At 42.8% G+C, this 567,840-nt stretch overlaps 11 protein-coding genes across 25 annotated transcripts; 4 read left to right on the top strand and 7 right to left on the bottom strand.

Annotated features, from left to right (window-relative positions):
* Positions 1-6,438: 6,438 nt before the first annotated feature.
* Positions 6,439-15,270, top strand: PHYH (phytanoyl-CoA 2-hydroxylase). Its single transcript, XM_032207766.1, has 9 exons — positions 6,439-6,582; positions 7,615-7,670; positions 8,058-8,168; positions 8,611-8,776; positions 8,869-8,950; positions 10,429-10,610; positions 11,412-11,561; positions 12,157-12,288; positions 14,280-15,270. The coding sequence occupies exons 1-9, from the start codon at positions 6,490-6,492 to the stop codon at positions 14,331-14,333; spliced, it is 1,026 nt and encodes a 341-aa protein (XP_032063657.1). The 5' UTR covers positions 6,439-6,489; the 3' UTR covers positions 14,334-15,270.
* Positions 15,271-20,327: 5,057 nt separating this feature from the next.
* Positions 20,328-36,115, bottom strand: MCM10 (minichromosome maintenance 10 replication initiation factor). Of its 3 annotated transcripts, none has more exons than XM_032208303.1 (20): positions 36,070-36,115; positions 35,663-35,737; positions 34,549-34,869; positions 33,651-33,755; positions 32,912-33,046; positions 32,256-32,430; positions 31,293-31,458; positions 30,393-30,560; positions 28,955-29,071; positions 27,792-27,991; positions 26,916-27,016; positions 25,811-25,912; positions 25,590-25,707; positions 24,673-24,901; positions 24,276-24,435; positions 23,854-23,972; positions 22,949-23,062; positions 22,286-22,431; positions 22,035-22,077; positions 20,328-21,670 (listed from the first exon to the last, which is right to left on the bottom strand). In XM_032208303.1, the coding sequence occupies exons 2-20, from the start codon at positions 35,667-35,669 to the stop codon at positions 21,587-21,589; spliced, it is 2,610 nt and encodes an 869-aa protein (XP_032064194.1). In that variant the 5' UTR covers positions 35,670-35,737; positions 36,070-36,115; the 3' UTR covers positions 20,328-21,586. The 3 variants fall into 3 exon arrangements, with proteins under 3 accessions (XP_032064194.1, XP_032064193.1, XP_032064195.1); XM_032208302.1 differs by lacking the exon at positions 36,070-36,115 and adding an exon at positions 35,975-36,035; XM_032208304.1 differs by lacking the exon at positions 36,070-36,115 and adding an exon at positions 35,975-36,024 and having other exon boundaries at positions 35,663-35,712.
* A 4,601-nt stretch (positions 36,116-40,716) lies between these two features.
* OPTN (optineurin) lies at positions 40,717-59,275 on the bottom strand. 3 transcript variants are annotated; one of them, XM_032198286.1, is made up of 14 exons: positions 59,161-59,275; positions 58,137-58,316; positions 56,168-56,370; positions 53,472-53,627; positions 52,641-52,717; positions 50,393-50,527; positions 49,175-49,256; positions 46,105-46,220; positions 45,278-45,427; positions 44,559-44,652; positions 43,760-43,918; positions 42,946-43,076; positions 41,910-41,989; positions 40,717-41,683 (listed from the first exon to the last, which is right to left on the bottom strand). In XM_032198286.1, the coding sequence occupies exons 2-14, from the start codon at positions 58,300-58,302 to the stop codon at positions 41,562-41,564; spliced, it is 1,671 nt and encodes a 556-aa protein (XP_032054177.1). In that variant the 5' UTR covers positions 58,303-58,316; positions 59,161-59,275; the 3' UTR covers positions 40,717-41,561. The 3 variants fall into 3 exon arrangements, with proteins under 3 accessions (XP_032054177.1, XP_032054169.1, XP_032054184.1); XM_032198278.1 differs by lacking the exon at positions 59,161-59,275 and adding an exon at positions 58,863-59,024; XM_032198293.1 differs by lacking the exon at positions 59,161-59,275 and adding an exon at positions 58,897-59,024.
* Positions 59,276-86,357: 27,082 nt separating this feature from the next.
* Positions 86,358-126,133, top strand: CCDC3 (coiled-coil domain containing 3). The gene is given in 6 exon segments (XM_032207439.1): positions 86,358-86,770; positions 87,660-87,834; positions 123,706-123,951; positions 123,953-123,993; positions 123,995-124,067; positions 124,070-126,133. Coding segments are annotated over 6 exon segments (972 nt in total). The 3' UTR covers positions 124,094-126,133.
* Positions 126,134-138,282: 12,149 nt separating this feature from the next.
* On the bottom strand, positions 138,283-357,710 carry CAMK1D (calcium/calmodulin dependent protein kinase ID). 2 transcript variants are annotated; one of them, XM_032183733.1, is made up of 11 exons: positions 357,505-357,710; positions 262,288-262,419; positions 225,915-225,989; positions 183,447-183,585; positions 178,921-179,047; positions 170,148-170,223; positions 160,610-160,722; positions 158,523-158,601; positions 148,479-148,566; positions 147,871-148,009; positions 138,283-139,291 (listed from the first exon to the last, which is right to left on the bottom strand). In XM_032183733.1, coding segments are annotated over exons 1-11 (1,062 nt in total). In that variant the 5' UTR covers positions 357,597-357,710; the 3' UTR covers positions 138,283-139,289. The 2 variants fall into 2 exon arrangements, with proteins under 2 accessions (XP_032039624.1, XP_032039615.1); XM_032183724.1 differs by lacking the exon at positions 138,283-139,291 and adding an exon at positions 141,312-144,710.
* Positions 357,711-381,281: 23,571 nt separating this feature from the next.
* On the bottom strand, positions 381,282-416,608 carry CDC123 (cell division cycle 123). The gene is made up of 13 exons (XM_032191158.1): positions 416,419-416,608; positions 415,241-415,312; positions 413,095-413,149; positions 412,263-412,295; positions 408,704-408,799; positions 407,912-408,018; positions 400,153-400,201; positions 398,027-398,102; positions 394,921-395,043; positions 391,187-391,215; positions 385,761-385,889; positions 383,785-383,922; positions 381,282-383,079 (listed from the first exon to the last, which is right to left on the bottom strand). Exons 1-13 carry the CDS (start codon positions 416,490-416,492, stop codon positions 383,053-383,055), a joined length of 1,008 nt encoding a protein of 335 aa, XP_032047049.1. The 5' UTR covers positions 416,493-416,608; the 3' UTR covers positions 381,282-383,052.
* A 9-nt stretch (positions 416,609-416,617) lies between these two features.
* On the top strand, positions 416,618-429,303 carry NUDT5 (nudix hydrolase 5). 8 transcript variants are annotated; one of them, XM_032191186.1, is made up of 12 exons: positions 416,726-416,821; positions 417,720-417,813; positions 418,513-418,585; positions 420,613-420,721; positions 424,039-424,106; positions 425,256-425,308; positions 425,981-426,088; positions 426,617-426,712; positions 427,124-427,225; positions 427,625-427,633; positions 428,349-428,402; positions 428,962-429,303. In XM_032191186.1, the coding sequence occupies exons 4-12, from the start codon at positions 420,659-420,661 to the stop codon at positions 429,069-429,071; spliced, it is 663 nt and encodes a 220-aa protein (XP_032047077.1). In that variant the 5' UTR covers positions 416,726-416,821; positions 417,720-417,813; positions 418,513-418,585; positions 420,613-420,658; the 3' UTR covers positions 429,072-429,303. The 8 variants fall into 8 exon arrangements, with proteins under 8 accessions (XP_032047102.1, XP_032047117.1, XP_032047061.1 ...); XM_032191211.1 differs by lacking the exons at positions 416,726-416,821; positions 417,720-417,813 and adding an exon at positions 416,618-416,713 and having other exon boundaries at positions 420,616-420,721; XM_032191170.1 differs by lacking the exons at positions 416,726-416,821; positions 417,720-417,813 and adding an exon at positions 416,619-416,713.
* A 1,008-nt stretch (positions 429,304-430,311) lies between these two features.
* SEC61A2 (SEC61 translocon subunit alpha 2) lies at positions 430,312-445,687 on the bottom strand. The gene is made up of 12 exons (XM_032204962.1): positions 445,592-445,687; positions 444,447-444,514; positions 440,510-440,575; positions 438,752-438,830; positions 436,095-436,226; positions 435,841-435,950; positions 435,087-435,240; positions 434,006-434,166; positions 432,758-432,955; positions 432,344-432,535; positions 432,113-432,189; positions 430,312-431,423 (listed from the first exon to the last, which is right to left on the bottom strand). Exons 1-12 carry the CDS (start codon positions 445,596-445,598, stop codon positions 431,237-431,239), a joined length of 1,431 nt encoding a protein of 476 aa, XP_032060853.1. The 5' UTR covers positions 445,599-445,687; the 3' UTR covers positions 430,312-431,236.
* Positions 445,688-449,950: 4,263 nt separating this feature from the next.
* On the bottom strand, positions 449,951-469,382 carry DHTKD1 (dehydrogenase E1 and transketolase domain containing 1). Its single transcript, XM_032198712.1, has 17 exons — positions 469,217-469,382; positions 467,186-467,341; positions 466,220-466,431; positions 464,214-464,408; positions 463,619-463,888; positions 462,791-462,962; positions 461,038-461,236; positions 459,870-460,182; positions 458,779-458,863; positions 458,011-458,150; positions 457,421-457,571; positions 456,108-456,214; positions 454,862-455,026; positions 454,435-454,517; positions 453,209-453,378; positions 452,608-452,693; positions 449,951-452,113 (listed from the first exon to the last, which is right to left on the bottom strand). The coding sequence occupies exons 1-17, from the start codon at positions 469,380-469,382 to the stop codon at positions 452,012-452,014; spliced, it is 2,772 nt and encodes a 923-aa protein (XP_032054603.1). The 3' UTR covers positions 449,951-452,011.
* Positions 469,383-474,469: 5,087 nt separating this feature from the next.
* UPF2 (UPF2 regulator of nonsense mediated mRNA decay) lies at positions 474,470-527,483 on the top strand. 3 transcript variants are annotated; one of them, XM_032192028.1, is made up of 22 exons: positions 474,470-474,524; positions 479,652-480,031; positions 481,055-481,834; positions 486,554-486,714; positions 487,690-487,887; positions 489,720-489,869; positions 491,812-491,874; positions 494,412-494,515; positions 495,059-495,144; positions 500,508-500,616; positions 501,871-501,984; positions 503,115-503,231; positions 508,215-508,400; positions 508,924-509,127; positions 509,678-509,953; positions 511,094-511,277; positions 515,029-515,168; positions 516,532-516,636; positions 517,945-518,043; positions 518,750-518,917; positions 523,578-523,719; positions 527,359-527,483. In XM_032192028.1, the coding sequence occupies exons 2-22, from the start codon at positions 479,670-479,672 to the stop codon at positions 527,481-527,483; spliced, it is 3,873 nt and encodes a 1,290-aa protein (XP_032047919.1). In that variant the 5' UTR covers positions 474,470-474,524; positions 479,652-479,669. The 3 variants fall into 3 exon arrangements, with proteins under 3 accessions (XP_032047919.1, XP_032047936.1, XP_032047927.1); XM_032192036.1 differs by lacking the exon at positions 474,470-474,524 and adding an exon at positions 475,749-475,788; XM_032192045.1 differs by lacking the exon at positions 491,812-491,874.
* Positions 527,484-541,635: 14,152 nt separating this feature from the next.
* Positions 541,636-567,182, bottom strand: PROSER2 (proline and serine rich 2). Its single transcript, XM_032202007.1, has 4 exons — positions 566,867-567,182; positions 556,981-557,197; positions 546,106-546,358; positions 541,636-545,248 (listed from the first exon to the last, which is right to left on the bottom strand). Exons 2-4 carry the CDS (start codon positions 557,113-557,115, stop codon positions 544,263-544,265), a joined length of 1,374 nt encoding a protein of 457 aa, XP_032057898.1. The 5' UTR covers positions 557,116-557,197; positions 566,867-567,182; the 3' UTR covers positions 541,636-544,262.
* Positions 567,183-567,840: the final 658 nt, after the last annotated feature.

Raw genomic sequence — 567,840 nt, 5'->3', positions numbered from 1 at the left:
AAAGGTGCCCGGAGGAAGGCTGCATCATCAGCAAGGTGAGTGAAAATTCGCAACCATCAGTCATCCTGTTCCTAAAAGCTTTCAGGGCAAACCCCTTTTTTTCTTGTCCTGCTGTTCAGAGAAAGCTTCCCTTTGGAGCTGCTGAATCCAGCCACCAGCACTGCCAGGGGAAATGCCCTCTTGGTTTCTGATGGCAGCGATTTGCATCCCAAAAGGCTTCCTGGCGCTGACAGCCCAGAGGTGGTGTGTGCCCTGCTCAGAGCTGATGTGGGTTGTTAATTCCAGCTGTGCCACTGGATTCAGAGGGTGATAACGTTGAGCTGTAATCTGCTCTTCTCCCCTAGCGGCTGCAGTGATTTGTGCAGAAGTTTTACTTGCTAAAAACCAGATTTTAGATCAAGCCTAACCTATAGGAGGCTATATGAAGAGGACTAGCAAGTCCAAAGCTGTATGGCTTTAAACAATCAGCAGGTAGCACTCAAAGGTAGCCTTTTAAATTATTTTTTTTTAATGCATAATGTTTTGCTGGCATCAAAAAGCCATGAGAAAACAACAACTAGTGTTTTTTATTAGCTTTTCCAGTCTCCTATGTAATTTTAATGTACTTTCATTTGCATCCACAGGTACCTGCAGGCACCAGCTTCCACAAGTCAGTCTCGGTGAGAAGGCTCCTTGGAAAACTCCAGCGAAGTTTTGGCAGGAGTGGAGAGTAAGAAGAAGGAATTTAATAACTGGAAAGCTCCCTAGCCTGAACTATACAATTGATAAGTAGCATGGATTGTTAGATAGCCAATATCTATTACAATCTCTCTTTAATGCGTTGGTTTCCTCTGTCTTTTTGCTTTTTGCCTGCAGCAGGGGGCAAAATAATGCTCTTGAAATTAGCTGTGATGGTGTATGGTGTCAGAATGTTTTTTTTTTGTTTTGGTTTGTTTTGTTTTCTTTTTTTTCTTTTTTCTTTTTTTTCTTTTTTTTTTTTTTTAAGGTGTTATTTTGAGTTTATGTTTTGCTAGTAATTGAGGACTGGCCAACTGTTTTCTACTTGGGAGAGACACGAGAGTTAGTGTGAGTGCTGCAGGAACAAGGCAGCAAACCTGAGCGACTGGAGGGTGAGCAGGTGGGCATGGTCACCAATATTTTCTGGTTTATTGACTTTTTTTTCCACTAAATGTTTGGCAAGCAGTTGGGAGGAGTCGTCATCTGGAGGTGTGTCTGTGTTCTGACCACGAGATAGGACTGCAACCTCTGGCCAGTGCTCAGAGTGGGGGAAGGTAACGCATATCCCCGTATAATTTGGGGGTATTTGTCCCAGGTTAGGTGGTCTGTGAGGAGAGGGAGGAGACCTCAGTTGGATCAACACCTCCGTGAAGGGCAGTTCAGCTCACAGTCTGCAGGGATCAGGAGCCTGCTACACAGGAAGAGGCTGTTTTTATTGTGTGGTTTTGGTTTTCCTTTTTTAAATTATTTTATTTCATTTTTAAATTCCCTTGTTGCCTCTTTTTAAGGTATGAAAAAGCTGTTACTTCATGTCTCCAACCATCAAAGAGGGAGATAAAACCACAGAAAAATGGTCCTGGTGTTTCTAAGGTAAATGCATATTTGTGTTTGCATACAACACACGTTCCTTATTGGAACTAATTAGGAATTAATAGGTCACTCAGAGGATGCACCTGCTACCGTAAATGAGCTCTTTAAATAATTTGGTCTGGAACAGATGTCTTGCAGGCTCCTGGTCCAAAGCAAGGACGGTCACACTCAGTTTCTGAGGACTGTATGAGTCCAGGTGGACATTGCTCAGTCCTTCCATACCCCTTATTCCAGTCTTTGGCCACCCCTGAAATAGAGATTTTGACTTAATTGAGAAATTTGGCCTAATTTTCTCCATATTATCCAACAGGAATTTTCCTTGCTATGGCTTGTACCTGTTGTCTCTTAATTTTGCCGTGAACACTCAGGAAAGGTCTGGCTGTCTTCTCTAGATCTCCCATTAGATACTTGCGGACAGCTGTAGGATTTCTCTGGAACCTTCTCTTCCAGCTATTTTCTCAGCCTTTCCTTGTTTCCTGCCCTCCACACTTTGGGGGCATCTTGCTAATGCAGCCCAGCATGCAGTTAGCCCTTCCCGCTGAACAACCTGAAATAAGTCTGTGCCCAAAGGACTAGATGACCTTTAGATGATCTCCCCACCCCAAACCATTCGGATTGCAGGTGTACAAGGTGTACTCTTGCTCATCTTCATCCCATCCATTCAGACATTTCCTGCAAAGCTGCTTTGCAGCCAGCTGCACTTTGTACTGCTGCTCATGGCCTTTTGAGCAGCAGTTCAGCCGATGTTCCACCCATTTTTATGGTCTGCATGTCCTAACAGGGCAAAAACCTTCCTAGTGTCAAAGTAAACACTGCCCATTGCCCTGCCATATTCCATAGAGCTGTTCCACTGCAGAAGGTGAGGAGATTGGCCAGCTCCAAGTTGCCTTTGGTAAATCTGTGCAGGTTGTTCCCAGTTGTCTTGCCCTTGGTGTAGCTGGACACAGCAAACCCAGGATTTACTCCATAATCTTTTTGGAGACTGGGGCATAGCTTGTAACTCCCCAGATCCTTTTCTTGCCCTTTGTGAGGACAGGTATGACATTTGCCTTCTTGTAGCCATCACGAACATCTGGGAACAGCAGAGGGAGCAGCTTTGCAGTTGTATCAGCTCACGCCTACACATCCCATGTAGTCAGTCCCACAGATCTGACAATGCCCACTTTGCTCAGGTGGTCTTTGACTCAGTCTTGTGCAACACAAGTGGTGTTTTGTGCCCTGGGATCTTGCTGCTTGACTCAGGAATCTGACCTCAGGAACCTCAGAGACCATGCCAGCAGTTCCCATTCAGTTCCCTTGACCTTTTCTGCGTCCTTCATCACAAGCCCCCTATATTTCTTCCCCACAGGGACCACATTTTCATCTCTTTTGCTGCTAATATATCTGTACAAGCCCTTCTTGAATCTTTTGAATGATGAAAACTGAACCTGTGTGTTGGTGGTAGATTTTATTGTTCTTGTTAGTGGCTCCATCCGTTTTCCTTGACATTTAAGTTAAAAAAAGCTAATTTTGCTGAGTTGCAGCAGCTGCCACTTCCCATTGCAGTAAATTAGGCTTTCAGAAGACCTCATCTTTGGAATTACAGTTCTGATCATAATGTGGATTTTAATAGTCGATTGAGATGCTTATTAAATTACAGTGCCGCGCATTAGAACCATCTCAGTGCTGCTTGTAGAAATCCTGATCGTTTAGTTTTTATTAGTTTTGTGATTTAATGAACAGAAAACATTAAAACGAAAAGCCAAATGCAAAGCAGCTGTATAAAAACGTTCTATAAAACTTGGTAAACTGACAGACATAGCTGTAAAAATAATTTGCAAAGACACGGCCACTGTCAAATGCCATTAATTTTAATAAAAAGATGAATGTCGCCATCAGTTATCTTAACAAAGGAAGTCTCTTCCTTCTTTCTTCTCCTAGGTTGGTGATATTCAGTCTGTGCTTTAGAGACGCTTATGAATATATTTGAAAATGATTCACTCTGTAGTGGTTTTTCTTTTATTGAATAAGATACAAAGGACATTTTTTTCATTTGAACAGACCATCATGTTATATATGAGAGGACACCACCTGTGTTATAGAACAGCAAACCCTTGCCCAGTTTTTAGAGAGTGAACACAGCAGCCGTGCTGTTTATGTCACGGTGTGGTTCTCACTTCTGCAGCACAGAGCGGTGGCAGCGATGCCTGAAATCAACCTTTTGTTGGATTAAAGTACACGTGTAAAATGCTTTGGGCATGGGCTGTATGCGATGGTACAAATAAAGGGCAGTCACACCTCGACCATCCCTTCCTGTGTCAAGGTGGGTGATGTATCCTGAATTATTTGGGGATATCACAGGGTGGGCCAAGAACATGGCAGTTGCTGTGCAAGCCAGTGGTACTGGAAATTATCCAGTATTATCAGTGCCAACATGGGTAGTGTTAGCAACATCACTAGAGAAGCAATAAGTAAAAAGGAATAACTGTAAACACTGCACAGGGAGATGAACTCTTTCAGGTTTGATCAATTCTTGTTTAAAAATGTATATATGTACATACACGCACATACCTATGTGTATTATGTATGTATAAAATCATGTTAGTTCTCAAGCTCCTAAATTAGTACAGCAGAATTAATCACTACACGTTCTTTTTATTTTTCTTCAGACACGAAGGACACCTTTGTATCAGGTGCTGTTAAACATACACAGGGGAAGAAATAGCTACACTGCAATGGGTCTGTGTCAGAGCTGGCATGTGTAGTATTGTTCATCTTCATCTTTTTGATGTCTCTTACCTGAATTTTGTCCCAGGTGAAGATTTATTGGGGTTCCTGTCTCAGTTTGGATTGTGAAGGTAATTACAGCATATATCTGAATTATAAATAGAGCATTCGGTGCAGTTGTAATTACAACTTCTGTAATAAAACTGTTACTCTTGCTGCTTTTTTTCCGTTCCCTTGAATTTGCTTTTAGAGAGACTCCTATTAACTTTTTGTTTACCTCTGACTAAGTTTTCCTTTAGATCGGGAGTCAAAGGTCTGCTGTTAGTGGCAATAAAGGGCTGTGTGCTGTCACTGCTGCCGCTTGTTTTCCCTTCGTCATGCCTGCGTTCTTCCCTCTGACTACACAAAACAGTTCTGTCACATGAGAAGTGTTTTTCTGGGTTCCTGATCCTGTTTTTTTCCCACTTCTGTGAACACCCTCCCTTCTGTCACCGTCCCTGAAGGGAGTGACTAACCACACCGAGCATGATGGGGCTGCTGGCCGCATGAGCAAGAAACAGGATCGCACTCCAGTCCGGGCAGCTGCCACAAATAACCACAAACCCTGCTGTGGTACATCTTTACTTAAGTCCTTGATAATCTGGGTTTGGTTTTAGGATGCAGCTTAAGTTCAGAGGGACAGGACTTCTTCCTATCCGTGCCTTCGTTGCTGTTTATCTGTAGAGCTAACATGCTGAAGCTCAGGATGTTGACAGCCGAGTTCTTGTTTCTTCAAGACGCCACCTTGGATTCAGCACAACCTGTTGCACAATGGACTTGAGCTTCCTGGAGAAGTTGTGGCTCACACCCTATCATCATGAGATGCCTTGGAGCAACAGGGGACGTGCTCTCCTGGAGAGCTGCACAGCAGTGGTGATGGTGCAGCAGCAGGAGCAGGGCCTGGCTGCCTTGCAGAAGAGGATTGAATGAGTTGAGCAGGTGCTGGCATTCAGTGGGTTGGCACAAAAATGTGAATTCTTAGCATAATTTTCTTCCAGTCCCAACGCTGCTGGTTTTTATATTGCTGCAAAGTGTTTGTTACTGTTCTTTTCCCTGCAGTGCTTTGGTCTGTCCTGGTCAGACAAACACCCCTAGCCCAGGGAATGGAGAAGGACGCAGGGTGGCTAATTCCATCGTCAGAAACCTCACCTTTCTGCTGCGCCTGCCTCACAGCGTAGCACTTGAAGGGAAAGTGAGGATGGACTGACTGCCACAGCGATGGCACAAGCTGGTCTAAGTGGTGACACGGGACCTGAAGCCCACTTTGGAGGAGCGGTAAAGTTCTAAAAGGAGCACCAGCAACAGCAGGTGTGCAAAAATAACAAAAATCACCTTCTGAGCTGTGCTGGAGGTGTTTTAAGTCCCTTAATATTCTCAGACTTCTCAGCTGACATGCTCACGGTGTTAGTTAAGGCAGAGGAGAGGATGCTAGGAGCAACCTGTACCCATACAGCACTTCTGAGCACATGGACGTTTTAATGCTTGGTGTTCTTATCCTCCTCCACCAGGATTTCCCTTCCAGGCTTTCCTCCTCACCCCAAACTCCCCAGGTGCTGCACTGCTTTGCTCCTTGGCCTCTTTGCTGACTTAAAAGCACCGGAGCTGCCCCAGGAGCCGGGCAGAAAGGCCACCCAGCTCAGTGTCCTGCATCCAGTACAGCTGTGATGGAGTATGCAAGCATTCCAGGTCTGTATCAATGCAAATAAGACCCTGACACGATGTTGAGGTGACTGTGGGGCCATAAAGATCCGATTCATGGAGAAAAAGGCAAGCTCTGAACGTCTCCTGAGCGACAAGAGCTAAATAAAGAGAATTTTCCTGCCAGCCCCATCCGTGCTCTGTGACCGAGCGTGCCAAGCGCCGCTCTCCGTCCAGGGCTGATTAAATCCTCGCGGCTCAGCGACTGCTGGCAGAGGAAGAGAAAAACACAGGAAGGGGAGAGCAAAGAAAAGCACGCTCCGAGCTTCCCCACGTCCTTCCCAGCCTCCAGCGGGCCCTCCCACTCGCAACCCCTGCCAGGCCTTGGCTCCCTTTCTGCAGCCTCTCTGAGCATGCACGGCTGCTGGCGCATGTGCAGCCAAGGCAGGGGCTGCAGAGGGTGACGGGGCCCAGCTCCTCCCCGGGTGTTTTGTAGGGTCAGGCTGCGGGACGAGCACGATGGAGCAGCTGGGGAAGAAGTCGGGGCCGGCGGCTCGGCTGGACACCATCCTCCGGCACCTCTCGCCCCGGCTGGGGACGGCCCCTGCCCTTGTATCCTTTGTGGCGGTGGGGAGGGGGTGGCCAGGCGTTGACCCTCTTAGGGTGGGGGCTTTTTGGATGCTCTTGCACACCTAGGAGGGCTTTGGTGGTGGTTTGTGCAACAAGGACGCGCAGGCACCCAGCTGTGGGGTGGTAGCGTGTGCCCTGGTGCTTTGTTTTTGGGGAAAAACAAAGCCCCAAAAAGCCTCTCGCTGCCTGGAGTTTCTCCCCTGAGCCCTACAGCCCGGGCACGGGGGTGTGCAGCTGATGGCATCGCTCCACGGCACCTGATGTTCTGATCAGCTTTGCTCACTCGTTTCTTGGGGTCTGATGATAAAACATGCCGAAAGCACAACGCGCGTGATCATCCTACAGCTGCCTGTGTTTTGGGAGCAGTGAGCAGGGGCATTTACCCTAGAGATTTTCATTTTGGGGTGAGATAAACCCTGCACGGCTCAGCAATCACACAGAAAGTCTCAGACCTGACCATTAGCCCAGCGCCAGGAAAAGCTCTGAGGTTTTGTCTGTGCTGTACTGGCGAGTGGGAAAGGATGTGGAGGTTTTGGAGGCTGCCTGTCAACACAGATCAAAGAAACAAGACGGGGGCAGAAAGTTTTCACCCTGGTCTGTTGCACATTTCCAAAAGTTAAGTGAAGACTGCCTGCTGATGCTATTTCTGAAGCTGCTGCCTTAAATTTTGCTTTAAAAAAAATAATAAAAAAAAAAATAAAAATTTATTTATTTATTTATTTATTTTAAAAATAAACGTTTAAAAAAAAATGCTGCTGATTCACAGAGCTGAATGCTGGCAAGTTTTCTGAATTATAATAAATTAGTGAAGGGGATGTGATCAGGCAGGACATAAAAGTCTCCAAATGTATAAAAAGTATAAAGATGTATGGGTAGCAGTTATCTCAGGCTGATAAGAGACACAGGTGCAAGCAGGAGCACAAAATCAGACATAAACCCATACAGTAGGATTCAGGACATGGGGATGTTCATTAACTCTGTGTCTGTGTGTACATTCCTTAATTTGCACCCCAGACAAGCGTTCCTACTTCAGCACACGTTACTGCTGCTCCTCAGCCAGGGAGGTTTCGGTAAGTTAGATCATCTTCCATACAGAGTGGGAAAACAAAACAAAAGCAAACAAACAAACCCACACCACCAACAAAAACCCTTCTGAGCTCAAGTTTTGTTTCCACTCCGCATAACCTCGCTCCTGCGCTGATCACCAGCCTTTCATAGCCTTCCATTTTGCAGGGCTGCATTCTCCTTTTATTTAACTGCAGTTTAATAAAAGAGCTTAACCCCAAATCTTGAAAATGTCCCAGTGGATAATCTGACCACAGACTATCCCTGTGCCCTGGTGCCTGCTGAGAGAGGGTTTCTCCATCATTTTCCCCCGGGGTTTGGTTGGGGCCATCTGCCCCTAGCACCGATGCCCTGCATGCCCTAATGCACCACGTGTTTTTCCTATGTCTCAGCTACACCCTGGACAACAACGTCCTCACCCCAGAGCAAAGGCAGTTCTATGAAGATAATGGTTATCTGCTCATTAAGAAGCTCGTCTCCGATGAAGACATCGAGCGCTTCAGGTATGGGACGCTTGGCCGAGGTGCTGATCGGTCATGGGCACGAGGGGAGTCTGGGGATGTTGGACTGCCCCAAAACTAAGTGACAGGATGAGAGGGGATGGTTGTAAACTAAAAGAGAGAGATTTAGATTAGAGGTTAGGAGGAAATTCTTCACTCAGAGGGTGGAGAGGAGCAAGGTGACCAGAGGAGCTGTGGCTGCCCCATCCCTGGCAGTGCCCAAGGCCAGGCTGGATGGGGCTTTGGGCAGCCTGGGCTGCTGGGAGGTGTCCCTGCCCATGGCAGGGGGTGGCACTGGGGGGGCTTTGAGGTCCTTTCTGACCCAAACCACTCTGGGATTCTATGAAAACAGACGTGGTGGTGCTGGATGCAGTGCTTTTGAGGAGAGTAGTTTGCCCAAATAAAGCTACAAAGCACTCTGTCTTCTCTGTCTCCCACTTTACAGGAAGGAGTTCATCAGGATCTGTAAGAAGGAGGTGAGCCTCCCGGGAGCTATGATTATGAAAAACACGGCCCTGAAATCCGAGAATGGCCAGTCTGAAAATGTAGTTAACAAAGTGCAGGACTTCCAGGAAGATGAAGAGCTCTTCAGATACTGCACCCTGCCCGAGGTAAATAAAAATAAGAAAATGCAGCCCCTCAGTGATCTTCTCTCTTGTCTTTCACGTTTCTGATATTTTTTCTGATGTTTTCTCCCTTGTAGATCCTCAAATACGTTGAGTGCTTCACAGGGCCAAACATAATGGCAATGCACACCATGCTGATTAACAAACTTCCAGACTCTGGTAAGGAGAACTTGGAAAAGAGAAATGCAGAAATCATTTGTGTACGCTGTCTATTGAATAATGTGAGACAAATTAAAACAAAATATATATTTTTTTTTAATTTATGAGACCACTTTGGTAACACTTCGGGTTTTTTTAACTGTAGCTTCCCTAGATAACACTTCTTGTATTTCAGTTTTCAGTGGATTTTGTTTTTTGTTTTCTTGGCTGCACCAAAGTGTTCGAAGTGGGCAAGAGAGCTCCCTGTGCAGCCAGCTGTGCTTGCGTAAGGGGTCACTGCTGGAAATGTGCCGTGCCTGTAAGCCTGGCTTTTCAAACGTGGTGATAACAAGTCCTTCTGTGGACCTCAGTAAAAGGCAATAAGTACAGAGATCATCTTTTGCTCAGAGTTCATGTGCTCCTGACCTTGCTGACAGTGTCTGTACGCTCAGCGGTTTGATGTGAAGGCGCTTGAGCAGGTGCCAAAGGAAAGAGTTTGAAGCCTGGCTCTGCTGGAAATTGAAATTATAATTTACACAAAGATGATGAGCAGGGAGAGAGAAGAGAACCTGACCAACCGTGTTACAGTTTTCCAAAGTAGCTCTGACCCCACGTAAGCTGGTTCAGTTTAGGGAAGTTGAGACCTGAGCAGTTTCTTATGCTGGGATGTGCAGACACACGGCAGGTGGAGTTATTAAAATACCGAGCTGGTGAAAGTCACCTCCACTTGCCATCTGAGAAACGTCGCAGGAGAGCGTGTTGGTTTTGTTTGGGAATTCAACGGGAGACCATGCATTTTTAGTGTAAAAGGAAAACAGTTGTGGTCAAGAAATGGGAAGCTGCTCTGTAACTATAAAACCTCCACTTAGTGTTTTTGAGAGTACGTGAGGAGAGCTGCAGGTCTCAGGAGAGTTTTCTAGGCTGCCCGAAGTCTAAGTAATATGACAAATGAAGCAAGTAGAAACCCCCTTACTATATCTGTCCTGGGAGCACACTCAGTGGTTAAATAAATCATCTAATATTGGTTTTGGTGTGAAAGAGGATGAGAGGTTTCCATTTCCATGGTAGGAAGAGAAATAACAAGCATACAGAAATATTTTTGTTTTGACTTTAGAGGGAAAAAGTCTCTAGGAGGAAGGTTAGTAGAGTGCTGGGTAGACTGTCTGGGGAGATTAAAAAGAAAAAAAAGAGAATAAACAGCTAAACGAACAGCTGTGGAGTGCAGCACGGGCAGGGTTGATTCTCCTTGCAGCACAGCGACAGATCAAGAGGCTTCTTGACAGCCTTCCCGGCGCTGCTGTCTGGAGCTATTTGAAAATCTTTGTGCTGGGAAAAGTTTATGCAACACCGCGCTGGTTAAAGTTCACAAACGAGGGCAGCCAAATGGAAGGCGAAAGCTTGGCAGGCGGGTGGTGGTGGTGGTGAAGGCCACCAGAGGAGCTTTCTGAGGAGGCCGTGCCCCGTTTGATGATGCTGAAGGTGTTTTCCCTGTGTTGCAGATCAGCAGACCTTTCTCCACCCCATGCATCAGGACCTGCACTATTTCCCGTTCCGGCCGGCCGACCGCATCGTGTGCTCCTGGACCGCCATGGAGAGGGCTGACGAGACCAACGGGTGCCTGATCGTGCAGCCGGGCACGCACAAGGAGTCCCTGAAGCCTCACGCCTACCCGCAGTGGGAGGTAGAGCTGCATGGGGGGCTCACCATGGCAGCGTGGGGCATGAGACAAAGCTGAGGCTCTCAGCAAGGCTTTTTCTGGGCAGATTCACTCCTGTTCCCAGCTTCACCCAAAGCCTTTCTCAGTGAAGTCAACCTGGTTCTTCGTTAGAGGAAAGTACCTGATAAATCATCCCAAAATGTTGGTGTACTTTTGAAAATACCCCCCTAGTTCCATACCTAGATGCTGGAGGGGATCCTTTTCTGGAGCTGAACTTGCACCATAGTCTGGGGCCAGGGGCTGGGGCCTCTGAATTGTCCGTCACGTTGTGGCATTGCTGCCTGAACACGTGAACGGTTTTCCAGTGCCCCTGCCAAGTCTGAGGATTCTCTCTCCTCCTGAGAATTTGTTCCTGCTTGCAGAGCTCAGGGACTTGCCTGTAGGAGCAAAACGGGATAGCAAACAACAGGCTGGGATGAAATACCTCATGTTAGCTTCCTGTTAAGAATGGAGCAGAAGGCTGGATCCCAGAGGTGGCATCCCTTGTGGGATTTCCTGCTGCTCTTCTCTGTTCTCTCCAGTGGAGAAATCCTCTTAATTGCTGTCATCTGGCTTCAGAAAATAGGAAAAGATAAGATTTTGCTATGCCTCAGGCTTGTAGTAGGCAGACTTTTAGGCATGCAAGTGACTCTCAGTTGGTCATACCAAATAACCTCCCAGAGGAACGCAGGTCAGGAGCTGTCTCCACTGTTCCCTGCACAGACAATCTCCCCTTGCTCTAATTTTAACCGAGTGATTTCAACCCAGCTATTTTTTTCCCCCTAGGGTAAAACAAACAAGCTTTTCCATGGGATTATTAATTACGACGAGAAGGGTCCCAAGGTTCACCTTGTCATGGAGAAGGGAGACACGGTGTTCTTCCATCCGCTGCTCATCCACGGCTCTGGGATAAACAGGACGTCGGGGTTCCGAAAGGTAGGAAACCATCTCTTGCTGTACCTGCTGGTATTTTTGTTTGTTTGCTTGCTTTAAACTGATCAAATTGCCTCACACCCCCAAACTCATGAGTATTTGTTGAGCTTTTAAAGGTGTTTTTTAACTTCCTGATACACTTTTGCTTTCTCTCTTATTTTCTTCCTTTTTAACATCTCTGTGTTTTGGGAGAAGAGCATGCTGCTTGAGAAAAAACAGAGCAGGAGCAGAAATTAGGTGTTGAATCTCTGTTTGAAGTGCTTAGAAACTTGTGAGGTGGTGAGCTCAGTGCTTCTCCCTCATTTCCAGGGTGGCTGGAAACATCCTGCCTAACGCTGGTGTGGGGAGGCAGAGGGATGGGAGTGGAGCTCTTGCTGGGGCTGGGGGAACACTTTGAGAGGAGGGGAGAAAGGCATGTGAGTGAGCAGGAATATTTCTCCAGGGAAACCCTTGCAGGAGTTCTCTGAATGGAGGAAGGAATTTGCTGGGTTGTTCTGTAAGGAAAGAGTGGGGTGCCTACGAGCAGGGACACGAGATTTTTCTTTCCCTTTGTTATTTGTAATCAGTGCAGCAGTGTGATGCCAATTTCCTCCCACAGAGCATAAGCTGCCACTTCGCCAGCTCCGAGGGCTACTACATCGATGTCAAGGACACGATCCAAGAAGACCTGGAGAAAGAACTGCAAGAAATGGTACAAAAGAAATACAGCTTGCCTGCTATGAAACTCAGGGTAAGGCTTCGGTGTGTCCCTTGTTACAATCCAGTTCAGTTCCCCTTCCTACGTACCTCTTGTATGGCAGCTCTGTGGTTTTGCTACTCCCAGCTTCACAGTAAAGCTATGCCAAGCTTGGCAAAATAAAAGGTCTGATGGTCTGATACCGTGAGGATGGCTGCAGGCTTTTTTTTTTTTTTTTTTTTTGGTCTTTGTGCTCTTGAGGCTGCTTCTTGCTGTCTGGCTACCTGTGCTGGAGAAATGGCCTTGCTCCCTAGGCAGCCCTTTGGTGTTGGTTGAGCTCTAGCGGTTCCTCCTCCAGCTCTGCTTATCCAAGTGGATTTTGTGAACGTGCCTTGGTCCCTTCTCAGCAAGCTGGGAAGGTGCAGACCACGTCAGCACTTCTTCAGGTGACTGAAAGTGGAGTTGTTGTGTAAGGCAGGAGCTCTGGGCTCTGCTGCAGTGATGGCTCGGCTCTTCTCACACCATCCGAGGGGGTCTGGGCTTTCTGACAAGTTGTCTGGCCTTTCCAGACAGTGGGGTAGCAGTGGGGAGGGCTAACGTGGCAAGGCAGGAGCAGGGGGCACTTCATGCCAGCTTTACCCTTTGCTGCATCTCCCGGTTCCAGGTTTGCTGAAGCAGAGCCCTTGGCAGCTGTGTTTGGACTGCAGGGCGTAAACAGGAAGATGTAGCGATGTCTTGTCCTGAATTCACAGCAATTAGGAGGTGCAATAATAAATTCTGTGCTTGTCCCTATCTGGCATGTCCCCAGTTCTTACGGTTTCAGCTCCTAGTGGCAGGTGGATTTTCTTTTTAAAACAAGCAGCCACATCTGACTGCAGAAGCTGACGGATTGGGTTTTGGTTAAGTGTAATCCCACATCAGTTGTTCAGACTGGAGGCAAAAGCAGGAATGTAGGCAGCACTATATATCTGCCACAAAAAGGAAAAAAAAAAAAGATGAATGTAACAGATTCTCGCTATAAATAATTGAAATCAATGTGTAAAATATAAAACACATCTAAGTTCTCCAGGGATTAAGCCCCTGACAGAAGAACAAACCTTATTACAAGGGTTGAATGTTTCCAAGTGTTCTGAATTTCTTTATCCACAGCAGTTCCCTAACAGATACACATCCAGTATCAAGGCAGTGAGTTCCTCTTCAAGTTACTCAGCGTGTAGGGCATTATGGAGCAGAGGGATTTCTTTTTCTCCTTTGGCTGTGTTGTTTTTTTCTCTGTGGAGTGCTGAGGTGTGGCTGGGTATCAGGCTTTATTTTGCAACCCTGGACTTGCAGATTGCCTGCACAGTTACAGCCGCTTGGCTTTTGATTCCTGGAGTTACTCAGGTAGTGAAATCCAAAGTTCCTTTCTGGGAATAGAAATAAGTGTGTGCCCGTACGTGCCTTAGATGAGGCTGTGTGTTTTCTTGTAGCTTTATGCTTTCTTTAACCAGAATAGGAGCTTTTTCCCAAGGAGGAGTGCTCGGGTCTTATATTTTACCTTCCCAAGACCAATGATGAGAACTAAGCAATCCTCAGACAGGGAAACTGAGACAGGAGCTTGCCCAAGGCTTACCTCCTTGAAGCAGTCTCTTCTTCTGCTTTAGAGTCCACATTGATGTCTGCTCACAACCTGATTTCTGGCAAAGGGATCGTATTCAGCTCATCTCTGTTATTATTTCCTGCTGGGCTCTGCTGCACAGAGCAAGTCGCTTGCTCACGTGCAGCAGCACACGGTACGCAGTCAGCTCCGGAGCTTCTCCAGTCACCCAGAGGAGCACAAGGTGCACATGGTGTGCACCGGCACGTTTGGATGATTTCTGCAAGGATAATATTCGTTGTGCTGCTTGTTTCCTTCCAGAACTGAGCCTGCCAATGAGCTGTCCCTCTGGGGGTGGAGGCTGTGCCTTTTTCCCAGTTCTGTCTCTGTTTTGCTCCTTGGTATTTAGGATTTGAAATATTTGATGTTCAGTAAGTTTGATGGTGTGTTTTTTTCCTTTGTTTTGAAGGATATCTGGAACTTCCGAGCACGGCTTGTGCGAGGGGAAAGGATTAATCTGTAGAACAACGTCTGAGGACCAGGATGGAAAACATCTGTCTGAGTCTGAGCGCCTCTGATGGGAGAGAACAGCAGAGCTGTGTGTGCCTTGGTGACCTGCGTACTGGTAACTCAGCCAAACGCTGCACCACAAAACCTTTTTATGCTAATGCAAAATAATCGCACTGAGGTTGAACAGCTGACATACGTCAAGGAAAATCTAACCTAGGAAAACAGAGATTTGCTGTGGTTATTTTAGCCAATCAAAGAATGACGGTCTTCAAAGAGCACCTTGATTTTTTGATGTTTTCACTCTTTGTGGTTTAAAAGTTCCGTACCTTGAAGCTGATGCTATGTTAATATAAGATTTTTATGCAAGGGTATGGTTTTTAAAGTGCCTAACTTCCTCTTTCTATGCAAAGTAAGCACAGGGACTCAGGTTCCTGCGGCCCCTCAGTATGTGGGAAGTCATTAGAAGAGCTGCTGAAGATGGAGACAGTGACACCAGCAGAAGGGAGCTGGGCAAGGAGCTGGGCAGAGGGAAGGCAGCAACCACGTGCACAGGGAAATGGAATTCATGGGCTGGAACGTGATCGCTGGTGGAGTTCTCCAGACGTAGCCTGGTGTGGTCTGATTGCAGGCTGAGCAGCCCTGGCACAAGATAAAGGTGTGGGTAATGGGGTTGGGAAGTGCTGGGCCGGCCAAACAGCCTCCTCTTGGCCTTCCCAAGGATACGGGGCTGTGCAAAACAAGGGGGGAGTCCTCCAAGTCTGGCAGGTCTGGAAAAAGCACCTGGTGCTGGTGGCTGGTCGGGAGGTGGTTGGGCACTCCTCGGGATGGGCTGACGTGCACTGCCACCATCCTCTCACCTTTCACTCTGTTTTTCCTTGACTTCTGGAAGGTTCTTTTGCTTTCAGAACCTAGATTTTTGGAAATGCTTATTAAATTAGAGCAAAACTCTATGCGGAGGCTACGTGGTATTACTTCCGCCGTTCAGAAATCCTGGTGTTACACATGTAGTTGTACATTCCAGTATACAATTGCTGTCTTTGTCTCTTTTCCATTCGGCCCTTCCACCTGCTGCCCCATGGTCAGGAGGCTGCTCGGGCAAAGCAGATCAGGTGCATCCCATCCTTGACCCACACCACTCACACCCTTCTCACCCTGGGGACTGCCTTTGCTTGCTACGTGGGCCTGAGTGAAAGATTTCCAGTGGGCTGGAGGCTCTGCTCAGCCCAGCTGCTGCTCTCTGGGGGATCCCTGTCCTGTTCCTGACACAGGACCAAGCAAGACCTCGCTGGCTGGTGCTGCTCATGCAGCTGAGCTGGCTGCAGAGGGAGCTGCGACCACAGGGAAGATCCACGGGTGTCCCACAGAGTCCCAGAGCTTGTGAGTTGCCAGACTCTTTGAGTTTCCCTTTCTATGACTGGAGGAGAGAAGGGAAAGAAGAGCTTTGGCTTTGTTTTTAAAAACGTGTGCATCTCTGCCTAGGGGTTGTGGCTTAAATCTCTTCTTTCAGAAGAACAAACCCATCAAAGACCTCGCAGATCGCCTGCACTCAGCAGCTGATGAGAGACTTGGGTGCTCACTCCTTCCTACAACAGATCCAGAGCCCGGGGAGGACAAACCTGAGGCGAGCTCACCTCTGTGCAAACCTCACCCTGCAAAGCAGTCAGATCCCTTCCCCCTGAAATGAATCAGTCTCTTTTTTTAAGCTTTTTTTTAGGGAAGACAAAACCAAAACCCAGAGACCTGTCCTTTTTAGGGTCTAGCTTCCTTGCAGTACAGCGCAGCACCTCTGGCAGGGGCTTGCTATGGCACTTTCAGACGTGATATAAAAGCTTTCTCTAAACAAAGAGCGAGCTCGGAAAGTGATTTTAATTAGGCCATTCTTAGTCAAGTCTCAATGATTTTCCTCGGTTTACTCTTAGAAAACTCTTTCTAACCTCCTTTCCAGCCAACCCTCCCTGAAAAGCTGGGGCCTATCTGGCAGCAGATCCCAGCCCCTGTGCTCAGGACAGAGCCACAGCCCCCTGCAATTCAGGTGGAGAGGGCAGGGAGCAGCACAAAGCATCACTGCCTGCACCTGCTGCAGTCCCTACAGAAAGCACTGGCTCCAGCACAATTTCACAGTAAAAAAAATCTGAATTTGGTGGCAGAGCTGAGCAGGGCATGCAAGGGAGGAGCTGTGGGTGTAGAGGAGTTGCATGGTCTTACTAGCCTTGGTCCCAAGCTAACACTTCTTTGAATTACCACGAAGGAGAGGAAAGGCAATAGTTACCCAAGCCCCCTGCTGCCCCACGCTGATTTTTTTTGAGGAAGGCTCAATGATTGTGAGGCCACCAGCACTTAAAGAAGCTCTCAAAAAGCATTTGGCTCACCTTGCACAGCCTTTGGAGTGCACCCTCTGGGCCCTGCTTTGAGGAGCTGCTGGTTTAGGGCTGATAGAAAGGAGGCCAAGTGCTGGGCACCAACACATTTTCACTTCTCCAGCTGTCTGCACATACCAGAAGCCCTGCTGTTTAAGACACTGTGTGCCCTAAACACTTGAAATGATATTTCAGGGGAACTTAATAAATGAAAATAAATAAAGAGAAGGTCCTCTGCTTAGACTTGGTGTGTGATTTTCCAGACAGAGAGGTCAGACACGTCAAATTTAGCCTCTAACTCCTGCCCTCGCTGACAGTTGTTGCATGCTCAGCGCTTTGATATGAAGACACTTGTCCAGGTGCCAAAGGAAGGATTTTGAAGCCTGGTTTTGGCTCCTACTGCTGCAGATCAAAGTCTGACTTTGGGGAAGAAAAGGAAGCTTAATTAACTATATTACAGGTTTTCAAAGCAGATTTTACTATTCAAAGGCTTTTGTAGTTTAGCAAAGTTGAGCCCCACGCTGTTTCCCATTCGGAGGTGCCCAGACTCTGCACAGGCACACTGAGTATTGAGTTATTACAACACAGGTTGATGTCATTCCCAGCAACTCCACGGAGCAGCTGTGACCAGCACAGAGCCAAGCCTGGGCTTTCACTGGGCAACAAAATGAGATTTAAACTAATTTGGCCTCAGCTGTGTCAGCAAAGAGAGGCAGGGCTTCCCCTACTGTGTTGGAGCAGCTTCTGAAACCGCAGTACCACGATGAGTGGTTTACCATTCCTGGGGAAACTCTTTCCCAGCTGAAGCACACGAAGCAGCTCCCCATGTTTCAGGGAGGCTGGAGCACTGCTCCAACGGAGAAAAGGCGTGAGGTGTTTGAATTCACCTCCAGAAAGCAGGCAAAGAGCTAGTTAGCTGTGAGATGAGAATTTCTCCTAGCCGTTTCAGGTCAAAAAGAAAAGGGGTTGGAAACCACCTCTGCCTGCAGCTTCACTGTTAGTTTAATCAATAAAATTAACACCATGAAACTGCTTACCCAAGACCTGGTTACAAGACCGGTGTCACTGTCACTTTGCCAGCTGGGAGGGCTGCAGTGCTGCTGCCAAGACCACGATCCAAGAGAACCTGGAGAGAGGAAGAGGTGGAATTTGGCCTTGCAAAATATGAAGTGACTTCTGCTTCAGATTGTGCAGTAACCTTAAATCGTGACCTTACACTGGAACTGGCAAACCTTTCCAGCCTTTGTCCTGAGACTGCTTCTTGCTGCCTGTGCCCGAGGGGTGCCCCTGCTGCCCCCACAGCCCCTTCTGGGCTCTGGATCAGAGCTGTGGAGCTCGGCAGGTTCCTCCTCCAGCTCCGCTCGCCAGTGGAGCTGCCCAGAAGGATTTTGTCAGCACCCCGTGGTGCCTTTCAGTGCGAATCAGACCCAGATGGGGCAAACTTACTCCAGCAGCCACTTCTGTGACTGTAACTGGAGTTGTGAGAGAATTAATCTTTTGCCTCAGCAGCTTCTGAGCAGGGAGAGCCACTGCTCTCCAGCCAGATTTCTGTGCTTTTTGCCCTCAACATAAGTAACTTACCCAAATACTGCGTTGCAAAAGCGTGTTATGCTGGCACAAAGTGACTGCCCCCAGGCTGAGCAGCTGATGCACTTCAAAAGAAACCTGAGCTGAAAATCAAAGAGGAATGACGACAGATGTGCTTCGTTTCATGATTTTTTTTTCCCCCTAATATCTCTTTTGATATACTTTTGGGTGGATATTAATATAAGGTTATTAATAACTGAACATATAATTAGATGGCATTAATATTATTACCATAAGGTTATATGCAAGATTATGTTTCAGGTCTCCAGCATCTTTCTCCACGTGAAGGAAGCACAGCAAATCCATTTCTTGCAAGCCCTTAGTGTGAGCTCAGGTGCCACCAGGACAGCAGCTGAAGGTGGGGATTTCACTTTTCTTTTTGAAATGAAGAGGAAATTAGAGGGAAACGCTGTCTGGGGCTGTTTTATTTCAAGACTTCAGAAATAGCTTCCCAGAGGGCCCCTTTTCTTGTCTAATAGCCACTTTTGAGGATTTTTTCAATTATTTATTTCCTAGCTTTAAATACCACTTCCAGAAAAGCTTTTCCACCCCAAAAAACAGGGAGCAAGGCTGCTTCACCCTAAGCTAACCCACAGCACCCTGACATTGCAGCAGCCCCAGTAAAGCTGCAGCAATTTCTGCAGCCCCAGGGCACGGAGCAGCGCCCACCTCGTGCCTTTTGCTCTGCCCTGCTCCCAGTTTCATCACTCCCTGACCCCTGAGGATGAGGAGGACGCCAAGGACAATGTTTTTTTTTACCTTTTTGATCCCTGCTGTGTCAGTGAGAGGTGGAAGACTCCAGCTGCCCCTCGTGTTTTTTTCCCATGTGGGCATCGCAGGGCAGAATGAAGCAGGATCCTCACCATGGCTTGTAAAGGAAATGATAGCCCAGGAGAAGAACGTTTTGCCCACTTTCATCCTGCAAACACTTAATTTTGGGAGAGGGAAGCCAGGCAGTGAGCTGGGAAAATAAAATGAGGTGCAAGGGCTGGGTGAGCCCAGCTCGCTGTGCCCTGCGTGGGCTCTGCCATGAGAAGCTGACAGGCACAGAGGAAAGTCCTCTATGAGGACTTATTTTTGAGTGCTTACTCAAACAGGCATTAACTTCTCATTAACGTGGTTTTATCTGAGTCTGTAGGCCTCAACTGATTAGTGCAGAGGGATAAAATGCTAAAGGTTTAATTTTTGCCAGTGTTCATAAAAGCCAGGGGAAGGTAATTTGTGGCAGCAGGGCCAGGTGTTCAAAATTAACATTGCAGCAGGAGCTGAGGGCTGAGGAGGTGTTGAACAGCTCCAAACCCCAGCCTGGTTCCGTGGGAGGCTTTGATGAGAACAGCTGGCTACCAGGGCCAGCTGGGCTTGTAGTGGCACCTCCAGCCTGCTCTTGCTCCCAAGGATCAGTGGGAATGCATGAGCTCGGTACCAAGCAGAGCCTGCAGGCTGCCCTGGCACCGTACAGGGTGTGCACTCACAAGGCAGCGTGCCCCAGCAGGCAGCTCCCATGCTGCCTCCTTCTGCTGGGCTGGAGCCACCTCTGGCACAAGGAAAATCTCCCCAGAAACAGAGTGAGGCACACAGACTCCATTACGAGTCCCAGCACTCCCTCATTTACTGCTGGGGTTTAAGCAAAGCAGCTTGGTTCAGTACCTTCACCCTTCTTTTGCACAGATTTGAGAATAGCGCTGCTGTTCCTCATCTCTCAAGGAGAAAAATACCTGGCCTACAGAGCACAGGCCTGCACACACTGAAGATAAACGATTGCCTTTGGCAGTTTGATTTCTGCAGGAATTTCCCCTTCCACTGGCCCAAGAGATAGGAACTGGAAAACACGTGAAGCTTTCAACTTGCCAGCTGAAGGCTGATACTGCTGTGGATGGAACTCCAAATGAGAAACTCCTGCTGGTCTAAGAAAAACCATCTGGGAACCAGCTACAGACCAATTCCATTTGGTAATTCAGCAATGAGCTAGCAAGGATGCTGAGCGAGCACCTCACACCTCCTCTTCCTCAGAGAAATACCACCCAGAGGCAGGGAGTGCTCCATTACACAGTGTTTATTCTGGATGAGGCAACAAGGGACACTTCCAAGCTCTGTCACAGCTCCATACGTGCAGTCACCAACCAGCGACACCTCCTGACCCAACAAACAGCACCAAAATGAGACTGAAATGAAGGCAATGTGCCAAGCAAAGCTGCCCAGCAGAAGCACCACCTGGAGAAGAGGGCTCGAGTACGCAGGTAAACCTGCCCAGATGCTTCAAGTGCAGGAACATTTTGCTTCCATCCCCTGTGCAAACAAGAGCCATTGATGAAACCACTGTGACCTAAGAATGTGGCAGTTTCACCAAAACACAGAGATGCGGGTGGTATAAGGTACTTAAAAATCCCCTGTGATCCTGCTGGGATCACTCCTGCTTGGTCTGAGATGTCTCCTGTCCCCGTAAGCAGCTGTGCCAGCATCCAAGGTCCACAAGGTAACAAATGGGAAGGTTTTCAGGAAGATTTAAAATGCCAGAAAAAAGGGAAAAGCTGTGCAACAGAATCACTCGGCTCTTTAAGACCACTCACAGGAGTGCCAGACTCGTTAAAATGCCTTTTCTGAGGTGGGAGCTGCAGGGTTGTAGCTGTAGGAGTGTTGTAGTGCAGGTGGTGCTGGGAATCCAGCTGGGAAAGGGAAAGGCTTTTGTAAGGGCTCTGGTTAGCCTGCACTGCAGACACCTGGGGGCACAGAAGTTTTCTGAAGTCATAAGCCAAGGAAACAACTCCAGAACCACTTGAAACCTGCTCTTAAGGGTTCCAAGCGAGTAATTTTGGAGCTAATGAAGATCACTGTGTGGTTACAACCCTCTCACATCCCTTTTCAGCCAACAGCTGAAAAGGCACGAGGCTGACATCAAGCAGCACAACATTAATTTCACAAGTGCATACAGAATCAGACTTCTCAGTCAGAGCTCTCCCAGTTCATGATGATTTGTCCCTTAAAATTCTGGTGGGGTCATTCTACACTAGTCATTTAACATAAATTGTGGGATTACTCCATAGTACCTGTCTCTTTTCTAGGCTAAATCTTGTAAACAAGCTGTTACTAAGACAGAACAGACACGAAGGGGTATTTCACATGCAGCCTTTTCCAGGTAGTTTTAAAAAGATCAACGCTGAATGCTCATGCAGTGATCCAGTCAAGAGGAGACTTCGTGGATGTCCCTCTCACGAGAAATTGACTTCCTTGTTGATTCATCAAGCCAGAATCCTCCTGGCATTCCAGTAATGCGTGGGTTAGACATAGAAATCCTTCCTTATGTTGTGAAAACATCAACTCCAGGTCACATCATACTATTGAGGAATTTTGGTTGCTCTTCCCCTCTTGGTAAAAGTGTTTCTCCACCAATCTTCGGACCTTTTTTCTCCTAGAAATACAAATCATGGAGAAAGGAAGTTAAAAATGTAGTAAGAGGTTTCCCAGTTTTGTGACAGAAGTTGTGGTGGGCCTAAATTATCTGATTAAACATTGACAGACCCTCTAGAAAACTTGACGCTCTGAATTTTCACAGATCTGGTAAAAAGCAATTTCCCCATCCCCATGGTTAATTAAAACAAAGCTTCAAGAGCAGAAAGCAAAAAGAGAAACTCCACTAAACACAGTCTGCAGGTTCCTGTAGGGGTCTGACGAGGTGCAGAGCTGCTGGGCTTTGCTGGTAGGCCCCAAGGGCACTGAAGCAAAGCCTGGGACAAAAGGCAGAGTGCTGAGGTGCTCAGAAATTGGTGTCTTACCTTTAGCATCCCATCTCGCTCCCACTTGAAGAGGCCACAGGTGCTGAAAGATGAAGATGGGAGGTGAGGACCACCGTGGTGCGTTTGCTGCACAGCATGAGGGCATCCAAAATAGGCCCCACGCTTTTCCCACATCACTCAGCATGAAGGACATTTCAGTTTTAGGGCATGATGCTGTGACTCCCAGCACTTTACTTGTGAACAGACAGTACGAAAACCCAAGTCACAAATTCACAAGGCTCATTTCTTACCTGCAGGGCTTTTTGGGGAGCCTGTCAAGGGAAATAGCTCGGTTGCCACAAGGACATTTGAAAAATCGCTTGATGCCATCATGCCAGTGGTAGTCGTGGTTATCCTGCACGCACGTCTCCAGAGGCTTGAAGTAGGTGTAGTTACACTGTCAGGGAGAAGAAAGAGCTGCGACTGCTTCCCCAGCACACAGCGCCTGTTCTGTGGGCTGAGTACAGCTGAATATCCAAACCAAAGCCCCTCTGCCTTCTCCCATCTAGAGGTGCCCAACAGTCTGAGATCTGAGAGAGATGTTTTTGAAGGCACGGGGCTTCACTGACCGTGTAATATGGGGAATCAAGGGTGTTGGTCCCAAGCACTTCAGGGATAGTGCTGGTAAATGGATGCCAGAGCACCAATATCTGGGGACCTCACTGCCATAAACACCAAATCGATGTTGAGCACAGGACTAAAGCCTGCCATGCCAGCATCCTCATGTCTCAAAGTCCCTCAGGGCATGTGCTGCTCTCCAAAAGAATTGCAAGGAATAAAACCATCCCCATTTGATCCCTGAACTGGACTACAGCCAACTGATTGACTGGTGGGAGGCTGCAGGATGATCCAGCACCATTTTGTACCATCTGCACCCCACTCCCCTGCTGTCACCCTGGCTCCACCTCACTTACTGTTTTGCACGTCACAACCCGACATTTCACTTCTTTAATGTTCCTCATCTTCTCTTCCATTTCTTCCTTTTTCACCAGGGGCTGAAAGTATTGTTCCTGCATCTCAGCCTCAGCCTGTGGGGGGAACAGGAAAAAGGGTTATGGGGAGAAAGATGGGAGAAGCCACTCCACATGTGACCCCTGGGCAAGTTACTGGGATTGTCTGGGGGAAGATTGCAGTCTAGGAGCCAGAGGAGGACCAAATATTTCTTGCTTTGAATAATCCGTGCTGTGCTCTACCACCACTGAGACGTGAGTGGAAGGGTTGAACAACAGCAGGCACTAGTGAAATGACCACACACCGTGCAGATAAAGGGGAGGCAGGCAGATGCAATGGATAAGATTGGTTCTTAGCCAAAATATTACTCCTCAGCAGACCTTAAAATAACTAGGAATTCATAACACAACATATCCAAGACAAGAGCCCTGTGCCTCTGGAGAGCCGGTATCCCCTGGGAACATGCTCAGCAGGGACCCTGATGGGAGAAACCCGAGCTCTTAGCTCTTCAGTGCAACCTTTACGTGGCCAAGATGACAAGAATTGAGGTAAGAAATAGGCACATGGCTATCTTGTTTTTAAAGGCAGGATTTCTTTGTTCATCCACTAACTGGGAAGCTTCACTGATTCTTGCAAACAGCAAAAAAAAAAAAAAAGAGAGGTTGGCACCTTGACCTTAGCACAGGTACCATAATAATGTTGACTTGGAGGCAAGGTGCTCCGTGTGCTCAGACCCCTGATGCTACTCGTCAGGGTGACGTGGTACCTGGGGCATGTTTGGGTACCTGCTTCTTGCTGAAATCATTATGAGGAGTCCTATCAGCTCCCTAGGTCTAAGCCCTCAGTCATGGCTGGATGGAGGCCATACCTCTTTCAGGATACCCGTGTGCTTGGACTTGGCATTCAGGATTTTCTGGAACTCTTCTGACTGCAGATAGGCCAGCTGCTCACGTCGCTTCTTCTGGGCAGGCTCCAGTTCATCCACTTCTAGAAAAACAAAAGAGTTCAGTCCTCTAGAGACCAAGGTCAAAACAAGGTTGTGATTTCTAAGCATGGTCACTGGAGGAGGTTTTGGAAGTCTCAGATGTCTCAAGCAAATGTTCAGGTCAAGCAACAGACTTTAGTAGGTCAGGAGAATGTGACGCCAAGGCCAAAGATGGCTTCAGAGAAGTAACAGCATTTTATAGGTAACATTGCACCTTCTCTCAAAGCTGTCTTTGACCCAGGAATAGTGCCCTGCTCAGCAGAACATAAGCACACTTTTCCATTCTAGAACATAACAGGACTTACCGTTGCTTGCATCTGTGTTCTGCGACTGGGCAACGTTTTTTTCAACTCTTTCAACAATTTCTAGGACATCATCGAGCTCAGCTCTTTTCCGCTTGACACTGTTTGGATCAGTTTTAGCAAGAACCTGGCCTTTTGCTCGCAGTCGCTGTATTGCAGCCAGCTAGAAAACAGGAAAGAGCAGTGAACGGGTTGGTGACCAGCCTAGCTCCAATGTTCCTACTTCCAGCAGTAGCAGAGGAAGTCTGTCAAATGGAGGAGGAAAGATCCACACAGAACAGAGCAAAGAGAAAACCAACAAAATCCCCAGCTCCTGATGACTCCTGTATTACCCCAGATCAAGCTTCCCTTATCCTCCCCTTCTTCACACTCAAAACCCACCCATTCGAAGAGCTGTTACCTTTTTGGCTTCTGCCAAGCTGCCCAGTTTTGGTGTTGGAGGTGGAGGCCCATCAAAGAAGAGGATGTCTTCTCCTTCTGAGAAGCCTGTGCCGAGCCTGGGCCTCTGAGGAGTTGACATTTTTGCAGCTTTGGGAAACTCTGCTCCAGGCGTTGGGGAAAGGTGTGAGGACTGCCCGGAGGAGGATGGGAGAGCAGGGCTGTCAGCTTTACTTGTGTTCTGGAGAAACCTTGTAAGGCAAAAGTAATCCACTCAGATAGTGACACAAGTCACAGAGACAGAAGGGTTCTTTCCAAAACAAACAAACAGAGAGAAACCTCAAATAAAGCTAGCAGGTAGGAGCTGAAAGATCACGAAGAAATGGACTTTTTTGTTGAATTGGTAGTTAAGCATATAAATACATAGGTTTACGTAAGTCGTGGCAGAGGTTGGACAGGTTCATGGGAAAAAAAAATCCTTTCAGGGGTACTGTAACAAAAAATCATCATGATTGGTACCTAGTTTTATTTTTCTCCTTCAGGTTCTGTTTTAGAACCTTTTGTTTTGGCTCTAGTTGAGCCTTTTGAGGCTACTAGGCTCTGCCAGTTTCAGTTTCATCCAGGATGGCCCTTATGGGGTTTTTCTTAGGTTTGTTAACAGAGATGCACTTGGCAAATTGTTAGGTTCAGAAGACCCTTTCAGGCCAGCAATGATCAGAACCAGGAGTCCTGATGCCAGCTTCCTACTCTAATCAACCTCTTCCCATCATGCCTCCCAGTTACTGGGCACCACTCCAGAGTATTTAGGTCTCTACTAAAACAAAAACCCCAGTGCAGCATTTCTATTTAAACGAAGTTTTTATGAAAAAAGCAAACTATCTCTGTACAATAACAGGCCACAGTAATGGACCCCTTCTTGTGAAAGTCAGCATGTGTTACCTCCTCTGAATCTCTTCAGATCGCTTTTTTCTGGCCTCCAGCAATTTCTGCTTCTGTTGCTTGAGCAGTGCTGATGCAGAGAGAGATTGGAAAGTGCCCCCTTGCTTATTTTCAGCATCTGGGAGAAATAAAAAAGAAAAAAAAAAAAAAAACACCAGTGTTTGCTTAGAAGGAGCCAAGAGCTCTCAGGAGTGGGTTTTCCTTCAGGCACAAGGACACACCTGCTTTGGTCCAGTGCTTGCAGAGGTTTCGTGCTCCAAAGGTTGGCTGTGCCAGCAGTTCTTTGAACTCCTCAGAACACGGCATGGGCCTCTTTGCTGCACCTGGAGCAGAAGAGGCATAAATATAAGAGACTTGGAGCCAGAAAGGGAAGCAGGCCTAGCTTCAGAGGGTTGGAAATAACCCCTGCAGGTCATCTGCTCAAGCACCCCCCAGAGCAGGACCAACTTCTACATGATATTTGGTTGCTCAAGCACAGCACGTCACACAAATATTTCTACCTCTTCAGCAGTTTCATCAGTCAGCCCCCCCCAGCCTTGTTGATCTGTAGTGTTCCCACCATCCCCCTTTTTAAACAGTTTTTGCTTGAAAGCCCCACAGCCATCAAATGTTATTCTTGGGGAATTAAGAGCAGCTAGAGAAATTACACAGGCTATGGTGCCTGAAATGGTGGCAACTGAAGGAACTAAAAGATGGATAAGACATCTAAGCAACGTTTGGAGCATGTGGTTTGAATAATCTGTCATCTGCTCTCCACTGAGTGTAAAGAAGGTGTAATATTAAGTGCTTTGCAGAAAAGAAACACAGGTAGAGAAGATCAGTGAATTTCCAAAGACTACGGGAGGAACATGCTTTGAAGATGACAAAAGAAAAGCACAAGAAACAGGCTAGGCACCCAGCAGGCCCCCTGCATTGCAGACCTGTCTCCGATTTATACTTAGTATTCCTCGGAAGCCTCCTAGACTAACAGAAGCCATCTATTTTAATCAATTAAAATAAATTCTCTGGTTCAAAGTTCTTAGAATTTCCAATTCCCATTAATCTGGCAAAGATCTTCTGTCATTGTCCAAAGACAGAACGGGAGACTTAATTCAGGGGCGCTGCTGAAAAAAGATGCACAAAGCCACACAGTTGCTTAGTTACATTTGCCTGGCAGCTGTGATCTCAAGAAGAAAGAGGAGTTTAGATCAATTGGAAAAGCAGCCTGCAAACGTCTATCTCTGTAGCAAACAAATTGCCAGATTCATTCAGGGTCCTGGGACACGGCTACACATCAAGTCAAAAAAATATCTGGAGGGTGAAGAGACTACACAGCTAGTTAGGTACCAATTTTCTGCTTGGTTTCCTGGACAATTGCATCAACTCCTCTCACGACCAGATTGGAGAGAGTGGTTTGAACCTTCCTTTTTGGCGCGGCAGCTGCTGCACTAGAAAGAAGAAACAAAACCAGAACATCAGGGTTTTTTTGGGGGTTGCTTCATTACTGTGGAGTCACACCAGTTATCAGATGGCAGTGGTATGGGAATTAAAGCAGTGTGTAAACACAGAGCTTGATCCAGCTGTGACTCAAGTCTTTCCACAGCTGTCTTCAGTGGGATTTGGTTAAAGGGCCTGACCCTTCCACTTCAGTCTGTGATACACAGGGATCTACCAGCTTTGGTAACTTAATAATACACAGGGTGTACCACTGCCTCTTCATCGACACGGTGATATTGTGTCATTTCAGTCAAGGAAGGGAAGAGGAGGAAGAAGAAATACAGAATGCACTGACACTGAAACTGGGATTAAAATTTAATGAATCATGACAAATTAGGGTAAGGGAATGGCACTGGAAAATACTCAACTTGAACACTTGGGACCTTATGGTAAAAGGTCATTTATCTACTGACACCCAATATCATCTGGCTTCACAACACAGTATTAATTCAGAGATAAAAACACACCTGCCCACATCTTAGCACTGACTGATGAAATTTTCCTATCAGACAGCAGCTCTGTTACCTTGTGAGGCCGAAAGTATTACACCATACGTGGGACATTTATTCCTGTTTGATGAATGCAGGTGAAAATGATGAAAAGGAACTTTAACTAAACAGCCACCCTTAAGAGAGAGCTTCATACTCATTTATATATGAGGGGGAAATTCTGTTCAAAATCTTAGACCTGTGCTTGAGCCCAAAGGAAACGTGTGGCTTGTCTTACACTGAGGCTGCGTATGCTGTTGAAGAGACTCCTCCATAGTAGAATCCATCCTGGCACAGCCTCTCCTTCAAGGTGGGATTTCTCCGAGCAATTTTTTTGGGAATGCGGCCCCCAGAGAAGGTAGACTGCAGATCTGCCCGCTTCGAGCTGAGCCTCTTGTACTGGGATTGTACGTGGTACTGACAATACTCACAGTCATTCTGAAAATAAATGGAAGAAGATTGTTGCAAAACATGATTAGATACAATTTACTTCATTCCCCTCACCCACACCTGTGGCTAAACTGAAGTCTCATCTCCATTGTAGCATTCCAGCAATCACCCAAATCAGCAAACATACACTCACGCTCAGCAATAAAAAGTGAAATTAAAATTGCCTGTGCTAATCACGGGAAAAAAAAGCTTGTGCAAAGACTTCTTCCATCCCAGGAATTTTAAGGCCACTCCTTGGCTCAGGTCAACTGACGTTCCAGGTCCTCTTGACCAAATTCTGTGCTCCTGACTGAGCTGTATGCCATTTTCTTACTGCTATGAACACAAAGATAAACTGGAGCACGTTTCATGCACTGATTCCAAATTAATTCATCAGGTTTCAGCATCAATGCAGGGCAGTTTGGAACTTAAGTTAGTAAACTTGCCTGCCAGAGAAAGCAGTGTCATAAATGCACTCTCTCAGGGGATTCTTCTCACCAACAAAAAGAAATTACTCTTCTATTATTGATATCCATCTGCCCCATGTTTGTATAGCTACAATTATCCCATAATTACACATCTTTTGTCACTAAGTAACCAAGCAGCCAATTCCTTCAGGAGGTCCTTCTGCCAGAGCTTCCATCTGGGTCTGTTCCAAGTGGCTGTGGAATATTTCACTGACACCAAGAGCCCTATGCACAGCCACTTCCTGGAGTGGGTCTGTAGTCACAGCCTTGAGTTGAGACCATTATCTTTCCACTGCAGCACTAGCTTTGCTTTTAGGGAGCTGCAGTGCTGCTGCTACAGGGCTATCAGAGAAACAGCTCTTTGGAGTTTCATTCCTCAGCTTTTCCACCCACTTTAATTACTTACAAGATCCAGAAAGAAGTAAAAGAGTTAGAGCATGAGTACAAAAGCAGCAGCTAAAATTCACCAACAGCTTCAGGATGTCCTAACTACTGAGGTACAAACCAGGTTCACTATCTGTGTGCAGGAACCACCGTTCTTCTTCTTGGCTTTGCATGTACCCAGGTCCAGAGCTTCACCCATGAGCAGGATCTTCTGGGGATGGTCAACAGACAGGCACACCTAGAAAGAAATCAGAACATGTCTTGAGGAGGGGCTTCTCTCAAGATGTCACTGGTTTGCTTCTGGCCTAGTTTGGCACCTCTGGTATGAGCAGTGCAGCTTTAAAAAAAATGCAGGCCTAGTTTAAGAAAGCCACAACATCCTGTTCAGGTTGAGAAAAAGGCTCAGTTAAAAACAATAAAAGCAGATTTGTTTCCCACAAGGAGATGAAGGATGTTGTGTTTCTATGCTCGGAGCCTCAGGAAAGCAAGCTGACAGCATCATGGCAACCGCATTTGGCAGCGGAGGAGAAGTGGAGATGGACTGGAACTCTCTGTCCCTCTCCATATGTCCAGGTCCAGACAAAACTGTCTCCTGTGGGACAACAAAAGCATCATCTTCACGCCACCCAGAGATACTGGGACTTGTAGACAAGAAATATTCAGCAAAATCCGTTTTTATGTAGCTCTAAAGGTGTCCATTTTTAGCTAAGAAGAAACATTCAGTACAGGCCTTGCATTAAATCCGGTGCGCCTTCCTACTCACCAGCAGGCCTTTCTACAGCTTATTAATGTTAATTTCAGCAATTATATAGTTTAATAGACAATTAATGAGATTCTTAATTTTTCCATTTGGAGAATTTAAAATGCAAAACACCACATCACCAGCAACTAGACTGAAATTACCCTTGACAGAAGTCAGTAAAAACGGTTTCCATTCCAGTGCAATTAAAAAGACATTAAGAAAACATTTAACTTATTAGCAAAATGAAGCTACCTTACATGTTTTGATACATAAAGAAAAAGTAATTCATCATGTTCTGCATTTATAAGTAATTGATTAAACAAATGAAGTGCTATGTATCAACTTACTATACATAATATATGATTTGTTTTATAAATCAAAGACCTTTTTCAGCCACAGTTTTGGAACCAGGAAGCATTTCCAATCACATCTCATGCTTAAATTAGGGGAGAGAAATGAGCTTCCCCCTTTTTTCAGCTTGTCGAGATGTTTCAGCTGGACCAGGCACTGCACTGAAGTAGCTGAACAAACTGACAAGAAGATACAATTCCTACAACTCCAGAGGAGCTGACTGCTACCGAGAGCAGGTTAAACACTACAATGAACTTTGGTTTTAGATGTCTGATTGGACTTCTTGGAGTTAGTTTACCAAAAAGTCAAGAGCACATACACATCATGCAAATAGCTAGATCAGACTACTGTAATTTCAACCTTAACGTGTTATAAAGCTAAATCTCAGGCAGATATGAAAAAGTTCAGCTATGTTTTTTTGTTTGTTTTTTTCCACAGCTGATGGGCAAGTGAAAAGTTCTCCCACCTCATCCGAGCCTTCTTTAGGTTTCATAGGATTAGCGTTGAGCAGCCCAATGACCGTGCCTTGGTCTGTCTTCCAGTGCTCCTTATGGACATCACCAAACAAGAAGAGTGAGACGGACTGATTGAGATCCCGCAGGTCATTCAGCCGCCAGATGCTGAAGGTTCTGCCCTGGAATGAACATTTGTTTTCCTTTCAGCTCTCAGCAAAGAGGACACTGATTGCATCCTCTCTTGCTGTCACACTGAACGAGTTATTCTAATTACTTTCCCTTGGGATTTCCTGGTTTAGACAAGCACAAACTGTAACCTCAGTAAAGGTTAGATACAATACATCCAGCCACACAGCCAGTTCTAGGATTCTTAGAGGCCAAACTAGTGCAACAATGCTGCTCTCACTAATTTTCCTGATATTAAAGCTGGACAGCACTCTGGCTTGTTGAATAACGAGGCTTTGACCCCACTGAACAATCAAAACCAAGGCATATTCAGTTCTGTTTCATCAGTGAAAGTCCACAGGTCATGCACAACACAGGGTAGAATGATCTCTAGGGAAATGCTGGAGGCACAACATGTTGCCACATTTAAACAAGAGAGCTGTCCAGAAAGACATTTTTTTGCACTGGTGTTTCCCATGTAACATGGCATAAATCTGTTGAAATTTTTTTCACCCGTGTATGCCACGGCTACACTTACACTAGTGCCCAGGACAGTTGCTCCAGATAAGCTAAGGACTTACCCTGAGGACTAAAAGCAGCATTACTGCATGAAGACAGATAAGCCAAGCTCTTTAATACAGGAGCTTTTCAGTAACTACACAAAGGAAGCTGATTAAGTTGAAGACCTAATTAGTTTCTCAGGATAGAAGACCAGCATTTCATTGGGATACAACGAAGTTACTTACGTTGTTTGCGCTCTGAGGAGTGACCTTCTTTATTATAACTCCAAATGTCACCCAGTCTGTTTCCTCCAAGTTTTCTGTAGCAAGTTTGTTTTTCAGCTGGGACAGTCGGATCAGCTTCCTGTTAGCCATTTTTCTGTCCATTTCAGCTGATGAAACCCGGGGTTTTCTACATCAAATGAAAGCACGTAAAAAAGAACACATTCTGTTACATAAATGGACAAGCATGAACAAAAATATTCAGCATTCTCCTGTGAAAGACTGTGTCTCAAAACAAAATGTTTTGGTGCATCATTTCATGCTGAGTTCACATGAAACAAAACCCCTTAGCTCCAAATGCCGCCCAAATCCTGGAAATCTACTAACCACACACTGCTCCTTGTCCAAATAGTCGCACTGTAACTTAGCCCTGAGCTTTCACTAACTCTTCTCGTTTCAGGAAGGACCAGGTATCACAGCTATCTGGAAATATGCTGCAAATCCAGCAGTTTCTGGTGAGGAAGACACGGTAAGTATTCAGAGACCTCTTGTGGCTACAGTGAGTATGGGAATGGCGAGTGGCTCCTGAGGCTTCTCGGTGTGAAATGAAATCTGCTCTGCTGGGGCACAAGCAGGCCTTGTATGTGTCCACTGCTGAGGACATCTCAGGGAAGTAAGGGCTAATAAAATTATAATTTTTGTTAGAAAGGAGCAAAGATAAAACTAGGAACGAGGTAATAAGCCATGTAAAAAGTTAATGTGAACTTTAACAACCAGACAATGCCGTGGCTTTGTGTTACAGCCTGTGCTGATGACTGACTCATCTGCCACAGTTAAGCAATGTATAAACAGCAAATCAGAAATCCAGTCCTCCGCTCTCCACCTTTGTGATTAGCATCGCTGGAGATTGGACTGATTGTGTTCTCTCTCCTATCACTTGAGGGTGATATCCCCAGAAAGAGGCAGGGATACTGCTGGGCTGCTGACCTTAATCTCAGCCCTGAGAAGGTTTCCACAGACACCGGCTGAGATGTTGTACTGGAGCACGTAGGCACCTGAGGAGTCTTCTCTCTGGTCACCTTATTGGGCGTGTTCCCTGGGGCAGACTTGAGAGGCTGGAATGCCAGACTGAGGACTTGTCGCGGAGGAGGAGTCTTGGTTTCTTTAGCAGGAAAAAAATGGGAAAAAAAACAAATACAACTCTTGATAACAAAAGAAAATATCTAAATAAAAATAACATCAACTTACATCTGACCAGAAACAGAAGTCTAATTTAACAGAGCAGAGGAAAGACATTAATCAGTGTTATTGGTACAGGACTGGTCTCACAGTCATTTAGGAACTGACAGCTCCGGATCAGTTGTGTGTACTCAAGCAGTGAGTTCTGCCTCAACATGAGCTTCCCAGGGCAGGTAAGCTTAAAAGTACACGCTGCCAGTGTCCAAATTAACCAGAGCAGCAGAGAGCATAGCACCCATTGCAAAGGACACAGTAATTAACTCTGTAATGAGCTCTGTTCTGCTGTGGCCAGACTGCTCCTGGTGCATTGGCTGTATAAAAACTACCCTGGATGTGTCTGCACTGCTGCTGTGACCTACACAGGTTTTTGACAAAAGCACAGTGTGTTTCAGTGAGAATGCTACCTGCTGAGGAGGCTTTTGATTTCTGGATTCCTCGCTTGGCTGTCAGTAAGGGATTGCCCAGCTGAGCCGAGAAACAGGGCGACTCTTGCAGCTTCTGAACTTTGATTTCCTTTAAGGGCAGACAGGGAGATTTACCTGGGCAAGAAAACCAAGAAGTATTTATGAGATCTCAGGATCTAGACTCAAATACTAAGGATTGTTCCAAACTCAGTAATTTTCTGAATAAAGAGGCCAAGTCAGGGTCCCACATGGAAATCCTTCAGCTAAACTTCCAGCATCTGAAATGCAACATCAAGAAAAACCCTGGTGATTCTTTCCCCTGATGACCCAAAACTCTGTACGCCACTGAAACCACAAAGCTGTGAAAAGCAGGCACATCCCCTTGCTTTTCAATTTCCCCCATGTAGTTTACTACTACACCCAGTGTGCTACAGCAATAAACATAGCTGTATTTTCTGGGCGTACCGAGGTCTGCCAGCAAGCAGGAACACTTCCAGCAGAAGACCCCGGAGCACCTCAGTCACAGATTGCCCCACGAAGGATTAACAGATGATGCAGATGCCAAAACTGCAGCTCACTGATTTAGTCCATAGCTGCAGGAAACAATCTGCGTGGGAATACACTAGACCACCATTCCTCCTTGCTGCTCAGTGCTCACTTTAGATTAGCTGGAGTCTTGCCTGTAATTTGCATGTTGGTAGGCCAACAAATCAGGAACTCATTTAATTAGTCTCATTACCAGGGGTTTTCTTCTCAGGGCCTGAACTGGATTGCTGCCCAATAGCTGTCTTCTGCAACTGCTCCTGTAACGTCTTCATCTGTTCTTGCAATTTTCTCAGCTCAGCTAGGAAAGAAATAAGGAGAAAAAAAAAAAAGAAAGATAATAATGAAGACAGCGGGAAGCCATTGCAAGCAGGGATTTATGAAGTCTGGCAGTTTTACTACATCACAGAAACCCAGAAAACAAAGCCTAGAGCCATGGTACAGATTTTGCTCTTATTCTACATAGCTCACAGTGAAGGAACACGTTTCTGTGCAGCCTGGAGCTGACTTATATAAATACTTGACTTGTTTGGTATATGTTCCTTGACATGTTGCATGTATCTTTCCTAACGAAGACAATTTAAATTGCTGACAATTGCACTCCATAGCTAAAGAAGTGCTTCCAGTGTAAGCAAATACGTGCAAGGCTCAGGGACCAGCTCTGCTGCTACAACATTGGCTGCTATGGCAGAACCTCCCACCAGTAAGCCCTGTGATAGCAGGGGGAGTTATGCTGGTAAAAGATGCCAGGATGACAGCCCTGAAGACTGAAGCAATGTTGCTCTTCATCAGACAAGGCACAAGTACATAGGAAACCTTCCCTATCCTGTTCAGAGCTAGTTGAGTCTCCCTGGTTTACTCAGTCCCGTGTCCTTCTTTTAGGAAAATAAGTCGGTGAGTTTGGTTAATGAGCACTGAAAGCTGGATTTAGCACTGAAAACTGGATTTTGAATGCCTTGGTTGTTCACAAGAACTTTCTGTATTCCCTGTCTGGTTACTGTCCTAAACTGAGAAGCAGCAGGCTTCTGCCCATTAGCTTTCTTGAAAAAAGAAACATAGATATGACAAATCACATAAAAGATGCTGTTACAAACCTTGCAATTCTTCATTAGTCTTCTCTTTTTCTTGACTGGGAGCTGAAGTGGAAACAGTTTCTTCTGCCTCCTCTTCTTCCAGCAGGTCATTCACGTCTCCAAACAGTGCAGCCAGGTTCTCCTTCTGCTCGTCAATTATGCTGTCCTCAGCACTGACCTCCTCAGTGTAGGATGCATCATCTTCTGCATCAAAGAGCTCATCGTATTCATCTGGTTCTCCCCCCTCATCCTTTGGGGCATCTTCCTCCTCAGGAGAATTCTCCTCCTCAGCTTCCTCACTTTCTTCCAGGAGGGAGGCCAGCAGGTCCAAGTCATCATCAGCTGAGGCAAAAATTAAACTCAATGTTACTTCTGTACATTTAGCGGAAAGCTGCCATGGAATAAAACATTCAAGATAGTCTAATCACAGGCTAGTGACAACCAAGACTAAATCAGAGCAACAAGTGGTATTTTTAAAGATTTGCTTCAACTTTGGCTGCAGGAAGATAAAGCAGCTTCTTGCCACCTGGTCAGATAGAAACGTGGTTGCAGACACTCTCCACTTGTGATTCAGGGTGGTCAGCAGAAAGCTTGCAGGCCGCTTAGCACTGGCTTTTCCTCCTGTGCAGCTGCTTGAAAAACAGCTTCTGTTACAAAGAAGTCTTAGGACTTGTTAAGGATAGCTGACAGCTCTACAAGGACACCCAAATGGCTTTTGGCAATAGGAGTTAAGGAGGAAGATGCCAGACAGGCAAAAAAGCATATCAGAGGATATGCTTTACTCAAGGAACAGCGTAGCAAAGGAATATGGAGCAAAAGGACAAATAACTGGAAAAATAAAGAACAAGGAGAGGAATAGGATAGAGAGCAGAAATTAAATAGAGAACAAAACAAGGAACATGTTTAGCATTTGCTGCTGAAGAAAAGAGAAATCCAGGGAAGAGGCAGAGCAGCCTCACACAAAGGCGACAGTGACAAAGGCAAGGGGCAACACCAGAGGTCTCTGGGAGAGGAGTCAGTGCAATGTAACTTCCTTCATTAAGAGGTTTACCAAGTTTTCTGGACAAAATTAACCAACTTATTGGTCAAAAGAGAGCTTCCCTACTGAAAGCAAAAGAGCACTTTTACCCCTTACCTTCCATGATTTCACCAAGATCTCTTCAGGAGCTTGAGGTAAAATGCCCTCTGTCACGGGAGAACAGCATCCATACTGTCAGAAGGGATATAACCAGCTATATTGAGCTGCTCTGGCTGTTTATTCGAGGTGCAAACCACGAATGTGGCTTTTCCTCACAGCTCCCGATGAGGGACCCACTGAATTCAACCCCCCCGCCCCCAAGCGCATTTTCTACAGCTGCAGCCCGAGCTCTGAGGCACTCAGGGCAGCAGAAAGGCATTATTTTTAGATAAAAAGCCTGGTCACGGGCAGGCTTAACGAAATGCTTACCGCCTTCTCCCACCTCATCGGTCAGACGGCGTAATTAGGTTTAATTAAACCCAAACTTTCCCTTCCCCCCCCATCCCCTCACAGCCTACTCTCACCGCTGGCCGCGCGCTCGCCGCCGCCCGCCAAAACTCCAAGCGGGCCCCGCCCCTGCTCAGCGCATGCGCGCCGGCACCACCGGGCGCTGCGCCCGCGCCATGTTTAGTCCTGGTAGCTATAGGGGGGCGCAGCCGGGCGCCATCTTGGTTGTGGGCAGATGGAGGGGTGGGGTGGGGTCTCATTTTTTTTGTTGTTTGTTTTTTTTGGGGTGAGCATCCAAGATTCTGTGAAAAATGAGATACCTGAATATGTATGAATTTAGTGTTTTCGTGTCACCATATACAGAAATCGCCCCCAAATTAGTGGTTTAGTCTTGTTTTTGTTACTGTACACGGAAATCACCCCAAAATTGCTCCAAAAATGGGAGGAGGTGGACTCAGACCACAAGGGTATTGTCAACCCTGCAGGATGATATATATATAAAAAAAAAAAGAGATGGTGTTGCTGGTATTTGAAGGCCAGTGGTACCAGTACCTGGTTAGAAAAGGTAAATTAAGGACAAGACAGAAATTCTTTGGAACTGAAGGAATCATGAAGAAGTTCCAGCAGATGACTAGAAAAAATATGAAGATGCACTCAAATATCCTAAGCAAATAGAGAAATGTTCAGTTGGGTGATTGAAGTGATCTGTTAGGTGGTTGGAAGGCTCCATTGGGTAGCTGAAAGGCTCAGTTGAGTGGTTGAGAGTCTCCGTTGTGTGGCTGAGAAGCTCAGTTAGGTGTCTGAAAGGCTTGGTTGGATGGATGCACCCACTTGGATGGATGCACGACAGACAACTTCAACCACTTGGGTGGTTGAAAGGCTCGGTTGGGTGGTTGTCCCAGTAAGGAGGACAGCCGTAGGACCTGGTTGCAGGCCGAGGTTTCCCTGACCCACTGGCCCCATCAGAGCTGCAGCAATTGCCCATAGCTCAGGCATATCCACCACCTTGTACCCATCTTGTTGGATAGGAAGATGGGTGCCCATCTTGGTGGGTGGGAATCATTGGGTAGGCAATGGTACGTTTGGAGATACCTGGCTCTCCTACCCAGGCATTTCTCAAACTGGCTTGCCTGCCCTGGGATTTGAGATCTGCAAATCCAGAGGTACTTTCCTGCTCACAAATCTCAAACCCAAACTACAGGACTGTTCCTGGCCTCTTCCCAGCCTGGATTTTAAACCTGGACTTCTGTCTCCTGTTCCACACTGAGATAGGGTGCTGACCATGGGACACATTGTGACAGCAGGAATGTCTTGTTAAAAACAGGGATATGTGACAGGTAGCAAGTCCTTCATTGGCACGTAGAGTCTAGTCACTTTAAGGGACAAAAACATTTTATCTTATTTGTCGTCTAAGGGAAAGCAAATTACTCTTAAACTTGTGCTAATGAGTATCTGCTGACCATGGTAACCTGTCATGATAGGTCATTTGTCCTCTGTGTTAAATGGACTGCAGTTAATGATGACATCTACAGAAAAAATAATCCTTCCTATTGCATTAGCAGCTTTCAGTGTATCGTGGCTTTATTTCTTGCAGTTCCTTGTCCCTCCTGATTTGTGATCTTAGAGCCAGTACCTGATCTCTCTATGAAGACCTGCTTCAGCCAGTGCACATGTTGTCCTGTTGGTATTCCTGTGCTAAGATCCCTTCTCTTACCGAAGCCTCTTAAAATGATTAATTTTGGCTTGACAGATGTATAAGTAATTCCTCCTTTGGCCTTTCACATTGATTTTCTGTGTTTTCATTAAGGTTAACGCTCCTCAGATGAAATGAGCTCTATTAACATTCTATTAGTTTGATTTTGGCCTAGTAGCACTTCCAACAGCTTTTGATCATTGCAGAATCCATAACTATTGCAAAGTTCCTGTAATAAAATTGGATTCAAGGAAAAAGCCCATAAATCCTACTGTCGCAAGGAACTAATTAAAAGTCAATAAGAGATTGCATCTGCTGGGGGTGCTTGTAATTGATGAAGAAGGTTGCAACCAAGCCGATGAATATCTCTTCACAACAGATTTCAGTCAGCTCTTGCATTACCTGAAATTATGGATGAAGCCACGTGTGAGAGCATGAGCTATAGCTAACAGAAAGCAAGAATCCAGACGCTACAATAGAGAAGTTGAACAAACGCGACAACCTCAAAAATAAAAACAAATCACACAGAGAATTGTAGGGGTTGGAAGGGACCTCAAGAGATCATCGGGTCCAACCCCTATCATTGTGTCCAACCCCCAAATCCTCTTAAAAAGGCAAATAAATAAACAAAAACTTTAATTACAAGGGCAAAAAAAGGACTATTTTTCCTGGTGTTGGTAGCTGAGAGTTCATTGACAGCATGATATGAGAAATGCTTGTCTCTGCAAACTAAAATACATTGAAGGAATATTTTTTTCCCCGAAGAAATACTACAGATATTTTTCTTGTGTATGCTTTAAGGATATTAATCTGTTTGAACTGAAATGTAAATCTTACAGTATCGGGGTCTTTGTTTTGAAGTAATCAACTCTAGAATATTTTCGATTTCAGGTTTGAAGCAAGATATTGAGTTACCAAACTTTTATTTCTAATTCTGCTATTGATCTGTTCAGTGTTTTCTCCTCTGTGATTGGATCTTCATCCATAGGACCATTTGGATAAGTGCTTATTTCTTGAAGTGGATTGACAGGAGAATTTGTCATGTACCAGTACAAAATATCTGCCATAACACTGCATATTCAGTTGTTGTATCCAGCATCCTTAAGGCTTTCTCCTATAGAGTTGCTCCATTCTCTTTAGCTAAACATTGTCGGATGATATAAACTATACAAATTTTACTGCACATTAATCTCTCTCACAGGTTGTACAATTCTTGTATGTGTTTCCTTTAGCCAATACCTCTTAAAATTGGAATTCAGTGTGTCTGAAAGTGAAACTCTTCCCCGAAATGTCAGCAGTAAAGGCCACATACATTCCACTGTTGATGACTGAGCAGTCTTATATTTCTTATAGACAGGTGACATAACTCATAAGCAATGTCACAGAGGGTGAGTGCATGACTCCTTCCTATATACAATGCTCAAGTTAGGGTGCCAGATGTATGAAAGTGTGTTTGAACACTGAGTCTTACTTTCCTGGCTTAATGCTTGCAGGGAAAGGACAGTCCTTCTGTAGCTCAATAGTTGCAGATACTTTCATCATTTCTGGTGTATGTGGAAACTGAGATACCTCAGCTTTCAAGGCTAAAACCATTGCTAATTGTAGTTATATAACTTGTCCTTACATTTAAGACATTTCAAGATATGCTCTATCTGAATTGTATTGCATGATTATCTACATAACAGATATGGAAGTAGCTGTTCTTCTCAAATGAAAGAAAAAAAGATGGCATTGATGGAGATCTGTGAAATCCTGAACTCATCTTATTCTGTCCCATCTTTTGTCCCTCACCTGATTTACTAAATCTAAAGCTATTCCCTGTAACTCCTGTGATGGGGCACAGTGATTATTCATATCACATCATCAGAGACAGCAGTTCCTGTCTAATTTTCCCCTTTGGACTACTTGAGGCTTTCTTGGTGAATAATTAATGCTACAATAGTCTTTTACCACGATTTGCTATGTTCTGTTATTAAATACACTTTCTACCATTTTATTAGGCTGATGCTGAAAAGTCAGCATTTTCATCAGACTCTGTAATATCAGCAATTTATAACAACTATGGCACTTTCCTACCTAAACCTACTCTGCTAAAAGTGCTGTAGTTATAAATGCAATCTTTCCTGCATTTCTTCTTCCAGAGGTCCAAGTGTCTGCAGTTCACACCATCTATAAAGGAGGAAAATTCAGGCTTCCTAACTCTGGCAATCCAACACGTCTGAGACCAGTGCACTGTAATGTCAAATCAGGAAGCATTCGGGCTTATTATAATGTGGACTTTGAAGTGGAAGGGTGAACCAAGAAGTAATAAATTGGTATTAAGAATACAATGTTGAACTTTCATTTTCAGTTTAGTGTAATCATCCTACTCTGCTCCTTCTGAATACCCAGCCCACAATTCTGAAAACTGGGAAGAAATGGACCAGGCACAAATCAAACCTGTTGGTGCCCTCTGCAAGACAAACAGACTGCCCCAAAACAAGATGGGAGAGATTTAATTACTTTGTTGTAATGCAGTTAAAGGGTGTTACCTCGGTATATTTGTTTCTAGAGATTCAGTTTTGAACAGTGGAGGAAATAAATAAAAATCTCATAAAAACCTTTCCTTATCCCAAGGCTGGCAGATCAGTCCAAAGCCATGTGGAAGCTTCCTTCCACCTGGGAAATGCCCAAGTGACCAACACTTTCCTTGAGCAAGAAGATGATGCTGTTAGAAGATGCCATTTTGGGTGCTCAAAGGCTTTCACACATTTGGCTTCCATTTGCTGCCAGTTTTCAGGACTGCAAATTTTAGCTATTTGCAAAAGAAACTAAATTATTCGTTGATATGGATCCCATAATGTTTCCTGCTGTTCATGCTCATTTATATTTCGTTAGTTGTCTATTACTCTCCCTTCTGTAAGAGCATGTTAGGAACTGTTTTTTGTTGAGATAAAACAGAAGTGAGGTCAAGAACAGAACTAACATACTGCAGTTCTTTCTACATGATTAGCAATCTTCTTTTAGCCTCCAAAGTATTCTCAGGCATAGATAATTTTATACTTGCAATAGATTTATTTTGAGATGTGAAAATCCATTATACTCCTCTCTTTAAATTAGGTTACATCCATTTCAGATTTTCTAGCACAATACTGTACAGATTCAAATAAACTTATTACAACAAAGAATAATCAAGACAACACCTTAAAAATAAAGTTCTATAAAATCCAGTGACTTGGGTACACCAGGAGCTACATATATCAGACCTTAATGATCTGTCTTAAACCTTACCCACATCCGGCTAAAGCAAGAAGTTACATAAGCCATCAAAAATATAACACCAGATTAGTATGGTCACGAGGGCAGCAATAAAACTGCCATCTGGAGAAATAGCAGGGTTCATTTTAAATGCTTGATGAATATGACAGTACTTAGTTTCACTGGAAGCTTCTCAAACAGCTTTTTAATATATTAGTTTCCTGATTGATAGTATATGACAGATGAAGTATTTACAGGCTTACAGTAGTTTAACTGATCAGCATATATCTCATCTCCCTTCTGATTTCAGTAATTCAGCCCAGTTCTGTGGACTAGCCATAAGAGCAGAGCACATCAGGGGAATGTTCCTTACAGATTTAATTACAGCAGACACTCTGTGAGTTTCTTAATGCATCCATGTTGTTAACCTATAAAAATTCTTTTCCTAAAGCAGATTACAACAAGATCAGTGAGTGCAGAGTAGGGCAGGAGTTTTCCTGTTTTCTCACAGGATGAGAAAAAACCTGAAAACTTCCTTCACTGTATGTAGAGATGAGCATTATTTCAGCAGAAAAAAAAAATAATAAAACTGTATTTGGCAAGTGAAATTCCAGTAGATGAAGAACTGGAGGGCATTATTCAATTAATGCAGTCCATAACGTGAATCTGCAGCGTGTCCAGATCAGGTAGAATTTCTTCACATTTTGGGCATGAATACATTGAGATATTCCGCTGCTCTGGCCATTCTTGACTACCAGTTCCTGCAAGCAGAGAAGATAAATGATTACCTGTTACATTACTTTATTTTTCCGCTCTTTTTGTGCAATAGTTGAAAGAGGACTCCCAATGGCCAGAGAATCACACTCTCTGCAGCTACCCAGTTGCCAAAATAAGGGAGCTGGGGAGCTGCTTGCAGGCAAGCAAAGCTGTTTTAAACTGAACACAGCAAGGCCTGACCCCGTGAGCAGGGGAGGGTGCTTATGGTACCTCTTTGGACAAGGCGAGGTGACCGTTCCTGTTCTGGTGCCCTGGCTCCGTGGCGATTCTGCATCTCCGCCAAAGAGTTTCTGAGGAGAAGAAATAAGTCAATTAAAAGGGCTCTGAAAAAGAAGGCAGAACGGAAGGTATCTTCCCTTTGCCTCCAGAAAAGCTAAGAGGATTCAAAATAAATCAGGAGATTTGCAAGTAACTCATGTTAACAAGTCATGCTTTTAGTTCACAACTGCTGCTTTGTGACACAGGACCTAGAAACACTGCTGCTTTGTGAGACAGTGCCTGTTGAAATCAGGGTCAAACTGACACCAGCAGGATTTAGGCAGCTATGCACTCAGGAATCCAGGGGATACTCCTCTGGAAAACTCTGAGCCACTCAAGGCAAACTGCAAATCCGATTAAAGGAGAAAAGCAAGTTTTACAAGAGAATGTGTTCAGAGGGTTGTTAACCTGATATGTAAATTGATTTTTCAAATTCTGGTCACTCTTCCTGTATCCAGGGCTTACACAAGATGAGTGGAGAACACATGGTTAATATTTCTTTCTTCTATTTTACAGTTAAGAGCGCAAAAAAAGTGCAACTACAAGGCATTACAGTACTTGAAACTGCATATGCTCACTTATTACTACTACTTGGAGAAGCAACACATATCCCTGGCACACATACAGCAAGCTTAGCTGCAGATTCACCACTAAAACTGAGGCCAGAACCCGAAGAAATTCAACTGAATCAGCAAGGAGAATGGACCAAGTATGAGTCATCCAAAGTGAAATCTTGCTGAGGTATCCAAGTCAGAGCTGACGTGCCTTATGCTACTGTGCTTCTGAGATTCTATCACAAAACTAAAATAGAGAAGTCAGCCAACTCTTTTTTTTTTTTTTTTCTTTTAAAATTCAAATTAACCAAGAAATACATGTCTATAAACTCGTTTGCCTTTCTACTGAGATGCTAACAACATAACACTGGTCATCCCCAGCATATGGGATAATGAGACAATCCAAAGACGGCTCAGCCAAAATCTGTTCTCACCGGCCAAGATCTTCAAGGTTTTGCTGGTCTTTTAGCAGGTATGCCAGCTGGACGGCCAACTGCTCCTTCTCCTCATGGATCTTCTCTCTTGCTGCCCTCTCAGCATGGAAATCAGAACAATAAACCTCCATCTGATCAGAGAAATTGAAGCGTGCTGAGAATTTGTAACTGAGACTGAACCAAGTCATATATTACATGCCAAAAAAGTAAACCTCTATCATAGCCTGCATCTACTTAAAACACTCCTGAAGTCCTATGTAATGCAAAATATTCAGCTGCACTGTATATGAGGTGAAGAAGACTGAGTAGCTTCTCCATTTAGACTTCAGGGGTCTTACTGGGACCATACAACTGGTGTAGATGCTGAAATGAGGTACAGAACAGCAGTGAGGAGGTGACTTGACCTATGACACTGACAAATTGGTGGCACAGATAAGGAGTGGAACCAGACCAAGATGCCTTTTTTTTTTTCCTTTGCCTTAAAGGTGAGGCAGCCCCTTTTTAGACACTGTTTTCACACAGTGTTAGGTTTGAATAAATAAGCCCTAAAACATATGCAGTGATTCTTAAGACAGTGGTTTTAAATATGAAAACATTTAGTCCCAGCCTTTATGTGTTGTGCTCTGGTGTACTCTACATAACTGTAGGACGTGGTGGTACAGGCTCTGCAGGGATCTGTAGGCTGAGTAAGGGATTTGTGCTTTGGAACTGAGGAAAGACAGACACAATATTCCAGGCTGAGCCATTAAATAGCTCCTTCTGGTTTCTGAATAGTGTATGGAGGAACTAGCCAACTTCAAAGGAGAACTCATACCTGAGCACGCAGCACAGCCATGGTTTCAAGGTCCTCCTCTTGCTTCGTAATTATCTGCTTCATTTCATCCATCTGGAGCTGCTTTGCAGCAAGGGCTTGTTCCGCCAGCAACACCTTTGCATTCAGTTCTTCCACCACGGCTTTATCCACTCTGTCCAGCTGCAAGGAGGAACGATGATTAGGAGATGAACTCAGAATATGACACTGCTTGAAGTGGAAGTTCGCTACCTGCTCCTACTGCCCTCGGAAAAGCTTTCAACTCCATGGCCATCAAAGCAACTTGCACTAAGACAGAAGTAGTGATTGATCTTTCAATTTATAAATTCTTTTTGAGCTTTCAAACTACATGGTATCAAGTCAAAACAGAACTCCCTAATGGACCCTCCAAAGGACACTTTCCAAAATCTGGCACTTATGTGGAGCCTCAGTTATGAAGAGGACATATTGTAGACATTCTATTTAAAAAAAACAAACATGTTTAGAGCTCTACCCTCCTACATTTACGAACTATGCTGTGGGAACACACATATGCCTTTGTGTATCACTGATCTCCAAGGACTGGACTTCATATTGCACTGCAGATTAAACCATATCTAGAAAACACCACGTAAGTACTGATGTGCAGTAAGTTTTCTGTAATTGACAGCACAGAATCTATTTTTCTCAGAGCAATGCTGCTATGTTGCATGCTATGTTATGTGAAGGGATCACAACTGCCTGAATTTATTCCCAGATACATTCTCACATCCCTTCCCACTCCCCCCTAATTCATTATGATTTCTTCTGGTGATGAGTTTACCTCTTTGATTTTCATTTCACTGATTGTTTTCATTGCTTCAGTGAGTTCAGAAAGGACTTTGCTGTATGCATCCTGCAAGTTACTGTTTCTTGTCCTGTTTTTGAAAAGGAAAGAGGCAAAAGTTTGAAACACTTAGGAGTTCTTTGAAAGATCTGGTGCTCTTTTTACCATCTTTCATTTTGCAAAACTATCCCACTTGTCCCAGTTGAAGACTTTTTTCTTCCTTGTAAAATTTCAATTTCCTAGGGTTTTAAGAGTTAGAAACGTATACACAAATCTAAATCTATCAGTCTTTAGAAAAATAGCTCAACTCTTTGCAAATTAATCTGTAGTTCTGATGAGAAAAAAGTTGTGCTCCATTCTCTCAACATCTCTCTTCCAAGGAGTTGTGTGTTGCTCATCCCTTGACTGAGTCCAAACAGATGTCCTTACTGATGGTCTGCATTTTAGATTGAAGATATCTTTATATCAAGCTCACCAATTCCATTCCAGATTAACACCTCTCTTAGGAAAACACTGATGCCTAGATTTAGAGACTTCAAGTGATGGAGAATTCATCAGGAGAAGAACCAGACAGACCAGGTAACGAGCAGCTTCTCCAGCAGCCAACAACAGTACCTGCAGACAGTTCAGCCTACACACATACAGCTTACACTCCATGTTGCACATGAAAGGGAGTGGCAACATCTCCCCAGGATACAAAACCAAGTCATACTCACTTTTCTTCCTGTGTCTTGGCTTGTTCTAGCTTGACCTCTGCCTGCACGCTTTCCACCTGCAGCTCCAGCTTCTTGATGGTGTATGCTAGCTGCTGCTTCTCCTCCAATTCTGATGCAGCAGCTGAGTTCATTATTTCCAGTACTTGGCACCTGACAGAACAACAGAGAAAAAGAAAAAGCTTGATCCACCCTGATCCCCTTTTCCTGATGAATTTGGCAGAAGTGGGTGTTGTAGAAAAAGAATTAATTTGAAAGGCTTATTTTGATGAAGAAAAAAGAAATACAAAATAAATCTGTACACAACCATCAGAAAATAAAACTACTAAACCTAATGTTTGTTTTTTTTTTCTTACTACTATGAATTTCAAAGAACTGGAATTTGACAGAAAACTAAGCAAATACAGCGAGGTTCTTGTAACCACTTTTTATGACCTAGAGGATCAATCTTGAAAAGCACAGACAGTTCATGTGAAAAGGCTTGTAACTAGGTCCCTCAGCTTCTTCCCCTAAGACTAGCACACGGATTGGTTATGTGAAGCAGAAAACAAGACTTGTCTTTATGACAGGAAGGATTAAAACCCAAATGATCAAATTCCAGGCAGCGGGGTTCTATTTGTAGAACTAGGTTGGCAGCTTGGATTTGCTGACAATTTCTGTATTTCTGTACTTTCATCTCTATTTACAAAGAAGGAGCAATCTTTTACAGCATTTCTATGAGACAGATACTTAAGTTGGTATTGTAGAGTTAGCGAGTTTCCCTAGGTGGGAGATGTCATACAAATATTTACTGGGTGTCACAGCAAAACTTTTGTTCTTCTGAACCTTACTTTTCTTGAAGCTTCTTCTGAATCAATTCTGCTTCTTTTAACTTCGCGTGGGCCTCCTGAAGCTCTTTAAACAGAGCGCAAACTTGAGTATTCAGGGCTTCTACTTCACTGCCAACCTTTTAGAGAATAAATATGGAAAAATATACATGGATAATTAAAGACCAAAAAAAATGCAGTTTAAGAGATCTAACCAGGATGTACTGGTTAGAAGTTTTCTTTTTCTAGAGAAAACAGCATGAATCAGTCTGCACCATTACACTTTATGTTCAATAGTAAGGCTACTTCTGCAAGACTTCACAGTTAGCAATTATTCCTAAACGTGGCAGAACCCCATTACACTTTAACATTAACATTGCCCTTAACACTTTCATAAAGCATTTGTGACTCTAAGACATGTCTATTGTTCTTGTCTAGAATACAGATGTGTAACACATCTACATTTCCTTCCTCAGAGTTCATGATTTAAAACCTGTGGGCAAAGCAGACAGTGATTACTGCCACTCATCTAAACAGCATTTAGTCTGTCAAAGAAACATAAACACATGGGTATCTTTAGGTAGGTTAGTTTCCTACCATTAGTAAGCTCTTTAGAGGTGTGACAGCATGTGTAGAATGGAAGAAGCAGTTTGGAAGCAGAGAATTAGAGGCAGATTAAACACACCAGCCTCTGCCACACTACACGAGTGTCACAGAACTGGAAGTCTACGGCTCTAGCTTTTTATAGCAGAAAAAAAATTAAAAAAAATGGTGACTCCATCACCATTTCTTCAGGAATCAACTTTGCAAATCAAGAAGAAAATGATTTCTAGTACAACTATTAATCAGACTTGGTGATCTCGAAGGTCTTTTCCAACCTAGATGGTTCTGAGTTTACCAGTTTTGTTGTGAGTCTCTTGTTTGGGCTTCAGACCAAAAGATCCAAAAGACAGGCAAAAAGTAGTAGGAGGAAAGAAACAGGAGCAGTGTTCTCCTCCTCCTGAAACATTTCAGGGTTTCAGTTGCTAAAATATATTCCCACACTCTAGAAGAGGTGAAACCTTTGCCTCCTTCTGCTTTGTGGTTTCTCGAGGCACATCCTTGAGCTTTTCTAAAGAAACATCAGGATCTAATGATCATGCTAGCATCAGTGTAATTGTCCCTCATACTCGAATTTTATTTGAAAATGTTTTTTCTCAAATGCATGGGAAGTCTCCAATCCAGCTTGGGAGTAAGCTAGGTGGCTGTGGCTGAAAAAGACACCAGGTGTAGCAAGAGTTTGCTGCTGTTTTACATCCTTGAAGAAAATTTTCACTTTTCTAACAGAGAAAGTCCACCACTGCACCAGGCAACTGAAGCAACAGAAGTCATTCATCCATGATGACTTGTGAACACTTCCAGCTTTTATCTCCCAGCAGAAGTGTGGAACAGAGCCAGTGAGACTGACAGGTAGGCAGAACACAATTTTCTACTGACGGGTGTTGAGGAGGTCACCCTCCATAAGCTGCCAAAGCCAACATCATTTGCCAGTCATGCCAATCAAAAGGGACTGAAGATGATGGTGTAAACACAAACCACATTGTGTTTTTATATCTATGCTTTTTATATCTTTGAAGCAAAAAGAGATCTTTCTTCTACCACCATAGCTTCAAAGCAAGCCACAAAAATATTTTATTGAGCAATCCAGCAAATCCAATCAGACTCACGGAGGAAAGCACTCATTTCTGCAAGGTGATGGCATTTCAATTTGCAGACAGCAGCAATTTCTTTAACAGAAAGCATGCCAGCAAATGAAACCATGTATCACTGGCAAAAGTCTGCCTTCTAATAAAGCTGCACTGTGAATTTTTGCTCCCTCACGAAAGCCATCAAAATTCAAGATATTTTACTTAATTGGGACACTATCGTCGCATACTTCTGGGAAGCAATCTTGCTGAAGGAAAAGACTAAGGTGACTCAAAAAATCCCATCACACAGTACAGACTGCCTCTCTCCAACAACCATTTCCTAGCTCAGGAAAGGGGAACACCAAAATCACAGCTTTCTAGATCTGTTTCTGGGAAGTTTGCAAGCAGCCTCCCAGGGATGGCAGAGCAGTAACTGCAGTGGTGCTTTAAGATGCCTCATCTCAGGAGACCTGGCTTGAGTTACCGTCCACATGAGTGTTTGGCAGATGTTCTCTAGCCTCTTCTAGCCCAGCCACTCCTCACTCTCCAAACAGAGTAAAGCAGCTTTGAGAAACACTTCCTTCTCTCCCCAGGATGTCTTCCAACTGTGGAGCCCTCAGAGTCACAACCGTACACTGTTTCATTAAATACCTACATTTTACAAGAGGGAGAAAACATGGAACTAAGCTGACAAGAACCCTCTGAAGGGGCACATACAACAGCACATACATGGAAAGAGTGAGTTCTGCCACAAGGATGCCACTACGCTGACCTTGATATTAGCCCTTAGGTAAGGAGCACACTTAGCTCACACGGAGAGGCCTACAACTGTAGGCACGTAAATTTAGATGTCTGAATCTGGAGCTGAATCCCAACCCCAAATCCATTCAAAGCCTTAACTGAAAACATCAGGACTAAGTTTGCACATATCTGTGTCACTACCCAAGATAGTTATGCTCCCCCATCGCACTGCATCTCACCAGAACCATGAAAAAAAAAATCATACCAGCTTCCACATGAGCTCCACGTTTAAAGTCTGTTTTACAGTCAGCTGTCAGTGATTCTCATCTAAAAGCTGACCTAGTCAGCAGTTAGAAAATTCATCCAGTTTAGAAGATTTTGCAGGGGCAGAAATGTTTGCATCCTTCTCTGTCTAATGGGCAAGGCCAGGACAATGAGGTGCACCTGAAGTCATGCCACACTTCCCTAATTCTTGGCCATCCATCTTACCCCTTCTGCGTGGCTGGTGTAATTTGGAACCACCTATAAGATATGGATCGGAGAGTTCAAAATTCACTTCCATGGCTCATGCAGGATATTTACCCCCTGCTCCCTGACAGAAAGTGCAAATGTAGACCCTGAAGTTGCTGGTCTCAACACGTAAGTTGTATGTTGTTAAAACTCAGCTCAGCAGGACAGATACTTACAGCCTCTGAACTCTCTTCTTCCTGGTCAGTTTGTGTCCCTTTCTCCAGGCAGGTGCTTGTTTCATTCTCCAGCTTTGAAATTCTGGAAAACAGAAGAATCCAGTTCAATACATATATTGTGACTGAGGTTTTCATGCAAGTGATGTACTGCCTTTCCAAGATTACAGCCATTAATTGGGGCAAAATTGAAAGTCATCATGCAGGAAAGCCATCGTGGGGCCTCCTGTTGAACACAGGACCCCCAGCATGTACATTTAAGTGGATGTACAAGTCTGCAGGTGTGGTGAAGGGCAATGACATTCAGTCACTGATCAGTTCTGTGACTGATCAATTTATTCACCGATCGGTTTTTGGTACAGCCCAAAACTGCTGGCTCTCTGAAAACCAGTCAGTCTGTTCACTGAATCCAGTGATTAATACTACCTCTATTTTCGTCTGATATTTTCAGAGGTTGAGATTTCTAAGAATCATTTGGCTCTGGCTCATTACCTCTTCTAGGAAGACCACGGAGAAACAATTACTGAGCCACTAACCTTTCGTAGTAAGTACTGTCCAGGAAGTGTTACTCTGCCTCTGCAAACTGGGGATTTGGAGCAGCTACTGCTTGGGCAATTGTCCACGCCTGAACAGTCATGCTGATACGTCTATAACTGAGCTGTGATGGACCCTCACGCAGGTCTCACTGCAAAAGTGCTCTCTTAGGTAAGTTAAGAATTAAAATCATTTCAGATGTTTCTGAGGAGCTTTGCCAAGCTCACACTGCTAAACGTAGCTTGCCAATAGCACAATGAGAACTGTAATCCCTGTTTTATACAAAGTGATTTGGTTAAGCCCCACATGTAGATACAAAAATTGCTTTCATATAAAAGCAAATAATGAGAGAGGAGTGAGCAGAAGGAACAGCCTCAGCTCGTTCTCATATTGTTCTGACATCACCTGCGCAAAGCTGAAACCCAAGAGGCACCAGGTAATTTGTCTTGATCTGTGGTGCTACAGGAGGTAATACGACAGAGAAACTCTTTTGCTCAGAGAACGGAACTTGTGGTTTATCCCTATCAGAGCTATGACAAAAAGACATTATTACTAGTGAGCGCTCAGGAAATTCCCCAGCCAGGTCATGCTGATATTTCAGCTTGTCTCCCATCAGCCACAGACTTGGTAACTGCAGCAGCCCTGAAAGAAAACAGCTTAAAACATTACAGTGCACCTATTCCATACCTGTCTTTGTGATCCTGCAGCTCCTTCTCAAGTTTTTCCCTTTTCTGAGTTTCATTTCTAAGGCAGCAGAGCAGCTGGCTTACAGTTAGCTCCTCCGATTCCAAATTCTTGGACTCATCTGCATATTTGCCCCTGCTACAAAACAAACCAGAGGTAAGTAACAACAGCTGTGATTTTATGACAGCACTTCCTCACCCCTGGTGGTTCTGGGACCTGATCTGAGAGCCCACAGTTTCACACAGTGCTGAAAAGCAATGTTCTGAGCAAAGAGCTCATTCCCAAGAACCACGACCTGCCCACAAACCTGTAGCCACAGTCCCTGAGCGTGCAAACACTGTCCTTGCTACGTGCAGTGCTCAGACAGTCCTTCATCAGGCTGGGGGAACAATTTGGTATTTAAGCAGAGAAAACAAAAACAGTCGAGACAATACAAAACCCGGTGCATTTATTCTGACCTACTTGGCATCCCCTTCTGGTAAGTGCTGCCGTATGTTCCCAAAATAACTTTTTTCCCAATGAAATATGCAACATTTCTTATCTCTGTCTCATTCCTTTCCAGGAGAAGAAGGCATGCTCCAACAACAATGGACATTGGGAGTTACTTTCATTTTCAGAATAAAAATCCTTCAGTATTTTGCCTCCATCATATTCTACAGCTCTTTGGAAAATTGCATATGCTACCACAGAAACGAATACAAAACAAATACAAAACACTCTGAAAAAATAAACTAAGTTAATTTTCTGTGATAAAACACTGCATTCTATTGTCTCCACTTCCATGTCCATCCAGACAGAAAGTCAAAATTCACAAACTATATGGTAACAGATATAGGTTATACATTTCAGAAACTCAGCTGGAAAACAGCACACGTTTACAACTTTGGTTCTGCAATTCAGAAAAGAAAGTAAAGCACAGTCCTGTATGTGCTCCTGAGAGCCTGGTATCTTTGGTGAGCAAAATTCAATTCCCCAAAGACAGCATTCAGCCAGGATATATTAAGTAAATAACTTTTATCAGGGGATTTTTAGTGCATCGGCCTACTCTTACAGAAATAAACCTGTCCTGAGTGGCTCACATTTCTCTGAAGCTGTTAAGAGCACCAGTCTAAGGTTTCAGTGCTGGACAAAGACACGTGGTGCCACAGGAAATTTTGTGAGAGGTTTATATACCCCTGTTCTTGTAGGCATGGCTGACGCTCATCAGAAGGGAAGCAGGTCCCACAAAGAATATTGTCTCATAATCAAAGTGTTCTCCCAAGCCACTGCTAACGACAACCTGAATGCTTGCAGCCTGGTCTGCAGTCAGCATCTTTGTTTTATAACTTGACCATAACTGTTTTATTGCCTTCAGCTTCTTACCCACATGCTGAGGGTCAAATTTTAATATGTTATTACATTAAAATGCTGATCTCCTTTGCAATGAAGTGGGCGGTGACAGAGTTCAAAGGAAAACATGCACACAGAGCACAGTTTTCCAGCCTGCTTTGCCCCGAATATTTTCTATATCCTTCCCTTCCAAAAGCAAGGCCACAAAGTAAATAAGACAGGTCAGCCACAAGCACCTAGCTGCCACATTGGGCAGGATCCCAAACGGAAAGTTTTATAGTATCAGCTGTCTGTGTCCATGAGGAGTAAAGGTTCAACTAGGGGCAAGAAAGTCCCTTGTGCCCTGGAGCTGACGTAAAGATCAAATTTTGAGAAGTAACTTCAACAGAACGCCGATATCTTAAGCCTAGTACCCTGAAAAAATGAGGACTAGGTCATTGCACTGTCTGCCTGCCCTACTGTGATCAAATTTATACAAACAACACGCAAGCAGAACAGGCAGGGATCGGGTCTGAAAGGCTACAAGACCTCCGATTCTTAGCAGTATCATTATAACCAGGTAGATGACTCTATTAGAGTTCAGAGTGACTAGATGAGAAGGAGTCCTTGAAGCCTGTATCTTCTCTTTTTGGCCTCCTTTAAAAATCTGAAAAGGAGCAGGCAGTTGGCAAGTCTGCACGTAGACTTGCCTGGCCAACTGGCCCCAATATGCACTCCCTCTTGTCAGCTAGAAAAACAGGAGGGAAAAATGCCAGAGAGCTGGGGGTCTTTCCAATGTGGTAGGAAGGGAGAGCTACTGCAGTGGAGGGATGCAAGGCCACTGAAAAACAGGATTTACTATACATTCCTCTAGAAAAAAAAATCCCTTACAGTGAAAGCAAAACACATTGCAGATGTTTGAATCACAGGAGAATCTACATACATGTAGACAGCGACGTTACTGGGCATTTCACCACTATTATCTTGATTTTCTTTTGCAGCTCTGTTTATTTCTCCTTCCTAAGAAAGAAAAAAAAAAACTTATTAGCTTGGTATTTGGACTAAGTGGGATATAGTTTTATTTACCTAAGGAAGGAAGAATACCAGGAAAAAATACTGTGGTGGCAATAAAAAATAAATAAAACACAGAACTCCTACACAGCAGTTTCATGTTAACTTAAATAGTTCACATGCCTTTCCCTGTATCTCTTCAGGACTGATCAGAAAAGAGAAACAACAATGAGATTTGGCCTTCTCCTTTCATCAACAATTTCCATGGCCACTCTCTCTTGCAGAGATGACACAGCAACAGCACTGCCAATAGATTTTGAATATAAGCCTAAAAACCACTCACTTTCCTGCCTGCCAAGAGAACCACCCTTCTTTCCCACTGCAAAACTCAGCCATGACCTTTGTAGTCCAAAGAAGACTTTTTGTAGCAAAAAGGGAGAAGGCATCCTTGAAGCTTTCCTGCAGTTTGAAGTTTTCTCTGACAACTGCAAAGAATTTTTAATTAAATTATCTCTTAATTTCTTGTTGCACTTTTTTTCCAGAGAGGGATGTGCTACTAGGGGGTAGCAGAGACCCGTATTTTCACATTTCACCTTTTGCCTGTAAAGATTTCTCAGATACAAGAACAGTAGAAAAAATGGATTTCTGTGCCTCTAGGGAACGCAGAAGAAAAAATCACTTTGCAAAAAAAACCACTAGGACCAAGCTTGAAACAAAGTATCTGGCTGCAGCTCACCGTGTCCTTTTTATTCCCCTCACTTACATTCATCCCAATCTCCACAAAAGAGTCCTCTGCTGAGATGTTCAGCTTGACCTGCAGTTCTGAAATGATGGCCAGCAGATCTGCCTTCTCAGCCTGGAGCCGCTGCACCTGGGACTTGAGCTGCTTCGCTTCCTTCTCAGGAGCCATGCTGCCCTCCTGGGATAAACAAAAACCTGCATTAGCCAACAAAGAGGAAACAGCAAACAGAGCCTGAACGTAACAGTGGTGTCCCTTTGCCCTACTTCTCTGATTCGGTTTGCCTGGAAAAATCCAGTATAGAGATCCCCAAGCTATGCTTTGGTTCACTAGACAGCAAGAAGAGTAAACTATGCAACCAAGTTCATCAAGTGATGAGTGTCACGATTCTGGAAAACACGGACCTAGTCTGCTGAATGCACAGATAATTAGGATGTAAATCTTTGCCCAACTCTATGCCTCTCACTACCATGTAGGGTCTCAGTTGTTCTATGCTTTTTTTTTTTTTCCCCATATCCTTATTTCTTTTCCCAAACCTACTGAAGATTTTAGGGAGGAATGACCAGTTGGCAAAAAGACTTTCTGCATATCCCACTTTCAATCTTCTACCACCATAAAACTACTTCTCTGTACTCCACATCCACGTATAAATTTCTGCCTATATCCCTAACCTTCACACCAACTTCTATGTCCTTTCTGCTCCAGCCTCTGTCCCTCAGAGCTTCCCAAACTTAATCTCTCCCTCACCTTTTGCCTCTTCCCTTTCCCCAGGATCCTCAAAAGCCTCTTTTAAGCCCCCACATAACCAGGAAGCCTCTTTTTCTTCTCCCTTTCCTTTAGATGCCTCTCCCCCTTACGAAACTCTCCCTGGAGTTTCTTTATTCCCTGTTTTGTAATCCAGTTCTTCTATCTCTTGGTAATGCCTTATTATATGACATTCCATCAGTATAAATTCTGAACAATTCTTGGAGTCAGAATTACTTTCTAGCCCATCATTCACACCAAATCTCCAAACTCTTGCCATGATGACAGTGTCTCATCTTGCAATACTTCCCCACACACATGACTCACTGTGATTTTGTGCTCAGGCTGTAAAAGGCTGCGACAGGAGTCAGCTCCAGTGAAGAAGAGAGTTTCATAGCCACCAGTGCTCCCAGAGCTATAGTTTTGCGAGAAACCCTCCTCTGAATGCTGCTTTATCACTAAGGAAAGCAACAGTATATATCTGTGATGTGCTTTGAGTGAAACAGGCACATCACTTAGCAGTAGCAAGGGACTACAATGCATCTCAGTAAAGAGTAAAAAAACAGAGGTGAGAGGAGAGAAATTAGACTAATTTTTAGTCAGTCTTTTGATTAGGAGAAAATTTTTTCATGCTCTCGTTTAGAAAAGAAGAAAAAAAAAGAATGTAATGAAAATCATGATCAGAAATGAAATGTTTCTAACTAAATTAAATTATCGCTGACTGATAAAACTGCAAAGAATCACTAAAGAATCAAGAATTGCCTTATGGAGCTCTTACAGATGAGATAATTAAGAGATTTATTTTTACTTAGTCGGATTGCCCAAGCAGGTTGGATCACTCTGTCAGTAACATACTTTAAGTATCTGAAGTACAAGAAGTTCTGAAACAGGTATGGGCAGAATAAGTCCCCTACTTCCCCTTAAAATCTATTCCAGATTTATTAAATTCTGAGCTTCCCTGACAATCCTGAAACACAACTTTTAGCCCGGTTTCCTAATACGGTCATACTTGCACAATCACATGTTTATACATGACTTCCCTTATTCCCTTCACAGCTTTTGAACTCATTGGCCAATTTCAATGTACATGTTGGGAGATTTCTTACAGAGTTCCATAAAACTGGCAGTCACGAGAGGAAGGGAAATCCTACGAATGGCTCTGTGGGGAGAAAGGCTGATACACTCATCCTTCAGCAGGCAACTGAGAATCTGCATTTATTTTGTACCACATGCCAGTATTGATTGATTTGGCTCTGCATGAAACTTCTCGTTAATCATCTCTTCACATAACAATGTGGGACACAAAGCAGGTTTTGCTCTAACAGGCTTTGTCCATAGATGTATTCAGTAGAACCTGCGAATTGATGTTACCTGACTGCTAAGCAATTGTCTGCAATGTTAGAAACTACTTGCTACAGAGCCAAACGTAACACAGAGGGACAAAGCTCAGTCAGACTGAAATAGAGCAGCTGAAGAACAAATCTAATCTGAACCTTAGTAAAAAGGCTTTCGTGAGTGGAGAAAGATATAAAAATAGATGGCAGGGTGTGTTTTTTTTTTCTTTTTGCTTAAAGGCCAGCTTCCCACCGGAAACACAAAAACGAAAGCAATCAAACTTTCCTGAGAAAGAATCTAAGGAGGAAAGGGAGGGATGAAGCCAACTGAACAGTAAACAAGATAAAGAATGATAAGTTGGCAAGAAATGCTCATTTCTTATTTTTTATGTTGATAATGTTAACTGTTATTATTAATTATTATTAAAATGATAGTTATCTCTGGTGTGGCACTATGTTCTGTTACTACACTCTGAGAAGACTCACTTCATAAAATAAGTCAGGCCAAGACTACCTGTTACAGCATAAAGATAAAAATGGAGAACGTTAACAGAACTCCAAACCTCACAGTATGATGAAGGGGCATAAAAGCTCCTTTCAGTCAATTTCAAAGTGTGTCAATCCAACAATTTCCTTATTTACCATTTCTGCTCCTTCTTCTCTTTCCTTTAAGCTCTGAAGCTGTTGCTGTAGCTGTTCATTTTCAACGCACTTGGCTAGCAAGCACTGCTTTGCTTCTTTAAACTTTGTCTCGTAGAATTCTCGTTCTTCTTTCTGCTTCTCTCGCCAGATGGAAAGTTCCTCATATCGCTCCTTCATAGCTTGGTTATGCAACTTCATGGCTTCTAAATGATAGCCAGAGACAAGTCATTGATTCACAGTAACACATGTCAATGAAACAGCAGATTTCCTCTACATGGGCTCAGCATTCTTCAGTATCAAAAGGGTAAGCAGTAATTAAGTTTGAAATGCAAACCTCCTTCTCATGTGTCTTAGTGAACTAAAACAAAACGTACTACAGCTCCTTAACACTTTAATAAATACTATTAAAACCATTGCTGAAATAACGTGCCCACACGCCCTCACTCCTTGATTTACTTCATAGCTAAGAAGTACAAGCATGAAGTATTGCTCACAAGAAGTTTCTCGTTATCTTGCTGCACGTGCTATGTGCATGATGAACCCAAATGAAACTACCGAACAGAGATTATGAAACTGAGTCAGTAGGGAAAGTGGATTTTCTAGACTGGTGAAATAGCGCATGAAAGCAGATGCTATCAAACTGAAAGTCTCAAATATGTTCAACCATACTCTGCTTGAACATTCAGTCAAGATTTGATTAAAAATGTTGAAAAAAAAAATGTAACAGATAACTCACAGCAAAGTCAGCTCACCCTGACTAGGAAGGCAAGTTTTATGTAACAAAGTCAGTGAGTCAGTATGTAACAGCACCGTTATAGCAAAATGCTTACAATATTTTTATAAAGTTAATGAAAGGATTTCAAACTTGCTTCTTAAAGCAACATTCTCAAAGCCAGTTGCTTGAAAATCTTTCATACATTGTATATTCCTGTGACTGCCATTATGTCGATGCCATTTTGCAAGGTATGAGTTACAGCAGCTGCAATTATGGTCCTAAAACATTATCTTATATGGCATAGGACCTCTTAGCAGAATACCAGAGGTGCTTCTTGAAGCGACTTTCCTGCCAGATACTCATGAGACTCCAAGGCAGAGAACTTGCACTAGGTCCAAAAATGATTCAGGTGGAAATTGAACACTGAGTTAAAATCACAGCACACAGGACACATGACTTCATGCTCTGTTACCATATAAGCAGTTAGGTACCTCTGCCTTTTATGCAGAAAATCCCCAAATCCTTTGGGTTTTGCTCTATTAAAAAAAAAAAAAAAAAAAAAAAAAAAAAGTATCTAACACCTAAACTTTTGGGATTGCGAAACAAAGCTTTCTCACCTAAAAAGCTTAAATCATTAGGCATTTACAGAGAAACCTAATGGTCTCTCCCAGACAGACCCAGCCATGACTGCTACTTCATTTTGAAGCACAGAAGGTGCTACCACATCTAAACTTTCAAAGTGGTTACTACACACGGTGTAGAACAGTCTGTTTCAATTTCCCTTGCTACCTGAGAGGATTCAGCACCTTTCAGAGAATATCCAAACCAGAACTATTCTGGGTGTTGTGGACTATACACTTTGCTGATGCAGCTATGACAAAATGTTAGTCTATCTGTAATGTAAATGCCCAACCATTCTAAAATACAAACCAAAAAAGCTCTTAAAGGCTGATGAGCAAAACCTCCTAAAATACACAATGCTATATTGACTGTGTGTGTAGTTCTGAAGCAACTAAGTTCTGAAGCCCATAAAGTGGGCTGTTCTCCCCCTAATCTTCCATACCGATTCAACTTGATGTGTCCTATCAATTGGCCTTGCCACTTACAGAGTTGCTGGTACAGTGAATGCTACCCAGATAGAATATGTTATCCTGCAAGGGCAAATGAGCACTGAATTCATATTCAAAGGCAAAGGAAAAAAAATGCAGAAGAGACTCCTTTTGCATTTCCAGACAGATCTGCATTGACATTCACCTTTTAACTCGTTGTTCTCATTGATCAGTTCTTTCATCTGCTGTACCATCTCTTCAGGTGTGTATGTGCTGAGGGTGGGGGCAGCCCCACCGTCTGTCCCCTTTTCCATTTTGCTCCTGGGATGCTCTCCATTTTCTGCAGGACGGCTCTGCACCTTGCTGGACATCTCTGAAGCGACCACTACAAGGTCGGTAAAGAGAAAACTCTCATTTCTTGCCACATAGCTACGTGGAAAGGAAATACAGTGACACTTTTATTGCCTCCAGACAGGCTGCGCATCCAGTCACAGCATTCAGGGACCACCCGATCCCTCTGACCCCACTACTCCAAAACATCCATGAGTCTTTATATCCCATTAACCCCCTCATAGAGAGGAGTGGATGAATAAAGCTGAGACATCCACGAGCCTCTATATCCCATTTACCCCCCCAGAAAGAGAGGGCTGGATGAATACAGCATTTAATTCCTGAGACATCTTGGATGAATAACACTGAGACGCTGAGACGTCTCTCAGCCTAAAACCCTTCTTTGGGAGCCCCTTCCTTTGGGAACAAAACGTAAAAAGAAGCTTTAATCCTCTCCCCTGCGTACTAGGAAGCCTTTAAGGGCAGCAAAGCCGCCTTCCACTCTCTCCCCCCGTCCCTAGGGTGCACCCAGCAGCCTCGCCGGGGCTGCGGGACCCTCCCTGGGGCTGGGGGCCCCCCTTGTCCACCCACACAGCCCTACCGGGAGGCCTCGGAAAGCTCTGGGTTCCCTTTACCGCCGGGATTACATTTCCGCCGCCTCCCTGCCAGCTTTCGTTTTCTCTTGCCGTCGCAGTTCGCTTCACCGGGGGAGGCGCTGAGGCGGCCGCCTCCGCGCCCAGTCACGGCTCTCCCCTCGCCTTTGCCTTCCCCCTAGGCCCGCCCCGGAGCCGCTGAGTCACCGGCTGTGGCCGCCTGAGGCCGGCGATGGGGACAAGCGACCTCCGCGGTCCCCTCCCGGCCCCATCGCCTCAGCTGTGCCCGCCGCCGTCCCCACTCACCCCCCTCACGCCGTGCCCATGGCGGCTCGGCTCAGCGCCGCCAGCCGCCGTCTCCGCCTTCCCCCTTCAGGGATTTCCCCAGCTCCGAGCGGCCTCTGGGCGGCACTGCCCGGCCAGGAGGGTCGGGAGAGCCTGGGTATGTTACTGGAGGTGTCCCCGGAGCCTTCTCTTCTCCAGGCTGAACACCCCCAGCTCCCTCAGCCTGGCTCCACAGCAGAGGGGCTCCAGCCTCTGAGCATCCTCGTGGCCTCCTCTGGACTCGCTCTGATCCATCCCTGTCCTTGTGCTGGGCCCAGAGCTGAACGCAGGCTCCAGGTGGGGGCTGAGGAGAGCAGAGCAGAGCAGAGGGGGATGAGCCTCTCAGATGCAGGACCTTGCACTTGGCCTTGTCGAGCCTCATAATGTTCACACAGACCCACATCTCAGGCTTGTCCAGGTTCCTTCCCTGCAGCGTGTCGACCACACCACACAGCTCAGTGTTGCCGGCAAACTTGCCGAGCATACACTCGATCCCACACTGTCCATGTCACCGCCAAAGATGTTAAACAGCTCCGGTCCCAGACACCCTGCAGAGAGGAGACTACCACGGGCAAAGCATCCTGCTGAGCCCAGCACTGGGGCTACTGAAGAAGACAGGCTCCTCTGAGGACCTGTCCCCATCTGCCTGGGCCTCCCTTGGGTGCTGCTTCACGGGGCTCTATGTTTTTCTTGTCAGGGTAAAGGTCTCGTAGGTGGTAGAGCAGCCAAATCCCATGCAACCAAATGCTGCAAGACAGATGCAGCACACCCCACCACATCAGCCCCCCACTATAGGGCTATGGACCCCATGGACCTGCTAGGAACCATGTGTAGGGTAGGTATGGAGAAGGGAACTCTATGTCTTTCACAGCTTCATGGCCTTGGCCCACATCTGGGCACACAGCACCTTCCTTCCCATACAAGTTTCCACACAGAGGAGGCAGCGGGTGGAACCCAGAGGGGACCCAAAGCAAAATCCAGCAGGAAAAATGAGGGCTGCAGTCAGTCCTTTAGCAGGTAGCTGCCTTTCCATGCAGGCTCTTTTATGTTGGATTACAGGGGCTTCCTTACACTCTTGGTCACCATCTTCCAGCTCAGATATCTGTGTACCCTGGGAACAACTGACCTCTCTAATAAAGACAAAAGCAAAAAAGCCATTAAATACCCCAGCCTTATCCTCATCTTTCATCACCATGTTTCCCCTCACATCCAGTAAAGTATGGAGATTCTTCTTAGTCCTCCTCCTTTTGTTGTTGATGTATTTATTAAAGCATTTTTTTATTCTCTATTACTGCCCTAGCCAAACTGAGTTCCAGCTGGGCTTACGATTTTCCCCCTAAACAACTTGACAACAGCTCTATAGTCCTGCATTGCCTGCCCCTTCCTCCAGAGTTCATAAACTTTTTTTTTTCCGAGTTTCTGTTTAGCAAGGCTGGTCTTCTCCCCTGCCAGCTTGAGTTTCAGAGCACTGTGATGACATGCTCCTGTGCTTTCAGGATTTAATTCTTGAAGAAAGTCCAGCCTTCTTGCACTCCTTTGTCTTCCAGAACTGCCTTCCAAGGGACTCTGTCAATCAGGTTTCTAAATTAGCCCAAATCTGCCTTCTGGAATGCCAAGGTAGCAGTTCTCCTAACTGCCTTCCTTGCTTCACCAAAAGATCAAAAACTCTAATATTTTGTGATTGCTGTGCCCAAGACAGCCTCCAACCATCACATCACCCACAAGTCCTTCCCTGTTTGCAAACAGCAGGTCAATTGGGGCACCCTCTCTAGCTTGCTTCTTCAACAGCTCTGTCAAGAAGTTATCCTCCACACACTCAGGAACCTCCTAGACCGTTTTCTCTCTGTCATACTGTATTTCCAACAGACATCTGGGAATTTGAAATCCCCCATGAGAACAAGGACCAGAGATTGTGAGACTTCTGCTAGTTGCTTGCAGAGTATTTCATCTACCTCTTCATCCAGGTTGGGTGGTCTATATCAGGCTACTACCATAATATCTGCCTCATTGGCTTTTCTTCTGGCTCTTAGCCAAAGAAACTCAACTTTTTCATCACCATAACCAAGCTAGTTAGGCATTCCCTAATGTAATCCTCTCCTTCTCCACCTCTCTCTCCTGCAGAGCCTGTAGCCATCTGTCCAAGCACTTCAGGCATGTAAGTTGTCCCACCATGTCTCACTAAGGCAGATAATATCATAGCCCTAAAATTTAACTAAAACTTCCAGTTCCCCTTGTTTACTGAAGGAACAATAGAAAACCAACATCAATAGGATTGGTTAGGAAAGATTTCTCATTACACTAGAACTAAAAAGTGCCCCAAGAAATGATCAGACAACTGCTGTAAATTGAACAAAATGAGGTGCTTTTCATACAAGACCATAATTACATTTTGGTAAATATTGCCACAGGGTACTGTAGAGATGACTAGATTAGGAAGGGATTCACCACACTCAAGGGACACGGCCTATTAATGTCTGTTAAACATTGTGGTTGGTGCAGTTTGTGACTTTCTATGGAGTAAGCCAGAAACTTACTATTACAAGGGAGAGAAGGGTGATGGACAGTGGACACTGGCAGGGACCCATCCTTTTACTAGGTCATCAGCTGAGAAATGTCAACATTCAAACACTGGCTGTAGGTTACCAGTCTCCCTAGAAATAAAACCAGAAAACATTTGGGACCATCTACATGGTGAAGAACAGGTTTCATAGTAGATTTATGTATGCTGAGTCCATAATGCACGTGCTTTCTGCTTAAACTGCTAAGAAAGGGAATCCATCTCCTTGGAGATACGCTGAGATCTCCTATGCTTGTGGGAGTGAGATCTTTGCATTACTGCTGCCTCCCATCATGGCATCCATGGCTGATATGTTAGATGAGCATTTAAGTCATAGAGAGGCAGTAAACATAGCCTCTGTGAAGACAAGGAGCAGTAATACTAGCACTAGCTCATTGTGACTTTTTTTATTTGAGCTCTGGACTAAGTTCTGGCAAACTGGAGGGCTTTACTGTGTGTGCAGCAAAGACAAAAGAAGAGCAATAAAGACCAACCGAGTTTTACTTGACAGCACAATTTAAGGAAACATTTTCTATTTGATTATGCTTCTGATAGCTGTTTGTTCCCCCAGCAATCCCAGATCTGATTTTATTACCAAAAGTTCATTTTTGGGAAGAGATCTTATTTAAACAGAAAAATATCCAAGTTTTGAGGGAACAATTTATTATTAAATATATGCTTTACTGCCAGTGAATATGTGTATCTTGCAATTCTTTGAAGAGTTAGGGGTTCTTGGGAATCAGAAGTGATATAATCTGATCTTAATTGCAATGAAACATTTTTTTAAAGGCAAAGAGAAACTGAAATCTTTGTAGATAGGGGTAATGGGAAGATAAATAACCAATGAGGCTTGCGGAAAAAAAGGAAAAAAATAAAGTTTGATTTTTTTAAATGATAAGGAAATATTGCTCTATATCTAAAGAAAGTTACAGTGTTTGCATGAAACACTGTTTTAACACATCAGCACAGTGGGAATAAAACTCAGAAAGCTATTGTTTGGGCCCACATAGTTTATTCAGATATTTTTTTTCACCACTGGCTTTGGTCACGATTTGGTTTGTCCATTCTGCAGGTCATGAGTAACATGCAGGAGTGTACTATGTATGACCTGTGAATACAGGAAACTTTATTCTAACTCTTTCCATGATGGCCTGAACTGCTGGAGTGAATTACAAGTAGCTCATCTATCTGTGCCTGTACTGCACTGAGGGTAAATATTTACAGACATAGCTTACAGATGTGTAGAAGTGTCTAGCTTTCCCCAAGTCACACTATAGCATTTGTTTGCAATAATAGGCATTGGTCAGCTCCAGGTCTGAGGGCTCAGAAATTCCCTTGTGGCAGCTGAGCCATGGAAACAGTCTTTGTATACATCCTTACTCCCTAGCAAATGTGAGATAACGCAGCTTAGCTCTGTCTGAGAAGGCGGAGGGTTGTGCTGAATTATCTTCACATCACCCCAGGCTAACAGCTTGGAGGCTGTTTTTGCATTTGTCCAGGAGCTGAACCCTGAGAATCTAACATAGCTGGAACAAAGGCTTCAACTTCAGAAAGCTTAGGTAGGAAGAACATCTCTCTATGTATATCTCTATGTATATACACATAGGGCTTAAGTTTTATCCGTCTGTCTGTCTGTCTTATATAATGTGGAACTCGTGCTGCCTTTGACTCTTTTATGTTAGCTCTGCTCTTCTTGTCTTTCTGGTCTGTGTTGCCTTCTTGCTCCTGACTGATGCCGTGTTAGCTGCTGGAAACTCCTGATTTTGGCCAGGGTCCCATAGATACTCTACAGACATAACCCAAAGACTGACTTCTTTCTCAGGACACCATGAATATCCACTACACCAGTCTGGATTGCTTCCTCCGAAGAGCTCAGGTTCCTAAAGAGCGCTGTTTTATTCTGTCTGCAGAAGGGTCCATGGGTCTGTGGAAGGACCACTACCCTTGATTAATACCTGGGCTTCTTGCCAAAGTAAATACTAGAGTATTTGCTGTGCCTTCAGATTTGCTGATTAAGGTTAATTTCCAATTGATAGGTAATGTGCAAGCACCACAAAGATATGTTCTTTGCAGGCTTTGAGCAGATTAAGCGGGGGAGAGGGGATGCTGTGAAGTGCATCCAACTTCTGCAGTCAGCAGTATTGTGTGATGAATGTCACCATAACCTAGAGAAAAGTAAGATAATGAAATGCATTCATTTCTTACAACAATTAAGTGTTACCGTGGCCTGGAAATGGCTCAGAGCCAGCTGGTAAAATTTACATTAAAAGTTGTCAGACCTTACATGATCATCTACAGTAAAACAACTACAAAAAGCATGAAATTCAGATGTATGAACCAAATGCTGTAAACAGATGATATATTGAGCTTCATGGATTTTTGATTACCAGTCCAGTATAGAAGTGATTTCTATTGATGCTGTTACTACCTCGAAAAAAAAAAAAAAAGAAAAAAGAATTAAGATCATGTTTTCAGTCTGATAAACCTATTGTGGGCAAGGATCCTGGTTGGGATATGTAAAGCAAATGGTAGTGACAAAGAATGTATCTAATTGATTGCTTTTGGCCTGTTCTGCACAGTTAAGTACTCAGTGTGTCATGTACCACTTTCCCTCCCGCGCACAGCCGAATGGATAACTTCTTTTACAACTGCAATTATATAACATCCCTGTGCAATGACACAGAAGAGTAAAAATAGTGCCTCTAGTGCAGCTTTTAGATGATCTGATTCAGAGCTTGCTGGTATGTAGAGAAATTGTAATTTAACAGTTTTTCTTTTCAGCTTTCCTTCCCTGAAATGAGTTGCAATTTGATTGTGCTGAGTTGCTGGACTTCCTCACCATCAGCTCTGATTTCCTTCTGGAAACAGATGCATTCTGCCACCAGTCACCAAAAAAAAAGAAAAAAAAAAAAAAAAGAAAAAGTTTTTTTTTTTTTTTTTTTTTTCCTAATAAATTTAGTGATTGAGGTCAAATTGGCAAAAAAGTCACCAATTATTTTCAGTCTAGCAAGAACAGCATCCATGAAAAGTACCCTGTGTGATGTCCTTTGAGTTCAAGGTTCTGCATTAAGAAGCATGACAACAAAGTAATTTTCTGCCTGTCAGTAGGATGCCTTAGACTTTTTTTTTGCTGAGAAGAAGAGCAAAATGATACCCACAAGTCATAACCACATAATAACCACAAGATAATCAGGGAACAGTGGGCAGCCAGGAGGGCCAGCCATACCCTGGAGCGTATCAGGCACAGCACTGCTAGCTGGTTGAGGGAAGGGATTGTCCTGCTCTGCTCTGGTGTGGCCTCACCTTGAGCACTGTGTGTGGTTTTGGGTGCCACAGTATATAAAGGACGTAAAACTATTAGAGAGTGTGCAAAGGAGACTGGTGAAGGGTATAGAAGGCAGAGGTCCCTTGGTGTGTTCAGCCCCGAGCAGAGCAGGCCGAGGGGAGGCCTCATGGCGGCCTGCAGCTCCCTCACAAGGGGAGCGCAGGGCAGGTGCTGAGCTCTGCTCTCTGGGGACAGCGACAGGACCCGAGGGGACGGCATGGAGCTGGGACAGGGGAGGGTCAGGCTGGGGGTTAGGGAAAGGTTCTGCATCCAGAGGTTGTCGGGCACTGGGACAGGCTCCCCATGACATGACATGACACAGGGTCTGATTTTTGGGTGGTACTGTGTGGACTTCATGAAGTTGAACATCATGATCCTTATGAGTCTGTTCCAACTCAGGTTATTCTATAATTTTGTGATTCTATAAGTCTGGTGGTTTTGTGATTCGTCTCTGGCAGTTCAGAGGAAGGGCACTGACTGGAATAATTGACACTGACAGTACTACACGATCCTTGTTTGAGCTATCTTCTCCTTTCGTGACCACTCAACAAGTACCGGTGTCCACTCGGAAAGCAGTATATTTCACTCAACACCCACCATGCCAGCAGGTGCTTCTGGTTTTGTCCTTATACTCTTGATGGTAAAGGGGAAAGAAGAAAAAAAATGGATAAAAGTGCAAAAAAAGTTAAGAGGAATTGACAGCTGTCCTTGTTTTCATTTTCCGATAGATGGCACTAATTCTCTTTCCAGATCATCATCAGCTGAACAAATCAGGAGCTCCGGAATACCAGAAGTGTTTAAAAACACAAGCATCTTTGCCCTTTTCTTTTGCTGTCTCTGCGTGTGAAATTTGGACCAAGAAGGCAGCAGACTGAGAAAATGTTTGAAGCCCTCGGAATGTGGTACTGCTGCCAAGTAGAGTCATGCCAGGAAAACACAGGCAGATCAACCAGCAATCGTGACCGAGGGCTAGAAGTGAGGGAGAGAGCTTTACTTTTGACTAAGGATGGTCAAAAGTAAAAGTGGGACTATTTTAGGGAGTTACTGAGCAGGAATTGGTAGACTGTGGAGAAAGGAAACTGAAGCACGGGGACTGCAGGCTAAATGAAGTCATGGACGGACAAGGAGCAATGGCAGTGCACCTTGTTAGGGTCTGTCCAGTGCAGCACCTCTCCATGTATGGGGGGATTTGTAGTGCTTCTTTAAAGCTGTAAGAGGAAATCAAGCCAGAATGGTGACGAGGAAGCCTCTATTCTGAAAGTACTGTGGCAAAGTGGAAAAAGAAGAAAATCTCTTGCAAACAATATAGTTTTCTTTGGCCTGAAGTGCACCCTTGTTCATCACTAAAAGAGAACAGTGTTTGCAGCTCCATACCACCATACAGGCCACAGGGAGAGATGATCCATGCTCCCATCACACTTTTTAACATTAAGGGAACGTTGCTTCCTGGCTTCAGAGAGATAGTCAAAAGAATAATATTTGAGTGGAAGCATGGCATTATTTTAAAAGGCATAACTTTCAACTAAAGCCTAGAGGCAAGTGGATTTTGACACCCAGATCTTCATTAATATTACCACTTAAATCCTTTTGAAAATTCCCTTCTAGTATTTGTAGTTGCAAATGCGCCTTATTTTGTTTTAACCTCAAATGTCTTGCAATGATATCAGTTGAAGCTCCCTGTGACTCCACAAGCTGTTTTCCTGCTAGGTATGAAAATACCACTTTTGGTGGTTTGTGTAAGTGCATTCATCACTAGTTCCCTTTTTTACAAAATCTGGAGGAAGGGAACATCGATATCATGGTGAACTGTTCTGCACTGACTTTTTTAATAGGGTGCAACAAAGGCTACTTACAAACCACTAAGAGAACAATGACAGTGATGTTATGAAGGTTGTGACAGTACAGAGTTTCCCCAAAGGACTCAGATGACACCTGTGATAGGAGCTGGCTCTCCTTTTTTATTTTATTTTTTTCCTCTGGAATATTTGTTGGTTGTAGATGCCATGAACATCAGTGGTTCAGAGAGCTGTGTACTGGAGTGGGACCATATCTATCCTTGTCTTCCTCTTGAGATACTCTGGCTGCTACTGAATGGAAGTGAAGCTTGCAAGCACATCTCACAAATTGTGGTATTTCTCTGATCACACAGGGAACCTTCTTGTGTTGAAGCCTTGACTTCACTCTGTGATGACCTAAGGAACACCCCAGTGAACCTGGGAGTGCACCTGCTGCAAAGAGGCCTGGAGTGCTGAACATGAAAGCCATCTTCACCTTTTCTTTCCTGTCAAGTCATTTGATTTTCAGTTATAAACTCACCCTTGCAAATCTCCATATATATATATATTTCCTCTCAGTATGCTTGATTTCTGGTATTGCCTAGATAATTGATGATGTAGTAATCTCTTTGGGCCTTGTCAAGGAAAAAGAGTACTTGAACTGTTGAACTATAAAACCCATGGGGCAAAACATGTCTTGAGGCTCCTGTCTTCAAATGGGGCTTGTAGTGTCAATAAACAGAATTAGTAATGCATGTAATACACATAATGCCTTAAGTGAGGCAAATCACTGAGAAATCTCTGACTATGACTGAAATATCAAAAGCATTTGAGGCCATAATTTTATGTAGTGTTTTAAGCCTGTACAAGAACTGCCATTGAAAAGAGTTCAGGTGGAGACATACAGACAACCAGAACAGAGTGAGCCAGATCAGAGATTTTAACCTGGATTGTTTTCCCCTGAGCTGGTTCACCACAACCACATGCTCACATAACTTTGGTGGAAGACTGTGAAGAAGTGGTTTTGGATAGAGGGGGAAAAGGGCTGATTCCTTCAACAGCCATGCTGGTGTATGCCAGCATAAACTCTGCATGAAACTACACTGTGAATCCCAGGGGTATTCCCAAGTGGGACCAGGAAAAGATGTTATCATCACTGGGACCTAGAGCAAGAGGACTTTGATGTGTATCTGCCCTGCAGACTGCAGTAGGGTACTCCAGCTTTCAGTGATGCCCTGGATCCCAGAGGGATGCCAGTCCTGGTGCTCAGCACTTCTGCTCCTGGGCACAGCAGGGCATCTGCCTTGCAAACAAGACAAGCACTCGCCCTCTGCAAAACAGGCTATAAATCACAGCCTGTCGTTATATGGCCACTGGAATAGTAGTGAACATCAGAAAGAATTTGGTTTGCTAGAAAAAGAAGAGAAGGAGAAATTTTCTGGGATTATTAAAGGCACAAACTCCATATTTGCTTTTCAGACAGCTGAGGGCGCTCAGCACATTTTTAGTAAAGTTGGTGCTTTGCAGGTTTGAGCCTTAAGACACAACTCCTAAATACAGTGATGCTTGAACCAGGTGCTGCTGGTGAACAAAGCCTGAGCAGGGGCTTAGGCTCTAACATTACTAACAGCTGAAAAATAAAAATAAAATATATAAAAAAGCTGAAAAAAATAAAAGCTGAAAAACGCCCAGACCTGGTTAAATATCCTTGCCTTTGTGATATGCTTCTTGGAATGAGGCACCTTGTCTGAAATCAACATCTATATCTGCCCAAACTTCCCAGCAAAAGGTTTTTTTTTTTGGTGGGTTGTTGTGGTGGGTTCTGTGCTGTGGCACATCTGTCCAGTTCTGGAAAGAGACACCAAATTAATTTCATCCAGACCATATTACATTAGAGTTTTTAGGGATTTTTAGTATATACCAGATTTATCTGGTTTCTCATTTATATTCAATTGATTGCTATAACACAGGCTTCCTAAAATCCCTCTGACTTTTGTTTATTCACCATTCATTATTATCCTTAATTCCTTAGCACTTGTAAAGCTCCTTAGAACATGAAACAGTGCTTCTGAGTTGTTAACCGTTATTATTACCAGCAGTGGTACAAATAAAAAGCTGTGTATTTTGCAGCTTTTGATACATGCACTTATTTTATTTAAATCAAATACTTACTGCTACTAAATTCTTCCTTAGTTGGCTACCTCACATCCTTGGGAAGAAAGATTGGCATAGTCATCATGGCAATAGTTTCTATACTTGTTTCAGCTCTAAAGGGACATCTTGTCTTTTCAGCATTTCAACAGATTAAAAAATGGCTTCAGTAACATGTAAGTTCCTCACGTCACAACCAGGCAGCATGGTGGCTATCTGCTTCTCCACAGAAGGATGGACCTGGGTAATAAAGGAAGAGCCGTTGCTGCATGCAGAAATCAGGTCCAGTTTCCTACAGAGACACCAAATCCAGATGCCAAACCCTTAGCTGAGTAGTTTATGCCTGTTGGGTCTGCTGGGGGTGATGCAGTCTGGATTTCTCAAGGTATAGCCTGTGGATGTCCCCAGGAGCAAGTGATCCCTCTCAGATACCTCCTGCTTAACAAATTGTCCATCTTTAGCCTCCAGGTGCTTTTGTCAGCATCATAACTATTTGATGCAGAGGGATATTTGAAGGGCATTCATTTCTGTGCAGTTCAGTACCTCACAAACGTGATCCCTGAGGACTGGGGGATGCCTGAATGCAAGACAGAGGCATTTCTCCCCCTCCTCCAGCCCTCCTGCCTCTCTGTGCAACTTTGGTGCTCTCTTTTCAACTAGGAGCAGGTCCAGGTGGGGTTAATGGCTGGAGGCTCTGTAACCAGACATCCTTAGCCACTCCACAGGAGCCAGGCTGGGCTTCCCGGACCAGGCAGCATTAATGGCAAGCCCTGGAGGGGATGGATGCTGCAGACAGCCTCCACGGTAAATCCTTGTTGCTCTCAAAAGCAAGAGCCAGTTAAGGAACAAAGCAGACAAGGAGCAGACTTTATAATCAGCTTTACAAGTTGATCAATTATTATCATAGTTGCAATAAACCAGTCACAGACATGAGAACAAGCTGATGTTGAAGAAATCCTCCTGTAAAAATGTGTTTCTAGACATGCTGAGTTCTGTGAGGACAAAGAAACAACCTATTAAAAATCTTGTAAACCCACAGGCTGTAACCTCAAAGCGGATGCTTGCTTTATACGTTTTATTCTTCACACTTCTTCACTTGCTTGTTCTGCTGCCTTCTTGTCTAAAGAAAAAAAATATATTTTTTTGGGGGGGTAGCTTTTTGTAGGTAAACACAAGTGGTCATTTCTATTTATTAAGCTCCCATGAGGTGGACAGAGTTGCACAGGACATGATAGAAATCTAAACAAGACCTTAGGCAGCTTCTTTGCAGTTATTTCTATTTCACTGTTTCACTTGCAGCCAGCTCTTTTAATCTCTTTTCTTCCTCTCTTGCTGCCTGATTCTTCTGCTGGCTGCCAGGTTAATGGGTACAAAGGAGAAGGGGTACCTGGACTCACCCCTGTTTGCTGCAAAGAAAGAAAAGTCTGGTTTGTTTCTGATTGCATTACACCATATCTTCTGTCTATTGAAAGGGAGCAGTTTATGCCAGAGACACTGAAAAGCGAAGGAAATTTAATGATTTTTAGGAACCTTTCTGAAGGCTTTGAGATACAATTATTATATATATATATATATTATCTTATGCATTTATTAGTATTAAGATGTTAGAGTAGGGCCCAAATGACCAAGCTCCTGTCCATATCTCATTGCTTAGCCTATTCCTCCCAAGAAAAAGAGCTGTGACAAAATCTGTATCAACCCTAGGATCAAATATCACTAAGATTTTGCACCATTCCCATAAGGGATTCAGCTTTAGGGATTGCTTTTACTTGCAGTTTTTCCTATAGTGCATCACTATAGGATCTGGACACCCCTGAGATCATAATAAAACCCTACTGATCTCTATACATGGCTGGTTCTGACTTCTGCAAAGATTTTTCTTGATCTGATAACTTCCCCTCTGAAACCACCTGCTCTGTTTGCAGGCTGTGCTTTGGGTGGGGATTTAGTACAAGATCTCTTTAAAAATCCCAGCAGTTTCTGCTCAAGGCTAAAGGTGGTTGGAGTCCCAGCTGGACACCGCAGGTTTGGGCAGCAGAGGTGTGTCCCAGAGCAGAGACACCCTGTTGAAGTCTGTTTTGGGCTTCTGGAGGATTTTTGTGTAGGATGTGTAAGCTATGGGGAAGCTCAGAGCTGAAGCACGGGGAGCTCATGAAAGTGAACTTCTTCAGAAGCATTTTCTCTGCTTTATTCTTTGAAAGCAAGGGGTCATCTGAGGTTTCGGACCGGCTGAGACTGCAGCCAGTAAAGTACGCTTTGGGACTGAGTGGGGAAGATTGCTTTTGCAAGTGAGAGCTGCCCTAATATATCACTTTAATTTTGTAACTCATTTTGCCTGTAAGCGCTTCAGTGGATATCTATGTACCAAACCTCAAAGAGCTTCCTAGATTACAGCCAGCTCTCATAAAAGGATCATTTGCCCGGAGCCATTACCCCAAAACACCTCATCCTTGAACCCAGGAAATGGAGAAGAATATATTGAGTGAAAGTAGCTGGAGGAATCCGAGAAGGAGAAAATAACTTCCCAGAGAAGGATTTTTCACAGATTAAAGTAAATCATGGGGCACTTGGATTACAGATAACCTAATTGCTTTCAAAGCAGAGGCTTTTTTCCCCTTGTTCTTTTGCCTGCCACTTCCATTCTTCAGCGCTTGTTTGCCACCAAGCTCAGGGAGGCAAAATCAATAGTGGTCCAACGTTAATAATTGAGCAGAGCAGGGAGCAAGCTGAATAACCCCTATCTCGCTTGAAATCAGAACAGTTACTTCCTAGCTTGAGCTCACCTAGCTGAGAATTAGATGCTGGCAGAGGTGGAAAAGGGAATAAAACCACCAAAACCTACAAAGCCAAACCGACAGCTCCTCCCCGTGCTGTCATGTTTCTCACAGTAGGAGCAACAGAGGTGCAAAGGATTGCTCTTCTGAATCATTTGGTATCGGGATGCAATCAGGCAGGATGGTCTGAAAGCATCTTCAGTCTGTAGGAATGAACCCACCAGGGGTCTAAGTGTTATTTCCAGATTTCATCCTAAAGCTTAAACGATGCACTCATGGAGAGCTGATAATATACATGAAGTACATGAGGAAGAATAGAGCCTGGCAAATAATAGCTTTTAACTCGGGGAGTGAAAAAAGAAGGCAATAAACATCTCCAGCAAATGATAGGTACACGGCGGGAGGTGTTTCTGAAAGGCTTTTGGATACTCTCCCAACGCAGGGTGAGAACCCAGCTAAAATACAGTGCTTCACAGCATCCCCTGACTGAAATGCTGACATCCCTGGAGAAGACTGCAATAAACTTCTACCACCCCTGCTAAAATGATGCCGTGGTTAAGGGAAAGGGTCTCTCAGTACCGGTAAACTGCAGGGAAGGTGTGCAGTAGGAGGATTTTGCAGTTTACAAACGGAAGGTAGGTGTGTGGTGCACTCCTTGAAATTAAGGGATCTGGGAATCCAAATGAAAGCCACTTATAAATACTAAAAACAGGGGCCTTCTCTAGGGTTTGTGTTCTTTTGCTGGGGCAGACTGTCTAGCAACAAACTTCTTGGTAAAGGCTTAAGTCATATCTGAGACATCAGGATATAGGAGGCAAAGAAAACCAATGCCAAGATGTCAGCAATCCATGAGATACCCGATAGCATCACTGCAGAGCCAATAGACAGAAAATAGAAGGTAAAGATTTCCTTTCTTTCATCAGATCCCCGGGGATCCTTTGGCAGAGCATCCAGGAGAAGTGCTTTGAATCCTAAGTAGAGTGAGAAGGCAGACAGCCTGATTTAAAGATGTTCAAATATTGCTGAGTGATGGGAGCATCCGTCAGGACAGTGCCCTGGGAAGACGCTGGACACTCATCGTGTCAGGGCTTTTGGGTACCATGGTAAGTGTGATGCAAAGAAGTTATTCCATGGAGAATTATATGTCATTTCTATAAGGAATAAGGATCACGTGCTATTTCTGTAAGGAATAAGAATCAAGAAAGCTTTCCATCCTAGGGTGCATGGGAATCCCACTGCTGTGTACCAAAGCTTCCTTTTTAACGGGACAGCACACGCTGCAGCTCTGGGCCCCGTGTGTATGTCAGATGAAGGCTGTAATGCGGGGTGGAGTTTGCAGTCGTCCTCCCAAACAGCAGAGTAAGGTCAAAGCCTTTCATTTGCATTGCTTGCAATGCCTGTTTTTATTATTATTATTTCTTTTCAATGGCCTGCAGCGCAACAGAAACTGCAGCACAAAGAGATCATGGTTTCCAGAAGCACACAAAACCAAAGCTTTATTAGACAGGGCCCATCCGTATTCTTCTCTTCCAGCTCTAGTTTTCCCCACTGGCGGTGTGGGTGAACCCAGGAAAAGCCTTGCAGAGCCAGGGGAAACCCAGGAGGCAATTAATTGAAACAGCACAGCCTTAAACAGCTGCTGGTGACCTGGAGGTCCTGCACAGCGAGTTTAGGTAATTGTGCTGCCAACTTGCCACCAAGGCAGTGTTTTTATGAATATTTTTTTGCAGTGAGTAGCAGTTTGTTGAACATGCCTTTAAATATGTCCACGAAGGGGCAATTGAGTAGCTCATGAGGATTGGAAGAAAGAAAGGAAGAGGCTTGTCTGTCCCTGACCAGCCACTCATCCACTGGTGTACGGCTGGACAGAGAAATGAAGCCATATAACATGGTCCAGCTGATCCCAAATGAAGGATGGGGAAAGAGGAATTCCTACCTGAGCAGAGTGAATCTTCTCAGGGAATTTCCCCTCACCTTCATTTCAAAGCTCTTGCTGCTCTGTCATGACCTGTGAGGCATTTATTTGGTTTGGCTTTTCTTTCTTTCTTTTTTTTCCCCCTTTTGGTTCCTGTCTGTTTTGTTTTTGAAGGAATGACATCCCGGCCCCTAACTTTTCTGGAGGCAATACACACATTCCTTGCAGCGCTGCGTTACCAAGACAAAAAATGTTCCTCGTAATTACACATGATTAGATCATTCCAGCATTTTCACCTCTTCCCAGAAGTTTTATGATCATAATTAATTTCTCAGGCACCTACTCACCGCTCTAGGCATTTTCCCAAACCTTTAAACACACCGTTAGCAATCTTGAACCTTTCACTGCTGCATTTCTTCTCCTCAATTTGTTATAAATTCTTTGCTAGTAGTCCTCCCTACAACAAACCAGATGAGCTTTATTCATGTCATCCCCCCCATTGTGATACTCTAGGATCTTGGCTTCACCACAACACTGTGATCAAAAAAATGGTGTTATCTCGAGTTTACAAATAGGAATCTGGGATACGAGTTTTTATAATCAAGGACTCATCATGGGGAGTTCTACCATTTCTGGATAATGAGGAGAAAAAGATCTTTTTTTTTGTAAGAGAGACAACTCTGATCTGACCTGTGCAGTATTAGTCATGCCACATATTCATCATACCCACGTGTGACAGCACATGTCAGTAGTAAGTTTCTGGAATAGCGGACGGAGAAAGTAAGAGAGGAGATGTCAAACACTGTTGGGTTTTAGCAGACAATCCAACTGACATCACAACCATCAGTTTCAGCCTCCCGTTGGGTTGGTAAGGTATTAAAATGAGAAATCCAAGCATAATCCAGCACAGCTCTTGGTAGGATTCAGTGGGATCCATCAGTCTCCACACAGTGGGCAGCAGCTTGAGCTTCTGCATGTCACAGAGTCCCAGGATGGCTGAGGTGGGCAGGGACCTCTGGGTCCATCTGGTCCCACCCTGCTCCAGCAGGGCCACCCAGAGCAGGGTGCCCAGCACCACGTCCAGGCGGCTTTTGGAGATCTCCAAGGAGACCCCACAGCCTCTGTGGGCAGCCTGTGCCACTGCTCCGTCACCCACACAGCCCAGAAGTGCTGCCTGGTGGTCAGATGGATCCTCTTGTGTTCCCAGCATTGACTCCAGCCTGTAGTTCCTCAGGTCCTCCCTCTCTCATCAGCTTTCCTCCAGGCAAAAGGAGGCTGAGGTTTCTCCCAGCCACACAGCCACGTACTCAGGCACCGCCGTGCTGCAGTGGCAGGATTTATGCTAGCTCTGTTGTTACAAATCAATTGCACAGGCTGCAAAAGCTTCACAAATTCCAGCTCTTCACCTCTTTAAACCCAGCCCCACGTCACCCTCCCATCACAGCTCACAGGACCCACCGGGATCCTCAAGCTGGAGAAAAGCCACCCACAGCTTGTTTGCTGGCACAGGAAGCAACGCTGCTGAAAAGGAACATCGAAAGCTCGCTCTTTGTCAGGCAGAAACCCAGCCAAAAAGTCAGGTTTCGACTTATGCAGAACTTGGCCAAACCTTCCTATTAATTTGGCTTTCAACACAGGCGGAGCAGCGCTGAAACGCAAAACTACCTAGGTGGGTAAACCATTTTCCGTACACTCTCAGGTTATGGCTGAGTAGGGTTATAGCTGTCCAGTAGGATTATCTGCTGAGTAGGGTTATCTGCTGGCCCAGCACAGCAAATTCTGGTGTGAGAAAGGGGTGATGAGCCTGGTGGGTTGTGTCCCACTGGGTTGTGTCCCCACAGGAGAGAAGCAGTCACCATCATGCCTTGAGGGTGGTTTGCCAGGCTTAGGCACGGTGACTAGAAATACCCAATACAGTCCCAAATATTTCACTTTATTTACTGCAAATATGGCTTTACCTAGGGACTAGGCAAGGACTTTAAAAAAAAAAAAAAAAAGGAAAACAAAAGGCTGAAAAGTGCTGCCCCTGTATTTTTTTGGGCTATAGGTCTGTGTCTGTTGGCATACACACATTCAGCAAACGTTATCGCTGCAGCATGAGGTCTGATAAAGGTCCCATTGCACGAGAAAAGCACAGCCCTTGGGACTGCGGCTGCAAAAGCAATTTCCTCCTTTACAAAGGAGTCTTAACACAGCAGCAAACACCCTCCTGCTTCTTGAGAACTTGAAAGATTTGGGGACAAAGGTAGGGCGTGGGGGGTGAGAGGAGCCCCGCCGGGAGCCTGGGATGAGCTCAGCCCACACGGCCGCCTCCGCCGGCCCCAGCCAGCTCCGGCCACTTGTTGCCAAAGATCTTGGGCATGAAAGTGCCTGGACGGAGGAGAGGGGAAGCCTGTGTAATAACAGTGTTTCTTTGTTTCAAGTAAAGGAGCCAAATTTACCGCAGGATGCAAAGCTGACCCTGGGGTGAAAGACATAACTGAGCCTCCTCGGAGGCTGCCCTCCCACTGCAAGCCAAACCCAGCAAATCTTGGATGCATTTACATTTAGAAGAGAGCAAAAACTCCCTCACAATTTTTTCAAGAGGGAGAAAAAAGCAGCAGAAGGACAGGGTGGTCAATGGGGATCCCACAGTGGATACCGGTACAGGACAATTTGATCCTTACAGCTTCATTTCTGGTTTACAAATAACACTTTTGTCAACACAGGGCTAGTCCTAGAAGAGCTGAAGAAGCTTAAAGCTGAGTGAAAGAAATCATGTTCTGGAGGCTGTTCGCAGCAACTTTTATTTTTTTAACCAAATAAATAAAGAGTTCACACCTGTGCCTGCTTCACAATGCTATTTTTCAAGTTTGCAGTTGCTCTCCAGGGAATCCAAGTGACAGATTTATGCAAAGCTGCAGTTCGGATTTTGCTTGCCCCGGAGCAAGGCTTTTATCCAAGGCTCTTCTTCCCTCCTACATGATGGGATGGTGAAGAGGAGGAATGCATCACACTTGAAAAAGGCAAAGGAAAAAAAAAATTCACAGCTGTTCCTAGCAGCTGGGATATATTTAAGCAGAGTTGGAGATTAACAGAGATGTCTATGAAAAAGAGATTTTTTTCCTTCCCCCTTTGGTTATGTTGTCACCTGTGCAGCAGACAAGGCTCAGGGCTGAACCTCAGCACCAACCTCATGGCGAGAGGATGGATGGGCTGCAGGTGGCTTTGTGGTGGCTCTCCAAGCAACGGGGACAATTTATTCAGGCTGTCTGTATTTATTCAGGACAATTTATTCAGGATGTCTACAACCTCCTAAGTGTTTCAGACTCCTTCAGGACCTCAGGCTATGGCTGTGTCCAGCTCCAGCCAGCTTCTGCCCAGCTGGGTTTTTAGCAGGGTGCCTGCAGAAAGCAGCTCTTCTCTAGATTAAAATGAGCTACTTTCTCCTGGACAAATGGGTTTTAAAGCTCTTGGTTCTTTGTGCTCTTCTACTTGGAGATGAGAACCAAGAATAAGGTTTTTCCTGGTGTCTCAACAAGTTCTGTGCATACATGGACACAAACTGACTCCTACTTATATCTTTTGGTTGTGGTGGTATTGCTAGCCCAGGTCCTGGGGAATCACAGAACTGTAGGGGTCGGAAGGGACCTCCAGATACCATCGGGTCCAACCCCCCTGCCAAAGCAGGTTCCCTACAGCAGGCTGCCCAGGTAGGCATCCAGACGGGCCTTGAATATCTCCAGAGGAGACCCCACAACCTCCCTGGGCAGCCTGTCCCAGTGCTCCGTCACCCTCCCCGTGAAGAAGTTCTTTCACGTGTTGGTGCAGAACTGCCTGGGCTCCATTTTGTGGCCATCGCCCCTTGTCCTGTCCCCACAGAGCACTGAAAAGAGGTTGGCCAAATCCCTCTGTCTCCCACACCTCAGGTATTTGTACACATTGATGAGATCCCCTCTCAGTCTTCTCTTCTCCAGGCTGAACAGCCCCAGGTCTCTCAGCCTTTCCTCATAGGGAAGATGCTCCAGGCCCCGTATCATCTTTGAGACCCTCTGCTGGACTCTTTCAAGGAGATCCCTGTCTTTTTTTTTGTACTGGGAAATGAAGGTGCTCTGAATCAAGAGGTGTTCTGGTGAGCAGTGAGCCAACTGATTGCCAGGAGAGGAGGGTGCAATCTGCATTGGGAGAGCTGGATCAGAGCCCCTTTCATCATAGCCACCCATTTGGGTCAACTCCTGGGGTTAAGCACAGCTTTTTTTATCCTTTGTTGAGAGCAATTTCTAAAATCCAAATAAACCTCCAGCACAACAGCAGGGGCGATGGGCTTCTGTGTCAACTGCTCTGCAAACACAGTGTCTGTGTCAAAGCCCTATTTAAAAGCATTCCAGAGAAGAACAAGACCAGAAAGCACAAAAAAATAAAGAGCCCACACTCCACCGCACTCAGCAGGGCCCTGAGCCATTTGGGGAGGTCTATCTAGATGGGTTGATGCCCTCTCAGTAGCAAGGAAAGGGATAAACTTGCTGGTTTCCATTTCTTTTCCATATTTCCATGGTTGGGGAATGAGTGGGTTGTAAGGATCTCAAGGGAGTGTTGATGGAAGTTGTTTTGCTCAGTTGATGTGGAAAGGCTACAAGCTCGCTGGGGACACAGGTTATAAAGGCTTCTTGTCACTATTTCTGTAGTTTCACTGTACAGTGTTGAATAAATTAAATTGTAAACTTCTTAATTCCCTCATTCACTCCTTCTTTGCCTTAAATTTTTCTTTGACCAGCTACTTTATTCACTGCCTCTTTTCTCCTACCCCAAGTATTTTTCTGCCTTTCCTCCAATGTCCTCTGCTTTTTTTTTTTTTTTTTTTTTTTTTTTTTTTTTTTTTTTTTTTCCCCACTACCTATATCTGGTTTACTTTTGGGCTCTGCATCATTGTGCTTGCCTTATCCCTCCTGGGACTTCCTATTCCCTTCACCTCCAGGACTTTATGGGGTTCAGGGGTGTTTCTTACCCATTAGTGATCAACAGCCATCTACGACTCAGTGATCTGTGCTGCCTTGCCCTTCTTCCCACAGGTCTGTACCCAAGATACACAACCACAGAGCTGGGAGGCTGGAGCCAACCCATTTTGGGAACTGCTAGCTTCAGTGGGATTCTATCCCCAAATCCAGAGCTCTTTGGGTGTTGGGTGAGGCGTGGATGGCAGGTAGTTATGTTCCTTATCACATCCCTGGATAGAAAGTCAGGTATTCCACTGATCTGTGCAGACTGAGAATAGAAACGTGATGAAAATTAAGCATATACTGTCTTCCAATGGAAAATATTTAAGTAAAAATGCTGTAAATTGCATAAAGGTGTTTTGTAAGAGGATTGTCATATACCATGAGACAACTTTACTGGAAAGAACAGCTGTAATAAGAAACAAATTGCACTGACCTTTGCTCCAGGGCTTGAAAGCAGGTTTCTTTGGGGCTGTGGAGACTCATTTGCCCTCCAGCAAAGGATGAATTAAGATGTTATGTTTAACATAAACAAGAGAGGTTTAATCCCAAATCCTCATGCGAGTGCACTTTGTGTTCTCTTAAAAGTTCAGTAATTCCATAAGCAAGATGGACAGTTGGGTTATTTTAGACTCAATGAAAGCAGGGGAGGAACATAAGAGATGTCAAAGGGAATTAACTCATCAGAATAAGAACCCAGTTGTGAAAACTGAGCACAGGGTGAGTTCAATTGCATTAACTACACATTGTGCCGAGATCACTCACTAGAGTTGCCTCTCTCCCCTTTTTGTTTTATCCAGGCAAAGTGCAAGAAGAAAGGTTGGTCTGCGTGGGCCCAGAACTGGACACGAGTGCCCATTCCTACTCAGTCAGTGATAGTTTGAGACTCATAATTCTCATTATGTACAGCATGGGCTCTACACAAAACCCTCTGTGGTCAGGTGTTGGTTTCTGGGTGATGAAGGAAGGGTAAGGCAATTCCTGCGGAGTGACAGACAGGTGAGAGACATCTCTGGAGACCTGCCTCTGCTGGATCTAGCTGCACATCAGGTAAATTCACTTTGGGAAATGATGGTATCAAACACGTTGCTTCCAGTTGTGATTCAAAACTGAAAAATGGCTCAGTTCTTCAAAAACAGAGGGACAGGATATAAATACAAAAAAAAAAAAAAAAAAAAAAAAAAAAAAAAAAAAAAGAACAAAACACTACACATCTCCATCTTTTTATTTCCAGACAAAAAGTCAAAATCCTGTACTATCACTGCTTCAGTGATACTGCAGGACTGGGACATGACCAGCACCACTTTCATCATGGTTCCCCTGGGATCCTGTAGCTGAAGAGACCCACTGTGATTGATCAGGTGTGGGAGGGACAATTGCTCTGGCCAAAAATTGGGCCAGAATTGCCTCCACTTGACTGAGGTATGTCTGTACTTTGCCCATACAGTTTTTCTGCAGGAGTGACCATGGCAAATTGCTCCACACTTGTAATAAGACTCACTGGCAGAATAAATACCATGCTTGGGTGAAGGAGCAGCAAACTATATCGGAGAGGTGGTGCTACCCACTCACTAGCTCTTTGGAGACCAGTCTCTACGATACAGCCTTCATCTCTGGTCTATGCAGGAGAAAAGGATGATGAAAATCAGGGGCAAGCAAGCTAAAATAATGACTGGTAGTACGGTCACTCTGTCACCAAGTGAAAGAAGCTATTTGTATTCAATTTACTCAAAGAAATAATTGACTTTTGAATTATACATGCTGAAACCATGTGAAGGTTTTTAATGTATGTGGATTTTTTATTTTTATTTTTCCATGTAGCAGACAACAGCACAACCTGATCATATGGCTGGAAGCCGAAGCCAGATAAATTCAGAATGGGAGAAAACAAAAGATTTTAGCATTGTAAGATCTCACTGAAGGATGAGCTTCTCCACCTTCTGAGTTTTTAAATTGAGGGTTGGGTGTCTTTATTTCAGCTTTCTTCTTTCAAATTCAGTTATGGTCCTGGGGACATTTTCTAGCTGGCATGGTCAGATTAGACTTTTCTAATGGTCCTCTGCCTTTAAAACCTCTAACTCTAAAAACTGCCTTTACCTGGATCAGGGTTCACCCTAGGGACAGGGGAGCTAGCCATCTTTATTCATTCCTCCACAGCTGTGGGAATGATATGTTTAGATATTTTTCCCACTGCCAGTTGTGTCAGTGGTATGTGTTATGCAGATGTGTGTCTACTGGGAGCCCCGCTCAGACAGCGCATTTCACGTTGATTTATGAACAGACTTCTGAGCACAGCAACTTCTGGCCTCCGCTGCCTTGGGCTGGAATCAGCTTGCACGATGTTGTTATTCTTATTCTTGGACCTGCAGGCATGGCTCGTGAACCAGATGCTGGAGAAACGCGGAGCTGAGGAGGTCCCTGCCTTGGAGCTCTTCTGGAAGAGCCTGGCACAAAGCAAGGGGTGGGTGTTGGATGAGAGGGATGAGGGGGAGAGATGGGTGGTGAACAGGATCAGTCGTGGTGGGAAATCAGTGTGTATAGCAGCAAGTTGGGTGGGCAGCCATGGGCCAAGACTGGGTCTGCTCAGGAAAAGTTCCTGCAGGAGTAAAGACATCAGAGGAAAGCCTGCAGAGCATCTTCGTTGTGTGAGTGGCTGGAAAGGTCATGTCTGGGAGATACCAGGGGAAAAGTGTCTATGTGACCCTGAGAATAGATGGACAAGAGTCAGCTAAGGATGACACCCAGGCTGTCAGCACAGGTGGTAATAAGGAAAAGTGACTGATAAAGGGAGAAAAGGCCCACTGGACTGAGAGGAACAGTTCCCCTTCAGCAGTGATTCAGAGAGTTCCCTATCTGAAGGGAGCTGCATTTAAACTGGTGAGATTCATCAGAGATTAAGGACAGAGGGAGAGGAGAGTGAGATCATGTGGATACATGACTGCAGGATGGGGACAGTGGGGAGCAGGGAAGAGAAAAGCCCAAAGGGTCCAAGAAAGGAAAGAAGGATAAGAAGGAGGAGTAGGAAAAAGGCTCCATCCATATCAATTATTTAATCCTTCTACTTATTTTTCCATTCAATAATTAAAAAAAAAACTCAATAATTAAAAAAAACCAACAACACTCTTTTCAATAATATGCATAAAGTACCTTTTTGCAAACTCCTTGAGTTAGCAGTGAATTCCTAGCTGATCCCCGAAGAGAGACCCTATTTCTTCGTGGTCATGATTGTTGTTCAAAAGAAAGAAAGAAGCAAAAAGAACTACTGGGAAATGTTGACCAGTTTTATTATTTTATTATTTCTTTTTTATCAGAATCACCTAACCCAGCCACTGGTATAAAAATAATTAAATATGATGGAACAAATGTCAAACTAGAAGAGAAAAACGACTCAACTTAGAGAAGCACAGACAGAAGAAGGTAGAAAAAACATCTTTTTCCTAACACTAATAGGGCAACTTGTAGGTTGCCCATTTTAAAGAGGGGTGGGCGCAGGGGAAGAAATCTGGGTTTGATATTTTGTACCCTGGACTGCGAAGGAAGCATTGTGGATATAGAAATAGAAGACATCTGGGCTGAGGTTTCAGATCACCTACACCCATCAGAAGGGCAGCCCGACTCCAAGTGCTGTGCTCTCATTTGATACCTGGAGTAACACAACTCCATCAATATTTTAAAGGCAAAGAGAGACAGAGCCGAGCCGTGTTTTATTAAAAGCCTTAAATCACCCGCTTTGCCATAGAAACAGCAAAGAAAATGACCCAGCCTGGAGGGAGAAACCTTTAGTTGAAATATCTGTAAAGATATGTGAAAGGGAAGGAAGAGCTCCTGCCTGGGAAAACCGCATGTCTGTCCCAAAGTCCAGGAGCCTATCTAAGCAGAGGAAGTAAATGAGTAACTGTGACACATGCATGAGTGGCTGAAAGCACAGTCTGAGTGCTAACTGGCTCTACTGACTCTCCTCTGATTAGCTCGATTTGGCTCCAGCACTTGTCAGACCCACGCTGAGTTCACAGCAGGAAAATATCCACGCTGCCCTGCAGAGCATCTCAGCTCAGCCGGTGGATCCCTGCAGAGCAACAGCAAACTCAGATCTGAAGGATGCTGTCTCCGAGGAGGGTTTCTAAATCCTTCCTTTGTGTCACTGATCCTGTGTTATCCAGAGCTTGAAGCAAAAGGACTCCTGGAAAGGATTCAGATGCTCGTGCTGCTCTTCGCTACCTCAGAAACTAAGGAAGAGAGGAGAAAATTGATGGTGCTTCTGTAGAGAAAAACTTAAGAGCAAAACTTCATTAATCATTGGGATCTGAGTGCAGATGGTTGCACTTATTTACTAAAATACTGATCCGAAAGTGGTCTATGAGCTTGAGGAAAACAGCAAATAGACCCAGGGACCAGCTTGCTTGCATGGAAGGCAAAGTTACACACTGATCCATCTCCGACGAGCTTCCGACAGGGAAAGGTCTCAGCTGGGGTGTCTCACAGAGGGCATAGCAGAAGAGGAGCTACCCCCAGCCCTTACACTGACACTGGGTGCGACAACAGCAAACATAAATGGGAGGGAATGAGGAAACCAGGCACTTCCAAGTGAGAGGTATTTTAATTTTTACTTCTATGTGCAGACCTGTATGCGTCCTGCGTTTGTTCAGGAGTCACAGCCAAGACCTCCGTGGAGCTCATTCAGCTCTCAAGTCAGCTCCATAGGCTCCCCCCATATCCTCCCAATGCTGGTGCTACCACCTCTGCAGGATCGTAGAGAAATTCCAAAGAGTGTTAATTAATTAATTAAAGGCTTCCAGGCTCCGGTAACCACCGCTGAAAAGAGAACTGGGGAGCATCAGTCAGAGTGTGCCAGCAAATGCTATTGTGCTTTCTGCGACGGTTCACCGATTCAAAACCTCTGGTCACATGTAGGCACTTTAATTCAGACAATTAGCAGTGGCAGTAATTAAAGACACTTCCACACTTTGGGTCTGAGCTGCCTGTGTCCCTCCCTCTCCCTCCCTGGGCTCCTTCCCAGCTGTTACGTGGTGGCTAACCCAACTGTGAGCAAGAGCAGAACAAATCTCAGCTGAGATTAGATATTTCCAGAGTGGTTTGAGGACAGTTGGCCATTACTCACTTGCAACACACAGTAAACAGTGTCGGAGCCTAAATCTGACTCTCTTCTGCCCAGAAAATATCAATCTCTTTATGTATACAGAGAAGAAAAAGCACTTGCCTTTCACATGGCCATAAGAATTTGGTTCCTGGGATGAAATAAGCTATGGTTATGAACATCTCATCAGCTTCTTCTGGCTCTGAAGAGGCTGGGAGTAATAACACGCCTGCATGTTGATGCGCACACCAAATGTGGGATCCACGTTGGAGCCATCATGCGTGGAGAGACCACCTCAGAGGGGCTGAACATCTTTTATCACCTCCCTCCTTCTGTACATGACCCCATGGCTTCCCCACATCTCAAAGCACCCTATCTCAAAAGAAACCTATCTACGAGGGTAGTACTGAGGCCTCCTTGTACACTGCTTTGCACAAAATGCCTTGGCGATGGCCACAGCCTTGCTTGGAGTCAACAGCCTCAGTTCTTTGTTCTCCTCCTTAGTTCTTATTTACATGTCTAAAACCTACTGAGCAAGGCTGTGAGACCTCCTTCTCCAGCACAGGTTAGTCCCTTCAGTTTCAAAGCAAAACCAGCTTTTCCTGGTGGTTAACACTAAAATATATTTTACCCAATAATTACCTGTTTGATCTAATGGAATTTCCTGAGGATATTTTCTCCAGAAGGAAAAAAAAAAAAAAAGTTTCAGATTTTCCTTTAAGCTTTTTTTGGAAAGCTATGCAACAATTTGTTGATTTCCAAGAAACAGATTATGGAAATGTTAGAGAAGCTCTATCTGTCACGATGGAGTTTTTCTTAGAAAGAAATCCGCTTCTGCTTTAGCAAGAACCAACTTTGCTGCTCTTGCTTAAAGCGATGATGAAACACGTTGCAGGACCACACCACCACGACACATGAATATTACCTTCATTAAACTCCTCGGGCTATTTTCTGCAAACAGCTGAATGTGATGAAACTATTCCCCAGGGAGACACTTGTCACAAGTCTTGTCTCCCTGTCCTGGGCTTGGCTCAGCACTCTTTAACTTACGGGTGATGATTTTGCACAACATTTCCAACACCCGTCCCGCACCAGGACCCCCTACGCCAGCACAGCATGGACACAGAACAAAAAGGCACCTTCTGCTACCGGGGCTTCTGGTCCTCATACGGGACAGGAGAGACAGATGGATGCAGGCAGACGGACAGATGGAGGAGGAAATTAAAGGAACCAGCCAGGACTCACTGTCAAACTTTTAATAACTGTTGCCATTAGGGACAGATGTAACCGGGACCATGTCGGCACGATCATCATATTCTAAAGTATGTTTTTGAAGCATCCCAAGCCCCTTCTTGGCCCTACTATTGCCAGTGAAATCTAATGTGGGAAAAGGACAAAACCGAGCTAGAAAGAAGCTATTTCAGGCTGCGAGTGGTGCGGGACCCTCGGGGATGCTCGGGAGCAGCTCCGCAGCAGTGCGTGTGCCAGGAGCGGGGTCAGCCTCCCAGCCGCCTGCCAAAAAGCTGGAGAAGCCCCAGGCTGCCTGAGCCAGCCCTAGGAAGAGACAGTGGGAAGCCCAAACCCACGGAGACCTGGCTTTTTATTTTTACCCTTCCCACCAGATGCGTTTTGAAAAACGATCCGCTGGCGAGTTTCTCCTCCAGCCTCAGCTGGAGGGGGAGAAGAGGGTTGGGCTCTTCTCCCCTCTCCCCTCCAGCTTCCCAGGCTCTTTTTCCGCCCAGCCAGGAGCTGTGCACAGCCCCCTGCCCCTCCAGCACCTCTCACCTCCCTCCCAGCCCTCTGAGACCCCCCTTCACCTCCCCAAACCTCGGCTACCGCCAGCGCGCACTTTGGGGCCAGGGGTTGCCCCGCAGCAGGTTCCCCTCTCCGGGGCTGGGTTTTAGGGTCGCCCTTTTGGCATCTCTGCCTCTGTCCTCGGCCACCTCGTCCCTCCGCATCCCTCTTTGCCTCTGCATCCCTCCCCTTCTCATCCCTCCCTCTCCAGCTCCCCCTCGGCACCTCTCTCATTTACATCCCTCCCCTTCGCATCCCTGCCCCTCCGCATCTCCGCCCGTTCCCATCCCTCCCCTCCGCATCTCCGCTCCTCTCCCCTCGGCCCCTCCGCACCCTAAACCCTCTTCCCCCCTCTCCCCTTCGCATCTTTACCCTTTCGCTCCCCCCCTTGCCTCTCCCCACCACTTTGGGTCTTTTTTTTTTTGGGTGCCACCTTCCCCACCTTCCTCTCCCCTCCCTGCCGCTTCCCCCCCTCCCCAGCCCTTCTCCACCTTCCCCTCCTTCCCTTAGGGTCTTTTCGGGTGCCACCTTCCCCACTCCTCTTCCCCCCCCCTCGCTTCCTTCTCCCCCCAGCCCTTCTCCACCTTTCCCCCCCCCAGGATCTTTTTGGGTGCCACCTTTCCCACTTCTCCCCCCCCTTTCCATTTCCTTCCCCCCTAACCCTTTCCCCCCCCAGATTAGGATCCTTTTGCCTTCCACCTTCCCCCCTCCCCCCAAATAACACCCCCTCTTTCCCCTCTTTCCCCACTTTCCCCCCCCACCTCCTCACCCCTCCTTTACCCCCCATACCTGCACTGTGTCCCCCCCCCCCCCCCCAGCGATGCCACCCCCGCTGCCTCCTCTGCTGCTGCTGGGGCTGGCGCTGGGGCTGGGGGGGCGAGCAGGGGCCGGGGGGGGCTGCCAGCTGCCGGCCGAGTGGCGACCCCTGAGCGAGGGCTGCCGAGCCGAGCTGGCGGCGATCATCGTCTACGCCCGGGTGCTGGCTCTCCATCCCGATCCCTACGGGGCTTACAATTACCTCCCCTGGCAAAGGGACCCCCCCGCCTCAGCCGGTGGCCAGCACGGCCCGGGGGGGCTTTTTTATTCGGCCGAAATCGAGCTGCTGTGCGACCAGGCTTGGGGCAGCATGCTGGAGGTGCCCGCTGGCTCCCGGCTCAACCTCACCGGCCTCGGGTACTTCTCCTGCCACTCGCACACCGTCCTGCAGGGCTACTCCTACTTCTTCTTCCTCCGGTGAGTGCCGAGGTTGGGGGGCCTGGGGGGGTCCCGCTGCTGTAGGGGATGCTCCAGGACCAGGACGGTGGAGGGGGGGGGGGTCGCAGCATCTCATCCTTCAGCCCCAAAACCGACCCCGACCAGAAGAGCCCAGCGATGCGCTCCTGATGCAGGCTGAGCCGCTGCCCTCGGGTTTTTATTTATTATTATTATTTTTTTTTAAGGGCAGGGCTGCTCTCTGGCGCTGGAGCCGGGCCAGCCGCCTGTCCCGCAAAGTTTGGCTCCGGGATTTGGGATCGATCCCCAAATAACGCACCCGGAGCCTTTCTCCCGGCTCTCCCCAACCCCGGCCAAATCCCAACTCCGGGCTGCTCGAAAGAAGAAGAAAAATAAACCGGGATGTGGGAACAAGGCTCCACCGTGACCTTTCAATCCAGCAGCATTTGCGAAATATTACTTAGTGGCTTGTTTCGAAATCCTGGGTATATTCTTACACTGGGTGTGTAGCAAAACACATTCTGATGCTGTCCAGTGCTCGCTCGGAGGCAGTGTCTCTAAGCACGTTTTGCACCAGTTATTTATTGACTGCTTGAAGGAGTCCTTAAACCCGGGGATCAAGGGCAAGGCAATGCATATTCAGGAGGAACCCAAGGCCAAAATACAGACGTGCCGTGTAGATTTGGGGGTTTGTTTTTATCACAAAGCAGCAGATATCAGTGCTAGGTCCTTGCTGCTGCTGTCTGGCCAAATGCCCCGGGGTGGAAGTTGGCAGCTGAGAGCCCCGCGTTGGCTAAAAGCCTGTCCGTGCAACTTCTGGTGGCACTTGTTCAGCCAGGAGGGTGACTTCGGCAGGAGAGAAAGCAAAATCCAGCCTCACGGCGGGCTGCCCGCCTGGTTTGTGTTGCAGCATGGATGAGAATTACATCCTCCTGCCGCACGGCGTGAACTTCCAGGAGGCGATTTTCCCGGACACGCAGGAGAACCGCAGGATGTTTGCCAGCCTTTTCCAGTTCTCCAACTGCTCGCAGGCGCAGCATGCCCTGAGCTTCTCCAGTGACTGGGAGATTCAAGAGGACAACCGGGTAAGGGATTTACTTCTTCAGTTTTTTAAGTGGGCACAGGCATTCTCATATCATTTGTAAACGTACGTGTGTATATGTACTTGCTTTGGGCAACCTGGTCTGGTGAGAAGTGTCCCTGCCCATGGCAGGGGGTTGGGACTGGGTGATCATTAAGGTCCCTTCCAACCCAAGCCATTCTGTGACCTGATAATTCTTATTCTAGCCCATTAGCAGCATCACTGGTAAAATTACACACTGCTGGGGAGATGTTCTGGTTTCTGTGTCAGCTCTTAAACTTCCCGTGGACCTGAGCAAAGCTTGGTATCAACCTGTCCATGAGCAACAGGTTGGGAACCAGCCCTGCCTGTTCTCCTGTCCTACCTTGACCAGGTTTTGCTGTTTGCAGCCCCCATACTTTAACTTCAAGTGGAAACGTTTGGGAATAGAGCTTGGGTTTTTTGCTCCTGTGCTCATCTCAGGTAGCAAGAGCTGTGCCCTTGTCTGGGCCGTGGCAGACTTTGGGAATTATTCTTGCCTGACTCCACACAGCAGCATAAAGATCTGCTTCTGGACTAAGTGCCCAAAGCTCCCTTCGTAGCTGCTGGAGTAACACAAAAGCCTCTTGAGGGCATGGTTTAACTGAGCCGTGCCAGCACCTGCCTCAGAGCAGGCTGAATGAAGTGCCTCTTTCTCCTCCCAAGGGAGAACACCACAAGTAATTCACCCTCTAGGCACTCCTCCCTTAAGTACATTTTTAGCATAGGAAGTCCACCGGTGCCCATTGCCAGTGGTTTCTGAGCTTTATGGGGCTGCAGTGTTTGTAATAAAGGCAGCCTTTTACTAAACACTTCCTTGGCAGCAGGGAGCAGCCTGCAGTTACGGGTGTGCATGTTCTGGATGTGCATCCACGCTTCCAAAAGTGGAACTTGGAGACCTCTATGTGTTAGTGCCAGACTTCGTTTTATGCAGCTGGGGGGTTTCCACTGGTAGCTGAGAACATTTTAAGCACCTCTTTAGGTCAGGATGGATGGGACATGCGTCATCACTCGTGTTTCCTGTGGATCCCTGCAAGGCACAATATTTACGTGCGGCAGCAGAAGCTCTGGTGGCTCGTTTGGGAGGGAGCTGAGCAGCAAACCCAGCCTTTTCCCCCACGAGCTGCCCGGCCACCCATGTGCAAAGTTTGAGCTGTTGTTTTTCCACCTGGCCAGCAGCACAATGGGCATGACCCCAGTCTGTGGGATGCCCTGCGAGCACCAGTTTTCCCATCATTGATATTTTTGGGAAAAAAGGGGGAATGGTGATGCTCAAGTATACATTTTAAGCTAAATGTAGGGGAACCTGTGGGTTGGTGCTTATTCATGCCAACAGTACATCTCACCTGTTACCTGGAAGGGAAACTACAAGGCAGAATCCCCCAGGGCAGGCTGGAGCAACCCAGAGAGCACGAACCAAAAGTGCCTTTCAGCTGCTGTGCTACATGACCCTGCACAGCTGTGAGCAGATTAAGGGGGAATTACAGCTGGGGCTGGGGGCTTTAAATACTTTGGCACACACCCGTCAAGGGAATAAATTCAGCCCTACTGCTGGCTGCTTTGTCTCCCCACTGCTTCCTTCAGCAATGAAAAGTAAATGCTTCCTCTGCACCAGTTAAAAATAGTTCAGGCTGACTGTGCTCCCATTCAGCCCGAGCATCTGTGCTCCCATTTTGGGAGATGGATAAGAATTGCATTAGGAATTTGCTTGCCCTTCTTGTGAGTGCTCCCCACATCTTCCCAATGCAGGAACCTGCATCCAGCGTGCAGCTCTGGTTAGGGTTTTGCTCCTCATTTTGCTATGTCACATCTAATGGTGACTTTCCTGCATCTGCTTGCTTCAGCTGTTTGCATCCCACCATGGTGCGAACAGTTTCCATCTCCAAATGTGCTCTGTGAACATGATTTGGAGAATTATTTATTGGAGCTTTTTGAAAAATGGGCTTTTAGGGGACTTTGGGACACCAAAGGGGCTCTGTGATGGTGTCAAGTGGTGCAGATCTTACACAGATGATGAAGCACATTCAGTAGTGAGCTGGCAGGGGTCTTGCTAGCTGTCTTTTGACATAGATGTCTGGTAAAAATCATTCACGAATGTTTTGTGAAGACAGAAGGAAGAGATGGAGATGCTGAGATCCTCAGACCAGAAGGTGAAGGTCTGGTTTAGGAGCTAGTAGCTAAGGTCCTGCCTTTGAGTCCTGGGACATCTTCAAAAGCAATCTGTCAAAAAGCAGCCTGGCCCTAGCAGGTTTGGAAGTGATGAAATCTGCTTCCAGCTGGATCCTGTACTCCAAAAGACTTTTATTTTTATTATTTTTTTTTTTCCTGTGCTCCTTGCATGCAGCCAGCCTCACTGCGGCTGTCCCATGGGGTGAAATGAGGGGAACACCGATGGCTCCTCTCCTCCTTCCGGCTGCTGTGCCTGAAGCTTGGGGAAGATGATGGAAAAGAGAGCAAATAGATGTGTGGGAAACCCTTGGTGCACTGACACAGTAAAGAGATGCAGAGCACGGGAAGACCTTTTAATTTTCAGAAAGCCCCTGGGCACGTGGGAAAAGCAGGCCAGAGCCCAGGCGCGTCTTGTTGGGGATAACACATTCCTCCTCCCGGGCTGCTACTGCTGCTGGAAGCTGATTCCAGCTGCGTTTTTAAGCCCCTTGCAATCTGGGCTGAGGGCCAGAAGCTGCTTTCCACGGCTTTCCAATAACCCCACAGTCTCGTAAATTCACTCAGGTGCCTGTTCTGGCCACTCTGGAGAGCAACAGTAGCTCAAGCTGTCCTTTCTTTAGGCACTTGCGTGTTGGCTTCCAGGTTTGTAATTAACAGGGCCCTGCTCTGACTTTTCTCACAGCCCCTTAGTGATGTTTGCAGACCTCCTGCTTCACTTAGGTTTGCTGCTAGGTTGCTGCCAAAGCCCCGAGTTCCCATCACAGCTCTGGGCTTGGGGCTGTAACAAGTCACTGCCACTTCTCTCCCTTCTGTTTAAAGCTGAAGAGCTGATGTTGGTGGAGATAACGGCATAGGAACTCCCCTTTTTCCCCTTGGAGTTATGGTTTCGGTCAGTTTTTCCCACCGTCCCTCCCCTTGGAGAGCTGCAATATTTGCCTATAAAAGGAATCCTGCAGTGGCAGCAGTTTCCTTTAATAAGGTGCTTTTATTAAAGAAAGGACCAATTAAGGAGTAATAAAAACCTGATTAAAATTCTTAAAAGCTCCCTGTTTGTACCCAAGCCTCACATCGGTGCCCTGAGGGAGGACCTGCAGATACATCAAAGAGTTTGCAAGGTTTGGCAGCCTCCTCAATGGCCATGCCAGGCTGCCCTGTGCTGGCCAAGGCACAACCTCCATCTCCCTTCAGGCTCTGAAAAGTGCCCAGGGGCCTTTTTCCTTTACTCCTGACTTGGCCTGTTGCAGGGTTGTGCAGTCTCTTGAATGAGACCTTGCTGCTTTGTCTGCACAGGAGGGATTACACCGCAGTGACTTGAGGTTTGGCTTATGGAGCTGTCAAACGCCCTTGTGTATGTGTCAAACTATTTGTTATTCAAAGGAATTTCATCTCCTGGTTTTGTCAACAAGCTGGTAGGGAGGCACAGTCTGTTGGTCTCCATTTAAGCTCGTATGGAGCTCGCTGGGCAAAGCTGCAGAGATGCTCACAGCCTGAGGCCATGCAGTGCTTTTTTGCAGGGCACCAAGAGCTGCAAGATGACCCCATGTCCATCACAAGGGAATTAACAGCAGGATGTCAAACTGACCATGAGCTACTGAGAGCACTGGCACTGGTGATAAAGCCCATGAAAGCTGAGGAGCCCCATAACTTCCATGAGGAGCCCAGTAACTTCCATTAAACTTGCTGAGGTTGCAGGGGAAGATTTTATCTTTTATTAAGTCTCTCCATGTGTTGCCTCTCCCCCTCTCAAGCATCAGATCCAAGGTCATGCTGCTACTTCAGTTGAATTACCCCATTCTCACATTCTGGGAGACCTTCAGAGATTTGTCTGGGTAATAATAAGGCTTTTAGGAGAATAGTCAGCGACCCTAATAAAAAGCAAGGTAATTAGCTCGTTAGCAGGCAGTCTACAAATATCTGCATAGCATCTTCGGGTCTTCCTCTCCGGTGGCATTTTGGCTGCTGTAACAAGCACCCGATGACCTGATTACAACACCTGCAAGGCTTTGGAGCAGCTAAAAAGAGAACCAGATAAGAAAAGCGATATAATTGGATAATTGGCCTTCCCATTATTATGCAAAGCGAAAACTAAATTAAATGGCATTCTTCCCCTGCGGAAGCAGAGGAAATAGTTTCAGAGCTATCTGTATTTTAGCAAAGACCATGTGCACACACTGGGAGCCACTGGGTCGGATCACTCCCTGACCCCATCCCTGGGCAGCAGTGAATTTGCAGCCTGTTTCTTGCCTTAATGATCTCAGCTGGGCGGATGGTCATGGCTCACATTCAGAGACACTTCATAAGACCATGAGGGCATGGAAAAACAGCAGCTTCCACAAAAGCTCTTTGGGCTACCGGAGGAGGATTTACATAATATTTGCCATCGGGACCTGTCTTGATCCCTTTCTGGCATGGGGCTGCTGCTACCCCCAGAGAGAGGAAAAGAAGAGGAAAAGCTGGGGAAGTCTCCATAATTTTTCTGACTTCTCTGATTTTGAGTCTGAGCTGTAATTAAATGATATCATGGCTAGAAATTGTGGACAGGTGCCTGCTGGAGAGCTACTCTCTGCCAGAGTTGGGTGCAGGGACCAGGGCTCTTCCTGCTGTGGCTGAGATGAACATAGGGAGTGCTAAAGGTGACCCCTTTACAGGAATCGTGCAAAGCATGGGCACTAGAAAAACTAGCTGATAACTAACAGTTTTCACTTGCAGTTACCCTGAAGCATCCAGGGAAAGGGCAGGTCATGGGCAGCCTCTTGTCGTGCCCTTGAGCATGGTGTGCAGCATACTGAACCTGGACAGCTACTGAAGCCTGGCTTGCTTGAGGCAGTTTTCTTTAACTCCCACTTACTGGTCTTCTGTGTTTGCTTGTGGCATGAGCTGCACAAGGGATCCTCCCTTCCCTGGCCCTAAGGACTGGGAAACAGAAAGCATTCTCACTTTAAAACACTCCAACGTGGCAAAGGCAGGGCAAAATGACCTCAAAGTTAATAAAAATAGGGTCCAATAAATAGAGGTTTGATTTTTTTTTTTTCTTTCTCCATCAGCCTAATAGCATGATAGAAAATGCACATCGCTTCTGGGTTATTTTATTAATGATTTACAGTGTCTTTGTTTTCCTCCCAGTAACCCACCCCGAGTGTACCCCATTCCTACAATCTGTGTTTGATTTGAATATTTGTGAGCAGTATTAGATGAGATGGAGAACTGCTGACAAGTGTATGGGATGAAGGGAGACCACGAGACAGTTGATATATTTGTGTAACATCCCCGAGAGCCTTTCAGCATGGAAATGGCATTGACTCATTTCCAAAACTTCCCACCCATCCTGTGGTAGAGGATTTTTAGGGGTGTGATTGGCAGCTCCCTATCAGTTTTCTGTCTTCTCACAACCACACAGGCTGAGAAAATAGAGGATAAAAGATCACGGAGGAGTACGAAATGGTCTTATCCATGGGATGTTTCCATTGCATATGGTCCATATGGTCTTTATATATATATATATATATATATGTATATGTATATGTATATATATATATACATGTATATATATTTATAGCAGCTAGAAAGTGTTCTGAATGCTTCCGAGGAGGGAAATGGGGAAATGTCTCTATTATTAGGTCGCCTTATAGAGGCACCTTATTTCTTTGTCAGGAGGCAGATTGGCTGCTTGCCGTCATACAGCACAGGAGGGTTGACCTTATGTAGCGTGTAAGAGCCTTGAATTTGATATTGGTTGTAACCAATCTGGGGCTGAAAAGGGAGATTTTCCCCACCCTTGAACTCTTTCTGTGACCGACTGGGAGCTGCTGAGGGGAGGCCCCCACTTTGCACCGACATAGGTTCAGGACAAGGTGAGGAGAGCTCCACATCGGTGTCCCAGCTCCTGGCGGAGGAGTCTGGACCAACTTGCTCCTATCAGCAGGTGCGGGTTACTCCAGAGCACAGCTCTCTCTGACCTACGTGTATGTACCTCAAAGTGTGTGATACCCAGACAAATATCTTGTTTCCAACCTGTGGGGCAAGGAGACACCTGGGCAGCCATGGATAAGTGCGTGCATGTGCCTCCAAAGGCAATTCTTCCAGGAGCTGGTGATGAGCAGACACCCACATGGCTCCAGGCTGCTTTTAATTATCTAGAGCCACGCTTTCAAGAAATTCTGTCTGCCAAATGCATGAAATCACTCTGGATTTCATGGCATGAGGCTATCTGCTGCTGTACATGAGCAGGCCTCGAGCCCTGAGCGCAGTGTGACATTTTGGGTCTCAGCCTGGTCCTTCTCCTTCAGGGTGGGAGACTGCTGGTGGCCGTGGAGGTGGCTGTAGGTGGTGGGGCTGAGCTCTGCACACCAAGGGACACAAACACGGGGCCAGAGGGACCCCAGTGTCCCTCCTGTCTTCTGCAGCCAAGGTTGTGGGGAGCCTTGTCCCCGCAGTGCTGTACCCCTGGGGCTCCCAGCCCAGAGGTGGTTGAAGGCCCTGTGGTGGTGGTGCTGACCACGAATCCTTCCACAGTGTTTGCTCCACTGGACAAAGATATATTTAAAATTTATTTTTATTTCAAGCCCTTGACTAAGTGGTCTCTTAGCCAAGGGTAGACACAATGTGTTTCCCGTGGTGTAAGAAAGATGCAGCAGCCTGGATGGGGCCAGCTCCATTGCATGTGGCACAGGCAGGATGTCACTGCTGCGGTCTCATAGCATCCAGGAGAGGCAGGACATTTGTTGAGCTGGTCACATTCCCTCTGCACTACCAAAAAGTTTGGGAGAGGCTGGGCTGAGAGATACCTCCTTCTGGGGAGGGCAGTGGGAAATTTGAAACTACCCCATAAGCACCCACATGTAATGGTGGGGAAGAAGCAGTTTGTTCAGGAGGCCTTCAGCACTGCTTGGCATTTGTAGGTGAGGCAGAAACTTTGTGCAAAGGTACTATTTGCTTTACTGTAGCCTTGCTGAATACGTTATTAAAATTTGCATAATGAAACACATCTGCTGCAAATGCTTTGCTCACCTGGAAGAAGAAAGAAGAGGAGAGGAGGGGAGGAAAGGGGAAGAGATATTAGAAGAAACACACTTTATTTTTCTACGAATCCCAGCTGTATTTGGAGCCACTTTTACAATGACACAAGAAGCAATCCCCACCCAAATTGCTGCCCTGTCTGGAGGGAACCCTTTTTACTTCCCACCTTGCATGCAACAGCAGCACTGTAGTGAGACATGGAAATCTCCCCCCATAATCTCTGGAGATGACACTGGCATGACATAAGCAGTGATAAGAAGATATGAGGAGACCAAGGCTGACTTTGGACCTTTCTCTCCTTCCCCATGTGTGAACATTTGAGTAATTCCTCTGCTTTTTGGTCCTCCTGCTCACAGCCCCTTCAGCAGGGGAAGGGGAACGTCTGTACCCCACTGCAGATGGACTGGGAAGGCTGAAAGCACTGGTGGGTGAGGGGAGGCAGCTGGTGGGGCCTTGGGCAGTTACTGGAGGTGGGACCTGAAGAGACGTGGGGTAACACGTGCTTGAAAGTGCTTCTGTCCATGTCCAAATCACCTTCCTCAACACAGGTTCCTGTAGGCAAGGTGATGCCCGGGATATCCCTGGCTGCCAAGGAGGAGGGTTGAAGCCTGTGTTCCTGTAGGGTGGGTGTATTATCCTGTGAACCCAAAGCAAAACAGAATCTATGACCCAAAGAAGCAGATCATTTTTTATTATTTTTTTCTTTCTTTCTTATTTGTTTTTGTCCTCTTTGAGCCAGTTGTACTTATAATTCATACTTGTCCCATGATTTTTCAACCACAGAGAGTGACAGCACCAAGTTAGCCTGAGAATAGTCAGCCCAATTATGGGAGCCACCAAGACCCTCTATAAATCTGTGAGTCTGTAGACACATTAAATGTTCTTGTGTATGCCATGCTTTGTGTAGTTCAGTAGTTGGGAAGGATGATTCATGGGGTCCAGGATCAGCAGTCCTGTGCCAGGGTCTGTCCATGGTGCACACAGTGGTCTGGCTGTGGGCAAGGCTGGACTTTAGTTAGCTGCTGGACACAGTCAAACGTGAACGCAGGCAGAAGTCTTTTCTTTCCTCTTCTGTCTCTCCTGATGCACCTGTGAGATGGAGAAAATGTTTACTAAAATCAACAACCGCGAAAATCCAGCTGGCAGCTGGCAGATGGGACACCTGTGATACTGCCTGTAACCGGATCAGCCATTGTGCCTTGAAGGGAGATGAAGTCTTTCAAATGGGGACATATTTTCTTCCAGCTCATGCATTTTGATGTTTATTTTCATGAAGGGCAAGCCAAGTTGGCTCTGAGGCAACGGTAGCTCGAGTCCCTAATGGAAGCTGCAGACAGAGCTTTCTAAAGCCTGTCCTGCCTCTACCAGCCAAGTGCCTTTCCAAATTCCCCAGAAGCATCCTTGCCCCGTGGCGCTCGGGCAGGAGCAGCCACGTGGTTGCAGGTTTGGCTTTGATGTCAGCCTGGAAACACATAGCTAATGCAAAGTGACAAAGCAGAACGGCTGTTTTGGGGGGGACTGGGAGGGTTTTGGTGTGGCCGATTGCAGCTAGTAACTGCCCAAATTGTTGCAGGTGCCTCTGGCAGCTGGCACAGGGGATGCCTCCTTTTGCTGCCCCAATTAAAGAGTTATTTTTTGGAAGGATACTATTACAACTTCAGTCCAGTTATCTGTAAAATGAATGCCAGTAGGAAAAAAACACATTCAAGGAGAAGCAAGTTTCCATGACATTGTGTAATGTGAAAGGGAAATAATACAGCTAGAAAGCCACGTCTGAATTTCTGCCCAAGAAACTTAAAAGCAAGAAAGCAAAAAAATATATTTCCTGAGATCTGAAAGCCTTTAATGGACTTGTTCTGCAGTATTTCTGTGTTTCCTGCAGAAATCAATGGGGTGTTTCAAGATGAGAAAAGATGTAAGACAAAGATGTAAGCTAGTATGTAAATAATTTCATCCTCAAATAGACTCATCTTCATTTCCTGTGGAAGTGTGGAGGGAGAACCATTCCCATTCTGTGGATTTGTAAAATCAAGGCAGGTATGATAGGCTGTGTATCCTAGTCCAGTGGAGTCAATTCTCTTTGACACAGGATTTATCCCCAGTAAGATTAGAAACAGCAGTCTGAATATTTTTCTATCTTTTAACTTATTCGTCTAATTCTTACTCAAACCAAAGCACGTGGCTGGAACGAAGCCTGACTTCTTCAGGTGGATGGTGACACATCCTTTTCATTGCCTCAAAACGCAATGAGTTTGTCACCTCCATTCATCTTCAATGTAAGTCTGTTTTGGAGCATGTTCACTTGTTTGGCTTGCTTTTGGTCTTTCCAGAGCCTTTGCACAGGGTCTGAACACAATTATGTTCTCCTGGATGTTTTTGATTATATTTTTTTTTTATTGTGGAAAAAATTCAGCTAGTTGCACAACTGGATGGTAGCTGGGGAGAGAAAGCAAGAAAAGTCAGAGTGGAGGAACAGCTTGTACTGATGCTGGCCAAGGATACGAATAGAAATTCAAATGCTGTAAGTCCCCATTTCCATTGCATGAGGAAAACATCCTGTTTCAGTTTCTGAAGCATGAACATAACAGCCACATCCACTGAAAATCTGTTTTGTTGTGCAGCAGGAAAGCTCTTTTCCACCTAAAAGCATCATTTTGGGGTGTGGAGGTGGAGACATGATGAGGAGGGGACTTAGTGATAGCACCTGTGGGAGAGCTCTGCTGGACACCAGTCCATGCTCTGAGGTCTCAGAAGGGTGGATGAGAGGTGCTGAGAGTTTATTCCTGGTCAACAAATGACACCTTAATGTGGGAATCTCCGTGTACATGGTTTATCTGTGGGAAGGAAGCAAGCAACTTATTTTTGGTGTGCATTTACCTTTGCTGGAGAGGTAGCTCTAAGCAGAGACAAAGAAAAAATAACAGGTGTAAATGAGAGAAAATATTGAAAAAAAATAAAGAAAGTGAGGACATAATCCACTGAAATGTATAACCAACTGATGTGGTGAGATCTCCATCATTTATGAGGTTTGGTTCAAGCTGGGAGTGGGGCAGTTGCTTGGAAGAAGAGTCTCTCCTTTTGCTGCTTGTGTCTGCAGGAAGATTTATTGCATGGGGCATGGCTCTGGGAGGGACTATATAAGGTTTCAGTGTGCTCTGTCCCTGTCCACTTCCCATTCCCACTGGGGTGACAGCAGAGTCTTGTCCCCTTGGAAGAACAGCCCCAGGAGGTAGCAGCACCCACAGCCCCCCTCCATCTACCAGATTCTCAAAGACAATCTGGAGGCAAAATTTTAGCAATCACTTGCAAATTCCCCGAGCCCTGCAGACAGCTAGAGCTGGACATGATAGCAGATGTTCAGAAAAGTCTGTGGATTGGAAACAGTTTTAAGAATACCCATGGAAGGGATGTTGCTGCCATCAGTGATTGTGGTTCTGCCTTTCATGTGGTTTAGGCTCAGGCACTGGCTGGCAGCACGTTTTGTCTGAGTTCAGGGAACACTTCATGATTTGTCCTTTAAAATCTTAATCGAGCCTGTGTTTCCTTAAGTCTCTGTTTCAAAGGACAGGGAACAAATGTGATTCTTGGGTCTTTTCCCCAAAGAACGCAGAACTTAGATTAAATGTATCCAGGAAATAGTAATTTATGCTCAAATCTTTCCTGCTGCCATAAAAACGGCTCAAAAGCACATCTAGTGACAAAACCCTCTTAAATCTGACCCATGTCTAGAAGCAGCTAAAATACTGCTGTGAAATGTCCCGGTGCTTCCAAGTTAGTGGAGCTCAGGAGCTGCTGGAGTGCATTCCGCTTCTTATGGATGGTCGTTGCTGCCTTACAGATGTTAAAGATGTGCTGTGGCTCCTTCCATCACAGCAGCAGCACCTGGGGCTAAACACACATCAGGGCTAAAAACAAAATCCCAAACAAGAGGCATCCCCGAGGGATTTGTCTCCCTGTTCCGTGTCTGGACTTCAGGATCAGCCTCGGGTTTGGTTTCTGCTCATTGTCAGAAACAACTGAAATGGGAGATGCCTCCCGTGGTCACTGCTAACGAAGTGGTGTTTATCATGCTCTGATAATTACATTTGCTGTGGTATTTACAGCATTTCCTATGTTTTCAAATGCAGAGATCTCAAGCTTGCCCAGGGCTAACTGTGTACTCTGACCTGCTCCTAAACCCACGTGTAGCTTTAAACATTAACAGACCATTGGTGGTGTCCAGGGTTGGTCCTAAACCCATGCTAGGGATGTGCATATTGCAGCACTGATCTCAGTATTCATCAGTAACAGTATCTTGTCCCTTCCCTACAGATACTGGATACTTTTCTTTTTCTTTTTTTTCTTTTTTTTTTCATTTTTTTCTTTTTTTTTTTTCTTTTTTATTTGTTTTCCTTTTTTCCTTTTCCTTTTCCTTTTCCTTTTCCTTTTCCTTTTCCTTTCCCTTCCCCTTCCCCTTCCCCTTCCCCTTTCCCTTCCCCTTCCCCTTTCCCTTCCCCTTCCCCTTCCCCTTCCTCTTCCCCTTCCCCTTCCCCTTCCCCTTCCCCTTCCCCTTCCCCTTTCCCTTTCCCTTTCCCTTTCCCTTTCCCTTTCCCTTTCCCTTTCCCTTTCCCTTTCCCTTTCCCTTTCCCTTTCCCTTTCCCTTTCCCTTTCCCTTTCCCTTTCCCTTTCCCTTTCCCTTTCCTTTCCCTTTCCCTTCTTTCCTTCTTCCTTTTTCCTTTCCCATTTCTTTTTATTTTTCTTTTCTTTTCTTTCCTTTTTTTTTTTTTCCATCCTGGAAAGAGGTAGGCAGTCCTTGAAGGCAGCAGCATAAGCAACCAAAGTGGGGAAGGGAAGGAGACAAGCTCCCTATCTAGCTAAAAGAGAATTCAGAGCAGTGTGGGACCCCAAGAGCAGAACAGAGGTCATTGCAGACTTGTCTTGTGCTTTCATGGAGAGTTTCATCTCTGCCTACTCTAGTAGGTCACCAGCACCAAGCAGATGTTCAGATGTGGTATTCTGCTATTTAACATCTTAGAAACGTGGTTCCAGTTAGTGTAACATGCCTTTTTCTTAAGTAAGGGAAACCACTAAAAGAACAAAAGCTTTTATTTTTTTTTTTCCCTTTTTCTTTTTTTCCACCCTCAAGCCCAGAAGGTTGAGATGAGGCCAGCTGGATGTCTCTGGCATTTCCACCCCTGAGTGGCAAGACTGAGACACCTACCTTTATGGGAGCAATTCTGTCACCTGAAGCAGGTGCCTGTGGTCATTTGAGGTGTCCTGGGAGATCTCAGGGAGCAAGCACTAGACCAGGAACAGCAGGAAATTTTATGCTCACCTGAACATCCCCTTCTGCACTGGCAGCTTGGAGACCACATGGATATTTCAGGTGGAACTGGGTGTCGCAAGGTGGGCAGCTAAATCCCATTCCTAGGCAGTACAGATCAAAGAGGACACAGAGCAATTTAGCTGCCCAAATAGAGGTGTCTGTTTTAGGACAAGCTGAGCAGACATTTGTGGTCCTCTGATGATGTGTTTGGCTCACGAAGTAGTCCAAGAAGGAGCTAGACACCTTGTTTGGGCTCTAGATCTCCACTACTGTGAAAACCCAAGATACTGCTCTTCTCTATAAACAGCTACCTTTATCTAAACTGGAGTGTCTTAGTGTCTGAGCTGAAATATCTCCCCTGATTTATTTAGCCTTTTAAATAAAAAACAATATTAAAGTGACAGGTTGACGAAGGTAGCATCTTGTGTCAAGAAAGACGTGGCAGGGACCTGTATGAGTCCGAAGTGAAAAGGCTCCACTGAAAACCATTATAGGAAAGGCTTGGTTGCTCTCTCTTAGAGATAAAAGCTATTTCTGATGCTGAGCTCCAGATCTGCGGTGCCAGAACCACCAGACCCCCCTCTATAGTTAGGGAAGTGGCCTCTGTCATATCTCAGTGTGGTGACAAAGTAGAGGTTTGAGTGCTTCCAAAGCCAAGGTCTTGAACATTTATCAAGGCCTAATGATTTCTGCAGGGCTAAGGGGATCGGTCCAAACATCAGGACTGGTCCTTCTCCAGGTTGTGCTTGCGGTGTCAGCATTTGGTGTTCCTGTCTTCTTGTCTAGAGCAGCTCAGTGACTTGGAAATCCATACCCAGCATAATATGTGAGTTGGCAGGGAGTGGTGTGGTCCTGCAGCGTTTATGCCACACAGCACCCTAACCACAACTATGGCTCTGTCTCACCATGTGCTTTTCCAGCATAAAATGGTCCTGGGCTTAGCTTCAGTGTGCCCTGGAAAAGACCAGATCTTGAAGGAAGCACCACAGCCTGCACAGAGTCCTCCTTTTGTGTGTGATGCTGTGTGGAGCAGGTGGCTTAAATTTGCCTAGAGCTTATGATGCATTTTGGAGCCTTTATCTTCTAGCTTATAAAGCCTTTTGGATAAGAATTACCGAATGCTTGTAAGACGTTGAGTTTTATTTTGTGGATTTGAATCCAATTTTCTAAATTGCTTTAAAGCAATTCCGTGTGTTTTGAAATTCCGAAACCCCCGTCCCTGCTTTTTTTAAATGCTTGCAGTCAATTACAGGCTGATTTAGGAAATGGAGCAAAAGGTGTAAAGGGCTTTATTTACAAAAAGAAAAAAAAAAATCAAAATGGTGTTAGGAGAAGAAAAAAAAAGGGTGCATATATTATCAATACTTTATCATAAGGGAACAATACCTTTGACCATAGAAAGTCTTAGACTCCAGAACCTGAAGAAACACTCAGAATAAGCTTTCTAATCCAGGCAACACTGTTGGAACCATCATGTAAGACGACCTTTCACATGGGGCTCTCTGAATTATTTCAACAGTGATTTTAGGGCTCTTTCTATTTGGTCTCCAAGCATATATTGTAGAAGGGGCTTTGATCATACATTTTGCATGTATTTTTTGTTTCCCTGGGCATCTTTCTTGAGTGCTTTGTCCACCAAAGGTCAGCTTTTATCAGTACCCCTCCCTGGCACACTGTCAGAAATTCCCAGGAGATCAGGTGAATATTTAACCACCCTTATCATGGGCAGATTGGCACGGCTAAGTGAAGTGTCTTCCCCCAGGGGATGTCAGGGAAACTCAATGAATAGCTTAAAGGCTGAGATAACCAGGGCTGGGAAATTGATGGAGATTCATCAACTGAAAAGCTGGCACCCCACCCCTAGTGCTGAAGTTTTTGCTTCTCTTTTGTTTGAAATGAAATCATCTATTTGTGTGGCTATGACAAGGAAATGGTGATATGCTTCACTAATTTCAAAAATAAAATATTGCCAGTTGCAGCCTTAAGAAAAAAAAGAAAAGTATTAATAAGAGCAGGGCAGTTTGGAGCTGTGGATGAACCAAGGGATTTTTGGTAACAATTTCATCATGTCCACTTCTCTTTCATATGACTCATTGCCAGGAGACCCAACTGGGACCTTTGGAGATGGAAGGCTGTGTCTGGGACCTTGTTTATCACTGTTTGGATTTGCTGGGATAACGTGTTCAGGCACAGTTGCAATCAGCAAACTGTAAACAGCAAATCGCAAAAATCAGTCACTCATATTCCCTAGCACCACACACACAAATGTTTACGGGTGAAAATACAACAGAAAATAAGAGTATGAAACTTTTTTTTTTTTTTTTTTCTTTGTAAAAATTGCTCTCAAAAGTTTGTGTGAAGGGGACAAGTGTTGAGATATCTCAGTTACCATCCATGAGCCAAGCAAAGCCAGCTCCAGGCAGTCCTTCAGATGAGTTTGTTGGGAAGCCAGAGGGAGGGGTTTCACTCCAGTGCTAACAAGGGGTGACTTTAGTGAGCTGCGAGGGATTTTCCCAAGTGCTGTTGGGTTGTGCAAGCAGTCACCCCCGCTGCATCTCCCAGCTGGTGGCAGCTTCTTTCTGGCACCTGCTGCAGGGAAACTTGCCAGAAGAAAGGTGTCATTCCTCTTTTTGGCCTCCAAGAGCTGATGGCTAGCTTGTTTTTGTTTCTGTACATACCCAAGAGGGTATCTTTTTGGTCTACTTCTATCAACTATAGGAAAAAGTGTAAAGAAAACCTTTGGGTTAGCACGCAGGGAACTAGCTGAAACAAGGGAGGGAGCTGCCCAGGCAGGAGAAGCTGAATGAGAGGCTCAAGACATGCTTTGTGGGTGTATATAGGGTGTGGGGTCTTGGTTTTGGGTCAGAAAGCACAGGCATTACTCCAGTGCTTGTGAAGAGCCGAATCCACTTGGTGCAACTTTGACCCCTTGGGACAAATCTCCGAATGCAGCCTGCCTCAGCCATGCTGTTCTTGTCATGGTGGAAGATGACACTCACGGGTTGTTTTTTTCAAAATGGGGAATAAAACTTCTTAGAATCTTCCTCAAATGCTCCTGCCAAGAGGAAATTTGTAGGAAGTTAAAAATTAACAGCCAACAGTTAGCATTCAGACCTCTCCAGGGACACCATCAAGATTTCACCTTCTGTCTTTTAACATTGTTTGCACCGGCAGATTCTTGTTCCCCTGCATGATTCCACCCATTTTAAAAGGGGTTGTAGTGCTTTTATAGTTATCCCATCTAACCAGTAAGAAATGGAGACTGGTTATATTGGATCACAACAATGGTCTCTGTGCCATTTGCCTGTCTCCACCATGGCCAAAGCATCCATGCCCAGAGACTGTTCACAGCTCAGCCTCCTAAAATTGGCAAAAAATGCTTATTCCCACTGATGTCAAAGAAGATGGAAATAAAAAGGAAGGACACAAATTCTGTGGATCAAGAGCAATCATGATGTGAAAACCAGGTTTGCCATGTCATTGGACACCTGGAGGGTGCAGAATCAGTACCTAAAGTCTTATTGTCAGGCAGAGGTGAGCTTCAGTGCTGAAATGTTCCTTGCTGACTGCTTGGCTGTGAAAGAGCTGAAACGAACCAGTTGTGACAGTTTATTTTTTTTCCGTATGCAATGAAAGACTGTCCACCTTCACCTGCCCCCCTGAAGAAACACAACAGACATCTAAAGCAGGTATTTAGAGAAGAGATCGTGAAGGAGATAATGAGATATTCCTCCTGATGATCTCCCAGCCTCCCATGTTATCAGTTCAAGGACTCTCTGGTGTGAACTAGTTTCTATATATTTAGTTCTTTCTGTATATTTAGTGACTTGGAGTGGATTTATCTTTCATGAAGCTGTCCAGTCTCCTCTTGAGAATCACCACGGCCTGCTTTGAACCTCCTGCCCACTATACCATCTGACACAGCCAGTTCTCCTGCTGGAAGGTGCTGTCAGTCCCTATTTACTCTCCATGTAAACCCCTATTCCCTAAACCCCTAGTCCCTATTTACTCTCCATGTAAACTCTCACGATTGTGTAGCTCTCTATCCTGTATCCTCTCGTAGCACAGAATCCAAGGTTGCAGACTGTTCTTGATGGTTGAGCCTCAAAGGATGTTGTTTCTGTCCTATCCTGGATGGGAATCAGCTACCACAAATGCTCGGAGATGCAAGGCCATGAAGAATGAGGGAGTGAAGCCCCTTTCCTGCCTGTCTGGGACCTCCCACTGCTATTGCCACAGGGAAATTTCAAAGTTTTGCCTAGACTGCTGAAAGTGCCAACAGGGAAAGCAAATATTTGTGTGTAAGACTTAACCCCAAAAAAGATTAAGTGCAGATGGATGTCAATGGTGCCAGCAACCTGCGAGAGAAAGTGAAAACTGAGAAGGATGTAAAAACAGAATATGGTGTGGAAAGAAGGAAAGGAAAAAAAAAAAAGAATAAAATGCAAAACAGATTAGAAGTAAATCAGGGAGAAGGAAAATTTGAACAGGGCTTTTTTGCTTTTGCAAAGAAGGGTAGCACCGAGACCAGCAAGAGAAGTAATGCAGCAGACACCCAAGCTGTGCTTGTCAACCTTATCAGTTTGAGTCTAAAAGGGTGAGCATGAAGTAAGGAGGGGGAAGGGATATCAACATGAGGGATGCAGCTTGGTGGGACACTGCATGAACATTAGATACCTCTGGTAACTGGGAAGAGTACTGGAGGTGACGAATGCCTTACACGGCCTTCAGTTCCCACCTCTTCAGCTCTGGAAGCCAACTGCTAGCCAGGGAAATGGTGAGCTGTGGGAAGAGGTTTGGTTTTGTGAAGCTTGGCTCACTTTCAGTGGGAGGAGAGATGTACAGTTTGGAAAGCATCCACCTTGGGAAAATCGTAAGTGGTAGGGCTGTCTAGACTAGTCGTGAAGGCGCGAACAAATAACCAGGCAAGGAGAAGAAAAAAAGCACAGTTCCTTGCCTGGATGTAAATTAAGATGTCAGGGGAAAAAAATAAATCAAAGCATCAAAGGAAGCAGAGAGAAGACAATCTTAACTGACTTAACTCTCGTGCTGTGAACTCTGCTAACAAGCAGGGGAAATCAGACATGCCTGTTGTTGGACTTGCATGCCACTGCTGGAAGTGGGTGGGAAGGTTTGTGATAGGAATGTTACAATTAATTATTATAAATCTCTTCTTAACGACTGTGCGGGCAGCGTGCAGGTGTGTGCGAGGACCTTGGCAGCCTGACAAGAATGTAATTACTGGTTACGGAGCCAGCAGTGATAGAGAAGCAAGTGTTCTTTGGTGCTTCGTGGATCAGCAAGGTGTTAATTAGCGATTGCTGGAGGCTACCACATTTCCCTGGAGAGGAAAGCAGCACCTCCTTAAACACCTGGATGGAGTGTGGGTGGGAGAGCGGGAATTACCTAGGAGACTGCAATTACAGAGAGGATTTCCTGACTTGGAAATCAAACCAGGACTTGTGTTCCTTTAGATCTTTTTTTTAATTAGTTTTTAATCTGTAAGTGGAAATTGGTAGCAATACATCCATATGTAACCCAACTTGAATGCATTTTTAGACCCAAGTAGATCATTAATCTTTCTTTTAGTTTGCCAGGGGTCGTGATGGATTCCCTGTCAGTGAGAAAAACATTGGATCTTTTTTCTAGGAAAGATATGCACTTGCTTAAGTCGTTCACTGAGCTCAAGAGATGTCTTTGGACAATTTTATACAGGAAATCAGATCAGAAGATCAGTTTTATAAACTCATCTGTTTTAAACAGGACTGGTTTTTGTTTCTTTCATTGGGTCATACAGGACCTGATCTTTCAGCATGTTATTTCTCAGGTATTTTCTAGTCTGGCCAACAAAAATGTGGTTTTCAGGGCCATGCATCACCTGATAGAGAATGCACTATTCTTGCCCTGAAGCCCATCCTTAGTGATTTGCCTCCCTTCTGGCCAAGGGGAACCTTGTACAGCCATGGAATGGAAATCCACAAGGAAATCAAACCACGGGGCTGAAGAAGAATTAGCCCTGAAAACAAGGTCAGAAGTTGTCCAAGCCACCATTTTACCAAGGTCGACTGTAGCTGAAGAGCCAGGGTGAGAAAAAGCATTGCTGCATGGAGGCTGTCTTCTGAAATCACTTCAGAACGGGAGCCTTTTAAAGTTCCTCATCGAATGCAGTCAAACACTCTGTAGAGCAGCTTTAAAAACAGGGCAGAACCAAAGGCCAATACATCTCCATCACAGCCGTGACAGCCAAATAGTGCTTGTCAAGCCTGTGTTCCTTTAAAAATGCACGCTGAGCCTTTCCGTGCTCTTAGTGCTGTTTGTTAAGTAGTAAGGAAGTGGGAAAGCATCCAGAAAACTGCTTCAACTCAGCTGATGCTGGGAAGTTAAAAAAAGGAGCAGGAAGAAGCCTGAGGTCTGACCCACCACGGGCTGGGGATGCGGTAGTGCATCGCGCTCCGAGGTGTCCAGCAGCTGTCGAAAGGGATGCTGGAAGAACATCTGCACACAGCTGTTACAGGGTTTTGTTTTTAGGCTTCCGATAGAAATTGGGAGAGGGATTTTTGAGGTAGTCTTTGGGAAGCGTTTGACTCTGCTGACTATGAAGAGCAAAAGTGCCCCTTGACACCACGTAGCCCTGAGAGACGTGGAAAAGCCACAACAGTGAGCTAATTGTAATTTGTCAGAGCAGAGAAGAGGTTTTCTTCCATCTGTGTCCTTTTCCCCTGGACTTGTGCAGGCCTCACAGATGCTGTGTGTGCGTTACTTGTGTTCTGCCATGCCTATCATGGGTTAATGCGTAACACACACGCAGGACGAAGACTGAGGAGTGCCCAGCTGCGGATTCTACAGACATGCTTTGTCGTGGCCATTACTGTAACTTCATTGTTCCTTATCTTGGATTTTTAAAGTCCAGGCAAACTGCATTTCCATTCATCCACAGTTTAAAACTCAGCTCAGAACTGCTGATTTGTTATTTAGTTACAACCGTGCATAACCCCTTCTTGCAATTTAACATCGAGGTGAGATGGTCCTGGAAGATGCTCACCTACATTTTCATTTATTAAGGAACCTTTCCCTTTTCCTCTTCCCCTATGTGTGGCTTTTTGTAGACCTTGTGAGCTGTGACTCATGCATATAAAAGTAAAATAATAAATGAGTTTGAAACATGAAGCCACTTTCAGATTTTTATTTTTATTTTTTTCACAGAAGTGGCTTTGTTAGCTTAGAGTATCGGTCTACTTTGATAAGACAAAGCAGTAATGGTGAAGCATTGCTGTACAGGCTCTTTCACCACTGTCTGGAGTAGCCGTGGGTTTGGGTTTGGCCAAACAAAGGGGCAAAGGGCTGTCTGCAAACCCAAGGGTGAACCAGAACATGAGTAATTGAATCAACTCGTGTTCATGTTGGATTGCCAGCTATAAATTTCTTGTTTCTTGATTATTGTTGCAGACACATCAGTTTTATTCTAACTGCCTGAAAAGGCCTTTGAATATCCAAGCTTTGAAATGCCTGGGAAACATTTCTTCAGTGATCAAAGGCTTACGCAGGGATGTGGCCTGCATTTTCGATGGTCTTCACTCAATTTCAGAATTAGTGAGCTAAGACATGAGCTTTCGCCTAGCCAGCAGTGATACAATTGACTTCAAAAGGCACACGGAAGCTGATGTGGCTGCTGGACTAACAGCAGTTTATTTAGATGCTATTGCATTACTTTTGGTCTCCTTTCTGTCACCTTGTCCAAATTTCTACCTGGTCAAGTTAGCAAGCCTTGGACTCGTTACCTTGAACCTGTAGCAGAGCATCACCTTTGGTCTGCTACTTCCCATGCCCTCACACAAAGCAGAAGTTTGGGGCAACCTCAATTTCTTGGTATTTTTTGAGCAGTTCAGAGCATCTGTGGCTTTTATTGAATGCAGCCCAGCTCTAGCATGGTGGCGTACCTAAAGATCATGGCTTAGCTGTGTGTAAGGGACTTGCTTCAGAAATGGAGCATCAAAACAAATTTAAGCAGGTTTTTAGGTGTGGACAGTCATTAGCAGCAATGGGAAGGAGTATGGGAATCCTTGTATCTACTCAATTCTTGCTCCTAGACTTCAGTCTTCCATCACATGTAACTCTGAAACCAATCCCCTTGTCTCTTTGCCTGTATTTCATGTGTGGTATTTGGGGGAGAGCTCGTTACAGCCAAGCTCAAACATAGCCAGAGCTTAGTTACAAGTGCAAATGTATTGTGAACGTCTGTGTTGCATTAGGATCTTTCCAGAAGGCATTAAAACACAGCCAAGGTGGCTTCACAGGCTTTGCTTTCTCCCAGCACTTGGTTCAACTGTTCTTGAAAAATGTGAGAGGTTGGGAGAGCGTGAATGTCAGCACCACAAGGATTTGCAGGGTGTGGAGTGGAGGGAAATTACGGTGGGCTATTTTGGAGCCCAGACAGCCATCCACTTCACTCAAGCTCTCAAGTGAAACTTCATGGAGAGAAACAGAGCAAGCTGCTGTAGTAGTTGGCTCGCTGGGGAGCTGCCAGCTGCTATTTCTGTGTTACAATCGGATTACACAATCCCAGAGCTGCGTGGCTCGGAGCGGTTGCACATTCATCACCACCTCCTGTCTGCAGCCCAGCTCAGAGGTTTTGAGAGGCTGGACCCAGCCCATTGGGAAGGACAAGAGGCAGGAGAGCAACTGGCTGCATTGCAAGCTGTGCAATGATTGCAAGGGCTACTGTTTTCTGAAGTTTTCCCAAGCCACACAGATACAAGAAACACCTGGGGGAACAGCAGCCATCACAGGTTTGTCAAGAAGTCACACCAAATCAAAGCAATCTCAGCTTCGGCATGCAGATACTTTCCTATTGCTTCAGCTTGCTAATGTGGACATACCCACCAGACCTAGCCTTTTCTCAGAGTCTCAGTCAAGATGTGGTTACTCATCTCTGCTGCTTCTTTGCTCTTCCTTCTGAGCCAGTCCATGGGTGACTGGTCACCCATGGTTCTGGTCACCTCAGTGTCCCAACATCATCTGGTCATGGCAAATGTGACAGAAGGGAAGAATACAATAGTGCCGAAGGCTCAATGTGGGATTTCTGTGTCCTTTTGCTGGAAGACATGATCAAAACACCTTCCAGCTGATCACAGTTGAGCTGTAGCATCTCAGCAGATCAGGAGCATCTTTAAGGTATTTGCTCTCAAGTTTCCAACAATCCTGATGCTTCAAAAAAAGCTCAGTTTCATTTTATCCACCAAGTGCAAGCTACTTGTGTTACCTACGCCTTGCTCCCAGTTTGCATCCAGATTATTGAAGATGTGCAGATTTGTCAATGTGTTCGCCAGCTTTTTAGTGACCTGGGGTTGAGCTGCTGCTTTCTGATGACCAGCTCTGCCTAGGCTGACACGTTTCTACCCATTCCTTTTGTGCAGGGATAGGTCTCTTCATTTCCATTGAAAGCCTCCATGGCACAAACTCTTCTTTTATTTCGGCACATATCAGGAATTACTTCATAAAAGTTACTGAGGAGGAGAGTTGGAATTATCTTCAGATTTTATAACTTGGCTAAAAAAGTCTGGCTGCAAGCTAAAACTTGACATATAAATCTCAGCCAGGAAATAATTTTCTTTCTCTCTTTCCTTCCATCAAAACAGCAAACAACTCCTCCCCCCTCCCAAATACTTCCAAATTTCTCAATGGAAAAAGGTTATTTTAGGAAGGGATTAAATAAAGAAATGTCAGTAAGTAGCAGGACCTCTGGGGTGGGGAGTGGATAGAAGGAAACACTCTTGAAATGATGCAATTTTTGTGTGTGTGTGCTTCTGCACTTGAAATGGCTCAGAGCTCTACTGCGGGAGCAGAGTAGATCACAGGTTTGATTGTCTTTCAGTAACACTGGCTGCGATGAGAAGTGTAGGTGCTGAATATCTGTACAGTAATGTACTTATTAACAGGATTAAACAGACCAAGGCAGAGCTGGGAGATCTATCTGGATTGGAATCAGATTAAACAAATTTGTCATCCAGGCTTTCCAGCTGAGCTTGTGCTGCAGTTTACTTGTATTAACCCTAAATCACATTTGGATGATGGAAAGAGACCTCAAATACCTTCAGGAAAGGGTCTGCACTTGTCCCTCCCAGGGAATATGCTCTGTTCTTGCTCTGCTCTTCCACTAGCTCAAATTTCCATTAATTTCTGTCCTAGCCAATGAATGAGAATAAATATTTCCCATCCTTCCTATAAAAAGCCCTCCTGTTTCTTCAGCTGGCTTTTCTGCTAGTCTGCTGGCCTTTAAGTACAGAAGAGGTGTGACCATTGGCACGTTGTTGCCCAGGTGCTCTCACCCATTCTGCCCCTGTTGATGAATGGTGACTAAAGGATGGTTGGCTCCTTCATCCGTGTCCTGATGAGCACAGTTGATGGAAGTTGTCCCTTTGGTTGTGCTTGAAAACTTTGGTCTTGGGGTTATAACACCTACCCATCTGCGTCCTCTGCTGGGTATACCTGGAGCCAAGGAGAAGCATGAACACGTCCATGCCCTCACAAATGCCAACATGTGAATGTGCTAGGTCACGCACCTAGCAGAGGGCACAGTTGTCCCATCTTGATGACAGATGTGATCTGAATGTGTTCAATTGACCAATTAATGGCCCAGGTTTGAGCTTTGAGCTCCCCAAAAAGTTTTTTTTTTTTGTTTTTTTTTCCAGTAATGACATGACAGTCCAGTGTGTCTTAGTTCTTTCTAATCTACAAGGCACTTGTACAACACAACTCCACTGTAATTTACTTGAACAGGTATGCCCTTGTCCTGCAGACAGGCAGGCTTTACAGTGAAGAAGAAAAAATATGGACAAAAAATAATTATTTAATACCACAGAGATCCCTCTTTTTCTGGTGAAAATCGCTTCTGCAATTGAAGCACTCTACAGTTTATTCCAGCATCTGAAGGAATAAGGTTTCAGGATTTCAGCACATTTAACCACCTTACCCTTGTCTTCAGAGAAGACTTAGAGGAAACTCTTGGTAAATCACATGGGGAGATTTCCAAAATTGCCCAATGATCAGGATCTGTCATCTTCCCATCTCTGAGAGTTCCTCCTGTCTGTCACGAATGTGACACAGCACACATCCAGATCCCATAGACATTGCTAACCTGTCTGACCCAAACATTCACACTAGAATTTTTCCTTTCTTGGATAATGTAGATTTACATGCCTTTATCTGTGACACTCAGAGATCCAGTTTTTGTATTCCTAACTTTTATCGACCAAACCTATAATTACTGAAAACTTAACTAGTTCTGTGCTCCAGTGCCAGGTGATTTCTCCAGGATTCAGGAAAATGGGTTTCCAGGTCGCTGGAGACGGAAATGCCATGGCACGCAATGTGAAGCAGTCCTGTTCATGGAAATCTGATTTCTGGGCTCAACCTCTGAATTTGGTCAGGGAAGCACCAAGACCATTCTGCATGAAAATAAAGTATCTGACCACAGATCCCGGCTCCCCAGTTGCTTCCATCCTTGTACCATCCAAACTCTGAATATAGACCTTTCTGCTTTTGGATATGTTAGTTCAGAAAGCTCTGAAAATGGCAGATTTCCTGTTATCCCCATTCTGGATAGGGAGAACTGAAGTTCAGAGAAACTAGCTCTCGTTGGGACTGCTTTTCTCCTAACTGATTATTGCTTTTTCTGTAATGGAGACATCCAGTTCCTTTCCTCTGAACAGAACACTCATTTTATCTGCCCACTTTGATTAGGTGTGAAGTGTGCGTGTAGCTTAATGAGAACAAGCTGTTCAGATAATGCAGCTCGCAAGAATTGCAATTCTGTTCTTCCAAAATTACCGTTGCCAAAAGACAACAAAAGCGTGCTAGTTAAGAGAATAGACTGGAGATCTGGGTAGTTCCGGGTTTCTCACAGTGTTTTGTTGTTGTTGTTGTTGTTTTTTATGGCCTTGAGGTTATAAAGATGGGGTTGTGTGGATGGTGCCTGGTGTTTCTGAGGTTGCTGCTGCTGGATGGCTGGGGGACAATTCCCACCATCTGCCCTCCAGGGCTGTCCAGGTCCTGGCTCTTGCTATTGCTAAAAGGATGCGATACAAAACTGATGAAGCATGGATAACTTCCACGTCAGAGAAATGTAAGAAAAGCAAAATAAATATCCACAGTATTTTCAAACTGTTACAGAAAATTAAGCTCATAATCAGGTCTAAAGCCCTCATATGCACACTCATACCCAAATGGTAACAGACTACAGGGACACATTTGGTACCTGACCCTAAGTACTGGGCAAGTATAAAGACATATTTTACAGGTAAGTGAGCATGGCAGCAGGATCTTACAAGATTTTTCAGATCACAGGGCAATTTTTCACAAAAGAGCCAAGGAAACCAGTGCGTGACTGTATCTCAGCGATGTCACCATGTGCTCCCTGTGCAGTGCTGCGGCACTTGTTATGTAATTATCTCACCCCAACACAATTATTAACTCAGGATTAAACAGTCGAGAGCCACCATCATTACATTAACCAGCAGTTGAGTGTGTGTTCAGTAATTTAGGTGCTAGCACAGCAAAGTTCACCGCAGGGCATCCACCAGCTTGGGGACACGTTGTCCGGTGCTGGCTTTCACTTGGGCAGGTGCCATCCTCCTCCTTGCCTCCTGAAATCAGGCTGAGAAGAGGGCTGCACGCTTGTGTGCGCTGGGAGACTGAACTCATCCTCACCTGGAGACCTTATTTTCCACATGCATTAAATCCAGCCCTGTGTGAAGAGCTTTTCCCTGTAGAAGGCAGTAGGTTGCCCAGGAGCTCATAGGGGTTTATCAAGTTTCCAGTTTCTCAAGAGAATTCACAGACTGGATGCAGGAGCATGATTCTATCCTAGGGATCGTCCTGGAACAAAGCAGCAGTCTTTGACTCCTATGGAAAATGGCAATTAATGCTCCAAATGCTTAGGGCCATTCAAAACCAGGCAAGCAAAAAGGTGACCCCCTAAACACCACATCTCTGCACCTTCCAGACTGGTCCTTTACCAAACTCTGCCATGCTCAGAGCAGCCTGTTGCTCATTTATCACATCCAGGGTGGTCTGGGGCTGCTCAGGATTTACAGCCCATGCAGCGGACAGAGCTGTGGACAGGCTGCTCCGAGCTGCCTGGTGGGACAGGAATATCTGTGAGCAGCAGCGAGATCCCAATAGCCAGATGTTAGTGCTCCGAGTTTGTTATTCGGAGCTGCTGATTACTGTCCAAGGCATTTTGCCTCCTCAGCTTCTCTCTCAGCAGGCTGACGTTAGCCAGAGAGTGCCTGCAGATCGCAGATATTTGTTTTTCCGTGCCTTTTTCTTTGCTTCCCCCAACCTCACCTCTCTGGGAGCCTGTAGCTTTTCTGCACTTGGGTTAGCACTGAGCCTGGTCTTCTGCTGTGTATATATGATTCCTCATCACCTGTTCCATCAACAACAGCTCCTTGCTGAGGTCTCCTGGTTGCTCTGGGCTGGTGGAGCAGCTCAGGAACCAGCACCCAGCTTTGTCCCCAGCCTGGAAGAAGAGCAAAAAAACCTTTCAGACAGCCCCATAGGGTCCTGGGGAAGGGACTTCACTGGTGAAGGGGCAGGACAGCTTGCTCCACTCTCTGCAGATGCAGATGTCTTTTGTCAAGCCCCTGGCCTTTGTTTGTCTAGACTGATTTCAGTCATTGCTGCTATTTCCCTCGAGGTTTCACAGATCTCTTATTGCTTACAGGAAAGGGCTTTGGTAGAGCCTCTGCTGCTCCTGCCTCCTCCAGCTGTGTGCAGCAGCAGGAATTGAGTTGTTTCCATGCTGTTTCCAGTGCCTGCTTCCCTGCTCTAAATTAGATTCTCTGACTCATCCTCCAGAGGATTTTCTCTCTCTCCAGTAACTGTCAAATGAGCCCATAACACCAACGTTTCCTGCTCGGGATCTAGGTTAGATTAAGCAGGGTGGTGCAAAGACTCTCCTAAGGGATGCACCAAGCACAGCTGAATGCAGGTGTCAGTATGCCCTCTTCAATCCCCCTGCTTTCCTGCACCCAAGTGGATCTGATAAATGAAATAAGAAGGCTCTGTCAATTCCTCTGGATGCTCAGGAGAGATGAGGACACCTCAGCTTTCCGGCAGCACCAGAGGACAGCAGGTTGCACCAGGGCACCTGCCTTTGCTCTTCAAAACCCAGAAGTTTTCCTGCAGCAGCAGGGTTCCCAGCCAAGCCTACAGCCAAGGAAATCCTATCTGTTTGTAAAGGCAGCTGAGCAGCAGCAGCTTATGTGAAGTATGAAGCCAAAATGTCCAGAGCAGAGGGATTTATAGGGGAACACGACTTTTATAGATGTTGCGTTAACTTCAAACATTTGCCTTTCTCAGCACGGGTTTTCCTCCTGTGCATAAAACTTCCCCAAGGTCTGATATATGCGATGGGGGGGAGACGTGGGATCCACTTCCAGCAAATGTCCCCGTCTCTGTGCTTTTGTGCGAGATGACATTTAACGCAATGAGCTCACTCTTTGACCCCTGCTGGGATTTGCTCTGCTTCTCTCCTTCTCCAGCTGGACCCAGAAGTGACAGGGGAACAAAGGTTTATATATATGCACTGCCTGGGAGCAGCCAGCCCCAGGGATGGGGGGAGAAGAGGAGTTGGGGCTGCGAGGTCTCTTAATGGTGCTTTAACTTCTTGGCACAGAGGGTGCAGGCACCCAGCTTCTGTGCTCTGAACCTGCTGCAGGGGACCTGTTGCTCTGGCATCACCTTACCCACAGGAGGTTTTGAAGTATTTGAACCCTCAGTTGATGTTTTTTCCCTGTTTCCTGCCCCCATCTCTTCCCACCTCTTGTGAAGTACCTTATTCTCTGGTTCTTTTGGGGGGCTGTGCTGTGGCTATATTCCTGTGCTTATCCTTCCTGTGCTGTGTGAGTGTAAAAAAATGATACAACAACCTTCCTGTGTGCAATAAATGACCATTTAAACACCATATTAGGACTGTGGATGGGGAATTGGGGATTTGAAAAGGTCAGGGCTCAGTGTGGCCACTGACTGCCTCTCCCCTGGGTGCATGTGGCATCGCTGGGCCCTCGTAAGCATTTGCCACAGCTACCAAGTGCTACCTGCAGTTCATGCACAGCTGTTACGTCTTGGTTCAGCCGCTCTAATCCTGCCACCACCCATGGCTTCAACCTATTTTGTACTCCTAAGAGCCATGGTTAATCTAAGCCCAAGCTTACAGCCATCCAGACAGCACCTACCACACCAGAGCATTGGTCACCTCTGCCAGGGCCTCCAGGGAAATTCTCCAGGCTGTAACACATTACAGTGACATACACCATGCTCAAATATCCCAAATCAGTTATAACCTTGGTCTAAACGAATATTATTCTTAATGAAATGACTATTGGTAAAGGTACATATGTTTCCTCACCAGCTGATGCTGGTTCTCATCTCCATCTACATCTGGGGAAGATTTATTTGAACATATTGCACTTCCTTCACTGTTACCCTGTCATATAAGGGTGCATATTTAACAGGACCATTAAATGAACTTTCTAGGAACTACTCTAACATGAAGCAGAGGCCAGCTCATTCAGAAATCAACACTGACATCTCAATAAATAGGAGCAATGCATAAGATGCTGTGCTGCACTGATCAGCCATGTCTCCTTTCCCTGGGTTCCCATCAGCGAGAGGGAAGGACACAACATATTTTGTGCCTGGGTCTTGTTTGTTGTATCCCTTCATTGATATTTAATTAATTCATTGTGTTTGGAGGGGGAATAGTGACCTAATCCTATTGAAATACAAGCCAAGGAAAACAAGGTTAGCTGGAGACACGGTCATGCAGCAACTTTCAATTTGAGAACAATACGCTTGGGGAAAGGTATGTTGGCAAAGTAGTTTTAGGCATATCAGATGTAATTAGCCTTATTGTGATACTAATAATACTGCATGGGGAAAAGCTGAGTTGGAAATTAAAGTGGGTTGTGAGTTTTGGAAAGTTTGGTAGCTGTGGAAATGGAAAGTTTCTGTATGAGTTATAGAAAAAAAAAGTCTCACCGAGATTTTTGAAGCCCAGCTGAAACTGCAGCCTGAGCTCTGAGACAAAAATGATTACAAAAAAAGCAAAAAAAAAATTTAGAATTTAGGCAGAGCAAAATGCAAAAATCCACGAAGCAGCAAGGCTTGTGAGACAGACTTGCAAACCCCTTCATTCTCAACACCTAAATTGCGTCCAGCAACAGAGAAAAGACATTGTTTTCCTTATTCAAAATATGCATTAGTCTTCGCTTTAAATAGTTTTCCTTAAGCTCAGCAAGGTTGAGCTGGGTAGTGCACTTAAAATTTTGGTGTCATTTACTTTTAAGCAACTGGCTTAATCAATAGCTGCACCGTGTTCCCCAGGAACTGTGCGGGTGTATTGGGAATATCTACCACCTGGGACAGCACTCAGAAGGAACCAGAACAGATGCTGATTGCAGGATATAAATTGCAAATGCAATTCCTTGTAAGTAAAGGAATTCACAGAGGGAGGATGCAGGTCTCAGCAAAGAGGCTGACAGGGTGGCACCACCTCTCCCTGGGGCTAAACTCCTGGGAGGGCTTCAAGACCCACAGCCCTGCCCTATCTCAGACACCCAACCATCACCCAGCCTTGAGCCAGGAGCGATATCAAAAGCTGTGAAGCTCCTGGAAATGCAGAAAGCACAAGGTATGGGGCTGGTGGGGCTGAACACCAAGCGCTGAGCCCAACGCTCGTGTGCTCAGCCTTTGCTTCTGCAGCTCCAGTGGAGTGAGGAGGAGGACGACGGCTGCTCCTGTTAAACCGCTTAGACACAAGACTTTGCTGCTCCCCTCCCTCACCGCTGCATTCCTGTGGCATCTCGGGCGAATCGCTGGGAGGAATGCTTTGAAAGGAAACAAGGCGAGCGCAGAGCCCCTGGAAAAAGCAGCCGGCTGGCTCCTGGTGTGCATCCCTCACCCACGCTGCACTGCCTGCGTGGTCAGTGAGGAGAGGGAAGGGGCTTGGAGATGCCCCAGGGTGAGGTCCTGCCCTCTTGATTTATTTTTCTCTTTCTGGAGACCTTCTGTCTCCTGGTTCCTGTGCAGGGAATTTAGGGATTTACTGTCAGGACTGACTTATCTGCTCACTTGGCACAAGCTAAATGCCTGTGGTAGGCAGCCTGGCTCATATGCACCTTTTTTTTTTTTTTTTTTTTTTCTTTTTTTCTCCTTTCCTGACTTCTTGGTTAGTGGGGTTTCTCTCCTCTTTAAAGATTGCCTTTTTTCCTTTGCAAAAATAGGGAATGGGCTGGTTGGTCCCTTCCTGGGTGCTGGCAACGATCAGAGCACATATCACAGAGTAGCATTTCCACCACCATCCCCAACCACAGCACATGGGATGGGGTCAGATTGTCACCTGCTATCCTTGCTATTCTTCCCCCTTAGCAGCATCTCAGGCTTCAGGGCTCAAAGTCTCCAGGGAAAGAAGAGCCTCAGGCCACGATCTGTCTGTGGTTTGGGGGCCAGAGACCTTTATCCATGTACCTTCAGCACTGAAGTCTTTTCACCAGCCCTCAAGTGCCTCCTAATCCCACCGTGTCCTCCAAAACCACCCTTAATCTGGGAGCATGGATGCGAGGGCTCCAAGCTTGAAGGCAAACGGCAGGGTTTTATGATGAATGCTTGCCGTACCCACTGCAGACAAGGAGCCACCAGAAATTCAGACACCTTGCCAGAGAGGAAGGTCTGTTTTTTCAAAATACTTCATCACGGGGAAGTATCTTCTTTAAACAAATCTGTTGTTCAGCTTAAAAAAAAAGAGATCAGAAGAAAAAGATTAAGTTGTGGGTGTTTTTTCCTTTTGAAAAGCACTCTTCCCTGGAAGTAAACCATCCTCTGTGCTGAGCTGGTGTCTTGGTGGAGCTGCTGGCACTCGGGCCCTTTTGTCACAGCTTGTAAACATCACTCCTATTTTCCAGGGAGATGGGCCACTGTCATCTGCTCAGGGGAACGTCAGGGCCAAGCAGCAGCCAAGAGACCTGCCAAGGCATAGGCCAAGAGCTGCCCTCGCAGGCCCTTGAACGATTCTTCAGGTGGCTTTCCACCAAACAGCAGTTTGATGCAGATCAGAACTAACAGGGTTGTTTTTAAAACCTCCCAGTTGACCATAGACATGGATTTGAGTCCATTTCCAGGGCAAAATTTTCCAAACTCCAAGAAAACTACACTTATGCTGCCACTGCAGCCTCCCTGGGGTAGCTAGTGGTGCCAGCTGCCATTCTGTGGGCCTCAGGGTGGGATCCACCTCAGCCCGAGCAAGTTATCTAGGCACTTAGAGTTTTAAAGTGAAAATCTGCCTTCACTGGGCAGTGGTATGAGGAAGAAAGGCACTGTTTGCAGTGCCAGGACACCTCATGGTGGATGTAGCCTGGCAGAGGCTCCTTGTGGGCAGTGTTTCCTACCCCAGTGAAGTCCTTACCTCTAACAGTTTGGATTATGCCACAAGCCTTACACCTCCCACAGCAAGAGCTGACCCTATTATCCTTGCAAGAACAACCACCACAATTTCCTTCTCTGTCCAGATCATATATATCTTGGTGGTTCATATGGAACCCATATGAACCCATATGGAAATCTCGACTCATCCCCGTTAATGCCAGTGATGCTGGATTTGGCCCCAGGACCCTAATTCAGTGTCTCTCAAAGGTGCAGTCTTGCAGCGAGCAGAGGTGGTTTAACCGAGTTCCATCCAGCACGATGGTTTAACAGTGCTGACAGGGGCTTTTCCACACTTCAGCGGGAGTGTTAGTCTTGGCTGAAAAGCCCCGGTAACTGGAGGTTAAGTGACTCCATCCCAAACCCCATACCCTCCACTGCCAGATCCCTCCTCCTATCCCTCACCGCACCATCTGTCTGTCCGTCCAGCATGCTCACTCCCACTTAGCCTGCCCAAAGGAGATGAACAAGAGGAGAAAGTGATGCTCAGAGTCTGAAATCTGTCAATGGCAAGGCAGGGCTCAAGGAGGACTGCTCCAGCTAGAAGAGGCAAGGTTTGACTGCCTGAGCTGTGTCGCATCCATATCAGCTTCCCCTGAAGCACAGAGCCCTTCTTGCTGAGCACACAGAAGGCTTTGGGGAAATAAATCCTGGTGGAGTTAAAGAAAAATAAAGAGCTGTGTTTGGCTTCCAAGATCTTCTTGAGAGAGTGCATGAATTATTGCTGTGCTGAGACAAAGAGAGATGGAGGAATATGCTTCGTGCTGCATGAGGTTCCAGTTTAAGATGTTTTATATAACTTTAACAGTGGTAAAACGCAGAGCAGTGAGACAACATGCAGCAACTTCAGTCAGCTTTTATCTTTTCTGTGGGGCAGATTTACAGCAGGGAAAGGGGAGAGGAGAGTGGTGTGGGGATGTGATGAGCAGGCTGGGGTGCAGCATGGAGGAGGCTCAGCAGCAGAGCAGGAGCTGTGCTTGCCAACCCACTGCACTTGGGCTGCATTTCCAGAGGGACTTGTCTCTTGTTTCTTCCACTGGACACTCCCAACAGGTTGTGTTGGGGCCATGCTGGGTGTGGGATGCTGAGGGAGCATCCCATGGTAGCACAAGCACAGCTGGACACTGCTCCGGTCAACAGTGTGGGTCTGGAAGAAGATTTGAGGACAAGAAACCAACGTGGCCTATGCCCAGTTCTTCTAAAAACATCATGTCCATGCAGAGGAGATTAGGTCTGACTGTCATGCTTTTAAAGACATTCCCACTACTATCTTAGCTGATGACACCCTATGTCCAAACATTCTGGTTGATGTGAAAGATATTTTAGGAGACCTGACCTGAAAGACATTTAGTTAATGGGGTGCCAGTGCTGTCTGTAGGGAGCATGCATTAGAAGCTATCAAGAAACTAACTTTTCTCCCTTTGGTAAATGAAAGGAAAGATTTGGTGGTCACTGCCTGATTTTGAAACTTACTTCAACCAGATGGACAAGGGTGGAAGAACACCCCCTCTACACCGCTGTCCATGGAGGGTTTTCTGTCCACTGTCCCGTTCTGATTAAGCTTATAGAAGGCAGATGTGTGTGTCTGACAGAAATTTATACATATGGCAATTCAGGGCGTTTGGTAAAGGGCTCACATGCCTGTAATGTGACACTCAGAAAAGCAGTTTGATGTAACACAGTGCTGATGTGTTTGGCAGATGGACAGAATGTGTAAATCATCTAGATGTGGTGAGACTTCAGTCTGGGTGTATTTGTGACAGGATGTTTCAGACAAATACTGAAATATATGTAATTTGTGGTGTCACAGCTGTAGGCTGTCTGGGCTAAATCCTAAGGACATGTATGGTTCTTTTTGTGCTACCTTTCTTGCTACATCTTCTACCACTGTTCTGGATTTGTTTAAACACTGTTGAACATGGCTTGGTAACACAACTGTGGAACAAGCAGACATGCAATCAGAAATGTTCAGGATGAATAAATCTTGCATAGGTCACTAGATAATGTAACTTGAGAAGGAAACCCCCAAAAATAATTCATAGATTTGTCTGAAGAGTCATGTCCTGGTCATTCACCCAGTTTCCCAGGTCTGTGGTCATGTATGCCATGCTAAGTGCAGCATTTCTGACCTGTTGCTTAACCGTCTGTCTGCTGCTGATACCTTTTGGGAACAAGAGTCATCAGCTGTCCATTAATTGCCAGATCCGTTCTTCCCTTCAGGGGCACCAGGTGGAACTGGCTCCTCTCAGCATCTTCTCACTGTGCCACCTGGCTGCCTGCACTCCTGCCCAGCTCAGGCAGGCCAGGGGATGCTTGGTGTCATCCCTCTTTGCCTGGAAGGAGGGAACTGTGTGCCAGCTTGGAGATCTATGTTGAAGCACATCTGCTAAAGGCAAGGGGAGTGACAGCTGCAGACTGGAAAAACAAAAACAAACAAAAAAAACCCACTCCTCTGTAGTTTTTTGCAATGCTTTTGGTTTAAAGCTTGATCTTGCTGGTAATCAGTGCAAACTATGCACATTTATGGTTTCAAGAGACCAGAGAAAATAGGGTGTGAAATTCCTGCCTGTAGATATGCTCCATAGGAAGGACTGCGCAACACGGGGATATCTCAGCTGGCTGCAAGCAACAAGTATCCGAGTAGCAGCATGGGCCAAGGGCTGGTTAACTCCTCACTTATTTATTCCTAGTGAGCTATACAGGCTGTACTGAGCTCCACGCTGCCACAGTTGCACAGCTCTCAGCACCAGATCTAATCACTTAAAAATAACTTGGGTGCATCCATCTGAGCCACAGCTCCAGCAGTAACAGCAGGGGTAGGACAGCACTCACATTTGTACATGATGCTTACTGCAGGGCTCTGTAAAAAAAGGTTATTTATAACCAGCTGGCGAGAATGCAAGGACCCCACTTTGTTATTTTTCCACATGTAGAAAGAGCAAAGGAGTTCATTTTTCTGCTAGTAGTCCTGCGATTGCAGGACTGGGCTCTTTCTATCATTTTCCCATTGGTAAGCAAAGGTGTGTGTCTCTGACAGAATCATATATTTGTGTTGTTCCAGTGATCTCTTTGGATATCTCCAGGTGATTTAAGCTCTAAACTATTGGCTTCAGGCTGGAAAGTCAAGATCTGGAAGAGGAATGGCATAAGGAAATGAGCTGGCTAGCTTTCTGATGATACCTGAGAAGTTTCTGAGTGGTTCAGTACACATGTACTACCTCTGCTGACAGAGGACCAACCTCAAAGGTTTGGGAGCACCTCTGGGTGAGGTTACTGCCATCCCTGATGTCAGCCATCACAAGTTGCCATGCCCCCCACAGCCAGCCCAGGTAGATGAGATATGGTTGGGTTCATCTCACAGCACACTTCAGGTGCATGAATTCTCTGTTACTCTGTGTTGGACTCTGTAATATGCCATGCCTATTGGTGCAGCAATAAAAAACACCAGAAATCCCTCAGGATGTGGAGTTTCTACCTTCTGCCTTCCCAACAAATATCTTTTCCTAACAGTGCTCTCCCGTGTAGGGACTTAAATTCAAGAATTGGTCTGCTTAAAGCTTTTCAAGGGTTTGGCAAACACAGAAGCCAAGGGGTGCTGGCTGCTTTCAAATAGCTCTTGGAATGAGCTGTGATCAAAATCAAATTCTCTCCTCTGTCATGCAATTTCTGGCCTTCATCTCTCAGTCTCAACTCCCTGTTTTCCTAGCAGGCACTTATAAAAGATCCCTGGTGAGAGGGCAACCAGGGTAAGCATTTCCCTCTTAGTAAAGCCTTGTGGTGCTATTGCACAAGATACAAGAGCTTATGGCTACTGGAAGCAGTTTCTGTGTTGACCAGCCATGGCTTTTGGCTGCTGGGGGTTTCCAAAGCAAACGAAGCATTACTCATCAAAGCGGGCTCCCTCCCCAACTTTTAGTTGAAAGTACTACAAAAGAAGATGGAAAGAAACATGTAATCCTTCATCATCACAGTGAGGATTTGCTTGTTTGTTTAGATTTCCTGACTGTTCCAAATGTTCTGCCAGAGAAAGCCCATCTAGGCTCCAGGAGTGCTTGAAAGACACACTAAAAATCTAGATGTATATAGGAGACAAATTCAGCAGAAGACACTGCCTTTCCCCATAGCACACCGGTGTGACAATCAGATGGAAATCCCACATGCACAATGAAATATCTCAGGATGCTTTTTTGTAGGAAAAAAAAAAACAGAAGAGGGCACGTCAGCCTGAGCAGAAATAGGTTTCATGATCACTGCTCTAGATCACAGAATTTTTGGTGGGGTTGTCCTTGATCTCAGGCACCTCCTCTTTGTTAAAGTTATGGGATCTTGAATGCTCCTGGGAAGTGCTAGGATTTTATGTTTTAAGGTTTCATCTGAAAGAAGCCCAAGTAATGAGCTATTCAAGGCAACTCCGTGCTTGAAAAGGTAAAAACAACTGTGTTTTGCAGGTTTTGACTTTATTTTGTATGTTGAGATAAAGAACACAGGGCAGGCTCATGTCAAAATCTGGAGTTTCTGAAGTGCTTCTGAGCTGGATCTAATCTTGAGTTTTACAATTGTGGCAACACCTTAGATTGAACTCCAGTTTCAGACCATGAATAGGGCAGCCTTCCTTCTTAAATTCAAGTTAGCCTCAATGAGCTCAACAGGTCTCTCAAAGTAGCTCACACAAGTCATTGTGAACTATTAGTGTCATCAAAAGCTACAATTTGGGGTATTATCTGAATACAGAAAAGAAAAAGAGGCTTTTACTAGAAAGATGCAAAAAAGTAGAATTTCAAAAAAGTTGTTCTATGTTTGAAGAGCTGTGAGGTCTTTCTATGAACACCTGAGTTAACTTTTACTTTAATAACCTTTTTGTTCCTATTTCATTTCTGATGTCCCCAGCTCATGTGCTCCTCGGTGCAGAAAGCCCTGTTTGAGGAGGAGGACAGAGTGAAGAAGCTGCAGCAGAAGGTGGCGACGCTGGAGAAGCGCAACAAACAGCTGCGAGATCGGGTGAAAAAAGTCAAGAGGTCTCTCCGGCAAGCTAGGAAAAACACCAGGCACATGGAGCAGATGAACCGAAAGCTCAGTGAGAAACTTTCCTCTGCAGGTGGTCAAATCCCCTATATTAACTCTTTAAAGCAGGAGAACTCCCATGCTACCTACCTTAAAGTATAATGCAAGGGTAAGTGCTCAGGCCAAAGATGATGACAAATTTTGCCTGCATTAGATCAGGATCTGGCCCTCACACCTTGTCTACACTGTGCTTCAAACCTTGCATGGAAAATGAATCTGAACTTGCTCTAGGCATGGTGCTAGGAATTAATCAGGAATGGAAATTGGATTTATCTGGGTGTTGGGGGAACAACCCCAACCCAAGTCCATGGTGTCCTGGGTGGATGTAGGGCCAGACTGTAGTCTAAAGCACATGCTGCTTCTTGGTCCTCATTCATCTGCCTCTGTCACCGGTTTTAGGTTGCCTGTGGTTGGATGAGTGTGAAGGAAGTGCCTGTTCTGCCCCATGGGCCATTGCAGGCACAGGAGCTCTTCTAGGAAGGATCTGATGCCCTCTTACCTGCTCCACATGGACTGGGCCAGCAAGGCTGAGTGAATATATGGAGATGGGTGCTGTAGGAAGGATGCAGGCATAAATGCTCTTTGCTCCATCATCACCCCAAGCTTCCCCCTTCCCTTAAGCTTGACTAAAGTCTATATTTCTGTGTCTGAGCAAAGGCTATGTCCAGGATGGGCCCCTATGGTCAGTTTGGGCCCCTATTCAAAATGAAATGCAAATGTGCTCAACTTTGTCTTAAGACTGTTTCTAAATATCCCTAAATACTCCAAACAAAATTTCTAATATTTTTCATTTAACCAGGAAGTGCCTTAAGAGTCACAATAAATCCCTCAGGTGCCTTCTGTGTTGCCCAGCCAAAGGGGTTGGAACCCACCTCATTTTGGGTCTGTGCCTAAGGCCTAATGCTGCTCCTAAAATCAGGAGTAGACTTAGCCTGACTATTACAGGCCCAGCAGACAATTTCAGATCCTGTTTTCAAGCAGGTTTCATTTACAGTGTGGACAAGTCTTCAAGTTTTGAAATCACTGTTTGAGGTATAATGGAGGTTGCTGGGCAGCCTTGTTTAGTTAGATTTAGATACTGTAGAGATCACAACAATATCAACAGGGCATTAAAAATTAAGGTAGTTTATATATGTATATATTTTAAAATCCTATAGAAAATATTTTTATTACACATTTGATATAGTCTAATTTCTTAAAATATGAAGTAAATCCCATTTCTTCATTATCGCATTAAAAAAAATTCATCACAGTCTTTATTAGACATTTACATTAGGCATTTACAAACTTCTGCTCAAGCAACATAGGTTAAGGCATCAGTATCCATGGCTGACACATTTTTCAGCTGTGTTAATGTACTAGAGCACGTCTTTGGTCTTGGTAGTCAAACAACCTTTGTTCATAACAGGGCACCATCAGGAGAGGAAGGTGGAAGAATAGTTTTTGTGTTCCTTCCCTTCACAAAATAGTTTTTCTTAACACAAGCATGAGCCTCAAGTGTAGATATGCCTCATGCTTTTCGACAGGGACAGACAACCCATGCTCAGCACCAGGGAACATCAACAATTTGCCAGGGCTAAACCTGGTTTATACAAGCTGGACTGATCCAGCTGACAGAGGTGAAGTCCTCAGAAATAGCACCGTGAAAACCACCGCTCTGCTCCTAACTCTCCGTGCTTTACCAGATTGCTGCATGGTCTCCATGCTGTGTCTCAGCATTTAAAAATAGAATATATCCAGGCTGCAGCCCTGCTGGACCATGCTTTAACTATCCCTGCGCTAGGAAAAGCCCGTATCAGCTTTCAACCATGAGCTTCAGTCCAAGCTGAGCTCAGAAGTTAAGCCTTGTGTTGGCTTCTAGGATGCTGCGGAGTTTAATTGCCTTCCAATTTTGCTCCTTTTGGAAATAGAGCTTTCCCCCTCCCCTTTGAAATAATATTTGTATTTCTTAAGATTCTGACTCCTCCAAAAGCTCCACTGGTTTCAAAGGCTTTGCCTACCAAATCAGCACAATTTGAGTTGTTTTGTGCTGCAGTCAGCAATGCTATTTCCTGAGAACTACTACAGACCTAAGGCTTCCCTAGAAGCCATCAAGAGATTTTAACTCTGAAATGTAAATCCACAAGAAAATAACTAATTTTTTGTTTGTTTGTTGTTTGTTTCTGGTTTCTACACTGCTGTTTGAATAAATTGACTGTTTTTCCTGGTATAGGTATTAAAAGCTTGTGTTATTATTATTATTTTTATTTTTTATTTTGCTAATAAAAGCATTCCTTCTGTTATTCATTTATGTTTTATAAATGATTTATAAAGATGAGAAAGTATAGTTAATATAGCTACACCTTTGTTATTCTTACAAATTTTCCAAACACAATGTTGGAAAATGCTCTTTTTTGGGGTGATATTTTTGTCTCTAGATGAAAAGACTGGAATTTTCATCCTATTTTTGCTCTTTCTCTAGCTTAAAAAAAAAAAAAGTAAACCTTTTTTTTTTTTCTTCATGTCGGTCTCATGAGAGTTTTGTCACTTTGTTAAGACAATGAAAACAAAATGCCGAAATACAAAATCCAAACACTACCCAAAACGTCTCCCCTGGTACAAAACCAAGTGAGGGTGCATCCCTGTGGGATTTTCTCTTTCATTCCTCCTTGATTTTGGACCATTTCCAGAGATAAGGACTAGCAGTCAGATCAGATCACATTGTAGCTCTTTCAACACATAATAGGGGATGCCAAAATAAAAATGCTATTAGAGTGTTATCATTGGCTGTCTTATGGGCAGGAAGCATGAATGTGAAGGGTAGTTTATGCATCTTAACCCAGTCTGGGACTCATCACATAGGGCCTGACACAGACATTGATTTTCAGACCCACTCTGCAGCTATTTCAATGACGAGCTAATCCAGAAATGAAAAAAAAAAAAAAAAAAAAAAAAAGCAAAAATTCTTACTATTTCCCAAATTAATGCAAAGAGCATGGCTGGGTATGTTTCTGTTTAAAAGTACCCATGACAGACTGGTGAAAGTACAGAAAGTGCAGAGTGAGTTGGCAAGGGGTGGTATAGAAACCCAGAGAGCATGCTGGAAAAAAAGGCAACAAGAAAAATCCAAAATCTGGATTAGCTTCATATTGCAGGCAACTATATTTTCCAGGACCCCATGCTGCAGAAGAGATGAACTGAGAGAGAAGAATGACTCAAGGCAACAGGAGAGAAAATCTTGAGATTTTCCTCTTTTTACCATCACCTCCAACAAGGGTCTCTGTTGTGCTATTTCACTTACTGGTTAAAATTTTCTAGGGGTTGTGCCTCATCAGAGCTGAAGGGGATACTTTTATTGCTGCTCTGGGCCCAAAAAGCACCTTATGTCCTTAGATATTACAATGGGAACAATAGGAAGAACTCTTCTGATTTTTTATTTATTTTTTTTTTTAATGGGGATGTTTATAGAACAGAGTGCACCGAAGAAGCTCTGTTATTTCCTCATAAAATCACAAACACTTTCCTGATTCAACAGCCGCACGTGGGTAGCTCAAGCAGAACAAAGTAGTAGTAGAGGAGGATTTATGGAGACCAGACAACACTAGCAGCTTTCTTTGCTTCTCAACACCAAAACCATTGAGAAGAGAATGAATTCCATATGCTATCCTGTTTGGGTTTTAGCAGAAAAGGCTTTTGGAGCAAAAAAGCATATCAGCGATTCAGAGTTGCATCAGTAAATCCCACTTCCTATACACAAAATTTCTCACCAAGCTAGGTAATCTCTCGTTAATGAGGCAAAGGAGCCTAAATTAATTTCTAAAAGGAGAGAAAATATATACAGGGAAAACTGGGGAGAACAGATAAAACTGACAAGATATGTCATTCGTTCTTACAATAAATCTAAGTAATTGCAAGGAAATTTCATTTTCCTCCCCATTGAACCCCAATTATTTTCATTTAATCACAGAAATATCGCTAGTTCCTTCCAAACCAGTCTGCTTTGCGTGTGAAATGTCATTCCCAACATGTGCTTGGGTTTAGGCATGTTCCTAATCCCCTAAAACAAACAGAGCAAGCGGGACAGCCTGTTCCAGAGTACGTGGTGGTGTGCTTGGAGGTTTTGTTGGCTCCGATCACCTTGGCTCTCGGGGGAACATGGCCAAGTCACCCCGGCAGGGATTTCCCTGGAGCTCACACTTCAGGAGGTAGGCAAAATATAGATGTAGTGGGGCAGGAGCAATGCCTCCTTTCCAAGGAACCACCTCTTAGTAGTCCAAGATTTGGTTGGTTTTCCATTCTATGGGCTTGGTGGCATCATGACACTGTTGGGGGTTTCTTCTTAGCAATTGCCTGCTGCAAAAGTCTTCTTTTTACTAAGATTTTCCACAAACAAGGAGCCATTTCTCAGAACAAGGTGGTGGTGGAAGTAATTGTTTTGCAATGTTAAAATACAACCAGTGAAGTGGCGTTTTCTTTAGCAGACTCCCATGCTTTGGAGTCACGATGAAATTTGGCATAAATCCTTATGACCCCCACCCCTCACCTCCATCCCCCAAACAAAAATCAGCAGGAGGCCTTTGAAATATTTCATTTTTGCAATGTTTGCATGCCCAGTCAAGCCTTTGCAGTGCTTCATGGCTAAAACTGCAATGAATGCCCTTACGGAGACTTCTTGAGCCTCTCTTGAGTTTTCATCCCAGACAGACAACTGAGATGCCAAAGTAGGCATCACAGGCAGAATCACAGAACCACTGAATATCCTGAGTTGGAAAGGACCCACAAGGATCATCAAGTCCAACTCCTGGCTCCACACAGGAGCACCCCAAATTCAAACCACATCTCTGAGAGTTTTGTCCAACCGCTTCTTGAACTCCATCAGGCTTGGTGCTGTGACCACGTTCCTGGGCAGCCTGTTCCAGCATATCAAAACAGATACAGCATTTCAAAACAGTGGGTCAAGAGAAGGAACTGGTTTGTATAAAACCCAAATCCACTGTTTGGTGTGGGTTTCTCAGCATGCCCCTGCAGGCTAGAAACACTCTTTGGAGAGAGGAGAGGATTTTTGACACTTCTTTTTTTTCCTATTTTGTTCTTGTTTACTCTAGCAGATAGGCCACAATCCAAACCCTAAATTTACAGAACTCCATCAAATCCTCTCTCCGATGTTTATAAGTATCAGCCCTGTCATTTGCTCTGCTCCCCTGCCCCATGCACACGTTGCTCAGGCTCCAAAGGAAATGTTTGCTTTTGCCAGGGCTTTGCTCAGCTGAGTCAGTGTGCTGGAGCCTGCGTGCTCAGGATTGTCCTCTCTGCCCACAGCCTCCCTGGCAGCAGCTACAAGCAGGTCTTTAAAGAGCTGGATGCTCAAATTGTTCAAATTGCTCATATTTAAGAGTAAATCTGCCTCATGGGTATGAGAAAGGCACAGAAAGGGCAGGAAAATTGCATTCGAGGTGTTTCATTAGCTTGCTGCAGAACAGCAAGAGATCTGGTGGGTTGTGTTGTGACTTAGCAGAGGAAGAGGGGAGCAGCAGCCCCATCAACAATTATTTGGGGTCATTGAACCTTCATGGCCCATTCCCTCATCTCTTTCTCCCCCAGGAGGAAATAAGCCTGATGGGCAGAGGTGCCTACCTGGGGCCTGGGGCTCTGGTGGTTTGGGAAGAGGACAGAGGGGAACATCATACAGAGCTTCACCAGGGGAGGCAGAAAGCACAGAGCAGCAGGTTAACAATACTATTTCACTTCCTCTGCCCAGAGAAAAACCTCTGGGGCAAAAGGGACTTCATCTGCCATGCCAGTAACACCCCAGCAGACTACAGAGGGGATGAGATGCCTGATCTCTGCATGCTCTCCGAGGACAAACACATGCCTGCATCGCAAAGGGGTGCTCGCTTGATCTGTTCCCATGCATTTCCATGGGAATGGGGCAGCTGTTTTGGTCTCTTCTTTTTCATATTACTTTTAAGATTATTTCTGAAATACCCTGCTAGCTGGAGACTTGGCCTCAAGAGATAAGGAGGAGGAAATGTAACAGACTGTTGTCAATAAATTATTTTTCCTATTTCTTGATGCCAGGAAAAGCAGCTCTTGCTGGAGAAAAACAGATCATAAGCTACACTATCTTAAAATTATTTGGTTTAGATATGTTAGAAATTGCAATAAGTACCAATAGCTACAGAGTGTTAGTTGGAAGCTGGCAGAAAGGAAAACATTTTCTGTAGTAAAAGAAAATATCTTCTAATTCAATCTCTCTTTTCTTGTGTCTATGATGGTGACTCAGGCTAGTTTTAGGTTTACAATCTATTTTTCTTCACATGCACAACATGAGGGCTCCATTTTGCTCCCCATGAGCAGATGATGAAGACCTAATTCCTGCCTCAAGAAATGGATCATATAATTGGAGCCGGAACCTGTACTGCTTGCTAAGAGGGTGAGACAGCTCTGATTTTATAACATTTTCAGTAGCTGTATTTACACTTTTCAAGTTGAAAGTTTCCATGCTGGTCCCTGTCTCTGCTTCACTGCATGAAAAAAAATGTTTCCAAACTGTCAACCATCTCTGAGGCTGTCTGCAGCTGAAAAACATTTTATTTTTTTTCTGAATATTTCTCCTGATTTTTTTACCATCACCATCTCCAAAGCTGGAGTCTGATGAAGATATTTTTATATCAGGTTTGTTATTTCAGTGGAAAGTCCACCTGAATTTTAATGAATAATTATGAGTCCTTCAGCTGCATAGACTCAGACAAGACTCCTTAACCAGCTTTGCTGGCCTGGTCTTAGGGATCCTGCTGGTGCTGGCCACTGGTGGCATTGCTGGCTTTGTACCACAGCTGGGTATTAGGGTGCAATATGACGGGTCAAGTGGTGCCACTTGATAAAAGTCTCTGCCAGGAAGCATTGCATGTGTTTGTATCCTCATGTCACCAGGGAAGTCCATCCTGTGGCCACACACGTGCTACCTCACCCTGTGGGGATGGAAACCCAATGTCCACCTGGAAATCATGAAGAGTAAATAGTCCTTAAAGCCCCCATGACAGATGTCTTCAGTTAGGTGTTTAGATCAGATCTGTCAGCAGAGCACGGAGAAAACAGGACTGTCTGATGGACAAGGTCCTGAGCATCTGCCAGTGTACCTCACGAGGCTACCTTATCCATCCAGACCCCAGATTTACATATATCCCTTCTTATTTCCACAAGGCAACAATGATACCCCCTCTCTGGGGCTGTTACTATAACATTTGCCCCACTGGTCTGGGATGGTTTCCCAGGCACCACGAAGTACTTCCATTCAGAGCAGGCACTGGGCACAACTGGTATGGGAATGTACGCAACTGATTCACTGTGTGTGTTGCCTGTAGACACGTATGGTAGCTATTTGCATGGGATTTTGCTCCAGGTGACATCCCAGAAAATCAGAAAATGGGAAATTAAATGGCAAATAAATAATAGATCAAATTAGAATAAATAACCAGAATAATAAAAAGTAAAAAAAAATAATTATACAAGAAAATTTAAGCAAATATTAATGTAATAATTAATTACAAAATTCATAGTCGTAGATCTCTTAAAAAATAGCCATAAAGGTGGAGCCAGCCAATACTGCCATCTTAGTGACAATGTCTGGTTTTAATGTATGGCTTAATATACTGCTTATCACATAATTATGCACGCATGGGCCTTGCGAAGTGAGAAAACGTTTAGCACACGACTACGTACACGTAGGCTGTGTGAAGTGAGAAAATACAGTTCAATATCCCCCTCAGCACCCATCCTGTCCCCAAGGTGTCAGCAGTGGCTGAAGCCCACCAAAGGCCTGCACCCAGGCCTGGACCAAGGCACAACCAGGATCAGCCAATTTGAAGCTTGGTGGCACCGACACCAAAGCGAAGGAGAAGCCTTCATGGCAAAGCATGATTCAGGGGCTTATTTTGTGTTTTTATCCAATTTAACAGAAAAGGAATGAGCAGGGCCCAGGCCCAGGCCTTGCAGCTTCCAGGAGAGTGCACATATTCAAATGGAAATCCTGAAGGTGCCAGACCTGGAGGTTAACATACCCGGATATGCCACAACATGCCTGAAGGCTTGGGCAAGCACAGACAGCAAATACCCAACTTGCTGAGGTACAGCCCGAGGCAGAAGACATCAGCACCACTAATGAGGTGTTTCACGTGTGCCAGGAGGATAAGGAAGGATAAAACATCCAACCTGAGCCACACGGACCTATTGAGCTTTACATGCTGTGTGCAAGGGCTGCTCTTCTTTCAGTCCTGTGGGTTATCCAGGGCCAGGGGATCTGGGAAGAGGGTTAGTTTCCACACATTCCCTTGTGTTGAATCTGCCCATTTCACTCCTGTGGGCCAGGTCATTGTCTCAGCTATTGCAGCCATGAAGCAAAAGCAAATCCACCCTCCCCACGCTTGCTCACACAGTTCCCAAACCAGACTCAGTAAGGCCCAAAATCCATCAAAAGCAACAAATCTGAAGCCATCCTGCAGCGAATGCAGACCTTGTCATCTTACTCTTCCAAGCCAAACTGAAACACAACATGTTGGTCTTGGCTTTGCAATCAATATCTCCGTCTTCATATTTGATAGGTTTGACCTGGCATCAAGCTTTTTTTATACCAGCTGTAGCTGTCCTAAAATGCATATGAGGAATTCAGATGCAGCTGGCTTAGAAGAACTGATGTCTACTGCAGCAAATGAGGCAGCCCCAGTGTGCTGGGATGGTGCTGCTCTTATAGAGAGCCTTGGGCAGTTCAAGGACGGGGTATGAGGGTGTTGGGTCTGGTTCCAGTGTAACAGAGCAAAATTAGTGCTGCACTCAGACCACCTGTACCTAATTATGCATACTGACTCAGGGTCTACATAGGAAGAAGAAAGGAAAATGTAATCACACTGTTTTAATTAAAGACAGTGGAAGTTTTCCAGCCATGTCTCTGTAGCCTATGTGAAGACAAAAATCTCTCTTCTGCTAAATGGATAAAATAAAATGCATCGTCACGCTGGGGATCAAGCTGATCCGAACTTTGTATTCACATTTGCTCTGTGCTTAATTCTCACCATTTTTAATTAACTGCAGATTTTCTTTGGTTTCACAACTTTATCTTGCTGCAGATTGGAGCAGATTCTTTTTAATCTTTATAGAAGCAGGCTTTGGGGTGTAAGAGCAGAGATGTTGAGGGGAAATAATGTAAAGCAGGGTTGCAGATGGAAAGTAATATTTTCTCTGCAGCAGGAACCACTGTCAAACAAGATGCAATGAATGGTCTTTACTGATGGAATGGGAGGAAGCAGCATATTTCCAGCTATAAAACAATGGGCTTGAAGCTGTAAGAAGTTACAGGCAGCATTGGCAGCACAGAGCTCATTAGCGGTGGGTAGAAAATGCACTGCAGATGCAGCAGTCTTGCTGGAAATCCAGCAGGGAAGAGGTTGTGAAGACCTGTGCAGCAATGGGCAGCACCTAGCAGTCATGTATGGCAGCCATGGTGGCCAAAACTTCTTCTCATGGATATCAGGACATACTGTAGGGAGATCCTTGGAGGTGGTGGTCCTTCTCACAGGTGCTGCCTGTGCCTCCACCTAAATGTTCATCTGGACACTGAGCTGCTAGAGTGGGGATGAGAAAAAAAATCTGGGACATGACGAAAGACCTCAAAATAATAATTAAAAAACACAAAACACAAAACACCACCACCAACAAAAACAACCAAGCAAGCAAGCAAACAAACAAAACAAAACAAAACAGAGATTTGATCTCCCAAGACAGGAAGGATTCTCAGGGTGTGTTCTAGCCATGGGCTGTAGTTCATTTTCGGGATCTTAAGTACATTTTTTAGGTTTTCTCCTAAATAACTTGCATGCAAAGTCAAAGGAAGTCCAGAAAGCAGGAACTGGAACCTAGGCTTTAAACTCACATTTTACCATTTTCTTCCACTCACCCTTTTGCTGTGGGGAAGTTTGCTTCTATTTTTTCTCACTCTGAGGACATGTATTTGGATGAAGAGACAAAGGCACTGTAGACTGATTTTCTGAGCTTCAGACTTCATGATACAAGTGGCAATTCAGTAGGATAAGCTTGTTCCTTTTTAACTTTTTATGGATTTTATTAAGAAGCATGAACAGACAAAAATCCCCCTAAGCAAGCATATTACCAGCCTAATTTACTAGACTTTCACTAAAGCAATTAAAGACAAAATGATGCAATAACCCAATTCAGGACCCAATTAAGAATGAATCAGTAAATCAAAAGGTTTAAATCACCACCATAAGACCACAGATAATCAAAACAATTTATGAGTATGATGCTGAACAGATTTACTGTATTAACATTGCCTTGGGAGAATTAAAAAAATTAAATACTTTCCAGTTCAGGTCCCCAGCTCATCTTGTTACAACCAACCTAGTGGTGATGGGCACAGCCTGGTACAGGTTGATCAGTCAGCTGAGGAGCATTGCCATACAGCTCTCCTTGGCCTTGTAGTGGCCATGTAGCCCTGGGCATGGTGACTTTCAGGCACAGGTGCCTGGACCCTGTGCATCTGTCTGCAACCTGCCCATCTGTTTAGAAACATTTGGAGCTGAATCATCTCATCGGTCAGTCACCACCTCCTTTGCTAAGCTAAGTCCCATGGTGTCCTGCTAACAAATCCTTATTTAGTACAACTGTTGGCTCTTTCTTGAAGGTCTTTGCCTTTCTTCCAGCTGAAAAGTCATTTCGGCCCAGATTTAACATGACCTATTGGTACAGTTAAGGACATGGCACTTGCTGTATAATGTGATTTTTCAACCGGGAATGACCCTCTGACAAGCACCATGGCAAGTTGTCTTTCAGAAAAGCATTTTGAGTACCTATGTATTAACACGTATTTGTACAGAGACTCATTTTCTCTGAGAAAAAAAAAAAAAAAAAAAAGGAAAACACAGTGTAAAGGTTGAAAATCTATTTCTTTGTTCCTTGGGATCTTTAACTAACTTCTACATTATCTGGACCTGATAGTGAAGATTCAGTCAACTCTGCAGTCTGTTGCTCTGGACTGGTGAAGCCCTTGACCAGAGGGGTGGTGGATTCTCCTTGGAGATGAATAAATGTCACCTGGATGCTGGATGTGTCCTGGGCAGCCTGCTGTAGGTGACCCTGCTTGAACAGGGGGATTGGACCAGATGACTTCTAGAGGTCCCTTCCAACCTCTCAACAATTTTCTTATTTGTAATAACTCAAAATCCCTGAAAAGTGCTTTAGGAATCATGTAAGTACTTAGGAAGCGAGAAAAATTAGAATTTCCCCAACACAGGCTTCCACCGTGATCATCATCTGACTCAACAGCGGACTCTGATGTTGGCACATTTGGTGGCTGTGAATTTAAACATTGTCCTCAGAATTCAGGCAGTGAGTGCAGGAAAATAATGCTGGGATCTTGGCTCTGAGAGAGATAAGATAAAGCTGGCAAGATCTGACACAAGATCTTCCAGCAGTGGAGAGGATATACTGAGGTGCCAAAGGACTGTTCAGGTTGGTGAAAAGGTTCTGCTGATGATCATCAGGTTCCAACCCCCCTGCCATGGGCAGGGACACCTCCCAGCAGCCCAGGCTGCCCAAAGCCCCATCCAGCCTGGCTTTGGTCCAGGGATGGGGCAGCCACAGCTCCTCTGGGCAGCCTGGGCCAGGGCCTTACTGCCCTCTGAGTGAAGAATTTCTTCCTAATGTCTAATCTAAATCTACCTTCTTTTAGTTTAGAGTCATTGCACCTTCTCCTTTCATTAATCTCCCTGACAAAGAGTCCCTCCCCACCTTTTATGTAGGCCCTCTTTATGTATTGGAAGGCTTCAATAAGGTCTCACTGGAGCCTTCTCTTCTCTAGGCCAAAGAACCCCAATGATATGATACGATATATATTATTATAGTGGTATAACATATATACACACTTCAGTGTGTGTTCATCACATACCTGTGCTTTTCTGTCTATAGAGATGTGAGTTTATTCATCAACTCCCTTTAGGGTCAGGTTGGGCTCAGGGTAAATATAACTTTGGTGGCACATTTTTTCCCTGCAGTTGTTTGGGGATCTGATCTACTCTGGTGTTTCTTTGAGCTGCAGTGGATCAGGGATCAGGAAAGTTACTATCCAGGTGCTACTTTGAGCAAATACAAACCTGAAGCAGCTCAGGTATAAACCTGATGTGCGCCTTTTCAGAATTGAGGCTACCTGCCCAGCTGGCCTCCAGCAAAAGGAAGCATTTGTTTGAGATTTTTGAAACATTTCTGATCACTGCTAGACTGTAAACTGAGGTAAGGAAGTGAACACAGCTCTTGCTTCTGCCCCAGATAATGAAATGAAAAACATACAAGAGCCTATATGGCGCCAAGGAAAGCATAAAGCTCATGAGTTAGATGTGAACAACAAATTACCTCTCGGCTCTATTATTATTATTATTAATTTCCATAAACAAAACACTTTGTGAAGAAGGTAAACAGCTCATTAATTGACTGTAACTGTATCACAATGTTGCAGTTATAAAGAAAAATAAAAAAAGAAAGAAAGAAAATGTGGTATTCAGGCTAAATAAACAGAACTTGGAAGTCAGGAATTTATCCCAGTGCAATCCAGAAAGCCCAAATGGCAAACAATCTGGAAATACTCAGCTGAATGCTTGCAGTGCTGATCCAGATGGTTCTTTCCACTCCCATATTTATCAACACTGGTTATTAACACAGTAATTTGGCTTTGTTGAAGGGCTCCGCCATACTAAGGACATGGATGTGCTGGGCAGGGCACATACCCACAGCAATGGATATGTCTGGAGCTGGGAGAAAGCATAATGTGATGGGAACAACATGTCCCTATGGCATCTTATGTGAGAATACCAACGCACAGAAAGCCTTCAAAACAAGGATGGTCCCCTTCCCTCTGGCAAGAACATGGCTGTTGCAAATCTATCCCACTCCCTGTGATAATTTTTTGCATAGATGTAGTTTTCCAAAGATGTAAATTCCTATAGATGTGTACTTCTGAAGCACAATGACAAGTTGTGGAGCCCATCATCTAATCCTAGTTCTGTGGCCACAGTCACATACCACAGCTTTGAAACAGTAATCAGGTTGGTTCTGGTGCTTGTTTCTTTACTGGCAGTATAAAAGCTATTTATGTAATATGACTTTTTCTTTATATTGCTATGGGTTGGCCATTATCACTGCTGTTCATTTCAGCTCTGTTATGGAACCTGATATCTAAAACCACCTGGCTTTAACCCCAAGCATGGGCCCACCTCCCTGCTGGGCGCCCAATACTTGTCTGGGCAAAAAGATTTTGCTAGCTATTTGTAAAGGAGGGACGAAGGGGAAGAAATTCTTGTGTGCCAATGAGGGAAAGCCAGAAATGCAGAAATAAAATGGTGAAAATGAAGAATCAGGCTTAAAAAAAAAAAAAAGGAAATAGCAAGTCAACACACACCAGCAACATGGTCTGGAGGAAAAGGAAGCCAACAATGAAATGCACACAATGACTTTTTGAGACCACTGCTGACTGCAGCGTGACCCAAACATTAGCAAAGATCCCATCTCCTTTTACGATTCTCACCACAGGCCGTGTAAACCACCAGAACCAACTCAAAGGTGCACCAACAACTGCATCTCCTTACCCCAGCTCCACATGGACACTCAGGAGAGTACCAGGATACCCCCAAGAGATAGCTGTGTCTCCGTGTGTTGCCATACAGCATCACTTCCAATAGAAGTTTTAGGAAATAACTAGTGGACTAATAATTCATTTCCTTCTAATTCATTTCCTTATGGAGTGAATTAGGGAGGAAAAACAAATAAAACACTCATTTGGAAGTCATTGCATAAAACAGCAAAGGCACCATAGAAATTATTTACTTCCTTTCTTGCACACAGGTGGAGACTCGTGCACTCAAAAACAACACACTTCACATCAGGGTGATTTAATTGGATTTATTGGAGGAAAACAATTAGTCATCCCTTTAAATTCTCATTATGATAGAAATCTCGATATGTATACATGATTGTCAAGGCAGAGAACCACTTGCGACGTAGCCCCATTAACAATTTGCAGTATTGCAAACTCATTATGCAGATAAAACTTTTGCGATGCCTTAATACATGCATGGAGTAAATACACATTCTCCCTTCTTTTTGGACATGGATGCTGTTATGAACTTGTATCAATCACAAGACCTGCAATATTAGGCACACTGACATTCCTTGATTAAGATTTAAGCCTTTGTAGAAAACATGCTTGCATTTTCGTTAAAAGTTGACCAAGAGATGTTTTGCAGTTGAGGTCACTGGGGAATCACTGCTCTGGGCAGACTGGGCTTTGTTTGGTTGTTTGCTGACCCAATTCAAATATTTCTCTTAAAAAAAAAAAAAAAAAAAAAAAAAAAAAAAAAGGCCCAAACTGACCAAAATGCTGTTTCTTAACTAGAGGCCAATAAGCAACAAGGTGCTGACGTTGTATTGACCAGAAATGTGAGTCACGCCACATCTCTCACTGAGCTATGTATGATCTTCCATGCTCTTTGCTTTGGGGGTGATGTTACAGCTTGGCCTGGTAAGACACAGCATGCACAACACCAGGCTGGACTGGCAGGATGCAGATGAAAGATGGAAAAGCTTAGGGCTGCCCTGAGCACCTCCTAGGGTCTCCCAACCACTGGGAACCACAGGACACGTCCACCTCCTCATGGAGCATCCTGCCATGTGCTGCCTCAGCAACCTGAACTTGGGCTGATTTACAACTATCATTAATGATGATTTTTGCACTGCCAGGCAGTGCTTTGGTAATGACACGGCATCCTCACTGAGCACCAGCCTTGAAGGTGGGCTCAGGACTTCTTGGTGCTTTCAGCCACCATGGAACAAACCTTGATATAATTTCCAAGGACTGATACCTGATCCCTATGCTACCAACACAGCACTTTCTCTCTAGACCTTCTACTTGGCGTGCCCTTATCACAAGCCCACTACCCAACCCTTTCAGATGTCTTTGTTTTGAGCTTTGAGAAGACGAACACCTTCCACACCATGGAGGAGCTGGGACCATTGCCCTGCCAACACTCACAAAAGGATTGGGCCAGATGTGCTAAAACCAACACGTGGCCATCCTGTACCCTGCCCTGCCACAGAAAGACCAGCACACATGAAAATGGATTGATGATTAAGGGAAGATGAGGCAAGGCCATGTTTCCCATGTGGAACAAGTACCATGCCAAACTCTTCTGCGGATAAATGGTGGCACGGCTACATGGAGACTGAAGGACTGGTTGCAAGTATTTAGGTGGTGATGCTGGGGAAGGCGCTTCTGTATTTGATGTTTCAGGAATGATGGTATAATTAGCTCAGCTCGTTGCCCTGTTTCATGCAGGCAAATAATCACAGCATCTTGGTCCACAAAATGCAGTTCGTTCTGCAACGGGTAAGAAAGAAATACCTCCTAAGAGAAAAATACTAAGAATTGAGCAAACCAGCCAAAGTTTTCACAAGAAAAATGAACCAAAAAAAAAGGGGAAAACAACCCTAAAGAGACACACTGACGTGCTTTTTGGCAGCCCTGAGCATCAGCAACCCAGGGAAGGTATTTTAGAGGCAGGCCAAACTTTTAACATCATGTTCAAAGGGGGACCCTCCCCGTCTCCCTGTTTCTAGATGTGTGTACGTGACTGCTGCATAGTTTTCAGCTGCTCTGGATGGTGACTCTTCCTGCACATGCTGCGGAGCATTCCACAGAAAGACAAAATACATTATCAGGTTTTGCAGTATCTTGTTCACAAAACATCAGCTTTTGCATTTACTCAAACTTAACGATGGATTTCAAGTTACAGATACATTAAGTCATTTAAAAGCAAAATCTAGAAGAAACCCCTTGAAGAAAAGGCTGGATCGAATGTGCATAAAGAAAAGGCTCGGGAAATACAGAAACAGTGAACAGCAGTTTAATACATGCAGTGCAGTAACATGCATTTATTGGACATTTTGGTGTCATCATTAGTTTAGCGCTTGCGAGTGTACAAGCCATGATTCTGCTCTGGGGCATGGAAAAATGTAAGAGCTGCTCTTCTGACCTTACTGTTTATGAAAAGGAGGAATAAAATAACCAACTGGAGAGAGCAGTGGCACGCTTCGAGGTGGGGAAGGGGTCTTGAAAACCAGAGTCTGGGATAAAAAGCCTTTATCCTCGGCTATAAACACTATGTACACTACTTTGACCCAACAGCACAACGTTGGACCAAAAAACCTGAACCAGCTCCTGATTTCCCAGCAGTGGGACCTGCGATCCCTGGGGCCAGAGCACGCACACACACACACGCACGCAGGGGTGGACAGGCAGGACCCAGCTGCAGGGAAGGTGGGGAAATGAAAGGGATGGAATAAAACTGCTGCTGGGTGAGAAATCGGGGATGAGTAATGTACCAGGGGAAACCCTGTTTGCACAGTGCTTGTGGGCAGGTTCCTGCACTCAGCCGTTGCCAGCGTGTCCTCTGTGCTCCGTTTTGATGCTATTTGCATTGGATGCTGCAGTCTCTGTGTGTGTTTCTGCTCTTTGCTTGAATGAGTGTGGTTCTTAGCATCAAGTTTCTGGTGCAAAGAAGCACGACAATGAAGGCAAAACTCCCTTCCCATGAATAATTTCAGGGATGCGTCCAGGCTCCAGTTCAACCAGATCAACATGCAAGTAAGAGCAGGAACACAAGTAATCCCATTAAATGGCAATTTCCATGTGCTGAGGGAAAGATACTTCTGTACCTCGGGGCTCAGGCTAGAAGCTTCTTTTTATTTCAGGTATATAAATCCCTCAGCTCTTTACAAAGACCAAAAGCAACAGCCTACTGTCTGCCTGAACTCACTGGCGGAGTCAGACTGGTGTTTTTAAGCAGAGTTCACCTAGCTAGCACTGCTCAGACCTGGAGCTATTACCCTAGGGGGAAATGTTAGCAGAGCTTTCCTTATAGCTTATCTAGTTGACTCCAAATTCACATTGAAGGACAAAACTCTCCCTGCTCACCAATGGCTATATTGTCTGGCTTTCCCTGGGGGCTTGTTTTGCTAAAACCAGGCTTGTATTTAAGGAAGGGGTAGCCTCAGGGCCACTGACACTGTTCTTCTTGGGCATTCCTCTTGCTGTGTTGGCTCCTGGGGCTGGGAAATAGTTCTGGGCAAGCTCTGGAGCTCCTTGGAGCTGAGCAGAAAGAAGGAGAACTGCTTACAGAAAAAATGCTGTTGGTAGCTATGGAGGTATGCAGGGAACACACACAGAGCAAAACCCAATCCAATGCCTATCGCAGACTACATGAACATGATGACCAGAGGGCAGACACCCATCTCCATGGTTCAATTCATTTCAGGAATGAACCTCTATCATTTCTTGGTTTTATTTCAGTGCCACAACCAAAACAGACACACGAGGAGTAGGTAAAATCCAATTATTATTTTTTTTTCTTACCCCACTACTCTAATGGCACCTGTACAAGAGCAACCAGGACAGAAAAGACATCACCAGCAGGGTAACACAGTCTCAGGGAAGCAACACTGCCAGGTTTCCCCGTACTCCTGCTTCCCCCCGTGCGGCATGTCCACTCCGTGCTGCAGAAGGGGTGATCCAGCAGGCAGTGAGGATGCACTGGGAATGAAGTCACATGCAAAATCAGCAGCGTAAGCCCCTGCCACTGCAACACTGACTTTCAGCTCGCAGAGTTCACGGGCAGCCTGTCCTCACCCTTCTTCTGCGGGCTAAGGGGCCAGCTGGAGGTTTTCTGGATTTTTAGTTTTATTTTCCCAGCAAGAGCACTCTGCTGTTGGCATCAAAGATGGCCTCTGTGACTCTGGAGGTAAAAATCAACAATCAAAGCTGCAAGCAAAGAAAAAGAAGGGGAAGGAGCTGAGGAAAACAGGTTACAAACGGAAAACACATCGGTGCCGGTCAAGTAAAGCAGAAAAGGGAAACAGACAGGTAAGCCCAGGCTGGAGTCCTCGTGCGGGGAGTAAATCACAGCTTGTTTAGTAGGACGGCCCATTGGGAAAGAGCCCAGAAGGATTGTTCTACCTACTCCAGCTTGGCAAGGTCTGGTTTGTTTTGAACCTTCAACTTTTGGGCTATCAGCCCCTTCCCCACCTGCACACACCATTTACTGGTGCAGGGGAAGGACTCACAGTGGCACTGGAGCATCCCTGGCAGGTGATGCTGGGGTGTTTGCCTTGCCAAGCTGTGCTGCTCAAGGGAAAACAGCTCCAGCCCCCAGACACTCATCCCAAGTGCTGCTAAGCCATCCCAGTTAACAGATTTGGTCAGAGTTAAGTTTTATCCAAGAGATATTTTGGGACTCGGTGATGAGATACCTCTACCCTATGTGCATGGAGAACCTGGTCAGGTCCCCAGCTGTGTCTCACCGATCCAAAAGAAGAGCTTCCCACCACAAAAAAATGTACCAGAAAAAAACAATTTTGCTTCTAAGTGCTCTTGTTTCTCATCTTAACATCCCAGTGGTTGATAACAAACCTAAGATAACGATGATAAATTACACAGCTATGGCAGAATACGAGGTACAAGAAGGACAAAAAAGCGAACTGCATGTTTGGAAAGAAGAAATACCCCTCCAATAAAAAACACAGAAAACATTGAGCATATAGGGCAGCTGGTGTACAAGAACCCCCTGAATACAGGACAACACATCCACCTTTACTCCCATCACTGCTCTTTGGTTTGCAGATGGAAATCCATTCGCTTCCTTTTTCTTCTTCTACTTTTTTTTTTTTTCTTTTTTTTCCTGCAAGATACATTTGAATGTTATGTTTTGCATAGTAGCTTCACCAACTACATTGAGTTCAAATCAAACCTCGGGTTTCAGAAAAGAGGGAATGCAAAGAGGGAATGCTTGAGCCCCAACCTTAGCAGCAATTGTTCAAAGACCAAAATATCCCCTAAACAAATCCTGCTTCTGGTGGCATGAGCATAAATGTGGGAATTCCACTGACTCCAAGCTGGGGGACTGCCCATGTACATACATACATCCGGAGCAGAGCTGAGCGTATGAAATCAGGTGGGTGCAGAATAACTCCAGTCTCTTGTGATAGGAGTCTCCCAAACTAAAGCTTCATTCCTCAGGCTGGTGAAATAAAGTAGCCTTGGCATTGGTAAATTGTACGATAACAATTTTCAGCGACCTTTGCCAAGGTGACAATGATCTCATGGTGACAGTGGTCTGAGCGTGGGACAGGAGCATGGCTTTCAGCAAGGACATCCCTTTACCTTTGGTCTGCCCAAATCTGAAGGGTTTTGCTAATCCCTGCAGGCATGGGTGGCTGTCCCCAGCAGTGGGGCTCATTCAGATGTGCTGGAGCCCTCCAAAAATGGGGAATAGCTTAAGAGCAAGGAAACTGGACTTCTATCGAGTGCCATCAAGGGAGTGGCACTCCAATTGTGATGGATGAAATCCCAACTCTGCTGGTCAAAGCCAACCGAGTGAAGCTGAAGCAGGAGTTTGAAGTCTCAATGACAAATAATTAGGGCTTTTCACAGCACAGTCACTATTGCCTGATCTGTTCAGCTGCACCTGTACTGCCTTACACAAAGTTTTGTGCAGGATAAAGGACATGAATGTGGTGATTGAGCACAAGGCTTGTGCCTCTGGGTGGAGATGAGCCTGTTTGGGGTACAAGAGAAATAAACTGGGGCTGCTGGGCAAATGAGGGCAGATTTGCTCTTCTCTCTATTTCAGGGTGCATGGACATGCAACACGGTGGCTGTTCCCAAATCATGCACCAGCATGTGTAGCCTGGGAAATGCATTTATTAAGTAATTTAAAAAAAAAAAAAAAAAGAAAAAAAATGTTGAATTAGCTTTTGTTTATGAGCTCTACAGAGGGGTGCAAGCATTAGCCCTCTCCCAGGGGCAGAAACCGAGGCACGCAGAAATCATTTCACTCTGCCCATCACTTGCGGTGGCTGGAAGAGATTGCCAAGGAGGGAACTGCTGCAGGATGAGGCTCTGTTGTTTCACTTGCCCAGCTCTGGTCTGCTCCTCAAAGGCACCGCGTGCCGGCCTCTCCTCTCCAACAAGGGTTCTGCAGGCTGCCAGCACTGCAGTAATGGGGCTGGTGGTGACTGAACTCTCCTCATGGCTTTCAAGGAGGAGGAGGGGAGGGAAAGCAGTGGTTTCTTACTCGGAGCAGCAGTAGCTCTGCTAAAGCCAGCCAGGCTTGCAGTCCGGTCTGAGGAGTGAGAAATGGCATGCCATTGAAATCCTCCTGGGTTGCCAAGTTAACATCAACTCCTACCTACAGAAACAGCTTATCCCCCAGCAAACTGGGAAGAGGGACATTACTGGAAGTACTTCTTAAAAGAAAAAAAAATAATATATATATATATATAATGCTCAGAAAAGTATCTCTATTTAAATAATCCAGTTGAGATGTTTGTAGTTAATGGAAAAAAAAATAATACAACATATACTGTTACCTACACTGAGAAAAGAGTAAATCACTGGGGAGAAGAATGAGTGTTCATTAGTTAGAACATTGCTAGACTCACATATATATATATATATTTATATATATATGTATATATATGTACAGCACCAGAGACTTAGATCTGTTCCCCCTGGAGTCATTGCAGTTTGTGATAAATGAAACATTTCAGAATTGCAGTATAAAATATGGCCATAAAAAAATCTTCTTTCTTCTAGTCCTTCAGCCCCGGCCGCCCGGGCTCTCACTTGCTCCCTGTGTGCACTGTGGTCACTGTGGTGGGTCTGGGTCTCCGGTCCCCTCCTACTGCCGAAACGCCTGAAGAAGCAGATGAAACAAAACTACAGAGAGTGGATGGAGACATACCTAAAAGGAAAGCCAGAAACAGAGTTAGAAGTGTTATTTTTGGAGGGGGGAATGTGGGTGTTGCTCCAGAGCAGAGGGGACCGCTGCTGGAGGTGGTGCTCCTGGCTTTGGTATGTGTCCAGCCAGACCGAAGCCATGTTTCTGGGGCTGAAGACAAAGAGTTGTGGGATTCAAAAATCCCTCCAGCATTGTGCTTGCTGAAGGTAATTTTCCTCGTGGGCACCTCAAAGGTGATTAAACTTCTCATCACGGCCATCTAGCTAAACAAACAGACAAGCTAAGTACATTTCCCCAGGCATCCTGCAAAGCTGCTGATAAAAAGTGCAGTGGGTCAAACTCGTTGGTGAGTTCCTGTAAATCTAGAGAGAAGGTAAATTTGTGTGACCTGGACATCATTCTAGCGACACCTTATGTCACCTCGGGCTTTGCTGGTATGTCTCCAGGACTTCCAGCTAAGAGATGTAGATTGACATGGATTGAGTGTCTGGACCCAATTTTTACCCAGACAGCTGCTTTTGAACTAATCAAAGACTTTTCACAGACTTTCTTAATGAAAAAATGGGGATTTAGCTAAATAGGAATATTTATAGAATGTGTCCACTTCCAGCGAACCCTCCAGCACAGCTCTAAAAAACACAGCCCTCCAAATAACCCCTGAAAATCCCAAAGCAGGCTGGGTTTGGAATGACAGATTCCAGATTTGGCTATTCGAGCACAACCTCAGCAGTTCCCTTAGAAAATGTTCATGCTGAGCACTCAAATCTATTCTTGCCATAGCTTTCCACAGGTGACCTGCCCCTGCGCTGCTGAGCGGGATCCCAGCGTGGTGACCTTGCTCTGAGAAGACGCAGGCTTGGTGTGATGAGAAATACGGTTCATTTTTCCAGCCTGGTGAGTAGAGGATGGCTAAAAACTGTATTAATATATCTCAATCTAGAGTCTGGTACAGTCCCTTGAATACTCAGGATCTTTTTGATGCTTGCTGTGACTTTTGCCTACTTTCCCAGGCTTGAAGGTGATGTTTCAGCCTCAGGGATGATTATCCTGTACCCACACCCAGCCATATCCCGTTTCCCAGCAGCATTCAGAGCTGACACCTTGGCTTCATGCTGCAATTTATGCATTACCTTAAAAACACAGAGATCTGGGTTCTGTAATCAATCTAGGCAGCCCAACCATGTCTAAACAGAATAAGCCAGGCACAGAAGACTGAAAATCAGGGCAATCCACTTGAGAAATCCCAACGGATTCACTTAGACCATCCTGACAGGAAGCATAACCCAGCCTAATGCATCTTCTCTGGCTTAATACAAGAACAGAGTTAGGATAAAGCCTGATATAAGCTCCTCTTGGGCTAGGGCTGTATTTAATTGCCCTCAGTGATGTGAAACTACTGCATTTGAAACTGTTTGGAGAGCTCATTAAATGCACTATTAATAGCATTAGGCAGGATTGCATTTTGTAATGGTGGCACAGATGTTTCGTGTAACTGGCTGCATGGATGGGATCTTTCCCATGCACAAAATCTGTCTTCAGAGGTGATGGAGAAAGAAAGAGGCAGGGAAGAGACCTCTGAGGTTTCCTTTTTCCCAACAGGAGGCATTCAGTGGGCTGTGCCTGACATGTCAGCTGCCTCTTAATGTCACACCTTGCATGTGTTCCTGGCTCTTCTCACTGGCTCTCAGGGGCTCCAGCATTTCCTAACTTTTCTCTTTAATTAATTTCTTTGCAAAAGGGAAGCTCTTCAGTATTTGCTGGCAAGCTCTTCTGTTGGACTTAATCTGGGATGCATGGAGATGGATACTTTTCTGCCTTGTATTTCTGACATGAAAAAAAAAATCACCTCTCAACACACCTGGTTTTAACCTTCGTATCCTGGTTGACTTCTCCATCACTGCAAAAAGAGGGCCAGGTCCTGCACAGGGACTTGCTGGATTCTGGACTTGCTGTAGCCATTAAATAGACTGTAATCTCTTCCCACCTTTGTTGTGCATGGATGTTTTTTTCCATTATTATTCAGACTACTCGGTGCAATTAATTATCGCCTTCTGGTATTGATCATCCATTAACTGCACAGATGGAGATGAATCACCCACCAGATGCTCTAGATCTAACTGGGGTCCAGCTCAGGCAGGAACCAAGATGAAGGTGCATTTCTCCCCTGAAATGGGTTTTCAGCCTCACTGCATTGCCAGCTCCTGGCTAAAGTGCTTTGCTGCTGGTCAGGGCTGCATTGCTCCTTTGCAGGAGGTAGATGCATACCAGGAGCACAGGGAAACTTTTTTGGCAGCACCTGTAGGATTTTGCACTGGGCACTGCAAACCAGTTGGGCACTGACAGAAGCTGCTTTTGTCAGAATTTCTTGCATGAATCACCGTCAGACCTGGGATGCAAAGGGAAGGGGCTCAGCCACATCACAGCCTACTAGCTTTGTGGTGCTGCAGCTTGAAATAATCTCTTCTGCAAAGTTGTAAAGTCTGTGTCCCTTCATTTCATGATATAAAAATCTCTACCAATAGACAGAAGGGAATAAAATAAATGCTCAGAAGCCAGAGATTAAAAATAGGCTTCACTCACCCCAAGCATCTGACTCCATCGGGCAGCTTGAAAATCTCAGTTGCAGCAGGGAACAAGCAAATCAGGGGGCCAGACCCTGTGGTGCTGTGCAGAGCCTCAGCTCTGCTCAGACAAGTGAGCCTCCTGTACAGGAGCTTCTTTTGGCCCAGGCTGGGATGGACTGGCAGGAGCAAGGAAAATTTAAGCAAGCCAATTTTTATGAGAAAAAAAGTTTTATCACAGAACTGGAAACTTAAACATAAACATTTTGATTAAACTCTGCCAGATTTCAGCCACATACATAACTCTTTCCTGTGTTTGTCTGGGTCTTTTTCCCAATCAAAAGCCTCTGTGCCCCACAAGAGAAGGATCTCCCAAAAATGCACTGCGATGAAAATTCAGTTTTTCAGTGCATAAATATTTCCAATTAAATTATTACTTGTTTGTTTGTTTGTTTGTTTTGTTTTGTTTTGTTTTGCCAGCTAAACACGAAAGCCTCAGTCCCTTTTCGGTCCTCATTTCAAACACCTGCTGGCAGCGAGGACTGCAGCCTGGGGGCAGAGAGAAAAAGCATTTCCCAGAGATTTTTCTCCCCCCTACTCACAATCTTTCCGGGTGGTTGCATCAGACAGCGGCGTGGTGAGACCGAGGGTACCCGAGACGCTGGCGCTCGTGCTGTCCAGGCTGCTGCCAAGGTGTAACCGCCGCATGTGTCGCACGACTGCCGTGGCATTAAACGCTTGCTGGGGGGAAAAAATGAAAGAAAAATTAAAACGTGGAGGTGAAAGTGTAACTTCCACCATTCCCCTGGTTACTCTACGTTGGCAGAAGTAGAGGAGCCCATCATCATCTCAACTTTTCCCTATCCGATCAGATGGGATGTCGTAGCCCAAAATCCCTTCTCATGTTGGACATATCCTTCCTTGAACCAATGCACAGGTGCCCCCATTGCTTTGTGTCCCCTGCTCTCCAACCACTGGTTCCTTAGTCCTGGCCCCATCTCTTGTCCTCATTACATTAATGTACATTATGTAGGACACTCTATAAGCAGCAAAGCCATGTAATCTAAGATGGGACCAACTATTATGTCCAAAATTTTGGGCCACAAAAGCAATTTTCCATTTAAAACATTGACACGCAGTAAGGGCTGTGCAAGTGCCACAGTAGCAGAATTATGCATCCAAGCATCTTCTCTGAGGATGGGTCACTTACTCTCCATTTGCTTTTTGCAAAGTTCTTCCGGATCTGAGCACTGACAGACTCGTGGATGTTCTTGTTGAGTGCCGTATCGCCAGCAATCCTGAAACAGGCAGAGAAGGCAGGTTTTAAGACATCTTTTGCTCTCCTTGAATACCCATTCTTTGTCTCCTCAACAGATAAGTCTGGTCCAAGGTGTGATTGCTCCTAGAGATGCTGAATTCATTCACATGAGGCCTCCAACTTCCCACCGCTGTCTCTGCTGGCAGCAGTGGTGGAAAATCTGGGGCAATAAAAGCAAGCGTAGATAAGGCTTGTACATCTGGCAGCTACAAAGAGGTACGACCATTTGTTGCTGCGTGGCTGCTTTCTGTCACCATTACAGCCCTTGATGAAAACATTGTACTTTTTTTTTTTTTTTTTCCCTTTACATCTAAAGATTTAACATCAACAGGCTGAGACTACTTTTAGCCTCAACCATGCAGCAGCCTCCAGAGCCACTCCAACCTGTCTGATTTCTGTTTGCACTGGAGATTTTCCTGCCACCTGACAACATATATAGCCATTCGTCTTGATTAATGTAGATTAACAGTAAAACAGATACATGGACTCTCACTAAATTAGCACAGGCTGCACGAATAGCTTAAGCTGAACAGCACTTGACTGAGAAACTTCATTGATATTGTGCAGTTTCCTGAACAGATAGACACATTCAATTATCTAGCAAACATAATTATTTCAAGAGGATTTTCTTGATTTTTTTAACTCACCAAGGCACAAGATCTTTTGGAAGTGTAGGCATATTCGTGAACTAATGTTTAAAAGGCTGTGTGCTGGGGAAAATAACACTACCTGCTGTAGGTGAAGCCAAGAAGCAAAGATTGCCTCCTATCTTGTATGTGATGTTTTCAGAAATCAATTTTTTAGCCCCAGTGTAGAAGCCTGATGTTTATTAGCAATAGCTAATGTTAAGAAATTGAAGAAATGAGACATCTGTCAGGGACAGAGCCTTCTGGTCTGGGGACTTCCAATAGCAGAACCAGAGGGTCTGGGGGACACAATGATCATCTATTCCCCTCCCTCCCCCCAGCTTTGTCAAAATAATTTTGACAGGTATTTGCCTTATCAATCCTTAAAGATCTGCAAAAGATGGAAACTTCTCTGACAACCTATTCCGGTGCCCCGCTATCTCCCAGAAGACATGGAAACTAGTTTGTTCCCTCTGTCTTTGAAGCATCCTTTCACATATTTGAGGACTATTATCATGTCTTCCCTCTGTCTTCTCTGCTCTAGACTAAACAAACTGATTCTTTCACTGTTTCTTCATAACTCATATTTTCTAATCCTCTGATCTAGTGAGCTTCTCTGGACTTTCTCCAACTAGTCCACATCTTCCTCAGAGGGCGGTACCCAAGCCTTGCTCTTTTCCAACTAAGGCAGCAGAATGGCAGCACTGCTTTGTGTTTCTTAGAAGATGAAACTCTGCTTACATACCCCAGCCTGCTGTTTCCGTTTATGCATCCCATGAATTGGAGACATTCCTTTCATTTTGCCCAGATTGTTTTAAACTGTAACCCTGTTCTTCAAAGGATGTGCCGCAATTTCTACTTTCGTGTCAGTGGCACATCAAATTAGTGCTCTCTGGGACCAGTCTCTTCCAAACTGCTCCCCTCCTTCCTGCTGGTAGCTCTCACCCAAGAAGTGAGAGATGTAAGAGACAATACTTACTCTTGGAGGCAAAATGAGGGACTAAACTTTCACTTCATGAGACAAGAGAGCCACCAATTCCAGTCAGTTGGAGCTGACCTACTCTATATTGAGTTATTCAATAGTACTGGAACCAGGAGAAGTGTGGGCAGGCAAGAGCAGGGTTCCCACTCAGGGTAGCCCACCTCCAACTGGGAATGGTACTTGGCTGACCACCACCACCACATAACCACCACCTAAAGTAAATAAAAGAACAGGTGCCATGAACAGAACAGGGCTCCCAAGTGGCACCTGACACCTCTTGGGCCCCTGTCCTGTTGATGGAGAAGGTGAGGTGTGATGGAGAGGAGAAATGGAAGATCTTCAGATCTTCCTCTCAAGAGAACTCCTGATCACCTCTCACTGATAGCAAGGCAAGTTGGCCTGGATTTCCCACTGGGTCCATGCAGCTCTAAGTTTGTTGAGGCAGCATCTAGTTTAAACTTTGTGGTCACTACTCACATGGGGAATACAGCCAGGCCCATCACAGTCCCTGATGGATCCCATACAACATACATGTATACTCATGAATAGACACGGAGCCCAGCTACCCTTGCACCCTTCATGCATTTTCTGTATTTCTCAGTCATGGAACCATCATGTGAGGTGGTTTCTACAGCTTTACCAAAGGCCTGCATGACCCATCTGACGTAACAGAATATCCATGACTGCCTCCAGGTCACTTCTATGAGCCAGCAGCCTGAGAAGACTGTAGCAGCATTCTTCTGTACAGCTCTCTGTCTTAGGTGCAAAAGTACATGAAGATCTGTGTGCACTCCTTGCACACTGCTTAGCCTTTTGGTGCACACGGGCCCTAGCAAATTTTCCTGATGGGAATGCCAGCTGCTAGTCAGAGTCACTCCAAAATGTCATGAGCACTCTGCTCTGTCCAAGGACACCTCCTCGGTGTAGACATGTGCCCTCAACATGTACCAACTGGGAGCACTGCCTGTCATAGTACAGATCTGTGGAAGAAAACTATTTTTTTTAGCCAAGCACTTCATGTGTGGACAACTACAAGCCAAACGATCTGTTCACTAACTGATCAAAATGACAGAGCTGCAGAGAGAAGATTGCTTACATTTGCAAGGCACATTTTTCCTCCCAAGCTAATGAAGCATTTTGCTTTATGAACAAGCTTGTTACCAAGCTGTATAAGCACAGATCACATTTCCCACTTGTCAAATTTTATTCTGGAGACATGGGCAGAACAAGGTCCTGGGGTATGCTACCCTTGCCAGGTCTCCCAGAAGATCTTTCCCATCAGTCTCCAGAAGGACTCACAAGTGCATTTTTGCTATATGAAACTTTTCATCAGGCAGGCAGCTCAAATACAGACTATATATATTATATATATTAAGTTTAGGAATCATATTCTAAAATGACGGTGGTTTCAGTAAGAAACGGCTGGTTCCAATAGCACACAAACTGTCTCCTACCACCACTAACTCTGTGTTGATGACATAGTTCTGGTAATCCTGAAAAAATAGCCTTGGTATTTGGATGTTTCCCAAATAAGAATAGTCCTTGTCTACTTCACCAAGGGGTTGACAGACACCCTGTGAAGACCTGAAATGTTACACTGGTGGGGACCAACCAACGTCTAAGGTCTCTTCAGCAGCATTAGCACCCTGCAGATGCAAGTTTTTAATCAGAACAAAATAAGAGCACTGCTGGGGCTGGTTTAGCTCAGCAGGAGATGTTCAAACACGTGCTGGAATGCTGAATGGTGTGGCCCAAAACATAGCCCCAGCTGCCAAAGCTGGCTGTGGGATTGCTCTCCAAGCCGCCTCTGAAGAATTATCCTGTTAACAGCGCAACGCTGTAACATGAGGACTGTGCATTTATACTGTACTTTGCACTTGGAGGATCTTCAATCTTATAAATCTTATAAAATACTCACAGTGTTATAGTGCTTAGAGTATAGTTTTACTTCTAGGAAACCAAAAGAAAAGTTAGTACTCATTCTCTGGCGTGTTTTGCTGGAGATGTGGTGGCTTAAGTACTGAGGTGAAAGAGATGGAAGTTAGCAGGTAGAAGTCATATCTTTTACACAATCAACTGGTAGAGTCTGAAAAGTCAGATGAGCTTTTGGGCACACAAATTCACCCTGAGGTGGGGATCATGAGCATCATCACATCTGTACTAAATCTGTTTAATCATGAAACTCAGTTACCATGCTGAGAAGTTGACGCATGAGATCTACTAGAGATATTGGTTTTAGGGCATGTTATAATCTCCCTTCCACTTTTCTCTAACTCTCCATATCTAGAAGATATAAGCCGTCTTGCTTTTTCTTTTAGGACAGAAACAGCTTAGCATTTTTTCTTCTTCCTCCCTCCCCTGCACATATCATTCTGCTACAGGAATCTGCTCCACTTGCCTTGAGAAACAGCCATCTTCTCTTTCAGAGATAAGCAAACTGATGCATATCTACTCAAACCCTGAGCAATAGTTCTTAACTTTGCAGTTCACTTTGATGTTAACTGTGTCAGCACTGAGGTTTCATTGTTTCTACCAACTATACATGTTGGTCCACTAAAAGATTTTACTTCTACCTACCACACACTTATGCAAAAATAAAATTAAATAAATCTGAACAATCAGAAGCAACCTATTATCATGCTGACCATCACCCGGGACTGAGCAAGGACTCACTACCCTAACTGGGACCTGACTTTTCTCTGGGGGACCCTGTTCTGCAGCTACATCCTGACTGCTCTTTGGGGAACTTTGTGCTGAAGCTGGGCTTACATCAAGTCACAAATATATGAGTGTCTCAACACAAAGAATCAGATACCAAGGTCTATGATCTGAATACTCTCCACCACAAATATTTCCACTGAAGCTAACAAGGACTCTGCTCATGAATAACCATAGCAAATATGGTCCCGTACATGAGAGGAATCTAATCTAATGATCAGATATTATTTCAAATTTATGTTAGCTCTTTTTTTTTTTTTTTTTTTTTTTTTTTTTTGGTTCCAAGCTATCACAGCAATTTATCTAGATATAGCACTTCTAAGCTTTGAAAGGAACATCCAACAAAGATGAAAACAGTAAGTTTCCTTTTAGATGGTTCTTTGTTAACATACTGCAAGCATATGTCTCTTGCACGCTGCGTCCTCCCTGCCCATGATGGCAAGCAGAGTCTTTCATCTAGCATTATTTTCTGACCCTTCATACTCACTGAAGGCAGCCAACTCAAATGCCGTGCTGGCCAAGCAGTGCTTGGAAATACTCTTGAGTATGATGACAGGAAGCGTGGAGTTAGCTGGAATGGATAAGGCTGAAGGATCACAACTCTTCTATACATGCACGCACACACACATATATGCACAGATACACACATGCATGTGTATAAATATACACACACGTATACGGTATCAGTGGTGCTCCAAAATAAATAGAGTGTGGGGATGAACTCGACAAGGGTTTGATTTAATGTTGTAAACATCAGCAGTTCCCTTCAGAGAGCCCTTTTCGCACTTCAAACAACATTGTCTGAGAACTGAGCTCTTTGTAAACCATGTCCTTTCCCTGGGTGGAAATTATTATCTGGCTCGTGCTCTCTGGCACATAATAAACACACAGGGTCATGGTCACAATTTGCAGGGGTTCAATCCTTGCCAAAGCTTTGCGATTCCTGACGTAGGTGGGGATGGATGTCGGCACGTCCCAAGTATCCACTCTCCCTCCCCACGAGCAGTGGGGAAGGTGAAGGCCACGCTTGTACCCACTAACACAGGTGTCACAACAATTTAGGTGCCACAACCTTCTTCCCTCCTATGCAGTTAATATAAGGAGGTGATACATATAACACCCTTCAATTTCCACATCCCCAGTTGTCTGCAATGCTGTAACCAGCAGCAGCACACTGCTCTAAATCCTATTTAATGTCACTTGGGAAATGCGTGACAAAGCAAATAAGTTCACAGCACATCTTCCAGCTCCCACTTCAGCTTCTTAACTGCTGGGCCTTCTCCTCTCCCTACGAGGACTCTTTTCTTTCCCCCTGGGCCAAGGCTGATTTTGGGGCCAGCCCCGGGGCACCCAGGACCCAGCTTGACCTGATGGGGAGCACAGTGTGGTCCTACAGCTGGAAAAAACAGATCCGTGGATTTCTGCTGCTCGCCCTTAATCACTGCAGCCTGAGCTGCTGCCTTAAACAGGATGTGGGTTTTGACATGGCAATATATTTAATAAACTTAATTGCTGTCATTAATATGAGCTCGGGAAACATTAAAATGTATCAAGCTGCAGCAAAATTACCCCACTTTTTTGGTACCTTCATTTTCCACGTCCTTTTTGAAAAGTCACAATGGAACAATGAAATAGAACATTGCACCTTTGCAACACATCATAAACAGTGCAAACTTCGGTGAAAGATATGCTATAAAACAAATCACTTTTCCAATGGAAAGCATAAGTCATCTATATATTAAACTGGAGAAATCTGTATAAATGCACAGATTGTGCAGGCTGCGGTGTAATCATTATACCAACAAGCCTTACATATTGTACTGTTTCTGCTACCATACTTCACTGCAATTATTAGCCTCCTTTTCTGCCAGCTCCAAGTTTAACATACTGTCCTCCTGCCAAGGCCATTTGATTATAAATAGCAAAACATCACGTAAATGCAGGCATGTGGGGAGCAGATACAGCACAGAAAAGTGGGCCATTAGGAAGAAGTATTTACTTTTTTTAGGGTCTGATCCTGTACAAACATTTAGTCATGTGAATAGCTGGCTATTCTTGAGCATTTTCCTGAAATTCCAGGAGATTATTAACCTTAAAGGCACAAATGCAATGTCTTGCAAGATCTAGTTCTTGGAAATCTTATCAATTTACTTGTTTGAGTAACTAAAATCAGTGGAATATTTTGGAATCAGTTTGATTTTCACAAATATTATACATTGAAACAAAAAAAAATCTCATGACCAGGTTGCCAATTTATGTATAGATATATATTTTTATCACATTTAGATTATAATCTATGTGTTTAGAAGTATTCATGATTTGACATATTTCTTTCTAATTTATGGCTGATCCCAAAGATCTGGCACTGCAGGAAAAGTTTTATACAGGAGGAAGTAAAAGGGGAAAGCTAGAAATTGTCACTACATGGAGCCACCTCCTCATTTATGCTTCTCTACCTCATCATCTCCTCCAGCCAAGCCAGGAAACTTATCCACTTACACTAATTTTGATCACATGCAGAAGATAACACAATGCAAACACTATGGAAGGTGAGGTTGCAACAGGGAGGTATGCTGAAAAATACGTGTTTAGACAAAAAGATGGGATAGGATGTCCCCATTATAATAGTCACTGTACCCTCTCTGTTGGCTAAATGCTTGCACCCTTGTCCCTGACTGCTGGGACACTAAATACACAGGACAGAGGAACTCAAGCCTAGACTTGCTGGAAGCTTATATGCAGGCTGAGGGAAGGACACAGTTGACCACTGAGAAGAACCATCAAGCTCTCCACCTCCTCCTCCGCATTGGAAGGGGAGGGAAGGATGCCATTGCAACAGATATAATGGCTAAAAAGAGAACAGGAACAGTAAAAACCTCATTATTTCCTGGCATAAGCAATCTGGGTGGAAAATGCTTCTTGAGCAATGGTTTGGCAAAATGAGGTCTCACCACTAACTCTGAAATAACAGATGATATCTGGGAGAGCAGCCTCGATGATCCAAAAAGGCAATCGAGCAGTGTTTATCACTACAGGATCCAGACCCTCCAAGAATCACAGCACCTCTCCCCAGAGAGGTCCAAAACAGCGACATTTATGTTACAGGAAGATTTTCAAAAGTCAGGAGGAAGAAGTCATTGAGACATCTGCTCAGGAGCACATTGGGGAGGACAAAGGCAGATCCGAAGCCATTTTTCTGGATACGCTCATGCATTGCTTTCACTGTACAATCCTCCTTCTGCTCTTTAATCCACTGACACGTACTGCCTTCGCCACCTGCTGTGCTCTGCAGATCATGTGGGAGAGAGGTGGATTTGGGAATTTTGCAGGCAGCCCTGTAAATGAACCACTGCCTTGCAAAGTCAGACTGGCAGAAAAAGACCCCGGCCACAGAAACGGGGGAAATCCCTTTTGGAGGGGGGTTTCTTCAATGGAGGATTGGATTCTGTAGAAAATACCAAACGTTATGGAGCAGCCTGTGAGTTTCCATTGGCTGTGGGCCATGAAAAAAAAAAAAAAAAAAAAGAAAAGAAAAGAAGAATGAAAACTCTTTTTATCATTTTGTTCCTTTAGGAGGGCCCAGAAGCTGTGTGTGTTACAAGTGCCACGTTTCTTTGTTGCACTCCAGCAACCAACACAGATGTAGCGGGGCCAAGAGCTGGATGCTTACACTTTGTGTATCTTGGATATGGGGCTTTGGAAAATCTGCCTCTCAGTTATACAAATGGTCACCTCATTCCCTGCTGGGATTTGCCTTCCCATTATTTATTCTGTATTTCTAATACTGACTTTTGTAACTTGTTTAATTTCCTGAGGCTCAGGTCAGTATCATTTAGAAATGCTTTTTTTTTTTCCTCTCACCAAAGTCAGATTTCATTTCCCAGATTTCTTTTTTTGTCGCACTTATTGATGGGAAACACGTTTATTGATGGGGCACTGGAAAAAGGGCAGACCCAGGTCTTGACTTTCCCTCATCTCTCATTTGCATTGATGCCAGCCAATAACCCTGCTGACCCAGCTAATAACCATCTGTAAAATCTTTCTCGTTGTCATTATACGGAAAATGAAAAGCAACAACTTTGATTTTCTCGATGATTTATATTTCTTTCTACATCCGAAACTGTTCCTAGAACTGTTTTGATTCTACAGGGTGACCCTCAATCTTATCTTCAGCATAATTTGTAGTACAGCATCTGGCAGTCAGACGTTGGTACATCACTCCCACCGTGAAGAAGTCAGTGCCATCATGATGTCCTACTTTTGTAGTTGTAACTTTCTGCCTCCTTCATGAGTGCAAAACTATTAGTTAATAATCAGGGAAATTCATCACCCTGCATATTGGTAAAATATCATCAGTAAGTGAGCCAAAATGGTATTTTTTCCTCTGTAAAAACCTTTGAACGGATTTACCATCCATGTTGTCCCAGGACTGAGAGCAGCAGTGGGATGAGGCAAACCAGCTGGGGTCAGGGAGAGGAGCATAAACACCTTGAAGCCAAAACTACCCAGAAAAACACCAATAACTTCTTTGCCTATGCTTTTCCTAGCAGGCATTTTACACTCAGCTGCACTATGTGAGGTTAATCACTGGGCTCAGACTGCATCACCAGGACGTTTTTAAGGCCCATCAAGCTGTTTAGCTAGTTATGACACTGGCTCAGTGGCTTTCCTGAGGGGCTAGAGACACTCAGGAAAAACCTCTGTTCCCTGAGAAATGTACAGCCTAATGCTCTTATCCAGCTAACACTCCAGAAATTGCAAAAGGAAATGGTATTCGTGGTAATTGTGATGACATAAAAGCACAGTCTAATGCATACCTGGGGTGAAAATACCATCATTGACTCCTTTCTTTTGCAGCTACTGTAACTACCAAAGATAGTCTTGCCTCATATGTAATGATCCCTGACAAAAGACTTGTGTCTAAAGCCCATTTTTGGGTGCAGCTGGCAGTGTGGGGTGATGCTAAGCAAGTTGGTCAAAAGGCCTCGAGCAATTCCTGTTTCAGTTACGTGATCTGTGGATAATGTTGGTCAAGTCATCTATGTTCAAAGGCATCATCTCATATAAAGCACTTAATGGAGGGCCAAACTACGAATACAGCCAGACCAGGCACTTTTCTGTAGTCACTGCAGAGAAGCAGCATTGTTAGACTAATTCAGTCTCAGCTTATCCCTCTCTTAGTGTTTTCTGCTTCTTCCATTCAACAAGGCAGGGTATACAGCACGCCAAACCCGACCTTTGCTGCAAGCATGAGGTGAAGAGGTAGGCTACCATCTGTGAAGCACAGAGGAGAATTTTCTACCTCCTAATGTCCTCTTAGGTGCTTTGCTGTTACCTTGACAAAGACCTTATGAGCAGGTTGATACCCAGCTTTCTGCACACCTGCACAATCTGACCATTTGCCTTCAACCCCAAATGTGCTTTCTGGGCTCAGTCATTTCAGTGTATCCCACCACTGCACTACAGTCAACATAATGCAGCCTTTCACTGAAATATTGCAGATACTCAACAGGTTGATGCATGAGATTAAAGTCCATCACGTTTTTCCAGGAAAACCTGGAGGAAAATGTTCACTGTCCCGAGAGTTTCACAGCAGTGACTGTTGCTTACCAAGGGTGTCGTGCCGCTTGCTCACAGGTGTATCTTTTATTAGGGTCCTTCTCCATCAAATTCCGAATGAAGTCTTTAGCTATAAAAAAAAATAAATTAATTAAAAAAAAAATCATTTAAAACAATAGGTTTAATACTGAGTTCTGCAATATAGCCAGACCTACACTTAAGTTTCCTATTTACATACAACAGCAACCATAGCTCCCCATAGGTATGGAACACGTTGCTCAGATAATACAAAGATTGATGTCTGAACTAGTAAACAAATGATATGTGAACTAGTAAACAAAACTGTCAGGGAATGCTCACAGCTGATGGAAAGCCACCATCTACCTTCTTGAGCTGTCCCTCTTAAAATTGCCTTCAAGACCACCTTGCTCCTTCCCAAGCATCTTTTGGGAATAAGCATGGCCCATTTCCCGTCAGCAGGATGCTCCCTTGCTCTGAAGGCAAAAGGAGATTTAACAGAGGGACCAGACCACCAAGTGCCACGAGTACCAGAAAATGGTCCTAGTTCATTTGTCATTTATTGGTATACACATAACCAAAGTGACTTAGGACCAAATTTAAGGAATTTAATGTGACAGATAGAAGTCTAAGGCCTCTACTCCTGCAGGTACGCTTAGGAGTGGGGTGAATAATTTGGAGTCAGAAGAATTTGATTCTGCCAGCTCCTAGCTCCCTGGTCAGACAAGTGCTTCTGAGCACCTTAGTGGTCTGAATATGGCCATACCTGTTGGAGATGTCCGTAAATTGAGAGGGAAAGGCAAGGAGAAGGTCAGAAACTGCAGCAAGAGGAGCATTTCATGGCTCATTCCAAGCAACCGCACACGTGGGCAGTGAAGTGGACATGTGTATTTAAAAACCAGTTACTGAGGGAAAGGGACTCCCTTGGGCATGAGGTAGTGTGTTTTTAATTGACGCTAGGATGGAGGGAAGGGAGATCACAGCATGGCATGTATCCAGTAGTTTCATGAGAGAACAGCTGAAGGAGCAACAGCAAAGCCATATATAGCAGGAAAATCTTTGCGCTGCTGTAGGTGATGGACTTTCTCCCCCAAAATGCAAAGGAGTCTGCCAGCAGACCTTCATATTTGCTCAGAAAACTCTTACAAGCTTAAAAAAACCTCTCATCACATACATTTTAAAGCAATCTCTCCCAACTATATCTGGACTGCAGATGTAAGCAGCATGAAATGTTGTTCTATGAGGAGATAGCAGGATATCTCATAGGATCAGAGAATAACCCAAGTTGTAAGGGACCCACAAGGATCATCTTTAAAATAAAACACTTCTTTAATGTCTCACCTAAGTAATCAGTATTACTAAGGAATAAAATAATAATAAAAAAAAAGTATTTCCAGGATATTTTTGTATCATATGTTTTTCCTATTATTCATTTCTCCTCCTGCATGAAATGGCAGATGTTTCTCCAGGTTGGATAGAGCAAGGACACCAACCTTGTGTGACCTCCTGGAGGCCACAGCCCATCAGTGGCACCCATGGGATGCAATGCTGGCAAGCCTCTGCAGGTACAGGCAGGTGCTATGGGTTAAATGGCTTCTCTGCTGGGTGGGGAACTGGGGGAGCACATGGGCAGCTGCCTGGATCCAGCCACATGGACAGTACTCCCAGTTTCCAAATCTGCTTATTGTCCTTGTTTAGAAGCCATTAATTTTTTGCATTTGTCTTTGCTGTACACACTGCAGACTCACTTTGGACCTGCGGCACAGTTTTAGTAACAGAGCTGGACTACTTTCTCTATTCTTAGTGACACATAAAACACCTGCATTTTATTTGGATGTGATGGAGATATTGAACTGCTTTGTCTTTCTGGGACAGCCTTCTGCTATCTTCTTCTGTCCCAGCTACATTTTAGTGCTTTGTATGTGACTGGATGAAATGGTACTTAATTTGCTCTCCCACAAAAATAACTTCCTGTAACTATTTAGCTAAAAGAAATGCCCATTCCCAATAATTTTTAGTTAAAAGGAGCTCCACACACAATGGAAGGCACATATGGAGAACACCTACAAAAGGTATGGCTGCATGCATGCCTGGTTGTGGCAAATAAATGAGCTTCTTACCAGACTCAGAGATGTCATCCCAATATGGAGAATCGAATTCATACTCTGCCTTGAGGATCTGCTCAAAGAGTTTGGAGTCATTTTCATCGTAGAAAGGGGGATAGCCACAGAGCCTAATGGAGAACAAGAGAAGAGGCAAGTGACACTTGGACCCATCTCTGCCAAGAAGGTGAGAAAGGGGGAGGGAGGAGAAACTCTTATTTAGGACTTGTCCCATTAAGTTTTCAATCAGGGCAGGGCTATCATGAGAAAATTTTGTTCAGAAACATGTAAAAACACTTCTGAAGATTAGCACTGTTCATGACAAAGAGGAATTCTGGATTGCAACCTGGTGCAGCTGATCCTACAGTGACCCACAGATACCCTGACTTCCCTCTGCATGTTTTTGGGTGCATAGAGGAGGAATTGTTTTAAAATACGGACATGATCCCTTCCATCCTCTCCCCTTCGTATGGTAAGAGGAGCTTTCATGGGGTACAAAACCAGCAGAGCCTTCCTGGGCTGGGTGCAGCTCTGCTGTTACACTGGGAGAATCTCTCCCTTTCTTTCACTTCTGCAAGCTATTTTGCTGTCCTCTTCAAACTGCCTAAGGATAACATCCTTGCCCAGGTCTTCAGTGTTTATAACCAGACAGCCAAGCCCCAGGACAAGCAGGACATTGAATGTTATGTGAACAGTTTGAACTAAAGCAGTGAGGAGGTGGGGGTTGGCCTGTTCTCCCACGTGCCTGGTGACAGGACGAGGGGGAATGGGCTTAAGTTGAGCCAGGGGAGTTTTAGGTTAGATGTTAGGAAGAACTTCTTCACTGAAAGGGTTGTGAGGCACTGGAACAGGCTGCCCAGGGAAGTGGTGGAGTCACCATCCCTGGAGGTCTTTAAAAGACGTTTAGATGTAGAGCTTAGGGAAATGGTTTAGTGGGGACTGTTAGCGTTAGGTCAGAGGTTGGACTCGATGACCTTGAGGTCTCTTCCAACCTAGAAAATTCTGTGATTCTGTGATTCTGTGAAGCACCCTCGCAGTGCTGCAGACAGCAGGACATCCACTCTGCCGAGGCACGGCTCCTCCAGCCCTGCAGATGCTGTGTACAGGAGCACTACCTCCAGCATTGCACAGAGCAAAAACAGCTTCAAAGTCTGTGTGTCAGAGACCCTTCTCATCCAGCAGATGCTGTGTGCAATAGTCTGTCCCTTTCTGAGCGGACATATCAGCAAAGCTATCCCTTCTTCAGGTTTTAACGTTGCAAAGTGCCAGATTGACTTCTGAGGCTGGTTTTAGCCAACCCATCCTGCTCACAGTTACCCAGACCTTTTTTGTGTCTGAATAGACACGTCTTAATTTCTTCTTAATTTCTTCTCTTACCTCAAGCCTATGGTGTAAATCATTTTTTCCACATGCTTCCTTGATAATTAAATGATTTTTTTCCTACATTTTCTTAAACCCTAGACCAATCAATCTCAATAAAGTATTTAACTGGGCAGAGTCTGCTCTTATAAACAGACTGAAGATCTAGCTGAAACACCACACTGCAGCAACAACAGAGCAAGGGGGGAAAAAACTGTAAGAAATGAAATACTCAAGTTATTTATAACCCTATGCCAGTCGGCTGCCCTGGAGGTTATTTGAACCAACTCAACACTTGAGGGTGAAAGGAGCAGTGTTTTGTTAGCTCTGAAGAGTCAGTGTGCATGATAAATAATTTAAATGCAGAGTGAGATGTTGATCTGCATCAGATCCATATTGACCTGGAAGAACTCTGCTGAAATTTGCAGCATCGTAATGAAACCCCTGCGCTTCAACCGAATAAGACATCTCTTTATCTTTCAAAGCAGATGAGTCAGTCCTCATTTGTGTCCCACTGGATGACTGCCATTATCAAAAGCAAGTAAGATAACCTCGTGCCAGACAAGCATTTACATTTGGAGCAAGACTGCATATCTACTTGACGGGCACATGCCTGTGTATGGGGCTTGATGCAGCAATTCCTGTATGAGACCCATGGTGGAAATGGCACATAGGAAGGGCCATTAAGAATGGTGGTTTTAAATAAAACCCCCAAAAGCCACTCTCCATCTGGATAATACACACAAAAATAATAATAACCTGGTAACTGAATGCAGAAACTGGATCCAGCTCCACAGATGTCTTTGAAGAACATTTGTATATCATGATTTAATCTAACAAATCTCAGTGCTTAGCTCCCACAGTCTTGGGGACACAATCAGAATTTCACCTTCCTCTTCTTTTACACAACCCGCAAGATTTTGGGAGTGTTACTGATGGGTTGGAGAGGCTGGAGCCAGCTGCTGCAACCACTACGACAGCTGCTGGTGCAGAGGTGCCCAGGCTGGTGGAAAACTGCTCCTCCTCTGCCCCACTTTCCTGGGGGGCTCCGTACAAGAAGTCTGACAGCCCTCCATTAATTTCTTGCCTTCCTCAGCACTTTCCTTCAAGAAAACCAAAGTGCTCTGATAAAGCATTTTAAGGCGAGCAGACAGCACTGTGCCTGCTGAGGTGCTGTCAGGCTGCTCCGGAGAGAGAAATAACTCTCTTAAAATGTGCATCGTACTAATTACCTTGGCAGAGGTACAAGAGCACAAGTTAGGACAGCAATGATTTATATATGCTTGTGGCAGCAAAACATAGGAGCAAACTGCTGAGCAGCACAGAGCTGGGGGGCTGGAACCCTGCAAGCGGGGAGAGCTGAGACAAACGTGCCCCAGCAAGAGTCCCAGTCCTCCCAGAGCCTTTCATCCCTTTCCTACACATCCCAAGAGCTTCCCAAGCTCCTCGGTGTGCCTTGGGTATCGACACATCTGGGTATCCGAGCACCTTAGCAGTGGCAGGATGAGCCCTGTGATCACCCCTTGAGTTTTACCCCCAGGCTCCCAATTCTGCAGCTTCAGTGATGAGTGGGGAGGGCTCGAGAAGCGTTGGCCACTATCCCTGGTCTTGGGCTGGGAAATCCCTCCAAGCCAGCCTCCTGCTCAATAGTAGGCTGAGCACAGGGCAAGGGCTGGTCCTAGCTCATCTGGGGACAACAGGGGGACAAATGACCCACAAAGGGGGTCTCAAAGATGTTCCTCTAGGAGGCAAACCACAGAGAACCTACAGTAGAAAGCATTAGAGGAAGAGACCGAGCTCCCTAGGACAGAGGATGTGGCATGTGAAAGGGAAAAACATTCAAGCATCCTGGCACATGAAGGTAGTGGGAGCCAAAATATTGTTGTCCTTTACCTTAAAATCAGAGTTTGGGAAGACACAGAGGTTTACTGTAACCTATAGCCAGCACTGGCTTTGCAGCAAGGGATGGGAAAGCCCCAGTAAATTAGCCCAACAAACAATTTATGGCTGGAGGAAATTTTACTGGACTTCCAAAGACTGGGCCACATTCCAAAGTCCATACCAAGTTTTTATTTAATTCATATAGAATCAAAATCCCACCGACTTCATTTCCATCTGCTGGGATGTTTCTGTGTGAAAAAAATGACCTCACTATCAGAGGTTCTGCTGCTTTTATTTAGATATGCAGAAATACAAAAATATCCTCTCTGTCTTCAATGTGAAAAAATCCTGCCTAGTCCTGGGGGAGCTTCAGGCAGCTATTAGTTGTCATCATTTTCTAGCAGTTTCACCAAATAAAAGCTTTTTAGAATTATTTAACAACCTTACAATATCAGCAACAGATCTTCCATCATACTCCTATTCCCAGTCTTGCCTTAAAAGAGAATGGGATGCAGATAAAAAAAATAAACACAGGTGGATGAACAAATGAAAGATATTGCCAGAAGTCATTTCTAGAAGCCATCAGGAGAGCACAGTAAGAATACCAGCAATGCCTTCTTTCTTGCAGAGAAAGCAAACACTTGCAAGCTCCCATTACACACTGGGGTGATGCTAAAGGCTAAATAACCCATTCTCATGGGCATTGTCCAGCTTGCAATGCAGGAGGCACAGAGGTTAGTTTTACAAATTTTTTTTTTTTTTTTTTTTTTTTTTTTTTTTTGGTTAGACTAGAGCAAAGAATTCAGTAAGTGCTCAAAGACCTGAGACGTGTGGTGTGGGAAGTCATCCAAATTCTATTTATATGGTTAAACCCATGTAGTTCTTATTTTGGGAACGGCCTTCCATACTGGCTGATGTTAGTACCCTCATGAAATTGTGGACAAGGACATATTAGCATGGGGAATAAAAAATAAATCAAGAAGCAAACAATGATGAGGAATAATTTGGGGTTGTTTTCCCAGTCTAACTCTGACTTCCTGAGCAACCCAATGTATCAATCTATGTGTGTTTTCCCTCTGCTAATTCTCCTTGCAGTACCAAACAAGTAAAGTTATCACTCACTATCCTGCTGAGGCTTGCGTGTGGTACTGAGAGGGCGAGATGTTTTCAGGACAAAGGTAGAAACTTTTACTGGAATACTTTGTACAGTCCATGGCTAATCCTCTTATACAAACATTTCATAAATGATTTCATGCACTTGTTTTTGAAAATCAGCAGCAAAAATAGTCTAGGAAAGAATATGACCCAAGAATTACCTCAGATACCCACTGTTTATAAAAAGAATAGAAAAAAACAAAACAAAACAAAACAAACAAACATACAAAAAAACCCACAGTAATTCACTTGTCCTATCAATGAACAGAATCAGAAGAAAGTTCAAGGCAATATGCATTCAGCCTCACGCAGAAGAGATAGGATGCATTGAGCGTGAATGGCAAGGGGCTGAGGCAGAGCATCCTGTGGCCCCAGGCTCTTCTCCAGCTTTGGAACATTTATTTTATTTTTATTATTATTATTATTATTTTTAATCAGTTAACTTAATCTTCATTATATCAGGTATACATGGTATCAGTATTTTAGCTCTGCAGGCTTTTGCAACCTCTCATGTGACCCAGGCAGCTCCAAAACACAGCTGATGGGAATCCAGTGAGGTCTCCTGCTCATATGTTTTATGTTTTGAAGCTGAACACATATCAAAACTATCTTGTGATAGGCAGAAAGCTGAGTTCAACAATGAGGCTGTTTCAGATTGAGAAATATTGCAACTGGAATAACAGGAAATTTCAAGCTGCTATAATTAGTTCTTGTGAATAATGACTTCTTATGCAAAACAGGTTTTGATAAAAGCTCTGCTGGTGCAGCCTCTGCAATCTGGATGTCGTTAACGAGAGGCATTAGAGACTGGCACTGAAACAAAGGTATTCTTTCCTAAGACATACTTCACCTTGCCTATTACAGAAACAAATATTTGTCAAGAGCTTTGCTGCCCAAGAAACAGTTTGTTCTTCCAGTGTCATAAACTGAAGGCTCTCATGTGAGACCGAGCATGTGTCTGGAGGCACTCAAGCCACTTACAGTAATAATAGCTCAAAACATCTTTAATATATGCCTGGCTTCTGTGTCAGATTCCCCTGAGTTTCCATCTTCTTAAATGATAACAGTCTGTTCAGAGTGGCTGTGAGGAGTCGTGGGAGAGGCGGGGAGGTGATGCAAGTTGATGGGCTCTGATTTCCCTATGCATAAATAGGTCTCCATCTGGTTTGCTGGTGTGGCACTTGCAAGACAACCAAGCCAGCTGTTAAACCTGTGCCCATCACTGTGGTATCAGACACCCAGGAAGGGCTGCTTCCTTCCAGATTGGGAAGAACCCTTCTTCTTCTCTATCTTTACTGCTCCTCTCACATACAATTTTCTATAAGGACACATCTATTGCTTCTGGCTGTTCCTAGAAGTAAGGGGGAGATCCAGTTCAAGATTAGGACACATAATTGTGGGTTGGGTTTCTAACACCACAGTACCGTCATCAGAGATGGAGTCAGCCAAGACTGGAGAGTGACACAAATGAAAGTTAAAGCAAATGGAAATGTACTGAGAAGACAGGGGGTTGGGAATGGAGCAGGGGGGTGATTTGGTTGCCTAAACACAGGCATCTGGTGCTGTGCAACATGGTCGTGGGTACCCTGCTATCCTCCATCTGCTGCTCCAGAAGAAAGCTCCCTGCAGTGCGTTACATTTGCCAAATCCACGTGGCTGTCCTGGACACCCCAGCGTGGCTCTAAATGTGTATTTTAGGCAACTGAATGGCACATCCCAGTGAAGGGACTGCCTGCATCCACACGGGCTGGGTTGAGGTACCCATGTGAAGAGCCCAGTGGCACAGGATAAGGTCTGGGACACCCATGTCCCTGGAGCACATGGGACACCCAACCTGACAAGGTAGGTCACGGGTCTATGGGGGGCTGGATTATCCTACAGTGACAGCTTGAGACCAGGTGGGCCTCTGTGAGTGACTAAAACAGCACATAGCACCTATGTGAAGGGAGCTGACGTGGGTCCTGCAGTGCTGCTGGCTGTACCAGGGAGCTGAAAGATGTAGCTCGTGTGCAGAAATAATCCAGAAGGTGATTTGATCTCAGACCCAATCCCACCCAAGCAGACCGAGTTACAGTCTGGTGAACACATTACCACACTCCTGAGGAAACATATTATTGCCATTCATTTTTGCTGCACATAATACAAATCAGGTCTTTATTACATGAAGTGCAGAAACTCCCAAAAGGCATCCTTGTCCTGCAGAAAGAAATTCATAGGGACTCATTCTCACTAAACTGATTTAAGCCTTCAGGGCTGGGAATTCCCTGTAAAGCAAATAGTGAATTAATATTTGAGAAGTGCATACACCTTGCCTGACAAGACCAGCACATGCTGATTTGGAAAAGAGCAAGAAACTGCTGAGGTGAACCTCACAGAAAGAGCAGCCTCGCCAGGTTTATGGATGAGATTGAAACCTTTCCCCCCTGGAAGGTGTGTTCATGAACCAGGAGGTGGCAGGGATATTGCTTAGCTCTGTCTCACCTATTTTCCTCACACATAAAAGCAGCAAATGAAATCATATCAGGTCTGCCAGCAGAAAAGACCTTCGGTGCATGAATCATGGTTGAATGGGACTGAAAACCTGACAAAAAGCAGAACCAAGTTTATTTCCAGGAACCAGGATGCAATAGTTCATCCCTCCTGCAGGCTGCCAGGTGGAGACATATTTTCATGGTGAAAATTTGATATTAAACTGAACCTGGGGAGTGGTCAAGCCTGGAAGCAAGGCAACATACCGCTGTCTTCCACCTGCAGCCTCCTTTCTATCTCCCTCTGAAACTGGTACTCAGCAAAGTACTCTGAAAACAAAAGGAACGACCCTACCTGGCTGTCCTGCCATGGCTAGCAAGAGCCAAAACCAACAAGAAAATATCTAGGGCTCCCATGCTCATGTTTGCTTGTGCAAGATGGCAATCTTGCATCAGCACACCCCATCCTCATCTAAAAGAGCCTTAGGGAATATTGTGTGAAGCAGCCTCTAAGTTATCTTGGCATGTCTGCTCTCTTCCTTGCTGCTGTGGTATGTCCCACTGGGTTTTGACAAAAAGTCAGTGAACTGTTGATTTTTGCTTTGTTATGCAAAAGTTTTTTTGAATCCAGCTGTTGATGGTTTCTCCGAGGTAAATCCACCCCCCTTCAAAGTTTTGTACTCAAGAACTTTTCAAATATTCATGCAGAATGGCAAAGGCAGTCACAAGGCTGATGTGTGTGGGCAGGGCTTTGCTTTAAATATATAAACATACATGCAAATAAACAAATCCTGCCCCTATTTTAATATATAAAAGCTATTTTGGGTCATATATAGTTTATGTTCAAGGTTAAATGAAAATGTAAAGAATGAACTTTGCACAGAGTGGATAATGCAGCAATGAGGTGTGTCCTGGCAAAAATAGTTCTACTACACCATCGAAAAGTTATTCATGTTGACAAGCCATGAAATGTTTGCATAAGGAGAAAGGGAACAAAGCAGGAATGCTTTAATGCTGAGCCTCATTGGAGCTGCCTTTTTCCTGCAGTCTTGTATAACTCTGACAGTTGTGTAAAAAGGAAAAAATAAAAACATAGAAAGGAAAGCACTGCTAGTTCTGGCATGAAAAGGCGTTTGTTTCTGTAGCAGTCAACAGCTAGATGTGCTCTCCTGCGCACAAGGAATAGGATCCTTGTGCTGTGTGGTTCCCTGAGTCAGCCCATGGTGACAGCCTGACCTCGTCTTGAAGACCTGCACAAGGTAGGGATTGCTCCTGCTTCAAAATCAGCTGCACTGTGAAGATGCAACTACACAACTGCTGTTTGAATGGCGTACATGAGCTCAGGAACCTGACCCTGAGCACAGACCAGCCCATCAGGATGGTACCCTAAGTTAGAGCAGGCCTTCCTACAGGTTCATGGGGAAGAAGTTCTGCATTTCCCTCTCAATCCACAGTGATTTCATATACTCAGCTGGATTCAGATGATGGTTTCCTGAAATATTAGGGGTGCTCTTCTCCAGGTAGCACTAATGACCCCTGGTACCAGGATATCCCCACCACAACAGTAGCCAAGACACCTCTGCAGTCACTGAAACAGGAGGGGGCTCACCCACTCCTATGGCTCACACACTGAAGGTGCAGCCACATCCACAGCACCGGCTGTCCCATTTCATGGAGACAAGCCTGGATATAAGGAAAACCTCTTCCCCATGAGGACAGTCTAAGCAGGGAACAGGTTGCCCTTGTATAGTCCCTGAGGAGGACTTCAAGAACCAACTGGATAAAACCTTGGACAACTTGGTATGACCTGAAAGACAGGACTAGAATTTTCCCGGGAACCCTTTTAACCTAAATATCCTATGGTCCTATTAAATCTTTGTAAAGAAGAGTGGCAGATACTGAACGAAGACAGGCACTAAATCTCCTTAAATATATGGGTTCTGAGACTCATCTACCACTTTGGGAAATGCACAAAAGTCCTGGTCCTGTAGCTTTCTCAAGCAACCATACCCTACACTCTTGACTAGCAATTAGTCCTGTCAGAGGAGCAAACTCAGCTACAAATGCAGAGGCTTAACAGCTTCACGGAAAAGCGATGGAATTGACAGAGCAGGAATCAGCTCATCATCTCCTATGGGACTTGAAAGTTGAAGGTGTTGGATGTGTTAAAGAAAATGACCTCCATTTTCAGTATAAGTCTCAATATTTTGCATTATACTTTGATGGAAATAGTTCACAGTGGTATGTAAAAAGCTCTTGTCTTCTTGTCTGCCTGTGGCCCTCCCCAAGGAAGGAAGCCAACACAGTGACACCTCAAGAGAGGTGACGCTTCAGGACACATCCATGGGCATGGTGCTGTGCTCTGTGGACATGCCAAACTTGTTTCTAATCAAAGATAACCTGAGCAGAAAAGGGAACAACTTCATTGACATCACAACCTGAAGAAGCCCATACTATTATACAACATGTAATTTAGGCAGTAGTAGGGATTTTTGCCATTTTGAAGGGTTCTTGTTCGTTTCCTACAGCTTCTGCCCAAATTTATGTAACTGGGACATATCCAAGGTTCACGTTATACTGGCTTGCAACTGTCAGAGATTAACTTTCTTTGAGCAAGCTAAGTGGGAAAATGTATAATGGGAGAGCATGTTTTAGGTCCCAAAGCCACCTGTGAAAACCCAATGGATACTCACAGGATGTATGCGATGACCCCAATGGACCAGCAGTCCACAGCTTTGCTGTAGGGTTTCTGGGCCAACACTTCAGGAGCTGAAAACAGAAGGCAAACAAGCACACATTACAAGACCAAACATTTGAAAGTTGCCAAGAAGTAGGACTTGATAGTGCTCCCTGAATCCTGAGGCTCCCAAAGGCTTTTTGTTGCCTTCCACATTTAGCCCTCATATTTGCAAAAATCATGGTGTTTTCAAACCTCAAGGAGAAGTATTCCTGAAAATGAGAAAATTCCCTATTTTCTGACTCCAGGTAAAGAAAGGAAAAGCAGGCACATAAAAATACACAGCAGTCTGAGGGCAGTAGGGCCATCAGCTGCCTGCCAGAGGAACTTTAGGAGAGTTGGAGAAAAATGGAGCTGAGAAAAATGGAGCAGTGCTGAGATGCACATTCACCCTGACAGCCTCACAACTCCAGCACTTTGTGCTGCCAAACGAGGGACTTCAAGAGGCAATTTAGGAAGCACACTGTGTCGGGGAGATGATGTCTAGGTTTGCAGGAGAAGGAGAGACATCACCATGCTACCACCTGATGATCAACGAAGCCTCCTGGGTGTCAGAGTCAGAGGGAATCATTTGTCCTCCTGCCTCTGGAAGTAAGAAATGAAAAGCAGCAGGTGTTGGAGACATGCACAAAGAACTAAGCCTTCTCTGCCTCTACATAGCTTTCTGCCACCATAGCTTGAAATTTGCTAGAAGTGAGAGTATGGCCATTTATTGAAACTCTTTGTGAGTCTGCTTTCCTTTCTTCAACCAGTGAGAGTTGAAAGTGCTTTTTATTTTTATTTGGGAGCCTGGAGCATTATGCTTTCCCTGTTGGAACCTTTTAGTTGCAAATGCTTAAACCTAAAATTTAAAAACCCATGACTCTAATCTTTTTCATGTAAAGAAGCTTTAGCATTTTCAAAGCAAAATGTCCACAATAATGCAACAAATCACTGCTTGTGGCATTCCTAAAGCAGACTCACCACATGGGCTCTTCAAAACACAGTATTTCTTGAGATCTCTGGAGTTCAAATGCTCCACAAAAAAAAGTAGTGGAGGGTAAGTCCCATCAAAAGTATTTCTGTAGTGTTATGCCTTACTATGCTAGTATTCTTAACAACCACAGATCAGTTACTTGAAGCACAGTGAAAAAACGTGTGAAGCATATATATGTATTACAACTCGAGCATCACATTCATTTGTTATATATGCCTTGGGGTACTGGTAAGGACTCTTCAAAGAGTTATCTTCCTATGCTAGACAAGCCAACAAAACTAAGGTCAAAAGTGCCAGCAAGGAATGGAACAGAAAGTAGTAATGAGAAACTGAAAAGGCTTTCTGGTGCTTGGGCATAAGAGCTTAAAGAAGGGACTGAAGGGAAGACAGGGCAGATGAGCGAGGGCATCTGGGTTGTATTTCCACAAGGAGCAGAATGATGGAAAGGGTTGAGTCACAATGGGGAGATATTATATAAAAAGCAGAAAATTCAAGGGAATGTGGGTAAAGATATAGCTGGCAGACAGATTGAGAAGGCTTTGGAAGTGTGAGGATTGCCCTAGCCTGCAGCACAGGGTAAATGTAACCTCAGTCTTCAAGTCATCCAGCAAACTGGGATCGTTGCATGCATAAGAAATTTAAATGATATTTCTGTTATATATTGTTAATCTTATTACAGTATTGCAAAGTGGGAATGCCCCAACACCTATCCACTGCATGGTAAAGGAGGTTTCTTTCCACTGCACTCAGGTTCCTGACCTGGCACTGGGTGCTTGGCAAAAACCTGCACCCCAGTTCCTAAGAAGTCCCTGACTCCCTCCAGGACTTTGGAACACTGCTGTAGTTTATCAAGACAAAGATAAAAATGTTCTTACTACAATAGTGAATGGAGCTGTGTGAATATAAAAGACATCTTCTGTTGCCACCCAAATGTAGTTCTATTCCCAATGGCTGGGTGAGGGTTTGTCTGTCAGGTTGGTGCTAGTCAATCCAGTGGGAGTGAATTTGAAGAACTGGGGAAAAAAGAATGAAGCACTGGAGAGCCATCCTATTTGGCTTGTTATTGCCTCCCAGGTGACTTGGCAAGCTGTTAGCATGTCAAATTTATATTTCTCTTGTTGCTCATTTAACAGTTGTTCCTCAAAGTCGATTAGGACAACCTTCCCAGACAATCTTTGCACCCCTTAACTTCACTTTCTTTCCTGATTCACCAAAATTCAAGTCTTCTAAAAAGACTTTTTTTCTTCCCAAAATTTGCATCAAATTGGGCTTGTAAGACTCGGCTCCTTTTTCTGTCCCATCCCTTGTGACTGCATTTTGTGACAAAACATGCTGAAGAAGTGAGTTCATTTTCCCCTGTGTTTAGGTGTTTATATGTCTTCCAACTCTCCTATTCTTCCAAATTTCCAAAATTTCATTCACATATCTCTTCTACCTTTGACTGTCTGTTCCTGTTTGCACCATTTTCAAGATTGGTAAACATTATACATTCCATATCCCCCAAAGAAAATATTATGCAAATGGCTCTTGAACACCACAGATCCAAGTGAGCTCCTGACATTATACAGATATGCCACATTAACATAACAGAAAACAAATCTGAGATGAGAGGATGTGAACTATATAAAGATTCTCTCTCTCTTAAACAACAAAGCTGTGTTGAAGCATTTCTGTCTGTCTTACAGGAGTGAAGTGCGCTGATAACAGGCAATTGTTGCTGTGGATGGTGGCAGGTAAGGACACCACAGGATGAAGCCCAAGGCAAATGTAAGGCTATTACCTCACCTTTGGTAAACTTTAATGAAAAAAGTCAGAAGCTTTAAATAACTATTTTGAGGCCAAATGGCTGTTTTTGTTTTTATTCCAAAGAGCAAATATATGACAGAAGCAGAACATAGCCAAGCATCATCTGTGTCTGAGATGTAGAAAAGATGAAAATATTTAATGAGCTGAAAAACAAGTCAGAGAAGCCCTTAGAAATGAAAGTAGATCAGTGCCTGCAAAAGCAGGAAATGCAATGAAAAAAATCCAAGAGCTGACAGTGTTAGAGGATCAACACAGATGACTGAGGAGGCAAAACAGCAGTAAGGAGAATGGAAAAGTCAAAACTCCCATTTCTGGTGCCAGGAAAACACCAGCTGAGCAGAAAGAAGACCTTCATTCTTTTGGAGCAGCCAAAGCAATCGGAAGGACAGGAAAACCAATCCTGAGTGAGTTATACCTTTCTTTGGATAATGAGGGCACTCCACTTCAAGGCCAGATGATCTGCTGATTTACAGCTAGGGGTGGGTTTTGTGCTTTTTTCCTTTTTTTTTTTTTTTTTTTTTTTTCTTTCTTTCTTTTTAATTAAGAGAAAAATTTGAAGGCTTATTTAAAATTGAGGTTTTAAGAAAGGGTTCAGAATAAAGAAGTTTGGAAACCTTTCAGAGAACTGCGCCACTACCCCCAGTGGGCACAGCTATGCTGATAAGCTCCCTAAAAATGCAGCTGCTAGATGCCAAAACCAGCAAGCCATGCTCTTGCAAAGAGCTCAACTGATGGGGATTGCTCTGATACTTTAAGCCTGTTGAACTAATTGTACAAGTGAGTCATGAGGGTGCCTGCTCTTCATACCAGCCTCATACTTAAAAGCAGTTGTCCTTCACTCCCATGATGGTGCTACTCCCCGTAGATTTTGCTGTCTCACGAGAACTCAATCTAATGCTATTTTTTTCTGTGGTTTATATGGCTTCCCACAAGCTGCATGCCAGAAGGAATGATGCATGTCAACAAAGGGTGCTGGTTTTGAAGATTCCCCATAGGACTGACAAATCAGAATGCTGCCATAAATGTAGGATGAATAAAAAATAAAAATATTTAAATCTAGTTAAAATAATCAGGGACTTGCTTACATTGGGCAGGGACGCAGCTCAATTTGCCCTACAAAGGGGCCTTGTACAAGCCAAGGCTGGGAGTTCAGCTGGTAACTATTTAGTGCCAGTTTCCATCACGTAAGCAAGTCTCACAAGGAAAGGCGGGTACAAGACGGCCATGAAATCCAAGAAAGAGGATGATTAACAGGCAGGGTTTGCAAGGGGCACCATACAGAGCTGGTGTAAGCCCTATAGTGTAAGATTCTTGAGGGTACCACCTTGAGAAGTTGAACAGAGAGGAACCCCACACCACTGAGCAGACAGCTGGTTGCACCAAGGCCTACTCTCTCGCCTTGAGCCAAAGATGGTGCAAGAGCAGCACAAACTCCACTGCTTCCATGCACAACATCTTCTTCACAGTGCAAACAGGCTAAAAGGCATACAAAGCAGCTTTACCACAAGACCAGAGCCCCTCTTCCACTGACTCCTGAGATGAAAAGCACTTCTTTCCCTCTCTCACACAGTCCTACAGAGTTCAGCTTGTCCTGGTTGACCAATACTTTGCAGTTTGGTGCTGTGTATTAATGACAGTGGGGTTTTGGTGTAGCCCTGCTGGTTTCGTTTGCTCCAGTTGTCCCTTTTCGATGTTACTGAGTCAGATTGAAGGGAACCATCATGGGACATAACGCAGCTACAGCCACACACCAGCACAGTCCATTTCAGGGAGCTGAGCAACTCCACTGTCACCAGCCTGTGCCTTGATGAGAGCAGTTCCCATGCTTTATTTTTACTTTATTACTCATGTTACTGCCTAAACAATTCCTGGGGTTGCTTTTTGCTAATAAGTATATTCCAAAGGCTTATTGAATATTTTCAAACCTTTTATTCAAAGGATACTGAGTAAGTCAAAAGTAAACATGGAAATCTGTTGTTTACTTAAGTGCTTCAGTCGTGCACAGGGCTAAGAGAAATGGCTTTGATAAGATCTGGAACTTCTACTGGATTTCTGTCAGAGATAAAAGGTGTGAGATGACCTTTCCTAAAGGCACTACCGAGAATAAAAACAGCAAGTGAGGTGGGGTGTACAGAGATCAATCACAAATTTGGGGTCCGTCCCAATCCTTATAACAGTGAAATATAAATAAATTTTACTTAAAGTTGCTTTGGACCCCTGAGCAAAAATTTTAAATCTCAGCAGGATTAAGATATTAGCCAGCCACAAACACAGTTAATAATTCAGTGTCTCTGCAAATGGAGATGAGAATGCTGAGAGAGTTTCTAACATATTTTCCAAACTTTCCAGTGTTCCTAAGTACCTTGTGAGTCTAAGTTCCATCTGCAAAAGTAACTAAAGCTTTTCAGAGACCAGCTCTCACAGAAAGCAAGTCAGTGAGACCTACTTCCCAAATAACCAAAATCCCTTTAGAGAAATTTGCTGAGTGACTGGAGAGTCACTCAGTGAGCGCCCAACTTGACATACCTCAAGGACAACTCATTTTCACACAGGTTTTGAAAACTTCCTCCATCAAAGTCAATCTCTTTTAAATGGTCTCAAGCCAAGCAGCCCAAATCTGTGATGTTTAAAATGGCATATCACTAATGGCTTATACAGGTCTTGCCCATAATCACACAGATCACTCAGGGGCTTTGGAAAACACCACTTCTACTCCATTCTAGAAGAGGTGAGAAGCATGCAAGCCAATCCACACATAATTTGCAATAAGATGCATCACAGAAGCTACCTTATTTTACCTAGTTTAGGTTGTTATCTAAAAGTTGGGTGTCTAGTCCCAGCTCATCACCTGGACTCCCCCCATAAGAAATGGAAGGACATAAGAGTGTTAAGCAGGTAAGAAAATGGAAGACCTTCTTATTAGAAAAGGTTGTATTATCAGACCAAAAGTAAACATTTAGATTTATATCTTAATAAAAATGATAAACATGCTCCAACCATGTCTAATTGGGTTAAATTATTGTATTTTCAGGATAGGACAATAATCTTCAACAAGTCTCCTAAAAGAATAAAGTCTCTGAACTCTTGACAGTAATTTAATCTGTAAGGCAGAGCCTTAAAAGCCAGGCCAATGTGCTCATGCATTACTGGTTATGCACATTTTAGACATCCTCCAATTCAATAAGATACAATTCAATTTTCAGAAGGAAAACTGATATTTCTTAAGAAGCTTAATTATAATTACACCCTTCCTTATTTGGTGAATTTCTGAACCACATAGACAGGAATTTAGTGTCTCAGATACCACCATTCTTTAGAGCTAAAACTAAGAAAAGCTGAGTTAAAAATTGAAATGCAGGGAGTTGAAAGTATATCTTATTCAGGAAGATTAGACAGAAATGGCAGCGGGCCTTGCATGCTTGCAAATGTGAAGGGCAGCAGACCTGAGTTAGAATCAAGTCTGCTACAAAGTCAGAAGCTTGAGCAGCATTTTGCACAGCAGGATCTGACGAGATCCATTTCAGGAGGAGAAGTATAAAGAGTAGTAGATGTTAATGACTTCTTAACTGAGTCCTGGTGCCTTTGGCATGTGATATATGCCTATCTTTTTTTTCCCCATCAGGATTTTAAAAGCAAATTAAACTGACCAAAATAAGTAATTTCTCACTAAATCTTAGAAAATGGAATGTCCTACATATCTTTAAAGAAAAATGTTAGGAATTATGTTGTAAGCTGTGGATCCTTGAGTGTTACTTCAAAGCTAGGTGGAATATCTTGGAAAAAACAAACAAACAAACAAACAAAAAAAAAAACCACACCCTCAACAAAACGAGTTGGTAGAAAGGTGTGGGGTTTGACTGTATTTTTGTTGTGCCATTAGGGGGAAAGTCTGTTGCATTTATTTGAGGTCATTAAGCAAGTGCAGCAAATTGGAGTGAGGCTGGAAGGCATGAATGCTTTCAGTTGCAGACAAATTGCAGACTGTATGCAGAAGATGTGTAATCAGGTGTAACAGTAACAGAGGCCCATTTGTGGGCATCATAGTAGTGACTGACAAAAATTTTCGGTGCTTGGAAAATGTTGTCTGGGCAACTAATTACTTTAAAAAAAAAAAAAAGCAGCAGTAAGAGGAGCTGTCTCCTGTGGAAAAAGGAAAAGGAATAGAACAAATATTTTAAGAGGTTTTCTTTGTGAGAGGAGAAAAACTCCTGTCAGCACTTCTGAAATAAGTGGCCATGACCTCTTGCACTGTGATGAGTGAATTCTGTGCTCAGTAAGGTAATGCGGGACCTGGAGGCACTTGTGTACATATCAGCATCCAGATCATGAGTAATGAAAGCTCTCAAACATCTCTCCAAGTGCTACAATTCATGTCACGTGCTCTGAGAGTTTCCTTTCCAAAGCAGCAAGTTTTCTTATATAAATGGATATACTGAGAAGCCATATGAGATCACACAGTGCCAGAGCAGAATCACACTCCCTCATTTTCATCAGTGCTTCAACAAATATCGTCTTAACTTCCATGAGTCTCGCAGACTTATTTTAGTCAGTGCCCATTTCAGAGCAAAATAAAACATGTTAATTAAAGAGAAAAGAGCTGACAGTAAAAATGATGAAAATTGCTGTCTAAGCTCTGTTCCTGCTAGGCCTTTGTAAGAAGATTTCCAGTCCAATGTCATTACACAAGACAGTTATGTACAGAGTGCATCCTGACTCATATATCTTAAAATAAAAAAACTTCGGCCTGATGGCTTCACAATGGGAAACATTTTTTCTGACGTTATCAGGACAAAGTGTGCCTGTGCAGCATAAAGATAATTGCTGGAAAAAAGATGTTCCTGGGACAAATCTGGATCTCCGTGTCATAACCACATAATCTGTTTGGGTTCTCATACAAGGATATCATTGGAGGTATGAAAATGGATGTGAGGTGGTAGCTGCAAACCAAAAGGAGACTCTCTCTGATGCTTAGAAAACATAAGGTCTTTCCTACTGGAAAGAAAAAAATAAATAAAAAAATCCTTTGGGAAGGAATTGTTTTACTTTCATGTATTTAACCGTGGATAAATCCCAGAGATTAATGTCCCTGTCCCTTCCCATGGCAGGGGGGTTGGAGTTAGATGATCTTTAAGTCACTTCCAACCCAAACTATTCTGTGATTCTAAGATTAATTTTACCCCCTCACTGGCTGTCTAGGTATTGTAAGAAACACTGGCTTGCTGGATGTCCAGTGCATGAAGTGAACCTTTCAGTGTTTCCTCAAACAGACCCTGTCATCACCTGCCACATATTTTTCATATTCAGTTGCATATTAGGATGCTGGTAAGTGTGCTCCTAATCAGTAGCCTGGTACAATCACTTCTGAATGGACAAAATATTGAACTATATATGTGATTGGAAATAAATTGATACCACCAAGAAAGGTTCATGGGTCTAAAAAGCTTTTAAATATTATATCAAAGAGACAGTAACTTAGTGGGGCTAAACATGTCTGAATAATTGTAGCTCTTTCGTTTTACTGTCTTCTGTCAGGGGAATCTGCGACACACTATTCTTTGTGATTAAAATTATATGCTACATTATGGGAAGCGTCTGGGTTTTATAGGTGTTTGCAGAATCGAGGTATTTGACTACATTCTTCACATGTTTTTAATTTAGGTACAGGCAGAGGCTTTAAGAAAAATCCTTTTGTAAAGAAATGAAAGCTAATCCCACAAACCCTGAGCTGGACTGCAAAATTGGGACTCAAGAGAGAAGAGTACACAGGACACAACACCAGCAACTTCTGAAATCTCTAGATCTAGAAAACACCTGTAAAATCTCCTGTGCACTACATATTGGCACTAGCAAAGAAGTTTTTTTGTTTGTTTGTAACCACCTTGATTTTCACCATGCTTCTGTATTGTAGCTGGGAGGAGTGGATGGACAGTATAACCAAACCTCTTACCAACATAGCCAGGAGTCCCGCAGGCTGTGGACATCACATCTCCTTTGCCCTCCATCTTTGACAATCCAAAGTCACTGATCATGATTTTTGACTCTTCATCCTGGCTGTAGTAAAGCAGGTTCTCAGGCTAGAAAGAAGAATAAGCAAAGTGGGGTTTGAATGTATAAATCCAGTAACAGCACTTGTTGGCTAATGCTTCATATTTAATACAATCCTTAATTATAACATACACTAACATCATTCAGTCTGCCTAAATCCTACAGATTTGCTCGTACAATCCATATGGAGAACCTCTCCAGATTCCTGTGTGGTGACTTATGGGAGAAGCCGAAACCTTGAGCTTTGAGTAACTTGTCTGTCATCATGAACTCCTCCTTTGGCACCCCAAATATGAACAAATCCTTATCTCTTACTCAGAAGGTGTGTCCAACATGCCAGAAGAAAAGAAAAAAAAAGGAAAAAGAAAAGAAATGAAAGAGGGAAAAGAAAATAAAAAAGAAAGAAAAGGAAAGAGAACATAAAAGAAAAAAGAAAGAAAATAAAAAGGAAAACAGTAGATGTGAAGACAATTTTTACATTTTTTCCATTGGAAATCAACGGTTATGAAAGAGGAAATGCCTTTAGAGTTAACGTAGTTGTGCAAGGATGTTTTAGCTAGAGCTGATTAGGAAAAAATACAGCAGAACTGAGCACAGTGACTTGTTTATGCTGAGATAAAATAAGACTCACTCCACAAAGACCTGGTGGTTTACATCAGTATCAGTAAGCTGGAAGGCCCAACCAACATCCACGTACCAATGTGCTAGTTCTCCATCCATACATTGTGAATATCCTACAGCAAACCTCTCACTAGGTGCTGCGAGAGCACAATTTTGGGGGCTTTTCCCCTGCTTAACATATGGACTTGCAAAAATGTTCAGCCTCTGCTGGCACCCTGACAGCCTGGCAGTAACAGCAAGGCATCACACTGCATGGTATCCATCATTTTTATCGAGTCTTTATCGATAAAAATGATGGATACCCAATGCTTCAACATAACCCTGGTGTGGACTTCTTGCCTAGAAGCTGGTACAAACACCTACGCACATGCATTTTGTCTATCAGCCCGTTGTGTGCTTCAGCTGTGAGTTTCCAGAAAATGGCAACAAGCAGCTGGGGCCATGCAACACCATTAAATTCCTTGGGACACATCCAAGCTTGGATGTATGAGGAGGAGCAATCATGTTGCAGCAGCGTTGGCATCTGTCTTCCCTTCTCCCTCACCATAACCTCCTTCTCTGGAAAAAGGGGTATGAAATGAAGGGGGCAGACATGGCCTCCAACCTACTCTGAGGTTCCTGTTCAACCTCAAGCAGAGGTTAAAGCACTTTCTGACTCCCTGGTCACAGCATAAAGCCACATAGTGATGGCTTCATCCATGTGACATGATGACGATGGAGGATTTACAAGCTAAGGGAAAGCTGCAGCCACAGCTGTGAACCAGCTGGGACTGAGGCAAAAAGGGAAATAACTGCTCGTAGAAATAAAAATAATTATAGAGTGATAGCATTAATGTTTTTTTCTTATACTTCATAAGTCCAGTGCATTAGCTGGCCTTTATATGCCTTCCTGATCAACCAGCAGCCCTTTTCCAAACTCATGCCATCCCTTGAGCCCTCCACTAAAAGTTTTTCTCTTTGTGCTCTCCCTGATGCCTCCAGCCACTGAAAACCTTACCAGTTTCAAAACGCAGGCAGCAATTCCAAATTGTAGAACTAAACAGAAAATCAATGTCTCTGGTATTGATCAGCTGAAGGGCTGGTAGAGTTGGTATTAAGGGAAAAACAACTATTTCCTAATTATTTCCACTGACTCATCTCAGGTTCCCCATATACTCATGTTTACCAAAGCTCAGAAACCCACCCATTTGAAACTTAAATCTCTTTTAATACCTGTTTAAATCAATTCCACTTTTTATAAAATGAGCTGGTTAATTCCAAAAGCATTAACAAGATGGCTTTGTACCAAGCAGAACTGCTCCAGCTTTTCACTCCTTTTGCCAATGCTGGACTTCACTGGACTTCATCTGCTGCCATCTCTTGTTAGCTTCTGCTACTTTATTGAGATTAGAGCACAGATTTGCTTCTCCTAACTACAGCAAGTACTATTTTGGTGTATGAATAACACATAATTGCAATAAATAATTGTTACGGATATTTCAAGGATTGTATTTTTACAGAGTGGATTCTTTCCCAGAGTTTCATTTGGGGAGATCACAGTTTGAAACCTGCACTTATCTTGAAATTTTGAAACCACAAAAAGCCTTATTCCATTCCTATTTTTGCCATCATGGAATGTTTGCGTTAACAGAAATTTCACAGCAGGTGTTCCTCATATAGCATATTTTATGAGTCATTTTAACAACAGATATGCTACTGACAAACACTTGCAAACAAACAGAAAGAAAAAGAAAAGAGCTAGCCTTTGCCCCAAAATACTGCTGGAGAATGATATTCGTTTGATCTAAATTCATCATGTCCCTAAATAAACTCTTGAAGCAATTTGCAAATTAATCCACTTTCCATTTCCAAATATTTTATGTTTTATTATGGGAACTTTTAATAAGATTAATCTGTTTTAAAATAAGAGATACCATTCTCTGACTCTATGACTCTGTGATTCCAAGAGCTACAGCATCCCCTTAAAAGACAGATAGGAAGAGTAGAGTTCATACAGAGGAACATCTGAATTAAGACTAGACCTTCCACCAAAGTCTCCCACGGCAGAAAGAGGTCTGAAGTTACTTCTTGCAAAATGAATTTGGGAGAAAGTTGGACATTAAATAACTAAACAACACTTCAATGCTGAAGCACTGCGGAACTCTAGTAAAAAGAGAATGTTTTAATGTCCTTCAGAGCAAAAGCTGGAAATGAATGGGAAATATGGGCAGCACTTGATGGCTGTAGGAGACTGAAGAAGAGTAACTAGTGTCTCCTCGAAACAACCAACCAACCAAGGAACCAACCAAGAAAAATATAAAACAAACCAACCAAACAAAAACCTCCTAAACATTATTTGGGACTTTTAGGACTAAACTGCACAGTGCCAAAGCAGAAACACTGATTTGGGGAACATTATTTTCCTCCATGCATTTTTCTTTAAAATGCATGGCCCATGATTCACATCAGCAGAGGGAAAAACATGCATTGAATTTTTCCCAAATTAAGGCCAGGGCTGTCTGGCTTGGGCTCTGCTTCACCTTAGAGAGCTGTGCTGCTGATGGCCACAGTGGTAAAGGGCTCTGCTTTGGCCCTGCTGCATCACAGTTTGGAACAAGCCCAGGATTTGTTATTTTACCCCAAGCAGCATTTCTTATCAGCACTAGTTCTGGAGGAGATAAAAAAGCAAATAAATAATGTCTCTCATCACTATGATTTTTCATCTATCTTAAGGCAAAATGATGAGGTCACGTTCCAGGCACTCCAGATTTCACTAAGAGGATGTGCCAAAACTGCCAACTTGCAGTTTAATACCGGACTGCAATAGGAAATAAAATAATAACTTTAAAATTAATTTAATTAAAATTGCATTTAAATATTTTTAAAAAGAAAGACTTCTTTGTGGCTCATGACAACTTTAATATTCATTCAGCCTTTATATAATTTGACCTATTTTGCTAAATTCCACTGTCATTATGTGAGGACAATTCAAGACTACAGCATCAACATTCAAGGCAACTCCTGGTTCTAGCATCCTCCAAAGCACAAGCAGTGGTGTTGTTTTATTCACAGAATTTTTAGTTTAATTTTTAGCTTTCTTTTGACATGTGTATCTTTTACAAATGCCTACTGTTAATTTACTAGTTAAGATGGCTAAAACCAGGAAGTCTGTGTATTATGAAATCCAGGCCTTTCTGTTTATCTTAATGACATTTTGAGATATAAAGAGAAAACAAAACAGAAATAATCTTTGCTTGTTTGTATGTTGTTTGTTTGTTTGTTGCTGGTGATGGTTTTACCAGCAAAGCTGAGGGTTTCTGATGTGATAACATGGCATAACTGAAAGGACGATTATCTTAAAATCACACTGTCACAAAATGCTCCTTGGAAGAATCCTTGCTGTGAAAAGTGTCTCCAGAAACATTGGACTAAATAGTACGATAGGAAAGTGTTCAACTTTCCCACACAATTTCTAGCTATTAATTATTTTTAAGTAAAATAAACATAGCACAGCAAATCTACAAGATAGCGTGCAACAGTAAACACATCCCAGCTGAGTGTCTTGTCTTAATGTAATGTTTTGGGTTTTAATGAATGCCTTTTTCTCCACATCATACATGCAAAATGCCCATTGACTATAACAGCATTGATTGCAAGAGTCCTCATTAAAACCAATTACAATGGAAGGATGCATAGACTTTAGAACATCCCTCTTATGGCAAATCATTACTGAAAGCCAGTCCCAGGGGAGGTTGGACTTAGATGCCTTAAACTTGCATAATTATGCAAAATTCATTAACACTGCCTAGTCAAGCTGCTTGGCCATACCTTGAGGTCCCTGTGGACAATGCCCATTCGGTGCAGGTAGTAGACGGCATCCAGGACCTGCCGGATCAGGGTGCTTGCATCCTTCTCGGTGTAGAACCCCTTCTCAACGATGCGGTCGAAAAGCTCTCCCCCAGACACTCTGGAAAACATAACAGGATACAGAGGTATGAGGATGTGCTTTTGAAGATGCTTTATACCTCTCTAAACAATGGCCAAGGCCAAGCAGTAACTTGTCAGGAGAAGCACACATCCACTTAGAGCTGCAGGAACTCTCCAAATTTCCCAGCAAGTATTTGGTTGTGGTCTGAGGACTGGACCAGAAGAATAGCAAGGAGCAAATAAAAGACATAACAGAACTAAACCAGAGATAACCATGCTACAAAGGAAAATAAAACCACCTTCCACCAGAGAGTGGTCAAAGATTTCCTAGGACTTGCAAATGAAAGTCGTAACTCTCTAGCTCAGTAAAAGCCAAGGGGAGCAAACACTGAATTCACATAGCACAGGCGAATAGGTAGTAGAGGTGAATTTAATCTGCTCTTGCCCACTGACACCTGGCCCAGTGGAGGCTGTGACATTCCCCACCAGTATGAGCTCTTGGGGGTCAGGTTATGATATGCTGACCAAGGCTTGGGTTGGAGGCAAGGTCCCACCCTGCTTTCCCCCTAGGTGAGTGAAAAGTACTCACTGCCTATAGAGCATTAGTGAATTAGTAAATAAGTATTTACCCATAAATGTATGTTCATTTATCAGCAGCCACAAACCCTTTTTCAAATGCGTTTTACTTGAGCACAGCCTCTCTCTGCCTGGCATTGATAGCAGACGGTTATTGATGAAGGAGCACAGATTATGAACGCAATTAATCACCAGATGACACAGAAGGGGAAAGGATTCCACTACTCAAGGAGGAAAGAAAATAAAACCTTGACATCTCACTATTTAATGTCTGCTATATTATGCTTTTCCTCTGCCCTGCTAGAAATAACACATTCTGAACCCAATCTTAAATAAAGAATGGACACATTAAAACTCCCTGGAGGAATACTGGGGGAAACAAAAGAGGAAATAAATGTCTGAGTAATTGAAATAATAAAACTGTCAGCAAAAAACTGCCCTATTAGGGTAAATAAAAGATTTCCATTTTAACAAGCAAAGCCTATTAAAAAATAAAATGAATGTGATATGTTTTTTCAGCAAGTTGCACCACTTAGCATATCATAAATAGCACTGTAAAACTTTCTTTAAAAACAAACCTAATAAAGGGAAAATAATAAATGATTACAGTCATTAAATACATATGGACTGCGAGTTTGCCATTATATGAACACTAGGTAATTCAGCAGCAGCCACTCCAGGCAATAATCTGCATGAATAATGCCATGAAGTCACTTCCTAGGGAAGTTTGGAGCCTGAATGCATGAGAAAGCTACCACTAAAAATGAGCACATTCAACTTCAAAATTGAAAAGCAATCTGGGAAAAAAAAAAAAAAAAAAAAAAAAAAAAAAAAAAAATAATCCCCCTATTAAGTGCTAGGCAAACAGACCAAATGGTCTACTAAAATACTGGCATTACACTGAAGTTCTGCAGCAAACGTGAAGTTCACCCAGGAGCCCCATGGTTGTATCAGTGTGGCTTGATGCCTGCTGCTAGCAGAGAGGGGCTGGTGTAGCCATACCAGGATGACAGCAGGGCAGGGAAAGCCCCTGGTAACCTACTGAATCCATGAGCCCATGATTCATAGCAGGGCAGGGAAAGAGACTGCAGGTAGAGGATGCTCCGGCAGAAGTGCCATCACACAACACTGAGAGCACACCCTGAACACTCTGCAGAAGACCTTGAATTACAATCCTTTCTTACCTAGCTTCCCACAAGAGGATCTGTGCCTTGTGTACATAACTATGTATATATTTATATATATATGCACAGGACATTGCTCCAAGCCCCTCTCAACCCTACACCCTTTACATGCCCCACCACAACGTCATGTGCCTTGCCAAGGGAGAACAAGCACAACCTCTACCTCACCATTCAGAGTAGGCAGATAGTTTTACTGAATCTGGCTCTTATTAGCTGGCTGTCTTTTTATATTTCCCCTGCAGCCCTTTTGTTTCCCATGGATTGATTGCACTGAAAATTGAGCCCACGCAGTAATTAATACGCTTGAACACAGCACATATCCCCAAGAAAACGCCATGCGTGCTGCTGCGCAATTTCATACAGTTGCTTTGGTTATATTCAAGTGATGGACTGCTTTAGCAGGCACTGATTTACACCAGGTGCTTTCCTGCACAAGGTCTCTCTCCTTGCCTGTTCACAGAGAATATGCCTCTGTATGCATTTTTCCATTAAAGTGACAACATTGTCCTCCATCCCAACTCCCTCTCCTTATGCCTCATTCTTTAACCAAAAGCTTTTCTTGGTAAAATTGGGTTCAGCGGATCTAGTGTACCCAGGCTCAATCTGTTTATAATTTTCTTTCAACACACGGAAAATATTTTCAACCTCTTAAATGATGCATTGCAAACTGGAGCTTAATCCAAGGACTCAAGAGGAGCCATCAGTGAGTTTACAGCCACTTGCTTACTCACAGTGTCAATGGCACCCCTGGGTACAAGGTACGAGTTGAAGTATGCATGCTCCTATATGTTTCTTTGGATACTCTATGTTATGGAATTTGGGATTTGAATTACATGTTTGCACTCACAAATAATGTCTCCCTCCTAGGGAAAAGCATCATGGCTGGGTCCCACCTCCCAAGGATGCTCTGCAACACAGTACCCGAAACCACGGGTACCACTTCCCATGTGGAGCTCGTGGCCATATGGCTCTTCTCCTCCAAAATAGGGTTAACTCAAATGTAATGTCATTGGGAATGCTGTTCCCCGTACAGTGCCCAGGGACTGACATGTCAGGAGCAAAACAGCAAGGGCAGCTGTGGGAGAGCATCTGAGCTCTTAACTCATGGTGGAGATGTGTCCCGCTTGTCTATAGCTGGTCTTGATGCCAGTCCCCTCTGCTCCACTGAGCCGGGACTTGGCGTCCTGCTCTGAATAGACCTGGGCACTCACAAAACACTGCCACAATTTGTTTGTTCCAGCTTTTGTTATTCTGGGATACATTTCTTTTTCCTTAACGACAGCACCAGCTCTGCAATTTTGAGCAGTGCACAGAAGGCACAACTGAAACTGCAGGCAACAAGAGCAGAATTAAGTCTTTGTCTGAAGGAAATTTAAGACAAAATTTTCTGAGCAGAAAGAGAGGGCAGGAGGACTTTCTTATTAGTGGAGGACGACTGATCCTGTCTTGAGGCTGGCACTGGCTCATGTGGCTGGACACACTGTCCCAAATATCAGCACAAGGAACCTCTTTCCCCTGCTGATTTTGATCTTGGTTCAGAGGCCAAAAGGTTTTCAGAGAAGAAAAACTCAAAGGAGTAGCCAAGTGCAGTTACCTGAAAACCCCGGGAACAGCTCAAGTGTCATGCTGCAAACCAGAGCACCGTTAGCATCACCCAGGGACTTGGACCTGGGAAAAAGTCAGCAAAGCAGCCACATTTGTATCTTCTACATGGACATCTGCTGGGACCATGTTCCAAGTATGTGCTGCTCCACCTCTTGCATCTCCATCTCCAAGCACTGATTCTGGCTCATCAAGGGGCATGGAAAAGTGCAGTGCCTGGGGAAGGATCTAAGCTGGGTGCCTACATCACACATGGGCACCCTGAGCACATGTCCTGCTTGGCTCTGGGGGTGCAGGAAACAATTTCAAAAGACACATTTATTTTAAAAAGAAAACAAACACCTGAAAAAAGGTATAAATATCAATACTTTTCACTTCTGCTACAACTTTTACCTGAGGCTATTTTCTGCAATGAGAAAATGGAAATAATGTTCCTTTATTACACTTCACTGACTATTGGCGTGAAGAAGGCCGGAAGAAACATTATTTCCATTTTCTCACTGCAGGAAATAAAGACAGAAACTCTCAGATTAGTCCCAATGAAACAAGCAGGCCATACAGCAATGTCCTGTTCCACAAGCCTTACCCTACTGAGGAAGATTCATCACCATCCAAACCCAACGTGTTGAAGACGGGCAGCAGAACACAGTTTGATCATATAAAACAGGAGATATTTTCAATTCCCATGGGGGCACACAGACTGCACTTTGGTTCCAGGTTTTCCTGAGATAAAAGCTTTTGGATGTAGCATTTCATTTAGGAGATGTCAGGTATAGATCGTGCAGATGAAGCAAATCTGTCAGGCAACCTAGCTTGGTGCTGGAGTCTACAACAAAATCCCAAGGTCCTCTGGTCTGGGATCAGCTATAGAAAGTCTGCATAACTCTAATGGAGATGAATGAAGGAACAGAGACAGATATTCAAAACAGACTCAGCACCCATTGTTACACTTTTTTTTTTTTTTTTATTTTTATTTTTCTCTTTTTTTTTCTTCTCTCTCTCTCTCTCTTTTTTTTTTTTTTTTTTTTTTTTTTTTAATTCTGGATGGATTTGGGAATTTTGTCTCCTTTTTCTTCCCATTTTGGCATTTAATCATTTCAAGTATCCAGTAAAGTCATACTGAACATCCCAGGTTAGGGCTGGATTCAAACAATTTTGCGAATGCAAGTGGTTTTGTGCACACAGAGGAGCTACCTGGTTAGTTGGGCTGCATGTGTGTGTGCACTGTTGGCTCAGTGCACTGCACAGACCCCAAAAGACCTCGCAGTCTTTATTAGAGGAGAAGGAGGGGCCACTCTAACAATGTCCTGGTAATTAATGAGGCTCTCTTCAAGGGCTGGCGTCAATCCTTGCCACTATGGAATTTCTATATTTCTGTAATTTCTAATTTACAGATGTAACCCAGGGAGAGTTAAGGAGGCATCTCAGAATTAGTAGTACACCCTGACTTTACGTTAATCCATTTTACCAACAAATTCATCAGGAAAGAACCAAACTGACAAACAAAAAGAAAACAATAACTGCTGCAGGAAAGAAGGAATGATGGGATCAACCTTTTTCTGAAGGAGCTGACTCTGTTGCAGTATTATCAGGAAAGCTGAGCATGCAAAGTTTCGAATAAACTCTTTGATTAAAGATAAGCACCAAACAAAACCTCTGAATTTAAGGCTCCTAAACTCGTAAACAACAAACCAAGAGCCAATCTGTCTGGATTTCTGATGCTGTGGCCAGCAGAGCAACACCTGCAACCTTATATCGCAGCTGACTCTGCCAAGTACCCGCCAGACCCCCACTGCGCTGGGGCTGCAGGTGTTAGCCTTCAGGTAAACAAATAAATTAATGGAAGAACAAACAAATGGTGGATTTACAAAGACATTAGTCATATATTGCTAGTAATGTATTCATGTTACCCTTTCTTTCTTGCTGGTACCATCTGTGTGTACAGATAAATCCTCTCATTTATTCACCCCTGCATCCCCCGCTGTTAATAAGTGTAGGAACCTTTCTTCTTGTTTTAGGAGCTTGAAAAATAACACCCTTTGAAATATGGCTTTCACTTCTTTGCCATTTGGCAAAACGTCAATGTTTTTTCTTTTCTGTCTCTTGGAGTGCAGGCTGGAGTAGCTCTGGATTGTTTACTGCTTGACAGTTTAATTGCTTTTTATCAAAAGTCTTATTGATGAACTCATCAGCAGTGGATTTAAGCAAAAAATGCCATCAAAGCTCTTCAGAGCTAGCAGGCGGTTCCTTCCAGAAGTGCATGGAGTTCACCTGATGCTTCACTGCAGTTCAAGCCATGATGCAGCCTCTGGTGGACAAATCAGCAAAGCACTATCAGGCTGGGCTAGAAACCTGCACATCAGGGATGCGAGGGGTAAGAGGGTTGATCTCAGAAATCAGGAGCTGAAGGTATCAAATAGGTAAAATATGAGCATTATGCAACAACAGTGAAGAGCTCACTGGTCTCACAGTTTCCTACAATATAAATCAGGAAAAGCACATACCTCAGCCCCTGGGGCATGAAGCTGGAAGTGTGAGGTGAGATAAGAAAGACTGAAAGGGCTGTTTCTAGGAAGTTCTGGCTTTGAGTATTAGTTTTCTCTAATGAAGGGATTCTTATTAATACAAATATTTCCATTTTTTAAATTTATTTTGTTTTTAATGGAGGGATTTTCTGTTTGACTTTAGACTTCCTCTGCATTGTGAAAAAGCTTGAGAACCAGAGAGCAAACCTGGCTACTTCAGCATTTGAAAGGAAAGAGAAATTGGCTGCCCTTGTCTCATTGTTCAAATGATGCAACACATAAAAAGAAAATGAGTAAACAGATTAAAAGATTTTAAGTCCAGAAAGGAACATTATGATTATTCAACCTGACCTCTTGCAAAAAATAACTATGCGATTACAATTCTTCTTGCGCCAGTATTCTAAGGTGTTAACCAGGCAGGGGCATATATTGCTATAGAAATACTGTATGTCCTGCAGAGACTTGCCTTATTCAGTATACATCTCAGAAAACTGCACCAGCTTTTGTATTTGCAGCACATCATAAAATATTCAATTTGAACAAGGCAAGGACTTTCCTTCTTATTGTAGCTTTAAATCACCCACCTTAAAATCTAATGGTGACATAAATATACGCCCCAAAGCCACCAAAGCAAGGATGTAGGATTAATGTTGGCTTATTTTTCTACAATACTCTTGTGTGCGTATGGAAGAAAGGGATGGATGGTTGTTAGTATGCTCCCCTTTGATAGTACTGTTAAAAGCAACATTGCTGTGGGATTTATTCTGGATTTCCACTGTGATGGTGGTTGCACCAGGGGCAGTGAGTGTACCAACAGTTACCAGTACATTTTCCCTGCACTGTTCATGGTATGACCCAACACCTTGTTGGGTCCAACTGTACCAGCCAGCAATCACTTGGGAATGGTAGGGGGGGAAATTTGGAGCAGAAATGATTTTGTCAGCTTTCAGAACCAAACTGTGCAAAATAAAATACTTTTTCCCTTCTATTATAAGTGTTGTATGACAAATGCTGAGCAGCTGTAGTAAGGCTGTGCTTTGGAGAGCACTTCTGTTTCCACAGGGGCAAAAACTGTAAGTCTCTGGAAAGCTCAGCTCAAACTTGCTCAGGGATGCAATGTTGTCTGGCAAATAAAATCTTTGGAGACAACATTTTCCTTCTTCGAATCCCTACTCCAGAGCTCTTTCAGGGTCCATGACTTTTTGAGGTCAATGCTATCTTGTGTTAGCCACAATTTTATTTTGCATTCAAATATTCAGCATTGAATTCAAAAGTTCCCCAGTTCCACCAGTGGTAAAAAGTGGGACAGCACTAAGAGAAAATGAACAAGAGACATCAGGTTTTTAAAACTCTTGTGACTAAACCTTACTGACCAACATCTTATGACAGTCCTTCAAACATCAGCAGCCCACGGGCTCCCATCTATGCTGGTCCCCACTAGCAATGGTGCACACAGGAGACGTTGGACCTGTCAGCGGCAGAAAACTCCCCAGTTCTGCTATTGCTATTTATGAGGCACATATCTATAGTCCAGCAACCTGCACTGATGATTTAACCCCCCATATAATCAAATCCTAAGGAAAAGTGTAGCAAACTTTCATATTTCTACCCCTCCCCTGAGGTCTGCAACCACTATGAAGTGCAGAGGATGGGCACATCTTTTTTCTACTCATCTGAGCTCTCATAGTTTGCTTGGCATCTTCACAGAAGCCAAGGAAGCATCTAGCATTGGCAGCTTGATCCCACTGAAGTGTGCTCCTTGCCATTTGAAAAAAAGTCCTACGGATATATCTGCTGGTTATAGGGACTGCTTTTCTTCATAGCTCTGCATTAAATAAAAAAGAAAAAACAAAGCTCAGCGATGGTGACTTCCATCTGTGCCCTATGTGTCGTCCAATAGTTTGATGTCACACATGAATCCATACACACAACATATTCACCACGGATTTCACTGAAAAAAACAGCATTTTTAAAAATTTCATTAGATCGTGCACAATATGGATTAAATAGCTCAAAAAAATTAGTGTTAAAGGAGCAATTACTCTGTTTAATTCATCTCTGTATGTTGGGTGCCAGTAAATCAGCCCAAGTACAACTATTCTGCTCATTGTATACATATATTTACATGCATGTGATTTTGTTGCCTCGGTCTTTCCCACTTTGCCTCGAGAAAACAGAGGAGTAGAGCTCTGTAGACAAACCACACAAAATATGTTTTCCAGTGTCTGGAACAATGTACTTCCTAACTGCTGTCATATTCCTCAAGTTCTCCATAAAATAAACGGATGGTTAAAATCTGGAGGAGATTCCTCACCTGACAGCAATTTAAAAGTAGGTCAGGTTTCAGCACTAATAGGTTGGGTTTGTTTTCCTTTTGACTTGTTTTCCAGTGGAAACCAACCTCAATGTCCTGCCAGCATGAACTAGGAAGAACAGACCTAAAAATTATGAGAACCAAAGTAACTGAAAATGGATGTCATAAATTACGCAATGTACAGTAAACAATCATGAAATGTAAGATGAATGCAGTAGGAAGAATTGTCCTAAATATAAAAATAGGACCACAGAAAATATACTAAAATCACTTTCAGCCAGTGCTTAAACAGCTCGTCTTTTCCGTGAATAATACTTAATAAAAATGTGTTTTTGCATGTGTATTTCTTCTTCTGTGTCTGATTTCCATGATTTCTCACAAGTAAATTTTCAGAAAGACATCACTGCGGAAACAGCCAGTGTTAAAATAACATTGAGTGATTCCTGCCTCAGCACAGATAGAGCTTTGGAGCCCCTTCTATCACCTCTATTTCATGTAAATTCTGTGTTTGTTTTGTTTTTCTATAGGATGCACTATATGTAGGGACTTTGAGTTGTTCCTCTGTTCTAGATGAACACAACTGAGCAAAATTTAATTTGAAACAAAGAAAGAAATGCAGTCAACTGGGCAAGATATGTTGTTGCAGAAATCAACTTTTCCAAACAGTGGCTAGAAACAATATACATGGAGCTAAATATTAAACTAAACTGACCAACATTACTCTAAATTACGTATCATTTTACATTACAGTATCATTTTATCAAGTTACAACTATATTTATACACATTAAAAAGTCATTTATGAGCTCTTCAGCTCTTGAGGAAGTGTGAAGAACCTTACACAGAGAACTGATAAAGAAAACCACAAAATTCTAGTTGCTTATAATGAAGTATTTCTTAAGAAATTTGTAAGTAACTAAACATAATACATAGAAAACCCCATTCCACTGTGCATACATGACTTTAGGATGTACAGCATCTATAAGATCAGGAAAGAAATGTTGGAGGTATCATTGACAGTTCCCTGAAATGGTCTGTGGCTATAAGAAAGCAAGCAGAAGGTTTGAGAGGAAATTGAATGCAAAGGAGAAAATAATTTCTCCCTGTAAACACCCATGGTTCACCCACACCTTTAACATTTTGACAAATTTCATCTCACCCAAAGTAGCATGTCTACAAAATAACCTATGAGGCTATCGCCCTCAGCTCCTTCAGCCAATGCAAAGAAGGAGGCACTTCTAGGGTGTGATGCTGCTGGGTTCACACTTCAGAATAAGTCAAACAGAAGTGTCCATTTCTGTGTTCATTCAGATAAATCCCACTTTGACGACCTTTTCTAGAAAAAAGCCTGGAAGATGCTTTGGTTGCCTCAACATGGAAAAGTACAGTCAAACCAGGAAAGTACAGAGAAAAAAAACAAGTAGCCAGCATGTCCATGAAAAGAGAGGTCAAATTAACAAAGAAAAGAGATGACAGAGGAGATACAACAGAGCTCTACCAAATCATGAAAAGAATAGAAGATGAAAAAGGGAAATAGAAGCAATTATTTCACACCACATACGAGAAATGTGGACCTAGTAGAATTAGCAGGTGGTGGATTTAAGACAGAAGCCTTTGTCATCTGAGGAGCAATCCTAGAAGAGATGAATCCTTGGTATGACCCAATAAAACAATGCTCATGATCTTATCTTCGTGCTCATCGAATTAATTACTGAATTATTCACTCAACTTTGGCCTGAATGTGCATACCTACATTAAGGCAGTCTTTTGATTCACTCATTTAAAATCAAATATGACAGATTCATAGATTTTAAAGCCATTATGATAATTCAATCTGACCTCAGACAAAACAAAGACAGTACAATTTTTGCCTCAGATCCATAGCTCCTGGCCAGGCAAAAGACTATCATTTAGCAGAGTGTCCAGACTTGACTTAGATGATACTGCTAATCCCTTGTCTGCTTTGTCCAGTGGTTAATTACATGCACCGGCTAATTACATTGGGTTTCTTTCCAATGATAATTTTTGATAACCTGTCATTGGATCCCTTTAAACATTGACTCCAGGCTCCTTAGATATTTGCTCTTTAGAGCAACCTTCCTCTTTTTAGGTTCTGGTAACTTCATTCTTCCTTATTCTGATGTTTCTCCCCCCCAAAAAAATGATATTCAGCAGCTACTTTTACAGCCTCTGTGAAATGATGCCTAGGAGCTGAGTGCACACACAGTGATGCTTATTTCTGGCTTTTCATTTGGAAAAGAGAGTTACCAAGCTGAAAATTTTTGCTTACATCCGCATCAGTAATGATCTGGCCATGCCTGATCCAGATACGGACCAGTACTAAATATCCATATTTCAATACTGAATGAACTAAATAAAATATAGAGTCTCCAATTACCACCCTCTTCCAAATATCATTTGTTCAGTCCTACACCTTACTACATCTCATGATGTTTATCTCACTACTGTTCAATTAAAATATTCCCATTTTCTACAGTGGAGACTGATTTTTTTCCAATATTGAGGCAGAGACCAAACTGAATTATTACAGCTTGGATGCAGCCTCAGCTAAATAAAACTTATGCGACTGTTTAGAGCAATATTATATCCTTAGTCAGTAAATTCAGTTTCCACTGGAGCTGCAAAGCCATTTGTAATGTCATTGTAAGAACCTGGAGTAACACGAATTGAATTTGGAAACCCCTAGATTGTATGCAAGTGGATTACTCTCTTAACCAATCTTCTCTAAAGAGGGGACAGTGGATATGGGGCATGGTGAGCAAGGATGACCTGCACACACAATCAACCCAAAGCTGTTAAAAACAGTTTATGGCAAAATACTGCTCTAAACCCCACTGCTCCAACCCCTCTGCAATCCACAATGCTGAGCACACCTTACCCTGTCCCATATGAGACTTCCCTCTCACCTACCCCATTCATTGCAATTTTTCATGTTACCCATTCTTTCCCAGCTCCATGCAGGAAGCCTGGCAGAGGATGTGTTTGTGATGGGCCAGGAATAGTGCTCGTGACTAAAGGTCCACATCTAATTGCAGCTTGCCAGCTGCCTTCTCCCACTGTCAGTGAATTTCCGAGCTGTGCCCCTTGCACAGATAAGGTATGTTGGGGGCCAGGAGGACCTGCTGATTTACTGTGGTTTGGTTGGAGGGTGGGCAGCACAAATACTCTCTCATGGCCCCAAGAGAAGATTTATGATGCACAAAAGAGACATTTTCTTACAAAAATAAAATAATAGTGATAAGAAATAAAAACCCACATCTGGCCTTAATTCCTCATACTAAAAAAAAAAAAAAAAAAAGGAAAAAGCAAACCCCAAACCCTCAGTTGAGCATGTGAGCCACCAAGGAGCTATTTCTGCTCTTCAATTATTCCTCATGAACTCCACGAGGAGACCCTGACCATGGTGTCCCCATGGGACATGGGAGGAATGAGGTGCCACCAGCAGCCGACAAAGCCCCAGGCAAAACTGGCCAGCAGAAAGGACAGCCTCCAAAAATGCTGGGAATCCACTGAGTGAAACCAGCTGGGCACGGAGATAAAAGGACAATGCTGCCAACCCCTCATGCTTGCTCAGTCCTGTTCAGAACTGCAGACCCGAACCAGGTGCCACAGCCACAAATCTACTGGTTTTATTCCATGCAATAACTGACTTTTTCTTCTGAAAGGATAAGCCCTGTCTACTCCTGCAGGAAAAGCATTTGTTGAAAGATAAAGTCAGAGCACAAAACACCAGAGAGAGTTTTCAGAATGTCCTGCAGAAAAGAAATGTGCCTTGGGCTTATTTTAATAATTCTTCAATTGTTGCCTTACTGGTGGCTGATTTAGTCCAGGCCATTGAGATGTTTCTAATGGAAATCATCAATTTATCATGGAGATGAATTCCAAGAATCTAATCATGCAGATGAAAACAGACACATGTTCAAGCTAACAATGAAGACTCCAGGAAAAGAGGGAAGATTTTTTATATCTGTTATTTTTAAAGGTAGCTATTTGCTCCTGCCTCTTAACAGCGCAGGCTGGCCAACTGCCAGGCCTTCTGGTTTTTACTGGGTCTGTCCCATGGCCTTGGGAGAGACTGTAAATATCTGCTTCTACATTATTGCTCCAAAGCTGCTGTCTACTCCAGCACTTCACAGAGTTGCCTTGACAGAGAAAACAAAAGTCTCTGGCTAATTCTTCATTAATCAGCACAAGTCGCCCCATGGTAATTTTATTTTCAGGAGAGCAAATCAATGCCAATAAGCAAATCCTTATAGTTCATGCTCAATTGTTTAGGAGGTTGTGTTACTGTCCCCTTGTCTATTTCCCTAAAATGTTTCAGTAGGTGAATTAATGACAAACTGGAAAATCTGATGGTTGAAAAAACAAAGACATAACTGATATAAAAATAATTACTGGGAAAAAAAAAAAAGAAAAAAAAAAAAAAAAAAAGAGCAAAACTGCACCAGCTGCTCTCAGATGCAGGATCTTCAGAAACCACATCCAGAAGCCCAATACAGCACCATCCAAAGCCTCATCTCTACCTTACAGCAAGTATCTGGGTCATCTTCTCAAGGTCTGACCAGCAGCTTGAGGATACTGCTGGTGCTGGGTGACACTCGTGCCCATCCCACATGAGAGCACCACGAAAATCCCCCTCTCAGGAGCAGCATCCCAAAGGCAGTTCCTTGGAAGCACCATCCCAAAGCAGAGTGGGTGAAGAGTGAAGACACAGTCCCTATTTCCCACAGCCCACAAAGCATCCAACAGGACTATCCCAAAGCCCCCCCAAAATCTTGCTGCCTCCTGCTCTTTGCTGTGCCCCATGCACAGTTTTCTCTTAAGCTTTACCTCCTGGGGACCATACAGGATATAATTCCCCCATGTCTCACATTTCATACTTAAACTGCCCCATAAAATCCCATTCATGAGCAATCCTGAAGCAACAGCAAAAACACAAGCTGTGAAACTGCATCACCTTCAGATTGCAGCCGTGGAACTGCCCTCCCGGCTCAGCCTTGCTGCTCTAAAGAGAGGTTCGTGGCAGGAGATGACCCAAGAGCATCATTTCTGCCAGCCACAGACAAGGTGCAAGCCAGCTCACACAGTCTGAGACCTTATCCCACCTCTGGGGGACATAAATATTTGTGCTGATGGGCATGATGCTAACCTGCTCTGAGATGCCACCACAACAGCTCAGGACATTTCATAGGGCATTTCATAGGACATTTCATTTACATTTACTTGCTGTCTACTTCATTTGGTCGGTGTAAAGTCTGATAACATCCTGGGCATTTCTGCAGGTAAAAGCATGACTTCATCATTTCAGCTGTGATTTAAAAAAAAGAAGGCTTTAATCTTCCTTTTTCATGCTACAGTCATACTCTTAAGTGCCAGTTGTAGCTCCTTAGCATCTTTTGCATGTGTTATAAACACAGCTATGTGAAAATTAAAACCAAAAGTTCCTCCTCCAACTCAAATCAAAACTAAAGCAGTGATTAGATCAAGCCCAATGTGAAAATTAAAATCAGAAGTTCCTCCCCCATCCCAAGCTGAAACTAAACTAATGATTAGATCAAACCCAAACAATAATCTAGCAAATATAGCCCTCACTGTGCTCCTGGGCTGCATGATTTATACACAGACTAAGAATGCCTGGGAGTTGAGAAAACAGCTGGATACAGAGGGGTTTTTTGCTAATATGGTAGTGAGAGTGCATTGCAAAAGCTCAGAGACAAAAATGAAGCAGACACTGTGACCGTGGGGCTCACAAGCCCTGCACAGTGATCTGAGTGTCCTGCATGCATCCAGCTTTAGCATCCTGCAGTGGGGAAATATTGAGTGAGGCAGCCCTGGATGTGCCCGTGGGGCTGCACTGGTTACAGAAGTGGAGGATTTCACTCAGAGTTAATCTGGGACTTGACAAGGAAGCAAGTTTGTGGCCAGTGAGACCAGCAGTGACCCTGAGGTTGTGAAGGATGTGGCACAGCAGTGATACAAGTTGTGGAGCAGGGCAATTAGTTCAGAGCACAAAGGTTTGTTCTGGCACAGAGCATATCTATAGGGAGCATGTGTATGGTAGCTACTCCAGACACTGTCTTGTACAAACAAGATCTGATTATCACAGGACTAGAAGCTCAGTGCACTTAGCCAAAGAATGATGCTGTTTGAGCTCCTAAAAAGCCCGTGCCTTGTAGTTGCCTATAATGCAAGGGAGAGACTTTGCCCCTGTTGCCACCCAGCACCTTGCAGCCTGCATGCTGATGCACAAGTATTAGTGCAAAAGTGTCTGGGCAACTCATTATCTGCATGATGGCAATTCTGAGGCTGAAAACTGAGGAAATGGTAATAAAAAGGAGGGCGTTCAGTCCAAGGCACTGCCAGGAAGGCACAGAGTCTCTCTAAGTCAGTGCAGTCAAATCAGCAAACTGTTGTTATGCTGGTCTTAAGGAAAAGACCAAAGTGTTTTGGTTATCTTCCAGTGGCCTGTTAAAGCATCCCAGAGTCCCAGAATGGCCAGGGTGGGAAGGGACCTCTGGGTCCATCTGGTCCCACCCCTGTTCCACACCAAATGTGGCCTCACTAACACCAGGGCTGGCAAAGAAACAACTTTTACTGCACTAATTACATCTAGTACTCACAAAAGCCCACACACAACCCCATCATTCTTCTTCCCAAGCCCCAAATGCCAACAGGCAGGGCAGTGTGAGACCTGCAGGACCATCATGATACCCTGGGACACAAAAGCATGGCCATGGCAAGAGCCCCAGCCAGCAGACCGGTGTTCAAGCTTCGCTCTGCCACTGATTTCCTTCATGACACTGAGCAAATCACCAAAGGGTGAGCCTAAAAGGGGACTTAGGTGTCTCAAGTGGGAATTGGACATTTAGTATCACTCGTGTGGTTCAGATAACCCATTGCCAACAGGTCAAGACCTGCCATGCAGCTAACTGCGAGCACCAAAGCTCCTGGGACGTGGGGCACAAACTCCACTCCCTGCTCCAGCTGGAAGGGAGGGCAGGGGCTTCAAGCCAACGTCTCCAACTCCTGGAAAGTGCCTCAAACCACAGGGTGTTTTCCATACCTCCGTTTGAAAATGTTCCGCTTCTCAGAAACTAATTCAAGACTCCCCCAGTGCCGTAACACTTACTCAGCACTGTCACTGCGTTATTGATGCTAATGCCACGGAGTGGTAACGAGGGCCATTAAAATGAACGTCAGTCGTTCCCTTCACCTTTGCGTGGAGCCAAATTCATCCCTCTGAGAAACATGTTTGTCCTGTCACGCTGGTAAAATGGTAATCTTATCCCTTGTCTTCCATAACCAACTGAGAAATCGCCAAGCCAAGTTTGGTCTTGCAGAGGGAGTGTGTCCGTCCCTCAGGCAGGCAAAGCAGGTATATTTATGCAGTGGAAGGAGCCATTCATATTAGCCATTTGCTATAGACAGGCATGGAAAACAGATTTCATGCTGGTGATTTATAAAGTGCTTTTAGACAGCCTTTAAATAATGAGTTATAACTAGGTATGAACATTCAAAGCCACTGCTGCAAACTCTCTCCTGCTCTCCCGGTGTTATTTATGCTGCTCTGGTTGCAAGAATGCAGCTCCCTGGTCCGGCTCCGCACCCTGCACCAGCACTGACCCATCTCAGCACCACAGACATCTGTTTTCTATTTGGCTGTGGTATTCCCTGCGCAATATTAAAATGTCATCAATTCAGCTTAACAGGCCAAGTAAAGGCCTTAGTCAACCATTTAACAGCTAAGTAAAACATATGGCAAACGCATATCAGTCCAGGGACTGCATTAAAAGTTTAAGGGTTCAATTAAGAGGAATCTTTCTGGTGTGTTCTCGGGAGGTTAGGAAAACAGAATTGCCAAATGTTTCCCCCCCACCTCGTAGCTGCTGAGCACCGGGCTGAACCCCCTTGTTAAAGTACTTTTTGTTAAAGTGCTATGCCAGTACGTAAAAGCACCTCTATATAATACTCGGTTAAAATAAAATATTTATTGGGAAAACGGAGCCGACGTTTTTATGATATATTTTTTTTTACGGTTGTTGTTTTTTCTGCTCAGGGTCAGCACCTGAGGCAAGGACATGTCTTGTGTCCTGGCGCCCCCAGCGCTGAAAGCTCAGCCACGAAACCAGCTGGACTTGGCTTTCAGCATTGACCAAAGCCCTGTTTGGAGATACAAAACCAAACTATGTTATTATGTGTTTTGTGTTTTTTTTTTTGTTTTTTTTTTTCTTTCTCCCCATTGTTCAGCTCCTGTAGGCTAGCCAGCAGAAATAACACGGAAATCAAGTGGCACATCCTGCTCACAGCAGTGTCTCCAGATTCAAACAGGTATCAACAGTACAATAGACTGACAACATTATTGTAGAATAATAAAACTATCCTAAAACACCTCTGCTTGCAAGAACAGACCTCCCAGCTCCCTGGGGTCTAATACAGGAGACTCCAGGTGTTGGGTCACCTGCTGGGTGACAGGTTGATGTGTGCATGTCCCTTGTAGATGAAGCAGACACCCCCACAAATGTGGCCAGGTGATGTGGAAGGGGAAATGGCATTGCAGCTGCAATCGATCATCCCTGGATTATCCCAGGACCCCCTGGGACACAGCAGCACAAGGCAAGAGACCAGGCTACAAGGGTAATATATAGACAGTGTGCAAAAAAAGCACGTGGCTGCAGAGTGGTGCCTCCTTGGTGGTGGGTTTAGATCACAAGATCTTTTGTGCCTCTCCAGAGGCAGATGGCACAAAAATATTCACAAATTTTTCACACAGAATCACACAGAATTTCTAGGTTGGAAGAGACCTCAAGATCATCGAGTCCAACCTCTGACCTAACGCTAGCAGTCCCCACTAAACCATATCCCTAAGCTCTACATCTAAACGTCTTTTGAAGACTTCCAGGGATGGTGACTCCACCACTTCCCTGGGCAGCCTGTTCCAATGCCTCACAACCCTTTCAGTAAAGAAGTTCTTCCTAACATCTAACCTAAAACTCCCCTGGCTCAACTTAAGCCCATTCCCCCTCGTCCTGTCACCAGGCACGTGGGAGAACAGGCCAACCCCCACCTCGCTACAGCCTCCCTTGAGGTACCTAAAAAGAGCGATAAGGTCGCCCCTGAGCCTCCTCTTCTCCAGGCTGAACAAGCCCAGCTCCCTCAGCCGCTCCTCGTAGGACTTGTTCTCCAGGCCCCTCACCAGCTTCGTCGCCCTTCTCTGCACCCGCTCAAGCACCTCGATGTCCTTCTTGTAGGACATCTGTTTTGCTGCAAACAGCCTTTGAATTTGGACCTCAAGTGGCAGGTGGGACATGGGAGAGAGCTGTGGTCCCACAGCTGCTCTGCAAGGTCCAAAAGGAGGGCAGCCCCCTCTAAAACACACACCGCAGAGCTGGTTCAGACCCCAAACTTCTACAGCTCTCAGAAGCAGCACGGTACCGAAACTGAGGATTGGGAAGAATTAACTTCTTTTGTGCTATTTTCCTTTGTTTAGTACAGCCAAATCCAAGCATTAAACATATTTTTAAACAAAAGCCACGCTGAGAACAGATCACAGGGCACGCTGCAAAAGTAACCAGCGTTTCAGCTATTAATGCTTTTTATTAAACAAATAAACCACTCCAATGTATGCTTCACAGTCCACAAATTATTCTCACAACTATGCAAAACTACTTTATGTTTCAGCTTTGGGGTTTTGTTTAAAATTAACTCTAGCACTGTTTTCAAGAAAAATCAATTTATTTCGCCCAAGTGGTGATTTAAGACATCAGGGAGCCATCTGGTGGTTTGATTGCCTTCTAATTAAAATTCGTCTCTTGGGCTCTTGACTTCCTCTGATTCTGAGCTAAATTGGCCAGCCCAGAGCATAAAAGCAGAAAAATTGAGCATCGCAAGATGTGTGAAAATAAAATGTAAGTATTCAAAATTTCAGAGAAGATTTTGCCACCACTCTGTAAATGTGAGCTCTCTACAAAGCACCCATGATGCATTTACTCTCCGACTTTTTTGAACTGCTTTATCTTTTTTAAACCTTTAGCAGTGGAACAAAGTTTCACAAAAATCACCCCTATGAGAGAAAACGAAAAACAATGCATTAAGTAAGTTGATTTTGCATTTCTATGGAATGAGTAGGTTTTGTCTCTAAGAAAGCTTCAATATTTTTCCCCACAAATTTATACATCTTGAAAATGTAGGAAACAAAAATACAAGAAGTAAAACAGCAAAAACTGCAGCTAGGCATCCATTCTTGCTGACACTCCCCAGGCATTTTTTTCAGAGGGGATCAGAGCACCTGGCTGGGTACCCACCTGGATGCTGCTATTGCAAAGGGCGGAGGCAGCATCCTGGCACCACCTCCTGGGGCAGGGATTTGCAAAGAGCACCCTCGGGGGTAGGGATGCTGCGTGAAAGTCCTCACCATGACAGCTTTGGATGTCGATGCTTACATTACAGCTAGGCATAATTTTGGATGCCCAGGTCCTTCTTTGCATTTGGCCCCTATCTCTCCATCCCTGCATAAATGTTTATTTAGTTTGTGTTTGTTGTTGTTGTTGTTTTTTGTTTTGTTTTGTTTTGTTTTGTTTCCTTGTTTTCTTTAAGTTTTATTTCCAGATTTGAACAAACAAAAGGTCAGACGGGGCCAGACTGGATGTTCTTGCTCAATCCCACCTCCAGCACACAATGTTTCTGTCACTTCCTGGTCCCCAGCAGGGCTGGCACTGGCTGTGGGGGTGTATACAGCAAAACAGCATCCAAGAGATTTTGTAGGGCTACAGCAGACATTTAATTGCATTTTCATGAGAAAACCCAATGGGGAACAAGGTCATCGCTGTCGTAACTGGGTTTATCTCATAGATAAATCTGTGTGTTTGTTTTTTCGGTCATACTGAGCCATCTCCCTTTCAGTCACCACTCCCTGTGGAGAAAACAGCTCCTTCCACTTCACAGTTTTGCCTTTAAAAATGCAACCTATTTCTTTCTCTCTCCCTCCCTCCCCCCCCAAACTCATTCATCTCCACCCAGTACAGGGCAGGTGCAGCAGCCACAAGCAATAAGGAACTCTCTGGAGGAGAAAATCTAATTTTGCAGAGCTCCATTTTACAGGTCTCAACAGTACCTGTGCAAACCTCCCCTTGGACTATGGAGAAGGGATAACTAGGGGTAGGGAAAGCTGGTGACACGACAAGACATCGGGAGAAGCTGCATAGATTTTGGAGGACAGTGAAGGCTGAACCCCAGGATATCAGAGCTATCCTTGAGCTTGAACAGTATCATTAACCAGCCTGGATTTCCTTAAAAATAAACCCTACAGGTCCCTGATTTCAGCTGGAATAGGTGCCACCACTTCTAGCAATGAATGCAGAGGAGAAACCCAGAAACAATAGAGAACTTCTGAAGTTCTGTAGCAAGGGGAGGAGAGATTCTGCTTTTGTTTAATATTTTTGGCATTGTATGATTCATTGCTAAGACTTTCATCCTTCGCCAGTCAGTATCCCTTCTCCAACTCCTCAGCCACTCTTTCCTACTTGTTTCCAGTATTTTCATCGTTTGTATTTCTCCGTGATCCCCACAGGAGGAGCCTCAGCACCACTCTAGCAGGCAGAACACAAGAGCTCCAAGGAGCATTTGCAGTTTCACCCTATATGCACAGCTGTCTCTTCAGTTATGAGGCAGGAAATGTTATTATTATTATTTTTTAAATGACTCTAAAAGAACATAATGATCAATCTGGAAAAAAGTTTCTAAGGATATTTGCTGTGGGCTGAGATCCACATAGTCAGAGGCACTTGGCACATCAGGAGCTATAATTTGAGAACCTGATTCTCAAATCCCTGCAGAGAGGATTATTTATGTGGGTAAAAGTTACGTCAAAAGGCGTTTGCGGGATCATGAGATGAAATACACCTTAAAGAGTTTCTCTGCCCACAACTCACAGGAGGTTTTTGTAGTGCTAGAGAGTAGCTGGTAAGACAGATTCATCCTGGAAAAAGGCAAAAACAGGTTTGGAAAATGGTGCATTTTTCTTCTGACACCACCATAGGCTCCTTTTGTGCCCTAAACCACTTTTATTCCTCTTCCAAATGCTTTCATTTCACCTTTTGCTGTTTGTTTCATCTATGAAGCTCCAGGGCTTGTGAGGTCTCCAAGGTTAGGGCAATGCATCTGTGCAGTTTCTAACCTCCCTGTGCACAGCATCCTCAAGAGCACAGCAGGGAGCATGGATGAATCCTTCCTCATCCGTGAACTCAGGTTTTCCAACCAACACAGGACGGGATGCATCACCCCACAAGCCAGGATGCACCTAGAGCCCACACTCAGGCCCAGGACACCCAGAGATGCTTGTAGGCTTCCTCCTTAGACACGGCCTTTGTGCTAAGCACAATCTCTGTTGTCCTCTGGTCTCTCTTCTGGCAGAGAAAAATAATTAAACTTTATTTCTGCAACTAAAATTTGCTGGTGGTAGCAACAGTTGCTGGAGGAACGGCTTTCCATGCTCTGAGGCTGGTTAATTAGAAATCTATAGGTTGACGTTACTTGAGAAATAACAGATCTTTTATTTTTCAGGTGTTTAATTATTAATAAATTAATGAGATGGAAACCGAAGTGCAAGGAAAAATGGTTCTCAGTCTGAAGGAAGTTAATATAAAATCCAAAATGCATTCTCTTCCAGCTTATTAAGTTTGAGATTGATGTAATAACCTCAAGAGGGTTTTTTTTTTCTTTTTTTTTAGTTTGTCTCTTCTCTTAAATTTATGTTCACATTTGCACATAAGTAGTTTCTTTATCCAAACTATGTCTCAAAAGAATTTTCTTTTACATCATGAATTTTCCTATCTGGAAAAAGAAAACAGAACTGCATTTATAAAATGTGGTAAAACCTGAAGATCAACATTACCCAGAAATTCTCACTCTTCAGAGAAGAATCAATCTGAGCCCAGCTTTCCATCACTAAAATACAAAATGTACTCTGCAAAATTTCAGGAGGAAATTCATTATATGGTCCTTTAAATATCAGGCGTGACTGTACCCAAGGCACCTGCAATACTGGCCAGTTTCTGTTCTGATTTTCTTGGCATTAGAAGCAATTTCAAATTGCAGAAACCAGAAGTGGGGAAAAAAAGCTCACGCATCATTTTGTCCATCAATTTTTTGATCATTTCCTCTGAATTTGCAGAATTGCTCCCAACCTCTCTGTGCTGCTCAGCTTTGAGTCACAGATCTGTTCACGCTTCATTCAGAGGATAAGTTCAACCACTAGGAAAGTGTGTCCTGGTACACATCATAAAAATGTCCTTGTCTTTCATTCTTTCCTTGTTTTTACTCCATTGCTACCCTCTCTGAAGCAGATGTCTCAAAATGAGCAACATCACGGAAACCTCAGCTTCAACGTCCTTTGGGCAGGTGGCTGTTTCCTATGGTCTTGCACCAAGAGGGACCCTTCTAAAATTCTCCTGTTCTTCCTCTGTGAGCCATGCTGGAATCACCACTGCTGCTATAACACAAACCACATCAGGATCTCCTTCTCCTCCTCCTGAGGGTGTGCGGAAACCCCACCACTGGTACCAACACCACAAACGCCTCTCTTCTCTACCACTGGGAAACGTGGAACTGTTTACGGAGCACATGCTACTCACTTTTAAAATTCAAAGGAATATGTTAAAATTACCATAACTTAATGTCACAGAAGAGATGAGATCCAAAGCTTTCTTTGGAATTTCTTGCTGAACAGAAGCTTCTGCAGACGGTATTTGCTTTTTCTTAAAAAAGTGGATACATCCTTGTCCTCACCTCTGCAAGAGCCTGAATCACAGCTCACTGAGCATATGGAAAAACTCACAGTGACTTCAATGGTTTTGAGCAGTGTCTCCACCACAGACATAAGGTAGTAACACAAATGTCCTTTCAGGCCATAGCTAGTCCTAGCCTGGGTGCCTGCTGATATCCTCCTCCAGAGAAAGGGAGGTTTAAAGAGCTGTACTTGCTGGAGCAGGTTAACATGCACATTCATGAAGTTCAACAAGGCCAAGTGCAAGGCCCTGCACCTAGGCTGCAGCAATCCCAAGCACAAATCCAGGCTGGGTGGAGAATGGATGGAGAGCAGGTGAAGGACCTGGGGGTGGTGATTAACAAGAAGCCCAACACAAGCCAGCAATGTGCGCCTGCAGCCCAGAAAGCCAACCGTGTGCTGAGCTGCACCAACACAGCGTGGGCAGCAGGGTAGGGAGGGGATTGTCCCCCTCTGCTCTGCTCTCCTCAGCCCCCACCTGGAGCCTGCGTTCAGCTCTGGGCCCATCGCAAGGACGGGGATGGACCAGAGCGAGTCCAGAGGAGGCCACAAGGATGCTCAGAGGCTGGAGCCCCTCTGCTGTGGAGCCAGGCTGAGGGAGCTGGGGTTGAAGGGGCTGCAGGAAAGCTGGGGAGGGACTGTGTGTCAGGGGATGTGGTGGTAGGACAAGAGGAGTGGTTTTAAACTACAAGTGGGAGATTTAGATTAGCTACAGGGAAGAAATTCTTCACTCTGAGGGCGGTGAGGCCCTGTCCCAGGCTGCCCAGAGGAGCTGTGGCTGCCCCATCCCTGGCAGTGCCCAAGGCCAGGCTGGATGGGGCTTTGGGCAGCCTGGGCTGCTGGGAGGTGTCCCTGCCCATGGCAGGGGGTGGCATTGGGGGGGCTTTGAGGTCCCTTCCAACCCGAACCATTCTGGGATTCTGTAACAGATCTGCAGAATCATATCTTCTGTCTTCTTTAACACCTGCAGTCAGAGTGAGCAGTCAGAAAAGGCCTGTCACACAGGCCCAACCACAGCCAATTTGTCTCTCCTAGCAGTCTGCATCCACCAGATACTGTGCATAACATATCCGTTATTAATCATTGCTTGGTCAGACTAACCTCTCAAGCTCTTTTAAACTCTTCCCTGGTGTTTCTGCCAGCCTCTTAAATCATTTCTCTACTTCTTGTCACAGATAGTCTCAATATCCTAATGCTTTTTCAAACATCGTGGGTGATGCATGAAACTCCACATTCCCCTGTCAAGCCCTCAAAATAACCACTCTATACTTAGAAAAGGAAACACCTCTCTGCTTCAGCCACTGGGAAATGCTGAGCTGTTTATGGGGCACGTGCTACCACTTTCAAAACTCACAAGAATATTTCCTTCTGCTGGAAGCACTTACAGGTGCTCTATATTTTGGGGACACAACTTCACAAAACTCGTTGGGATCTATTTATACCCGAGAACTCTACTCCTTCATCAAATTCAGCTCAAAATGGCCAATTTTTCAAAAATTATTAGGAAGGATGTGGGAAAGGAACAGCAAGACCCATGTTTTACTCCTGGAAATCAGCTTGAAATGGATGCTGTAAGTAACGTATGCAAATATCCCTTTTTGTGTGTGACAATTTAGTTTAGTCCTTAATTGCTTAACTGAATCACTTTCAAATTGCACAGTAAAATAAATGCCTGCCGAAGCCTAAATGTACAATTATAAATACCTTTTTAAACATCTTGAATTTTCAGACAGTAAATCAAAGAGAAACAGAAGGATGCAGACTTATTTTTATTCACTTTTCTACTGCTCAAATTGTAAGAAACAATGCAATACATCATAAGAGACATCTTGAGATATTTTGGCATGCTGTTAAACTGAAATTCAATGGCTTGACATGTTATCTTGGCTAATTTAACTTTGAAGTCTTTGCTAATTCGTCTCTGGATTATTTCCGAACATAAGCTTGATTTCAAAGCTCACCATGCTTGGCTTTGCATATCTCAACCAAGAACAAATTCAACCATTTTAAAGTAAATCCTGGAGAACTTTTAAAAAGTGCTATCTATGAGAACAGTGTTTGTGTGTAGGGATGGAAACACGAGTGCTGGTGAGTTCACAACATGAGGGCAGCAGGGCAGTGAGGGAGGGAAACTCGCTGGATGCTGTGGTGGAGATCTCACCATCTAGCTCGTTTGCTCTCAGCAGCTTGAATGCAGTGGCTTGGTCCATGTTAAAGGCTGAGCCTCACAGCTTTGTCCAACAATGTTGACAAATTCCCAGTTCTCAAGGGTATGAGACCCAGCTACACATGTCCACCAAGGCCCTTTTGATGGTGAGTGCCACTCGCCAGTGGCAAACAACCCAAAGAGCACACACAGAGCCTGCCTACCCAAAAAATCAGACTTCATTATCCATGACCAGCTATGTCCTGCTCCCCAGGGGACTCACAGCATGGAAACCAATTTTTACCAACCACCAGAGCAGGATGGTACCATTGGTGTGAAAGGCACGGCCACCACAGAGGGAAGGCCTTTTAACATGCAGCAAGCCTCTGTAGTTACCCAGGCAGTACAGACCACAAAGAAAGGCTCTGGATAGTCTTCCTCACCCTCATCCACAGTGTAACATCAGGCACAGGCCTTTGGATTTATGGACCTCAGACTGCAGAGGGGGTCCTGTTGGTTTTCTCCTCCTCGTAAACCTTTTTTTGATGCGAGCGTGGACTTTCCCCAGAGGCCACCCACGCGTCTCGCCTTCCCCGCCAGCTCTGACTCAGCCAGCGTAGGACTGTGAGCAGCACTGAGAGGCAGATCCGTGACAGCTTCCTCCCAGCATACTCCCTCCTCCCCTCCTTCATCACCGAGCAGCTCTTCACACCGCCAGGGAAGCACAGGATGCTGCCTTAGCACCGACTCCTACCTACCAGCTGCTACGCTTCACTTGGGATCAGCAGTGGCCTCTCCTCTCTGGTGGGGTAACAACCAGCCAGCCTCTGGGACCAGAGGCAAGACCAGCACTAAGACCCCAATCCTGACACTGGGTGGGATGGCAAACATGCTGAAGAAGAGCTGGTCATCTCAAAGAGGTTGTGGATTTGCTTCACCTTGTAGATGAAATTTCAGGACTCAGGGTTCTTCTGTTGGGAAGGAGGTATGGGACACTTCTACAACACCAGCTAAAAGAAGGCCAAGAAATGATCTTAAGCATTCACTTAAGCACCAAATGCCTGAGATTCATGGATACTGTTTTAGCTCACACCATGACCTTTTGGGGCCACTGCAGCAAGATCTCTCTCCAACACCTCCAGCTTTCTGTGCTGGTCCCCAGGTCATGCATGTCACACCCACCATCATGGAGCACTGCACCACAGACCTTCATGCCCATCGAGACACTCTGAACTGAGAAGAGCCAAACAACGTAGTGATCAAGTGTGAGGGCCACCACGGTACCATCTGATACCTAGAGGAAAACAAGGGCCAAAAGCTCTGTGGCATCCGTGTAGCTGGGATGCAGAGAAGGATGGGCATAGGCTGAGCAGATGCAGGCCTGTCCTAACCACTTGACCTGAGGGCCATGAACAAGCCCCTTCCACTCTTTATTTAGCAAACCAATACAGTCAGAAGAACTATGCAGAGTTCTTTACTGTGAGTATCAGGCTTGGTCTATTATCACCTGTGCAGGCTTTACATAGATATTTTATGAGAGAATTTTATTTGACACTTTTTTTCTAAATCCCTAGCACATCACAAGTGTTTCACCATCCCATACAGTGCTGAAAGTGGTTCAAATATTACAACTCCATCCAGAGGCAAAACCAAATCTGTTGCCTATAGATGGGATCCTATCAAAGTTAGGAGAAAAATTCTGGCTGCTGTCAGCACCAGCATTTTGTGCCCCTAGATGTGAGCATGGGCACGCTCAGCTGCGCTCCACAAGGCATAGAAATAGGGTTGAGGAAGGTCCATTGAGTGTCAGAGCCATTAGCTACTTCTCAGCTGGGCACCAAAAGCAGATCTGTGCTACTCACCCACAACCTCATCCCACTATTCCTGTTCCTCTGCTGTCTTGCTTTCAGTCCCTGCACACAGTCCTTGAAGATCCCTTTGAGGCATCTGGTTCTTATAGTAAAAGGAGGACGTTTCTTACTGAATGTGAAAGGAGATTATCTAATGTTCCCAGCTCATCTGATGGTTGTTAATTTTCATCAGCCCATTGCTTAATGCACTTCTGATACAAGACACAAGCCTTTGCTCAATGCAGTTGAACTCAGGAGACAGAACAGGCTGGAAATCACTGAGTCTATGGGGTTTCAAGACATAGCTATGACCCCTCCTTAAACTGGTGGCAAGCACTGGATCATTACAGCTACATAATAGGCTCATAGAACAACCATTCACTATTTTTTGAGGGCAAAACCCATCATGTTGCAGGCACATACATGGTGTTCCCTCTGTATTAAATAGTGTGTGGCCACTTGTGCTGGTTACCCAAAAGAAGACCTTCCCTACTGCAGCCTATAAACCTTTAGCGATTAGCATCAGACTGAAGTTATGTACAAAGATACACCTGATCCTTCACCTCATCTTTCTGACCCTGTCTAAGTCATTCAACACGTTGTTTGTAACTCTGGTGAGAAGAAGATTTCAAGGGAAACAAAGCAAATGCAGCTCAAAATAGTCCTCAAAATATCCAAAACTGGAATTCACAGTCCTCCAGATAAATTCAAGGCATAATAGCTAGGTCTGGTGGGTCTGTATTTTCTGACCTGTAACCTACAACTACACCAATATGTTTAAATTGCAGTTGTACCACCACTTCTCAACATTGTCTTCATTTATTTCTGCCTTGTGACATGGCTATATTAAAAAAAAAAATCCTCACAAAAAGCATATTCAAGCTATCAGGAATCTTGCTAATCTATGATTAATGAGATTGTGGGAGTAGTTCTTTTTTCCTGTACATATATTTTTACATATGTTGCTCTGACTTAATAATGTGCACCGTAGAAACAAGGCTATTCACTATGGCTTAGACTTGTACAGGACTCATTGAAATGATAAGTGAAATGTTCAGAAAACTGCTGAAAAAAACAAAGCCATCAAAATCCCAGTTAATTAGCATTAGTTAAGTAACTGCAGGAATAACTGAATTAGCCTATTTTCTTGCTGTAGGTAAAGATTAAGAATTCAATTTATGGCAGTTTTCAAGTTGCTAAGGATTATGAGAACAATACACACTATTTTCAGCTCACCAAGGAGAATGAAATAAATGCAAGAGCCCAGCCTTTCAGAAAGAGCCCTTCAGATGATTCATCTGCAGAAGGCTGGCTGGAACGCCCTGCATGGCCTGACACCATCGCGTTGCCTCTCTGCAGGAGCCAAGGCAAAGCCCCTCCAGACACCCAGACAAGTAATTAAAAGATGAGGCTTATAAGGGAAGTCTTTTACATGTCATATACATCAGAGGAACTCCAAGAACAGGCAGATCCTGTGGCACAGCCAGGATGCAAAGGCATCAGTCCAGCAAACAAAATACCTGATGAAAGAACCTTGGACAAGTCTCATTACGTCTAATTTAGCTGTTGGTGCAGGTTAAACTTTGCTTCTTTGTGTCTAATTACAGGATTTCTCTCTTAAAATTTTGATTATCCATGATCTGTCAGAACATAATGTTTTTGAATTTTCCAAAGTAATTGTAAATACGTCACCAGAAGTAAAACCTTAGAAGCAATTGTGCCTGCTTTTCATCTGTCTGGCCCAGTGAGTTTTACAAGGTGAAGGTTTGGGGATTTTTTTCCTCACAGGTTAATTGCACAAGCCAGAACTGCACTGAAATCTGATGCGATCTACCAAGTGAGGATTCAAGATTAAGGAAAGTAGGACAGCTTTTATTTTAGGAGCTTCTCTGAGAAACATAAATAATGGTGAATTCTCTAAGATGTGTTGTTACATGAGAAATAACTACCTGGAAATAAAGAATGTTTTCCGTAAGCAATGTTAATATTCACTTTCTAAAGGGCACCTGCATGTTCAGACTGAAAAGAGAATATTTTATGCATTCTGGGTCTAAATAGAAGAAAAACAGTATGTGTTTCCTTTGCTTTGCAAATAACTATTCAACAGGACCAGAACCCGGAGGCCATGAATGTAATTTACTACCAAGAGGATGTCAATAGCAAACAGCAAGTATATTTTGTGCTAACAGCCACGTGGTGTGGTGCATGCATGATTGATGGCACATGGAAGGTGTCATGCATACAAAGGGCCAATTTTCCTGCTAATGATTAAGGTTCCCTCTCCCTTTTCCTGCTCCCCTTGTCCTGCAGTTGGGAGAGACCTCATCACCACCATGCAGATATCCGTGGCTACGTAAGGAATGACATCCACAGGTGTGAGGTGGGTGGCAGAATGGACCTCTGTAAACTACTTCTAAAACCATGTCCATGCCAGTGGACAGACCGAATTTTGAATTGTGTCAGAGCCAGAAAGCTCTTAAATACTTAAAGCTCTCTGATATTTAAAGAGTGTCTACAAGAACGATAGGGGCAGACACTTTAACAGGGTGTGTTATGATACAGAAAAGGGTAAAGACTCTAAATCAAAAGACAGTAAATTTAGATTAGACATTAGGAAGAAATTAATCCTTCTGAGGGTGGTGAGGCACTGTCCTAGGCTGCCCAGAGGAGCTGTGGCTGCCCCATCCCTGGCAGTGCCCAAGGCCAGGCTGGATGGGGCTTTGGGCAGCCTGGGCTGCTGGGAGGTGTCCCTGCCCATGGCAGGGGGCTGGAATTAGATGATCTTTAAGGTCCCTTCCAACCGAAACCATACTGTGATTCCATGATTATAAATAACTGTGTCCTGAAGAAGCTTTTGCAGCAATGATTTGTGCTGCAGGGCGACGGACTGTCATACCAGTGCCAGACCAACAATGCTCAACAGATGAATTGATGTGTGCTTCTCAAATCTAAAAAGCCAAACCAGGAGCAATCTTCCAACTGCTTTGATTTTCCTCTTTTAATGTCTTTTTCGTGACACTATGCATTCATTTTTTTTTCAGGGAGGAAGCAGGATTCAGAACAGTTATTCTCAGAAACCCTTTGAAATCAAACTAAAGTCTCCTTCAAGCAGTTTCACTGTGCCAAAAGTTGTGCTTTCAACAACTTGGCTTTTGCACACAGGATTTGTCTGAGGCACTTGCGTGCCTAGACTGATATTATTATCTCAAGACATTGGAGAGTTTAATATATTTATCCTTACAGCCCCAGTGAATGGCAGAGAGGGCTGTTATTCTCACTTCCAGAAACTGGGAACAGAGGCACAGAGGCGTTGCTGCCCATGCCGAGCTGTACTCCTACCAGTGCCTGGACACAGCTCGGTGAATTACACCAGTACAGATCTTTTTATTTACTAGGATAGATGTAGACAAAAAGGTCATTCCTCGCATATGCACCCCTGCATTCATATCCAGTCCCCAGAGAGAAAAGAAGATGCTCAAGCACAGCCTGGATCTAGGCAAGCTTCCCAGCAGAGTCTGTGGGTCTGAAGTCTAAGGTTCTCATGCCCCCAAGGATCCTTCCCTGAAGACCTCTTTTGGTGTTTATTGTCTACTGAGGCCAATAACTATTTCAGGCATAGGACCAATGATTAGTTATCTTCTCATTGTAATGCATCCTGGAGCATCCATCACTTTGAGCCAGCCTGCTGTACCATGTCCTAGAACACAGTGCGCCTTCATCCCCTTATTTGCAATAACCATTTCCACCTACCTGCAACATAAAGAAAAGGATATTCAAGTTCTGGATACTGCTGTTCGGTCTTTATCCAGCCTGGGTTTAAATTGCTTTTTTATATTTCTCCCTGAATGAAGTTTTTATTGATGCCTCTCATTGTCACCCTCCATCACTGGCATGATGCATTTGGCTGCAGCCACATCTGCACACAGTAGGTGACATCCTGGCTTTGTTTAAGTGGAATTTTTAACTTTGGATGTCATACTGCTGCTGTTTTACATTCTCACACAGCAACACCATAAGGATAAATAAATCTACGAGATGATGGTGGCCATCACTGGTCATGCTGTTATACACTGCGCCACTGTGGGCAGCCTGGGTTATGATCTGTAGAGGTTTCTGCCTAGAAAGACAGGATAGAGAGAAAAAGCTACTGCACAGGGTACCTACAGAAAAAAATAGTATGGATCAAGGCATCGCTGAATATGTTTTTCAGAATAGTCACAGGTCCCAGCAAGCAAATCCATTGGCTTTTCCTCATCCCCAGTCGTACCACAGTGCTCCTCAGTGGACAAAGCCAGAGGCCAGACTGCAGCACTATTATTTCTTGTAACAACCTACTGCACAAAGAGTAGCACTGGCTTGAAGAAAAAAAAATAATCTTACCCAGAATTAATTAGGAAAGTATTCCCTTTCTGTGGGCAGGGAAATTAGAACACAAAATGACCAGAGACCACAATATAAATCAATGACAGAGTTAGACGAGAGCTCCAGATTTTCAGACCTGTGTGCTCTAACCACAAAAACATCTTCTCAAGACTCTGGAGACCAGCAGCCCCTGGTTCTTGTTACACGTTTCTGGAAAACAGCTAGAATATTTTTCCATAGATAAAGAGACCTGTCCCTTACCCACTTTGCCCTGCTAGGTTTTTCAGCTTATACAAGAACATTGCAGTCCCTCTAGCAGGATACACTCAGCCTTCCCAGCACATCAGAAGCAGTCTAATGAGCACCTACCACTGAGATACCGTGTCTGCTTCTACTTTTTGTACCATATGGTTCAGCTTCTGCTTTTTCCTCCTCCTCTTTTGAGCCGTGAGCTGCCTCCTCTGCCTCTGCCCCTGCCCCTGAGTGCTGAAATTCAGAGCCAACTGGTCCTTTAGGACTTTAGAGCCTCACCATTGAGTCATTTGCCTTGCCGGAGGCTGTCACACAACAGGAAAAGCAAATGAGCAATAAAATATACCTGCACCTGTCTCCCACCAGCATCCAATGGGTTGTAATGTACAGAGCAGCTTTAGGGGACCTGCGGCATAATAGGAGATGAGTATCACGGGCAGTCCCCCTTAGGGTGTTCCTGTCCTGAGGTGATGTAGCAGTTCTGGACAGCAGAAAGTGTGGCAAGCTGTAGCCATGCAGGAAGAACATCTCGGATGAAGATGAGCACAAACAGAGCAGGCTGGGAGCACATGTGTGGGCAGGTAAAGAAGCTCAGGCACAGGGGTAATGTACTGAATGACTATCTTGGTCACATTTAGTTCCATGGAAAAGGATATTAAGGGCCCTGTCCACAGACAGTGACTGCATTAGTTATTTTATTTTAATTTTCTCTTCTTTCTCTTTTTGACCATACTGTTGTGCAAATTGCCTTTTTGCATTAAATTTTTGAACATACACACAAATGAGTTGAGCTCCAGGATGAAAAGGGTGTGCAATAAAATGTCTTTCCCCAGGCATAATTTTTTAAAATATATTTCGTTTCATTTGGCACAGTCTAAAGAATTACCTGATATCTCCAGTGACAGAAATCTTACCTAGATTTCCCTCGCCACCCATCAAACTTGCCAAGACAGCTCCAAGGTGAAGAAAACCCTTTACATGGCAAATCCAGCTGTGAAACTGTCTGAAAAGAGCAGATTTAAAAGCTTCTGGCAGAGGATTTCCAGCCCTGAGATGCAAAATGTCAGCAGTGCTTTCTGTGGATGGTGCTGCCCCATGCTCACAAGAAACCCATCATGAGTCAATGGAAGAGACCCTAAGCTGCAAGAAGATGAATATTCCTGGTGTGCAATCAGAATAAGGTCATTTTCCTCTCTTCTGTGCTCTCTCTATCACTTAATTGTGTTTGCATTTTCCTGGCTGGTGGCTTCTGGCAACAGGGTGACCACAACCCTTAGGAGCAAGTACAGATCCCACCACCACAAGGAGCTTCCCCATGGTGCCAAGATGGGTGCTCGTCTATTTTTCTCCCTCTTTCAGGAGCTGAAAGAGACTCACGTCAGAGTTTTAATGGCAGAAAATCTAAGCTGGAGGTGAATAGTGAAAATTTCATTTTGCTAACTGGCTTTTAATGTAGGAACTTAAACCACAGTTTTCAGTATTTTTTTATTTTTTTATTATTTTTTTAATCTCTTTGTATGCTTGAGTAGGTCTTACTATCTCCACTTTCTTTCAGTGGATTTAAGAATGTTTCTGAGTTCTTTTTTGTTACAATACATTTTTGGAAGAAATATCTTCTTTTCATGGATATTATGCCAGTGCTCCTTGGAGTATTATCAATGAGGGATTAAGAAAACAGAATTATGAAATGGTTAAATGCTACTAAGAGAATAATCAGACAGAATATACACCAAACTTCTCCAAAACATTTTTAGCACTCCAGTCCAGAAATCCCTTGACAACTAAGCCAGGATCACACAGGCCCACATGGGAATTTTGTCTAAGAGAAGGAAAAGGGAGATGCAAGGATTTTGGTCTCTGAACACACTTTTCATCCAGTTTAGGGGAAAAAACAGCCTTTACATGTTAAGATATAACCATGCGGCACGATCAGAACAAAATGAGCATATGCTCAATAAATGCATCAAAGAAAGGCTTCACCAGCAACAGTATTTTCTTTTTCTATAAAATGCTTAAAAAAGTAAAAGTTTGGCTACAACAGACCTAACCACTGTTTCGGGGAAAAAAAAAAAAAAAAAAAAAAAAAAAGATTTTTTTTCCATTGAAAACTTTTCCAAGGGAGAAAGTTTAAAGCAGAAAACTATGGCAAGAACTTCTTTAGCTCTACGAAAATAGTTTCTCTCAGAAGAGGTAACCACAGCACTACCAAAGAAAGTCAAAACAGGATTTTAGACAGGAACTGGTATTTCCATTAAAAAATCTACATTTTACATAATCCCGTTTAGAGTCCTGACCCCAACCGCATAAAACTGTATGTATCTGCCTGGCTTTGAAACTACATACTATGTAGAGTCTTTGGGGGAAGGTTCCAGAAAAAAAAAAAAAAAAAAAAAAAAAAAAGAAAAAGAAAAAAAAAAGTAAAGCAAAAGATCTTCTCTTTCAGTGTGAAGAGGCTTTTGTATGGGGTAATAATGCTTCATCATCACCTTGCTCTTGATGGGGTCTTCTAAAAGTTTTACGCGGAGCCTCTTGATAAGACAATAAAAATACAACTGCAAGGTAGTGTAACACTGGCTCTCTTATAGGCTCTGGAACAGAATAACCTGACTATATTACCTTAAAAAGAGGTTGAAGCTGAGATATGCTTGGGAAAATAAGCATTTTTTTGGCCACAAACCCATTAGGTGTCTTCTGGTACACACTGACATGAAACTGTCATGAGCCTCCTACTGTCTCCAGCCTGTACAGCCTTCCTCTAGAAGACAACTCGGAGGGAAAAACAACTTTTAACGGTGCCACCATGTGAAAGAACAAACCTGTAAGCACTGATTTTAATTTTGCATTTTGCTTCAGTGCTGTGGTATTTCAATTCAAAGCTTTCCAGGTTGTTATGAAAGTCCTTTTCTGTTTAAGGACGTGTAACCATTTAATCAGAATGCCTCCGCATAGTGCCCAAGAGGCATCCTACCATCTCGTAATGAATTCTCATGCTGGGGCATATATAGATTTAACGTTTATTATCTGCCTTGCTGCAAAGCCCCTTCCTCCTGAAGCCAACACCAGCTATTTAATTGATTTTAGTGCAGGCAGTAAGTGCACCGCAGCGTAAATTACCAGGTACCGAGAGATGCAGAACTAAATGTGCGAGAGCAATTCAGCTACTACACAAACATCGGCGGCGATGAAACTTGTGGGCAAGGCATGAAAGAAATGAGATGGTTATCCAAAGCCAACAGAATGGAGTGTAAATTGCTAGGGCTCTAAATAGCCACCTGCCTGCTGTTCGGAGAGAAAGGCCCCACTCCTGCTCTCAGAGAAGCAGTGATATTATAAAGGGTTGCTGGCGGATATATATTGCTGCCTTGCGAATCGCCTACGCCAGCCCCAAGCAATACAATAGGGGCACGTTTGCCCCCGTGCCCAGCTGCAGTGGGGAGTTAGCAAAGGAGCTGCTGATGGAAGAGACTCGAGTCGATGCTGCCAAAATTTTGCTATCAAAAAAAACCACAATCAACTCACATACTTTTATCTTAAGGATTTGGTGCCAGTCCTTGCTGGAGACTGGAGGTTACGCCAAGCAAGTTTTTCATTTTGGGCTCATTCCCTTCTTTTGGGAGTGTGGTAGGGGTTGCTGTGAGGTGGAGGAATGGCCCTGAATGAGTACCCTCAAAAAGGACTCTTTACTGTGTTCACCCAAAGATAATCGTATGCCCATCTGATTTATGAGCCCCCCAAGCCTTTCTGCAACTTTAAATAGTACTTTAGAACAAGGTTTATTGGGAGGTTTGGACAAACCTCTTGTTTTCTTTATTGACAAGAGCAGCTTCACAACAATAAATCTCTTAAAGAAAAGATCCATTTTCATCTGAATCGTTCACATTTCTGCAGAAAGAAACAACATTACCACGGTGTCTGTTCAAGGAAAATGTGGAAAAATTTCTCTATTATCTCTTCATTCCCAAGGCTACAGAAGAAAAAGGATCACTCCCCATCAGGTGTAGCATAGTGTTTTGATTGAAAATAAAAAAAAAAATCAGTGTTGCCTTGCTAATGTGTCAGAGTCCATATAAGACTCTTCATACTAAGTTATTGGTAATGAGTGCAATTTTAGGAACAAGGACATTGGCATTTGTCTACACCTCTTGAAGGTGACTGCCTACAAAAGAAATCATCATGAGAAAGTCCTTCACAGTCCCCAAGAAGAAGAAGATTCTCATTTCTCTCTCTCTGGAGGAAGGCTACGCTGATGTACAAGGACTGTGACATGTCCTGCTCCTAGCCAGGGCTGAAGTCCTTAGGCATAAAACAGTTGCAAGGAAGCAACAGGGCTGCTGCTCAGTGCCATTCCCAGGAGAAGGTGCTGTGTTTGGAGAGGACTTGGGGAGCAGGAGCTACTAAAAGTCCTGCCAGAGCCACAAGCAAGCAGGAGAAAAGCTCAAGTGCTCAGGGCATCTAGGACTACCTGATGAGCATGTATTGCACTTTTGGGACCATACACAATCCTGGCAGTTGCAGGTGTCTAGAAGTGATCTTGGAGATCACTCTGTGGTCTATCAATGTTACCAACAAATCTGTCCATGCCCTGATCTCTGCCCTGACACTGATCTTTCCTGGTCTGCTTATAACCTCTCAACCACTGGAAAAGCAAATACACTCCTTGCTATCGAACACTTACCAGTGTAACTCAACTGATGCAATAATCTCGTCTCCCAAAATTAACAAATGTGAACTTGATGCTGGATTAATAACTACCACCCAGTTCCCAGGGGCATGATGCCAGGGGTCAGTTTATGAATTGCTCAGCACTTGCAAAACTCTTGTGGGAAAGTACTGAAGTACAGTCAGATTAATTCCGCTAACCTTGCAACAGGGTGACCTGTGTTATTCAGGCAATACACCTCTGAAGACCTTGATAAGGCATGCCTTTTTTAAAGATACCTTTTTTGTGCTATACTGTTAGCCCAAGCTCCGACTGCATTAAGCACTAGAAATGGGTTGAAAACAAAACCTGTGTTGTACATACCCAAACAGTGAGGAAAGATTTCAAAGTCTAACTAACATCCCAGCTCTGCAGTCTGGGTGTGCACCTGTGATATGTCCATATTGAAAGCCGAGATGGGCCTAGGCTTCATTTTTCTGAGCACTTCTCCCATGGTCGTGCCTGGTTCTCCCAGCCATGCCACAAATACACAACCCTGTTGCTGCTGTCCCACTTCATTTTCTGTGTTCACTAGCTAGATCCATCCTTGGAGAGCTGTTCCTTGTGCAGCATCCTATCCCTTGGTCAAAAAACTCTGGTCCATAGAAACACCAAAAGGCTTTTTCTCAACCACAGGACATAGTTAGTGCCATTTCTTGTTCCACTGCAGACTCCCAAAGGCATTTTTGCCCACATCAGTGATGCTTCACCCCACAGGCTGTGACAAAATGAAGTCTTTCGAGCTAGAACCCCTACAGCTTTGCTCAGCTGTGTAAAAATCCAAGCAAAGTTCCCTTGGCATCTTGCAGTCTCCTTCCTGGTGTACCTAATATGCACCAGCCTTCCTCATGCTGTAGTTCATAGGCAACATTTGCTCAAAAAGAAGAAAAAAAAAAAGAAAATCCATGAATATTTGCTTGGCCAGATCTTTCCCTGGCTAGTCATTAAACCCTCTGAGAGCCAACTGCCACATCAACTTATCATCCTATGCAGCATGATGAGGTGCCAGAAGCATGAATGCAATCCTTTCAACGTAGACCCAGTGCATTTTCAGTGGGTACCAGGCATTAATTTGAAATGCCTCATAGGAGCCAGTAGTACTGAAAATAAAGAGCAGAGTTTATGGGTGTGCAGCTGAAAATGCACTTTTTGTATACCACAAAAGCAAGTGAATCCCCCAGTCAATCAGCTCCAGGGTTGTTCACTACTGGAGTTGTTTCTCCTGTTCCTGCTACAATAATTACTGATAATGATAATATACACACCATCCACAGAAAGCAGTGATGTGAGGGGCTTCTCTCAGCTGCTTGGACATAAGTATTCTCTGCTGCTAAAGAACCCAGCTGGCTTTTCTCCTTCATATAAGTCTCATTGTGAATGAAGAGAGATTTCCTTCTGTCTTTTACATAATGCTTTATGGGCACAAAAACGAAGTACGGAATAAATCCCATCTAAGGAATGCGGTGCGGCAGATCTATGTTTTGCTTTAATTAGCATCCTGATGTGATAGCGGCTTGGCGTGTGTATCACTGTTTTGTAACACAGCGCGTCCTTGCTAGGCTCCTTAAGGAACCTGGCAAACAAGGCACTTCCCTCAATTGTCTGTTGTTTTTCTTGGAGGCTGAATATTTTCATTGAAATGTCACTAGCAAAGCCTGTCCATGCTCTGCTGCTCTCGGAGTGTGCTCAGGCATTTGGCTTTCAAAAAAAAAAAAAAAAAAAAAAAAAAAAAAACAAAGGGAATTCAGCACTTAATCACAGCTTAGCACTCCACTTGCCTTGCAAGCTTATTTGCAAAGCATACAGGTGGAAAGCAAAATCACAAGCACTGTAGGTTCCAATAATAATAAAACCTTCTGTAGATTGTACTGCAGGTAGGTGCATGCCTGTCTGAGCTACCTCTCTTGCAGGGTTGTAACAAGTTCATGTGTGGCAGGGGAAAGCTGATAAACAGCAGAAATGGGGCACTCAAACCCTGGGCCTGCAAAAGACTGGGCTCTCCATGCACGAGTTCTGGGGGAGTCCCTATCACCTTGGCTTTTCTTTGCTGGAAATCTGAATAATGCAGCAGAATTAAGATGTCAAGCTGGAAAACCCCTGAGGTCAGGATATTAAGCTCAGTTTGGGCTGGTTTTTGCAGAGGTAGAGAGGAGCATTTCAGGGTCAGCTGCTGCAGGCTGCTCTCCATAAAAACTTGCCCTGAGCAGTAACAACACGGCCTCAAACAACCTCATTTGGGGGAAATCCTCCAGCTTCCTCAGGAATCAGGAACACAGACTGACAGGATCTGGGTAAAACAGCCCTTCTACAGAGAAGGTCACTCTTGGATTGCATAGCCACCTAGGAGCCCACTGATAGAGCTTTCGCTTCTTGGGATCCCGAAGATCTCAAACCAGACCATGGACCATGCACCTCCCTCCCTTTCTTCTCAGCTCTGAGGCTTTAGTGCTGCTGGAAACCCCCATGTCCTTCTGAAACATCTCAAAAGTTAGCTCTGGTGTTGCAAAGCTTGGTGTTGCAAATGTTCTGAGACCCTAGTATTAAAAATTTCTCTGAATTTGGCACTATGCTTGGCATGAAAAAAAGTTCAGAGAAACTCTGAGGTGGGTGTTGAGGTTCAATCAGTACTTTACCTAGCTATATGCTTTCCAGGGCCTGCTGGTGTAATGTTTAGCCATTTGAACAGCCTTGTTACCTTCATGAGGAGTTAGAGAAATAAGATTTTCAGCATAAGTTTAAAATACAGCCTGGAAGATGGAGTAATTAGGGAATGCTCCATGCTCATCAGTGTTAAGCAGTGGTGTTGATTCCCTGGGGAGAGTGTGACTGCAGATTTTTAAGGACAGGCCAGGTGAATGCCATAGTGCCTGTTAGACCTTTTTTTAGCCAGTTTTCCAAAGGAAGTGAGGCACATGAGGTTGATGTCTGTCTATCTCATTTTGTCAACCCTACTGACTTCTGACCCATCGGTCAAACTTCAACAGAGGATTGGAAATGCCAAAAATATTACGTTCTTACACATTTTAAGAAAATGGCTGAATAAAGGAGAGCAAGGAAATTCACACCATCATTGATTTTTAACATGGCCCATATACTTTTGGAGAGGCAACAGCTCCAGCCCCTTGGCTGTGGCAGTGAGCAACACATCTCCATTAAGGCATGGAGGGGACTCGTGCATGGCCCATGCCCAACGGAGGGTGCACACAGACCTGCAGGAGATCAGACTTTGCTGTTTCACGCCCTGATGCAGGCAAAAAATACTGATGAAGTCAGAGCCGAGCTTTGGGGATCTGCTCTGACCTGCACGGGCAGCACCTTCTGAAACAGCGCATCCAGACGGTCCCATAGTGCTTGGACGGAAAGTGCATGTTTATGTAAATCCGTTTTTACGCATGACTTTCCAGCATGCAGGGGATGAATCATCAATATCCAAAGAGACCATTTATGCCAATGAAATGTTAGTATCTAACAATACGAACCACAACAGGAAATTTCCTTATACTGGCAAGATGAAGCAAGGCAGGGAGTCTAGAATATAGGTGGGGTAATTCTTACCAGGTGGACCCAGCAGCAACCTGCAATTGCTCACTAACAAAGTTTACTGTCATGTTAAGACATAGTTCAATAGAGCTTTTATTTCTGAAATTACTTTATTTCCCCCTCTCTTCTCTGATATCCTCCGGGTAAATCTCACCCAGCATCCAGAATGAATGAAAACTTCAGGGTATTTTGGTGTTTATCTTTGTTCTTGGGTTGAGGTATCCTGTATTTGAGGTAAATAAAAGAAGGAATAATGGCCCAGACATTTCTAAGAAACGGGTAAATGCCTTGAGAAAGCATGTGAAAATCTGAGCTGTCAGATCTGGAGATCCCTGACCTGATCTCTGGTCTACCTTGCAGTAACAAGGCTGGGACAAAACAGTTTTATGATGGCTTGTATAAAAAGTATGTAAAAGTAAGGGCTTGAAACCGAAGCTGGAGGTGAGATTTCCACAAGAACATGCCAGGAAACACAAAGGACGTTCACCAACAGCTACCTAAATCTGGGAACAGCTCCCAGAGGGACTTGCAGAAATAAATTAAGCGTCAGGTAGATGCAGACAGCTGCCTCTTCACCTCCTTTCCTATGAGCTCCAGTGCAGATGCTGCCACCTGTGCCTGCCCATATCTTTGACAGAGCAAATGAGGTGCAATACTTATCCTTTAGGATGGCTGGCTAACAAGCACGGCTTTCAAGTAATAGCAGATGTACTAGAGGGTAAACATACACAGGGGTATGGAGTGCTTCCAACAGCCTTCTCCCACAGTGAGCTATGAGATGCTCAGGGGCTGTAACGTGGATTTTCCCCAAAACTGCAAGGAGTGCTCTGAAGGCTGGTGTTGAAAATGCTGCCCGTGCAACAGAAAATCTCCTTTGGCAATCGTGAGTAAGTGCCCACTTAGAAAGCAGTGAGTCACAGAGAAGGGCATGTGGACTTCAGATCTGCTCTGCCCATGATACCGGTCTTTGGTCCTAATTTTACCCCCTATTATTTTTATCTTAATGGGGCTTCCTAGAACCTGCTTGATCACAACCACTTCTACTTCACACCAAACCCCAGTTTTAAACATTCATAACCATTGCCTCGATTAGGAGAATTATACAAAAAAATCAGAAGCTACAAAACCCACGAGGAATCTAATAATAAATAGGGCAGAGATGTAAACAAATAGATACCTCATGCCATGCAATGCTTTGGAGCTATTGTATCAACAAGTTGGTGTTACCTTGGAAACAAGAGATTATTCATGCATGCCTTCTCCCTGATGGAAACCGGGAAAGGAGGCATGCAGAACTGATTCTGAGTCTTCTGAACTTTGCAGAGATGCAGCCCCAAATCCCAGCTATTGATGGAAACTCAGAACAGAACAGGGTTGCAGAGGTTGCACCATCCTTGGTGTGATGCCCATGGTAACAAGGACGACCATGCTCTCATCCTCTCCACCTTGGCACTGCATAACCCTTTTCTAAAAGAGCACAGAAGATTATTCCTAGGATACAGCCTGTCCAGAACACAGGACAACAGAGCCTTGTCTTGATTTGCAGCAGTGAGTAGGGCTAAAAATAACGTGACCCGGTATTAGCTGTCTTTAATAAAGTAATCTTAAACTAATATGTTTTACCCCATAGCTGAGGCTCATTAAGTGCACGACACATACAAGTTTCACCACACAAGGTCTGCATGAGTGGGAGTTCACATTGCTGTCACTTGGTCACACTCAGATATGTGCTCAAATTCAAACAAAATGTTCCCAAATTTTGGATTCTTCATCCCAGTTGTAGAAGAAGCCACAGCCCTGAGCCCTCCAGATGAATTCCTAGTGCTGACTTCAGCCAGACGTCCCACCACCATGCTCTTTGGTGACACCATGTCCCTTTACAACAGCTAAATGCTTGGTCCTTGGGAAATAAATCATTTGTCTGGGTTTACAAATACAGCTATGACTGAAGGAATAGTTCCTTAGCTAAGTGTTGAATAGGGAGCAAATAGAATTTCAATAAGGCTGAAATTCTCTCCCTAGTCACCAGCGATGCACATGGGAACAAATGGGAATGACACAAATCTGAAATGGGGCAGGTTCAGCCTGGACATCAGGAAAAAACTCTTTATTGTGAGGGTAATTGCACACTGGGATAGGCTTCATAGTGAGGTGGCTGATGCCCTGTGCCTGTCAGTGATCAAGAGGCATCTGGACAATGCCCTCAATGTCCAGAGTGGTCCTGATGTGGTCAGGCAGTTGGATGAGATGATCTCTGAAGGTCCCTTCAAACTAAACTGTTCTATTCCTTTCTGTTTATAATAACATATTTAGTGTTACCTATGATTACAGCCCTACATCTTAGATAAGCCAATGATATGGACATAAGAAATTTGGAAAAGCGAGGGTTACTCTACATTAAGCAAGTTAATAATAACTAGGAGTAATTACCGAAACACAAATAAGGATTTGTAAATCAGCTGGTCATGAAACTGGTACTTCCCACAATCCAGCTGGCGTGCTGGAATTTGCATAACACTGACGTGCCTGTGCAAATTGTTTTGCAGCATTTTGGGCAGAAATGTAGGACTACAAACACAAACTAAAAATGCGTAGGGCAGTATTTCTCCCACACTGCCAGCAGGATAACTATTAATGACATCTGGTCCCCAACAGCTTCCTGCAGGGTATTTAACTCCAGAGCTGCCTCTGTCAGATGCTCCAAGCTCCCCTATGGCACATCTGGCTCTTCACAGGTGCACTTTATCCCTCTGCCCTATGTCTGCTCCACTTTTGTTTCAGGTGACCTCGTCATTGAAGGAGAGGCAAGATGGTAAGAGGAAATTTTAACTTCACGTCATATTTTCTAATTGATTTCAAAAAGAAACAAAAGCAACATGAGCATTACTTCCCTCCTTCCCACCAAGTAGATGTGACAGGAGGGCTAGGTCAGCCACAACACGTCACGTACCAGGTGGGATCCTGTTCTGCTCAGGCTCAGAGTGGGGGGAAAATGGGGAACAAGACGGACTCTGGTGAGAAATATATGTCAAGGAACATGTTATGAGATGGTCCTGCTGCTGAGACAAGCTTTCTTGCAAATATACCACCCATGCACATGGTGGCATCCTGGGTTAGCTCTTGCTCAGTACAGACCAGGTATCTACTAGATACCAGCTATCTACTAGATACCTGGTCTGTACTGAGCAAGGGAACTAAAAAGTTCCCTTGGAAAGGGAACTAAACCATGCATGGCAATTCCATGCATGGGGGGCCAGTTCTGATCCCTTAGGGATCCCCTGTTTACTCCGATTTAATTTAAAGGCGAGACCATTCACAAGACACCTTAGCTCCCAATTTTGCAACAACACAGCCCATCACACCTGAAGGTTTATTTTAAACACCAGCCAGAGATTTTGCAGACTGCAGCACACAAGACAGATACTTCTCACTTATCTCATCTATTGAGATAAAAAACAAAATGAGAACAAAAAGAGTTGGCAGATTTGCCACAGAAACTTGATTATGTTCAGTACTTACAATTGCATGACCAGGTATAAATGGTTTGGGCTCTCATAGATGTCTTCCAGGGCAACTATATTTTCATGCTTGATCCTGGAAAAAAAAAGTAAGACGAATAAGTAAAAGATGAAACAGAGATTTTTAAAAAGGGGCTGCAAAGCAGAAAGCTACTTTTAGTCAGACACAACTTGCCAGTGCTCCAATCAGCACCATAAAATAGGATCTTGACCAAAATAAAGTCACAAGTGCTTCACAGCCCAGAATTCTGTTATTACTCTGAGAAAATTCCCTCAATCTGCTGCAAGGTCAAAATGTTCAATGGTTAGGTATTTGGGACATTGGAGGTTTAAAGACCTTGTGTCAGGTGAATGGAGATGGTTGCTTGGATGTTGAAGTCTCCACACAGCAGCAAAGCTGGGTGCAAGGAGATGGAGGCAGGGTGGGGGCTGGAGGGTTTTGCCCCCATGCAGAAGCTGGAGCATGTGTACAGAGGCCATACAACAGCTCCATGCCCCTTCCCACTGAATTTGGCCCACTCTGATGTCACACCCAGTCTGTATGCCCAAATTTCCCTGAAGTGTTATTAAGCACTGCATGCTTTCCATCCAAAGGCTCCTGGCAGGTTTTCTACACCCTCATGACACGGAGCAAGAAATCCTTCAAATCATCACCCCTGAGAATTGCTTCAGTCTCCATAGAGCTGCTTTCTTCTCCCTCTGAACACAGTTACATAAACACAGGATTTCTGAAAAGTGACTGAATTTGGTGCTCTGCCATGTGGATTTTCTGATGTCTCCTAAGGGCTGAGCCTCCGCTGACACTTCTCACGAGGGACATGCACAGGCAGATCATGCAGTGACATAAACCTCACTTCTAAAGGAAACCAGGTTTAAAATACAGCCCAGCAGGTGGGCTAAGGGCATGGGTTGTTCCCACCAAGCCTCCAGGACCTCTGGTTTGTCAAAATGGTAGCTTTAAAGAGAAAAATCATCTCTCTAAACATACATATAATTAACTACTCAGAGCAAAGCCTCTCTGGGTTTGCTCCTTAAATACTTAACAAACAATTTCCAAAGGATGCATTTAACTTGTGCAAGCCCTAAAGAGACAACCAGTACAACTCCAGGGGCAGAATATTAATTACACCAATTACAGACAATTGTTTTAAGAGCAAGAGAAAGCTGGGAAATGCCATGCACAGTCTGCTTATTAAACAGCATACGGACATGCTCAGAAAGAAGGTAAAAGTGCCTTATCAGCAAATGCAGAGCTCTTTACATGTCTCAAGGTTCAAGAGGATTAATTAAAAAGCTTAATTATGTGTCAAGACCTTGTCCTCAGCACTCCCAAGCATCCCAATGTCTGTGTGATGATGCTGAGAGCAGAAGGTCCCCAGTGCCTGGCAGGGTCTTTCCCGTAAGAACAGAGACTAATCCAATTTCCTCTGAATTCACCAGAAAGATTACGACTGACCTGAATTTATGCCCACAATCAGTCATCAAAAGCTGTCTTCATATAAGGACCTCCATGTACAGGAAATTTAACTTCAACAACAAGTGAGCCTAAATACAATACGCTACAGGATGTCAGAGCAGAAAATAAGTGAGTAGGCTCTTCACTTTGCTTAAATATTGGGAAAATCCCATGATATTTTAGCAAAATTTCCTGGTAGACCGCATCACAAATCAAGTTCTTCTTATTGAAAGCAGGAAACCAATAGACCACCCACTTGGCTTTGTACGGTCCCTTAAGGGTTGCAATTAGGGCAAGGACAGTTTTGCTTTGTTTCGGTGAGCTGAAGGCACTCTTAGCTCCCAAAAGACATTTCCAACAAATATTCACTTTTAATGGAAACTCTCATGTGTGTTTATTCATTTTCCTTTATGCACACGCACAGGCATGTGATCGTCTGTGTACCTGATACCATCATGACAGAGAAGGTGGTTTTAATACCGGTAGTGATAGCTGTGTAAAGCCTCCAACGTAGTCTGCTGCACATTTTTACCGCACACATATATTAATGCCTTTCTATATGTGTGTGGCAAATCAAACGCTTTGCATTTCTATTTTTATTTTCTATTTTGAGAGCCTCCTTTTTATTTTGAGAACCTCGGAGGTTCTCCAAACTCAACCCAAGCCCTGTGAGGCAGCTGCCAGCAACACCTAGCGGTTGCACGCCCGTGGGTAACAGGGGGGAGCACCCACAAAGACGAGCAGTTGGGGTGGCAGAGGGCAGAGAGGAGCCCATCAGACACACAGCGCTGCAGGCTGAGGGTTGCCACAAGACCTTCTCCCTTTCCTTATTTGCAAAGCAAATGGGCCCTGTGCTGCTGCACTGTCTGAAGGCGGATGCACTTGCTCAGCTTTAAAGCGATTCCTTGGCAAAAGATGCAGGGAGAAAAAAGAAAGCAGAACGAAGGAGCGAGACAGGGGACAGAAAACCCAAGAAGAAAGGAAAAGAAGGCAGCAGAAGCTGAATCACCCCCAAAGAATAAAAGGAGTCACCCTGTAGGGGTTAAGATATTTGGAAGAAGATGTCCTATGTGGTGACAACCATCCACAGCAGCCACCCATCGACCATTGGCACTGGACAGGCTCACTGTGATGGTCAGAGGCATTTATTTCTGCTCTGCCTCAGCCTCCCCATGATCAGCAGGGCCTTCACCTTGCTGTTATGCAGTGCTTAATGTTCCTGCCAAAGCGCACATCGCTTGGCTCGCACATTTCCATGCTCAGAGGGAATCCCGAACGATACGCTATTTAAAGGAAAATGGAATTCAAAATTAGAAAATGACAATAATCAATGGAGCTAGCTCGGGCAGAAGGCTACGGGTTAGATCCAGCTGCATGTTGGGCTGGTGAAGCCGAGAAGCTGTGAGCTTCCCAGCAGAGGTCACTGCAGCCAGCAGCAACAGCTGCTGCTCTTTGCTTAATCTGCAAGAGTTTGTGCAATCCTTTCATTACTTTAAAATATGGGAGAGCGATCACCTGGAGTCCTGCTACAAAACAATGAAGCTTCCCTGGCTGAACACCTTTCTTTATGACACCACCTCGGGATTTGTGGGATCAGGTGTGTTACTGACGTGGTGTTTTGTCCACCCTGCAAAGCCCAAAGGGGAGCAAGGCAGGTGTGAGGCACTCCTCAGCAGCACCAGACACATGGGGAATGGGGACAGATACTCCTGGCTTGCAGAGATGCTCAGGTAAATCAAGAAATGAGAAAAACACCATGCAGCGGCAGTGACTTGATGGTCACAGATCAGGAAGGATTTGGGGATGGCTTACTGAACTCTGCTTTTATCCCCATTTAGAAGCACCACGTGAATCTCAGAGGTTCAGGGATTCATGCTGCTCAAAACGCCTCTGTGCAGCCTCATGGCGATCTCTCTCAGCAGAAATACTCACACAGCTACCTGAGCTCCTCAGCACCTGCTGGGGTTTATTCTTTCAAAGGTGCTGTTCTCACTTGGCAGAAGGAAGGCAGTACGCAGAAAAGCTAAAGGGGTTATCTGCAATCTGATGGGAAGATGAAGCAGATTGCCCAAAGCCAGGGGGACTCATTATTCCAGTTTCCTTTCTTGGAGGGACACAGTGGTGACAATGCCCCGAAAGCAAACATCAAAACCTGGGCTTGGATAAAGCATTTTAGATCAGTTTATATAAATTGTTACAAACAAGAAAACATCCATCTGAGGAAATCTCCCTTATCACTCTTTCAACCTCCACTTTCTCACACTTGATATTTTTCTGGCTGCTCTCCCTCCTTCCTGGCAAGCCCCAGGTGCTGCTTCCATCTCCCGCACCCCACTGTGTCCCCAGAAATCCCCCTGTGTTTGACACAAAGGGAAGGTGCCACCTCCCATGAGATTCAGCTACAAGACCAGGAGCTGCTGGAGTCCTGGGGACAAAGAAGGGGAAAAAACAGCTGGAAGCGAGAATCAGGGAAATTTAAGTATAGGGGAAAAAAAAAAAAAAAAAAAAAAAAAAAGGAGTGATTAATCCTAGTAAGAAACTAGGAAAAGAAATGACAGATTCATCAAATTCAGAGCAGCACTGGTTTGAAAGCTGTGCAGGCAGACACGAGCCACAAGGCATGATGCAGATGCAACTGAATAAAATTATAGGATTTTCCCTCTGGCCTTTCCAGTCTGTTATTCTGCTCATGTGCTTCTACGGAGGTGTCAGCAACATGAGCAAACAGGGGCAGTGCTGTACCTGAGCAATATAACATGTGTGAACTATAAACTGTAGATTAGATTAAATATAAAAATCTAATAAAAATACTTATAGATAACCTAAAGTACATATAAGAATTGAATCTAATAATCTAATATATGTATTTATAGATTGAATATAAGAAACTACAGCATATATGAACCAATGATCTAATTGCTAGCTAGGACTTGGAGGAATGAACTGAACAGGGCAACCAAGGACTTCGGGTGGCTTTTCCAAGCATGGCAGCTGTTCAAACAAGGGCTGACGGGAGAGCGTTTGATCTGCTGCAGAGCACCAAGCACCGACCGGTCCTCTTTGCTTGCTGTGGATTCATTGTGCAAGAGCGTTTGGGGACTCGTCATTTTTCCCTGACTGCTACAGCACCCAGTGCTGCTGAAAGGCAGAAATATCTTCCTCTGAAGGAGCTGAAACCTGCCCACGAAACAAGACCTGACTTGACCAGGAAAGGCGTTTGGACAACACTTCCCATCACGCCGAACTGGGTGTGCTGTGGTGTCGCAGTAGCAATGAGTACGTGGTGAGGAACCCCAGTGATACCAAAATCCACTCTCATCACTAGACAGCAGAGAGCTACCACGTCCCACTCACTGCCACCAGAAGGGCAGAAGTGCCACAGGATCAGAACAAGCCCCAAAAGGTAAAGCTCACTTCAACATTCAACAAAAAATAAAAATTTAAAAAAAATAATAAAATCAATATACTCTGCAGGCTTTAGATGGAGGTTGCTATTAAGAAGCAAAGGACTGAATTATGGAAGTTGATGTACAATAAAGGAAGCTAAATCCTTTAATGACTGAGCTTCCCATGCACCTCTGCTGGCTCCCAACCATCGCAGAGGCCGAGCAGATGAAAGAAAACTGGTTGCATATTGCTGCGGATCATTAATTAGAGGGGCAGCACAGATGAAAGCCAAGGACCCAGATTTTGCTGTTCCTTTGGCTGCCAAGCTGGCAGGAGAGCGCGTTAAATCTCCTATCTGCAAAGGCATGCTACAAACTGTGATTGAATCACTTATATTAACATCTATCATATTTAACATTGAAAACGAGGATCAGTTAGAAGAATACTGTACATAAACCTTGGGCAAACACGAGAGCTGTTTAAGTAGGGCAGGTTTCCCATGTAACAACTCTTTTTGAGCCAGAGCGTTGCATTTCCAAGACATGACATTTAATGCCGCACCTCCACGAACAGCACGTGTCAGGGATGAAATGCCACAAGAAAGCAAAAATAATTTTGCAAAAGCCCAAACTAACAAAGCCTGAGTCTGTAAGTATTTGTGGCTTTTGGTAACCAAATGCCTTTGCAATTGAGTACTCAGTTATTTCCACCTATGCCCCACAGCAGCATGGGGTTACGGGTTTGAGGAATTCACCCCTTGGCCAAGGAAAGTGTTTTAATCACAGTTCCTGCTCTGAGAAAGAGCAGTGGGATCTGTGGTGCCTCCTCTCCACGTGAGGTCTCTTATAAGTCGGATCTTTGAAAATCAACTGGACATGAATGATGGAAGGAGTCACACCACCAACTCCATCCCCACCCCTTCTTATCCCACAGCCCCCAAGCATCCTCCAGGGTGGGTATTTTGCAGATGGATATTCCCCATATAGCTCCACTGCTATTTGCATGAGCAGAGTTCGGCTTGACACTTCTCCCATCGTCCAGGTTTCCCTCCCACGTGGACTTTCTGGTGTGAACAGAAGAAATGAAAGCTCCAGTCCAGGCTTCTTCACACAGCTGATATTTATCAGGTCTCTCCTCCACGGATTCCCTCGTATCTTTTAAAAGATGACTTTATAGCAGCTCTTTCCCCCTCAAACAGCCAACGTGCACATGGTAGTGCAGCAGTGGTGGGTTTTGTGGCTACCAAAGGGGCTGTGGTCTCTGGCATCTCAGTTCAGTGGTCTCCCTCTTGCTCACTCACAACACACATGCAAATAATGGGAAACTTAGAGAACCCTCCACTAGCCACAGAGCAGAGGTGTGAACAAAAGCAGGCAGATGTCAGTTGTTCTTCACAGAAGTGGCTCTCCAGAGCTTACAAAATCAAAACATCTTGTTTTTTTCCCCCAACTGCACGTAGATTGCCTTTTTTTTATTATTTTTTAAATTATATCCTTAATTTTCTTATTACAAAGATCTGAAGGAGCATTACTGGATTGAGTATTGAATATTCACTTGCATTGAAATAATAGGGAACTCATATTATGAGCAGAAAAACAGAAACATTGCTAACCATGTCTCATGGCCAGATGGCATTTTTGACCTCGTCTGATCTTCTTCCACTGCAAAACCTTTTGTTCCCACCCACACTGCCCACCTTGCCTTGCTGGATCTATCGACTGGGCAAGGGAGAGCTAATTCCAGCTCAAAGCCAGATGGTTCAGACCCCATATGGCAGAATAGCTAACCCTCTGTGGTTGGAAGGCCAAAGAGTTGAACTTTGAGGTCACATGTGGTCTGCAAACCACAGACTGTTCATAACATGGGATGGAAATTAACATTTTCTCTAGCATCTTTAGGATCTCTGTGTTTCTGCGATGTTAACTGGAGTGGATAGGAAATATTATCCTACTGACTGCTTTGAAAAACCTGCAAGGAGAGGAAGACCCTGGATGCCTTGGAAGATGGGACTTAAAGGCCAACATGGTGGGATGTATCAGTTCATTTATCTTCCCTCAGCCCCAGTACTGGTAGCCAGTGGCAAGCAGCCTATAGCAGGCATTCAAAGGGAAGAAGGGACAGCCAAAATCCAGGAGGCAGATGCCCACCAAAAGGCCCTCTCCTATTAACCTTAGAAGATGATAATAATTTTCCATTTATTTTTTTTCCTGGTTTAGTTGTTTCATGATTTAGCACTTCAATTTGAGAAATAATTTGCTGTATGTAAATAAATGAGCTGGGATGGGATTTGTCTCGAGCAGGTGTCCCAGCATGGTGCTGAGTGTTTCTGCTATCCATGGAGCTGCCTTCTTCAGGGCTTGCCTGGGATTATTACCTTCTGCCCAGAGGAAAAAAGTTGGAGATGTGCCAGAAGACCTCATCATATGTTAATATAAGTTCTCCTCTCTCCATTTCATCTTTCATATCCTACCCATCACCTCCATGATCCATTCCTCCTCAAGGGTGAAGATCCAGAAATCTTTCTAACCATTTCAATGGCCTTCTTTCCCCAGCACTGCACTTCTTCTAGCACCGATGCCAGCCTTATGCACCACGTTCACAATATATTCTTTGAGATTTCAGTGCAGTGTCTACTTGGAGATGTTTCACAGCTGGAAACTTGAGTTTTGTAGTTCAGCAGCTGTAGCACTAACTGGCTGTGACAAAACCTGCCCACATAAACCTCACCATTTCTGTTCTGTGCCCTACCTTGTCTTGTACTCCCAAACCATGTAATCCTTCTTTTCATTTCTAATTTCTCCAGATCCTGTGAGCAGAAACTAGTCTGGATTTTTCACCACCAGGGGCACTTGCTGATGAGCAGCCTGCATGGTGGCATCCTTCCTTTACCACTCTGCTCTGCAGTGCAGCTTGAAAAAGGGGAATTTTGCTCATCTTAAAAAATAGCTTGTTTTCCTCCTAGGGAGGGGAGAGAGCTGTATGAACCTCCTCAGCCACACAGCATGTGTATTTTCCTTCTGGTGGCACTTTCCAGCTGCCAGGCACCATGCCAAAGGCATGCTGAAGGCAATATCCTGGCAGTTTCTGAAGAAGTAGCTGGCTCCAGCTGTTGTGCTGCTGTGTGCATTAAGCATGCAAGGAGTGAGCCCACAGGCGCTGCTGCCTCCCCAGGACACAGGCTGAGGTTATGCCCTGTTCTGCCTTATCTCCAGATCATAACAAAGCTCAGACAAAGGCTGAACATGCCCGGCACAGACATATGGGTTTTCACTAGGCACTGATGTTCACTATAACCCCATACAAACATATCAAATGAGTGTAGGCACTTTGAGACTAAAAGTGAGGGTTTCTTGGACTGCACACCCAGACTTGGGTACCAAACTTGTGTCCAACTGTTTATTTTAGATACGAAAATAAGTGAAGTGCTTGTCTCGAGTGTTTTAATGTGAAGGCTGCTCAGTAGCCTTTAAAGAAAGCAAAATTCAAGTTCTATTGCAGAAACTCACAGCTCTAGAAGGAAGACTAGGACCAAATAACCTTCTAACATGCTTGGACTCCTAAAATAGGACCAACACCTGCTTGTAAAACAGCTGGGATATCCCTACATAAGTGCTATCCCTGATTTCAGGAATATCCCCAATTTCCACAAGAAGCTGACCAAGCCATCAGAACAAGGGTTTCCAAGCAGAGGCTTACAATTGGCAGTGCTCAAAAAGGCTTGCAAAGCTTGAGCAAAAACTCTCCAGACTGTTTAATTCAAAACACATCAAAACAAATATTAATGATGAATTAATCATTAAAGGTGAAAAAGATAAAAGTAGTGGCTGCAGGGATTTATCTCAGCCAAAAACAGAGAGCCATCTTTTAGTTGTTGGCAGCGGCGTTGTTTTTCCAGCGTGGAGGAGTGTGGGTTTACATATGCAGCCAGTAATTATAGCGGGTTCCCACTCCCTTGCCCAGGAGATGTGGGAGCTACGTGCCATTAAAAGTGGTGAGCAGCTCCTGGGCTGAGGTGGCTCACTCTGACAAGGTTTCATGCAATGAAAAATCAACAAAAAAAAGAGGCAAGGTTTGCAAAACCCATGAAAAACACTGCCCTAAAGGCTGACACTCCTGGGGAGGGTGGTTATCCCAGTACCTTGCCTCACCAAATTAGAAGCCCTTATTTAGTTTACAGCAAATGAAGGGGTGAATAAAGGGTATAATGCTCTTTTCATAGCCTCCTGGTTCTCAGATGAGTGCAGTATGTACACATACATTCGGTGGTATCTGCAACCTGACAGCAGATAGTACACTTCTGAAAAGAAAGTTCTGCCATCCGTGAAATATCCATTTGACACAGACACGGGGATGTAGTTGCCTACTATTATCTCCTTCATTGGTTTGAATACATACTAATGAAGGGTGAATGTTATACCACCCACACACAGAAGTTACACAAAAACATGGAAAACTGCCTGTTTGGAGGAGCAAGGGACTGAGAGGTAGAACAAAACTGAGTATTTCATTCCACCATATGGGAAATAAATGTAATTTTCACCCAGGTGTCACAGCTGGGACTCAAAGCTGTGGCTTGCACAGGATCTTTAGTTATTGGTTTGTCCTAAAAGCCAGTACATATGGTTGAGGTGGACCCATACTGCTGATGGCAAGGACAAGAAATGGCAAAAAAAATGAGGATCATGTACGTACTCAGAGGATGATCACATTTTTTCCACAAGCAAAGCTGAAAAGCAAACAGGTAACCAAGCACGCCTGGCATCCTGAGCATAAACTTTTTTGCCTCCCAGTGAGCTTGATGAGCCCCTTGCATGCTCAGCACTGCAGATGGGGCTATCACAAATTGTTGCTGGGCAGCCTGGCAAATCACAAGCCTCTATTGAATCCTGTCAGTGTGTGTGTGTGTGTGTGTGTGATAATTAAAACCCATTACAGTTCCTCAGTGCCATGCTAGAGGCCAACACTGTCAGATTTGCCCAGCTGCAGTTGTATCCCACAGTGAGAAACATGAATGCTCTCCAAAAGCGGTGGGAGTGTCTGTGGGTACAGGGGGGATAATAATCACTCTGCTTCCACTAGCACGTGTGCTTTCGAGTCCCAGTTTTGCACATTTGTGTCCTGCAGACCACAGTGGACAGCCCAGCCCTCTCAATTCCCCCATGCAATCCTTAGCTGGCATCTCAGCACTGGCCTGACTCAAACACTTGGTCTGCTGTGACGAGCCACATGACAAACCACGAGGAAAAAACTGCCAGAAACACCCCTCTTCTCCACCAAGCTACTGGGAAGACAATTTATTTTATTTATTTAGAAAGACAGAAGGATAAGTAAGAGGCTAGGCAGGTTTCCACGTTTCATCATCACTGTATTAGGACACTCCTACACAGAAGGCTGCTCCCCCAGTTGCCTGTGGGAAGTGCCAATAGCCCTCGGGTGAGTCATATACACCCTATAACATAAGAGAGTAAGTGGGAAAGCTCTGCACAGCGGGGGATTGATCTCAGAGGACGATCACAGCGCTCTGTGTTCATTATGAGCTACTGTCCTCAATCATGGTGTTGAGAAAGCCAAATTCCAGGGCAGATTTTCGTTTCCTGCAACCGGCGTGAAAGCTGTGGGACTCCCGAATGTCCTGGAGCCACTGCTCTGCACATCACGTAATGACAGAGGAAAGTACAGTCCTCTGTAACTGTGCCTGCCATTTTAAAACTAAGTGAAGGCTACTGATGTTCAAGCTTGATTTATTTTGAATCTTCTCTGATAGTGGAGGCAGAAATAAGTCTCCTACTTCCACTGCTATTGGGCTTGCTTTGCACGCCATCTTCAGGAAAGAAGCAGAGGGATGGAAAAGAAAGGAAATTCCCAGTGTTTTCCAAAACCCAATGGGGAGAATTAATCATGGCATAATTCAGCCAGGCCAAATCTTGAAATATTTAATCAGGCAAGGCCGCTGGGAACCTCACTTGGCTGGATTCAGATTTTGGCAACATCGCTGTAGAGTACAAAGTAGATCTGAACTTGACGCACCAAGTGGCAGAAAAGTCACTTAACCATAACAGTGTAATTAGCACAAATTCTTGCTAATAAGGATGCATTTGGCTTGTGTATGACAGCTAATTGGTTTTTAACCAGGTGAGAATAGGGCTGCAAAAGTTAATCTCCCCAGTTTTACAAAGGATATGATAAAAAGGGTCTAATTAAAAATTAAATAGTGTTGAAGTTCATTTATTCTTGCTACTTGTCTTACGGTGGTGTACGGGGACCCTATGTATAGGTTTCTATTTTTAGTGGAGAGAAACCTGGATTCACATGTCCCCAGTGTGCCATCGGGGAGGTAGCAGAGGAGGTTAAACCAGAAGCCAGGTCTATACTTGCAGCCACCCACCCAATAAAGAGTACTTGAATTTGCTGTTCCTTCTTTTGCCCATAGCATGGAAGTAAATTTCCAAAAACACCCACTTAGTAGTCAAGGACCAAACTTTTAGAGATTATTAGTCACCTTATGATGCAAGAAACTTCCTACAGTAACTATGCATCAAAGCACTTTCAAACTTATTCCCAAGAATCTTCAGATAGTTAAATGTTTTTAAAATATATCTGCAAATGATTGCTAGGGTAATATAGGCACTAAAGAACTGGAAGCCAAGACTCTTTCCATAGATTTAAAACCTAATAATCACTGCAGATGATTTTTTTTTTAAATATGTCACTACAGCACTATCCTGCTCAAGAACATGGATGTTAACAATGCCAGTGCTTCAGACAGCAACAAGGAGAATATTAGTGTCATAAACTACTGTTTATGACATTATTAATGTTTATTAATGTTAAAAGACGATAAATACCTCCTGCAAAATGCAGGCAAGTCAGACTGTAAGAACAGCAGGGCTAAAGAACAATATTGCAACGACATGTGGATTATTTTTCCATTTTACTAGGTTTTATCACTGCCCATTGATTCTTTGTGTGCCACAATGAAGCTGAAATGGGAATGAAAATAGTTGGAAAATAAGAGCTCATAAATATATTTCAAAGGATAATGACAGAAGCTTTATCTTTATCAATTCCTGTTTTTATTCACTTAACTAAGGAGAAATCAGTATGAAAAAGTGGGTTGTTTCATGGCATTTAAGAGAATGATTTCTAACCAAATGACTTCTAAACTACAGCGCTATAGATTTCTAATATTTTATGCAGCCAAGTCACACATACAAGTCACACACAGTGACTCATTTTTTCCTAAGCAATACATCTAATTAATTCAAGGTATTTAGAATGAAAGGTAGCTATTAGACGATGTCTAAAATAAATGGTACTAAATGCAGCCTTGGAGTTGATGGACATAGGGCATTCTAGTAACATCACCCTCTCCTCTGTGTTGTACACTACAAATAACACTGAGTTAATACATTTAAATCGTGTTCTTTGTAAAGTGCTTCTGCTGATAGTGCTTGTCAGGATGATATTAGAGGACCCCCAAAACAACAAGTCTTGCTTCACCAAGGGCGCATCAGCTGGGTGCTGAGTGGAGCATGTTTTTGGGAAGAAGGCGTTTTCCAACTCAGCCTTCACTTGCTTCTCCCACAAGAAAAAACGAGCTGCAAAGCAAAGGGTGTGATTTTATAGCACTCACTCCTGCTTATTGTGTGCTCGATTGAGACAATGCATTAAGTTTACATCACTTCATGAAACAGACATCAAAACTGCATCTTTTTTACCCCAGCTTTACGAAGCTTCCATACCTTCAGTGCCTTGATACAAATTGCAAGCAAAATAGTTCATAGATATGAGCACAGGAAGTAAAATAAACAGCAAAGAAAGTAGTCGGTGATGTGATCAGCATCACAAACTTTAGAGGTTGGAAGTTCATTTCTAGACCAATGTAGACATTCTCACAGGTCCCATCAGCCACAATCTGGTGATCTCCTGAGAGGTGGATTTAGAATAAAATTTATAGAACCTCTCACTTCCAGATGCAGCACAAATACAAGCACAGATGCTCCTATACAATTGTAATTTATGCCTAAGCTTAAAACTTAGAATTACACAGGTCCACATCTATTATGTCTTCTCACATTTCACATTCTCATGTGAAATACCTCTTCCAGTTTAACTTTGAATTACTTTGATATTGGAATTTATTGTAAATCCTGATACATTTGTTTCTATTTAGGCATTCTATCCCAGTCTTTTTGCCTCGTTTTATTGCTATACCCACCGACTTACACTTCAACTTGTGCATTACTGCATTACTATGTTATTCTGTGCTCTGATGGGATTTTAAAATAACAACATATTTGATGCAAATAATTGTTTCCTCCAGACAGGAGGACATTTGTGTGTTCTCAATAGGACTGCAAGAAGGAGGAAGCTACCTGCTGAGTTAATGCTTGCAGCTCTGAGTTTCCATTAACCTCCTAACTTGGACCATTTTTCATTATGAAATCATGACCTTCAAACCAAGCATATGGAAAAAAGTACATTTCTCCCCACTCACATAGCTCTGAAGTGTGACTGAAAACACTGTTCTCACACTTTTAAAAAATCCACCTTTGAGCTAGGACCAAAAATAAAAACTTGTAAAACCAATGGAATCTGTTCAAGAAGTTAAGAGCATTTCAAAGGGAGCCAGAGTTAACATGGAAACATGCTCAGGCTTCACACTGGCACAAGCTACAGGTAAACATTTTAAACAAATGCTCTGGAAATATTTAGGAAAAAAGAATCATAAATCCACATTTCCAAAATATGTTCTCTTTTTTTTTTTCCTTTTTTTTTTTTTTTTTTCTTTTTGTTTTTCTCACTGAGACAGCCATAACACACAAGACAAGGGACAAGAAAGCTCCCCAAGGGGTAACACAGATTTCAGTGACCCAAAACCATGTCTGTAGTACTGGTCATGCCACATAGTCATAATCCCATGTACAAAATCTGCTGAGCAATTAACATTACATCAGTCGTGCATGCGCTTAATTCACACACAATTCACTGCTGTCACTGGGATTAATATAGACTGTTGAATTATGTTTTGCAAATTCCATACCAGATACAGGTGGGGAAGGTGAGGATCTGTTTCTAAGTTGTCATTTTGCTTTTGACAGGCATAAATATACTTCTGAGTAGATAATCAGAGTCATCAAATCTCAGAGCATTTAATCACTCAGCAGGAACAGTTAAAACACTTAAAATTAATCTTGCATTAGCTTAATTGTTACTCTGTGCTTCCCATTGTGTTTGGATTTTCGGGTTTGTTTTCACCTCTTATTTTCTCCTCTGGTTTCAGCTGCCTCCTCCCCATCAATTTGCTCTTTGTCAGAAGTTTGCCTGAAGGTGGAAAGCTCTTCCCTGCTCCGTGTCAGGCTCTCTGGCGTGCAGAGGTTGGCTCTGCAGCTGGTCTTTGTGCTACCCATGCTGTGTAACAGCACAGGGTCATGTATGGCTTCCAAAGGCTTGTGCTTCTATTTGTGCTGTCTGTGAGACCCCACTCAGAGGGACAATCAGGGACATGTGCTAAGGAAGGGGAGGGAAGAGCCCCAGATGTACATATTATGGTTACTGCAGTCTCCTCTCTGGTGTTTTTCATGCACGCATACAGCAGCAAAGCACATTTCCTAGTCTGTGTTATTGAATGCACACTACCTGGTGATTCTACATACTCCCTGAAACATAAAACATTTATTTCCTAGTCCATGTTATTCATTGCACACTACTTGGTGGTTCTACCACTATCTATTCCCTGAAATATAACACATCTATTGCTATCTTCTAGAATCTTAGCCTATTCCCCATCTTACCTATCTCACTGAATACTCACCTCACCTCACTCCTCACCTCAACTCACAAGGTGGTGGTGCCCATCAGGAAAAGAACAAGAGTTTCAAACATGTACTTTTATGCTGCCAGTTATACTTTCTGGATGTCCACATATTTTGTAGCTGATAATTTTACTTAGAGTGACCATCACTGGAGGGTCCTAAAAACCTCCAATCAATCTTCCTGATTCCTTGTGCTCTCCTCTGCCTGCATCAGTCTCCCATACCACATGTGCCCCTGCAGTATGAACAATTTTTGCTCCACATTGTAACAGCTTCTACCTATCGGCAACCTTTGTGCTCCTGATCCAACACCTGTTAAGACAGAGGAGCGGAGCAGAAAAGATATCTTCCTGCTCCTATCCCCAACTATGTGATCACATTATGGGATGGTCTCTTTATGATCCCTGAATCCTGTGCTCCCAATGCCTGGTGCCAATTTAATAGAAATGGATGAAAACACCCAAAACTAGGAGGTTCCTTAGTCTGGCGGCAGCTGCAAACCCCCACAGGGAGATGGAACTGGTGAGCTGCCAGGTTTCTCCCTGCATGGCCATGTGTCCCCACCAGGAATGGACCACACAACCACTTGTTGCTACTTCTTCAAAGCAGTGAATCCCTCCCAACTGGGTGCCTATCTCCATAAAGAGCTGCAAGGTCTGGTTCCAGAATGAACAGACAATGTACAGCCTGGAAGAAGGTCACCAAGCTCCACAGAGCCTTTTTTAATTCTGGGCAAATCTCCATCCAGCATTTTGACTTTCTGGAAGGCTCCTCCAAGGTTTCCAGCTCCTTCTGTGGATCATTTCCACAAGCCTTGGACCACACTAAGTAAATCTCCATCCTACTCTGGCTCTCAGTGTTTCCTTTTCCTTCCAAATAACAATGCTACAGTTTGAAGGCGGGACTTGGCCAAAGATCGCTGCAGATAAACAACCTCCATCTCTTTTTCTCCAGAATAGCAATCCACTTGGGAGGAAGAACACAGATGTCTAATGGTCCAAAGGAACTCAACTTCCAGTTGATTAAAGTAGAAATGGCCCTTGAAAGTGGAAAAATTCACCAAGGGAGGGAACTACAGACCTGGAAATGAGCTGAGATTTCTCTCTCTTAGCACCCATTGAGACAGATATGCCAGCTGGGAACGCAGCGTAAGCAGAGCAGGCTGAGGATATGCTGACTTGGCAGACTGTGAGCATAGCTCCTACCGAAAACTTCCTCTCCCTTGCAGAAACCCCGAGGAAGGAGTTTGCCTTCTGAAAATAACTCTGCCAGCTGCCTCCTGGGATGAAACCACCCGCTGCGTAAGATGCTGCCTCGTTCTAGAGTGTGCCTGCGTATGTGCCTGCTGGGGACATTAGCTGTGAAAAGCATTTCTAAAGGTGGTTAGAAAAAGCCAGAACACAACCTTCTGGAAAATGTTGCTAACTCCTTCCCAGACTAAAACATCTCGCTGCCTTCTTATTGCACCCAAAAATTATATTAAAAAGAAGCTTCAAACATAGAAATGTAAAATTAGCTACAAAACATTAAACAGGTGTGTGTATGGACTGCATTTTATAACAGCAAAAGCAAACTGATTAACATGCCATTAAGTTTAGAAAAGAACTAGCAATTCCTAATCTACCTGGTGCCTTACTCAGACGTCATTGTGGTGGTTTGCAGCAGAGAACAAGAGAACAGACAGATGTGTGCGCACCCTCTCTGCTCACTCCTTGACGATGTTAATCCTCCATTTCAAACAGGATTTACTTTTCATCATTTTATAAACAGGCTGATGGGTTTGTTTGTGGATGAAGTGTCCATCCACAGTGGGGAATGAGACCAACAGCTGAAATCAAGAAGCCAAGTTCTTTATTGAGCTTCATACCATGGTCCAGAATTGATGCAAAGCTCCTACCTCCCTAACACTTGACATGAGCATTTGCTTCCAGCTGTCCTGAGAAACCTCATCTACAGACTGACTTTTTAATCAAATATTCATGGATTTCTAATGCAGAGACCCCTGATTTCCAGCTGAGTGCCCTTGAAATGGGGAGTGTTAAGCATTTTTGAAAATCAGTCCATTTAAGACAATGACCTATTTTAAACCCAAGTAACTTCTAAGCATTCAGTATGATTAAATGTAGTCTGAGAAAGAGGATCCCTCCCATGTGTAGTGCCAATCCCAATATAATCTCTCATCCAATGAGAAAACCAAGCAATATCTGTCTCTTTAGGGGTGCAGGGCTCATGTGAACCTGACAAGTTGGAACAAGAGCTACTTTCTGGCATTTGAACTGAGAACAGGCCATTGCTTCTTACAACTGCGAGTTTCCAGATGCTCTGGATGATCCACACAAAAAACCCTTCAGCATCCCACTGGCACTGTTTGCAAGCTGCTCATGCTAACAGCTAATTACATCCAGTTAGATTTTAATTCAGAAACAACCTTGTTGAAGTCAAAGAAATTAAACAGATATAAAACTAACGTAACTAGGAAGAGATTTAGAGCCCAGTTCTCCAAACAAACAAGTTTTGCTATTAGATATTTTAAAATGAAGATTACCCAGCATTTCCTTGTGGTAGCATTTATTTTTTGTTTAACTAAAGGTCAGGCATAATAATAAAAATCTGTTGTCTCATTTGCTTCAAAGGCAGATTTCAGGGCTGGGAATTCGCTCAGTTTTAGAAGAAATTAATTCATGTCAACAGCCAGCATACTTTGCCAAGCATTTCTTTCACCTCTCCCACCTCTCACTGGGTTGAACGCCACTGTCCAAACCCTCTCACCAAACATCTCCAATCAGCAGACTCCTTGTTTTCCAGATAAAAATCGTCCGTCTACGTCTGGCACCTCTCAGCCTCTTTTCTCTTTAAGCCAACATGCTATTTCACAGAAGGTCTGCAGCAAGCAAGAAAAAAAGGATGAAGCTTGGATCTATCCCACCTTGCAGTCCTTCCTCCCACTCTGATGGAGATTTCTTGACAGCACTGTTCCCCCACCAATCTGTCCCTCCTCTTCCCAAAGCCAGGATCTTAGATCTGTAGCAGTCCCACTGGTTCTCATTTTAATTTTGAAGAGCCTCAGCCTTGCTAATATATTTGGAGCTAAGGAAAACTGTATCGCTCCACTAAGAGCTCCCTCCACTCCCTATTTATTCAAGGACATTTTCTCCCATAGTGCCTTATCTTTGCCATTGTTTCATGGCCTAATTACTTCCCTTCTGAGAACTTAATTTCATTTATCTCCTTGGAGTCAGACAGGATCGTATCAAATATGTAAACTCAGTTGTGCATGATACTCACACAAACAACAGCTACATCCCTCAGTCTGCATGCAATTCTTGATGTATCACAAACAATCACACTTGGGAAAGGCAACATACATTTCCTAAAGTCCCAGTTTATTGCCAAGGCAGGATGCAATGTTTTTCTGTGTAAATTCAAGTTATTGCTAGCTGGAGCATGCTACAGTTCCCTCTGATGAAACTAAAATATTTTTGGATGAAGAATAAATAACCGTCTTGGAAGAGTCTGAATGAAGAAGCCTCTGACTGAATTCTCTTGGAAAGAAATTGTTTAAACAAATGTTTGTTTTCTGAAATTTAAACAGGTTTTTGGTGGTGAACCACACTGATTCATACAGCTCAGTGCAGCTAAAAGCGCCCTTTTCCCCTTCTCTATTCTTTATATCTCCATGTTGTTTGCCAGTTATCTCTCTGGGTATTATCTTAAGTGTTGCTACATGAACCCCACTGCCGACCACATTGCTACAACGTGTGTCTGCAGTCAGTGCTGATATCAGACACGTTTTGTTGAAACGTGGAACGATCAGATGACAGGGACTTCTGACCAAATCTTTAAATAACTATGGACTACAATGTTCCCGTGTGCTGGGATGTTTTTTAATGGGTTGTTGTTTTTTTTTTTTCAGGCAAGTTGCTTTCCTCTCTGTCTGCAAGGAAGAGTGTTTTATAATATGCAAAATGTGTAACAGAAATGACAGAAAAGCTGCATACAAATACAAGAGAAACTATCTCAAGCTAAATAAACAGGAGACAAGGCAATCTCATGTAATATTGTACCTGATATTTATTAATTATTTCATATATACATTTTTTAAAGTGATAGCATAAAGAGCATTTGGGGAATTCTTAGGGAGACTCAATAAATGATATTAATTATATACCTCTCATCTCCGACACAGTGCATGGGAGATCTTCTAACTTTGCTAGTCAACACATGAACTAAAAAAGTAAGCTCAGATTGAAGCCACTGTCATTACTATCCTGCATAAAGGAGAGCAGAGAATGATGTTGCCCAAGGCCCATAACTCACCCAGCATCACTGCTGGTGGTACCATAAAGGTAAGGAGTGGAAACCTCAGAAGATCATGCTGCAGTGTTCAACAAATGCCAACTTGTCTAGTGGTCTGTCACTAAAAATGAATTGGATTAATTTCCTTTTCACAATGCAGAAATCAAAGCAACCTATTTCAAAATAAATATGTCATCTGCAAGGCCAATTAAGTTTTGCAAGCCGTGACCAGGGGGTAGAAGAGAGGATCAAAAGTTGGGTTTTGTAATGAAAGTTGACTGCAATCTAAATTACTAAAAGGCTTTGGCTTGTCATGCTTGCATATTTCTCAAGGTGTAACACTTTGATGACTGCCTGATCAGATCACCCTCTTCATCTATTTGTGGTTGTTAAGAGCTTATTACAACCCTTCCTGAAGAGATGGGCTCTTCTAACAACCTACAGCATCTTGTGTCTTTACCACAGGAGAGCCCCGTTCAGTCCCTAGTTGACCTTACAAGTGCTCACCTGTTAAATATGCATGGAAAAGGCAAATACTTAAAGCAAAAACATAAAGCAAAGAACAAAGTGATTAAAAAAAAAAAAAAAAAAAAAAAAAAGACCTTTTTTGCAGTTGGGGCAGATACTGATCCCTAAGATAACAAAATTTCCTAAGAAATATCACCCAAGTTCTTGTTAAATTTGAGGCAAGCAAAGCAGCAAGCCAAGTATAAAGACAAGTTGTTACAACTTCAAAATGTTCTCTTTCACTCCAGTGCCAGATTGACATGTGTCCCACCCTATACAATTATTTGCTATTGCTTCTTGCTATGTGAGATCACCTTTAAAACAGTAATTAGAGGATGTGTTTGTTTAGAGGAGCGCAAATGACTGCTTTGCTCGGGGCCTCCTTAACATGTCATGTTAGCCGGGAACCACACCTGGCTACCAGAAGAAAATCATCAGTGAAAAATAAACAGTCTGTGTGCAGAATGTATCACTTCCCTCCAATGGGGCTCATGCATCATTTAGTGTTTAACACGTTCCCCAGAAGAGGGAAATAACTCATGCAAGCATCAGCACTTAACTGTTTGAGGACAGGCAATGTCTTGAGCAAGGTAGGAGCATTTCCAGTTCCCAGGATGGAAACAAAAGGACTTGATCACTACCCTGACACCTGGTGAGAATATTTGCCTTTCCCATATCTGATCAAAGAGCTAACAAAGAAACAGGGCTGGCTGCCTAGTTTCATTCTCCCCATGGGGTGATCAAACATCTGTGCACTGCTTCACACCACAGCATTTCAGCCTGTGCCAGTGCCCTGCTGTGTAGGGCATCAAGAACAGTTTTTGGTACTAATCTAAAAAAGTCTCATAGTAAATTAAGCTTACACTAACCAAGAGAGCGTCCTCCTTTCTACCAGATTGTTATTTCAGTAGTAGCTGTCAGACATGATTGGTTTAATAGGTCCAAGGAAAAAGAGGAAAGATCTCAGAAGCTGATCCAATGCTCTAGGTGAGCTTCCTGAAGAAGAGCAGAAAAGACACAGTATGTGACTTGGTGAAATAATGTTTTGCTTTGTTTTTCTGTGGGAATCACTATTACAAGGCCTTAGTCCAGGATTTCAGCCCTGAAGCACCACCACAAACCAAATGATGATTTTTACTGATGTCCCATCAAATCTGCTGAAAGACCTGTTTGTCTGAGTAAGTTTTTCCCACAGAAAACATTGCCACCTCCCTAAAGTGGAGAAAAAATAATATTATATATATATATATTTTTTAATGCACTTCATTGTTTGCAGTGTTGTGAACACAATGCCAAGATGCTATGGTGAAGCACTACTATGAATCATGATGCTTAAAGGTTGTTCCTCTGGGACTAGGAATTGTAGAGACATTTGCACTCTCTTGACAAATAAATGGGTTTATAATACGGTCCGTACCACAGTGCACATCACATCAATGACAGCTTGCACCTTTCTGCTCATAGCAGACAGGTTACTTGTGTGAGTAACCCCATTAACTCCAACCAGAAGAAACAGCAAAAAATACTGGAGTTCCTTTTGGGAGAACTACATTTTACACATCTACCCCTAGAGAAATAGGGGTAGATGAAATAGGGCTTATAGCAGTGGTACCAGCCCAGAGCCTGGGCAGGAAGATGTTAAGGTGGGAAGCGACAGCAATGAAATGGCTTAGCCTTTCCTAAGTCAGAAATACCACACACAAATTACAGAAATCACGGCGTTGTCTACTCGGTGGAATATGTCTCCTCAGGGCATTCTTTTCAAGCAGACCGCACCACGGTAAAGGTCAGCATCGTTTACAGACAAATCTATTTTGTATTACACGGCGCACACTGTGCTCTGTAAGAGGCAACGTACACACAAAACTAGCTTTCTCAGGTTGACACAAATCCTCATGGGCTTCTGGCTGCAGAATAGAGAGGACTTGGAAGCGCTAGCTCAAGCCGTTCCCACATGGTGCACATTGGGTTAGCCCATGATACGAGCACCTGAACCCCCACTGACTCAGGCAATGAAGACTGGTAGAAGTTCAAGCCCGTGTCTGTGTGGAGTGTTTTCAGTTCATTTTCCAGCTGTGACTATGGATGGAATCTGTCCCTGCCTCTCAACCATAGGGATGCACCTTTGGTGACATTTGGAATTTCTCAAATGCAGGTGTGATCTGGCATGCCATTTCCCTTGGCTTCTTATAACTTCCAGAGCATACCTGTAAAATTCCAGTCTATAAAATACTAAAGGCAAATTTGAACAAACTAAGACTTTGTAAGGGGGTTCACAGCTCCAGTTCATATTCCTGGCACTTGACAACACTTCTTGACTACAGGAATTAACTGTTTGGGAACCTCTTTCAGAATGCAAGTTGGTGAAACTCTTTTCTTGAATCTTGACTTTTTGTTCCCATACTTCCATCATTCCTCTTTTCTCTTTAATTATGCAGTCATAAAACATCTATGTGGCCATGTGTCATGTATAAATATATTTTCTATTTAGAGTAATGTCTGCACGTGTTATGCCTCCCTGGGAAGGGATTATTCTACAAGCATACTCTACAAGCAAGGAGCATTTTTGTTACATTATAGAATAAGTAAGGTTCCCTGGCAGAGCTATAGAAAACCTTCTGGTCCTACCATAGCAGACCCTAGGCAACTTCTTTGATCAGCAGCATAATTCCTCAATGTTATCAAAATTAAAGAGGAGAAAGCACGAGGAATGCTGCTTACAAAACAGCTTGACCAACTACTCACGATGTTCCACTTCAGTTTTAATACAAGGAGATGCACAGCACTGCAAAGCAGTTTTTAATTAACTGTTTTCTCCCGGCAATACTTTTGGCTCTACATAATAGTGCTGATACATAATAGTACTGATATTTATGTAACTCAGCAGTGCTTATGATTTTGCTACAAATGTTATTTCAGTGGGGCTCTGCAACGACCCGACGAGCCCTGTGGTATGCATGGCTGCAGGAGGAGGCTCAGGGAGGAGATGCTTTTAGGACCCCCCAAACTAAAAGTTTAGCCCAAAATAGGAGGAGAAAAGTCTTGTTTTTTCATGCAATCTTCATGCTGGGGAAGAATGCCTCTTCTGCTTTTTTTTTTTTTTTTTTTTTTTAATCTTACCTTCACTGTGATTCTTAGGAAAACCACAGTGCAGCAACAGGCAAGGGCTGGCTGTGGTTCCTGCAAGGCTGATGAATAATGCTGTGGGCTCAGGTACTTACCAGGAAAAATACTTGTATAGGGATTTCCTGAAAACTGTGTCTGATATTAACTCCTCAGCAACTGTACTGCTACTGGAGGCACCCAGCATTTTTCTGCTGTACTGGTTTTAACTTGCCATGGCTAGCTTCTGCTTTCTCTAGAGGGTGCTTTTTTAACGTTTCCTTTCATCCCCCCCATGCCACAGAGAGGTGGTGGTTTCCACCCTGGGGTGTGCAAATCTTTGAGGAAAAAATGAAAAGTACACACCTATTCAAATGGTTGAAAAACCACTGTTATCAAGCCATTTTTAGAATAAACTCTTGGGCTTCCACTCTTTCATTTTCCTAAAAACAAGAAGCAAATTGGCCACATCAGTCAAGGAGCTGATTCCCCCATAGAAACCCCTATTTTTGCCCAATTTCTACATGCTTCATGTCCTAGGCTGTGGGGTCTTGCCATGTCTTACAACCCTGTCCCCCTGCATCCCCTCCCAATCTCACTGTGCTCCCCAAATCAGCTTTATAAATGAAGATAAAACACAGCTGAGTTTTATCACCAAATCAAGCTCTCTTTTCAGGATTACAGTGCTCTCAAATGCATTTTTTCCTCCTGTCACTCTCCCTATAAATCATGATGTGCCGTGAGAACACTTCTTGCTGCAGATTACACATGGGAAAGGACCAAAACATTCCCCAAGCACCAGCCAGTGCCTATAAAGAACTCTGCAAAATTCTGCTTATTGAAATTAGACTGATTACAGAAAACAAGAACCCATATGGGGAGAAAATTAAACTAATATCAGATTTTTTAATACATCAAGAAACACACACAGAAAAGAACTCCGTAAAGAAGTTAAATCCAAACAAAGGGGAATTAGTAGGGTGTTTTCTTTTAAATAGGAGTACAAAGTATGCCTTCACAGTTCCAGTGAACAACAGGAGACTTCCCATCAGGCAGAACCAAACCTGGCTACCTTCCTAACTACTATGCATTAGTCAAATCCAGCTATCATCATCTACGTAAATAGATGAAATCCCATAGTGCACATGGTGAATCCACATGGTGCAGAAGGTCAGGCCAGATGAGTGAATTTCTCTTTCCAGAATTAAATACATGTTTTTATAGGGATGGCTTGATTTTACATGGCTTGCCCAAGCCTAAACTCCAGTTCAAAATGAGCACAAGATTTTGGGTATTTCAGGTCCTGTTTTTTTTTTTGTTGTTGTTTTGTTTTGTTTTGTTTTGTTTTGTTTTGTTTTTGTTTGTTTGTTTGGTTTGGTTTGGCTTGGTTTGGTTTTCTCCTGGAAAAAAGTGTGCTGCTCTTTTATAAAAATCTTAAAGATGTTTCCAGAATGGTGAAAGACCTGTTCTGACAAGTAATTTGGGTTAAAAATACAATCTATACTAAAGAGCCTGTAAACCCTGTGCTTTGAGATACTCCATGATTTCTGAGCTGCTTCCTTCAAGTAAGCAGAAGGCCTAGGACTGTGCCGGGAGCAACTGAGACGTTAACCAAGGGACTCCAGGCAACTGAGTCATGAGAGCTAGGGCTGATTTCTTCTTCATTTATGGTCCAAAACAGCAAAGGACTGGAAAACCCAAGACAGAAAGCAGTTGTAACCTACATAAATAGAAGGCATAATTGATATGATATAGGAAATTTTATAGCTGACTACCAAAACTAAGAGTTCTCCTAACATCCCCTGTTTAAGGGTGTTCAGTAGGATCCAGATCCCTCTCCTGTGCAGATGCTTTTAAAAATGCAACACACATCTACCCAAGACATGGATGTGAGAACTGGTACCTGACCCAGGTCTCTAAAGCTTATAAGACTTTCCTGTATATAAACTGATGCAAAGCATAACCCTCTATACTCATTGACTTATCCATTCTATAAAATCCTACACCGACTGCTCTGCTAATGCATTTACCTGTATCAGCTACACTAGGAGTATATACTGTGTTGAAATCAAACAAATCAAATCGTGTTCAAGTAAAATGGTATAGGTGCACCCAGACTGAACAGTTATTTTACATTCAACTACAGGGATTTAAAAAAAAAAAAAAAAAAAAAAAAAGGAAAAAGAAAAACAGTGAAAATCTGCCAGAAATACTGACATCAATCTTCCATTTCAAGAGCAATTCAGAGTGATTCCAAATATAGTTGGTCCTATTAAGAAAACAGCTCTCGGGTAAGAGTGCAAACTGTGTCATCATAAGAAAGAAAATCAGAAACATATGCTTCCAATGAAAGAAGGAATTTTAAACAAAGTCAGCAATTCAGGGCCCCCATAGTAAATCAGGACCAAGAGGAGAAAACCTTTATGTGTCATCCCCATCTTTACGGGATGAAGTTTGGTGAAGAACTTTGTGCCTGGTCTTTTCCATTTCTAGAAGGAAAAACAGCTGAATGCCAGCAGCAAGACCTAGGAGGAGAAAACCCCATTTTGTAAGATGGAGACCACATTCCTTTTACAGAAGTTTTTGGATTCCCTTGCTCCAGCTCCAAAGTTACACGGAGGGAGAAGAGTAGGTATGGCCGGTCCCTGGAAGATTCCCCTTCTGCAGGGTGAAGTCCGGACTCAGTCAAGGCAGCCTAAAACAGCAGTAACACCATAAACCCCACTGTTCACACCCATGAACCCACTGCTCCCACCTATCACCCAGAGGTGGTGGAGAGCTATCCCAGTGGCAAAGCTGGGCTCCTGTGTTGGCTTGGCTGTGCTGGACTTACGTGGGACTGGAGATGGAGTAACTACCTTTGGAAGAGGAAATCCACATATGTGGGCTCTTGCCCTTTTTTTTCCTGGTATACATGTAGCAGGTTAGGAAAATGGGAATGGATGCTGTACAGCACATCTGCTGTGCATGTAGCCCTGCGTGCTCACTGCATGACCGCACAAGGTAAAACCCCACAACCCTCAGCTTTGGGCTTCTTTCCACTTTTGCTTTGGGCTGAGATTCTCAAGGGAGCCTTGAAGAGTCATGTAACCAAGTTCAACGGCTTTGAATTTTCCTATTGACCAGAATAGCATTAGATCATATTACCCATGTCTATTTGTTAACGACGACCGCTCGTTTACCCATGCTGATGCCACATGGCCTGGATGTGGCTTTGTACACCATAAAAGGGAAGGACAATGCCTTTGAGACCTAAACACTGTGGGGCATGCTGCTGTCCTACCCAAAGGAAATGCTCTCATGTGCCCAAGGAACACAGAAGGAAAAGTTTCAAAGTTCACCAATGTTTTCGGCTTCCCTTCCAGCACCCACGTGTAGTAAAGCTAAAAGCAGGCAGCCATCACCATCACAGCAACATTTTATCTTTAGAAAGGGAAGAACTGCCGTTTCTATATAAATGCCAATAAAAACTGCGTCTTTGTGGTTCGTGCCACATTCACATATTTGTTGTGACTCACAAACAGAGCATTTAAAAACTAACAGAAAAAGCCTTTTCCTCTTTGCATGCAGTCAGAAACCCCGTATTCTCCCTTTTAAGAGAAAAGTTGTGAACAGCCTCTGTTTTCTGTTCTAATTACCGAGTTTACAGCAGACATGGGAGTAACCAGATTGCATCGCTCCGGAGAGCCACATCTTGGCAATGTGTATGATGCCAAATACGGCTGCTGCATGTGGACTCCTCTGCTTTCGGTGGATGGAGGAAAAAAAAAAAAAAAGAGAGAAAAAAAAAAGGGTCTGAAACATCTGAAAAACAAACCTATGGTGGTGTATTTTTCAAACAAGGATGTCAGCAGGAGTCAACTCTTGTGTTCAGTGCCTGGTCCACCATGGTCTGAATCTGTTCCAGTTGCCTGCTGAGAGGAGCTGCTTGGTTGGGGCTGTACAAATACATATGTACAAGTCCAAAAGGGTCCCAATTTAATCCCTGGTGCGTCAGTCAAGACAGCAGACATCACAAAGCTATGAAGCTATTTGAAGCAGGCTGTTATTCCATTTGGTGGGACCCCGATGGATTATATATAGAAATTTTGGACTAATCTCAGAAGGAGTCAGTGCTGGTGTGCATAAACATATCTGGCACACTTCACTGTTATGCATTTGTCAGTTGTTTCTGAGTCAATGTGGAGCTATAAAATACATTAGATTATTATCTTATGCTTCTTGCTAATATTCCTTCTCAAAGATTTTGAATAAACTTTAAAGAAAAAGAAATGAATTCTCTTAAGATATTTGAAAATGTCTTCAAAAAAATATTATTTTTTCTCTAAGAAAGCTTGAATTCACTTATGTGTATTTCCGGAAGAAAATAATAATAATGAGGAAGTAAAGGAGGCAACAACATCCCTGTTTAATGTAATGCTCCATAATTTTAATTTGATAAAATATCTGGCAAAGCAAGAGCTAGCTGCCACATTTCCTTAGGGAAATGATTTCATAGGCCACTTACAAGTTGTCAGTATTAAAACTAACCCACAGATTTGTGCACTTACAGAGGTTTAAGAATTGGGCAATATATCTGAAAACCAGAGACACAGAAAGATGAATATACTGAAAGAATATATTAGGCTTTACTTTGAAAACTGATTTGATTAATAGGTTTAACGTCCTCTAGTTGCAGAAGCACAGCCTCCTACCATGACCACTCTCACTTCAGAATAAAAACAATCTATTCTGCTTAAGTCAATGCCTTATGAATGCAAGGCATGATAAGAAATTGAATTTCTGATTTTTGTAAGAAATGAATTTTTATTTCAGAACAAAACTGTGATCGCTCTATCCTTGCTCAAAGACAAAGTCCATACCTGCATATCTTTTGTGGTTTTTATTTTTTTTTTCCCAGGAAAACTCCTACTGAGCAAAGTGTTGTATGAGTAAGCATTGTAAGACTGAATCAATATGTAGTACAGATGACAAATGTAGGCTCAGTTGGCCAAATACCAGTTAATTTATGCAGTTGTCAATCCAGGATGCGTTCAAAACACAGAGGCTGCTGTTAGGTTTAACCTGGTGCAACTGCAAGTGGGATGGAGTACAAATATTTACCCATTTTCTTATGGTCAGAGACAGTCCCCCCGTGTCAACATCTGGTTCAAGATACCTGGAATCCTGACCTTATTGAGGGACAAAATGTAAGTGTGATTCATCTTCTATAAATGAAAATAGAAGGCAGAAGTTGCCAATGGAGATTTCTTAAATATGCACCGAGCTCATATGCTGCAAAAACTGGCCCACCAATAACACTACTGGTCTAATTTCATATAATGGAGGCTTAAAATGCAGTAACTTGTATTCACAAAGCATTTTAGCATGCTGTTAAGAGCAAACAACTGCTTTGGACAAGGAGTGCTCATGAAAACTGTCATTTCTGATGAGATTTCTGTTTTTCTACCTTCTTGAACTGACATTTTTGGAATACTTGTGTTGTGTATTTTTCCCCCCTGTACATTCTGATCCACTTAGAAATGCATATTTGATGATTTCCACAACAAGTGAGATGTGAGCTCAGATGCAGCTGTGTACCTTGAGGATGCTTCCAGCTGGCCGGATGAATCCTACCTTGCATTTACTTGGTTTACTTTATGCAGTGCTTTGAAAATTATACCCTAATTCGCTACTCTCCAGCGCTATGTAAATTAATGCCACAGATTTTAATAGCATGAAAGTGAGATGAAAGAATATCATAGAGGTGCTTGGACTGTGTATGTAAGTAACTTACCCATCATTAAAATATGGTCATCCTATGGTTAAGCTAACTGGCTCCCAGCAGGGCATTGCAATAGCTTAATATTTAACAGGACATCGCAATAGCTTAATATTTAACATTTAATTCCTCCAGTTAATATTTCAAGATTAAATTAGAAAAGACAGGCAAAATGCAATTTGTTGATAGCATGTTGACACGAACATCTTCAATTTGTAAATACCATGAGACCTTTAAATAACCTCTTAAACCTTTTCCAAATGAAGAAATGACTTTCATGGGGAAAAAAAACAACAACAACTTATTTTTAGGTAGAATATTCCAGACGACCTATGAAGAACTCTGTGAAAACCAACAGAAACAAAAGCAAGAGGAAGTATTTTACCCAATGAAACCACTTAGGACCACATCTTTATCAGATTCTAGGTAGTGACAGATCCTGGAAGATGTATCTGGGCTGCAAGCACTTGTGAAAATGCTTTCCCTGCTATTACCCTAAACCCTGCAGCCTCTAAACTTTACCCCAGGTCTACCACCTCTTGGGTTAGTCTCACAGATGCACATCCTCCCATGCACAGACAGGCCCACCTTAGATCCTTTGAGCTTCATAGGCCCCAGCTGAAGGCACTTCTTGCAAATAAGGTGACTTAGCTTTGAACATGTGGGAGTGACAAAGGCAGACCTGATGCATCCAGATACAAAGCTGAGTCATTTATTAAACTGTTAGATCTTATTAAAGAGGCTTTATGCCTGTTAACAATTCGTTCCTTTTAGGTAACAGACAACAGCGCATATAATCAGGTACTTGTATCACCAAAATACAATTGTAACCATCTTCCTGAGTAATAAGTACATGAAAATAGGGTTATGTTCTCATTCTTTAGCTAGAAGCTGTGAAAGGACCCTGGCTTTGTGATTGCAGCTATGCACAGGATGGGGTCCACATAAAACAGACATTTGGCACAGAAGCAGGCTCCAGCTAAGGCTGAAAAACCCATTCTGCTAATCTGAAAGCATCTTGGAGCACCATTTCAGAAAGCAGCTGTTTCTTCCAAAATGCACCAAATTATTTCTCAGGCTGGAGCTCTGAGCTCTGATGCCCTTTCATCACCCCTGACCTGCCCCCATCTCTTGGGGCCCATCTTTTGAGTTGGGTCAGGGTACGAGCTGACCTTGAAGAAGAACAGTTATGCAAGGGAGATTTGGTAAGCCACCGCTCCCCAGAAGGGAGGACAGCCGTGTTGTCACCTAGTTGTCACCCAGCAATTAGGTTGCAATGACTTCTCATGCTGTAACGCTGGTCTGCGTGCACACTGGAGAAGCTCAGGCAGGAACACGGGATCACCACGGCTATTTAGGAGAACGCTACATGCAAATAAAACCACAAGACTAGAGAAGACATCGGAGATTTTGTTTGTGTTTACTCTCTCAGAAGGGATTTTTTTCTTTCTCATCTAATGTATTTTAGGATTTTTAAGATGCCTTGATCTGCTTCTGTACATCTGCTTACATCTAATCTAGCATGAAATGCGATCTGGGCAGTCCTGGCTGCAAAGTCTTCCCCTGCAAAGTTTCCAGCATCTCAGTCATCAAAAACGGTGACAGCTTTGTTTCAGTTGTGTGTTTTTTTTTCTTGTTTGTTTCCCATCAGCATGAATTCTTCGCAGCAAAATAAGCAGCTTAGCAAGAATCCACCTTGTAGTGCCAAGGCAGAGCTGTCCTGTGCCATACCTATATATATAGGGTCAGATTCACTTTTGCCTGACACCCGAGAAGGGCAATTCATGCTGTTTGCACTTCCTTGATTCAGAAGATGATCTCATGGCTTAATGCTGATGTCAGCCTTGAGGCATGTCCAAATGGCCCCTATCCTGCCATGCTGTGGATCCTGGCTCCTTTCCATGCCTAACCTGCCTCTCTTGGGGTCATGCCTGCAGTAGTAACAGTGGCTCCAAAGGACAAAGCCCATCCACGTGGGACAACAGCAGATAGAATATTCTCTTGGAGCCCTACTCTTTCACCATTGACATCGACATCATTATGACACCACCCAGGGTCACCCCGTTGCAGCAACCTCACACCTGGGCACCCCAATCCATCCGCAGGGTACTGCTGGGGATGCACTTTTTGGGATGCCCCGGATTTGCAATTAGCAGAGCTCAGAGCATGGCCACATGGGGAGGGCAGAGCCAGCCTCCTGTCACCCTGGCTCAACTGCAACAGCATGAGCAAGCCAGGTTTTAGCAAGTAAATCTACATAAAAGCTTTCTCTGAAAGTGATTACTTAATATAACAACCAGCTGTCTCTGCAGTTCTTGCTGAGGCAGCCTAACTTCTCACCATTATTCACAGGGTGGGGGAAAATAGGAGGGGGAAAAAAAAGCAGCAAGCCTGTTTTGTCTATAGGGTAAAAAAAGCTTCAGAGAAATAATGTTACCTGACAGACAGAGGTGCCAAGTGTTTTGGCTTTTGTTGGTGGCGTTTTCAATTTGTTTTCTTTTCTTAACCATCCCATTCATTTCTTTATAGGAAAAGAGCTCTCACTGCTGGGGCATCAAGTCCTAATTAGTCATTAACCTCTTAAACCTCAATCCCACAGTTGTTCTGTTACACACCAGCTGCACAACCTAATTACCATTGGTTTTACATTAAAACATTGTTTTTACACTAAAAACTAAATCCATCAACACAGGATCTGCCTCCCCTTCAAGTTTAGCTGGCCCTGTACTCTGGCTGGGTAACCTCTCACAGAAAAATAATTGTTGTAGGAGAGCACTGGTGGGCACCAGCAGAGACTCTGGATTAGGAAAATAGAGCACAGGACCATCCAGGCCTGCAAGGGCTTTATTTTTTGACTCAGAAACATTCACGGCTTAAATAGGAGGATCCGTCCCACAAAGTCACTCAGGAACGTTCAGCCGAATTAATTAAGTGCCCAAATTTGTGTTAAGGTACATTAAACTTCTGCCTGATCAATTTTGTTCAGAATTAATGTAGCCTTTTATCCTGAGTTAAATTGCACAGAGGAGTTTAATAAGGGGTGACTAATGGGTTTCAAAACTGAACATGGATTTGGCTTCCCAGAGGCTATGGGGTTAGCCTGGGAGGGATAAGCCCTGCCAGAGGTAAGAGCAGGGGACAGAGGGGTTTTAGGGGAAGCTTGACAATATGCTACCAAAAAGGAACAAACCTGTGTGACTTCTGAAATTCCCCTTTTAGCCTTCAGGTAAATCTTGAGACGGGGTGATTTTTCTATATTCCTTATCAAAGACGTCCCCTTTAATGGTGTGACCAAGCACAGCCAAGCTTTCACCTGCTTGATGAAAACTTTTAATCTCTGTTTTCTGGGGGGTTTGGAGGTAGGTTTTGCAGACTTTGCAGGAGGCTGCCTCTCTCCCTCTTTATAATAGCTGCAGCTCCTGGCTGTAGGTGCAGGCGTATAAGGAGAGAAGCTACCGTCTGGGCATGAATCACTGCCTGAACACCCAGCACCTCTTCCAAAGAAATGGGAATGGAAAGCACGGGCAGAAATACAGCTGACCTGCTAGAAACGGTTTGATCATGCTGTTTAACAGGAAAAAATGGCTTCACTGCAATTAGGCTTGGATTTGTAATGAGGAATTTTACGGTGCCTCTCCCAGAGGATCTAGGAGAGTAAAGAGCAGGTGGGGAGAGTGGGAGATACCTAAATAGTTTATAAAAGATTCTTAAAATCCCCATTCAGCAGAAACTAGCTAAAGCAGAGTCTGATGTGCTAGCTAAACAGCATTTGTTTAACAAGACTCTAATTTGTGCACGTGGCTGCTACGATCAATACACCTGCATTGATTCCTCCCCTTGCCTTCTTCTGACTCAGCACCAAACCTTTCTGATTGTGCAGGTATTACCCCGATAACATACCACCAGCTAGAAAGTTTCTTTGTGATTTAAAAAAAAAAAAAAACAAAAGGAAAGGAAAGGAAAGGAAAGGAAAGGAAAGGAAAGGAAAGGAAAGGAAAGGAAAGGAAAGGAAAGGAAAGGAAAGGAAAGGAAAGGAAAGGAAAGGAAAGGAAAGGAAAGGAAAGGAAAGGAAAGGAAAGGAAAGGAAAGGAAAGGAAAGGAAAGGAAAGGAAAGGAAAGGCACATATATCAGGTATATTTTTCTCTTCCAAGGTTGTTTTTCTCTACTTCACTAGCCTCAAACTGATGCTCACTGCAGTCCAGCTCTTCACACCACCTACTGCCTTCAGGAGCCCGTCTAACAGCCGATTCATCTTTCAGTGTGTTCACACCTGCACAATTAGCATACGGGGAAGAAATTTCCACTATTCTACAGCAAACAATGGAAGGAACTGCATTTACTTCTCTGCTTAAAAAGCAGAAATGGGTTGCTTTCTGAGCTGGTTATGAAACTGCCCACATCTCACGTTAGAAAAAGTTCGTGTAACACAATGTGCTGGGTTGCAATCAAGGCAGTTTACACAGCCGTGATAGTCCTACCCTAGAGATCCAGTTTCCTTCCTCAGACAGATTCTAAAAAATAGTACTTTTTCCACTGCAAAAGAAATAAACCCGGAGCAGCTGATGCAGCCCAGCTTCTCACTTGTTTTTTTGTGTTGAGATGCAACCTTTTGCACCGTGTCCAGCTCCATTCAGCCAGCACACAGCTATGAGAAACAGCAGTCCTTGTGCACCAGCCCATCAGATGGGCATGGAATGGGGACACTAAAAACTCCACTCCTGATGCAGACTTGAACAGAGGTGCCCAGTGGGATTTCCCCCCTGTCATGGAGCATCCTTTTAGCCCTGAGTTCAACAAGGAGAGCTCAAACTGAAAGGAATGAGCTGATTTCAGAAGGATGAGCTGAATTCAGAGGGATGAATTATCACCTAGAATTGGGCACATGCTTAAATGCTTTGCTGAAATGGGGCCGAAAGAATTCGTCAGGCTGGGGCTCCCGGATTAGCTGCAGACTTTGTCTCTGCCAGCACTGCGTCCAACAGCGAGCTCCTTCCCACTGCATCCCCACCCATCTGAGTCTTCGGGGAATGTTGCCATGGATTTCCACGGGAAACAAGAGAGTCCATATTGGAAGAACCCTGTTAAGGTTGCTAGGCGTAAATATTGACTTAACGGCTCTTCCGTCTTTTTTCTTTTTTAAGAACAGATTTGTTGGCCATGGCTGGAAAAATAAAATGTTGGAGGGAGCATGATTCACTCTGGCACTCACACAAACATGCAGATCAGTTGGCTGGCAGCTCCTCTGTTAGCAGAACATCGCTTTTAAAATGTGTCATTTTGTTTTGGCAGCAACAGCGGCCAAGCCCACAGACAGAGAGCATCCAAAAGATAAAATCTCCTACCTTCCATGAACTACATGTGGGGACCACCGGCCTTCCCCAGCATGTAATGTTTGGTTTAACACTTCCAGTGTGTTTTTTTTTTAAACCGAGACAGAGAAGGGCTGATGGGACACACTGCAATGGTTTTACATTAAAAGTCCAGACCAGGAACTTCCCCTCTTGGACCCACTCTTCTCCATCTGCTGACATGAGGAAAGGAAAGCAAAGGTCCTGAAGGTAAAACTTTTTATTTAAAGGCTTTTGGCTCTGTCACAGACAACAGCTATTTCAGACAGAAGGCACTTTAGGTCATGCTGGAAGCCAGCAGCAGAAATGAGAGGTGATGCAAGGGTTTTGGTCATTAAGTTCATGCTTTCAGCACCAGGTTCTGCTTCCTACAGTGCTCCACGCACAGACTTTCAGTCCTGAATTTAAAAGATATCATTTAAATGCAGGTTCAACAGACAGCAGCATCCAAACCCTCCTGCATCTTGATTCTGGAGTGGGTGGTCTGACAGGGCCAACAGGAGGACAAACCTCCTCCAAAGGGCACAAAGGGTGCAAAGGACAGTCAGCACCACCTCTGACTGTCCCCAAAACCCTGCTCACCACACACACAGGAGCACGAGCAGCTCAGAGAGCTGGCAGAGGATGCAGTGAATACATTTGTGGCTCCCTGGTAGGTACCTGTCTGACAGGCAACCTCTAAGAGGACACAAGGAGTTTGCTCTCATTTCAGCTGCACAGGCTGTCATTTGGGACTTTAATCCTATTAGAGTTCAAGCACCCCCCAAAAGCATGATACAAAAACAGAGAATGGGGGCAGCACATGTGCTGATTTATATCTGCTTTGCATCCATCCTCTATGGCTCTGTGCACTCCTTGCAGGGAAGAGGGACAAATCCCTCCCTGCAGGCATCCCCTGCTCACATCCTCCCTAGAAGTGCCCAGTTCAGTGCATGGTTTGTTACAGCTGCCATCCAGGGCAGCCTGGAGCCCTGGCATCCTACCCACTAATTAGGCAACACACACGCTAGCCATCCCTACGCAGTATGAAGCTATCAGAAACAAAACCAAGGCACTTAGATACCTTTGGAGCTTAGCAACAGCTGCTCAAGACCCACCCCACCCCTCTCAAATATATTTCTACTGACAGGTTTTGAAGCAGATAATTTATTGAACAGAGAAATAGGTTGATATCTCCTCTCCTCGATCCCAGGCAGAACCAGATTGTTATTTTCTAAGCATTTTCTTGGTGGTGCATACAAATTCAATACTGCATCTGCTAGCAAAGATGCCTATTTTCAGAATAAATACAATAACATGCAAAGTTTGTATTAGCAACAGCTAAGTAGATGACATCAGGAGATAAAAAAGGAAAAATCTCATGGCCCTAGCGTGCACAGGACAAGAGACTGAGTAGATTTAATTGCATGGAATTGAGGAATTTTCTGCCTACTCCCTCTCATGCCATTGCAGCACGAATAGCCCAGCCTGGGTGCTGCTTCTTCTGTTCTTATAGTAATGTATGAGTATCAGGGGACAGACCCACAGAGACTGTTTCAAGCTGCCTGGTATTGGCCTTTATTACCTGGCCATGGAGATGGCAATGGGGTTCTCAGTACCACCAACCAGCAAGCCAACATGCTGCAGTTATCACTGAGTTTCCCTCAAATGGGTCCAGCAATGGGAAAGCAACTGCAACAAATCCTTGTAGTTTTTCAGAGCCCCACATGCTCCTCTCTGCTGAAAAGGACCCCCTCTGCCTCCTGAGATCGCTGAGTTTGCCCTAGAACCTGCTCCTTTGGCTTAGGTTGCTTGAGCATTTAGTGTATCTAAGTATCTAAAGATTTAGGATCAGTTTTTGCCTTGCAGTGCTCAGACCATGAGCCACTAACTTCTACATGACCAAGAGCTGGTGCAAAATGCCCCACTAGGTACAGCAGAGCAGCAGGAATTTGGTAGCCCCAGTTCAATGTAGACTTCTATATAGTTGTGCTACTTTGAATTAAATGAGAAGAAAAGCTGCTTTTAGAAATCTAAAATGGGTCATATAGACCAGTCCTAAAGTTACTGATCTCCTCCCACTAACTAGAAAGAAAGGCAAGGGTGACAAGTTCAGATCCAAGTGTCTCAAGCCAGGTGAGATGAATCCTGCCTTCAGGGCACGAGGTAAGGAAGAGGTACGGATCAAGCCTCTAATGACTGCTCTGAACTCACCACACTCCTGAGCTGCTCGTTTATGTCTGATTTACGTCAGGAAAAACTTGCACTCCATGGACAACTCTGATAGAGCAGAGGTGACAGAGCTACTACAGGCTACCACTGTCACCTTGAGCAATCTGTAGCATGCCTAATTGGTTTTACAACAATCAGTGTATCAACTGCTTTAAGCACCTGGAAATAACAACCCCACTCTTGCTCTCCTCAAAGGCGACAACCCAATTGCTGACATTATTAGTGGGTAAGGTTTTTTACAGGGCATCACTGCTTTTACTCCATCCTAATTCCTTTTCTTTGCTATTTCACAGCCATCCAGCTGGATTAATATAAAAGAAAACCAAAGCATTTCTCAAAACATTTTCAGCATCATTTAAACTCGGCTGATCTTGTCTGCCGGTGACGGGCTGAACAACCCGTCAGTCACACTTGTCAGTCACTGCTCCTGTGCCTGAAACGCAGGAGCCTAATCGAAGCAAAGAAGCAGAAATGAAGGTCTGATACTTACTTTCTCAAGACTGCAATTTCATTCTCTATGCTGCTTTCCTTCCCCTTCAGTGCCTTCTTGGGAATGCACTTGACTGCAAATAGTTTCCCACTAGCTCTCTCTTCAGCCAAAACAACTTCAGAAAATGCGCCCCTGAAGGAAGAAAAGAAAAGCAGAGATTTTAAGTGGTGTCATTTCTTCGCAAGCTGTTATCTGAAATACAGCAATTGAATCTATTCTTCTGGTGGATTTTGATAGCTGCTCTCGTTAATCACAGCCACAGCATTATGAGAATCTTTCACTGTTTTTACAGATATATAAAGGCATTCAAGCAAAATATTAAAGGCTCACCAAACCCAACAATATTAATAAAGAACCACAGTCCAGCAGAAGTTTGAGCAAAGGTCAAAAATCAGAAAGTGCCATTTCCATACACAGGGGCAAGGACCGCAGCCAAGCTGCTGATTTGACGTATGATGAATGATGCACTTTTCCCTTCTCTGAAGTTTTTTTTGAGGTTTAATTCACACAGCACCACAAAGTCCCTGGGAGCAAATGACCCATGGGTGCCAAACGCGCTCTCGGTTCCTCAGTGACCACAAGAGGTCAGGGCCTCCGCTCTGGTCCTCTCTGAGCATCTCTTCACCCTTCACTCAACCCTGACTCAGACGGAGAAGCAGCGTCAGAGTTCCTCTCTGTACACAGAGTTATTCCACAAAACAAACTGCCCTGTGTAATCGCTAAAGCCAAACAATCGGATTAAGTCACAAGCCCAAATGTCTGCCTTAATAGCAGCTTCCCCGCAGTTACCCCAGAGAGGATTACACAAATAAAGGATGCAGAAACATCATCACAGCAGCCAGTCGCTAATTGCCCGGAGTGGGCGGCGCCTCTCCTTCATTGGGTTATTCTGTAACAGTATTATTTCTTGCACTCTCATGTCTTCCTCCAAAGCATCCTCCAAAGAGGCCAGGCACATGTGACAGGCAGGACCCTTATGTGTTTTTGCTGCTGCTTTCTGAGAATTTCTGAGATTTGGGCATCCTTCAGAACCTTTTGGCATCTGGATGGACTTTCACTCTGGCACACTGGGGCTGCTCTGATATTCCTGGTTTATCAGGTTTAGCTCATTACTGGTTTAGCGGTGAGGTACTGGGCATGGCAGAGCACCACCAGCCTGCTGAGGCACAGCAAATCCCTGCTCCTGTTCACCAAAACCTCCTCCCAAAGCAGCTGCCTTGCCCGAGACACCAGAGCCAAGCACCACCCAAAACGTAGCACTACCTAAATCCCAACTCAAAGTCCAAGAGCCAAAGGATCACATTTTATATATACAACACTAAAAGAGGTAGGACACCAGGTTATCCATCACTAGGTTATTCTGTTCTTCTACATAGCTCTCTCTGAAAAGAGGCTGAGCAAACCCAACCACACTCTAACCCACTCCTCAAACATTAGTATTTGATCACAGCCTCATTTGGCTACCACAAACTTTCCCTGACTTTTGTTGTCCACAGTCACTGCTTATCTAGATGTCTGTGGACCAACAGAAACGTTTCCTCTCCTGTCTCTCCCTTTCTAAGTTAGGCTCAACGACACGACCAAGCACCCCTGACCTCAGCACCAGTTCCTGAGTTGCGAAAGGACCGAGTGAATCACTGAGCCAAGGGGTAAGCGAAGCAGGCAGACAGAAAAGGATGCTGGATAGAAAGTGCCTGTTTACACAGAAACGTTTTGGTCATTAGCAGCAAAAGGGAAATGAGAGGGGAAGTTTAGGAAGGGATTAAAAGAGACTTTTGCAAACTGGTGGTTTGTGTCCATGTGGCAGTGACCCTCTGAACAAAGAATGCTTTGCCTTGCGTTTTTGGCAAAAAGGACCCCAAAAATGTCCAGACTCATTTATGCCGCACTAAGTACAGGAACAGCTTTGTTTTCTGCATTGTGTATAAACTGCCACGGCATGTTGGAGCATCACAGACTCCAGTTCAGAGTCCATGCAATCAGTCCCAATGGCTGGAGCAATAAAAAAAGAAAATCGAGCCACACAACGTATTTTTGCAGACCTACTCTTTGCTTTCCTGTCAACAGTCCTAATTACTTGGTTCACCAAATGGTGCTTTCTTTCTAACCCTCATGCTGGGAACAGCCAGACTGGAATTGCAATAAAATCCCTTTACTGGGAAATCCTGAGACCCCTCAGTGCTTATCGGCTTTGGCTGAAGACTCAGATGCTCAGAAACTCACAGGGCAGCTCCCAGCTATAATTCATGAACGCCTTAAAGTCCTATCTACTTAAGCTTTCACCACTTCACTCTAGCTGTGTCTTGAATAATCTTTTTGGCTGTAGTTAAATGCCATTAGAAGCAGCACATCCATACTGGTCATTTACTGCTCACGCAGCTCTCTGAGTGTTTACAACACTGCAAAGCACAGAGATCCCGTTCTGATCGGGATTTCATTGCTCTTCTAAGACGCCAAAATCAATGAAATCCCTTTATATCCTTCTATATAATAAACTGAGCTTGGAGAAATGCCTCTATTTCAGCTGGATTCACCATTTTACTGGATTTCTTCCTCCACATACCAGGACAGCCATGGGGTTGGAGCAGCTTTTGTGTATATAAATGCATTTTTAGGGGGAACTCTGATATACACTGGTAAAAAACAATTCCATATCTTCTTAGCAGTCTTTCTCGTTAAAGCAAGAAATGAGCTGACCCTCACTTAAAGCATTCACATAAATGCCAGCCCTTGGCACTGATGGTCTGCACGCTCCTGCTGCACTACACGTGTTCCTGCTGCACAGTTCCTGCGGTCACAGGCAAGGAAAAAAAGAAGCACAGAGGCAGCAGACAAAAGAAAGAGAAGTGCTGGAAGAAAAGAGAAGTGTGCTGGAAGAAATGCAGATAGGGATCAGAGAGTTAAATACAGTTGGGGAGGAAAGAAAGGTATAAGACAAAAAAAAAAAAAGGAAGTATTAGCAGAAAAAAATCACCAAGCAATAGGCAGCATAGACACTCCTGCAGTGTGCTGGAGTCAAGGGAGAGCCAGAAATAATAGTATATAGATGGACAAGTAATTATCTTAATTTCAAATACACAGATGAATTCACCCACACTTAATAATCCAATCCAGCCCCCACTAAATCTTTCTTGACTTATACATGACTAGGTAAAAAACAGAGAGAAAGAAATACAAAGCTGCTTGTTTTCTTGCTAACAGTAAAATATCCTACAGCAAATTCCCCATTTCCTCAAAAAAAAAAAAATAAAAAAAAATCCCCAGAACACCAGTCTAGCAGGCTTACTAAAGGAGATATTTCTCCCCCCAAAGAATTAATGTGCCCTTTAAAATCAAGACATAAATGAAGGCAACAGTTTATCTCTAAGAATTTATTGCATTTTTTTTATTTGAGGGTTAAAAGGTAATTGTGTCCAAAGTTCTCTCAATGTGTTTGGGTTTAGAAAATGATGCATTGTTCACCACTGAAATGACAAGACTTCTTGTAAAAAGGATGTGGCTTCTATTAAGCATCATCAAGTGATGTTAAATCATCACTGAGACAGAAAGAGATTTGGAAGCCACTCGGTGAATCTTGTATTTTGAATTATGAGTTTTTATCTGAAATTTCATGCATGGAAAAATGCAATTTCTGGGAAGGATACCAGCAAATAATGGTAAACTTTTTCTTCTTTTTTTTTTTTTTTTTTTTTTTTTTTTTTTTTTAAATTCTGTGAAATCTTGAGGAACGTGTTTACTCTGAAAATTACCAAGATATTACCCAGAAAATATCTGGGGAATTTTTATTCTCACAGCACTCCACAACACACACTCTTCCTTTCCCCCAAAAAATTGGTCCAAAAATTATTTTCACACTCCAACACAGGTTTTTTAAAAAGCAGGGAGAAGAGGTTAATTAAATAAAAGTCATCATTTCAAAGGTATCTGCAGTGAATGGGATGTCCCACTCCCCAGAGCTGGGAAATAGCTAACAGCAACCTTTCCACTGTGCCTGGGGACACAGCCTTTGCCTCTCTGAATTGGGGGCTACAAACCCCCCAGGGAGCTTTGCAGGTCCTTCCTGGAGGTCAGAGTAAATGAATAGGAAAAGCATCACAGTTTTGAGGAACTAGGACAGCAGTGGAAATGGGTAAGCAAGAAACTTCTGCAAAATTAAACCACCTAGCTAGCTGCTGAAATAAGTGTGTGGCAACAGAACCTACTTCTGAAAGTTATGACCACATTATCATTTACCCTAGAGGATCAGCTCTCGTTAAACTTCTAATTAAAGTGTGGAATAATTTTGTGATCTAGATCGTTTTCATATGAATTAGGAACAGTGCGAAAGAAAAAAGGTTAAATGACTGCACAAGTGACATTGAGATGATGGCAAACTCTGGAAGGCGGCTGAGACCTGCTGACTCCTCACCCCTTTGCATATGTCAGCATCCTATGAGATGTCAATATTTTATAGTTTTTGTTTCAATTATTTCTTATTTGGTTATTTTCTTTAATTCAGATTTTCAGATTAGGATTTCAAGATTATCATTGCAATATGAATGGCATTCATATCCAAACAGAATGGATTTTCTATTAGATAACAAAAGTTGCGAGGCTAGGTTATCCTGCAGATCAAAGTAAAATAAATGCCAAATAACTTTTCCTCATCTGTTTGAACTATAATTTAAGGTGAATGCTTAATTTCTGAAATAAAATAGATATACAACATATAATGTGACAATAAATCTGTTCTTATTCTTAAAAAAAAAATGTTGTTACAAAAGCACTAACAAAATGAAGACGAAGAGTAGATGGAGGGAGAAAACTTAATTTTTCCATTTGCAGAGACCTCCACGTTGAGAGTTTTCCACTACATTAGCAGGTGCTCTGTCACACTAAATCAACAGACATAGTCAGGAAACAGATTTCACATCTTCAGGCTGTGTGGAGCTAATGATCTTAATTATGGTACAGTTGGCCTTCTGTGTGTACTTTGCCCCAGCCAAACCATGGAAAAAATGAGTGAACGCTCATGGTTTGAGAAATCTACCACATCCACCTAGAAGATCACCCCAAGATGGGAGACCAACAGAATGGGTGAGACCGACCAAACCCAATAAGCCATTTCTGTAGCGTGGCTTTGGTAACCACAGACAAATTCTGTTCCTCGACTCCCCAAAGAAAGGCAGCTTTGAGCTGCACTACAGACAGAGGGAGGTGTGTAAGAAAAAAAATTTCTCTGGCACTTTTAAGGCTTTTCTTACGGTCCTCAAGGAGTTAACTGTGGGATGAGCTCAGGCTCTGTATAACCAATATATACCAAGGAGATTCTGATCCTCCAGAATATTTTTCTCCCAAGCCATTTTTCTGCAGAAGTTGCTTTATTTTTTTCATTAAATTTTCTACTCTGTCATTTCTGTACACATGCCCTCACTCATCCAAATCCCCGGCATTTCCCAACATAAACCCGAACAAAGGCTGGAAATTGTTTTTTGCTCCAAAGTCATGTCTGCGAGTGTCCTGAGGTCTGTGTGAAAATGAATTTACAATGAAATTTTCAACAGCTCAGTGAAGTTTGAATGCAAAGGTAACAAAACTGAAGTGAAGAGGGTGTTTTCACTCAGAGGAGCAGAGAGGAGGCTCTCGGGGCTGTGTTACACACAGTACAGAAATCAAATATCCGTACACATTCCCAAGAAGCTTAATATAAATTTCTGAGAAAAGAAACACGCATACTGGTCTATTTGACTCCATCTATTCTTTAGAGGACAAATGCTTTTTCTAGCTATTTTCATTCATCAAACACACTATCCCAGCCCTGCAGCCCCTTCTATGGCAATGCTTCCTCTGCCTCTGCAAGCACAGGACGACCAGGATTAACACTGTTAACGCTGGTATTTTTAGCCTCCCTATTCATTTAACTTCCACCAAACCACCCAGCCAAAAACTAAGAAATGCTCTTTTCTACCTCAGGGCCGGGTGAATATCTGCTTTAACCCAGCTGGCCATCCTGGGCCATTTCTGACCCTGGTTTCCCTCCCCAGGGCTGATCCTGACCTGCACCCACAGCAATGACCTCCCTCCCCGTGAGGTGCCTGGTACCCAGGGCTGGAGCTGCTATTACATGCTCTAGATGATGAACAGCACTTCCAGCTGTTCCAAAAATGCTGTTGATCTTGCCTGATGGACACACAAATAACAACAGCAAGGGGCAAAAATACCGTTTGCTGCATGTTCCTGCAGCAAGGAGCAGATTTTCACCACTAGCATGTCTCTTGCTCCATACCCTCAGCATTTTGTCCGAGCTAGAAGGCACTTTAAGACCACTGGGGTTACACATCTCTCTCCAGATAGGTCCCCACTTACCCACAAGATGAGAGGAGCCAGGGAACTGCTGGGCATGGGGCCAGGCAACACATCCCTAAGCTCATGGCTTCACCTCTCCCACCAACTTGCTGCTCCCCATCAAGTACAGCTTCCGGAATAGGAACCTCAACAACCCACAGGTCTCTGCTGGGACTCATAGCCATGACCACAACAGACATATGACAGCTTCATGCTCCAGGTAGAGCTGTTTTTTCCCCTCCTTATACACCAGTTTGGTTTTCTCCTTCCATTACACCGCAGCTAACTACGATGGAACAAGCAGCACAAAGCTTTCATCTCGTACAGTTACCAAAAGCGTCTGGATTTGTTTGGATTTAACTTCTACTTTCTTGGGTACTATTATCTACAATTACAACAGCTTAGTGTTTTGACAGTTTTTGTCACCAGTCAGATGGGAGAATTTTAATGGCAATTTGAAGCTTATCATTTCTTCTTGGTTTAACTCCTCAGTATTTTATACTCTCAGAGAAAAAAAAAAAAAAAAGAAATTAACTAGAATTAAGATTGAAAAACCATGTCAGCTACTTAAAGGAAAGCTACTTAGAGGAGAGAGACTTCTGTGAAGTTTAAGTTGCACATGATAAAGCATGAAATTTTGACAATATAGTCAAGGAAGACTTCACAGACCTGCCTCTTCCCCCAGACCACTTTCACCAGAACACAACCGCCTCCTTAATGGTCAACAATTTTCACCCAGGGAAAAATTGCTGGGAACCATTTAAAGAATGCTGTAGCGAGAAATTAAATTTTGACTCCAGGATGAATTTCAAGTTCACAGTGGGGCATGGCACACACCGCCAGTGCCCCCTGCCACTGCCAGGTCCCCTTCCCTTCCTCCAGATATGACATTTTGGGCATCAGCAAAGATGCTGGCACAGCTTGCAGCCACGTGGATGAGGAATCCACCAGGGCCTGGGGCACTTCAGCTCACACACCAGCAGGGTAATGGCACTGAAGTACGTGGCTGATGAGACCCCTGGGCAAATAAAGCCCTTACGTGCAGAGCAGAGCAAGGCATGCATGTTTTGGTGTCATCAAACTGAGGAGCAGAAGAGAGTAAACCACATAATGCTCAAAAATTAAGCCAAAACGAAAAGTTTCTGCGGAAACTCTTCCCTTTCTGAGATGAACTAATTTGTTTTAGCTGCCTGGTGTATGCTAATTCAATAGGATGCTATGCAGTCTGGTCTGAGACAGTGATGCATGGATGCTAAAAAGGGAAACTGGCCCAGCACAGATACCCAGTCTTGTTTGTTATTACAGTGCTTTACTTTCCTGAACTGTTTGCTCTTTTCTGATTAATCCTGACCCCTATTAGAAAGGGAAGTGTTGTCTTTAAAGGCCTATTACGCTTACTTTACATCCTCTGTGGTAATCATGGTAAAGCTACCCAGAATCAAAAGCAAAACATACAGCCTTTTGTATTGAGCTCTTCCTTCCATTATGCATTTCACAAATGGGCTGTTAAGCAGTTTATTTTCTCCACTGATGATCACTTTCTTTCCAAAGTGAATATTTAAGTACCTTTTTTCCACTTTCATCTTATAAGACGAAAAGAGCTCATTGTCTCCCAGGATTTATCTGATGACAGCATTCTCACTGGGAAATAACCCTTTTTTTTTTTTTTTTTTTCCTAATAATGACCGCAAACCTTTCTTGAGGGATAAGTGAGCTCCATAACGTTTTTCAAAGCATTTCCCTGTTCTGACACTGATATATGCAGGGTCTATTACAACACATCTGATTTCTGGAGATCTTATCTGGCCTTATAAAGCAAATTACACCAATTTGAAAAAGCACATTTCTTCCTCTTCCTCCACGCGGAAATGTAAGAAATGATCTGGCACTCTCCAAAGAGGCTGGATCAATTTAGGAACTGGATGACACTGCATCTTTTGGAGCAAAGCAAAGATAGTGTAAACACTAGTTTTGCTTTCAGCATTTTCTATGTTCCCTCTGAAGTGAATTTCAGTTCATCTTTAGTAAAGACGAAACTAGCCTAACTTGCCTAAAGAGCAAATAACTTGTCAGTTGGGTTTGAACCATAGGAAAATCCAATTAACCCGAGAGTTTTGCCTAAAGGTGCCTGGACCTTCAAATCCAAGTTGCAAAAGATGTCACCCCATGCCTTCAGGTGGCATCTTTAAGAATCAGAGCCTAAGTATCATCTCTGGAGCTCTTCCTCAGTAATCAAAAACAAATGACTGCATTACTTGACATGTGGTTTTCAAACAGTGACCATCTTTCAGGAACTGTATGATCCATTCTACGGATGAGCTACGTGAGGAACAGGAACCACATGGACCCATCCTTCAGTAACATTTATTTAAAAGCAAAGAACATCGCATAATCTAAAAGTGCACACTCCTTTTGTACTCAGAAAAGCATCTCCAACAGGCAATTACATCCCATCCTAAAATATATTGAGGGAAGCACAACATAGCACTGCACAAATCCTTATGCCCCTTCTGCCAAAAATCCCACGCTCCAATTGCCACCTACCTCTGGTCAAACAGATCATCTGAGATGCCCAGATCTAGCTCCAAAATGCCTGTCCGGCAGCTGCAATGAGCTGAGATATATTTCAGCCTCAGGGTCTGGTCTTGTTTCAAGAGAAAGCAGAGCTTGGCTACCCAGAAGGAAAGTCCTGAGCACAACTACGTGGATGTTATTGATGTCTGAGCTACTTCCCCATGCATTACAGATGAGAGATGGCCAATACAGCAGTGCCATCAGCTTGTCTGGGAGTAACTAATAGTGGTCAGATAAAACATACCCTAAACACGTCTCTGGATCTTCATTGAGAGAAAGGGAGCCCCAGGGGAGAGATGGACTGAAAACATCTGCAGTGTGGACATTCTGAAAGCTAAGCACGCAAATCTCCTCCTTAATTCACGGGACCTGAGTGTGCACAATAAGCACATATTCAAATCAAAATGAGGACTGAGACTCATAAGGCTTTTATGCCCCTGATCACAGCACAGTCCCTTCCTGTTTCAAGGACAAATTTAGGTTAGTTAATCAGATCACACAACCAGGGCACAAATAGGATTGGCCTCTTCCAGATCAATTGTGCAGACCCAGTGGACAGCCCCTGGTCAGGCTGTGCTCCCCATGAGCATGATGAGCCTCTGAAAGAAGAGGCCACAGGGTTCAGAGCTGTCACAAGCACAGCTGAACAATTCCCCTCATGTAAGAGCCCTTCTGTCCCTCTAGAAAACTGTAATGGGTTTGTTCTCATCCTGTTGTTACCCATCCAGCCAGTCTCGTGTATCTATTTTAAATATTTGGACTAAAAACGATGTGTATTTTGTATCCTTGCCCACTCCAAATAGTAGCTTAGAGTTAAAATAAAAATAAAATGTGGGGGGAGGGACAATTCAGTAAAATGCAATGCAATTTGTTCTGTAGCTCAGAATTGAGCTCTGGTAGGAAAAGCCACTGCAATATACCCAGAGCTCCATCTGAAGCCTTCCTTTCAATGGCCACTTTTAAAAACACCAGAGGAGTGTTTGCTTCCCTTCTCCCCCACCTCTTGACTCGCGTTTCCACATGTTGTTTCATGTCTGAGCTGAGGTATGCTAAGAAATCTTAGCAGACGGGTTTGCCTGGTAACCAGCAGGCTTGCAAACAAACATTTTGGCAAAGATTATTTCAGCGTAGCTGTATCCAGCAGTTACCAGGTGCTCCTGAAACTCACAGATCCTTCTGCTAAAAGAATTGCCACACAGTTTCTATGCATGTGTCTCAGTCCTGCTCTCATTCAAACCTCGGAGCAAAAAGGGTTCTCCCATCAGCTTCTGCTGGCAAGGGATTTCCCCGCAGCTCCACCTTCAAGGTGCTGTCCAGATTCCTGAAGTTACTCACAAAACAGACGCAGCACCAGCACAACTTTCCCCTCCTAAACCTATTATCATGTGCCTCTGCACTGCTCTGAAGGAACATTTTTGATGTCAAGGGACACTGATGTCACTGCACTGGGACTGACCAAGAGGAAATTCCCCAGGTGATCTAAGGATAAGAACCTTGCACCAGCTTCTGTCCAAACTATGCCCAGCCTGGGCACTGTGTCCAGATGAAGCAGAGAGTATATGAGGCCCAACAAAAGCAGTCCTCTGGGTTTATCCTATCCTGTTATCACCCAAAAAAGGCAGTGGCACATGCAGAAATCTTCCCGAGGACAGGAGCCATTCCTGCCTTCTCCATATGATGGTAGAAGACAGCATCAGGAGGGAAGTAGTCCCTCCTGCATGCACACCTGCACCAAAGCAGCTGAGCCTCTTAGAGAATTACAGCAGGAAAAAGGTGCTGGTGTTTCCTGCATTTCATCTGACAGAATGACAGATCTCCCCACCCAGGGAGGTGAGCCTGGTCGATGGAAGCCACCAGGCATTGAGATCTCTGTCACATCACCCATAAAAGCTTTAGACCCCAACCACCCATGGTTTCTGCACGCAGCAAAACTCTTAGCTACACATGCTTCTGTTTTCACCTCCCAGTCTCCAGTGAGCAACGGCACAAGAGAAACCAGCTCAGTGCCCCAACCAGTCCACAAACACCAGCAAGAGTATACTGTTACATACGGGTGACCTTCTGTGTTGGAAAACTCCAGCAGAAACAAGCTGACAGCAACTCTGCTTCCCTTTATCTGAACTGTAATCATAGCACATTATAGCCTCATAACACAACGAGGGGTTTCCTAGGAGATGAGTGCCACGCTGCCTGCCTATTTTTACAAATGGAATTTCTAAGAACTCGTTTCCAACACAGGTTGACATGTTACACACACACCAGCCAGCACAACCACCGTGCTCCTCTGCCTTCACACGGGTCCTGATAACCCAGCTCAGCTCTTGGACAGCAGGTCCAAGCAGTACCAACACACACAATGAGTTGGATGAGGCTGGGGAAAGGGGAACACAGCTCTACAAGCCTGACACTAATAATTTCTGTTCCTTTTTAATCTGTATCATAATTTTAAGCATTAATAAAAAGGACGTGGCATAGTATCCTCCCAGGTGACATGCACCCCAGAATATGAAAATTCCCCAGAAGGATAGCACAAGAGCTCTGGAAGAGTGAGGAGGGGCAGTGGGATTGCAGGAATCTCTCTCCCAGTGTGCTGTAAAGATTATCTGGGAGCCAATTCCCCAAAATACCCCCAGCAGCATGCCACTGGCAGTGAGTTGGGGAGCTATGGTGAAGCTGGTAAAAGCAGCCTCAAGTCATATATGCTGTGGATGTGCTGTAGTTGGTACATCAGCTCACAGAAGGGATGGGCTACAGAGTACTCAAAACAAGTTACATGTTGATTTAAAATTAAAAAGCTAGAAAAAAAATCCAGCAATTTGCCCTCCAGGTGAGCTTCTGTTTGCTGTCAGTGAAAAGGGGCTTGGATGGGAAGGAGGGCCAGACACCTAATCCTGCCAGCAAGTGCACAAGTTGATCCCTGGGGTCTTTTTAGGAATAGATCAATGTAGGACAGCATCTGTCCTCACCACGATCAAATGGGAGGTTAACTATGGATTTTGAGTCTTTTAAAATATGACAGGTTGAAAGGAGCTCCATGAAACTGTTAGAATAGCAGAAAAAAGCAAGATACATCCTTGGGGAAAAAGGTTTTGCTTTCTGCTATGAATAAGAGCCTAATTTGATTAGAAACTTTATGACCTCTTTGAAACACAGCCCTTTCCCCATCAAAATGTTTCCACTTCTAAGTGAATGAGAAGTCATTCCAAGCAAATAGAGAGCTGAGGAGCCTGAACTGTAATTCCATGTGACTTGCTCATGAAAAGGATCCTTTTACCAAGTTATAGGAAGAAATTAAGAAGGCAAAAACCTCTCAGCAGGGTTAAGCAACCAGATCTGCCCAGTCCAGGCTCCTTTCTTTAGTAATAGCTATAACAGATAATTGAAGAAAGAGCCTATGAAGTGGAGTTCATGCAACACAAGACTTCCCCCAGTTTATCTCCCTAGCTTCCAGCAGTCAGTGATCCAGAAAAGCCATCTCTGTTTAAGTGACAGTTGCATTGACCCCTCACATATTACCTACCTATGCTCTACTACTCTGTATAATTCAATTTCTTCAGCCCATCTACTTTGAATTTCACAGCCTCCTGTAGTATTGAGCTCCACTGTTTGGGCACAAATTATAGGAGGAAGCAGTCCTTGTTTGCTCATTTTAACATTTGCTGCTAAATACCTTCTTTCCATAACTCCCTATTAAAACACATTTTAAAGATGTTAACTAGAAAACTGCTCTCCCATGTCATGTAAAGTGTTTGTTTGTTTTAAATCAAGAAAGTACTGAACAACTAGAGAGCTGTGCTAGAAATGATCAGCAAAGGGGTTTGCAGAACGGGACTCCCCTTCACTATCCAAGGCAAGAAACTCTCAACCTAAAGTAGGATATGCATGAGAAAAGCCTAAAATTGTTAGGAAATGAGTACTACATCTCTGTACTCAGTCTTCAGCGTCATATTTAATTTTGAAAGGAGAACTATAAAAATGAAGAAAGTTATTAACAAGAAGTGAGATCCTTGGAGGTAGAAACAAGAGAGTTAAAACTCGCAAGAAACGTAAGGACTGTTTATAAACATCAATGCTTGAAAAACTTGAGAAATAGAGAAGTCTGGAAGGCCAATCAGCCAGGAAAGGGAACTTATGAGAAGACAGCATCCTCAAATATCAGAAAATGCGTGTCCAAATGAGGAAACGAGAATGAATTTTTAAGTTCTAGTGGGTAAAACCTGAAAACATTGAAAGGCAGGAAAAAGCATTTGAAGAACAAGTTGCAAGAGAAAGATAATTCAATAAAGACATATTTGCACATATCAGAAGCCAGAAGCGTGCAAGATCACTGGTGGGTGAGGAAGAAATGAAGTATAGAAACAGCATGAATTAAGCCACACAGCAGTAGCAAAATAATAATAATAATAATAATAATAATAATAATAATAATAATAATAATAATAATAATAATAAAGGCTTCGGGGGGATCTGTTCTCACTAGAGAGGTAGAGAGGTATGGGGAGCTTTTTACACTGGAAACCTTTACAAGGTTGGCAGAAGGGGTTATAGACTGCACTGACCCAAACATTGTGGGGGAACTTAACAGGTGACACTACCAAAGTAGTGTCACCTAACCATGGGCTGAAGTTTCTTACTTCAAGCTTTATGGGTACCCAAAAATAAGGAGGCGGCTTATGTGACACGATTTTTTAAAAATGGGTTCAAAGCAATAATTTGGGAATTACAGGGAACTCCACATTAACAAGTTTGACATCAGTAAGTCAGTAAAAACTGTAATAAACAACCCTCTAGTAAAGGAGAGAACTATTGAACACCTGGAAAAACATGATATATGGAGGAAAAACTAAAAAGACTTTTGAAAAGGGAATGTACTGGAGTATTGTGAAGGGGCCAGCGTGTATGCAGATGAGGAAATGATGTGGTGATGTAGCTTAATTTCAAGGGGCTGCCTCAGTACAGGCTCTCTGAGCAGCTTAACAAATAGCAGAATCTTCTTGCATGGGTAAAAAACTAGTGAAAAGACAGAAAACAGCAAGGAATAAATGGTAAATCCATTAAATAACCAGTGTTAAGTACTGCTGTTCACCACCCCTGAATGCTGCATGCTGTTGAGATCTTCCTCATCACCTGCAGGACATGGAAGAATCAGTGCAGAAGACAGACTGAAGGTATGAAACAGCTCCACTATGAGAAATTACCAAATAAACTGGGTCTTTCCAGCCTCTTCAGGAAGGGACAACTGAGAGGGACAGAATTAAGCCCTGAGAGGAGGAGGGCAAGTGTCGCTGTTCCTTCCAGTGCAATGATGAGGTGATGGCAAATGAAGGTAGCAGGGACCCACCTCCAAACAAACTTCACGCAACTTTCTGTGTGACACAGTGGATGTTAACAGGGATTGGGAAAAAAAAAAAATAATAAAAAAAAAAAAGACTGGAAAAATACTCACAATAAAATCCATTCCAGACTACTAAATGCACAATTTGAGTCTCCGAAAATGCCTGCACACATCTCTCTGAATGCTAGAGGAGTGCTCACAGTAAGATAATAATTACATTATTGTCAAACACTGACCTATGCTTTCCATCCCAGACATCTGGCATTGGCTGCATGGATGGGGCACTGGATGAGCTGCATTTTTGGTCTGACCCAGGACAGCTGTTCTTACGGTCTGTTGATGTGGTAGAGCCAGCAGCAGCCGACAGCAGTTCACATAACAAATGGGCATGTGAAATCCTGGGGATTCGAGCCCATTGCTGACACAAAGAGGAACATCTTTAGGGTTAACCCATGGCAAAAGCAAGGAAAAGTGCATGTAAAGTACTGTCCAATGCCAATGAGACCGTTTTCACCCTAGTAGCCCAATCAGGATATCTGGAAGTAAATACAGCCTATGACTTGAGAGGAATTAGAGGAGCAGAGAGTTATGAGGTGTCCAGGGAAAAAAACAGCTTTGAAAGTTTATCACATACCTGCGGAGGAAACAGGCTTTGTTATCTTACTGAACTGATTTCTCTCAGATAAATGTAACCTCTGGCTGCCTCTCATCTGGCTAACCGTGTGATGCACCTTTTACTGCCACTGCAGATAGCAGTGGTCTCTTCTTTGCAGGATTAGAGGGAAGATGCCACTAATTAAAATAAAGGTCACATCCCAAGACTTAGTTACAACATCTTAAATGGAATGCAGCAATTCTCCTTTGCATCCCTTCAGTTACAAGGGACCCAAACTTCAAAATTTCTCATGCATTTATCCTTACAACATCCCTACAGGATTAGGCAGTGCTGTCACTCATATGAAATACATTGGAACTTGGGCAGAGAGGGCATAAAGCAGACAAACCCCAGGTCCCTCCAGTCTAACGCCCACTATTTAACTAAAAGAGCATCTCCACATGCTGCCGGATCACAGGGGACCCAGATACAGCCTGTTTTCTCCCTAGGTCTTTTGCTTTAGCTCTCCTTTCCTCCCATATCACAGGCAGCGGTCCCAAAACGCACACCATCCGTGGTAAGGGCTGAAGCTTAGCTCTTCCCCTGAAAAGCAATCCAGTAAAAAACTGGCAGTGTCTGCCATCTCACCATGAAAAATTAGAATTTCAGAAGTGCTTCTTGCTTTCTACACCACACATTACTAAACCCACAGTAACCAACAACGTTGTCAACCCACTGAATAGGACAGATAAATAAACTCGTTTATCGGGGCCCCATGCCTGACAGCACAACCAGTTTCCTAACTTTATTAAAGACACCTTGGGTAAGCTGCCATCAGAGTCTTTATATGGAAGCAGATCTTTTCACTTTGTTGACAAAAGCTTCAGAGTAGCATTTATTATACACGAACAGTAGCAGGTGTTCATATTTAACTTGTTTTTGTGGGTTTTTTAAGCTTGAGATGCATATAGTGATTGAGAATTACTGTTTATTCATTTCTGTGTAATAGGAGAAGCAGCATTTCATCTGTCTCATCCATATTTAATAGCTCCAGGCACAACAACCATGAAAGGTCTATTTTTCTCCCACTAGGGAAAATATTATTATTATTATTACTACCATGACTACATTTATATTCTGAAATTATTCAACCCTGGCTTTCTATGTTATTTCTAAGTTATCTGTGGGCCAGGTCCTTTGCTGGTACTTACCCGTGTTACCGTGCTGATGGAGCTATACCGATTTGTGGTACTTTGAGTCACGTCGGGTAAGAACAGAGTCAATTTGAAGCTCCTCGCCAATGTAAGCCAGATGATTGAATTTTGCTGCCCCAGGAGGAGCAGGAACCCTTGGAAAGTTGCATATTTGCTGCTCCTCCTTCTGCTGTTACCAGGAAGGTGGCTTAGGGAGGTATCTGCTGCCTTTGGAGGCCCACTCTTGCCCCATCATGGGCATTGCCACACTTGCCAGTCTTGGTGAACAGAGTAAACGGTGAGGCCAGGAACAGTCTCTGTCTGCTGCTCCATATTGCACCTGTGCCTACAGCAGACCCTTGCTTCCAAGACGGCACATAAAAACAAAGGATGGTACCTAATTTCTCCCCAGTATAGCTTAAGGTCTGCTCTACCAGCCTCAGTAAAACCCAGGCTATGCACAGCCCCACCAAACCCAATTCCAAAATTCGATGCAACCCCAGTGAACTGGGAGCATCCTTCCACACATCATCCAAAGAATCAAAACAGCCTGGACTAACCAACAGTCCCAAGTGTCATTTATCTAATTAAGCCTAAAATGAAGGAGATAAAATTATGCAAGTGGGTTTTTGCCTTCCTAACAATAAGTGAGGACCTCAGCAAGCTCCAAGGAAACCTCTCCTTCCTCACCCCCAGTGCACCTAACAAGAGTGCAGCAACTCAAACCAGAGGATCAGTTAAGGCGATGTGGGTTTTTCCTGGTATTTGTTCCTGGGAAAAAAAGTCCCCTGTTAGCGTGCCATTAACATGTTAATCACTAAGCTGTCAAGGCCCCTTTCCCCAGGAGGTTATGTGCTCAAGCTCAGCCAGGGTCAGCAGCCCCCGGCATATGACCGTTGGCAATGTTTACTCAGTGAGAAACAAATTTGATGGATTCGACCCAGCCATGTGCTCATGCTGCAAAACCCAGGAGCATTGGCTGGCACCAGCTGTGCACGGGCAATGCTGCTGGGGAGCTGCAAACACTCGGGTGGCTTCACATGGGAGGTTTGTCCCTCCCCAGGCAGGGCTGGCGAGCCCTGATGGCACAAAGAACGGACCTGGAGCAGTCACCAGTAGGAAGCTTTATGCCTTCAGAGTTGTCTGGTTCATCTTAACTCCAGTTCAGGAGGGGAAAATCAACCCCCCCCAAATTCCCTGCACATTTTTGTCCATATGCCTAAAGGAACAAAACAATCCTATGTTCAGCACGTTCAGGGGCTGAAGGTCACGGCGAAGAGGATATATGTAAAGAAAGACATATTTTTTTCCTATTACTTGCAATTTGGAGACAGAACAATGTTGGGAGAGGGAACACATGTTATCCCCTTTCCTCAGCATGTGCAGTTCTCATTAGGGCCAATCAGGAAGTTAATCTTATCTGCAAGGAGGCTACAAGCCAACATGTGCGATAAAAGCCCAAGGAAACATAACTCCGGTCAGCTTACAAAGCATAGGGCTTCACCCATCATGTTCATCGAGCCTGCATTTGGCTTATCTTTATCAGAAAGCTCAGCCGTGTGCAGCATTACCCCATAGACCAAAGTGGGCAGGGACCTCTGGGTCCATCTGGTCCCACCCTGCTCCAGCAGGGCCACCCCGAGCAGGGTGCCCAGCACCACGTCCTGGTGACTTTTGGAGATCTGCAAAGAAGAAGACCCCACAGCCCCTCCGGGCAACCTGTGCTACTGGTCCATCACTTGAAAAGCACAGAAGGGCTCCTGATGTTATCTGGGAGAACATCCAGCCTAGGAGAGTATTTGGCAGCAGCGTGGCTCTTCAGGGACCCACGGACCGGTCCTCTCCCTGGACTGCCCAAGCAATAGGTCTCAGCATGCAGGGGGACACTAATTAATTGCTCACTCTGGTGTTTTCTCTGTGCTTAGCATAAGGCATCTAAGGTTTCTACATGAAGAATCAATATGTTGCTCTGGGTAAAGTCAAAGGGAAAAATCTCAGCTGAGTTCAACGAAAGCAGAGCCATCGGCTCTCTAATGCCTTTTCCATCCTCCCTCCCCAGAGCAAACCGGCAAGCACAATTCTTCTGGGATCATCTGGGTGAGCTTTCTGCCACCCCGATGTACTGCACATCACTGTTACCTATGTTGTCCTCGTCTCTAGCATCTGCAATGCCTTCCTCGTCCCAGCTGCCTCCCAGGTGGCTCCCTGCAATTACTTTCCTAATTGTACCACAATGGGGCTCTCCCTGGGACAGCACACTGCTGTTTAATTCATAAATGTCAATTTGGAGGCACAATGCAATGAGAAATCACCCACATCAGAGGCAGAGCAGTTCCCACTTATGAATAGGTAAGGAGACAACAAAAATAATTAAGCACTTAACAAAGAGAGAGGATGAGGGAATGCAGACAGTCCTTTAATGCACCCCTTCCAAATTTTACACATGCTTGATTTTCTTCTGCTTAAATGGAAGGGGACAGAGGTAGCTGAGTGGCAGTTTTAATATCAGACATGACACTGCACAGTCTCTGCTTATTTGGGAACTTATTTAGTAGTTAAATCTCAATTAACCAGTAAAAATGACTTGACATTTAAAAATCTAAACAAAATGTTTCAAGTGTAGCTCTTTAATAAGTGTCTGTAAAAGCATCTTATTCCACGAACCCGCTTGTTCTTTGCATCCTCAAGAGCACTCCCAAGCAAGATATAAAAAAAATAAAAATTAGGATTTCATTATTTTTACCCCCATTCCTTTTGCATGGTCAGTCCAACTAAACAAGAGTTAAATTCTGTCCTTCTTGTATATCAGTATTAGATCAGCTGCAGAGATACCTGAGCTAGATATGAGCTAGAAAATATTTGTTTTGCAAGAGAAGAAAATCAGCTCATATCAAGCTCTGCATTGCCAAAGCTACTGCTTTCATACAGACGATCCCAAGTGACATAAAACACAAGAAGAGGGCAGATGCCCAGAGCACCAGCTGTGGAAAAGGGGAAGGAGAAGCTGTAGGGTGCATCCTCGGTTCTGGCAGCAGAGCCCCATGAGCTATCACTGCTTGTCAGCTATGGAAATCCCAGCCTGCGTTTCTAACAATTTTACAGCACAAATACAACCGTCAAAAAAAAAAAAAATACTCTGCAGGTTTCAATACTTTTTTTTTTGGCCAAGTTTCTCTCTAAATGCTACACGGGGTGAGTAATTCTGCCAGGGGCTTGCCCTCTCACCCATACACTGCAAAGTGCTAATGGAGAACACCCCAGCGTGCTCCTGCCCTGCAAGGGGAACTCTTACTGCTCACCCACACTCAAACAGAGAAGTTAAGTCCAGCAGAGCAAGAGGAACAGAGCAGGTCATAGCGTCTTCCCTTCTGTCCATCTACTGCAGAAAATACTGGCACACTCAACACTGCCTGTGGGTAAGAAGAGAGGAGCCACCATGCTGGGCCACACCAAAGAACAGTCTAGCTAAATACCCCCTAGCTTGTAACTAATGGTAGCATTAAATAAATAAATAAATAAATAAATAAATAAATAAATAAATAAATAAATAAAAGGAGAGAGAAAATGTAGGGAGACTCCTGATTCCCTCCCCTGACTTCCCCTGACCAAGCAAGCAACCTGCTACAGCTCCCCAGAGAAAAGCTGTACAAGAGCACAAGCCACATCTGGTGCCAGTTGCATGCCATTGATGTTAATGGGTTTGTTCGGCTCTATATCAGCTGATGGGTCTTCCTCTTCTCCCTCTTGGCTCTCACAGATTTTCTGATCTCTGATATACAGGGATATGTAGTTTCTGCTCTACCTTCTTCATCCATAAAGAAGGTAGATTTTGTTGAGCTGGTGCTGTGCCACTGGTGCTGTGACAAAGTACCCCAGCACTGGAAAAGCTTCTTTCTAACCCTCATTACATAGATATCAGCTTATTCCTTCAAGATGGGCCTTTCTATGCTTTGAAATCCCTCGGGTTGTTCTGATCCCTGCTAGTGTAAGGTGCCAGGGGACATAGCATGGGACACACTAGAGGCCTTCATCACCATGAGTACACTGCACACACAGCTCTGAAAAATGTGCTTCTTCATCCTGCTTTGGAGAAGGCACCTGGGTTTATTCCCAGAAACAGCCAAGTCCATTTTATATCTCTGTTCATGCCACTGTGTCTGTTCCAGCTGCCCCTGCAACAAAACACTGGCACCAGTGAGAGCTGAAGGAAGAAACTGAACCCATTGGGAGGCACTACTCCAAATTTCAACTTCCTTGGGAATATTCCTGTAGGCAGCTTTTACCCCTGTGTGTGTCCTGCCTGTATTGTCACGTCCAGGAATTATTTTGGGTGTGAAACATGCAAGGGCCTTCCTCAAACCCACATGCTGGTGGCATCCCCAGCTGGCAGGCAGCTTGCAGCCGTGCCACCGCTTACACCACAAATGATTGCCTTGGCTGACTCTCTTTGAGTTCTTCCAGATTTTGTTTGTGTGCAAGCCGTGCCAGTGTCCTCACTGGAGAGCGTGTGCCCTGCTGCACGCCACGCCAGAGCAAACATGCTCGCTGTCACATAAAAGCATTGATGTCACTTTATGATCAGTGAAGCCAATTTCAGGCCCAAGCTCTGGTTTCTAGTGTCAGCGGGAGGCTTATTAAATATTTAGGACTGGAAGCTCCAGCGTTAATCAAAAATACTTCCATCTAGGCAGGACTGGGGAGATCAGCCAACATCTCAACAGCTCCCTAAACCTGCCCCAGAGCGGGACACAAAAGCAAACCAAAGGATTTTTCCCTGCCTCAAAGGTTCAGGGCAAAGTTCTCACTTTTGTCAGCTGCCGGGGAGCTGAGTTCAAGTTCCCACACTGATCCTTGCTGGGCAAGAGCAGAGAAGCCACTTCTTATTTTTTTTTTCATCCCCTTCCTGTGTGCAATTAGAGATGGGCCCAGGAGACACAGATCTGCTGGTGAGAACTTCCCCTTTCATCAGCTGAGCAAATTGTGAGAGTCTGTGGTTAAAGCCCTGCAGTCCAGCACATCTCCAGTGGAGAGAATCCTAAAATGCACGGTTTGAATGATGATGTGAGCTTTTCCTGTGACTGGAAGGAGAAAAGGGGAAGTTTCTCGTTTTAGTACCACTGCTTGCCCTGTCATATTTCATACGAACAACTGAGGTCATGTTCTCCTTTTCTTTCCCTGATTTTCAGAAGAAAGCAGAAAGGATCATTTAAAAAAAAAAAAAAAAAAAAAAAAAAAAAAGAAGAAAAAAATTCAGTAAAGCATAACTCAAATGAAATTTGGTGCCTATGTTTCCCATGGGAAAATCCACCAAAGGAAAAATTAAAGTAAATCCAAGAAGCAAATGTAATGATCTCTACATGATGATTTTTTTTCTGGCTACTTACAAGGCATAATTTCCTCATGAAGAATGAGAAAGAGTGGCCATATGTCTCTGTGCTCCACAGGTCTGTCTCTAAGGAATGTTTCACCAACTTTATTCATTTACAGGCTCCTTTTCCTGCTCGTTCTTTCTCCCTTTTATTCTATGGTTAGACTGCAGTGCATCTCACTCATTGCAGAGCTGCAGAGTTGACTCACTACGGCTCCCTTTTCTGCTCACCAATCTCATTGAATTATTTAAAAGGACACTGTCAAGTTGGAAAGAGTGTATCTTAAAAAATAAAATATTTTTTTCTTTCCTAAGTTCCAAATGGCATCTTAAACTATATATTTCAGGGGAAAAAAAAAATAAATAAAATTTGTAAGGGACTTATTTTCTTGTTATTAATAATGCCCTTGGTTTCATTTTGCACATTTCAGGCCAGACAACCTAAGTTCATCATCTGCTTCTAGACAACTTCACTCTCTGTTTTTCATTCACCTGCAGTAATGATATTGCCAAGGCTCATAAGTTTGTCCTGTGTCTTTGGGTATTTGTGGGCTTTTTTAGTAAAGCCTGAGCTTGTAAAGACATGAGTAATGCTGTGGCTCAGCTTTCATTTTTATTTTGTTTTATTTTGGTGTCTGTTAGCCTTCACGGTTACAGGGAACAGTTTGACCACATGGCTCAAGTATACCCTCAAGGCTCAAAACAAGGAACCCAACTATAATTTTTTACATAATCTTGCTATTTTTAGAGAGATTTATGTGTTTCCAAGAACACTGGATGATGGATTTTTTAACTGAGACTTGACTTGTCTGTAGAGTTAGATTTAGCACCTGATTTTCTTTCATGATGAAACTCCTGATAATCAAAAATTGCAAAATGTCCATAGCTCAAGGTCTGTTTCTTTTTCCTTCCCTTTTAACCCTGGGGGCCCAATAGCTCCCTGGTTTAGGAGAGACAGTTTGTCAAAGCATCTCAGGCAACACTGATGAGATCCCCCTATCCCTCTCTCCCTATTGACCACAGCCTTAGGTCATGTGTGCCCATTACATGAGCATTCAGATGCTATCAGATTAGAAAAAATATTATATAAACATATTTATTTATGTATAAATACATAAATAAAATCTAATGTATGTATGTACAGCAGCAATTTCTCAGCAATTCTATAGTATAAAATGAGCAAAACCACTCTGCTAGTATTCAATCCATTATGAATATTTGAAGAACCTACCAAAATTCAGGGCCTACAGTAGAAGGTGGGAGTCTGCCACCATGACCAAATCCATTGGGGACAACTGTAAGAAAGATGCTTAGTATCACAGCACCATACATTGGCAAAGAGAGAGATTTCTAAAAGCTGATGTGAATTGGTCAGGACATTTATATAAAACTCTTGTAAGAAAGTGTGTGGTTAAGAGCACTTCAGCTGAATTGAAACAAACCAATAAAAATAACTATGTTAGAACTTCTGTTGGAACTTTGTTATAAAATCCAGCAGGGCATCACCTCTCCAACAAAGAATTTTCTCACAAGACATGAGGATTAAAAAAATATATATACAGTTCAATCAACCTACCTCCAGGGTATCTTTACACAAAGGTTTTTATTTGCCTTTCAACTTGACATATTGTTTTCAATACCTAACTGAAAGGTAAGGGTATTAAATATACATTGCAATGCAGTTAATTCCAGAATTGCTCCACAGTGCGTGTTGGGCAGTGCCCATGAAGACATCCAGTTACTGCTTGTGCCAGACTTGACCCTGGCTGTGTAAGCAAGGCTGAAGTATCAAGCACACAGGACAAGAATTAATTTCTTCATTTCCACTGCAGAACTGATGCAGTAGAGAATACTCAACACAAACTAACAAAATCTTAATTTAGGTCGTTTTGTTTACCCTGATTTGAGAAACTTTGAGCCAGACTGCCTCTATAAGCCCCTGTGTGAATTGGGAGGATGTGGCATGTAGGTAGGGGACAGTAGACAGAAAATAAATAAAATCTGCACTTTTTTTTCCAGCAGGTGCAGATCGAGGGTTGTGCTCACCTAGGCAACAGTACGAGCTGCATGTTTTGTGGAGCATTTAGAAATGGAAAAAACATTCAAGATTTTGTTTTACCTGTGAAAAATGGGGGCTATGGAGAGGGGGAAGTGGACTTACTTGCTTGGAAATTTGAATTTCAAATTTACTTGAAAAGTGAACTGAAAACTCACTGGAAAAATTAGTGGAAAATTGATGCCCAGTGCTACCCCATTTGCCTATGCAAGAAGCAAATACAGCTCCACCAAGGTGCTCCCACTTGACATGACAACACACCTCCCATGGGGATTAACCAAAAGGTGCTCGATGAAATCAGGACTCAACCAAAACCAGAGCTCGGGCATTTCAGACCTCATACCAACACACAGTCCCTTCATGAGATGTTTAAAATCTCAACAGTATGGCAAAAAAAGGATGAAGATAGACCAAGATGTTATTTCTCCCAAGAGGTGGTTCACAGAGCAAACTGCAGATATGATCATTACTGAATTAAGGCAATTATTCCCTGGGATGAATGTGATGCAATCGCTGTGCTTTGGAGATGCTGGACTCTCTAAAACAGGAGGTAGCAGCCTTCAGGAAGAGTCCCAGAAAATGCCTCTATCCTCCCAGCCATGTGGACTAGGCCAGCATTGACAAAAAAAAAAAAAAAATCTTAAAAATGGCAGAGTGAATAAAGACTGCACTGAAATCAGGGGCAAAATATTGATTTGGAAGGACCAAGATTTTCACCAAGTTCATATGCCTTGTACTTAAAACATGCAAATACATAGTTGGCCCACTTGAACCCATCACTGGTCACAATTAGACTCTCCTCATCCAATGTTGTCATAATACAAGCTGTACTCTTTGTAAAAAAAAAAAAAAAAAAAGTCCTCAAGAATGTGTATCTGTCTCTTCTTGTTCTGTCTTTCTATGTACCCCTCCACAGTCTGTTGCCAGCTGTCTGGTACTCTCATTTTAATTGCAAGCACTGCACGATAAGGACCTTCAATTTGATTTTCCTGCCGAGCAGAACATGTACTAAAGTTACTCGCAACTGACAGAGGAAAACATGCAAATATTAAGCATTTGAAAAATGGGTAGGCATCCAAAATAAAATGCTACTTTAGAGAATGACTGGATACTGACTGGATAAATCTTGTCGTTTGAGTTAATAAAACAAATCTCCTGACAGGTGTTAAGATAATTTTTAGCAACGTTACAAAGGCATCACTACAGCTAGTGTTATTAAAAGCTTTGATTAGTTATGAGAACAGGCTTATAGGTCTAAATCAAAGCTGCTCACTGAAGCTGGTGGGATAATTGATGTTAGCAACTAGAAAGAAAAAAAAAAAAAAAGAATTAAAAAAGCCTTTAATTCCAATAAAATTCTATAAAAGGAAGAGACCTCACAGGCTAGAAGCTGGGATAATATATGTGATTTTTTATGTGCTTTCTGGTCCATCTTATACTGTGACCCCTTCTGAGCAAAGAGGACCCCTCAGCGTATGCTTGGGCTGCAGAGAAGTAAGACTGATGTTGCTCATCCCCCACCAGCCAGATGACAACAGCTGGCTGTCAGCCTGCTCCTGCTTCATTGCACTTGTGGGGTAAATTTGCTCTAATGCATTTATTCTGCAGCCTCTGGGTACAGCACTCTTAGACACTGGAAGAGTAAGAGCCAGGTTTTCTAGGTGCTACGGCAGCAGAAATACAATAGCACAAAATACAGACAACAATAGCAAGAAAGAAATATGAAATAAGCATTGCCTTATGGAAGACACAGAGGTCTTCCATTAAGGATTTAGATAGAGGCTGATTCTCTTTACTTGATTTATGAGTGAGCCTTAATTCCTTCTTTTCAGACATTTGGATTTCTCACCTTGGAGAATCTCCCTTGAAATGAAGCTTCATTGCTTGTGGTTCTTTGGAACAGCCACTGCTATGAACAAGCCCAGGGAGGCCACGGTGGATACAAGCTGAAAACAGGCCCTGGACCCAGCCTGGTCCACTGCTGGTGCTAAAGGGGCTGTGGCCAGGTTTGTGCACTGTTTAGATCTGTTTGCCCCACTCTGAATGGATGGGCAGAGAGGTGACATTTGTTTTGGAAAACAATCATAAACCAGTGAGACATTTCAGGTCTCTTTTACTATGCAGGACTCCATCTGAAGCTCATTGATCAGTACGAGCAGATACACACTCATCTCACCTGATGGCTCAACCAGCCATACCTCCATGCACCTGAGGGCAGAATTTGGCCCCAGTTAATTTTAGAAGCAATTTTCAGGCCAAATCTAAAGCAAGGAACATTCAAAAGAAGGCAAATTCATGTCAATGTACCTGCCCATCCTTAATTACATGATTCCCTTCCTTCTGTAAAGATGCATTACTCTACAATACAAATGGATAAATGTGTTGATGTAACATTAATTTGTACTGAGTGACATAATTAGTTACTCCTCAGTAAATGTGAAGAGATTAGGAGAATCACATCAGTTTGTTCAGTTGGCAAGGGGAAACCACTGCTTCCTTTTACATCTCCAAAAAATTACAGCAGCTAGCACAGCTTCCTTCCTAAATCCATTTGCTTTGATTCAAATAGACAAATTAAACAATTAACCAGAATTAGAAATAACATCAAATCTGAACAGAATAGGAAAGTACAGGTGTTCACAGGTCATGTCTGCTCTGATTTCAGGATGCCTGTAACATTCAAAATCCACACGAGAGTCCCTGTGGTGTACCTTGATATATGTCCTTGTATATGGGAGCAAAGCTGGTGAGAAAGGGAGTGACTGTTAGTGACAGGTAGAAGAAGAGGTAAACACCCCACATCTGTGAGGCTCCCACAATGTGGTGATGCAAACAGGACCAGGATTTCAGAAACAGACTTGCTGTGTACTCAGGCTGACTGGAGGAACTGTAGAAAGCAACCACTAAATAAAAAAGCACTATGTATGCAAAGCCCTAAATGAGCAGACAAGAAACAGAAATTGAAAAACCTGATGTTTTGTGTACATCCCATTTCATAAACAGTTATTTAAGGAAGAGATAGCTGCATTTGAGTTGTACCTACTCACTGAAAAATCATATGGATCATTTCTCCAGAATAGTGAAAGCCCATCCTTCTTATGAAAGATATCATAAGGATATCTTTCAGAATTACAGGATATCTTACAGAATTCATTTGTATAGACTTGTCTAGGAAGGAAAAAATATGAGCATGTGTGTGATTACAAGGGACAGAACAAAGGAAAAGAAAGGCGTTGCAGGTGAGGAACCACAGATGGGACACCCTGAAAGGGGGACTCATGGTAGGGAACGCCATCTAGGTAAATGAACAGACTAAAAATCAGAGAGTCAGAAAGACAAATCACAAAATGCTTCATTTTCCAACATGCAGGATCATCTCCACATGGTTAAAGTGGTGCATTCATTAATGAATATAAATGTACAGGCTGTGAAGATCAGGTAGTCTGATCTCCTATACAACAGGCCATCAAACCCCTTCCTTGAATTAATCCCAAGTTTAAAACAATATGTTTCTCAGGGCATGCCTGATCGGGGCATTATTTATCAATTTTGTGTCCAGTGATGAATGACTACAATAAAATCTGTGTTTTGCTTCTGATCTAGATTTGCCCAGCTTCAGCATCCCAAGAAGCTGCCCGGGAGATGTGTCTGCTAGGCTGAAGAATCATCTTCTATTCTTTGCACACCTCTGAAAAATTCTCACCAAGTCCTCCAAAACTTGTCCTTGATTAAGCATACAAAGAGCTCTACTATCTTTTAAAGCATAGTTTTGAATTCTTTCTTGAAATCCCATTCGATCTACCCAGATAGGTCTCATATGCCAGACCCTCAAAACAGGGCACAAAGACATAGGCAGTATCACCCTCCCCTCCTCACTCTTACTTCTTCTTGCCTTTGGACCAGCAAGGTCTCAGGACAGGACCAAGCACTCAGACAAGGTCTATGAGCCCAGCACGGCACTGGTGAGAGGCAGCAACAGCCTCCTGCTGTCCCAGCAGTGAGTCTCAAAGCTCTTTTGGCAGCTGTAACAGTTTTCTCTGCCTGCTTAATCCTCAGTCCCTGTGCTGAGACCTCCTACAGAGACAGGGACTTGTCCTCCTAGAGATCGTAGCTTTGCCCCAAAGATATTCCCGTCCTCTGCAACAAATTTGTTTAACAAACACAACATGGTGAGGACTCTTCTAGTCACACACTACTAAATGTAAATTGACGTCCTACAAGACAGACAAGGAGACCAGCAATCTAAAAGATTTCAAAGCCATATATTGAAGACAAAGAGAAAATAGTGTATTGAAATACTTGGCCAAACTCAAGACCAATTTATACACTCTGTCTTTACCTGCAGTCTTACACAATATAAAAATTAAAAAAGCTACTAGAAGCAGCCAGTTTTGGATTAAAATTGATTCAGTTGTTCTCCCATCCTGATTACAGAACGAGTCCAATCAAACTATCTACTCAAAATCCAGAAAAATCCTAAAGCCATCACTATAATGAGATGATTTCAGGAGATCACTCAAAGAATGGCTCATCAAAACAGAAGAACAAAGAAATGCATTCAATCTTTGTACAGGACATTTACTTAAAAAAAAAAAAAAAAAAAAAAAAGTTTTTAAAGGGCAGTGGGAGAAATAGTCCCAGCAAAAGATTTCTTGTGTCAAAATTCATGGAGGTCTGACTTCAAAAGCCAGTCTTATTTTCCTGTAACTTTAAATGTCAAAAATTGAGGCTGTTGCTCGGCCAAAAGAACAGAAAGGGATTTTGCAAAGTTTGGAGGTGGTTAACGTGAGTGTGTGTACACATATATATTGATGTGTGCATATATAACAGGGGGTTAGCACTTGTAAAATTCATTCATATTCACATCTCCTTCATTTGGTTTCACTGAAAAATTTAATGCATCCTATTTCACAGATGAGTTGTGACTGTCTAGATTTGTCAAAATTATGTTTACTTTAATAAGTGAGACTCAATCACATCTGATTCACAAAAATATAAACTTAAAGGCTGTCATTAAATAGAATTGCTCCCCACCCATTTGACAATATATTTGATACTGGCAGTCGGTGAGGGAAGGTAGCATGATTGGCACCTTCTCTCTTCTGAACCCTTGAAAAAAGCCCGTGTCATGCTTTCCTTTCCACAAAGATGATCCAGGGGCTAGAGCTCTGCTGTGGAGCCAGGCTGAGGGAGCTGGGGGTGCTCAGCCTGGAGAAGAGAAGGCTCCAGGGAGACCTCCCAGCGGCCTGCCAGGGCCTGAAGGGGCTGCAGGAAAGCTGGGGAGGGACTGTGTGTCAGGGGGTGTGGTGGTAGGACAAGGGGGAATGGCTTTAAACTACAGGAGGGGAAGTTTAGGTTTGATATCAAGAAGAAATTTTTACTTTGAGGTCGGTGAGGCCCTAGCCCAGGCTGCCCAGAGGAGCTGTGGCTGCCCCATCCCTGGCAGTGCCCAAGGCCAGGCTGGATGGGGCTTTGGGCAGCCTGGGCTGCTGGGAGGTGTCCCTGCCATGGCAGGGGGTGGCACTGGGTGGGCTTTGAGGTTCCTTCCCACCAAAACCATTCTGGGATCCTATGATTCATCCATCCTATGCAGACAACAAACCAGGTGCACATGAAAACACTGGCCCTTTCATTCTTGCCTCAGCAGTTCCACATGGAAAGTGACACACCCAATGAAGATGGTCTTAGTTGGAATCAAGGAGAAATAGAGACTGTTATTATTATTGCTCTTCACTCATTTAAACACTTTCTCATCGTTCATCTTCATCATTTATATGGTTTTGGACCTAGTGCCTTCATTAAAGGGTTGATTACAGGATAATTTGAAACAAGTACATTAATATCACATTATGTCTAATTGCATTAACTTCAGATGTGTCCCCTAAGTATGACTTACATTTTGAAAAATGTATAAGGCTCTCATCTACCATCTCCTTTAATAAGATCTGATCTGAGAGACCTTCTTCTATTTTTTTCTTTTAGAGCATGCTTAGTGCACTGTGTGAATTTTCTTCCTCTTGGAGATACTGAATTCCTAGGAACTCTCCATGGGAATCTTTTAAGCTAACGATAAGATAACATTAAATCAATAAAACACTAAATAAAACAACCATAATTTTGATTCTCTCTCTCTCTCTCTCTTTTTTTTTTTTTTTTTTTTTTTTTTTCCTCCTTATACCTCAACACACTTTACGAAAGAAGGCAAATATTATTCCATTTAATTTATGGAAAGATAGAAGCACAGACAGACCAAACTGTGTTAGTACCACAGCCTACACCAAATCCTAAATATGGCATGTATAGTGAGTCCTGTTTCCTCTGCAGAGGAAAAGTAGGCAGCCTGCCTAGTACTAGTGCTTGAACTACTGTAGCTACCACTGTGTTAAAAGAGTAACAAAACAACTGAAAAGTGATGGTCCAAAGCTATGCTCCATGGAGAAATGCTCCAACCCTGCCTAAATTAGATACCCCTCCCTCTCTCGTCCTTTCCCAGGCATTAAAACAGACCTCAAGCTTTTACATGTGCACAATTAAAATCTTATATTTTTATTCCTCTTGTACAATACCAAGAGCAGTTGGGGCACAGGAGGGAAGACAGGTTCATGCCTGAGGCAATGGGGCTGCACAATAAAAATAATAATAGATAACAAGTTCAACTTTTTAGCCTCTATCTTCCTCAGAACATTATTTTTAAGCTTTTCAATAACTATTAACAGGTGACAGACTCTTCAAACCATTAAAATTATGTAATTTTCAGATCTGTCAGATTGAAGTACTGTTCTTCCCACCACCCTTTTACTTTTAGTAACTAATTCCAAACCAACTGCCTATGTGGGCACAGTCAGGGAGCCAGTTCAGTTAAACAGCCCTTCCAACACACTCCTTCTGAAAGACTAATTCATCGAGACTTATCAGATAAACATATTTTGATCGTGAATTTATGAGATCCTGGCTGGACTTATCCTGAGGAGGCTGCAGACCTTTGAGATCTTCTCACACTCCTCCCTCAGAGAAATTTGTAGATAACATTCAGAACAGATCTCAACTGTTTCCAACAAAAGGGCAAATGCAGAAAACATTCCCAGTCTGGCACAGCAACACCAGATCTCAATGTCATCAGGTAGACCCAGATCTCACTACACCCTGTGTAATTGGTATGGATTACAAAGTGGCTTTAATAACCTGAGATGCCATCAGCATCCACAAAAAGCAATACAACCATCGAACGAGCATGAGGGAGACGCTGACAGCTCCAAGAGGAACAGCTCTATTTCACAACCCTTATCTCATGGTAATTAATTTTGAAGCAAGCTATCGCTCCCTCTAACACTCCTGCACAACTCCCAGCTCAGATAATGCAACCTCGGGAGCCTACCAAGGAAAGATGTGAAATAAACTCTCCTGGTTCAGATTCCTCATAACATGTGATTTGATTACATGGGAAAGATACCCTGGTCTGTCAAAAAAAAAAAAAAAAAAAAAAAAAAAAAAAAAAAAGCCTGTCTAGAGTTGTTCTAGCTGTTCCAGTTTTGGTTTGTGAGTAGATGCTGCCAAATCCACATAAAGCCAACTTTGATGGCTTTACTCAACATTAGTAAACAGACTAATAGCAAAGCAAAGCAAACTGACAGCTCCATCCAATCCTGTCATAACACCGATTTCCACATAGGATTCCACATCAGTCTGCTTCTGAAATGAATTTGAGTTAGCTTGTATAACTCTGTGCGCTTAAAAATCTGGAAGGAAACTCTAAAGCCCCACTGTAGGTCTTAGAATGTGTTTAACATATTGCTAGCATTATTTTTTCCAATTCAGCATAACTTTCTGATGAGTTAAGCAGGTTTATCAGACTCTTCAGGGACATGATTCCTATGAAATCACCTGCTGAAGAGCAAAATGAATGTGTACCTATTATATTATTAATTCCACTTCCTTCATCTCTCCATCAGGTGTGTTGTGACCTGCAGCAGTGATCAGCCTTTTTCAGAGTTCCAAAATGGCTTAGGAATGGTAAAAGGTCACTTTTTAATTTAATTGCTGTTGTTCATTTTTCAGGTGGTGTAAGAACACCTATTTCCAAGCATTCAATTAAGAAAGTTGGTGAAGGGAAGATAAAAACAGGAAGAAAGATAACAGCACAACTTTGAACGCTCACTTGCGACATGATATAGGCCCTGTCCCACCACAGCCCTGACCACCTATCCATCCAGTTATCCATCCATCCTGTTAAAGACCTGGCTACTCAAAACCAGAAACACCCATTCCGCGCAAAAATTAAGTGCTTGATTTAACCCTGGTCTTCCTTTCACACACACAGATAAAGAAAAACACAAATCAGGAGAAAACCCCTGATCAATGAGTATTCATGGCTGAAGAAGATACCAGTGTTTCTCAATTACCAGTGAATTAAACGTGATGAAAACATGAAGAATGGCTGCAGGAGCTAAGCCTAAAGGTGTATCCTTTTCCTTCCTTTCCTACCAATTAGTAGCTTCTGGGGAACTGGACAGGGTTTTACAAGGAGATAAACAGTTATCTAGAGCCTGAAAAAAAAATAAGACATCCTGTTTTAAAAAACAACATCTAGTTACATGGTTTGTGTATCACTAAGCATGTCTTGGCCATGCAGAAATTAAAAAAAAATAAATTAAAAAAATGTTAACCTGGCTCTGATGACCCTTTTTATTTTCCACTGTCCTACATATCAAACGAGTACAAGCATGAACATCCAGCTTCCTTAAGTTGTTATCTTAAACAGATTGTGCTCCATCAGAATTAGCAAAGCACTCAGGCTTGAATGCAGCCAAGTCCCCAGAAATACCACACACACCAGATACTAGCGACATATGGGGCAATGCCTTCTCTACAGATAAATGAATACAGAAGAAAAAAAAGGTTTTACAACCTCTTTCTCCCATCTCTTTTAAATAACCATGAACCAGAGAAGAGAATTCAGATTTATATACATCCTCTTCTAAATAAATTAGAAGCCAATATATTCTTATGCAATATCCGTAGTATGAAATTGCTTTCTTGGCCAATTTTCAAGCCTTATCAGTTTGGCAGAACCCTCTGTTATAGTTGGGACATGTGTTCCAACTGAAGTATGCCATGGGATGCTGATAGTTCAGTCACTCCCAGTGTGTGAAGTATTCTCCATGCCTCCGACACCCTCCAATGCCATCCTCTTGATGACAGGTATCTGTCCAGTTGCCTCGGTTAAAAAAAGTCCCATTTTCTAACACATCTCTTCGATAAATTCACTGGGAAAACTGAATGGTCAAAATCTATAGTGTTCACTCAGGGAAAAAAAAAAAAAATCCTACCAAAAATAGCCATGCAAGCTTCTGTTAGATAATAATAATTTTAGAAAATGGCATGGCAGAGAGTAAGAAACTGGCCTGGAGATTTGAGATGAACAACCTAGTTCTGATTCACTCTGTTTTACTGAGTGATGCTGGACCTGCTGGGTGTTTCCCCATCTGCAGAACATGAATAAATGAACAGTTTCCTTCACAAACCCTTTGGAGATTAGGGAATGAAAAGAATTGGATAAGATCTGTGCTATTACTTTTTTGCACTGAACTTTCCTGTTTTCCTTGATCAGAAATACCTTTCATTCACAAGTCATTATGTGATACGACTTGGAGGGGAGCACTGTCTGAGCCTGTCTGCAGGATATAGCCCAAAGGCACAATATCAGATATCAGCTTGTAAAAGAAAAAGTAGCTTCTAAGGGGGATATAAGTACAACAGAGAGATGTACTTTGTTCACAAAACACGGTAATATACCACCGACTTTCAGCTGAGAAAGCCTGCTGGAAATGATCAGAGTACAACCAGGAAGGTTATATTCAGCATGGACCTTTTTCCCTCTGCTTTTAAAAAATGAAACACCATGCAGTGCCTCTTCTCATTGGGATGCTCAGCACTTAGGAAGAACTTGGCCTTAAGTTTTAAATCACCATGCTGGGAAGTGGAGAATGGTCTTGTGGTTGAAAGACTTAACTCAAGAGGTCTGACCCCACATTCCATCAGGTTCCAGGTTGCCAGCAAGACCTCAGCAGTTTACTTTTGGTCTGACACTGAAAGCTCTCTGGGATGCTGATTCTCCATTCACAGCTGTTTACAGTGCTGGACCTTCATTTCATGTGTCCCTCCTTGCACTACTTTAATTTGGGTTCAATTTGCAAGCAATGAATGTGGGCCTATATAAGCACTAATACTTTTAAATAAAAATATCTCCTATCCATTATTTTTCCATCAAGCACATCAAAATACACAATTTTATCTATTTCCATTGTCCCTGAAAAGATGAAGAATAATAGTAATAAATTGAAAAATATGATTCATATTCCTGTTATTAAAAATAATTAAATATCAGGATAACCAAGAAGGGAAATGAGTGCAACTAAGAAATCAATCAGCAAAAGCTTCTGAAGTAAACGGATCGGTTATTGCACAACAGCACAAAAACAGGCTTAGCAGTACCTTCCACAAACATTTGTATGAAAAAAAATAGCTACTTCTAAATATTTTTTTTTTAATTTTTAAACATTTCAACTATATCTAGAGAAGAAAAACATACCAGACTTTTAAGAAACATCTCTGAGAAGAAAAAAAAAAAAAAAAAAAAAAGACCAAAAACTGAAGTTTAGAAAATATTCATCATTCTTACTACCAAACAGTTAGAAGTGTTTTGCACCCTAAAGGGCTTGTGCTACCGAGACAAAGTTATCCTTAACATAACCCCAATAAAATCACTATATTCGTGGATAAATTTGTCTTCAACTTCCTACAGTACTTCTGCTTGCCAAGGAAGCCTGGTTTCCCTGAAGCCTGCTAAATAGCTTCTCCTCTGTGCTCACCCAATTTTCACTCAATACATCCCCAAATGCCATTTCTCCCCCTATGCATGAGATTTCTTCCCCTCCCATGGCCTAGCACACTGGCTGGCATCACTTGTCCCCAGTGACCTTCCTGTGCCATTTCCCACCCAGCACACCACAACAATGCCGATGAGAAGCCAAAATCTGCAGAAACACATAGTGCTATATTCTTCTCCCTGCACAAGCCCAAGTATGTAGATTTCCCCTTGGGAACCACACTGGGACATGGGCACCCCGTCATCCCCAAGGTGGTGGCTGCCACGAGAGCAGCACGTGCAAGCCCCACCAGCACCTCCTGGCATGCAAAGTGAGGTGCCAGCACCTCTTTTATCGTAGGTGGCCGTGCAGGTTTGATATGGCTGTGGTTATTAGACGTCATCTTACAGCCTCCTGCTCTTCACAGAAAATGTCACTCTGGTGACACCCACCTCTGCAGAAGTGTCACTTTGAGGGGGACCAAGAGCCCAACGTAGAGAAATGCCAGAGCATAGGGCTCCTGAGCGCAGAGCTGCTCTTTATCATCACACCGATGAACTGCAGCAATCCCAGCCATCCAGGGGCTTGCCTCATCCATGCAAAGAAGACAAGATCTGCTATTAAAAGTACAGGTCTCTATCCGCAAGCAGCTATTTGTGATCAAAACCTGTGTCTAGGACAGACCTGGGCTCTGCTTCCTTCTCAAACTCTCCTTCTCAGGCTCACAACTGCCTGCTGTGCCAAAACACTCCTTGTGGCTTTAGTGGTATGTTTGGGTCCCGTCAGTCTTCCCCTTTAATGGCATCATTTCCCATCACTGCGATATCTTGGGCCCGAAACAGAATTACAATAACCCTGATATAAAGCCCCATGCGTGGGCTGGTTCCTTCAATCCTTCCCCTGAGGAAGGAAGTGTAGCTGGAGCCAAAAGCACAATCCCAAACAAAACTCTTACACAACACTAAGCCTTGCACTGGAAACACACAGGCTAACTCAAGAGCTGCATCCAGCGAAGGATGGGATGGTGGAAAGGGAAACTTTTCAATGGACTCCATACAAGACAACTGTTCAGATGCAATGCTGGTATTGCAGTAAGCCGAAGAGGAACTGAGTCTTATTTTGAGGCTATTACTGCAAAATGAGACATCTGCAACACCATAGCTGTGTAGATACAGGCTGTGCGAAGGGCAAGGTTACTGGAGGACTTGCAAGCCAAGTTGTCAGACCTCATCTTCCTCACCTACAGCATGAATGGGACCAAGCTAGTGACTATAAAGGCAGTTCAGGAACATCCAGACCAGCCCTGACCCCACCACTGTGACTGAAAGGTCACCTGCATGCAGGTACAAGGCTCCCTCAAGAAGAGTTTGCAACATCTCTCAGGATGAGGGACGAGTTGGGAACTTCAGATCCAGCCCCACTCCTGACTGCTTCTCCCAGAAAGCATAAGTCTGTACCTAAAGAGACTGAAGGCACTCAGGATCAAAATGTATGCTGTATGGTTAAAATGGTCAAAATGGTTAGCTGCACCAAAAGAAACTCCCTGAACGCCATGAGACAAATGCAGGCTCAGCAGGTACAACTGGAGTTGCAGAAAAGTTCAGGTCCAAAGACAAATCTTTTTCCAGGTCTCAACTACTGGGGGCATGTCCAGCACATCCTCTTCCTCTAATCACACAGGGAAATACAGGACTTTCACAGAAGCACCCCTTTCAGGAACCAGAGCACAGGGCATCCTTAGGTTCCGCTCAGGTCTCAGCTGTCCCAGCCGGGAACTGCCATGCTCCTAGAGCCCAAGCACTCCACTTTGCAAGGCCAGTGAAATAAAAACATAGTGGGCAAGAGAGAGAAGATATTCTGGTGTGACATTACACACTAAAGCTAACATTGTCCTATATTTTCCAATATAAGCTTATATATATATACAGACTATAAACACACATAGATGCACAGACATCTGTAATAAAATGCCATACTTCAAAAACATCAGCAAAGCAATGATATAACATGCATATATGGAAGATAATTTAAATCATTTAAAAAGAAAACAAAAGAGAGAAAACTGCCATAAATACATTTAGCTCTTGACCATTTCAGCCCTTGTGGATCACCCCAATCTATGGTAGTTCCTTGAACAACTGCAGCCCAAGCGTAATATCATATCTCCTTTGTTCTTTCTCTCCCTGAAAAAGGTAAAGCTGGGACTGTTGCCGATTACTCTACATCCAGTAAAGATTTGGCACAGCAATAGATTTCTGCATCCATGTAGCTTTCTCTGGGCAACAAGATCAAAATGCCACCATGGGAGTGAGTCAATCTCAAGAATAAAACCCTTAGGCTCTCACATAATTCTTAAATGATAGGAGAGAAACAGAAGGAAAAGATAGATGCACATGCAGAGTTTACAACTGTTAATGCCCAGCAGTAGGTTTTGTCCTCTTCAGTAGCTGGAAATGAGACCATGAAGGATGCCTCATTGTTATAAAATAGCAGGACTGGGGCTTAGGTTGAGGCTCAGGAGTTATGGATTTGCTCCACGCATAGTTGCTTAAGGAAGGGAGGAAAGCAGAAACTCTCAATTATTCATTTGAATGTGGAAAAAGCTTTGAAATCCTGAACCTCAAAAGCTCAGAAGCCTAACAGTGAACAAAAAGAACCCAAACAGTTTTTCTTTGACCAGACTCTTTATTCTAATTTTCTTGACGAGTTCTTTGTTAAATAAAATTCATTATTTCTTCCCTTTTTCCTAAAGGCTGGAGTGAGAACTCTGAATTTTGCACTCCTTGACACTTCACAGTGACACAACACACAGAATATGCACCAGAATAGACATTTAGAGGTGATTCTTATCAAGAATTGAAATCCCTTCTTAAAATAACCCAGAGAGGCTCTTTTCCAGAGCGCTTTCCCTGGACAATGCCCAATTCTTCCAGCACTCTGAAGCTGTGTACTTAAAAAGCACCATTCACCCCAAAACACTTCCCAAACTATAGCACTTAGTGCTTAAAGTGTAACACAAATGGAATAGGGATGACTAAGTAACAGAGTGATCCAAGAAACGTGGTCTGACCTCTTAGACCATCTCAAACATCATCTGAACCTACACTTACTGGCAAAAAATTTTGTCACCTTGGCTGTCCCAAAACTGAGTCTCCTGGCCTTTGTGGGCTGTGTGGGATTCTTATAAGAGATGGCCTTGAGATAAGTCTTACAAGGGGTTGCAGACCATTGGAAATACTCAGATGATTTACAGGTTCAGACTGAGTAGGCTGGGCAGTCTCCAGCCTTTAAGACTCAACTGAAGCAAGCCTTGAGCAGCCCATTCTGATCTCAGAACTGACCTGCAGGAGGCTGGATAAGAGACAAAGTCCCTTCCCACTTGTGCTACCCGCAATACAAATAGGGAGGTTGGGATCTGGTTCTCTCAAGTGGCGATGTCTAAAGTTGAGAACCTTGTCTATGCTATGGAGAAAGAGATACTCCAAGATGCAATACATCCTGTTTTAAGGAAGGACAGAGGAATCAGCCCTGGGGGTTGCCTCTCTCCCCCATTGACCACATAAACACATAACCATAAACAAAACCAGCTTATGCTCAGACAACTAACCAAGATGTCTACAGAAAGTGAATGAATGCCACCAGAGCTCTCTCAACACCAGTAGACAAATATCCAGTTCCCCCAGCTCAAGGGATTCTCCCCCCAGCCTCTCTGAGAAGCTTCCTAAACACCATGAAAGTTGTGCTTTGGAAGGCACACTCTTCAACACTTTTTCCAAAGCAAAGATACTTGAGTGATGGAGAGGAAGCCTGCCTGCCAAAGGAAGGAAGGAAGGAAGGAAAGAAGGAAAGAAGGAAGATTTGGTAGGATTCAGGATAAGAAATAAAAACAAAACAAACAGCCCCAACCAAGCTCTGCTCAGCTGCTGACAACCGACAGCATCGCAAGATGAGTTGGCAAGATAAGACACCACACATTTTACTCTTTAAAGCCCACATTTCTGTGTTGACACTGCTTTCTAAACAGCTGACACTACTGATTCCCTACTGAAACGTAACAACTGCAGGCCAAAAATGATCTGCCTGTGCAAATACTATGGATCTTCCCCCCCTTCAAATATTTGTTCATCAAACTTCAGCACAGAAGGCTGGAAGTGTGCCATGCTGCCCTTCTAATGTTTTATAGAGTACTGCATTTATTTGCAATTATATTCTCCCAGTAAAAAACAGCCTACTTCAATAAATCCTCCTCCTGTGAAATATTCTGTATTCTGGCTAGCTGTTTACTGCAGAATTTTTGTAATAAATTATTCTCACTTGCAGCCTGAGCTTTGTAGTTTCATAATACATTAAAAATTAATATTCCTTCTGCAGAAGTACCTTTGCAATCTGCTCACCTTTCATTTTCCCTGTACTTTGCTGCAAACAGATGTCAGTGAAGACAGCTGCTAGACAGGCTGCCTAGCACACTGATTTAGCAGCTTGAATGATGAATCTGAGCCCCATGTCTGAGGACAATCCGTTATCCATCCCCATAAAAAACACGCTTATTTTGGACAGAAGAGTGACAATTTATCTACACTGCAAGTCTTGGCCCAACCATGTTTACAGATCTACTGTTGGGTCCACATTAATTTTTTGGGCTCACAGTAAGGTGAACTTGATGGATGTTTAGGATCATTTTTATAGCCCATCAATAGTTGAAGATCTGCATAGCATCCCATGTGCCAGGCTGGGAGAAGCAAAGTGATCTGTTCCCTATTATTTCCAGGTAGAAATGGGCAGAGAAAGGGAGAGGAGAGGGATACAAAGAGCTGGAAACTCTAACAGTAAAGATTTATTTTTTTTCATTTGGGGTGCTGAAAATCAAATATACTAAGAGTATTTGTGCATGCTCCTAGATTTGCTCTCCAGGAGCCCAATTTTGAAAGAATTCATCTAGGCAATAACTAATAGTGCACTTGCATGAACAAAGGCCATAAGTGGACAAATGAAAGTTAACATGAGGGCTTGTTTGCCTTATCCTCAGTAATTCGGCTGAGTCTTTTGGCAAACCAGAGGAGCAGACACAATTTCAAAATTGCCTTCTGAAGCAAAGTTTCCAATATTGCATATGTAATAATTTATTTGCACCCCCATACCCACTCACACACACATTAAAAAAAATAATAAAATAAAATAAATTCTTTTAGCTAGCTGGCAAGAGCTGAGAAACAAAACGTGCCTGCTGACCACTGGCTTTCAGTCAGACTCACTGAAGTTACAGAGCACATCAAGACACTTTTGCTGCCTGGGTGTGTCCCCATGAAAAATGCTTTTTCTTCGTCGCAACATTCAAGAGCATTGAAAGGGGTTGTGCTAAAAACCATGCAAAGTGGTAACTGCAACATTTTCAAATCCTCTTTCTCGTTTCCTTCCTTCAAAGTTTCCCTCATTTCTGGCTCAATCTTAAGAAAAAAGAAATTAAAAAGCCTTTCTAGTAGTATTTATTTTCTCCACTTCCAGTGTCCAATTCTTCTTGGTCTTTTCTACATGGGAATCATCTTTCTTCTGCCCCCAGAGAAATTTTTTGCTAATTGACTCTCTTTGTCCCTAAAGCCTTGCCTTGGCAGTAAGAAAAGCCAGACCCCTACGTGCTATGACAACCAACCAGGATAAAACATTGCTTAGCAGGACAGACCGTATAGGGAATGCATTCCTTGTCCGAGAAGAGATGAAAGGCTGAAGCATGGCTCAAATCATGCTACAGACACAAATGTTGTACTCATTTTGGCTCTTCTAGAGCATTTTCCTATGGGCCACAAAGCATTTTACAAAAAATAATAATAATAAATAAATAAATAAATAAATTATATATATATATATATATATATTAGTTTTAGATATAATAGACAGTAACCAGAGGCTTAAAAAATTGAAATCACTTAATACAGGACATGTAAGATCAATTCAACCTTTATTAATTCTGCCTTCCAAAAAGCACAACGACCTCCTCGCAAACAAAATAATTAGCTTAATCATTAGGTTCCTCCAAGTTCCTTTTTTTTTCTGATAAAAGAAAGGCCATTTCTCAGGAAAATCTTAGGGTTAATTTGTTACATAGATTTTCTTTGTCATGTTTTCTTTGGCAAACGATCAGTGAGCTCATTAATTTCTATATCTAACTAAGTTTCCGTTTCAAAGTACTATAAAGCAGAAACAACCAGATGCTCATGCCAAAAAGTAAACATTAAAGAGAATGATAACATAAATGGTCCCCTTTTAAATTGATTCAGATGCAACAGATCATAAAAGACCATCTTAAAACCAAATGCTCTTAAAATAAAAGATGAAGACCTCCTTACCCTCAGCTTCAAGTAAGTATTTAAGCTAATGAGAGCTAAGAAATCAATGAGTAGATATTAAATTGCTATCTAGCCAGGCTTCAGACAGATTCTGGTAAACAAACAAAAGCCTAAAAATAAATTTGTGGGGGGAAAATCTTTCAGGAAATTACACATCTATAAGCGGTGTGTGTGTATGTGTATGTGTGTGAAAATGCACTGTAAAGGTAATTCAGGTGAAAAAGACTGCACTTAAGATTTTTTCAGCTACTGGAAAATCAGCTATGTTTAGATCAGTATCCAATTTAATAACTGCAAAGCATAATTGTCCAGGTTAAAGCTATGGGCTACACGCCATGCCCTTGGCTCATGTCTGCACACTCAGCTGCTGATGAGGACGCTGTGGAGGGGAACTCAGTTCTCAAGAGAAGCCCAAATGACTGCACCTAAGTGTAGGAGAGAGGCTGTAGACATTGCAAATGTTTCTTGCTCCAAGGCCTGCTCAGTTTCCTTTTGCTTTATTTTATATAATTGGAGGTTGCACATGAGGGGCTTTGGTGTTTTAGAGATAAACCTGTGAAATCTATATTTTGGAGAGAAAATAAATGCTATTACAGGAGAAAATCTAGATTTTGTATAAAACACTCACTATTGCTAGTCTCAGTTTTGCAGCATTTTTCTTTAGACATCCCAAAATTGTGCCACACATTCACAATATCACTAATGTCGTAATATAAAGTGCTGTTCTCCTGAGTTTGTGTCCATGTATCTTCAACAAAGCAAAACACTTGCTGTTGATGAGTGTCACTCATTCATCCACATTCAGTATGTACAAAGAAACAGAATAGAATTTATCTAGTGAAAAGAGTTAAGCCAAAGCATGAAGATTTTCATGTCATTTGGAAAGAGATGAGATCTGATAACTTGCAGCAACAAATTCCATGCTTTTAATTCTCATCATGGGAAAATCTTATATGTAGTGGTCACAATCTCCAGGAAAGATTTTTTGGCAGCAGACACAGGACGCAAACCGGTTGATGCATTCAACTGAGAGCCAGGACAGAGGGCAGAAACAGAGACAAAACGTTCACAGACTCACATTGCTAGGTAGGAAACCTGAAGGCCGTCATTGCCACTGTACACGTAATTACACATAATTTGTTGTGCGTTTTGAGAGAGGCTCTCAAACTGCTGCCAAGTTTTGCATCTCTGACACTACTGAGTGTGTGTGACTATCAGCTCACCACATGCACAACCAAGTAGGGACCCGTGAAATCCACACATCCACCCCAGCACTGTTACCAGGGATTGGGGCAGAAACATCAGATGATTTTTCATCAGCAACTGAAGGGGAGCTGCCCTAGGAGTGGCCCCAATTCAAGCAGCAGCTTTTCAGAGGGCACTGGCCAGGGCAAGACAGCCTCTTCTGTGCCCTTCACCTTCTCCTCCAAACAGAAGTAACTCGGTTTCTATCCCTTATTCGATGACAGAGATCAGCATCTGTCTCCAAACTCCTAGTCTGCTGCCAGACCTGCTGCTCTGGTCTTTAATAAACTACTATTTTGCAGGCAATTTCAGAGAATCGGATAGAGAACAAAGAGGCTACCAAAGCAACAATAAAAATGCAGATGGAGAAAACATTATAATGAATAATATTAGATTGGCCCTAAATTCAGAATTGGTGTCTCCACTGCCTATAAAAAATCCATTAATGTGAGCTACTTTCTGAGCTGTGAGGCTTACAGTGTAACCCTTTCCATAACAGAATAAATATCTTCTTTAACACCAAGCTTTTTTACAAAATAGGTTTCCCTGAGAGCTGAAAACAAGTATTCCTATGCTTGTAAGAGAACTATATCTTATTACAGACAAGTTGCATAGGCTTTTAAATACTAGCAGCAGATAAAGTTTCCTTTCAAATAAAAAAGGTGATGCTACGTAAGCAGACATTTATTTTGGTCAAGTGTCAGAAGGGCAGATCATTACATGATGCCCAAACGCAGAGTAATGTAGCTTACAAAAGCGAATTAGGTGGTTTTACACGGAGATGGAAGTGTACTAATTTAGAAGTTCCTCAACTGCCCTAGGAACCATGCAGACAGCAGAAATGCAATAAGCTGGTGCTGTCCTTGTAAGGACAGCCTTTCATGGAACTACATGCAATTTAATTGCATCAACCCAAATATGCCATTCATTGCACCATTTCCAAATATATATATATATATATATAATATGTGTAGTGGACAAGCCACCACCAAATACAAAACCATCACACACCTGAGCTTACAGTGCCATGGGGTTCCAGCCATGCCTACAGCTGCAGCATGTACCAGGGCAGGGCATGGGGCAGCTCACACAGCCACTGCCAGAAACTCTGACCTTGTGCTGAAATGGCTGTAGTCTCCCAAATGGGAAGGATAAAACCTTGGCCAGGCACAGTATTTATTTAAAAAGAAAAAAAAAATAATCAAGAAAGCTAAATGGAAGGGATTAAAAAGAAGGAAAAAAAAAAAAAAGGGTGACAGGATAAATTGTTTGCAGGACACAAGCCCAGTTTTATTGCCTGATTTTTGTTTTGGCAGCTGCATGTCCCAGGGATGCCTATTTTGAGACAGATTTTACTTAAAGCTTCTGTGTTGTTGAGTATAGAAGAAACAGGAACAAAAACATGTATCATGGACACGTACTTATTTAGAAACCCAGAGGAAGTGAGCTACTTGTGCAGCTCCAAAGCTTGTGTTGTTTGATTTTGATTTCTTTTTAAGACTGAATTCATCATTTGATCCTTTTAACTAAAGAAACACAATAAACACAGCTTTGCTTTCTTTTTTTCAAACAAGCAGTAAAAACAAATGTCAAAGCTATAAAACATTGAAAACATAAACAGAGAGGTTTTAGGCCAGGAGGAGTTAACTACAGGTTTGCAATTTGGTGGATGAAAGCCACATCATCTGGGCTATATCCCAGCCTTATGCTTATGTCCACGAGCAAGACAAGCTCTGCCAGGGCAGTATTTTCATCTGGGTGTGCACCCTTATTTATTGGTACCTTCCAGCTCCCATTTTGGGGACACATCCATCGTTGGGCCAGTCTCAGTACCTCGTATCCTCATCTTCCTCACTGCGATGAGCAAGGTCAGTGTCAGCCATAGGTGGGTGACACTATGTAGTGAGACCATGCAGCAAACATCTGAGATATGCTCTGAAGCTGCCTTCTCTTCTAAACGGATGTGTCACCCACATTAAGGTCTATAGTTACTAGTGCCAAGGATAGACAAGGATGAGCGTGCTTCCAGTCCCAGGCAAAGGCCCACCAACCAGAAAGGCCATGCTCTCACATTGCAGCTACACTCCTGCTCTTCCCCTCCGTGCTATTTCTATTTCTGTTCCCACACCAGACTGACCCTAACGTCCTCCTTTCTTTGGAGACACCAACTCAAACAGCTATGGGGCTGTGGTGAGTCTCTAAACCACTCAACACTTCTACAAAAAGCTCGAAAACACCATAACTGGTGACATAAGCCTGGATCCTTCAACTAGTCATGAACCTGAGCAGCCTTATCACATTCAGAGGGAGTAATTCTGGGTAGAAAATGAATCCTTCAGGCACAGCGCACCCAGATGCAGGACATGGACTTTGCACACCCAGTGACTGTTTTGAAGATCAAAGCGGCAGCGAGGCAGAGGAAGCCTGAGCCATACATTGTTTGCTCCATATATGCTTACGTAGAATTATGTAATGTCATTAAGTGGTGTAATTACGGAGTCCAACCATGCATTTTTTTGCCATAGAAGTGAAAGTATGCTTAATGGAGTAATTATTTCTAAAAAAGAGATCCCACGACTAATTACGTCCATGGAGCTGCAAGCAGCAAAAAGCTTCATAGAGTGATATTAAGAGTGAATAATGTGTCTGGTAGTTTTCCTCCTCATTCAAAACATAACAGTGTAAAACACAACTGGCAGACCCCACATCTCCCTGTGCCTTTCACAGTGCCAGGATTATCACCACCAACAAGCCAATAAACGACAAAACCTTCTGAGTAACAACAAAGGCCAACTCACCTCGGTTTTGTGAAGAAATTAGCCAATTTCACCCCAAAATGAGTAAGGATACAGTCTTACTGGGGAAGCTGGTGAACCAGACATAGTCACACCATGGACCATGTTACCTAAATACAGCTTCTAAGCACCCAGACATCCCTACCATCATTTTCAAACCAGCATAGGGAGAAATTGGCTCTGCTCCACCTCTCCCTGCCAACTTTTTCCATCCCACGCTGCTCATTAACTCATGGCAGACAGGGATTTGGCTTTAGCCTACCCAGAAGCCATCTCCTCCAGCCCCATCGGCAAAACACTATAAAATACAGAACTACCCAAAACTCTGGTCTGCAGCCAAGGAAGTGTTAAACATTCCTCCAATCCATTTGTCTTACCGCCTGACATGGAGTTTATTTCAAGAGCACTGCAGCACCCCATGATTTAAGGGCAATGGTTTCACTCCATCCCAGGCAGAGGGAGAATGTTTTCACTGCCACCTTATTCCCTGATCCCATTCCTCTGCTTTTGGCTCCACTTTTTCCTTCATCCTCCTATTATAGCAATAGTGAAGTGCAACCAACATTTGTCTTTTTTTCTTTTTTTTCTTCCCCAGACAGCCTTTAAGAGAGCAAAAAGCCTCCATAAGATGAACACTTGCTGTCCCTGGCTCCAGCCCCAGGCACTGACGCTCCCCTCTGTGGGCAGAGATCTGTGGAAGCCGTTAAACTGAAGTCTGCTGGGCTGTACCGGGAAATGCTTTGCATATCACTACCATGACTCCAGCAAAGTTCATAAAATTGGGAATCTTTAATACCTAACAGGAAGGCTGAGTGGTTTTCTACTAGACCTTTGCTAGCCAGGATCAACCTCTCCCCCTCCATTGCTTTCATGTCCCTCGGTGCTCCAGGGAATTAGCTGGGAAACGGGCAAAAACTCCCTCAGGAATAGAAAGAAATTTGCCTGAGATCAGGACACTCTGCTCCTTGTTGTGCTAGAGCTTTGTTATGGGATGCCAGGCCACACAGCCATCACAAGCACAGGACAGCACAGACAGGAGGACAGGACACATGGGCTTTGGAGTACAAAATGAGACTGCACTTGTGAACCAAAAGCAAGAGGAAAAAAAAAAAAAAAAAAAAAAAAAAGAAGAGATTTCAGAACAATTTTTACATCTCTTTGCAACCCCAAATGTTTTGAAGTTTAACTGTTTGGTACCCACTTTGTGTTGTAAAATTTTTTAAGTAAAGACATTTCAAACCCCTGGCATCATGATGAATCTTATTTCTTTTTGTAAACACTAGCCACATATCGCTCACGTTGGTTACAAAGCAACAAGAAGAGATAAAGCAGGTGGACAAGAATACACATGACAAATATTTTGAAGCACTCAGCTGAGGATGACTGGAAGATTAAGCAATCAGATGGACTGGTCACATTTCCAAAAACTGAAAATTCAGTTTGTGGACACTGATGTCCTGGCAAGTCTGGTTCACTCCACTCTCTAGTGCTTAACTTCTCTGAAACGTTTTTAAGAGCCCACCCAGTAAACAGCTGCTTAATTTAGAGCCATTTTAACTACAGGAGATTTTTTTCTTCAGTTTGAGAGCAAATAGCAATGCACTGACTCCAGAAGGGTGTTCTGGGCTTCACTGAGAGCCTCCCCCATTTTGTTCCAGTATTGCTTCCTTGGGCACATTTTAGCAAGCATGAAGCAGGATGTAGAGAGGGCATTTTCAGCAAGCAGGAAATTTCCATTTCAGCTCTGTGAAGTTTTCAAGGAAGCAAGGAATGCCAGGTCAGGACTTGCTGAATAGCATGTAAAAACTCTTCACCTGTGATCCCACAAGAGCCAGTGCCCCCTCTCAGCTCACAGCAGGGCTCCTCCACATCCAACTCATAAACCCTGTCCCACACCAGGTAGGGTGCCACACTGAGAGATGTTCACTTCCAACCCCATCTGCAGCTTTCATCTTCCTCTGAGATATTCACAACCCACCCTAACCCAGCTGGCACTGTCTGCACCATGAGCACAGCCCCACAACACAACAGGGGTAACCAACAGCAAAAAAAAAAAAAAAAAAAAAAAAAAAAAAAGGATTTTATTTATATCTTGGGTTTGTTAGAGTTCATGGAATAATTTCGCTTGGGAGGAAACCCCAGAGGTCTCTAGTCTACCCCACTAGACAAAGCACATCCAGCTAGATTCCATGGCTCAGGATCTCGTCCAGCCAAATTCTGCACATTGCCGAGACAGAGATCCCCAGCCACTTGGAGCAACCTTCACCAATGTTGACCACTCTCACGGTGAAAAAGGTTTTCCTGAATTCAATTAGAATTTCCCATGCCACAACTTATGCCCATTGCTTCTCGCCCTGTTTCCCCACACTTCTGAGCAGGGTTGTGCTCCATCTTCTCTATGTTTTCCCAGTAGGAGTTTACAGACAGCAAAAAGGACTTCCCTGAGCTATTTCATCTCTAGGCTGAACAAATCCAACCTCTTCTGCTGCACCACACGCTCCAGCCCTACACCACTTTGGTGGCCTTCCACGTCTTCGAGTTAATTGATGTTTCAGGGTGACAGAGACTTATCTTATGGCAATCCTAGGGCAGAGATGTACAGCCAGAAGTGAAGGACTTACACGTGCCTTACAGTCATGTGCAGCCACTCCTCCTCCTGCAATGAGAGCAGCCAGATAAAGCCTGACCCACCACAGCAGTGGGTCACTGAATGGTGGTAATGCAGCCACTTCTGATCACAAGCACTGCTTCTTTTATCCTAAACCAAACACATCATCAGAACTCTTAAGGACAAATCTGGACAAAACTTTCCCCCAAAGCCTTTTTTTTTAATTCTTTCTGGTAATCTTGTCTATCAGCTATTGAAGTGAATGATTTTCTGCCCCTATATATGCCCCTATCTATATAGGATATATGCTGTGGTAAGATGGGTGGTGAATGTTGAAAATTAACAGTAAGAAAGGGTGACTGTGTGCAAGGTAACTGGAAAAACACAGGAGAATGAAAGGTATAATCTGATTGTTTTGTGATAAAAGATCCCCCCACTGCTCAGAAAGAAAGGTTTTGGAGGGAGCAACCTGTGGCTATGAAGCCTTCTATGCTCACTGAAATTCAGAACAGCTGCAGCATCTCTTTAAGACCTGTTAAGGATTTCATCAAAAATACACGTAGCACATTAGGTGATGTCTGGATTCGCTGTGTCAGAAAGACAAGATGAAAGCTGATGTTGCTTCTCTCCAGAAACTAATGCAACTTAATTTGCTGCACCAATGATAAAGGGATGCCATTATTGGGAAGGAATATTTTTCAGAACATGATTAGTGCCGAGTAATTATTTGGAGATATTGGTTGTTTTATTAAAGCAGGCATGACAGAGTGGTTGTTGTTCATGTAAGGAGAAGGAAGGGTGAGACAATAGCAATGTGCAACATGTAATTACAGCAGCAAGGCTAGGCCTTCTCTGTTGATGAAAAGCTCCACGGGAATTCCAAAACATGCTCAGCCAGCATATATTTATTACTTGCACCAGTGCAGTCTTTCTTAATCATTAGAAAAAAAGAAATGAGAATAATTCACAATGTCTACTTACTCGTTTATGTATGGCCATTAATTTGGTCTGATCATTAACTCCTTTTGTTCTTCTCTCTATTTCTGATATATAAGCCTACCTAAACTTGCTGAATGGAGGCACTGAGAATGCTAGCAGGGCACTTGGCTCAGAAGTTATACCAGGACACTGGAGTCCTTTTCTTAATCTTGGAAATGTTTAGAAAACAAAAGATAATGTTCATTCTAAGAATAAACTTCATCTTGCCATGCTCAGACATATGACTCAGGTCCTTACATATGACTCAGGTCCTTGACTTTAAGACCTTATACAAGGATCGATGCAGGACCGAACTGAGGACTTCTTGCAGCAGGGATAGGTACTTTATTTTCCTTTTTGTTATTATTTTCTTTGGCCAGCTGTTTGCTTCACTGGGCTTGTTATTAACATTCAGTTTCTTCGCTAAAGGCATTCCACTCTGCCCAGTTCTCCTCCAAAGCTACTATAAATGGATTTAATTCAGACCATGATCTTGAGCCCTGCGCAACAAGCCAAAGATTTTAGTGGACAGAAGTTTGAGTTCAATGGGACACTGGCTTCCAGAGCAAGGATGCCTTAAAAATCTGCTTTCCTCAAGCACTTGTTCCCATCTCCTTGCTCTCTCTTCCACACTGGCCCAGAGACGGTGTCAGCCACTACTGCTCTCTGTTACAGAGATTTGGTTTTGTTTTTGTGTTTGTTTCTCAGAAGGTAGCATTTATAGTCTTAGTTCTGCATTGTGTCAGCCCCAAAAGTGGTCAGCAGGTACATGTATGCTGATTTCTCTATTCATTCTGTGTAATCTACATAAATAACCTTTTTATTTATTTGCCTGGGATTCTTCTTCTCTTTTGTTTTGTTTTGTTTTCTGGTATCATTTCCTAAGAAAGAACAACTGCATGCTATTCATTTCCCTGCTGCACATATCAGTCTGTTGCAAATGATTGGTACAAGGCTGGTCCATTGCTAAAGGATGGTCTCGGTTTGTATAACCCTCTAAGCAGGAATAAATTTTACTTTCCTAAACCCCTGCTGGGTTGTAAAAGCTCACTCTTTGTTTTTTCTTATGTAAAGCTACAGTTTCACTGTATGCCTTTTTTTTTTTCAAGATATGTCATCAAGTCCTTTATATTTAATAAACCCTGATCCTCAGTTAAAAAATAATAAGAGCACACAGATTTATAGGTGGCTGGGTGTACACTCCACTGTTTCTGCCTCTGGCAATTGGTTTCCTTCTGCAAGCTGTGATCTCTGCAATACCGTCACGGTCCATAAATACAAGAGGCGAGACTCCTTGTTGACCCACACATTGTGGCATGCCACTAGTGCTTTGTGCCATTGCTGTTCCCCATTACTTTGATGTATATTTCTCATTATTTCATAAGTAACACAAAAATTATACTGAATCGGAGGCAGCAGAGAAATCAATCTGCTCCAGAGAATCATCCCGGTTAAAAATTTCAATAAATCTTTAATCCATTCAGACATTGTATTAAAAAAAAAAAAAAGTAGCAAAAATACATTTAAAGAGAAGGCAGAAAAAATATATTCCAAATGGCCAACATCTATGCTGCAATAATTTTCTCCTTAATACATTCCGACAAGTGTTTTTAGGAAGACAGATGATGTCTAAATGTTCTTTCTTGATAATTTCTTGTGTGCTTTCAATTTTCTGGAGATAATTAGTCATTGTAACAGGAGCATTTAGACATTTAAACACACATTTTTTCAATAAAAAATAATTCAGTTGGGCTGGTAATGTGATAACCCTTCTGTGATTAATTAAATTTTCAGTGTGAGGTATTCTATAAAAGTACATTCAAAGACAGAGTGTAACACCAAGCAGTCTTGTAGCTAATGCCGGTTCGTTGCAGATTTCAGTTCTGTTCTTAAGGCTGCTGCACATTGTGATTCCTGAGCTAAAATTTTCATCTTTGTATAATGAGAAACCCACATTCAGGCTTACATAACCCCATAAAACCCAATTATTGACATGTCTACCTCCAGAAACACGAGTTTGACCATTCCAATCCATTTTAAAGACCCAGGAGTGAAACACTGACTGTATGGTCAATGATACGCATGATACATGTATCTGACTGTATTCCACTGCCTAATTTAAAAATTAATTCAGGAACCCCTGAGGATTTAGCTGAGGTGAGGGTGAGGGCTTTCAGCAACTCACTAGATGATAGCAGAGCTTCACACCCATGAGAGACCTGCTACATCTGACCTTCCCCAAAGGGAACCAAGGTGAGCAGTTCCCATGGAGGCATCTACCCATGCTTGGCAAAGGATCCTGAAGGTTCTCAGACCACCACAGTAGGGCCATAGCTAATACAAAATTTTTCCATTAGGGAGTGTAACACCCTCTTTTGCAGTTTCACACCTCTCAGAGCAGGAATCAGAGTTATTTGTATGACCACGTTGCATTTACACTGCACTTCCCTTCTCTTCCCAGTGGGTTTAGGGGAATGCAACAGGCTTAGGGGAAGAGCAGTGTCTTGAAACAGGCTTTTTGCCTTGGGTCACTGAACACACTCAGTCACGTAACATGTCCAGTATCAAGCATTCCCAAGGGATATAGGGATGTGGTTTTATTGCTGGTTTTCATAAGGAGCTGAAGCTGATGGCCAATGACTATGTCGGTAAGACCAAGAAGCGTGAAGTGTCTGTGGAGCAGGCTGGGTACCATCCCCAAAGTACAATCTGGATGACATTTTTTCCCTCTTTTGCAGCATTTACAGCATCTTTCATGGAAACTTTGCAGTTGTGGAGAGACCTTTATCTCTCCTGGCAAAGCTAGAACATTTCCAAGTGCCCGCCTAGTGCAATATGTGGGTATTTTCTCTCTTTTCACCTTGACAGCTGCAAACTATCACCTTCATTCCTGTCCCATTTATCCCACTGGGAACTCTGAGATTAAGTAACTCTTAGATAAGAGTGGGAAATTAGTCATCATAAACACATGGCCCTGTGAAGAACTCCAACTTTCGAACAGGAAAATAGCTTTTGCTGCAGTGCTAACTCTGTGATGGACTTCACAGCCACAGCTCCTGATGAGACTGCTGTTTTTTTCTGGAGTAAAAAAGCTCCCAATCAGCAAATAAGAGGTTCTCCCAGGAGAAGAAAAAAAGAGAAGAAAAAAAAAAAAAAAAAGAAAGAATTATTTCTATCTTTGAAGATGTCTAGGAGGTACATTAAAAAATCAAACACTCACAGAACATGTGACTAACAAAATTTTGGATCAGAGTTACATTATTATGCACACAGACCTATTGGTTTCAGTATGCACAAGGCAGAGTTTGGTACTGGTTAAAGCTGTAAAGTGTCAAGGACCTGGATTCAGGCACTATCTGGTGCAGCATCAAGGCCCACAACATTTGGAAATAAAATTGGCTTCACACCTTTCTAACCTCAGCACTCATCTCACAAAACTCTTTTCTAGCTGGAATTGTAAGCTCTAATGAAAAGACTTTTTACATTCCATCAGAGTGCTTCAGATATATTAATTCATTCAAGCTCATAATACTCCTGTGAGATAAGTGATGTTGTGATCCCCATTTTATTGGCAATGAAATGGAGGCAATGAGCAGTCATACTTATGGAAGAAGGGAATGCAGGGAATCACTGCAAGAAACAGCAATAAAGCTAACATCTTCTGACACCCAATCTGTGCCATCGACATTAATAAAGCCTACCCTGTTTAAATGATGCAGCCAAAAGAAAGAAGATTGTTTTCATTGTGATAACCCTCCTGCATCTTTCACATGCTGGAGCCACAGGACCACATCTTGGTTTTGTACCCACACAATATGCAAACCTCCTGATTGCTCAGCTCTCTGCACTTACGTGCCAACGCTGAAGAGCGTCTCCTGCCAACTGCAACTGGCATGTTATTGTTATTAATCATCCAGATATGCCACGGGAGCTGGATAGAGCGTTTTGTTTATATAAAGTATCATACTGCAAATACCCTCTTTTCTCTGGGGCTGGCCATCTCCACCGACTATATAGATATATATACTCTATATTTTCCCTGTTAAAACAATCAGATCATACCTTTCATTCTCCTGTTTATTAAAAGTATCAGAAGAGAGACAGCAGTCTTACCTGTCACAAACAAATGTTTCTATTAGAAAGTCTGCACACAGAAAAAAAAAAAAAAAAAAAAAAAAAAAAAAAGAGGCTAGGTTGTGAAACAGCAAGGAAGGATTGCACCACAAAGTTATCCCCTGCTGAGATCCTGTCTTATGACCCCTATCTGTGCTCAGACAGCAGGATATGAGAACACTGTATGGCAAACTTTGCCATTTAGCTCAAGTGGTAAGGAACTGCACAGTTTTACCATTTAATTGCTACTACAAATCCCTGGGGTCAACCAGTCCTTACCCTAACAGTTTGGCCACATGGCTGCTGTGAAAATAAAATAGCCTGCATGGATAGCAAGGGATCCTGCCACACAGCACACAAGGATACCCCAAATGAGGTTGCTCCAGGTGCAGTTCAGTTGCATCACCTTGGGTTGGTGCCCAGCCTTGCAAGCCCTACTGGGGGCTGGAAGCAAACAAGTCTGGGCTGCTGGCAAGACCAGTGGCTCTGTGATACTTGGGTCCATGGCATGGACAAACCTTTAAAGCCTATGAATTATCAGGGTTCACAGGAATGGTTTTGCAGTCAAGGCACTGCTCCCTTCATGTCCCTCAAATGCTGGAGTTATTTCTACAGTGCCCCCAGTATTCCTGTAAGTGTGAAACCCTCTTTGAGGGGAAATCTCCGCACAGATGAGAAGTGTTCCTGATCAGCTTCCAAAGCAAACACAGCATTTGCAGCTCAGCCTTGCAATGCCAGGGTTTGGTCCTCGTTCAGTAGGGTTAAGTTATGCCAAAAGGGACACTTGCTGGCAGAAAGCAGCCCATGGAAACTCAGAAAGGGAATTAAAGGAGGAATTAAAGGGGAGGGGTATGATTTTCTTCTACTAACCGGAGAAGAGCAAACAAGCTGGAGTGGCATTGCATTTGTATGACTTGACTTTAATATCTAAGAGCATCCTGATGTTCTCCTACAAAAAGTCAGTGTCCCGAGGCGCACTCATACCCTGCAATGAACAAAACCACTACCCAATGGTACATACCCCAAGGAAAGGAGGGATGGAGCCTCTTCCCAGAGAACAACCCCACTGCACTGGGAAGGAAGAGGCAATGGGGTGAGGCTGAAGCTCTTCTCCCATGTCCCCATGCCTCAGAGTCAGTCTGTGCTCCACCACAAGGACATTTTGGGAGATGGGCTGTGGTCCTCATGACACACCCAAGAAAACCAGGAGAGAAAAAAATGGTGAAAAATGTTAAAAAACATTTTTCTGATTTAGTGATGGAAGTTTATAGATTTGTATTAGCTACTTGGTCACCCTGGCTTCAAGTACACTTAGTGTATCTTATTGAGACAAGTGATCGATATGTGTGGCATAGGTTAAGCTCCACGACAAACACACAGAAGCAGCAGAAGTGGTTTGTGCTTGCATGCCCCCCAGTGAAGTGATGTGCATAATGACCAGGCTGCTGTCCTTCGACGTGGTGCTTAGGGACATGGTTTAGTGGGTGACATTGATGGTAGGGGGATGGTTGGACCAGCTGATGTTGAAGGTCTTTTCCAACCTTAATGATTTTATGATTCTCAGGCTTTGGTGGGTTTGTGGTTGACTCCTTCCTGTGTTATACACAAAAGGATGTAAATAATGGAGAGCAACAAGAGTTCGGCTGACCTTGTCCAAGCTATAAACACACAAGTCCACGCTTTTGTAGAGCACCTCCAACAACAGAGAAAAATATGGTCTGAGTCTCCAGTGCTGCCAATAATTTCCAACAATGTGTCTGCGAGGTTGTTATATCAGACTCTCTCATTTTGCAAATGGGCAATTACAAAAGTGGAGAGTGGCTTCATAACTGAGGCTGCACCGAGACTTCCACTTAAAGCAGATTCGGCCTCTTGGTTGTTTAGTAATTTTATAATAAAACTCAAGAGATTTTGTGGTTCCACTGTTAGTTTGAAATGAATGCAAGGCAGGAAATGTGGAAGGGCTTTGTACCAACAGTCGATTTCTCTGAATTTTGCATGAGTGAAGCAAGAATAATTGGTCTACAGTTTATAATACCAGAGCAAAAGATTGCCTGAGCTAGGGAAAGATGCAAGTTTTTAGCATAATGGACACGTGGCTGCTATGAGCATTGTTGTGACCTCCAGCTTGTCACACAAAGGCCATCAACTTGGGGTGGCTGCTGTCCCCTGCTGACCCAGGGCATGTTGCAATGATTTGGGAAACAAAATGTTCGATACTGCAATCCCAGCCTGACTTCGACCCTCCCCGCTGTCCCGCAGATGCATCGATAAAACAAATGAACTGAGCTTCAGTGAATCGGCACAAATGCGCTAAGCAAAGCAGCAGCGTGAAGCTCGAAGAGCAAAATGTGCAGCTAAGGACACTAATGACTCAGCCTGGTTACTCCAAAAGCACTTTTTGTGGGTGGCAAGAAATAGGCGCAGGCACCGTATAAGGTGGTGATGACAAAAAAATGACCCAATGCACAGCAAGTGCTTATGCCTGGTACTGGGAAGAACTGAATGCTTGTGTGTTTATCTTTCCTTTCTACATGATTCACTTATTGTAGAGCCAGAGTCTGATGAGAACTAAGATTTATATTCTTTTGTTGCAGGAATTAATCTCATTTTTAAAAGTTGGGTTGCATCAAACAGGGAGCAATTTGTAAAAGCAGCCTGTAGGGCTGAACTTGCCATTTTTTCTGTGAACTGAAGAAAGAAAAAAATCACACTGAGAAATCCTGCTGGACATTCACTGTATGCTTTATACACACAGCCCCTGGCCTGAGGAATTTGCAGAGCAAATAAATGCAAGCAGAGCAAAATAAATGAGACAAGAGAAGGTCAGATGAATATGGGATGATTAATGGGAGTGAGATAGGAGGAATATTGCTAGTAGGAGGCAGATTTATGGGACGAAGGTAGAGCTACATCCTGGGCACTGGGGGTAGGACAATCAGATTTCAGTAAAAATGCTGGAACCACTGGAGCAGCAAGAGGTGATTTTCTGAAAGACACTTTTTGCCCTACTCCTTTTATCCCCAGCAAGTGTTCAGAATATATGGGACTTTTCTGCAGACATTAGGACCTTTTCCTTCCTCCACATTTGTGCATCAGCATCCCACAATGGGGTGCCACAAGACAAGCAGCATAGCACTGCACAAGGCTCAGTTTAACTAGGATCTGCCGTCAGGCAAAAATAAATCCTTAGTCTGCGTGTAGACTGTGGTACTGAACAACGCAGCACATCCCTTGTGTGCAGCCTGGAGCCGTGCATCTTGTGTGGGTCCCACAGAGCAGCTCTTTGGCCACTGTAGCCCATCAAAGGTGGCAACTGGTCCCTACAGAAAGCTTGCCCAAAGAAGGTCACAGAGCGAGGCCTCATTTTGTGATCATCTGTTGTAAATTGACATTCTCCAAAGATGTTCAAATCCCACTGAAAACACAAAGGAAAGACGTCTGAAAATTGCCAGCTGCTGAGTGATTGTGGTCTGGAGACTCCTCCATGACTAAAGGAGGGAAAATGTTGTTCATTGCAAGATTATGGATCTCACCAACCCTACAGTGAGCTTTGGGGTCAGGCAATTTCATGTTTCAAATGAGTGCTCAGAAGCCCAAGAAGAAAATAACCACCCCTGTGCAAAGAAAAAAAAAAAAAAAAATTAGAAAGAAAAAGAAAAAGAAAACACAAACCTCTATTCAGTCCTTGCCAACAGGACTGCACCGGCTCATTGCACTGATGTGTTTAACTGCTACAGTGAAGCAAGAGCTGGCTCCTGCTAAGTCCTGGCAAAAACCTTTCCCTGGCATCCACTTGTACTGCCAAAGCCCAGTGCAGAGGTTTCCATCCCCATTCCCAGGGGACACAAGGGCGAGAACAGGCACACAGCTGGGACGGAGCAGGGAGCAGGCGCCCAGAGTCCCCGCCCTGCAGATGGAGAGTGTTTTCTTTTCCAATATATCTGTAAAATCTGTTAAGTGGGGGACTTTTTTTGCTCTTTTGCGATTGCATTCTGCATTAAAAATAGACTTCTCGATGACATGACGGTGCTCATTAGCAGAAGTTGTTAATAGCTTGCAGCATCTCAGGCATGACAATGTTTGACAGAAGGCTTGGTGCCCACAGCAACCCTGCCCATGAGCTCAAGCACGTGGACTCATTGAGATGGTCTAAACCAGCTCTCATCCATCACATAGCTGCTACACAGTTAGAATTATAAAATCACCTGGGTTGGAAAAGACCCTCAAGATCATCAACCTATATATCACTGAGTCCCACCACTAAACCACATCCCTTAGTGCCACATCTATGTATCTTTTAAATCCCTACAGGGATGGGGACTCCACCACTACCCTGGGCAGCCCATTCCCATGCTTGACCACACTCTCTGTGAGTAAATTCTTCTCAATGTTCACTCTAAACCTCTCCTGGTGCAACTTGAGACACCAACTGCAGCCCTCTCCCATTCAGTGTAAATTTTGCCTTTTTCTTTGATACTAAAAAAATCTGGGCTACCAGCTTGGATCTTCACATCCCCATGAAGCCACAAATGAGATATTTCAATGGAATGGAAAATACCCTTTGGGAAATTTGTGCCTCAAGGAGAAGGAGGAGATGCAGCCCTGTGGAGTGAAGCTTACTCTCCTGCACCACCCTTGTGAGAGCTGTGTAGTTGGGATCCCCCACACCTATTTGAGGTCTGATGACAAACTCATCCCATTACAGATGGCTGAGCAGCCTGCCTTCAGTTCTTGCTGCTGGAAATCCCTGTGCCATGCAGGGTACAACCAGCAGGAAGAAGAGGAGCAGTTTCAGGGATTTGAACTTGGACTGGCAGGTTTAAACTGAGTAAAATTGACTTTGGACTGTAGACTGGGGATAAATGAGTCTTTGGTATGTTGCAAGATGTAATGCTTCCCCCCAAGGGAAAGCATTAGGATCCCCATCACTTGAGCAAATTTTGCCTGCTTTGGACAAAGCAACGGAGAATATTTTGCAGGGAACAAGCTTGTGGGTGGGAAGGATGATCTCATAGGTCTTTTCCATCAGTGATTTCCAGGATTTCTGTGCCTCTGACATAAAACTCCAAAATAGCGACATTAGTCTAGGTCAAGATAACACCAAAACCATGTGTTTGTTTTACATCTGGCCAGGAGCAGATGTGTTACACTGTGGTTACATGAGTCATTCCCAGCTGCTGTACGCCACCCTGGGATAAGGGCCATACACCACAGGGACAATATATAAAAGTAAAAGCGCTGACACTGAGCAACAGCAGGAATGCTCCTTGTCAAAGCAAGCCTTCCTGCTGCCATCCTCTCCCTTGGTGACTGCTTCTAGCATTTCTGACAGCCATAGAAATGCATGAGCAGGTAGTATGGGGCCCACACCTCCTGGACCCAAGCATGTCACCAGCCCGATTCCCGCACCCGACCCTGGAGGCTTTTCGGTGAGGTGCTAAATAGCTTTATAAGCAAAGCCCTGGGAAAAGTGAGCACACTTGATGTATTCATCAAGCTTAGCCTCACGTATCCCAGCTCCATCACCTCTCTCCTCGACTAAGCTCATTTCCCAGCAATTACCCCCAGTTAAGAGGACACCCACAGCCCCTGCAGGAGCACAGAGGAGGAGATGTGGCTTGTTAAACCACAGCACCCTGACCATACGTACAAAGCTTGGCTTGCTATAAATTGTTTCGCTTTGCAGCACCTCACGTTATTTACCCACAAAATGGGAAATATCTCAGCTTTCCCATCTTGAAACAAGGGCAGGGATATTTGTCTCCACCATGCACTGTGGCTTAATGAAGGCACGGCTCCGGAGCACTCAGAAATCACCGCGGCACATCGCATAATGGCAGTCACTGGAGAGCCATGCCCTGCTGGATTGCGCATCGCAGGTCATTAACTAATCCCTGCTGTATGTACAAATAACTCTTATTATTGTAAAAGGAGTTACAGACACATCAAGGGAAAACCAGACCCCTCAGGGACCAGTAACTGCTGTCTCACTGCAGTCTTGTGGCTAATACAGATGACAAACATTAGAGGGATTGAGGCAGATCAAACACACTTGGCCTTCGAGTGCAGCCACCAGGAAAGCCAGAGAAAGCTCAGAGTTTTCTTAGATGCCAGGTAGATGCTTCCCCTAACATACACAAATAAGAAAAAATGTTTATTGAAATCATTAATCCATGTAAAACATGATAAAAATGCACTTCACCATCTGCCTTCAGTGTGGTTATTACTGGGGTGAACTGCTCATCCTGCAATTCTTGGTCCTCTCTGAACATCCTGGCTCCCAGAACCAGCAGCTACCCAAGGAGTTTTGGAGTGGAGTAGAAGGGAAGGAAACTGGGGTGCTGCTTTCTTTTATTTATTTTTTTTCAAATACACCTCTGAACTACCAAAAAAAAAAAAAAAAAAAAAAAAAAAAAAAAAAAAAAGCAAGAAATCTAAGCCTAGAAAGCTAATTTGAACATTAAAAATTTAGTGCTTTTTTTTCAACCTTGCAATTTGAAGGCATGACTCTGAATATTGAGGATAGCCATAAAGAATGCAATAATTGCTGTATAAAACTATTATTTATTATTTTTTTTAAATTAGTAAGGAGCCTTATTAGCAAAATCTCTCTCTGTGCTCCAGTGTTTTGTGCTAGGCTTTTAGTCCGGATCCTAAGCTCAAGAGGGCTCAGAGCTGAGCTCTGCTGGCAGCATATCCTTTGTCATTACACCTAACCATGGCCTTACCTCACACGGGCAGTGGGGGAGTCACCACAGCAGAGATAGGGGGCTCATTTTCCTATCAGCTGTTTTGCATTTCAACAGCCCGCATGCACAATATTGCATTTCCAGGTGGTGCTGACCTGCTGGTAGCTCCTGGATGCAGGAGATGCCGGCACCCCCAGTGTCATGGCCCATGGCAGGTGAGGATGACACCCAGCCAGCCCCAAATATAAATCCAACAGCTTTGCCCCGGGCTGACAATCAGTGGCAGCCAGCAGACACTATGTGCCACTGCAGATCCTGCCTTTGAGTCATCCTGCGCTTTACACACAACATAGGGGCTGATGCAAATTTATGTAACCGCACAGCAGCCGGGTTTAGTCACCCTCCCGTCACGCACACGCAGGCATACCCCCACACATACACATCACAAACCCTGCTGCCTGCTTCTGAAAGCCAACGTGGCTCAAAAAGCCAGGACAGGAGCTGGTTATAGGCAGAACCATCCCACAAGCTGCAACAGCATCTTTATGCTTCTTGGTCCCCATGGGCTGGGGAAGAGCTCTCCCCATCCTGGGCACCTGGACACAACACGGATAGTTTCTCCTGGGGACAAGAGAGTTAAATTCAGCAGGAACAAACTGGCTCCGAACACATTCCCCAGATTGTTTTGAGGACTGGGAGGAAACCAAGTATTCCTCAGAGAAGGGCTGCCAATTCGTCTCACTGCTTGCTAAATGACCTCTGCAAGAGATCTTAATCTGGCTTTTAATAGGTTCAGCAAAGCAATCTCATCTTTGGGGCCAAAGCCATGCTGGAGAGGGAATTCGAACCCACCTTGTATGGATGGGCAGGGGGGTCCCTGGAGACCCTCCCACCTTTGGAGATACCGCTGTCTTTTCATTTCTGAAATAAATCCATCCTTGGAGACTGAAGCTTATCAACCACTGTTCAGGTGAAGGTCTGCCAGACCTGCAGCCGCAATTCAGCAAGGGAAGCACTCAGCAAAGCAAAACACTCAAAAATACTGAGCAGCAGCAACTCTGGGGCTTTTCTGCTTGCTGGTCTCCCACCACCAGCTCCAGAACTCAGGAGACACCAGCACATCCCAGTCCCAGCTCTTCCAAGTGTGTGGCACCATTTGTGTTGCAGAAAACAGCATAGTAGTGTTCCTTTTTTTAAAAGGGACAGAAGATATTTTTCTTCCAAAATCCTACGTAACACTTCCTCTACTGGATGCACATTTGAAGCTCCTTGTTTAGTGTAAATCTTTACATCTCCATGGGGAAAGGAAGCATTGCGTTGGCTGGCACTGGTCTCTTCTATCTCAGCAAAACCAAGTTTGGATATTAATAATTTGCTTAATTAAAACCTCCTTGCTCTTCCATTGGATGATGAAGTTTTTCATCTCTTGCCACAACCCAGAGATGAGCAGGGCAGTATGAAGCATATGCCTCTACTGCAGTGGGCTGGATCTCCGTGCTGGAAAAAGCGAGTTCTGTACATATTCTGGGAAGGGTGTAGACATCAAATTCAAATTTAGATCCTATGATCGTGTTTCCAACTCTGTGTCACTACATTCCCCCGTAGCCTTAAAGGTCTACAAATTATTTGAAATAATAGAATCATCTAGGTTGGAAAATCATGAAACCATGTCCCTCACTGCCACATCCACACATCTCTTAAATACCTCCAGGAATGGAGACTCCACGATGTCCCTGGGCAGTCCATTACTATGCTTGACCAACCTCTCCATGAAGAAATTCTTTCTCCAGACTAAACAACCCCCAAAACCTCATTCACTCCTCATAACTTTTATTTTCTTCTCTCTTCACCAGCTTTGTTGCTTTTCTCTGCACACCCTCCAGCAACTCAATATCCTTCTCATAGTGAGGGGCCCAAAACTGAACACAGTACTCACGGAGTGGTCTCACCAGTGCCAGGTACAAGGGGACAGTCACTTCCCTGGTCCTGCTGGCTGCCCTATTTCTGATACAGGCCAGAATGCCCTTGCCCACCTGGGCACACTGCTGGCTAATGTTCGGGTGGCTGTTGACCAGCACCCCCGTTTAATTTTTTTTCATCTGGGCAGCTTTCCAGACAGTTAAGTTACTCCCCCAATCTATCCCTGCCCATCACACCTGGGCAGAAGGCACCATTCCATTTTACAGCCTTAGCACCAAGGCAACTGAGATTTGCTGTGACCACCACAGGGTTTCAAAGTATAAATCCTATAGGTTCACATCAGTGCTCCTTGCTCAGGTGAAATCCTCAGCCCCACAGAGCCTTTACTCAGAGTGTCAAACCAAATTCATGGTGAAGTCATTACCAATTTTTTTAGTCAGCCAGAACCCGGGCCTGAAATTTAATGACAGAACCAACTCCAGAAGTGAAATCAGATGAGTAGGGATCATCTACGGTGGAAGACTCTATATAAATAGATCCTGTCACACATTTCTTTCTGGATGGTGACAATCCTTCTCTGTGGTTAGGACATGGGTGGGGGGCTGCAGGGGACCGTTGTTGGCTGCCCCAATAATTCTGAGGATGAGTTTGGAGCTCTCCATGGAGCCATGACAGCGCAGCTTCTGCGGGTTCAGGGGGCTTTGAATGGGAACAGCTCCCAGGGACAGCAGAGGATGCCATCGTCCCCCTAGTAAAAGCAAACCAGCCTTCTCCTGCCTGCCAGAGCCTAACACAAGTCCTGGATTTGATGCTTGCTGAAATCTCTCATTCGTAGGGCTGTTTCCCAAAATAGAGCAGCTGTGACACATTCCTGAGAGTGGGGCCCCGGTGTTATTTCCATCACGGGACAAGGGGTGCCTGCCATAGGATTCATCCACCTGCCATGCACCAATTGACCCACGGAGGCTACGTGGGGCAAGCCACAAAGGGAAATCACTGCCCTGCAGCCTGTGGAGGGGCTGGGTCCAAGCACAGCCATGCTGGAGACCCCAGCAGACTGACAGGGAACCCTCGCTGCTCCCATGGGAGTTGTATTTCTGTGTGCAGTTTGTGGGGCAGCTCAAAAATATACAACAAAATGACACCCCCCTGGGAGAGACGAAGGGATGCCAAAGCAAACCAGAGCCTCATGGGGCGAAGTTGTGGAGCCTGCTTCCATGCCAACTCAATCCCAAGGTAAAGCAGAAGGAAACGCTGCATTTGCGTGACTCACTAGTTTATTATAAGCAAGCTGACTTGTACAGGAGGGCTTCCACCAAAAACCAGACAGCTGATGAAGGCCTAGAGGCAGCCAGATACCGCAGAGCTGGTATCCGCAGCCCAGTTAGGCAGGTTACAGGGAGCTGTGAGGCCTCCCAGCCCCTCGCCAGAGCTGGCAGCATGGAGCCCAGACCCTTTCAGCCCCTCAGGACATTTGCCAGGCTCAGCACCTCAGTCCTCGCAGGGAGTGAGGGCTGCCAGTGCAAATGGCTGCAGAGTGAGGGGAGGAAAGTAACAAAAACAGCAGGGGAAGCCAAAGGAAAATGCTGAGTTTCCTGGAGGCTTTCCATCCCCGTCTGCTTGGCCCCACGGGCTCCAAGTCCTCTGACTGAACCCAGAGACAGACAAGTGGGAAGTGAAACACCTCTCACTGGGAAAGACATCTCAGAATGGTGTAAAGCTGATGAAAATGCACCCACTCCCACTTCTACACACTAACTCATGCAGTTGCTGGCCAAGGACCTCCATGCCAACCTTAGCACGGTCGTGGCAATGGGGTGCTGCCGTTCTCATGCTCTACATGACAAACAACCCCTGAGGCTATCTGCTGCCTCTACACCACAAAAAAAAGGGGTCTCTTCTACAGCTTAGTCATGGTCATCTTGAAATGCCACCCACCCGTGCCATAACTACTGAGGACAATCCTTCATACCACTGGTCTCCTTCTCCATCCCAGCCTGGCTGCTGTGCTGCACCAGAGCCCACAGTCCTCTCCTTGCCTTAAGATTCGTGCACTCTATTAAGAGTTTCCTCATCAGGAAAATGTTTTCCTGTCTGTATTAGAATTAGTTTGAGGGTGGGTAGATTCATAACAGCCATGGCACCAGGCAGGATTCGTGTTTGCTTTCCATATTTGATTTAGCATCAAAATAGTTTGGTTTAAGAACCTCTAGACCAACCAATCAGCATTGCACCAAGATCCTAATTTATGAAGTAACCAGCTAATTTACCCCTTTACTACTTAACCACATATATGTGCCATGGTCTGGTGTGGGGGTGAATAGATCTAGATGCACATTAAACTGGCTTCTACAGAGGTACTAAAATCACCCTCATAATACATATCTCTTGCTTTCCTCAACTCAGCCCCATACCAGGGCTCTCTGAATCCCTCCCCATGAACTTCTTTCTTGGACTTTCTTTCCACACACTCCCTCCTCTGTACCTGGGGCATTTACACTACCCTAGATGTTCTGTCCTTCTATCCACACCCATAGTCTTTCTCCCACCACCTCCATCCTCACTTCCTTCCTGTCCTTTAAGGGAAATAAGGGCGACAATATTTTAATTTGCATAGGAGCATTGTGTAATGTAAAGCTGGTGAGAAGTCAAATTACACTGCCAGGTATCAACAGCTGCCATCGCCTTGTAGTTTGATGTTTAGATAAGGCCAGCTGCTGGCCAGTCACATATCATAGAGACTCCATGCATCTGCCCATTTACTTCTTTTGATTGCTTTCCTTTACAATCAATACATTTCTGCACAATTAAAAGAAGCCCTTGGCTTGGAACAAAGCATAGAATCACTGAATCATTAAGGTTGGAAAAGGTTTTTTGCTTTTTTGGACATCACTGCACACAGAGTAGGCGATTGCAGGTAACTGCCAACAGTGGCTCCAAGATCTCTCTCCCAAGCTCTACTTCCAGTACTTGAGTTCAGCATCATAAAGGCATGGTTTACTTTTCCCTTGATGGATTACCTTCCATTTATCTACATTGAAGCTTGTGTGCTACCTTTCTGACACACAGTCATTTTTACAAGGTTTTTTTGGACTTCTTCATCAGCCTCATGGCATTTGACTACCTAAAGTGACTTCTGCAAACCCAGTTCTCTGTTTACATGTGTCTTGCTATATTTTCCAGGCTTTCCCATTCTCTTCATTTGAACAAGCTTTCTATTTCTCAGGTGCCAACCTTCTCCCCATGATATGCTGCATAACTTTCCTACTGAATCTGCAGGGGATTTGGGTGTCAACTTTGTTTTCTATTTTAATTGTGGCACATATTTTATCTTAGCTTCTCACACATTACTGCTAACAGCCTCCAGCTGCATGTAGGTTCCTTGCTTTTTTGAACTGCTCCTTTTAAAGTCTGCCTCATATTTACCTTGTGCCTCTCTTGAAATCAAATATCTACATGCCAGATTTATGTGGCCTGCCTTTTTCTGCTGTGATGTTAAATCTAATTGTATTGCACTCCCTACAAGTGAGCTTGTCTGCTAATGTCTCTTGGACCAGGTCCTGTGCACCACTCCAGGCCAAATCCAGAATAGCGTCTTTTCTTACAGGATCTAGGATTACTTGTTCTAGGAAGCAACTATTTACTCTGTCCAAAACTTTCTCGCCACATCTCATCCCAATGAGGCACTGAGCCAATCTATGTATGGGTAGCTGAAATCTTCTGCTATTAATACCTGTCCCAAATTGGCATCTTCTTTAATCTCACTTAATATTTCCTGACTGGGGAGGTGGGGGGCTGCAGTACAACCTAAGCACTATAGAATCATAGAATATAGAATATCCTGAGTTGGAAGGGACCCATAAGGATCATCAAGTCTAACTCCTGACTTATTATTATTATACTTATTATTAGAGTCAGGATTTCCACCCACAAGGATACTATAGGGGTTCTCTTTTCCCATAACACTTCTACGCTGCTGCACTTTGTATTATCTTTCACTTGCACTGTCAATCCCCCCACCTATACATCCCACTCCAGCACTCTTATGAAACCGGTAGCTTGGCAACACTGCATCCCACTAATTATCTGCCTTCCACCAGGTCCCCGAGGTACCTGCTATGTCACGGTTGTCACTTGACACCAAGCACTCAGGCTCCCCTAACATTTTTTCAGGCTTTCAGCACTGGGGTATGAGCACCTGCACTTTTGTCTTCACTCCAGCACCTGATGTTATTGCGATGTCACTCAGCTGCTTTTGCGGGGAGTCTGATTCAGCTTTTCCATTTACTTCAGTTTTGCTGTGTGGTCCACCCAAACTTTCCAAACGTGCACTGAGCACCAATCACATCCAGCTCAGTGGTTGCACCAGTCCAATCCAAGCACTTCTCTGCACCTTATTCCAGCTTTCTCCCAGCTTCCAGTTTGAATGCTCCTCTATGACCCTTTTATTGTTCATTACCAGTAGCACGGCTCTGAATCTCAATCTGTTTTGACAAAAATAGATACTCTGCAGTGTCTTCCTGTCCCCCCAAGGTCCTCCAGTTTCTGAAGACCCAAAGACTACCCCTCTGGTTCTCTACACCATCTCTTCCCAGCACTGAGACCACAGATCTTCTCCCACATTTCCAGTCTCACCTGTCACACTGGTGGTATCTCAGAGTGCTAACATGGAGATCCTGGACTCCAGTTCCCTCTTAGAAGCATGAGCTTATCCTGAAGGACACCCCCCCGCACACTCCCCATGTCCTCAGGACCAGCACGGACTGTCTGCTCCTCCACTGCAAACAGCAGGGACTCACCTACACACTGTGATATCAACCCTTGTGCCCCACAGGCATGTCCCCAAGGCAATCTTCTCAGGAGTCACCAACCCACTTCCCTTTATGTCTTATAATGACCTCTGCCACTGCCTCCTTCTTCCAACCCCATGAGATTCCCCCTGCTATCAGAGCATTGCTGGTACAAGAAGATGCTCACAGGGAGGGGAGGTGACACCTCAGGTGAGGTTTCTCCACACCAGCAGAGAATTCTGCTTCCCTGAAAGCTCCTGCAGTGATGCAAAATGCCACACCAACATTCCCTTTCCACCTCTTAGGCCCTGTAATTGCAACACTTTGGGTTTCTAATGCATTTGTTTCTTACACTATTGTATTCCTTCATCTCTTTTGAAACTATTATGGTTAAATACAGAACTAAAGTCCCAAAGCTGAGATGTGGATTCATATCTAGACCCAACAGAAGAGTATACTACCTAATTCAAAGCTACCTGTATATTCATATTCAAATTTTCACAAAGCTCTGGCACATGTGAAATTACTATTGTTACTTAACGTATTTATTGAAGAAGGGAGACAATTTAGAGTGGGTATGCTATTCTACATTGTCTGGATATCTACAGCTGTCAGATGCAGTACAAGGCAATAGCTCTGTACTCCATTTTTACCAATTCTGTGTTCCAGATTAACTTTTTTTTTTTTCCTACTGTCTTTCTAAGAGGAAATAAATATAGACTTTTTATGACAGAAATTAGCTATGTGATTTGTACTACTAGGAGGTATTCAGCTACAGCTTGAGCACACTAAGTAGAATACACAGAAGAGTTGAGCCTTAAGTGGAGCCATTTGATCTGTGTATGAGAGCCAGGGACAGAGACCTGGCTTTGCTATATGTTTGTGTAGTTGTAATAAGCAACATAATTATAGAACCCAGACTGAGTGTCTGCTTGCTGAGTCAGATGGTAGAGGTGAAGGTCTCATCGATGCTCTCCCAGTTTCAACCCATAAGCACAGCTGGAAGTCTCTCCTTGATGGACTGGACTTTGCAGTCAAATTAAGTTGACAGCAAAATCGTAAGTTACTGTGGCAGTGGAGACCAAAAACAAGGCTCTAGGTAATAATCTACGCATACATGACAACTTTATGCAGCATCTGCCAGGTGCCTGAGTTCATGATAAGATGAGGGAAACCACTCTGACAGAGAACTCTGATTTTTTCATTAAAAAATAAATAAATAAATAAAACTAAACCCAGCATTATCCATTCAGAAAATCAAGCACTTTCAAGGGCATGAGGTTATGGCATCCCCCAGCTCCTCCTGAGATGCTCTCCCAAACCACGTGCTGCAATAGCTCAATGTAAAAGGAAAACCTGACTGAAGGGAAATCATCCAAAAGTCTGGACATTGTTGACAGACCCTTTAAGAGAAATGCAGCAACACAGGAGCTACAAGACTTACATCATCCAAACTGTCAGCACCTCCTGTCCTCACAGTATTTTTGTCACCCATCATTAATCCATACAGACTTAAACTCTCACAATACAAAACATGCTTGGTCCCCTCCTAACTGAGCCCTTTGATAAGAGGAGCAAGTTCAGGTTTTTTTTAAATTCTGCTTAACAAGCGGCTCCATAAGGCACATGTGAGGAGGTAAAGAAACACCCCAGCAAACAATGTAGAGTACTTTGTCTTTGATGAAGTGCATCTATGGCTAAAATCTCTCTAGTAATCCCAGCAAGACAAGAGAGAGAGTCTCAGATAAAGGATCGTGAAGCACTCCAGGGGGAAGAACAACAACCTGACTGCACAAGTCGCCAGCAAGTGACAGACCTCAACAGACAAGTCATTAACGTCCCCAGTGACTGTCTCTGCCTATTAGTATAAGCTGCATTAGGGGGGAGAGAGCTGTAGGGAAGTCACAGAGATTAACTAAAAATAGTCAAAGAGCCACGGAGGAACAGTCTTGTTCTAAACTCTTTATGCAACTTAAGATAAAACCAACCCAGATGACCAGGCAAGCCATGTGTGAAGTAATTCAGCAGCTCCCCATCACAAGGGAGGATGAACTCCATGGCTGGTGAACCCACAATAACTCATATACCACTGGGGTCCAGCCAGGGTCTGGAGGGGGCCAGCTGGGAAAGAGACTCTCGTCTCATTCCAGCCTGACATATACAAGAGAAAATCTGTTTATTTAGAGAATCATTCATCGGTTTCAGTGGGGAGGGAGGTTAAAGCTTTATTTGTGATTCTCTAAAACCACTTGCTTTTAATTCACTGCCTAATCCTCAGGAGGCATGTAAACCAGACATTTTTTTACATAGAAATAAAAGAGGCCATTCAATTACATTCAGGCTGTGTTGAAAACAAATTGGAACATTACTAAAGAGCAGACACTGCCAAATGAAGGAAATCTTTTCCAAGTGCAAGGCTACCAGTTAAACACAAACCAGAGAGCAGCCAAGGCCTACTCGTACAGGTGCCTTCTCTTGTTCTCCACGTGCCGTGCACCCAAAAGGCACATCCCTTTGTACATGTTGTGTATGCGTGGAGTACAATATGTTCAATGAGTATAAACACATTTCTATTTGCAGCAAGAGAGGAAGACCACATACAAGTGGAAAACTCTGATCAGCTAAGAGCATCTGCTGGATTAAAACTCATCAGATCAAATATAAAGCATGAGCTAATTAATTATATGTCCAACTTGATAGTAGTGTATGATACTACTGGGCATTTATACAGATAATGAGACTAAACAGAGTTACAGCTAATGAGTAAACATTTTTTGACTGCATATTGAAGGTCACATTCGGGGCTTAAACCAGTCTTTGAAGCATGAGAAATCAAAAAGGGTATGCAATAAGGAATGGGGGAAGGATAACCCACACATCTGCTTTCTATGTCTCCCTCCACAGCATTCTGTGGAGGCCACAAAGCAAGGGAAGAGGAGAGACAATGCTACTGACACTGCATTGGCAATGAAATTAGTGTGTGAGGAGCAACAGAAGTCATTAGGAAATTATGTGCATGGTTGAGCCCTCACCTTCCTCTCCTCTCTCACTTGCTCATGCCTACATAAACAATTTCCTATTACACCTACACGTACAGCTTCATTCTTCACATCTTTAAACCTCTTTAATCTGTATCTAAAAGGGCAAATTTAGGAGGATGGCACTAGGCGGAAAGTCTTTCTTAGCAAAGACCACAGCTACTGCTCTTCTGAAAGCTCCAACTGCTGCCTCTACCGCTCAAGTCAATGTGTCATCCTGAGCCAATGGTTACACGTTGGCTTTCTGCACAGAGATGACAGGTTTGCCCATTCTTTCTGATTTGGTCTTTGTCATCTTGGGGAGAAAAAGCATGTGTCTCATCAAGAAGCACTTGGGAAAGCAACACATCTTATCAACTCAAAACACACAGCTGAGGATAGCGAAACAATTGGTATGAAAAGAATGAGAATTGGGAATAAGGCCCCAAACTCTTTATTTCTACACGTGCTGAGACTTAACTGGGAAGAAATGGGCCACTTCCAGCAATCCTGGAAAACAAGAAACCTGGGCCCGTCACAGTGGGGTTGGTATCTCAAAATTTGAAGCCACCCTGCCTTGTGTTTGCTTCTGCCCTTTCTGTTTCACCGGTTCTGTTTGCCAGCACTGTAGTGGCTACTGGCCAAACTCTGCTCTCACTTACACCATTGTAAAAATTATAATAATAAACTCCATTAAAGTCAATAAGCCACAGTGAGATTAGGTGCTCGTGCTTTGGAAAGCAGCCAAATGGAGAACAGATTTTGGCCATGGTGCAGCAGAAAGCCTGGTGGCACACAGCTCCCCTCTCCGCAGAGGTGTTCTCCAGCCAGCCCCCAGCACAACACCCCTTTATGCTCTCTTCAGCCATCCCATCCATCCCAAAATGCAGCCATGCTCCCACCATTCACCCAAGGCAGTGTGCACAGGCTTCCAGGTTCATCAAATCCCTGCAGTATCAAACAGGAGATTAAAATTCCATGGTATCCACACAAATCTGGTACTTAAAAAGTACCGGAGTGAACCCTGCTAGATGGTGTTTTTGCATTGCTGGTAAAGGGCTTTCCACCAAGATTTGCAACCAGATAGTTACATTAATTTGAATGATTTCCTTGACACAAAGCTCCCCCACTGATCTCTGCGCCCCACAGTTACATTCATATTAAGTAGCTTCCAAAACATATTAAATCCCTAAAACTGAGCTCATATAAACATAGCCACATGCTTTAAGCAACACCAGGAAAGAAAACACAGTGATGTCATGGTTCCGGCTCCTCTCATCTCTTCCTCCATCTCTGCCCTGGATTAGCCTACCCCCTGGTTATTGCTTTAGGAAACTATGGGCTGCAGACAGCCTTAGTCATCCAAGAAGTCCTTTTTCCACTGGGAACTTTCACACTTCTATCTTTAGCTCTCACAGGCCTCAAGGTTACTCCCAGACACTTTTTCTTCCTTGGGGGGGGGGGGGGGCGGTCTGCATGGGGGTAAACTGGGGTACCTAAACACTGCTGATCTCTGGCAGGGGAGGATTATCCCTCATGTTGGGGTCTTGGTGCTCTTGAAGGTTGGGAATGCTTGTGCAAAGCCTGGGCATCCTGGGTGAAAGGAGCATCCCTGGTCAGGAAGTCAAAGACATTTGGGACACCCCAGGGTCCTTCGAGCCTCTTTGCTCCATCACCTGCCAAAAGGCCGGCCCAGCTCAGCCTTTGAAAGAGAACTATGACCACAAGTCTGTCTGGCAGCACTTCTTTGTCTCCTCCCAGATGTCTCCCCATCTCTCAGGCTGAAATGGAGGAGCCACAGTGGGAGCAAACCCAGCTCAGTGGACAGTGACATGGGACACCAGCACTGCCACCAAAGGAGACGGTCAGCTACAAGCTGCAGTCTGGACTTTGAATCCATGTAGGTTGTAGCTCTAGTTCACAAGAGAATAAATTTGCCCCTTATGTCTGGCCACGTGTATCCCTGCCTATATGGAAGCACCTGGTAGAGCCACACTCACACGTGCTACAGGAGATCACACGTCACCTAAAAAGCTTAAGTGGGAGGACACGGCACAAAGAAGCAAATCTCTGAATAGCTCAGGATGAAAGACCAGGGCAGAGGATTAGCTGAAGACATGGGCAAAGGCCAAACCCTGATTCCCACAATTAAATGGCTGAGATGAAACGAGAGTTGGCCAACGCGTCTGGTCAAGGTATTAGCGATGGGAACACGTGCACCTATAAGAGGGATCGTGGATGGTTATAGCCAGGCTGCTGCTGGCACCATGCTGATATAATTCCCATCTGGCCATTTTATTTATTATTACAAGAGGTCTTCTAATTACCTTTCAGCCCTTTGCAAGTTACCTGCAAATGGAAACTTAAGGCAAATTACAATCAGATTATGGCAAGGCAGAGGCAGCTCTTCTGCACAATCCCTCCCTGCAGTCAATAGCAGTAGACAGCACTTGCCTGGGATTTTTAAAGTGGATTTCAAAGCAGTTTTGAAAAGAGGAATATCCTGTTCTTTATCCTCAGTTATCAGATGGAAAAACTGACACACAAAACAGTAGCGGTGTAAAAAATACCATAATGAATATTACATTCATTAGACCATATGGTCTGGAGGACATTAGAACTAGCTACAAACTAGTTTCAGTTTGGAAAGGAAAAATCATCTTATATTATTATTATTATTATTTCTCTCACTTTTCAAGGCAACATTCACATTTTGCAACACTTGAAAATGTTTAAAAAAAGATTTAACAAGCCACATGAAATATTTCACTTCAAAAAAAAAAAAAAAAAAAAATATCCAGACAAAAATTAAACAAAAATTCCATTTAGGGGGGTCTGGGCTACCTACCCTGCCCAAATCCATTGTTCACCACTCTAATTTTAGGTTATTGTCTCTCTGAATTTCCCCACAGAGATCCTCATTTCTGTCTGGAAATTTTGTGTAAGTGCAAAAAAGAGAGACTTGGCAGTGAATGCAAGACTTTCAGGACATCCAAAAATCTTGTAAGTCCTGGTCGGCAGGAGCTCCACATGCTTTGCTCATGTGCATGCATAAAAATCAATGTATGCTTTCATCCAACGTGTACAGCCCCGGCTCCAGACACAAGTAGTAAATCCATTCCATCCCAGGTGCAAAGGATATTCTAGGCACACATGGCAGAGTGCATGCACACACACCCCAGATAGAAATAGCAGTGCTTTAATGCATTATACGGGGTCTCTATAGGGTCTGCCAGGGAGAGAAGGGAACTGGTTGGAGCTGGAGGCGTCTCTCTTCATTTACTGGGTTGTAAAGCAAATATTTATTTCCATTATTGCTTCTCCTTTTGCAGGACATGTCACACTAAAAAAGAGGGGGCCACCTGTACAACAGCCTCTCATTTCATACCCCATAGCATGGGTCCTTTTGAATAAAGATTTAAAAGTCAAAACCATCTGAACCCATGTAATTTCTCTTTTTTTGTTGTTTTTGTTTTTTCCAGCTGGCTACTGAAAAACAATGCAAAGGGAGATTTTGTTTTTGGTGTGTGTGTTTTTTTTTTTTAATTTTTTTTTGCAAAGCAATCAATTTAATCTACTCTGAAGAAAAGATTAATTAAACTGAGTCTACAATCAGATGCAGATGAACCAGATCTGACTCCTCAGCATGTGAATTGTCCCAGGGTCACTCAAGCACAGCTGTTCTCAGCACCTTCTCCCTGGGAATATAGTTCAATCTCTGCAGTTGCTGGTTGGGTTAAAAGTCAAAACCTCAAAGAAACAGCACGCTTCTGGCTCTTGTACAGCCAAGCGAGGCAAATGTCTTCCTGAGATTTGCTTCCTAGTCAAGGGGAAGCGATGGGGAAGATGCTGAAACAACCACACGCTGCTACAGATGAACAACTAATCATTACAGAAGTGTTGGCCCCTGACCCTGAGAGCTCAAAACATCCATTCAGGCAAGAAATACAAAATATAGTGAGAGGCTGGCACTGACAGATGGCAGAAATTACTTGATTAGCATTTTTTTAAACGTTGCCATGCAGAAGATACCCATAGATCCCATCCTGCTGACTGCAACATTTGCATCTCAGCAAGTTTCACTTCACCAACTTCTTCTCCTTTTGAATATAATCATCACAAATTCCCCAGGATACAGGGTCTGACACTTGTACTATACAGGGTGCAAATTTGCTAGACTTAAAGACAATTTTCCCATTAGGAGAGGAGAAGGTAAGGAAAGTGCTCAGCAGCCACATGCAAATTTGAAAAAGACCAAATTTCTCCTTAAAAGATGTGTGTGTCTGAGCTGCCCCCACTCCTGACCTCTATGTTGTGCCATGACGTATGTGCTAGACTGGCACATACATCTGGAGGTGTAGAGGAGATGTTTCAGCCCATGTTCCCACCAGCTGGGTAGCAGCCAGCCCTGACCTGGAAATCATCTAACTGTGGGGTCAGAGTCCAGAAGAAGATGCTGATGAGTGCTTCTCACTGTTCTGTGATCCAAGAATGATCCAACTTATTTTTTCTTTTTTTTTTTCTGTGATTTTTCCTTTAAAACCATCCAAGAAGTAACTTTAATGTGGCACATCCCTGTATGATACATATTTCCCCATCCCTCTTGCCCCCTTGTATTTTATTTGGTAGCTCACCTACATGGATAAGATCGAGGGGTCTGGTTTGTTCTTCCAGTTCTTGTAGGGCTCACCCTCTGGCCCCAGCAATCTGCAACCACTGGCTGTGTAACACCCAGCCATCATTGCTTGGTGCAAGAGAGGCAGATTTATGCGCACAATCTCTCACAGCAGCACTAATGCAACCAGCAAAGCCAGGACAAGAAGCAATGGACACAAACTGGAACACAAGAGGATCCATCCAAACAGCAGGCAGCACTTCTGTGCTGTGTGGGTGATGGAGCAGTGGCACAGGATGCCCAGAGAGGCTGTGGGGTCTCCTCCTTGGGGATCTCCAAAACCTGCCTGGACATGGTACTGGGCACCCTGCTCTGGGTGGCCCTGCTGGAGCAGGGGTGGGACCAGATGAACCCAGAGGTCCCTGCCACCTCAGCCACTACTCTGTTTCTATGAAAGCCAGCAGGACACCAAGTTGCCAAAACCAACCAAATCATTGCTTTTGAGCCCAACCATCCCCTTGCCACAGGACGGAAGAAGACGTTGCCAGCTGGAGGATGGTTCAGAGAAAAGGGAGCTGAAGAAACCCTGGTGTGGAGCTGGAGTTTCCATTCCCCACCCATCCATACCTTTGCCAACCTTCCTCTGCCCAAAACCACATTTCTCTAAAGAAATGCTCGATCAAAGACGTCCCCAGGTGGCTGAGCCTCCACTCTTGCTGACTTTACCACGAGAAGGCAGAAAACAGCTCCTTCCACCAACCACTGAACCTGGAGCAAAGAAATCCTGCCTTTCTGCATAATGACCCAGAAGAGATTTTAAGCAGATTGTCCACGTTGACGTGAAACCACAAGATCTGAATCACCTTTCAGTGCAAATACAAACTGAGATAAAAATCAGGCATGTGCATTAAAGGCCTATAAGCTGTATGCACACTAAATAAATAAATAAATAAATAATTTAAAAAAAATCTCACCACTGCAAAGAATAACGATGCCAGCTATTTTCAAGCAAAGGTAAAGTTAATGTTGAATGACTGTAGATGCTGCTTTTATAAGGACAAAGATCACAGAGGATTCCTAACGGGTTACAAACCCAGGATGTAATTCTCACACCAGAGGTTTTTCAGGAAAACAACCCAAGTGCTTTGAGTGGGGATGTGTGTGGTTTTACTTTTTCTTTGCAAGAGGTTATTTGAAAATGACCAACATCAAAGGAATGCCTGCTTTGTGCCAGATCCAGGGAGAGAAAACAGTGCTACCGCCAGCCTCAGCGGACCAAAAAAGATTGTCTTAAGTTTCCAGAGATAATTGGACATCTGGCAAATGAAACGAAAAAGCGAAGAGCATAAAGTGAGATCCAACCAAAAAAAAGTTTTGACTTTTGCCAGTATTGTTTAATGGAAGATTTTACATGCTGAATTTTTAATTATCACTCCTTGGGTCCTTTTTTCTACCTGACTGCACATCACTGACTACCACGCTAAGGCAGTCTTCCAGGTATGTTGTAGTTCCATAACACCAAGAAAATTGTGCAAGCAAAGTAAAAGTTCTGGATCCAGACAAGAAAGAAGAAGATGCCGTACCCATCACTTCCTCGGGACATCTGGGTGTAGCTCACAGAAAGAACACAATCCCGCAAAGCCACATTGGCGTTAACTTACTTGGCCAGCAATAGTCCCAGCAAAGAGCTGCAGGTTCAGAAACATGACAATCAACCAATTTTCTCAAGGGTGAATACAGACAAATCACATAACCTATATTTTGAAGCTGGCTGTTGATTGTGGTGACCCAGCTTGAGGTACCTTTGGCCTAATTTCACATGAGTTCATTACCTGTAGCAGACCACCAAGACTATTAAATGTTTACTCTTACCTCTAAGACCATGAGGAGGCAAAGAAGAAAGCTTAGGGCAGTGTTTGTATTACCAACAGTGTTCACCCAGCTCATTCCTCCTGACAGCAGCACATCAGCTCCCCCACCCTCCTGTGATGAGGGTCATGCAGGGCTCTCCTGCATTCATCTCAGGACCCCAATGTCAGGGATGCTACTGAAAAACCTGTAAGAGTATCCTACCCCTATGCCATTTAATGCCATTTAAGACCCTCTCTGTTACTCCATCCAACTTTCAGCTCACACAAGGTGCCTGTCTCCAGCACATCCAGTCTTCATGTGGCTGTTTCAGACACCCTAAGACATCCCAAATGACGCTGAATGCCTAAATTTAGGTAACTACCCCCAGTCCTTATCGGTGCAGTGAATCCCCCCAGCCTCTTTGCTGCTTTTAAAAATTCCTGGGTAACAGCAGATTAGTCTGAAAAAGAGCAGTGCTTTCTAAATTTCTGCAGATCCTGTGATGCACAAGGCAAACAAATAATGTATTTTTTCCCATATTTATTTAGTATTCTGAAGGACAACCAAGTTTTAGACTTTTCACCTAAAGCACAGACTCATCTGAGAACAAACCCAAATTAAATGCAAGAAAATGTTTTTGTTCAAGGCCCAGCTCATTGCCTTGGGTTATTCTTTCTGCTACAGTCCTCTTCCCAGAAAAGCTAAAGCTATCCAAAGATAAGAAACAACACATTTCCTCTGCCTGTGATGGAGGAAAGTTATTTTTCTGAGCTCTCAGAGTTTATTTTATTTGTAAAAGGCTGCTTGATTAAATAGGACCTGTTAATATGCTGAGTTTTCTTTTTAAAGGGCATTTCATAAAGGCTGGTGTTCCCTTATTGCAGTTTCTATGCCACCAAGAAAAGTATTTGTGGTGTATCAACAGCGTGCTAAGCTAAATACATTTTTCCCCCTCTCACCCTGCCAAGATATTTCTGCAGGGCAGTTTTACAAAATGACTTAAAAGGGCTCTGGTTCATGTTGGTTGCAGCTCAGTGCCAAGCAGATAAAGGCCACCAAGGACCAGACGTCCCTTCTGCAACCCCACCAGTTCTGGCTGTTCCTGCAACACCATCCCCATGGCTCAGGCTGCCCTGATCAGGCAAAGCTGCTGCAGGATGAGATCTGGTTCATGGCTCCCATTCTACTTATTTTTTTTCAGCTGCTGTGATGAGCTCTCAGTGGGATTACAAACACGGTCCCTTATATTATTAAGAAATGTATGGAACAACCTCTCAGGAGGCTCTCGGTCACCTTTCAGTCATCCACGCCTATCAGAAAAGCAATTACGTGCTTAATATTTTGGCTCCTGCTGAAGTCCCTTTGACTTCACGTCTCTAATAGGATTCAGCAGGTGCTTGGGGATAAGTGTACCTGGCAATATTCATAAGCAAATTAATCATGCACTAAACAAGTCAAAGTCTTAATAAATGTTTTAGTGAACTGTAACCTTACATCACGAAGGAAAATTCACTTCAAGATCATCTCTATGCAGGTCTGAAAGGGCACTATGTTTTGCCTGTGGAGCAGTGGAAGTATTTCATAAGAATAAAAAGCAATACTAATAAAATCTGAATGGAAAGATGCAAATATTGGGACCTTAATCCAGGAAGGCATCAGTGGTTTGCTAACGCAGTCCTTGTTTGACACATGATTTGAGAACACCCACATGGCTCCTTCAGCAAGGCTATTCTCCTACTCATGGCCGAGCTGAGCATCCTTTTCCCCCAGAGCTCCTTGCTTATAGCAGCCATAGGTTGAAGGGTGAAACCTACAGCTATTCACCTCCCCTGCAACCTTATGAGGAATTCAACAGGACATCCATCAGCTGGCACTGGTCTTCAAAGTGGAAAAAGACACAGCAGTTTACCTTCCAAGTATATAACTCTGCATGATAAAACTATTTAGACTTGGAAATTTTTCTGATGAACGCCAAATGCCCTATAGCAGCAAACTTCACCAGCAGTTCCAAATCACACTGCTTAAATGAAATCCTGCTTTCCAATTTATGCACTAATTCTACTTTTTCCAGAATCAGAGAAAAAACAGAATGTATTCTGCCTACAAAAAAAGGTGCTTTTTAAAAAATAGTAGTGCTGCAGTGACTGGAAACACAATTACATTCCTGCTGCATCTCACAGGTACCACTGTGTTCCCCACAAAGACATGGAAATGAAGATATTACTCCAATTGCTTTAATTGTTCTTTGAAGGTGCTTCAGAAAGCTTGTAACTTCAGGGTCACCATGGATACTCACCACATTGACTTCAGCAATTGAAGTGATTTTTCAAGAGGGACAAAAACGGTTAGACGCTGAAAAACATAATTAACTGATAACTAACAGATCAGTAATGATACCAGCTTATTTTCAAGACAAGACCACGTTGTCTTATCACTGAAGAGCTCTTCAGGGCAATACAAATCTGCATCCACTGCTTTGCAAATCCCACTCTGTTGGCAGCATGATGAGAAAACCACTCTCATTTTCTTTTTCTCCCACTTATAACCTGGCTTGCACAGGAGGGGAAAATTGCCTCACAGCTCTACAGCTGCTTCCAATCATCTCCCTGATGTCCATCTGCCAGCAAACCTCTGCTGCAAAACCCATCAGCAGGAGGGATTTGGGAGCTAAGAGACATTTCTGGAACATCTTTGTGCCCTGCCAGAATTCCAACACACTGAAAAATTTCAACAGTCTCAGAAAATGAAATGTGTTTCAGTTGGTTTCTCTCTGTTGTCCCATTTCTAGTGTTTTCGAAACTGGTGGGGCTGTTCACCTCCTTTTGGAGTCAATGGTGTTGTCAGGAAAGGGAGCAGGTTCTTGCAGAAGCATGTCCCACAAAAAAACATCAACTGAAAAACACCAGCATCGCAGCCAAGTTCCCAACACACTCAAATATAACATAAGACAATAGTGGAGATTGCTGCCACATTGCCATAACAAAAACAACACCTTGCACAGTACATGTTGAACATTTTGCATAGCAAGCTTTAATCAGTTACATCTCAAATTGAGTTCCAAAGTAGGTTGGTGACTGACAGACAGGAAAACCAGGCCAGAGAGATGCTGCAACTTTTCCAAGGTCATAAAAAGGCCCAGTGGCACAGTCAGAAATGAAATCCAAGTGTCCTGAATCATTATCTAGTGCTCTTCCACCCAATGCCACCAATGTTTCTACCACTAGTCCTCCTGACTTCCATAATTCATGGCTTTACAAAGCCAAACTCCTGAGCTTTTGACCAGCTGTGGGTACCAATACAGTGGTACCAACATGGTGAGACAGCAAGTATGATGGGCCAAAGAAACTGGTTGGCAAAGTAAAGGGGAAACCTGTGCTTTTGCAGTTACCCTCATATGAGCCCATGCATGGCAGGGAAGACTCTCCATATTTAAGTTTTCTATTGAATCCTTCCCATACGAAGCATCACAAAGCAGCTCAAATAATCCAACCCTGCTGGGACACCAGGTATTTCAGCCTGGTGAGCCAATTCCAAAGAAACACTAAGCACATCTAACTCCCTGTCTTCGATGATGTTTGAAGGGCTCTCATTGCCCTGCATGACCCCACTTCCCCTCCCTCTGTCACTGCCACATGCAAGTGGTGCAGAGAGAGGGAAGGGCTTCCCAAGGGCATCAAAATTGGTTTAACGCTGTCTCATTGACATCAAAAGCCAGCTCTCATTATTTTTATTGGGAGCACAGTTAGGCCACTACAGATAAATCCCAGCCCAGATACTTTTTTGACGCTTGCCTGCACTTGTCATGACCAGAGACAGAACATGCCAAGAAATGAAATTTCTATTGCATTTCAGAGTTCAGACACGGACATGGCAGCTGTAATAAAATCTACCATAAGTGCTGATGCCACCTAATAAAAAGGACTGATCTGAGGATGGAGAGCTAAACACAGCACGACAGCTGGCTATACAAGAAGGAGGACTTTGGTCTGGAATCTCAGGAGACAGCACGCATTTTCCTAGTTGCATCCTCAGCAGACATCTCATCCAGTGCCCGTCCAGCATTGCTTTTGCCGCCAAAAGCTTCATAGCAGAACACGCTCAGCTATGTTAAAAGCTGGCAAGAAGTCCATCAACCTTACAGATACAGTAAGTGATGTTTAAAGATAACTTAGCTTGACTGTTTATTAGACAGAGTTTCGTGTCAAGGCTTCAGGCAGATCTAAAAGTTTATTCCACACCACTCTGTGATGAAAAGGAGCCAAATATAAACTCAAAGGCTGCTTTTCTCCCTGTCTGGGAGCTCTGATACATTTGCAGGTATGCCAAAAATTAATTAAGAGAGATTAAGAGAGACCAATGTGGTCACAGGACCCAATTCTTTCCTGAAACACATTTTGGGTTGCCCGGGGAGGTGATGGAGTCACCATCCATGGGGATGTTGAAGGAAAGGTTGGACGTGGTGCTTAAGGACAGGGTTTAGTGTGTGACATTGGTGGTAGGGGGATGGCTGGACCAGATGATCTTGGAGGGCTTTTTCAACCTTAGTGAATCTATGATTCTAGAAGGTCTTTCAATGTCCAAACTCTGCTTTCATTTATTTCAGGGAAAAAAAAAAAAAAAAAAAAAAAAGACATAATACTGTGCTGAAACTCTGTAATTTGTCCTTACAGACCGTGATACACACAAGTATTTAGCAAGAGCCATAGTAGAAACAGATGCCAGCAGATGGTATTATCCTGAACAAAATCAATTAAGGACGTTTACAATATGTCAAAAGTGCAGCTACAAAAACAAAGAGTAGACCTGTACATCTGTTTGTTGATGAAGCCATGAGTATCTGATGGTTAGCCAACACGCCACAAAAGACCGAGGAGCTGCAGCAACACTAATAGTACGTAAGGAAATACCATGCATATTCAGATACTTCAATAGTCATCAGAAAATACAAGATGTTGAGCAGAAACTGAGTAACCAGATACTTGAAGTCCATATGTCATGCATAAATGTAGCAAAAATACAAGCATACGAGTTTTCAGTATCACAGATTTTGTAAGAACTGAGATTTGCTCAGAAATTGTAGCAACAAGAGTCATATGGTAATGATAACTTAAAAAATACTCTTCTCCTCCATAACACGATCCTCTGGTATATTTAAAAGGCTGCTGGGAATGCTGTCACCTTGCCTGAAATAAAAAAGAAAAATGCTTACATTTCCCTAAAAGTTGTTTGCAATATCGAACCCAGTGGCAATCAAAGTTAGAGGCAAATGAGATATGCAGCCAGGTACACCAGTGGCATCTTGTAAACTGTAAAAGACAAAGGGACTGAGGGAATCCCAGAGCTATTCATATGGGGAACATGGACTGAGGAAATCCCAGAGTTATTTGTATGGGGAACAGAAATCGTCTATCCTTGAGTTTCCCATGGAGAGGATGAGAGATGCATACATTTTACATGAGGAAAAAAATAAAGTTTTCTGTGCCAGCTTCATTACACCACACTACACTAGTGCATTTGAAGGATGGAGACTTGATTATGGAAGAAAAATGTAAAACCAGAAAATACGCACAGACTGGAGACTCACATGAGCTGAAAGAAGCCAGCTGCTGTTGCACACCATTTAGCAGCAAAACACAAAGTCACAGGGTGGCTGAGGTGGGAAGGGACCTCTGGGTCTGTCTGGTCCCACCCCTGCTCCAGGAGGGCCACCCAGAGCAGGGTGCCCAGCATGGCTTTTGGCAATCTGCAAGGAGGAGACGCCACAGCCTCTCTGGGCATCCTGTGCCACTGCTCCATCACCCACACAGTGCAGAAATGTTTCCAGGTGTTCAGAGGGATCCTCTTGTGTTCCAGTTTGTGCCCACTGCCTCTTGTCCTGGCACTGGGCAGAACAAGTTCAGATTTCACAGTGCTTCTCCCTCCTTCTTAATCTTTTCAATTTCTCCTAATTCTTTTCAATTCCTGCTGACAGTCCTACAAACCACAATTCTTCATTTTTTAATGCTCTCCCAGCCTGGCTTCCCCAGCACTGCCCTGTTACAGCACCTAAACACAGCCAGCACTCTCCAGCAGCCACCTCATCCTCAAGGATGACATTTATTGTCATGGTCCCTGTAACCTCTTCTTATGTGTGGTTTTCTGCAGATACGCATCTCTGTGAACAGGGATGGGGCTGTCCCAGTCCCTGTCTGCTGCAATGTGATGACAGGTCTGGTATTAAAATAGATGATTGTATCACCTCAATGTACACTGCTTGTTATTTAGTTCCTAGGGAACTAATACCAAGTTTCTCCTGCATTTGCTGCCAAACACTTCAAATATTCAGAAAGATTTACATTAAGTGGTAAAAAGGGCTGAGGACCAGGCTTCCTTAAGGACCCTGGAAAAATACAGGCTTAGCACTGAGTGAAAAGCATACTTACATGGTATATTGAAGCAATGCATCATTCATTTTTACCATGGCCCAGACAACAGTATCATTAGGCTGGAGATGGATAAGTGAAAAATGATCTGGTGAACGTCACTGTGGGCCATGCAGGACTTCATCCAAGCAGTCCTGAAAGCAGATGACTGGGTAGGGATCGTTAAGATAAAAAAACTTAAGGCTTTGAGAATGACATTCCTGGAAAAAAGTGTTGCATATTTATATTTAATCCGCTTTGTAAATTGATTTTGTCATGTTACCTTGTCAAACCATTGAACACACTGCATAATTGCTTAAGCAGCATTGACGGAGATGTGACAGATTGTTCAAGCATTGTGATTCTTTGTTCTCATATATCTCATTAAGAAATGATGATTGGTTCCATTTACAGCTCTTAAGTTGAATTCAGCAACTGCTGACACACGAATTCGACCTGGCATCCACCAATTTTTTATTGTTTTCACTCAGATATTGTCCCCGGCAAAGTGGCTCTTGCAAACCATTTCAGTGCAGTGGCTGATGATTTTTTAACGATGCAAGACAAAGAAAAAAAAAAACAACACATGTCACCTCTTTGCTGATTTATAGTTTCTATGGAATGGAAAAAAGGAAAACTTTGTATTTGTCCCTTTGCCCCTGCCTCCTTTTTGGAAGGTTATTTTTAACCTCTATCACTTCTCTGAATACATTCATGGCACATCCCTGCAAACAACTGGGCTGGCAGAAGATGCAAACCACCCCACGGGACAGGCACAGCCCCTTCCTATTCCGGCTTGGAATCGCAACCTGTTTCTCCACAGCCTTGTAATTTTATATTGCCATTTGAAACCCAAACGTAAGGAGCATAAAATGCTGCTGTTCCAGCTTGATGCTGAGTAATACAGGCTTTTCTGGACTCCCAGAGGAAAACCTCCAAGCTGTGCACATCAAAGGCAGAATTTTACAGTCACTTTGCACTGCTACAAATGATTTAAGAGGAAATCAGAAGGAAAACAGACCTGGTGTGCTTTTGTGTGCTACCCTCTGACTTCAGGAAGATCTATTCTGAGCACTAAGCCAACACACACAGAAACCTCTAGGAAGACATTTTACAGACACCTTTCAAAAGCAAAACTGTGTTTTTAAATAATATATTTACTGTCAGCCTCCCTCTCTTCCATTTATCACCTTTAGCTGAAGTACCAGAATACCCAAGACACTGTTAAGTCCCTAGTGGTATTGCTTAAATAATAGCAGAAAAGGGAACTGGTTACAGAAATTAATGCACCTGCCTCCCTAATGACATTAGAACAGCAGGTTTCTAATCGACACAAGCTTGCAAGCCCTGACCATGCTGCAGGAGAGGGCAACAGGCAGCTGCCATCAGTTGGTGAGCAGTGGTGCAAGCAGGAGTTAATGCAGTCGGTGAAGATGCACCAACCACCCCACCCACAGAAGTGGCCCACCTCCCAGACCTGCTAGCACCAAGCATCGTGTTTGTTCATTCACCTTCCACACGCTTGAGGTCAAGTTTGCACCCGGCGAGCTCAAACAGACTCCATCTGCTGCACGCCGCTTTCACTTCCCCACGTGAAGGGTGTGCTACCCAAATAAACCAAGCCCTCGGCTGACCCGTGGGAAGGAGCTGTGCTGGCTTCCAGCTCTGCTTCCCGGCTGTGTACACCTGCAGGATGTGGCCGTGGCACCAGGGAAGGACCTTGCACACTTCTGTCCTGGCTGCATTCGGTCCCATTAGCTAAATGAACAAGGGAGCACCACGCAGTTCCTGTTTAAATGTGGGGCAAAGTGAGCATTTTTCTTCCATTAATTATTTCTGAGAGACCTATCAGAAGGGTCTCAGAAACAGAGTCAGAGGGCCGCGGGGGACCTTGGGCATCAAAAGGCCAAGACCTCCCACCTCTGAGAGCTTTTCATCATCTCTGGTCACAAACTGAGCAAGGTCAAACATTGCGTATTTGAGCAGCTGTGGCAGCACTACCAAGTCCTGATGAAGAGAACAGCATGGGAAGAAGCTGTTTTTCCCCTTTCATCACTTAAAGCAACCCTCTAATGAACAACAGCAGAAACATGGAGCCATTGGTAAAACTTAAGTCTCATCTCAGTAGATGGAAGAACAAAAAAAAGCATCACAAAAGCATCTGTCAAGAAGTCATGCCATAGGCAAAGGCACTTAGAAACCAGCTAAAGTCAGCTTGCATCCAAGGGCAAAAATCACCTCGTCTCTGCAAACATTTTCATACTAAATTTTGAGTAAGACGCTACCAGGAATAATGAAGCTTAGGTGATACAAGCAGTCATGAATCTCCTGCCTTCACCTAAATGTAACCCCAATAAGAAGTGAAATTCAGACTGCAGAATATATTAACTGTGCTCCATGGTGCTCTTAAACGGCTTTCACAAAATGGCACAGGTCGTTCTCTGTGAATTTATTAATGAAGCCAAACAGCATGCTGTGCAGTAAGAAATTAGCACTATATATCAGTATATAGCACTATATAGCACTATATATCACCACATAAATAGTGTTTTAATGTATATATATACCACTATATATAGGTATATATATATATAAAAGACTCCAACACCTACTTCGTAGCTATGTGGCAATGCTATGTAAAGATGTTGCAGCATCACAGCAGAGCAAACACAGGCACTGAGGCTGCTGGTAATTCCAGTGGCCCTTGACTGAAAATGACCAAGTTGCCTGGTGCTATTTTTTAACAATTCTGCCCAAAGAACCTGCAGCTACAAATTTTTGCAGTCGGATGTCTCATGAACAAGCATGGGAGGCTAGCTGTCCGTGGGAGTCAATTAAGCTAAACCCCACCTCATTTTAGACATCTCTTTCTTGGCTTTGATCCGTAGCTGAACCCTCATTGTTATTCTTTGCCCCAAACCTCTCCCTTTTGATGTTCGCCCTGGTGTAGCTCCACTCACCTGCAGAATGAGCATGCGCTCAGCTTTCATTTTCTTTATATTCTCCTTCAGTAGTGCCAGAAGGGCACCAGGTTGCTCTCTGGGTACAAACCATCTCAGCTGTCACTCAGGAATCCTAGAATCAATTGATTTTCTTTCCATTAAAAATACAAGATTCATCACAATAGAAATCGTATTCAATGGACTTGCCCATAAAGCTCTGAGAGATTTTTTTCAGGGTCTGTCTCTTAAGAGCATAGGATTTATGTCTATAACATAAATTACACTTACATGGCTTCTGCCAGGAAAATTAGGCAGTTAAATTACTTCAGAAACACCTGAACATACCCAGGAGCAGAAGCCTGCCTTCAGCCCGCAGTACCTCTAGGTCCTGTGTCTGCATGCTTTTGAAAACCCTGTTTGTTTGTGTTTGTTTTTTTTTTTTTTATCTCATTTCTTGGTGTATCCCCTCCCTTCTAAATATACATCATCCAGCTTCCCAAAAAACATAATCTATAAATCAAGTCTTGGACATGATACAGTTCCCTTGTTATAATTTATTTGTCTTATGCCCCTATACCTGGGTAATACGGCCAACAGGAGCCAGACCATTTTTTTGCCCCATATGTGTTTTTATCTAAGCATCTTCCCATGGTGCATCAAGCAACTCAGCTAAGGTGTCGCATGTAATTTGCTTCCCTGTTCTGTCCCTGCAGAAGGACGTGCATATGCAGCAGCCCTCTAGTAGATGGGTTTGTGTGTTTGTTTTGTTGGGTGTTAAAGCTTGGAAGGATTTTGTGTTGGGAAGGAGAGCTTGTTTGCTTTGCAATATTCAGGTTGCTATGTAATTATGCTAGAGAAGGTGTATCAAAACACTGTGGCTTGTATTCAGGGGGGGTGGTGTTTTTGTGGCAATCATCAGCCCAAGTTGAAGCTCAATGGTGTCAGATTTTCCCCTCAAAAATATTCTGTCTCCTGAACAAATTAACTACACCCCTACAGCAGGAAATCCCATTAAGGCAGAGGTGTGAGGCTCACAGTGATCCCAGAGCTTTAGATAGTCTTTTAGATATCTCAGGCCCCACCTTCAAAATGTCCTCAAGTAAAAGATGAAGCCTTTGAATTTGTTCAAGTACTCTGCAAAAAAATAAGGAGGGAACACGAAACAAGTTGAACATGTTCCCAGTGTCTTCTGCGATTGACAGCACACACCAAGCACTCCGCTGTGCCTGAAATTTCCAAAACACAGCAGGTTTCATGGATAGGTATAGTGTAGTAATTTGCTTAAGCTGGGAGGCAGCAGAAGATGAGAGTGATCAGAGGAAGGAAATCTCCAAGTCAACTCCAAGTAATAGTGAAGGATCATTCAGGGATGCTCCGACAGGCTCTCTCAACCACAGATGAAATTGATTATGAGCTCTGCCTTCCCCAAGGAGATTCCCATGTGGCTGCACGTTCTCCAAAGACTCTTCTCTCCCCACCCAGACTCCCTCTACGTCATTTTGGGGGATTACTATTTTGTTTAGCTTTTTCAGCAGCTTTTTGTCAAAGAGTTTCCCTCTTCTGAGCCCTTGCCCAGCATGGAGGGAGTGGTAGGAACGTAGATAGTGACTCTGGTTTCGGTGCTTGACTCTGCATTGCATTATGCTGCATAGAAGAGGCAAAAAAAAATGCTGGAAAAAGATCAATGATGCAAAGCAACCCTTGGGAAATACCACCACCGGAGACCATCATGGACACTGAAGCAATCCCACGTTGCCCCAAGAGCAGCCTGGTCTTCTCCAATGCTTTATAGCCCTGGGAAAACCTCAGTTCCTGTGAGCATCTGTGACACAACACGGCAATAACACGCCCGTGCTGTTACCAACAGCACAGGCACAGCACTCTGCATCTTCAAAGCCTTCTACAAACCTTAACTAGTAAAAACTAATTATTTGTGATGCCCCTGGGTGACTCACAAAGAAATAAATACATTCTGAAAAAGCCACTGCTGACAGAAGCTGAAAGAAGCAAGACAGCCCGTTGCATAAGGCTGGAGTTAAGATTCAGGCTCAGCTTTACATTTTACAACCGACACGCTGCCTCGTCTTCAACAAAGACGTGTTAGGTTTTTGTCTTATTTATTTAAATTTCAAGTTTTTCTGGGCAGGAGCTGTCTTTCACTCTGCTGTTTATAGAATTCCTAGCACAACGGAGTCTGGTCTCTGTATAGGCCAATAAAAGTCATAGAAATAAATTAAAAAAAAAAAATACGAAAAGTATTTTACACCCTTCATGTTTTAGTTTCTACTGTCCAAATCTAAAAAACACACTGACTTTTCACATTTTGCAAATCTTTCAAACCAAACATGAGTGGCTACATGAGTTTCTGTTGCACCACCCACAAAAACCCAGGCATCTCTGAGACCCTGATGTATCTGGTGGTAGGTGGGCAGCCACATTCCTCAGATACCCATGCCATAAAGTCTGCAGGGAGGTTTTAAGCACACTGCTCAGCTAAAACACAGCAACATCACAGAACCACTCTGAAGCACTGGATGATACTGGATCATCATCTTTGGTCATGGTCATGCCTGAGAAACAGAATCACAGAATCATCTAGGTTGGAAGAGACCTCCAAGGTCACCTAGTCCAACTTCTGACCTAACACTGACAAGTCCTCCACTAAACCATATCACTAAGCTCTACATCTAAATGTCCTTTAAAGACTTCCAGGGATAGGTGACTAAACCACTTCCCTAGGCAGCCCATTCCAATGCCTAACAAGCCTTTAGGTAAAGAAGTTTTTTCCTAATATCCAACCCTTGGTTTGAAGCTCCTGGAAAGACCTGCGAACCTTCACATCCCACTGCTGGTGATCGGGGGATGTAATTCTTCTTACAGGTGAAGTCTGAACTGACACATCAACCCTCACCGAAAGAGACACAGAGGTTAAAGGCTCTCAGACATCAGACTTTCCACTTCTGAACTTGCTCAACTCTCATCAGCTATGGATGAAGCTTCTAGGTCTTGTACTCTGAAACGTGAGCATCTGATATAAGTCCCAAATTTCTCCCACTTAGGCTTGAAAAACCCACCTTCAAATAGTCAGCCTAAATCAGGGAGAGCATTAGGAGCAGAATGCATGGCTAGCAGAAGGCGTGCACATGCAAAGGGTCTGGGAGAGACGTGTCTTGCCCTGTTGCTGCCAATGGTAAATGCTCACTTTTATTTGCATTGTTGAAAGAACCTCCCTTTGGTCCTTCCTGGAAACCAGAACAGGACTGAAACTGTTTAATTTAGCTCAGTTTTGTAATGTATGAACATCCAAACGAAAATCAAAATAAATCCTCAATACAGCTGAGCCAGCATGTTTTCTCTCACTTGCCTCTTCCCCTTTCGACCCTTGAAAAAGGTATTTTAGGAACTGTCTTTGTGGTTATGTAGTCCTCTTGTCCAAAGCTGTTGATGTTTTTAAATCTAGCATATGAAATTGCCCTGGAAATGATCAAGCAAAATCAGTGATCTATTGTTACAGAGGATCTCCAGCCCTGTGCTCAACTGTTCTGTACACAGAGCAAATCTGAGAGAGCTTCCCAGTAGCTTTCTCTTAGCACAGCCAGTGTTAAATTAATTAATTACTCAATTAATTAATTAGGGAAAAAAAAATCTGCATTTTAATTCAGCCAAAAAAAAAAATCTGCTAAAAGTATTATTTTAATTTAACCTCATACAATCTGTTTGGTGAGTAATTCTGGCACAAGGCTCAATACACAGCTTTCAACATAAAAACAGCAGTGAAGGGCCTTGAAAAGTTTATTAACAATCTGTTATTTGTGGTTTTCTTTTTAAAAGTGATTGACACAACATTCAGAGGAAAATTACAGGAACCGCCAAGTCAGAGAACACAAAAGCATATCAGTGCTAAGATTTGACAGAAAGGTTTAAGGAACAGTATGATTTCTATAAAGAGAAATATTCTGATTGCTGAGCTATTTGTTATTCCAGAACAGCCCAATCACACACACACAAGTTTGCAAATTATTGTTATTGTTGTTAATTATTATTTACAGAAAACCACTGCAATACAAGGTGGCTTGAATTCCGACAAAAAATGACAGACTGATGCCCCAAGGAACTTTTTCTCCCTCCTTTCACTCATTACCTGTTTACTAACAGCATCTTTTTAGTTCCAACTTGTTTTCATGCTATCTAAAATGACTAGAAAATTAGGTCCTATTAAGTAATCATGAACATAAACTGTGACTCACCAGTTAAGTGAATACCATTACTGGCAATAAATTCAGAATCCTATTATAAATGCTTGTTATTGTCAGGCAAGCCAAAACAATACAACTTTATTCAATATAAATTGCATCTTTGGATGCGTGAAAGGATTAAATAACTCCAGCCGATATTCTGCACATAGCACACAGAATCATGTGCAAGGGGCAGCAGAAATAATTGAGGTCAGTCACAGAGGAAGAGAGAAAAAGGAGAAAGGAAGGAAAAAATGGATAAGGAGATATTTCAGCTCCCATGTGAAAGCAGATGGAGGGTGAAGGAAGCAGACAGGCTTCTCCAGATGGCAGGAGCTGCAGAGAAGAAGGCTCTCACACCCACTGTGTTGTGACTGTGATGGGAAGAATAGACTTTTGGTTCAAGGATTACTAGGGGACTCCAAAGAGCTGGGTTCAGCTCCACGCACTCCACCAGGTCTCCAGTCCCTCTCAAACACTACATCCCAGCCCAAACAGCAATGCAGGAAACCGGGTGCCCTCAAAATGATGTGTTTTCCTGAAAGCCTCTGGCTATTGAGGATTTTGGAATCTTATTTTTAGTCAACGAAAGAAAATTGACCTTTATGCTACCCTGTTGCTCCAAATAAGCGGTGTCCAAAATGCACCCGTGAAGCACACTTGGGGAGCTGTGAAAATCACCAACGGCTGCAGACTTTTTCCCAGTCCTCTTGCTCAGCCTATAAATCAGTTGGCCATCTTGCTTTCCTTTTTTTGTTTCCATTTCAATTCCAGCTGAAGGCTCAAACCTGCTATTTTCTGTAATGCTTCAAGGGAGACCAACAATCTACATCATAAGATACTACAATTCACACTGCAAATACCGGGACAAGTAATTTTTAAGCCTGCAGGAACACTGGATAGTAAAACTACATCACATGATAGCAGTGAGGATTCCTTAGTTTAAAACAAATATGTCACCCTAAAGGAGTCATCTCAGTATTTTTCTGGTTTCTCTACATTCTCTACAAACCAAAATATCTTTGTTGTTTCACAGCATTCACTTAAACATTAATATCTGTATCCAGATATTAATATCCAGATATCTCAGCTTTTTCTTCTCCTCCCAGAGATGCTGGAGAGGTGCTGGGGGTACCACACACCTCTAATTATCCCTAACTCCATGGTCTTGATGGTAAGTTTCCCAGAGTCACAGATTTTAAGGTCAAGAAAGGACCGTGACATGTCGTCCCCTGTACCCATGGACAAGAAGCTCTTGTCTGGTGATTCCTGCACAAAGCCTGAGAGCTTTCAGATGGCAAAAGGACTTCTGCCATCAGCTCCTCCTGGAGCAGACAAGAACCATTTGCCTTCATAATTTGTCCCAGAGGTTGATCAGCCTTCCTACTGGAAACACAAGCCTTTACCTCAGCTCTTTGGAACCCTGTACTTTCTTGCTTTAAGATGTTTTTCACTGTGAAATGCTTCCTTAATTTAATTAAAAACCAGACAAATACTGAACAGAGAAGTGGATGAAACAGTCTGACATAGCCACTGCTGCCTCACCAGGGTGCCGTAAAAGAGAGGCAGAAATTACTCGTAATGTGAGCACAAACATGGAAATCAGACGCTCTTCAGTCTTCACAGCCAGAAAAAGCCCAAATATCAAGATTTTCAAGAATATCAGTAAAGATACTTTTTTCAGTCTTGAGAATCCCCAAAATCAGAAGAGAAAAACAACTGGGTAGCTCGCACAATGCCTGAAGTTAATGAGCTAACCAGTACAATTTGTTGTATTGAATACAACAAGTGGTTGATTACAATAACTGGTGGTTTGGGCACCTGCTTGATGCGAAGGGAAGGTCTTTGAACAGAGGCAGAGCTTGAACCTAATGGCACCTCCCAGCACCTCCTTTCTTCACAGCATCTCAAGCACCTGGAGAACCTCTGCCAGGATCCATCCTTACCACAAGCATCTTTTTGTACTTCCCAGTAGCAGAGGAGGCTTAATGCCCAGTCTGAGTTAGGGACAACATCACCTCCATCAGCCTTGTCCCCCGTGAGGGTCTGAGCAGCCACAAGCAGAAGGGAGCACGAGGCAGAGCTGCTCAGGACAAGCCTGGGTGTCAGCATGAGACTGGAGTAGGCATGAAGAAGGACATGAGAGGACAAAAACACAGAAGATGAAGCACAAGAGTTTGGGATAATGTGTGAGAAGGAAAACAGATGTGAGGTCAGGGCTGCGGGTGATTGCATCTCACATTGAGAACAAGCACCCTATGGGTGCATAAATGACTCAAGCAGAGCACCAGAAGCCCATCAGGTATCATAAGACTATGGAAGAGACTCAGGACATTGAGGAAACAAAAATTACAATAATATCATCTAAGAAAAAGAGAACTGCCTATGGTTTTCTCTATACTATATTTTTTTTAAGTACTGGAGACATCATTGCAGTGCACTTGTCTTCCCACCCAGCTACTACTATGTTGTGGCTACATTCTTGCAACCCCCTACGTTATCATTACTATGCTGTAAGGAATCTACTATGGCAGTTTTACAGAAAATACAAATATTTCCGCAGTTGTTAAGCCTGAGCCTTCCTAAATAAGATAACTTCATCATAACTCGAATGTCAGTAAGGCCTAATGACAGATATCTTAGAAATGCCAGCTTGATCCGATTAGATGGACCGAATGATCAGAGGCTTTCCTCTGTTCAGCTGAAGATAGCATTGTGTAACATTACTTCTCAAACCATCAAAAACTTAGTTTTAAAATGCTTTAGATATAATATCAGTTAAACGTGGAGAGAAAATGGTATTTCAGTGACCTCTCATCAGATTCCTGCTATTGTGAAACTTCACGTCTCCCAGGGGCAGAAATCCCCCTCTCCAGACAGGCTTGTAAATTGAGCAGAGCTCGAATAGGCGAATTTGTGGAAATTTAAGAAGATAAACAGCTAATCAGATCCTCTTCTTTCCTCAAGCCTACCTGTTTCAGCTTGGAAGAGATTCAAATTTGCAACCACTGAGCACCTGGCCCGCAGCTAAGATTTTATTTTTCCTTGATTTGCTTTGCGTATTCCTTCCTAGCTACTTTTTCAGGATCTGTAACCTCAGTTTCAATTCTCAGGAGTGACCGGGTCCAGTTTCCTGCACCGAAGCTGCTCATGCAGAGCACGAATCACTGCTGTGCTGCCATAGTTATACGTGGATGAATCAGGACCACAGCTCCCATGGCCACAAAACTCAAACACAAAACAGAAAGCCCGACTTTGGAGGCTAAGAGGAATTGTATCTAAAGACCACAGAACTGAACCGCATTTTATCAGCATGTTGCCCACGTTTCTTTTGTTATACTTTCATGAGTAATATGACCAAAATAGTTTGTTGACACCCTGATACCCAAGAGATGGCAATCACAAACCTATGATCGCACATGCTTAGGGACGGTGTAAATACAGAACAAAAAGTGAGTCTTATGTCTTCAGTTTCTCAACTTTCCCACCCCTCCCCCTTCATTTTTCTGCCTCCTTCCCCTTTTTCCTTCCACCTCTGCTTGTAGTGCCCTTCCCCGATGTCTGCCTTAAATCCTTTTCCTCCATCCCTCTTCCTACTTCCACAATCACCAGGGAAGCTGAGATGTATGAGCAAAACTCTTTAGGAATGAAAATAAAAAAAAATTGTACCTGTGGGAGGCTGCAGCCATCCCCAGGGTTCGGTACCACCTGAGCCAGACGCATCGCTGAGAAATCCTTTAGGAAAACCCTACTGCCACCAGCACTGTGCAGAGCAAACAGCAGGGACCTCAGACACTGAAGGAAGCATTTCTTTGGGTGTAAAAGGCCGTTTTTCTACTTCTGGAGGTGATGTCCAATTCAGGATGCTTATTTCATTATCAATATGGTTGGACATGACTTAGAGGGGCATGTAAATAATTAATTCCTGCTGTAACGCTGTTCTGGAAGAGAACCGGGTACTCATCAGAGGTTTCTTGAAGCACAAAAGGTATCATGATTAACTGAGTTACAATCTTTTTAATAATTCCAGCAATTTTATCTCTCCACCTGCTAGAGATCTGGTAAAAACCTTTTATTCAAATGAAAGATTCCTTTCAGAGAACAAATCATTAATAGAGTACACACAGATTAAACATTCACAAACCCATGCACTTGACATAACATGTTTTTAAAGTTTCTCTTTGACTTTTTTCCCTGATTTAAGAGGTTTGGGGCTTATTTTACTGTAGCTGATCACAGTGAGTTAAGAGAGCTGCAGAGATTACAGGAAAAAGAGCTGCTCTTCTGCTAAAGGTGCTGAGAGGGAAGGTGGCAGGGCAATGCAAAACACAGCCACGACCCTAATCCAGCACACCTCAGCCGAGACGCCAGGTTTTTCACTCCGAGCCCCAGCCGTGCTAGAGAAAAATCTATTAACTGATGAGATCGACTGATGCATGTCCAACACAGTTCAGCATTACACTGCAGGAGGGATCAAAGCAGATTTTATCCCTGCTCCTAAATAAAGCTAGAAGAAAGCTTTTTGGTCCAGATGCTCTAAAGGTATTTAGACTTTTGCTTAATTCCTCTTAAACCAGCTCTGCTTCCTTTAGACAGGCACAGGGTTGTGATGCAGTTATTTTAATTTTCTGAAAGTTTCTGTGCTGATTGTTAGGTCAAGTTTTAACCTCACAGGTTGCCCTCTTGTCACGAAGGCCTTGCTACAATAATGTTTAAGAGTGCAAGGCACTAAATGGTCATGGTGAGTGGATTTCATTCACAACAGCCACGCCAATGTGCACAGTGATGAACTCTACCCAGCTCTACCTACCTTGGGACCTACACCTGCTCCTCTCAGCTCCAGTGGGATACCCACCAAGTCCACAGTGTTAATTCTCTCTGGACCTCTCTAAAGGTGCAAGTTAACCCTCGCAGGTGCTTCATACACCAAAGGTGGGAAGATAACACGGGGCTGTGTGATGGGAACCACAGCAAACCGTCCTACTGTTCCCACGAGTCTCCTGACGTTAGGACTTGCCTCCCCTACACCCTTTTTGCTCAGGAAGGTGCTGACGGTGACAGGCAGGGACACATCTCTCAGGGACACCTCACCCTGCATCTTCAGAGCCCTGGGCAGACACGAATGCCACCAGCTGGGCGGTGTTTTTTGCTCATCCCCACACAGGAGTGTGACCCCCCTCCACACCAAGCACCCAGCCCGCTTCTCACTCATGCTTGGTGTGTAGGAAATGAGCAGAAGCAGAAATACTCCGTTTGTAGAGAGCCCTCCCTTGGAAGCAGCAAGAAACTGAAATATCATGTCCGAAACTTGTTCAGCCGTGTTTTGGAAGTGGCACGCGGAGAAAAAACGCACTGCTTGGGCTCAGCGATGTTTTGCTTAGAGATGTGCTCAAAGTTGACTTTACACCAGGAGGGGACATGGCAATAAAGCACCTGTCCTGTCCAACCCAGCGCTCACGTCCTCGCCCACCCACACGGCAGCCCGCACCCTGCCCTTCCCAAGCAACCACGGCTCTCTGCCTCTACAACATCCGACGACGAGCGAAAATTTCTCTCAACAGAAATAAAACTCCCCGCTCAGCCAAAAAAGCATCAGCCTGCACCCTGCTCCCTTCCACCATCTGCGCATGTTTATTCTGAGCCTTCCGAAAAAAAAAAAAAAAAGAAAAAAAGAAAAGAAAAAAAAAAAAATCTAACGTTTTACTAATCTTTATGCCCCGCCACTATAAATAACAGAAATAAAGCCCAACAACAGTTAAGCATCGTAGCTAAAACACATCCAATCCACTCCGATTATTTCTGCTTGTCTGTCCACGAATGGATGCAGCCATCGGCTTTAGGGGACAGCACGCAAGTCAGACCGCATTTATTTACAGCGGCACCGTCAAGAAAAAGCCTTTCCCCTTCTCCCCATCCTATTAACATTTTAAACCGTAGGAGGGGGTCTTTCTTTTTCTTTTTTTTTTCCTTTTTCTTTTTTTTTTCTTTTTTTCTTTTTTTTTCTTTTTTTTTCCTTTCTCTTTTTTCCTTTTTCCTTTTTTTTTCCTTTCTCTTCCTTTTTCTTTTATTTTTTTCTTTCTTTTTCTTTTATTTTTTTCTTTTCTCTTTTTTTTTTTTTTTTTTTTTTTTTTGATTTCTTTTTAGGGGATAGCCCCAGCCGCCTGCCCCGCAGCCATCCTCACCCCTCACCTCCTACCAACCCACCCTGGTGCCGTTTGGTCCCGGGATTCTCAAATCCCGGCTCGCTGCCGGCCGGGATGCTCGGAGCGACCCCGGCGGCTGCCCCCGCGCAAATCCCCCCCGCGCAAATCCCGCGCAGCCCGGGGACGGCGCCTCCCGCCCCGCTCCGCTCCCCGCCACCTACGTCCCCAGCGTCTCCTTGAACTCGAAGATCTTCTTGATGTCCTCCGCCTGCTTCTTCCAGGAGCCGCCGCCGTCCCCGTTCTCCCGGGCCATGGCCGCTCCGCGCAACCCCGCGCAGCCCCGCGGATGCCGGGCGGCACCGAGCCGCCTGCGGCTTTTGCTTTCTCTTCTGAGAAAGCAGCGGCTGCTGCTGCTGCCTCTGCCGGCTCTTGCTCTTCTTCCTCCTCCTCCTCCTTCTTCTCCTCCTCCTTCTCCCCTTCCTCCTCCTCCTCCTCCTCACACTTCCTGCCCGCCGCCGCTTTTATTTCCTCCGCGCTCCGGCGGGCTCCACGAGTGCCACTTTTCCTGGGCTATTTCCTCCCAACTTTCTCTGCCCCCCCCCTTCCCCTCGTCCTTTCTCCCCCCCTCGCCCCTCCCCGTGCCGCCCCCGGGGCTGCCCCGTGTCCCCCCCCACCTCCTTCAGCACCCTCAGGGACACTTCGCTCCCCCCACCCCGGGAGGAAAAGTCCCTTTTTTTTTCTTTTTTCTTTTTTTTTTTTTTTTTGGAGGGAGGTCACTGATTTTTCCCCCCTCCCTACCCTCCCGCTGTCCCCAAGCAGGGCGTGCGGGGGCCCCGTTGGATGCTCCGAGCCTCCCGGGCGCGGTGCGGCTGTGCGCGGTTGTTATGGCAATGGGAGGAGGAGGAGGAAGAAGAAGAAGAGGAGGAGGAAGAAGAGGAGGAGGAGGCAGCCCCGCCGCTGCTCTGCTGCCTGGCGCTGCCCCTCCTGACTGAATGACTGGAGATAATTCGCATTGCACCAAAACCGCGCACGTCAAACGGGAGGGGAGGGAAAGCAAAGAGAAAAAAAAAAAAAAAAAAAAGGGAAAGCAGGGGGGGAAAAAAAATTAAAAAAAAAAAATAAAAACCACACCGCAGGCGGCAGGCCGGGGTGGTCCGGAGCTGCGCTGGGGTTGCGCGGGGGATGCGCGGGGTTTGCGCGGGGTTTGCGCTGGGTTTGCGGTGCCCACCATGAGCGCAGCCGCTCCGTAGGGGCCAAACGTGGCCCCCAGCCCCTTGCCCACCCCGCAACGGGGACGAGGGGCAGGATGCGCCCCCGGTGACACGGCAGAAATGCGCGCTGTCCCCGTGGGTAGGTTTCCAGCCAATGTCTTGCAAATCGGTAAAGCGGAAAAAAAAATAAAAAAGTGGATTTCTCCTCCAAGTTGGGAACTATAGAGGCAGGTGCGGACCCACGGGTGTTTTTGGGGGCGGCTCAAAACTCTCGGTTATCAAATGAGGCGGCTGAAAATGAGGCGTGACACGACTAAATAGCATCGACTCATAAACAGATGCGAATGTGCGCCCAACTGCTTAAAATGCGCCGTGTCCTTTCACAAAATCCTTAAAATCCCACTCTGAAAAGGGATTTTCCATCACTGGTGAGCCCGGGAGGTTTCCCCTGGGGCTCCCACTTCCACGCGGGTTTGGTGCCTGGGGGAGCTCAGCCAGGTGGGGAGGTGTAAATTTGGGGAAAACACCGAGACAGGCCGGGGTGTTTGGGCAATGCTACCCTCTGCTGGGCACAGCCACACGGCTGAGCATGTGCCAGCTCCTGTATTAATTAGTGCCCTGTCTAATGCAATGTTTCAGTGGCCATCCCGCTACATGGGTGGCCCAAATTGCTCGGGATTCCCTGCGATGGGTGCTTGTGTGCCATCCCAGTGTTTTCTTGGAGCAGCCAAACCTTTCCTTCTGCTGCTGTCTTACTCACATCCCCCTGCTCGTCACGGGGATCCCCTTCATTCCATCACCCTTTCTTCTCCGTGTCCATGTCCCCAGGGATCCCCAAGCTGGTGGCCCCCGCCTGGGAAGTGGTGGAGGTGGGACAGACCCCAAAGGATGCAGCCGACACTGAATAATTTTCCCTTCAACCCACACCAATGTGGTATTTTCTCCCTTTTTCACAAGTTAATAAATCGCTTGGGGCCAGAAATGTCATGCTGAGATTTTTGGGGTTGCTGAACAGGGCTGCCAAAAGTAACCTGCTGTCCTTGGGAGAAAATTGAGAGAATTTGAGGCCAGAAGGGGCAAAGGCGATCATCTGCCCTGACCTTGCTTGACAGAGGCCAAAGGAATTCGTCAGTCCAAGAAGCTGGTGCCATAATTTATCCTGGAGCCATGGCATAGCCAAACCACCCACTGCCATTATCTCTGAAGCCATGTCTGTCCATACAGCATCATGCTATAATCTCACCACCCAAGCAGCATCACCCACTTTGCCATTCCAACTTTCAATGGACAAAAATTTTACTTAAAATTACCCAAATCCTTGCCCGTGCTGCAATTTCTGAGCATAATGCTAGCCTGTAAATCTAAGTTTCCTTTTCTAATTTAGCCCGCACTTTTAACATGCCATGAATGTGCTTTTGTGTGTGTGTGTGTGCGTGATATCTTGTATTTGAAATAACCGGTAATGTATAAAATCTCGGGAGCCACTGCAGTTTTAATGAGAAGTGGAGAAGACTCCTATTAGGCAGGGCCCCCTGGCACAATAGGTGGTAACAAACCCCTTAGAGCCATTACTGTCTATCATGTCAGCCTCTAATTTTGCTTGATTGACAATATCCCATAGAGCCATTGTGGAGCACCGAGTTATTTGAAGAACAGGTATATAAAAAAAAAAAAAATCTTTTAAGGAAACTTCTCTTTGTAGCAGGACATGCGGCAGTGAAGTGGCTCCAGATGGCTGTATCCAGTATTTGATTACTTAAAACCAGATTACCAAACATTAATAGAGTGGCAACACGAAGCACACAGAAATGCAAGAATCATGATTGCCAAGGAGACATCAGTCCTGGGCCCTCTTATGGCTGCTTGGTGGCAGCCTTTCATTGCCTGGGCATGTTCCTTAACTCTTCAGTCCTGTCAAATACTTTTGAAATGTATTTCAAATAAATGCTCCAAAACCGACCGTATTGGGGTTACAGGTGGGATGGCTGTGTAGGGCCACATTTGCTGTTGGCCCTTAATTTGGCACTGTGCAAACTACATTATAATGAGTGTAAATTGAGCCACATCCACTTTTCAAGCTCTTCCACTTACAACCTGATTTTCTTCTGTTTAAGTACTACACTATTAGATCTCTTCCCCAACATTGTTTCTGAGTCATTCAATATAATTCCCCACTTCAATTACAAATCAGCACTTTTGTTCAAGAACGGCAGGAACGTTTCTCTTCCTCAGCTGCCCTGGTCTAAGCCTGATGTCCGAGCACCCACAGGTCCGTGTCTGTGGCATGGGTTAAAATCCAGCACGTAGCAACATCTGACAGCAGCTTTTCTACTCTTGGCAAATCATTTTTTTCACCATCCCTCTTGGGAAGGTGCATTATTGGTTTCAGCCATGCATAAACACCCAAACGATATGTGTACAAACTATAGAGGCAAAGTTATTTGATGCTATTTGGGCTTTGCTCACGTGGATGTTGATAGCACTGCTGCCACACGTGGGTGCACACCTCAGCAAGAAATTCAAAGTGACATCCCCAATGCTTCCTAGTCCCTAGGATGAGCCTAAGATACATTAAAATCCTGGAGCAAAGTGTCTTCATACTTGGCAGCATGTGTAACTGTCTTAATTATAGTAGGTGCCAAGTCTGACTAGCATGATAAGCATTCCCTCCAAACTCCCTTTTATATATATTTCCAGCATTTCTCAGTATTTGCAAGGAGGGGAATGCTTTGGATGCAGTCTCTGACCCAAGGTGACCTGGTAGGAAACTGGGAGGAAATCCTCTTGGGATTTATGCTGAGTCATGAGAAAATTAACTTATGAGAAGAACTGTTTATTTAAAAGAGAGAACAAATTGCTTATTTAAAATGAGAAAATTAAATGTTTATTTATATAAGAAAATTTTATACATATGTATATATATATATATATATATATTTCTTCCCTCAGGATGGTAATTAAAAAGAGCCACAGTTTGAAAGGTGCCTTTTGGTAGGGGACCAGGGCTTGTGGGTTCTTTTTGGTTTTCACCACGGGTGAAACTAGTGCTTGTGGTTGCGTTTTAATGTTTGCCAGGCTTGTTTTGCTACCACAAATCCAGAATACAAAACTAGAAGCTCAGCTCTAAGCATGGCCACGGCAGCCTGTTTTTCCCAGGCTGAACCTGCTGCAGCCCATGCCAACAGCTCCTTCGAGCTCGTCAGAGACTTTTGGTGACTTCAAGGGACTTTGATTTGAGCTGTACAAGAGGCGTGTAAAGAAAAAAAAAATAAAAAATCCTCCCCAAACAAGAGGTGGCCGCAGGTCTTTGATACGTGGTGTTTTGTGTTCTTTTTGCTGGTTAATTATAATCGATGTCCTTAAACCACCCCTAAGCACTTTATAGCTTTTGATCAGTTTAAGCTCTTTAAGACAACCTAAGGCCCTTGCTCATCTTAGGCAGTTAAAACACTGTCCAAAACCACACAAATGCAAGGGAGAAGAGACAGTAGATGTTTGCTGTATGTGCTGCTTTTCTCATGGGGAGGAAGGAGCTCAAATTTCTGTAGGGTTTTAAACCATCTCTGTAAGGTGGAATAAGCAAGTGCTGATCCTGGTGAATCCTCACCCTGCAGCCATTTGCCTGAAGACCATCCAGTGCTTTATTAAGCGCCCAGGTGCTTACATTACTCATGAGGTTCATAGATGCCAGCCAATCTCTTAGCTGTAAAGCTGCAACTTTTCTTCCCTGGTTTTCTCCTCATCTAGATAAACCAAGAAAGCTAGGGGACAAGAGTCATGAAAACACGGTGCGGAGGCTGCTTGTTAAACTATGGAAAAAATGGGATTTAAGAGAATAATAACCAAGCTGAACACCTCCCTTTAAGCCTGCCGTACCATGTGTGCATTGCAATAAATCTTTTAAACTCAGGATCATAAATCACGGTCATATAAAATTATGGTGAGGCATAAAAAGCTATCGTTGACAAAGCAGAAGCAAGAGGAGCAACATGTTGGTAAAAAAGGATGTGAGCCACGGAGAGCAGGCAGAGGCTGGATAGGAGAGCAGGGGATAGCCGAGGGATGGGTAGGACAGAGGAATGAGGGGCAGGAGATGCTCCCAGGGGGCAAAAGGTACAGAACCCAACCCCCTTCCTTCCTGACGTTGAGCTCTGAAGTCCCAAATCTCAACATTCCCATGCTGCAAGAAATTGTTGCCAAAATGCATCTCTTAACGAGAGCACAAGCCCTGCTCGCATGTCTCCCTCTCAGTCTCTGAGGTGCCGAGGTGGAGGTCTGGGCTTTGGGTCCAACAGGACGAGCCCTGCCAATGAGCCAAGTTTGGGTCAAAATGAGAACTGCATCCTTGGCTTGGCCGATGATTTTTAAGGTCCCTTCCAATGCAAACCATTATATCCTTCTAGGATTTGGCTTTGCACGCTTGGTTTTTGGAGGGAGAAATAAATTAGGATGTTGCATCTACAAAGTCTATATTGAAAGAAAATTAGGTGATGAGGTAAAGACTCAAAAGTTACAAAAAAATAAAATTAAATTTAAAAAAAAAAAAAAAAGAAAGAAAGAAAGAAAGAAAGAAAGATGTCCTAATAGTTTCAATTTAGCACCATGCTACAGGTTTTCTTGGGGTGTTTTTTTTTTCAGAATTTCTCCTTTCCTATGAACAGTTCAGCACTGGGAATTTGTCCGTACAGCAAAGGAGCTGTTCACAAGGCTCTGCCCATCTTCCTGACACCCTGTAGGACACTCAGGCTGGATTCGCACTTGGAGACAGGAACAAGCCAACAAGAGCCGTGCTTCAAACGCGCCAAGTGCTATAAAATGCCAAGGGCCCTGGAAGATCAGGTCCCTGGTGTTGCAAATTGAGCACCCAAAATTAGCAAGCGCCTTTGATCATTTTGGCCTTAATCTCCCCGTGCCTCAGTTCACCAGCTGGTGATATCGCAGGAGCGCTGTGCAGATAAACGCATTAATATTGATCAGATGCTGAAGCATTACAGAGAAGCTCACAAGGAAATTAATGTTGAATTCAGCGTGTGGTTTGAACAGCGTGTGTTAATGTGGCCTAGAGCAATTCGCTGGATTAAAATAACTCAAAATCATAGGTGATCGGATAATTAAAGGATGCATCGCACTCGATGTGCACAAAGGCCCAAATTATGGCTGTGCGGGCTGTTTAATTCTGGCATTTCCTCCTGAGAGCTTGACTTTGCAACCTCACTGTTGCCCACATGTGGGTTTATAGCCCGTGTCCAGAGGAAGGGAGGTTTATCTCACCAAAGCCTCGCCCTGCACTATCTCAGTGTCTGTCAGCCTACCCCACCCCTGATAACTTTTGAGTCTGATACCAAGTCCAACCAAAAATAATGCCACTACAGGGACCACAAAAAGAGAAAATTTCAATGAGCAAGGAGGCAGAGTAGAGAGAAAAGGTCCGGCTATTCCCCTCCAGAGAGACGGGTCGCCTTGCTGCACACTAGGGAGCCCATGGGAGATGCAAACAAAACTGGAGATATGAGTCCATAGGACATGGGCATCTCTGGTGTAGCTGCCCCCGTGCTGCTGTGTCCCAGGCTGCCCAGAGGAGCTGTGGCTGCCCCATCCCTGGCAGTTCCCAAGGCCAGGCTGGATGGGGCTTTGGGCAGCCTGGGCTGCAGGGAGGTGTCCCTGCCCATGGCAGGGGGTGGCACTGGGAGGGTCTTTGAGGTCCCTTCCAACCCAAGCCATTCTATGATTCCACGAAACAACTTCATTGACACCACAGAAGAGCCTTTTTGCCCTCCCAGCCCATGCTTGCATTGAGTCCGGGTTCACCCTGAGGGCAGATCACAACCCCCCAGCTTCATGCAATATTACTGCTCAGGCCCTACACGAGTTGTCACCATGAGCTTGACACGCATGGCCAAACCACATGAATGTCACCTAAACACAATTCTCTTGCAGGGGTGACAGCCCAGGGTCATCTCAGCCAAAGGAAGGAACTTATTCTGGATGTCTCCTCTGCTTGCACCCAGGATAAATATTGACAGCCTCCAGCAACATCTCACCGCATCAATGGAGTCAAATAATAAGTGAAAAGCAGAGGAAAACAAAAATTAAACGACACAAGCAGAGGAAGAAGATATGGAAAGCCATTCACTTGCCTTGGAAGTAATCACTTTTTTCATTTAAGCAGAACACTCAGCTATCTTTTATATTGTTATTGGTAAAAGTCCTCTTAGAAGCTGGAAATTAATTTTTTTTTTCTATCTCCCTCATTTTCTCTCTTTCCCATTTGGTGAACGTTTCTGTTTTCCTGTGTTTCTCACAGAACTGAAATTAACTTGGCTCATTTTGTTCTTTCCTTTCACAGCCATTAACATTGCTGAATAATGAAGAGAGAAGCGGCTTTGTTAATTAACCGCAGCCACTGCATTAAGTCCAGGCTGACATTGCACTCGCACGCAAGAAAAGGCGCCATGCCATCGGCGCATGAGCACGTGAAGCAACAGCCAGAGCTGAGCCTTGATGTCCAAACTGATCCCAGAAGACAGACGAAGTGTTGTAGTCTTTATTGATGACCAGATTCCCCCTCCAAATGCATTATTCAGGCCTGCTTTCTGTGGTTTCCTACTATATGTTTCTAATCACGATGGGATTCCAGGTTAAAACGATTTTATTTGTTTTCAGTCATGATGTGACACAGAAATGCACACTTGGGGCAGTCTCTCCATCCTGGATTTCTACCGAAACTTGCTGCTTTTATGAAATGAGGGCTGAGAAAATCCCCTGGGCCTTTCACTCCAGGTGTTGGCTGCCAGGAAAAAAAGTAAATGCCCTGGAGCAGGCAGTGAAAAAAGTAAACTGGCAGCACTTTTATCTCCCACAAAGAGATCTCCAAGGATAGCGGCCAGCCTGCCTACTAACAGGGAGGTCTGCTGGGGAATACTTTCCTCACCTTTCCCTGAAAAATACCCTGATGAGGACCGGCATCCCTGGCTAACTGGACAGCAAGCTGGGAAGAAGCTAACACAGACTGATCTCATATTTTTTCACCCTATTTCCCTCTCCATCACATTATTTGTGCCCTGAGGGGCTGCGTGAGGCAAGCTCAAGCCATTAGCACCAGCTCCTTGGCAACAGGGCTGTGTTGCAGGGATGATGGTGGAAAGAAAAAGATACCTTGCCAGGCATACCCCTGCCTCTTCCCAGCCTGAAATAGTCAGGCAAAACTTAGCAGCCCACAGGAAGCTGCAGACCTCCAAATCCACAGGGAAATCCATCAAAAGCTCATGCTTGGTTTGGAAGATAAGTTAATGAGTCAACAGAACCTACAGGAGAAATGCGACCCACCTGCATGGAAGGGGAATGCAGACTTTAAGCTAAGCAAGAACTTGCTCAAGTCCCAACTTTTGTTCTTTTTATAAAATATGCTCTTGCCTTGGGTTTAGGTCATGCCCTAGTGCTCCCTGGCATGCAACCAAACTCAGTAGGTGCTTTAGGCAAAGGACAAGAGCTTTGTTCCTCCAGAAAGGGGCCAGCAGGACAGCCTCACACTTTGCCCTGCGCTCAGCCCTTCCTGCATAGAGGGTCAACATCCCAAAATGATGCCACTGGTTGGGTTGATAGAGGGCAACTAATGCAAGAAATAATCCTGTTCACAGGGTCAGAGTAGTGACAAGCAAAGATTTGGTGCAGGGCACTTGATCTAGGCCTAAACACTGCCTCGTCCTGCACATCCCCAGCAGCAATCGAGTGACGGAGCTGAGCTAAAGTTGCCCCCTGGCTAGATCAGTGCCCTCTGCTCTTTGCAAGCCACACTCCATTTACACAAAATGAATTACCAACCGAGTTGCCAAGCAAAGAAAGGGTTCAATTTTGCAATTTCAGCTCTGCCAAAAGTCTCATTCCCTGCCAGAGCTGAAAGCAGAAGGTGCCAGTGTTTAGCAGAAGCAGGGGTGTTTTGGAAAGTTTTAATGGAATTCCCATCTTCCAGGCCACCAGCGCCAGCCACTGTAATTCTTCCAGCTGTCCAAATTTGTTGCTACTGGGATGTGAGCAGCCTGTGAAAAGATCTCCAGAAGGTGAGTTATGCAGAATGGTGGACAGGGAAAGGATTCTAGTAGAAGAACGAATCCCATTTTTTTTCCAGAGATCTATAACTCATCTGGAAAAAATGTGCTTTTATCTAATTGATATGAAAGCTACAGCCCCATTAAGGTTGTTATACAGTATTTAATTAAACAGGTGTTTCTAATCCTTGCAGCACAATGCAGGTGGCTTTCTCCAACGGATTTGAGCTTCACTTGGTGCTCTTCATAAACTCTGGTGCATTTTAAGCACCCTCCCTTAAATAAATTTCCATGGGCATAGAAAGCAAGGAAAGCCAGCCTGCTTTATTGAACCCGGCTCCTTTCATTCAGCAACACCCATTTTCCCCAGCACACTGCATTCTTTCCAGTATGGAGCAGCCAGGCCATCTCCTGAGCTCCATTTAGCAGCTCTCTGCTCTTTGCCTTCACTCACCTCTTGCACCTGCTTTGAGCAGAGACTGCTGCAGAAAATTTGCTCTACATCAGCCCCCAACAGCTGCCAAAAAGGGGCTCGTCACCTTGACTTTGCAGCAATTCCTACTGGGATATGGTAAATTCAGTCCTATTTGTTGTCAAAGCTCTTGTCTTGGTTTATGCTTGCTGCACGCTGTGCAGTAAGCATCCTCATCCCCATTGTAGAGGTGCAGGAAAGCCATCAGCCCAATCAACAGCGTCACTGGCATGTTTTAATCGTGTTGAGTCTCACTGAAACTCTTGCACCTTATCACAGCCCTTCATGGACACCTAAACAAGCCTTCAGCCCCCAAAAGCAGGTCCATGTCTCCAACTAAATAAAAGCCTGGTATGAAAAGCAGCCGAGGAGCCTGGCTTTGTGTATCTCCCCAGCTGCTCCTCCAGTGTCACTCAACGTTGACTAGTTGCTTGGACAAGCAGATTAGCCACATAGTGATGCCTCAGCTCTGCCATTTCTGCAATTTGCTTTTGGGGCTCGATGGGAAACCAGTGCATGCGCTGTTTGCCTTCACCTGTAGACTTTGGGTGCACCCCCTGAGCATTGGCCGTTGCCCTCTTACCCATGCAGTTCTGTGGGGCAGTCACAGCGTGGATGAATGCCTGGAGAAACCACAACACACCTGCAGCTCTGCCTAGAAGCCCATGACAAAGACCTGGACTTATCTCGCCTATCTTCAGCCTTCAAATGCATACAGCATCGGGGCAGGTTAGGCAGGCGGAGAGCTTCAGTAGGGCCACTGCCGAGGTGGTTTCAGACTGTAAAAGCAAAGCAGATCTGCTGAAGGCAATGAGCTGAAAATTACAGCCTGAAAGAGAGCTCATGTAAGCCAGACCCTGTACTAGCACCCGAGCTGTACCCCCTTTTCCCTAAAGCCTCGGTTACTCATGTTAAGGACGTGGATGGGAAGAGTCTGTGTGACCCAGCCTGCCTGATCCTTAATTTATACACCAAATAGGAACATGAAGCTTTCAGCAGTTTTATTTCCAAAATGACCTGCTTTAATTAGTGAAAAGCACTCTTCTAGAGCTGTCTGCTGGTCTCCTGGAAGGGGCAGTACTGTTCCTGCTGCCACGTGTTTCATTGGGGTGCCTTGACACGGGTCTCCTCGTACCCTGGGCTCTGTGTTTGCCGGGGGCTGGAGTGCGCAGGACGCTGTTCAGACAAACAGCTCTCTTCCAGGAACCAGCCACATCCGTGATGTTTTCCACCCAGCACAGGCTCATTTATTTTCCGCTTTATCTCCCAGAACAACAACACCTCCATCCCCCAGCTCCACGCCACCTGTCCCTCTGATAAAGGCCTCTTTATGGGATATCCTATGTGGGAAAAAAGGCTGTTTCCTCTTCTTTACTCTCTTTTATTTTTCACTGCTCTTATTATTCCTCCCCCATTTGCCCCCATGCCTCCCAAAACAGCAACAAAAAGCCCTCTCCCTTCTGGGGGTCACTTGGAAAAGCCAGGCCATGCAGGTGTCTAAGCAGTTTCCTTTTGGGAAGCAATTTTTATGCAAAGTCCCACGGGGCAGTCATGGCTGGGGAGAAAAGGATGCAAAGAGCTGCTGCTATGGGGGTGAGTCTCATAAGGATCAGCACGGGACCATTTCTCCTTACGGTGTGCAACACATTCCTGTGGGGTTATTGGGTAGGAAATCTGGGGTTATTGGGTAGAGAAAAAAAAAAATGAAAAAGACAGGAAGATTCATTGGATCCTGACAGCTTGTTTTTCTGCTGTACTGCCAACTTCTCTTTATGTTGATTCATAGGATCTATTAGTTTGGACTTAATGATCTTGAAGGTCTTTTCCAACCTAAACGATTCTGATTCTGTGATGCACGGCAGGGACAGGGTGTTTGCTTCCCCAGGCAAAGCAGCAAGCAGAGCTAGATGGTTTAATACTTTGGTGCTCAATGTGCCAAACAATGACTGAAAAACATGAAGGTGGCACCTCTGTGGAGGTCACTTGCTGTCCTTCCTGAAGGTCATTTTGAAGCGGGTGGCCCTGGTAACAACACTCCAGGGGAAAATTCAATGCTCAGTGAAAAGAGCTTGGGGTTCTCCTAGAACAGCAAGGACCCAAAGAGGATGAAATGATGGGGGTATGCAGAAGGTAAATTGGCACTGCTTTTTGGCTACAGGCATAGTACAGGAACAAAGGATGGCCTGTGAAACATAGGAAAAAATTACTAAGAAGATGTTATTTTTAGGCTAGAAGCCAGCATTACTTCCATCCTGGGACACCCAGCCATGGTGAGTTATGGCTGTGTGGGTACCAAAGGGCTTTCCCTTTTGCAGCCCTGTCACTCCATACTCCGTGAAAGAAAGACACAGCATGGAAGAGAACAGAATTTTTATTTATTTATATATATACACATATATTTTATATATATATATATATATATATATATCTGTAGGCACCATCTTTCCCACTTAAACCTTATCATGCTCTGAAAATCTGCAAAGACCCATCTGTGTGAGGTTTTTTTTTCTTAGGTTGGTGCCTATCTTGATGTGATCCTCAAGAAGCTGCTGAATAAATCCTACCATTTTCTGCAGGCTTTTCCCCCTTCCCTTGCAAGTCTCTTTGGTCGGGCTGTTTCCAGTCTTGGCAAAACGAATGCAGAGCTGTGTTGTGAAACAAGCACTTTCCTCCCACCCTGCCCTGCCTGCGGGAGAGATGCTCCCAAAATATATTCCCCAAACCAACATGGTAGCAACATGGTAGCCACCGTCAAATCTGTCCTCTTTTGCTGCAACAGCTTCAAGAAACATCATTTCACTGCTGCTCTGCTGTGACGATGCAGTCCTCTCCAGCCAGAATCACTTCGCTCATCCTCCCCTGGCAGCCTGGAAACACTCTGGGGGAAAAACATCCCCTTTTTGACCAGCTCTGAAAAGAACGAGGAGAGTCAGGGCCAAAGGGATTTTTCTACAATGCAAGTGGCATTGCACATAAAAGATAACAAGTTTTTTTGTTGTTGTTGCTTGTTTATTATTATTATTTTACAATAGATAAATTGAAAGTGGGAGAAAACAGCTGCAGTCCCAGCATCCCGACCATGTCTCAGCACAGGAACACCAGGCACCAGCATGGGCACTCAGAGCAGCTGGGCACGGGTGAGATGAATCCCAAATGCAGCACACGCTTCCCTCTGCACTGCTTCAGATCGCTGAGTAGATCGGCGGGGCCGCAGGCAGCCCCAAGGAACATCTTTTTGTGCCAAAGCCCTGGTTTGCACCAAGCATTGCCCAAGGCGGCAAGGAGATAACTGTGAGTTTATCCTTGCTGGCGCGCAGCGAATGCTAACAGAGCCACAGCGCTGCTCGTCGAGTCGCTGGTGCAGCAACGGTCAGCTCCACAGGTAGTGCAATTTTGGGGCTGTGCTGATTTATATCAGTAAAGAAGCAGGCTCTTTTCTTGTTCTGAACAAAGAAGGCATGTACTAAGAAGCACGTTTGCTCCCGCTTTTGTATCTGAAATGAAAGGACAGCTCGTCTTGGTGTGGGAGAAGGTCTGAAGGCCTGCTAGCAGCTCTCCCCCAGTGCGTAAAAAAACAGTTTGTTCTTCTAACCGTAAGAAAACATTGCTTCTTCTCTCTTCCTTGGCACAACTGAAAATCTGAATTAGTGGCTTTTTCCTACGTTCCCAACTACAAAGATGAAAAGCTATTTTCCCCCTTTATCTGTATGCTGGGTGCCCGACTCTCTCGTGGCATTTCCCCCAACGACAGCGGGGCAGCTGGCTTTGTCCTTACATTAAAACATGCTGCAGAAAAGCCTTTCTGCGCATGCAGTCTGCACAGATAATGTTTCTACAGCCCCAGGAAAGTGCGGTATTTTTGGCCCAACAGGCAGCAATATTTCTTGCCATCTCCTGTCAAGTTTTCCAGATGTTCTAGAAGCTGTCCAAGGAAAGATGATGCTTTAGTGCCTCAAGGACTGTAACTGAGGCAGACTTCCCCAGGACTGACACATGAATACCCATCATATCAGATGCTACTTAACCCAGAGCCTTTATAAAATAAGTTATTGGAATCCAGGCATCTAAAACCTGCTGCTGCTTTAGTGGTTTAGCCCTTCTTCACAGAGAAAAGCAGCCCAGCTGCTGTAACAGGACAACACCATCACAGTTACCTTAATTTACATTACATAATTTTCAATTTACATTGCCAACTTTTGCCCTGCTGTTGAAGATGCATCCCTGCGTCAGCTGGTGCAGGGCTTGGGGAGGCTGGCAGGAGGTGCTCCTTGGCACCTTCCTCCTCAGGCACCTGGGCCTGAGAAAACACATTTCTCAGCTTTTGGTACCATCATTTAAGTTCCCGGGAAAAAATTGGTAAGTGCCCATGAGCCATCACATCCAGAGCTGAGCCCTGGCCCTGGGTCCTGGGTAACTTGTTCTGCCCCCAGCCTTGTTTTGTGTGGATTTTCTTTTCAGACTTCCAGGTTCAGGTGGGCCTCGGTGCTGCAGACCACCACAATGTGTTGGAGCAGGCCTGTGGGTGCCTTTCTTCAGCTTTAATGGCTTTTCACAAGGAATATTAGCTTTTGTGCTCCCCTAGATGAATAGGCAAGCCCTAATGAGCTGTGAATACAATTTGATAAAGCTCTCATTTGGAGGACGGAAATGTTTCCATGGAAGGAAATGAATGAAGCCAGGAGGAGGGAGGGCACAGAGGCATGTGGCCTCAGAGCATGGAACAGACAGGGCTGAACTCGTGAGGAGCTGCAGAGCCTTCAGGTGTACTTCAGGAATGCCCAGAAGGCAGCATCAGCTTCCCCTGGGTTGTTTTTTGGGGGAACCACAAACCTGTGCTAAGCTCCTGGTTCCCAAACATGCTCCAAGAGCTGGGACAGGAATGGTATAGGTGAAAAGCCAGCCTGGTGCACCCAAGACCTCCTCAAACATAGAGTCACAGAGTCATTAAGTTTGGAAAAGCCCTCCAAGATCACCTGGTCCAACCACCCCCTACCACCACTGTCACCCACAAACCATGTCTCCAAGCACCACGTCCAGCCTCTCCTTGAACACCCCCAGGGACGGTGACTCCACCACCCCCCTGGGCAACCCGTCCCAGTGCCTGACTGCTCTTTCTGAGCAGAAATGGCTCCTCATTGCCAACCTGAACCTCTCCTGGCACAACGTGAGGCCATTCCCTCTGATCCTATCACTAATTACCTGTGAGAATAGGCCGACCCCCAGCTCCCCACACCTTCCTTTCAGGCAGTTGCAGAGAGCAATGAGGTCTGCCCCGAGCATCCTCTTCTCCACACCAAACACCCCCAGTGCCCTCAGCCACTCCTCACAGGACTTGTGCTCCAGGCCCCTCACCAGCTTCATAGCCCTGCTCTGGACACACTCCAGGGCCTCGATGTCCTTGTATTGAGGGGCCCAAAGCTGAACACAGCACTTGAGGTGCGGCCTCACCAGAGCAGAGTACAGGAGGACGATCAGCTCCCTGCTCCTGCTTTATGCTGAAGGGAAAGCCAAGAAGGGGGCTGTACCAAGTGGGGCTCCTCTCCAGAATTACTTGGTCCCCTTGCTCAGATGTAAGCAGCTCCTCTGGGATGCCCCAGACCATGGGGCTTAGCCCATTCTGGGCTTTGCTTCAAGTGTGGCACTGGGAATTACCTCTGTGGCACACTGTCCTTCCATCTCAAGGACAGGTCGCTTCCTAGAGCCTCTAGTTAGGCTGATGCTATCTCATGGGGAACCCCACTAACTATTGGAAGAAAATCAGATTATGGCAACTTCCATTAACACCAGGCAGCACGGTGCTGTGTAAATCTCCTCCTTCTCCTCATGGGGCTGACTCTCAGAGGAGGCATGAGGGTGTTGCAGAGGTTTTGGTAGCACCAGGGAAGGATCTGCAGTCTCTCCCTTCCCCAGGATTCCTTTATTCAAGAAATATGCTCTTGCATAACTGTGCACAAAGCTAAACATACACATTCACAAAGCATCTCCACCCACATACCTAAAGCACAGCTAAAACACTCAAGCTGGAACAAAAAGTCACCTTACTCTACCCCAGAGACACACGCAAGGATATAGGCAATAAAGCAGGTTTTCTTCTTCCTTTTTATTTATTTTTTATATATCACAGCTTCAGACACTGAAAGACATCCATTTCCACTTAGGCCTGCGTTTGACTTGCAGGGGTGCCTCTCTGTTGGAAAGGCTCAGCTCAGAATCTACAAACCCATCAATGGGAAGGACACCGTGTCATTGCGTTGACCAGGTTATGGTTTCATGGAAATCCTGACCACGTTTAACCTATGTGTAAACACTGGCTGGATCACAATAACCATCTCCCTCCTGTTCCGCCTTCCCTTTTTACCTAATATTCCCTGAAAATTATTTTCTGCCCCCTATTTCTCACGTGCTCTCCCTTCGAGACTAATAAATAACATCTGAAATTCAAACAAATAAAAGTTTACTGAAGTCAGAGCTTGGACAAAATTCAGCATTAGGTCACCAAGAATCCAAAATCACTGTCTTAATTTTCCCTAAAAGAATTATATTTATTTTTGCCCAAAGACGCTATTAGGTTAATGTTTACCAACAAAATGAAAATTGTTTTTTAATAGGCCTGAATGATACAAGAAAAATCATCAAACAGGAAGAAAAAAAAATTATAGGCTGGGAGCCAAATCTTACAAATTGTACTTTAGAGCGAGAAAACAGCTTTCTCTCTGAAGTTATCATGTGTTAGTATCTCATGTTAACAGTCTTTTGTGTTTCTTATTAGTTTAACATGAAGATGCCCTTCACTTTATTGATGACTAAATTGCTATCTGAATCAGGAGCGTTGCCATTAATGAGAAGTACGTGCTGAATCTATGAATGGAAACGTTTGTAGGAAGCATGCAGCCAGGATCATCTGGTTTAACAAGCTGTTGGAGGCTCATGGAAAACTTGGTGGAATAGTAGGGGCTGAGCTCAGCCTCCACGCACCCAAATCTGAAGGCAGCACAATGGATGTGATTCCAGAGGAAGCTGGGGTAGAAAAAAGTCGCATCCAGATGTTGGGATGCAAGATTTTCTTAAGGTGTGAGGTTTGTGTCGTTGCTCTGTCCCCATAAACAGTGGTTAGGCTAGTACCAACCTTGACAGCTAAAAATCAAAGACGTGAAGAAGCTGCATGTTCTAGGAAGAACACTGGTTGGGCAGAGGAAAAGGAGAGCCTGAAATTAGTGCTTTCCCTACTAAGCTGCAACACAAAAGCAACATTAATCCATTGTCCTGATAGCCCACAAGCTGCTGAGCCCAGGGACAACTCCAAATTAGCCCCAGGAGGCTGTGCCTTACCTTGACCATGGCTGAGGACCAGAAGAGGCTGAGGAAGAAGAGGACACATGGGAGCCTGTGTAGACTGAACAAACTGAATGCAGCAGAAAACCAGTGGGTTTTGTTTCATGGCAGCCTCTTGAAGCCTGGAGACCTGAATCTCAGCATAACACCCATGCAGCCATCCTCCTCTTCCAGCCTCAAGATGGACGAAGCTCATGGTGCTGGATGACACAGTGGGCACAGAGCACAAAGGAGAGCCTCCTGCCCAGAGAGGACCTTTTAAAGTCAGAGTCCTTGCTGAAGAGACCTCAGAAGAAAACTCTTCACCCATGCACACCACCATTCATGGGCTTCAGCTGGTTAATGCTGTCCCACCCAGAAACCTGTTTCTCTTGCTATAAATGTCAGCCACAAGACTGATGGTTACACATGGTGGTTGCAGGTGTCTGGAATGACTCCAGTTAATTTATTTCAGGGTTGGGTACTATTTTTCACCTCCTTTAATTTTAAAGAGGGTTCTGCAACCATGAAGTCACCGCAGCCCCCCATCTCCTGACGTATGAAAGCTGTAGGCCGACTAACTTATTAGCACCCTAGATAATGAAAAACACGTCAAAATTTAAGGCTAATGCAGATTCCCTTACTGAAAATATGTGTATATAATGTGTAAACAGCATCTGAGCAATGTGCTTAAGGTAATAATTAAGGAGAATTATCTTTAGGATATGTATTAAAACAGCATAATTGAAGTTTAAATATTATACGTCCATATTAAAGAGAAGCAGATAATCTTTTGCGTAGGAAAACAACATTAAATGGAGCAACTGCTTCCATGCCCAGAAGAAGCCAGGCTGGATTGCCACCACATGGGCTTGCGTTTATGTTCCAAGATAAACATAACCCAGACATCCCAATGTTACATTCAAAAACATGTTTACATTAATATATCAGTCACCATCCCTGGAGGTCTTTAAAAGACGTTGAGATGTAGAGCTTAGTGATGTGGTTTAGTGGAGGACTGGTTCGTGTTAGGTCAGAGGTTGGATTAGGTGACCTTGGAGGTCTCTTCCACCCTAGATGATTCTGTGATGAAGATGTTGGGGAGCAACCTGGGCAAACTGCTAGGCAGGATTTGGGGAGGGAGAGGGAAGAGGAGGCTCATTTACAGATTGCTGAGGTATTTGAGATGTCAGACAGTCAGAAATCCACAACTCTTTCCCAATGGCTAATTCCATAAATAAACCTTGCATGCTCTGAGACTGAAGGAGGAGTCATCAATCACTTCTTAGAGCCAGGTGGGCCTGAGTGGTGCAAAAGCAACAATTAACGCTCATTATCGCTTGGTTTCAGGTCTTCTTAGGGGAAAAGGTTATCACAGAATCACAGAATTTTTCTAGGTTGGAAGAGACCTCAAGGTCATCGAGTCCAACCTCTGACCTAACGCTAACAGTCCCCACTAAACCATTTCCCTAAGCTCTACATCTAAACATCTTTTGAAGACTTCCAAGGATGGTGACTCCACCACTTCCCTGGGCAGCCTGTTCCAGTGCCTCACAACCCTTTCAGTGAAGAAGTTCTTCCTAACATCTAACCTAAAACTCCCCTGGCTCAACTTAAGCCCATTCCCCCTCGTCCTGTCACCAGGCACGTGGGAGAACAGACCAACCCCCACCTCGCTACAGCCTCCCTTGAGGTACCTATAAAGAGCGATAAGGTCGCCCCTGAGCCTCCTCTTCTCCAGGCTGAACAAGCCCAGCTCCCTCAGCCGCTCCTCGTAGGACTTGTTCTCCAGGCCCCTCACCAGCTTCGTCGCCCTTCTCTGCACCCGCTCAAGCACCTCGATGTCCTTCTTGTAGCGAGGGGCCCAAAACTGAACACAGTACTCGAGGTGCGGCCTCACCAGAGCTGAGTACAGGGGGACGATCACCTCCCTAGCCCTGCTGGCCACACTGTTCCTGATACAAGCCAGGATGCCGTTGGCCTTCTTGGCCACCTGAGCACACTGCTGGCTCATATTCAGCCGACTATCCACCATCACTCCCAGGTCCTTCTCTGCCTGGCAGCTCTCCAACCATTCCTCTCCCAGCCTGTAGCTCTGCTTGGGGTTATTGCGCCCCAGGTGCAGGACCCGGCACTTGGCCTTGTTGAACTTCATGCAGTTGACCTCAGCCCATCGGTGCAGCCTATCCAGATCCTCCTGCAGAGCCTTCCTACCCTCAAGCAGATCGACACACGCACCTAACTTGGTGTCATCTGCGAACTTACTGAAGGTGCACTCGATGCCCTCGTCCAGATCATCGATGAAGATATTAAAGAGGACCAGCAGCACATCAAAAGCGTCCAGATTAACCAAAGTTCTTTGAGTCAAGTATTTCTGACAAACCTCAAGGTCATTGAAAGAGGTTCAAGAAACACAACAAACACAGAGCATCATCACAGAGGATTTTCTGTAATTAAAAATTACCAGCAAATTATACTAATGCCTTCTTCTTTTGTTCCTTACTGGGGATATTTATGCTTCAAAGAACACCAAATGCTGCAAGGCGATTAGCAAACCCTTTGAGACAGAGGCCTTCCAACGTGGCACCGTCTTCCTTTTTGCTCACCTGCTCCCGATCTGCAGCTCCCCTCCAAATGAGCCTCTCCCCCTTTCCCAGGTGTATGCGAGAACAAAAGATACCAGATGAGTTTTCTTCCCCTTGCTGTGAGGTTAAAGAGAAAACCTATCTGCAGGCAATCCCGATCCATCAGCAAGCCCACCAGGTCGTTTCGCAGCTCACTGATGCCAATCAAATGGTTTCTATGAGAGAATAACTGCTGTTCCCTGACACTGCTGCACTGCTTGGTGTCAATCGTTGCCTCCTAGAGAGGGAGAAAACCCAAATCCAACCCCAGTGCTGGAGCTGAACTCACCCTCCTCTTCACCCCCGTGCTCTGAGCAGGGCTGGACCACTGTGTCTCCAAAGGAGATGGTGGTGGCCACGAGCAGATGAAGAACACCGAGAACATCCAGATGAAATAAAGCATGGGTACAACTGGGAAAGGACACGTGGCAGCCACAGAGGGGATGTGAAGTCCCAGGGAGGGTTGTCTCACTGGGTAAGGCTGAAATTTGCACCAAGTTTTGAAAAAGCATGGCGAGGATGGGTCTCAAGTAAAATCAAGCATAAGGCAATACGATTCCTGCAGGGTTCACCAAATTCAACATGTAGCTTACTTTAGGGCTGGGAATAAGATATTTTTTCTGAGGTCACTCCCTGCTCGGCTTTGCCACACACAGCCAGTTTCTTTTAGAAGCAACATGGAGCTCAGCACCACTTTCCTTATTGAAGGATCCAGATTTTGTCTTTCCTACCAAGCCGCGTTTCCTCGTGATAATGATCTTCCCTCCCTCTGGCCACTCTCCAATGATCGACATATTTCTCGAAATATCACTCCTAAAATTGGACGCTGCAGCACACCAGCGCCAAACCAAGCAACATAACCGCATTTCTTACATGTCCTTCTGCTAGCCCACAATGACACCTGCCTTCTTCCTCCCCCAACAGCTTATTATCGCCTTGCGTTTAATGGTCCCTCCTGTAACTCACCCACTCCCCCCGTCCTGCTGCTCGCGCAATTTCCACATTTCGTATCCAAACGCCTGCTATCTCCTTCAAAGGACAGCACTTTGCACTCACCTTTAATTTCTTCCTAGTGATTTCAGGACATTTTTTTTCCTGGGTATTATGGCCATTTCCAAGTCTGATACAACCACCTGAATTCCTGCATGTATTCTCAAGTTGCTGACAACCGCAGATTTTTATATGGGCTACTTACTTCACCACTCAAGTCACTAATGAAGATACAGAAAGATGCAGACCTTACTAGAAGAATACTCTGACTACATACCAATAACTATTCCAAGTGTATTTTTTCTTCCTACCACATTGTGATAATCTAGTCTATTCCCTCCTTTTGATTGTAAAAAGAAAGTGAGGCAAAGAAAACATTGCTTGCATCAGTTTTCTCCAAATCATTCAGTTTTTTCTCCATCCCCTCATCATTCCACACTTAATCATGTGCCTTTCCTTCCCATTTCTGTTGTTTCATTTTGATTGATCCTTAGAAGTCCTTGCTATGCATTTTTTTTTCTTCACATTAGGAGATTGCGAAGAAAATAGGAGATTCCTCTTTCTGCTTCTTTTCCTCCTTTCCCAAAAGCATTCAACAATGACTCTGCAGACACTTCCCCTTGAATTACCTCTGACTTCAAGATCACTTCTAATAAGCCCGAATGCAATCCAAAACAGCTGACCCTAGTACAACACCCTCCATCTTCTGAGATGCAAGTTCTGTTCTCTTAGAAAAATAATAATAATAATAATAAATCCATTAACTCTTTGTCTTTCCGGGTCTTCCCATGTTACTTTCCCAACAGATACAGGAATGGCAAATACCTCCCATTTCCTTCAGACTTCATTTGTCAACCCGATGTCTAAAGTCCCCATTTGACTTCTTTTTTTTTTCTTTAGTTAGTCTATCCTAATAACAAGGGCACGGCTTCTGCTTTTCCTGTTGTGGGAACATCTACCTCCCCAAGCTTTGTACACATGGACACCCTTGCTCTTCAGCATCATGGCTCGGTATCAATCCTTCCTGAACGAACCACATCTCTCTATTCCAGTTCTCTGGTTTGTCTCCCAAAGTCTCTGCTATATGCCCATCAACCAGAGTTTTGAGGTATACCCACACTGAGTTCCTCTTGTGTATTATCCATGCAGGTGTAAAGGCATTTTAGCCAAACATGTTGCTTCATTCTCTCTCCTGAAAAGAGCCTCAGGCCGATGAAGTATTTATTTACATCAATGAAGTGCAACAATCTGAAATTGAGTTTCATGCCAGAACCAGAGTCAAGAGCTAGAAGTCTCCAGAAGCCTGGAGACAATAACCCACACTCAGAGATCCTGGGTCACACAAGACAGACACCAAAACGTTAAACCCTACTCTAGTATCTGAATGTGAGCCCTGAAGACTAGAAATAAAAAGTACTGCTTGATTTTTCTCTTGGCAGAAATGCTGTTTTAAAGAATCAGAAGTCTCTCGTGAATGTTAGTTGTAGCTCCCAAGGAGAAATGGTGACTTCTCACAACCTTTTTGACAAACCAACCTTTCCCCACAACCTGCCAAAATACAGTGCTGGAAAAGCCTCACCAGTTACTGAGAGGGCCCTAGAGCAGTCAAAACACTCTCAGCACCCAGGTGGCACATTGCTACAATAGGCAGCACATAGGAATAAAGCAAGTCTTAAAAAAATACATAAATAAAATAAAATTAAAAAAGGAAACTTAGTGCAGTGCTAATCTACTATTACAAAAATCTATGATCACACATTACTGCTTAAGGACTCTGTACCTTTACAAAAGCTGCAGGTCTGCATAAAATAAGCCAGTTATGGCCGCAAATCTTATTTTAATTTATACAATTTCAGGATGGCTGCAAGTTCAAGGAGACTTTATCTTTACAATATCTTAATTTGGATTTGATGATCTCTATAAATTCCACATCCTGGTAAACCTCTGTTATTAAGACTTAAACCTCCAAACAGCAGCATTACCAAGAATTTGTCATGAATCAAACGTCCTATGCTCTGTCTCTGTATTATACTTTAAGGCCCATCTTCTCTTGACCAAAGATACGATTTTTAACACAACCTTATTGGCTGAAGTCCCAGATTTGCTGTCCAAACACAAACTGAATAGCGTAACTCTGACCTCTGAGGTTAAAGTTATTACTAGATACCAGGCTGATTTGTGTATCAGTATTCCCTGGCAGGTAGCCCGTGTTCTTCTCCAGCTGGCCAACACTTCAGAATCCAGATGGTTTTAAGAGCTAAGCTAACTCCAGTGTGCACAAAGGTACCAGGAAATCTTTTTATGCCATTTGTGTCCCACCATTACCCATCTCCATGCTACCATCGATCTACTTTGGAACCCCTTCCTCTGGCAATGGTCTCTTGAACATCTTTAGTCTAGTAGTCTACACTGCTTAAATGGACACCTGAACTGTGTCTGACGTGGTGCCTTTCCTCTAGCCAGCATGGCACCCTGGACATCAGCTACTTGCAAGCATGTAAGAATGAGATTTATGAAATTTCTAGGTAAGACTGTCGGATGCAGTTATGAGGGTTAACAAACCACACAGTCTGACCAGAATCTAAGAAGTGCTATTCATTTTACTGAAGCTCAGAGCTGGGGAACAAATTATACCCCTATTTTTAGGATTCTTTGCTGATCTTATAGACCACCACTCAAAGTTAAATCAGATCGTCTAAGAGCAAGGAAACAAGCGGACACAGTTTTTTAATTTCAGGTCAGTATTATCCATGCTGCTGCTTATTCTAATCTTAACTTTCACCCAAATATTGCATTGGTGGGTCAGGAAGATGAGGACAACATTGGAAAAGAAGAGCCAAAGGAGCACAAATAAAATGGACAGTCCACAGCCTAGAAGTACATGAGCATTACGCCAAATCCTGAACTAAGCCAGTACATGCTAATAACTACTGCTTAGGGGGTCACAGGAATCCTGATCCCCATTATCCATCTGAGAGATCGAACATTGCAATCACTGGCCATGAGATAATGAAGACATCTTTGATATTCGTGGCAGAACTGCAATCCAAGAACAGACTCACTGCAGTTGAGCCACTAGACATAGCCAGACCTTTTTTTTAAGAGGATGGCATTTGGCAAGCATCCAATATGTACACAGAGATCACATGCTACCTCCCTCTAAAGCTCTCTGTTTGCCATCTAGGTTAGATTACAAATATCTTTATATAATGTTTTAGGCATATGACTAAAAATGGACAGTATTTAGTTAGCCCTTACTCAGCGAATGGTGATCATATCACTGAATCACAGAAACAACGGTTTGTTCAACTGCAGTTTTGTATTTTGAAATTTCTGTATGATGGCTAGAGGCAAAAATTGACTTTATTATGACCTGAAATAGAATTAAAAGTTTCACATATTTTCCATTTAAAACTGATATAACACATTATTAATGTAGCAACATTGGCTTCCTCATCTCCCCAGGAGGAACACATTTAATTATTTTCACAGACCAAAAGGTCATACGGGATGAGAATTCTCGTAGAAGAGCAATCTTTGATCTAGCAGACAACAACAAAACTGGTAACCAGAAGACAAAGAAAGAAGCAAAGTAAATATTGAGTATATGTTTAAATTATGAAGATATCATATTTTGGGAAACCCAGTTATGTAGAACAGATATTTTTATAGTTAGGGACTTTCTGTAACAGGACCTAAAGAGGTTATGGCCAGGAAGGAGTAACTTCAAAGCAAAGAGTAAAGCTTTTTATTATTATTATTATTAAGTTCCTGCCTGATTTAGAAACAATCTGACAAGGGTTTTGAAACCTTCTGGCAAGGGTGGAAAAAAAAAAAAAAAAAATCATCCAAAGTCCCACGGTATGACAGGATTATGTATAGCCCAGCCCTGAGTTAATGTCCATTTAATTTATGTGCAAAAAGCTACGGAGGAGATTCCACTGCTTCAGAAGGAAAGGGAAAGGCAGATTCTGTACTCAAGACTCCAGAAGTTGTAACCTGTGATATTTAATAATTGTATTTGGTAGAACTGGATCCTTAATCTGCATAATCTTTAAGTAAAGTTCATTGAAAACTGAAGCTAGAGACAGTAAGAAATGATTTAACATCTAAGCGCAGATTTAGCATCTAAGAACAGATTGTAACTGAGTGCCACATCAATTTGCCAGCAAAAATGAGGCAAAGAAAAACCTTATACACACACAAAGCATCACATAACTGGTTCAAAATAGGAACCAATTTCCAGGGGCTGCGAGCACCTCTAAATTTCCTTTCATTTCAGTTGGGCACACGTAAATTACTGATGCCACGCAAACACCTATATCCAGAAGTCAATTGATTCTTAGTCCGAAACTGAACGCCCCTCCAAAAAAAATTACAGAAAATCAGTAACAAGAGCTTCTGTTTCCCCAAACTTAGTCAAACTTCCTTTTATACAAAGAACATGAAGTACCAAATAAATACAGAATTTAAGAGCTAAGAGAGTAATCGTATTCTTCAGAAACTCAGAGACTTAATACAAAAGAAAGAAAACTGAGTCCACATATAAAAATCATGGGTTGATGATATGCTTAAGTATTTATATTAAAGCCAAAGCTGATGTCTGATATGTAATCATGTTAAAAACAAGTTCCAAGAAAGCTTTAGTATGAAAACAAAATTAAATTTGATGAAGTTTAACAAATTTCATAGCTTTAGCTGCAGTGTGAAAACATTACTTTACTTGAAATCTGGAGAATTCTTGATGTTTTAACTGCACAAGAATTAAATATTGTCATATTTATCAGAGTCCGACAGCATACTTGAGTGGCATCAGTTTTCACATTAGGAGATAAGAAGGCATTCAGTCATGCTCAGATTGTTGCTTGCTTGCATCACCATATAATTGCATTAAACATGGATTCCAAGGAAAACTCACCCTAAACCCCCAGGTTTCCATGAAAAAGCCTTTCTACACTGTTAAATAACCCAACATACACAAAGAATGAACAGCTCTTCAGTTCTTTCAGTGACTATAAAAAGAAGATTTTCTTTAAATTGATAGCTTAATAGTTATGCTAAATATAACTTTTGCCCCATTTCTTCTTTGTAATTCATTGTAACGCTTCTTGATACCTCAGTCATCATCTTGCTGATTTCGTTTCTGTCAAGAGAACGGAAGAGTTCATAATGTTAGGACACATTTATATGAAACAGGAGTGCTAGTAAACCACAAGTGTTTCCAGATTCATTGGATATCAGACAATGACCGCGTTTCTAAGCCATTTTTGAATGGCAAGAGGTAATGTTTCCAGCAAATACATCAACCCTTTCCCTCATCCTAAACTACTGGATTGCATTTACAGTAAAGAACAAGATTTGTCCCACACATTAACCAACAGAAGCCAGTAATCAAGATGAAGGCAACTTGCCCTCACTTCCCCAGCTTAAAAAGATGTCAAGTTTTCATGTCACTGCTATCAACGGAGCAAAGAAATAGAAGATATTAGAAAAGCACTAACTTTTTAATGCTTCTAAGAACTTTTTAATTTCAGCTCTTCAAAAAATACATTCCCATTTAGACTAATTTGTATTTACATTGCTTCCCTGAAGATAAAATTAAATGAAGTAAGATCAAAATGAGAGAGTGCTCTTAATCACTAAAGAAATATGTATATATGTATAAAATATACACATAAATATATATAAACAAACAAACAAAAACAACAGTACTTTGTATCATGGCTTCATATATGTTACAGGTACGTATGTAATCTATGCTAATTACAAAAGCACAATTCCAGGCACCTAGTTATATGTTGCCATTTCACAGAGATGAAAGGTGAGAATTTTTTTCAGTACTTCTTACCAGTTTAAGAAAGTCAATTAATTTGTGAACATCCTCTCCTGTAGAAAGGTCCACGAAATCTTTTGGCAGTCGGTAACTCAGGTATGGACTAGGCTGGACAGTTACTTGACTGTTCGTACAGCGGAAAACTGGATAGTCCTTTGGAAAAGATAATGGATACCATAAAAACAGTGCCTGAGAGTATAACCAGTAAAATCATTTGAACTCCTCCCATTGTCTGAATCACCTTGCCAAAGAGCTTGTTTAGCTCTCATTCAGCTAAACCTGCACTTTCTAATAACTGGTTATTTTTTCATGAAAAACTCTGCCCACTTAAGAACAATAATTTAAAAGTTATCAACAGTCAAACGCATTCATTTCCTCACTTCAAAATGTCTACAGAGTACTGATTGTTAATGTGTTTAATACATATACACATTTACAATGCCTCCATAGTAATGGAGCTATCAGGGAATTTAGGCACTACAATCTGTGTGAGATATGTGGATAAATATTTACAATAACATCCCTAAGCCCGTCTTCACAGGTTCCTTCTCTAAACCCGTATTTGCAAATATAGCCTTATCAGAATTATGATTTAAGCTTTCTGACACATTTTTGCCTTTTGTGAATATATTGCTCTACAGAATACCCAGACATATCTCTCAATTCTCACACCAGGCTTTAGGTAACTTGAGATAATTTTCTCTTCAACATATTGCACATTAAATATGCTCTAGACATGCAACCTAATTGGCAATTACACATCGATAAGTAACTTCATTTTAAGAGACAGACGTTCGGTAACTTTACAACAGATCCTGTGATTCAATTTAGGCTGAAGGATGCAGGTAAGTCATTCTACTTGACATACGGCCTTACACCAGAGAAATTATGTAAAGCACCTGGCACGCAGAAAAATAAATCCAAAATTCAGGTGTCCCGTGGACAAGTTGAGAATTGGGAATGTGCTTTTAACAAAGGAGGCAGGTTTTAGCAGAAAGGTTCAGTAAATGAATTTTCATACAGCAATAGCCAGACCATGACACTAAGAAAATAGCATGAAGAGTAACCTGAATAGCAGTTTATTTCCCTTTCAACGTATTATGAAAATGGTGATGGAATCACAGCAAAGCCCAAATGTTAAAAATAAGCTCTATATAGCATGATACTTCAGATACTCTTAATGCAGTTTAAGAGCTAGAAACTAAAGAAAAGCCCTATTTGACTAGCCATCTCTCCTCAGACAAACAGCAAGTGCTTCACAAGATCAGGTAACACTACTTAACATCTCCTATCCAGACATCCAAGGACTTGTTAAGATGCAAGAACTCAGTCTCAGTCACACGAGGAGGAAAAAGTTGGAGTAGAAATAAATGAAGACTACGCCTCCCTCTCAGTATTAATGGGAAGTTATTTGTTTTTAAAGAGGCAGCTTGCAACAGGGATAGAAAAGACCTGCTCTGCAAGTCGATGGAGTTCAATCAGAGGACAATGTTTCTTCCCTGAGGGCATTCAGTATGAGAGGCAGAAGTTAAGCTTCTTTTGCCTCCCACCAAACGCAAATCTGGAACTCAGGGAGAGTTTCTATGATGAGTATCAGAAACAAAGCAAAAGTTTAAGTGATTATACAGAAAAGTAACAGATTTTAAGAAGAAATTGAGAAGAATGGGAAGAAGTTTAAGATGCATCAAAGATGCATAAAACAAGTTTGGGGCATCATCTTCAATTGAATTCAGAACTGCAATACGGGTTCGTATGTTTTGAACTACAAATTCCCTTGTAGGCATCTAAAACTAGCAGGTAATATTTGTTGAGATTATCTACCACCTAAAAAGATAGATCAATTCTTCTTACAGAGTTTACATTTCAAGAGTCAAGGACATCCATTTATTTCAATGGGATTTGCATCCCAATTTGATCATAAAAAAAAAAGCAGCAGAGGCCATAATGCCTTTTGGATTCACTCGCCAGCCTTCCTCACAGCACAGCCATACCTGTTCTGTTGCTTCCTCCTCACTCTGGTCGCCTTTCAGATTTCTCCCAGAGGTCAGTTCGTCCCACGTAAACAGCAACGAATCCGTTACTTCTCCAAATGGGTTAAAATCTATTAGCCAAATCTTTCCCTGCAATGAAACAACAGAAGAATTAAAACAAGCCGTAAAATTTTAAACAAAACCAGAACACACACACACACACATTTCTTCTACTGTAGTATGCCTGATCTTTACAGACAAAAAAAAAAAAGTGTCAAAATCAAAATCACCTGTTCTAACACAAAAAGTATTCTAATGTACTTTACATTAGACCAATAGTTTTAAAACATAGAAAGCTTTCAATTAATATATATATTTATTATTATTACTGTCTTAGGCAGAAAATTAGTCAGAGCTCAAATAAACTGAATTCCCTTCTACACAAGATGCAGTTGTACACAAGGATGAGAGCACAGAAGATTTGCTATGGTCCTCCATGACTCACAGACAGCATGAATAAAGAAGGGAAAAAAAAAGAAATAGAAAAGAGGGATTTTGCATTCCATTAAGAGCTACCTCAGCACCTCTGTACTCTCAGAAGGGATTGTAAAACAACAGAGCACAGTCTGCAAAATGCTAGTGGAGATCGTGAAAGCTGCACGATAGATTTAAGAAATAAAATAGTAACTTAAATGCATTTTTAATATAGCTGTCACTAGTAGCCCAGACTTTCTCTTGCCTTGTCTTTAATATATTAATGTGCCAAACAATTTTAGTAGTATGCACTGAGAGCATGCCTATTTACAGCTGAAAAATGAAAGCAGGGAGACTAACACGACTTATTAAAGGTAACAGAAGTCTGCCAGGGACAAGGAAGAGCTTGAATTCCTTGAGTCATCTCGAGATACAACCCCCAGCGCACTGCCTTCTTTTCTTACCCAAGAAAGTGTCATCTATTCTAACAAAACAAATACTTTATGATCAATTATAATGAAATATGAATACAACTGGTAGTAAGAACTAGCAAAACAAGCATCACATCTGGAAGAAATCAGATCTATCAAATACAGAGAGAAAAAGTTTGTTGTAACATCTGGTACTGAAGGGTTTTATTGTGTTTAGTGAAGACCGATTGGAATTGGAAACCAAACCTGAAACTGTGTAGCTACTGAAAGATTATTTTGCTTTTTCTCTCCCTCGTTCCTAAAGGATCTTCCTTATCTGAGCGGCTTCCTATCTTGATACAAACTGCACGTACCTTTAATGATTTACACTAGAGCCATCTGTTTTCTAACTTACAAAGATCCCTTTGAAGCCTTCAGTCAGAGTAACATGGAGACTTCCTCTCCCACCCACACTGCCTCAACCACCCTCACAGGCACTGCAGAGTGGGAACCGAGTAGAAACCCACCCAACAGCAGAGAACAGAAATGCTAGAGGCTAAAAGCAGCCTGCCATCCTCTGCACAGTTACTAATGCAGGTGGGGGGAGTCCCGGGCAGACGAAAGCAGCGATGTTTCCTGTGGACAGGAACCGTGCCAGCACGGTGACCTGTGACCATGGGGTTTGCACGCAGACTGTCACAGGTCTCACTCCCTCCAGGAAGATCAATGGGGTACAACTGTCCCAAAATGAGTTTCAGGAAGCAAATACATTGCAAAGGTGCTACCCAAAGCAGACAGCTGCAAAAGAAACGGCAAACTGCAGGGACATGGACCTGCTTCTTATTTTTGGAGGGGTGAGGAAGCACAAATCTGCTAAACTGCAACACCTCTGAACCAAAATTGACACCGTCAGTGCAGACAGCAAACAGGGCCAAGCTCTGCTATCATTTTCCGTCTCTGTTCCTGCCTGAAACACAGTCACAAATTCTCATTATAAGCAATGTTTTACTTTTGCTAATGGGGACATCTTGTTAGCTCCAAGGCACTGGGAGGAGGAATCTGAAATTTAGATTCATGCTATCGTACTAGAAAAACAAGCTAATGAACCAATTTAATCACAGGCAGAGGCAACGGCTGGCAAAGTTCATTGTGCAGTTCAGAGAATCTTTCCTTGCATCAGAAATGTTTACGCTTCATAAAGGACTTCCTTATGAAAGACTTTCACAGAGACTCTTCCTCACCCCAAATACATGAAATTGTTGGTGCTGTGTTTTTCTTTTTTAAATAGAAATTCAAGGTCGTTTCTCTAGGGAAGAGATGTACTGTAGAAAAAAAAAAAATGAAAATTGGTTTGAGACACTACTGAAAGCAACATCTGTTTTTTGTGAGCACCCGAGCAGTATTTCCCTCTCTACAGACAGCAGCACTCCATCCACAACACCAATTGCCTCCTCGAGACTGTCTTAAATCTCTGCTGAGCTCCAGTAGTAGCAAACTGATGAAAAGTGGCAAACAAAATAAATACCTCATCTCAGGCCTTGTTAAAAGGGAATGTATACAACTCTGGGTTGGTAACCAAACCATCTTTTCTTCAGATTAAATACTCATTCAAGTCTTCTCTGCAATTCTGTTATTTAAATGTAGTTTAAGATGACATGCACTGTGTATCTGAAGAGCAGGAGTAAAGCTATTTATCTGCTGCCTTCTTACATTAGTAATCTTTGTCATGGGGACACAGAAATGCACAAGCCAGAGAAGCAAAGTTGTGCATACCTGGAGGGAGAAAAAAACATGTATTACGTGAGATTTTTTTCTCTCATCCTAAAACAGGAACCACTAGATTTACCATACCATGACACCTTCATGCTTTGTTTTACTGAAGCATTAAGCAGCACGCTGCTGAAAGGAAGTGCTTATGACAGAGACTGTTTAAAGGAAGTTAAAAGATAGATAAAACGCAAACCAAACTGTTACATTTCCCTAACTCCAGCTGCACCTTCATGCACGGTGACAATGCTCTAGAGCAGAGCCGCTAGCACTAGTTTGCATCTTAACAAGAACAGTTGTGAACTAGGAGCGGTCTGGAGCCACTTATTTTGCTTTTCCTCGTCTTAATACGGTAACTTGTCTTGGACATGGTTACAAGGTGTAAGACTTGTAAGAGATAAGAAAAGGAGCAACAGCAGAGCTGAGTCTCAGGCTTCTCAGCTGTTGCACAACGATGCACGCTGCTAGCAGAAAAAAAGAAAGGTATCCAAATGAAGAGAGGCCGCTGGTCTTGCATTATGACTTCTTCAGGGCTAGGTTTCCAGCTCACTGGGCTTTGAAGACTGCATGATGGTTTTTCTTCCTTGAAAGATGACTGGTCTGCGAAGCCAGGTGCTAGCTCAGATGTGCTTGGTGAAGAGAGTGTAACAGGAGAGGCAGCCAGAGAAAAAGTTGTTCTCAATAGGGCAACTATCCTATGCCATCCTCTGACACAATGAGCTGGCCTTGTGGCAGAGCACTCTGCAGCCTCTCGAGTAACTAAAGGAAGCATGTGGAGGGGTTTGCTCTCTTCCACAACTACAGCAAAGAACAAGCTTGTCCAAGCTGAATATTTAGGGTTGAAAGAATTTAAAATAAGCAGACATTGGACATTTCTCTGATTCTGTAGGTGAGGTTGCCATGCAACCAGCCCAAAGAAGAGCATGGGCTCTGGAAATTAATCAGACCCAGCAACACTCAATATTCTTTTGCTGCCTGTAACTCGCACACAAAGGGAGCAATGAATAATACAGTTGCAAACCACAAAAGCATGTGTGAAAGGAGGAAGACTTGACACACGGGGCTATCTGGCAGTTTACAAGACCTGAGGGTAAAAGGCGCCAAGAGATAGCTACAAACAGATATATTTTATCCTGACACATGAAGAAACACTGTTCATTTGAGATCACACAGGCTGAAACCTTTTACTTGAATAATCTGTCTTCATGCTTCAGCTGTGAAGCAGAGTACCCAAAAGCAGAACTTGGTTAGATGCTAAAGCATTGATTCTCATTTTGGCTGACAGCATCCTAAAGTTTGATGATTTGAGTCCAGGCAGGTAGATTTCATTGCCACTCAGCATGGCTGTTTTCAGCCTGCAGCCTGCTTTTAGGTACTTACATGAAAAGCTGTGCTGAGTAACAATACGGTAGTTACTTTTCACATGACATATTCTTGTTTTCTTTCTGTTTTGCAAACAATGGCATGACTTACTATTACACTATTAAAAAATACCCCAAGCAACATTCAAAGTCATAATCAGGACTTACTAAAAATACTCCTAACTGACCTCAAAGACTCTTCTCAATCCCTTACCTGTACACGAGGCAAACAATGAGACTTTAAAAAGTATATAGCATTTGCTGTCATCATTTTCTGCATTTCCAGATAAGGATTTGGAAATAAATTTCAGCTAAAATAAATATTTAATTCTCAGGTATTAATGTTAATCCCAAAATCAGGTACTGAAACTTAAGGCTATATAATGCATTTTTTGGTTGTGGTTGCTTTTAAGATATATATATGTGTGTGTGTGTATGTGTGTGTGTGTGTGTGTGCGCGCGCGCTTTAGAGCACAGTTCATATGACCTACTCCTCCATCGACATTAGGAAAGGTGCAGGTGATTAATGCAGCTATCAGCATGCAAAGTTAGGGTGGGACTTTTCTCCCTGCTCTGTCACTATCCAGATGTTCAGGGTTCCAATTTGTTGAGCACTTGGAACCACGGCTGGAATAATTTGAGAAGAAAAAAAATTAGCTTCCATCTGCCTCAAACCAAGCGCACAACACTCATACTTTTATAGTGATCATCCCTTTGTAACCTAGAGGAAGAGTTATTTGCCGACCTCTGAAGGACAGTCTGAAGAAATGATTAGCTTGGATCAGTTCAGGTGCTATAGGGCTGACCACATGACAAAACACTAAAGAAATCATTTTTGGAAGAAAAAGTGGTAAGAATCTCCTGCATTTTTTTAGTGAGCAAAACACCCTCCTTTTCCCCTAATTTTTGAAATATCCCAGTTATTCTGGCTGAGTGTTCAGATACATTTCTGACAAAAGCACCTACAGCAGGCACTACACAGAGGGAGCCTTAATAACAAGTACTGCTTCACTACAACTGTTTAGTGATATTGTACAATATTAAGTATCTATCTTAAAAGAAAACTCAATTGCCTTCAGTAGAAGGCAATTCAGACAGAATTGCAGCTGAAGCCAAAGGTATGTTCTTTAAAACAGATTACTTGTCTGGAAGAAGATATTTACTAAATAATTACATCACTGGCACAGACATACTTGCACCCCTAATCCTATCATTCTCTTACCGTTGACAGCAGAGAACATTGAAAAGGAACTGGGAAAGAGAATGATAAAACTAGGTAATGGGTTTTGACGTTTCTTGTTTTTACTTTTTTTGCCAGGACCACTTCTAGGAAGATGAAGCTATTATTTGCTTCATCTCTGTAATGTTTCAGGTGCAGTTTCCACAGAATAAACAATTCAATACCAAGGACATACATAATCTGTTGTTCACTTACCCTGCTGTCTCTGTAGACATCAAAAACAACTGAAAAAGAGAAATACATATGTTAATCTTTAAAGATATACAATTCCACAGAAGATGTCTAAAATTAAACAGATACTTGTGTACACGGCACAATCTGCAAAGTCAATACATCCACAGAACTGTGTGCCAGAATTAGGTTCATTTCCAAGAGGAAGTTGAAAAATTTCAAGAACTACTGTTAATGCACTGACAGCGCGTCTGCCAGGCTTTTCCATTTAATTCTGGTTTGTTCTGCTGATTTTTCCCCCAACGGAGAACATTTGATAAACTCTTAGCACCAAGAGAGGCTTATCTTCTGCATTACTGCTGTTTGTTTTGCAGCAGTACTGAGAAATTTCAAGGGAAGACCAAGACTCCATTGTGCCAGACGTGGCACAAACATGTAATAAGAGAAAGTTCCTGCTTCAGAGAGATTAGGAATTCAGCAGATAAGACAAACAGGTTGTAGGAAGGCAGAAGTCAGTGGGCACGCTGAAGATGAGGTGGCCCTGAAATGGCTATATTTAAAATAAAACAGAGCAGATACTGCAGATAGATACTGCACACCTACTGATTATCAACAGCTCTTTCAAAGAGACTCTGCTGCTCAGTGATTTAAGTCGAGCTGTCTTGCGTTGTTACATTGTTGTCCGTCCCATTGCTTAATTAAGCAGAAGTCTTTGTGGATGTATCTACCTATTAGCTTCTGTACTGTATGGTTAAACAAATCTTTGTCTTTCCATTCAGCTACAGAAAACAGAGAAGCATTCAGGCATGACCACTTGCAGAAATTGTACCAGTAGCAGGGAAAAAAAAAAAAAGCCAAATTTAGAAAAAACTCAGACAAAGCTATACTGTCACTTCCTTCGCTAATAAGGGAGGGAATAGTTCAGCTAACTAAGAGATTTCCCAATCCATGAGATATAAACTAAACTCAGGATATGACTGCAGAGCACTTGAGCCTCAGCAGCTCCTCAGGAAGCTGCTTGTCAATAGCAGACACGTTGATTGATCACATCCACACACGTAAAGCTACTCCGTAGCTTAACCTACTGTTTTGTGTGAAGTTGGCTGCGCTAAGGGCAAACCACAAGTCCGAGCTAAAGCCAATCACGTAACTGTTTTTTGGCCATATGGCCTAGAAATCCACACAGCTTTTTGCACAAGCTCGGTTATGTCAACTTAAAGTGATGCTGTAGGATTAATTGCTGTGATTTTCTCACTAAGACAAGCCCTCGGTGGCTAAGTCACCGATGCAAAGAAAAGCACAGCAACCCTAGATTTCTTCCCCAGCTGTTCAGCTGAACTTGTTGCTTTGCCACACACTCTCATTAGCCATATTTCACTAATGGAAAAACTCTCATTTCAGCTTTATGGCTGAACGATGGCTGTCAGCTTGGGGCGAGCCTATGGCAGCAGTGAACGTTAATCACCGAGGCTGACCACATTTAGTGGGATTTACATCCCCATTAAGACTGACTGCACGTTGGTGACTCATTCGGGACTTTCACAAACAGTAAACAGAGAGGAAAACTTGAACTGTGTCCCTGTTCTTTAAGGAACACTTCAGAACAGGCATGTTGTGTGCCAGTGAGACGGTACCTGCAGCTGCTCAAAACTGAGGGTAAGCTAAGGCTTGACCCTACAGCAAGCATCAATACCTCTGTAGGATTGGTTTTAGTGGGCTCTTATGAGAGGATTTTAAAGGGTTCTATCACCATTTAGAAGTATTTAAAAAGCACTCGCCCATCTGTTATCTTACTGCTCTGACTCCGCAGTGCTTCAGCTGCTCTGACTCAACTCTTCCATCTGGAGATGCTACCAGACCAACTGGAAAAAGCAGAGCAAACAGCTCTGAAAGCCTCAACGAAGCAAGAAGTCAGGGAAAGAGCTGTAATACCTTTCCTTTTAAAAGCAAACAAACAAGTAAACCCAGATTTTCATTGTTAACAACACATATGCTACCAGACAGTGGATCAAGGAAGACACCAGGGGATGAATGAAGGTATGGGGGATAAAAAGAGGGCAGAAAATGTGTTCTGCATGGCATTTCTCTGCAGAAGGACAGGTCACTCATTTAGTGCCCAAGACTAAAAGGTTAACAAACCTCCATCCCAGTAGGTGACCCTGAAACCTCTTTTCCCCAGAAGGTAATTCAGATGGCACAGTTTTACTTTGCACAGGACAACACTTCAGATCTTTCAGTTCACTAGGCAGCCATTTCAGAGCCTAAATCTAGGCGTCGATTTCTAAAAATAGTGCCCTGAATTCTTATCTATCAGTTGATTACATACGAGCTGAAATTATGTTGGAACACAGAGGAAAATTAAAACAGTAATCAGAACGTCAGATCTGTGTGATTGATTTTACTTCAAAATGTTAGGGCTAAAGATCTGTTAAATTAGTATACTAATTGTACGTATTATGTCCAAACTGAAATAAAGGAACTGCGCAGAGACAAATTTTTAAGAGTGTTTTAAGAATGTCAGTAAAACAAACTGGCATGAGAAGGTATCCTTTCTAAAAAAGTCCAAACAGATCTATTTCACTGTCCTGGTTACTCGGCAAAATAGTTTACCATGCTCAAAACTTACAGGTCGGGTGGTCAAAGCTTTATGAAAGACAATACAACTGACAGACAATTCTTATGTTTATGCATTTTATTAAACCGAGGCTTGGTTCATGCCAGACCAATTTAAATTCTTTCATCATATTTTTCACCAGTCCTGATCACACATCATGACAAAAACATTATCTTATTCTCACTAAACCATGTCAGGAAACTATTTCCAATAAAATTTGTAAAGGACTCTACATAAGAACTGAAACAATTTACTTTGGCTGCTCAGGTGTAGTAGAATCTCATCAAATACAATTCAAAAGTTTGAGCAGATAAAGTTCTGTACATCAATATTCTAGAAGTTTGTTTGATTTCTTGAAAAGAAACTTCAAATCCTTTCCTTGGAAAATACAACAATAATAAAGCAGCAAACATCTTTAAAACATTTTTTCTTACTTTTCCTTCTTATTTAATGTCTTGTTAAGTATTTCTTACCCATTACTCAGACTTTGATTTTTTCTTATTTAAAAACAAGTATAAGGGGGAAATACCTTCAAAAACAAACAAAAAAGCCAACAAGCAAAAAGACAAATGAACAAAAAACACATTATGTCCTCTGACAGGGATCTTTCACTCCTTTTTTGTGTTTTTCTGAAAAGCTTGAACCTTTTCCTTCAGGGTTTTTTGTTCTCAGTTCTATGGTCAGGCAAGAACAACTCCACTCTGAATGTACGCTGTAGCCACTAGAGATATAATACTCTCCCAAGTCAAAAAGAACCAAGCCCTGTGAGATCAATAGCTATAATGAGAGAGATGCACATCCACAGACTTAAAATATTGGGGATATCATTTCTTATTGACGTGTACCACTTTTTCCTTTGTTCTCCAGCAGTGAACTGAAGTTTAGCACACTGCGACTTGGTGCACCGTGGAGGAAACAAGCCTGGCTCAGCAGGGGGACAGGACAACAGGTCTCATTTCTATAGAGGTAGTCCTGCAAGCCCTTGCAATTACAAACCTCCCAGTATCCTGCAAAGTAACTTCAAAAAGGTAGACTCTTCATTTTTAAGTCTTTGTAACCACGAATGCAGTGTCTTCTTAAAAACCTTTATAAATGCCCTTCTTCCCTGCCAATGTCCCCATAATTGAAGTGTTAAGATACTTACAGTCTTCATCCAAGAATTTATACTGTATATGTTTCTTGAAAAACTCCTGTATTGATCGACAGATCTCCTCACACTGCGTAGAGATATGATCATAGTATTGCGTGTAGTCCCTCTGTGATATACCTGTCAAAAATTTTAGTAGATTATGAAGAGCTTTAGATGTGAAAACAAACTAACAAACAGAAAAAACCCACCCCACAAACAGTCAAAACACAATTGTCCCAAGTTTTAACCATTAACAGTGACTTGCTGTTTGGCTTTATTCTCCAGTACTCGAAACACTGTCATTGTGACCTTTCTCCTTGAACAGTTCTGCCCTACATTTTGTGAGTCTCATTTTATATGTACACGCTTTGACTATTTTAAGAGAATTTCAGGAGGAATCTTTGCCCGAGTTTAAGTTTCCAGTAGTTGTCCTGTCTTTTCAGTTTTATTCACCCTAGTTACTCTGGTCAAAAACCTTTTCTGTTCAGCGCATCAATTGTAGAAAACACAGTTTGGAACCATAAAATGAAAGGAGGAGAGGCCAGGTTTGCACATTAGCAAAGATGATAGAACTGAGTGTACCATAAAGATTCTCATTTAAACTATTTATTAAGCGTGGAATAGAGCGTACCTGTTTGAAAAGACACAAGAGGTGAAGCCTTAAATCCTAGAATCAACAGACTGGCATACAGCTTAATATCTTTGCCCTCCCTCACTGAGGGCTTTCTTGCATCTGACATTAGGTAAACTATTCCAATTACATCACAAGTGTTTCATTTCAGACAGTCAGACATATGTTTGTCTACAACACAATAGTTCAAGTTGACATCAACAGGATTATACACTTGCATCTTAAATGACATAAGTTCTTGTACAGGATATGTCAACATAAGCCACTGCAATATCCTGCTGGACAAACGTCAGATCAAGACCTACACCATCACTGGAGAATGAGTAATGTATGCTATTCATGGAGGAAAAAAAGCCAGAAGTCCCCACGGAAGATGTATCAACGACAGCAGTTCACTATTTTAACCATACACAAAGCACAGAGATCAAGTTGTACTGTAGGACAACGCTGATTTCCTTCTGAGATCTGCCCTTTAAAGAAGTTTGTATACAGCAAAGTTTATGAAGTCAGTGGAACTTTGAATTATTAATATCACTGCAAAGCTTAACTCAGGCCTAAAAACAAACAAAAATCAAAAAAAAACAAGAGATGGTGGCATCTCAGGGGATGCAGATGTCTAACTGGAAAAGCATTCACTACACTCTGCAAGTATCACTCCTTTGCTTGACTGACAGGCTCATTAATTTTAAGAGCATGGGAACATATTGTGAAAAAAACTTGGAAGGGTGCTCAGAAATGCAGCTGGAGTGCTAGCTGAAAAACCCATACTGGTAGATTCCCAAGGTTTCAAAACCTACTAATGAAATGTGCAGAGCTTTTAATTAGCCAGAGTACAAATGCGTTGGGGTATTTGAAAGTAAATATCACTCACTCTCTCTCTTGATTACGGATACATACACTCTATGATAAATCTAAAGTCAATTGTTTTAGAGGTTATTACAGCAACGTGTACCTCTGCCAGTTGTGTTCCAGCAGCAATAAACAGGACAAGATTCAGCTTTTTCCTACTTCTGAAAAGTTACATCAATACATTTAAGCAATAGTGGATTAATGGATAGTCTTCACTATTAGCGAGACAAAATCTGTTACAGAGAACTGCCACAAACCCTGCAATTGGCATGAATGGAGAGAGAACAGGAAGATGAGTGTGGAAGCACAGCCATATAAAAGGGTTTTGAGAACTGTAAGTGCTGACAGCACCTAGATTAGCAGATCCCAAAACTGAAAATGAACCTGAAACTTCCTGTGAAGCTTCACAGAACAACCAGACCAAGCGACAAAGGACAAGAAGTAAATTCCTAATGGTGGGACAGGATGGAGACAAATGGCTGACAGCTCCTAACAGGTTCAAAACGGCACAGCCAGTACCAGCACGCAGTCACTGTGCTGAGAAGGTGCCCGGAGAAAGAATGAGGATTAAATACCTTACACCTCTTCACCTCTGTATCATCACATGGAATCCTGGACAGACCACGTACATGCATGTATCTTGGTGCTTGTGAATACGTAGGTATGAGACAAAAAGTGCAGAAATTTGTTCTTATTTTAAAGCAAAAGTCACCTTCCTTCCTATGAAGGATATTCCTTGGTTAGAGTTCAGGCAGAGTAGTTAGGGACAGGTGTGCATCAGTCCTGTGCTATTCAAATTTCCATTCATCTTTAAAGATTCCGTGGTAGACCACACCAAAAGGGAATTCAAATTGCAGAATGGTACTAAGGCTGAAATTAAACCCCTCAGTTTAAGCAGCTGTACGTGCAACTAGGTGTCTAAGCTCCAGTTATAGTCAGGAGAGGATAGTCAATACGTCTAGAGGAGCACAATTCAGCTAAATTCACCCGAAAGCTGCCTAACACACATGCTCTCATGCAATCTGCCTGTCCTCCAGTGTTCACAGGGCTTCTGATGCATCCTCCAGCTCTTTGCATGCTGTGGACACCCTAGTTGTTCAGTGCCATTTGAAACATTCTATATCTAGTTTGTTTTATTGTTGGTTTGTTGTTTTTTTTCCAGAGTAATAGATCAATAGATTTTTTGCCTAAGCTATGCTCCATATAATGCAAATTCAGACACCTGTGGACACATTCTGACCTCCACAACTTTCAGCATATAATATCCAAATTTGGTCACATTTTATCAGCAAAATACCCAACTGCCTCTGTATTCGTTCTGCAAGTTGGGTACAATTCAATAACCTCCTGGATATAAAGGAATCCCTTACTAAACAGCCTTCGGGTGAAGATTCTGAATTAGCAATTAGAATCAAGAATATTCCCGCTGTAATTTTGGACAGACTGTCATCAGGCCTTCAAATACCGTGAAGAGAGAAAATTGGCATGACACATTTTAAATTAGAGAAAGAAGAGAAACATTAATTCCCTGAAATGAGAGCAATAAGGAAGAAACGTCTTCAGATTTAGCACCAATCCAAGTAATCGGAGAAACTCGTTATGAACTTCATCTAATAATTTCATCACTAAGACAATTCTCACCAATAAGCTTGTTTTCCTTGACAAAGCATCTGAATTCTGCACCAGGGATTAGTTCGCACCATTTGCGAAGAACGAGCTACAAAGGGAAACAAATGACAGAGTATTGTTTCAGAACGGTCATTTTTTGTCAACACGCACAGCTTGTAGATCTTCCAACAGTTTGGCTGTAAGACAACCTCTGACGTTAATTCAGATACAAGAAAACAAAACAATCTTAGCTCACAGTTCATATAGTTATCTTAGGAAATACTTCAAAGCAATTTGACTTAATACTAATTTATACATAATGAGAATGTACAAAAAGAAATTGTCCTAATAGACTAATTTACCACTTAGAGCCCTCTTTTATGAAGCCCAACATATCTCAACACTGGTGGCCAGAAAAAAAAAAAAAAAAAAAATCTATGTCTCTTCCTTCCACATTTGGAGCACTCGGTGTCAGTATACATTCTTAGAGTTCCATGTTTCAAGACCCTTGAATACATCTCCTGTGTTCATAAGCCCTCTGCCCCCAGCACTGACTCCCTAAGACGGTCACCACAACTTATCAAAAAGTATCTTTTCATAGCTTTCTATGGCTACCCGAAGGAAGGAGGCAGACACTTTTTTCTAACTCATCTACCATTAAATTTTACCTCAGCCCAGATTTATATTATGTTAATTATTTATGCGTATTCTTCTCAAATTTTCTCTCTCTTTTGGCTGCGAGGCCAAGCAACACTACCAAGCCCTTGGCAGTAGGATGAGAAGTTGAAGTTGTAAGAAGAAAGGTTCAGACTGGTCACAGGAAGAAACCTTTTCACCGTGAGGACAGCCCAGCATTGGAAAAGCCCCCTCACAGAGGTGGCACAGCTTCCATCCACTGATGTTTTCAAGACCAGATTTGAGAAAACACCAAGCAACCCAAATTGATCTCAGTTTACCCAGCTTTGAGCATGAGAATGGATTGGAGAACTACAGAGGTCTCTTCTCACCTTAATTATCCTGTGCTTTTCCTCTTTGTCCAGTATTTAAATGAGAAATTATTTATGAAACAACTTCCAAGTTACATTAATGATACAGCACGGAAGACAAAAAGTCCTGCTGTACAGCACAACAAATCTGTCATGGAATTGGCAGAAGTGGCTCTCTAGTAAAAAGAGCTGATGAACAGAATTAAATTTAACCAACTCAACCTCTATTCTGGTACACACCCAAGCGCAATTCTGCAATGCCTTTGGAGGTACAAACTGGTTCAGATAAGGACGTGAGATAGAAATAGTAACCAAACTATTATTGCCAATAGGACAGAATGCCTGGTAATTAAAGCATCTCTCTGGCACTTCATCAAGTTTCTGCTTTTCCTAAGCTGAAGCATTCAGATGGATCCATTCTTTGGAGGGCTCAGTTACTGCTCACGGGTCCTGGAAACTCCCAACACCTATCAACTGCAGTAGAAAAACCTCGGTAATCAAAGGTGACACTCCTAAATACAATGTAAACATGAAACTGCTGCAAGTTTCAGAGGCCTGTCTTTAAAGCACATTAAGATAGTGCTTCAAAACACGAGGTGCATTCGCTTTTCTAAAGCCCTTTAAGACTATGGGATGATGACGAATGTTATTTTTACATTAAAATTAGAGGTATGAGTAGACGCCATCATAAAACCGACAGCACCACAAGAAGAGTTTAAAGCATTATTAATATCTAAGTCACTAACTTACCATTTTAATGCAGGAACAAGCAGATATATAACAAGATCTGATAGACCACCTCAGTTCTTAGCAAACAGCTACAAGCCCCAGCCTCTACAGCCAGCTTCTCTCTCAGCCATGATGTCCACAAGAAGCACATTACAAAGAATATATGACTTTCAGCTACTGAGCTTGTCTTTCCTGGCAAAACCTGACAGACCCTACAGGGAACTGCAAGGAAGCTTCAAAAGTCTCCACTGAGCTCATCTCTGACCTGTAGCTAAATGAACTCCTTGTGACCTGTACTTCTTCACCAGACTTCCCCCACACTGCCCAAGCAACACAATTAAAACAAACAACAAAAAGTATTGTGGGCACACGCCCAAGTACAAGTGGCAGCCTGCCCGTGCGTAATTCACTTAAATTACCTAGAAGTCATACAAAGAGTCTTACCTCATAGTCTAAGGAAGGGTCAGGGGAATCATCAGTACAGTGAATAAATCTGGAAAATAAGTCACAGGCATCAAAATCTGATTTTACATACAAGATTTTAGCGATAGAGAGGAAAATTAACCCCAAAACGTTAATCACAAAAGATACAGATAAATTACCTCTAAGATGTATAACGCAGGTAATTTCCGTATGGCAGTAACAAACCTCCTTTCCACAATTACCATGAAAAAAAAAAAAAAAAAAAAAAAAACATCTTTTTTGATCTAGCGTAATTTGGAAGTGCTTAATGGACAGGGACTTGGCTAGTGTAAGTGCTTATTCACTGTTAAGTCCTTTGTTTGATTCGACAGCGCTGCTCCTTTTCTCTTTATTGTTATGTTGCCATCATCGTATTCTCCAAGAACCAGATAAACATTAAAAGTACAAAGGAAAACATGCTGCAATGAAACTTGATTAGGTTGTTGAAGTTTAACTTCCTAAACCAGACAACTGAGAGGCATCACTCTATCTTACAGCAGCTCAGGATTATTTTCATTTCTGTGAAAAAGGGATGCAAAACAGTGCCACTCAACACTTCTGATTCCACAGCATGGTATTCTTCTAAATTAAGAGCCTTAAGAAATGCTCTTAGAAATCTCCTGAGAGTGGGAATAAACAAAACTATTTCCATAACTGCAAGCAGATGCCAAGGTTTTGTTCCCTGCGAGTAGCTCACTCTCTGTGCCACCATTCAGCAACTACCAAGAATGGAGGCAGCTATATCCAAGACAACTTCTATGTACGTTTTTGTTGCTATACAGCAAATCTTGCAATAAATCCCGTAACTGTCCAAGGGAATTATCGGAAGAACATGCATTTTCCTTCCAGGCAGACTCCCTGACCTTATTGGCAAACGACTTTGATGCGCAGAAGAACTGTGTAAAGGGTCAGTGCTGAGCACTAAGGATAAACGCAGCCATTTAAGACATCTCCTTTTGGCACTCAGCTCAGTTAAGCAATCCAGAAGTCTCACATCTCTTCACATCTCTCCTACAAGCGCTGCATCGCAAGACATGGCTGCCCAACGTCTCTGCTCTTCATAAGCAAAGCATTGCATTTCTTAGGACACAGCTGCCCGGCCTTCAGTTTGAAGCAAAGAGCTATCATCACAGTTTTCTCAGCATGCTGCCAGAAGAAATAAGTTTTTAGATTAGGCTTTAATATCCACCACACAGAGAAGAGAAGGGCGATAGCAGGCATGCTTTCCAGAAGTACCGTAATCAAACCGATCGTATAAATCTGTAAGCCTATGTAAACAGATAACTTCCTTCAGCTACAGTTTATATCCCAGCAATTTAAGATCTGTCAAGGCAATAGAAACACTCCTAAGTGCCTGCAGTTTTGCTAGACTCAAAATTCCTCCATTACGATCGTATCTGCTTACCGTGCTCAAGAAAATATTCCCCACACACCAACATAATCATAAACTAGAGGTAAAAAGGCAGCTGAAGTCCAACACATGGTTCTGCAGCCCCTGCATTATCTTTTCAGGGTCTTCCATGTTTGAAATGGCGCTATCTATGATCTGCTCCATTCCTGTAGGATGCAGACTTTGCCATTTAGCAAAAAAAAAAATCAAAGTTATCTCTTGTTCAACCCTCAAATATTTTAGGTGGGGGCTAAGTGGGGAAAGATATTCTCTCTTTCCTTGCCATTTTATATCTTTTACCAACTTATTCTAGCATTAACTGCTTGGACATGGCTGAATTCATCCGTTACTTACAGCATTCTGAACATCAGAGACAGAAAGCTAGCCAGGGTTTCTTTAACTTGCATCCTATTCAGGTTTTCAGGTAGCTGAAAGAGCATTCAGAGGGACTCAAGGACCACAAAACAGAAAGATCTCCCAGCTCCCTTTTCAAAAGCCTTTGAAAATTAGAATTTTAAACACTAGGAGGGTGAAGGAATTAAGCTTCATTGCTTGTGCTGTGGTCAACAGCTTGCCTACAGATTTGTACTTAGATGGCAACAAGAAAAGGATCAAGGTCTCTTACTTGTAGCAGATGTTAATCTCTAAATGCCTACGCGTGACAACAGGACACACCACGTGAAGCTGTTATGCAGTTCAGCTTGCACCACAGAGACAAGTGATTTGAGGTTTGTGAGATCTCTGGTACCTATCCTGCTATAAAAACCATCAACTCATTCGCCAATAGCTGAGATTATTATTCACAGAATGAGCTATTACAGGTATAATGAGACTTGTAAAAGTCATTTTGTACCAGACAGTTCCCCTGCTACTGTCTCATAGCTTATTTTCAAACCTTAATAAAATAAAATAAAATAAGTCCAGTTTCTAACAGCAAGAAATACTCAACTTTAAGGACCACAAGCAAATACGAATTCAGGCACCACTTGAAAGAGGATTTTGAACTATACGCACTGTAAATTCCTAGGAAAAATGGGAGTGTATGTAAAAAGTATCAAAGGCCTTATTTTCCACATGAGATAATGTGGAACTGTTTACCTTGAAATAGGCCATATTAAAGTCTAAACCAACAGCTACCATTCTTACAGAAAGTATCCTGATCGCCAAGTCACATCTTTATGAGCCAACACTGCCTCCTACGTTCTGTTAGGAGAACACAGTCTCAGAAAGAACTTTGTAACTTCCTATTAAAAAACAAAAAGGATAGTTTAACTGAATGAAGTTTAGATGCAGGCAGAAACAGAGTAAATATGAAGCCTCGACTATTTTTCAGTCTCCTCTCAGAGAATGAAAATTGGAAAGAAAACAGAACAGACTGAGAATAAGAGGCAGAAGAAACACACCCAACCTGCACCTCCTGGATCGGGTTCCTCCAAGGAGATTTTGTCATATCTGACTCTTTGAGTCAGGCATTTCATCGCTCAAAAGCGAGCTTTCATGCCATGAGCGTTTGGGTAAAGCAGAGAACTTTGTGGTTCTACATCTTAAAGAGTTAAGTCTGATTTCAAAAATAAAGTCTGAGTGCTATCTTAAAGGAAAAAAAAAACGTACTGCTTAATTTCAAAGCCTTGTTTCAGTGTCCTTATGAGCTAAACCTTACTTCACAACAGACTTTCTCAACGGCTCTGAGAAACAGGCACTCAGATGTAGGGCTTAAAAAGCCCTCCTATAAAATCCTGTATAGGAAAAGTGCATCCCCCCTCACGTTCCTTTGTGTCTTGCACATTAATGCATTTGGAAGCTTGGCTCGCTGGGAGCTGTTTCACCTGCTCCTTTAACCTAGTAGTCATTCCCTAACTACTAAAGGCCTTGCAGGTGATCCCTTCCCTCTATTTCACTTACAAAGTAGCATCCTGGGCCCAGGCAGGGTTCAGTGGCTACCCCTGGACTCTTCACCTCTCTAACAACCTTTCCAAAAAGGTTTTAGGAGTGAACATTTCTAAGCAACAGGTCCACGGGACAAGCTGGTCCAATAAAATACTGAAAACTTGTTTACAACAGTTTGAATGTGCTCAGCAGAAAACAGCACCTTCTGGCACCTAACTGCCCCTCCATGCCAGGGCAAAGGGCAGTCCCTGCAGGGAACATCTTTTGCATCAGGTTGCTTTTGGACAAGGTTGAATTTACAGGATTTCTTATTTCATCTCTACAGTAATGATTGATAAACAGCCAGAAAAATAGGAATGCTGTAGGCTTCAACATCCCAATAGTGACACCTGCAGATTTAAAATGCTCAGCACTGCAGAATAGAAACGATCTCCAAAATTCAACAAAAATTTCCAAAGTTTACATCATGCTTTTTAGCAACAACAAGCTTATCTTATAATTGAAAGGGCATTATCATATCACTAGAACTATTACTACTATTTTTAGCTGTCTGAAGGTGAGTATTCAAATCTTAACAAAACATAGCCAAACACTCTAATAACGAACAAGAAAGCTACTTACTAACACAATACACTCAACAGGATTTCAAAGGAATTTTTGTTCAAAAGAGGAGTGTTAATCGTTTAACAGAAATCCCAATTAGAAAGGGGGTTCTTTTATCACATATCCACATTAAGTTTTTGAAATCCTAGATTAAGAAATGAAAAGTTAAGGGTCACACCACCACCAAGTATTCTGCAAACTCAGCTAAGTTAAATGCAATGCTTACTTGAAGCAGAAACCACATCAGCTACAGTAACAAGCACATTGCTCTGAAGTCTTTGCTAATTTATTCCTGTTCCAAGAGGAAAGTTAATTCATTATTCTGAGCTTGAAACCTAACAAGTGTCAACATCATGAGAAAATCCAAACACTTAAACAGTTAAAGCTTATCTCGTCACATATCTGCAGTTCAGGCCATATTTTCTGATGGTTTGTATTGAAGTATTGCGTAGCTGAAATTTTCTCAGAACTTGAGCCAGTTGAGAATTACAGCAAGGGCAGTTCTCTGACCTGACCAACGTATAGATCAGTATCAGATAAGCAGACAGGAAACAGAAGAGGAAGAAAGAAGCATAAGAAGTGCTTTAAGTCCCACATCACTGGCAGAGTTGCATTAAGAAACGGATCTTCAAATTGCCAGTGTGAAGCTTTCATATTACAGCTTAGGAAATGGATTTTTAAATTAATACCATTGAACAAGAGAAAAAAAATAAATAAATATATATATGTGTGTGTGTGTGTATACACATTTCAGCTGTTACTTATGCAGGACAAGAAACTTTTAGACCACACTGAATATTAATGAAAGAAGCAGAAATACATTGCTTTTATCCCTTCTCCTCCCTCTGACTAGCTCTGAGTTGGGTGCGTTTCCAATTTTCATTTGTTCAGTACTTCAGGTTCTTATGCCAACTGCATTTCCAGTTTCTGCTTGCTAAGGACGAGGGAGCTGGCAGCTGATTAATAGAATAACTAAGACCACCTCTGTGATTCAGCAGTAATCATTTCTGTGTTCGGATGGGGACATTTTGTATGAATAACTTAGCAATTTAGAAATACCACGCACACACTTGTCCATAATATGTGCTATCTTCAGGTACAACACACTCATAAAATATAAGGTATGCAGAAACTGAAGTGTTTTTACACTTTATGTTCACCTTGTCACATACACAACTTGCATGCAGTATTCATGAATTTGAGTGGATGTGCAAGGCAGCATTGCCCATATTAACTCTACCGTAACAAAACATCAAAGGCTGTTCTGGAGAGAAAAACAAAACAAAAAACACACTGATTTTGTACCAACATTACTTTAGACTTGATGGGAACGGAAATAAATACAATACTTCTCAAATGAAACTTCCCTTTAACTGTTAGGCTAGGTGATAATCCCACGCTCATGACACAAGGTTGGTTTATTTGCTACTCACATGTTGAGCTGCATTATCCAACTGCATCCATCTTAACCCTCAGGAAAGGAGCACAAATGGACTGAACTAGTGCAACTTCTAACCTCCTGCCTTTCTGCTGGAGGTTACTTCTCCCCCAGCAAATCACTGGAGAGAACATACCTGCTACAGGCTGCTCAGCCACTACCGCTCTTCATCTGGTGTGAATTTAAGGTGAAATTACTGATGGTTCAAGTTATCACCCATGCTGTGAAATTTCACAACAGAGGAACACATTCACTGCCTCCCCTCTAAGTCAGTGCTGTCTGCAGCGGGCAAGCTGAATAAGCTGAGGCATTAAACTTTGCCTGATATGAGATAAAACTCAGGAGAAACACACCAATTTAGATCTCAGTCATCAAACCGACTCATTCTACCATACAAACAGCATAATCTAAGAGCACAAGACCACACACACATTCATCCCCAGCTGCCACACCTTTTAATCAAACAGTGCTTGATAAATATTTGATTGTGTCCCAAACTCATTAGAATATGGCTATCCAAACAGGAATTCTCCATGGAGCTTGGGGTAGTTTTTTCTCAACTTCTTTATGCATGGGGACAGTAGAATACAAAGAAAAAGTATTCATATTCACAAAGGGCTTGATATAAAGCGTACAGATATTTTCAGACCCACACAACTTAGTCCTAAAAGCAGCTACAACAAAGGTCACATTAAATGTAAGTGTTCAACCCTTGTAGCCAACTGTCCTCAGGACACCTGGCTAAGTGGCCTGGCCCCCCATTAGCAGAAATCATGAAGAAGAGCTCCTTAGTAAGGCATCGAAGTTTCCTGAGAATCAATACAAACTGAACTCTGAATTGCAGACTGCAGACTTCTCATCTCCCGCAGCCCATTCATTCTCTACGGTCCCAGAACTTCAAATTCTCAGTCCTTAAAACTGTTTCCCTTCTCCAATATGCTTTTCAAACCATCATTACACTCCACCATCTCCTCCTTAATTTCTCACTCTCCTCCCCTTTACCTCATCATATTGTACATTAGATATACTGTAAAATCTATCATCAGAACGGGACTGACAACACTGTTAGCACTACATAAATGCAGAGATAAGGATGAAGATACTGTTACCTACTCATTTTTTTAAATGCACCAACAAACTGGGAACAAAAGTGCTATTAGAGTTGCAGGAATAAAAAGGAAGGCAGTTGCATGGCATTAATATAATTGGTTTCACGTTTTAGACAACACAATTCTTACTGGTTCATAAGCTACTTAAGACAGGACTGTTATGTTTGGTACGCCTCTACAAAGCATCTAGAACAAGGCCCCTGCCTTGGAGTCAGTCTCCTACATATTGTAGTAACATAAATAAGCATTGAATAACTACTGGAAAACAATCTCTCATGTTGAGGCATGGATTGCCCTCTCTCTTTGAAATTGTGTTGTTTTTCTTTCTTTTAAATGAAAAATAATAGTAGTCATAAGAAGAACATTAAATTTCAACAATTGTGTTTTCTTCCAGAAAGCCAGTATTTTAGAAATTAGTTACACAAATCAGATCCAGTTACCACAGGAGGAAACTGTTCCTATACAATTGAATATTCCCTTTACGTATGCAGATATAATAAATACCAAGCACATTGCATTTATAAAACTTTTACTATTATCCTTAGTCACAGTTCCCGGAGTGCAGGAACTTCAGGAGCTTCAAGATCTTGGATTCTCAAGGAGCTCTATCAATACTTCAGAAGTCTCAGGTTCCTTCTAGGCAGCCACAAACTTTAATGTGTCCAAAATTGGAAGGGACATGGAAAAGTCATGCTGTATTACCATGAAAACTGGCAGTCACAAGCTAACTATCAAGAAGTGCAAAGAAAGGTGGGATGGAAAAGAAAAAAAAAAAAAAAAGTAACATTAAAATACCATTTGCCTTGGAAATCAACTCAATAAAAATGGACTTAGTCTATAGTGTCATTTCACACGCAGCACTTCAATATGACATCTCTGTGTTTTGTTTTTCACTATGTATAAAAAAAAGAGATAATTAAGAATAAAATAAAGCTTGCTTCTCTATTGTTGATTGTAACTAGGTAAACAATTCTGCTTTACTAGAAAAATTCACTTACAGTTAAGTAACACTGAATATAATTTGCCTCACAATCCTCTGCACTAAGTTGAGCCTGGAATTTATTTCTGTGTGGTGCAAAGACAAAGATGAAGGAGAAAAGAGATGGGGTAAGTTTCAAAGAACTAACTTCCTACTGCTCTTGAAATCCGTTTGATTCACAAATTTTAGACATAAATAAGAATCTTTGTATCAGGTATTTGATGTTCTTCTGCAGTAAAGAGTGAGATCTTTCACAGGAACTGAAAAGTTACTCTCTGTGTTTTGTTCTTTTTTGACGGGGTAAGAATAAGATTCTCTGTTAGAAGTCTACTTACGGCTGAGTGAGGTCACGAGTAATGAAGTCTGAACTTTTGAAGAGGAGGAAGATGTCGCTAAGAGCTTTACATTTCAGTGAGCTATTCATTGCTATCCAGTAGGCATCCTAAAGAGGAAGAAATACATCCAAAAATTATCTTTTCTAGCAGGATCTAGTAAAGATAAAGCTACAAGATACAAGCTACAGATCTATCAGATCAAAATATTATGCAACATTGGATATACATGCAGAAAATGATTTTTGGATTTTGAGGCAAGCTTCATCTGCTGTTACAAGGATGTAGAATAGCTGTTCCTTTTCTTATGAATAGTATGCTGCAAAAATCCATTTAAAAACTAAGGTTTTGCTTCCAGGTATTTTCCTGGAATGCTTGAACACTAATTTTCCTTGTGACCATGATACAAAGTCATTTAAGGGTATCCATCCTTAAGATAGAGTCTTAACTCTATTTTAGACTCTATTTTTTTTCTCTTAATCCAAGGCAAAGTTTTCAACAAATACCCTAAATGAGGACAGTCTGACCACCAGACAGTTATCTATAACAATGACGTAGGGGGGTTGTATAACAGAGACAGAGCTGTTTTGCTTCAGGCTGACCAAGCAGCGTACCATTTAGCTCTAATCCACCAGAACAACTTGCTATATCAAACCTCACTGTCATCTATCACTCCTTTCTTTATCAGAACCCCTGGTCTCCTCTACTTTCCAATGCATTAAGATAAACCAAAAATAAAAGTAAAAATCTGTGTGATAGCATCTGTAAAAAAATTTTAGGAGTCAGCATTCTTACCCTTGGAGCACTCCAGTTAAGCTTAGGAAAAACACTACCGCCCAAGGAACTTATTGCTTCTTCAACTTTAGCTGTAAACTCAGGAAACTCTGGTGCCTTAACAAAGAACAAGAAAAAAACAAAACAATGTCATTACATGTAATAATAAATAAAGTGCATCCATCGTAAAAATTAAGATTAGCTTTTAAAATTCTTAAAAATTAGAAATGCATATCATAGAAAGAATAAACTTGTCCAAAAAAAATAGTAAACTTGTCCACTACAGACGTAATGCATTGGTAGAAACAAATCTCTTAAGAATCAATTATGACATTCTTTCCAAAGTATTTATTTCCAATGTATTTATGTATTATATATTAGTATTTTTATTTACAAAGTATTTCTAGTAATACTTTAAATACGGACTTAAAGTGGCTCTTTAATAATATATGCTAACTTGCATCCTTGCATCAAAACACACTGGAAAGCCACACATTGCACCAGAAAACTTTGACTTGTAAAGGATATTGTAAATATTGTGAAGGGGGAAAAAAACTCATCAAGAAGCTATAAATTCCACTCCTAATGTGGCACAAAGGTCAGCACCGACTGCTGACCTTTAAAAAACCTATGTAACTATTTCAGACATATGTCAAGGATTTACGGATTTATAGCGACCAGTATGTAAGAGCACCATTTCCACCTGTATTTATAAATGCAACCCATCTAGGCGAAAGCTAACCAATCTCTGAAACTAAGCCCTCACAGCCACACAAGTGGTCAAAAAAAAGTTTATTTTGTCATCTCCTTTTGGCAGCCCCTCACAAAACAGACTTAAAAAAAAAAAAGTGCAGTGTCCTAGACTGAACTTCAAACTTTCTGAATCCTTCCTTACTTTTTCAGGTGTAGTTTCCCATGGAGACCAGGTAATGTACCAAAAAGGCTCTTATTTTATTTTTAGAGCTTCAGTCAATTCTAGAAATCATTGCTGCAAGAAGAGAAACTCTTCGTGCAGAGCATTCTGATCCCATCCCTTCTTTTGACAGGAGTGACACTACATATATAATACCAGTGCATACAAAACCTCCCTAGGGAAATGTTACCTTCATGTCATTTGATTAATACAAGTGAAGAAACATTACACAAGAAGATAGCTCTAAGGCAGCATAAATAAGCTGAATTCCAACTTTTACTGAATTATGAACATTTAACTTTGCAATCATCAATATTAACACATTTGTTTAAACACAATTTTCTATAATCCTATACTTTTCCAAATTTGTGAACACCTTAAATTTAAAAAAGTCTGTTTCAAGATCCTATTTGTAGAATGGAGATGATACTTTCTACAACAAATATGTTAACAGAGTGTTCTGAAACAGAAACTTTCACAGAAGTAGGATTCTCATTCCAGAGAAATATTTTATGTTTAAAAAATAAATTAATGACAAAGTAAAATTTCTGTTGTCCCTTGACTCTCCCTTCACATCTGGATCAAAATAATCTTGTGAACTATGGATTTCCTTCCTTGAGACATGTCTCTTGACATATAATATTATTTTTCTGGGCTATTCTGTGGTTCTAGCTCTAATTTCTCTTCAGAATATAGAAGGGGCAAGTGAAACAAATTCTACCTGATGACTCAGGCAGGTCATCAAATTGAAATAATCAGTCACAGCCCACCTTACTGCTCCCTGAACAAAGAAACCAGTGGAGAAACCAATTATAACCCAGGATTAATTGTTAGCAAGACAGGCTGGGGGTGAACACAGAGCTGCATTCTCCAGCCTCTCTGCTATTCTTTACACATTATGTTCCCCAGAGTGTCCCTGTCCAGCTTACACATAGCTACTTGATCTGTTCCTACGTTCTGCAGTAACTCCAGGTGCAGCTCCCCACCCTTCTGCTTTCTATACAGGCTGTTTCTTCTTCTTCATCACTGCCAGAGTGGTAACAAGCAACACTTAAAAGCACCAGACTGTTCTCATTCTTTCCCTACCCTCAGAGCAGCCCCTTGTTTTCAGGTAGAGAAAATGTATTTGCCAAGGCACCTTTAGGGCTATCACCGTCCAAACTTATGAGGAGGTACAGAGCACATTGTGAAATCCCACTTCTGGACTCTTTGTATGACCAAATGTGGCCTTATTTTTGTTGTAAAGAGCCACAGGCTCAAACCATGTTCAAAATCAAACATTTTAAAAGTGCCAGGTTAGATGAAAGATGAGGTCCAGCCAGTCTCTGAACAAAAGCCGCCCTGGAAGCCAAAACATCCCTCTTCTCCCTCTACCATTTCATCGCTGGGCATCACCTTATATGTACGGAATATCCCTGAGGACAATCTGGGTCAGCTGTCCTGGCTTTGTCCCCTCCCTTACTCTTGCCCACGCCTGGCCCTGCTGCTGGAGAAAAGGGGCACAGTAACGTCTTGACACTATGTAAGGACTGCTCAGCAATAGCCAAAATGTTCACATTATGAGTACTGTTTTAGCCACAAATCCAAAACACAGCACCCAAGGGAGAGCTATGCAGAAAGGAAACTCCATCACAGCCAGTCCCAGTAAAACTGGAGTTGTAAAGCTGCACTGCACACACAGTTCACAATCCTTACCTAGGTAACCTGGAATCACCTGTACCTTTCCAGTGGCTATCATATCTTGATTAAGGATTTTTTTACTCTGTTGTACACTATGATAAAACCCAGTTCAAAAATCTGGGATTTCTTCTTTAGCAAGATAGAACAACGTGACATTTGCAAAAAAAATAAGATGAATACCGAAATCCTTGCTCTGAATTACAATCTAAGGCAGATATTTGAACTGAATCTATTAAACCGTACAAAGTTGGCAATGTATTAGTCTTAAAATCTATGCTTTAAGTTCTACCATACGTACAACTCAAAGAAGGTGATATGGCACCCAATCCAACGTGAGCAATTCAACACCACATTGAACACTGAGGAGCTAACAGGACTGAAGCAGTAGTATCAGTGGCAGACAAGAGGTGCAAGTATATTAACTCTGACAATGGCAGGGCAATAGCAAGTTTTCAAAAAATTTAAAAAAAAAAAAAAAAGAAGGGAGCCTGAATCGTACGCATCATGGTCTCGATTCTAAACCGGGCATAGCACAAGGAGAGTATAAAGACAGGAAAAAGGGGAAAAAACAGTGATGGAAAGAAAGGTACCTAGGAGGAAATAATGGCAAAGGTGTAAGAGAAGAGCTGTGAAAACTGAGCTGCAGGGGCTTCATTTCTTCTGCATCCAGCCTGATTAAGTAATTGGGAGATATTCAAAGCGGTGAAAATGAAAGACAGCTATATTTAGAGCCATCCTTCAGTTCATTTCCTATAGTCTAACAAGTGTGTGATTGTTGGGGATGAAGAAAAGAAGCATTTTATTTTTAGTTAAATAAAATTAAGCCAGCAAAACAACATTTTTAAGGTTACAGGTATCTATACTGCCATCTGTCTAGAACAGTTTGAAAATGCTAACTACAATGGATATCTCTAACTGGTGAGAAGTTCCTGTCACAAGGTTTCAGGAAGAATACTGCTGACATAAACCCACATGTTGGGACCTTACCTTAAGCGTCGTGGTATTCTCATCATCTGACCACTGTTAAACATAAGAACAAATCAAAGGTCACTGCTTTCCTGTGACATCCATTATGATTTTATTTATAATTATTATGAATTTATCTATAATACTGGAAACTATAGAGCTTCCTACAACATGTCATCATTGCCCTGATTTTTCTCCAGCATGATACCATTACCCTCTAATTATTATGGTTATAAATTAACACAGAAAAAAATGCATATATCCAGCCAAAGTACTATTGTAAAGTACGGATACAAGACAACAGCTGTATATTTTAACTGTGATTTCTATTGCAGACTTGTACATTTCAGAACTCAATGGAGTCTTCCCAATCTAAACCTTGTTTGCACCTCCCTTACTTCCATCCTTAGACCCACAATCCACTAATGTTACTTATATTTCTCATCTTTTTTGCACCTTCTGTCACCTTGCATTTATAACATTTTTCAGTTTTTTATTTCTGGAATACCCCTCAGAGGCCTTACAGACTTTCATTGTTTCTTGAAGTAACTTCTCCTAATTTTTCGGGACATAAAACCATCTTAATTTCATTTCCAACATCCTTCAGCATTCCTTGGTCATTATTAGAAAAGTAATTATCATGAAATTAAAAAACAGCTGTGTGAAAAAGCAAACATTTTAAGCCTTCCTTGGCATCATGTTTGTGTTGTCAATCATGATGTTTGTCAATTTTTTTCAAGGCAAACAGTGTGTGATTATTATTTTGGTAAAGTACTATCCTCACCTATAACGCATGCAGAAATATTCATGTTTTTCTCCAGACACTCGACATTAACTTGTGTTTTACACTGACCTGTATTTCCTCTGCATCGTCACTCCCTTCTTGAGCATGAATTGGCGGATCTTCTCTAAACCAAAAAAGTAATAGGAAAAAAAATTGAGCACCAGAGTTTGACTTGATCATATATATTACACTTCCACAGCATCTATCAGCTGTTGATCTCAAAATGTTTTCATAAGAAGATTAAGCCTCAAACCCCTGGCAGAGAAAATCAGAGCACACCAACATAGAATAACTGAAGACAAAACTCCCTGGCATTAGACTTGAGCCCTACCCAAAACACTTTGATTCTTTCCAATTAGCGGATCACGTCCTGCTCTGAAAAGACCATAATTTAAGCTTTTCAACACCTTATTAATCATTCTTTTAATTTGTGCTACTGGGTGAGTATTGTAAAGTTAGAAACTTTAAAAAAAAAGAAAGATCAACTTAGATTATGCTTTGCCTCCACACTCTTTTTCCACGTAAAACTTGTTTGAAATGCTGACTTGTGTATTTCAGGTTCTGAAAATAAAACTTCCTCACACTCCACACACAGAAAAAGAGGATCCTACTGAAAGTGATTACATGGCCATTGACGTTTTCTTGGGAAGCTCCTTTTTCTCCATGGATGAGATCTGCTCTTGCAAACATTAGCATACGTGGAGGAAAATACTTGGCTGCAAATATTCCCTTTACGTTTTACATTACTTTTCAAGTTATTTGGCCAATGTAACTGAGCGTGAAGATCTTTTAAGGTAGAAGACCCAGCTCTTGAAAAAGTCAAGTCAGCATAGCAAACAGGGTAAGCTCAAACGTACATCCTTACAACTAGGTACTGATAGCAAAAAGTCAATTCTTCAACAAGCTACATTTCTGCAGTTCCTTAATGCACCTCCACAGGGATCAAATTGTCGATTCAATTTTTGAGATATAGAGCTCAGATGGCAGCTCATTGAAGTTTAAAATTGATGTTGGCCTTGACTGTAGGAAGATCACATTGACTTCTAGCTAAGAAAGTTCAACTTAATAGAAAAACTGGGTTTTAAATTGGACTTTTAAATTAGAACTACCTTAATATAATTTAATTCAATTATAAAGCTGTCCATTTTTCCACTGAAGACAGCAGAAATTGTTCATATGGAATAGCTGTGAACTCACGTCCTCAGTTTTAATTTTTCTGAAGTCTGATTACAAATTAAATGGCTGTTGTTAAATAGATTACCAAATTCTGCAGAAGCAGGTGACAGTATTGCTTCTTAACCAAATTAGTTTAAAAAAAAAAACACACAAACATTTCTGACCTTTCATCTCTACAAGGTGTTTAAACAGCTTCAATTTTGTACAGATTGATTCCTGAGAAATTAGGCCTAGCTCCCTTATATCCACAGTCTAATTGGTTGCCCTGTGAGAGTCAAACTACCCATCAGGAAATGACGAAGTGTGGACTGTATTCTGAGCCTGATCATTAGCAAGATATATTTGTGCAATAATCATTTTACAAGGAAGACATATGGTGAGATTCTAAGGAGAAAGCAAAGAACAAAGCCTGGATTCACATCAACTGTTTTTCACTGGTACCTATCTCACTCTTCTACATCCAAAATCTTGGCATAGGTATACATACAGTACATTCAGCCTCTTCGTAGGCACTGACTGTATGTAAACAAATGATTATATAACCTCAATAATCAGTAAGATTTTTGTACTTGGTTTATATTATTGAAAATTAAACTCAAGTAATGACATTTCACCCCTGAATAAGGCTGCAGGCATGGAAATGTTGTGGCACTGTTCAAGCCACTTAACTGGAACTAACTGTACCAAGGCAACCAAATACAAATCATCAGGCTGTACACTAAATCCTGAGAGACTAGGAGACTCTGCAAGGAAATAAATAATAATAATAATAATAAACAACTTTTTATTTTGAAAATAAAAGAATCAATTGAGCACATTGCATGGATTTTAGGAGCTGTTTTAGGCACTAGCAAGTCAAGCTTTGCTGACAGCAACAGTCTGCCCACGCACACGTTCATACAGTATGAGGTTGACTGCAGCCAGACTGGTCAAACATACAAAACTCCTTATGCAAATTATAATACATATGAATACAAAATACTATTGTGATTATAAAATAGTATTAATACTTGCACGGTGGAAGGGAAACACACTTTACCTTCCAGAAACCACAAGCGTCCCATCATCCAGTAGGTATTCTTTCACATTATCTGGGAGGGGAAGTATAACACTGGAAAAAAACAAGAGAATGAGTTCAGTAATTTATTATTAATATAACTTGCTAAAATAATAAAGAGTAGAATAAAAACAATGGTTTTTAAATGGAACAGACCTCAATATCAGTATGTTTTATTCTCTAATATATACTGTGAACAAAACAGGTTTCTCTTTCTCCCCTCCCATCCTTCCCAAAATGCAACTCTCTTTTTCCTTCCAGGGAAGTAAAGGAGAAAGAGACAACAATCTCAGACAAAATGCACAGAAATACTCCACTCCTTCAAACTTCCAAGAAATTCAAAGACTGCATGTGGCCAGTGAGAAGAGGGGTAATGTGTTGTTCAAAACAAACACTTCCCTTCTAAAACCCAAACCAAAATTTGCCTTTATCACTTGAATGTTCCAAAAAATATATGACTACAGCTAAATTGACCAAGAACCTACACTGGCTAAACACTAAAATGTGTAAAGATTAAATGTTTTGGTTACCAAATGCCTGATGTCACAGCTTTCTGACCCACCAGGGCACCTTTCTCGAGTTTGACTGCCCTGAGCTGCTGGTGGGCCTCATAACCCCTGGGTAACCTGCAGCAGCACCTCAGCAACCACAGAAGCTGCTACTTTTTCCAAAAATAAAAATAAAAAACAGGAACTTGAAGTTAACCACTTGGTTTGAGGGCACTCAGCCTGTTTTTTTTTTGAGCAACCAAGCGGGCACAAGGTGGGACGCGGACAGCCTGGGGTCCCACCAGAGCACACCATGGAGATCACCAGCACTCAGCCTGCACCTCGGGCCTCCCAGAGCTGCTCCCTGGGGTGGATGTCGAAGGCTCCAGCTCCTGGGGCAGCCCCTGGAGCCTCGATGGAGCCCCCTGTGCTTCTTCCCAGCCATCGCTGCCCCACGCAGGCCCTTATTTCTCACCCAGCCCGGCCCCAAACACCCTTTCCCTGGTCTAACCAAGCTCTCAACCTAACCCACAGGACCACAGCCAGCCTCACAGAGGCTCCCCAAACCTCCAAACCCACGCCACCCCTCACATCGCCCCACACATCGCCCTACACACCGCCCCACACCCCCCTCACACGCCGCCCCACAGGGGCTCCCCCGACCCCACGCACCTACGGATGGTGACGGTCCTGAACAGCGGGTACCACACGGAGAAACAGCAGTGCGCTACCTGCTCCTTCTTCATCCTCCCCTCAGCCCGGCAAGGCACTGCCCGACCCGTTTCGGCCCCTTTTCTCCCCAAAAAGCTCCCTTTCCGCCCGGAACCTCCCCTCCGTTCCCGGAGCCGCCCGGGCCGGCATCGGCGGCGCACCCGGCCCGGCCCCGCCTCAGCCGCCGCCATCTCGTCAGCGCCACCCGGCCGTGGCCCCGGTTCCCCGGCTCCCCTCCTGCCGCCGGGCACAGCTCGTACGTGGGTTTTTTCTGCGGGGTCACCCGCTGGGGACGGCGTCCAGACGCCCTTTCATCCCTTTCCTTAAGTATTTCGCCGGGAACCGCGGAATTACCCACGGAAATGTGGGTGTTTTTTTTAAGCCCTCCGGTTCTGCTCTGCTTTCGAGCCCTTCCTCGGTCCCGCTCGGTGCTCTCCGTGCTCAGTTCCATGTTCCCCTATTTCCTCTGATGCTTATGATTTTAATTCACCCTCCTCTGCCCCTCAGGGCAGGCTGGCAGCAACACACGGGTGCTGCTAACCCTCTTCTGCTTGCACAAAGCTGTCCTTCTCTTCCCTTTTTTCTTTTCGTCTCTTCTACGTGGCAGGAACCAGTTACTTCTCCGTATTCTATTCACTTCTGAGTGAGTGGGTCGTCCATACTGCTGAAATAAGGACAAAAATGGAATGTTTTCCTTCCCTTTTCCCCTCTTCTTAACTTCTAATCAGTGATTTTGGTGCACGAATCGTGTTGCTGAAATACAGACGAACTTCAGTGCAACCTGGTGACAAGCCGGTGAATAAAAGTCTTCCCAAACTTCAGCAATGTGTGCTTTGAGCACGTATCTTAGCACTTTGCTGGATAAATTGTGCATAAAACACCTGCCAGTGCCCCTTTTGCACATTATGTGGAAGGGATCCTGTCTCTTGTTTGAGCTTAATCTTGCCTTGGGACACTGTTGCTGAGCTTCTTTTAAATCCGGTTGGAGTCATTTGGGATGTGTAGCTTGGATCAGATAATTCCCTCTGAAAAGAGGTTTAGAAAAGCTAATCCATCTATTGTGACTTGAAGAGGTTAACTTAACGCCTGGCTCTGTAAGCTCATTCACTGGCCCCACTTGGTTTTAGATCTTAACTTTCGGGAAGGATAATGTAGGAACTGATGTCAGAAGGTTGGATATTCCCTTCTAAGGAAACCACTCAATAAAAGAATAAGCAATGGCCATAAAGTTATACCTTTTATAGACTGTATGACTTTTTTAGGTTGGAATTTGAGCCATACATGAGGCAAATGGAACGAGTAGTACAATTTGCCAGCAGTATCCAGGGATACTAACCATGAAAGTCATCAGAGAAGGTAGAAGTGGGACAACCTTTTTTTTTTTTTTTTTTCTATAATTTATAGTTCAAATAGTGTTGATTCACACTAAGAAGGCTAGTAAATGTGGACATTTTGATGTATTCTTAAAGTTCTACTAATAATTATTAAGTATTTAAATTCACGGACTTCATGTAAGTGGAAGTCACGTAATCAGGTTCCTGGCTACTGTGCCAGCAGCTTTATGTTTTTTGACTCAAATGATCCAGTGGTAGATGTATGAGAAAACCTTCCTGTCCAAGGGCTGTGAGGTTTCTGTTCTGAAACTTAACACAGAGCTTTACCTTGCAGCTGTAGATTTAATTGTCAGTCGCCACTAATGTTAGTGACATAGGAGCTGTGTTGCCTTTGTCTGAGCAGCTTTGACTAATGTGAGATACTAGACCTGAAGCCTTCAATTAGCCAAGTGGTATTTCAGCTTTGTAACTGCAGAAATTTTCGATTCTACACAGTCAGTTGAATCTGGAAAAAAAATATTTTTTTGGTAGAACTTTTTAAAATGTCGCTTATATATAGTGTTATTGCACCCACTAGTGGAGAAGATCTTCAGTACAGAACCCGAGATGGATGAGTCTCATTTTCACTTAGTGCACATTTTTGTGCTATTTCAAACTGAAGCCATCTTCAATAATTCCTTGTAATTTTAGTCACAAATCATCCTTGAATCTGTCACTGCAGGAGAGAGCAAGTTCTGTTGAAAAGAGCTTCTGGCATGAGATGAGCTCCTAGGGTGTATTTGTAATTGATGTGGGTAAGTATTAATACTGTTATACAAAGCATTAATAAAGTTGTATATGACATTTTGAGAACAACTGTGGTAATCTGTTTGAGAGTGATACACAGATACAGTTAATGTAGAAGGGTTATGATGATCAATGGAATGGGACTAAAAGAGGAATCCAGTCCTAAAAAAAGTTTAAGATCAACACCGTTTGCTATCTCCTGTCTTTGATATGTATATATTGTCAATCAGAAAGCTTATAATTCTTTCCAAACATTGGAGGTGCATTTCTTGTAGATAAGTATGTAAGTTTTCTATATTTTTGAAGCTGGATATTTAGGGCATCACACAGAGCCTAGCTTGACTGTTTCTCATGGATGACCAGGAGCCTTTTCAAACCAGTATGCTGGGCTGTGATTCTTTTGCATGAGTTTGGTGGAAAGCTTAATATTGTATGTTAGACTCACAGCAAGATACTGTGACTGTTTGCCTGTCACATCTCTTAAATCCTAAGTGAGGAGGATTTGAGTTGGCTTCAGAACAAATGGGTAACACTAACTGAACTAATTTGGGATAAACGTAACATAAGCAAGTAAGGTCCTAGAACAGTTTTTCATAGTAGTGGTAATGTAGGCAATAAAACTACATAATTTTAAGATGAAGCATCATTGCCTTTAGAAAGGATAATATAATGTAATTTTAGGATTAAAATATATATATATATATAATGTATTTTTGAAATGACAGAACTGGATTTAGTAAGTGAGAGTTCCTTTGCAAGTTGACAAATTGAAGACAAAGACAAATTGAAACTTTGACAACCACTACAGTGTACTTCATCCAACAAGACTGTCTTAAGATTTAAGAAGGAGCCTGTCCTTTGTACTTCCTGAGGGAATGGATTTATGTACATTAGTTGTAATCCTTCTGATAACCAGACATAGCTTGTAATGTCTAGTTCTCTGAACTACCTCGTGAAATTAAATACAAATCTTATATGTTAGAAAGCTGATAGAGATCCATGCTCGTGTATGTTTCACAAACGTGCTGTAGATTTTATCACAGAAGGATAAAGTAAGAATGAAAGTGCTAAAATTGGGTGTGACAGAGGTGAGCACTCACAGAAGATAGTGTTTGTTGCTAGAGAATCCTTATTAAACTATAGTTGGAGTCAAGGGAAAGGTTCCTGTTGACTTCATGGAAAGATTACAACCTTAAATGAACTCTTGAGAATAACAGAGATCTCCGAGATACTTTGTTTCTCCTGGCATCTAAACTGAGTTGCCTCTTGGTGCTCTTTTTACTTCAAAATAATTTTCAGGACTTCAGTACGGCAACATAATATCAAAGATGAGCTTCCCTGGAATAACAGTTTCTGTGCTGGAAGTGCCTGCACACCTCAGCAATGAGACAGGGCTGAGGCAGAGCCTTGCTTTGGGCACATCCCGCTGCCTTTTACATGGTGTTGGCCACGCCATTCCTAGTAAGGGAGACTGACGTGCTTGGATCACGCTAACTCCACGTGCCGCCTCGACTTGCAACACATGGGTGACATTTTGACCTTGGAGGTTTTTGGGGAAGAATTGAGTCATTTATGTACATATCTGTGATGTATGTAGGTTCTGGTTCTGATCCTTTCTCAATAATGTGCAACTTTTACTCCTGAAAGTCCTTCTGGTGTAAGTTTTTTTTCCACTTTGACAGTGGAGTGCTTAGACTTGTCGTGCCAATGCTGCCCTGACACTTCACTGAGCAGGATGAAACAATTCTGCTAAATGGATCAACTTTGCTTCTGTGTGTGCCTGACCTTTGAACGGGTAAGGAGGGTACCTTCAGCCAGCACAGCTACTCCACAGTTGATAGGACTGTTACCAACTACGTAAGTCTGGGATTTGACCCAGACTTCCTTCGAAACCGTCAGGTGGAGCTGAAAATGTGAATTGCACTTGCCATCACATGCTGTTAACTTTCTCTGGCAAGCTTGATTTGTTAATTTTGAATGCAGCAATGAACCTTTTAACTTTACTCTGAAAGCAAATATTGACTTTGTTTCATAGTAGTCTGGACTTTGCACAGGAGGGGAAAAGCCTGACATTCCTGAAAATGGCAACTGAGACATCCGCAGAAGTTCCGAAAACTGCTAGGCAATTCGTCCTTAAAGAAGAGGTATAGCATGTTTCGTTTTGACACGTTTTATTGCTAAATAACAACTAGCTGAGACAGGTCAGAATGTTTGTGGGTGCAGAATAAGAAATATTACAGATGCTGTAGGTTTGTAAAATCTGTTTAGGCAGAGCACTTCTTCCTGATGGTCGAAGAGTTTAAAGAAGGTGATGTGGATGAGGAATATGTACTTCTTTTTGTGAAGCAATCTTACAAATTAGCAAGGAGAGGGAGAGAAACCAGTGCTCAGTTTTTTTAAGCTTCTGCTTCTTTTCCTAATTTTATAGCTGTTTGTTGTACTGTCTGTTCAGGCTGTTTTTAATATTAAGAAATAACATGGATTTCTCTCAGAGACTTTAGAAATGGGTAGATTGTGAAAACGTTGTCTGTTCCTTGAAGATGAACCTCTAAGAGTTGCCTTAACGTTTAGGATTTGACCTTCTCTGATATTTTCTGGAGGGATTTGAATTTAGGTGATCGCTGTTCTAAAGGTGCTAGTAAGGAGGCAGTAAGATTTGTCAAAAACACTGTAGTTGCATTTTATCTTTACAGAATCAGAAAATATCAGGTCTTCAGAATGGAATTCTGAGGCACTTCTGGATGCTTTTTAGGAGCATTTTCACCTTAATTGAAACTACGAGTTTTATTAGACCTTAGAACATGGTGTGCTTTTTTGTTGGTGGTGGTGGTGGTGTTTTTTTTTCCAGGTAATACTTGAATTTTATGTTCTTTTTCTTCATCATACCTCTTAGGTTTTCTCCTTTGTAATATTGCACTCTTCAGTGTCAGAAATTTTTAACTAGACCTTGCATCTTCTGAGCAATTTAGCCTTTTCAGTCATTTTCTGGGCATAAATGAGGAGAATGTGTACCATGTGTCTGCCAGTCACCCTTACCTTGAAAGTGTTTTGGCCTTCAGCACCTGTGTGGCTTGATGTTGGAGAATCTTCTTCCATGAATGTAGCTGCTGATCTTACTTTCTTCTTCCTGCTTCTGGGAACCCCCAGTCAGGCTACTGTGAGCAAAAACATCTGGTATTTGCCCAGCAAAGTAATAGATCAAGTCATAAAAATTGCTCATTCTAAAACTGAGTATGGTTAGTAGAACACGCCCTGAAAAGTGCCATTGGGCCCTAAGTAAGATGTTCTGCAAGGCAAGAATTATGTTTCTAAGCCAACTTCCAAGAGATTTTAGTTGTGCACCTGACAAGGTGGGTGACAATAAAACTTTATGTTACTTTCAAGGAAACCTGGCAGCTTTCAGTTTTCTCACCCTGTAGGCAATTAGCAGCAAGGCTTTCACCTCACTTCCATTGTAGATATTTATGCTCCTTGGCCTAGAGTACTTTTTAATTACAGTAGAGGCCAAAAGCTGTACTTAAGAATACCGGATGAAAAAGAAGACACTTTGTTTGGCACCGTTTTGTATGCCTAAAATCTGTATTTAGTCCTTCTGTTGTCTTTTTGGAGTTCGTATAGGTCAAATCTCTTACAGAGTAGTGATTTCTTTTTCCTCTAGATTCCTGGCACCTGATGTTTTCCTGTTTTTCATCCATTTTACCATTTCTGCTCAGCAAACAATAACTTGGCAACAGTGGTAGTGATCTGCCAGTTCTGTTGAACACTGCAACAAACTACAACCGATAGCCTAGCCCTTTGTGTTCTCTGCAGCATTTAAAAAATCCATTAACACAAACATTTGGCTGTGTTTGTTTCTTCAACTGAAGCATGTAGGTTCTTCTCCTTGGACAACCAGTGGGACGTGATGTTCATCTCTTTTAGGTCTTCCTGTATTCTCATTCTGCAGTGACCTAGGACTGAATACAAAGCTATTTAAAATATATCTGAATGATACCAGGTGGAATTATTTCTTGTAGCAGATATCATAAACTTCCTGCTGGTTTCATGACCACGAATCCATTAGAAAGCCCTTTTGAGAGTACATAGCTCTCCTCTTCAGTTCCTACTACCTGGAAATATGCTTTCCAAAACAAATGCCAAAACTCTCTCCATGTATGTATGGCCGTATTTACAACCACAGAAGTGTAATTGATATGTCAATATCCAAATAATTGTTCTGAAGAACGCAGATTAAGGCCTATGTGAGTTTACTCAGCTCCATTATACTTTACTGGACACCTGTGTCACTTCCAGTTTCCATTCTGCATCCAGCCGAAGCTATTTTGTGCTTCTGTACTCTGGTTTTAGCTGTGTCACATACTACAGTTCATTTCTACATATTTGTTGGTTTAGTTGGTCAATCTCTCAGCTTAAGTTCACAATTCACATGGCTACTCACGTCCTATTTGCTCTTTGTCCTGCACTGGAGGATTGTAACTTGCTTGTTCCATGAATAGCCTCTGGAACTTCATTCTTTGCTACAATTTCATGTTTTGGAATTTTTTCAGAGCCTCTTTTCCCCTTTCTTGTACAGCCCACATTGCACTCAGCAGTATGTCTCATTGGACAATAGAAAGCAATTTGTTCATCTTGCCGATTATTCACGATCTCTGTGGTCAGACCTATGGCCAACTTGTTACAAAATTCTGGAGGCAAGCTTTTTGTCTGCCTATACAATTAGTAAGGCTTAGAATACAAGATATGATAAAAAAATATAAGCTGAAAGCTTAACACACATTTTCCCCTTTTAAAGGAATTACATAAAAGATAAGAAAACATCACAGGGCAAAAAAAAAATCATTTCACTCAGAACAGACAAGCTCTAATAATGCTGAGCACTCAATCAGTAGCTCTCAGAAATCCTAAAAGGTCAGGTATGCATACATCTGAAAAGGGCTCTCAGTTACAGAAGACAACAGTGACTCGAGGCCATAATAAAGGCCAAAAAAAGTTTCAAAATAGTTTGGTTTTCAGTCTTACCTTAGCTATTTCATGTATAGCTGTTAGGGCATGCTTTCTGATAAATGGCCTCTCAAAGCTCCAGTATAGCTAAATTCTATGCAGACAAGATCCTCATTTTAAGCAGAAACTTGACCTTTGCAAAGTTCTTCTCAGAAGATGAAGGGGATGGGACTTTTCCCTAAATTAAATCCTAATGAATTCATTGCAGCTTGGTTATGAAAGTCAAGTTAAAGGAATTTACCAGGCTTATTTTCTATTCCAATCCAAGAACATGGCAGAAATGTTTTTTTCCCTACCAGCTACAGGAAGTCATTAAGTGTTCCTGTGTATATTCTGATAATGAGATTTTGTTTCAAAAGTATTTCAGATGAAGTTGTATTGTCTCTCCCCCCAAACCCAAATATATTTGAGATTAATCTTATAATTTATTTAACAAAGAATCTTTTTTTTTTTTTTTTAGGTAATTGTAGAAAGAAAATGGTTGAAGCTTGAGGAAACAACTTATACTGATCCCAATGGAAAAACCAGGTAATTGCATTCCTGGAATCTTTTCAGATTCCTATCATGTTCCCAGTTATATGGACGAGCCACAGGCTAGAGAGAATAGGAGCACTACAAACCTATTACTCAACAAAAGACAATCTATTGTGCAATGTCTTTATAGTTTTGCACTGTTCAGAGAAAAAAATCCTTCTTTAGCTAGCATGTGGGATCAAATTTGGCTCCTAAATCTTTTGGGATGCATTAGGCCTTGCTTTACCTTGCATTTCCACCTCCTCATAAAGATGCTAGGCAGAAGGAAGTTGTAGCAGTGCAGATAAGCTGTGATGATCAGCGAGTTCATCCTTTGACTTTTCTGGTTCCTCACTAAGGGCTCCTTTTTCCCTGTTGGAGGTGCAGGACCTTCATACTACTGACAAGTTACCATCCTCTTGTATATTGTAACACCTGTCCAATTCTTTTGTATGTTTTAGTGTTGCCACATTTATCTAGATGTGACACAGCTTTATTCCTCCTCCTCCTCCCCCCGTTCACGTATTAGATTCCATAAATTTTGCTTTCTCCCTGTTCACCAGCAAAGTATCCTTTTAAGAAACAGCAAAGATTGGAGCTTTTGTGAATGGATTATTGCTGATGGGTTTTTGGATTTTGTTCATTTCATTGCTTATATCAAGAGGGAAGTTTTGGTCTTCCTTGCCTACAGGCTTCTTTTGCTCAAGAAACTGAGCTGAGAGTTCACAATAACTTAAATTATTAATGGTATGCAAAAGCAAGATAAAAGATAGAATGCAGATAGTCTTTTTTCAAAGCTAACAAAATCTGGCAGGTTTAATGCATAAATTGCTTTATTTTTCTTTTTTCCATGATGACTTTTATATGACTTGTGTGTTCCGTGACAATCATTTATGCCTTTCCCTTGTTTTTAGTGACCCCAAGCAATCAGTAGGTACCTATTTGCTCTCTCCTTTAGGTAGGCAAAACAAAATTATACCTCAGACATCTTATGGAGCCAAAACAAGAGAGGGGGATGCCTAAGGCCAGCTGCTTTCCTACAGAGCCTCACTGAATGATGGCATATTTTGCTTCTAAATGAAAGCAATGGTAGGAGACAACCTAAAAGAAATGGATATTGTTCCTTTTAATGCATCAATTTGTTCTTTTCTCTGTGCTGAACAGAACTTGGGAAACCGTAAAGCGTGCTGGCAGGAAAAAGGGAGTTTCAGCCGATGGTAAGATGATGTAAGACTTTGATTGTTTGTAGCTTTTGTGAAATTTCTGATAAACTCACAGAGCAGACTGCGAGACAGTATGGTTCTGAATGCACAAATAGCTCTGCAGGGCTCCCAGGATACGCCAGACCACTGAGCAAGTGTGCTCTGGCGAGATCCCAGCTCGAGAGCTGAAGAATCAGGAACTGACTGGTAGCAGTGTTTTCCCAAGATAATTATATTCCCTTTGTAACAATGGGACAATTTCAGTGAGGGATGCCGTGATGCAGAGCAGCTCACAGGCTGATGAACTGGGTCTGCTGTTAGGGACTAGAGACACTCTTCAGGCAAAAGAGGGACACAATTCAGCCACGAAAGGAGCCTAGGTTCCATACTTTGGCATCCAAACTGTCTGCAGGTGTGAGCACCCACCAAGCTACGGGTGGGCTGACGCTCAGTCTTGCTTGGAACATGTCTCTATCATTTGTTGGGGTGTTTTGGAGATCCCATTTGGGGCTTCTACCTCTCCTCATGCATAATATTAGGTAGTTCAGGATTGCAGGGCAGGCATCCAAATGTTTGTCATTTTAATGCAGTGTTACAGTCCGTAGGTTCTTTTTTGGATCCAGCACTAACTACTCACTTTGTTATGCTCAGATATTTTGTGCTTCTGTTTTCTATTGCTGCCTGTAGGTGTAGCAGTGATAGCTGTACTACAGAGAACCCTCCACTACGATTGCATTGTCCTGGTGAAACAGTTCAGGCCTCCAATTAACGGCTACTGCTTAGAATTTCCTGCAGGTAAGTGGTTGAAACATTAAGACAGGTCACATAAAGCTGATAGTCAAGCATGTCTAGATGTCCTTGGGGTTTCAGTTGTAATGAAATTGCTCTGAGAAATCCACGGTGGTCTCTGTAGCTCAGTGTGCTACTAAAATAAGAATATTTGGTAACGAAGAATACAAAATGAGCATCGTTTATTTTAGCAGATGAGAGACATTTCGAAAAAGGAGTCTGGTAGGACAATATTGCATTTCCCTCCACTCTTTAACAGCCACAACATTTGGCTTCTTTCCCTCCTGAGAATATTAACGCCATCTTTTGGGAAGGTGGCGTGAGGCTGGAGAGAATCAGCTGGAGATATGGGCAGCAGCAGAGATAAATCCAGGAACTGGAACCCTCCCTAATGCCTTAGTTTCTTCCTCTGTAAAATGGGGTGATGAGGATGTTTCACCTCATTTGTAAAGCCGCATTAGATCTCAGAATGGATGTTGTGGGTACACACATGCTAATTTTGAAGTTGTTCTTGTATAATTATTTATCTTGCAGGCCTCATTGAGGAAAACGAGACTGCAGAAAGTGCTGCATTGCGGGAGTTGGAGGAAGAAACGGGGTACAAGGGGGAAGTTGTTGAATGTACTCCAGGTCAGTGCTTTTTTCTTTTTCTTTCCCACCCAAAGCTAATTCTTTCTGATAAATACAACATACTTTAAACCAAAGGGAAATACCTATCCAGAAAAATCTACACAGATTAGCAGAGTACATGGCTGTACCATTGAGACTTTGGTCCTTGGTGAGTCAGTTGCTGGACTCCTGTTAAACATACAGGACTAAAGTAAGGCTGACATCTATACGGGAAAACTTTGCTATTAAATAAGTGACTTCACACAAAATCTGTGACTTAGTGATGCAACTTATGTGTGGTTTCAAGTAAATGTTGGTATAATTAAAACTTGACTCTTGATTGGATATAACTGCATGCTGGGGAAGTTTTTGTGAAATGGCAAGGTGCCTGACCTCTGCTTTTGAAAAATGAACCTGTTTGCTTGTCTGCAGCTCTCTGCTTGGACCCAGGTTTGTCAAACAGCACAACACACATTGTGAGCGTCACCATTAATGGAGATGAGGCTGAGAATACAAGACCTAAGCAGAAACTTGGTGAGTTTTCTACCATTTATATAGGAATTCTTACACAATAACAAAACTTCATAGGAACTACACCTACCACTGTGTTCTTCTCTTCCCTCCCTGCTGGTTTAGACTCTGTAAATATATCCTTCAAATCTCGTGCTGTAGTCTGGAAGAGCAGAACCATGTTTGTTTGCTAAACTCATAGCTGTTAGGTGTCAGGTACTGGCATACCCAAAATGAGAAATTCAGGTGGTAAACTTCAGTGAGTGCCATAAGCACTTGTGAACTTCAATTTTCCTTAGCTGTGGCTCGACCTGGAAGTAAGTATGGTGTCATTCAGAGTCAGGTATCAGAACTGCTTTTTTAGTTGTGAACTTTAATAGATTTCAAAACCCTTAACTTGCTTTTTTGTTTTGTTTCTTACAGACGATGGAGGTATGTTACATAATGTGCTCCCAGTGACATTTAAGGTCAAGTGTGATCTTTCTGTGTTTTACTTAGAAAGTGTCAGTTTATGTTTTTTGTTTGGGCTTGGTTAATCTGCTGACCCTAATCAAACATACATGAGACTGACTCTGCCTAGACGTGAAAATTCCGGCGGGCTGTTATCACATCAGTTGCATTCAAGCATTGCACTGGTATCTCAAGAAATACAAATTAGTGAATCCACAACAGCTATAATTAATTCAAGTACCCCCCAAATGCAACTAATTTAGACACGCTGGGCAGGTGTAAGCCAATACAAATTAACCACTAGCAAACCTTTATTCTTTAGGTAGCGTGCCGTTTTGCTCTTCAAATGCATCTAAAATCCCTTACTGTACCAGTTAGGTCAGACAGGAGTCCACTTCAACAATATGATATTTTTCCCTTCTCAGAAGGGGGCAAGTCTCCTTTTGAGAGGTTCTCACCCTCCATAGCTACCACCTTTTTCCCACCTTTGTTTAGCCAAATCTGTTTTTAATGACCCCAGTCACTGCCTTCCCTTATATAATGAGCCTTTTTATGATACTCAAAGGTTCACAACTGCTAGGTGGTGATGAGCATTAAGCCAGTTTGTTTCCTCCTGTAGGCCTTAGGAAATAGAACGCTGAGACAGACTTCCTCTACTGTCCATTGATTTAGAGGTGTTTAACATTTTCTCTTCTAGAATACGTGGAAGTTATTTCACTTCCGAAGAATGACTTACTGCAAAGAATTGATGGTAAGAGCTTTCTGACACATTAAAAGCACTAATATGAGCTTCAAGAAACCCGTAGTATCTCTTCTCATAACTCTCCCTGACATTTCTCATCCCACAGTTCTGTATCTTAAAAAAAAAACTGCAGGAGACGTGGCCATATGACAGAATTACTGAGAGTCTTAGGCATTAGCCTGAAGAATTTAATTCTAGAATGCTGTAGTTAGAATCCCAGAATGGTTTGGGTCAGAAAGGACCTCAAAGCCCCCCCAGTGCCACCCCCTGCCATGGGCAGGGACACCTCCCAGCAGCCCAGGCTGCCCAAAGCCCCATCCAGCCTGGCCTTGGGCACTGCCAGGGATGGGGCAGCCACAGCTCCTCTGGGCAGCCTGGGCCAGGGCCTCACCGCCCTCAGAGTGAAGAATTTCCTCCTTGTAGCTAACCTAAACCTTAAAACTTTTAGTTTAAAGCCATCTCCCTTGTCCTATCATCTGCCTAAGCACATCTTCATTTTAGTAATTAGCTTGGAGATTTATGGAGATGGAAAGTCTTAACGGCATCTCATTTTTTTCCCCTCTCCCAGAGCTAGTAGCAGAAGAGCACATTGCAGTGGATGCCAGGGTATATACTTATGCACTGGCCCTGAAGCGTGCAACAGAGAAACCGCTCCAAGTTCCTTTCATGAAGTTCTAAAATTCCACAACAACAAATGTAGTTGAAAATTGTCCAGTCTAGATGGCTTAGAACATACCTGTTCTTGTAATAAAGGCCCTTTACTTTATGTCCAGAATCGAAAAAAAAATGTTTGTTGGAATAATCCTGATATTTTTATCTGGAATTATGTAACTGACAAGAAGTATTTTTCCTAACTGCTTAATCGATCAAACCTTTAGAGAATAATCATAATAAAAACGCTGTTTAATTTTCAAAATGTCTTGCTTCATTTCATAATATATCTCTGTATCTCAGGGGAAGGAAGATGCTTAACTATAGTTGGTGTGGTGGCAACACCCATTCAAAATGAGGAAGAGCGCATTGTGCTTTTGTCCACGTGCACAGGCAGCACCATTTAAATAACCATAGGTGATTTTCTGCACTAGGAGCAGCAGCAGCTGCACAAGGACACACCGTGCACACTCCAATGACAGCGTTTGAAAGACAGTTTCAGGCACTTTTATGATTTAGACCTGAAGCTCAGATTCCTACTTCCAGCCCTAATCAAACTACGTGGAAAGAGAAAATTGGTTAATTTGATCCAGGCACTGTTTAATTAAGAAAATACAGACTCTGATGACAGTAACAAAATATCAGCTGGTGCAAACTAAAACAGTGTTTGGCCCCAATAAGTAGCGCTGCTTAATGTTTGGCTTCCATACACACCCTGAGATCTGCTAGGCTGTGCTTTCTCCAATTCCCTCATGCATCTGCATAAGGAGGTGACAGTTTATTTCAAGCTAATCACTTCTAGGTAAATCTGCCAAAAAACACCTCTTCAGTGCACAGTCACCTGCTTCTAATTATCTAAACAACCACCACAACTTAAAGGTTAGGGCCTAAAAGTCATCATAAGCCTATGATGATATCAGTCTTGCCTCTGAAACACATTTGGATGAGCATGCAGAAATAAGGAAGACTTTCCTAACTTAGAAATGAAGTAGAAACCTTCCTTAAGGTTCTACCTTCCAAAACAACTCCACAAAGTTACGTACAAGTGTGAAAGACAAAAGAAATCAAAATGGAAAATCAAAGGGGGAAAAAAAAAGTGATTAAGATTTTTTTTTCAGCATCCTTTATTATATTCTAGAGAAGAAAAAGGGTAAACAGGAAAAAAAAAAAAGGAGGCCTTACAGACCTACCTCCCTAACAAAGCCTGTTGGAAATTACTAAGAACTGCACATGAATTATGTATCTTGCACAGAAAAGAGACAGGAGAGAGCTTAATTAAATAAGTTTATTGTCTAACGTTTACACTTGTTACATTGCCGCTGCAAAGGGCGACAACATAAATAAATTTTCAGCAGGAACTCCACGTTCCCCCCCCCCCTTTCCCTTCTATGAACACTGCTTTAAGAACCAGGCCTTGCTCTTTAGACTCACGAAAGCAAAGTGGACATGAAGTTTCAGTGGCACAGTTTTCACAAGTACATGTTTCAAACAAAACTCTACCGGGCTGACTTGCCAGCGTGACAGCAGCTACCCCGCTGTCTCACGGGAAACCCAGGGCAAGAAACAGCAGTGCCCTGGTCCTCGTGATGCAGCAAATCCACCACCAAACCAGTGCACAGGTGAGATGAGTATCAGTCTCTGGTAAAAACATTTGCTCGCCCACCCTTAGAGCTAAAGGAAAGGTGCCTGGGTGGAGACACCGCAAAGGAATAATAAGGAGTGCTGAGGTCAGTGATGGGGAAATGCAAGTTAAAAAAGTATAAAAATTAAGGTAAAATACAGGCTACAAACCAATTTCATTAAGAATACTGACACGTGGCAATCTGAATGGAGATCTTTTTTTTCCTATTAAGGACTGGGAAATAAATTTAACATTTTAATACTGTGCAAAAATGTTTACCAACATCGAGCTGATACATTTTACCATCTCACTGTAGTGTTTCAACAGCAAGGTAGATGAATTGGTTTCCAGCATTACAGGCAACACTAGATATACTTAAACAAGATAATGTAAACTTTATTCTTAAGGCAGCTGGTACTGATGCTGCACACAGGCATGGCTCGATGCCCGTTATGGTAACGGGACAGGGAGCACTTTAAAACAAGTAAAAAGAAAAGAGCGTTATTGGACTAAGTGACGCATGTTGTCAAAATACTTTCCCTTTCACACAAACCATGAAATGTTTGGACATCTAGAAAAATAACGCGCCTACTCCTCCAACTTCAGCTTGTTCTTTTACAAATATTTCAAAGTACTGATAAATAATGGTGACTGCAAGCAGAATGCCAGTGCCCGACCCAATGGCTCCTAGGAAGTCAGCTAAAACCGAAAGGGCACCGATGCACAACCCACCAAATGCAGCTGCTGTCGGGATGTACCTGGAACAAAGGAAAGGATTTATCATGACATGTTTTCCTACAGGGATTCTAGCAAAACATCTCCTACTAAAAAAAAAAACAAGAATATTTAGGGACGAGTTTAGCATTGCAATTGCAACTCTGCCATTACATCTTATGATCTTCTAAATCATATTTGCACAGCGTAGGAACTAAAATAAATATTCACTGACAGGAAAGCTGCATAAGTAATTGACCACTGGCAAAGCTTTTTAGTTAACAGGGTAACTTTTTCTCATTATATGAATACTTTGTAACCTCCACAGGACTGAAACCAATGACTTAAACATGCAGGGAGGAACCCGCCTTGCAATCCACACCTGCACGCTTCGCTTACTGCATCAAGTACCACTTCTGTAGCATCACCTTAGTTCAGAAATGGTAAATTAAACACCTGGGAAAATCAAGGTTTCTCCCTTTTAAAAAACATAGAAGAGATTCAACCCAAATTCCCTCCTTACTCTGCTTACACAAAAGACGCTACGGGTTAATCTCTCACCTACTGCTGTATACATCTTTTGCATTACTGGGACAGCTGACTGGGAAGGATCTTGACATTTGTACTGGAAACAATCCCGGATTTTTCCAAGCGTATCTGCTCTAGCTGACACTTCCCCAGCACTTGTGCCCACCCAGCAGAGCAGCACAGCTGGAGGTCAGCATTTCCTCACCTGTTAAGCTCGTGAACCATTGAAGTGTCCCTGTGGCCTCTCATCACCATTTGCTGCTCTTTGAGTTGCTTGGCAACCTGCGGAAACATGGTTTTATGAACCTGCTGCAGCATTTCACAATCATCTGGTGTTTAGTCAGAGCAATAACCGATCAGTTAGGAGCTGGTCGGTTCTAAATTAGAGGCAGTGTTTGAAAATACAATCATTAGGCACGTTTAGCAGAACACCTACGTCTTTTGCCGATGAACCAGACACCTCAATCCAAGTCTTGGAGAAGAACGCACAGGATCCCAACATAAAAATTATATAAACTATGACATGGACGGGATCCTCAAATATTGCACCCATGGATTCTGGAGGGGACAAGTAGTAGCACAGGCCACCAACAGGGTAAGAACGAGCAGGGCCACCGCCACTGACATCCTGTGAGAGGGGAAGAAAAGAAGCAATTAGTTCTCCCAGACCTCACCTTCCTATCCTGTGTTTACAGAGGAATTCCTCTTCTAAGTTTAAAACAGCTTTTCCCTACAAATGTTAGGAAATAAGCATTCCAGTTTTCTGCTGGTTAAATATCCAAATCTCACCATGAAGTAAAATAGATATATATTTATATATAATAATTATTTTAAGTGATAAAATACTTACTGCCCACTGTCCTAATAAGTTCACCAAGAAGTTGCCACTAAAACGAACAGACAACATCTGGGAAATAACATAGAGGTTCGAAACTAAGGCAGACTGCAGAATGATGGGAATGTTGGAGGTATAAAAGAGCTTGATAGGGTAGCTGCTGTACTGTCCACGATACCGTGCAGACTTGATAGGTAAATCAACACGAAAGCCCTGCAAGGAGGAATACAAATGCATCGAGTTTATTTCTAAGATAAAAATTATTCCTAGTGTGCCTAAAAGCTATCCCTGAAGATATCTGCTAGATAAACAAGGAGTGCAAACTCGAGGACAGTAAAGCCCAAAGGCTTTCAGCTGCAGCCTGCGTTACAGATTTTAGGGATTTGTAAGTGTTACTGCTTGGTCGCGTTACATTCTTTTTATATAAACATTCTCTCTCCAATGCTAAGTAACATTCCTCTAAAACTCACTTACTTTATAAAATATGGTTTGATAAAACCCTTTAATGGCTTTTAACTTAATTGGTGAGTACCAGGAGACTTACATTTGCAAGCCCAGACCTCTCTTTTCTGGGGTGGGCTCCTATCTCAGTAGGCCCCAAAAAGCCACATTAATTTGAAAACCACAGAATTCAAGATTTTTTTGCCAGCACTCACTCTCAACAGCTTGAAAAACATCACGTTTTGGACACACCACAAAACCAAACCAAACCAAAAAAACCCTATGGGTCTACTTCAGTATCCATTTTAGCAAATACTCATGTTTAAAAATAAACAGCTAAGTATTTCAAGAAAATCTTGGGGAAGTGGGAGTGCAGGGGAGAACACGACGCAATAAGCTATCTGTTAATTACACAGTCATTTCCTGAACAAATCTGTATCATGCACGCCCCAAAGAAGCAAGGTTCTCTAGCTGTGGCCAAAAGCATTACTTTTTACCTCAAGTATGAATATCATGCGCATTTCTTGTATGATACAAGCACTGCACAAGTACTCTAATAGGCTGTATGGCATCCAACAGAATGTGAAATCACATCACTGCCTGCGTACAGGTATAAAGTTTAACAGCTGTACTGTCACAGAGGCACGGTACAGTACTGAAGTATCACTATTCAAATAAAAAGAATTCCTTACTCAAAGCTAAGATAACTCAGTTATTGTTGTTTTGCTTTTTTTTTTCCCCCCAGCGACTGCACTCTCTGGAGTCCAAGCACTTCAACCTATGCAGTTTCACAGAGCGACTATGAGAAATTTCTTATTTTACCTGAAAATATATGACAACAGCAAACACAAATACTGTAGCAATCAAATTCATGAGATTGGGCAAATTTTGTCTGTAAAAAGCCTCCCGCAAAGCACGGACTTTGTCGGTTCGCGTAGCCAGAAGGTGAAATAAAGCAATCACAGCACCCTCAAACTCCGTTCCTACAAAAAGCAAAAAAACAAAAGAAGTTTTGAACTGTACATTTAAAACAGATTTTAAAAAATCTTCACAGCTTTCCTCAGGGAATTTTAAAAGTGATATGCCTAAAATCAGATTCAATAGGACATAAATCCTGTTACAAGAAATGTATCACAATACAGTGTTCTAATTCACAGAAGGGAGAATAAGCAAGATTATTCTTGGTTTAAAAAAAAAAAAAAAGTATCACACAAAAGAATCTTTTTTTTCTTCTTTTTTCTTTCTTTCCTGGGGGTAGGATGAGGATTGGAAAGAAGAAATAATAAAAGAGGAGAAAAAAATAGCTTTAGAAAAGCAGTAATAAACCACGGCAGAGAGAAATACTGGAAGTCTGGTGAAAATGAGAGCTAACTAAAATTCTGGCTCAGAATTTCAGATAATTAACTAGATTTCATTAATCTAATTAACTTCCTGATGCAAACACAGGATGTATCCTGACTTGGTATTTCCAGAGTCTCTGGACAACCAGATATTGGCTGAAGAACAAACAGATGGCAGTCTCTGAAGACTCAAACAAGCTTTAAGTAATTTGGAGGCAATAACTGTAACAGTAACCTATAGCCACAAACAACAGTTGGATCAAAAACATCTCCCCTAACATACAGAATTTAATCTCTTGTCTATTTCTACAGACTAAATTATGCTAAAACAAGGCTATTGCAATTTGGAAATCTAAAATCTTCAGTCAAGGGGCTACAGCTCCCATCTTAACTAGTGGGATTCAAATCTGGAAAAGAAAACTTGCAGGTAATTAATCTTCTTGCAAGTCAGATAACATTCTTATCTTCAATGTTTGACTATTTTAGAAGCTACAGCTGATAAAGTATATATATAGTATAATGTGTTTCAGTGGATATATAGCTAGTTGTAATAGCACCCATACCTCTGCCAGTGTTGATGGTAGTGGGACTAAAAGCCTTCCAGACAATGGTTTCACAGATATTGGTAGCAATAAATAGGGAAATACCGGACCCCAACCCGTAGCCTTTCTGTAGCAACTCGTCTAACAGCAGCACAATCAAGCCAGCAACAAACAGCTGTGGGAAAAGAAACAAAACTGAGCAGAAACAAGAATAAATCAAGTTAGGAATTACATATTAATTACTTGCTTCTGTTATTTTCATCATGCTGGAAAGTGATCTTTAAGGGTTTTTTTAACCTAAATACCATTCATGCAGTATTTCTGCCCTCTCACGTACACACCTGCACATCTCACCTGGCAATAATCTCTGTGACTTTTCAACATTGACGCAAGCAAACGGACTACTCAGAAATTTTTTCTTCAATAAAGTATTTAAGTCTGAGAATCTACTGATTTGCTCTAAAGGATAGTGAAAGTTGAATCTTTACTCCTCTGTGGTACTGCACAGCAGCTGCTGCTTTCAAAGTCTACTAATTTCTACGTTTGGAATCAAGCAGCCACTCCTTATCTGAAACATTTATGATATTAATTATCCTGACTTTCTCCCCCTTGATGGAAGATAGAGGAATTTCTCATATACAGACAGCAGATATGAAGGATGATGCTTCCTGGTATTAAAAATAAATAAAAGGCAGACAGACATTGAAAGATTTTTTCTTCCAGCCATACTGCATCTAACCAGTTTAAGTTACACACCAAATAGCTCATTACAAACCTGAATTATAATAAGAAGACAAATCCCAGCACCCATTTCAGCAGGATCTCCATACATCCCAGTCATAACATAGACGATGGCTTGCCCGATGGTAATAATCATCCCAAATACTAGAACAGGAAAGAAAGCAAATCCTTTAAAAAAAATAATCTCCTGTATTGACCTACTGAAGAAATCTCACATCTAGTATCAGTTCAGCAGACTGCTTTCCAAATAAAATGATGTTCATTAATTTTAATCGGAGCAGCACTCACATTTCTGAGCCCCATTGAACAAGGCTCTGTCCTTTGGCGTATCACCAACTTCGATGATTTTTGCTCCAGCTAACAGCTGCATGATCAAACCAGATGTCACAATCGGGGAGATACCCAACTCCATCAGCGTACCTGACCAGGAAGAAAAAACAATTATATTACAATTTAAACACCTCTCCTAAAGGATTATTCACTTATATATATTAGGCCTGTTGAAAGACTTCTGACCTATAGGGAATGTTTCATAATCCTTCAAATGTATATTCCAGTACAGACATAACCAAAACAAAGACCGTCATCTTTCCACAAAAGAAGGGTGCTGTGTTAAAAATCTGCAAGTTTGAAGGCAGCATGACAAACCTATGCAGCTTTTCACCTTAAATATCTTTATGAAACCATGTGAATGCTATAGGTCCACAATGAAGCTTAGCAGGTTACAGAACTAGCTTTCTGACATGTCATGTCAAGGAACCTTTCACCAGAAACCATCTTCTCCTTGGTTGTTTATTCAGTCACTGCTTCAAATGTCACTTTTTGCAGAAGTTTAATTGGGAAGACCACAAGAAAGATGATGCAGATCCGCAGAGCCCGACAACAGCACTCTCAGATCTACTAACTCTAGTTAAGAGCACAGAAGTTTAGGACTAAACCAGTTCTTAACAGAACAAACACATCATTACGATGTTCCATGCTGCCACCTCACCTACTGGTGCAAGGAATCAACATTCAACTCCAGACAACTCAAACAGGAAAATACAACTTTGTAAAACACTAATTCTGCAACATATAGGTTTACGTTCCAGAAAATCTGCCTGTTTTCCCCCCAGCCACTTCGTTTGGTGTAATAAAAACTGAGGCATCGTAACATTGCTTACACCCTCAGTGCCGCACACACAATAACTGACCTACCACCATGTACTTGAATTCAGATATATTCTCAGCAAGGTCTTGTTTAACTACTGATATCTGCTGGAATTATATTACTTTGTGCTATGGGAGCAGAACTGAAGATACTCAAAGCAATTAAACTCAGGAAAATAACCCACCTTTTGCCTGTAAAATGTACTCTCTTGCCTATTCAAGAAACATCTTCCATATCACCTTTTTAGAACAAGAGTATTACAAAGAAACCATTTTTGAAATTTAATTTATCCTTCAGTTCATACCAGAAAATCTTCTCCAGTATGAAAATGCTGAAAGTTTATTAAAAAAAAAAATAGTAAAGCTGAAAACCTGGATGAAAATTAAGAAACAAACTACCAAGTGCTGAATCTTCCCACATTTCTCAAACTAGAACGTTAAATCTAAGGAGAAAAAAAGTTTGGATAAGGACAAACTTGACGAGTTTAATATTGAATTAAGCCAGACAAAATTACTTCTGAACTGTATTTTACACGAACAGTGAAAGCATATAAATAAAGCATGTTTTTTCTGACATTGTCATAATATCCACCGGAGAGATTAAAAGGAGAATCAATCAGCTCACAGTTTTTCATAATTCTGTATATTTAAGTGCAATTCTGCTCTTGCTTGTAGCACGGTAGCGTTCCATCATAAAACTACCAGAAAATTATTAATGAAAAAAAGTGTTTAGCTACTAGAGACTTGCAAAGTCTCAATAAGAATCAGTGACAGGAGATGCATGGTCTGTAAGGTCAGGAGGAAGGTCAAAGGAAGTAGGAACAGTATATTCATAGCTGATCAGACTAGAAGCTCATCCAATTTCACATCCCACCTCTGAAAAGGGCCCTTTCTCTAGGGGATGTATCAAGCTCTATTTCTCTTTTCCCATGCATATATTAGGAATTTGCTCTGGCAACTTCTGCTACTAATTGTTGTAGTATGTTGCTTAAAAATACCATGGGCTGCCCCTTCTCTTTTACACTAAGAGAAAAAAGTGCCTCTCCACACCTTATCAACTTTTTTATTAGAGATCAAGATCTTAATAACGATTTGGGAAAATTAGGATGTCAAAGCCTTTAGCCTTTTACCTGGCATCCTCCAAAGACATCTAGTCAGTTGACTTAAGTGAAAATTAACTTTCCCACTCCTGTTTTTGTTGCCTTCACAGTCTCTCTAGTCCTTTCTCAGCCAGTTATCATTCTGTTTGGGTAGCGACCTCATTTGTAGTCACACTTGCCAGGTCCTACATTTTAGATTTCTCACATTAGTTTAAATCTTTTATGTATTTGTTTGGGCTTAGTTTGTCTATTCTACAATAAATTACTTTGGGTTTACTAAACTATAAGCCTAATCATCTCTGCCCTTAGCTTTCCAGCCTATCAAATCACCCATAATGATTTATAATCACCCAAGGTGTTACGAGGCAAAACTGATTTGCACGCATAAGGTCTTTTCTTTCTTACCTGCAGGGGGAAAGACTTGGTGTTCCATACTTTTATCAGGAAAAGGCTTTGAAACAGAATCATCCCAAAAGTTGGGAGTCAAAATGAATCTCATTTACACATCAGAGGGGACCCCATTCCTAAGATGTATGTCTCAGGTATCAGTCAGTTATTCTGTGTGAAGAACCTTACAAAGTGTTTCCACTCAACATCTGGGTTCTACGAAATTTAACATCCACCCATTTTCTTCCCCAGTCTGTTTATACTGACAAAAAAAAAAAAAAAAACAGAGAAAAGAAATAATCTACTAACCCCTGTTTGACGCAAGAATGACTCGCATCCAATAGAAAGGATCTGCAGAATCTGATGACATGATTCCAAACAACGGTATCTGTCAGAGCACACAGCAGCATTAAACACATACACAAAGAAAGCTTCCATTAACCCAAGAATCTGAACTTGTAATGACTCAACTCTTACACTCTTTAATATATTTCTTTTTTTTTTTCTTCAATTAAACCAGAATGTACAATAACAGAGATCCTGAGACCATCTATTTTAATCCTCTAACTGGGGTATGACTCAGAGGACTATGCTATGGAACCTAAGACCCCTTCTGCAGGAAAAAAAAAACAGAACTCCCTAGAAAAAAAATGTCAGTGCACATAAGCTAGATTAGTAAAGGTGAAGATGCAAATGGCTGTCTTAGGCAGTTATGGAGTACTACAGCCCAGGTGGAGCAGGGAAAGGGGAAAAAAATAATAATAAGATAAATAGGTTAGATACCATGAATGATTAACAAAATGGAGGGGAAAAAAAACTACGTGATATTCCATTTCTTCCTTCAGCAAAACAATGGAACACACCGTAGCCAAACTTCTTTGAGAATACAGAAGAAAGGAAGGTCGTTGCTGTTTTTTGTTATTATTTTTTAAACATCCCTAAACAAAATTTATTTTCAGTACCAATTAAAGATCAAGCGTAAATTACAACATAAATATCCTCCTCCATCAAGTTTAAATATTCAAATTCTACAGCTGGGAATATGTTTTTAAAATACCCTATATGAAACTGTCAAAGTTAGCCACGTTTATAGAAAAAAATCTTAATTACGTATCTATTTAGCAGCTAGGAAGCACAGATAAACTACATATTCTTCTATCTCCAGTATCCTTCCTGCCTAGTCCACCCAAAAAGTAGATAGGTATGACAGCTGGGGTTTAGCCTTTCAACAGCCCTTCAGTGTTGTAAACATCCAAGTTATAAACTACTGCTACAGAGCCTGACCGGGATAGGCAAGTTCAAGATAATAAATAAATAAAGTATAACCTAAAAATTCTAGGCCTGAAGATATCTGGTTCATTCTAAATGATCTAAGAGGCCTAAAAGTTCTAAAAAATAAAATAAATCAAGTAATGCATGGATTTTCTGCAATATGTATTCTTTAACAAACAAAGCTATCTGTTCATAACCCTAGTGCAGGTTTCTAAGAACTCCTGCATTTATAAATATTAAGAATCATGTAAATGTTTACAAAGACCCTGGGGGAGGGAGGTTAGCTAACATCTTCAACAATATATTCAAAAACTCAAGTTCTAAATGTCAACTGAAACACCTCAGAAAAACATTTCCCTGCAATCTTTACAACTCATTAGTTTGTTCAAAAGGAATCAGGTAAAAACAGTCACTCCTGTTTCATTTTCAAACTTGTTACTGCTAAAATTTATATTTAGCTATGAACAAACAGTAAAGGATTCATAAACTTGCTGCTTAGGTTACTCAATGAATAATTATCTCTGCTGTTTACCCTGTAGCCAGTATCAGTATTGCATAGGACATTTCACTTTTAAAAAGTATTTCAGATTAAATAGAAAGCATTAGCTTCATAGAAATGAATAATAAAGACTATTTCTGAAATAGTCTTATTCATTTAAATGAACTTTAAATACTTAACCACAAAAAGACAGAACTGAAACTGACAGGTCAACATGAACAGAGAACGGCTCACATTTTTAGCATTCTACACACAGAATATCTCCTTTCTGAAACGCTGAAAATATCAACACCTACCTGGCAGCATACTAAGAAAATGAAGAGTGTGATAGCTGTCCATAACACCTTCTCTCTGAACTGGATCTGCAGAACAGATTGGGGACAGAGATTATTGTACTTGTTGTAGTCAGAATTTTCACTCCACCACCACATCAGTGCTGATCATCATTCAGAGTTAGATGTGAAGACATTGAGCCAGATGGCGTCATTTCTCATCAGAAATTATTTTTAATATGATTTCAGAGTTTTTAGAGACAGTCACGGGCTTCTGTGTAGTCAAAGAAAGCTTATATGGGATCTGGCAGACAGTGTGCCTGGTATTTGGTGAGCAGAACATGTTTTATATATAGTATCCTAATACAGGGGGTATTTACAGAAAAGCAGCAGCATGGCTAAAAACACGAACATACAAGAACAAACATGAAAGATTAATTAAAAAAAAAAAAAAACAAAACTTATCCACAGTGATTTTATCTCTAGGTTTCAACAGATTGGAGGCACAGTTTTGTAAAGCTGAGAATTAAGTGATTAAAAACCAGAAGAACCATTAGTTTTGGACAGGAATTCAAACCATTCAGAAGGCAGCTCGTCAGAAGGTGTCACAGGAAGCTTAAATTAACCATTGCGATCACAGACACAGACTACAACGCGACTTTAAAGGATCTTTTTCCCCTCTGAACTGTTTCTATCCATGCAGATTAGGTATAATTTTAAAAGATTGTCAGATTAATGATCATTGGTCACTAACATATTGAGGAGATTCTCATGGCCACAACTTTGAGGCAGAACACTGTAACTACTGCCAGGAGCAAGAAGAGAAGAATCACAAGGTTTCCATTTGAACCAGAGTTTATCTCAAAGCCTGAGAGAGAAAGAAAGCATTTGCAGAGACCAAGAGCGAGCTGAGATGCAGCGTTATGTTCAAATCCCCACCTCTCCTCCATGGACTGCAAACCCTGGGAGAAGTGTGTTCTCTGCAGACAAGAGCACAGCAGCTACTAAAACGAGACATGAACTAACATACGAGACAGACACAGCAGAAGTAAGAGATTTCTGCCTCCAACCACTGAATCTGCCTGTAGAGAAGTAACAAGAGAAAGGATTAGTGCCTAGTTTTATAGGCCCTGCGCACCCACAAACAAGAAGCTACAGACTGAGGCAGCCGTGCAGCTTCTCAAACAAAAACTCAGAAATAATCCGTATCTTTGTAAGTGAAGACATGCACTTACTTTGAAGCAAAATAATTCCAGTAATTTAATGTATTTACTGATCCAGACTCATTGCTAAAAGAGGCCAGATGCTAAAAATACACACAGTACAAAGTTAAAAAAAGAAAAATAGTGACAGCAGCAAATAAATCCAGTGTCTTGTGTTAGATTTTATGCAGCGCTGACCCACTTTACTAAGTGCTGTTTGAATTTTATACTTTAGCTTTTAAGTACAGACTTTTAAAACAAGAAAAACGAGCAGCACTATCTCTGCAGCCCAAACTTAGCTTCTGGGGTATCAGTCTCTTAAGCTGTGTAACTGCCCGGGCTCTCACTTTAACTATGGTGAACATGAGCATTAGAGAAATTCTGCAAGATTCAAATCACAGTTCATTCACAAGGAACAGTCTCTGTGATTCAAAAAGAAAAAAAAAAAAAAAAAAAAGAAAAAGAAGGCATCTGAATCTGCATGCCAAGAACAGCAAAATACCAACTGGTACCAAAATATTCCAGCCACAAATGATAACAAGCACAAAAAGAGTACATTTCATCATCTGATCAGATTCAACTGGACATTTTATTCCTTCGACATTTTTCTCACTTACAACCTGTGAAAATAAAGGGACTTGAGCATCATCATCTTGGTGTTCTGAACACTGTGTTCTACATCTTTGAAAAAAATCTGTGCATATCAGGGTAATACGAACAAATGCTACTAACTACAAAAAGCAGCACTTGCTTCTGGTAACCAGCTTGGCCTAACAACAAAAGCAACACTCCCCAGTGACAGCAACAGCCCACTTCCCGCCTCAAAAATAATGGAAAAATAGTTCAACGGGAGCACATCTGAATCAAAACTTCATCTTCACTGGACAATCAATACAAGCTAAGAGAAGAGGGCTTATTTTTTTATTTTTTTTTGAATCTTCATTTCTTGTCCTGGCCTTAACCAATCCACTAAAATCATTGCTAATTATGTTTGCCCGTAAGAGATCGCAAGCAAAAAATAAATAAAAAAGAATTAAGAGTTATACAGAGTGACCTAGGCCACTTAACAGACTAGACACGAGCAAGGAACATAATGTAAAATGCTCATATGACTCTTCAGTCTAGGAACGACGTTCCCAAGTATATTTTTCACTTCAAATCTGTACAAAGCTGGCAACTGAGAGTCATTGCCTAGACAGTGACCTAGATAGTGAAAGAGACAAAGTGACCCAAGCAGCAAGGACAGGAATTTCAGCACCTCCCTGGGCATCCTTCATCAGCTGATGGAGGACATGGACAAATAAAGTCTCTCTTCCTCTCTGGCACAGAGAAGGGTAGGAGAAAGCAGCCAAGAGAAAAATCACAACTGTTGCTGAGCTTTACAGAAACTGCAGTATCTGTAGATTTATCTTAGCTTCCCCTTCTCATCTACTTCGTTAGAAAAAATGGGACACACAGATATAACCAACCCATCAAAGATATGCCCTAAACCAGCACGAGAAGACTGCACAAAGGTTCACTGCTGCAGAAACAAAGCACTCATACTTTCTACGCAAAGCAGTTGCATCCTGATCTGAGCACAAGGTCTGGATCTGGAAACTCCTGCTCTAAAGATGCCTTTATCTGATTGATATCACTTGTTTGGAGGCCTGTCCTGAGAGGGAAAGATGTTGGGAATCAGCAAGGAATGACAGACAGGGTGAAGAGATGGAGTAAATCCCAATCTTCCTAAAAATCAGTCCCAAAGGGGGATAATTGGCAGTTTTTATCACATCATTTCCATCCAATCCAGCATATTCAGCTATGGTGATGGGAACCAACATCTCTTCATCCAGTCCTAAGCCTCAGGAATCTCTCATCAGTGTAAGAGGATTCTCTGTGATGGTATCATACTTGCAGCTATGTATTTTCTTTTAAAAATGAAAATCAACATTTAGCTTACCTAACATTCACTGGCATGAACATCCCATCAATTTGCTGCTCTAATTAGAACCTTTGTCACCTAGGCAATACCTGAGTGTTTGAGTATGAGAAGTAAAAAAAAACATTTTTTTTTTTGACAGGGCCATTCTTTCTGATCCTTCTGATCTGCAGAAATTAATTTTGATCTAGAAAATAGGCAGAGAAGTGGGTTTTAGGGCTATGGGAATAGGTAGATGAGCTGTAATGGAACTCAGTTTATTAGTTTCAAAACAAAGAGAAGTGTCACATCCAGTAGGTGAACAGGGAGCAATTATGTGAACTTTATCACAGATCACTTTCCCACCTCATCAAAGGGAAATGGTTATTGGAGTAGGAAACATTTTGTTTTGTAGAAAAGGAAGTACTAAATACAAGGTTCCTGAATTCCAGCACAGGCCTTTTAAAAGTAATACCTTAGCCAACTCAAAGCCTAGAAGTGTCACCAGGACTTAAAGCCAATACCAACAGTGTTATCCACAAGAAAAAAAGCTTCAAAACTCTGGTTTGGTATATTAACGTAGATCCCATCATAGGGAGCTGAAAGTAATAAAGTTAGTCTAGAGATAAGACATGAAACAAGATGAGTTAATACAATTACCAAGTGGAACAACTTATCAGAAGGCAGTTAAGATTTTATCATTCTGTTAATCTTTCACCTTAACATGGATTTCCTCTCCTCCAAAGAACCTGTCCTACTTTAGGGCCCACTGTCTGTGTTAGTATTGTAGTGTGGACTCGAATGGCACAACAGTCTTATCTATGAACCAATACAAATAAAAACATGATGTGGCACTCACCTTTCTTTCCGGCTTCTGGATTTCAGGTAAAACCGCACAGAAGGGCTTAATAACTTCCAGGAATTTAACTGGTACAGAAAAACACACCGAAAAAAGAATAAGAGGGAAAGAAAAAAAAAGAGTGAGAACAATTTATAAGGCAATTATTTCATCAACACGCACTCTAATTCGATGTCTGAAAAATAACTCCCTTTTCTTGAAGCTGTTGAAAAATGGGTAAATATGTGGAAGAGAATCCTTTTTTAACACAGATTTGGCCCATCCTCTACTCCTCTAATCATCTGAGGGGAGAAGTAACACTGGATATAGCACAAGAAGTGAACTAAATTATATTCTATTTCAAAATAAATGGAATATATTCCATATATATATAAATGGAATATATGTATTGGTCTGTGCCTGTTAAACACAGCAGCAAAGGATGCTAAAGAGTCCCTACCCAGAGACCAGTACCTTGTGGTTTACATGTGCATGTAGGTGGGAGAAAAGAAAAAAAATCACTCAAATATTTTTAGAAATCGTAACTTAAATCACTGCAACACCTATTCTGACCAGAACTTTGTGGGATTTTCCTTTAACTTTTGGTCCATCTCTGCTCACAACTTCTCCTTTAAAAACACAGAAAAGCTCAACAGTTTGAGCTCTCCTTCTGGAAAAAGAAAATAAATAAAAAAATAAAAAATAAATCCAGAATGTACAAAGGTGGGCAATTTCCCTGCCAAAACCTGCAGGGTATCGCCAGCCCCCCCCCCCCCCCCATACACACGCATTTTGGATCTCCACCAAAACCCACCAGCGGGCTCCCCTTCCACCAAACCGCACTCGTTACGCTGCGGAGCGAGGTTAGGCAGCTTTTTGGGTCGAAATCCCGTGATTTATGCTCACTTTCCCGGCTGGGCCACGCTTCTCCTTCACCCCCCTCACCGCTTATCCCACAGCCTGGCCTCACGCCCCACGGCGCGCGGGGGGGGGGGGGGGGGGGGCATAAAAACCCACCCTAAAAAAATCTCCGACCACCCTCGCCCTGTCGGTAGGTGCTACCGACGCCCCCCTTCGTCCTGCCCTGACCCCCCCCGGGCCATGTTCTCCCCTCAGGGGGGACAGCGAGGAGGATCCCCGCGGCCGCCCCCAGCCCCGCTACTCACTGCCCATGGCGGCGGCGGGGCCGGCGCTGCCTCAGCCGCTGTCACCGCCGCTCGCCCTCCCTCAGCCGCCGCCGTGACGTGAGGCCGGGCGCAGGGCTCCTCCCTGCTGGCATGGCGGCAGCCGCTCCTCCTCCTTCTCCTCCTTCTCCTCCTTTTTCTCCTCCTCCTCTCTCAGGAGCCAGGGGAAGGGGAGCGAAGCCTCTTCAGGTCCCGCTGGCGGCCGGGCTGAGGCGGCGGCGCCTCACGGCTGCCCCTCGCCGTCCGCCCCTTGAGGCGAGGAAGCTCCGGCGCTCGTTAATTATTGCTAATTATCCTAAGTTTTGGGATTGCTTTCCTCAGTGGCATGTTTACTAGGTCAAAGCAGTGCCCAACTGGTAAACGCAGCGGTTTGTTTTCTGAAGTGAGAGGCTGCTGCTTGCAGCCCAGCCTGGCTGCATCTCTCTGCTGGGTTATTAAAAAGAAATAAAGATTAGCGGTGTGTGTTCCTTTCTGTGTCTTACTGGTGTCCCCAGTCAACCACATCCCAGTTTGATAAAATCATGGGTATGTCCCAGTTTAATAATATTACGGGTACATTGGTAAACTGACCCTGAAATATGAGAATATCTGGAGTGGGAATGGGTATCACAGAAACCAGTATCAAATCCTTCTAAGGAGCTTTCTGTTACAGCAGGTGATGGTCTATAAAATGATGTTTATTAGAATTTATTGCAGGATTTATGTGTGATTTAAAGCATAAGTATTCATCATTAATTGGCCTTGTGTCTTACTTGTAGATGTCTGGGTTAATAGCTGAGCTCCAGGTAGCTTCTTGCAGTTAACCTGTGTTCAGATTTTTAGCCATGCTGACACAGTCCTTAAATTACAGGTCCTCACTCACAGCAAACCTCCATACCTGTAAGTTGCTGATCCCTGTTTTGATGATTGATAAAAGATCCAGGAGGTCTCCCCAATCTGTACTAACACAGATACACCACTGCAAGTATGCTGAAGAAATATCACGGCATCATCAACAACGGGTTCCCAGTGACTGAGGTTTAAAAAAAATGCAAATTTGTTTTCTTTGCTTGTTCCAAATGAATACTTCTGGGGTGTTCAAAATTGTAAGCCTTCAAATTTCAGACTACATTTATTTCAAATCTAAAATAACATCACTTACTAAAATATTTATTGTATTTATTTTCCTGATGTTTCTTCTTCTGTAACTGAGTTACCGCTGTCTTTAATGAAATGCTCGACCTAACATCTCTTTCCTTTGATGTCTTTTCTTCCAGTCTTGCAATTCCACCTGACAATCCTGAGCATGTGTCCTTGACTTGCACATTTCATCTTGCATGCTACAAGGTGCAAGTGCTGTAACACTTCCTCTCTTTCTAGTCAGTTGTTTGTTTGTTTTTTACTATCTAACAGCACATGAAGATTCATTTCTACTTTTTAAATGACCCAAAAGTTCTCATGTGGGTCCTACTGGGTCGTACTCTGTTACCCACTCACCCAACTTTCATTGTGTTTCATCTGGCACTTTCCTGAGCACAAACAGAAAACTCACTCCCATTGTCAGTCAGCACCCCCATCTGGCGCTTTCACAATTTCTCTTTTCTGAAATACTTTCAAATTGGGTAAATTCACAAGTGTATCACCACAGAAGCAGTAAAGGTGATCTCCATCAGACGTAAGCCCAAACGCCTCCTTCTCTGCCCAGGATTTTGTATAGAACTGGGTACCCAGCCTGAACACAGGGGCACTGAGGGCCTCTAAAGGCAACGAGTCCCAGCCTTGCAAAAGCAAACCAGCATTCGTGCAGGGTGAGCCAAGTCTGCACGCAGAGGCACGTAGAAAGAAAACAGCTTTGTGTGCATCCAAAAGCAGTGGGGGAAACGGTGTTAACATCTAACTCAGCAAGGGCTTTGTCTTGCTCCTTGTAGCTGTTGGCCATCACAAGAGAGCAGCATTTTGCAGACAAATCTGCATCAGCGACACCAAGAGAGCAGTGCCAAAGCTCTCTCTTCCTTACCCCAGCATCCCTGGGTGGCTACATGGCACAGCAGCACTGGGCTTGGGGACTGAGCAGCACTACAGTAATAGCTGTGTCTGAGCACTCAAGTGTCCTTTATTTGGCTAGATAAACCTGCACAGCCTGTGTGTGAGTGGTGCGTAACAAGGTCAGGTTCAGGAAATGGGACACTCAAAATGTTGGGTCTGTTCTTCCCTTTTGCGTGCTATCATAGTGAGAAAATGTGGCTTTATGTAACCATCAGTTTGGAGTCAAAGGTGATGTTTATGCTGTACAACTTTCTTAGCTACAGCTGCAGCCAAAGTAACGCTACTCTTCTGCCTCCTTTTGCTACTTACTGATACAGAGGTTCTTTGTGAGCAGAGTATGAGAGATAATTTGTACAAAAAGCACCAAGCACAACCACCGCCTGTTTGGACAAAGCCTCTGAAAAACTGAAGCACACACCCCAAGTATTCTGCTATATCCAAGCAAAATATAACCATATTTCTGTAAGAGTGCAGCTGCTGATATTACATATTTATGGTAAAAAACAGTAAGAAGTAAAGGACAGGCAGAGCTCCAGCTGTTCTCAGGAAATGGGATTTCTACATGGACGAGTACACCGCTCAGGGACCATGGAAAGAAATCCCTGGGCACTCAGAGCAGAAGTTTAAACCAGAATGTGTTTTGATTAGATAAAGCTATTCAGAATGCCTAAAAAGTTGTGAATTTTGCTACAGCAAAATGAAAGAAATATGACTTCATGTCACTGTGATGCGATAAAAAAGTTACATGAAACAGGCTACAGAACCGAGATTACAGAGGTTACTTCTGGGTCATATAGATGAATGAATGAATGAGTTAATTAGGGTACGATACCAAACTGTGCTTCAGAGCAGCTTTTGGGAGCTGTTCCCCCGGCCGTATTCTATTAGGTTAAACCCCACTTGCCTCTTCAAAAAGGTGTTTTGTGCACAGTGGCTTTGGTTTATACAGGCATGCTCCCCCAAACAACTTTGGGAGACATGGGGAGGTGCCAAACTCACACTGCCACTGAGACCATAAAAGACAAAATGCTGGGGAAAATACTGTGGTGATGGGAGCGCTGCCTTGGGACAGTCAACACTGAGGGCAGCTTTTGCCTCCTTTTGCCATTTGTCTTCATTATTCTCCTGCTTAAAGTCAACGTTGTGCTCATTTATCTCTTGCTTCCCAATACTGATTTCTTGCTTTTCCCCAGCTGGCAACTGTGCTGAAACCTTCCCTCAGGGAGTGCTAAGGCTTTCCAGCCAGGAACTGCTGGGGTAGCATTTGGCTACAGAAATATCTCACCAGGTGGGAGTAGAGAGCAGTTTGGCAACTAGCAGGCAAAGGGCTTTTTTTTTTTTTTTTTTTTTTTTTTAGCATTTCTTCGAAACACGTAAAGTTGAAAAAGTCACACAAGCAGAAGGAAAAGGGCAGTGGTGTAACAGAGCCTTTAAGCCCCTACGAATCCCTTGTGAAGCTCTGGCTGACACTGACACTAGTCCTCTGAATGCAGAGATCCCACACATCGTAGAGGAAAGGAGAATGGTTCTGGGTGGAGGGAGATGTGTTTCAAGAGAAGCAGTGAGAAGGGGAAGTCTTGTGGTCACTCCTTGTTTATGGGGGCTCAGCAGAACTTGTTTTAGCATTGCTGTCACTCTCCTCTCCTGCTCACCTTGTCTTGTTGCTGGAACAGGGCTTCTCCAAAGCCAAAAAGGCCACGCGCCTAGAGGAGCTCTGGCTTTTTAACTGTTTATTATTTATTTTAGTGCCATATGAAGAATACTGTAAATTCTGATTTTCTGTGAAAAATAAAAGATTTGAAAAGGAACTAAGAAAAATCAAGACAGACAGTCTTTCTTTAGCTCAGCATGAGAAAATCCCTAGAAACCTGCGTGGTTCTTGGTTCTGTAGAAACATAAGGTTCTGTTGTGTTTAGTGCAAGTTGTGCATCAAAGCTTCTTTTCAGTCATTTAGGATTCTGAGTTAGAATTAGTTTTTCATTTGTACAGGTTTCCCTGTCATGCAAGAAAAGCCTTGACCATTCCACTGAAAGATGATTCAAACATTACTGCTAACAAAATGTACACATCCACCTGCAGCCCTTCCAAAGTTCACACTGCTTCAGGTGTGGGGGCTTAAAGGTTGGATCAGATGATCTTAGAGTTCTTTTCCAACCTAAATGATTCTATGAATAGAGAGAGATTACAGCAGGAGTCCCACCTGACTACCTATTCAAGTAGGAACCAAATCCTGACCATTTTCCCCCTGAAGAAGGTGCTACAAACAAACAAACAAAACAAACAAACAAAAAAAAATTGCATGTTTGTTTTTCCTATGGCATATTTAAAGAAAAGAATATATGAAATTGTATATATTCAGCTTAACAGAATACAAAAAATGGCAAGCTGTTGACTGCTGCTCATGAGAAAAGCCATGCTTCTAGGAAACTTATTACCAAGGATAAGAACATCTGCTTTAGAAAAAGGGGGGAGAAAGGCAACCATACTCAGGCGTTGTTTCCAAACCCACACACAAAAGGAGTCTGAAAAGAGTGGGCTTTAGATGCAAAGACTATGTTTTTTTCTCTTCATTGAATGGCAGGGATCCAGAGAGCTCCAATACACAGTTTTTCTGTTGCAGCACTTCATAAATTAAAGTGAAATTCTGCCTGAGAAGTTATGGACATTATTTGTAAAGCACATTCGGGATTGCAAGTCATTTAAATGTTAAACTACTGGCTTGCCTCCAGCAAAGGTTGCTTTATTCCTTCATAGGGAAGGCTTCATATCTGCAAGTAGGAGACCATGATTTTAACACTTCATTGTAGTCTGGTTCTCTATTTCAGTTTCCTGAAAGTTTTTCAGTTAAAAAAAAAAAAAAAGGTAATAAACAGATTGAAAGTTAATAAACCATATTACTTTTAAAAACACACATCAGTTTGGGAACCAATCAATATTCTCACAAAATTTCGAAGTGTGCCACAGCATTAAAAAGAGGAAACTTTTGTCTGCTGCCTGCGTTTTAGGAACTTCATGTGGCTTGAACATCAGTATCTGTTTGAACTCCTTCAGAAAACCCACTTCACTAACCTCCTGTTGCCATTTGCTGCTATCCAAGTCACTTATTTCTTCTTTAACATGTTTTCTTCTATAACCTGTTTTGATACCACAGCTTTTCACTGCAAAGAAAAGGTTTTGCTCAGGAGCCTCACAACATGCCTCCACATGGGAACTTTGCCCAAACTAAAAACCAAACCAAAATAAGCCATGAGATTTTTTTTTTTTTTCCACTACAGCTTTTTTTTTTTTTTTTTTTGGTGAGAAGCCCGTTTGACCTTCTAATTCTGCCACCCCTCAACCTTCAAGCTTCTGGCGTACTCAGAACAGGCCTCACTATTATAGCTTTCAACGAGGGTTGCTCAAACTCTTTTCAGCCTGCTTTATGTCTTGCCACAGTTTTGAACTCTTTGCTCTTGGTCACACTTTCAGCCTTCTTACAGCATAAGCAAGATTTTGTATAGGAACTAGGGAAGAAGAAACTGAACAGAGGCAAGCCCTCAAAAACAATTAAGAAAATAGACAGTGGACACTGAGAAGAATTTTCTGGGTAGGGAGAAACATCACTTTTCAGGGTAGCCTCTTGGGTACCAAACTGGTAGCCAAACTCTTCGGGTAGCCAAACTGATTGGCTTCTACAAAACTGGGTTCTAAAATACACTATGAGCCTCGCTGCAGCACACCTCCCACCCTGCAAGCTCGATGTGAAAGCACTGCTTCTCCTCCTGAGAAGAAACCAGTGCCTGAAGCCTTCAGGAGAGATCCTGCTAGGTGCCCCCAGGAATCCTGCTTTAACAACCCTTATCCCTTCAGGCTATGCACATTAGAAGAATACCAACAATTGCACAGATTTAATTGCAAGTCTACAGGAAAAGAAATGAGAAAATCCACAACACTCTGCTAATAGAAATGGCTCATTCCCAGGCACAGGGGAAGCATTTACTCAACCAAACAGCACTAACACTTCTGTGGAAATGAGAAGCTGTTTCCACACATACACCATCCCAGAGAACTGACAAATGCAGATAAGTGATCGGATACAAGGTATTTTATACCTACCTCACTGATCTTCCCCCTGGACTGCAATTTTTAAAAACTTTTAAAAGATCTCTTGTAGAAAATGCTACAAAAGAACAAAAAACCTATCTAGAGTAACAGGCATTAGCTTTCATCTTTAGGTATGTCCCCATATGAAAAAATTGCTTCACCAATACAGAACTTGTTCCATTCTTTTTCCCATTTTGGAAAATTAAGAGTCCTAAGGATCTGGCTTTTGTTCTTCTTTGCAGGAGGACGGCAACAAACATGACTGACTACACGAGTAGGCTGTCCGATGAAAATTTAGATGAATGTCTTGGTAAGAATGTCTTCCTGCTGCTGCTGGTGGAGGGTTCCAATGCCAACTGCTGGGGCTGGTAAAGGAGGTCTACTCACAAGAGCGAGCTGAAATTAGAGCCAGTAGGAAAAGATTAGTGAAGCACAAACATAGTGTCACATCTTGAGGTTCTCTGACGCCATGGTGATACCTATTGTCAGATACTGGGCAGTTCCAGTTGGAGGTGCTGCAGGAAGTTTTCCTTCATCTCCCTGCGACTACAGTTCCAAGACCATTACAGTGTTCAATCTGCCGCAGCAAACAGCAGCTTCAGATTCTCCTCCTGCTCGCTGTGGCACCTTAAGCATGTTGTTTCCTACCTGGGATCTTTCATCACCCTGCCTACTTAGACTAAACAGTAAAAGAAAGCTCCAGACCTGTTCATCACTAGTAAACAGTGCTATAAAAAGCCTAAGTAGCTAAAATTAGAACACACATTCAAGTTTAGGCACTAGGTTAGGATTTATGTGTTAGGTTTTACACGTAAGCATCACAGAATTTTGCAGTCAAGAATAACTTTGAAGTTCATTTTAAAGACCAGAGCACCATGGGGACATCTTACCTTAACCCCCAGCTGCTTTTCAAACCGTGGTGACACAAAGGACCATGGACCCATGTTCTGTGGTTCTTCCTGACTCCAGGTGAAGACTAAAGGAAGGAAAATGGTACATTAGAAGCACACGTTTATCTTTTCAGTAGCTCAAGAAAGCTATGTTTTTCTGTTGTAGCACCTCTGACTTTTTTGCCTTGGTACTTTCTTTGAAATTAATTCTTATGAGACTGAATTCATTACAAGTCATCGCTTGCTGCAGTCAAACTAAAAGCGTGTCCACCATTAGGGCACACTGTGGGTATGCTCTTCTATTTTACCATCATTTTCAAATAATACTTAAAGGACTGGGTAGAAAAGATCAACGCAAAAATGTCCCACACGGTTCACTCTGATTTTCAGCAGTGGTTTAGAGAAGCTAACAATAGCAGAGACAAACTCTTTTAGCACACACGGCAAACACCTGTATTATCCCACTCCAGAAACACCAGATATATGGGGGGAAGAGCAAAGAGGAAAATACCACTACAGCTCTTCACCCTAAAAGGCAAGCAACAGATTTAGTTTAGAATTTCAAAGAGGCCAGAAAGAAAAAGGTAAAAATCTTGCTTACCTTTGGCACGGCTGTATTTGTTCAACTCTTGCTGTAGAGCTTCCAGGGGGAAAGGACAGAGTTCTTCCAGTCTCAAAATAGCTACGTGGTGCTGTTTGTCTCCTAGCGTCTCCCTTTGCTTCACCAAAGCGTAGTAATGTTTACCGGAACAGAGCACCACTTGGGTGACACTAAAGAAAAATAGGAGCGTTTCCAAGTTTAGTGTTTCACAGAAACTCTCTGCCTAACATTTTCACACCTTTCATAAAAGCAACCAGCCAAACTTTAAAGATGATGTACAAATTGAGTTGTACGAAGCTGAACTGCTACCCTAGACCATCTTTTCTTTTTTTGTCTTCCTTTCCATCCCACTCCCTGACAAACTAGCTGACAAACTAACCTGTGGGCACAGTAGGCCAGGGCCCAAATGTCCTGTTTCTTCAGCTTTAACTCAGCCTTTTAACTATCTAAAATTAAATTCTTCATCTAAGATAGTTATCTGTGCTCTCTCTGTAGAGAATAGAACAGAGTGGGAGAGAAGTGCCTCCAGAGGACAATTCTCTCCCATGCCTAAGAGCAACTGCCTTCGGGAGATACGCAATTGTTTACAGTTATCAGAGAGGTCTTAGCTGTCTGAGCTTAATGGACAAAGGCAAAGAGCGAAACCTCACCCTTTGTGCCTCACTGCTCCTCTTAAAAAACAAAGATGCTAAGACACTTCCAGCCTTGTGATTACACAACTAGGAGAGGGAACAGATAACATTAGGAGGGAAAAATATAAATTGCCCTTTGTGAACGGGGTTCTCCAAATTCATATCTGAAAGGAGGGAAATAATGCACACACACAGATTTGTTATTGCCCTAACTTCACTTCATCAGCTCAAGCAGCCTGACAGCAGAACAAAAATTCTTCTTCTCTTCACAGAACAGCTGCTCCCAGTGACTGCTAGCTACCAGCCATGGTTCACAACAGCATCCATCAAATTAGTAACTCTGATCACAGCCTCTCACTGGAGGCAAGGGCTGAAATCCTCAACACTTTATTATTATGAAGAGAAGTATGATAACTACCAACAGGCAAGCAGAAGAAAGGGAGGGAAACAAGTAAAACCCTAAGTCACTCCCCATACAGATACTTCCCCCCTAAAAAAGTCACATCTTTCACATCACCTCAGACTTGAGCTATTAGGTAGAAGAAAGGGACAGGATTTCCTTTCTGAGCTTCCCTTGCAAGAAAATAGAGCTACCTTTTAGGATCTACTGAGGAGTCACCAATGACAGGTTTGAACGTTGTCCTTGGAGCCATTTCTTCAAAACTTGACACAGCAGCCTAAATGGGGGAGAGTCAGAAGTTACCAAATCTTGGTCCCTTTTCTCTCTGGCCCTGTCTGGGACAGGGTTTTGGTAAGTAAAAGATACATTCACTCTCCCCTCCCATTCCCACTCCCACAGGTGAAAGACAGAACGGTAAGATTCTGAAGAAAACCACTGGACCCAGAATCACTCTTACTTCAGGCTCTCCGCCACCCAGCTTTAATTCTCAACCTACCCTGCCCCTAACAGGCAAAACCCCATTGAAAAACTGAGAGAGGAGAACACAGAGGAAAAGCAAAGAGAAAGGGGAAGAGAACACAGAAGAGGACGAAAAAAGAAAAAGGAAGTTTTCTAGCTTACAGGGAGCCTGAGTAGCACTTTGGGAGAGGCAACAATGAGAGGTTTCCTGAAGTTCCGGACCATTTGCCGTCGGAGTAAATGGAAATACTGAGCTGGGGTGGTGGGATGCACGATCGACATGTTCACCTGGTCCCCATCAACTCCTTCTTCTGAGCTGTCACACATCTACAGGGGACATAGCAATAACTTGTCAAGAAGGAATTAGTGAGCCAAATGTACAGGAGTTTAAGCCATAAGACATGCTTACTGGTGTAACAATAGGAGAAAAGTATCTCAATTCAAATGCTGACAGCAATGGAAAAGCAATTTCAGAGAAATGACTTTACCATTTACGTGGTAATACTGTATCTGAAGGCCTCCTTCAACTACATCATAACCAAGGCATGCCAGTTCTTCTAACACTGGACAGTCATGACAATTTCATCAGAATGGCAGCACCCCTAAAGATGCTCCAAGCTCTTCCCTAAGCCATTACTCAATCAAAAAGGCTTTCATTTACTTTTTCATTTACTTACTACAGTCACAATGACATAACAACAGATTTTTTTTTTTTTTTTTGCAAAAATGTGCCACAAATTTACTTACTGCTATTTAATAGCACCCAGTGTTCTGCTTGTACGATCTGTGCACAGTGGGAACATCGTGAGTGGCTTGCACAGGCGGGTGGCTGCCCATTTACAATGCCAACCCCAAAACGCTTTCTCTAAGAAGTGCCCATTAAAGGTCTGCTATTTGCAATACAGCAATTCTGTCTTGCTACTGGACTCATTCTGCGGTACAGCACATTGCTGAAGAGCGGCAATCAGAAAAGTGACAGCAGGCAGTACTGAAGCACACCCCACCAGGGACGTTTGCAGAGGGCACAGGGCCTTTGCAAACACTGAAAATCTCATTACAAAATTTCATGTTACCACACACATGGTTGGGTAGGTGACAGAGATCTAAGAGAAACAACAAGCATCTATTATTACAAAGTTCAACCAGAATCTTGCCGCAGAGCTGCTGTGGTAGTATTTAAACCAATGCTGTTTCCTCACCACTTGTAGACCTGCACGTCTGTCTCCTTTCTCCCTCTACTTTCAGCCCAGCCCATTCCTATGGTGAGATCCTGGTAAGTCTCCAGCTTCTGAAGTCACTTGCAGGTACATCAGGAACATGGCATTTTGTGGCAAGACTCCCAGAGCACTGTTTGCCAGTGCTGTGATGGGGAATACATGAGTGTGAGAAGGGAGGTGAGGAGGGGTACCTGCAGGAAACGTTCCATCCGGCAAGACGAGTGCTCAGGGCCTGCACCATCGTAGCCATGGGGAAGAAGAATTACTATCCCACTCTGCAGGAGCCATTTGGCCTCCCCTAAAACAAACAATGAGAAAGAAGGAAAAATGATTTCAACAGAACATAAAGCCCCCAAACAGTCATTACTTTGCACAAACTACCGAGGAAGATAAGAGTATGGCTGATTTCCACATCATTAAGTACAAACCAGTAACATGCTGTTGTATTTAGCTGTGAGATTCACAGCTGTGAAACAGCATGCATAAGATGATCTGATGTTTCTGAAATTGTCATGAAACTTTGGGCTTTCAGGGCTCTTAAGGCTTCATGTTGAGCAGTGAAAGTTTTAGAACTTACTCGGAAACATCACCACATTATGAGAAAATCCTCTTAATGGCACTGTCCTCCTTATTAACAGGCATCCACAAAATCCTTCTCCTCAGTATGAAAGCTCCTAACCATAACTCATGGCATCTTTTCTGTATACCTTGTCATTTAGTCCTGTGCAGGTGTGAAGCAGGCAGCAGCCTGTCAGCCAGTCCTGCCTAACACAGCAATGCCAGCCACAGGTGAGCTCCCCTGGGTTCTGTCAAAGCCCCTGCACTATTTAAGAGATTACAGTCAAATCCAGGAGGTAATTCATGAGGATGGGTGGGATAAGAGGGTCTCTGGCAATTACCATCTCTGGTTACAGAGTGAACATAGAGGCCTAACTGAAACTAGATGCCAATACTCTGGACTCTTACATTCAAAGAACCCCACTTCAGAAATCCATCTTAGCATTTCCTCAGCCTGTTTCAACCCCGAAAGGTCTTTTTGCAACATCTGAGCATTCGGAAAATGTGCAAAAGTCAAACTGAGACGTTGGTTTTAGCACTTTTTTTTCTGTTTGTTTTTAAATCATCACTAATTTCTTTCTATATTGCTTCAGGAACTTTTCATATGCCTCATGAAGGAACAGTACATCCTAAGAAGCTATTAAAAATATATGCACACTGCAAAATAAACAGGGGGAGGCGGGAAGAAAGGTCATTAACATAATCAACTGTGCTTTCAGAATAACTTTTCTGTCAAGGATGAGGTCTCTCATTTTAGACGGACTGTCTTCAGAGAAAATCTGCACTGAAGTTGGGATCAAGTAGGCAAGCTCACAAGACTTATTGAGAAAACAATTCTTTTTCTCAACACATTGCCCTTTTACTTTAAAGCTAAAGGATTTTCTAAAACTATACTGGCTACAAATGATTTATTGCAAACATATGAATTAGCTCCTTGTACACTCACCTCCAGAGATGAAAGTGTCAAATATTATCTGGGCTCCATTAAAGAAGTCTCCAAATTGAGCTTCCCAAATTGGCAGTAACTTAGGGCTCTCAATACTCATTCCATATTCAAAACCAAGCACAGCTTCTTCAGACAAGGGACTGTTACTCACCTAACAGAAAGGAAATTGTTGGGAGGGGCAGGTGAGAGAGATGACAACCCAGGGTAAAGAACCTTTGGAACCAGGCACATCAGTGCTAGGCACACTGAGGACATGCACTCCTAAACGCAATTCACGGTCACCTCTCTTTTGCTTTTGAAGGAAGGCACTGAGGGAAGAAAAATAATAGGTGATCTCTCAAGGAAAGGCAGAACCCCTTTTTAAAGAGGGTAACTAACCATGCACAACTATCAACTTGCTACAGGAAAGCACAAATCAGTCATCTGCCTTTAGCTAGGCTCTCCTTAACCCACAATCAGGTGGGTTTTATGCCTCCGTATCTGGGCTTTGTCAGAATATACAGATTACGTACATGTGCCTCAGCAGTTTTAAAATCTGCACTCTTTCAGCACAACTTGAAGAAGATTGTCTTGTGGACCGCAGAACCTACCTCGAGGAAACCCTTCTGGTCTGGGGACATATGATTCAGAGGAATGTAGGTATCATCTGTTTCTTGGCAAACTAACATCGCGTGTCGCTGGCTAAAGGTTCCTCTGCCGACGTCCTGTCCACTTAGTCTGACATTAAACCCTGCCAAGCAATAGGCAAAACACTGGATTAGTTTATCATACAATAAGAAGACATGCAGGACAGTAACTTCCTGGATTTCTCCTCATCAGCAAAATCAAATCTGAGTGGGAATTCTTAACCACCACCAGCTCCATCTCACAGAGATGCTCACACATCTCATTTCTCCTCTTCGCAGCCAAAAATTATTTTGGGTTAAGTGTTTGTAACTACACAGTTTGCTGAAGCAAACCGCAAAATATGTGCATCCTGTACCCCATGTAAACTGAAACATGAATTCAGACTAGAGAAGGAGGAAATTAATCACAGCATGAAACACTATAAAAGGTAAGCATGTGGGAGGCCTAACTGATGCCACATGCATTGCTCATGTGCACAGCACTGAGCACCAGCTTTTCGAGGGGATGGGAGGGAGCAACAATTCTTTGAAGAAATTTAGTAGCCAATCTACAAGTATTGGTGACATACAGGACTCACACTTATGTTCCCTTGCTACCATGCAAATACAAATTGTCAAATTTACTCAGCATATCAATCTTTGGGCTTAGAAACACCTAAAAAGCTTAATGTTATACTTTACAGACATCAAAGCAAAAAATAATTCATTGTTTGCTGTCTAGTTACCTCTTACCTTGGCACAGCAAGGAACCAAACGCTAAAGTTTCAGCTGTTGCCCAGTCCAGCTTTTTTCCTTCCTCCATTTTTTGAACTCTTGACTAAAAAAGTAAGTAAGAAGGAAAGGTTACTATTTTGCCTTCTTCCATCTTTATGCATCGTTGTGGCACAGATCGGTATTAGAAATTAGGAAAAAAAATGCTGTAGAGAGAAATACTATTTTTCCAGCAGCCAATTTTGGTTGGTTTGATTTGGAATACATGCACAAACTGCAGAAGGCTGCCCCTGCAGACCACAAAACCATGTATAACCCATTTGTTCACTAACCAGTCAACAAACTTTAGATTGACAGATTAGATCTTAGTCTTGAAATACTAAAAAGTCTTAGCAGAGCAGAGAGCAGGCTATTGACAGACTTGGTGTAGTGCTGAAAGACACCAGGTGTAAGTATTTCAGTCTCCAGAATTCTCTATCTGCAGAACTGCAGATGAATGATAACACCCAGACTTCCCACTGGGGCTGGGAAGGCAAGAACCAGCCTTCTGAAATATTCAGCTCGTGGCTTCTCTACAGCTGTCGACCAGACGCCAGCCCATGGTCATCATTCATCAAAGTGAAACATTCATAAACCCAAACCAATCCAGTTATTGCACAAAATCTTATGACTCAAACACTGTGACTTTCAAACTTGGCCGAATGTGTACACAAGTTTATATATAAACACATACATTACTGGCTTTACACACTGCATACACTGTTACCAATCTCCTGATTCATTTTTTTTTTTTAAGTACTTATAATAATGAAGTTTAGATGATATTTGTAAGAACATTGTTAGAACAACAAACTGTATTTTTTACATGTTTCTTCTTCATTATATCAAAATATTGTTAAAATAACAAGTTAAATATATGGTCAGATATGAGGGAGAACGTATTTTTCTTCAAACATAAAAGAAGAATTGCGTAACAGCAGCCTTGAAAAAGAGAACAAGCTGTTTTTCCTAGAGAAGATTGTGCTGTTCTTTAACTGGCAGCCTTGTCAGTTAAAGAGTTTTTCCCTGGAACGGGTCATACCTTTAAACAACAGGACTAGAAACATCCTGACCTGTGCATAAGTCTTCAGGAGATGGCTGTGCATCTGGAGTTCTTCTGGCACCTCTACAGACTTGATTCCAATAAACTGCAGAAGCGGTATAGGCATTCCTGTGTCCCAGGTGGTGATTTTAGCAGAAGGCTCGACCAAACCTTTCCAGTGAGCCTGCAGGTTGGTAGGAGGTGGACTGTACAAAGTCATGTTGGCAAGATGATCGCTCAGTTTAGAATAGTAGGTCGTCTTTATCTCAGACACTTCAACCTCAGTCATGAGCCCAGCAGCTACTAGGTGTTCCGCATACGTGTCTGGGATACTCTTACGGGATCTGTGGGCGAGGGAATCAAACAGAGACATTAAGCCTGAAAAGTGTCACTGCAGAACAGGGAAATGCCACCATACTACTGTCAGGTACCAAGGAAAACTAAAATAAATGACCACCTCGTGTATTATACTAATCTGGGTCAAGTTTTCTTTCCTGGCAGTTCCAGAAGGGTAACAATTCTCCTGGATTCATACTTCACAGTCCTTTCTTTAAGAAAGTGCCTGCAGTTGGCAGCTGCAGGTAAAAGTAAGTCCAGAAAAAAAATCTCTCATTCAGGCTGTCTCTGTGCTATTATGTATTGTTCTTTAGGCAAACTGACAGTGGAATTTCACAATTAGCTGAGAATCAACGCACCTGATTCCATAAATGCTCCACATAAAATACCAGAATTCATTGGCCAGTATTTTTCTTTGGGGATCAAGATGGAATCTGACTGTATTTAAATGCTTGTAAAGATGAGGCTCCATGGAACCAGCAGGACCAGGCAAGGACACAACACACATTGTGTGTAGTTTCCTCCAAATTCTCCCACACAATCTACCTTTCCCTCTGGCACACAGTAAGCAACTTTGCCTTCTGATTAACAGCAGTCATGAACCTGAAATTCAAGGGCTATATGCAAGATTGGTCTCCAAGAGGCATCAAGCTGCATATCAGAGAACCACGATCAGTGGTTATCTTTATTCTCGTGCCATTATCAGACAGGGGCTGCTAACAGTGTAGCTACACTTATATTAAGACTTGTCAGTATGGCAAAGGATCATCATTATACAAAGACTATTGCAGTAGTGAACAATACTGAGCTGATGTAGAAGAAAGCAGGTTTGGGGTTCCCCCAGCAGGTGGTGGTACCCTTACCTGATGATTTTGTACATGCTGGGGTTGGTGAAGAACGGCTCATCAAGTTCATTGTGGCCCCACTGCCTGTAGCACAGCAAGTCCACTATCACATCCCTGCGGAACTGGCGCTGGTACTCGACTGCCAGCCGCGTGGCACGGACAACTTCTTCAGGATCATCCCCGTTTACGTGGATAACTGCACATCCAACGATTTTACCTGCCCAGGGATGCAAAACGTAGTCACAGCAATCACACCCAACCCCTTCCAGAGTAATGGAAACAGATATAATGCATGTGTACAGCACTTAACAAAAAGAAACCTATAAAACATGCTTTTTGTGATGACAGTTGGGATAAGGAGTCTTCCCAGAAGGTGCAATTGGCTCAACCTGTTGTATTTGTCCCAGTTTCAACACGAATTCTTTACCAGCACTAAACTCCCATTAGATTTGCTACACAAAGTCCTTAATTCTTCTTAATCTGAATGGAAGTATTCAGGAAATGGGAAAGAAGTATTTGACTGCATCTTTCAAACAAAAACAGTTTTGTTTCCTTGTTATCCTAAGCTATAAACTACTACCACAGACCCATCCAGGTGACAAAATCTTTTTGCTAGTTAGTGGTCATTCAAACCATTGCCACCCCAGGCACGAAGAAAATTCTCACTAAAGGGAATGCTGCAGAATTCACACATCTTAACACCCGTCCCTGTATTTTGGATGCAAACATTCTCAGCAATGCTCCTCTTGTGTTTTCTCTGCCCAAATTCAAGTAAACTAAGATGCTTCTGTCACTCTACCACTTCTGACCAATATCCTATTTCCTCCTGAACCCCATATGGGTAACACACCCCTCAATAACCAGGTAAGAAGAAAGAAAAACTAAGGATGGAGAAAAAACAAACAGACAAAAACTCCCCACAAAGTCATCCCACAGAAAAACTCCTAATATATGCTATATACCTTAACAGATTCATTGAAATCTAGCTGTTCATTTTGATGAAGCCATAAGAAAAACAGGTGATATTATACTTCATATATATATATACACACACACACACTAGGTTATTCTCAATTCTAAGAGACTTACACAAAGGAAATAACTACTACGCCTGTGGTTTTGCTGATTGCAATATCTGTTTATCACCAAGAAAGATCAGCCCAAAGCAAAAGGCTTTCTAAGATTAAGCTTCGAAGTGGCATGAGCCTCTCAATTAAATGATTAATAACATTAATCATGGCCTTTCAATTAAAAGCTCAACAAGTTCACCTGACAATAAATAAACCAAGAAAATGAAGGAGTAGCTGAGTAATAAGTCTTACTCAGAAAAAAAAAAAAAAGTGGGAATAGTTTTCATTATATTTAAAAAGATATATTGAAAATATATCTATTACACATTTCACCACAATACATTTTTAAAAGCTGTCAATGACATGGCAGAAATTTAAAGACCACCTAAATTTCGCAAATATTTTATAACATTCTGTAAAAGCATGACAGGATTTTCCCTTGACAATTAGCCTTTGCCCTGGAATAGATGGGGAAGGGCATATTTTTAGAACTTGAATTTCTGCTAGTAGGAGGCAATAATCAATAATAATTTGAATTTATACTCTATTATCAAAAGGGGCATAGATTATTATAATTCTCTAGGGTTGATAGCACTTGATACAAAAAGCCCATTGCAATAGCATGCCATGGGAACCCACTGGTGTTAAAAAGCCTTCCTTACACAAGAGGCAATTTTCTTTCTGATTCAACCTATACATACCAATATCACTACAGTAGAGTGATGATCTTCCTCGCTCTGGAGGAGTGGTATAACCCAGCTGGTTATTAACGATCAGGTGGATGCTCCCCCCAACTCTGAAATGCGGTAGATTAGAGAGGGTCAGCGTTTCAGGAACAATGCCTTGCCCAGAGAAAGCAGCATCGCCATGAACCTACGATAGGGAAGAAGATGGGAAAGTCTCATTAGAGAACACAGGAGGAATAGAAAAATCAACAAACAGTAACTCTGGATTAGGATTTGCTACTCTCTTTGCTATATAGCAGTGAGCCAAGACTTATACCTACTCCTGCCATAACAAATAGAGACAAGAACAGATACTTTAGGAAAAAAGCGTGTAAGAAACTGCAAAAAAGAGAGTATGAAGTAATTCCAGTAGGCATAAAAAGACTTACTTCAACAGTACCACGATAAAATGACAAAATTCTAAACCTTCCTGTGCATTTTTCAACCTTGTTGATAGCTCTTCTCCAAACTCATTTAATTTAAAAGAAGGCTAGCAGTGGTAGTCTAAATGGTTTAAATGCAAAAGTGGTCTGTGAGGAAAGACACACGTGGCTCTCAGTGCAGGGTATTAAAATAAGTACTTTGGAAATCTAGGAAGTGGAATTGTTTGAAGACCAATATTATCATGTATGTCACCTAAAAATCCTCCTTCCTTCTCCTCCTCTTTCTTCATAAAGCAGATCCCAATTCTTCATATTCTACATTAATTCAGTTTTGTTTGATATTTTTATATACGCCATTTCTGTTCGCATGCTAGTCTAGGAAGTCTTATAAAAGGTCATTTAGAAGTTGTGAGCAAAATACCTGCAGGCAAATAACTTTGTCTCCAGGCTGTGCAGAGCTCTCTGGGGAGTAATCTCCATCAAGCAGAGACTGCTGCCTTCCTCGTGTCTTGCCCACGGCCACCGGATTTATTGCTTCTAAATGCGAGGGGTTAGGGAGCAAGGTGACATGCACAGGCCTGTGTGAACCAAAGTCAAGATCCACAGAAGATGTCAGGTGGGAGAGCACATCCCCAATGGCCGGTGAATTCTCTGGAAACTCACTCAAACCACGCATCTTACGGAACATGAGCTGCATGGAGAAAAGAAAAAAAAAAAAAAAAAAAAAACTTGGTTAAATCCCCTTTCCAATTCACAGACACAATAAAAAAAAACATTTCCAAGATCATATGCTTTCCTACTCCTGAAACAGCACGTTTGCTTAAGATACTAGCACAAAAAAATAACTTTATTACAGTTCTTTTGCCAGTCTCTCAGGCAGATGTACTGACAGGAGCGGAATACCCTCTCACAAAGGTAACTTTGATTGCTCCAGCATTCACAACAAGACAAATTTTGGGGTTATTCATTCATTGCAAATAAACCAGGCATATAGCAACTGCCAATAAATCTCTTACTTCGGGTGGAAGCTGAAGTAAGCCCGTGAGCAGGTTAAGTCTCCCACGATGGGGCATGCCGAGGATGATGTCTGTCACACCACTGTACGCACACATCTTGAACAGCTCATGGAAGAAACCCATCATACTCTCTGCTCCTTCGCCACCATATCGCTTCACTGTGGCAAACTTCGTGGCTAAGAAGCGATCAAACTCCTGTTAAAAACAGGAGAACTTCGGTATTATGCTATTCTAAGCAGTATTCTGTTCATAAAATTGAATTATTTTTTTTTTACATTTATTTTTGTACCTGGACAAACCTAAGCATACCACTTGAAAGTCCCAGCTCATTCTCCACCACCCCAAGCTAAGACCAGAAGCCATGATGCCTACATATGCTTTTCTCCTTTTAGGTAGAACAAATGTTGGATTGAGGGCTAAAGCTGCTCTAACACAGAAGGAGGTGGATACAAAACTACATGAGAGCAATTTACCAATTTCTTAACAGTTTACCTGGCTTAAGTGAAAATTAAGGAACGTTAATATAAGTAATTTTACAGTAAAACAATGGTAAAATAAGTAATTTTACAGCAGAAGTCTTAACTATCCTGAGATATCAAGTGCTAGAGAAGCAGTGTTTCACTGATTACGTTAGACACAATCTTTAGTACATAGGTACAAGAATTCTTGAAAGAAGGAAAATAAAGGAATCTATATTTCCTGTATTTTCCTTTCACTCCTCCCACTTCATTCCTAGACAGCTCTCTTAAGTGACAAAGTTTTGGAAGCAATCGAAGTGTCTGCAGTGTTTTGCAACTGAAGACTGAAAATAAACGAAGACTGTAACTGAGAAGGGAAGACTGAGTCACAGCCAAAGATCCAAGCCAACTCCTGAACACCTTCTAGTTAAGCAACATTTAATTCTAAAGAACATATACAAAACTGATCACACACGGAAACATTTTTCCTGACAGTTAAAATTCTACACTCTAAGTACAGGTCATACTGAAGGTAATATGGGATTCCTCAGGGTCCTGATGTCACTTTTCACCCTCCTGTGTCATAACAAATTCTTTAAATTGCCCAAGAGGCAAAAAAAATATGAGATGTGTCATATACTTCTGTTTAGTCATTGGTTTATATTACATTTAACACTCCATACACTCGTAAAACTGGCAACATGGACACCTTCAGAGATCCTGCTCTTCTACCTTTCCATCCCTCTAGATAACACAGGGAGAGGGAAGGGGAAAACTGAACTTTTGCACAGTAAAGAAATATTTGTCTCTGCACACTTCGCAAGTACATAAATCTTTTACTTCATTACAGAATGTACTGGATACATGTTCCTCTGCTGAAAAGCAGCAAACTTACCACAACTACATGGCTAAACCCTCAGTACAACTCTGTTTTGTTCTCCCAAACTCTTGACAAACACTGTGCTTTAAAGCTAGTAAAACAGATGGAGTAAAGCTATAGCTGAGGGTGAAAGGAGAACACAGAGCACAAAATTTCATGGAGTTGTGCCCAACCTCGTGTTCCAACCAGTAACTTTTAATATACGCTGTCAAATCACTAGTTGGAAAGAGTCCCACTTTCTAAGACTGATTACTCTCAGGTTTGTAGGGTCATTACTTGTGTCTCCAGATGTCAAGGAATATATATTGTCTGTGAGATGCATTCATGTAACGTATGTTCTAATTAGTTCTAAGAGCCTTTGGAGTTTGGATCTCGTTGGAAATATTTTTCTCCAAATAATTTCCAAATAAATCAATGCAAATCAAAAAGCATTGCTCTATGTTTCAATAATGGCTGCTAAGTAAATTCAGCAATGACTCCCAGTGAAGATTCCTGCATTTATGCATTGCACTTTTTGGGGCAAAACCTTGTTCTTCTTCTTCTTGGACCCTGTCAAACCTTTTAGGGTAGTGATTCTTCTTTTCCTGAGCAGATAATGTCCAGAGCAGCAGGGGATCCAAAACAGACTCTGCAACTCTGTTAGAATCAAATAATAGTTAACAAGGTACCTGGGACTCCAACATCAGTTTGCACAAGTGCTTTTTCTCTTCAGTTGTAAACGCTTCTTGTTTTAACTCTTCAAACCTTTTAGCAAACCATTTTCTCTCCTCCGAGGTTGGAAGCTGGCTTGTTTCTATGGAAATATGCCCGCAGTATATATGGTCAAGGTAAGCCAATACATCCTCCAGGGAGGCCTCTTCTTTTCCCATGTTCAGAAGCCCTGGTCAAAAATAAATGTTATTAAGTCACTTGTGGGGAGATGGGGGGAAGCACTAAGAAATAACCTGACATCTTGCAATTACATTAAGATTTTGAGAGTACAAATTCGTGTCCTGATTTCCTTTCCTTCATTTAAATTAAAAATTCAAGAAAAAAATTATAAGCACACTTGAGTGTTATTAACAGGACGGTCTCATGCTTATTTGCAAGGTGCTCAAAATGTCCTGAATGAGTTTAATGTGGATGACACCGAGTGACTGTTTTTGAGACTGGTATAGCATTCATTTTGTTGCTCTGAGAGATGAATCCCAATCCTATGTGCATCAGAAGCAGTAAATGCCTATTTCGTAGATGGAGAAAATACAGCATGGAGAGAGACCCTCATTTTCTCAAGGCCACAGTAAGAGTCAAAGATCTGAGAAAAGACAAATCTTGACTTCTACCCAAGTGCCATGACAGCTTCACTACACAGTCAAAAATATGCTAAATTGTAAAATGTTACAGAAATTAATGTACAACCTCAGCAGTTTTAAGTACAATTAAAATGTTTCATGGTTACTGAAGATGCTAGGAGGTAGCCATTCATTACACAATGATTTGTGCAAACATGTAAGTAGGTTGAAGTTAATAGCCTTTTGTCCAACAATACATTACTGATTGAACTGCTCTTCAGTATTTGGCTGGTCTGCAAAGTACGCAGCCTCTCAATAAACCACCCAGGAGAAAAACTTGCTGCAATAAGGCTGCAGACTTACCTGTGGTAATGAGAGGGCCTTGAAGAACTTCTGTCAACTCTCGGATTTCAGGTACCATGTTCATAACAGCTTGGCCAGCACACAGTGGGTTTATTTTGGCTGCTTTGTGGCCATGTTCAGAGTACGCAGTTATTAACCGAGCAAGAGCATGGTCAACTAAACACAAAAAGAAAGCAGAATGGTATAGCACATGCTCACATTTAATCCATTTACAGTACCAGCAGAGGAGCACTCTGTCCATCGATAACCATCAAGCTTTGAGCTGGAAAGGTTTTTCCTAAGCAGGTTTTTAACCGTATCACCCCACAAGAGCTCCTATCATCAAACTGCTGTATCTGCTTATTTATCAGATTTTCAAGCAAGTTTACATTTCCTTCATGGCTGCCCCTGTACACATATGGAAAGCTACTTCATTTTGCTTCTAGTCTCTTTATGGCGATGGCTACATCCAACTTGAGAAAGGTAAGGTACCAGTATGCAGTCTTATTTCCTGAGCTGACTCGATCATAATACTTATGCTACCCTGTTCCTTGCTGGGATGACAGGAAGATAGGGTCTTAATAATAATTCAGTTCCTGAAACTTAAAAAAGCTTGTGTCTGCAGGAGCCACTAGCCAACGGCACATGCCAATGCCAAGCCAGACATATTAGAAATTCAAATATGTGAACATATTTTTCATCAAATATATATTGAATAAAATATACTGCAAACAACAAAGGAATTAGTTTATACTGGATCAGTTTATAATGTGTTTCTAGCACGGTCTGTTTTCTCCAATAAAGACACAGTGCTGACAGTATCCAGGTATGAAGTTTTTCATTTTCCGAAACCATGTCCTTTCGGAGCGAGAGTATTTCACAAAGTTGTTTCTTTGCTCTCTGTATTTCAGCTGCTGGCACTGGTTCAGCCACTCCACTCCTGTAGTCGGGGCCTTCAAACAGGTTGCTCCCTCAATGCTTACAGCAAGAAAGACATTTAGAAGCAATTTTAAAACATGGCATAAAAATATATTAACGCTTCCCTTCCTTCATGAGGAGACTTAATTCACATCAGTCTTCTTAGCAGTTAATGCAGGGACTATGCTTCTACGGCAGCTTTCTGCTCAAAATTATTTTTCTGTGCTATAAAAGTGGGCTAAAAGCATCACAATCACTGCTAGAGAAGAGAATTACATGTAGTTAGCTACTTTAAGCCCAATATATATTAATATAAAAGACTTAAGGCATATGACACTGGTACTTTTATGAGCAAGAAAATCTCTCCGGGAGCACATTTACTCGACTAAGGTGATTTTGGCAGTCCGTGCAGCCCAAGCACAATTATTTCTGCCCATGGAGTTTGGCAAGGTATCAGCACGCTTCACGGGGAACCGAAGAAAACAACTTTGTGATAAGGACTCGAGCTGCTCACAGACAGCTGTCGGCAGGGCAGGTAACAGAAAAACTGCCTCAGGACAAGGAAAAACAGCCCCAAGCCCCCTAAAGCTTTCAGAGAGATGTGTTGGCTCGGCAAGGCTGAGAAGAATGAAATGAAATAAAAATAATAAAAAGAAATAAAATGAAATAAAATAATAAAATGAGATGAAAAATGATGAAGTGAAATGAAAAATAATGAAGTAAAAAAAAATTAAATGAAGTAAAAAATGAAAAAGTGAAATAAAGTAAAGAATGAGATTAAAAATTAAATTGAGGTAAAATGATAAAGTATGAAAAAAAATGAGATAAAATGAGGTAAAATGAGGTAAAATAAAAATTAAAATAATAAAATGAATCAAAATTACATAAAAACGGTGAAATAAAATGAAATAACGTGAAATAAAATAAAAACGAATAGAATTAAATAAAAATTAATAAAACGAATTGAAAAACAAAGAAACAAAGTGAAATAAAATAAGAAATGGAAAAAAAACAAAAAAAAAAACAAAAACCAAACCAAGCCAAGCCCGCCCCAGCCGCGGTCCCCCCGCACCGCCCGCCGCCCTCCCCTCAGCCCGGTGCCGCGGGAGGGCTGCGGGCTCCCCCTCCCCGGACCTGCTCCGCCGCTCTCCCCGGCTCTCCGGGGCTCCGCCGAGCTCTCCCCAGCCGCCTTTCGAGGCCTGTAGCCGTACACACCGCGCTCCGTGCGGTACCAGCGCCGCAGCCCGGCCCGCCACGGCCAGCCCCACACGGCGCTGCCCGCCCGGCCCGCAGCCGCCATGGCCTCCGCTAACACCGGGCTGCCCGCAGCCAACCGGCCGCCTCGCCGCCGCCACCGCCCCCGGGCTCGGCGGGGAGGAGCCCGGAGCCGCCCGCCCCGAGCACTGAGGGAGCCCGGGGGCTGGGGGAGAGGCAGGGAGCGGAGCCTGGTGGTGTGCAGCCGGCGGAGGGGGGGGAGGTTTTCCGCCCGTTTTCTGCCCTGTGGGTCGGGGGCAGGCACGCTGTGGTTGTAACTGAGTTCAGTGGTCACCAAAGAGGGGCTTGGAGTGGAAGGTTTGAGCTCCTCAGGGTGTTGCTGCAAGGGTTTTCAGGCGTGTTTGTGTCACAGAATCACAGAATTGCCTAGGTTGGAAGAGACCTCCAAGATCACTGAGTCCAACCTCTGACCTAACACTAACCAGTCCTCCACTAAACCATATCCCTAAGCTCTACATCTTAATGTCTTTTAAAGACCTCCAGGGAGGTGACTCCACTTCCCTGCAATGCCTAACAACCCTCTCAGTAAAGGAGTTCTTCCAAATAGCCAACCTAAACCTCCCCTGGTGCAACTTCAGCCTGTTCCCCCTCATCCTTCCAGTCAGTATCCCAGGACCGTTATCGATTTCCAGATGTTAACTATGGCACTTGAAAGACCATGTAAAGTGAAAAACGAGAAATAAAAGACCAAAATGGCCCATTACATATTTTAGGTACTGCAGGCAGCTTTTCTCCTTCGTGCATTCAATCTGATTCCTGAGGTGATCTCCCCTGTGTATTTTGTGATTCCTTAGGTCATCTCTGTGTGATCAGTCTGACTCCTCAGGTGATCTCAGTGTGTTCAGTTTAATTCTTTAGGTGATCTCCTCTGTATATTCAGTCTGATTCCACAGGTGATCTCTGTGTTCAGTCTGATTCCTTAGGTGTTCTCTGTGTGTTCAGTCTCTTTCTGCCCCCTTAGGTGACTTCAGAAACACATCCCAGTATCCTGGAATCCCCTGTTAAAATGCCACGGTGGGTTCAGTATCAAAGTTTAACCCCGTGCATTTGTTACGCTGGATTGTGATTAGACTGGCAAAAGACACATTAACATCACCGCCTCTGGAAAACCTACCAAAAAATACAAGAGCTGAGGAGAATTGAGGTTTGAACAAAACCTAAAAGCTTCGTGTAAGCTTTGTGTGAGTGCAGGCCAGAGGCAGGAGAGGCGCCGGCTTGGCTGTGCCTGTGGAAATAAGATAACCGAGCCTGCTTTTTAGATTGCCTGCGCAACAGGGAAATCAAATCGAAGAGAGCATTTCTTTCTTCAAATCAAACAGTGGCTACGTGCTGTTGGAACAGGTGGAACTGGATTTTGCAACCGAATGGGTTGTGACAGCACAGCTGGCCAGGGATCTTACGCTATTTACAGTTCCTGGATGGGGGCCGCTTCGCTTCCTTGCAGGTGGGATGGTTGGTTTGGTGCAGGTTTGTAAAAGCCAGTCTGGGAGGGCAAAAAAAGGGAACGAGCTTCAAAGCTGCAAAGAAAACCAAAAGCTACTGCCATAGAAAGACAGATGACACCACAACAGAATAAAGGATATGGTTTTCAGTATCGATTTTTAGTGTACATTAGGATAAAGAAACCGTCATTTTGTAGAGAGGCAGAAAATTCCGATGTAGTTTAATAATTTTCTGCACTAGGGAAAACCCACAAATGTTGCAGACGGATGATGAAATACTTTTCCACAGTCCCTAAGCAAATAGCAGGTATCAGCGTGGTTTTGCGTCGAAGCAGATAAAGAGCTAGTTGAGTATTTCTCAATTAACACCGATACACATGGGGCTGAACATTAAAAATCTTCCAGAACTATGAAAGACCAAATTCGGCGGTTCAGCCACACAGTCTGGATCCCAGAGGAGTAATAAAATATTTGCATATATAAGGGTTTACTTACTGCCTTAATCAAGTCTAAGTGTGAGTTTATGGAATATATATCTCATCAAGTCTATCTGTTGAGTTGTGTGTTGGTTTTGTTTATTTGTTTGCAATTAAAAATTAAAATTAAAGATGTAAAGTGCTTTACAGACTTTTGCCAGCATAACCGTCTTGTCTGAGACGTGATTACCTGTGGGAAAAGTCTTGCTGTAACTATATCTAGGGTAATAAAAGAGAGGCTCTGTTGACTTTGGCTCATGTCTTAAGTGTCAGAAGATGGTACCCGTGCCAGCAGAAACACCACTGCTAAGTCCATGTGCTCTGGCTCCTCAACGGGACTGTTCTGGCCTGATTCTGCCAGCAGAGGCAGAGAGGCTGCCTGAGAGAAGGCTCCTGTATGAGGCTGATTCAGTTCTACCTCATGTCTTGGTTAAGAAAATTAGAAATATTTCAAAAGCAATGTGCAAAATAGAGGTGACTACCTAGCAGACTAATCTTGCAACATTTTAAATAGAAAATCATCATCAGATGGGTGCTTTTTAAAGGAATGGCACTTTAGTATTTCTATCAACCCCAAAATTTCCCATAGAGTATACCCTGACAAGGTTTGTCAGCTGGAGTTAAATGGTGAAGAGAGGTTATCTTGACTCTGAATGCTAAACTGGACTGGATGTAAGCAAATGTGATTTAACAGGATCAGACATATGTTTGTACACCTTGAAAAAGTATGCGTACCAAAATGTAGCTCCTTTCCAGGAAACAGTGACTATAAATAATCGCAAAAAATCACAGGAATAAAACAGATGGATCTGAAAAAGTTATGTGAATATCAGCTCACTTGGCAAAAAAAGATAATTTTCTGTATTTGGTTACAAGGCAAATACTGAACACACCTACAGATTCTACATAAGGCCAGTACTTGGCATGAGTGCAATTACTCTCTGAACGATGTGCATGTTTGGTGCCAGTAATTGAAGAAACATACTGAAAAAGTCAGGAAGAGCTTCAAGAATTAAAAAACTGAAAGACACACTTTACATCTGAAATTTAGGTAATGAGATCCACATGAATTTATTTTTTATTTTTTTAGGTAAATTAGTAGGAAAACCTGATCAGTATTTAAGCAGCCACAAATGAAACAGATACTTGATAAGAAAAAGCTTTCTGATCTATCAAAGGTAAAACAGTGTTTACGTGCAGTGCCTTTATCAAAGAGAGTTCCAACAAGTTGTAGCTGTGGCTGGTGTGATGTAAATACAGAAAGTACAACTGTTTCAAAATTTTAGTGATCATGCTTTTTATTCATGCTAGAAAAGGTGGCAATACCATTCTTCAAAATAAAAGAAGCCAACATTTCTTGATGTAAGGCCACTGAACCTGCAATTTAGCCCTAATATACTGCTGAGTCTACCTTTTTAAAACCATAACAGAAAAGCTGCATTCAGAGGCATCCACTCACAGGCTATATTATTGGTGTTGTTCCAAAAACACCAATATGTTTGCAGATGTCCTCCCCTTTTAACCCATCTTTTCACCATTTAGCACATCACATGGATCTTCCCCATTCTAGCAAATCAGTCTAAGCAACCCAGTAACCATCTTGGGAGGCAAATGAAATCTCTGTGCCTCAAAAACACTTGAACGATCAATGTAAATAAGAAGCATGACTTCACCCCTTCAAATATTCATAAACTTTTCCAGATGGAGATTTTCAGATGTGTCTGCAAAATGAGGCATGAACAGCAGGAGGAGAGCTCTTTCCTGGAAAAAAACCTGTCCAGCCCCATACTGGCTGGCAGAGTACACCAAAAACTGAGTCGGTAAGCAGTCTTGTATTTGGGCTGCCTCTTCCCTGTGAATAAAGTGGGTTTAACAGATGAATAATCTCATTTTGGACTGCTTCTTTGCCTCTTCCTTGTGACTGAGAGTGGGTTTAACAGTGCAATAATCTCATTTTGTCCCTCGAGGCCTGGCTCACATGTTGCGACCAGGTGTTTGCGTGCTCACCCTAAGCCTGGAGGAGCACAAACACCTCACTGCACCTAAGTGATGGCTCACAGGAGCCAGAGTGCTTGGTCCCCTCAGTACCAGAAGGACATCGAGGCCCTGGAAGATGTCAGAAGGGCAATGAAGCTGGTGAAGGGCCTGGAGCACAAGTCCTGTGAGGAGCGGCTGAGGGCACTGGGGGTGTTTGGTGTGGAGCAGAGGAGGCTCAGGGCAGACCTCATTGCTCTCTGCAACTGCCTGAAAGGAAGGGGTGGGGAGCTGGGGGTCGGCCTCTTCTCACAGGTAACCAGTGATAGGACCAGAGGGAATGGCCTCAAGTTGTGCCAGGGGAGGTTCAGGTTGGCAATGAGGAGCCATTTCTGCCCAGAAAGAGCAGTCAGGCACTGGGACGGGTTGCCCAGGGAGGTGGTGGAGTCACCGTCCCTGGGGGTGTTCAAGGAGAGGTTGGACGTGGTGCTTGGGGACATGGTTTGTGGGTGACAGTGGTTGTAGGGGGGTGGTTGGACCAGGTGATCTTTTCCAACATTAATGACTTTGTGATTCTATGAAAATAAACACCTGAGTGCTTAAGCAACTGGATTTTAACCCCAAAATAAACACTTATTGAGGCTGGACCGTGCCAGGGGTTTCAGGCGGGGCTAATTTGGGGCCGCCTCACAGCCAGGGCTGTACGGGACACACGTTGTGAGGGAATTTGGGGTTTTCTTCCCCAAAATTTCCTGTGGCAGAGGGCAGGCGGTCCCATAGCCTCAAGAAACAGCAGAGTTTTCCGTCAGCCCGGGCAGCGTGACGCGATGTGAGGCCGCACGGGCGAAAACCGTCACGGTGGTGACGTCACGCGGCACCACACAGCGGTGACGTCACGCGGCACCACACGACGCCCCCCCCCACCTTTCCCTCAGCCACTTCCGCCTCCGCACCCCGCCGGTAACCCGAGCACGGCCGCCCTCCTTCAGGCCCCCACCTGGGGCTGCCCCGCGCGCTGCCTGTCTCCCTGCCGCCACCAACCTCCCTCCGCCGAGCCTCACGGAGCGGCCAAAAGGGCGAGCGCCGAGTCGCCGCCCTTATCCTTTATTTATCAGCTGGGCGGCGAGAGGAGAGCGGCGGGGCTCGGCCCGGGAAGCTCCGCTTCGGCTCAGGCAGCGCGGAGGGCGGCCGTGGGCACGGAGAGCGGCGTGAGGGGAGAGGGGGCCTCGGGGAGCGGCGGCGGCGGCGGCCGGGCGATGCCTGCACCGGGCCGAGGTGACGGGGGCGGGGGGGACGTGAGGGGAGCTCCGGGGCGGGGAGGGGACGGGGAGGAGAAGGGGAGGAGAAGGGGAAGCCAGGGACAGCGGGAGGGGACCGGGGGTGAGGGGCGGGAACCGGGGGTGGCGGTTGAGGGAGCCTGGGGGCGGCTGAGGGGGGCGGCGGGGCCGTGAGGTGGCACCGGGGGGGGCAGAGGGGAAGGGGGGGGAGGGGGAAGCGAAGGGGTTGGGGACGGCCCGAGGAGGAGGAGGAGGAAGAAGAAGAAGAGGTGGGGGTGTAACGCCACAGCTGTTTTGTTGTCCCACGCGCACCGATTTGTCTTCACCCCCCATTTTCCCCCTCCTCTTCCCCAAGGGCAGGGCAGCTCCGGCAGCGTAGCGCTGCTGGGGGAGGCGTGGAAGCGAAAGTAAAAGCGGCCCGGCCCCTGGTGGCACCGCAGCGCCTCAAAACTCCCATTTCCCAGCGCTGGGGTTGCTAACGCTGCTCGGCTCCTTCGCTCTCGGGTGCTTTTCGCGATGTTAGAAGTGGGACTTGTTGCCTGCGTTGTGTGCCCCCCCTACCTAACAGCGTACCTAACGGAGGAATGTTTGTGGTCAGTTTAAATCCCGCTAGCAGCATGAAAAGCGTCTGAAAAATCTCGGTGTTCCTACTTAGTTTAGTAAAGTTGTGTCTTCTTCCCCCTATACTTGACTAAGATTTAGGGTTGTGGTGCTGTAGTCTGTGACTACGGGTTTTCACCGACCTGAGAGGATTTAGGGCATCAGGTGAAGGCGTTGGTGTTGATCCTTTTATTCTGAATGGTGGCTGCATTAGTGGTGCTGAATATCTCTTGTGAATGTTGTGTTTCCTTGAGGATAAGCGATTACATGGGCAATGTTTATGGGAAAGCATAAATGGAAAACTTTTTTTTATTGGTGAACTTTTACTTGTTTAAGTTTCTGAGCCTGGAGTGTTGTGAGCTGCTCCCATCAGTTTCTCAAATACTGAGATTCTTGTGAAAACAGCTAAGTAGAAATTCAGCTACAATAAAAAAAACACAACTCCTAAATAAAATTAAGATTAGAGTGAGTTAATGTAGATCAAATAGTGAAAAAGGAGGCTTAGTATTTTTCTCTGGGAAAATAGCATCTGTAAATGATGGAACCGAGAAGATAATTCCAAAAAATTTAAATGTGATTACAGGAATGCAGTGCTGAAAGCCCAGAAGAGTATGGAGGCCTTGTCTCCTGTCTGTGCTCTCCGTGCTTTCTAATTTTCATCTGTGAGTGCTGGTTCCTCCTATTTATTGGCTTTTGAAGTTTGTGTCGTTATCTTGTCTTTTCAACAGTACGTTCACAGAAGCATTGGGTACTAAACAAAAGTTTTAATCATTAAGTTTCTCTCAGAGTTGTCTTACTATTCCTTTAATCTGGACCAAGCTATGTGCAGCCTGTGGTAATGAGGCCTGGGCGAGCCTGCTGCCTATTTCCATTTCTCTCTGCTCCCCCAAATTTTTGAACCTTTAAACCAGTTTCAGCCAAATTGGGAGCTCTGAAGGTATAACATCACTACAGATCTTGTTAGAGCCAGTGACTGAGAAAAATAATTCAGTCTAAATTAACATTCTTGCTGAGGGAAGGGCTGTAGCATGCGCTCTGTGGACACCTCTGTGCTGTGCGCTGACCAGTGAAGCGGTCTGTGTATAGCTTGGAGGCAGCTGTCGTGCTGCCTGCCTCCTGCAATTAATTATTGGTAGGCTTAAATGAGCTGTCAGTACGACCAGAAGGGTTTGCAAGATAAGGAGCTGTACCTAGCAGGTAGTGAGAAGGATTGCAATGTGTGTACTGTGTGTTAGAGGACAGGATCTATCATAAAACCAACTGTTTTTTTTGTCACTGGTGTTTGCCAGTGGGGTTAAAAGTGCTTCCTATCGCCTACTGAAATCACAGTGCTCCGTCCCTTTTCTTTTCAGCCCAGCTTTTTGTCTTGCTTTTATATAAGCAGATAGGACACGTATTTTAAAACAGAATTCTGAGATCCTAAAAGTAATAAGAGGATAAGTTCTGTAACGATTTCAGTGAGTGGATGTGATGTCAAACTTACATGTGTGTCTAGCTGGATACTTGGGATCTCCTCCAAATTTTAATTTAATTACCGTACTACCAACAGGTGGGAGACAAAGAGTATTGAAATTATGGTGTGCCTTTCCAACGTTCCTGTAATCAAACAATCCTTTTGCTCTCATTTGAAACTTAGCTCCTAATTCATTATCTTTGTTTAAAAACATAGCACTTTAAAAAATGTGCTACTCTCTTTGTGTGTTGTTTTGTAGTCTTCCTGGTGGCAAAGTTGAATACAGTTATTGGAGAGTCTTCATACAATGTAGTAACCGTTGTCATCTTGCTAATAGTATGTTACAGCAATGTTTAAATGCTGAGAACTTCCCGTTTTTTTGGTGGTGGGAGAGAGACTAGCCGTTTTGAACTGTTGGGAACTTCCAGTGTGGATTCATAGTGAGACAACAGTAATGAACTCTTGCTTAATGTGAGGTGTGTAGAGGATTCTCATCTCCCAGGTCAATCTGTGAAGAACAGCTCCCATTTAACCGGCCTGCAGAGCTGGAAAATTAGTCCCAACCTTTAATATGAAGCCTTTGGTACTGCTTGTGTTTTTTTTCTTATTTTTTTTTTGGTGGTGTTTTAAGTATTGATTTCATAACAACACTGTTTTAAGGTGATGTCAATCAGTTGTTTTTTTTTTTTTTTTTTTTTGAAACCGGAGTGGTTCAGAGATGCTGAGCTGTGTAACCTCTTAGCTGTAGACAAGCATTTGGGAGCCAAACGTGCTGGTACTTGTGTAAGCTGTGCTGATTTGATCGGCCCTGCTTCCATAAATCAACCTCAGAAACATCTCTCTGCTACCGCTGCTGCCAATTGCTGTCAAAGCGGCCAAATCCTGAGCAGGTTCTCTATTGCTGCGGTGTTGCTGCCCGCGTGTGACTATAATGTGGTTTTGCAACCAGTTTTTTCTTCAGAAGACACATAAAAACATCAGAGAAAATGTAACCCACGTTTCCATACGGGATGGTTAGTGTATGAACTTATGCTACTGCTTTGTGTGTATGGGGAGGGAATATGGACTGCTTAGAAATAGAGACTTCCTTCAGTCTGGTGTCTATTCTATGTTATTTTCAACTCTTTTGGAATATAGTTATTGGAAGCACTCTTAGTTGGGTTGAAATGCACATGTCTCATCCATTTTTTTGAGTAGATACAGGGAGTATGGGAATCCACCTTATTTTCTTCTTCCAACCTGACTGAAATATAGCGAAGTCAAAGCAGGGTTGATAACTGGGCATTGTCCCATCACTCCTGTCTGTGTGAGCATTTAACTTCGAGGCATGTGAATATATAAAAATGACGAATACATATTTGCAGAGCTGGGACCCTAGTTCTGCTAATACACAGATACTTTACGGCTGGCCTCCCGGTGTTCCAGGACCCAAAATTATTTGAGAGTTTAGGATTTATCAACAGATTCAAACGAAAGAGCTTGGAGATGAACAAAATAAAGTTGATGATAGATTTCTGTTTGAAGACAGGAATTTAGTGTGAAGTAAATCAGGCTGGGGTGGTTCTGTATTTGGTACTTGGCCTTGGGTTTGGCACTTGCAGGATCGCACGTGGGCACCACGTCCAGCTGCGGGCTCTCTGTGCCACCAAAGGTGTTGACACGCTGCAGCCAGCCCCCAGGATCGGCAGGAGACCAGGGCACGCAGGGAGAGCTGGGTCTGTAAGAAGAGAAGGGGAGCTCTTGTTACTGTCTGCAGCTACCTGGTGGGACAGAATGGAGAAGATGGAGCCAGGTTCTTCTTAAAGCTGTGTGGGAATAGGATGAGAAGAAGGGGACATGAGTTGGGGCATAGGAAATTCAAGGATGATATTAAGAAAAGCTTTTCCAGTGTGGATGTTCGGTACGGAAGCAGGGGCCCGGAGGGGCCGTTGGCATCTCCGTTCTTGGAGCTGCTCCAAACTTAATGAGACACGTCCCTGATCTTGACCCCTTTTGAGCAGGGAGTTGAACTCGGTGACCTCTGGAGTTTCCTTCCAGTCTAAATTATTCTCTGTACTTTCTTCTTCAATGTATGTTGGGTTTTGGATCCTTTGCCAAATGCATCTATGGCTTAAAGTGCAAGAAACCCTAAAGATGGTAAAGCTTCTGCAGATCATTTAGGGGAAAAAAGTAACGAGTAGAAACACAAATTAGAGCCTTTGCTAACTCCTGATAACTGTAGCCTTTCCGTTTTCATTTCCGTATGCCCTGGTGGCAGGGAGGCTCAGTCAGCACAGCGCTCTCCCAGCTGCTACTTGTGCTGTGCAGAAACTTGCAATGAGTGGGGAAATCTTGGGAGGAGTGAGGAAGGAGGGTAATGCAGTGATGCCTTTTCACCATGAGGACAGCCAAGCACTGGAGCAGATTGTCCAGCACGGCCTCCTTCCTGTGTGGATTGTAGGGCTGTAGTGGATAGAGCGTAGAGCAGTCTTGTCTGACCTCAGAATTGACCCTGCTTTGAGCAGGATGTTGGACCTCTTCAGGTCTCATCTGACCTGTGCTATCCTGTGATCCTAAATAGAGGTGTGGGAAGAGAGAGTGGTTTTAGATGTGTGGAATGTGAGATGCAGGTGCATGCTGATGAATCAAGTATTTTTATTTATGAACTCAGGGTACTTTGCCTTCATTGGTTTTGGATTTTTTTTCAAATTTTTTTTTCTTGTTATATTCCAAGACAATATGTTTCTCAGGCTGTAGAAACTTCAAATGTTTTTACTTCATGGTTTGTACTGAACACAACTTCACAGTACATTCAGATAACGATTGTAATAATTTAGATTTGGAAAGTATTGTTGTGTTTTCCATCTTATCTTGAGCTAAGCTTTATAATTTGGAAGGCTGTAATAAAGTGCTTAGTTCTTACCTTCCATTACATGCATTCCATAGTTCCAGAAAACTTAGGTTAAGTCTGTAATTTATTTTGATGTATTTTATTCTCACCTTTGTAAGAATTAAACAGGCATGGGCAGGTTGTGAAAGTTGCTTTACTTATCAACAGCAAGTTAAAAGTACTTATTTTCTTTGATTCTGCAGGTTTGCCCGGGTAACACAATGCCAGCTGAGCGCAAAAAGTCAGCAAGCATGGATGAAAAAGAATCTTCGTTAAATAATAAAGAAAAAGAATTTGGTGAAAGGCGACCAGTGAGCACCAGGGAGAAGCCAAAAGAAGATGTCAAGGTTGGAGTGAAGAGAGAGACTTTAAAGGTTCCCGAAGATAAAAAGAAAAAATTGGAAGAGGATAAAAGAAAAAAAGAAGACAAGGAGCGGAAGAAGAAAGATGATGATAAAGTGAAGGCAGAAGAAGAGCAAAAGAAGAAAGAAGAGGAGGAAAAAAAGAAACTTGAAGAGGAAGAGAAAAAGAAGCAAGAGGAGGAAGTGAAACGTCAGCAAGAAGAAGCAGCTGCTCAGCTGAAGTAAGTTGTGTTTTAATGGCTTAACTGTGCCAGGTGCTGTAGTCCTGCTATGAGGACTGGGGACAGAACTACAAAAAATGAACTGTTTGAGTTATAGGAAGTTGTGTGTGGTGTTATAAATTGTATGTGCCTGGGTGAGCATGCTTTGTTTTTTTTTATGAAGTTTTGAGTTTTCACCTTCTAACCTTTGTTAGTTTTGTCTTTCGTATTGGTTTTTGATGGCGTTCTCCGTGCAATTTCGTTTGAAAGCACCTGTGTGATATAATAGAGATGGAGAGGTGTTACTGTCTAAAATTGGGGATACAAGTTTTAAGAGTCCAAAACTGTGAGGAGAGCAAATGTGCTGTGAGTGGTGGCTGCATTTTTTTTTTTTTTCACTTTGTCATAGTTGATTGATATCTGGATGGCAAACACAGAATGTAACCTAGCACTTCAGCACGTGATCTTACCAAGATAATGTTTCTCAGGGTGATACCAAAATGTATTACAGTGTTGAAGGTAGCATCTTTAGAACAAAAATCCAAGTTTCTGGACATTCTTGTGTGTAAAGTATATCACTTTCGATGACGGAGGACAGTGTCATAGCCAAACTCTAGTTGGGGCAGATGTATTTCACCTCCTTAAAATTCTCTGTGTAATTCCAATAGTCTAGGAAGAAAAGATTCCCCTTTAACAATAAGCTGTTAATAGTTTTCTGTCCTCCCCTGTAATAGCTTTACCTCAGTCTGGAGTAAACAGAGTTTTATGTTTATATTTTGCAAGTCTGGTGGGATTAATGTGTTCTGCGTAGCGCTATTTCGTTTTGTAACACGTGGGACTTGTTTCTCGGAGCAGTAAACTTAAGCAGTGGTTCATGAAGCAGATGCTTTAGCTTTATAGGATTAACTTGTTAAATACCAAAAGGTAGTCTTAAAAGAAACTGAGTTGAGCATTACTGAAAGATTTTGAACTGGATAACCTGAAAGAAAGGCTCTGTAACAAAAGTTACTCTTTTTTTTTTTTTTTTTTTTTTTTTTTTAATAGAGAAAAAGAGGAAGCACATCAGCTCCATCAGGAGGCTTGGGAGCGCCATCAGGCAAGAAAAGAGCTTCGCAGCAAAAACCAGAATGCACCAGACAATCGCCCCGAGGAAAACTTCTTCAGCAGACTAGACTCCAGTCTGAAGAAGAACACAGCTTTTGTTAAGAAGCTAAAAACCATTACAGAGCAACAAAGGGACTCCTTGTCCCATGATTTTAATAGCCTGAATTTAAGCAAATACATTGCAGAAGCAGTAGCTTCTATTGTGGAAGCCAAACTGAAAATCTCGGATGTGAACTGCGCTGTGCACTTGTGTTCCCTCTTCCACCAGCGCTATGCTGATTTTGCTCCCTCATTACTTCAGGCTTGGAAAAAACATTTTGAAGCAAGGAAAGAAGAGAAGACTCCCAACATTACTAAGTTGAGAACTGATTTGCGTTTCATTGCAGAGTTGACAATAGTTGGGATTTTCACTGACAAGGAAGGTTTGTCTTTAATCTATGAGCAGCTTAAAAATATTATTAACGCTGACCGAGAGTCCCACACTCATGTTTCTGTGGTTATCAGCTTTTGTCGGCACTGTGGAGATGACATTGCTGGTTTGGTACCAAGGAAAGTAAAAACTGTTGCAGAGAAGTTTAACTTGAGCTTTCCTCCTAGTGAGATAATTAGCCCAGAGAAACAACAGCCCTTCCAGAATTTGTTGAAGGAATACTTTACGTCTTTGACCAAACACCTGAAAAGGGACCACAGGGAGCTACAAAATATTGAAAGACAAAACAGGTGACATTTACATGTTGCTTTTCATTTATGGAGGAAAATATATTTCATTTATGAAATGCCTAGGCTTGTTGCAGTATCTGTCACCAAACAAAAGGCTGTTAGTGGTGTGTGCAAGATAATGATGTATAAATTGTTAATTTATGAATTGAATATAAATTATTATGCTGTATACCCTAAAGTCTGAATTTCCTCTGAACACTTAAATGATCAAGCAAAAAAAAAAAAAACAGACTATAAATATATTTAAAGATCATTGATGTTGACCTTGAGCTTTAATTCTCTTAACTCTATCTTTTTGGTGATGCTTCCATAGCGGCTTGAGAGTAATGCTTATTTACCAGCTGGTACAGTCTTTTCCAGTTGGCACAATCTGATTCCTCCCTTTCCACCCACATGTGTTTAACAGAGCATATGCCACAAAGTCTTTGGCTTGTTTACTCTTTTTTTAGCGTACCAGTCTCATCAATGGTAATGAGTATGGAGGAAGGATGAGGTTGGATTGACAAGGTGTCCCTTACGCTCCGTGTGCAAATATTCTATATTAAGATGTTGAGGGCATAGTCAATTTGATTCAAATCCTCCAAAATGTGCATATGAAATAAATATTAAATTATTAAAATATTTAAATATTATTACATTAAACTAGTAAACATCATTACAGTTTAATATTTATATATATTATTTAAATATTAAATATTGAATGGTGTGAGTATACATACCTTTAAGATCTGAATAATTTCTATTACAAGCATATATGTTTTTTAAGATAATTACCTGCTTTATTTTTTTAAAAGCATCATGAAATGTCATTATTGGAGCCAGCCTAAAGCCAATTGCTGGTCTTTGAACCTGGTAGTAGCTACATCCTTCTGGGAGCATTCCAGGTAGAAAGAAATGAAACCTGTGCAGCCACAAGTTTCAGTTAAAATGCTGATCATCAGCACAGAGCCAAACGTACATTTAGAATATGCTCAAACATTCCCAAATCAGAGCATTGAACTTCTTCCCGCTGTGCTGATAGGTGTTGTGCTGCAGTCCTGTCCGGTAACAGCTCAGTGTTGTATTTCATGGGAGCATAAACTGACTTTTGAGCTAGCATTATTTCTCCAAGTTCCTTGTTATAAAGATATTATTGACTCAGCCGTTGTTATTTTTAATATAATCAGTATAAACTTTTGTACTTTCACAGCTATAATTGGTTCAGGTCATGTTGGTTCTGGTTAGGGTGAATGAATGAGCATTGCAGAGGCTTTATGAAAGAAATTTAAGTAGGGGAAAAAATGTTGAAAGATGTTAAGAAATAAGAGAGGAGCCCTGAGCAGGCTGGTGTGATCTCCTCATTGATCCTGCCTTGAACAGGAGATTCAGCTGGTGGCTTCTTCGTGTGCCTTCCACTTTGAATTACCCTACAAACTTAGGTGCAAAACTTTGCTTTGGTGAAAGAATGCGAAGAAGTATCATTTAACACTGGGTGAAAATTATTTCTTTCTCCCTGAAGTTTTAAACGTTTATTTTAGCTGCTTGAAAAAAAAGTTGGGGAATAAGTTTTAAGAAATGAGACATGGAAAAAAGCTTTCCTGCTGAATTTTATTCCCTTATGTTGTGTATAACATGCACTTGGCAGTTGTGTGCTATGGATTTGTAAGGCTTGAGGTCAAAGACAGAAATTTGGCTGGTAAGAAGCCTGGAAATGCTATAGAGATCTTCATAAATTGGATTTTTGAAAAATGATTGTGTTTTTTAAAGAGGCAATAATCCTATTGGAAAAAACAGCCCTCTGTGTATTGGAAACCTGATCCACTTTGCTGCCAACAACAGCTTTTAACAACTGTTAACCCAGAGCTGGTGAAGTGAAACGGGAGCGAGCTGTTCCCTCTTGTGCCCAGCAGCCAGTTGTAGGTTTAGGTTATGCTGTGTTGTCAGGTAAGCATCTCCTGAATCCACCTATCAGGAGGGGAACTGCCACTGTGAAATAATTCAAGCTGTGCAACCTCGTTGAGTTAATTGGGAATTAATATTCTACCCTGTGTCTGATGCATCACTTAGTTAAAATTAATATTATATATTAATATATTAAAGCAATAATGCTTTAATATATAACCATAAAGGTTTCTGTGAATGGGTAGTTAGGAAAACTGCTTTGAAGTGTGCTTTGGTAGAGCCTGACAGTTGTCTGGTTTCAGAGCTAAGAGCACGGCAAAGTCCGTGCAGGCTGTATCTGTGAAGGAAGGAGCTGGCTTGATTTGCCCAGTTCTAGTGGGAGTTCTCACAAGTGGTTGTTAGGCATGGAAGAAACTTCTTAAAACATGCTTAACCTAGACAGAAGACTGATGAACGATCCTCATGGTACTTTGCAAAATTCTAAGGAGACATAGATAAAGTACCTTCTGCTGTAATACTGATTGGATGCAAAAATGAATTGTGCTTTTTAAAGATCAATTGATAGGCTTTAGCTTGAATTTGTTAACGTTTGAGTGGGAAACTAGACTGCAGTTTTACTGTTGTTACAGTGCTATGCTGTTTTTATAATAGCACAGGGTTTCAGTGTTCATGTTTAGGAGGCTATTGTTTTTATATATATAAATATTTAATATATATAATATATATATTATATATAGTGATATTTTTATATAAAAATACTTAAATTTAAAATATACCTAATAGATAGCCATCTCCATGGAAAGGTTACATATTGGCACTTAACACACTTTCTTAATCCAAACTGAACTACTGCACTTCAGAAATTGTCCGTGCTAATTTTAACTTGATATTTTTTTTCCTGTTCTCCTTTACAGAAGCAGGTAATCTACATTATAGAGGTGTGCCTTTGTAGGAGGGACAAGAGATAGAACTACTTCTGCTGTTACTGCTTCTCGTTTTTTAGCAAGACATCTGTGTTAGGTTACAGTTCCAAGGGGCACAAGGGATTTTCTTGCTCACACTATGAATGTGCTGTTAACTAAGATGACTTTTGTTTACTCTTAACCTGCTACTAAAAACCCCAGGATGGATATCCCTGAATTTGCATTGCTTAGACTGTTAGACAATTTTTATGGTATAAAATGTTTGGGTCTGTTGGTAAGAATGTTATTTATTGCTTAATAAAAGGCTGATGCTAATGTAGTCATCGGCCTTCTGGGGCAAGCTTTGTGCTAGCAGAGATTGCCTTGTTCTGTATTTTTGGTTCAAACTCTTGAAAGTTCTTAAGATTTCTTGCTTAAAATCTATGGTATTTGGAATTCCTAGCTTCTCTAGGGATGCTACTGTGTAAGAGGCTTGTTATTTGTATTTCTTCTTGAAATTGACTTTAGAAATTTGTAACTCCAGTAGCCTGTTACTCAGTGTGCTTTTTGGCTGTTTTTAATAAGTTACATAAAATGAACAGTAACTTACTGATGCTTATCAAAGTTGCTTTATAGTCCCTGAGTTTCCAAGGAACTTGAAGGAAAAATGTTCTAAGGACTTTTGTGTTAGAAATTAAATGAGAAAATACAAGAACTTACATTGGAGAAAAGCTGTGCTACTCCATAAAAGTTGGTTCAATTGAATTCAGATTTTGGTGTTTTCCAACATAATAGATAAACTTAGGTTACTTCCATGTCCTCAGTTCAGCAGTTGAAGTGAAGCAGAGCAACCGAATGCAACAGGGAATAAAAAGGAATCCTTTTAAGTTGAGGCAAAGACTTGCCTTTTGTCAGGTGGATTTGGTGAATTTTGTAAGATGTTAAGATTGGCAAATGCCTTTTGGGTGGTGTTTGTAAGTCAAGTATTAAGGAATTTTTAATAATTGCGGTTTCCTTAATTGAAAACAAACAATTGTTAGTTTCAGAAAGCTGCAGATGACCTTTGAGACTGTCTTAAAGTATGGTTGCTGCACACTATTTGGAATTTTAGGAGAACTTGTTTTATTTTATGCGCTACCCACCTGCCGTAGAAAGAGGCAGGCAAAAGAAAATGCTTGCACATAATGCTCTTTTATTTAAAAAAAAAAAAAAAAATAGTTTTGAACCATACTCTCTACTCTTTAAAAACAAATGAGACCATTTTTAAAGCAGGCATAAAGTGTTGAGTAGTAGTGCTTATGCTCTTTCTAACACAAGTTGCTTTTGAAAACAGATTTCAATTTGAAATTTGAGAGTTTGAGATTAGTATGGGCACTTCTTAGGAAAGAAATCAAAGAAAAGTGATAAAGCAGATCTTAATTTGGACTGATAGCTTTGAAATAACTTGGCTTGTTGGAGAAACTTATGGGCTTGCTTTCATGTACAACTGTTTTGAGCCTCTTCCTGATGATCCCCCACTTCCTTATTTGAACAGAAAGGAATTGTATTGTTACAGATGTAAAGCAACATTTATCCAGCTTTTTTGTTAGTCAAATGCTTTACTTTCCAGCACTATGCGCTCGTGTAGTACTCTTACAGCACAATCATATTTAAAAAAAAAAAAATTTTTCATCAGTATCTAAAGAAAAGGCTACCTGAAGGCAGAACTTCTGTGACTGTGCTATGCTCAATTATATTGAACTCAATAATTCAGTATAGTTTGGGGGGAAAAAACAGCGTTGACCAAATTTTTGCTACGGCAGTCAAATCTGGGCTATGCACAGTTCTCGCAGAAGGAAGGTTAGCTTTGTGTAGTAGAGAAATTGGTAGAGGTTCAGCATAGCTTGAGTAGATTTTAAGAAAAAAGGTTGTCTTACTGTAAGTTTGATCTTTGTAGGCGCATCCTGCACTCCAAAGGAGAACTGAGTGAAGATCGGCACAAGCAGTATGAGGAGTTTGCAATGTCATATCAGAAGCTGTTGGCCAATTCTCAGTCTCTAGCTGATATTCTGGATGAGAATATGCCTGACCTTCCTCAAGATAAACCAACTCCTGAGGGTAGGCCATCTTTTACAGCAAGTAAACAAAATGCTGGACCTGGCTTGGATGTGGTGGGAAAGCTAACAAAATCCTTTTACTGATGTGTTCTTCCCCTTCATTTATTTTAATTTAGGTTTTCCCCCTTATGGATAGAAAGAAAGAAAGACTGTTTTTTTATTAAAGTAACATGCAACTGTGACGACTATATATGCTGTATAGTCACAGTAACTTCTCTAGATTGTTTCAGGTAATACAGGAATAAATGGAAAATCAAAATTGTTCCACTTAATATACTTTTTAAAATATTTAAATTATGGTATATTAGTTTTATAATCCAATATTTTTCTAAAATGAATTTGGAGTATATTTTGTGCAATGATGTTATGAGCAGGAACATAGTGTTATGCCAGGTAAGTCACTAGGTGGCTCTGACCTCCTGAAAACAGTGTTTAATTTACAAAGTTATTCAACACCTTAATGAATTTCAAGTTTTAGATTAAGAGATGATGTTGATATCATAAGTGTAACGTTTGTTTGAGATCACTCAAAGTGATCTTGAGCTTTAAAAAGCTGTATTTCTTGAACGCCTTTAACTTTAAAAGCAAGCTTTTTAAACTTTGTTCTTTGAATACAGTTGGGTACAGTTCATCATGCTCAGAGCAATTATCTTCTTAATTTGCTTGAAGTCTATTAACTGTCCTTTCTGATACCACTTAATGTGTCTATTGTCTGTACTTCATTTAGCTTTTACTCAGGTATTGCCTTTTGTTTTTTTCTGTCAATACCCAATTTAAGAATTGAAGATAGCTTATTGATATATTCAAATTGGGTTATTAAAAGCACCTTAAAGTACACATTGCTGTATTAAAGAGAAAATAATGGCAGTAACAGGTTCTCATGTTTCTAAAAGTATTTTTAATCTTTAAAGGTGTCTCCTGTGCTAAGGTGAGAAGATTGCATAAATAACATTATTATGGTTTCACGTTTCTGCAGAACATGGACCTGGTATTGACATTTTCACACCAGGAAAGCCTGGAGAATATGACCTGGAAGGGGGTATTTGGGAAGATGAAGATGCTAGAAACTTCTATGAGAACCTCATCGACTTGAAGGCTTTTGTGCCTGCAATCTTGTTTAAAGATAATGAAAAATGTTCCCAGAGCAAGGATTCCAGCAAGGACGAATCAAGAGGTAGAATACTTTACTACAGAATATGTTTTATCACATCTAACAGAGGAGCCAAATAGATGCAAGTAATTAGTCTGTAATGAAATTTGTGGTCACTGGGACATTCCACCAGTTTGGATGAATTTTTAGGGAAGTGGCTATGTGGGATAGGTATTATCCAAGTTGAATGTAAGGACAAAAAAGTAAATATAATTTAAAATTAATGGAATTATAGGTTTTAAAGAATTGGTGATTAACCAAGGTGAGTAAATATTAACTCTGTGTGAAATCTGAACGTTTACCACCTTTGAAAAATGTTAGTGAAAGAACAAAGTGAACACTAAATTGTTAATGATGGCAGTCTTGTTATTAAGTTGTATTAAAAGGACTGGATGAGTCTTCACTTCTGATGAGACCCTAGGGTCTCAACCAGGCATTGATGAACTTCATTTATAATTGGATAAAAGTGATATTTGTGATCACTGGCTCAAAGCATAATAGAAGATGCACGTTTAGATAAGAGCACTGCTTTGGCATTGAGGAAGTAAACAAAGACACAGGCTATGTAGTTTTCTGATACATGTATGGTAGGTCAGTGAGTAGGAGTGGAATTTCAGCTTTCCAGCTCACAAGTGTCTTTGGAATTTCTGCTTTCTAAAAGTTCCATGTGAGGGTAAAGAGTTGGAGTGGGTTGCCCAGGAAGACAGGAATCTGTTTCAAGAGATTTTCAAAACACCTAGAAAAAAAATCCCTGAGCAATTGGTTGAACACAGTATTCAAACCAACTGTGAGTAGCGGATTGAACTAGAGACCTCCTGAGGCCTATTCAAAAGTGAATTAAGTCTGTGACTTGAAATAGGTTGCCTGCTTTGAGTCTGCTATTTTTGTATCACCTTTGTTATTTCACATCTGTCATGGTTTTGTTTGAAAAGATTTTCAAGGTAAATAACATTAAAAAAAATACTTCTTATGAAGCATGATCTGCAAGTGATGCCTGAAGGAGGCCTGAAAGGATTGCAAAATGTTGGAGACAGTAGTCTTTTGGAAAAAGATTGGACTAGTTTATTGTCCAAGAAAAATAATAGCTATTCCTTCCTGAATCTTCTAGAGATTCACAGATTTCCCTCACCTTCCCCACTCTCCCCTGCAGGAATAATGATTGTAAGATTAGTTGATCTACATCCACTTTTCAGTATTTTCTTGCGGTTCTGATTTTTGTGTTCATTTTTAGGTTACTTTTTGTTGAGAAGCATAAGGAGAGAAGCACTTTCTCTCTTACATTACTTTGTCAATTTTGTTATCAGGTGTGGTATGAGGAATATGCAGTGCAAACTCTAAGTTAGTCTGTACCTGTCTCTTTTTGAATAATGTTTGCACTGTATCCTCTGAAAACCCAGTGAATGAATACTGTCTTTCTATCTGACCTTGCCAGCATGCAAGATTGTTTTGCTTGTATTTTCCATGTGATGGTTTCACCTTTTTCAAAAATTTTTTTATTTAGATGGCTACGTTTCTAAGTATCTTGCTGTGTTTGAATGCATGTGTGTTGTCCACATGCATTCAGGTATAGTTCAGAACATATAAAAGCAGTAAAACTGCTGGCAGTTCTTATTAGAGCCCACTCTGGATAAATAATTGCAGTTTTCAAGCATGCAGGTAAAGCCAGATGAAGGATGCCAAAGCACTGAGACCTAGCAGATGAGATGTCATAGGCTCAAGAATTTTGTAGTCTTTTTAAAAGGAAATGGGGTAAGGAAGGCAGCACTAAAGAAACGTAGATTTACCAACATGAGGCTAACTGTATTCTAACCATGTCTGCATGTATCTAAACATTTATTATTTCTACTTCTAAACAGATTCCAAAGATGCCAAAGATAATAAGGATGCACCTGGGAGTGAGGATTTGGAATTGGAGCTGGAGAATTTGGATATTAATGATGATCCCCTGGAATTAGACTGTGGCGATGAGGCGGAAGATCTTACAAAAAAGCTTCTTGATGAACAAGGTAAAAAGAATTGGTTTAGGTATTTTGTTGTTTCCTGACTTGTCTATAAAGCCTCACAAGCTCAAAGAAATGAGATAAAGCAGCTCTAGAGCTGGACTGTTTCAAACTCCTTCTGAGAGAAGAATGGTCAGCGTAATTCTGTATAATACTTTCTTAGTGTTTTCCTAAGCCATATCCTCTTCTTTGGAATCAATTTCTCTTCTGTTCTGCTCCTCTGAGTAGTCACACGATCAGCTTATTAAACTGGTTTAGATACTAAGTTTGTAATAAGCTGCAGGACTTTCACCTTTAGTGAGTTATGATCTGGTCAAGGATCTCAAAACAGTGAGGAGCCTTGGTTCCAGCTTTCTAACAGGAAATACACAGATGGTCTCTTGGAATCAGTTCAGTGTTCCTGGAAGCAGTTCATTCAGGATTGGTTGTAGCCTGCTAGGTAGCTCAAAAATACTGAGTCAGTGGAGATACAAAGGAATGTGGATGTTTCCATCTTGTCATTTTTGAAGGAAGTCTTGACAGGAGGATAAAGACTACCTCAAATGTAAAGACAAAGCCAAGTATGCGAGAGCGAGATGCTAGAAGTGTGGGAGGAAAAGCAGGAAGTGGGGGCAGAAATAGAAGATGCAGTCTTTGAATAGTTCCCAGAGGGTGCGGTGCTGGTTTGGGTATGTACAGTGGCACTGAAGGGACTGATGATGCTGTTGATTGTAACAAGAAAGCTGACACGTTTTGTCACATTAGAAGTATTAACCGTCAGTACTAGTTCCTGTTTTTAAAGAAGCAGTTGATTGAGCATTAAGCATACTCTCATCTGAAAGGTTAATCTAAAATGTCTTAGAATGAAAGTTATTTTTATCATTAAACAGAAAGAAAGTCTTTTACTTTCTTCCATGTGAAAGTAAGGTCATTTGGCTCACAATGTAGGCTTTTTCTTAGTGGAGAACTGCTGCTTTGTGATTGTCTTTGCTCATTAGTTTTCTTTCATGAAACATGGAAAATAAGCTTCCTTGCAAATCCTGTACCTTTGTCAAATTTCAGTTACTGACAAGTGGCTTCAGAGGTTTATGATGGAAAGGAAAATGTGACCACTGAATCCTTTTTCTGCTAGAAAACTGGGCTGAAAAGTTAGCAGCATATATTGTTACTCAAAACATGTAAAGAAGCAGTGATTTTTTTTTTGTGGCATTCTGATGCTCTTAGTAGGTAGCACCAGATATACAGAATTGAGAGAAATCTGAACTTAGATGTTTCAAGCTCTGATGTTTCTATTTAGTGAGTAAGTAGATTTTTTTTCCATCTCTCCTGAGTAACATTTACTGAAGTTTGACATTAAGGAAAACTAGGTGTCCTTCAGCTACAAAATATAGCTCTACGTTTTCATATTTTGTGCATCTGTGTTTGAGTAAGTTAGTAATATTTTGTGGAAAGCCAGCAAAGAATGAAACCATTCTATTATGACACTATTAAAAATAAGTGTTCTTGGCTGAAGTGATAATCTTTGAGTGTGGGTTTCATTGCTAGAGGCAATAAGCTAAATTAGAGGGGAAAAAATGAAGGAAAATAGGTTAAATAAGGTAGACAGTCCAGTCAGTTGATACTGTGTGTCTTTTGTTACTTCTGCATTTCCTTCTGGTGGCTAGCTTCTCTTCAGTCTTTTCTTCCATGCCCAAATACGAGGGAGATGAGGTGTTTTTCCAAAGCGTGCATTTTCCAAGCAAATTTGTCCTGGTCTAGCATCCTTCACAGCATTTCTATGCTTATTTCTGCACTTCTTTCCTGAAGTTGGGGTCTATTGTCAGCTAAATTTAAGATAATGACATGTAAGAGGGAAGTTGATGTTGCTAGTTGAAGAGGATTGTTTACCAGGAATTCAGGTAATGAATTTTGTTTCTCTATTGTGTTAACTTTGAGTGAATCTTAATTTTCTTATTTTCAATATGCTCAGGCAAGAGAGAGGGAGCAGATAGCACCGGAGCTGACAGTAGTGACGGAAAACAAGCTGAAAGAAGTGAGTTTTGAGGTTGTTCTTAAAAGAGAAGAGAAAATGGGGAAAAAATGAAGATGTGTGAATGGAGACAAAGATGTTAAGTGAGGAATGGCCTGGGTGGAAACCATCAAGTGTATTGGGAGCAGGGGCACTCTGGTGTTAATACATACAATCTAGCCTCAGTTTTTGTAAGGTTAGTCAGCAACAGAGAGAACATGTAGAAAGGTGAGTGCTAATTCTCAACCCTGTTACTTGCTACACTGTTAAGAGAGCTGGGAAAACTCCTATTGGAAGTGCAGGAATTAAAGCAATGTATATACACACACTCATTAAAACACCTTGTGGAACTGGATGACTTGTGAGACTACATTCTATGCACAATCTTAAAATGTGGTAATGAGAGACCGGAACTCATAGGATCAAAGTGAGAAACGAGCAGAACTCATTTTTTCATTAATTGCATACTTAGAATAGTTGTTTGCCCTAAAGAAGGAAGCCCTGACCTTTTCCTATCGCTGTCAAATTCTTGATTAATATTATTTCAGTCTTAAGTCATACTTAAGGTACTACAAAAAATCCTTTCCACTTAGAACGTAAGCAGGTACTGCAATGAGAAAGAAATGCAGAAATATGATGGGAGAACATCTGTAGATTCTACAGTTGGGGGGGAAGCTAGTGAAGGAATAGATATTTGAGAAATGTTGAAATTGAATGTGGTATTAGGGCCTTCTGAAATATTATCTTAAAATAAAATAGAAGTCCTCACCTATCCAAGTCACTTTTCAAGAGCACAGAGTCAGTTTGAACAGAAAAGTGAAACGAGGCAACAAACAGCAGTAGTGGGAGAAGGGTAAGATAGGACCATTCAAAGGAGACAGGAAGGTATAGCTGTAAATATCTAGAAGGAAAAACATCTATCTTCAAAAAAAAAAAAAAAAAAATTGCTAGTAAAATCTGTCTGGATCAAGAGCTCTCCTGCATTCATCTTAGTGAACTCTGTCATGAGAGTCAGAGTTCCATTAAATACTGAAACTTCAGAGACCTCTTTTGTCTAAACATCTGGAAAATCTTCATTTTTTTCTTTTTTTCCCCCTCCTTTCTTAATGAGCCCTTCTCTTGTTCTTGCAACTTCCGATTGTCCATGGAAGAGAAGAGACAATGGCAGCTGCTTTGATCTGTAGCATGTTTAAGACAGGGTAGCTGAAAATGTTCCTTGGAACAATTCTCATTTTTTTTTGTCTACCTAAGCTCAATTCCTATCCATTTCCAAAACTGAGAAAAACCATCTCACAGTGCAGCATCTTAGTTTTCTCTTTGCCTTTCAGTACCTTGAAAAAGGAGCTTCAGTCTTTGCTAGTTTGTCTTTACAGACTACACAGTAAGATAAAGAACTTTTTATTGGGTATTTTGTAGGGTGTTTTTTGGATGCAATTTCTCCCCCCCACCCATACCCTGCTTTTTGAAGTTTGTCTGTATTTTCCTTTCAAGTATCTCCTGGGCACTCCTGTTTGTTGCTGCAAGTCCTTGAACTGAAAGGAAACAAATTGGCCTGTTCCCTTTCTCAGAAAGCGGTGTTCTTTTGCCCAAGGAAGGGTCCTTTCAAGGGTTTGTTCCAGCTCTGTTCTGGCTCATGTTGTGCTAAAGAGCAAACTAGACTCTTCTTTAGGACTTTAGTAAAAAAAAAAAAAAAAAAAAAAAAAAAAAAATCAGGATTTTTTTTTTGAAGCATACCACTTTTCTGCAATTAGGGGGTGTCTCTAGGGGATTCATCTGTTGAGATCTTTATAGTTGGTGTCACAAAACCTGAATTTCAGTGGTAGAGTTGTCCTGTGTTCTTCTACTTGACTTAGTTAGTAGATACAGATCACTGTCACTGCTTCCTGTTGCAAAACACACTGAGCCATTTGCTTGAAAAACAAGTTGTCGCTTGCCTTGCAACTGCTACAAGATCAAACCTCTATCTTTGTCACTTTGTGGTTCTGTACTCTCGTTTCTGTACAGGTGAAGGAATAAAGTTGGCCTGCTCTAGCTTTTGCAGCCTCAAATGGCCTTAATGTTTGTTCCTTGCTCAACGACAACAAAAAAAATAAATCAGTTTCTCATTCAGGGAAACACGCATAAAAAGTAGAATCCATGATTGCACTAAGGTTTTGCTGTGCTGTTTTGCCCCACATCCAGGCCTTCTTATGGTCTTCATTTTATTGCCCAAGAAAATTACCTAGTTTTCTAGGAATATGTACTTGTTGTTGTTCCCAGCAGTATAAATTAGGAGGTAGGGAACTCTTGATTTATTATGAATTCATCAATAGGAAGATAAGTTTTAAAGGTGATCTTTTGGACAGTTGTTGGCATAAACAATCAGTGTATCAGTCAATGGATTTATATTTTGGTCATTAAAAATTAATTTTTGTGTTCATCTTTATCTAATTTTTTGGAATCGGTAGTTAAATATTTAACAATTGACCATTACAAATGTACTGTGCTTGGAGAATGTGATAGTAAATCGCTGTATTTTGTAGCTTAAAAATATGTCCTGCTTGTTTATTTCACTCTGTTAGAACAAGAAGATGAAGAAGCCAGCACTGGATCTCACTTAAAACTTATAGTAGATGCTTTTCTTCAGCAGCTTCCGAACTGTGTCAACAGAGACCTCATAGACAAGGTATAGTCATAGTTTTCATTTTTTTCTTCTCTTAAAATCATGTATTGATACATCAGATTGATCGGTAATAAAAACTGAAGCATTGGAATTTATCAGTAGTTGAATTCACTTTTAACCTGGTGGAAATATTTTTCTCCCATTTAGTAAACTGTTGCCTAAATATCATAGGTTTCATCTGCTCATTCTCTTATATTTGCTCCAAAAGAAGTAGACCTGTCTTGTTTTTCTCCTTCCTTTTACTCCCTGACAAATTATTCCTCTTCTGTCTAAAGCTCTTTCTTCGTGTTGATCTGAAGAATTGGTCTGTATTCCTGTAAATATACGTGTTTTCCAACTGTCTGTTCAAGACAAAAATGGAGATTTTTGTTTATCTTTGTTTTTAAAACAGTTGCAAGTAACAAGCATGGTTCTGTAAACAAAAAAGCATGCTATGTTGTGTGATTATTTTTTTATATATATATATATATATATATATATATATATAAATAAAAGACCACCCCGTTATTTAAAGGTGAAGTATTATTTTGACTCTTCTCTTTACAGGCAGCCATGGATTTCTGCATGAATATGAATACAAAAGCCAACCGAAGAAAACTAGTGCGAGCCCTTTTCATAGTTCCTAGGCAAAGGTAAGAACTGGAGGAAAGAAATCTGGATCCACCCTTTAGTTACTTAACATTTTTTTTTTTTTTTAACTGTCTAAATTAATGAAGGCCATCGCACATTCAAGTCACTTTTTGGCTGTGTTTACTCCTGATGTGCACTTCTGGAGTGATTTTTATGCTAGAGCACAAAAGAAATATTTATTATTAATAATCAAACAATTCACCAAAATATTTTGTCATAGCATTATAGAAATTTTTTAGATAGCTTCTCTTGTTTGGTGCTTGTGCATTTATAGTGGTTCTTCTCATGACTTTTTTATTCTAACCATGCAAGTAACAGTGAAACTTACCAAAAGGAGGAGGATGTGTTGGAGAACTTGTGCTCTAATTATTGACAGGCTCTTATATAAAAATACACAAAGTAGTTTAGGAAGGAAGATTTCTTGTGATTTGTTAATTCTGGTATAATACATAACCATTATAGCCTTTTAACTTCTGGAACAGACTTGGTTTGAAGTCGGCCAGCTTAGAGGAACCAAACAAAACAGTTTGTGAATGACCTTTTCCCTCCATGTAGATTTATCTATGAAGAATTTTGGCATTTTTTTCTTGAATGTCTCTTTGGATAAGATAGGCACTTGCAGGAAGATCCTTACTTACAGAAATTACTGCAAACATTGAGATAAAATTGTTAAATTCATTAGAATAATATTTCTCTACTTTTAACTTCTACCTTAAATAGATGCAGCTTACGTAAGTGCAATTATGGAGGAGTCGCTTTTCTTGCTCCACCTTGTCCTGTTTCTCTACAGAGGTTGTTTTGATGTTGCCTTTAGTTCCAAATGTTTCATCATCATCTTGGATTTCCTGTTATATTTCACACTACTTTTATTCCATTCCCTTTTAACACCGTGGGGCAAAAACATACTGAGTGTTCATTCATTGTCTTACTAGTGGTTGCTCTGTTATCCCCCAAATTTATTTGGGCAGTAATTATTAAAAATAAAAAATAAAGAATTGTAGCAACTCAGTAGATTATTAAAGGTGGCATAGTTAGCTTAAGGAGCTGTTACGTTCTTGACAGTTTTGTTCTTAAATAGCTGGGACTAATACTGAAACAACTGGGTCAGATGATCTTCTTGCTGTTGTTCTTAAATTGTAAACATTAATATTAATATTTTACATGAATTTCTTATCTTTTAATACCTCTTTCTGCTGCGTACTCCGAGAACCTCTGCAGGAATACCATGAATAAATAAATACTCCAGCCTCCCATTGTAAGATCAGGCCAGTTGTATGCATCTCCCTGTTCTTTTGCCTGCATTAGCGATGCCCATCTCTGGGCTACTAAACAGGAGGAACGGAGTGGTGACTGAGCTTTTTGTTTTGAACCACAAACAGTTGCTGTGAAAATACCAGCTGAACTGCCTCATAAATGCAGGCAATTTTAAAGGGCAATTGACCCTAATATTAGCTTTATTATTGTGCACAATAAAGGAACAGTTCTGCTTTCTATCCTGAAATCAATGTTTGTAATCCTTGTGAAAAAACTCTGGGTTTGTCTTAATAGCATACAGTACAGGTTACTGTGAAATGCTACAAATTGGTTTAGAAAAAATAAGTAATAATGCTTCAAAGGTTTGTATTAACAGTCTGGCTTTGTGTATCTCTTCACTGAACCGTGCTGACATCTCTTCTCTTGTTGCATAGTAGTTTTTACTAATTCCAGGAGTTTCTGTAACTTGCCTCCAGGATAACATTGGAGCAGCAATGTCAGAAAGCTTGCTGCAGTTAAATTCTTGATGATTTTTTAAAAAAGTTTCAGAGGAACAGTGTCCTTGTAGAATATGGATAAAGCAGTGTTTTTTCCAAATGTGTTTAGTCTACAAGCACATTAAATAATATAGTGTAAACCTGGCAATTATGTTGGCAGCCATAATAAGATATTTAAGAGTACAGTAACTTCTCTTTGTTCCCTTAAGAGATTGTAGTTTTAGGAAATATGCAGACATGATAATTGTATCAAGAAATTACAAAACTTTGGCGGGGGAATGTTTGAGGAGTAGTGCAGATACTTCTTGAAAGTTTAAGTATGTAGTTCTGCTAGGGAGCTTTCTTGCTCCTCATTGCTTGGGCAGGTTGGGATAAATGCAGGGTTCTTCAAGACAGTAAACTTAGTTTGGCAAAGAAAGGTAATTTTTCCTCAACTACCTGTAGATTAGTGTCAGAATACACCATCATTACACTGCTTTGTTGAATGCTTATGAATGGATCACACTTTAACTTTCAGATGTAACTTGAGCCTCTTAAACCAACAGAACAAAAAGCCTTTTTTAGATTTTTTTTTTCAATGCTAGTATAGAAGTGTCTATCGGATCAGTATTGAAGGATTGATTTTTCACTAAATATTAATATTGTAATTTAGGACTATATGGCTTGTACTAAAGTGACAGTATAATGATTTGACCATACTGTTTGCAGCTTTAGGGGATTTGTGTGTAGTTCTTTGCTATCCATCTGAATTCTTTTCCTAGACGGCCATACATAATTGTTTGTATACTGCAGCTATTATACACTAGCTATTCTTAATTCAGAAGCTAACTGCTTCATGAGCATTTTAACTCAAATATGTAAACCTCCTTTATGTTTAACTTTGAATCTTCCTATCCTGAGAACCTTTGTTAACAAGGCCTCTTTTGTTCAACTGAACTTTGACTTTACAATCTTTCAGTGGCCTTTTTCATTTGAGGATAAAATTGAGAGATTTGCTTGAGATAAAGAATTTATGCCAAGGCTAAAAAACAAAATCAAAAAGTGCTCATTTGATAGCGTGAAAATACCTATAGCATCACATTCTTCCCACTGAGTAGTGCAGGAGGCAGTTTGTAGGTGTTCAAGACACACAAGTACATCTCATTTAGCTGTGTTATGATTGTGCTTACGAGGCAGGAGTTCTGCCATGCACTGTTGCTTCGTTCTTTAAGCTTTGTAGTAGAATCTCAATTATCAATATGTACAAAATGTCGCTTTTACCCTTCTTAGTAAAACTTTGGAGGCATCAGTTCTAGAGAGATTGCAATTACAGGCTTTAATTGAATGAAGTCTTTATTTTGTTCGTAAATTCACATTTGAAATTCTACAAAAAAAAGATGACGTCTTAGCTATTTCATTGATTTCATGTGGCCCCATGGGCCAGAGCTCGCTGTATTTCAGTTGAGATAAGAGTGAAAATGAAAACTGTCATAAGTAGCAGTTTCACATGTTAGTTCATAGGGTGCAACTCGTTCCTGATGCTAGATCTCGCTTCGTAACGTGGAAGAACAAGAAGAGAAAGCGATACTGTTTGTGGGTTTTGTGGTCTTGGTGGTGGTTTTTGGTTTTGGTTGTTTTCTTGATGTTTCTTTGCCTCTTCCTCAAGAAAAAGAAATGCTTTTGCAGAAAACAGGTTACCTAAATACAGGTACCAGTAGGTGGTGCCACTGATATTGCAGTCTCTTCGCTTCTGAACACTGACTTTTTTTTTGTCTCCTGAATGAGCAAGTGAACAGATTCAATATCTGATAGCCAGTTTCGCAGTAGTTGACCCAAGGCTTTTCCTTATTATATTTCACCTATTTAGAAATACCCAGTCTCAGTATTCTTCACCATGAAGAAACCTTTTGTGTTGTGTGATGGAACAACAACAATGCACTGTAAGGCTTAATTTTCCCTCAGGTATGTTCAGTTTACAGAGGTGAAGTTATTAGCTCTCAGCAGGCAGGTATTTGCTCAGATGAAAGCAAAACTTTCTTCTACTCTTTTTTTTTTTTTTTTTTTTAAAAGATGTCACAGAAATCCCCTCAGTCAAAATACACTCCCGCAAATGAGCCAGAGTCCTCTTAATTTAGCTCGTACATGTCTATGAAGTAACAAGACTTTCACTTCTCTGTGAGTTAATGACTAAATGCTTAAAAGCAGTAGTAATTTGCTGTGGCTAGTCATCCTTGACTGTGTGTTCCAACAAGCTCGACAAATGTAAATACTGGTACAGTTATTGATTAACAGGGGCATAAAACTGTTAAATAGGTAACTGGGATACCTGTAATGTTTCACCAGGGGTTTTATGCATTGTCAGGAGGTCACTTAGAACGTGCTACTTGAAAAATGCAAAGATAATGCTTCTGTTCCACAACTTAGATATGTAATTATCCCTATTTCTGTTTGTGGATGTTAAACATCTGAGAAGTGTGCTCCAGCGGCATTGCTTTGCTTCTTTGTATATGGTTTGGCTTTGGGCTTTTGTCCTGATGCTATTCTGGAATCCAGTTCCACTTTGTTACAGGGCAAGCTCTACATATTGCTTGTGCTTTTAGATTTTCTTGGCAGTGTTTTTTCTTTTCCTAGCAATAAAGAAAACCTTAATGTGTCATAAAGTATAAACTCAAAATCCATTTTTTCTTTACAATTTCTCACTTTAAATATGCAAAGTTGTTTCCACTTATATAAAAGAAGGCATGTTCTAGAGTTCATCTCCTATTTACAGTGTTAACTTATGCTCTGAAAATAAGGTGAAGAAAGTACAAGACTTGTGCATTTGGTTTCTCTGTGTGTAGCAGTGGTACCTACAGAGAGATGTGAAGCAGCTCTTACATTCTGACTATTGATAGCAATGCCGTGAACTAGGATCAAGGGCACATATCCCATTTTTGCAACCAGGTTGTTTCTTCCCATCACAGATGAAATATGAACTTAGGAGAATATAAGTTGCATGCCAAAATTCCCTAAGGGGAAACATGTTATGAAGGAATATAATTAAGGAAAGGTTAAAGAAAATAAGTTCTTTAAATTCTGAAATATTGCTATCTGTGGGAATGCTAGCTGAGCATTTTAGAGAAGGGTTGCTACTTCATATCATCTACTGGGCTTTCTTCTATGTAATAACTGAACTAGAGTCATTTACTAGTTAATACCTTATAAGTAGAGACATTCTTACTTGCCCTTTCACCCCCAAAAGGAATTTTGTAAGAATTTGTCGCTTTGCATATTGAAAGGGATCTGAATATTCCTTGTATCTAGAATTTCTTAAGGGCAATATGTCAGATTCCACAGTTAAGATGGTGTTTGCCGTTTCACTTAAGGCAGTAATTTTGAAAGTGAATCAACTCTGAGGTCTTCTGTTAGGATGTGGTATTATACCCTTTTGTATTGTTGTTTTTAAATGATTCTGCAATCTGAAGCATGAGCCAGTAAAGTTGCTTGTATGCAATTCCATCAGTATATGTGCATTCATCCTTCTCCACAAGTAAAATGGTAGCAGTACTTGTAGACAAACACTTTTTTCTCTATAACGTAAATAAGCTTTGTCTATTTTATCGTCTCACTCTGTGTTTGTAACCTTTTGTTTGCAGGTTGGATTTGCTACCATTCTATGCAAGGCTGGTTGCCACGTTGCATCCCTGTATGTCTGATGTAGCAGAGGATCTTTGTTCCATGCTGAAAGGGGATTTCAGATTTCATGTATGTTTTGTTGTTTTAGTTTTTTGCTTTCCAATTAATATGTTAATCATCATCCTTTGGGGAAAAAATTCTTAATACTATGTTGATGTTAATTCTGAAGTTCATTTGACTAAATTTAGAGTGGTTATCTGTCAGCTGAACAGATTTGCTCTTGAATGATAGATTTTCGTATATTCAAAATTTTTTTGGTCTTATCAAATGTCCGTACATATATGCATTGCTTGTAGTGTCATACTTAATTTCCAGTGTTAAATAATGATAAAAATGAGCTGTGTAACAATTAAACTGAAAAGATCTGGAGCTGTGCTCCAGCTGGAAGTTTTAGCTTACTCTAAATTAGTAACTTGGAGAATGGGAACTGACCAATTCTAACAAGCCCCCATTATGAGGTTATTATTGTAATATAGCACTTAATTCTAAAGCTTTAATTTTTGCAGTTTTTACCAACCATACATTTGTGAGGAATGAAAGGTATTTTTCATTGTTCCTTTAACTATGGTTGTTGTGATTTTGTAGTAGAACTAGTTACAGTGCACAATGTTGAATTTTTCACCATTTTCTGAGTTTTATGGCACAGATTGTAATATTTTCCTAATGTTGACATTAAAAGATATGAATTATTCACTGAATTCTTAAATACTTGAAGCTAACTCTTTTTATTCTTAGGAAAAGTTACTTCTGTTGTACAGAAGTGTAATTTTGTATCTTGCTCAGTATGGTTATTTTTAGAACTAGGGATAAATTTGTGCTTTTCATTAAATTTTTGGATATCTAATTAAAAACAGCCAACGAAATGAAAAACAGGAACAAAGAAGTCTGTTCTTTGTTAAAACAGACTTGGAAAAGCTGTCAGTGTTCAGTATCTCCTTAGAGGTTTATACTAGTGGTCTTATTTGTATGGTGACTACTTTCTGAATCAAAAAGCAATAGAATCTAGAATACCTAACCACTACTTCACCATGCCCAGAGGAGATGGCATTGTTGTCTGTCTATAAATACTGGAATGTTAAAGAACTGTGTGGGTGTTGCAGGCAGGCAGGGTAAGAAATTTGAAACTTGCTATAAAAGCATGTTGTAGAGGTAGAGAGGCTTTTAGGAAACCTGAGAGGCTAAGGATAGGTGAAGGTAGAGCATAAGAAACTGAACAAATATCAAACACTTCTGAATTCCCATGCTTATTGAGGATGCTTGTTTTATAACAAGCTGGTATTTTTGACAGCCTAAAATCAAATGCTTGTTTTTCTTTCTTTTTAGGTAAGAAAAAAGGACCAGATCAACATTGAAACAAAGAATAAAACTGTGAGATTCATTGGTGAGCTTACCAAGTTTAAGATGTTCTCCAAAAATGATACTCTCCACTGCTTAAAGGTTGGTTTTGGTAGTTGTATACTACTGTATATACTGATAACATATCCCTATCATATTTCACTTCAGATATCTACTGATGATGGTCTGCATTAATTCACTGCACAGGATGCTTTAAGCCTTGGTGTCTGTTGTTACTGTGTGTGAGGACACTTTTATAGCCATTCTAGAAATTGGAATGACCATTCTAATTTTGTCATGGTAGCGGGACTTTAAAATATACTTCCACATTTGAACAGAACCAAATTGCTAATAAACTTCTTTTGAAATTAATGATAGACATTGCTACTTCTATGTCTGTTCTGCTGTGAAGCTGGAAGTGAGCTTTTATTTTCATTAGGTTGATTTCAACTAATGTTTTTACAGAGAAAAGAGTAAGGGAGAAAAAGCAAACCTTTTGGTGGCAAGGCAGCAAACCTTTTGGAAACATTAATCTCTAGGCAATGTCATCTCAAATTGTACGCTAATAAATATTCCAAGTTACTTTTTAATGTCAAGTCCCAAATTAAAAGTAGGTTCTAGAAAAATTAAAAGGCTTTTTTCAGAAGGTCATTGAAGGCTTACATTCCCGTGGAAATAGCTTCTATTCATAGTCCATTAGGTATTGAAGCTGAATTCTTAAAAGTTTTACTCACTCATAATTTTTTTCTACCATCTATAAAATACTGTAAAATGCAAAACTCCATTAATTTTTAGAAGTTGCTTAACTTAAACAGTGTATCAAAATTAGGCATTCTTTGATGGTATTGTGAGTCTATGCAACATTATTTGGTGACTTTCCAGTCTGGCAGCATAAACTTCAGAGTAAATATGGCAGCTGGAAGGGATAAAGAAGAGATGATAATGCTTGTTTTAATGTAGTCTTCTTTTTGTGCTAGGCTTAGGAAACATTTTATTTTTCAGATAAATTGAGCCTAAAATTTGGCTATTGACTGCTCTTATACTTTTTTAATGAGGTGATTTTTTTTTTTAGTTTTGTTGACATATGAACAGTGAAATTAATATGCATTGTTCTTTAACAATAAAAAAAGGAATGGGACACCACCATAGTCTAAAGTCTGGTAGTTAAGTTACTGTTTTCTGCAGCTGAAAAGCATGTTAAACATTTGTGGTTTTATATAAATGTATTCCAGATGCTTCTGTCAGACTTCTCTCATCACCACATTGAAATGGCATGTACTCTGTTGGAAACCTGTGGAAGATTCCTCTTCAGATCACCAGAATCTCACTTGAGAACCAGCGTTCTTTTGGTAAGAGAAAAACCTGTTGTCTTCTGGGCAGAAGGGCTGTCATGTACTGAATTAAACCAGTTCTTTTTTTCTGGCGTTGTGTTGTGGTCTGACCTTAACAGTGAGTGCAACCAACCTTCATTGTGAGTTGCAGGGTTTGGGTACAAATAAGTGAAAAATGGAATTCACTTTTATCTTGACTGCTTGGGGCGGATAACTTCCTGAACTCTCGTAATAAAAACAGGGCTGAGTATGAGAGGAAAATAAATCAGTCTTTCTGAAATCTTGTATCCTTGTGGAATAGGATTGGGTTGGACTGGTGTAACATATATTCTAGTCTGCTTTGGTGGTATCAGCCTTTGTAAGTCCTGTGGGCTTGTATCTTTTGTTTTTTATAGCCTGTTCAGTGTTGTCTCAGCTCAGATTGCACCTCCTGTGAGAACAGCTTCCTGAGCGTGTTCTGAAGAACTCCGGTTGATCTGTAAATCCGTTCATGACTTAAAAGAAAATGTGAATAAAGGATTAAATTCCTGAAGGAAAAAGCTATTGTGCTTGAACTACAAATAACATGTTTTATAATATCTGAGGGAATAGTATTAACAAATAGAACAGGAGAAGATGCTTTAACTGGAGGTGAAGACAGTTGTGGAAACAGCTGGTTTCTGTGCCTCGAGTAACAATTGGGGGCTCTAAATTTGAAGGAAAAGTTTTTGAAGACTAGAGGAAGGGATTTTAGAAACAGAGTTTGATGGTAATTAAAGCAAAAATAGAAATGTTATCTTTGTCTAGGTAAGTACTAGCAAAGATTTAAAAAGAACGGGGATTAGCTTTGGGTATCTCAGTTGTATGAATTTGAGCCCTGAATAATACGTTTCCTGGCTTGAGAGGTGATCTTAAAATGTTTTGTCCAAGATAAGATACTGAGGCAAATGTGGTTGAAATGCTTCAAAGGTAGGTATTAGTAATGGGAAATGGCATTCAATTAGAAGCAGCTTAAGCAGATGCAGGCCAACTACTAAACCACTTTTTTATTACAAGTGTGATCAGATGTTTTAATGTTCCCTTCTGACCTTCAAAGGGAGGTGATCCTGCCCTTCCACCCCAGTGAGGCCACACCTGGAGCATTGTGTCCAGTTCTGGGCTTCTTACTACAGGAGAGACCTTCAGCTCCTGGAGAGAGTCCTGCAGAGGGCTGTGAGGATGATCAGGGGCCTGGGAGCTTCTCTCTTAGGAGGGGAGGCTGTTTTACTGAAGAAGACAGAGGGAATCTTACCAATGTATATAAATATCTTAAGGCAAGGTGCCAAGATGACAGGGCAAGACTCCTTTCAGTGGTGCCCAGTGACAGTATGAGAGGCAACGGACACAAACACAGGAAGTTCTATCTAAATATCAAGAAAAATCTTCATGGTGAGTGACAGAGCACTGGCGCAGGCTGCCCAGAGAGGCTGCAGAGTCTCCTCTGGAGAGATTCAAAACCCACCTGGACAAAATGCTGGGAAAGTGCTCCAGGTGACCCTGTTTGAGCAGGGGGTTGGAGTAGATGACCTCCAGGGGTCACTTCCAACCTCAGCCACTCTGTGATTCCATGAAGGGAATGGTTTAAACATTCAGTATCTCATTCTAGAGCTATAGCTCTTAAAAGCTGTGAAGTATCCCTGTCTTCTGTACACACATCTTTCCTTACCAAAGCACAGGCTTACATGTGATAGGTCTCCATTGAATCTGCAGCCTCCCTTCCTGTTCTGTGGAGTTAATAGGGCAGCAATTGTTGTGTACCTGGGTATATTGCAATATAGTTTTCTTTAAAAATGCTGTTTCTTTCTGAGCCTCTTTGAATGTCATACCATTTATTGCTGTGGTGCTGTCATAAGAGGAAAGAGGTGGACAAATTAACTGCAAGTCTTAGTTGTAAAGTGCTTTGTGTCTTGAAAGGAAGCTTGAGTGCTTCAATTTTCTAAAGATTTGCCAGCTGCTGTGTTTTATTGTTAAATATATTCCTTTCCATAACCAAGTATTTTTTCCACGAAAGCACTGTTATCTTCAAAAGACGCTTCAGTTTTTGCTGGCATTTTTGTAGTTATTAATTCTTCCTAACTTCTAAAATTTTTATTATCTTTACCACAGCTTCTTTACCTAATTGACTTTTTAAAATTTCATGCACCATAAAAATGTGATTTGTCTTCACAATGAAGTCACATTTAGTATACATCCAGGGGTATAAGAACACAGCTAGCAATCAGCAATCACTGCTTCAGTAACAGAAGTATAAAGCCTCATAAGGTTTCCAGTAAATTTCCATCTCTAATGCATGAGGAACCAGGAAAAGACAGGATGGCAAAAATGTTTTGAATCCCTACTAATTGAGGTGTAAAAGGTGCTATAGAAACTACAGAAATTTTGACTTAAATACTGTTTTACAGTTTGGATCATGGGCTTATGGTGCTGGTAAGAGCTGAACACTTTCAGTGACTTGTAACAAGCAGAGAGGTTAAATGTCAGTCGTGCTGAAATACTTCTCTGAATTGGGCTTTTAGTGCTTGTTATGTTTTACTTGGTGCTTTCTTTTTCTGTGTTGCCCTGAAAAAGAATCTTTTTCATTATGTAAATGTTTAATCTTATTTTTATTTGGGGGTAGGAGCGAGACTATTAACCTGATTTTCAATGGATTTTCCTTTGGGAACGATTCTGCAACATGGAGGGATGTTTTGTGGCTGGCCTTGAAAATAAAAGCCCTGTTATTGTTTTACCTTGAGCATTTTAACATTGCTTCTGATCTGTCCCTTTTTATTAAAAGAAAAAGAGGGAAAAAAAATCTTCAAAAGTAGTGCTTTAGTTCTATAGCTAAAATTTCATTTTATCCTAATGAAATGAAAACCCAAAATTAATTAGCAAATACCTATAGTCTTAAGTGTTCAAGCTTCTTTCTTCTGAAGTGAGTCAAGGTTTTTGTTGCTGTAGGGAGAGTATTGTTACTGTTACACATGTCTATCTGACTTGATGTCATAAATGAAAACGGACAAACACAGTTCATTAAAATGGTGATGAATTTTAATAGAGAATAGGAGTAATGCCACTCGCTTAAGAGTTTGAATTAGAATTGCTCAAAAAAAAATAATTATGATTTTTAAGATGTGGGGTAGTGTGTATATATAGTGTCTCTTGTGGATAGACATTTTAATTAAAACCTTTATTTATAGTGTAACACAACTCTTTATAACACAAGAAAATACCCAAATGATTTATTTCTTGTTAAAAAAAAATCTTCCTTTCAAGCCTATCTGCTGTCTTCTCTTATGCTTTACTTAACTCCACTTCAGTGTTCAGCTTGTAGTGCAATGTGGTTTTGCTGTCTTATAACATTTGCCATGTTTTCTCCTGATGCATCTAGAAAAGGCCAAAAAGATTTGCAAAATGATACTAGCATGATACAGTAAGGTTTTGGAACTTTCTGTTGTAACTGTTTTTTCCCTACTAAGTATAAACAGCACGTAAAACAATTTATGTAGTTGATAGTAGATGCGCAGCACTTTAGCAAAACATGGGTAAATTTGCTACTACTTGACAGGAATTTCCTATTTGGAAAGGAACACTCAGAGAATCAAAGGAGAGGCCATTTGTGTCATGGAAAAGGTTAAAAACGAAGTGCATTAGGGTTTGTGTCACATGGAGACCTCCCAGGCAACAGATGCAGGCAATCTAGGAAAATTGCCTTATGTGTTTTGTTACTGTGTTACCCCAAGTTATTCTTCCTCATTGATCTACTGGCTGAAACTCAAGGCTAAGGAGCTGTTTGAGTATCTTTACGTTTCAGTTTAACTGAGTCACTGCCTTGTAAAAGAAGTTTAAGTTTATTCAAGCTCAGTAGAAAGTTCAGCAAGATGACAAATTGTGCTGCTCCATCAAAGGAGGTTTAAATTCTTGACATTGTTTTTATGTCAATTCATGCAATCCAATAAAGCAATTGTATGCAGCAATAAATAGTGTTTGCACCTTAGTTTGGCTTACATTTGCTGTGAATTACTGTATAAGCAACCTCTGTTGAATTATGAAGTCCAAGTCTGTGCAGCTTTTTTTCCTGTTTAACTACCTTGAAGTGGTTTAGAATATATCAGTTGATGTACATAAAAAAAAAAAAAAAAATCTGTGCATACGTATGTATATGGAAATGTTTCATAATGGAATTAAGCTCATATACATCTCTAGCTGTAAAAATCAGCAGCTTTGAATACCACTTGTTCTTGTACAGAATTCTTAGATTCAGGAAACCTTTAAAAACCCACCAAATAAATATTGAAGTATGTATCCAAAATGGAATATGGCAAAAAGATTATGTTCATTGAGGAAAATGAGGACAGTCTTGACAATTAAATACAGTAATTAATGTTGACATATGTAGTAAGCTTTAACTTCTATGATATTTTTTTTTCTTCAAACATTCCTTTATGGTAGGTATTGTTTTCTGTGCAATCTACACTGCTTTGGTAAACAGTAACAATGAAGCATGTAATAAGAAAAATGTCATTGCCTAAATCATTGAAAATTCCTGTGAAACCCTCAATATAATAATATAGAATATAAGAATATAATTCTGGAGTTGCACATTGCTGTATAGTTTGGCACTTTCATGTTGATGCAATACGTGTTAAGAAATCTGTATTTCAGCAACTTTACATCAGATGTGGTTAATGAGATAAGCCGCCCTGTTCAAAATATCTTATTGAACTAAATGAACAGCAGCATTTAAATTTCAAGTTTGACATTAGATAACTTTTTGGTAACTTTTTTTGTGGTTATCTTTCATAAAAATAGAGCTTGTAAAGAAAAATTACGATGGAAATAGCATCACAGAAACATATATATATGCATTCTTTCCTTTCTTCATCAAATGTTTTAACTTTTTTTTTGCAACCTTTTATGTTTCCTTTGTCCCAAACTTAAATATAAAAGGTTTTGTCTTGAAAATGACAATATCTCTAGCTGATCATTTGCATTTGTTTCCAGGAACAAATGATGAGAAAGAAACAAGCAATGCATCTTGACGCCCGCTATGTTACAATGGTGGAAAATGCCTACTACTACTGTAATCCCCCTCCAGCTGAAAAAACTGTGAAGAAAAAACGTCCTCCATTGCAGGAATATATTCGTAAGCTTCTCTACAAAGATCTCTCAAAGGTCACCACAGAGAAGGTAAATCCTTTAAAAATCTTGTTACAAATGTTGCTGGAAGTGATGTGGTATTAAGTTGTGAAGGGTTTGGGGACAGGTACATTTTTTTTCAATTGTAAGGAAGAAGGATCTGTTTTGTATCCTCAGTTGTTAAAGTTTCATTTCTTGTAATGCATAGTCATGGACCTACGCTCTCCAAAGCATTAAGTGCTGAACAAAGAATGAAATAAGAGTCTTTGTGCTAAGTATCTTACATTCAGAGTGAGAGATAATAGACTACAGTTACTTACAAATAGCAAGAGCAGACCGTAAGAACAATGAAATCATGGAACAGGTTGGTTAGTAGCTAGAGAACAGCATTTGGGTTACATCTGCATCTGTAGCAGCTATGAAAAGCTTTATAGATGGTGTTTGAAGAAAAGAACAAATACTGCTTTTCAGGTGCTTACAGGGATTTCATCCCAACTGTGGAAGAGGTGATGACTGTGAAAATATTGATATTTTGTCTGCTAAAATGTTCAACTTGTCTTAAAATTTGATTTAGGTCCTGAGACAGATGCGCAAGCTGCCTTGGCAGGATGCAGAAGTAAAAGATTACGTTATATGCTGCATGATCAACATCTGGAATGTGAAATATAATAGTATTCACTGTGTAGCCAACCTCCTAGCAGGGTTGGTCCTTTACCAGGAAGATGTTGGAATTCATGTTGTGGATGGAGTACTAGAGGATATTCGACTAGGAATGGAGGTAAAAAATAAATTAAAAAAGGCAATAAAATAATGCTGTTGAAGGAAAAGAATCCTTAGATTCTGTATTTTTTCTGACTTTTCTAGACATCTTTCAGTTGTTTCCTTTATATGTAGATTCATTATAAATAAAAAAAAAAAAGTTTGCAAAGATTCCTAGGACAGGTTTTTTTTCCTCCTCTGTCATAACAGAACTCAATTTATTCTTGCACAGTGTAGTCAGATTTATGCAACTTCAAGTCACTGGAGATTAGTCCATGTTTTGACTGAGGTTACAATCACAATTCTCTGGGTGGTGAAAAATTATGGATTTTGGACAGAGCATGTTAAATGTATTTGAACACTTACAGTAGCTATTTCTTGACTGGCTCTCATAACTGTCTTCAGTACATTTTGATTTTGTGTAATGCATGTGGTTATATATAACCATCTTATAGTTAATTCTATCAAGCATTTATACTGCTTTTCTGTTTTTTAAAAGGGAAAAAAAAGTTTCACAAAGATTCTATTATGTCTACATGATAAAAATGACTTTTTTCTTTCCTGTAAAGGTTAACCAGCCAAAGTTTAACCAGCGGCGGATCAGCAGTGCCAAGTTTTTGGGGGAGCTTTACAATTATCGAATGGTGGAATCGGCTGTAATATTTCGAACTCTATATTCATTCACATCGTTTGGTGTGAACCCTGATGGTAGTCCTAGTCCACTGGATCCCCCAGAGCATCTTTTCAGAATCAGATTAGTCTGTACGATCCTTGATACCTGCGGGCAATATTTTGACAGAGGATCCAGCAAACGAAAACTTGATTGCTTCCTTGTGTACTTCCAGGTATTGATACACTTTTGTCATAGCTCCACAGATTTCTTTAACAAGTTAATGTATGGCAGTCTGTTTGCATCTTTCTGATTGTTCTCCACTATAATTTTTTAGAATCTTCTCTGTCTAGTAACTGTTTGTATGTGAAAGTGAAGTGTATGTTGACATACAGATGTTACTGTTGATCCAACAAATCCCAAAACACTGGGGTAGCAGTTGATTCACTGGAGGTTTAGGTCTGCCAATCAGGGTGTCTCAGCAAGTGGAGAAATGGGCTTATGGAAACCCTGTGAAATCCAGTGAAGGTAAGTATCAAGTGTGGCAGCTGGGATGGAATAGCTCCCTGCAACAACACAGGCTGGTACTGCCTACCTAGAGAACAGCTTTGCAGAAAGAGAGCCAGAACTCCTGGACTGCATGACCACAAGAGCAAGAGGCAGTTCTGCACCACTGTGGTGATGAAGGCCAACAGCACACTACTCTGCATTGACGAGAGTGTAGCCAGCAGATTGAAGAAAGTGATTTTTCTTTTAATTTCCTTTCTACTTGACTTTTAAGGGCCACATCTAGAGTATTTTTTCCAGGTCAGGGTTTCCTGGTAGATGAGAGCCTAGGAACAGAGCTGATTCTAGTGGAGAGGTTCACTATAAAATGATCAGAAGGATTGTGGTTCCCACGTTATGGGGTCGCTCAGTTTGTAGAACACAATGTTATATGGGGGTGGTTAGATTGCTGTCTTCAGCTATCTAACAGAGTTTGTGAAGAAGGAAGAGTCAAATTCTTCTCAGGCACACTTATTGAGAAGATGAGCAGTAATGACCACAAGATGCAGCAAGTTCTGATGGGATAGATTTAAGGCAAAAAGATTCTACGATGGGAGTTTCACACAGTAGGATGGGTTCCCATGAGATGATGTGGAAATTCCATTCACTGAGATCATGCTGCAAGTTTCTGGACCTGATTTCTTTCTGCTTCCTTCTTGAAATTACACTAAAACAGTGTTTAGTGGTGTCAGAATATCTTCGTTGTTTGAAATAGAGTAATGATGTGAAATGTTCTGCATTTCCTACTCCACAAATGTGACTAGGCATTACAAACTTGGTTGTATGCGCTCTGGCAATTATAAACTAACTTGAATATTTTTCTTTCTAGCGGTATGTTTGGTGGAAAAAAAGTCTGGATGTCTGGACAAAAGACCACCCATTTCCTATAGACATTGACTATATGATCAGTGATACACTGGAACTCCTGAGACCAAAGATAAAACTCTGCAATTCTCTGGAAGAAGCTATCAGACAGGTTCAAGACTTGGAAAGAGAATTCTTAATAAAATTAGGTAAGAGAATGCACAAGGGGAATTAAATCTTTTTTGACAGTTCCTGTATAACTTAAAGTTGTTCGCATGATGATGGTGGGTAACTATCGTTATTCTCATGGTATGATCTTTTTATTCTTGAAAGTGTGTTTTTCAATTCAATTACATTTTTCTGATCTCCATAGGGCTCATAGAATCTTCCAACTCTTAAGTGTTGGGGTGTTTTTAAAAAATAAGAATAAAAAACACAACAAGGAAGTTGATAGAAATATATTATTTATTGGTGTGTGTATGTATATAATACGTATGCAGCACTATGGTGCAGACAAAATAGTGCAAATGCTAAGACAGCTATGAATTTTATCAGAAAAAAATTAGAAATCATGCTCCAGTACAAAAAGCAAGGAGCATCTGCACATTCGATTACTGTAGCCTGGTGGTTGGTGGATGGAAACCAGCCTAAGCATTGTGGTAGATTGGTTGCTTGCAACTCATGTGTTCCTTCCCCAGTTCTGAACTTGACTACAACTGCTGTTGGCAAAGTAAGCATTAGTATAAGACTATGATAAAAGAGAGAACGGGTTTCTTTCCAGATATCATGTATTTTGATCCTTACACTTTCTTTGGAATAATTTTGAATGGGCTTTACGTTTCAATAGAGATCAAAGGATAATTTAGTTTTCACGAATTAGAACTTTGGATTATTCAGCTTACTTTTTCCTTACAATATCTAGCCTGTAGCTCCTGCAAGGGCAACAGTGATGATTTATTTATAAATAATGGAAGAGGTATTTATAAATCTTGCTTCAGTTATCTATGTTACAATCAGTTAATGTCAGGAAAAAATGATGGACTTGCAAGCACAGCTCACAAAAAAAGTTGACAAAAAAAAGGTGAGTGTTTATCTAAAACTACCATCATACTTAAGGAGGGCTATGTACAAAACATTTTAATAGTTTTTGGACGCTACTATGCTCATTTCTCATTATGTAGAGTTTTTTAATCTTAAGTTTTTATTTGAATATCAGATTCTTCATGACAAGCTTTTATATGTAAATTTTACATTTTTAGGTGTTAATTACAGCCTTGTAAGCATTTCATCTAGGTAGACAAGTTCAATTTTCAGAGTAATCCTTTAATCCAGTGGAATGAGTATGTGTAATTGCTGGGTAAAACATTGCAACTTACACTTTAAGAGGAATTTATTTTAATACTCTGTTCATTTAATTGATGTACCTTAAAATTACGTAGGTAGTAACTGAAATGCAGGTAAGAATTCCCTTATGGTATAATTAAATTACTAGCTTTTATGCTCTCAAAATGGTAACTAAGAAATAATTCATAACTCATTGTATAAACTGTGGTGTTCTCTGCAAGATACTGAGCATTTCCTCCACACAAATGGTAAGAACTTTTGTTCTCTGAAAAACTGCTGTTGCTGTAGCAGTTTAATTCAATGTAGTTAAATACTGGAAAAGGGGGGGGGGGGGTTGCTCACTAAGTATGAGGAAGTTCCCCCTGCTCAAGTTGATTGCTCTTCCAAAATTGCTTGCTTGCTATTAAACCTCTATATAGGGTGGGGGTATTTCCAAGTCCTGCTTATTAGGACTATTTGAAGTTGGTCTCAGGGAGATTTTCATCTGCCTCTTCTGATGTACGGAGGCTGTGATGATAGATGTGAGCATATCTGAAGGGAATTGTGGTGTTTTTTTTTATATATTTTTTAAGAACTCTAGTAAAACTGCAGTTCATGATCAACTTGTACCCACAGTCCAATGGCCCACGGACAACAGTACTGAGAATGTATCGTGCTGCAGACCGTGATGTGCTTTGCTTTTGTCTGTTTGAAGTGTCATTCTAGGCAGAATTGGAGTAGTTTGTTGCATGCAGACCTTGAAATGGGGACTGTTGGTTCCTGTGCCACTCTGGTGACTTTGTGTGGGTGAGAAAATACTGAGAGTGATTCCAAAGAAACTCTTGCGTAATTCCGGAGCAGAGCAGATTTTGAAGAGCACAGTGTGTAAAGAAAAACAAACAAACAAAATAATTGAAACCTCTGGAATATGAAGAAGGAAGTATACCTTAGTTCACACAGCACTGAAATCCTCACTAGCTACTATATAGCCATAAATGCTATTCACTTCACAGTTTTGTCTAATTTAAGCATGGCTGTAAGGATTCACTTCTTCCTAAAGCTGGCCTTTGTGATCTTAACTGTCAAACTTTGAGATTCTGTAAAGAAACCTGGCTGTGTGTATATGCATTTTGCACATAGATAAAAGCATCTGGAGGTAGAGCTCAATAAATAAATCTGTTATGCAGCAAGCTATTTGCCTATTGAGAATCTAGACTTCTGGTTAAGAACTACATGTTGCAGCATTTGTTCTCTGCCATATGCAGAATGCAAATAACGGGATGCCATGAGCACAGAACTGGTGTGTTCATATGCTGTCCAAAAAAACTTTAAGCTAACTTTAAACTTAAAGTTAAAAAACTTTAAGGTGTGTATGCTTAGTGACTTCAAATTTTGAAAGTAGTAATTTCAAAATACGAATGCTGAACAGTATAGTAATTGTACTGATCCCTTAGCAAAATCGTCAAAAAATGACTGGCTTGGATCTGCTGTGTTGTGGAAGGCTGACATCAACATCACTTTCTGCCACATCAAGCCGTGATCCTCTGGAGGATTAAATGACTTGGTAGATCCATGAAAATAATTAAAACAATGTATGAACAGGATAGGGTATGATACAACTTCGTTCTGTTTTGCACAGGATGGTTTAAGTTTTGCAACAGCAGTTTTCTAAGAAGCCCTTTTTCATGAATATCAGATCAGTGCTCAATTCTCAAATATTTTCTCTGAAATAAAAATCTAATAAAAATCTGCATCCAAAACTAAAACGTACACCACAGCTCTGAAAGAAACTAAAGTTTACTCTTCACTACTGTAGGAATGGTACAGGTAAGGAATATTACACTGAAAGATATCCTGTTGAAAGAAAACAGTTTCTGGGAAGTTAGGCTTGATTCCTTGCACACAGAGTACCCTAAAACGGCTTGAGGAATAGCAGTGGCAAGCAGGTCAGTACAGGAAAGCACAAGATGAATTAAAACACAGTGAGAGAACGGTCAGTCCTTTCTGCAAGTAGGATGAGCACGTTAGCCAATAGTTTTGGAAGAGGCTCTGATTTTCTTAAGACTTCATGTGGGTACTTATATCCTCGTAGGCTCAAGTGCAGCCTCAGAGCACTAGAAAAGTCAGAAAGGTTGATTATAGACTGAGCAAATGTTTCTTTCAAAACTCTTACCTGTAACAAATAGAAATACCATCATCTATTATTTCTCTATCAACAGAAATACAGTGGAAAAGTTTGAGTACTTAAAGCGTGCTAAAGAAAATTTAATCGGATGCTTTTTGACTAATCTTTAAGAACTTGAAGATTCTCTTGAAGTAGCACAATGTACTGGAAGTAATGCTGCAGGGGTTTTTGTCTTATGGACTCTGCCACTTCAGTTGAGCATCCATGACTTAGGGCTCGTATGTAATTATTCTCCATGTTTTCCTCCTTTTCTTGAGGGAAGTTGTTACCCTTGCTACTGATTATTTATGAACAAGGTAACTATATAGAGAAAATACTTCTATTGAAAAATAAATTATGACCCATTGGAAGTTTTAGTATTCAGCAGCAGTGGACTTCTGAAGTGATCCTACCCACATCATTTTTAATATTCTAACTCTTTTCTTTGTTTTAAATCTTTCTCCAATCTACAGGGCTTGTGAATGACAAAGATTCCAAAGATTCCATTACAGAAGGAGAGAATCTGGAAGAGGATGAAGAAGAAGAAGAAGGTGGAGCAGAGACAGAGGAACAATCTGGAAATGAAAGTGAAGTAAACGAGCCAGAAGAAGAGGTGAATTTAATCATTTGCCTTGCCTTGCATAAAAAGCATGAGTAATCAATATTTTGATGCTTTCTGAAGCCCTCCTGTGTCACAGTTAACAGATGAAATGTGGATATGTGCAACCAAGTCAGTACACCAAGGGTATATTTCTGTCCCAGTTGTTTATATGTGGAAAACAGAATACAGTGGTGTCTGAGGCTTACCCAAAGAAATTTTGATGAAAAACTTGAACTGACAACTTTACTTAGGGTATATGCTGCTTTTCAATCAAAAGATGCCTTTAGTTTTTGTGGCATGAAAATACCTTCAGATCGTTGTCTTTATCTGTTACAGAGGCAAACATATTGACTAGATGTCATGTAGGAAAGATAACAGGTGTTCAGAGTATACCTGCATAATGTGAACAAATAAGATTTATGGAGCATAATAAGCTTCCTTGTTTACTGTGCTGGTAATCTTCGCAATCAAAAGCGTAGCCAATAAAAAAAGGCAGACGTACATATAAATTGTAACTTGTCACTATGATACAGCAAAGTTGACGTGATAATGTTAGCATAATGCTAACATGAATTTCATCAAGGAAATAGGAAACACTTTTTCTCCTTATACTTGGGTTTCTCCTTATACTTGGGTTGGTTTACTAGGAATCTCGTTCCTAGTTTCAGTTGATGACTCAGCGTTAAAGTTTCTGAAGTTTGGCTGGTTTTGTGCCTTTACCCACAAATTAGTAAGATGATTAGAATCATAAATGGTTGAGGGTGTGAAAATGGACTTCTGGAGGTCTTGTCCAACCACCCAGCCCAAAGTAAGGTTACCTGTTACCTACAGCTGGTTGACCAGGGCAATGTCCAGATTGAATAACTCCAAGGATAGAGATTCCACAACCTCTGCAGGCGATCTGTACTAGTGTTTAAAAAACATTGTAGTAATAAAATCAGTATTTTAAAAAACCCTTATGTTTAAATGAAAATTTTCAACATGTTCTGCTATATGTTAATGAAAATGGTAAAAAAAGCTGGCCGAGTTCAGACTGTAGACTTGCTGTGAAACACTAAAAAAACAAAAAACACCAAAAACATTTACTAAAACTAAACTAAACAGGTTCACATGAGGGTGGGGTGTGAAAGACGCAGAAAATGTGTGAGAGGAGTCAAATGCAAGAGGGCTTTTTGCTTTTTCTCCAAGTGAAATGGAGTGTTGGGGTGTTTTTAGCATTGGAAACAGACATCAGCATGTTGTGACTGAAGATGTATAATTCAGTTGTGTAAAGCCTTGTATTCCTCAGAATACCACTGGTGAACAAGCGTAACTTTTTATCTTTAAAACAGTTAAGTTTATTTTATTCTCAAATTATAAACGTTGAATGTTTCAGGAGGGTTCTGACAATGAGGAAGAAGAAGGTGAAGAAGAGGAGGAAGAAAACACTGATTATCTTACAGACTCCAATAAGGAAAATGAAACTGATGAGGAGAATACAGTATGTATTGTTACTCCAAATAAGTAAATTAATTTATGCTGCTTTGGTTTTCTTTACTGAATGTTTTTTAGCCAGTGCTGCTCATAATGTATTGGGAAGACCCAGCAAAAACCCCTCCTGCTATTATTTCAAATACATTTAAGAGCTTATATTTTCAGACTTTCACTATTGCCTTCTGAAAATGTTAATGCCATCAACTTTACTACGTGTTTTCACAGGACTGCATTTTCAGAGGTAGCTAGACTGGAAAAAGTTGCATAAGTGATGGTTTTGCAATGCCAGTAACGGTAGCAAACTGGTACAAGGTAACCTGTACTCTGTACTACATCTCAAAACCAAAAAGGAGACAAACTAAAAAATGTAGAATACCTAAAATACGGATTTTGGAATAGCAAATTGTAATTAAGCCTGAATTGCAGTTACATAGTAATGAAAATAATGATTGTAATAGAACAATGTGTTGGGATACCGACTTTAAAAAGCAGCATATAAAAGCTTTCTTTTTTTTTAACCCTGCTGTTAAATCACTGATCAGAGAATAGATTTCAGCATAGCTTATAGCAGAGGAACAAGCAGCATTGTTGCCAAAAGCCAAAATGAGTGAGGTGTGGAGCTAGCACTTATATTGCACGGTCTCCAGTTCCAGCACTATTTAGATGATGTGTTTACTTGGTGCTGGTCTGCTGCCTTAACTATGAGGCATTGGATCTTGTGCTGACAAATTTGTGCTCATGGCATCCTGTTGCCGGTTGAATTCCAGTTTCTTCACAGTTGTAGGTGTCACTGAGTAAAAGCATTTCTCTACCAGTTTTGCATTACATTTTGGTTCATTTTAAAATTGAAAATACTTAGTTATTTTTCCAAAGTTTTAAGCAGTGAACACTCTGTATACCAAAAGGTACATTAAAGTGCTGTTTTTGTTGTCACGTTTTTCTTTCCAAATACTGAAGGATGTTATTTGTCGTGAAAACATCATCTAATTTTATGGACTTCAAGGAAAAATTAGACTGCGTGTAGTATGGATAGAGATTTTTCGTTTTGATGTTGTTGTTCATAGAATATGTACATGCATGCTAGTATGTTCAGAATGTTATGAGTGACCAACCTTCGTAATGCAGTAAATGTCAGAAGATAATTCTTCAAGAAAATAATTCAAGCAAAAAACATTTTTCTTTAACTTTTTTTTAAAGCTTTTGATTATGTATATCATGGAAACAATGAAGACTTTTTTTTTTACTTCTGGACTGAATATTCATATTTCTGAAATTGATGTAATGGAGGTGTTTTTTTTTTCTTCCATTGTAATAGGAAGTAATGATTAAAGGAGGAGGTCTTAAACATGTTCCTTGTGCAGAAGATGAGGACTTCATTCAGGCATTGGATAAAATGATGCTGGAAAATCTTCAGGTATAAACCTTTTTAAGGAATATAATTAGCTGTGCAGCTACATTTATTTACTTATTTTATAAGTAAATGATTAATGCATAGGTAACCATGCTAAAAAATGTTTGTTTGTTTTTCTCATGGCCTTTCTTAAATTGGCATGCTTAGATAAGTAGCCTTCAGACATTAATAGCTTGGTCAGTGAAAATATATTACATGCTGACATCTTTTATTGGTTAAATAATAATTGCATCGGATATTAGGCAACACTTCTGACTTCATTGTAGACTACCCAAGCTTAGCTTATAACATGTCTGAAGCGTAGCTGCACTTAAATTTACATCACCTCTAAGCGCTGTATATGGTTTTCAATTGCATCTGGTAAATACTTGAGTACTGCAAGCCCTGAACAAGGACTGTATTAATCATATGCAATAAAAAACATCCTGAATGTATGATTTCCATTCTCAAGTATCACTAATCACTTCTGTAGATTTCTTTCCTTAAAAGGTTAGGTTATCCAGAATTCCTTTAAGATATGAAGTATTCTGTCCCTGTAGATTTCTTCTTTGTGAGGAAAACAAAAATGTAATAAGATCTAGTGAATTGATTTATATATTACTCTTTCTTGGAAGGTTAAACATGTTCTCAGTCATAAAGATGTGAATGTTACTAGGCTTCCTCATATATTTAGCATGGATTATTTATACAATTGACATCCTTTTAACAGCAACGGAGTGGTGAATCAGTTAAAGTACATCAGTTGGATGTGGCTATTCCCCTACACCTCAAAAGTCAGCTGAAGAAGGGTCCCCCACTTGGAAGTGGAGAAGGGGAGTCAGAGTCTGGAGACACAATGCCGTTTGTCATGTTAACACGAAAAGGCAACAAACAGCAGGTAAGAGTGTATGTAAGGTATAGGTTTTCCATTTAAAAAAAAAAAAAAAGCAGTGGGGAATATTCTTTCACTTTTTTAAAAGTCACTCTCTATATGACTTTAAAAGTCATTTTTTATTTCTTCATTTTCTCAGAATAGGATGCAGACCTTAATTTTGAAGTACAGAAAATAACACATGCAATTCCTTGGAATTCTTGCTGGTTAATAGTAACCAAGTATAACAATTCTTTGTTTAAATTGTACCGTTATTAATTTTACGTTCCCTGAGCAAACCCACAGGAACAGTGGTATGTTTTATTTTTAAATATTGTTGAAGATGAAACACGTGGTTGACAAACAGGCACTGAAAGTTCAAAGGAGTAGGAAAGAAAATGTGAAGGAATATTCCAAAATCCCAAAGATTCTGCAGATGTTGCTGAAAACCTTCAGCTTCAAATCAAAATATATAATGCTTGCTAAATTCAGCTTCTGAAGTAACTGCTACTTGGCTGAATTTGTTCAGCTTGGAAAACAGTCATTATCTGAAGGTTTTTAAAGAGGATTCTTCCAGAATGAGCTGAGCGAATGTCTGTGAAACTTAAATGAAAATCCTGTTAACTTAAAACGAAAACAAAACAAACAATCAACGAAAACTACTCCTTGCTTCATGCAGCAAAGCTGTACGTTTGTCTTGGCTCTTTTCTCCAGTATATGCTGGAATGTTCCTGGATCAGCAAATGTATAATACACAAATACCTAACACTTACCCACATGAAGGACATAAACCGTGACAAGAAATTTACAGATGATTTTTAGTTGTGTTAATTGATGATAAAACTGAATGACTCTAGTGAGCTTGTGGAAAGCAAAAACAAGGCATTATTTCATTCCATCCATCTGTAGCTGTTTTTTTTTTTTATTTAGATCTGTCATTGCTTTGTTTTTGACTTCTGTTACCTGAATTTTTGCAGTAGTGCTTAGTAGTAGAGTACTTAATAGTAAGCTGAAACAGAATCTCTTTTTTCCCTCTCAAATGAAAGACTTAAAAATCTGTAGGAAGTGAGAAGGTCTGTTATCACAAAACACTAGAGAAATGTAATTTTGAATCTGTTTTTAAGCTTCCTTATTCTGTTAAGAAAATGCTGTGCTAGGTACGTGCTTTCAGAGTATAAGTAATGATACCTGTTTGAGTAAGCACATACTGTGTGTATTTAGCAGTGATGATTAACTGATTTCCTTACTACATTTGTTTGGTTATTCTGCTGTTCTGGAACTTGAACATTGCGTATAAAGTTATAAGTGAGGAATTCTAACTGCTGTCATTGAGTAGAAAAGGGATTTAGAGAACACTGCAAAAAAGTGTTTGACTTCGTCAGGATAACTTACTGGGAATATCCAGTGACCAGAAATATTAGGATCTGCATATTCTTAGCAAGGGGAAAATATTGCTGGCATTCTACAGCTTGAAAAAGAAAGCACAACTTGTTCAGGAGATTTTCCTCCTTCTTCCCCTAGTATTTGCTTTTGGGAGTAGGCTCTTCCTGCCAAGACTCCTCTAAGTGTTTCTAGAAATTATTATTTTTTAAAAAGTCACTCTATACACTACTTCATTTTTTTGAGTCAATGAAAGGCTTCTTTGTCCATAATTTTGCATTCAGAAAAAATACGTCTTAGTAGTCATTTTTATAGAAAAATAAGCAGGAAAGAAGAGGTGGAGTTGAAAAGAAAATAATAGCTTCTTAAGTGCTTTATTTTAAAATCTGTGAGCAGAAATTGTACTGAGTTCTGAAGTGTTAAATATAATGTACTGGTAACTTATAGCTGTAAACTTTTCAGCATTTTCAATATAAGCACAAGGATTATGCAGACAACCTAGATGGCTGTAAGTAATTTCTTATCCTTACAGTCAATCAAATGGTGAGCATCACCACCTCATTGTAATGTCAACTAACCACTTTATATCTTATCAGTTGGCTTGATCTGTGCTCTTTGTCAAAGGTACTGCAGAAACTGGAAATCACAGCTGTAAAGGAAGTATTTATTGATGAAAATGGAATGCACTGAGATTCCCTTTGGAGGTTAATATTTGATAGCTGACATCCAGTTGTTAAATGGTCCGTTCAAATGCCAGTGTTCTGCCTGATTTTAGTGGGACATTGGCTACCAGTTGTTTGAAATAACACAACTGATTGCTGTTCACCAGCAGCATATAACCTGAATTAATAGTCATTGCATGCTGATAACAGCAAGGACATCGTATTTTATCCTCCTGGGTCAGCCTGTGATCATCAACAGCAGCTGTTAGCAAGAATATCAGGTAGACCAGTGTCTTATTTTTACCTGTCACCTACGTTATCCTTGCATGACAAAACTGACAAAAGGTAGCAGCAGTAGAACTCAACATGGATGTTGAAAATCAGACTGTGGCATCATGAGTTACCCACAAGAAGTGAGAGAACAGAGGGAAGTAAAGAGATGCATCATAAGAGATGAGATCCAAGATATAATACCATTGGATGCTTTTTGAAATCATCCAAGATTTATGCCAAGTAGATCTGAACACAGGTGAGATTTAGACTGTAAAATAGAGAGTCACCCAGTAGCAAGAATTGTGGTTAGTACCTAAGGTAAGATTTCCTTTGAAAGATCTTTAGCAAGATAGCATAAAAAGGTAATATCCGTAGAATGGTCACCTGGGCTTGAATGTTAAGTTCCCTCTTCTCAGTGAAGTTTTTATCAAATCCGTAATGTAATCTGGTCTTCTGAGTGATCATTTTAAGTTCGTTCTTCAGTTTGCCATCTCAGAAGTTGAATTCTTTATAATCTGTCCCCATTTCACAGATTTTGTAAGAGTGTGTCACTACACCTCTCCTCTCTTTGCAGATTGGGAATGTTCCATGTTCCATTAGCTCAGTAGTCACATCCTTTAGTGATTGTCGTCAGTGACTTGATGATTTCAGCTGACAAGCATCAGATTGCCTTGAGATAGTGACTCAGTGATATTTTGTTAATTACCAGCCTGTTGTTTTTTGGATCCTTTGCTTTCATTTGCCCCATTATGTGTTTCACTTTTTTCTTTTTCCTACTGTGAGCAGCCTGTCTGGATACATTTACCACCCACTTAGACACGGTAAATCCATGGAATAGACAAAAAGCAAAGGGCGTATTAAGATGGCTGAGGAGCTTCATGGTGAAGCTAGGAAATGATTATTACCATGAGATACTGCTAATGGGCTGGTTAGTTTTGCTTGTGTATTGTGTGTAAACCTCATTTGAGAATAACTGGGAACTTGCAAAGTCTGCTCATCAATAAGTAAGTGCAGTTTACCTTTCTCTTGGAATTTCAGGAACTTTATATTTCCTACATACGCTTTAACAACAAGCTTGTATTGGCATTCAATATAACTGATACTTTGCATAATAATAATAATAAAATCTTCTGCCTGATTTGCTTCATTAAGTAAACACTTCAGTTGATAGGGCTTTATTTTACTCTTTGGTTTTTTTTCAGTTCTTGTAAGAGTCAATCTGAACTGCTTGAAACAGTTTATTTTCAAATGTAACATCTGAGTACTTGGTATCTTCTCACACTCCTCATTAATGCACTGCCAGTGGGGCACTGCTCTGTAATAGGTACTTTGAGCTTTTTTCAGTAATTACTGCATGAAATACTACGTACATGCAGTGAAGACTCTGTTTACTACATAGCATCTCAACGGAGGTTTTGTTAATGCACCATTTCATCTGCGGTTTTGACAGCGTAGCAGAAGAGAACGCTGAAATTTGCCCGTTTCTATTTCTGTGGAAATAGATTTCAGATGATGAGACCAAGCTGCAGGATTCAGAGTAGTTCGTGGAATATGGGGTGTGATTATCTTTAAATGCATTATCCCACTTATAGCTCAAATATTTATTTCTAATGGAGATGCAATTGAAAGGGGAAGTGAAATTTTTCTGAATGTTTGCACAAACTTTAGTGTTAAAGGGTTTCTGAAAGCTATTGTTTCAGTTTCAAGTCAGATTAAAAATTACTTATATATTTTGGGATTACTCTAAAACATTTCCCTGTGGCAATATAAGCTTGAATTTTGAGTCTGAGGACAAAAAAAAAAAATGTATCCATCGCTATGTGTTTTCCTAGCACCAAGGAGCCAGAATCATCCACAGAAAAGAAGAGTACTCACCAAGGAATGCTGGAGGATAGCTGAAACCCTCAGGTTTTCTCTCCTCTGTTATCACAAGGGATAATGGTAGAAATTCTGCTTAGGGGTTTCATCTCCTTTTTGGAAGGAAGAGGACTTTGTAGGGAGATGCAGCTTTCTTGAGCCAGCTGTGGTCGTTATCTCAAGACCAGTGTAATTCACTGTGGGGATGTCTATGTAAAGAGGCTTGTATCAACATAAGAAATGAAGCATTGTAGCTATGTGTTGCTGGTGAGAATTAATTTTGTTCCGATTACTCAGCCTTTTTTGTGTGTTCTGTATGTCTTCAGAGCGTCTCAATACCTTGTATTTTTCTCATGTGTCATTAAGCAAAGTAGAGCTTAAACAAAAAAAGAAGGAAAAAATACTTTTCAGTAGAAACTTCTGTAGAAGGTAACTCATCATAACGTAGAAATAACCATTACCCTACTGTCTTTTTTTGTTCTCTGATGGGCACTTAAATTTATTTTCACTTGCAGTTTAAGATCTTAAATGTGCCGATGTCTTCCCAACTTGCTGCAAACCACTGGAACCAACAGCAGGCTGAACAGGAGGAGAGAATGCGGATGAAAAAGCTCACTTTGGATATCAACGAACGGCAAGAACAAGAGGACTACCAGGGTAAGAAAATAACCGAGTGCTTCATTTTCATCTTCAGAGGAACTTTCATGGATCTGCAGAAATATCTGTGATAATTAGCAGTAGAAGTTCTGAATGTTATTTTGTAATGTTTCATGGAAAACCTGTACTTCAGCTCTTCGTTATATGCACACTTTACTCTATGCTCAAAGATGGTTTCACAGCTCTTCCATGAAAGGGAGCTTTTAAGTGGGTCTCAATAAATCTAAACATTTGTTTAGTTTGGAAAAGGGGAAGAACTGGGATCACAGCTTCCTTGAAAATAAGCTAACACAAAATTAATCTGATGGTTGTGGCATTGTCTCCATTACTGGAAGAGAATTGAGTTGGATACAAGAGGAATTCAATTCGTGCAATTTAAACTCTGGTTTTTAGATATAAATACACAAAGGTATTTGGGGTCTTCACATTAAGATGTGCAAATACTTACTGGTAACCTTTGCCTGAAAAATAAGACTATTAACCTCAGCTGTTCCAGGAGCCCTAAAAATATGGAACATAATATATTAGCAAAATGAAAGTTTCCTACAAATTATAGCTTTAAAAAGCAAATTAGATCATGTATAAACCAAGCATTTTGGAACATTGACAAATTGAAATAATTAATACAACAAATCATATATAGTCCCTGAACTAGTGCACTTTTTTTTTTTTCAAACTATTTTCCTAGTAAAGACTAGTAAACAAAGCCAAAACAAATAAAACTGACGGTATTCAGTTCTCTTGTTAATTTTTCCATTTAATATCTCCAAAGTTCCTGCTCTATTTTTTGTTGTGAAGATGCTGCAGTCTGGTGGTAATCACAGTATAAGTAGTTAATTATCAGGAAATCTCATTTAAGCTATTTAGTGAAAGGTCATTATTCATCAAGAAATGGGAAATTTAAATTAAAGCAGCAGATCTAATTATATATATATATAAAAAAAAAAAACACACCATGGAAACTTCATTCAGGATTTTGATAACACAAGAACTAAGCTTGTAATCCTGAAAAGGATTATTTTTCCAAAGCAGGTGTCTACGGAGTTGTGAAAAGGATATACAATATGTTCTTAGAGTTAAATGTCATACTCTGCTTAAATTTTTTTTTTCCAAGACACTTCCCTCTTATAAAGTCACCTAATGAAAAAGAAAGAAACAGTAGACTTCAGAATTAGACACTTAAGTGCATTTTTCAGACTTTTTATGGGGTTTCACTCATTAATGACTCTTCTGATATTTTTATGGTGGTCAGGGCATTTAGTTTATTAGGACCTGTCTTGTGAATTTGTGGGTATCTTTAAAAAATCAGCCTGTTTAATGTAAGATTTTATTGCGAGCAGTTGTGATTCATATCTAAAAGATGATCACATTCGTTTCATTTTATGTTCTCATATTTTTTGTAGGTGCTGTCTGTAAAGCATTAATTCATGGGAAATAACACTCTAGAAATAGGTTTTGCCATAACTAATACCAGTTTTAAAATTGATTAATTTTTACTTTGATTCTCTTTTGTAGACCTGGCTAACATGCAAAGTAAAACCAAACTAAAAAGGACACTAATTCAGTAGATTACACAGGCTAAATAACGCTCCTGTTTGGCATTATTTTTAATTACATATAAAATAAATATAAACAACATGCAGCCCATGGTTCCTTTTGAGGGTTCCTTTTGAGGAGTCAGCTTGCTTCTAACAAGTTGGTACATATATAAACACACTGACATTTAAAACCAACTCTTTCTTTGTTTCAAGCTTTGAAGTTACCAAGGGTGGGGGAAAGTCATAATTCCTGGAAGAGTGCCTCAAGGTTGTCCGAACTGTTTCATGTACATTTGTTTTTTTCCATTTACACAGTTTAGGTAATAAATAAAAACTTAGCTGCGAAGTACTTCAAAGTATTATTAAGTAATTATTTAATACTAGTTTATGTTTATTCGTATTACACACACTTTAATGTGAAGAAGCAATAGGAACTGGGTGATTTTAACTTAGGCTGGTATTTTTGTGTACATTTTTTTTCTTCACTAAAACCAGATAGGTGATGTGCTCAGCCTAGCTAATATGTTGTGTTCCCTTGCCTTCTCTCCCTCCTGTTATCTTCTCAATTACTCAGTTTCTCATGTTACTGACTTGTCACAAGCTCCACTATTTTCTTTTACCCATGGTGTGGAAAACAGAAGAGACAGGTACACACGTGCTGGATGGTTCGGCGCTTGCTTCTAGCGCCTGCCTGGCAGTGTACCATCATCTGCTGTTTTCTTCCTGGTCTTGACATTGCCTTGTTAGAGATCTGTCTTGATAAACAGAATTGTTTCTGAAGGATGTAACTTCCTGACATTTACAAGCAGGGACTATTCAGTGTGTTGAATGGTTTTCTTGGCCTTTTCTGGGTGTTGATAGGGGAGAATGCAGCATACAAACACGTGCTTTATTAAGTGTTGACACCAATATTGTATATTAAATCATTCATAGCTTTGCAGTTTCCCAAAGATTGAATGGATAACTTCCAAAATGCATGCAAAGCTTTCAGTAAGTGGTGATAGAACCTCACCAGTCTCCAGTTCTGGCTTGTGCAAGTCTTCCTGAGAGTAGTGGAAGTTTGTTTCTAACAGATGATGGGCATGTGTCTCCAATACCAGCCTGGAGATTAGCAGAGATTACAGAACCAGACAGAGCAGACTTTCAGAGATAAGCTGGTTAGCAGCTCGTTCTACCTTTCCTCTTCAGCTATTCCATCTGTTTGCTGAGCAGGGTAGATTCTTGCACAGGTGGACTGTCAGAACTGCTTGCTGTCCGATGTGCTGATGTATGGACAGAGGGTATGTGGAGGTTCTTGTGATGTATTTGTAATTGTATCAGATACTTCAGCACCATTAGTTTAGTCTAGTAAAGACCTATTTTTTTTTTTTATCACAACAAAATGAAGTGAAGCTTTACCAAATGTCAACACATCATGCTTCTACTTAAGCTGTCCAAAAGCCTGGATGTCCAGTGCTCAACTGGTAACTGCTCTCAGCATCCACCTATTTCTTCCTTCTGATCACAAAGAGCAAAATTCCATCCCAAAGACAGCTGCTGTAATGTAGGTCAGTTGAGTCACCCTCTTCAGGTCTGTCTCCTCTGTAAAAGGATCCTATTAGGACTAGTTTAGACAAATACCTGACTTACGTATGCTAATTTAGGACAAGTTTCTCACGGCTTCTTCACTTGGCAGCAGCATTGTCCAGTTGTTCCCATTGCAGGGCAGTTTTATGTTAAGGCTTCTCACAGTGCTGTGAACCTTTGTCCCTCATCATTGATTCAGTCAGTGGTAGCTGCATTAGGAAGGAAAAGGTCACAGCTCCCTCCTTAAGCACCTGTGATGAAAATCATGGCTGGCAGTTCCTTCTGTAAGAACATCTGGAAACACAAGTTCACATTGTGGGGTAGTGTGGATTTGTCAAAGCTGTCTGTGCAATTTCAGTAATTAAAAAAAAAAAGAGCTGCTCTGGAATAACATGAGAAGTCTTAACTCTAAAGCAAAAAAAGTGTAAATAATGTTTTTTTCTACTTTGTAGCAGTGAAATGTGATTTGTGTAAATTCCTCTTTAAAAAGATACATAACAAATGTATTTAACTTTCTTTCCATATGACATTACAGAAATGTTGCAGTCTCTGGCACAGCGTCCGGCTCCAGCAAATACAAATCGTGAACGGCGTCCTCGTTACCAGCATCCGAAGGGAGCACCTAATGCAGATCTAATCTTTAAAACTGGTGGGAGGTAGGACAATCTTCCTCTAAATGTGGTAATTCTGGTTCTAGGCAAGTAATTACCTTCATAATTGAGGCAGATAATGATCTGCATAATGTGAGTAGATTTGTTGGTTTCCTTTCTAAAGCATTCTCTGAAAATACTGAGCAATGTTTTGTGCTTCTAACATGGTGTCTGTGAATGTATCCTTGACAGAGTTGGCAAGCCAGAGGATTATTTCATTCAGTAGTCACGGTGCAGTTTTAATATGTCTCCGTGCCTTCTCTCACTCAGATTAAGCTTGAGAAAAACTAGCAAATTAACATTGCAGCACAGATTTGAATAGGCAGAAGATCAGGTGAAATGGAGTGTTTTCATGTTCCTCTTTGGAAAAAATAATCTTGGAGGTAGGTAGATGAGAGCAACAATGGGAAGGGACAAGTTTACTAAGTGGTCTATATTTGTCAACTAGAAATAAGTTCGTGCACTGTACTGTGTTACAGTGATATTGCCAACCTCCTTCTGGTACATTATTGTAAGAATTTTTGTAGCTTTCTGATCTCTTGTTCCAACAAGCCCTTATACAGAAACCGTTTGTATTAAAAAAATCATCTTTTTTTTGAAAAAAGACTGCATTTTAACTTTTATGAAGTACTAAATGTAATTCAGTAGAATGATTAATGTTATCCATTTAGTTTTTCATTTCACTGTGGCCTAATTCTGTCATAGAAACAAAAACTGTTCAGTTACACTGAATTGCTGTAACACCTGCAATTGTTTTACAAGTAACTATGCAGTCTTCTCTTGCAGGTCTTTCAGTTATCTGTCACAAGTACCTTGTAGCCTGTGTGAGGAGGAGTACACTGGAGTTCTTTAAATACAGGGACCAGATCAGCAAATATGATACTTCTAGTTTTATATGTGTGTGTGTATATATATAAAATTTCCCAGGACAGTAGTTCTTTTCAAAGGCTTTTGTTTTCAAATGTTTTAGGAAAAACATAATTTAGGATTTCACTGTAAACTAGGTCAGGCATTGTCCAGAGAACAGTTAAAGCAGTGTTTCCTTGCATAAATGTCTGTGCCATATGCTTGCAATTCTGATATAGTTTTGTCTTATGTAACTTATTCTTTGTTCCTTCTAATCTATAAGCTCCTTAGAGCAGAGACCAGGAAGGTTAGTTTTAGTGGGCGTATTTTATTTGCTGCATGGTGCAGTGCTCAGGCTTGCAGTCATGCATCAGTTGAACCATCCTAGCCCGTAGTAAGGAAACTTTTTTTTTTTTAACCTGCAGTGAAGGATGCTTAAGCAGAGTTTAATTTATTGAAGACTGGGTCTACCCTTGGCTTACTACCACTAGTACAGGCTTTGTGTCACCTATGCTTTTAAGAGCTTCAGATTTATGGGATATATTCAAGATTGTCTTCTGATTTTGACAGGTGAATTGCAGTATTCCTCGCTTTCTAGTCAAGACTACCCCACCAGCTCCCATGAGGACACTAGAGTATCTTGCTATTTGTTGAGGGCAAAACTTTTACACTGAGCTTTTCATTTTAGCGTCTGTGTGAAGAAATCTTCACTCTTCTATATGCTAGAACCAATCTGTGTAACAGTCTGTAATATTGGTGGTAAGTGGGCAGTTGGACTGGATGATTTTAGGGACTAGGTGATCTTAGAGGCCTTTTCCAATCTTAATGACTCTGAACTACAGATTTGTTTATGTGACGAGTGAGCTAGTTCTGGTTGTTTCTTTGTGTATAAAGACAGATCAGTTATTTTCTTGTAATAGTAACTCTAAACTTGCTGAAAATAATCATGTCTGTTCCCTTCTTTATCTTCTTTATCTTGCATATGTTTAAGATATGCAACTTTTTATTCTACATTTCCTCAGGTTAGGGATGATCTGAGCAAGCAAATCTCTTCATTGATTCCATTTTAAACTACAATCTGGCAGGTTCTGAAAGTTAATGTCAGGATGAGCAGTTTCTTGCATTTTTGGGTAGCGTTAAGAGTAGAAAAATTGATTTCATGTTTTACCTTTACATAAACAATTGGATCTGGCTTTGCAGTTAGCCCAACTTTTATAGAATCATAGTAGCAGGAGTTCAGGCTAAATGACCTCCAGAGGGCCCTTTGAACCTAAAATTTTCTGTGATTCTATTTTGGTCTAGCAGGGTCCTAAATAAATAAATCTAAAAATTATAGGTGAGTAACTCACACCAACCTTCCACCCACACACATTTGGCAATTCTTTCACCTGTGATAACAGCACAGTAAATGGAAGAATGAATTAGTGGCAGTGGCTGTAATGCATGAATCACTTAACAGGAAAAATCTTTTGTAGTGGTTACTCTTATTTTTTAATATTCTGTTTCTGTGTTGAATTAAATGCAATGAGACTTTCAGCTTTTGTCAGATTTCTTACTGTTAGTGTGTGCAAAGTGCTGCGTCAAAAATTAGTTTCTTGCTCTTTATTTGTAAACACCTGCTTGTATAACTTCAAGTTAAGACATGCTGATCCTGCAAGGAGAGGATTTTTGGGGGGACTCGAACTTTTAAGGCTGACTGGCCTTGAAGGTACTTAACTCTAACACCATTAAAATCAGAGTTCCTTGACTTGCTTAAGCAGCACTCAGTGCAATTTAACAACTCTCACTCTTGCCTCCAGTTGTTTAGCCTTACAGTAAGACTTTGGTTATCAAACTGTTAAACTGGAACTTCAGGAAACACAAAATCTACAAAAGTAATTTTTTATGATGATGTTATCAGGAAAATACTCTTCTACGGTTTTGGAGAACAGCCCCTATATTCACTAGAAAGTGCCTTTCTTATCTTTAAAGAGGATCAAGATCCATTAAATGACTTGCTCATAAAATGAAATATAAATAACTACATTTTATGAAATCTGTTTAAAAGCATACGTTACCAAGAAAGAATTACACGTTACCAAGAAAAAAGAATTACACTGAGAACTTTGAGTGTACAGCAGTAAGCTTTACCAAGGAGGTTTTTAACTTTAATAAGACTAGTTAAATCTAGTCTTATTAAAACTAGTAACTTCAAAACTCCCTGCTGTTTTGAAAGTGTAGTACAGAAAGAAGACCCTGTTGCTGTGAACAGGCCCATTGAGATGCGTGCGTAAGCTGACAAACTAAATCATGGTTAAGGTAGTTGATAATTTCAGCTCAGCTATTTGCATCTGACTCTTATTGCTCTTGAACCCACTTAATGAAGAAATATGAAGCATGAAGGTAATAACAGGATGCTAGGATTTTATTAGCTAAATATTCTCATAATAGTATTTTATTAATGCTGAAAAATCAGAGCATGGATAATAGGGAAGAATGTGAATTGAATTTCATGTTTTTGTGTTACAGCTGCTGCACAAGAATACTTGATGCATCACCCACCATATATCTGATGTATTGACTGATGCTGTATTTTGAAGCTTTCAGTCCACTTAGTGAAATACCAGAAGTCATGGGCAGCTGAGATCTGATTGCTCATATTCTGTTAGCCTCAGTCTAGCTGATTGTCATTGTCTTGGACTAGACAAATCCTTGGTGTTGGTGTGTCACTGTCTTGAGAACCGACACATGTATTCCCTGGTTCATCGTGCTGCTTAGTTGTCATTTTCAATGGGCTCTTGTATTCGTTTCCAAAATATGGGAAGATCACCATAGCAGTAGTATTTTACACTTGGTTCAGAATTTTTTGCTGTAAAATTATTCCCATCTTCACATTCAAGGTATCATAAAAAATTAAGATATTCAGTCCTCAATTTAATTGTGTGCTGGCTCAGTTCACCCAGTTCTTTGCCATCTTTTCCACCAGCAGTTTAATCTTGTCCCTTTCTCAGTTGTCATTTTTAATCCTGCATTACATCCTTTTCCCTACTACATACACTCACCACTGTAACCTTCCATGAAAGCCATCTATAGAAATGCAGACCTCCTTTTTTAGCTGTCTTAAGGGAGGAAGGCCCAGGGTAGGTTGGAGGTTGTGTCCTAATTCCTGGAGCTCCTTTTGTCAAACTGCACTGGGACACGAGGGATAAACACCTCCAGACCTGGCTTTTCTCTGCCTTGTTAATATGATACTTGCTGGGCTCTGCAAATATGGATTTGGTGTCTAGGCTAGACTCAATGTGAAGTTTAGAGGGAAAGGAAGACAAGATTTTATTTACAAATTTACAAATTTGTACATTTTATTTACAAATAAATTCTCATTTATTGAGAACATTTCATTAAAAAAACATTGACATACTACTTAAAAAGAAAAATAAACCCTCAAAAAAAAAAGTTCCGTGAACTTCTGGAAACTACCAATCTTCAAAACACCTTCCCAGTTTGTGTGCTATGACTTGGATTTTATATGGGAGTATTTTATTGTTTGAAGAGATGGAAATACGAAGTAACTTGAACAACTTACAGTTCCCTTCCTTCAGTGAGTCTGGGTTTTGCAGATTTGAATTGGCAACTTTCAGAGTATGGGAGCTGGTAATTCAGATTTATGAAGAAATAATCGGGGCACCTTAAATCGTAATAGTCCAGAAGCACATTGAAATAGGGCTGGTCCAGAGAGCATATTCTCACACAGGTAAATTGATAGCAGCTATGTAACATCCAGCGCTCTGTTTTTCAATACACCATGGCTAGGTTAATGTTCTGCATTGTGGCATTTCAGTTTTGCTGTTGAGAGCTCTTACTCCTTCCAGCAATGGTAACGTGCTTGGACTCGGTCAAATGCACATCTGTTGAAATTTCTCTCCATTCCACGTTACAGTACGATACATTTTTTAATCTGTTATTGCATTCATTATCCTGGAATCAAGGCCCCTCCTTCTGTGCATCTTCCCTGCTAAAGCTTGTGTAACTGAAAACAAAAAAGCATGTTCAACAGAATAAGGCACACAAAGACAAGAACTGTTCCTGGAAAAAAAAAAAACATTGTTTAAAATGGAAAAAAGTAGCTTTCAGGTGTTCATTGTATCTTTTTGATGTTGTTGGGTTTGGTTAATGTGATGGAGAGGGACCAGGCAGCACCAGAGCTGAAAGTGGCCATGGAAAGCAGAGCAGCAAGTGAGTTTTGAGAGGGGTTTGGAGGAGAAGGGAGGTTCCTGAAGTCTGTGAAGAAATGCGTGACTCCAGAAATACACAGAGCAGTGTGGGTTGCTGGGCGACATAAAGGGATTAGGGAGTAGCGTGCAGCTTAATCTCAAGCACCTCACATGTTAAAAAGTAGGAGGATTTTTTCTTGTATGTCATCTTGTGATGTCAATGTGCAGAAGGAACCTGATTTCAAAGTCATGTGTGTATTATTATTTCCTCACCTGTACGAGTGGTGTAGTGTTTCTGAACACTTATACAAATTCCAATTTTCTACTCCAGGCATGGCTAAGTAAATGGTTTTCTCTCCTGTGGAGAATGTAGCCAGTAGTAATGCTTACGTGATGCAGTTGAGAAGATGGCTGTAAGGTTGTTACACCAACTGGTAACTGTGTTGGTAGCAGAGAAGGGAGGGAGGTGGGGAGAGTTTGCAAAATCACACTTCTGCAGCCTCTGGTTCAAGCTGTTTTTAATTACAGCTTTTTTTTTTAGAGTTTGACCTTGTCAAACATAGGTCTGGATCAAGGTTTTTGAACAGAAGAAGGGGTCACTTTTCTGCTTATTGTCAAAATTACTTGGCAAATGCATAGTTTTTCTGTCTTTAAAAGTCAATCATGATGATTTTATTTTTTTTTAACTGAACTTTTAGCTGTTTTGTGCTGTTTACTGGTTTGAAGAGAAATGTCCCTTGAAATACCTGTTTGTAGAAATACTGCTCGGGCTTACCAGCAGCATCGTGCCCTAATCCTTTGAAACACAACTTGCTCTGCCTTATCTACCACCAGCATGCCACGGCAGCTGCTGTTTGGGATGAAAGTAACTTCTGCTAGGTTAGATGCACGCAGCTAGTTGTAACGCTTCTCCTCCCCTCCACATCAACAGAAAATAACTGTGTTTTTAGGGGAGATGGGGAGATAAAAGCACAACTCTGCAACGCGCTGATGCTTGAAGTTTTTTCGCAGCTGGAGAGTTCATCAAGTTAAATCTTATTAAAACTGAAGTTCCTTGCTTTGCAGCCACGTAGCCAATGTTGGTGATGATTTGAGCGCACCAAAAAAGAGTTAGAATATTCTGTTACCTAATGCTAAGGCTTAAAACAAACAAAAAAAGCAAAAGCACAGTAAGTTCTACAGGTGCATCAGCTCAGTACCTCCTGACGAAAACACTGTGTATTTAAACAAAACACAGGAATGCTGAATTAATGAGAGATTGAATAACAAAACACTGCAGTATGTAAGAGCACTGAATCACTGTGGATGCTTCTGTTCTGAGAAATGCAGAAAGCCCTATGGCTAGTTTTACCTGCTTGCAACATTTTTCTCGCAAGATTTCCAATAAAAGCAAGTTTTAGATTAACTTACTGTTTAGCAAATGCTTGAGGTTTATGCATTAACATAAAGAATATGGCCTGTTTCATTTACGTGGTAAAAGACCTGGGTATGGAGCCCAGGAACTTCTTTGGGATTGTAAATATTGTCAAATTTTCACTTTGTTTTGCGCTACTAAATTTTATAGTCTAGAAATCAACAAAAACCACTCCAGCACAGCTGTCGGTTCTGGTATCCAGGGTTAGTGACACAAGATTGGTGCTACTTCTAGATTTCCTGGTCTTGGATCACATTTCTGCAAATTGGTGTGATCTTTCAATGCATTTTTATATTCTTAAGAGAATAAAATGTGACTGTTCTGAGTAGGAAGCTGTCTTTTGTCACCAAAGAATGATCAAAGGCTTCAATACTCTCTAAAAATGTTGTGAACAACTACCTGGCTCTAGGAAGCCCTCTCTAACACTTCTGCAGTACTCCTAAAAGTGAAGAAAAATTAAAACTGTCTAAAATAACGTGCATTTCTGTAAATTCACAGATCGCTGTGCACTTCAGTAACCTAGCACCTTGCCTGGTAGGGAAAGGCAGCTCTCTCTGATCAACTTTAGATTGATCTGCTGCAGTTGTGTAGGGGGCTTGTTGTTCCTGATACAGAGGTTTGTTGCCTTTTGTCCAGCATGGTCTCATCTTAAAGTGTGCATGGCTAATAGAAATGTGTAACCTCCAAGTGCTAAAGATAAAGGTAAATGAAAATCACGGACAGATTTGGGTGGTTGCTAACGTGGAGAGGATTGGATATTTCTTACTGAACCGTTTCTTTTTTCCATTTTTTTCGTAGGAGACGTTGATCCAGCAGCAAGTGTCATTTCATTAGGTCCTGTATCTCTGATGTTGTGGATAGTGGAGTCCTCCAGCAATTAAATGAGAGCAGTGGACACATCTCAGCATGTCAGCCTAGAGCGTTCAGAACCGAAACCTGGGACAGGCTGGGGCCGTGGGGCAGAAACAGCAGCCTCCTCTCTTCCCCCCCAAAACCCGCACAGAACAAGTGGAAGCTTCCAGTCATGGCCTGCCAAAAAAAAACACAAAACACAAAGCTTTTTGTAACGGGAACCATGTGAGGGTTAATCTTCTCATACGAGCAGAAGCAAACGAATGAGATGGTTAACTTGACCGGGGAGCAGCTCAGAGGAAACAAGAGATCAACCTGAAATTCAGACGGATTCCACGGGAGTGGAAAAGGTCTTGGTGGCGCCCAGTAAGTGGGGAAGCAAAGCTGCACGCTTGGTGCGAGCTGCGTTATCTCCGGGTCGAGCACTTGGCGTCGGAAGGGTGTTCGTTGGGGGCTGCGAATCTACAGTAGGAAAATGTAGAGCAAACGGTGAAACGGGAAAGAAAACCCTGACACGTGGGAGAACGTCTCAGCCATCAGATGCTCCTCCCGACCTGCTGGTGAAGGAGTAGCCTTCTGCTGCCAGACAAGCGAGAAAGAAGGGGTTGGGGAGCGGGAAGGGGTGATAAAAAAACACAAAACTTTAGAGCCAAGGAGGTAAAATGTCTGTTAAGGTTTAAAATAGAATGTGAAGTGGATTAACACAGGGTGTTGACTCATACTGCTTGGAACAGCCTGACACCAGCCTAAGGACAGGGATATAGTTGAGCCCATTGTATGTATCATTGAAAACCAAAACGTGCCAGTCAGCATAACAGGGGGATGTCAAGGAGCGGATCCAAATATTTTGTTGATCTTCATGGGTTGATAAGCCTCTGTGTCTATTGAAACAAACAAAAGTTTAAAAAAAAAAAAAATTAAATACATCTGGAAACAAGTAGAATTTTTATTTTTTTCTAAGTAGAAATGAGGTTTCTTGGTCTGTTTCTGACAATCTGTTATTTATTAGCATAGATTTTTGTTTGCTTTCAGGTAGAAGTAGTTAATTCAGTTAAGGAGCTCATCTGTATGTTACTAATTCTTTTTTTTTTTTTTTCTAGCTCTTTTAAAATTCTTTTTACCACTGTTTTTTGGTTTCTGCATGTAGGAAGAGAGACTTGTAAAATTGTAACATTTCATACAGAAATGCCGCCCGATCTTCACCAGCTTCAGAAATCTGACCTTTGCCAATGCTGCAATAAAGTGTTGTAATTTAGAATTGGTGTCCGACTCGTTACGTTGCCTTTGTTCTTCTAAAATAATGCTTTGAGGATTTCATGGTGTATCTTGGGGCTGTACCTCGGGCCGTACTTTATACAGGTAATTCAGCAGTTGGCGCTGTACCAAAGCAAGAGAATTTCTGCCTCGAAAAGCACTCCTGAAACAGATTTGCCTGCTTGGTAAGGAAACAGACTTCTTGCTTGGTAAGAGCTGCGGGACTTTCTTGCTGGGTAGCAAGAAGCTGTGAAACTGAGGTCTTCTGTAACATAACTTCTGTTGTCATACGCAGACAGCGGCTTTGAAAGAGATGGCTCCACTGCTGGCTCACCTACAGCAGCCAGTTGTTGCCCTCTTGGGGTCCTGCAGCTCCACTGTGAACCAGAGCAGAAGACTGACCCGTGTTAGATCAAGGTGCTGTTGGGATTGTGAGGAAGGTGAGTTCTCTCTTGGCTTCTTGCATCGCTTCTCAGTCCGTGGGCTAGCCCCTGACAGGGTGAAACGCTGGTGGACCATACGTGGACTGACACGAGGGAAGCAGAACTCCCTTTGGTGGTAAATTCATTTGAAGTGTCAGTGAAATTGTGCACTGATGGCGTTTGTTGCCATCACCTGACGGGTCTAAAATAAAGACAGCATCTTCAGTTTTGCCTAGTTATGCTGTTAGCTCAGTGAGTTTTAAAACACATAAGGTTCCTGATGATGCTTTGGAGAGAAGAATTCAAGGTTTTGAAAATACACCTACTTAAATGGTCTTTAATCATGGAATTGAGCACTTAAAGTAGGGAAAAAACTAATTGTCAGAGCAATTTTAGGTCTCCTCCTTTGCCTGCATGTGCTGTAACAGCATTTGGGGATGGGGAAGCACTGGAATGGTCTGTGCACAATTTCCCTGAGGACCTGGCTGGACAGCATAATGGGATGCCATTACACAGCTTCCAGTTTGTGGAACATCACCTGAAGTTTAATTTAGAGCGTCCCACACAGATGTATTTCTCTAGATTTCTGCCAGGTTTAGATCTCATTTGCTAAGCAGGCAGGTATTCTGAATATGCACAGTCACCTCCAAAAAATCCTTTCAAAAGTGTCTCCAGCTGCTGTTGTCTCTGCACTCAGAGAAAGTAACTTCCACATTGTAGCTGTGGGAAGTGAAGTGCCCCACAGGGAGGAGTACTTTGCAGGGAGATGGAGTCTTGGTTTCAATTTCGGTGTAAGAACAGCATGTGGAACTATTTTCATACCATTTTTTTGCACTTCCATTTGTGCATTTACTAACCACGTTTATAACTGAGCAATATGACCATAGAAAGATTTCCCCAATGGATAATTTCCACTTCTTTGATGTAGGATGCCTACCAGTTCCTAATAGTAAACTCAGCTTCTTGTCTTGGATTCTTTGGACTGATGGCAACATTTTTTAAAACTACTTGCTGACAACAGCGTGAGGTCAGCTGGAGGTTTCCTTGACTTCAGGCTGAAATGAAGTAAAACAAAAGCATCTCAGTGAAACCTTTTGTAAATGAATTTCAGAATAAATTCTTCTGTAGTTCTTAGGGAAAAAAATCTCCCTTTGATTTTGACTTGCAATGATTTCAGTGTTGAACTTGTTCTCATAGGGTGCAAGGATGTTCAGATGTTGTTTGTTGTTTGCTTTCCAGTTTCCTGGCCCTCCACCAGGCTGGCTTCCTGCTTCTTGAGAAAGTTTGGCTCCCAGGTTCGCGTGCAGGCTGTTGCTGCAGGGTTTGTAAGGCTGACTTTAACTCTACACCATTAGAAGGGTTTGTCTTCCTTGGTCTGCCTTTCCAGGTTATCTGATCACCACGGTCAGGTGTGCAGTCTGGTTTTGGTATGGGATCAGGGGAGTAACCTGTACCAGTAACCTGCTCTAGTTGTGCCCCAAACCAAGCACAGAAAAGCGGGTTTGTATCTGCGGCTCGTGATGCTGGAACTGCGTGACTCCCGGCGTGAGGCAAGGCACTGACTGCTTTTTGTTAGATTATGGCATAGAGCAGAACCTGTCAGCATGGGGAATGGAAAAAGCAAGTTGCTCCAACCATTAGGTAATGGGGATCGAAGATGCTCCTCAGCAAGCAATGCTGAGGTCTGCTCGGAGGGGCCTGCAGAGTGCAATTAAACAGAATAATTTGAGTACCTTAAGAGTGAATTTCTGAGTATTTTAATAGTGTTTTCAGTAAGGTCATGTCTAATACAATCAATCCTCTCTTGCTACAGCACGGTGACCTCCAGGGGCTCCACAATGTCACCAAGGACTCAGTGACAAATTCTCACCCCGGCGTTGTGTGACGGGGGCAAAGACGTTCCCCTGGGAGTGCTCCTTGAGGGACGCTGGCTGCGGGTGTCCCCACGAAGAGGATTTCTAAGCAAGCATCCCTTAACCTGCACGGAGGTAGCTGAACGCAGAGCACTTTCCCATCCGGGAAAGCACACGTAGATAAGCGAGAAATTGTTTCCCGTCCTTGATTGCGTAAGGGATTTCTCTGCTATCTTATCTGTCTCCGGAAAGAATTTGGAAAGAACTTAGGTCCGGGCATTTGAAGCTGAGGCTTCACCATGGTCAGGCTCGTTGAGCTGGCGTGCTGACAAGCAGAAAATGTGCTGCATGATTTATGGCACGCTGGCTCAAAGCCTATTTGAGCCGTGGTGCTGTGTTACTCCTGGCTCCTGAGTGGAGCCAAAATCTGCAAGTGCAAGGTTTGCTTGGGAGCATAACTGTGGGCAGCACCTTGAGCCTCAGCTGGTGGTGTCTGCCCCCTTTTTCTACCTTTCAATGAAATAATGTGTTAAAAATGGTATGAATCCTTTTTGGTGCATTGCTGGGTTTTCAGACTTGCTACAATTTTATTAACTGTGCAGTCATTCCGGGTAAGCAGTCAGTTCTGTTTGCCATGTAAAGGGAATTACTGCATGAGAAGCGTTTGTGCACGTACACCGATGCACACAAGGTGACTTGATCTATAGGAAGGCTTAGAAAACCAGTCCTGCCTTGTGAGGACAGCCTGCTTTGCTGGAATTTTCAGGTTTTTTCATTGCACTTGGCCCCTTCCTTGAAGCAGCAGCCCTGAACTTGGCAGCAACCCCCCTGGGAGTTGCAAGGAGCGGCTGCTTTAGGCTCTGGCAACTTGCTGGGACAGTGTTCAGATGGGAGCACATCTGCCTTGAGGAAACGTGGTGCTGGTGACCAAACACTGATCTCCCTGCTTGTTTCTGAATACAGACTCCGCATGCTGGTGGTGTGGCGTTTCCCAGCCCTCCTGCCTGCCTGGCATGGGCACAGGGGCCCAATGTATCCAAAAATATAAATAAGTGAAAAAATTGGCCAAGGGGCTTGCTGATCCCTCACTATTGCCCACCAGAGGTGGCACTGTGGCCTCAAGACTCCACCTCCCAGCCAGGTAAGTGAAAATTTCCAAAATAAACACACTGCCACCACCACCACCAGCCTGCTATTGCCCTCAGGAAAGAAAGACTTGGTCGTTTTGCCTTTTCTTTTGAGCTCCAGAAGGTGTTTTTTCCCCAGTGATGTTTTTTCTCCCCTCCCATGCCCTTCTCCCTGCTGAAGACGTTGGGCCCAGGTGGTGCTTCGCTGCCGCGCCTCACCCCCAGCTATAAATAGGGCTTTCTAACCACGGCTAAGTGGTTCCAGGCGGGCTGCGAATAGGAAACTATTTGGGCAAGAATCAAACGAGTGCGTCAATGTCAAAACATTTACTTGTATTGTTTGAATTATAAACTCCGCTTTCAAGTTGTTATTGCTGGGGTGTGAGCGGGACACTAAAACACGCGGTGTTCGTGGCCCTCGTTGGAAGAACAAACGCTGGTTTGTTAAAGACTCCTTCCTTCCTTCCTTTCTCCCTTCCTTCCCTACATTTCCTGGATCCGAGCTCTCAGGAAAGTAAAAACCAACAAAAAGGTTGTAAAACTTAAAAAGGAGGAGACTTAGGCTTTATGAACATTTATTTATTCTTTGGTATTTGCCTGTCAAAGCGTGTGGGGAAAAGGGGAACCACTTTTTTTTTCTTCTGGAGGTGATGGTTGGCAGCCCAGGAGCTTGAGAACTTTGTCGTGCTTTTCCCTTAACTTTCTGCAGTGTTTTTGGTAGCACCTCAGGGCTGCTGTGGTAAAGTCTCCTCTGCTGCACTCCTGTGCCTGCATTTCACAGTGGCCGTGCTCCCGACGTGGGAGCGGGGACGTTCGATGGGATGCGCCGGGCACACAGCGCCCAGTGCCTGGGCTTGAACGCACCAGAAAAATCACGTTGCAAATAAAAATGAAACCTAATCAGGCACACTAAATCCATTTAGGAAGGCAGGAAATGTTCCCTAGTAATGAAGTCTGTCTGGGTCGTGAAGCTTTAAGCCCCTGGTGATTCTCTACCCCTGCGCTGCTTTGTGCGGTGGAAATAGAGGCGCGGTGACAGCCGCTTCCTAGTAGAGGTTTAAATGTGAAAAATAATCCCCCTGCTGCTGCCTACCAGCTTGTACGAATGCTGCTTTCCTTCGGGTGTCATTCCAGGCCCTGGGCATCAGTACAAGGGAGTCAGAGCTTTGTTAGTCAGTCTGAACAACTCCTCTCATATCTGAGGCCGTCTAAAGGGGACCATGGGGCACTCAGAGAGGAACAGGGACTTGGGGTTAGTGCATGAGCGTTACTGAGGGAGCTTCTGCCAAAGTTATGGGGAAAATAAATACAGCAGGGGTGTTGGTGTGACCTCCCGGGCACTCTGAGGGCAGTGACTTGCACAGGAAGGTGCAGGGGGTGATGCTGGAGCACTGCGCTGGTCACTGTCAGGAATTAGTGCCCTGTGCGTCTGTAACAGCTGGGGGCTGTGAGGCTGATGTGTCTTCACTGACTGCCACAACCTCCAAAAAGGATTTTGTCTTTATTTTGCTGGTTGCAAGCAGCAGGAGGTAGTTGTGACCCAGTGGGCAACCTGCAGGCTGCAAGGTAAGGGCTGGCCCTACAAACAAAACCGATAAAACCGATCTTTCCTTCCATCTCCCTTGAAGCCTGGGTCACAGCCGAGCATCCAGGGGAGGTGTCAGGGATGCAGCAGCAGCTCTTTGAGCAAGGCATTGCCTCATGTGGGAGAGGTCACTGCGCAGGGCAAGAGAAAGCCCTGGTCTGGGGGGAAAATTTGAAAATTAAAAAAACTTAGCCAAAGAGAAGGGCGTTCCCTTGGAAAGGGTTTGGCTCCATCCCGTCTGAGGACCCTCCTTACCTCAGGGGAAAGATATTTATAGCTGGGGAGGCGCCTCCTAAGGAAATGCTCAGCCCTACGTGAGGGAAGGAGTTCTTTGAAAGCGAGACCCTGGGCAGGTGAAGGTTGGGGCAGAAGCAGTTAAAGGATTAAATGGGACAGGCCCCTGGTGAGGGCCAAGGCCAAAGCTGTTGGTTTTGGTTCTGGCCCATTCCCTGGTTGAAACAAGACAGGACCAGCTCTGCTTTGCACCTCCCCAGCTACAAGAAAAGTTCCTACATCTCATCGTGAAAATCCTGTAGTGAGTTTCCTGCGAGCCATTCAGAAATGGAGCATTCCTCTAGGAGCGATGCGCGGTACGGGGTGACAAAGAACGACATTCCACTTCCCATCAGCCATCGTCTCTTTGGTTTTATCCCACTTTAATAGAAGACTGATCAGCTTTGTGCAAGACAGGTGCTTCTAACAGAGAAAAATGAAGTCACAGCAGCGTAGACACAGAACGAGACACACGCAGCAGAGCGAGGGTTACATACAGGCTGCTAGCAGCCGCATGGAAGCAGTACATGGCTTTACTTACAGCTTTAGGCACAGAGAAGAATTCGCCAACAGGACAGTTGCTATTACAAAGGACTACAATAAATACCTCGTCCGAGTCCTCCCTGGGCAAAATTGGTTTAATTTAAGAAGCTCCAAGTCTCCCTTCCCAGCAGCTGAGAACAGTGCCCTACACGAAGAGTGAAAGAACAGGCTCCAGCTAATCCAGCGTACTGCAACTTTATACTTTGGATATTACGCTTTTATTATTTATTAGGGTTACATTAGAGAGTTAGCAAATGGGGCTGAATTTCAGCGAAACGATGTGTGGCAGGTGGCCCCCTCCTCGCTTCCCGTGGCCGCTCAGCTGTCAGCAACTGGTGAAGAGCTGGAAGGAAGCACTTTGCTGTGAAGACTGCTCTGTGTGCACGTCCCATTTCTAACGTAAGATTTTTCTTTAACAGGATTTAAAAGCACAGAGGCCACGAAACATTTCAGTTTCCTCAGCAAGTGAAATTAATAAATCATGATGCATTGGCACCACGTCACCCACACGCGGGACTTCACAGCAGGTGCTGCGCTGTATTTATGTGCTTGGGTTTCCTTCTGATTTACCGCTACAGCCTCAAAATAAGGCTGTGATTTACTTTCAGCATCCAGGCAGCTTTTGTTGTTCCAGGAGAGCTTCTCACACTCAATTATGCACGCTGAAGTGCTCTGCCAGACCGAGGCACGGCCGCATTTTTAATTACTGGTTGCTTGTGTGTAGTGTGCCTGGCACAGGGAGGAACATGATCCCAGTAAAAAGGCTGAAAAAGAATAACTCCGTAACAGAACCCAGAGACCATAACACAATTAAAAATTTAAAGCAGGAAGCAGATAATTTAAAAACAAAAACAAACAAACAAAAAAATACCCTTTAACTTATGAGGCAGGTTAATAGCTATGAAAAGATTTTTTCCTTCACGCCGGCTTCGTTTACAAGTACAGCTCAGCAAGTTTGAAATACTTTATCACAAGGAATACAAACGTGTTTATCACAGTTATGTCAGAGCTCCTCTCTGGAGGGTGGGGCAGTTTCTATTATCGCCACTCCCCTCCTCCCCGCCAAGGTTTAGTACTCAGCTCCTTAGGGAAACGAGGGGGTTGCTCGAGGCTTTAGAAAGTGCAGAGAATAAAGGAGATTTCTCTCTTTAGAAAAAAAGTCTGAGAACTCTTAAATGTGCAGGGGTAACAACGAGGAACAGGGAGGGGCTGGGTTTTGGCATTTTGGTTTAAGATGGCTGGTTTTGATGGTGGCAGGTGTACAAAAAGGGAGGGAGCTTTACAACAGAGCAGCAGCTTTGCCATACGCACAAAAACATCAGCCCAAGACAGACATTTGGGGATTGTCATGAAAAGCGTGGCTGTTAACTAAGGCAAAATACACCGCCAGGGAGCCTTCAGGAAGGACGTGCCCTTACACACTGCTCTCGCCTGCAACTCCACTTCGCCTGCAAGACTTTTGGCTGTAGCTTCTGTTCATTGTTGGCAGGGTGGGATTGAATAAGGCTCTGAGCAGAGGAGGAGGAAGTCTGTCAAACCAGGAGTTAGAAGTAACAGCACCTGGACCCAGCCAGTGCAGCACAGCGATTGTTTGAGGACTAACAGCTTCTTCACAGGAACACTACGGTAAGAGGCAAGACTTTTGAGTAAGGTTCTCACATTTGGTACGGAGTGGGCTTGTTCCTATGGCTTCTCTGCTCTACCACCCCCCGGTACAGAACAGCAGGTTTCAGATTGTCAGGAGACTTTTTGGCTGTCGGCACAGAGACCAGCACGCCGCGCACACCCTCGAGGCCCCTCTGGAGCCTCTCACTGGACGTGGAGCTTCCTAGGAGGTCAGAACCCAAACCAACCCTGTGCAGGCTGAAGTGGAGCGGGCACAGAGCAAGGAAGCAGCAGCCTTCACCACGGGTGAGAGAATAAAGCAAAGCCAGATAATACAGACAACAAAACAACACAGAAGTGCATCACCCAGGTCAGAAACATCAGTTCTGACCCATCTCGAGCTCCCCTGGACAGACAGACACGTGTGCAAAACAGAGCTCTCGGTTTTGGCTTTAGAAAAAGAGCAAAAAGGAGGCTCCTCCGTTCAGCGTGCCCCATACAACGCTGCACTGGGCACTTCCCTAATGCAGTGCCCACTGCTGCAGGCCAGCACGACTGAAATACATCTCTCAGTCACAAGGAGTAACAGATGAGCATCTCTGCAGGATGGCGGGCTGAAACCCGCCCCTGTAGGCAGCATTTTGTGCTGCCAGTCTCTGAGCTAAACGCCAGCAGTCAGTCCAGTCCCAGTACCTCCTGAGCTCGCCCGAAGCTGAGAACTTCCCCTTTCTTCTTCCCATCCGTCTGATCCCAAGCCTGTTGGGATTGCTCTAGCGCAAAGCCAAGCTTGGATTCCCCTCCAATGCCACAATGCCCCCCTCCCCGTTAGGCCGTCTCTTTCAGCAGTCCCAGTTTGCGGAGTGCCTCTCTCCTGGCTTCTTCTGTTGAGCCACGTCCAGCAAACTTGACGGTGATCCCTTGCGAGCGAAATCCCGAGGGTCTGGGCAGCGAACCCGACCTCCTCCTCATATCCAGGCTGAGGTTAGGGGGCTTGTAATCATTAAAGCCCTTCGCTGTGTTCTGCTGAGCGGCCTTGTTAGCAGCAAGAGCTCCCTCTGGTTTGATTGTCACAGTTTTGCCCAGAGGAAGGAAAGGGCTGGGCTCGCTTTTTAAGACCTCGTGGATGTTTTGGTACCCGTTGGGAACGGCGTCTGCCTGCTTGGGCTGTGCATCAAGACGCTGAGCGCTTGGGGCATGATCCACTTGGTCCTGAGCTGGCTTTCCCTTAACGAGACCCAGCTTTGTCAGGGCCTCATAGCGCGCTTGCTCGGAGGAGAGATCCCGTAAGGAAGAGCTCCTGTTGCGTGACAAGAAGTCGTTCTTCTGCAGCTTCTCCTCCAGCTCGGCTGCCAGAAAGGCTCCGCCGTTGATGTTGGCCAGCACCTGAGCTCTCCGCTCCTGCACGTTAACGGCTGCCTTGGAGATGGTCTCGTTGAATTCCTTGCCGCTGACGTTGGTTATGTTGATGTTGCTGGGAAAGCGGTGCAGTTTGGGGGCGGGTGCAGGGGGGTGTTTTGGAACTGCAAAACAATCACCGTTGGCTACGGGGGTCTTCTTCCTGTCCAAGCTCCCTTCCTTGAGGGCACTGGGGAAGCGCACCCTGCTCTCCGCTTGCTGCTCGGATATCTTCTGGGCCATGATGAGCGGGGTGGGGATCGAGCGAAGCAATTTTGGATGCTGCACGGCAGGAGGGGGTGGAGGAGGAAGAGGAGGAGTCTCACAGCTCAGCGGCTGCGACACTGAGGGATGCGAGGGAACGTCAGCAGGTGCAGCTGGCTTAGGGCTCTCTGCTCGCCAGGTAGCATCCAACACTAAGAAGAAAAGCCAACAATAACCTCGTTAAGTCTTTGCACAGAGCACAATACAAGGCTTTCTCTCACCTAGGATTAGCAAGCATCAGTATTACCATTCCCAAAACTTTCTAGCCCAGACTCAGCCCACTGTGCCCATAGCTAACAATAAGTAATGACACCTTGAGGGCATGCTCTAGTTCAAAGCACCATATTTATCAGTCACTAGCAGCCTCCTTTCTGCCATTCATTCACAATCTGGACATTGGCTTTATTATGTTTAAAGGCTTCTTCTGTAGGTTTTGCATGTTCTTATTTTTTATTAGAACAGACAGGAGAGGACACGTCACATCACAACCTATGTACTAGCGATAAATCTTCTCCAGAAGCAGGGAGAGCAAACCATGGGATGAAGAAATCATTCTGTATGCTGTATTGTCCCAACTTTTTGTTAGAAGTATGTGCCTTGGTCCCACCAAGTGACACTATAACTAATTTGCCATCTTAAAACTCTTAGAGAGCCTCAAGAGGTTTCAGAGAACCAGAACGTGAGCACACTACTGTGCACCAGTCTGCCTTGCCGTGATGACTCTGTTATACTCAGTTCTGTTACAATTTAATTACAGTAAGGGACTGAGACAGCAGTCCAACAACTTAATCATGAGAAAAAAAAAAAAAAACAAAAAAAAAACAAAAAAAAACAGCTTTAGGAACAGCAATTTCAGCAACCCCTCAATTCCACATCAAGTTACAATCATGATCCTCACGGCTCCTGATGTGTAACAGATTGATCTTGGGGTAGCAAGGCAGGCACAGAATTTCTTTAGCTGTCATGGCTGAGTCAAAAGGAAAACCACACTTCCAAGAAATCCTGCTACCTGGTTCTGCATCTTTGCTAGGAGGGCCTTCGTGGTCGCTGCTCTCGGGTGTTGACTGCACTAAGTCAATGATATCCTCGGTCTCCGAATGACTGGACACGTTCTCTTCTGTTGACCTTGAAGACTGACAGTGGATGCCACTGTCGTGTAGGACTGGTTCCTCCAAGTCATCTTCAAAGGCATCTATAGTTTCCTCGAAGAACATGAGAACGTCCTGCTCTTCGTGGGTTAAGTACTTCATACTCTCATCGTCCTACGTGGGGGAAAAAAGCCACAAAGATTAACGCCCTACAGATCAGTACGGAGAAGTACACCGACAGCAAACACAGCACCCTCTTTTTAGAGACAGAAAAAAGCACGGTGTAGCTGGCAGCAGTCACATCAGAAGCATCTCCTTGCTGTTTCGTACCTTCCCAAAGAGGCATTCATTTACTACAAAACAATAAAAGCCAGGAGTTTACAGCACACTACTTTTGACTGAAACACAGCAACTGGTATTTCATCCTTAGAAATACTTTAATTCAGCAATGTCCATTTGAGTTGGAGTAAATTGATAAAAATATTATAAGAAAAAGATTAAAAAGCCAACAGCAAAACCCACCCTACAGCCCTGTGCCTGTAGAAGAGCTCTGATAGCTTCTTCAAGCTCAAAACTGGCATTAGCTGCTTCAGGTGTGTGTCAGGTTCAGGGATGAGGCTCAGGAGCAGCATATGGACAGGGGGTATTCAAGACAGGCCAACAGGTGGCTTGGCTCCGTTTTTGCTCTGGACCACAGGGGGACTTCGTTATCAGAAAGGCAGAGCTGGAACTGAAATACAGCTCCCTGTATTTCTGCAACCCCCCTCAGCCTGAATTTCCTCAGAGCTTAAAGGAATAATAAGGGGGGAGAAGGTTTCTGAAAATTTTACCTCTGAGTTACGGAAAGAAAGGAGTTAGAACACACACAAAGATGTGTTCCCCAGCAGTAAAAGGCCTCGGGCTATTTTCTCCGGCAGGAAACGCTCCTGTAGAGCACAGGAGTGATAAATAATCGCTGGGATCATCTAGTCTTCATTTTCTGTGAGTCACTGCTCTTGATTAACTTGATTAGCACAACATCACTGTGAGAGCCTAGGCAGCAACGTGCAAACTCTTTTCCCTCCACCTCCACCCTGGGAAACACTCACTTTTCCAGAAGCTCAGAGATGACAAAGAACGATTAGGAAAGGCACCGCAGTAAGACAATGGATCCAGGAAGGACGTTTCCCAAGAGAGCTATATAAGTTCTGGAATGTAATTAAGTGTTGTCGAGAAGTGAGGTTTTCCCTTTTCTGGATTCAATTTCTCCCCTACCGTGGACCTCCGCAGAACAGCGGTGCCTACAGATTTAGAGCTCTGAAGCACTGCCTCGTACCCAGTGGCAATTAGTGCCTAAGCACTTAAAAACACTGCAGACGAGAAAAATCTGCGCTTTAGGGCTCTTAGTTGCTTTCTCAGTGGTCAGGGGAACGTTTCATTCATTTATCTACAGGGAAAATAAAGAAGAGAATCACACAGCCTCAGCCACTCTCAGCTCTCCCACTCCTCAGGACAGGTTTGCTGATTTGGGGCTGTGATGATATGGATGCTGCAGACGTCAGCCACAGCTTGCAGCTCCCTGTTAAAAGAGAAGACTGAAACCTCCCAGGGAAATACAAAGGTGGTTCAGCAGCTCACGGTGCAGCTTCATGTCTAGAGATTCGCATTCCTTGTCTTCAAGGTGAAAGTGGCTGGGAGAGGAGCATAGAGGTGAGGATATTTGTGTTTTAATCTTCCCACCCGAAATGCACTGTCAGAACGTGTAACAGTCCAGCTTCCAGCAAGGCTGCTCCAAAAGCCCGGAGTTGGATGCCATTTGCACTTGCCTGTTTCAAGCACTGACTTCAAAGGCTGACGCACTGCGCGGCTCGCACCCACCGCACGGCAGAGCTCAGCCTTCAAAGTCTGAGAAAAGTTTTACAGCTGCGCTTGAAAAGCCAGAGACAGACAAGGCTTCTTTTTTTCCCATTAATGGATGTTGCAATCTCCTTCCTTCCCCACCCAAATACTCACTCGGCTGCTATGTCTAGTGAGGGAGAGAATGACAGGAAAAGAGCTGTTGTGAGGTAGGTCCTCGCTCCAGCTGAGCAGGACTCCGGGCAGCTTTTGTTGTGGGTGAGCTCACGGCGAGGACCAGACTTCCGCAGGCAGAGAAAGGGCTTTTTGTTTAAGGGCTTTGTGGTGGCAGCAGACCCAGCAGCCCTGCAGTAACTGCATCACACTCCTCGTTTAAAAGAGCTGTTCCCACGTGAGCTCTGCTCATTTGGCTGGACAAAACAGTACGTGAATTGAAGCAGAGGCTTCCAGAAGCCCAGAAAACTTCCAGAAGCTCTGTGCTAGCAGACTGAGTGCTTCTCCATGCCCGGCTGGATTTGTATGGCCAGAGCTCTGCCAAGGTTACCACCCCTCACTGCTCCTGCTGAACTGAGCAGCTTCCTTTTTTCCAGGGAGGATCTGAGACCAGTAGCCACCCCTTTATAAATACACCTGGGGTGAACGGCGTAGCAGGGTCTGAGAGGACACCCTCAGCTCATTAGCTCTTCGGTTTCCTTCCTCGTTTCCTTTCCAGATGAGCAATGTCACACCTCAAAGACGTGCTCTAGGGGACCCTGCCGGGCAGGGGCTGGGCTAGGAGCAGTGTTACAGAGCTCCCACTCGTACTGCTTGTAGCAGAGCTCCCAGAAAGATGCGAGGAATCTTGTTGTGGTTAAGCGGTGCCAGTTATAGCTAAGGTTACCAAGCCTATTTCAAATACTTGAAATATGTGGAAAATGAACTCATCTGAGCAGTTCCTGTTCGTTCTGGGATGGTGTCCCAGCATCATTTCTCCTTGAAGAATCTGGGTTTTTAGCAGCCCAAGAGGAATCTCTGCAGTTACTCAAGCTACTCCCTTCTTTCCACCGACTCTCCTCATAAACACACCTCCCAAGCCAAGCCTACACACGCACAACACTGCCCACCTTAAAAGCCACTGGCAAAAGACAGCCTCCATTTGAAACCTGAAAACTGTGCCTGAGCTGGGATTAAAAGAACTTCTTGACCAGAAGAAGTTTAGGATGCAAACAGCTGTAATAACTAAGTCTGCTCAGCTGCCATTAATATTTTAGAGTCCTGCGCAGCCAAATGTTTCCTCCTCATGCCAAACAAGAAAGGCTGTGAAGGAGGATGGCTTTTTTCTTTTGTTTCATAGAAAAGATCACTGTCATGCCTGCTCATTACAGCTACTGAATATCAAGGGGCCACAGAAAGCTTCACAACACCGATTCAGCTGCTCCTACCAAGCACGTGCAGTACAAGGTGCTGTCTCTGCCACCTGAGTTTTGTTTAGTAAGAGGCAGTTCAGCCCCGGTGCTCCTTTGGGGGAGGAAGAGTCAGGAGATCCTGAAGCAGCCTGATGGTCACACTCAATTAATCTGGAGTCCATCCATCACTGAGCCCAGCAGCCTAACGCTAGCACAGCTTTAACAGAAAACGGAGGGGGAAAATCCCAAGCCATCTGCAATGGTTAAAACATTAATAATTAATTATTCTGGGAACTGCTAGGGAACCGAGCAGCATTACCCGTGTCAGAGAGCTACATCTCAACCAGCAAAATCCCACAGAGGTGGGTTCAACTGACTCATCTGTCACTTCCCAGTGCCACAGAATGAATGGGCACAGCTCCATGGGAGAGAGAGAAGTGCCTGGGTGCTTCTTCGACAACACAAAGGGAGCAAGCTATTGAAATATGTGAGAAGAGACCCGTGTAGTACCACTGGAGCCCCAGCCTGCTAATAACACGGCAGAGAGGTCTACTAGTAAAAAGAAATGGGGGAAATAAGACAGCGCTGCATGTAGGAACAGCGTCAGAACAGGTACAAAAGCTTCAGTGCAGAAGAAAAAGGAAATTACTTCTGGTGTATTAATAGAAAGGGGAAGCAGGAGTGTACAGCTCCACTGTTTAGGCTGGAAGTGAGTGAATAAGAACAAGAAATGCCATTCAGAATCAGACCAGAAGGTCCATTTAGCTCGGTAGCCTGCCCAGAGCCACCCCTGTTGATGCCCAAGGCAGAGGAAGGGGGTGAGGAAAATAGCACTGGGGTGCACTGGACGGACTGATCTTTTTCCTCCCTACATCCTCCCACCTTCCAGCAATACACAGCTCGAGGAGTTCCCATCTACGTGCTTAACAGACCATAATAAGCCTTTCTAGCCCGAATTCATCTTATTGTTTAAGCTTGTTTAAACGAGCGACATTCACAGCATTCTGGGGCAGTGAGTTCCATACTTTAATTGGGTGCTGTGTCAAAAAGCACTTCCTTTACAAGCCGCCAGCTGCTTATTTTGATAATACCATCCCATTTGGTGAAGGGCTGTAATACTGCCTGTGCTTTTCTGCACTTTGTTAACGTAATTGTACCCGTGTGCTCCATGGTTAGCAAGGCGCGTAATCGGTTGTAGGTGGGGAAACAACCGATCCAGAAGCATTACAGAAATAAACTAGATGAACTAAAATCATGAACTAGCACGATAAAGGTTGAACCGGGTGATCTGAGAGGTCTTTTTTCCAAGCTAACTGATTCTGTGATTACTGACTACAGTAGACCCAATCCACTTTTAGAAAGGCAATGACATATCTACTTCAGCTTCGAAGATCTCTCTCTGGTTATCAAACACAGATTGATCGGCTTATAATTTCCTCTTCCCTTTAATTTGTTTTAGAATACCATTCAAAAAGTTTGGAGGAACTTTCAGGCCAAAGCCACTAACTGTTTTCACAGCAATCAAATCATTTCACACCCATCTAATTTCTCCTGAGAGAGCTACTGACTTGGCCAAGGGATATAAGCACAAGATGTGATACACACTGATTCGAAGTCCCAGAAAAGTACAGCAATAGATGAATAAGGAATCCTAGATGAATGAGGAAACCTAGATCAAATTAGCGGAAGGTGCCTCTGTAACTGGGGTTGGGGAGGGAATTATGTTTGAGAAGTCTTGTTTCATTATGCAGTTTGGGATACAAGCCCTGAACAGTTACAAGCCTTGTTACAAGCCTTGAAACAAGCCCTACGCCTCTGTTATCTGATAGTTCACTACCTGAACACAATGAACTTGCTATCTGTTGATAGAAGATGTAGCTGCGAGAAGCAGGCAGGACAGAAGACTTTCATGAGCCATATAAATGTGCTAGTAGTCCACAGGATGAATTTTGACTGGAGAAAAAAAAAAAAAGCCACAACTACAGAGTGATGAACAAGCGGTGATATAAAACAGAAGGACCTGCAGGTCAGTTTGAGTGCTGTAAAGAGTAAGTGGAAAAAAAAGAGTGCTGCTCAGGTATGTAAGTGTCATCCTGGGCTATAACAACCAGGGTGATGAAATCACTGCACATCCTCACTCGGAACACAGAGTTCAGATCCACTCGCTGAACTTTCAAAAGGATGCAGCCAAGCTGGACTGGCTCCAGAACAAAGCCAGGAGTGACGAAAGTTTCGCTGCACAGGAAGCTTGGAAGAATGGAGTGTGCTAGGTTTTAAAACACTGAAGAGTGGGAGGCAGGCAGACACAGCCCTGTGTGTATGCCAGGATGTAAGAAGTTGGCCACATTACGTCATTACGACAAATCTCTTCTATATCCACCGAAGGCAAGACGTGGAAATCAGATCTCACATTTCAGAAACTTGAATTCAAGTATCCATGGAATGAGAAAGGAACAGAGTACAAGAAAGGCTGCTCTGGAAGCGCAGGAATGCCCATCAGGGAGGGTTAAAGAGCAGATTTACCCACCTGCTAGAGTAATCATCTGCTAGGTTCTGCTTTAGTTTGAAGAGAAGGCTCAGGGCAGACCTTATTGCTGTGCAACTGCCTGAAAGGAAGGGGTGGGGAGCTGGGGGTCGGCCCCTTCTCACAGGTAACTAGTAATAGGACCAGAGGGAATGGCCTCAAGTTGTGCCAGGGGAGGTTCAGGTTGGCAATGAGGAGCCATTTCTGCTCAGAAAGAGCAGTCAGGCACTGGGACGGGTTGCCCAGGGGGGTGGTGGAGTCACCGTCCCTGGGGGTGTTCAAGGAGAGGCTGGACGTGATGCCTGGGGACATGGTTTGGTGGGTGACAGTGGTGATAGGGGGGTGGTTGGACCAGGTGATCTTGGAGGGCTTTTCCAACCCTAACGATTCTGTGCTTTGAAGCAGAGAAATGCAGTTTATTGATCATGAAAGTAACAGGCACTGTGTGTGCCCCAGGAGAGGCATTCTCCCCAGCACATTTTACAGCAAGGCCACTCTTTACCCTCCTTCTACACCCACAGTCTGAAGCAAGCAGTTCTCAAGCTCCTCATCCTCTCCAGCTGCTCACTCCACTGGTAGGAACAATGACTTTTTTTCCCTCCCCAAGGCCTACTCCCTCCAAGTCATGCTAATATCAACCTGAAGCAGATGAAGCTCAGCACAGCTCTCCATGCCCCACAAGGAACAGCTGCCACCCACCCAAATGCAGCCAGGGGGGTTGGGGAAATGCAATCTCCCTCTTACCGGGATGTCCTAAAGGCACACTGGAATCCCAGGATGACAGAATCAAACCAAGTCTGCCGAGTCTGTTGCATTTGAATGATCTGGACTAATCCAAAAAGGGTAAGGTCATAGCAATTATTTTTTGGGTATTAAATCCTGGTAGAACCACAGAGGAAGCTTGTTCAAAGAAGTAAAGAGTAAGGTATATTTAAGAATCATGACCATCTGCCAAATCAATGACCACCCACCACCCGCCAATTAATTTAAGACACTTGATCAAACTCTGGGGTCACCACCACCCCAAAAGAGCAGCAATTAACTGTGGCATTCACCAGGGATCTATCTGAAACAAATGGGAAAATTAGAAAAAGCAGAGCAAGGCCCATTGGGAGCAACAGGGAACCCACTAGCCCTCAAGCCTAGCCCTCAACAAGACACGTTAGGATACAAAAAGGTACTGAAGTCACATCAACACATCCAAGACACCCGTAGAGTTTGTCACTAGTGCAGTTCCAGGTCAGCAGAGGCCACCTAAGGAACACCCAACACCTCCTGGTATGATCTTAGCAGGTGATACCATTGTCCTAGCACGTAATTCACACCTAGAAACTAAAGCAGTTGCTCATGGCTGAGAACAGACACAGCACAACTGCAGGAATGAAGCAGTCAAAGAGACTGATCTTTAGTAAGTCAGCCTGCACACATCTGTTCTAAGAGAAGGGAAATGATTTCAAAAAAAGCTAAGACCTAGTATTATCTCCAGAGTAAACAGTTACAGCAGCTTAAGGACGTATTTCATGGCAAGTTAATTCTTACACCACCTATTCAAGAATGGCTTTTGGGATTTAAAATTGCCGAGCAGAACAGAATGTGCTTGTTCACCCTTCCTCTTGCGCAGGGTAACTGATCCCCTGCATTGAGGAGGTACACCTGTCTCATCCCTTTGCCAAGGATATGTTTTAATACCATCCTCAATACAAAGAGGTCAGAATATACCTGCAGATTCAGATCCTCATAGCTTTTACGGCTATAAGATGCAGCGAAGTTGGCGGTAGGAAAGAGGTTTAGATGATGGTGGGATATGGAAATATCAAGGCAAACATTCCACCCATCTGAACGTAGGCTCTTGTACTTGTCTTCAGCTGCTGTGATAAATCTGGCAGCATAAATCCAGACCTGAACATCTGATTTCTACAGAAAATCCTACTGCAGTTGAGACAGAACAGACACCAACACCTTGTTTTCCCATTCAAAAATGTGTCTTCAAGGACTGCAATTGTCAAAGATTAACTCAGAGCACCATTGCATAGATAAGGGGGTGAGAAATGTGTTGAAATTAAACTCATCAGCCAACAGCTGACTTCAGAGTCATGCTGACTTTGTTTTAAGCACATTTGGGCACCTGGAAATTCGTGTCCATCTCCTAGCCGTCGCTAACCCGGTGACGGGTTCCACGAGGAGCAATGCCAGCGCAGACACACAGGGTGCAACAGCAGCCAACAGTCAGCCAAACCAGCTCAAAGCTGTCAGCATAGGCTAAAGCCAGCCCAGGATGCCGTCTGCATTATCACATCCCCAGGTTTGTTTGAATTCCACAGAGGCAATACAAAGGTTATGTTTAGTGACTAATGTGGTTTGACACTGGGAAGCTGAAGAGCCTCTTTTTCGTAATCAAGTACGAAGAAACCTGTACAATGCTGTCGTAAAAGCAGGGCTACACTTTTTTGCGAGGCCATCAGAAGAACTCCAAGTCAACCCTAAACTTCTGTGCTGTGTCCCCAGTTGAACAGATCCAGGAAAGAGATAAATGAAGAGTCAAGTAAGTTCTAGCTGCTTCTGTTTCAGAACTAAGAATGTCCGGTGTTCCTGGAAGTCTGACCCTCCCTTCCTCTCTCGAGATTGGCCCGGTAAGAAATTATTTATCTTCAAAGTTCACTATCCTCTCCTTCCCTTTAGGCCCCCAGAAGTTTGCTCCCATTTGCTCCTCACAAGAAGGAGCAAAGCTACAGCAGGAAGAAGGTAAGGTTGGAGCACTTTCCCAACAACTAGTTTTTCCTCTTATGAATCCCCTGATCTACTTAGTGGAGCGTAAAAATCTTGCTTCTAATACACAGTTACACAAGAGAACAGAAAGAGAAGTATCTGATGAATACCACTCTTTATCCTGAGGATTTCTAAAGCCTGTTTCAGCAATGAAAATGCACAAGGTGCAAGACAGTAGAATATTGTTTTCTTACATCAGATCACACAAAAAAAAAAAAATAAAAAAAATCCGAGGAGCACTGAAAACCCCAGTCCTAGTTCCAGGGTTACAAGTGGCAGAATTCTATTGCTGTTAGTTCACAGACCCCCTCTCAAACTCAAACTGTGATTATGCCTTTACTCCTGACATTCTGCTCTCAGTAATCTCTCTACTTTTACTGAAATGTGGACAATGAACTGTTCTCTACATCCAAAGAAACCTAAGGGCTATTCCTATTCCCCTCCCCTCCAAGTGAAGGGGAACACCCATGCCCCAGATCTGTCCTTCCAAACACCCCAGTCAGCAGCCTTATTTACCGGCCACGCCACCCACTCACTGCTAGAACTTCCACCACTTGCCATAGAAGGGTATCTGTAGCACCAAAATTAACTCTCAGCCTATACTTCACTTCCCTCATGCACAAGCTCGTACCAAGTAAAGGACTAGAGGCTTTAGGAACTTCTCCAGCTGATGCATGAGTCTGATGGGAACTGCCTCACCCCGCAGTCAGGTTGTACTCCTATAAACGACTCCAGCACAGACTGAAGGGATTCTAATTCTAGCTGATGCATCATCATACGGGTTATCACATGGTAAGATCTAGTTAGATTAAGGTAATCTATGTCATTTCCTGACACAGCACACTCAGGATGAGGCTGTACAAACACACCAATTTATATATAGCCTCGTTGTTCAATACCGATTTTCTCAAACGACCAGGCTTGTGCTTGCTGCCACAGCCAGGAATAAAACCCAGGGAAACATGACTGGCTACTAGTTGACACACCGGTAAAAAATGCAGTCAAACTATTGCATAAAATTAACTTGTAATTCATTATTAAAGCACAACTCCCACTGTCATTCTCTGAGATCCAATCAGTTTCCATAGAATAAGCAACATACACTAAGTATCCCAGCCCAAATGGCATACCTGGCTCTTGCCTCATCTCTCTCGCCCTGATGCTTCCCTTTTTTTTTTTTCCCCCTAGAGCAGATCAGAAACAGTTAAAGTACTACATTTAGTCCCATTTGTTTTGCCTTTTTACTAGCAATACAAGCTGAAGGACAAAGCAGAATATTAACTACAGTGTGGTATTTTTGTTAGAAACAACCAAGAACAAACACCTTTAGGATTACCTCCAGTTGCCAACGAGCTCATGAAGGAGCACAAAACAGAGCATTTCTGAGTTATACAGAAAAACACAGGTACCAACTTGCTAACTTATTCTTTCACAACAAGCTACTTCCCTAAAAGAAAGCTGGCAGGGAGGGCAGAGGGGAAGAGATGGAAAGCTTAATCTCATGTTTAATGCAACAGCGAGATTTAGGATCCCATTTGGGGAAAGCATGTTTAGCAGAGTGCTCTCTCCCCAATTAAAAGCGGACGCTTTCCAAACAGCTGTGATAATGAAGAAAACACACAGGGAACTGTACCTGCTTTCGAGGCTTCGCATGGCACGGTACAAACCATCCTGCTGAGTTCACTGCCTGAATCATCCTGCTCATTAGAAAAAATGCAGACCTGCATCCTACTCCCTCAATTACTCACGCGCTATTTAAATGGCCGCACACTCATATTTGCTAATGCGAGGACAGCTTTGTTTGTGGTGAGCTCTTTGTTACTCACCTAATTACACGAAGGAATAAGCTGAGAGCTTCGTTCAGTAGTGTCAACAAAGACCTTCAGCAAGGAACAGCATATTGAGCCGAGCACCATCCTTGGGCTCCTTTACCCTCGCTTTAAGTCATTCCTAGAGCTACACCGAACCACGCACCACATGAAGGTAGTGGAACAAAGCTACCCAGTGCAATGCACATCCTAAATGCTGCTCCCAGTTCCCTGGAAGGGATGGCCAAGCAAAGGCGCTCTGCAGGCTCTCTGAGACAATCAGACCAGAATTTCAAGCTGTGGTACCAGACCAGAACACTTCTAGCCTTCCAGCTGGTTAACAACCAAGACCATAGCCAGCCATTTAGTGCTGGAACTCGCAAAGATCAATGCTTAAAAAATAAATAAATCTTGTGATGTGAACAAAGCTACTCGTGTGGTTTTTATCACTAAGCAGAAGGCTCATTAAGCACTTACCATAGCAAGATTTTTGCACCTCGCTTGGTTGCCACGGTTCTCCATGCTGCTGCCCCTCTCCATGCTCCCAACCGCGTGCTTTGGAGAGATTTCGGATGTTGCTTCAGGAAAATCTGAGAGGAGATTTCTAGGCATTACACCCTCCTGGACTTCCTGACCCCAGCGCAGCGCAGGATGCCATCAGCACGTTACGTGTGGTTGCTAGCTGTGCTCATTTCTGAAAACAGAGAAAAGCATGTTATATTCAAACCTGTTCTTAAAATAAAAGGAGGAGAATAAGTGGTAAGAAGATCCTAGCGAGTTAAAATAAGGCTCGTCTTTAATGCTCTGGAACACAGCTACCACTGATGGTCATCTTTTTTAAAAAAAGATAAACCAGTAATAAAATCCCAGAGGTTGAGACCAACAGCCCCAGTTCAAACACCATCTTTTATAAGCTTTTAAACAGTAATTTATCAGACAGTGTTTACTTATAAGAGAAACAGAATCCAGTTCATTTCCTAACACAGTTGAAGTTAACTCACTTGTTCCTCAAGCTGCTTTATGCTGACTACTTCTATTTAAAGATCTAGGAAGAGAACGTAGTGCCATTTTTACACCATCACATTACATAGCAAAATTGCATTTTAAAGTTTACAGAGCTTTTATTTCACTCAGCCATGAAGAAACAGTGCTTGCACATTTGGGAGGTGCTCACTGGAACAGACACACACCAGCACTTACCAGAGCAAAAAGTCCTCTGCTCTTTAAAGCATTCTAGAACCTGTTCTGTTATATCATAGGATCCCAGAACGGTTTGGGTTGGAAGGGACCTCAAAGCCCACCCAGTGCCACCCCCTGCCATGGGCAGGGACACCTCCCAGCAGCCCAGGCTGCCCAAAGCCCCATCCAGCCTGGCCTTGGGCACTGCCAGGGATGGGGCAGCCACAGCTCCTCTGGGCAGCCTGGGACAGGGCCTCACCACCCTCAGAGTAAAGAATTTCCTCCTAATATCTAATCTAAACCTCCCCTCTTTTAGTTTAAAGCCATTCATCATGTCCTATCATTATCTGCCTGAGTGAAAAGTTGCTCTCCATCTTTTTATAAGCCCCCTTTCAAGTATTAAAAAGCTGCAGTGAGGTCTCCCCGGAGCCTTCTCTTCTCCAGGCTGAACACCCCCAGCTTCCTCAGCTTGGCTCCACAGCAGAGGGGCTCCAGCCTCTGAGCATCCTCGTGGCCTCCTCTGGACCTGCTAACATCCTTCTTGTGCTGGAGCCCCAGAGCTGAACGCAGGCTCCAGGTGGGGCCTCACAAGGGCAGAGCAGAGGGGCACAATCCCCTCTCTCCCCTGCTGTTGCAGCCCAGGGCCCAGTTGCCCTTTTGGGCTGCAAGCACACACTGCTGGCTCGTGTCAAGTTTTTTGCCCAGCAGAACCCCCAGGTCCTTCTCTGCAGGGCTGCTCTCAAGGAGTTCTCTACTCATTCATGTCTGGGATTGCCCTGGCCCAAGTACAGCACCTCACACTTGGGCTTGTTGAACCTCATTAGGTTCACATGGGCCCACTTTTCTAGCCTTGTCTCCCAAAAACACTCCAGCAGAACTTCCTTCTTCGTTTTCCAAAGTACCACAAAGACAGAAGTCATCCTTTTGCACTGATAGCACAAGCAGGAAAGGGGCAGGAAGGAAAGAAACTGAGCTCATCTTTCTCCAATAGCTTAAAACCATCATTCACAACAAGAAAGAGCATTGTGCTGAGGATTGAGCCACCTTGCTCTTCACCAGCCCATCCTTCCAGGCACCCTGCAGGTGGCTAGGAATTAGCAGCGATGCATTCCTCAAAGCAGCTGGTGCCGAGGTACCACGTTACACGCAACCGCTGGGCAACCAGACACCGTTTCAGTTGCGTGGTATCAGGGTAACGAGATGGTCCCACTTCCCAAGTGCTTCTCCCTTTATTCTGGTTCACGAGGTGACACGAGAAGCAAAGCCCAGTCTGCATTTCCAATTCAATTGGATTGCTTCTCCTGCCTCCCTACCCCTGCCAGCCCCGCGCTGAGAAACCCAAGCCTGCCGGTCAGCCGATTAGCATCTCGTGGTGGTGAGATAACATCTGCTGATACCGAGCAACAATTCCATCCCGCCGGTCGCTTCCTCTCAGGAGAGAGCTATGACATTACCAGAGGCACAGCCGAGCACTCCCTCCTCTGTTCTGCAGCACCGACAAGTGTCCCGCAGGAAGGCGCCCGCACAATGTCTTGGAAGCACAGCCCTGCACTGCCACAACTCGAGTGGCTGGTAACTGTCAGCCCTAATGTTCAAAAAAAGGGTGAGATTTAACCTTGGTTTCACTTACACGTTCTTCCTTTTCTCCTATTAATATTGTTAAATATAAATAGTCACAGTGCATCCTCAAGGTCCTTTGGTGATACCACAGAAGCAGAAGCACGCTCTCAGTCCTGGGTTTCGGAATCACACAAGGCAGGTGCACACGGGAGCCCTGCAGCAGCTGCTGCACCTCCGGCTGCCACATGCCAAGAAGTTATGCCGCAGAAAGCTAAACCTGAAAAGAACACCCTGAGAATAAAACATTTCCTGCAAGAGGGGCTCCACCTCCAACATAAAGCCTGCAGCACCCAGAGGAAAAACAGAGACAGTTTTTAGAAGGCATCTTGGTGTCCAGTATAAGCTGGACATGCCACATCTGGTCCATCCCTTGGTGAGGCATTACAGACGACTCCTAAATTTCTAGAGTTCCACTCAAAACTCTTTGTAAGCTTTTTATAGACTAGGTTACCAGGAGAGGTCAGAGCTCACTGCTTCAGGCTACAGTCAATAGCGTAACTGAGACTGAAATTTAAAGACTAATGTAATGAAAATACTCATCCAAGTTACTGAGAAACCAACTAGCCAGCCAAAACTTTGTGGAAAGAAAGTATTTAGGAGCACTGCTCTGCTTCCTCCAACGGCAAGACCTTAGCAAAAATGGGTCCAAGCTTTGTCCAGTGCAATAGAAGTAGCCAGACTCAGTAAAGAAATAAATGTCAAAGCCACGAGCTGTAAATACTCCTGTTATTCATCCTGGAGTCCAGGCTCTGAGGTTTCACAAAGCTCCTGAACAATGAATAAAGGCAGCAAGTGCAACTGGTTAGGAGAGCCTCCCCCACAAGATCAAGTAGCAAGCATTACAGGATTGGCTCTGCCACTGTGTCGCAAGGCTTTGGAGGTTTCACTCGTTTCAGAAAGTCTCTTGCACTGCTCCTGAGCTGTGAGCCTGCAGAAAGGAGGTGATGGAGAAAAAATAAGAGCCAAAACCACAAAGCGAAAGGAAAACACACTTCCTTCTTCAGTCCTTCACATCACCTCTAACACATCAGAGGTCATTATGATCATAAGCTGTTCACAAACATTATTCCTTCTCCCCTTTCTGTTTGTGTGCTTTAAGGGAGAAGCTACTCCTACGTGTTTGTACAATGCTTAGCACAGCTACAGCTGCGTGCTGCTGTACACACACGTTTTACAGGCAAATTCCCTTCCTAACCACAGCTGACACAGGAGACTGCACTCTTTTTATGCCCCCTTTTAGGTGAAAAACTTTATGGATTCGAGATGGGTAGAGCCAAGTCTAATGAACTTCTCTTGCTGAACTGATAGCTTGTTTCACTAGGATTGCCAAGGTAACCAGCAAAGGTTCAAAAAAATACAGTAGCCATCATCAGAGCAAGTGAGAGCAGCAGGGCCACAGGCAGCTGCTCCTCCTGCCCTTCAGAAACACAGCAAAAAGGAAAGTTGCTTACAAGAGGATTAATTTCTTACTCTATTCAACATATTAGGTTTCTTATTGCTTTGTTTTTCAGGTGTACCCCCGTCCTGTTATGGATTAAAAGTCAACTAATCAGACCGTGACACAAGAGCACAGAAACGTGACAGGAGCAGTACTGCCTGGGGAGAAAACCCCAGATGTTAAAACAAAAGGCATCTTAGGGCAGCTGCGATTCTGTCAGTGGAAACAATCAGTTACACTAGCACTAGCTTTCACAAGGTATTTAGAAGAACACAATTCAAGTATCATGCATATTTGGCAGAAGGTAGTGGGAAAAAAAATGAAATATATTAAAGTTAATATTGAATTTTTACCTCCAAAGATTTGATTTTACTTTGACAGAAGTACACAGTTCAGAGAGACTGCATGAAGCTGCCAAAGATTTTTTTTTTAAATACACTATTTATTTTTTTTATTTTTACTGACTGAGATTACTTCTAAATACTAGAACAGAACTTCAGTCAGAAGTAATTGTTTCTGTAGTAGGGGATTGAAAAAAAGTGTTTGTTAATAATCCTGTTTGAAAAATAGCTTAATGAGCTAAAGATCAATTCCACAAAAATGGAAGATACCAGGAGGCCAGAAGTCAACAGCTGTATCAGCCAGGAGCTGAGAGCCAGCAAGCAGGCAGCAGCATCCTCTTTCCTGCACCACACATTCACAGTAAATAGAGCCAACAATTTCAGGAAGCTATCGCATGTTCCTAAAAGGGCACAGCATCAGTCTTTTCCTCGCTTCATTATACATACAATTTCTAGAACGCACTTCATGAGAACAGTTTCTAAAGCCAGATTCCTAAGCCTAGACTCAGCACCACACATGCTTTGCAAGGTTCGAGCAGTTATTTCACAGGGAAACAAACTGGCCAGTGAACTTCAAGGTTTGTTTCATCCCCTAGCTGTACACAGACATATGAACACACACACGAAGTGTACAATGTGCAGTGTCATCTTCTACTAAGTGGCACTGCTTGAGTTGAAAGCTATGGATCTAAAAAAAAACAAACAAACAAAAAAAAAAAACATCTGAAAGTACTCTGAGGTCATTCAGAGAGCCACTGTGGGGTAGGTTTTATTAAAAATAATGGTACAGGGGCAGACCAGAGACCTTGTATCACAATTAGCCTCTGACAACAGCCACCAGATGCTGAGGGAAGGGCATATAAAACAAGGCAAGCAGAGCAGGAACTCAGCCCGTCTCCTGCACGTTGTGGTCAGGGCCTTCCAAAACCAGAGCAGGTATCTAACACCCTGATTAGGTTTTCCCTGCATTAAGTGCTCCTGCTACATACCTTTGAGCCAGCTGTACAAGATCACAGGTAAACAAAACAGACTGGCCCACGACACGTTTTCATTGTGCTGCTGTTGTTACAGACTGCTCAAAGTTGGCTGATCCGGTACGGTGGATTCATTTCCTCCTTATGAACAGCCCTCCTTCACTACCTGAAACACAGAGCAAATTCTGGAGCTTTAGAGGTTATTTATTTCCTACTTCTGTGATACTCAGTGCATTTTAACCTTTCTGAGTGGAAGAACAGACTACGTGACAGTGCTGCCCAGAAGGGACATATCCCAGGCCAGTTGGCTCACCAGGAGCACGCGGGATGGCCTGAGGCATCGCTCAGCCCTTTGTGCTGGCACAGAAAAGCCCTAGGATCAGGCAGAAAATGTAAAAGCCTTTCTCATAGAAGGAGCCAACAAAACTGAAGTAACAACCAACAAGGCTAGTGTTCAGGAGCCAAGGTCAATTGAAATTGGCCAACGCGGTTAAACTCAGATTTCTCCTCCAGATCAGAAGCACAGATGCTACGATGCATGCTCCTCAACTGCACGCACAAAATCCAGGCTGTCCAAACCTGAGTTACAGCAGCAGCAACATTTCCTGCCCTTGTTTAGAGAGGGACTGTCATCACAGCACAGCTGGCCAAACAGAAATGCTGACCCCTAAACAGGGCAGCGCGGCTCTCTAAACAAGGGGCAGAGGAAAAGCGCTTTGAAAGACACTTGGATCTCAATCCTGATGACAATTTTCAGAGTAGGTGGAGAATAAATTCAAACATGCTTCACAAACTGGGAACTCGGGGTGCTCTCGTGGTACTGCAGCAGCCTGAGACACGTGTGACTCCCCCCCAAATAATTTCAGTGCTAACAGCCATGTGACACTCCCAGAATTGAAGGGACTTCGAGGCAAGCAACCCAAATATTTCGGTTTAATCTTCCTGCATTTCTACAGTGCACTCTAACAAACTTTCAAACTTTCCTCCAAAGCTACAAAATCCGTTAGCTGTAGGACTAAAAACAAAGATTCCCTCAGTCTTCTGAACCTGGAGCCTCAAGAAACACACTGAACGTCATTCATACAACTTGCACTAGAATCTGCGAGAGCTGCCAGCAGTGAAATAATTAATCCTGTGTACAGAGGTTTTGAAAGAACGAGATGGGCAAGGCACCAACTCAGAGAACTCAAATCCAGCTATTTCATCACAGACTTAAATAGTTCACCAAAGTAGATCTCAAACTGAATGTAGTAGCCCGCTTAAAATGATCACAAACCAACATTTTCACTGGTTCCTAAGCGATAATTCAATTATTACACTTTTTCTGAGCACAATATGATTTAGAAAATTCAGTGCACTAGGTGACACCTCTGACTATGTTAATCCAACCCTCAAGTTAGCAGAAAGAGAGGGTTCAATAGTGTCCTTCATTCTTACCCAGTCCTTCTCAATACTCAAGAACAGCCTTTCTATTTTATATTTTTTTTAATAATAATATACTTTGGAAATTTTGTTAAGTGAGACAAGAAACCTCTTGAAAAAGCCTAGATCATCATCATCTCATCATTCTCTCTCCACTGTCTGGGACATGCCACTTTTAAAACAGACAGCAGAGCATCACTACCAGATTTGACAATGCTACGCACATTCATCCAGCCTGAAGACAGAATTTATCTGGGAGGAGACTGTAAAACAGATTCTTCTGCATCTTAGCCTCATCCCTTGCAAGCAAGCTTTGTTCCAGCGCATGGCATCAAGAGCAGCTCCAGCTGAATCCCATTGCCTAAAGGTAAGGCAGCCACTGGCATGGGTTTGGATATAACACTGCAGGTTAAGCTACCAGAGGAACATCCCTGAAGTACTCTCAACCCTCCCCCCCTCAACTAAAAATAAAACTGGTCAGTGACAGGTAGTTACTTTTCTTTAGATTAACGTCTTAGGGGAGGATAAGGCTCTCACTGGCAGCCTATGGTTGAGATTTGATGATCGGTATCTGCTTAGTGAGAAAACTGCATACGATACCCATGGCTATGTAGGGCAATATTAGCTGGGGCTTTAAACACATCGAGGTGATGCCTGAGGTCTCCGCTGACTTCAAATGTTCTTATGGAAATTTCTGCAAAGAAAGCATCCGATTCTTTTAAAGTTACTCGCTTTAAGTCTCCCCTCTTAAAGTCAGGGTGGTGCTCTCCATGAGAGCCACCACTTTGGAAACATGAAATCTACATAAACAATTTTGGGCGCAGACTCCTCTGTAATTAGTCAACTTCTGCCTTGTTACACAATGGAGCCCTAACCCCAGCGATGCTACACCTGTAACGACTGCTACAGTCAGAGCAAGGGTGAACCAAATCCTGTTTTACAGCGCACTTAAGAGGACAAGATAATTTTCAGCCCCAGTGCTTCTGTGTGACTTCGCACACCGGGATTTCAAGTTCCTTGCCTGCATCTGCCTGTGACTGCTGTGATGGCATTGGGAAGAGGGCAGAAGCCATCTGAAGCACAAAGCAGAGATGTTTACTTTAAAATGGAGCTAATTTAATGCACATTTCATTCCTCTGCGAGTACATAAAGGTCTGCCTGCCCAAGGCAAATTGAGCTGAAAAGAGCAGAGGCAAACCAGAGCAGTAAATTCTTACCCTGTACGTTCATTGGTATAGCAATAATCAATACATACCTAACTGAGAGGGAGATCTTTAAGCAGCTAGCGACACTGGAAATTAAAATTCCTCGCTTTTATTTTTTAATTAAGGAAGGGGAGGGAGGTGGTAACAGTATTTGACGCAGCCTGTCTGGCTGGCTTTGAAAGCTACATTCGTATCATCATTTATTTTCACGCTCCAGTATTTTCGAAGGTCAGCCAGCTTGTGACTTGTCAACTGCTAAGGAGTGAAGTCGCTGCAGTTACTACATCCAGCCAGCAAGCCCCTCCACCGACACTCTGGGTTAATATTTCTCTCAGAGGCATGCATATAAACAAGGAAAAGCAACTGTGGCTGACAGAAAAAGAGTTTTAGGTACACAAAGTAAAGAGATGTAACATAGCATCTCCCTCATTCTATTTCAGACACTATTAACACTTTATCGTAAAACTTTGTTTTATTTATTCACTGCTGTAAGTAGTCTAAGCAAACCTTCAGTGAGGAAAACACCTCTGAAGCAAATCTATTCCACTTCTGAGAAATACTTAGTATCTTTGTTTCTCTGAGACATGAGTGATATGATGTTTTTCTTTAGTGCTTCAACACCAGCTTTTCCCTTATACGGGGATATTCATTGCAAAGGAAGGAAAAAAAAACCACAATCATTGTTCTGAACTATGGTAGCTGTACAATAAAGCACATCTGCAATGCTGCATTAGTCAAAGGACCCACAGAAGAGTCTTAAAATAATACCTTTTTATTAGCCTAAACCAGAAATTGCAAAAGCTTTTAAGACATGCTTTAGGGTTTGGAAAGAAGGTCTTCCTTCTGTTCCCTTCAGAAAAGGGAGGGCACAAGAAAACAATTGTTACATTTATGGTACTTCATTTTTTATAGTTTAAAATCCCAGCAATTAAAAAAAAAAAAAAAAAAAAAAAGTAGACAGCCTCCCTCCAAATTTCTTGCCTATTTCATCTGCGTACTTCTTACAGCAGGCATCATCATACACCCACTTACAGGACCGAGCACAACAGAGCTCCATTTTCAGCTGCCATCCCAAACCCAAAACTACTCAGGAAACATGCCCTTAAGAGCCTCGATTACTGAAAATCCAGAATCCGGAGTGTTTTAAGGGCTGTGGTTTCTTGCACACACGCTAAGCCTCGCCTGAACTACCTGAGATCCCAACCTGACGAAGCAGCAGCCATCTCACACATCACCAGATGGCACAGGCACCTGACAGAAGGGAGGCAAAATATTTGCAGCTAGGATCTGCTACTGTTTAAGCCAACAGTTTTTATTTTTTCCCCCCAAGTGTAAAATTAAATTGTGGAGAGTCAGGAAGCTATGAGGAAGAAAAAACCAGCTCCTTGCCATCACCCTTAATCAGTAATGCCACACATCCAAAGCCAAATAATGCAGTATGAGACCTTTTATAAACTCTTTCCCCATACATTTTTTTTTTCTGAAGTTGCCTGTTTTTACATGCAGCAGCAAGTTGTTTTTAACCAGAAGGGGCTGGGGAAGAAAAATGCAAAGAAAAGAGAAAAATAACCCTTAACGCAGCTCGGCTAAGGCTCGCATCAGGTAGCAAAGAGGCTGGCAAGAAGTTTTTCCTCCTCTCCTTCGGGCACAAAACTGCGTGGAGCCCAGAAACACCTCTCCTGGGCTCTGAAGCCTCTTTCCTCAGCTGTTAACGTTACACATGCTGCAAATAGGAGCTCAGAGCCGCGTTTTGGCTGCTCTCAGAGCATCGCACAAACCTGCCTGAGGGAACTTTAGGGGCCAAAACCCCAAGGGAGCAGCCACCGTCCCGAGTGCTGCTTCTGGAACCGCAAAAGCTGACGTGAGAAGGGAAATATCCCATTAGTGAGTAACAAAACCCACGCCGGATCGCTCCCACCGAGGGCTGAGGGATGACAGGAGTGAGGGGAGCCCCGGGGCTTCTCCCCAAGGGGTCGCTGAGGAAAAGGGAGCGGGGAGAGGCGAAGCTAAGCCGGGCTCGCTGCCCTCAGGGGAGAACCCCTCGAGGAAACCCACTGCAGGCGCTTCCCGAGCCCCAGAGCTCCACACAGCGCTAGAAATCCGCCTCGGTAGCTGGTAAAAAGCCGATAGAAAGCCGGTCCCCACGGGCAGAGGAGATTCCCTCAGGGGGAGCCCCGCGCTCACCTGCTGCGGGCAGAAGTCCGCGCCTCTCCTGGCTGAGGCAGCGAGGGGACAAAAGCGGGGTGCGGGAAGGACACCAGACGAAGGACAGCCGGTTCCCGGAGTAACCTCAAAACCCAAAGCGAGCTCTGCTGAGGAGCCGACCCCGCTCTCAAGCGCACTGCGCCCGGCCAACACCCACGGCGGGCGGTTAAAGCGCCGGGCGGGCAGGGGCGGCTCGTCCCGGGTGGGGAGCGGCGCTTGGGCACGGCTCCGCCTAGCCCGGGCGGGACGGCTGTGGCGGTAGAAACGCAGCCGCCTTTGTCCTGAGCCCGCTGGGCAGGGCATAGAGCCGATACTCCTCCCTCCCACACGGCCAAGTGCGGCAGGCTGCAGCGAAATGGGGTCCGGGAGCGAAAAGGGTGGAGAGGGAGGCGAGGGGGGGAGCGCCGTGGGGCCGCCATGAGGGCCCGCTGTGGGGTGGGGGTAGGGGTGCCCGCTTCTCCTGGAAATCCTGAGGTAAATTTCTGCCCAGACTGAGCACTCGGGGCTGTGAGGGCTGTTTTATGTTCTCTGGAGGGTTCTGGGGGTCTCCCAACTACTTTTCATTCAGCACTGGAGGTTGTGGGGGAAGTGGGGAAGGAGCTCAGTTCACAGTGGCTTCGTGTCTGTGGGGCTGTCTCTCCACTGAACTACAGGGGAATGTTAAGGGAAAAAGAGGTGAAAACAGCCAAAAGTTACTAGCCTGACCCCCTGCCTCCTCACCTGGCTGCATACTCCTTTCCTGAGCCTCTGTCCTGAATGAGGTAAGGGTTTTGTGTGCCTCGTTACATGGTGCCACCCATAACAGCTCCATTACACACACGCTCTATCTGTACTCTTATTACTAATATATCATCATGCTGGCAGGAATTTATTTATAGAAGGTAGTCATTTGTGCAAGGCCACGACAGCCATCAGATTAACAATTCGATTCACATTCCACACCATTGTAAAAA

This window comes from Aythya fuligula, chromosome 1 (assembly GCF_009819795.1).
Source record: "Aythya fuligula isolate bAytFul2 chromosome 1, bAytFul2.pri, whole genome shotgun sequence".
NCBI classification, from domain to species: Eukaryota; Metazoa; Chordata; class Aves; order Anseriformes; family Anatidae; genus Aythya; species Aythya fuligula.
This window is presented reverse-complemented; position numbering and strand designations above follow the sequence as displayed.

Bases quoted from the DNA above. Each gene is read 5' to 3' on its own strand.
- OPTN (XM_032198286.1), bottom strand. From the start codon at position 58,302: ATGTCCAGCAAGGTGCAGAGCCGTCCTGCAGAAAATGGAGAGCATCCC. The intron at 50,528-52,640 runs GTATGTAGATTC...TTTGTTTTGTAG, and splicing joins AGTAACGTCGCTGTCTACAT to CAGGGGCAAATATGCAGATG. The intron at 49,257-50,392 runs GTATGGAATAGG...TCTGTTTTCCAG, and splicing joins CTGCAGGATCACAAAGACAG to AATTTCAAAGCTGGAGAATG.
- UPF2 (XM_032192028.1), top strand. From the start codon at position 479,670: ATGCCAGCTGAGCGCAAAAAGTCAGCAAGCATGGATGAAAAAGAATCT. The intron at 481,835-486,553 runs GTGACATTTACA...TGATCTTTGTAG, and splicing joins AATATTGAAAGACAAAACAG to GCGCATCCTGCACTCCAAAG. The intron at 486,715-487,689 runs GTAGGCCATCTT...ACGTTTCTGCAG, and splicing joins AGATAAACCAACTCCTGAGG to AACATGGACCTGGTATTGAC.
- DHTKD1 (XM_032198712.1), bottom strand. From the start codon at position 469,382: ATGGCGGCTGCGGGCCGGGCGGGCAGCGCCGTGTGGGGCTGGCCGTGG. The intron at 464,409-466,219 runs GTACCTTGTTAA...TGTTTTTAACAG, and splicing joins AACTGATGTTGGAGTCCCAG to GAGTTTGATCGCTTCTTAGC. The intron at 454,518-454,861 runs GTAAGCTAGAAA...TCCCCCATTTAG, and splicing joins AAGTGCTACTCAGGCTCCCT to GCTGCTGTGTCAAGTTTTGA.
- NUDT5 (XM_032191226.1), top strand. From the start codon at position 420,659: ATGGCAACTGAGACATCCGCAGAAGTTCCGAAAACTGCTAGGCAATTC. The intron at 425,309-425,980 runs GTAAGATGATGT...TGCTGCCTGTAG, and splicing joins AAAGGGAGTTTCAGCCGATG to GTGTAGCAGTGATAGCTGTA. The intron at 426,089-426,616 runs GTAAGTGGTTGA...TTTATCTTGCAG, and splicing joins CTGCTTAGAATTTCCTGCAG to GCCTCATTGAGGAAAACGAG.
- PROSER2 (XM_032202007.1), bottom strand. From the start codon at position 557,115: ATGCCTAGAAATCTCCTCTCAGATTTTCCTGAAGCAACATCCGAAATC. The intron at 546,359-556,980 runs GTAAGTGCTTAA...TCCCCCACGTAG, and splicing joins GGTGCAAAAATCTTGCTATG to GACGATGAGAGTATGAAGTA. The intron at 545,249-546,105 runs GTAGCAGGATTT...TTTTCTTCTTAG, and splicing joins TAGCAAAGATGCAGAACCAG to TGTTGGATGCTACCTGGCGA.
- SEC61A2 (XM_032204962.1), bottom strand. The intron at 440,576-444,446 runs GTGAGTGCCACA...TCTGTTCTGCAG, and splicing joins TCCAGAAGCCGGAAAGAAAG to ATCCAGTTCAGAGAGAAGGT. The intron at 432,536-432,757 runs GTAAGTATTTTA...CCCCTCTCACAG, and splicing joins ACTTATTAGGACAGTGGGCA to GATGTCAGTGGCGGTGGCCC.
- CAMK1D (XM_032183724.1), bottom strand. From the start codon at position 357,596: ATGGCCCGGGAGAACGGGGACGGCGGCGGCTCCTGGAAGAAGCAGGCG. The intron at 183,586-225,914 runs GTAAGTACTGAA...TATGTTTTCCAG, and splicing joins TTATACCTGGTCATGCAATT to AGTGTCTGGGGGAGAGCTTT. The intron at 148,567-158,522 runs GTAAGCAACAGT...TGCCTGTTTCAG, and splicing joins CAAGCGGCACGACACCCTTG to GATTGCTGGCGATACGGCAC.
- MCM10 (XM_032208303.1), bottom strand. The intron at 24,902-25,589 runs GTAACACATGCT...TTGCCTTACAAG, and splicing joins TCTGAAGAGATTCAGAGGAG to GTTTCTCCAGAACACAAGTA. The intron at 22,432-22,948 runs GTAAGTGAGGTG...TCTCCCTGACAG, and splicing joins GGGTTGTGACGTGCAAAACA to TGTAACTACACCTACTTCAA.
- PHYH (XM_032207766.1), top strand. From the start codon at position 6,490: ATGGAGCAGCTGGGGAAGAAGTCGGGGCCGGCGGCTCGGCTGGACACC. The intron at 7,671-8,057 runs GTAAGTTAGATC...CCTATGTCTCAG, and splicing joins CCTCAGCCAGGGAGGTTTCG to CTACACCCTGGACAACAACG. The intron at 8,777-8,868 runs GTAAATAAAAAT...TCTCCCTTGTAG, and splicing joins GATACTGCACCCTGCCCGAG to ATCCTCAAATACGTTGAGTG.
- CDC123 (XM_032191158.1), bottom strand. From the start codon at position 416,492: ATGAAGAAGGAGCAGGTAGCGCACTGCTGTTTCTCCGTGTGGTACCCG. The intron at 412,296-413,094 runs GTCAGTGTAAAA...TATGTTTAACAG, and splicing joins ACGATGCAGAGGAAATACAG to TGGTCAGATGATGAGAATAC. The intron at 398,103-400,152 runs GTAAGACTCTTT...TTCCCTTTGTAG, and splicing joins ACCCTTCCTTAGACTATGAG to CTCGTTCTTCGCAAATGGTG.